At 31.6% G+C, this 512,478-nt stretch overlaps 6 protein-coding genes and 1 long non-coding RNA gene across 14 annotated transcripts; 3 read left to right on the top strand and 4 right to left on the bottom strand.

Annotated features, from left to right (window-relative positions):
- The first annotated feature begins 5,629 nt into the window (after positions 1-5,629).
- LOC130899471 (glutamate receptor ionotropic, kainate 2) lies at positions 5,630-107,804 on the top strand. Of its 3 annotated transcripts, XM_057809420.1 has the most exons (20): positions 5,630-5,788; positions 7,963-8,219; positions 70,799-70,960; positions 77,284-77,535; positions 80,793-80,968; positions 82,642-82,695; positions 82,953-83,117; positions 84,067-84,222; positions 86,889-87,092; positions 90,608-90,811; positions 92,024-92,128; positions 98,494-98,751; positions 101,324-101,614; positions 102,131-102,334; positions 103,669-103,866; positions 104,166-104,258; positions 104,488-104,785; positions 104,849-105,102; positions 105,288-105,439; positions 105,507-107,804. In XM_057809420.1, the coding sequence occupies exons 2-19, from the start codon at positions 8,141-8,143 to the stop codon at positions 105,351-105,353; spliced, it is 3,219 nt and encodes a 1,072-aa protein (XP_057665403.1). In that variant the 5' UTR covers positions 5,630-5,788; positions 7,963-8,140; the 3' UTR covers positions 105,354-105,439; positions 105,507-107,804. The 3 variants fall into 3 exon arrangements, with proteins under 3 accessions (XP_057665403.1, XP_057665404.1, XP_057665406.1); XM_057809421.1 differs by lacking the exon at positions 98,494-98,751 and having other exon boundaries at positions 5,651-5,788; XM_057809423.1 differs by lacking the exons at positions 101,324-101,614; positions 102,131-102,334 and having other exon boundaries at positions 5,651-5,788.
- Positions 107,805-109,439: 1,635 nt separating this feature from the next.
- Positions 109,440-113,566, top strand: LOC130899374 (cyclin-dependent kinase 5 activator 1). Its single transcript, XM_057809281.1, has 2 exons — positions 109,440-110,308; positions 111,983-113,566. The coding sequence occupies exons 1-2, from the start codon at positions 109,559-109,561 to the stop codon at positions 112,385-112,387; spliced, it is 1,155 nt and encodes a 384-aa protein (XP_057665264.1). The 5' UTR covers positions 109,440-109,558; the 3' UTR covers positions 112,388-113,566.
- Positions 113,567-119,692: 6,126 nt separating this feature from the next.
- On the bottom strand, positions 119,693-124,543 carry LOC130899373 (interleukin-1 receptor-associated kinase 4-like). The gene is made up of 7 exons (XM_057809280.1): positions 124,237-124,543; positions 123,865-124,185; positions 122,856-123,262; positions 122,001-122,566; positions 121,098-121,253; positions 120,438-120,644; positions 119,693-120,135 (listed from the first exon to the last, which is right to left on the bottom strand). Exons 1-7 carry the CDS (start codon positions 124,419-124,421, stop codon positions 119,926-119,928), a joined length of 2,052 nt encoding a protein of 683 aa, XP_057665263.1. The 5' UTR covers positions 124,422-124,543; the 3' UTR covers positions 119,693-119,925.
- A 16,290-nt stretch (positions 124,544-140,833) lies between these two features.
- LOC130899263 (uncharacterized) lies at positions 140,834-495,758 on the top strand. 6 transcript variants are annotated; one of them, XM_057809060.1, is made up of 9 exons: positions 140,834-141,077; positions 143,451-143,821; positions 150,552-150,874; positions 173,269-173,314; positions 492,803-493,005; positions 493,494-493,851; positions 493,915-494,125; positions 494,194-494,431; positions 494,490-495,758. In XM_057809060.1, exons 3-9 carry the CDS (start codon positions 150,668-150,670, stop codon positions 495,627-495,629), a joined length of 2,403 nt encoding a protein of 800 aa, XP_057665043.1. In that variant the 5' UTR covers positions 140,834-141,077; positions 143,451-143,821; positions 150,552-150,667; the 3' UTR covers positions 495,630-495,758. The 6 variants fall into 6 exon arrangements, with proteins under 6 accessions (XP_057665043.1, XP_057665042.1, XP_057665045.1 ...); XM_057809059.1 differs by lacking the exon at positions 143,451-143,821; XM_057809062.1 differs by lacking the exons at positions 140,834-141,077; positions 143,451-143,821; positions 150,552-150,874; positions 173,269-173,314 and adding exons at positions 303,467-303,773; positions 325,328-325,373.
- On the bottom strand, positions 409,831-414,458 carry LOC130899271 (clavesin-1-like). The gene is made up of 6 exons (XM_057809078.1): positions 414,255-414,458; positions 414,043-414,202; positions 410,485-410,737; positions 410,315-410,425; positions 410,159-410,261; positions 409,831-410,035 (listed from the first exon to the last, which is right to left on the bottom strand). Exons 1-6 carry the CDS (start codon positions 414,388-414,390, stop codon positions 409,887-409,889), a joined length of 912 nt encoding a protein of 303 aa, XP_057665061.1. The 5' UTR covers positions 414,391-414,458; the 3' UTR covers positions 409,831-409,886.
- On the bottom strand, positions 470,101-475,800 carry LOC130899273 (uncharacterized). The gene is made up of 2 exons (XR_009060008.1): positions 475,422-475,800; positions 470,101-474,154 (listed from the first exon to the last, which is right to left on the bottom strand). It is a non-coding gene; the product is annotated as an uncharacterized LOC130899273 (long non-coding RNA).
- A 1,446-nt stretch (positions 495,759-497,204) lies between the features above and the next one.
- Positions 497,205-499,451, bottom strand: LOC130899633 (trypsin-like). Its single transcript, XM_057809703.1, has 3 exons — positions 498,971-499,451; positions 497,690-497,975; positions 497,205-497,637 (listed from the first exon to the last, which is right to left on the bottom strand). Exons 1-3 carry the CDS (start codon positions 499,449-499,451, stop codon positions 497,373-497,375), a joined length of 1,032 nt encoding a protein of 343 aa, XP_057665686.1. The 3' UTR covers positions 497,205-497,372.
- Between the last annotated feature and the right edge of the window lie 13,027 nt (positions 499,452-512,478).

Here is a 512,478-nt window from a genome sequence, read left to right as displayed (position 1 = left end):
AAATTGAATTTTTCGAGGTATATTGACAATCTGAATTATTTCATCAGCGGAAATGCTGCATGGCAGTTACTCTGACTGAAGTAGAAGACATGTATACCATTTTCAGATCTCTGCTGCTGTGCAATACAGAACAAGCACTGAGGACCTCACACTACCAACGTGACAAAAAAACACTTACAGGAATTTGGCTGGGACGTATTTAATCATTCTCCGTACAATCCAGACCTCACTTCTAACAATTTTCATCTCTTCATAGTTCATACACCTTAAATATTTCATTGGTGGTCAACACGTCAACAATTATAGCGATCGCTATATAACAACTCGAGTTGTTATGTTATTACACGGTTGAAGATACAGGCAGGAACCTTCTATAAAGAAGGCATATAAAAACTTTTACCACGCTAAAACAAGTGTCTACAAAATTCCGGAAGTTTCGTAGAAAATTACTTCAACAGCTGTAGGTTTTTGTACAACAAATTTCTGTATGTGAACACATTTTTTATATTACTAAACGACGGAACTTACTTTGTGGATATACCACGTATATTTTTAAAACAATAAAAGTATGTGTGACTTGTGTTTTAATTTGTTGCATTCATCTTACTTTTTCCAAAACTTACTACTCGATTAAATTATAATTTATCGTTAATCTATATAAAACTAATATTTAATTCCAATTGAATTCCATTAAAACTTTTTATACTATTTATATATTAATTAACAATTCGATATTGTTAATTATTCAAAGTTATCTACAATTAAAAATCTTTTGTTCTGATTCAATATCTGAAAGCACTGAAGGGAAAATGGATGTTGAATTGCCAAGGTTCACCTCCCACCTTTTTAATCCAAACATTTTAACTCCCAATCCATATTTAGATTGAATCTCGAACAAGAGAATTTTTACTTCCAAAGGAAAATGTCACAAAATCTCACTGAATGACAATAAAACCACAGTACAAAAAATATAATCATAGTTTCTACTTCAATAAAGATAATCAGGTAAATTTCACAATGGATATCGGCTAAAGCGAGAAGAAGAAATGCTAAGTACAATTAAATATTCAACTATATAAATTAAAGGGTAAAGTATGGACATCAAGCTTGCATTAAATTCAAATAGAACTCTCGGCTTTAGTACATTCCTGTTTGCTTTGATTAATGTTTGTAATTAACTGAACATAGAGTGTATCTATCTCTAGATTACACTTAGAAAATCTAAAATTCGTATTAATTGGATTCAGTTTGGAAAAGTACTAATGGAAACTGTTACGCTCAATAATAATTCTAATTCCTACTACTAGAAATGTATATAGAATTAAAAAAAAATTATAACCAAAAAAGTTTATATCCAAACACTATCGATCTGCAAAATGATCATTTTATTGTGGGTGTCAATAAAATGAAGCAATCAGTATTTGCTTTATAGTTTTCAATTGATGAGATGCTGTATATGTATATATGGTGAACAATGTTATTCGCTAACCAGAGCTTTGCCAAAAACACTGGAATATGTGCCATAACGCAAACATTGCGGAGCTTTGCTTGTCACTATTAATCATAGAGATCGATTTTATGTTGTTATCGATTGTTTTGATTTTTTGTTGCAAATTTGTTAATTTTTTTTACTGTTTAATCAAATAAAGTATACAAAGGAATTATTAAGATATTGCTTTGTCGACACCTGGTAAAACATAAAAATTATTGACTGTAGAGTATGAACGAAGTACGTAACTCATAAATTCTGTACTTCAGGCTAACAAATTAACTTAACCAAACTTGAATTTTAATACGAGTAGTTTTGTTTGTTATGCAAATTTCAAAAACGTATGCGAATGTTCTCATTTTGGGGAAATGACCATATTCTCTGCTGTTTTCAATTCTTATTATATATCTTGTGCACAGCTCATGTCTATATTCATTATTTTTCTCTTATTAAGTCCAATATAACTAATCTATTGAAAACAGTCCACCACACGTATAGACTGTGCGAAACACTATTCAACATTTTTTTCAACTCCCATAGTTGATTTTCTTTATAAATGCCTGATGTAATATAATTATGATCATTCACTATTCCATTCATCGATGAATAATTCGAATATTTTTCAGTCATTCCAATAAGCTGTAATTTACTATTTCTCCTATTTGTGTATATGTGTATATATATATATGTATATATATATATATATATATACATATATATATATATATATATATATATATATATATATATATATATATATATATATATATATATATATATATATACACATATATATACATACATATGTGTTTAATTTTATATGAAAAAACAAAAAATATTATTTTCCAAATAACAACAAGAAAGATGTATTGGTGGCATTTGAACTACCGTACTGCAGAAATATTAAAGAAACTGAAGTTTCGGTTAAAGAATCCATCAATTAATTTCGTTTGTATGATTTCGACTATTCGGATTTCAATTGAAATTAAAAATGAATTACATACCCGTTGAAACCTCCGCAATTATGCAGGAAATGTAATTATTATGCCTAGAATGAGCGAGTTATTTCTGAATAGCTTTACTAAATGTCCGGAATTAGGATAAAGTGAGTTATAGTCTTGAAACGTGTACTTTTATTTTTGCATATGTCACGAACGAGAATTAGTTCAAGACCAAAAAGGAGAATTGCTGCTATTTGCATACAAATGAACTTACGCAACTAAGCGAATATATATCATTTAATTTTAAGACGTAATATTGTATTTCAGTAGAAAAAATTCTACATTAAGATAAACGATAATTGTTAACACAAGAATATTATATTACTATCTTTATTTAAAACTTCTTCTCAACAGTATCTTATTTTGTTGATTAACTCCAGTTTGTCAGTTTATCTCACTACATTTTTATGTATAAAAATATATTTCGAAATTTTGTTGTTTTTTATTATTCACCTTTTAAACCAAAAATCAAAAACCACTGAAAGTAAAATACGAGATATATCCAGAAGGTAAGTTCCCTTTGTTTATATAAACAACGTGTACAGATGCAGAAAAAATATTTATTTTACAAAAATCTACTACTGCTGTACAGATTTTTGTTGTGTCATAGCATGGCTCAAGTTTTTGTATCCCTTTTTCATAGAAGCTTGCTACCTGCGCTCAACTATGTGGTAACATGCTCTTTCACCATAACCACCAAGGAAGAATTTCGGGTGTAATAAATTAGGAGCGAGTACCAGGTTGCACGGAGATTGATCAAACACGTCCGAGTCAAATTCCTGAGTTTTTTTCACGTTCATAGTGTGAGGTCGAGCGATATTGCAAGATAAACAACATCGTTAGACAGTAATCACCTATGATTGTCCCGTATTGCGCAGCACAATTTCTTAAGGCAGCTTAACATAACGCAATAAACGTACAAGAACTTGCATGCAAGTATCTGTAAACAGTAGAAGTAAACATAAATTCGTAATCTCAAATTTTAACTAATATTTTGTAAATAGTTTAACAATGAAAATAACGGAGCTAAGTTTTACGAAAGTCAGCTGATCTGCATGCTTTTGATCAAGAAATATTGCGTCTTGCATTGCATTGCACTTGAAGTAAACATGTTCATTGATTATTATTTGGCCTCGTGCCAAGGAATTGATCAACTAAATGTCTGTCCTAAAAAACGGCGCACTTGAGTTTTCGAGATGTTAATATTTGCTTATGCTCAAATTTCGTCGGGGATGAAGTGTGTAGGTATCTAGTTTCTGTGGTATCGTAAGATACCCAAGTCTCATACCCCTTGACTATCCGAGATAGAAAATACCACCCCCTTCATTGTAGCATGTCAAAACCGAATCTGATTTCACAAGCATCGGTATTTTCAGGTAACAACCGTGTATGGTAGGAACTGCGATCGCAACGCTGACGCTGATAGAAATAGAAACGGAACTTACATTGTGAATTTTCCTTGTATAAAGTGAAATTCAATTTAATTTTATTTAAGCGATAAAGATGGAATATTCGATATATATTTCAATTTCATTTAATTCTTTTAAAGATGGAAAAAATACATAATTAAAAAGTTACAGTGAATATAATAGGATAACAATATTATCACAGTCTAATTACAGAGTTAGCGCTACAAATTTTGTCGTTCTAAACTAACTTCAATAATTAAGGTTAGCGTTAAAAGTTGTCCGAATGTAACAAACTTAAGTAGGCACATAAAAGGAACGACGCGTCGTACTCTTGTTTTACAATGGTCGGGTGAGAGTTGACAAGTCCTGTGTGCTTTTCTAAGCGGATTTTTAGGCCAGGCACTTTAATATTCTCTTTTACACATAAAATTACTCGCATTTTTTATTTTTTCCATTACTATCTCTTTATGTAACCTTAAATAATGATGATCAACTTATTTATGGGAAAGAAGCAACGAAATTTTTCTATTTATATAAATTGTACAAGTACAAAATTTTATCATTTCGATCATATAAATATATGTCTACTTTATTTGCGATCTATAAAAAGATAAACAATTGAGCTCATTTGGTTTAAATATTCTATTTGTTGAATGTAACGAGATGATCGGGTGTTGTAAGTTACTTTAAAGATAATATGCACAGGGCTACTGGCCTACGAGTCCAGTTTGTGCCTTTATAAATAGATTATAATGTTTAGAGACTTTAAACTCGGGACTTTATGAACTAAAGATTCATTAATTAACAGGCTCATTCTAAAAACAGATTTAGTTAGGGATGCCGCACCGATGGTTAAATGTAATTATTATGAAAAGTTCTCACTAAATATGTGTATTATTGATTAAGTATGGAATAATATGTTCGTTTATTGAAAAATCAATTAAAAAATCGCGCCATACTGGTCCTTAAGAATAAGAATAATTTATTCCCATCTGTTCTATTCGTATTTCTCGGAGAAATTGATTATTGTTTTTTCCTAAGAGGAATGCGAACGAACCTTATAGATTGATTAATCATTTGTATGGTTATTAGCAATTATTCGAAAATGGTCTTGGAAAATGAGAATATATTTAGATATACCATCATGAATCAATAGATGTTAGTTTTGTAGAAAAATAATTCTTGGAATTTGACTCACTTATTTATGTTTACAGTAGAATTAGGAAGCGTCCACATCCTCGAGGGATTTAGATCAGAGCAAACTATCAACAATCAGTTATCTTGCGATACTAAATGTCATAGAAAATGAGTAGATATTCCGCAGAACATGTGATTTTCATACTAGACGTGGAGCAAAACGTTTCGAAGATATTCAGAATTTATTCGAAATGTGCTCGAATTAACTACCATGAATCAAACAATGATATCAGTGCAGATATCTATATCTTTTTACTTCTGCCCAATTATAAAGAAGAAATTATAGTAATCCCATCAGCATCGATATATGCGAAACCCACTGTAAACATAAAAAATTGGAACTAAAATTTGAATTGTACTCTCAATGTGTGCAAAAATCAATGTATTTGTTTTGTTAATATTTAGTTCTATTCAATAAACTATCCAAAACTAGTGTCTACTGTCATGTTTTGGCCAGGATATAAAACTTTAATTCCATGCTGTTTCTATTATGACGATGTCGACCGTAACGGAGCATCATCGTCAAGGAATTTAGTCGTCCCGATGGTGAGCGTCGCTTCCCATTCAGTAGATCCGGGACGTCAGCCAAAGGCGTCACGTGTCGCTCCGGCGCTCAGGAATGTAATCGCGTGGATAGAAACGTTTCGAAAAGTGATTATGGATAATTTTTGGATAAAAAAGTGCATGTTTATGTAGGTACCTATCATCTCTTAGAAACGCATCCGTCCACCATTTTCTTGATACAATTTTTGTAAAATTTTTAATCACAAAATATTGATTTTTCTAAATTCTGAATAATTTACATTATTATAGTTTTTTATGAAGTTTCATTTGTATGTATATATTTAGATAAAAAAGGAATATGATTCATGTCGTATTTGAATTCATTGCTACGTTTTTGTATGTAGCATAAAAGTAATTAACTCTAGGCATTCCAAATAATTTTACGAAAATGTAGTAACATTAGTAGAAATAACTATTCAATAAAATTGCCTCCATCAAAGCATATAAAAAATGGAATTTGATATTAAAATGACCATTCCTGTATTATTTCATAATAAATGAAAAATATACTGGAATTTGATCGAAGATATGTTGTATAGTTTTATGTTTCCAGATACTTAATCATTACAATAAAAATTTTTACTTTAATAAATAGGACCCGGTTGATAACTACATTTACTTCACCAAGAATAGGCTGTACTTAACTGACAGTAGTTATATCCAAGATTTTTTCCAATAACAACCAATTTGCCAATAAAGCATTTTTGTTTTATTTTACTTCCCAATATCCAATCCCAACAAATTTTACCCAAAATATGATTGTAGGTTTTTCAATTTAGTAGAGATTTCTAAGTTGTGTATTTTTTAGTATAGTTTAGTAGCAAGGTTCAGTATGCAGTCTATTGCAAATTCTAGTGTGATAATAGAAAATTTGGAAGTGCCGCGTAAATCACAATAAATCGGTCCTTTAACAATAATCAGAAAACGTTAATATTTAATTATTTTAAAACATTTTATGTGTTTATTACACAGTGGAAATAGTTAGTAATACGCTTGGGAAATGATTTACAAAGTAATTGAAGATGAAAAATGCGAGGAACTTCAAAAATCATATTATTTAAAATAGACAGTACACAATGTTCTTGGTACGTTAGGATATGATGAGGATTACACAGGAATAAATCAAAGCATACTATGGAAATGGACCATATTGTATGCACAAGAAGTTACCTATAAGATTATAGAATAAATGAAAAATCAATATTAATTTTAGAAAGATATTTTATTTAGATAAAGTTAATTAGGGGATATGTATAAATGTACACTCTATATATCCATTATATTTATACAAATGTTATTTAATACCGATAATATTCGCGGTAGAACAAAAAATATTTAAACTATCTACTTAAAGAAGTGATATGCCTATGGATTACGAATTCCCTAATTATTTTAATACCTTCTTCTCAATCATAAAAATAAACTTCAATTATATACAGTCAAATCGCCTTTATTTTTTATATGTTGAACTTTTCGTTTTCGATTAAATTGTGTGTCAATAAAAAAGTGGAACCCGCCTCTGATTTCATTTAATCATGTTGATTTCCAACGAAATGTTAATGAGATTAATAATTTTAGCAAATGAAATTGCATATGACATTATCCTAATAAAAACATGTATGTTGCTGAATGAAATGTTCATAAATACGTTGGTTTAATATATACAAACATATTTCCGTTTCAAATTAATCGTTGAATGTAGCTTTTAAATTATAATAAACTAACATATTCTTCAAATGATAATTTCTAAAACATTATACTAGGTACGCCCGAAATTAGGTATTTCATAAATAACAGAATTTTTTGGTAAAACAATAAAATGTTTACGAATATATTCTGTTGAATGTACATTTGAAAATTGAATATAACGCGGCTAAAGCAGCAGGTACATATATAACTATACCCTAGACTAGTTTATATCTGAACACGTACAATCCCTAAATATAGGGCAATTTCCCACAATGTAAGACTCTGAATAATTTAAAGGCGTAATCTGAGCTATACTGAACGTCTTGCATTATGTAAACATCTTTTCAAATATTCGAGAAAGTCGAGAATTTCCCGTTTAAGCTTACCTTTCAGTAGATGCTGGAATGCTAATTCGATACAAATTTATTATTACACTTTATCTAGGATACAGACTACTATTTGACTATTTCTATTTTCAACATACAGGTGAAACTAATAAAAGCGTGCCACATCAAAAATATAATGAAAATGGCGTATTGGATTTTAGTTTGTTGTTTTGCTAGAGTTAGATAAACAAAATTAACAATATCACAAAGTAATTTTTTTGTTCCAGATATTAAGTCACAATCTTTGTACTACAGTAGAATTTAACGTATGATCCGCCTCTACAATAATTTATTGTTGCGTGAATAAATTTGACTAGAGCTGTGCAAATGACTGAAAATTAATTTAGCACTATGACTTTGTGTACGGGTGATTGTGAATTGTAGAAACAGTCTGGGAGCAACAATATGCATATTGTGACATTAATTAGTTTATTGCTTTGGAGTAACTTTGGATATGCGGGATTGCCGCCTGTTATCAGAATAGGTAAGTCTTTGGATATATTTCAATTGCTACAAAAACAAAGCAATTATTAAAAGGAGAAAGTCCTTTTTATGATCTCAAATTTATATGTTTCTTTCATTTAAAAATAAACGGCATACAGAGTTTTCTATTCAGAGTGGAATTAATTACTGCCATTGAAATTCACATGATTTGATCACTTTTAGATAATTATTATTTTCGAAAGCGGACATTTGAAATCATAATACCAACAATTTTAGCTTCATAATCCTTCATAAGCATTTATTGGTTAATTGAAAACAGGACATTAATTTCGGTGCTAATAGAAACATCTGAGTTGGAAATTAAAATAAATAGTTTGTCGTGGACAATCGAAATCTATTCCACGTTAAATTATCGATGTAAACACGCGAATTTGGGTTCTAAGATGTAGGGGACCAATTTTCTATTGCATCTCTTAATTTAAAATTCAGTAACGTCAAATCCACTTCTATAAAAACGTTAGGTATTTAAAATTATATTTGCTTTAATTACTTAAAAAAATCTGTTTTGATCCATAATGTAATCTCAATTTAAATAATTTACGGTAAAACATTCTATTGAACCCCGTATCTAACAACCAAGTTCGAGGAATAATTAATAATTCTTTAGACAAAAAACTCAATTAATCTGGAAAGGAAACGAAGCAGACGGTAGATGAGTTTAACGAATTTAATTGCTTTCATCATCGGGATTTCTGGAAAGTAAGACAAACTTACTAATTGCTTTTACGATATGTGCCCTGTATAATCAAATACTGTTTTTCTTGTAAAAATAGAATCTACGAATGAAATAACTTGTAATAATACAATAAAAGGATGATTGAGTGAAGTGAATATTTTCAATAAAATTAAATGCAGGTAAAAATTAGTCATTCCGACAAAAATTCTTTCAAATATGTACGTTTTCTTAAATATATAGAAATAAAAAATCCGCTTCTTATTGATGGTATATTTGTTTTAAATGCAACCTCATATACTTTCTTAAAACTTATTGAAAGTTGTTTCAACTTATCGATTTATATAAACCGGTTAATAATAGTACAGAAATTGCGAAACTTTAAGCTTATCATATCTTATCTCAATCTTTATTGGTATAGTATTCACGGTTTGAGAGATTTTAACATATTATTTAATGAGTCTTTAAAATTATAATATATATCAGTATAATGGCTTCAGCATTTTTTCAAGAAAATATCAATGTTACTTTACTTATAAAGTTAGGTACGGAAGAGACTAGTGTAAATATTTGTACTTACATGTTGTACGAATTAATTTGGAAAATAAATCTTTTCGGTTCTTCAATTTCAATGTTAACAGAAGGATCTACGGAAAACAATGGATAATGAAATGTGACTCAATTAAATTGACGACACAGTCCCTCTAAAGCATTGGAATAATTTGAAACTTTCTCTAAGCTTTCACCGTCTCTCATTTTCACTCCAATCTGATTTTCACTGACATCATCTCACAAATGAACATTTTAATTCAATTCAAATCAGAGTTCCAAAAGTGGAAAATATTCAAAATTCATTCAGAGATAGAAAATCAGTAGCAGATCTATCATGCTTTCTCCATTCCAGTAGATTAACGTTAATATATGCGATAATAGTGATGAACACTCTTTCTTTCAAGAATAGTAAACTTTATTTAGTATTAACGTATATATGGTGAGAAATTGAGCAGCATTATTAATAGTAGATTATGTGATACAATTTTCATTATATTTATAGCTCTCGTTCGATATTATGAAGATTTTTTACTTTAACTTAGGGTCTCTCCTAAAACCGAAGTGGCAAACTTACAAAAAACAGTAAGTATGTAGGGATGGAGATTACTGTGTATTCATTTTAGGAGAACGGTTCATAACGATTTTTTTCATTTTCAAATGAATGAATCTTTTTCATTGCGAATTTAGCAGAAACTTTTCCATTTTTTTGATGTAACTCTTGTCTTTATAAACAATTAACAATTTTCAGTTGAAGTATAAAAACCATGAAAATATTCCTTCAGAAATTAACGTTTCTATTAACGTTAAAATGAACTTGCTTAGTGACTGGACTAACATCAAATTGTTTAAGCATTTCTCATTAGAATAAACGAAGCAAGAATGTCTTGGTGCAGTGTTTATAAAACCAAATTAATTTCTTTTTAAATAGCCCAAGAGAAAAAATGTAACCGCTTAAAACTGATTCGCGCAAAATTAATTAAACAAACTTCTGTAGAATCTAAGACTAATACTTTATAAAAGACTTTGACTATTCGACTTTTTCTATTTGAAATTTAGTGGTTGTAAAGTTTTTAAAATCTTTGTACCTATCTCGATGGATTTATAGAAGGTTTATTTTCGCAAATAAACCAAAACAAAAATCATATGTAATTCAACAATTTTTCATATTATATTTTATTGAATGAAAAATTATCTGAAAGAGATAATCTAATAAAACAATTGTTGGTAGTACTCAAGTACTCTACGTGTGAGATAGATATCAATTCAATGTCAATCTGCTTGACGGGATGAACCTCGTTGTCAATTTTTCATTTTGATTATACTCAATTAATATAGATTATACTACCAGATTTATGATAAATCGAATATAAAATGTTTTTTGTCTCTTAGACGAAGTGGCTAGTATTTAGTTCAATTTAAATTTAAAAGCACACAGGAAAACGAAGTTGCATCGTTAGTGAATTTGCGAAACTAATTCAAACTGCTTTTCCAACGGAAAAAACCAGTAAATGAATCTAAATGATCTGAAAGACAGAGAAGGTGTAAGGCTGAATTACTACGGCAGATATTCTTGAGCTACGCTAACATTTTACCGAATGAAAGTACCTCGAAAGAATGCTATAATAACGTTTAAAGAAACATTAGTTGTAAATATTAGGGATAGTGAAAAATTCTTTCTATAAATTTTTAAGCCAGGTTATGTTTGATATCGTCGTAAATTGAGTTGCTTTGTTTTTAATTACAATTACTCTCATCTATTTTTTAATGAGCGGAAAATTAAATGTTAATTGGTATTTTGGTAAAATCACTGTTTTATTGCAGTCCATCACTGTCTAATACAAGCGAATGTAAATCATTAACGGAATACGAAAGCGATCAATCTTTTGTTCTTTCTCGGACAAAATCGTAGCTAGAACGTTTTGCAGAACAAATCAAATCGCTACTTGTCTCTTTCTCAAGCATTACAGAAAGATTAGTTCCTTCCTCGTTGATAATCTGGATATCTTTCCAAGAAACAATATAAAAATTTGAACAAAATATGCTTATTCAGAAAGAAATACAAGTAAGAAAATAAATAAAAGACATAACTAACTCCCAAGATGTTCAATTTCAGTGGATCTCAAATAATTTGAAGGATCTTGTCACAGCAAAATTTCTCTCACTAACCAAGTTATATGTTACTAACGATCTCACTCAATTTAATTTGCAATTTAGAATTGTAATTAATATGCTATTTAAGCTTGTAATAATATAGTATGCAAATGTACTAAATGGTACATTCTCTCGTAATTACCACAGTTAACTTGTTAAACATGCAAGAATATGTCCAAGTTAATGCTTCGTCATGTTGTCAAGTGAATTTCGTTGTAAGATCTTGTAGGAAAATGTTTATATATTTTATGGGTGATTTACAACAATGTACCTAATACATGAAATGAAAAATACAACGGAATTTAGAGCTGCTTTTTACACTAGTATTGAGGTTCATCATATTATTACCCATAAAATCTTGATGTTGCTCGGTTGATAAATGAGAAAAACTTTTTAATTGAATGTGTACTGAAATTTTACTACTCACGTAGCTACAAATTTAACCTGTTCGTAGAATATTTAAAATAGTTTTTCTGTTACGAAAATTCGGCATTTGATTTTTATTTAACTATAATAGGACAATACAATGAGAAGTGGCTATATCCATTTTCTACCATCATTGGATTAATTCCGGAGTTTCTGTTGTTGGCCGCTACATTTAACTTCTACCATGCTAATGCAAACTAACTGAAAGTTTGAGAGTTCCGATAAGACCTCGAACGAAAACAATGAAATAGCCTACATGCTGAAGGGTGCATTCAAGAAAGTAATTGATTTTATACGAGTTGGGTGAAGTAGAAAGTTAAATAACATAACCTTGAATTGAATATATTAGAAAATAAACAGTTTTTGCCGCTCATAAAAGTTAAGTTACGAATAGTCCATATAGGTATATTATAATTGAATCAGTGATTGACAATTTATTTTTTGGTTAAATAAGTTTTGGTGTTTGGATACAATTATGTTCAGAATACAAATTGAATGCAATACCTCTACAGGTGTTTCTCAGTCTTTAAAAGGACTAAATTTGAATTCAATTAATTTTATTACACTCTATAGTAATTTGGTTATAGAGCACAGCTGCATAGAACTTAGAATGAGAATTTGAAATATCCAATTCTCGAGGAAAACTTTGGTTAATGGAATTCACAAGTATTTTTCACAACCATGAATTCATATGATTCCGCGATCAAAATATGGGCTAAAGAATCTATTATTCAATTCATAGAATTAATTTGATTCCATTTATTAATGGGAGAGGAACAGAAACCGTATTTTTGGGTTTTTAATAAGAAATTGGGATAAACAACAAAATTAATTTGATCAGGAATAAACTAATCATAAAGTCACTTTACAACAAGCAGTAACAATCTATGTTACAGGAAATACGAACAAGATTATAATAGTAAAGGCACTCCTATAAATATTGACTTTTATGGCACGTAGTTTTATTCCCATTAGAAATACTTTCGATATAGGTCTTTCATGAATTAAGTGTAAATCCTGCAATATTGCTACTATCACATATGTGTTCTACTACTTTTTATGTGTTCGGACCACTCAACTTCCAGATAATTGACCGTTTTTTCATTCCACATTGTATACTTTAAGATAGGTTTTCTAAAAAATCTTAAATCAGCATTGAAGTTTTAATAAGTATAACTTCATTACACTTATATAACATTCGATAAATAATGATGGAGTGGAGTTAACACAAGGAAATCGAATCGAGCGAGTGGAGTAAGTTGTTTACTACATATTTTTCACGCTCTATTTATATGATGTCTCTCTATTTCTTCCAAAATTCCGTTACGAATGGTTTTATTAAGATTTTTTATTGCTTCGTTCAAAAAAGCGTGCGAACTGCCGCTTTTTATATGCATCCTCATATTTCAACGAGGCTCCTCTAAGGATTTGAATGCATAAAAAGAATCAAAATCCTATTACGAATGTACATCTGAGACTCAACAAGATACATAAATCAAATAGAATGTATAATATATTATATAGAATGAGAAAAATTACCAACATACTACTAGAAAACGACTTTAGACACAATTGTAATGTGCGTTTTACGTAAAATACCTCTCAGAATTTTAAAAATCTTCTGCTGTGAGCTCTCCATTTCTTACAAGCCGGATTGCTGATCTCGCTATTTCTCTAAACTGGGACCGTTAGTCGTCGATAAACGAAAGGAATACTGAGTAGATTTTTCATAATTTGCCCGACCGGGAGGATCTTAAATTTGAGCGTTGATATATAGTGTGGTGGTTTCACTTCCGGTTTTTGCTTAGTATTGTAGCGAAATGAGTCTCCACATTTTGGCAAACCTTTCAATATCAGCCACATTTTCATACTTTTATTTGTATTATATCCTTCATATTATCTACGTCAGTGTCCATAATTTTTCATTTTTTCAAAAATGCTAAGCCTGTTCTCGACTGCACTTTATCGTTCTATCTATTTGCCTTTTTTGTTGATGTAACTCACCATCAGTATTGACAATTAGAAAAAGCGGAACATAGAAAACACCAGGGTCATTTTTCACGGTAATAGGCAACTCCATTTGTTTAGTTTCTTGCACGTTCCGAAAATGCCTGGAATTAAGGCTTTTAGTCTTGATTTATATTCACTAATCAATATGAAGACAAGTGTGTGGAACACGAATAAGGTGAAAAAACATCGACGGCTGGATTTAACTGTTTGAATAAAGTCTGCGTTGAAATTTTATTGACTTGTAATTTAAATCATATATTTCTTTAATTAAAATTCCTATATGTAATATCCTGATAGTAACTATCACGATTTTAGGAAAATTAATTATAAACTACAATTTTGGGTTATTCTAATTATTCCAAGAAACTTATGGTTTTATTCCCCACAATGGCATTATTTTTAATTTCGTTTAGTAATGAATAAATGTCTTATTTTCTTCATCTCTTATCTTCTTGATTCTTAGCCTATAAAAGCGGCTACAATTTCTTTTTAAAAAGTATTATTTTGATATATTCGTCAATCAAATATAATATTTAAAATGAGTTCTACAAACAGATATTAGAATATCAGCAAAATTCTCAAAAAGTGAGGGTACCATTAAAAAATCTTACAATATATAGTATAAAAGACCTCTGCGGATAAAGCGAAGTAGGAAAGTATTTTATAGGACGATCTTTCAGCCGTCGTGTTGGCTCCACAGCACCAACTCATAAATCTGTCTAGATCGGATCGTGAAAAAGCGTAGAATAGTCGACCAGCTAAAAATTTATCTATATATACATCTCGTGATTAAATACGCGCCAAACTGCAGCATGTCGTTTCATCTAAACTTAATAGGAAATCTATAAACCTTTGATCTTTTCTTTTCATGTTTAGCTTGGTATTACGTTAAAAAATAAATGTGTTATTCAAATATTTAATATCAGATTAAACACGAATTCTAATGATGTGAAGAAAATATATAGAATGAAAGTGCTTTCAGGACATAAAACAAAATTAAGATATGAAATCCGTTTATTTTTTTATTGATAAGTGAACAGAAATATATATTATTGCATTCTTATCGCTCTGGAATTGGGGGAGAACGACGAATTCTAAATATATTTCACATAAGAAGGATATCTTTTGAAAAGAATCAGAATATCACATACAAATCTTCAACAGTGGAAAAATAGATGTGTTAAACATATAAATTGTTTAAAATGTTACTAGTTCAGGTCTATTTGAAATAATGTTTCTCAAAATCGTAATTTGTCTTTGAAACCTTATCGATTACATATCAAAAAAAGGCAGTAACCAGAAGACTCCAGACTTTGTCTCTGTTTTTATTTTACAGAAGGAGTCTCTTGATTAATGTCGGTTTTCATATGTAACAATTCCTACGCCTCAATTTAAACATTTCTCTTTTTTATTGACGATGCAGTACATTTTTATAATTAATAGTGCAGGTCCACTTTCTCTTTTGATTGGAACTGAATACAATAATTTTTGTGTCACATTTTTGTAAAATCGATTTTTGCAAACTTCGTAAATTTCTCTGCATTGAATCGATCACGACCAGAAATCAGTGGAGCAAATTGTTTGCGGAAACTACGTCAGGGAATCTTAAAGCGATAGAATAAATAATGACTATCGCGATCGTTGTTAAAGTTTCTTCCCAAGACTACGAAATTTTGGTAAAACCGGTCGTGCATATTTAAATAGTTGATTATCGGTTAAACTTTTTGGTAACTTTTCGCTTTAGATGATTAACGGGCAACAGAGAGAAAAAAATATTAAATTTATCTTCCTATTTTATTTTAAATTTATTCATATGCTCGCTATAACGTGTTTAGTTTTAAAAATTGTTCTGATTTATATTGTTTTCATACCCAAAATACTGAAATATCTCATTCATTGTTGACATTCACGTTTGAAGCAACAATTATTGTGAAGGCAAAGTCAAAACAAAATAGCTGTTTTAATGGTGATGTATTCATTAAAAGGTTATGGTTTGATCACTAGATACTTAGTACAAACAATACATGAAAGAGAAATAATTAATACTGCAAGTAAATATACTTTTATATGATGGATATGATAATGATTCCAAGCTACCAAGCTTGTTCGTCATATGGACCATACATTGAAAAATTGGTCGATAAGATTTTGTTTTGGAAATAAGATGAGATAATTCAATATAATTCGTTTTTCTTTGCAGTTGCATTGTTGATTAAATTGGTAGGACTAGATTCAGTTAAACTGAAATGGTTGTACTTTGAATAACTATTTATGCAGTTTGTAACTTACGTCCACCAATCGCTTATGTATATCCCAAGCAAACCTGGAATAATACTCAACAGTAGCGCCACTAGAACGTTAATTCATCCTGTGCTTGTCTTATCGTCGCAACTAAATTAGCGAACCATTAATTTCCATTCAAACTATGTGATTGATCTCGATGTGTATTGGCATATAATCCAAAATCGAATGGACGACTAACCACCACTTACGGGATATAGTCTCTACACAATATTTAATCAATAAGTGATGGATATGTTGCTTCGATCATTGTATTAATCCTATATAATCATAAGAAGATAATTAAAAAATAGAAACCATTGTTTATTGTAACCAATTTATACACAGTTAAGTAACTTATACTGTTGTCTATTGTTCAACATAGTCTCCATTTTTGTCGACACCTTTAGCTTGAGAAAGAGGTGATATTCGCTGGAGGCTAACACTTCCATCTTTGACGGCCGCCGATGACATTGATGTGGTAGTTAGTCTAGCACCTTTTCTTGAAGCTGTTGTTCAATGCGAATCTTACTTTTGGTATAACCCTCATATTAGGATAAATTTATTTTATTATTTAAGTTCCTTTTGGCCATGAATGTATCATCACATGTTCGGAACTTTTTAAGTGGGATTTCTTCCCAGATGTTTACATACACCTTTGCTAGTACGTGCTTCTAACAATATACCCGTACCAGTTTATGAAGGATATTCTTTTATTTGCATTACAGTTTCTAACAATATTTGAAAGCTTTTACAATGGGTATTATTGATGGGTGTTATTTATTGACCATGGTCGGCATCTTGTCTATTTATTACAATATATAAAATATATTTTATTTACATTTGTTGTAAGCCGTTCTGGTCGGTTGTTGTGCTTCGTGGAAATTTTTTATTTTGATATTTTTATCATTTTAATTACAATTAAATTTTTGTGTATTGTTTATTTTTAAAATTAGAAATCGTTTTCTACTTCACTTCATCAGATAAGGTGCATCAGATCATTAGAACAATTACGATAAAAATTATATCATCCTTATGACATGCAATATGATATCTTTTTATTATTAGTAATACTCATTATTTTGTAATAATATATCAATATCGATATATCAAAATTATATTAGAGTATAAAAGTGGATCAAAGACTGACAATAGAAAAAAATAAATTAACCGTAAAATAATGATTATGTTTTAATAATAATAATATTACAAAACTAAAGCCTTCTTCCTATTCGATTTATATTAATTCTAGAGAATTGCGAGTCCAGAATTTTTGAGACACTTGAAAAATGTATATAATACAGAAATGTGCATTCCTTGAAAAACATTTTAACAATATTCTCTGAGTATGTAATATACTTAAAGAAAATATGCATATTGAAATAACTAAGTAGTCTTCTTCAATCCGAATTGTTACATAATGATAACAACATATACATACTCTTCTATTTTCAATCTACTTTAATCTTAGAATAAAAAATATTAACTTTGATTGGATTAAAGCCCTAAAAGCAAATGGTTGATTCTGCAGAAATCGTAAAAGTTACTTACTATTTCCTTGTGTTAGCCGGATCGTATTTCAGATAATGCTATTATTGTTTTAAGTTTATAAAACAAGCACGTGAAGCATTCTAAAAATGAATTAAGTTTTCATATTTATTTTAACCTCATGAATTTTCTACGATCTTTTTTATGCGAAACATAAGGAATTTGAGTTTGCAAAACAGAAATTCAATTTAATTTTTAATCATTCGCAGATTAGATGATATATTTCTTTTTTATTCTATCCATTGGTTTCAAACGGCGTAGGAATTTCCACATATGAAAACTTATTTGTAATTGATTTAGAAATTTAATTCTAACAGTTTTATATTGAAATATCAATCGTTAAGTTGTTGATTTTCAAATGTTGCAAAACAATTTCTGCTTTGAAATTTCCAAGTTTTCTTTGCTTTGATATAAGGCACAAATTAACAGCATCAAGGCTTAATGTTAATTAAATACAAATAACTCTGAGCCGTTTTTATAAGATAAATAAGCCGCTAGCATCATTATCACGAATAATATTTACCACTACATTGATAGGAGATAATTCATTAAAATGAGTAGTTGATGAATTATTTTGTGCGTGTTTGAGTTCCAAAAAAACTGTTACTGTTTCAGTGTATCATGTGGTCAGAAATGACGATCGCATCAATAAAGTTTTCATACGAAATTTATGTAATCTCTGAAATTCCTCTCGTTCGTATTTTATCAAGCGGTTTTGAATGTTTGCGAACTAATGAAAATTTCCAAAGCTCTTAAACCTTAATTATGTGGTCAACCAACATTGTCACACCGACTACCGTTAAATGAAAGAGGATAAGGAATATCACAAAGGCTCTTTCCACTACAATGAATACTGTCAGATAATACGATATAGTTAATTATGTCGGGGTATGTATTCGTCCCGGTTTGCTTATTATTATACTGGTGCATGTAAGAGGATTAAGCAAATCGTTTAAATTATACGTGGTTACCTTAATAAAGTATATATTCAGAAAACAATCGAATAGCTAGATAAGTTTACAAATAGTTGCATGTTGAAAAGACGAACACCATAATACTTATTCCAATTTAAACTTAGTAGTTTGAAATGTGGAGCAGCATCCTTGAACTAATTAATGTTTTAGTTTCGGGAATAAATGTAGTAGTAGCAATTTCGAAACTGCGCGATACTTTGTCTGTATAAAAGGGATATTTATTAGCCTAGAGTACTTCAAATTTTGTTGAATCATAATTTTTTGCATTAATTCACTCAATAATCAAACAAAAACCCATCAACAATTTCGCTTACCAAAAATCGACTTTCTGTCGTCGCGTTAACAATTTTCAATAGATTAATGTCAAAACTACTCAAAAGATAAGAAAGTTGATGTAATAAATCGTTAGAAGATTGATTACTGTATTAAGACTAAAAAAAAAAGAAATTACTCTTGAAATATTGTCTTACTCAATAAACAACAAGCAAACAAAAAATATTGTTTTTGGTTATAATTAATAATAAAGATGATTTCATTAGAAACAGTATGGAAAGTATTGAAAATAAATTGAAATGTATACAAGTTAATACCAAATATGATATTTTGACAACTTGTAGTTACAACATTTTTGCAAAATATATATTGTTATGAAAACATTAATGCTAATCAATTATACCTTTACATCTTAAATTTGCTTTTTTATTTTTATAAAATCATGTTTCTTGGGTTTAAAACAAAAGAAGTTACAGAATTATTTCCTTACCAAGCGCAAATTTTACTTTTAACATATTTATATTGGATTGTATACCATAAGACATATTTTCCAAACTTATATTAGGAACAAGTCTGATTTAATATCCTATATACTCAAATTAAAACAATATTTTTGGCGAAAAAAGTTTTTCAACCGTTCGTACCACAAACAACGACTCTAAGTTTTGTAATTTATCTTTGTTGTTTGACATCGCCAACTTGAACAAATCTATTAATTATGCTTGGATACAATTGACTCGTCATTGCCAGTAACCAAATCGAGGTTATACAATTTTTTCATTTCCATAATTAAAGTGTCATTACACATTTGAAAATCAAGCCTTTAAAATCGGCTTAGTGAATACTGAGTGTTTTGGAAGAAATTCCATGATTACTCTGCTTCTTGTTTGAGGACCGCTCTTTTGCAAAACTTTTACTGTTGGCTATGTGACAAATTTTTATTTAATATTCTTAGATCATTTTATGATGGTCCCTTTTATTGTTATTTCATGAACCGTGTCTTTGTAATACATTTGTATTCTAAAAATATCTAATAATCTTTCAGCACGATTCTTTTTATGATAATCCATCAATTTTAAGAGTACAGTAATCCTCAAAGGTTTTTTATTACCTTCTTCCTATCTTATATTTTACTAGAATTCGGCAATATCTCCAATAAACTTTCAAAAATAGTAACCAGATGACTAACAATTTTTCCCACCGTCGCAGATATCGATTCTAGAAAAGGCTAGTTTCAACATTCCTTGAATTATTATAATTTACACATAGGCACCGTAATCCTCAAAGGTTTTTTTATTGCCATCTTCCTATCTTATATTTTACTAGAATTCGGCAATATCTCCAATAAACTTTCAAAAATAGAAACCAGATGACTAACAACTTTTTCCTCCGTCACAGATGTCGATTCTAAGAAATTCGTGTTTATATAATAATACACATACAAAATTTAAAATTATCATTGCATCTCAATGTATAAACTTTCATGTTCAATTACGAATGTAAATGCTAATGTAATATCATCGCTTTGAATTATTGTCATATACCTAAGCATCATAACTCTCAACCAGGGGTGTAAGTTACACTAGGTGGACTCCATATCAAAATTTGTTGGGGGGCACTTTAATCTAACTGAACTGAGAGTTTGATAAATGTGTAAAAATTAATTAATGAAAGTAATAACTAAAATTAGTTAAGAAACATTTTATGTTCCAATATAAGAACTCTACTATCACGTCGCCTTTTTACTTCGGAATTAGATAAGACGTTTTTTTATATGCTATCAGTTTCATCAACTTAGTTGAATTTAGATAAATAGATTCTCTCAAGTTTCTGATTGGAATCAATTTATACTGAGTTTTTGGCTATCTATCATTTTCATTAATGACACGATCCAGAATTTATTGTCGGCAAACTCGATTCCTTCAAATTTTTGAATATAATAGAAAATTTAATTGCATAATTTGATAGACAAATCTTGAATTACCAAGACCATTTGTACAGTCATAATATATTAATTTGTGACTTGGTAAGCTTAGATTTTCATGTCTTAAGTTTAATGCAATTGTGCGTATGAGTTTTCATATTCAAATGTTTGGTTCTGAAATAACAAATTTAAAATATGTACTTTCTGAATGAATGTTACGAAATATATAAAATAACGTTATTGTTTGTTATCCATAAATGCTTAAGTTAAAATATGGTATGTGAAAATCAACGGCGTTTATTATTTCCAACGAAGATATAATCATAAATAATCCAAATTCATATATAACGATACAATTCGTTTTAATGTTACTGGTTGTTGTTGTTGCAATATTTTCAATGTACCATGAACGTCAATTTCCAATAATATTTATTTTTGAAATATTTCTATAAATAAAATCTAGTCAGTTATGTTAACCAATTTTTCACTCTACTAAATATATATTATTTATGCAACAGATTCTGTTTATTTCGAATTACAGTAATATTGTTAATTTCTCAGTATTTCCACTATATTATTGTTATAATTCATTAATACAGTGCATACATTGTACAGAGTTAATGTTAGAACAATTAAAAAATGTATCTCTTGCAAAGTATACGAGTGTCGAGATAGACAAATATTTATATTTGTATATGGCTTTATTGTTATCGAAATTTTTCTTCATTAACATCGATAAAATACACTTCTGCATGAGTTTGAATCAATCAAGTGTAGGTGATCTGCAGGAATAATAAGAAATCATTGGGTGCCAAACAAGGACTGTATGGCGGTTGACTCATCAATTCGATATTTTGACTGTTCAAAAACGTCTTTGTTCAATCTGATGTGTGAGAGTTCGCTTTGTCGAAGTGGAGAATGATTCATCTCCTGCGATTGGTTTCCCTGATTTTTTCGAACACTTCTAATAAACAAATGCTGGCGTACCATTCAGAAATGACCATTATCCCCACATATCCAGTTATTCCGAAGAAACAAGCTCGTCTTGAAAAACCCATACAGTCCATTATTGTTCATTTGCATAGATCCATGATCCGTCGCCTGTCACGATCTTATAGACGTCTTTTGAAGTACCGGGATTGAATTTTTTTGTACCAATTGACGCGAGCATTTTTAGCGATTGTCAAATTATGCGGTATCCAACGCGAACAAATTATTTTGACAGCCAAATGTTCCTGCGATATTGAACGAATGTGAGTGAAACTATGCCCAAGTAAGCCTCAATCTCGCGGTATTTCACATGACAATGTTGCAATATCAGTTTACGCACAGCATTGATGTTTTCTGGTACAATAGCCGATTTTGAACGACCTTTACGAAATTTACTCCGTAGCGAAGTTTGATCACGATTGAATTCGGAAAACCAGCAAAACACGGTGGCACGAGATAATGCTACATTACCAGCAGTCGAAGCGAGTTGATTGACACACTGTTGTTGATTTTTTCACCAAGATGCCAAACTTTATGATGGCAATGTTAGATTTGACATATTCACATCAGTGTTGTCATATCTTAAAACTTAAGTAGCAGCCCTCGTAGAACGTGATTGATTGCTAGCAGCGTTCTAATGAACTTACTAAATCATCCGGAAGTTATCAAAACGTCGATTGATTTTATGATGGGTGTTTCAATTAATTTTGGCATTGGATTCAAAATTTCAATTAAGCCCTTCTTCGTCGTTTCATGTGATCATTAAGTAACGGAAACTTCATTTTTCTTTTAATTTTAGCCGAATGTTATAGTCTAGTATTTCGATAATACCCATCGCCTGATCTATAAATTATACCATAAAAATAATTATCAATACGAATCAATTCTACAAAAACTTTTTTCCCGAGTATCAAGTTATTTGTTCAAATTATTTCTAGATTATTCACTCCGGACTTATTGAGCATAAATTATTTGGTGATAAGGTATTATTCTAAACTAAAGTAATTACCTACTATAGCAACATAAGTAGTTTTCAGTCTAGTCATATCGTATCGCTGGCATAATTAGGATACTTGCGAAAGTTTTCTTAATGAGTTACATGTAGGGTGGTTTAATGTACGTTCATTTCATATCCAGAGTATTTGAGTTGAATGTGGAATATTGTTCCTATACGTTTAATAACTTAATTGCAACATAACCAAAATATATTTGTCGTCCACAAAACACGAAAATATTATATAATAAATAATTATGTCAAAAAATGTTTTCATTAACCATAAAATATGTGAGGCTACGAATCAAAGAAACAGATAACATTATAAGAGCGGAAGTCAACTTCGAAATCCTTAAACTACTCGTTTCGTAGATATTGAATCATTTCAAACAATAAAGTGATATTTTAATAAAAAAAGTGTCTCATGAAACCAATTTTACAACTTACAGTATTTACAACTGGAAGCTTTCATGAAGCGTGGAGGAAAGAAAAACAAATAAATTTTCTATGCTAATTGAAAATCAAGATGGTCTATTCTGAAAATATTAAATTTTAAATTTGAAAGACGGATCTTATGAATCGACTGTACCTAGGTATAATGCAATGAATTTGATATTTTCTAAGAAATTTTATAATTACTACCTGCTTCTTGTTTGAGGAACCTCTCTTTTGCAAAACTTTTATTGTTGGCTATTTGACAAATTTTTATTTAATATTTTTAGATCATTTTATGATGGTCCCTTTTATTGTTATTTCATGAACTGTGTCTTTGTAATACATTTGTATTCTAAAAATATCTAATAATCTTTCGGCACGATTCTTTTTACGATAATCCATCAATTTTAAAAGTACAGTAATCCTCAAAGGTTTTTTATTACCTTCTTCCTATCTTATATTTTACTAGAATTCGACAATATCTCCAATAAACTTTCCAAAATAGTAACCAGATAACTAACAATTTTTCCCACCGTCGAAGATATCGATTCTAGAAAAGGCTAGTTTCAACATTCCTTGAATTATTATAATTTACACAAAAGTACGGTAATTTTCAAAGGTTTTTTATTACCTTCTTCGTATCTTATATTTTACTAGAATTTGGTTATACCTACAATAAACTTTCAAAAATAGTAACCAGATGACTAACAACTTTTTCCTTCGTCATAGATGTCGATTCCAAAAAAATTTAGTTTTTCAAATATTATAAACACATACAATATTTAATTTAATTTCAATGTATACATATTTGTATATATATACATATATATATGTAATCATTACAACTCTTAACTAGGGGCGCAACTTGCCCTAGTATCAAAATTTGTTGGCGGGGTGCATCAACCTAACTTCAGGGAGGAGTCCAAATGGAGGTTAGAATCTATCATAAAGAAACAAAAGCACTAATATTAAATAATATAAAAACGTGTATTGAGTAGTACTTATTAGTTACAATTCGTCAATTTCACTACGTATCATTATTATCAAATAACTAATTTCAAATGTGTGTATTCTGAATTAATGTTAAGGGTCATATAAAAGAACGTTTTTTATTATAAATGCTTATGTCAAAATATGTGAATATCGCGTGAAAATCTATCATGGAAAAATTGCGGGGGCTGGTCGACATCAATTTAAATGGTTGAGAAAGAATTTATCGAGTAGCTGTCCTGAAAGGACCACTCCAAAGAGGTTTAAACGAGTTTTTCTGTTTGCTTATCATCGTGAAAGAAGTATGGAGTAATTTATCGGAAATGTAAGAAACAATAAAGATAGTTCCTTTGATGGAAATCGATGGAAATCATAGAAGACGAAAGCATCTAGTATCTTCTAAATAAATTCTATAATAATTCGAACCAGATACGTACATATATTTATCATGGTGAAAACCCATAAATTGGACTAATTCTTGTTTCCAAGCCTAAAGAAACTAAAAAAGTATTTACTGCAATTAATATCTATTTTTAAGAACTAGGCAAACCAATCATTTCAGAGCAATAGAACATTGAATCGATTTTATCAATGTGAAGGCTTGTGTCAACATTTCCCACCTTCAGAAAATTTCGTATAAATTTAAACCTCAAATATATCATATAGTTAGAATAAGAGATAGTAAAACTATTTATATAACATCAAAATGAATAAATAAGTAATGAGATTAAAACAATTTTGTCGAAAAGTAATTAGACTTTAGCCGATATGAATTTAATGACACACAAATATTTGCTTCACCGTATGTCCATAACATTCAGCTTTAATAAGTAAACCTCTGATCCAGTTTCCGTATTCTCTTAATTAGCCTAACTAACTTGTGCAAAATGGAAAATTTCAAATTAACTAGGACTAAGTTCAGATGGAAGCCTCACATTGAAACGTTCAAATAGAGATGCAATTCAAATCTTTTGGAAATTATATTATTGAAATGTTTCCATCAATCATTCTACAATATGATAATAAAAACGGAAATTAACCAACATTTCGAAAGTCAATTTCGGAATGTCTAAACCACTTGTTTCGGAGTGAGATTGTCTTATTCCAAACAATATAACGATTTTTTATATTGTTTAATAAAAAAATATGTATGTTATGAAACCGCTTTTACGTTGTATATATTGTGGTTTTTAGAACTGGAAGCTCTTCGCATGAAGGAAGGAAGAAAATAAATGAATTTTCTACGTTAACTGAAACTACAACATGGTCGTTTGATGGCGTTATTAACGACAGGAAACCTTCCCGACACGTATTTTTCATGTTTAGTTTAATCTTAAGATTTCATTCTTTATACAACTAACCCTTAATTTTAGTGTTGACAGTAGCACCCATATCAAAATTCATCTTTACGATTTTGTATTTGCCGACTTCTTTTACACTATTTTTCAGTATAAGTTTTCTAGCGTTAGAACATAAGCCCCTCAGTTTTAATATATTATGTATAAACAATAACAATTAATCTAATATATACAAAAAATGCCAAACAACAAGATACCGAAACAAGTCCCAAAGTGGACACTACAAGGAAAATGGAGAAGAGAAAAACTTCGGATATAGATAAGAAAAGAAGACCTATGGCAGGATAGAGATAGATTGCGGAAAGAAATCGGCGTAGAATGTTGTAAACCGAGATATTCATGCATATATAACAAGAATAAGTTATAATAGCATGAAAGTTACAAAATTATATTTATTACAATAATTTCAAACGTTTCAAATGCAATTAGTGGTGGCTGATATTTTCATGAGCATTAATTTTCATAATTGATAATTTTAATTATATGTATTCAATCTCTATAGAGTATCAATAGATATTATATAACATAATCATTATTAATTATTATAACAATTTTTTTCAACTTTATTCAGTCAAATTAAACAATACATATATACTAGTGATTTGAATTGTTATATAAAATATGTCATACAATTCTCGATCATTAATTTCAATAGAAATTTGAAATTAATGAACTTTTACGGTGCTGAACATGGTTATAAATTTTTATAGAATGAAATAGGTTCATTTTTCAAATGACACACTATGAGGTAAACAATTAAACCCTCGATCAATCGCGCCGAAACTCTAGAAAAACATCTGTTCGTTTACAATGATTGATATGGTACATCTCCTTTCCCTATTTCTCCTCCTTTTAGATTAACTCACTAACAGTGATGAAATATTTACATCGATTTCGTTTTTTTTATATATAGTTTTGAATGGAAAAATGGAACTGGCGTCGAGCAAATAAAAAAAACAAATCCTTCAGTTACTACACTAGTAGAGCGGTTTTTAAATCCACAGGCGAAATTAATCAGGAATTAATTTTTAGGATAAATAACAAAATACCCAAATGAACATTTATTCTTCTACTCAGAGAAAATAGAGAAGAAAGAAAGACTTTCTTTCGTTAGTTAATCACACATAACATTACAATTTTCTTTTCAAAAGTATTCATGGTTTACAACTTCCTCAATCTCTACGGATACTAATACATTTTCCTCCCACATGTTAACACAGGATTATTTTACATATTTTGAGAGGCATTTGAATTAAAAATTCATCAATCGATTATAGTTATTTATTTTTATCTATGAAATGTAATTTTTATGACATTGACGCGTGTTCTATGATTCTCATTTTCCCTCTAGTATTATCTACGCTTATGTTTTAAATCGTTTTCCGAAATACGGTCACTACACTTCTGTACTTTATAAACTTTTATCTCTAATAAACAGAACAGAATTTGTAGGAAATCCGAACAGACAAAATTGATATTGTAACTTTATTTTTGTCTGCATTGCAACCAAATGATACCTCGGAATGATATTCTAGGGTTTATTGAGATGATACGACAAAATCTAGTTCACACCACTTGCACCTGCAGCGTATATTCGAATCGCTTTACTGCAGACAAATGCAAATTTTGAATTAAATGAGTTAGGATCTACTCGAGAATGACATTGATTGGAACCTCGAATAGTATATAGGTAGAAATTGGAAAATTCCATTGTAGTCATTCGAATAGTAGAATTCGAAATAAAATTGATGAAAGGATTTTAGATAAAAGAAAAACACGTTCGGCTTTACATGTATCGAAACTTATAAACAATATATCTTGATACTCATAATACAGAGAAATTTCCAGAATAAAATATGGAAGGACTGAAACTGTAATGTACAGAACTCAGTGAATAAAAGATTTTAGAATGTATTTGTAAAAACTCAGTCATTAAATTTCTTGCAGTTGTTGAATGGTATTTAGACTCTTTGTAAAAATATAAGCATCTCACTCTTATATCAATATTGTCCCACGCATACCCAATACTAATAAAAAGCAAAAACCAATTAACATTTTTCCATTTTTTTTTCTCAGAAATTTAAACTGATTTGATTTATGATTGTATTTTGTCAGTTCCCAGTAGTATAACGCTGATGTTGTAATCAATATTGCTAATTTTACTCAATATTCACACCTTTTCAACTTACCCTGTAACAATGTACAAATTGTATAGCATTAAATTGAAAGCTTCATTTTCTAATACAGCAAGACTAGACAGTAGTATCAGAATATCTACCTGACAGCTTATAGCATACTTCTTTGCGTAAGAGGGTTACCAAGGTATATCTTTCACGGCAATCTGCTTCAATTTGCGAGCTCTTTGTAAAACCCACTTCAGATATTCTATGAATATCAATAGGTACGTGATGATAGCGTTTGTTTTTCTCGCGCATTCCAACATACACGAGAGATTGAAATGAAATGAGTTCGAGTTGTGATGTAGTTTTGTTTGTTGATACTTTGATGACAGTAAAAACTTTAGATAGATATGGATCGTCACCAAAAAAATTTTTTAAAATATGTTTGAGAAAAATAGCAGATTTATCAAGTCAAAAGAAGTTGATTAAAATTAAACGTATATCCTGAGTTATAGCTAAGAACTTACAATATTACTTTTATTGAGCTATATATTTTGATTTATTCACTGAACATTTGTCTCGGTTTTTTCAAAAACATAAAATCGACTTCCCAGATAACACCCGCAAATTCACATGTCATTAAAGTTGACTACGAAACAACGCAGATATTCAAGTTCTTTTCTAACTTGTCCATTGTTTTATAGCTAAACATTACAACTGTTGTTATAGGGTGATTTAACTAATCCACAATGATTCGTTAGAAGATGTCGACAGGAGTTGACAGTTTTGTGAGATAATTAGATAACTGATACCTAATAAGGTTTCCAAGTATTGGGTGTATAGAAATAAAGTTGTTGTAAAAGTGCAATAAGGGTCAGACATTCTAAGTTTTAATTACGAAGAAATTACGTTTAAGCAAAATATAAGTTACTCTAAAGAAAATATTTCAGATTATGCAATATTCGTATAACCCTATATAATGTAGACGACACTCTTATGTCGCTGTTAGTACGTAATTGGAAAGATTTAGTATAGCGCCAACTGTAGTATATCATCATAATAGAGTTTATTGTAAAGTTACTACCTTCTACTTGACGTAAAGATACTGAAAACGGTGTAAATTCTGTTTCAATGAAACTACAATTGGAGTTTATGGTGTATATCATTTTATGTTGACAAAGTAGGTTCGAAGAAAAGATTTTTCATATGAAATACGGATTAAGTATATGTATTAAATACAATATATTAGAACATGGAACTTTGTATAAGATACAAATGAAAATTAACATTTGCTCTCAAATTATTTGTTTACATATTTTTCTTTACTATCTATCAACTGAAAGATCTATTGATATGATTTGAATTATCAAAATAGACGTATAAAATCTCATTACACAGAGTGATGATTCTACGCTGATTTCTACGCTCGAAAATAGAAAATGGAGAAGTCAGCAATATATGATGCAGGAACCAAATTCGCGATCCCAATGAGCTGACAGCCTTCCATTTTAAAGGCGGAAACATTCTTAGATGTTCTGCTCATTGCGCAAAATGTAACTACCGCAATGTAAAGATATTTATTCTATCAGATAGATGCTGATCACCTGGAAAAGAAAGACGGGACGTTTCATAGGACCACAACCTTTTTCCAATAAATTCATTAAGTAATGGTCATAAAAGAGTGGAATACGAGAAGAAATTAGGAGGTCTAAAACAATCGAAGAAATTTACCGAAAGGCACCAGCCCATTTCGCAAAGTCATTGCTACCTGACTGGAAAAAAGTCTGGGATACACAATAGATAAATAAGTTGAGGAAATTAAATAAGTAGCAGAGCTATTTGGGGTTATTTTAATCAAATATTTGGCATAGATATCAGATATTATAGACATGACAAAATTATTATTGAAACACTTTTCCTTTCAATCAACTTCAATACAAAAAACCATTTTTCTGAAATTACAAAACCTATAAAGCAATCAAAAACTTCTACTATGTAACTCTGTATGTCTACTACTGTAAAATTAGATTCTCTATTTTTTATAAAAAAAATCACACCCACATATATTCTCAGTAACAAAATCCTTCTGGAAATGATTTCAATTCATAACAAATACCAATCTCGATCATTAAGGCCTTTCCGTTATTATCAAATTCGAAACGAATGGTAAATTCTAAGGCAGCTTCAAGCGATTTTCAGGTGGAACGTGACATCATCAACTCAAACTGGAAAAAGGGAAAGTCAATCGAAACAATCTGAGTGAGAAAGGGCGGGAGCGGGGTGAACAGACTGATCTTGTTTCTGCGGAAATGTTATTTTCAGTCATTTCGGCGATAAGATCAGCCTGTTTAACCTTGCATCATCTTTTTTTTCGATGTATTTCCAATCTTTTGGTATAAGACAGTTTAAATACACAATTTGTTGTTTCAAAAAACTTTTCCAGAGAATATGTGTTTTATCCAGATGTAGTCGTTTCTATAAATTTTTATTGGAAAATAAAATTCTAAAATTACACAATATATTGGAACAGAACAACGTAACGTGCTTTCATTATGTTTTCTGCAATGTTTTGGTATCTTTTCCTAATAATAAATAGTATTTACCCAAAGGCTTTCGGTTCGGACATTTACGTACAAATCAATTACTCATGCATGTAACTAATTATAAAGCACAATAAACTTTAATGAATATTATTCAATCATTAAAAAAGAAACATTGTAAAACATTGTGTTATGAGGAATTTGCATCGTCGTTTATTTTTAGTCTTTGAAGCAACCCGCACGCTTCTCGTTTCATAAAGTTATGTAAAAATTCCGCTTACTGTGCTTACAGCATTTGGAGATCTTTCAGAATGCGTTTCCTCAAATAAAACACATGCTCTATCATAACTTCGAAGTCTATCATCATTTCTATCTAGAGTTTTTCAGAGCCTTGATAATAAAATTGAGATGACGCTAATTGTGAGAATGACACAGACAAACATCAACTAGGTAACATCCAGTCTTAATTCTTTTAATTACGAATTTGGAATAAATAATAAAATAAGTTTTATTTGGTTATTTATTAATGTGTAGTGAGTTTTTGCATTTTATGCATTATTCTGTATATTCGAAGCTAAATATATTTTTCAGAAAGCTTATTTTAGTTTTAAAATTTCAACCGAGAATCCATTAAAGGTTTACGTTAATACGCGTCTTCATCTCGTCGAGTTAATTTCTTGCGGCTTATCCTGTTATAATGAATATTCTATTAAATATCATGTTGCCATGTTCGTATAATTTATAGTTGTGTATTAAAGCAGTGTTATTATCAATATTTACCGATTAACCGATGTGTGAACATGAATATAGATCAATTTTATACATACAAGATTCTATGTTTAGACATAAAATTACTTTGTCGATGGATAGGGAGTTGCCAAGCGATATTACCTATTACAGAGTCAGCTCCAAGCGTAATTTTATTTTACGAGTACTATGAAAATATTGTAAGATTTGGTGATATCAATTAAAAGACAATAATAAACTTTGTATTCAAATGATTTCATTAATTGTACGAGATTGTCTTTCTAGTTCCAAATAAAATGTTTTATTGCTTAACGAAATATTCACATTTTTAATTACGCTCAAAATAATACTACAAATATTTTCTCTACTATGAAGCAGAGATCCTTAAACAGCTTCTATTCGCACATTTTTCTTCGGCAGTGGAAAACATAAAAAAGTGATAAATCAAGTGAGTACGGTCAAATGGAATTTTGAAAACCACGAAGCGATTCAATTCACTTTGGTTGAGTTGAAATCATAAAAACTCATCCAACGTAAACCCTCACGGGTGCTTTTCATTTTTATAGAAACTTACTTCTTTTAAACGTTCACTATTATCAACTTGCGTCCAGCCTCCAATAACAAAAGTTGATGATCACTAATAGAGTAGTGCCACAAGTCACAAGCACTACCTATTGTTCTATTGTATAAACTTCGTAGTTATTTATTAAAGTATTATTTTCTTTTGTTTGGCTTAACATGATATTTTCAAATTTTCGCTTTATTTCCGGTATGTATTGTTCTTTTTAATAAATCAAAAATGATATCGCATATTTTAACATTAGTTTCTCAGTAACTATTGTTTCCATTCATAGAACACCAAAAATATTCTCCCTCTAATAAATCTCACCCTATGTCAGTTTCATGTGGATAAAATTTCAATAATTTGATTTATACTCTCTGAATATCATCCGTTATTCCATTTAAACAGTATCACTGTAGTTTTAAACATAAAATTCTAAACAACGTTCCAAGAAACCTAGTCTAACTACCATAATATGAATAATTGATTACATGGTTTACTTATTTGTTTCTTCAAGTAAAGGTAGCACCAGGTTTCATTTTTTTTCTATGTACACACAAGATGGTAAACCTTAATACACTCGAGTAGTCTGAGCGGTTAGGTTAAAAATTATTAATACTTTGTGGAATTGTTAATATTGTGTAAGTAATAAAAAAAATTGTACCCTTGAAACCTATTATTGCTAAAAATATGTGAAAACGTAAGAGACTTCGTTACATGGATCATTTAAAACTACCCTAAATCATTGAGGGCGTCATAATTGCGTATAAACCTTATAATGTGAGGTGGTCAAAAAATCATATCTTTCATTTGAAAAGAATGATATATTGAATCATTTGGATGTGCAAGCTTAAATTGAATGATAAATTATGAACAATAATATTGTGTAAATCGAATATTTCACCCACCAGTTGTAATTTCATTATCTTAAGTGATACTTTGTGTCGAAGTTTAATTTACATCAATTGGAAGATCCAAACCATCCTTTCATGTGTATCAATGATCATTAGTCCCAAAGGCAAGGCGGTAACGTCACTGTGTAAATTATCGCAAATTCGAGAGAGGGAGCTCCTGCTTTTAATAGAGCATTCAGTAGCGTACTGAAATAGTTTTTGTTATCTGTCCTACAAAAACATATTCCACCAAAATCCGGTACCATAGATCGTTTCATCGATTTTGCTAAAGGGATTATTATGTATTAGATTCATGATCGATGTCTTAACTAACTAACAAATAGGATAATTTTTAATTTATCAAAATGAATGAATTTTAATCCCTTTAAATAGTGTAATAATGAATTTTTTGGAAATTATGTAAAGTAAAGTAAAGCCGAAATTTTGAATAACACCAACAAATTTTTCTATCCAGAATATAGAATTCAAAGCTAGCAAATTTGTTTTTAGTATTTATTTTAATATTCTAATTAGAATAATAGTATGTACATATGAACTGAAATCTTTCGCTTAGAGTCCACGAAACCAGATTCCATCACGTTCGGAAACAGTGTTAGAGAACAAAAGTAAATTAACATTATACGTCTTTTTGATATTCTCTTTATTCCCACCACTGGATATAACGAAATCGACCATTTCCCTCAGCTGAGTTAAAAGTGGTTGCACTATACGGCTAAACCACTCCACAACCACAAATTACGTATACAGCGTACTGCGGTTATTTGCTTATACAATGTTACGTGCAAGTCTATTGGGAGTTCATGACTGATATGGTCAGCCACGGTCAAGTAGAAAATTAAGCCACCCTCAGATTAAAACCATAATTTTGTCCATATCGATTCTCACACGAAACAACAAGTTTCAATATTGGAAACGCATTAAAATTGAGTTTATAATTGCTATAGACTGATTGTTCCACGGCGTGTATAATATCTGCCCAAAAACTAATAGACTAAATGGAACAGACCCAAGAACAATAAACAGAAGAATACTTGAAAAAGTCGTACTTGTATCTATACATGTGACACCTATTTGACACATTTGTTGTGAGAGAGAAAAGAATGGTTGAAAACATTATTTTTAAACTTACCTATCAACATATACATTACATTATCAATTATGTCACGTTGTTTTGAAATACCATATAATATCTTAACCCTCTTTAAAATTATAACTCGTAATATTCCTGAGAAGTTTGGATAGATAATGGAAGTTGCGACCGAAGAGCTCGCGATAATTTGCATAATATTTCAAGAAAACTGATAGTGTAAGGGTGATAGAAATGAGAAGGAGGACGTTTTAAAACCGCAGAATGTGTTCGAATTTAGACAGAGATAAAATAAGATTTTCTCATCGTAACGGAAAGCATAAAAAAGTATTTTAATATCGAATACTTATTTTTTTTCACTTTCTATTTTTTTTTCAGTACTGAATACTCAATAACCGATAAAACTATTATGTAATATCAAGAGTATTCTTTTTTGATATCTCTATTGTTAAAAATTGATTTCTATAGTTCCATTTCTGAATGCCGAAACTTTTTTTTTGTTTTTGTTTTATTCATTTTATTTTTGAGTCATTAAACTCTTTAATTCGTCCTTCGGGTCTTCTGATAGTCTCTTTCTGTTAGCGTGTCCAGGAAACATCGACACTACAAAGAGAAACGATTTTTCGGAGTGCGATTGAAGTTAGAAAGAGTAGCATCATCGAGAGAACTTACTTTCCTAAAATGTGTTTTTACGACGCATCATTTTTCTTTGACAAACAACAATAGAAGTATGGGGCTCTTGTTATTAGTTGGTAGATAATAGCTTCTCTCATCGAGTTTAACAATTCTTTAATGAACTTTTCGAGAAGGATCATAACGGAGCTAAGTTTGGAATTGGTTACACAACGGAGCGAGGTAGTGTATATACCAAGAATTTAATTTCGAAGTTTATGAGATTCTAAGAAATGATTACACAGTATTTCTGTTGTTTATATTTCAAACCAGTACATGTGCTTGAATTATTGTTCAGCCAATGGTTCCTCAGATAATGTTAATATTTTTAGTTTAATACAAAAGCTATTGTTCCATAAATTTAATGAATTAAAGTGAAACTTCATCTATTGCGTGACAAGAAACAAAATATACTTGCAATTTATATAACTCTGTAAGCGAGAAAATTTTTTTTTCGCTTTAAATGGCGTAATAAGGTTTAAACCTATGAAGTCAGTTTAAACAACAGATACTGACTGTTTCGAGTTTTATGTATGACAAACTTTACCGGTGGTCTGGTAGTAGTTTAAACTTTAGTTAAACATGAAATAGGGGATCCCAATATATGCACTTCCTATTTGATGAGCTATATGAAACTATAAACATTGTCGACGGGTCAACACAAGCATGTCACAAATAATGTCAATGCAGTATTAGGAGGTGAATACCGTGTTGGTTAATTCAAGTTTTATTGTAAACGCCGCCTTAATTCCGTTATGAATATGTTAATTATCTCAATTCTCTTGCCAACTCCTTCTAACATTGTTGTTTTCGCTATTAAGTCACAGCATTGCTTTTTTTGGTTCTTTCTGTATGTATTTCTAGATTAACTAAAAGCACAAACTACGTGAATTTTTTTTCTTAGTCCATCGTTTATCACCCTTATAATCCGATTATTATTTTAACTGGAAAGAGTTTATTTTTATTAATATTTTCGGCCGAATAATTAAAGTTTAAACCATAGTTCAATTTTAGTTCAACCTTCAATTTCACCCTTTATTGTAGAATTGAGCTTTTATAAACAGAGTAAACATTAGAAACCCCCCTGCAACAGTCTTAAAAAAATAATTGAGAAACTAAACTTGCCATGGTTGTAAAGACATAAGACAATGATTAAAGAAACAAGAGAAGTGGAACGCATTTTAGGTTGTCAAAAATAATAGACTAGCTGAAAAATAGAACGGTAGTTAACCTTATTTTGTATCAATTCATTTCTCACAGTTTCGAAATAGTTATAGTAGGTACCATTGAAATTTCGAAGTTCTATTATCAAATTGGAATAGCACAAAATTCAATCAGAATAGATTGTGTCAAAAGTTTAATGATGTTTGACGTTTCTGATACTTGAAACTATGAATTTACGCAGTTTGCAACGATTAAGCACGTACCGAAATCAAAATCGCGCCGGCACAACCTCGTCGGCGGTGATATTAATGGGTAATGTCACTTCAATGTAATAAATTTAAACGTTATAAGAGAGTAATCGTCGTTTGTAACTCCACACAGTTATCCTACGGAAGTGCGATCGATACTAATAGAGATTTATTCGATTTTGATATGGAAAAGGCTGTATGTATCATACGCTTTATCTGAATCTCTTTGAATAGCTGTTTGGGGTTTAGACACTCACTATTTCTACTCTCATTGTTGCTATAAATTATTGAAATGGATTGCTCGAAAATTATTTTTTAATCTAGTGAATATATTGTAACATCATATTATCGATCCTTTTCTTTTTCCTGTTTAGGTCCTCTCATCATACTTTTCTATGGAGAAAGATATATTCAAAGACTATATAATCATTTTTCATAAGCTTGTGGAAGAAATTGCTCTTCTTTGTGTGTTTGTGTTCTTTTATATATAAATGAAAATTTGTTTTGAGATAAAAAGTATCATATTTCATCAGATATTTTATTGATTGAATTTATAGTAATATTGTTTTGTTGAAAATTTTTTTATACACAATTTGTGAGCCCATTGAATACGTGGTTCTGCGGAAGATGAAATATTTCTAAACAGGAACTCTGCTAAAACTGAATATATGCGAAGATCCAATTTATATTGTTTTGAAAGGATAAAAATGTTCCTCTCTCATTTCAAGTTAATCTGGATTCAAATTAATATAAAATCTAATTCATCATCCGTCTTAATAAATGACTCAATTTTTTATGAAATTTTTCAATAAAACCTGTGCCCAAAATACATCATTCAAGCTAACGAAGTTCAAGATTGATAATTCGATTTATAACTTCATGAAAAAAAAATGACTAATCTTCGTTGTTGACAAGTTGTTATTATTATAGGAGAAATCTAAAAAGATTTTGATGAAAATGACGAAATATACATCAAAGGATTAGTTCATAATAATAGAGCCCCGTAAAATGTGCTAAAACATAACATATATTCTATGCAAGAATAATTACTTTATATTTGAATATTTAAACTTAAGGTATCCTATGCTATTTCATTCGAAAAGATCCTAATTTATCAACCCGCCAACGTGAATAAATTTACAAATTGAAACTAAGATCTAAAATCACTCGCATAGATATTTATTTAAGCAAATTGATAGAAGGTATCTTCAGAGAACTCTCCCGAAACACTCTTAAATTCACGTTGATACGTGCAAATGTTAGTAAAGCCGCTCTAAAGTCCTTTATATAATTAATTTGTGTCAAGAACTTGTATCCTACTAGAAAATGTGTAAGATATAAATCTTGCCCTTCCTTATCATCAGAGTTACGTGCTTCAGTGGTTAGCGTAAGAAGAATTAGTTATACTAGATTAACGTATCATCATCTGAATTTAAACATGATATATTTCAGTAAGTAATTTTAGATTATTAATCGAGAATTCATTATTTAATCAAAACAGTATGAACGTATATAGTGATTTAACGATACAATACCGTGTAAAACTTTCTTCCCTCGACATTGATTTCAGTTAAACTTAAGGGATAAATGTTTATTAATTCATGCTCATTTCTGGAAATTTCTTCAGTGCATTTAAAAAAAGCAAAAAAAAAAAATAAAAAAAGTTACTACCTAGTTGAGCACAACTTAGGAGAGACAAGTCGTAAAAAGATCTCAAAAAACTTTTAGTCTCTTGTGGTTATTTTCGAAACACATGACTAAAAGTTCTCTTTTCTTTACCTTTTTCTTTACGAACATAGAAATCTGTCTGGATTAATATAATTTATGAGTACATTTTTAATTGTACTCACCTCAGGGTGTTGCGTGCTAGGATTTAAGTATATTCGATATCTAGCTCTAAAGAACTTACAAAAGTAAGAGATTGAGACACCAAACTTGATTCTTGAAGTGTTCTATTTGTTTTTCGAAATATCTGCATTTAAGAAACATTTTTATGTACGCTCAAACTAATTCTGGAAACATATTGTCCTCTTTGATGCCTTGAAATCTTTAGCAGCTTCTTGAGGCGATGAAAATCGCCGCCCTCGCATTTCGTTAGACAGCGGGGACAAGAAATAATCATTAGGTGAATAGAAACACCGAAACATCAATTCGATGCTTGTCTGCTTCAAATATTCACTAAAAGGCAACCCTCGTATGTGCGGCAACATCTCGCGGTAATGTAATAAATTTTTGAAGAGGAACTGCTAGAAAAAATTAACACGGAACGTAATATGTTTATTTTATGCAAAAATAAATCAGTTCCATTTCAAGTAACCAGTAGATTGGTGAACAATATGGTGGCACTGTAATTAAAAAAAAAGATATATATAAGTTCTATATTTATTATTTCACTTTTTTGTTTGATACTTTATGTTTGTGACATTCGGATTATTATGATGAATAAATTCAATCCCATACTAAATGGTTGCAGATTTCCAGTTTTGTGCGAAGGTCTTTCTACGTTTTCCGGCGAATACAGTGAGTCAAAAGGAAACTGGGAGCGGGACCTACAATGAAATTCTAGTGGTGTATGCTCGGCAAAATATATGAAATCTGAATTTATGATGTGCTTATGTTGATTTATAGCTCGACGCCGCTGGCTCTCTTTAGTAGCTACGGGAATAAAATCTGAATTTTGAATGAATAGTTACTTCTACACCTGAACGGGTTTAGATGAAAATCCGTGGGGTTTTTTCACGCAGAACGAAGAATTCTTTTGCACCACTGACTGTTTGTTTATGCTGGCAAAAGCAATATTTATTATTTAATGGTACAAGATATGAAATCATGTATATTTCACGTACAAGATAAATCAAGTACGTTCTAATTATAGCTCAAAATTATTTTGAATATATACCATTCACAATAATGACTAATGATCAGATAATCTCAAATAATAATCTCAAATATTGTTAAAAGTATTAATTATTCTTCAAGATCAATATTTTGAACTATATGTTGAAAAATTCGAAATTATAGCTGGAGGGAATACATGTTGTCAATCTTTTTAGTGTTCGACAATCATAGTTATGTTTCTAGTAACTTCGCAAATTTAGAAAATTGAGTAAATCAATATTAAATGGCAAAAAATTGATTGAGAATAAGTGGCTACGAATCAAAAATAGAAGTGAAGAGCTAGGTTATCAATTGAAATTTGATATTAATATATAAAAACTTGTCTCGAATTAACCGCCAAGAGATCAAATAAATATTTGATATTATTATTATTATTCATTCATTCGAGATTATAATAGCAAATAAATTATTTTAGCTGCTGTATACATTTTCTGAAACTTGTGACTCACATAGAAAACAGTGAGATATTTATATTTATTGCTTTTGTTGTTAAACTGCCTAGAGCACTGGAATTTCATTAGAATCCTGAATAAGTTTTGGTATAGTATGAGAAGAACTCCGCTTATTTCAATTAATTACTGTATTTCCTATTTTGTTGAATACCACATTATATTACATATAAATATTCCGCATTTTATTACAATGATACATTATGACTCACCGTATTAAGAAATACTGTAATATTTAAACCTCCAAGTTTGCCGGAAACTCAGATAATTCTCATTTACATACTCACACACACTCCTATTTCAAACCTGCTAAGTTGTTTGTTTTAACGAATTTGAAAATGTTGTTTTGCATTAAAGTTATTAAATATTTTATAAATATTGACACATGTATCAAACGAATTCCACTCTGGAACTACTTCTTTTTATCGATATATCTCTAATGGAAATTTGGTGTTTGAGCTACAACCAAGCATATATAGTAAATGAGTAAGTATTCAATCTTGTCATAACTGTCTGGAATTTTAATTCACTTTGTCTTCGGGTTTGTGGATTTGAGATTCGATTCTGCTACATAAGGATTTCCAAATTATTTAACCTTATATTCATCATAGGTCAACTAGGTGCAGATTTTCAGAAAAAATGTATATAATAGGTAAATTTCTTAGACCAAACAAATCAAAATATTTAATTCAAAATGAAATACTCGTATTTTAATGATGAAAATATGGGTGGGTTATTTGATCAGTTCAGAAGTAATTAAGCTACAAAATAATTTTTAAATTATCCTAAGAGAACAATAGTACAATTACCATCAGAATATTAGCCAGGGGCTAGCATCGAAAACTAAACATCACTCGTTCATCAAATTTGTTGGTTTAATACTCTATCAAAATAATCAATCTCGGTGTTTATATTAGTCAGATTAAATTTAAATTCCAGAACGTTTCGATTGAAAACTTCCAATGCAAGAACCTACAAGCGTAAACAAAATATATCATCAATTTATGCACTTCTGAAATATCTTGTTTACGGAAAAAAATCTGCGCATTTATCGGACTGCTTCTAATTTCTAATTAATTTCACAATACTAATCACAGTGTTCACTCTATCAGTACATTGATACTCACTATTACACTGCCTGACGCGCGTTTCGCGTTATCGTCTTCAGGGACTGGTTCACCTTGGTTGGACTAAATTTTTCATAAATTGACTTGAGTTCACAATACGAAAAAAGTTCATAGAGGCAAGAAATATTGTTGAGAGGTTCGGTTTCTGAGGAGGACAACTTGCTGACTAAAATGCAGTAAATGTGAGTGTTGTTGGAGTTATAATGAACTGAAATAATAATTTAATAATCATTTAGTTATGAATTCAACCTATTATGCTAATTCGCCAGTTTGTGAGAATGATTTTCCTAACACATCATTGCTTGATATAGTGACCCATTAAATGAACATTAAAGGATAAATTACGTAACTTCGATTAAACATAAATTGAGTGTATACTGTGAATTATATCACACACACACACGTCAACATTACTAGCGCATGATTGCTGTTAGTAGACGCAAAACTTTGTTTATTCGAAATATTGCGATGAATAAATTTTAAAATATATGCCCGTATTATTCAACAATTGGAAAAATAGTTTATTTTAATCCTCACCACGTGTTTCCAATTCAAAAATTCAGATTATGGACAGAAAATTTGATTAAACTTCATTGTAATCTTTATTCTAATTCAAAAATCTCTTAAAAATAATTCGTATATCCTTTAGCAGCTTATTGTTCCATTTATTATCACCTACTATTTCAAATAATATTCAGAATTTTCAATAACTTTCTGTGGTTTTTGCGAGCATAAACTTCAAATTCATTTATTGATTTCATCCGAAGAAATTCATACTACCGCGTTCAGTTATATATATCATATTTACTACGTTTAATAACTTTCATAATATTTCAGAATCGTATAGAAATTTTAACTAATTCGTCCATTTCCTTTTGGATTGACCTGTTAATCACCGTTTTATCTATATCCTTTCGTTAAGCTTAATGGATTAGAAAAAGGATAAGCGGTAGTCTAAATGATATATAAATAAGATCGAAGTAAGAAAGAGTTCCTTGCCAAATTTTATAGAAAAAGACATTAACGTCGCATGCAATTTTGCCACTTTTGTAACTAGCTTTGGCCGTTTGGCTTAGAAATCGGAACATCGCTGACCGCACTGAATTGATAAAAATAGTATTTCAAGTAAGTTTCCAAGAAAAACTGCGATTTTCACCGTTCACTTGAAAAATATAATAAATTCTTTACCAGCGATTTAAGATGATTCACTATTTCCAAATTGCTCACTGTGCCAGTTTTTTTTTCAATTTTATATTTATATAATTCATGGGGGAAAAATGCCTAATTTCATATTAGTTATCGCGAATCGAGTGCTATGTTTTGAAAATCTAGTGTATTAGTCTTCCAAGTTTATTGAATTGTCAGCTTATTCTTGAGACAGCACTTGAACACTTTATAAAATACACAAATCATAATATTCAGCAAGTACTTAAGTCAAATCCTGAAAACCATTTTGTACTCCCCAAATAAATATGGATGCTTTATTGACCAATTATTGATGATTTTTTGAGATGCAATCTTATAAAGTGTATTTTTATTACATCAAGCAAGAAATCAAAGTTTCCTGCTTCATTACATTTTCCATTTAATGAATTGAGAACTATCCTAAGTAAGCAATTCCAACAGAAGAGAAACAAGAAATCTTTGTAGCATCATAACTCAAACACCAAAACACGACGAAATAAGATAAGAAACTCAAGTTCAAAAAGTGGATTGTTCATGCTCCGTTTATAGAGACTGTAAAGTTTAAACAAGACTGCGATAAAATACAGATCACGTCTTTGTAACTTGTCGTTAATGTTAATACAGTTAAAGATTATGCCTTAAAATTTGTGGAAAACATTCGTTTTCTTGTTTTCTATATAAATTAGACTAAAAATATCGATATGATTGATAATTTTGAAAATCTCTACCACTTAGACGCATTTGTTATATGTCAAATAAAACCATTGATAGAATTTTCATTGAAGATTGAGAACAATCATGGTTAGATAACATGTTATTTCAATTAAAGATAAGATCTTTATAAACGTTTTTCGAGAAACTAGATGTCTACGAAAGATAATTCTATAAATATTATTAATGATTATGAAGTAGATAATATTTATTATTCATTATAAGCAAATTTGTAATAGTAAACAAGTATGTTTACTCACAAGTTTGAATAACAATCCTAAATTGATAATAAGAGGGAAAATCAAATCCAATTAAAAACTGCTCGAAGCTGTTGCGATACGAAGGAGCAATAAGTTTTGATCCAGATACGTATTATCAACAAAAGAATTTGCTTAAGGAATTAGAAAATAGCCTATAAAAACAAAGAGTTGTGAATTATTTGAACAAACAAAATTATTTAAAAAGAAAGAGCTCTGTATACGAGTAAAACGCGAGCAAAGATAAATGTACTTCAAGAAATTCCAGACCTCTATATACATTAAAACCTTACAAAACAGATTGAATCAGTTGAATTACTTCATCTAGTAACACCCTTTTAGTGTAACCGATTTCTAGCGAGTTGAAGTTGGAGTAATTTTAGTCCAGCGAGAGTCAGGAAATTCGCGAGAGGAAGATTGATATGGAGGAAAGAACCTGGTGACACGAAAAATTGAGAAATTTCTTTTTCCTAGTATATCTACAATAGTATTTGAATTAATAAAGAAGAGAAAGGTTGACTCTTCTCAGTTGAAACAAAAATATTTTTCATTCTTACTATAAAGTATTGTCGTGAAAAAAAATAACATCAAAGAAATGCGATTATTTTATAAACATACATTCAATTCGCTTTATCAACGTTCAAATTTGAAAATGGATTCAATATTTGAATTTAACAATTACGTAATTACTAAAATATAAATACACATACAAAGCAAAAAAAAACATTAATTGTTTACGTTTGTTTTACTTTCCTATATTGTATTATTTTCGTGAGTTCTTATCAAGTCATTCGCATGTTATTGTTAATCAAAATAAACTATCTCGTTTCTCATTACACTCATTAGCTGGTACACTTCGAAAGACTGAAGAACCGGACTCCCTCTTGACAAGGAATTTTGGATTATAATTTGTTAGTGGAAGTAGTTTCATAAAGTGCCCGGTTTACGGTAATAAAATTATGTCAACGTACATTTAAGTTTCGAAGTTGAGAAAATTGTTTTAGGTACAACGAAGTAACAATTAAGAGTCTAAAACATAATAAACTTTTCTGAGGATTCAAAACTAGTCATCGTTAAATTTTCCTTTCATTTAGTCATTTAAATAAATTTCAAGGCTTCTTTACCATCAGTACCTAAATATTTATTCAAAAGATTGTACTGCATATATATTAAAAAAACTCATACACGATATTTATAACTACAATTGACAGTTATAGGTGTATTCCTATAACTACTCATAATTGAAGGGAAGTTTAATATTTTAGCAGAATAATAAATTTTACAACTACACTATAATTATATATTATAATTTATAAGTAAGGAGCAGAATATAATAGATGTATAGCATCAAATGAACCGACAGGAAATGTGAACAATAGTTGAAGGACGACGACACAAAACAAAAATTTTACCTGCTTCATGGAACATTTCAACCATTCAATACTGCATGTACTAATACATCAGTTTCCGTGATCAATATTTTTTATATTGTTTAATTCCAAATCAATATTTCCTCACAGAAATATTCATCACTAAATCTAATAGTTATTATTCCATTAGACCTAAATTATATGATGATAGAATATAATCTAATCATTATTCCATTGTTTCATGTTAGTCTGCGTCCGGTGACCTATTTATTTTCATCATCAGTATGCACCTCGAAGGCTGTTTACGTTTATAAACACAAGGGAGCGCTTGGTATCCAGTATCTACTGGGACTTTTAGAGATCTTTGGAAAATCATTTTTATTTCTCATCCACGCGAATTTTTAAATAGAAGGAATAATCAGTGTACAAGAATATTTTAAAATATAAGATAATTTGGCTCTTTTTATATTTATAATTATTTGTTTGTAACTGTTACTGCAATACAATGAGTAGTCGGATTTTTTATCTATTTATTATATTGATATTGATAAATACTATAAGCGTTTTCTTACAAGTTATATTATAACTAATACATTGATAATATTATCAATGTATTAATAATATTATCATATATTAATAATAAATTTACTACAAAATACAAAATAACTACCAAATTTTTTTTGTTATCTGAGGATTCTCGTTTTTACACATTCTTATTAAGTAAAAATTGTTGTTTATTATAATAATAAAATAATTCAAAATCAACTCACTTAATTGGTATGAGTCAACTATGATTTCCCACTATAAATAATAAATTTGAACATATTTGATGAAATTTTTGTTTATTTAGTTTTGTATGAAAAATATTCGAACGTCATTAAAATATTGAAAAATCAATGGAACATCATAAAGGCTCATCTAAAAAAATACTGTTTCTTAGTAAGCCTGACACGTGCCAATCACGATGTACAGTAATGAAGACAGTTTTAAAGACTGGAGAGAATTTGAGGAAAGTCTCTTCTTTTGACGTATTTGAAGTAATTTGTGAATTGAGATGAAAATTAAGAGGTACATTCAGATGAAAAATTGTTTTAAAAGGATCCTGGAAGGTTTTAATACAAAAATAATGTTCTATAGAGGTTTAATTAGAATAATTAAAATTGTATTCCATATTTTTCCATTTTATTTTAAAAATATTAATGATAATTATTCATTGAAAAAATTTGATCATATACAAGAGCACGAAAACGTTGTAATCACGAATGGGGTGAAAAATCTGGCTATGACTGAAAAAAAAAATAGTTAATTGGGATACGCAGCACTCGGCTTAAATTATGATCCTAAAATTTCCATATGAAACGAAATACCATACAAATTATTGTGTGAACATAAACAATGTTCGTTTTGAACGAACTCAGATAAATCGGGAACCATCATATTTGTACACACATATATTGAACTGCAATGCAGCATATTTATATTGTAATTGGTACAATTCAGGTACAATATAGTTTGGAAAAAAATAATCTATATAAATCATTCGGGAGTATGAGGAATAACAATTGACATAGCTATATATCCAACACCATTGTGATGTTATAGTATATAGTTATTATCAACAAAATTGCTCCATGCGATGTTTATATATGTATGTTTTATATGTAGTATAGGGTGTTATGTAAACTGCGATCCAAAGGATCTAATTTATCTTTTTTCATTACAGTGACTCGGTGTTTACAGCTGATCTATTTTTCTCAAAAAATTTCAGAATGTGGTACTGCTCTTGCTGTCTTTTATTTCATACGCTCCCAGGCAGAGTCCTCGTGTTTCCTCATTTTTCTAGAGAATGTGGATAGTGTCTTCAGGTATCCATTAAGACGACAGGATATTCAACAGCTCTTCCCTGATTATAATTTCTTAGCAATATACTTGCTTGTCTTAGCCCTCGCAGATTGATCCAATAATTGGTTTTAATCTATTTTCTTTTCCGCTATTTTCTTTTGTATTATTTGTATTATTTTGTAACTGATTCCATAAAAGGGTTCAGGTCCTATAAAGGGTTTCCTTGTCCCTATTTTCATTCTGAGGAAAGTTTTTTCCGTCACTATTTCCCATACTATATTTCTTTCTAAATTTGTTCAGAAAAATTAACTTGATTAACTGAATATGATAGACGTTATTTTCAAGTAATTTTAGTAACGTAATATTGAAGTGTTATTATCAGTTATAACTTTCGGCATCAGAAACCTTCGTATTTGCATGTAATAGAATAGATTGTTTCATTTCCTTCCAAGATAATTAAGTCAACTATGCATAAAACATATTGTTCGACATTAATTAACCCAAGGGTGCCATCTGGTGCTATTAATTATTCAAATTTGGACAATTTAGTACCGAAGTCCTTACAAAATGGGGAATGCCTGATTGTTAATTAAATCAGAGTGAATGAATTAGTATGGTAAGAACTAGAAATACAGAACGGTAGAGAAGTATATAGAATCAAGAAAGCATTCGATATCGATCATTTAGAAAAACTAACTAGAAAGCTTTTATATTTTTATGTCGCGCCATTATACTCGAAGTGCTAAATTCCGTGAATTCATCTCTATTGAATTTTGTATCATAAGCAGAATGCATGATTTCAGAAAAACCTTATTTTAGAAGTTATATACGAATTTTATTGATATTTTATGTTTGAAATATCATCTTTTGTATCATAAATAATGATACAAAATCTGAATTTATTTAGACTGACGTAAATAATATCCGATATTTAATCTGCTACTTTTTCTCTTTTGTACAAATCCCTTTTACTTGAGCGGCTGAGCTCACAGTTTTATCCCTCAGGAAAAATCTTCGAAATAAACAGATGTAGAAAAAATCTTATTAGTATTCTAATAGTATGTTTCTCGGAAGATATTTGTATATTAATGTATTCATAATGTATACGCTCGAAACTGAAGATAAACATCACTTTTAACCTATTTGTCTTTTTATATATTCCCATTACGTTGAAAAGATCCTACTTCTTTTTGAGGTATTCTCATTCTCTATTTAAATATTCACGCATCCAAAATCCACAAACAAAGCTTCTGTCCTACATTACTTCGAGTCTGTCTCTTACAGCCAAAGGAGTACCGACGGGGATTATATATACGGAATACATATTAAATGACAATCATTAAGAATATTAGTTTTACCTTATTGATGGGTAATTGATAATGAAGTTTTCTCTGAAAATATGATTGAATAATTAACTAATTTCATATGAGCCTTTGACTACCATATTAAAATGTGCTTTACAAGTATCCCTATTGAACAAAAACACTGAACGATATTAAAGACAAGTCATGTAATTTTGCTATTAATTCTTCGCAGATATGTTGGGTACAAGTTTTGACAGGTAAATTGGTAGCCTATTTGTTTCTTACGTACCTCCTCTGAAAACTGACGTTTCAATACCAGCAATGAAATGGTAGGAGTGACACGCTAATTTTCTTCTAACCACTTTCGTAGTGGCGCACATTGTCTATCGTTTGAAAATTTAACAAAAGGGGTGTTCACGCAGAAAGTTTATTAATTTCAACACAGTATGTAGACTTGTTTTATGAAAAGCTAGCTTACTCTTATCTTATATTAGAGTTAGTGGATATTACCTTATTCACAACTTGCTTAATTAGCGTATTTTAGACAAATATTTGATTTGATAATGATGTGATATAATAAATATCTGTTATTCTACTACATCAAATATAATTCGGTCTCAACAATATTAGAATGAAATTGTCGCGAATAATTTCATCGTAACTTTTTTCAATTTTAACAAAATTAAGAAGAAATAATGAAAAGGGAAATGAGCATAATTTCGTTTTCCTTTCTAACGACAGACCATTAAAAAATATTCTGCTTGATATCAATTTTGAGAATTAATTGAATGTAGTAAGGCGAAAAAAATGTTGATGAAAGAATTGGCAAGCTCCTGATAATACTTAGGCCCTCATTAAAATTTTATCTTGATACAAATGACAAATGACCGAATTTATTACAGACTCCGGTTAATAAATAAAACGAGGTTACCAAGAAACAAATCATTTTTGTGCCGTTGTTGAATAGGAATAAAAGAGAAAAGTGAATTATTCACGACAAAGGGAAAACAAACGTATGTACGGGGGAATCCACCGTAAATTCCGGCAAATTTAAAGAGAAAAATAATTTAATGAATAAAATTGACAGTGACAGAAACAAAATGGCTTTATTCTAAATGCTTGATATCACCAAGTTGTTCTAAACTAATTAATTTTTCAGATTGATAATTTCTGCTATCGCAAAATTAAATTGTTCGAATGGAGTATTTGATCTGACTGTATTTTCCACCAATTGATTTAATAAAATATCCATTGATTGGCATACAACGATTTTAATTAATTAACATCCAACAAAAACATACTAATAATTGTTCTACCACACCAGTTCACGTCAACGATCTTAAATGAGAAAAAACAATTCACGTTCGAGTGGTTATTGAATTATAATGATAACCATTAATATCAATTGACTATGTTAATTATTGCTAAGAAAAAATCCTTACGAAGATGGGAATTAGAGATGGAGAATGAGTAATTCAATTAGTTTCAATGTTCAAAATGTTATTAAAATGTTCCAGAATTCACCAGTACGTCATTTAAATAGAATTATGGCATCAAAGCTTACTCGATTGGAAAAAAAATTTTTAATTTAAATATTCACCTATATACCTACTGCAAAACTAACAAGTGGTTAATATAAAATGTTGGTGTCTGATAATTTCGAAATACTGAAATTCTGTTATTTGACAGGATATACATATTTATAGCATTTATTTCTTATTCAGTAGTTACCCTTTGAATATGAGGCAATTTTTAGGATTATTATCTATCTTTTATGTACATAACGACCTCAATAATTCAAAATGGGAATGGGAATTAAGTAAATTTGCGAACAATTTTGAGAATAGGCCTCTTGAGAAGCTTTTAGCACGGGAAATAAAAAAAAGAATGTTCTGAAACGAACTTCGTTATTTTTATGACAATTTAAAAGATAAAGTGTACAGTTGAAATTCCACAGGAGCGAGAAATTAATCTGTACATACAACTAAGTGTTCACTATGGAGATTATTCGCTATCTATCACTGTAACATAATATTCCAAAAGGTTTAATTACTTCTATTTTATCCAATTTTCGTGAATCCCTTATCGAACAATTAATATAACTTCATTTTTAATCACATTTAAGATCTGAATTTTTTTATATAACTCATAACTATCCATATTTATCTCTAAAGAATCATTTTCTGTACTTCCATGGTATTCTTAACTTTCTGCTTTAAAAAACTAATAAATAACGCAAAAATAGAATGCGTAATCCAATAATACTTTTGCCGTAACGAAATCGTAAGGATGAATACTGCACAATCTCTTTTTCCAATTTTCAGATTGTCTCGTAAAGCCGGTAGAGTGAAACATTCAGTTACAAAACTTTCGAGTACGAACTGAATAGAAAATGTCACGTGTGGAACACCTGTTTTAACGTGAGAAGCTGTTGTTTCGATTGTATAGGCGATATTCCCTTTAACTTACAACATCAACACCGAATAAAATGCGAACCATCGTAAAAGTTGACTGGATCTCTATACTTTCGATTTTCTTAAAAGGAAAAACAAACATTACGGGATAAGGGACCGAGCTCATTTTTTTGTAATCTAATTATTTCTATTCGCCTATCGATAGAATGGGAGTGAATTTATTGGACATAATCTATTTACGAAATGAGGAGCTGATTCAATATATCATTTCTTAATAAACGAGGTGTATCGCAAAAATAACTGGAAATTTACCTTTAAACCAATTTATATACCTTAAGAGCTATAGGGTCTCAATATAGGGTCCAAAATTTCGAAAAGTCAATTTTAAAATACCAAGTTTTCAAAAATTATTTTCTACATCTATTTTTTTGTATGTATATTTTCTATATTATGCATCAAATAATCATTTGATTATAACGAGAGACGCCAAATGCATATTAGTACAATTAAAAATTTAATTATTTAATGAATGAATCGAGCCTATTTCCAAATTTAGTTGCACCAAAAATTTTTATGTGATATCAATAATATTATTAACAAATACATGAATGTTATACGAGTGGAACCGCGTTCTATTAGAGTGAAATATATAAGAAAACTTCTTATATATTTCTATTCTTTTAAAAATATGAAATACAATTTGAACTTTTAAAAATTATTTTTTTCTTGTTGCATTTTTTTGTATAATTTGCATCACATACTCATTCGATTTCAAAGCATAATGAATATGCATTTCAATACAATTGAAAATTTAATTATTTGGTGGAAAAACTATTTACAAATTTGGTGGCCGCGTAGCGGTCTCGGATCCACCAAAAATATGAATTTTTATTTACCTGTTAATACGAAGGCACTTCCAAATTTCCCAAGTGTCTAAGGTAACTATGTATTTCATTTATATTCTAATATGCATATTTCTAGTTATTAAACCAAAAGAAATATTGATACTGATTTTCCATCGAAGTAACTTAAAATATGGGTCATAATCTAAATAATTGAAAAAAAATTATGTATGGTGGGAAAACTATTTGCAAATTTGGTGGCCGCGTAGCGGTCGCGGATCCACCAAAAATATGAATTTTTATTTGCCTGTTAATACGAAGGCACTTCCAAATTTCCCAAGTGTCTAAGGTAACTATGTATTTCATTTATATTCTAATATGCATATTTCTAGTTATTAAGCCAAAAGAAATATTGATACTGATTTTCCATCGAAGTAACTTATGGGTCATAATCTAAATAATTGAAAAAAAATTATGTATCAAAAATTTTTCTACCATTTGCATCCAAATGAAACATTGCATTTAATTATTCAATGAATATTGAGTTTCCTCTAATAATTCATGAATTTCGATTTCAATTAACTATCGAAAGTTAAATTTATATTGTCATATCAGTATATATGTATATTTAAAAACACAGAAAGACGATATTTTGGCAGATATGTTGTGTGAAAATCTACTTGAAAAATAAATGCGTCAGATGCTATCGGCAGTTGCTAATGCGATCAATTTGAACGATTTCAAATACTGCGAACGTCGTAAAGACATGACTTTCCAGTGATAAGTTGCCAAGCATTAGAAATACGCTGCGATGTGACTTTTTAGTGAGAAAGTGACATTTTAAGATGGAATTTCATTTAAGTCAGTGAAATAGACAGAAATATTATTTAAGGAAGAATAGAAATTTCCAATAATTTATAATTGCAGTCTTTAGTTAATAGTGAATTATTGTTTTATAGTTCTAATTTACAGATTTAACTGATATATTAATGATATCGTGATTCTTAATTACTTTTGCAGTGCAGTTTTCCACGTTCCCTTGATTTTAAAGAGAAAGTTCTACAGAATTTTGAAAAATATTTCACATACGATTTTTTGAAATGATTGCGAGGATATCCAAAAAAATAATCATGTCTGAATATTCCACAAATTTAATATTCATAATATTCACTGTTCCATGTAAAATATCCAGTCAATGAAGAAACTTCCTTACAATTTCTGAGAAACATAATTATGATATTCAACCTTCGTTATATTCTGTTTGAAATATTTCTTGTCACTTTTACCTCCTCGATTTCCACTTGTGATCCGAGACGATTAATTACGGCCACAGCTCTCAATACCAAGCAGTTAACAATACTTCAAAGATTTTCCAAGTATTGCCAGAGATCATTATACTGGGAAACTTTGTTGGGAATTTTGAATGACTTGCGAAAATTTGATTAACAATGGAAGGCTCTAAATAGAGTATGCAAGATAATGTCAGGAAATTTTTTCTTCAATTTCAATACACCAATTTCGATCGAAAATTGAATTACAACATTCATTTTTTACACGATTACTTTTCATACGTTGCGAATTATCTCTGTAAACATTTCTATTCATAAAATTTGATTTTTCAATAATCTCATTGAGTCTGTAAAAGTAATTATATCTGCGCCGGAGTCGTGAAAATCTGCAAATTCAGATAATTTGCTTCAGGAATTGGTAAATGGAGAACTGACTCATAACAGGCCGAAAATTGTACAATTACTGAAATATTTAGCCCGGTAAAAACAGTACATTATCAGGAACGGTTTTAGAGAATATTTGTTTATTGATATTATCCAAATATTTTGATAAGTCATATTAAACTTAACGAGTTCCCTCGATTCCTCGTTCGGGTGTGTTTCCAGCTCCTCCTTTTTGTGGTTCCATTTTCCGCTGATTGCTGTCAAGTGGACATTTAACTTTTCTTTCTTCTATGGCGCCTGTAGTTTTTTTCTGATCGTTCTGCGTTTCTCCATATCACGTCTTCAGTTTGTTTCTTCCAACAATTAATTTTCATAGTCTTGCGCTAGCCTGTATCACTTTGTCGGCCTCGTTTTTAACATGTTCTTTGAAAGTTAGTCTTTGGTTAACTGTCACGTCCAGGTATTTGGCCTTATTTATCCACTGAATTTTTTGGTCGTCGAGTTTTATGTTCTAATCGTGTCGGTGGTTTGTTCTTTTCTTGTGGAGGAAGGTTTGGCTTTTGTCACTGTTTATTTCTATCTTTCATGTTTCTCACTCGCTTTACAGTGCTTCATAAATGGTTCAGAAACTGTATCTTTACTTAGCTGCTACAAATATTAACGTTCAAATCACTGACTGACAAGTGTAACGTTGAAATGAAATTTTGTTTGAATCATTATCATCATTTCGAATCATTTTTAGGTTCCTTATAACATATAAATATACCTTTTATGTTGTCATATGTTTCAGTTAATATCATGACAACAAGCTTCCAAATATTATTTAATATGCTAGTTCGACTCTGCATACTTTGGTGGTTTTTAAACCACAAAACCAACTTTAATAACTTGAGATGATAAATGGGTTTTAAAGGGAAGGTTAACTCTTGATTTTCAAGAGGCAGATTACTTTTCAGTAGAAAATATTGTGCGAAGTGGCCCTAATCGTATTTCACTTTTATTATGATTCTGTCTTAATTATTTCAGGTGATTATACCGATTAGAACGAAGGACTGAGGATCTAATTATTTTAAAAATTAATAACTCGAATAATGTAGAATCAGAGATATCTGTTTTGATTTTATTTATCAGCTTTAACATAGTAAATTTCTTATCTCGTAAAAATTATTCCGAACAAATAAATTTAAATTTTTTCATAATCTTATTTGATATTTCTCGTGGAAGAGTTGTCGTCAGCCTTAATAGGTGGCATTTCTAATAATTTTTAATTAGAATGAAATTGGTTTTTTCATATTATCATTAATTTTGGAATTATTTTTAGTAGATTTTGTTGTGTCTCCATGTCGTTTATTCTTTGATTCCGAAATCCTACTTGGTGGTCGGGATGTGGCAGGAGTTCTACTTTTTTCAATATTCGATGTTGGCGACGCTAATTTGCTACTTTGACTTTTAGAAACTGGTACATTCTTTCTTGTTAATTTGCTAGCAGTACTGTTCATTTTAACAGCAGAAGGAAAAGGTGTTGGTTTTATAGCATAAGTTTCGAATTTAGATTCTTTTTTATTAAGATTTGTGAATTTTCTCAATTCTTTAAAATTTGGCTTTTCTTTAGATGTATTTATAATAACCTGTCTCTTTATTTGTTGACCGGTGTCAAATTGCCGGAGCTCTGATTTATGTTTCATATTATTAGCTAATATTAACGATAACGTTTCCACGGGATCTGTTTTGAATTTACTGGTAACTACCGGTACTGATTTTTTTTTAGGTATTATTTTAGACGGTTCTTTTTTTGTTAATAATTTTTGCTTGCGTGATAATTGTTGAATAATTTTGGTCTCTTTTTCCAAGTCGGACACCATTTTTGTAATTTTTTTCACTTGACTATTGATGTCTTTTTTATTAAAATATTCTTTACAAAACCGATTACGTAATTCTTCCAAGTTTTTTGGAACTATGCGATCATTTTCTTCGATATTTTCATTTTTCAGTTTGTTCAAACCTGCCGATTTAGTAATCTGTGTAATGAGCATACCGTTGAATCGTCGGTTTGTTATAGTTTGCATTTCTTCAGTTTTCATTGGAAGATTTTCAGAGTTTGGAGAAGGTTGTTTGGTGTAAGGAGTACTAGCTGTTAACCATGTTACAGAACATCGATTACTTCCAGATTTTTCTGAACTTTTTGGCTTAATTTCAGTTTGTGATAGAGGAAATTCTTCGGGTGTATTACAAGTGAAGCTCACTCCAATTTTACTACAGCAAGGCTCTTCAATTTTTCTTTCTTCCTTCACTTCATCTTTTTTCAGGTTGGTTAATGAATTGGGTAATGTTAATTTTTGCTCTGAACTATCTAGATTACTGTAAAGAGAAAAGCTGCTTCCTGATAAATTTTCTATAGTTTCACATTCAGTTTCTTTTGTTTCAAGTTCATCTGTATTACTCTTGGCATTGACATCATTTACAGTAAAATTATTTTCTTCGGTTACATTACAATCGCCAGCTTTATTTTTGATCATTTCAGAATATATTAATTCCTGTCGTTTCTCGAAATTCTCATTGATTTCACTTTCTAATTCATACAAATTATTGAATTCTCTTTCGACTATTCCGTTATCTCCTTCACAATTAGATTCTATGATAATTGCAGTAGTAGGTAGATCACTAGTTTCTTCTTGGACGTTTTCGATACATTCGGCTGTTTGGACTTTGTCATCCTCTACCACAGACGTGTACGTCATATTACATTCATTTTCTGGTAGATTCGGAAGTTTTTTTGGATAATAGCGATTGAATTCCTCGGGATGTCTATATTTGTGATCCAAAGCTTGTGCTAAGGCGGTCGAAGCACTTAAAAAATTATAAACAGATGATATCATATTCCACCAAGCATTCTGGTCTATGGTATGGGACTTTTGCTGATCTAGAAGTAAACAGTGTTCAGTCATTACTGAAATTTCGACTTCTGTTTGGATATCAATCTGAAATGGTGAACGACATTTATGACAGTGACGTCCTGTTGTTATATTGAAATATCAAACATAAATAATAGATCTGTTGCTAATTCCACCATTGATTAGAAAAATCGCGAATTTCAAGGACAGATATTATACTAAAGAGAGCTTCGCTATTTTATATAGAATTAATTATGTCAGAAACGATATCGAATCATCAAATGACCAGACAGAGAGCTTCATATTATGATAGATATGACTAATAAAGAAGATTTTCGTTGAGTGATTATGTATATTTTTCAAATAAAATACAGAAACAGCGAATTGATATTGTCTTTTTCGAAAAAGTAGTTTTGTTACTATCTTGTTATGATATGTTTTTTTCCTTTATCGAGGCATTGTAAAAAAAACAGCGCTTGAAAAATGTCACATTTTTCGATATTTTCACGGTATGATGAAGTGATTGAGGATGGCGTGGTCAGAAGCTCGTCTTGAATAATTCATGACATCTTTACTATATTGTGTTATTCTTTTTACGAGCCTTTTATGACAAACAGTATACCGAGATCTATAAATCATTGTACTCATAGGTTTATTTGAGACCAATCAAATACATTTTATGTTATTACATATATTATAAAATAGCTCAATAGCACTGACATACATAGAAATTTAAGTTAATAGAAAGATTATAGTTGTAAAGCATGAGATCATTTTATAGTATATATCAAATATGTTAGTATGAGCTTATTTGGTAGTAGAAGAAGCAGATCAAACAGTTGGAATCATACAGAATTCAAATATATGAAGTAGATAGACTCATATCTGACAGAAATTATGTTTTCAAAATCTGATGACTGCTTCAGTTTGATTAATTATCAATTAAAAGTATGGAAGTAGTCTGGTATGTCGTTTTTCACATCGCGGTATAGTTTATATAAACTTTTGACAAAATTTAGTTTCATAACTGGACGTTAACAGATTCCGTTGACTTTTAAAACATAAATTCTTGTATTGTAAACGTAAACAAGTTCTCGACAATAAAACTTTTATTAATCTAGCAGTTGGCGGTATCTCCGAAAGTCGAGAAAGAAAACTTACGAAATCAACTCGCAATGGCGTAGAGCGGCGACCAAAAAGCAGCGGAATGACTCGACGAGAACTCCGCATGAATATTTCATAGCTACCTCTGATCCTTCCTGTAAGTTGGGCTGGAACTATTTGGGTCGCTAGTAGCTAACTGCCTTAGTTCAGCCTACCGAGTGGAAATACGAACGGGAGGGAAATCTTCTGCTCAATTGCGGTTATTCATTTTTGTTTCCTTTTTATAGACCAGGATTGAGTACGTTATAATAATTCATCATAATATAAACGAACTAATTACTCCATATAAATTTTCTTTTAGTAGAATTATAAGTGTCGTCGCGTTTATAGGTATCTTACTCTGGTGATACTTGGATTGTACAACCCTAGATGAAGAAAGAAAATTTTTTTATACTGATGTGAGTTATGAGTTCAGTAATTAATGTAATATAGCGAAACTGCCAAAGAGAAACATATAAACATCATGGAGTTGGTAAAAGTAATTTATTCTAAAGAAAGAAGATCGTTAATACTGTTACGAACTCATCTCCGGTCTGAAGTCGGTACTGCTTGAATATAGCGAAATTCTGAAATTAGTCGAAAGCGCCGCGTTTGATGATATACCCGGAATTCGTTTGATCTTTGTTTTTATATAAGCTTTTATAGCAAGCGGTTTATTTACATTGTTTCTTTTCAATAGTTTCTAAGAGAGTCTATTTATTTTCTTGTTTCGTTTCTTTATTTTTCAGAATTCGTGAGAATGTATATACATAAGGAATTTTTGTAGCACAGTTTAGTTCAGTTTATAATAAATAGTTGTAGCGAACAGAACGAATTAACAAACTAATCGAAGAATTTCAATAAATTATTTTATTTAGTGATAATTATAGAATTGTTATATCAAAATCAAGAACGTAAGAGACAGTGTTTATTTATTAAGCCCACGAATAGAAATCATATAAATAAATAAGAAAAACATTACAATACTAATTCCTTGAAATAGGTTGCGAGTATGTTGTAATACTGATTTTTTTGTAATGAATGCACTCATACACTATTTACTCCTATTGATCCTGAATGTTATAGATCAGATAGAAAATTTGTTAGGAAAACTAATTTCAATCGACATTTTATTCTTGTCAATGGGATTTTCCTAGACTATTTTCTCCTCGCGGAACCTAAAACAAAATTTAAATTTACTGCGAGCAAATATTACGAGGATCGACTAGTAAACTTTCCCACAAGAAATAAATAAAACATTTCCTTTTTTCTTGAAAAGTTTTCCAATACATGACAACAGATTGTTTTGGGTAAAGATTTAAACGATAGGCGGTCCCTGTGCCGGTGCGCAGTTTTGTCAAATGTTTCAAGAAATTTGCGATTTAGGCAACTAGATGAAACAGTCCAATTTCCGTTACCTCAATTACTAATTAGAATTATCAGCAAAATTTTTCAAATTACGACATTAAAATTGATATATAATCGTGATATTATTCTCAGTAGTGCAGCATCACAGCATTTTTTCATAAAATAGGAATAATCGGATGAAAGTATTAGAGAGAATATTCCTGGTTAAGATAGCTGATCCTTAAAAGCAACATAACCAACTTAACTTAATGAAGTAGATACCCGAATATTAGTTGGAACATTATTAAGAAGCATTACTACCATTAATCAACAGTTTGTTTGAAGCAGTAGGCCATTTTGGTAGTATTCTACAAAGGATCTCGAGCGACATCCGGAAGGAGCACAGCACAGTTGACGTAGAAATTAATTGACGCGGCAGAAGAACCTTGTAATTAGTTCAAGTAACTAAAAGGATTTACTTTGAATTAATTTAATTAAGTCATTTGAAAATGTAGAAACGTACAAGAAAAGAAAATTGAGCGTTTTAAAAGCGATTTATATGAAATAAATTGATTACGTTGATACCCAAGTCTAAAAAAATATTCAAACTAATTTACACAGTGAATTGTGCTTTTATTCGTATTAAGCTGCAACTTCAAATGAAATATAATTTAAAACCATTAGAAATAAATATCATGCTGATAGAAAAACCGTCATATTTGAATGTGTTGATTTTGAAACGCCAATAAATTTGAAAGAAACGTTTACTGTGAGTTATATTACCAATTATAAGTCACGATTTTCTGGCAAACATTCTACACCACTTGACATCACAAATAAGCCGTTAAAGCGAGAAGTTACTCGTGCATTTCAATTTGAATAAGAGGAAGTTTTGTAATACTTTCTCTGACAACATAAATGTTTCATGAGTTTTCTCCCGCAAAGATCGCGTCTTATTCAACGATGACAATTATTTAGTACGAATGAAAATGTTGTTTTAATAGATTTAGAAGGTATTGTTTAGATGATAATGACTTTGTGTTAATGATTAATCTACAGAAGATATAATACTGATCTTGTTGTTATTTATTTGTGAATGTTTGTAAGTTCCATTGCTTTCATTGTAATTTGAACAACCTGTTAGTAAAATCCTTTCTATATCTGAACCAATATTCATAATAAGTAGCTCACATTAGTAAAATTGTCAACCACATTTTCTCATCTTTTTTAATCATACAATCATCCTTTTCCTTCAAATCAGTCGGAAACCGTTATGAACCAGGATGACGTAGCCAACTATCCCCCGTCGTTTCTAAATTTACTGGAATTGCCTGGATTTCCACCTCACAATTTGCTGTTAAATGTAGGATGAGTTGTCATCACGCTGACTAACATTAATGAACCTCGAGCTGTGCAATGTAACAAGACTGGCTGTTAAAAAGGTGATGAATAACGTCATTGAGGTAACAATCATAAAGGGAAAATACAACGGATTCATCATTCGATTTTAAACGTTTACAATTTTCGGTACGTCTGGTATTTGCGTTAACCATAAATAAATCGCAAGGCCAGTCGTTAGAAGTTCGCGGAGTGAACTTGGACAGCTTCAAATTAATGAATAAACTGTATCATAACTGGGTGTCTGTCAATATCAAACTGTTATGTAAGTAAGCAGCATCATGTGTAATTAATTAAAAATAATAAAACTTTATTCATACCGAACATTTTTTTTATTAGTTTTAATAAAAAAAGGATTTTTTTCGTTTGTTCTAAGTTATTTTATACAAAAGTTTAGGTCCCTTATTTATCGATTGAGAAGCACGAAGTCTGTCGTGTCAGCTAGTTTATAATAAAATGCGTTTTATTTGTCATTTAGTATATTTCAGTTTTTCTTAATGTATATAGTCAGAATTTCATGACTATTTCATCTCTTTTATATCTACAATCAAACGCCGAGAGCATGTAAACGGAACGCAAGTTAATTATTTCGAAGCAAAATGTGCAAGTTTGTAGTCTAAAAGCAATTTGGATAAACATCCTCGTGAGAACCCGAAAGCGTGTTTGTAATAAATTTCTTTAATTTAAATTAACACTAGCGTTTCCGCTTATCTTATCTCGAATTCAGTAAATAAAACTCTTTCATAAAATGCAAAGTGAAATTATCGTTTGTAAATATTGTATTTTTCTGTAATACCAACAAAGCCTCGAGCGTAAAAAAATAGAGATTGTTGGTACTGAGGATACGTGATGGTTTATCTTGTAAATATGATCAAATATTCAGTTTATTTATTTCGGTTTTTTTTTTGTTAATTGAAGTAAAATATGTTATTATCATGCTGAATCAATCTCACGATTTTTTGCGGAATCTTGATGTCTTTTGAAATCTGCTTCCATATCCAATAAAAATAGAGTTCATAAAGAAAATATTCGACAAAATAGTTCTTTGAGATATTATGCTCCTTTGTGTACTATTCTTCCAAACAAGATTTTCTCCTCGATATGGTATAAATTTTAGTAGGAAACACACCTAAGTCAAGCTACAGTTGATTTTGTATTGTCCAGTTTTTATAAAAGTGTCATGTGTTGTATATAAAAGAATTTTATTTGGACAAATTAACTTTGTGGATTCGTTATATGAAAAGATTTCTTAAAAATTCTCTACACATGAAGGAAACTACGATTTTTTGATCTCCAAATACTGATATTATTTTATTCGAATGGAACTCTGATTATTAAATACGAAAGCATTTATTATTTTTTTTTATTCAGAATCAAATTATCAGTCTTTTTGCTATAAGAAAAGTTCTTGACGAGCCGTTGTTTCTTATATAACTTCCAGTCTCCTTAACGACTTTTTAAAGTGAAACTCTTATAAAAAAACGTTTGTCAGCATAGAAAAAGTTTTCATCCATTTTGTTTTCAACTGTATACTAATTCTGAATGAAAATTTTCCCACTAGCTTTTTAAATGGCGTACTTAGGGAGTCTACTGGCAAAAAAGCTTACCATAACTATTTTGAAAAATAATCTTAATAAAAATTACAGTCGAGCTCTGAAGTTCATACGGACAACACGCGATTATGCTTCAGAAAAGTCGAAATAGAAAAGTTTTTGGAATTTCCATTTGGTCTCTTTATTGTCTAGTGCGGGGCTCAAAAGATCACTACGTAAATCATTAGTGTTGGGAAAATGAAATAGAAAAAGCTGGTAACGATTAACTAAAAGTTCATTCGTTTACCGTTTGTTCAATATTTAACTAAAACAAATTCATTTTGATGTTATTGAATGTATTCATGTTATATGAAATAATATTGCGTATAACAGTCATGAGAATAACATTATTACAATTTAGTAAAATCTGTTCAGCAATTTTCATAAATATATTTGTCGATATGAATTTTGTGAATTACTACCGTTAGGTAAATACACGCTTTAATGGAAAGATGATGTTTTTGAAACATAAACCTAGTTTAATTTATATTTCAAAGCACATCAATTCTGATTATGTTGTTTGAAATGCTTAAAAAGCTCATAGTATTAATTCAATTTAAAATCCTAGAATCCTATTGTTTCAGATATAAATACATCTTACATGTTAAAATGAGCAATTTTCCCCACATGCATTAATCATTTACTTAAAAAAATTTTTTTAGCTAACAAATATCAATCTTGGGTCCTTTGAAATCGCAGCATACTCTTTTGATTCTAATGTTCATCGTAACTTCAAGACATATGCCTCAGTTTCTCTTTCAATTTTCATTTTTTTCAAAAGAAAATTTGCTAACTGAATTTAAATACCTAAGGTATAAAATTACTGACTGAACACTTATTTTAAATTAAATTTTATTCACCTTTCACGAGTCATTTCATTTACAATATCACTAATTTTGCAATTTTGCAGGAGAGCTTTTGATACATAATCACCATCGCTCATAAAAGATAATTCGCAGATTTAATCTTTAACGCTTTGAATGTCCCGCATAGACTTGAATAGTTTTAAAACCGATTCGAATACCAGACGGTTATGCAAAATATCTTCATTACAAATCGCTTATTAACTAAACAATTATTCAGAAAAATATGTCGATCAAATTGAAAAAGAAAATATTTAGCGTACTAAACAGGATATACTTAAATTTCATAACACGGATATAAAGAAATATGGAGTTAATTTTGAAAATTATAGTGAAATAATCTAGGAGGCTGTAGAATATGCTATTATCTATACATACACATATAAGTGTGTTCGTTTCAATGAAATGAGGTAGAGAAGGTTATGATAGTTATGGCTATGCATGCGTCTTGTAATTTACCGCCACAGTAAACGCGTCCTCCACCGTCCTTCACCATCAATTTTGTCGGTAGATATTTCACATTTAAATAACAAACTCTTAAATGAACTAAGTACATTTTTTTCTTTTGACGTAAAAAATTATTACAACGTCGTTACATATAAAAACGAATTCAAGATGCAAGTATAAGTTTGTTACAAATACCAGACGTGATTATAGTTTTAGAAAAAAAAATAGTTTTTTCTTTATTAATAGAATAGACATTTACTAAAATACCGTTTCAACTTTTTGCCAATGAATACCAAACATTTAATTATTTCCATAAATATGTATTTCCACAATATGCCTCAAATTTAAAGTCCATATTCAAGCTTTTTAAGTAAATTTAATCACATATTATAAATTCTTTTGCTCTGAAATTTATGGATTTATTAAAACTTTAAGAAAACCGATATTGCACTAGAAGTTTTCATGCTACTAGTCTCGTCATTTGCAAGTCAAATTCAAAAAGATGATGCTAATGTAGTCTTTGCATTCCACTCTCATCCTGAGGATCACAGGTGTCTACCCAACATTCTAAGAATCAAAATTTAAAAATTCGACATCCAATAACCTCATTTTTCTAACAAGATAATACAATATCAGATGGTAGATAATGTTGTAAGGAAACGAATCCGGTTACATTGACGTACCCTTCTATTTTTGTTTTATTGATGATAATGAAAATTTTTTATGAGAATACATTTTTCAAGTTCTACCTATATTTGACATCTCCTTAGATGCAGTAATTCACTTTTTTAATAAATTTCCAATTGCAACAATATTTTGTTTCTTTTTCGTATAAAAATCGTTGTGCGACTGTTTTGCCAAAGCTCAACAATACATTCTAATATAACATAAGAAAATTCTAATAAAACCCATTTTATATGCGGAACTTACGTATCACAAGTTGTGATAAAAACGATCATGGCATATATACACAGACACTACGACTATAAAATTTGTCAATCTTTTCACAAGCCGCATAAAGTTGAAATTCCATATTCCGACATATTTCGTTCTGTATTCTTTCTAACAAGAAGAGCAAATTTTTAGGATACACTCAATTTATCTGTCCTCTTTACAGTGTCTGCTGGCTGGCACACTTTAACTCTGACGGGATTCAATCGATTTTTGGCGGCTCACAGTCTCGTGCCTTGAGTATCATAGTCAGATTACAGTAGCGTGAACAAACAAATTCATAAGGATCCAGTTTTCTTTTACATATATTTGCTACAGTTTAAACCCCTATTTCAATTAATTCTAGTTTTGACTAGTAAAAACAAGTTTTCACAAATTACTTTCGTTAGAACTATTATTTACTAGTAAAAACTAGGGTTGTCTAGAACCCTTGGTGTTGAAACTAGAAATGCTAGAATTTACTAGTTAGAGGTGTTTGTTTTTATTTGATAGATTCGTCAGTTGAAAGTAGGTTTCACTACTGATAAGAAAGAAACATTTCCATTGAAAAAATTCTAGTTTCTTTACTTTATTCTAATAGAACACTAAAAGGTAAAAATTTGTAACATATAGAAAAATGAAGCACATTAAATATGATGCAGTGAAAAATATTACTCTACTTGTTTCAGTGGCAAATTAATAAACGTGGCTATGTAAGGCATATCTGGATAAATTTGACAAATTTCACACCAAACCATTTTGTGGTTGAATTATCAGTCATTTATGCTGCTAACATTCTTTCAACATCTTGATTTGCCTTTTCAGAAAACCCTTGACTTTGTTAAAACCGAGGCTCTCCATGCACTGATTTCAATTCCAACCACAATACTTATTGTTTCGAAGATAAGTTGATTTATCAAAGTATTGTTAAGAGTAAGTTAAAAGTCAAACAAAAATCTATCTATTCACTTGCACTTTCTCAGCCCGCTTGGTTTTCAAAGGGCGAAGCACAACATACTTCGTAAAATGGTCCCTTGTAATACTCAATGAATTTAAAATCTCCATCATTTTAAGATTTCATTTTATTAAGTCATCTTAGTATATGCGGTTGAATTGTAAATATAAAATTGACTTCAGCACAATCCCCTTTTTCTTTTTTATTTTTGAGATGTATTAGACATTCCCAGAAAAACTTTCATCATCTCATATTTTGTTGAAGTTTAAGTCTCTACCACAATGACCGATAGCATTGTGTGCCACTTCGTTAACGCCAAAAAGATCGGTAAAAACTGCTTAGCTAGCTCAGAGCGAGTTACTAATTTTCCAATTTCATTCTAATATATTAGATTAAAAGTTTCAACTCTTCTTTTTTGAAGAGAACTCTTTTTTACAGATGCCACTGCTGCTTCAACTTCCACGATCAATAAATTATACTCATTTTTCGTGATAATTTTATAGTTATCTTCTTTTCCTTCGGTCGTATCTCGAAATTTTTTAATAAAAACTCTAAGATTCATCACAGAATCACTCATTTTGCGCGTTAATTGAATTCAAAAATTTCACTTAAATCTTTGATCAGAAAAAACATTACTACGACTAGAACGTTGGTCTACGTTAGCTTTGATATGAACCGTATTAGTATGCAAGCAATGATAAATAAATCTACTCAAATGTAAACAGGTAATAAAGCTCTCTAGCATAAATGTTTATGTATCGGTACAATTATAATATGTACTATTAAATTTAATTTCAATTGTTAGTAGTTTCCATTGCCCAATAAAAAGATATAGTTAACTATAGTTTTGTCGAGTAAAAACTAGTTTCAACGGAAAGGGTTCGTGAAAACTAATTTTCCCTAGTTAAAACTAGAATTAACTGGAAACGGATTTTTTGTGTAATATATAATTTTCTGTCACGAGATTGGAGACAGTTGTACTTAAACCATGTCCACAAAAATTTATTGGCATACAAATGAAATTAAACAGAAATTTTAAAACGGAGATTAAATAAAATTTGTTGAATTATCGACTACCTGTGAAAAGGTGTATATTCAGTGCACCTTTTTTTCATCTTACAATATTCTGGTAGGGAATTAAACGTCACTACAGAAATTATTGTGAAGTAACGTTTGATTCTATGAGCAATATTTCAAAAGTGTCGGTAATAGATAATATTAAGCCAAATTTATGCATTTTGTTTTAATGTACAAACGATAAGTAGTCATTTCTATTGAAATCATCATCATCATCATCATCATTTATAATTCCAATATTTCATTTTATGCTAATTTTTATCAAAGGAAACGAAGATTATCTGTATATGGATGTATATCCAGAGAGACAATTAATATACAGAAAACGAAAATGCAGATTACATGAAAATGAAGGCGCATAAAAGAGATTCACTTAAAAGCAGACGAATAATTTTGATGAATATTCAAGTGATACAATGAATTTCTAGGTAGTGAATTCTATTGCTAATTATACATCAAAGTATTTACTTAAAATAAAAAGAAAACCAGAAACCATCATAATAAGATTTTAACTAAAGATTTTTTGATCAGAAAAATTCATCATAACACATAGTGAATATAATATTTTACAGTTTCAAATAGATTTTATAACTTTGGAAGTGTGTATGGTTACGATAAAGTGTTAAAAGAAGTAAAAGGCTATATAAAGTTTAACAGCACTTTATATGGAACCTGTAGTTTCAAAATCGAAAATAAAAATAAAGTAGAAACGTTTTCAGACTAACTGTTTAATCTCGAAACTATAATATTAAATCTGCAATCAAATGCACGTAAAATAATTATATTAATTATTTTTATATTATTTTAATAGAAGTGCCCAATTATAAAATCCGTTTATGACGATTAGTTTCATACATATTGTTTTTAATTTCGTAATAAAAAGTCAAATAAATTGATTGCCATACCAAACAAAACATTTTTGTTTCAGTATTTTGACTTGTGTCTTCTAAATTACTTCCTCAATTTTTCCTGTTGTTTTTGATGGTGTACAAATAGTATTTTTCGTTTCCGATTCGTTTTGAGAGAATTAAAGTAGGAAACTTTATTAAAGCAGAAAAATTTGCTGATTTATCTTTTTTAGAGACGAATAATTTCAAAATTTCAAAAAACAATTCTAATTTTAACTTGGGCTTCAGTTCTTCCAAAGCCTCTTAAAAAGTGCTAACTGTATTTTTATCGTATTTGTAATTATACTGCACACACTGTTTACACTACCACTACACCAACACTCAAAATTACACTGTCTGACGTAAACAGTTTACCTTCAGTCTCTGAAGACGATAACTTGGCTATCGAAACGCGTGTCAGACAATGTAATTGTGAGTTGTGTAGTGTAGTTGTAGTGTAAACAGTGTGTTCAGTATGAATATCAACAACGGTTTCCAAAAATTCCAACTTAATTGTATTTGTAATTGTATGCGAATCCACACACATTTCGGTCGGTTTTCGAAAACTCTCACTTCCCCTTTACAACTATCTCCTAAACCGAGCTTCTAGGTATAATTTAATACTTGTATTATTACAATCATCCCAAATAATTATCCGGTTTTCCCCATTTACTTCCGCCATCAGTTATTATTCTGGGATTAGCTCCATATTCGTAATAACTTCATGTTATCCAGATCTCGGGGACCCCATTATTTGTTGGAATTAATAGAAGTTTCGCACTTGGTATTGGCCAATCGGATTAAAACAGTAAGAGTAAGGAATATTCTCATTAACATTTTAGTCTATTTGTCGCTGATTTCTGAACTACCCCTTATTTCAAGTAAAATATTTTCAATATATTATACCTTTTCTATTTTTATCACTTTTCGATACTGTTTTTTATATCTGAAAAAGTAAAAATATTCCATATAAAAGTATACTTTTGAATCTTGAGCAAATTTTGATATTTCAATAATGAAAATCGATAATTCACGTTCACTCTTTAATCTAATAGCTTCTACATTTATATTCAGGCTTGAATTCATTATGCAACTAATTAAAATATAATTCTTAAAGTAGTTTGAACTTGAAGTTATACCTTGCAGTTTCATTCTAATCATTGATTGTCTTACGAAAGTGTATATTTTGGAACGCCGGCAGTTTTATATGAACTATTACACACAAATCAAGAGTTACCACTTTCTACTATAAATTTTGATGTTTTCTTGAATTTTTCTGTCATTACTTCTGCCAATTTTTCATTATATTAAAGATATTGACAAAATAGTCGAAACAAAATACTCGATATAACAATAGATTAGATTTTGTTAAGGTGCTCAATTCTTTATGTATCGATGTGAATTTATCTAAAAAAAAAGTCCTTTTAACATTACTAAAAAAAAAAACTCCCACTTTTATCGAGCAGCGCCAATTTTTTGGAAGAACAAGGAGGGTGTAGAAATAGCACCGAAACGTTAATGCAATCCAAACGAAGTCTGGTAGATTTTTCGTTCTGCCTTTCTCCACTCATTTCTTTTTTTATGAAAAAAAAATATAAATTAATAACTACCTAGTCCATATAAACGGTTGGTAAATATATATTTTGTGGTTTATACATTCACGTGATTAAGTTCAGTGTTATTAACTATTAAAAATTGACGATACCAAAAAGGGTTTTGAGTAATAGAATTAACCAAACACGCTTTGAAATAGAACAAGTTAATTGCATGTGCACCACAACCATGTTGCTGTTAAATATACTGAAGAAGTTGGTTAAAATTAATCAGGTATTTGGAAATATCGTCCACATTTTAAAATAAACAAACTAAAAGCTCAAGCGTATATTTAATACTTAAACTTTTTGAAATTTTCAGTCACATAAGTTTGAGTTTAGTTTTCCTTCAATTAAATAAGTAAATTAGAAAAAAATAGCTGAATGATAGTATGAACATCTTGAAAAATGATAATAAAAATAATAATTATATCAATATACGAACAAACAAAATGGAAAACTAATTACAACAAATATTGAAGAAAAGAAAAAGCAGAAAGAGAGAATGATGTGGGCAAAAAGATCAAAAGTTAATTGAATTAATTAGAAATACCGTTCAAGTTATTATCCTAAAATTATTTTTTAGTTCGAGATTTTTGTAGCTATTTTCCGGTAATTACTTTAAGAGTTATTATATTAAGTGCCGCCCTTTATCGTACATTAACTTGTGGGTTTTTATCTAACTTCTACATCTCTTATACCCTCGCTGCTAAAATATCGATTTTACTTGTAGTTCTATGAATACAAATTTAAAAATTATGTAATTCTTGCGACACCACAGTGCTGATGCGATGCTCTTTCGAAATATTTTCGGCGCCTTCCCGGATTTTGATATCACTAACTAAAATCTGATTTTGAAAATTGATTCATAAAACAATTAGAATACGAGAGAGTTTTCAAAACAATTATTTTATTACCGATAATTATCTTAAAAGCAGTGATAAATGAACCCAAAAACTAATTATAAATTTTCAACTTTTCGCTGTCTATCCAACCTTCTAAATTAAGCATTATATAGAGCTGTTTTTCTAGTTTGCGAATGTTTTCTAATTATGCTCGAATCATTCTAAGTGCGATGCTTGTTTATTATCATTTTGTATTCAATAATATGTACTGAAATATAACAACATTTTTAAAGATTTCGGATCAAACTTTTAGTACATAGTTGCGCAAATATCATTGAAGGATTTTGGCAATGAACCTATTTTCCTACGATCATATTTCAAAGATGATTTATAGACGCCTTTCACCAATAATGAATTTTCTAATATTAAAGGTTTTTAATTGTCTAATCTCTGGAACTACCTTTAACGGTAGGTATAGCTCTGCTAGAACGACGAATGATTAATCTTGAAGAAAAACCACATGCCGTTTGACGCTATTCAAATATAATTGAAAGAAAATCGCAACAGCTAAGAGAATTTATTCAAAAGTGTCCATTTTCTTTTGATATTGATAAAAAACTGTACTTGCAAGTAACTTACAATAAGAAAAATGAGAAAAAGAGGGTTTTTAGTCGTCCCGAAGGTGAATTAGTAAATATAAGAAAGAAATAAAGAAATTTTTACAATGAACAGATCGTTAAAATTTGATTACTTAGGAATATTATCGATTCTAACGAAAAAATTTTCCCTGTATATATACGGAGGTCCATTATTTTAATTGAAAAACAGCAATAAATCAATGAATATAAGTACCTATGCGAAATATCTGTGAAATATTTTCAAAGAGCTCATTCATATCAACCAATGTAGCAGAGAAACCTTTGAAAATATACTTTCAATATTTTTTTTTCAGTAAGATGAATGCTCCTAGTAATAAGTAATATGATATCAATAATTTTTATGAAAGAAAATTCTCAATTTAATGTCCCATAAAACCATTAATTTGATATATAAGTTCTTTTAGTAAATATCCAGATAAATCATTGTGAGTTTTGAATCTAAGTTAAACAAATAAAAATTTCAATATAGTCCTACAACATGTGAAGAAATAACCAGGGATAGAGATGCGAAATGAAAATGTCCAATTAGAGTATATTGGTTGAAAAACAACAACTGCAGATTCATTTATGCAGAAACAGAATTGCTTTTGTTTGTGAAAAAAATTGTTATTATAGTGATTCCTCAGTTGTGCTTTAATGAAATATTAGAAAAAACTTGCTATTTCAGTTGTGTATTAATAGCAAACCCAATTAGAAGATGCGATTTGATCAATTGTTGGTTCCTCCTTACGAATATTTACACGAATTTCGTATAAATTTTAATTTTACTTAAACTTTTCAAATATTTATATATGTAACATATTTTGAGTTTCTAAGTATTTATTGATTGTAATCACCAGGCATTGTAGCTTATTTCCTTTAACCTTATTTCTACTTATGATGAGTTTATTCTCCAAGTCAAGAAATCGACTTCGAATCTCGGAACTTGTAAATTCCTTATATTAAAAATTTTCCAATTTTCAAGTAATTTTCTCGATTCTACCCTAATCATCTGCGAATTGTTCCCAATACATGATTTCATCCTTTTGTGATACTTATTTTCATAATTCTTGTTGGTACATTTTGCTTCATATTTCAGCATTTCGTCAATTTTTCTGACAAGTTGAAATCTATTTTTAAAATCAATAATGAAATATTTGCGTCATACAATTTTCCTCGATCCGTCTCTATGATACAACTTGGACATAATCGAATAACATTACAAACAACACTCAAACACTATTTTATATTTCTGAACCATAATAATTAATTTGTTTTTAAAATGTTATTTATTTTATGGCAAACTTGATATACTTTAAGCGGATTGCTATGAAAGCGTTTCAACATTATAAATCTGAGATTATGTGACCAACGATCCAACGGAATATAAACATCAATTCTACTCGTATTTGGTCTTTTCTTTTCAGTTTTACTGGCGTACATTGAAGTAGTTTCATTAATTTCAACCTCTTAAAGAAATTGCATAATAAATTTTCCAAATTTGTTATCACGCAAAAGTTGGTAACTGAATTGTAATAATTATTTAGAAAAATAGATAACGGTTTTGATTATAAGGAAATATTTTCTAATCACTTTTTTAGTATTTATTATTGGGTGATATGGATTATACGTACAAAAAATGAGATACGAAAAATCGCTTTATAGGATTGTTAAAATAACTTCCTTTCTATCGAGAAGTTGTGGAGAGGAACCGATAACGGAGTTCAATTTATCATGAAAATTTGAGTAATGAACGAAGATGTGATGAACTATATTTTGGATGAATGATTAAAGTGTCGAGTCCGATTTTCCAGCCCTCGGTATCATATATCGAAAACGACGGGTTACTCATTTACTTCGAAAATGGATCGAAATTTGACATGGGAGTTCGTTATATATATTTTGTATGTCACGTATAGAAAGTTATTCAATTCTTGACGACGTTTTTATCCATTCTGCGTTTGACGTGTAGTTAAAATGTTTATAACATCGTATTTATTGGAATCTAATGTGAAGCTTAGTTAGATTTTGGAAGCTACTCCTTCAACTATTTTTCATATAATCCCATCCATTTTATAGGACCATCTATTAAGGCTAACGACAGGTCGTTTTATTTACAAATTTAAATTGAATAAAATTGAATTTCACATTTAATTTCGAATGTAGTAAAATGATTTTGGTCTGGAATTATCATTTATTTTTCTAATGAATTTCATTGAAAAGTTGTTAACAAATGGAATTTTGTTCCAGGAGCAATTTTTACCGAAGATCAAAAAAACAGCAGCGTCGAATTGGCTTTCAAATACGCAGTTTACAAGATAAACAAGGAAAGAGATTTGTTGCCTAATACTACACTCGTCTATGACATCCAATATGTGCCAAGGGACGACAGTTTCAGAACATCCAAAAAGGGTGAGTTTAATTTACCGAGAAACGATGATAGAGTTAGTTTTATCTGGAAACTCAACGGAATAACTTTATTAGAACGAAAACTTATAAGATTAATTGTTATTTCGAATTCAAGAAATAACTACTAACCAGCATGTATCTCTTCTTTTGATTAAAAGTCAAGACATCGATAAAATCATTGTTCTTTTTGGGATTTTCAACCATTAATAATGAAAAATAGAATCAGTAAATAGAAACCGCCAACTCCTCAAAAAAAAATAAATTACAATCTTATTCAGTAAACAAGAAACATTTTCGTCATGAATTACTAATTTATAGGTATCAAATATATATATATATATATATATATATATATATATATATATATGTTAGGAGGGTAGATTACACTTGGGTTCACAATTTTGATTCAGAATTAATGGTATGATATAAAATTGTTACATGAGGGTTGACGGGTCTCATAAAATTTTTAGGTCACTTTTCCGTTTTGGTGGTTATTATCCATTTGAAATAGATATTTATATTTTACCCTTCAATAAAAAGAGAATGATAAATCATGAATTATGGAGCTGGCAAACTAGATCTCGGAGTATGTCATGTTTTTCCCATTTTCAAATTCAATGAGTGTTGTAATGTTTATTGGCATTTCGGGAAATTCATTATAAGAGAATCGGGTCTATGGTTTTTATTTTGCAATTGAATATGATGGTAAAATACGAAAAAATTCAATTCAATAGTTATTGAATAGTATTTATTTGTAACAATTAAACCACTGAGCCAAATCGAATAAATGCATCAAACGTTGAAGAAATTGATATATAGTACAAAAAAATCAATACTATTCAAAAGAATGGGTAGAAAATTTCCAAATTGTATTGAAATTCTGCGACTTTCATGGTAGTAAAACGTGCTCCTTCCACAGGTCACGTTGAAGCCGAATTCGCTAGTTAAGCTTATATAATTTTGAAGTCAGAATTATTGGGCCCTTTCGAATATGTTGATATTTATTTTGTCGCTGGAGAGCTAAACTCAATGAAAAATGAACTTTATACAAATCTACATAATTTAAACCAATCATATTTCTGCAGAATTTACACAAATAGTATGGAATTTTGAAAAATTTCTGTAAACATCTTGACATGTACTATATTTGGGTGATTCTAAAAATTAATTGTGTCATCTAAGGATCTAAGGAAATTTTCTTATTCAAAACGAATGTAGAGCAAACAGTATTGAGCGAATAAAATGCTATTCTAAACCAATTAAGCAGTAGATAATAATCCATCATCTTGTAACTAGCATAGTAATTTTTATCTAAGTTTACAAATATTTATTATGAAGCTTGTTTAAACAAAGAACTGATTGCACACAATAGCGGAAAACATTATTCCATTGTAAAAGTTCCAGAGTAAAATGTGAAAGAAGATATATAGTGCTTAAAATAATACTGAAGTTTTCCAAAGGAAGTTCTAATTCTGTTTACAAATGGTCGACTATTTGCTTTCACAAGGAAACAACGAAACGCAATTGTTGTCATTATAAAATCCTCTTAGCTTCCGACAAGATGATCAATTTATTTTTAAATGTTCTTTGTCGTGTATAGAAATGAAGATAATATAAGAACAAAAATAATCAATTCACTCAAGTTACTACATCTCATTACATATTAATAAACAAACAAAATTTAAAATTAAAGCGTAGCGTAATTCATAGGCAGCGTTCGGTATTGTTTCGACAATTTTTTTCGATTAAATGAATTAATTATGAATACAAACCAACTTCAATAGTCGATATTTTTAATATGAAATTACACCCTCGATGTTTCAACCCCTCTTCCTACCACAGCACACGTAAAATTTGCATGATGATTTGAAATGTCATGAAAAAAGAATGATTTGTATTTTTTGTCGCATCTTGTTAGATATTCATGTAAATTACCGACAAACGTAATATATATCATTTACATATTCCCCTTTCCTCTTTGTTATGACCAAGTCGCAAAACAATAAAAATAAAATTTAATATCTTCGAATACACCAGAATATCATATTCAAATTTGTATCACGAGTGTTCGATAAACGATTCAGGTGTGGGGTATTGAAAAGATCTCCTCTACGTATCGCCCTTAAACGACATAGCTTCCAATATTGAATCCCATGAACCGAATATGAGTGTGGTTGCTAAATTCCATCAGAAACGACAAGATGAAAGTAAATAATGGGAATGAGATGGGCTCGGAAGCACTTTTATTATTTAAATCTATTGATGCGAACCCAAGAAAATTTCATTACTTCGGATGTTGGGTAGTAAAACGCAGAGGTGGAGATCCTTTTATTAGAAAATTAAGGAAATTCATGAAATGATAATTATACATTTCTTATACCGTCGATAAAATAAAAAAATCGAATAACTCAATTGAAAGGTCCACATTTATACGGTCACACAATTTCTCGAACAATAACAGACTGTTGTTATTGTAGTTTCTTCAGGCAACTTCTGAAGATTGAAGATGGCAACTCCACAAGTCGTGGAAATGTCAACAAGTAGAATTTGTTATTTTCGACAACGGCGAAATAACTCAAGAGAATGTATTAATATCAAACTTTTTGAGTGTATATTAGATTCCGATTTCTAAATACGACTGAGCAATTACTCTATGTATGCAGAAATATAACAGAATCTCAATTTTATTTCTTATGGGGTGTTGTCCTATCATCGGATGTTGATAGTGCCATTGGTTATCTAACAAAAATATTTTCGAATGAATAGAAATATCAAATTCTACAGCTCATGATCGAAGACAAAAGGTGTAGATAAGTAGATGGAAATAAAAATCTTAAATGAGAGAATTACCAATATCAAGGAGATGTAAATAAGCATCTGAAGAATAATTTTAGAAAATATAACTAGAATCCCATCACTAGTTATACGATTTTACAGAATAAGAGGCGTTTTCCTCGAAAAAAAATTGGTCTCTATGAAAATATTTAAATTTAATCAGAAGATATTTCCCCAGCGGAAGAATTTGTTTTATAAATTAAAGAGCGATTAAAAAATTTAGCAAAATTACTCGAATTTTCACAAGATCCTTAGGGAAGCGAATGGTAGGTGCTTTCCATGACAGGTACAGCGAAATTTTCATTCACATGAAATTATTATCCACTTGTGTTTTTTTTCTTAATCAAAAGATTAAAAATTGATGATTCCTGAATTATGGATAGTTTAATTTCAAAGTATCTGCATGGAAGGAGCTTTCACTTTTAAAGTGTATTCTCCTCCATCTAAACTACCGGAAAAATTAGATCATTAATTTTTGTGTTATAATAATTCGTCTCTCAACTCTATTATTACGCGAGAAATACGTTGATAATCTATTTAAATAAATATATGATATACGATTTTTCAAAATTGTAATTGGAAGAATTAAGAAGAGTTTCGGAGTAGCAGCCATGTAGGTATAAAACAGAAAAAAACATGTAATCACTTTAATAAAAAATCGATCATCGAGCTCTAAAAAAATTTTTCTCCGGCGTGTAGACTTTTCAAAATGACCAGAGACCAGAGACAAAAAATAGTCAGATATTATATTCGTATCCCAAATACCCTGGTAGTACTCTTCCATGACGTATAAGTCCTGATGTATACGCTCTCCCTGTTCGTCGCTCATATTTCCTAAATTCTACGGTTTCAAACCCATTCTCTGTTTTATATCCGAACAAAAAGTAGATAATACTTCAAAATAATTCTTGAAATAAGTATTTTCCAACAACTCTCATACAACTTTTCTATAATCTTCTCATCTCTAAATATATACAAAAAATGATGGATGGATTGTTTAAATTACGTCTATACGATGCAAAAAGTTCAGATACTAATTTTAACAGAGTATATACACCTGTTATCTATTGATATTTACGCTTAAATGATAAAAATTGAAAACAAAGTAACTCGAGTTGTTCAAAACAAGTCATAATTGGATATTATCATCCATAAAATTCGCGGCAATAGGCAAAAAAGTTAAATTTTGTGTAATGTGTAGTGTAATCTTTGAAATAGACCCGCTCTTAAAGATAATCGTACAATTTCTCGGAGACCTAATAGAAACAATGATACGGGAGATAACCTTGCCGTAGAGAAAAAAAGACAGATAACTCGAGGAACACATTGAGACTGTTTCCTGAAAATGTAGCACATAAAGTTATGTCCTGGACAGTTATTGTGGTTGTGGCTGAGGTTTTTACTTCAATTGCTCGAATCGTTTTATCGGTTCATTTCCACTTTGCTCTCCTTTCCGTCTATTAATTGAACCATAAGTTACACTGAAACTGAATCAGGGAAAATAAAGTTATTATATTCGGAAGAAAGGTGAGAGACATTGAAATGTGATACACTGTGAGAGTATCTATAATTATTAGATTCAAATTCATTTTTCAACTTACTTCTAGGAAGAATGTTTTTTGGATTTCGATCTATTTATTCATATAATGAAATATACTTTATACAAATTGGATCCAAGACGAAAATTTCAATTGAAAGAGCCATGTTGTGACTTGCATTTTTTTAAAAGTTCGTCACGTCTCGCAGATCTAATCACAATCTTTTGTTCCGACACCGTTTCAATTAAGAAAAGAGCGAACAAAAGTTTTCACATTTTAAAAAGAAAATTTATGGAAGCCAGTAATAAAATTTCCAATGCTTTGAAAGTTTTCCGGTCATTGCAAATGACACAAAAAAATGAAACTCCACTACGAATCGTGTATTCTTTTCACGTGAGATGAGGCTGGAATCGTGCCATATTATGAATATAGATTCATATTTTCATTCCAAACAAACGAATGCATCAATAGAGATTATCAATTCTGGTTACATCATTACGATTTATCGGTTTTTCAAAAAAAAAAAGTTGAATAAAATATTGGAAAACAAATTTAAGGGATACTACTATAGCACCGAAATATAGAGGGTGATAAAACAACAGTCGAAAGACATAATTGAACTGTGCGAACCTAAAAGAACTTTTCAAAGATAAGGTATAACGTGGAGGTCGATCAAGCCCAAAAGACCTTAAAAAATAGGTAACCTCCCACAAAAAATATAATTAATAATGAACCGCTAAAATATGGGTCGTAGAAGACGACGACAAGTAGCAGCCGGGGCAAATAAGGTTGCAGAATATCTTCAGAACGTAGTATGGCTAAACAAACACCAAAAAGAATAAACAAAATCACGAATTTACGAAGCAACAATCAGACGTGTACATCAGAAACAGGGCCAGAAACATCAACGACGAAATAACTTTCGGAAATAACAGAAATGAAAATTCTCAGGCCGATATTGGAAAAAACACTTTTAGAACAAGAAAGAAGTCACATCAGACGATCATATGATGTAGATAAAATTAATGGATGAGTATCAGAGCGTGAAAAATAATGAAACCGATAGACTGGTAAAAATGACAAGGCATAACTCTCCAATCGAAAAACGGAGTAGAGGACGACAACGAAAGCAGGCGCGAGATGTATTATAGAAGGAAGAAGATGAAACCGTTCTATACGACAAAATACTGATCCAAGACTACAAAATATGCCTCACTTCTTTTAATAAATTTACTCACTTCAATTAGGCTGACGTGTATTCTCAGGATCGGATAATAAATTGATGAATTAACAACACAACTCCCCCACGATTTTTTTTTCGATATGAGAATTTCAATGTTTCCCTGATCACATATTCCTTTCCCGATTGGAGTGAGGTGATCCGTCGAATTATTTTGGGATACTTTACTCACTAGTTTTAACTGTTTGTTTAATTTTTTTATCCGCTTATTTTCGTACCGAGCTAGAGAGAACAGAAGTAGCGGCAATATTCCAATTTGAATTTTCCCCGTCATTACTTGTGAAATAGCTTATAGTTAACTAGCGTTTCTGACAAATTAATAAACTGTTCACGTAGACGTGTATTAATTTAGGTACAAAGTTCTCCGATAAAAATTACTTCCACCCAAACACGTCTTCGAGTCTACTCCGCAGGGATTTGGAAGTTCCCAAAAAGAGTCGAGAAGTTCAATTGAAGAGGTGTTTTACTTTTCGTCTAATTAGATGGTATTGTTATGTAATGATTGGAATTTTTTTTTGATTTTGTTTTAACAATTCAAAATGAAATACCATCATACAAATAAATTGAAAAATATTACTCTGTAATCCATATGATTCGGGATTTGAAACATTTAAAAGAGATGAAAAAAATTCTCAATTGTTCCTAGTTATCATTATTATATTGCATAAATATAAATAATTATATTTTCTAATATTTTATATTATTTATTTTAGCTTGTCGACAGGTAGAGTTCGGAGTTCAAGCCATTTTCGGTCCATCCGATCCGATTCTAGGAGCACATATTCAGAGTATATGTGAAGCTCTCGATGTACCTCATATAGAAGCAAGGGTGGATTTCGAACCGACCTCCAAGGAGTTATCTATTAATTTACACCCCAGTCAGGAAAGCATGAATAAAGCCTTTAAGGACCTGATGGCCTTCCTCAATTGGACTAAAGTGGCTATTATTTACGAAGAAGATTATGGTAAGCTTTCATTCGAATGAAATATAAATCATCGAGGAATAAATATTCAAATTCTCACGAAAGCTTCTCATTCTTTACAAACAAGATGGACAAAATCTTTTTCCATAATATCATGATCTGATACATTCGACTTTAGAGCTTTTTCTCGAATATCAAAAATCGATTCTCTTTTTCATAAAACTTTATAGCTTGCCTCGATCTGTTACTTTACACGTCATCCCGAAAGAGATTCTTATACTTTATCCCGTTTATACTATCGATACAAAGAGGGATGTTCCTCTTGACCGCGTCAGTAATGTCTAACGAAAATAAAATAGAGGGTGTTAATGGAAGAACAAATAAAACAGAACAATCTGACTGACTGAACACTGTTTTTTATGCTTCAGATAAAAAGGAGGAACTAATGAACTTTAGGTTGTGATTTATTGTGCTACGGTAGCAAAAAAACAGTAGTTTCAGTGGCGGGGGATATGCTATATATCTCTAAAGTATAATTTAAATAATAACAAAATTAGTAAATAACGTAAAGGTTGTATGATACAATAATATCAATTATACCTGTTGTCATTCTTGCAATAACTGAACCTAAGCTGCCTTCAGAACTGCTACATCATTCAAAACACATGGGGCAATCTTCTATAAAGACAAAATTTAGAAAGCTTTAGTAAAAAAAAATTTTTTCTGTATTTGTACACGATTTTTATATGACCAAACGTAACTTACTTTCGAGATATACCTTGTAAATTTTTTCTATTACTTTCACTTTTATTATATACAGTAAATTTCTTTACGGCTTTGGTCAAAGAACAAATAGTGGCAAACATTGATAAAAATGTTGAAAAGTGATAATAAATGAACAATTAAGAGAAAGTAAAGTCGCTGTGTACAAAATATAAGCATCTGTGACAGAACAATTACAATTAATTACAGAAATAGGAAGCGATCAAAACTGAATAAAACAAGGCAAATAATTGATGAAATCAACTTAATCGTAATAAAATGTATCACACAGTTTTGTGATTTTTCTAGTTGCTACTTTGCTAAAAATTACCATAGTTACATCACTGCTGTTTCTCAGAAAATAAGGAAGCACGGAAAATCTATTAAACTGTCAACAGGTGGAAATTAATTGTTTTTGCTTCACACACACAGTGTTATAATTATTGAGTAACGAAGACTTACTACGATTGTAGAATTTAATTTGATTTCCTGAAACTTCTCCAAATTTGAATGAGAATGAATATAAATGAAATTAATGACATTTTAATGAAGTTTGCGAGAGCTGGTTGACTGACTTCATTAACAACATTATTATTTCATCACGTACATGACATAGAATAAGTTTGACAAAAAAAAATAATTTTGTTACATATTGTGACATATACGGGTCGAAGCAATGTTATATCAATCCTCATTTAGATTTCGATAATAAGATACGTAAATCCTGTATGGTGCTTTTATTGAAGCAATTATAGTTTTTTTTTGGTTGTTTAGATGACTCTTTTCTTTCTGATCCTCGACCAAGGGACTTACCTTTATTTGTTCTATTTTATTTATTATATATTTTAATAATTCGATAAAATTAATATTAAAAACATAATGTTTGTTGTATAACAATTTTGAAAAGAAGTACAATAGAATAAATTGGTTGCCACTACTTTCTAAATGACTAATCAATGTTTTGTGATGAGTAGATATAGTTCCCTTATAGCGAAAAAGTATGTTTTTACTTTTAGAGACTCCGACAGATAAATACTGTTTTCATGAACTACAAAATAATTTAATTATGTGACTTTTGTTCCAATTCATTCTCTAATAAAATATCCAATTATTGTAGATGTTAGTAACTGGAAATGTACTACCAGTTTTCGAATATCATATTATGCTTGTGATGTACATTTTAAACTATTTAGCGTAATTTATTAAAGCATGGTTTATATTTCATTATAAAAAACGAGCTGTATAACGTAACTTCCTACTTCCAAACGAGTTTTCTTAACAATTTGTCACTCGTATATCATTTTCGCGACTTAATTATCAAATCTAATTTTTTACTGTTCTCTCTTTTTCTTTCAGTCTTTTCAAACAACTTTTCTCCAAAGAATTACAAATCGGAGAGAATAGTCCTCTTACCAAGTTTATAATTTAATTTTAGTTTTACTTTATTAGGTATTTTGACACGAAATCAGATTACGTTGAAGTGAGAAAAGAATCTCTGGGAAGAATCATTTTTCTTTTTTTTTTTTTTTATTAGTAAAACAAATTCAATGGTGTATTCAAATTTTATTACAAAGAACAATGAAAATTCAGCCGAAAAGCAAGCCTGCAAATTAAGAATGTATTCGTTCAACATGAAGACACGTAGACTAATCTCTAAAGCTCCGATACTCTACCAGATACATCCGAATTAATACTGTTATTGCTTTCAGTTTACATAATCTTATTTATAAAATGGAAAATTCTTTAAGATTTCGAATCTTTCTATTCAGTAGAACAGTAATTTTTAGCAAAAAATTATGAGAAATTCATATATAATCTTCAAAGAAAGTCTATCGATAATTGAAAATATTTTCAGGGACTTAGTCAAATCATGTTGATATGCAAAAAATAAATGAAAGCGAAGCATGTTATTGATCTAAAGTATTCATCTATAATGTGAGGGCTTGTAATATTCTCGAACATCAAATAGAACATTTGTAATATTGAACGAATTGGTTACATTACATAGAAAGCATGCATCAATTTAATTTAATTTATTGTTGTACTCAACACAGGGAACTAATTATTAAAGATTTATTACATCGAAAATCGGTAAAGAAAATTTTCTGTAATAACTTACATACAACAAAACTGAATATAAATCCCTATCAGCAGGTCACTGAATTGCTTCAATATTTTTACTTGAATCATTAATTAATTTCTATAAATAAATTATTTTCCTTCATTCTCATAACTGAAAAATACTTTTGATTGGATTTATGAGAAGCACATTGCACAGTAATTTTTGAAAGAAAACATAACTAAATGAAACAAGTTTTATTATACTATTGTATGAAAAGACTAAACTATGTTGGCAAAGGTAATAAAAATAAAAACTTTCAACAAATATCTCATCAATAAATCAGATAAACACATCCTAAATAAATATAGGAAACTACATTTCAACAAAAAAAAAGGACCATACATTTTTAGCATTCTTATCTCTCGAATAAACAAAAAAGGACCTACGACTTAGTGTTAAAGCTTGTTTGTTACAGGCCTATTCAAGCTGCAAGAATTGGTGAAGGCGCCGGGAGCGGCCCGAACTGAAATGTATATCCGGCAAGCAGGTCCTGGATCGTATCGACAGGTCCTACGGGAAGTCAGGCAGAAAGAACTCTATAAGCTTATCGTCGATACTAATCCGAGAAATATCAATCAGTTTTTTAGAGCGGTAAGTAAATTTATATACAAGGTATGAATCAAATTTACTTTGAATTCTTCGATAAATAGTTTCAAATTTAATTTTAATAGATTTTATCAACAATATTTGACAACCCTAAAATAGAAATATGATTGGCTTATTGTGAACGTATTTTTTTTAGTATGAACTGCTCATAAATCATGGATTTGGGAATTTTATGAATTTTTGATTCTTCTTTTATCATTTACTGCAGAGCATGAAGTTAAACTTCGGTGAAATTAGGAAGCGAATTTGACAAATAATAAATTTCTTATTTGAATTATAACTTCTTCGACGAATAAAAACAGAAAAAACCTTCATTGTGTTTTGGAAACAGAAAAATCTCTATGATTGATTAGCCCCAAAAGTTCTAGTAGAAGCTCCTATTTTGGATAGTATTCCAAGCTTTTAATATTCACAAAAAAAGATTATCGATAGTTCTATTCTTCGTAAAAAGAACCAAAAATCTCATTTATTCCAAATATAGTTGGTACATTGTTTTTTATTATTTTATACACAACTTTCTCGATTTATTGTTGAATATAGTGAGTATAGAGAAACTCAAGTTTACTTTTGTCGTAATGAGGTCGAATTTATGTGTCCTATTTTACATTCCAACAGAAGCTCAAACGACGCAAAATAAACTAAACAACTCTAAATCGCTCAACTTTTCTGCACTACAACTCTCATTATTTAAGGACATCACCATTATGAACTGCAATTTACTAAATGAGATCGTAAAACAGATATACCTGAGAATCGATTTCAAGTTTACAGAGAATAAACTGAAAATAATTGGTTTAGACATCATTTTCAATCTTCATAATTTGATTCCCTATAGTTTTACAAAAATAAATTTAAAAGTAAATAACTTCATAGGAATTCATTTTCAATTTCCTTTGCGATGATTCATCAATGAAATTTATTGTTGCTATTGCTTATAGTCACAAATCATGAGTTTTTTCAAAAATTTTTTAGTATTCGGCTTAGTGAGTTTATCATAATTCCGAAAAAGACAAACCAAACGACTATTCGTAGCGTATTTGTTGACAGCCTAAAATGTATTCTACTATATAATGGAAATAAATACGCCGGGGAAAGTATTGCCCACAGTACAGGCTTGGACAACTTTCGTTTTTCAGTTATAGAATTTTCTCGGAAATAAGAAATTCAAACATTATATTTAAACTGCAAAAGACGTTTAGCTGAAATTGAAAAATTTGAGGTGCACTTCCTCCATAGTCACCTGGAGAGGTTTCCGAAATATTTAGGGGTTACATTAGAATGCTTAACCGGGGTTTCTGATATACTATATTACTTTCATATATAAAATATAAATGAGGATTTTATATAATTTAAGCTGATCTGAATTAGAATAGTCGTATAAGTATTCAGTCAACTATCTGAACTGAAAATGAAGAATCCTTAAAAGATCTGTTATCTTTAATAGAAAATCCGAAGAATTCGTAATACTGTGACCTTAGTAAGGATTTGTTGGAAGCAACACACATTCCATTCATACAAAGTAACATTTCCTCACGAATTTTCTGACGATGATTTTGATCAAAAGTTTAAATACCGACCCTCTCTCTCCTCTCTAACAAAATGTATAGGTGTTGATGATCATCTTGAATAACAAACTAATTAGATATATTTTGTTTCAGATATTGCAGTTACAAATGAATGACTATAGATACCATTACATGTTCACAACATTTGTAAGTATCAAATAATAAGTATCCACCCGAAAATAATTTCCTATTCTCGCTAATTTCATTAATGATAATCTATCTGATTACATTACCCAAAATGTCACATTTTTTCGAGCGTCAAATTTTCTACACTATCCGTTAACTTTGTGGACTTTGTGGATCCGTATTCTGAATAAAAAATGTCGGTTAATGTACTTTTTGGTATACTAAAACTGTAAAAGTTTCAAATAAAAACAAATATGAATTTATTATGTTGATTCAAGGATTTGGAGACGTTCGATTTGGAAGATTTCAAGTACAATTCCGTAAATATAACTGCTTTTAGAGTAGTTGATGTGGATCATCCAAAAGTCAAAGAAACTTTGGAAGTTATGGAAAAGTTTCAACCGATTGGCCATGCCATTCTCAATAGAAGTGGAGTTATTCAGGTAAGGAGGTATAAATGGGTTCGGGAAAGGTTTACTTTTTACTCGATGAACTTTGAACCTGAGATATAAATATTCATTATCGATAAAAACAAAATTTAATTTCTTCTTCGTATAATTCTGCTTATAGGTATTTACTCATCACTCATAAATAGGATTCAAGTAAGGAGATAAATCAAAAGGCGATAAAACTTTTTGTGAATCGTTTAATTTGTTAAATCGTTTCAATATTCAATATTTTAACAAAATTTTGTTTCTATTATAAAATTATCATGATTTGTCACCATAGTATTGATTTATTCACGTCGTTCCATCCCCTCTTCAAACAATTTATCGAAATATTTATCGATCTACCAACTGACACAGAATAATTATGATTTCTATAGAATATCGCTTTCTCTTTCGCTAACAATTGACTTTGTAAATAGAAGAGGTGTATTGTTCTGAAGTTGAAACTTTGTATATTATTATTTGTATATGTGTACTAAAATTTCGAATAGGTCTTTGATGAGAGAATTTCCTGAAGTTAAGGGTTTAGCTGAGAAACTATTATAACTTTAGTGAATTAATAATATACGTTACCAAGGAGACCTACATTAATAATGACCATATATTTAACGTCATAACTTGATGTGTACATACAGGACAGAAGAGCGCGTGAAAATGATATACAAAGTGTCGTATTAATTCGTACCACATATTTTTAACTATACAATTTAGTTTATTCATTTCCTTCAAATGTTTACGTATCTTATTTATCTATTAGTCTGTTGAGCGTTCTCTGATTATGCGGTGTATCTTCTCGATATAATGTTAGATCCTTTAAACATATACAAAAAAATAGACATAGAATTTCATATTTACATGATTAATACCATATTAATCCTTATTATTAATATCATTTAATTATTATCATATTTCATTTCAAATTTTATTAAATAATTTTCTATAGGCCGAGCCGGCTCTGATGTTTGATTCAGTATACGTATTTGCAAAGGGATTATCCGGTATGGAGAACATGCAGTCTATTAGACCTACGAATTTATCCTGTGACATTGAAAAGCCATGGGATGATGGATTAACACTGTACGATTACATCGACTCCGTGGTAAGTCAACTGTTGACAAAAACCGTATGGATAAATAAATCTACCTTTCACACTTTTATCTTTTAAAATTTACATTTAGTTACAGCGGTACGTAAATTATACTTAGTTAAATTGTGTTTCTCGTAATATAATAAGTTCTTGATAAAATGTATCTGTTCATTTTTTGATTTCAAGTAGTATTGTTTTCATTTATACAGAAACTCAATAAATAAATAAAAATTGTTTTAATGCAAATAACATTTTTTAATAATGGATCACAATAGTTCATAGAATAATAACAACGTTCAATAGTAAAACTTGAATCTCAATAACGACGATAAATCATTGATTCCGATCTGATCGTCTGATGTCTAATGACTTATATCAACTACAAGATATTTTCAAAGTTTCAAGAACTACTAGATCCAGTATATATATATATATGAATACTGATGATACGTACAACAAAAAGAAAGTTTTTTAAAGAACCTATTCGTATTCTCTACATCAATCTTGTTTTAAATAAGAATTTTTAACAGTGTATACTAGATGGAATTCGAGGGATTTAAAGTTGAACTACTTCTCTCTTCACTAAGCCATTCACTTCCTTTTCGTGAATATTTGCAGCACTCTATGGGAAACTTAAATGACAATTAAGAGGACATTAGCATTTTAGATGTTTGCATTTTGATGTGTCGAGCCCTTACGACAGTGCCGATTCGACGATCCTTTGAATTTATGCGTGATTTGACACGTTTTGAATGAATTATTAAGTAATTTTCGATATAATGAATCGAAAACGTTTACAATTATATATCTATTTTAAAATAAGCAAAATCCGATTTATTGCAACAAATACTTTAAATTCTGAAATTTCCTTACTCGCTGAGCTCATTTTACATACAATGTAATCCTCTTACGGTTGTATAAGAGTCGCAATATCTTTTCACTGCACTGGAAATAAAACTGTTTCGTGAGATTTTTAGGACATTATTCATATTAGTTCGTAGTATACAGTTTAATTCTCTTGAATGAATTTTTCTTTTTTGTTATATGATTTCTTAGTATCACAAAGTATACTTTGCCAAATATTATCATTATCTAATAATCTATATTACGAGTAGATATTTCAAGAAAATTAAAAATAGTTGTTGCTGGCATGGGAAGATTCAAATAAAAAACATAAAAAAGATAAACAAACTTAAACAAATATTTAATTGATGCTTGATGATGATTTATACTTGACATTAATAACAAAGAAAATTTCAAATAATACGTAATGATTCTGAAATGTGAGTTTTTTAAAAACTATCTGAAATAACTATACACTACATCATATTTTCTTAACTATAGGTATATCTAAAGGGATTTAGTTGAATGCTACAATCTATGATTTTATTTTCCAATTGCACTCCAGTGAACTTAACAATAATACAACAAACTTAATCAAATATCTAAAAGACCCTCAACTGTATCATAAATTGAGAAAAACTGACATGTCGCTAATTACCTTTGAAGTTGATGCGACAATAAATATAAATAAAAAAATTGTTTTTAGAAAAATGTAGTTCATGAATTAAATAATCCAAAAGTGTCTCCTCGAATACACTTTGTTGTTGTATAAAGTAGAATCTAGATAATTATTATATCAAAATTTCAATAGCTGGTATCTAATATTGATAAAGTTCCCAATAAACCTGTTGGCATCTGCGACAAGGAAAATTGAATGTCTGCGGATAATTAAAGGATTGGCAACTTAGAAAATCAACGGCAGTTAACTGGAAAGGTTTGCTAAATATCTGTCACCTAATTTAATATCGCTTCGATCTAAAAAGGTATATTTACGTTAATTACTCGACAAACTTTTCTCAAATCAATCACTAATTACATCAAAAAAACTCTCCTCCTTACAATATTAAAATTCTACGCTGACGTGAAGAAAACGATACGAAATTCAGAATGAAAATATACATTTGTTGACATCAATAGATCCAGAATATTGGAGGGTCAACTTTCTTACTGACCTTTTCGGACCCTCCAAACTAAATTCATCAATCACCATATTCTCTTCGTTAGCATACGCACAAACGAATTTCCAAACAAATTTCCTCGTTTCTTGTACAGAAACGTGGGCACTACATTATCTATGAAATAAGATTAATTAAAAATGTCGTTTTTTTTTTATTCGAATTGTTCGAATAATATTTACAATTGTTCATTTTGAAACTTGAAACAATGGAAAAACAACAATTGACTCCATTAATCTACGCCTTCGTATTTTCTCTCAACATTACATAAAAACTTATGTGACTTTAAATCTCTTGATTTTTACTAATAGTATACTAGCAGAAGCTTGATTTTGCAGTCACCACTCGCATTGGCGGAAAGTGCTAGAGTTAATATATACTTCATAGTTTTTTGTTTTGACATGATCTTCCACTCAGCCGTTATGTTAGTCCTATTCAGTATCCTTTTCCAGAAGAAAAGCTCTTTCTCGTCAGGGTTGAAGACTTGCTGGGAGATGTATCCCATGGAAAAGGTTTTGTTGTAAACTTCAATTGCCTAATTCAATTGTCAAATTCTTTCAATTGTCAATTCAATATATTTAACTATAAATCGATTTATTATTTCAAAAATTAAATTACTAGTTTTAATCGATATGCTACGCTCATTTGCTCTTATTTCAGAGCGGTCTCCATGGACTGACGGGTAATTTGGAATTTAGCGAGGGCAAAAGGACCAACTTCAAAGTGGACCTGCTAAAATTAAAGAAAGAAGAAATTCGCAAAGTCGGTGAATGGACGGTTACTAATGGCATCAATATAACGGATCCGAATGCGTTTTATGAAAACCACACACCGAATGTGACGCTTATCGTAATGACAAGAGAGGTTAGTGATGTTACCTATTCGTTAATTGGACCATTTGTACAAAATGGGATGCCGCTTTCGATTAAAACGTTGAATGTGGTATGCAATTCTATTATTCATAGATTAAATTTTTTGCTATTTTATAGGTTAAAAGTACGCTTTGTTCCGTAAATACTTTTACAAATAAATTTATGCACAGCTTTAAGTAATTTGACGCTAACAAAATCAGATAATTTTTCCATTAATATTCAAGTGCCGTTATGTTCAAAGCAATGAATACATATTTTTAATATATTACAGTGGGCGCAGCTGCTTTTATAATATCGAAACAAGCATTTTCCTTATAAATTTCTCTAATAGATTGACTTATAAACCAAGTTTCAAACTCGGATATATCCACATACTTTTCACTCACTCTTTTAATTTTCATTTCGTAAAAAAAAAGATCCAATGAAAAAATTTTGTTTTAACCGTATATATTTCATTTCATCATTTAAACAACTAAAAATTGCATTGATTATTTGCAACTGCAAATAGAATTGGAAACATCGATAATTTAATACGATCAGTCTAAAAACACTCTACTTCAATCCGTAATGTTTATTTTCAGGTTTTATTGTATTATATCTCAACTTGTGTAAATTCGAACAACTCTCAAAAGGGTTGAAACCTCTAGTCACCCTTCCGACTACTGTACATGCCCGCAAAATCGAACAGAATGATCTTCATTATGGCTTTAATTCCAAACAACCTTTTTCCGGTCCCGGTGAATAATCAATTAACATCCCGATCGCGTACCATTTTACCGCTTTCTCTCTCTCTATCCCTTCCTGGTTTTCCTCTTATGAATAATTTTTCATCATCGCTCGCTTCAGCATCTAGCGCCCATTTGACTGATTCCGTCAACACGTTCAATTTACACTATCAAAAAATTCAACCGATAAGAAAAATTATTTCAACATCAATCATTTATTTCACTTGTCGTCGTTTCATTTTTAATGAACAGCAATTAAGCTCCCAGTTGCAAATTTTATTCAATATTCATTCGTACGTACTCAAAAATTCGAACAACTATCGAATGCACAAAATTCATAACGGATACAATTGTCATTTCTGTTTGTGATCTTCTGCAATGTTATACACGTCATTTCATGTCTAATTCCTCCCATTAAGTCTTACAAATTGTCTGGTCAGCTAACGTAAGCCCATGTCTCCGCAGAAAAAATCAAGGAGGGTAAGCTCAGTTGACATAGGTGGCAGCTCTATTGATCTACGTCGTTAAGCTGTTAAATTCCTCTGAAAGATGTAAAGATCACTCTACAACTGATACACTACACCATTGAGAAAATTTCGAACGTCCCTCTGAATCATCTACAGAGTGTTCGTGTACAAATTTAACTTTGTATGAGTGCATTTCTTTTGAAACCTTTACTACATAATATACTAAACACGATTACTCAATAAAGCAATGAAAATTGTTGAAATGAATGAGCTTTTCTATTAATCACAGTTGAAGTTGAAGAAATTTTTTGCAGTGTACGTTTTCAGGAGCTTACAGTCATCTAGTAATAAAGTACCTTAGAGGTGTTACCACCTTCCCTGCTTATTACCTACCAATTAAATTTCATGTTCTTTTTATTATGAAATTATAAGTAGCTGCTTGGCTGTTTCGGCTCGACATGAAGTTGACACAAACGTTTAATTAACTACAAGAACTGCAACGGAAAAATACTTTCAGTAAATTGAGTTTTGTGAATTTGACAAGCGGTGAATAGAAACAAAAAAAATCTCATTAGTCAAGCTTATATAGTAATTTATATTATAAAGAAATCTCATTTCCAAAAAAATAATTTGATAATACCAGTTGAAATATCGAGATTTTATTTGATTTGATTTTGTATGTAGACTTTGCAGACCAACAATCAATTTCAATGTTTGTTACAAACAAAAATATACATGTAGAAAGTATGGGGGAGGCATAGATAAGATAAACTCCGAATTTTCGACCAAAATTTATTCGTGGATTTTCCGCTATGTTGAAAAATTCAGTGTAATCATAGTAACTCGATCTCCGTTGTGATGCTAGGTTTTTGTCGCTTGTTTTAATTGGAAGTCCTCCACATTTTTCATCTATCATTCATAATTATTGATATGTCGATCTAACAAATCATAAATTTAGGGAGTGGAATTTGTTTTGCTCCATTGATTATAATTGATCTGTCGCCAATCTCATTCCTGAGAATCTTTAAAAGATCCTAGCCCCGTTAGTACTTGTAGATATGTCCGGTGAGTAGGTAAAGATTACCCCACTTATTTTTTTCTCATTTTTTTTAAATCATTGATTGCGAATTAGATATAAAACGCATAGCACAATTTTTCGATTTAAAATCACGTTCACACTTAAAGTAAATCAAATTTCACCACTTTGTGAGAAAAATTATTGTTTCCAGTAACATTGTGAAAAAACTATTTTCAAAACACTTGAAAAATTCTTGTTTTCTTTGTCGACCTATTTACGCCGTTTAATAGCTTTCGCAGAATTTCCTTTCGTATACCTCTTGTTTGAAATCCTTCACAATATGTTCTTTCATTCGGTTGCATTTCTATAGAAACTTTAAACACGTTTGATGTCGAGTGCATCCGTATTTATTTTTGTTTAATCTTTTGAAGTTTGTCTCTTGACTTGAGACAACCTCTAGCGGTACTTCAAAAGACCAAATCAATATGTTTAATTGTGACGCAGTGTGTTTTGTTTTCTTTCATAATAAAATAAATAATAAAATTCGTCACAATTTTAGTGAAACAATCGGAAGAACACGATTTCGCATATTTTTTCCAAACAAAAGTATCTTTTCATGGAAATATTATCGACTTAAGTTTACTATCATAGTATATATCCCGTTGCCTTGATCTTTGATTGATCTGGCCTTGAGGTTTGTGTCCTTGGAAATTCAAACTTCATATTTTTGTAATTTAAAATTGGACACACAATTGTGGGCACGGCATCTCTTTAATTAATGGAGAAGAAGCGAAACTTTATACAAATATTATTATTATATATTTGTAAGTACCTACCTAAAGATATTTTGTAGAAAAACTAGTTATTTGATTTAATTTCCCAAGTGTACGCATCAAACTACGATCTTAGTAGTTAGAAATTTATCTAACTTTACGACAAACAAATAATCAGTCCACATTCAAACGTTACGAGAAACTTTAGGGATACGACGTTATCAGTATGAAGATTAACCCAACTAACTATCCTGCAATCTCACCGAATACCATTAATATGATAACATAGAATTCAGAATGTCGAGTTCTCAATCTAGCGACGTTATTAAACTTAGATATATATCAATTATACAGTGTGAGTTTTATGTATTGAACGCTTCAATTGGAAAAGCAATAAAAAATAATGTAGAGAAATTAATCTGCATGTTTGTACCTCATACATTCAGCTCAATCAATTAATTCCAATATTAGAAATCGTTTATGGCCCTTTATGTTACCTAAATCTAATATTCGATTCATTCCAGGAACGACCATATGTAATGGTAAACGAAGAAAAGAATTTGACGGGCAATGCTCGCTATGAAGGTTTCTGCATTGACCTATTGAAATGGATAGCAGCTCAAGTGGGCTTCCAATATACAATTAGACTAGTTCCTGATCACATGTATGGCGTGTTTGATCCAGATACGAAGGAATGGAACGGAATCGTTAGAGAATTAATGGAAAAGGTGAGTGCGAATTAATATACGAGGTAAAATCGTTTTTAATACGTATAGAGTAATTAATTAAATTATAATAGAAATGGAACTACACAATATTTATTTTCTCACAAAAAATTCACAAAGTTCAGAAAAGGTATTGGAAATAGGAGGTGTGAGACTTGTTTGAATATTAATCAAAAACATATGCTAGTTTAAAAAACCGCTAAGGCCAAAATAATTAGAATATGGAGCTGAAATTGTAGAGAAATATTGTAGAAGGTTAGTTTTCGGTTGAAAAAAATCATAACGATAGTTGGGGTCACGGTATTGGTAATACGAGGCTTCAAAAATTAATGAAAAACAAATGCTTGTCCTTGGAGCTTAATTTGAGCAATTCTTCTTAGCTTTTATGTCCGCAAGTCATAGATTAATATGAAACAGAATTTATCAATTCTGTTAAAGAAGAAGAAAAATTTCACTGCACATTCACTTCAACGATACTTGTTAGAAATAATTAAATTGTTCCTATTAAACATTTCATGAGAGAAAAGCGAATCCTCTCTTCCGAGTTTTGTTAGAAACCAAACTTCCCTTTATTTCTTTGTAAAAGGAACATTTTTTGCGTCATCAGTAAACAAGACGTGATAACCGCAAATTCTTTTTACCATCCTTTCTGTCACCTCCAGACAAATGAAAGATAATCTACTTCTTTTTTACTTTTCTACGCTACCTATTCATGTGCCTCGCTGCCCAACTTTTTTTTCAATAGTTTCCAACTATGTCATTTATTTCCTTTTCAAAAGAAATAAAATAAATGATTATTACAGCCTTGAAATTTGGACAATAAAAACCAGGGTCAAGAAAATACGAAGACAATTTATATATATTTGAAATAACATAATTTTCAGAGACTGAATTAATCACTAGAATGTGAATACGATGGGGAGTATATTAATTTTATCGGTATCTTTTAAGTAAAAAAAGTTAGATTGAAAAAAATTAACGATCCTCTTCTATAGAAACTAAAATTTGACGTGCTTTAGATTCCAACCTTTATCAAGTAACATCATTAGTTCCAATTAGACTTTTTACTCTGTATAATATAGGTTTGTGAATATTTCTTCTTCTCTTCGAATAGATCCTTAATAGAGAATCAATGGACATTATTAGTCAAGTGTCGATATTGAGAAGAGGATGGAAAAAATTTCGTATATTCTACGAAGGTATTTTGATTTTCAGAGAGCGGATCTCGCTGTAGCCTCGATGACGATAAATTACGCTAGAGAAAGCGTAATTGACTTCACGAAGCCTTTCATGAATCTCGGAATTGGAATTCTCTTTAAGGTAAGATCCTTAGAAAGATCCATATCATGAATAAATTTTTACAACCAATAAATAATAATAATATTGATATAGAACTATTTATTTCGATTGATTATTATGACGGTAATAATTTTTAATTACCTATAATACTGGGAAAAATGAAGAAAAACAATAAGCGATAAACGCCATTAAAGTTTTAATGAATATTCATAAAACTCCGAAGCTCTCGAGCACAAAATTACAAAATAGCTCTATGACAAAAATAACTTGTAATATAATTATGAATTTATCAATAATAAAATCTATATCTTGATAATTTGAAATGTTAATTCCTTATTCAATGTTACAAGTTATATTTCCACATCATTTCATTTGAATGTCTTCTTAGTTCGCTTTTGGTGTGACAGAAGTAATTGACACTTCATCAAAACATAAGCGTTCCATATATTTTTGAAAAGGTGTTGAAATTTTTATTAATTATCAATGATAATTTGTTGAAATACTCTATTTAAATTCCATTTTTAATAATTTATCACGTACGAAGTACGGTCTATTAGTTCTTAACCGAATATAAAAAAAAACTGGCCATATATTAGGTATTCAATCTAGGTGAAGCCACATTCATGGACAGTAGCCTTGAAAAGCGATGGAGCATCATCTTGAAGCAAACTCACACTTCGGCTGATTTATGCTGCTCTTTTTGTCGGTAATATTGTCGCAATTGTCTTAGTAAGTCAAAGTAATGTGCCACCGCATTAAAGATTCCTCAAAATCAATTTAAAGAATACCTTTGCAGTCCCAAAATATTGTAGCCATCACTTTTGGGTTATTTTTGCGATCTTCGCTTTTTTGCACGGGTTTTCCTTTCCAAATCCACTCCACTCAACCTCTTTTGGATGTCGAATTAACGTTAAAAGCCATAGTTTTATCATCTGATACAATTGATCTTATTACGGCAAAGCTATAAAAATCGAATTCGAGATTTTTGTCATCATGTCACTTAGAACTTCCCGCACGTGGATCATCGTCTAATGATTCTCGTCCACAGAAAAACGATTACAGATTCTATTCAGTTTTCGATTTGTGTTGGTGTTAATCTTTCTTTAGACAAAAATTTTATAATACGATTTTCAAAACAACTTTATTTAGCGTTTCGAGCTCTACTATAATAAAATGGTTAGACATAGCAAGTTGAAACTTATGAAGACCATACTAGCATGTTATAGTTACTAGTTTGAGAAAGTTAAAAATGACTGCTTTATGTATCATAAAAATTAACGTTCTTTAGCATTTTGTTTCTATTCAATTTATAAGAGTAATCTTATAAATTAAAAATTTATCAATGAATTTAAATCTCAAAACGATGAATTGACTGAAAATATACCGATAGAAGTATGTGTATAACCTTCGATAAAACGCCAGGAACTGCGTGAAAGTTTTTATCGCTCTAACTATCACTGTAACCAAAAATATCTCCACAGGGAAAACGTTTTCTATCAGTATATCCACTGTTGAATATCAACCCGATACACTTGCTCATCAACGTCCAATTTCCTCTGCTATGTACATACATTGATAGCTATTACAAGGCGTATCAGTTCGTATTTTGTTACATGTTTGGGGTGTTTGTGTGAATGTGTTGATACCCGTTACAATCAGAATGTGATACGTGTTCAAAAAAATAGTCTAGTCAACATAGTCTTTAATTATTGTGAAGAAAACAGTTATACAATTATTGATAAAGAAAATATTGGATGTTTACAATAGACTTAGGTTATGAGTAGAATAGAGGATTAAAAATTACTGAATATTATTGAATATCTTTCTCTCGACATATTCAATAAAAATTCGATGCTCAGGTGTGTGACTAGAAGCAAAATATGTTTTTGAATGGTCTCTTAAAGTTGAAGGCTTTTAACAATTCTTCCGATTTGATGGATCGCTAAAAGGGAAGTTGTAGCTATATATAAAAATAAAAAGATGAAAGGTATGTATTAAGACTTCAAAAAAATATTTTGGAACATAACTTGCTTTTTGGATTTATTTATAGAAAAAAAGATTTTTATTCAAAATGTATAACATATTTTGAGGTATGATTACGAAAAATTAGAATTTGATTATTATTTAATTAATTTTAATGAATACAAATAATTCTGCTAACGATCTTTTGGCTTCGGCTGAGTAATTTATCCCGTTTTTGCGGAATGATGATTATTTACAAATTGAATCGATTTTGTATCCCAAAAAAATGATAATCACTCCCTATTCTTTTAAGTACTTTCTCTTTTTATAAATACAATCAATAATTCTACCAACGAATAATCGTAAGATTGACGAGAAGAAAATCTCCAATACGGACAATTTGTGACAACTTTCCAGTTTACTGTGTTTATGCCAAACTCGTTCCTAAACTTTTACCCGGCTGCAACTATATATATGTTTATTCTCGCATGTGTCGCATTCTATTTCCTTTTTTATTGACAAACCTAACTCACGGGATTCCAGAGATGGATCAGCGCTTCAGTTCTTAACAAACTACGATATTGGATGTACAGGGTATTCCACAAGTTCGTTTTGCGATATTACCTTCATAAATACCTTCATTCTAGTTTCTATTTGAGCTGGATTCAGTAATTATTGAATATTTATTTATATGTCATCACATTATACATAATTTTTATGAAAATAAAATTAATTATATTCTTGTTCTTATTTTTAAGGTTATAAACGTAAATTACAAGCAAATAGGTCTTATGAATGCAAATATACTTCTTGAATAATAAACACTGGAGTTTATTCATAACGTGCACGTTTTCAAACTCTATTAGTGTCTTCTCCCTTTTCGTTTTTTTTTCCAAGGCTCCGGTCCTGCGGTGTTTGACGTTGTCAATTTATGTCAACGTTATATACTGAACCAATTGAATTATGAAACTGTTTTTAACTCGATCAAAGTTTTTATTGGTTTTCCGATGCATTTGCCGATAGAAACATTCACATATATTGTCAGTATTTTCACGATTCACTCCCGAATTTGAAATCAGAAAAAGTTGCGTGATAAGCTTGCGACTTGAACTTTTGCATTGTATCGGGATGTTCTTCTGTATCAATTTACTTGTCTTCAATATTTCTTTGGAAATGTACATTGACGGGTCGGTTAACTAGCTTCGGAGAAACGGCAAAATAAATTACTCAAAAACTATCAACTTTTATAAATTTGAAAAATAAATACTAGACTCTTGTACTGTAAATATATATTATTTTTTAATGTGCTAGAATTTACAGAATTACTCTGTATAGATTTTGAAAAAAGTCATGTGATGTAGCTTCGTCTATTTGCAAATGTTACATGCTATGCAGAATATTCTCGTTATCGTTCCGAGTCTCATAAAGTCAGTAATTTTTCATGCTTTCGTAATGTCAGGTACGTGAGCAAGCTATAAATTCTCATTTCGAGTAGCATCTTCTTCAAAAAAAAAATTAATATCGTTAATTCAACGTATGAATTTATTTTTTTAAAATATGTTGAATGAAATTTTTTTTGAAATATTGATTATAAGTATACAGATAGAATCGTTATTTCGTAACGACTTAATAACATTTTTCAAATAATGCTCCTGTTATATATTTTGAGTTTTTCATAATCTATCGAATCATATATATATATAACGGGTGTCTCAAACATAATACAGAAAATTGATATTTATGATACTCTATAATATTCATTATAGAAAGAAAAAGCAATATAATATTAGAGACTAGTTTTAACAATTGAAGACATGTTTAAATTGACGCGTAAAAATTTTAAAACCGACAATACTTTTGAGACACCTCCTATAAAACCATGAAGTCCGCATAATCCTACATTTAATATTTCCAAAATGACAATCTCGTGGAATAGATATTAATTTAAAATTGATGAAATTTGAGAAACTCTTTAAAGAAGTGGGTCAACCTTTAAACTTAAACTGAAAATCCACAGATTGAATCAATATTTATTTAGGGTTTAAACCCATGTTAGATCACTTATTCTAAAAGTTGATTAAAATTTTTCACTCAATAGAATCGAATATATTTTCAAAGAATGTTTCATTAATTTTTATTTGGCACAAATCATATAAAATCTCCGAAACTTTTTTTCTGTCCCTTCGTTATTTTTTTTTTTAAATTTTACTTTGGAACGTAGACTAGTTGAATGTATTACACACACTGTAGACCAATAGAAATTATTGATGTATATGTAGAAATCTTTCCACACTATGAACAATTTACTGCGTAACCTTCCATTTCGATTCACCAGAGTTCAGTCGGCGTATACACATACATGTTATCACAAACTGTTTTGACGTTTAAATTGACGTCAGCATTGAACCACAGACTCTATATATATATATATAGAGAGAGAGAGAGAAAGAGATAGAGAATCTGAGAGAAAAAGAGATGGATAGAATTGTTTCCCATGTGAGAACAAGGGTAGGCTTGGGATTCTATGATTAATTGAAAATTCCTCTACAAACGTGTATATAATCTTGATTAATTTATAGATAATCATGGGAAAATGATGGAGAGTTACTGAGGGACAAGAATTATGATCTTGTTAATATATTAGGTCACGTCAACTGTCGGTCATTATGCTATCACAACTTATAACAGCTCTATTATTATATGACTAATTTGCTGAATTGTTTCTGTTTATATTATGGACAATTAATTTGATTCATAAAATTTCTTCACTTATTATAGGTATATATTTAGTCATTTTTGTTAAAATACGTTCAAAATTTCTTTTAAACTTTATGGTCAAACCTCGTAACGCCATAGCACCAAATTTTACACACAAATTGTCAGATACGAAATTCAATGAAGAGTATTGTTTTCAAATTAAGGATAGAAATAGTGACCAGATATCAAATTTCGAAAAAATAATTGAAAAAAAAGCAGTACAAGTAAATTAACACGAATTGCGGTTAGCAACAAAATGGGCGTCTGGAGTTTTCTATTTATATTTTTAAATTGTATCGGATTTTTTGAACCTTTACGAGTTTTCCTGTTAGATGCCTTCAGAAATTATCTATCTAATGATATACTGAAAAAACAGAGTTACGTGGTTTGTGACTTAAGCCGACTACATAATTATCTCATATGAAAGGTAGTGGTTTTTACTTTTATCGATATATAACAAATTGTAAAAACGAATTAACAAATATCCAGTTAATTAGTATGCACATATTGCATTGTGGAAAGCTGAAGTTGGCATCTTCAGAAGCTGTGATCAATTTGATGTCAAAAGTAAGACACAACCGATGACGGCCGGACAAGTCGAAAAACCGTAGATTATATCACTCAATAAGTAGTGTGAGAGACACACAGATGGCGTTCCCATTGTCAAATCTATATGACATTTATGAAGTACCAACTTTGACTATATGTAAAATTTTATGATATTCCGTCTAAAAAGAGTGGCAGCCTCTGTTTCACTAAGAGAATGCACCGATTCACAACTCGATGGCAACGATGGTTAAATTGAACGAATTACACTTCGAATTACTTTCTCATCCACCGTATAGTCCAGATCTGGCCCCCAGTGACTACTGATCTCAAAAAAAATGCTCGCCGGTAAGAAATTCAGCTGAAACTGACGTCTATTTTGAGACAAAAGACAAATCCTTCTACAAGCACGGAATTAAGAAGTTAGAGAAGCATTGGAACGATTATATATTTTTCTTCTCATCAACCGGTTACAATGCAGCTTCATCTGAAGTAACTTATTTCGAATATCCAATACGGCCAAACGTTTTATTGATTTTTATAATATAAAACGCATTGCTGAATCCTGAAAGGTGCTTAAGATCTGTTAGGGCACTATCAAATTACTAGCGCGTTTTATTCAAGATACTAATTATTTTTTCGTCTCACCCAGTATAATTAGTTTATAGAATATACTCCTGAACGTCTCTGTGTATTACTTCTTTCACAAATATCGAGTTAAATTGAGTGAAACAAAACTTTAATTAACAAAGTCATAATTTTTAGAAATAATAGAAAAATATAAACCGACTGTCTTTGCTAGCTTTTCCTTTATCTTCAAATTTATGATTTTTTAGATCGTTAAGTCAATTTATCGGAGTCTGGTCGGTCGGTAACACTGGCCGGCTTTAAAATTTATCGACAAAAAAGTGAGTCGAATATTCCACTTCCATTTTATGTAAGTACGAGAACAAATCTCGAAATGGAATGCAAAATAATTAAAACGATTAAAAATCAGACCAATATACGAGAGTTTTGAATTCTTTAAAGTACAATCAGCTTAATGTAATGTGATAAAAGATTTAGCATCCTACGATAGTATAGTGATAATTTTTCACTTATACAAGAAGCTTTTTTTATAGGTTCCTACTAGCCAACCTACGAGGTTATTTTCTTTCATGAATCCTTTGGCGGTGGAGATATGGCTGTACGTCTTAGCCGCATATATTTTGGTATCGTTCACTTTATTCGTAATGGCGAGATTTTCGCCATACGAATGGAATAATCCTCATCCGTGTCACCAGGATTCTGATATAGTTGAAAACCAGTTTTCTGTTTCGAACAGCTTCTGGTTCATTACCGGTACTTTTTTACGACAAGGGTCCGGATTGAATCCCAAGGTTTGTTATATTTGCATGATTCCTGCATGCAACATGTAGAAATATTAAAATTTAAAAAGTTAAGCATATTGATTTTGATGGGTAATTTCGGCTTGTATAAAATCAAGCGTTAACTTATAGAGTAATCAAATCACTAGTTATTATCAAAATATTCCAAACAAAATCGCGGACATGTCAATATTTATTTAAAAATTGAATAGTTTTCGATTGAATTGAAGGGTATGCAACACAAGTTCCCAAACTTTTTCACCTCTAACGATTCGATAAGCCCTGGTATATGAGATGTGAAAAATGAAAATTCTACCATAGGGTAATCATTTAATTATGCCTATCAATTTTTTTATATACTCGATCCAGAAGAAACGATTTTAACTAAGAAATGCATTTCACAAAATAGAACAAGATTAAACTTTTTTTTGTTTGAGTAATGTTTCTACTGCCATTTGTTTTTGACTTTGTGCAGTATCCTCTGAGAAACCATCAAAAGATAGAAGCATTCAAATTTAAAACCCTTAAAGCATCAGAGTTCCGTCTCCTAGATTTTCGATAAAACAAACTGCAAAGATAATTGAAAAATGTGGTGACTTTGTTATATTATCATATATTTAACAAGTCACGCTCAGATTGTTCAAATCATTTATTTTGTGATTATTTAACGACTGTATGGATAGGAAAAAAACGTATATAAAGAGAATTTTCCTTTTAGAAAACTCTCTGTGAATTTCCACAAAGCAATTTTGCTTTTATTGTGCTCGACGACTGCCTTTTCTACTGAAATTCGACAAATTCATACAACTGTATATAAAGTTAATGGAAATTTACAGTCAGGTATATTACTCTGCTTGATTAATATAGAGCTTGTTTTTGTGTAATTATCTAAGAGAAAAGCTTTCCCGTTGTTTTGATTTTCAAAATTCTATACATTTTCGTTTATCCATTTCCCAATTATTATGTTTTTCTTTCTTTTCACTCTACTCTATAATAAAGAATTGTAGTTTTTACTAAATGAAAATTACAATGAGATAATTACCCTTTAGACAATTGTGGATGTCGGAAAAGTTTAACGGAGCTTAAGAGAGGTAATATCATCATCCTCCTTGAAAATAGTTGTGTAGAAGGCTCGAAGGGAAGTAAATGTTGAAGGGAATTTAAACATCTCGAACCAAAAAAATGAAAACCATTTTCACACATAAAACCAATTTTCCGTTTTAGTAAATAACATCGTTCATCATTTTATTTAATAAAATTCCAATGGGAAAAAGAGTAACAAATTCCATTAAGTCATTCCATGTTGATCCATGCAAAAGACTATAACCTCGTTTAGACCATGCGCTTGGTTGTCTTCTTTTAAAATCGAATAGAAAATCATTTGAAAAGGAAATTTCTCTATATTCCAGTCACAAGGAAGCAGAATTTACTGCAAATAATCCTAATCACTTCCATATAAATTCATATCCACTTTTTTAAGAACTTGTTAGAATGATCTTTCATATTTATTTAATTTATCTAATTCCGCTATCTGCTGTATAAGTTAGGTACCAAGAATAATTTATTAATTATTGTAAAAACTGACAATTAACTCATTATTTCGATTCAATAGTATTTTAAGATTCATAAATATTGAAAATACCATTATTAAAGACACAGTTGTTGAACTTCTTGTCTGATGTTAATTTCATTTGAAGCTGTGATATGTACATCTATGCCAGAGGCTTGGCCCAGAATGTGTTCTGAAATTCTCCTCTTATTTTCTAATGAACTTTGAAGATAGCCTTCGGCTACACTGTTGTATTTCCATCGTCCGTGCTGCTTTATTTTCAAAATGTCCGCATCTGAGCTAACGAGCGTCGGAAACAATGCTCTGAGTATCTTTTAACATTAGGTAGACCAAGGTAATGAGCAATATTTGGTGGTAATTTTCAAATAGTATTTATGCCCACGGACACATTTTTCATTATAATATCGCACAAAAAAATCTGTCATATTTTCCAGCAGGAAGGCATCAAAATTTAACACCAGCGATATCTCCAGCAGTGACCACAAATTCGCGAATAACGTGTGTTTTGATTTCTGAATATGTAATTTTGAAAAATGTGCCTTCATAAGATACGTCTTCGTCACGCAGGCTTCAACCTTCTTCAAAATCTCCGATTTTTTTCTTGTTATCCAGCTGACCGTCCCTGAGTAAAGCCAAAAGTATACTTCTTAATATTGATATTTTTGCGTACGGTGCGTTCAGATCTCAATATTGATTATATTATGTAGTCTACGGAGTCGACGCCTTTAATGTTTTTAAATTTTCAAATTAAGCAAGTGAATAGTACCTTTTCGTAATACTCTCCATATTTTTCAAATCGCACCATTGTTCAAATTTTTGTTAGGCCAGGACGTATCTACTTCTTGATTTTTCGGATATTAAACTACCCAGCATTTGCAGAGTCTTTTACTTCAAATGGAAAGTCTGACTTCTGACTTGTTTTGACTTATTTGATATTATAAAAGCGCGGAATTAGATAAACCGTTGAACTTAAACACGTTATGAAATTAACTATTGTGTAACTTATTTTCGAAGGTATCTGCTCGAGCACCGGCAAAACTTTTTGCTTTTCTCACACCATTGGCTATAGAAATTTGGTTATACATGGTTGGCGGATACGTCCTCGTCTCTTTAACAATTTGGATAGCCGCCAGAGTGTCTCCCAAAGAATGGAGAGAAATCGAGCCGTGCGATGAGTGTCTATGGAAAAAATATGGAGAGGAGTGCGAACATTTTTCTTACGACGGCGACGGCACTTCTGGAATATGCAGCGACGAAACAGACGACGAAGATTCCGAGGGCTACTTCATCGACAAAATGCACAGGGTGCGAAAATTTTCAACTACTCTAAACGACAAAAACCTAAATTAAAACATATTCTTTCATTCGCTTATTAATTGTTAGTTTTTTCTGTAGTCATAAAATTCGTAAAATGATTTTAATACGAAAACTGATGAATTACTTATAAGAAAAATGTTTAGTTTCAATTATTTTCCTATAATTAACAGTTAAATACGGAAAAATTTCGTGTCAATTCAAAATTTTCAGCAGTCTCAAATTTCATTGTCGATCCGCGTTGCTCCCGGATTTTCCGGATATTGTCACTCAGCTCTTCGTTGTAGGCCTCTAAGGGTTTCTGTTATCATAGAACTAGGAGGGATAATTGAAAATTACAGCTGTTTGAGACAGCATTAGTCTAGATAGTTCTTGTAACTAATTTAATGATCCACAATATTTTGAATTCGATAATTTATTTCAAATTCGATCCCTTATTTAATTGATATTGTTTCTAATACACTTTTTTATACCTATAGATGCTTAATTTGCATATTTTACGTTTAGAACCTTTCGCCAGTAGACAATATTTCCTGCAAACACGACAAAGTTGATTTTATTTGCGAACATGAACACGAACAGGAACGCGAATACGAACTAGAGGAATGCGGTAAAAGTTTGGACGTCCTCGAAAATGGATTTACTTTAGGAAACAGTTTTTGGTTCGCGATAGGGTCCTTAATGCAACAAGGATCTGATCTTAATCCTAAGGTATTAACCGTAAAATCACTGTTTTCGTTATCAATCGCTAGATGCTTACAAGTTAGGTCCAATAGAGATTAGCGTGTAACCGATATAAAATTTTTTTATGGCAAGGGAAATGAAAAAAAAAAAATGAGATCTCTTCAATAAAAAAAATATTTTCTGTTTTAAATCATTTTTTTAATATTATATAGACTTTGGAAAAAGGTATAGACAGGTATAGACATGTAAGAGATCAGAACTTCCATACCCTTCACGTCAAGTAATACTAAAGAAATACTTTAGTATTTTAATAACGAAAAACTTATGAAAGGACATCGTCAAGACTTAGAAGGTAAAGAACGGATCAAAAAAGAATATTAGGTTTCATAAAAATAGTTTATAGAACTTAGTTTCTATCGTAATTATGCGTATATACCTCGATATTTTGTATTAACAATGGACTAAATATTGATTAAATATGTAATTTTGGGAATACGACAAGATTTAATTATAAAACTTATTTTTTTATTACTGATAAGAAAAAATAAGATCACTCTTACAATTAGAGGGTGAGTCTGTACGAAGCAAGTACTAATCTTAAAAATGCCTACAATTCAATTAACTGATAAAAAGGGTCAAATCCCGAGAGAGAAAATAAAAAATTTACTTCCTATACAGAACCGAACCGACGTTTTTTCATACATGTATTTCAATGTCTTATAGAACAAACCCTAAATTTGGTTAGTCGCTGTGAACGAAAATAAAAAATACGTGATTAACATACGCAGAAGTGAAACAAATGTATATCATTGAATAAAACTTTAAAAATATTCTCTACAATCGAAAATTTCGTTTTTGAAGCACTCAAAAATACTTTACACGCTTTCATTAGTTTCACCTTTATGTTTATAATTGACTTTTCGGCCTCGATTAAACTTTGGACGCTTATCAAAAACTGACTACAATGCAATAATTTGATCGAAATATCCCATTATCCTGATTAGATTTGCCAGGATTCAATAATTTTTAGTTTATTTGAGTAAATGTCTAGAACCGATTTCAATAATGAGAAGCAATAAATTATTCTCACATCTCAATATAATTAAAAATAGATATCGACCTGTCCGAGAATCTTGTTATTTATACTAGCTTGTAAATATTGAACCTAAACTATTCATATTCATAAACAGTAGAACTAGAGTTAGAAGTTGGATATTTATTAATTTATTATAGGACACTTAGTGGCTTTAAATGGGGTAGAATTAATTGTTATTTATCATTATAAACATTACTAGCTAACGATCATTGGTTCGATCCTGTTCCTTTCGTAGTTTAAAACACGATAAGATTTTTATTCGTAGGCCACGTCGACCCGCATAGTAGGCGGTATCTGGTGGTTTTTCACTCTCATTATAATATCGTCGTATACGGCGAATTTGGCGGCCTTCCTCACAGTGGAACGGATGATTACCCCCATAGAGAGCGCCCAGGACTTGGCCGAGCAAACGGAAATCGCTTATGGAACTTTGGAAGGCGGAAGCACTATGACTTTTTTCAGGGTAAATTAATCATATTTTTTAGATTTTTCTTTCTGGTTTTGTGCGGATTTCCATTTTGCTACGTTATATCGAATGGAAAAACTTAAGAGCAGGTTAATTACTGCTACTTTAAAATAAAGACTAAAACATAAGCGTTATGAAAAGAAACCGGTTCCCAAGCTGTACATTTTCCCTTATCTGCAAAACTGTTGGAAAAATACTTTTTTGGAATGAAAATCCATAGCTAATCTAGAAGCTAATAAAATTGCTTATTGTCTCATTCAATTCATGTGATTAATATGTATATTTATTATGTTCAGGATTCAAAAATTGGTATTTATCAAAAAATGTGGAGATTTATGGAAAGTAGAAATCCCCCAGCATTCGTTAAATCTTACGAGGATGGCGTGAAGGTAAGAGATTGGAAATAAGCATTATGTTTTAGAAGCGTCGATCTACTGTCATATTACTAAAAATCATATCGGTGAGAACGCGAAGAAAACATATTCGCCAAAGGGAATTGAATAGACGCTCTTATCTATTCACGACTAACTAAAAATAATGTTATATACTTAGAACTACGTTATAATAAATTGAAAACATACTTTGGTAAATTGAATTTTTTTCATTTTTATTTTTCAGAGAGTTCTGGAAGGCGATTACGCTTTTCTAATGGAATCGACTATGCTAGACTATGCGGTACAAAGAGACTGTAATCTAACACAAATCGGTGGATTATTAGATTCGAAAGGATACGGCATTGCCACTCCTAAAGGTAGTCCTTGGAGGGACAAAATTTCTTTAGCTATTTTGGAACTACAAGAAAAAGGAGTCATTCAAATCTTATACGATAAATGGTGGAAAAACACTGGAGACGTTTGCACAAGAGATGACAAAAGTAAAGAATCTAAAGCGAATGCTTTGGGAGTTGAAAATATAGGTTGTATAATTAACTAATAACTAATAATAAGCTACGAATAAATACATGTGTGAAATGTTTTAGGTGGGGTTTTCGTTGTTCTACTTTGCGGTTTGGCATTGGCAATATTAGTTGCTATTTTGGAATTTTGTTGGAACAGTAAGAAGAATGCCCAAACAGATCGACAATCGTTGTGCTCCGAAATGGCGGAGGAGCTCAGATTTGCCGTACGCTGCCATGGATCTAGACAGAGACCAGCTTTAAGAAGATCTTGCACTAGATGTAGTCCAGCGACGACGTATGTACCAGCGGCACTCGATCTACCACATCTCAATGGGGTAACATATTCTCAAACTTATTTATTTGACGGTCTATGTCGAAAATATAGTTGGAAATTATTAGGGCCTTTGTAGTTGAACAGAAATTTGAAAAACATCTATTTTCTCAATACGTCAAAGATAATCTAATATTTCCTTTGTCTATTATTTCTAGATTTTATCATATTTTTTTTATTTATTTGAAGGAAGGTGTTATGTTACCAATGTTAGACGTAAAACGATCTCCTATCAATTATGAAGTGGACACCTAGCGACGACTCCAAAGTGGAGGCTATTCGACCTTCACTTGCCCTTCTAGTGCCATAAGGGACTGTTGTGGAGGTCCAGTATGCTCCAGGTAATACATTAAATACGATAGTTAAAATCCAAATATTATACCTAAATCTTCATTTTTATATTTTTAGACCACAACAAAAATCAGCAACACTGAATTATAAAGTGGAACTTCACTGCCCAGACATCAATACTAAAAGTGCTACATTGGGTCGTAGTCGTTCGGGAGGTGGGCCTCAAAATACATGCGACGTCGTTCAAAGCGGACTAAATGTATCTGATAAAATCCTTTGGAAGTTCGAGTGTGATATCGGTAGTCCAAATAGTCCAGATGTGGTGAATAGAACGTTACCAGATGCTATTCAGAGTAGGACGACCACTTTGTGATAAAGTTAGATAGAAGAATAAAATTAATGATTCTAAGATAGAAAAGGAAGAATTCTACGATGATTCACATTCGAAATATTCTTCTTTTTCTGAGTACCTACAAACTAAACCAAATCAAAAACGAACTGATGTTTGTACCAATTGGATTTACATGTTAAGATTAGATATTTCGAATATTTTGGATGGTTTTTCATTATCAAGATGCATGTCAAATTTTTTATGGGTTTTATATGGAAATCCAAGTTTCGATTTTATTACTATTTTCATGTTCAACTCGGGCAGTAATTTCTGAAACTAAAATATATGTAAAAATATTTGTGTCCAATTAACTTTTTTAGCATTTTACGTGTTTTTTTTGTTATTACGAATTCAGTAAATATGAGGTGCATCTTGAAATTAAGGAAATGTTTCGAAACAGAGTATTTTGATTGAAAATGTAAATAAAATTTTGATATTTGGAAGGATGTGTTTGTTACCTGTTCACCGTCCATTTAACATTTTCTGTGTTTGCGACGACCGACCATTAGACGTATTCAAAAATTACGAAGCAGGAAGCAGGATGAAATATGAAATTGTTTATTCAGGCACTTTTCAACATGCACATTTTTTTTATTTTCACACCACTCGATTATACCAAAAGTCGATACAATTTTTTTATTTCAAAAAAAAAAAAAACTCTCTTTCATTGGAATCCCAAAATACTCTCTATGATAAAATTGTAACTTCCTAATAAAATACCATGTACTTGTTCGTATTTTACTTTAATGTTATGCAGAATTTCAAATCTTGAACTCGTATTATTTTAGAATTCTTTTTGTTTTGTAATTTTTGATCGTCAGTTAACGTGAAAACCCCAATATAATTTAATATATGGTAGAGACGATTTTTGCTTATAATGTTACAGAAATGTTCATGAAATTTCGAAATGTAATATTTTGTAAATATATTTCAAAATATATATGAATGATTAACAAATAAAAATATTCCAATAAGGTTATTGTCAACATTACACTCAGCATTAAATAGTTGTTTCTCAAAATGGTTTTTGAAATATTCATCTAAAAGGATTACTGTGATAAACTATTTGAATTTATTTTATTTGGTAACTCAACACCTAACCGACTGTTCAAAAAGTCCTATTATCTGTATGTTTTCAATTGTTAAGAAAATAATGGAATATTTCATAAAATTAAATTTCTGCCTTATTGTATAAAGCTTTAAATTATTTTCAACTTGAATAATTATAGTGATATATTTTCGTCGAAACACTTTTTATGTGAACCTACTAAATTATAGATGTTTTGTGAATGTAAATACACGTGATTTAAATAGAAAGCAAAAATTGTCTTTATTCTTTATATAAACATATATCATATTTGACCGTTTAAAATTATTCATTCCATTTATATAGCATATATTGAAGACTTTCACAGCTCCCATGTATATTTATTTAAAACTTCCCTTATAGGGATTCGAAATTTTTACCATTTCCTCATCGATTCGTCATAAATTTAATTCGTTCACAGATTTTTTTGTAAATGTCCTAATTCCTCAAGTTCCTAATTTATTAAGAACTGTTCGTATGATAGTAGGTTATAAAAATAACAAACTGTTTCTCTTCGGAAGGTCTCACCAAGTGACAAATATGAGCGACTTTTTTATAAATCTAGCTCTACTAATAGATTGTTCACTGAAACATAATATTCATTAGAAAGATAGATAACGTAAAGTGAAGCCGAACCAGTGACTGCTAAGCATGCAAGAGACGTCTATAATGAGTTGACCAAATAGTGATGTCTTTAATATATGACTACAGTGATATCTATTGAAAACATTCTTTGAATAATTATTTTCGATTATTTCTAATACATATTTCTCTTCAACAATACTTTTATGAGATATTCTATATATTGTTATACAGTAAAATCTGATTTCAGATGGTTTTCAGTGTTTACATTGTTGATGATTTAGCTGTTTATCATTATTTCGAAAATGTTATAATGAATGTAAATAAATTTGCTAATAAATAGAATAAAATCGAAGTATACCAATTATTTAACACCAAAATAACCTTTGCTAAGCTTAAATTATTGAAGGAAGATGATTAAGGATGCACATAACCTCATTTTATGATTTCATTTTCTAAGTAGTAACTTTTCTTAAAAAAGCCTCATAATGACAGTTAATGGATAATTTTTTTCAATCAATTAATCCTCATATGAATTACACAAACATAATTCTGTTTAATGGTACTGCTATTAATTTTGATCAAATTATTATAACAAAACTATACTCCAAACGAAAACAATAATAGAAGTCAACTAATCTAAACCCAACTTGGGATAAAAAGGAAAACTAACATCATGTATAACTGATATAATCATTTCTCCTATAGATGGCAGAAGTAGTTTGCTTGAACGAATAATCACTAAAATTCGTATATTAAATATATCATTGTGAATAAGTAAAATCCATTAAGAAATATTCTATGCTAAAAATTGTTTTGAGTCCTCTATATTACTACAAATAAGTTTAATAGTCACTGTACCAATAACTTCCTTACACTGCCACCTGTTGTTGAAAAGCTGTACAGAAACATTAATAGGAACTATATTTATAGTAACCTTTATCATTGTATTACAGATAACTTTTTTACACTGCCACCTGTTGTTGAAAAGCAGTAAAGAGCCATAGATCTCTATATAGGAACTATATTTATAGTAACCTTTATTATCTTATTACAGATAACTTGTTTTCACTACTACCTGTTATTGAAAACTAGAATCAGTAAACATTAAGTACACAAGGAATTTTTGGTCGTATATATAATTCAGATGGATCTTGTTGTTTCATAAAATATTGTCAGTGGTTTAAATGTCATAAAGATAATTTATAATTCCATAAAATAGTGTAGTCAACGTCGTTTTCTAAAGATTTAGATAATATTGATTATGAAGTTTAAATATTTTATGTTGATATTGTTTCATAAAAATTGACATCGTTAATTATTCAAGAGTATTTTCTAAATTTATTATAATTCTACCTGAGCTGATACAAGTCTTTCATTTATCTATCATAACAATAGAAAAAGGTTTAGAGGGGCCAAAAGCTCTGCGATAAGTACCTATTTGCCAATAAATGTCGAAAATTTTGATAAATTTTAATTCGAAGAATCTCTTCCAAACAAATTTTACCCAAAGTACGTTTGTAGGTTTTTTCATTTAGTAAGAATACAATTTAGTTGCAATGTGCCGCAAAATAAAAAACGTGAATTGTTTCACCACATTTCTTATTGGGGTATAATAATGGTTCTTATTAATATATGAGAACATGGAATACCTCAAATTATCATAATTCATTAATATTACAATGTCTGTCGCTTCGAGTTAAACGAAAAGTCTTAGTTTTTCAAGTCTTTTATCCTATTGCTTTTAACAAATATTACCTATCAAAAAATGTTATTTTTCAATAAAAAATACTTGTTAGAAAGACTTTTTTCACTGTATAATCACGTATGGTCATTATAGGAATTTTACGCGACAGTAAATAAATAACTTTGCAAGGAGTAGAATCGCATAAAACTTCGCCTCGAATCAGGGGGTGGTTATATTGATTTCTTATGACATCACGGGGGTTGCTAGGAAACTCTGGCGTCGGCGCCACGATGCCTACACAAGATCGAACCCTGGGCTAGCATTGCAGACGAGAGAATCATTGACATTAACTCCCATATTATGAAAAAAATGTGTTAGTTGTTAAGTAGTGTAAGTTTAGTTAAAAAAAAAAAAAAAAAAAAATGGGCACCGTGCTTAGTTTTTCACCGCGCGAGCGACGTCCCGTGTATGCATCGAGTACAACGGGCGATTTCACATTAAATAACTTTTCTTACGAACAATTGAATAACGTGAAAAATCGCGATTCGAAAAGTAACTGCAGTGTAACAAATTCCAACAACCACAATTTGTGCAACAATATTAATAATAATGAAAACGCGAGGATTATATCGGAAAAAAACGCCTTGGAAAAAAATTTAAGAAAACATTCCTTGTTCATAAACGCGCTATCCTGGAAACGATTCTCCACGACAAACAACAACAAAAAGAAACTAGACAACAACAAAAACAAGAACATAACAGTGTTCAGACAACCTCTTGTCGATAATGTCCATCCGGTTATAGACAAAAACAAAAATATCCATCAAAACAAACATGGCTCGTATTATTCGAATTCGAAGAGCACGTCAGCTTTAGCCTTAGACATTGTTAGAGTGAATAACGCAAATAACAATACTAATAATCATTTACACTGCGAGAAAGTCGTTAATAAACAAGTTATATTAAACCAGAGTTCGATCAACTCGCAAAATCAGGTTGTTCCCGTTGCTGCACCCAAAAAGACTGTCATCCAAGCTTCCACCTCTGAATTATTGAAGTGTTTGGGGATGTTCCTACACGCCAAATGCTACAAATTGAGAGATTTTCAAGCTGGAGATGCCGTCATGTGGCTAAGAACTGTTGATAGAAGTTTATTGTTGCAAGGATGGCAGGTAAATACAATCGATTATCGCGCATGATTTTTTTATATGAAAAAATATATTTTTAGCATTAGTTTGAAGGGATCCAAGATGTATAGAGAACTTTAATTGCAACCGATTCTTCCTGGGAATTATTTTTTATATTAAAGCGTTATGATTTTGATTTCGCTAAGAGTTTTCCTAAATAGTTTCCAGATATAGTCAATTACGTATTTTTAAATCTGAATTTACGTATACCAAATTTTCGATACTAAATTTCTTAAAGCTTCTCTATATGACGTTCATTGTAGATAAGAGCCCTTAATCAACACGTGTTTGTCAAGTAACTTGCATTTTTGTTGAAAATACAATAAAATTTCAAATCAATTCAAGAATATCACTAACAAATTTTCTTTTGTATATTCAATGGGAATTTTATTATTGATTTTGTTTCATTCACAATTTATTTCACTAGATCATAAATAAACGAAGATTGTAATAGAAGTGAAAGACAATTAACTCGAACTAATATAATTTCGGAGCATTTTTTTTTCATTGCTAAGCGTGGGTAGATTGAATTCTATATTGTACGTCATTTTTTAATGCACTGCATCTAGAGCAATTGAATGTTTCATCGAGTTGTGCACGCAAACAATCACAAGAATCATCACCGGCCTCTGGAGACGCTCGGCGGAGCTGCTATATCTATATAGCGATTCATTTATTATCCCGAATCTAGGAAAAACTCAGAAAAAGTATTTTTATGCTTTTAATTTCTGATTTGAACAAATTTAGTTTTTAACGCTTATATATCCACAAAGTTAGTTAGTTATATATAAAAAAGCGTGTGAATACAGAAAAAGTATTTATTATACAAAAATCTACGTATGTTAAACTAATTTTATAGATATTTGTCATAGAGTGACACAAATTTGTTATACGACAATGATGATCATACACGTTCCAGCCAAATTCTTGTAGTTTTTTTTGTCACGTTTATAGCGTCGAGCGTTATCATGAAAAAAAAAAAAAAAATAACCTTTTGACGGTTATCCTCCGATTGAAATAGAAACTGTCTTAGTTATTGTATAAAATTTTGTAAATAATAATTTACTATGGAAGAACGGTGTAAAAATTTAATGAAATTTGTATTAGAGATCGTAATAAATAATTTTTTCCAATCAAATGATAACAAATATTCTCAAAATAGTTTTATCCAATAAAATAAATAGAATTCTCAGGTGTGTAAACTTGAGATTTCATTATTAATCCAATAAAAGCGACCATAAAAATCTCTCACTCGAGGCTAAGGACCGACGCTCAACGTAGTTCAGAAATAGTCGTCTGATTATTTAGACGGCGGCGCCGATTACCAGACATCGATCCTAGCCTACTACAAATCGTCCAACTGTAGTATGAACCATGCTCGAAGTAAGCATGAGGTCTACATATTGGGAGGGGCATAGGAAATTTTTGTTTACAATCCTGTTTTTTTTTTTTGTATTATAAATGTGTTAATTCTTTCTCAGATATCCATATCGATATGGGTCATAACTTTTCGAATTTATGCATTTAGTCCGTTGGTCAGTGGGTTCGGTTCGCAAAAAATAGTCTATTCGTCCATATCACTTATTGCATTTAAAATGATTGAGCGAAAAACATAAAAATTCGCTGTCGGCAATAGATTATATGATTGTTTGATTTTAGGATGTGGCTTTTATCAATCCAGCCAACGTAGTTTTCGTCTATATGCTGGTTCGAGATCTAGTGAAATCTGACATAGAATGCGAACAGGATCTTCAAGCTGTTGTTCTCACTTGTCTTTACCTCTCCTACTCTTATATGGGAAACGAGATATCGTACCCTCTGAAACCGTTCTTAGTGGAAGACTCTAAAGAAAAATTTTGGGACAGATGCCTCGATATCGTCGATAGGCTTTCCTCCAGCATGCTGAGAATCAACGCAGAACCGGGATACTTCACCGAAATATTTACGGAATTGAAAGCTTGCGGTATTGGTAATATTGTAGCTAATAATATGGCTGCTGTGGGTAGTCAAACCGTACCCGTATCTGTAGTTTCGTGTAATTCTGGAGCAACAACGCCAGCTTGACGTAAGGAAATTACAATAGTGAAATTGAGTTTGGCTGATTTACCAACAGTACCATGTGAAGTTTGAATAAATATTTTGTATCTTCCAAATGTTACTGTAGTTAGATGGAATTTGACAAATCTGTCATACGGTGAGGCCAAATTTTCAGATAAAAAACCCGTCGTCGAAATCGGGATAATACCGAGTGTAGTTTTAGTAGAGATTTTTGAGGAACTTTGAAGAACGATTCTTTTCTAAAGTTCTTTGGGAACTAAGTTCAATTACTAAGTAATTTATGAAATTAATAGTTTTAAGTCTTAAATTAAATTTACAAATTTGGGATGAACCTAATGATTTTAAAACTTTTAAACTTTTCGTAAATATTAAATTTAATTCCAGATAGAATATATATTTATAGACAAAAGGTGCGTAGCTGTTTGATCGATCTGTCAAATTCTCGATTGAATCGTGGTACCTAATTATTTTCGTTAATATTTTTCCCGAAGACGTAGAAATGAAATTTATCTCTTCTTGTAAAATAACTACATAGTATATATAGAGATATCCTTTCTATAACAGATTTTATAGAAAACGTTTATCGTTATTCACAGATCGATGAATGAATATTTCGTAACCTTGAAATACTTTTTGCTTTGTTAAAGGAGTAATTATATTTTGTCCTTGAATAAATTTCTCCGTCTTGATTATATATTATATAAGACCGTTTTTCGTTATCGAGAAAAATCCAATGGATCTGCGGAAAAAAGAACTTGCGACCCGAAATTAATCATATATTTCACGCAAACCGCACATTAATTAATATGATGATTCATCGATTAAAATAATAACTAGTTTTTTAAATTGAAGTAGATGATAATTGATGAGTTGGTAAATTTAAATTCTACGTTTTTTTTATTATGAATTCAAAATGGAAACCCATAGACACATATTTTACAATAGTTCACATAATATTTGATTAAGTTAAGTTTGAATTATAAGACCTTTGACCCACCAAAGCAACGTAACAGCAAAACTCCATATGACGCAAACATGTAATTGTTCCACCATAACCACGATGTTTTTTACATTCAATTTATTGGACAATGTCCACTCCAATGTTTCCTGATGTCAAGCCAAAATATGCTTTGGCTGAAGTAGCTATCCAATATCAGATGTTAAATTTAAAAATCAAAAACTGCATTGAAATAAAGAAAGAAAGAAACAAATTCAAAAAAAGTTCTTCAGATCCTATAATCAATTCGGTTACAAAACATCGAAACTTGAAAGATATTTTTAATGTGCAATAAGCGGATATTCAAAGGATATAAACGTAGGAAACACCCTCTGGTGACATCGTGTTAATGATGCTCTGTTTTGATAGGACAACGATCAAATTGGATTTTCCTAAATTGGGTCTACTCCCCATTTGCTTTTTGCTGTCAGTAAGGAGTCTCCTGACGCTGAACATTTTCACAAAATATAATTACTACAATTTTAGTAGTTGAAAATAATTTGTACCAATCATATTTGAAATTCTCGAATTACGTTAAAGCAAATGGTTCGATTGTCATTACTTTCGTTTGTTTATACCTAGCAATATAGAAAAATTTAGTATACAGTAGAACCTCGATAAGATAAAGACCAAGTTAAACGTTAAATCATTTGGGGTTTTTACATACTAAGGATTTAAGTAAGGAATTAATTTACACAGCTTTGTTTAGAACTAGGTTAAATACAAATGACATCTTATAAGTTTATTTTATTATAAATAAAAAAGTTTGTTTCGAACTATTCACCCTTTCTACATCAATTTTATTTTCATTATTAAATAAAGAAGAAAAATCATTGAGGTCATATCCGTTAAATAAACTCTCTAATTGAGTTTTCCATGATGTACAAGCTTCTTGAAACCTTCCAACCAACCATTGCTAGCTTCAAAATTATGGATTTGTAGTGACTTTAGCTTTTTCCGTTCATATGGGTCAGCTAACACTGTTTAAACTATGTATATAAAAAACGGGGCAATCAGGGCATTCAGTCTTTTACATAAAAGACTTTCTCCCGATTTTTGTTTCTTCAATAATTTTAACTTTGTTTGTAATACGATGGATGTTATTCTCTCGTGTATTCCAAACTGGACTGCAACGTCTTTTTCTCTTTAAACCACTTTTCACATCTTCTCAGCATATATAAGTGCTTCAATTGGTGAAAACTTTTTTTGTTTGCAATTTCATTCGAAATTTTTGTGAATTGATAGAGGTTATTACGTTATCGAGGTTTAAGTTATTTATTTATAAGTAAAAGGTATCGATAGTGAAATAAACTATATGTTATGGAAGTGTTTTAACTTCGTATGTTCGTCGAGTTAATTATAAATTATTAAACAGTTTTTGAGTTTGAAAATAAATAAAGGCAAATATTACATTAATGAAATATAAACTGTAATATTTGTATTAGAAATCTAATAATCGTAATCCATGTATTATTTGTGAATTATTTATTGGCTGGATATAATATTGAACTTGAGATATGACGTAAATGTGTTCATGATTGTACAGATTGTTTTAAATTGATGGAATACTTGTTATTTTTAATTTATTTTCCGTGAAAATTGTGTGAAATGAACAGTATTAACGCGGTTATTATAGTAATGTACGTGGTAGACAAGTGATATTATTAAAAAAAAAGAGTTTTTGTAAATTGATACTATATATATATATATATATATATATATATACATATTAACGACCATTCGTTTTCAGATGAGTATTGTGTGAAATGATTATTGTAAATTAAGCTGAGCCAGATTATAATATTACGTATATACACGATAATTTAGAAATTTCTTTTTCTCTTTGAAGTGTCCATCTTTCGACAAAAACAGAAACTATGTAAATTTCCGCCTTAATAAGTTACAGTATCTTATATTTTAGTTTTCAAGATGTATAATTTTTTACTGAATTAAACCGAAAATTCAGTAAATAGGGAATATGCACGTATTTTTTTATATTTTCGATCAACTTTTTACTATAACTCTATAGATAATATAATTTATTCTGTCAAAGAAGTCAAAATAATTTTTAAAATAAAAGTATCTGTTGAGTTTGGCTTGTTTGTCCAGTATTTGTTTACTTCAAGTGTGACTTTATACATATTTAATGTTATGATATCTCTAAAAGTCACGGAAAAAGTGAAATTTATCGTCGTAGATGGTTATCATTGTCAGAAGAATAATCAGAATCTAAAAACACGTTGGAATCACAAAAATAAACAGGAATTTTCTTCCAATGTCATCTGACGTCACGATCAATGATTTTGCGTTTATAAAATTTAAATTTCCCTCGCTTATTTTGAGATTTTTCTCATTTTATACAATGGAGAAAAAATTAAATGATGATTTTATGATGATATTGCGACTCTGAAGAAAAAATTATCGAGTGCATTTAAACCACATGCATATTCCCTATTGTTTTTTTTTTCAATTTTGATACGTACCAATAGAGACACGTTTTTTGAATAATTGAATACTTTGTAAGTATTACATCGTATTCTACCGTACAGCATTCATGAATTTTTTTCTACTAAATATTTTTACAAATCTTGTATTTATAGTTTGATACAGTTTTCATTTTCCAAAATTTGCTATAACCGCAATATATCGATTTTTTTTTTATATTCCAGTCCTTGTCCCTTTAGAGATTTTTTTGTCCTTATTATTAATTCTAAATCCTGTTTCTTCCAACACAATTCCCAACTGGTTCCTCTTCAATCCTGATTTCGATTTCTCGGTTCGCCAATACCTTAACTTTAGTTTTCATTTCGTTTTCTGTCAATATTTGGTTCCAGTTGATCAAATTTTCTTGTAATACTTTTAATACTTCAAAATAATTTTCTTTTTTGTTGTTTTCCCAATTAACTCTTATAATTAGATATACAGGATGATTCTAAATTCACGAGGAAAATTACAGAATTTCAAGTTTCTAAGATTACTGAAATTTCAGACAAAAAATAAAATCTCAATTCTAGTTACCACCTTTTAAAGGTGATATCTCGTAAAGGAGTGAGGTTAGGAAATTTTGTTAAAGGGTATATATCAACTCGTGCACTTTGTCGAATGAATTTAGAAATCATTTATTAGAATTTATATACCACAAAAATATTCACGTATATTCGACATTTTTTTTATAATAAACTAAATGCCGATGGATATTTTCATACTTTTTTTTTTAAATAATTTGTTATAGCGATAAATCTCGATGTAAATTTAATGGAAAATGGACGTTAGAGGTAAATGAAATGTTTTTTCTATTATAAATTAAAAAAAAACTGTAGATATTATCGTATAAGTAGTTATAAAATCGGTCGGGGTGTGTGCAATTTTAAATATTTCTTCCAAGTTACGAAAAGAAATTATTAATTTATATGATAGAAAAAGTAATTTCTATAAAAATCGATTTAGAAAAATTAGATTGTAAAAATGATTTAGATGAATACGAAGTTATTTCTTTCAAGAAATGTATTAAAACTTCGTGAGGTTTATTAGATGCGTGATAAACTAGGAATTAATTAAATGAAAAATGAGATTAAATATAAATAAAATTAGTAGAAGATACATTTTTCGAAAAGTTTTTAGATAACGTCATGAAATGGTTAGAAATTAACATAAAAATGAAGAAATACGATAAGTTTGAATGATAATGTTTATTAATTGTACAGTAATTATTATTCTTTCGTAACTTGGAAATTATTAATAATAAGTTTACAAAAAAAAAAACGAAGTAAGTCGATTAGTTTAGGAAATCCGAGGAGTAGTAATAAAGCTCTCTAAATTGTAAATCGGTTTTAACTTATTGAAAATACGTTTTTCGATAAAGAAAAATGTACCGTAGAATAATATTTAGATAGTGATAAGCTATTCATTTGTTACAATAAGCATTCAACATACTTTATTACGATATAATGCAGAAAAAAAATATTGGTAGCGGAAAAGCTTTAAATCTAATATTTTTTAAGAAATCAGGTGTAATTTTCTTTTGAAAATTATGTCTTAAAACAGATTTTCTACTGTCAAATGTCTAATGTCAAATATAATTTGACATTAATCATTTTTGAGTATGTAACTATGAAATTCATCACAAATTCCATACTTTACAACTCTGATAATGTATTAAAAATAAAGAAATCGTTGCAACTGGTTTCTCAGACCTCAACGTGGTACTGAATTTACTTAATTTGTTACTTACAACTTCGTAAACAAATAAAATTCTGGAATTATAACATAAAACTACTTTTCCAAGGTCCGCTTCACGTGGAATAAAACAACAAGTCAAAATATAATGGCTGCAACTAACCGAAGTTGAAATTGAATGCATTTCAAAACAAAAATCAACAAAATGGTAAATTTATCATAGAAGATGAAGCGTTCCAGTCGGTCTGATTGATCTGACATTTCGTTGGTTGTTAAATCAAAAGGAACTAGATGCTTTTTCATTTATCTATTCATCTTCTTCTTCTATGTATAGAAAATTTTTGAATTTTTATCCAGCTGGACATTTATTCAACTTGTCGCCTCACCTATAAATTCCAACGTCCATATCAAACCTCTAGCGTCGTTTTTGTTGAATTTAGTAACATAATTTTCTAAAAGACAATTTTTGAGCTGAATTTCGACTTTAAATGGTTTTATTTACGTCTACCCACCACAGAAGAAGTATATATTATGTTGAATGCTTATATAAATAATTGTTTAACGTTTTCTTTTTTGTTAGCGTTCCATTTGTTGTTAGCTACATTTTGTGGTGTAACGTTTGAGATTGCCATGTTGATTTTTAGCAATTTATTTTGTACAGGATGTCCACTTTCAAACTAATATTTAGAATCATCTAATTTTCATCATATTAATACGTTAACTTTTTTATAGATTTTATTTTCATCGATATATGATAATAAAAAAATGGAAGTAATCACTATTTTCTTTTAAAAAAAGAAAATTTATTACGATAAATATGAGAATCACAAGTAACTACGAAAATAAAATTCAATTCCCGTGGTTCGAATAATATTTTTTCAAGTAATTTGCATTCAAGAGTTGGGAGTAATAATGACCATCCTGTATATACAATTTTCGATATGTTATTTGTTTTTTGATCACTCCAAAGTAATTGTTTTTTTTTCTAAATTTTGGTATGATGTGAAATTTGTCTAGTGATTTTCGATTGATCCTCGTTGATAATAAATATAGATCTGAGCAGTAGTTTTATTTCAACCTGTATAACATGGATTTTAGTATTGTTATTTATAATTTCAACTCATTACAAAAAGAAAGTTTTGAAATTATATCTTTTTTTCGTCCCTCAAATCCACTTGAAAAATCCCTTTATTCCGTAGAGAATACTTAAAATTATTGTAGACTCCTGGTATTTACTGCGTTCGGATATGTAAATCTAATGACTTTGACTTTTCGGTATCGTTCGGCAATGCGCTTCAAGTAGTTCGATTTCACTACTCGGAGTAGGATCTCTTCGCTCTTTTAAAAGAGTTGTTTTGACTTTTGACGTTTCAATACTTATCAATTAGCAATTTTTTTCGACAGTTGTTTGTACCTTTGAGTTGTTTTTGTGTATATATAAAATAAATATTATTATTCATAATGCGTAAAAAATGATTGAGTAATATTATCTTCAGATGTCACAAATTGATAGCCAGCTTCGATACGATTTGATTGTCAATTGCTATACAGTAACCAAGCATTTAAAAAGTCAATTCGAGAAAAAGCGCGAAATTCAAATTTCTTACATAAAAACGATAATTACTTTTATTAATCGAAACTGTGGCGATTCTCATATAAATAGTATCTTAGACGATTAACAAAAAAATTAATTACGATGTAATTTGTCAGGATACGAGGGGTGATGGAGAATCAAGTTACAAAAAGAATTGTTTTCAAAAACATATCGAGACGGTAAAAGAGAATACCGGGGGAGTTGAAATTGGAAATTAACAATGGGTATAAAAAAAATGTGAGATATAATTTTTTCTTTTTGACACTTTTTGAGATTGGCCTCCATTTTGGGAGGTCTAGGTGAATCCGAAAGTCGTAGTACCGCACTTGAGAGTGTCCAACTTTTTTACCTACACAGTAGCGGAAAAACGGAAAGTAAGTTTTAAAGACGAATCGCTAAATATTGAACTGATGCGCGTTTCGATAACCAGATTACCATCTTCAGAGACTGAACAGTGTAAATTTGAGTGTTGGTGTAGTGGTAGCGTATACATTGTTTTCAAGATCGAATTCGCTAAAAAGAAGAAGGAAATTTGACAAATTAATTTTTAAAAAACGTCAAAAATTTATATTTTTCACAATTTTATAATAAAACTTTTTCAATATATTGAATAATTCCAAGTTTTAAATCACTTTATAACAAAATAAAAATAAGTTTTTTTTTTACTTAACAATATTTTATCACAAATTATTTCAATTAGAAAAAATAGAGGCATTTTAATCGTCGATAACACAAAAAAATATTCAATTCATAGCTTTATCGACAATTTGGGATATTTCACCAAAGATCAATATTTTTGATGAGATCGTCGAGTAGTACTTTCACTTGTAACATCGTCGGTCGTCTGTGTTTTTCTTCCAAACAACTTTGGGCTATTTTATAAAAATTTTTCGCGTAATTTATCGCGCCCTCCGTCCAACAACCAGCTTTGTAATCAACCAAATTCGATATATCATCACCTTCAATCGTTTCGCCGACGTACGTCACCTATAAAACGTCACAAAATATCTTGATAACGAAAAAACAGTTTACGGGGAAATTTCATAAATGTAGCAACGCCGCGACTAACTTATACACATGACGTTTTTTTGTCGTCGTCTAACAACACAACTTATTTCCTACATTTAGAGATAATATATCTGACAACATCGCAAAATGTAAAGAGTGATATAAAACGATCATTCGGTTTATCTAGATCTATATAACCTTGGATGAGGTTTCAATATAATGATTCTTTAGTTGTTTGGATAAATTTTTTTTATTTGGCGACAAATTTTATTAATACGTACCAAATCAGCCCCGTCTTCGCCGTTGCCAATGGGCGGTAATGACGTCAAAAGTTCTAATAAAACGACACCGAAACTGAACGTATCTAATTTGACGGAAATATCACCTGCGAAAGCTTCCCGAGGCATATAAGCGGAAGTACCGAATACGGTAGTCGCTGTGTTATTTTTTTGGTTCGGTATCAATTTGATCAATCCAAAATCGCCCAACTAAAATTTCAATTTGCAATCATTCAAAATATGTGTGAAAAATTAGATTGAAAAATAAATATTTCAAATCAAATGGATTATACTAGATTTGGGACATGGAAAGGTAACTTTCCACCAAATTTCGTGAAGACAAAATGTTTTGTGTAAAAGAAAAAAAATAAAAAAACTTGGTTTTTTGAATTTTTCACCTAAATTTTGAGGTTATGTTTAAATAGTGTACAAATAAAAGTTGTAGATCTTTTTATTACCTACAACTTTTTCGTTTAACTTTTTTCCATGGGAGTTGTAGTTTTGTCGGAAATCGAGAAAAACTATTTTTTAACCTTCGAAGAAAAACATAACCTCAAAATGCGAAACTTATTATCGACTACCCCGGGGTTAGTTGATTGATTTTTCTTTAAATACCACAACTATTCGTTTTATACTTTTCACGAGGTACTGTTGAACACTTACCTTTGGTTGATTATTATTATCGAGAAGAATATTTGCAGATTTAATATCTCTGTGAATCAAAGGAGTGGGAAATGCGGAATGCAGATATGATATAGCTTTTGATGTTCCCATTGCAATGTTTAATCTCGATTTCCAAGAAAGTTCATTAGGCGCGTTCTGAAATGTGTTACAACTAATAATATAATCGTCAATATCAAACAAAGAAATTAACAAAAAACTGCAAAGAAAGGAACTAGAACTTAGTAGATACAAATAAAAGTATATAACAATAATAATAATTGGGTTGTGTCCCTCCGATTTCGATATGTTAGGTTGAGTTAAGATTTAAGGTTAGGTTAGAATCCCTTCAGGTATTTTTTTCATAATATGAATAAAAATAGTAACCTACCCTAAAAATTATTGCAGCTTCTAGGTTAGGTTGTTATTATTTGATTCTTCAAACGAAAAAAAGTACCTGAAGGGATACTAACATAACCTAACATACTGAAATTTTAACGAAATCGGAGGGTTAAATTAGGTTAGGTTCAGATTTGGTGGGGTTGGGGTTCCTTCAGGTTCTTTTTTACCTAACCTTAACATTATTACAATTTTCAGGTTCGGTGCGGTTAAATTATCAAATAATAATAATATCCTAACCTAGTTTACGTAAAATAGGAGAGTCAATTGTTTAAAACAATTTTCATTAAATTTGAAAAAATCGAAACCAATATAACAAATTTTTCGCATTTTCCTCGACAATTTTGAGGTTAGGTGCAAACTACATAATAATTTTCCTTTTTTTAATAGAAATATTAATATTTAATAGTGCAATATCAAACAATTTCACAAATATTACCAATATTCACGAAAATAAAGGAGCTACAGGATGTTTGGGAAAAGAGACTTGAAAAAAAAAATACTCACCTGTAGTCGATCTCTCAGCGCTCCACCCGGTATATACTCATACAACAAACAATACGTACTTCCATCACAAGAATACCCCAATATCGATAATAAATTCTCGTGTTTGTATTTACTCAATACCTCGACTTCGTATCTAAATTGTTTGGTTACTTCGTCGTCGACGTTAACAATTTCCACATCACCTATATGCAATTTCTTCACGGCTACCGGTTCATTCAACAGATCCGTAGCCAGATAAACGGTACCGAATTCACCAGAACCTAACAACCTTCCTTCAAAGTTATGCCCTCTGTATATTCCATCGTTGAAATTATTCGTGGATATTTCCAAATTTTGGTAACAGTAGTGAGGAAGTACCGTATCTAACGATAAATTCGGTAGAGGTGAAGAACAAGAACGATTTTTCGAATTTGTTTCCAAAGAAAAATTCGTCGAATTTGAGTTTTGAGTAGCTAAGTTGTTTACTTGGAGCATACTCAGATCTGGTATATTGGATGGAATATCCGATTGTTGATGCAGTACAGTGAAATCTGGTAATACGGAATCTGATAATTCATACCGGTTGTCTATAAATAAAATTGATTCAAAAAATTATATAGTCTAGGGTATTTGCTTGGTTTGAGAAAAAATAATTTATATTCAACTTTTATCGTAATTTCTTTGATAAAAATTTATAGAAAAAAAGTTATTGAAAATTTAAAAATTTTGTAGGTAGTTTTAAACATTTCAGTAAGGGCGCCATATGATACAAAATAAATCTTTGATTAATTTGAAAAATGGTATATATATCGTGTTTTGTGCCACGACTAAAACACCTGATAAATAAATAAAAATGTAACTGTATAAAATACTAACTTTGAATATTTTCATCTGTTGTGATTGAATTATTCAAAATCGGTAAATTGGGTATGTTCTCCTTTATTTCCCCATCAACTCGAACAGTAGAATCTAATATTTGACTGAAAGCCGGATTGTAGGTATCATTATAAGAGTAATCGGAACTATTAGTAGTTTGAGAATAACTATTTGATATGCTGTTCGTGACATCTGAATTCCCATTTGTTATTTCACCATTTGATTTCATTATCAGCGAGAGATTCGGTATATTAACATCCACTGGATTATCCGTATTGGAAAATTCTATCATATCTGAAATTTCTTTTGGTGTATTGGATTCTATTGTACTGTTTATTTCTTCCTCATCCGGCGTGATGACAATTTTAGGTATATTATTATCTTTTTTAGGAATTTTATTTGAGTGCCTAAAAAAGAGCAGTATATAACTGATCTTTTGGCATGATTTCGATTTTTGAGGTACCCAACTTGACTGCAACAAAGACTTCGACCTCACAATATTTCAAATGCACCGCATACTACACACACTGAGTCTCACAAATACACACACCAATAGACATGGAATGCTTGCAAGTTTACATCCCCTTGGTGCATAATGGGTAGTAAAAAAAGTCTACAAGCTCGATAATAATAAATAAATTAGAAAAAATCAATTGTTTCACTTTTAAACTTCAATATATCTGAAATGAAGTAACCTACAATTTTTTTTGCGTTCCTCACTTGTGAAAACGTAAAAAACGAGATTAAAATTATTAAAATACAACAACTAAAGCAAATTTTTCGAATTTTGACATCTCAAAATGTAAGGGTGATGGAATGTTTTCTTTATTTTCCCCATACTTTCAAGGATGAACTATATCAAATTTAGGGACCACAAAAATCGTAATTTCTCTCGATCTTTTAATTAATCGGAAGGAAATCAAACTTTAAGCCTCCATCGATACAAAAAATTTTCAAAATGAATAAATAATTCAATATTTTTAATAAATATGGAGATAATATTCCTCACGTTCTTATTAATGTAACCGCTTCCGCAACATAATTCACATTATCTAAAATTTTCTCAATTTCCTCATCCTTTTCCTTCTCCTTGATTAGTTGACTTAAATCGACGGTTATTTCAGCTTCGGGACCAACGTCTGGTCTACAAGGTTTTTCTTGTTGAAGCAGATTAACAGCGACATAATCTGCTGCTCTATATAAATTTGCCTTGGTTAGGAGATACAAAAGATGTCCTAGAGCAGGTCGTACTCTACCTGATGTTCCCCATTCATCAAATAAAATTTCTGTACAAGTTCTTTTAGATTTTTTCGATTCGTTTTCAATCAAACTAAAACAATTTAATGAATTTATTGATATTACAAATCGAGTAATTAATTACCTGAAATGTCTTGAAATATATTTATGTTGATTCTGTGGTGTCAAATCGCATTTATAATTCGTTTTTTCTAATGTTTTTGGAATTATACTCATTAGTCTTTTCCATAAATCATGAGTTTCTAGAATCGACGCTAATTCTCGTACATGACTAGGTAGTAATTTCCTTATTTCTAACGAAGAATCCATATTGGTATGTTAGATTTTCATATTTCACATAAATACTTAAATTACATTATAAATGTTTTTGTTTAATTTTATTTCTACTTCTGACGTTTCTATTTGACACGTTACTGACTTCTAATAGGTACAGCACCAAATTGTAGATCGCGCTACTTTTAGAAATTAATGCAGTTATCTGTAATAAATTATCAAACAATTATGAAAAAGAAAATAGAAAACTGTTATGGTAGATTCTTGGTAAAAATTAAGATGGGTATTATATTCAAGAACATTGGATAAAATACTGGAGAAAAGTTGAGGAAATGTCCAGCTTTATACGATAAATAATAATAGTTCAAAAACCTTTTAGATGGCGCTGGCGTATACGATGAATTTAGCAATTTTAGAAGAATTGAAATATGACAAGTAACAAATGTTCAACGACTAATAATTGATACCGATAAGTAAAGAGACGATTATCCACATTTTTGAATTTGTTTAGAATAGCAATTAAATGCTATAATACAGAAAAATTACGTTGAATTCCAAATTGCGAAATGACGAAAAAATTGTTTTGTAGAATTCAAATGGAGATATGGGGAATTTGGATTTTGTAATATATCATAAATTTAAACACATTTAATTTCTGCTTTGGGCATTTGATTTGGCACGTTACACATTTTTAAATCGGTAATTTTACAGGGTTGTCTTTATTAATTTCCAAATAAATGAATTATGGGTTATAGATCACAGAAAATTATTCCATTATTCCTTTTCTCCATCACCTCGAAATAGGTCTCTATTTGGAATTTTCGAGGTATATTCTACAAAAAAAAACTAAATATCTTCTGTTTTATCCGGTATGTGAATATTCATATAGTTCTCGATGGAAGTAATAGATCACGGAAAATAAAACCAAACTTTTATACAGTTGAATGGGGCAATTAAAGTTTGTGCGTGGCGTTCAAACAATCCCCCGAATAGGACAAACAATCACAATCGCGGTAATAACCAATTCTAGAACTTGATTTATCACCTCGAATTCAAAAACATTTCCATGACGAAGCGATAAATAGTGGCTGGGACTCGTGGTATTCCAGAATTTTATGTAAAAAAGAGCATCATGGAATTTGAAAATAGTCCAAGCTTTTAAAATAGTTTCAGTTTAATCCTCCAAAATGATTTAATTCTAGTTATCTAATCTAATAATTAAGGAAACCAACAACTTAATTAATTCAGTTGCAAAACTATTGAAATTAATCGATTACTCTTATGTAGGATATTTATAAGAAATGAACAAAAATATCGGTAATCGAAAATAATAAATTTAAAAGATTATCGAATGTAGCAGAAGTAGTTTTAAGCCGTTGGTTTCGTTTTAATTAAATTCTTGATGATTTGATGAATCAGTGGCAAGAAATTTGTAGTTAGTTGTTTATAAAAAACATTTTCCATAACATCTCGTACTTGAATTACAAAATTCTCGATTGAAATATCCTTGGAAAGCATATGAGAAATAATATTTCAGAACGTTGCCCGCTGACTGGACTAAACCATACAGTAATGTTTTAAAATCCATGAAAATGTTCAATTTATTCATAAGTATAGTCATTTCGAGCAGTAATTGTCATCGCAAATGGTTTTTAATGTTTTCATTGATATATTTTTAAAAAATTTCCTAAAAATTAAAATAATTTAACGAGTTTAATTATTTTATCGATATTATTCGATGAAACACTGGAAATTATACTGGGAAATATAAAATTAACGGAAAATTAACTTTACATAATTGTTATATTTGTATAAACAACAATTATGATCCATCTTTCTAGTGGAAATCAGTTGATGTATGAACGAAAGGATAATCATCTTAATTTTGATGAAAGTATGGTATGGAACGAACATCCTTTAGCACGACAGAGTTTTAGACATGTGGATTCAACAATTTTGTTTCTCAATCTGGAGACAAACGTGTTTGGAAGTACCTACCAACAATTAAAAGATTTCTTTAAAAGTTTCAAGAGATAACTACAGGTAAATAATTTTTTTATAAAAACGTGAAAACATACAATGAATCACCTTTTATTACATTAGGAAAACATCGTTGTAAATGTCATAAAGCGCTATCGACATATATAAATTGTGGTAATGGTTGAATTCAAACGAAATTATCAATAAAATTAACCGTGTGTTGATCCGCAAAAGCCGAATATGTAAATTAGTCGTTTGTGGAATATTCGAAAAGAAAAAAATGCCCCGTAGGGTTCGTACCGAACCCTTTGTATGCCTGTCACTGACTTATAATGAATTACATGCATAGTAGAAAACAAAAGGCATCCAGAAGCGCCCCAAGGACAACCGGAACTTCCCGAGGGTAGAAATTGACTGACCACCATAATGACCAAAAAGCTTTCGTCACATCGTACGTCACTTGATTTCTGCAATAGGCATAATAAGGAACAGAACTCCCTAGATAGACACGATTTTTGCTAAAGATAGTCAGTGGCAGCAGTAGTTTTTTATCCCGTAGGAAAAAGGAAGAATACGTAGTAGTTGAAAGAGAAAATGAACTAAACAGATAAAATAGATACAAAAAAAGATACAAAGATACAAATGCATGTAAAGCTTTTTTCTCTTTTCCCTTCAATGTAGTTGATATTTAGCAGACACGCTTTTCGAAACTAGTAAACTTCTTCAAATATATGATACATTTCAAACTTTCCATTCAAATTTTATTATTGAAAGTTTCGAAAACAATTTCAATTTATAATTGTACGAAAATAATCGATGAAATAGTAGTTTCCAATCTTTATTGATGGTTGTACACGACGCTGTCCTTCGACTATTTATTTGAAGGGCTCTTCCAGTTCATGCAACGATGTTTTGTTAACTTGAATGGATGGGTTTTTTATGAACTGTTCTTTTCAGTTTGGTGATTTCTAGAAAGGTTTCCCTAGAGTTTTTGTTAATGGGTAAGTGATGAGTCCGCTTTAATGGTTTTTGTCAGATATAAAAAGACTACTCGATTCAAGAAGTGGGATGCGTGATACACTTCAAGAGATTTGTAGTTAAAGGTATTTTTCCGAATTTTCCATTCTACCGAATTCTCTTTTGCCTTCGAATTGTATTATTATTCTGTTTAGATTTATTAATACCGAATAATTTTGGAAATTTTCGAACGAATCCTCGTATGTTAAAATATCAACAGTCATGTAACTATCAAGATATCATTCAACAGGGGATATTTTATTCAAAACTATGTACAAAACCGACTAAAAGTGAAACTACGGAAGCGATCTCTTGCAAAAGCGAAAATTATATGCAAATCCAGATCTGCATCTCATTGTTGCCAAACCGTCTGGAAGATATGAATGATTTCCAAGCTGAAAGGCGGTATTATTTCGCAAAACAAAGCCTCTACCATGGCCTACTATTTTCCTCCGAAATATCAGGAACGGACTGAATTAAAAATTGACAACAACATGCTTATATTTTAGTTATAATTCTTGATCATCTCGGTATTATAAATAAAGGCTAATTATATTTGATTATTCTATCGTACATTGAACAAGTGTCGTCTCCAGTAATGCGAGGACATTTCTGGCGAACCGCAATCTCAGTCTGGAGCTGCTACATATGCGAAAGTTGGACCATGGATGCGGCCGCAGAGAAGAAAATTGATGCTTCGAAATGTACGTCTACGGGCGAATGCTGCTGATATCTTGGACGGAACATAAGACAAACATAGAGGTGCTACCGCAAATGGGTAATTTCTCACGATAATCAAGGAGAGAAAACTGCATTACCTAGGACCTAGGAGCGAGATGAAATTCTCCGAAGATCGAAGGAAAACGGTCGGCCGTGGATAAAATTCATGGCTGAAAGTCTTTTCAGAGCTGCGGTTTCTCGACAATATCCATTTGGATCGCCAAGCGTCGTAAGAAGAAGCATTATGACTGCTTCAAAATCGATATTCAATTGTTTTGATAGAAATATTATTAAAAAAAATGTGAGGCAATGAAATTATGTTGAGCTGAAGTTGGAGTTACCCAATATAAACAAGCATTTTAATTTCTTTTCTGGAGCTTAAAATCAATCTTTGGAATTGTCCAAAAAACAAGTTAAGTTGTAGACATTTAAATGGCCTGGTTTATATATTGGAACATCAAACTCTGTAAACTCTACATATTGTTCTTAATTCCGATGGAAAAATGGCGTGTGATGTATAAATTTCAACAAAAGTGTTTGTGGGAAATACTAATACGTTTTATTTATTTTCAATTTCATAATGAACGACCTACTTTCTTCCAAGAAACACTTGAATCAACCTAAAAATATTAATTCATCGTTTAATGTTTGTTATATCAAGAGATTATTCTCTGAATCCCGACTCTGACTCCTTCAAGTGCTTGTTGTATTCTATCCTCTACAAAGACGTTTTATTATGCGATGATGAAGTGCGTATGTTTCTGTTTTTACCACCGCGACTTGATAAATGTTGAGATTAGGGACAGAAGATAGAAACGGAACGTGAACGTTGTAAATTCCAGACAAGGTTCGGCCGAGACGGAGCAAAACAAAAAAATTAAAAACGGTCACGTCTTTTTATCGGCAGAGTGAAATACTTTAATAAAAATATCACGTTTATAATTATTTCATAGGAAATAGAGATCTGACATACCGGAGATTGATAAATGGTCGGTTGTCTCCAGATACGAAGGAATTTTGAAATTCGGCGAATTCGCGCGGCGCCTTTAACTATTAAACTGGTTAGATATTAACCAATGACTGTTTTTCTTGTTTTTATAATTTCCTATCAATTTTTTTTCAATTTTTTAACCATAATGTATCGTATATGATAACTTGCCGGTTTAGGGGGTACTTAGATTTAAAGTTATTCAGCTAAAAATTTCGAGAATTGAATTTGTTTTTGTAAATAAATGTTGTTATAACTTTCGTTAGTCGTAAAACAGTATTACCAACACTTTCACAATGAAATTCCCTTGTCCCGAGAGAAAGAAATAGGTCCAAAAGTTTACCGCCCATTTTAAAAAAAATTATTTATCATAGAAGGCGGTTTATTTATAGTTTTTCCTTTTTAATAATTTCCAGGAAAGTCTATGTTTCTTTTTGTTCTAGAACTCTGTAGAATTCTATTAGTAATTGTAATTTGTAATAATTTTAAAATTAGTTTTGCAGCTGTAAATTCATGAACTAAATTTGGAATAATGTTTAAACAGAGAGATTTTCCATGTTATCATAAGCATCTTTAGAAAATTGGAAGCTGTACTTTTCTGTATTTCTGTAAGAGGGGTCATGAAAAAATTGGACCAAAACGGATTTTATTGGTTTTTTAAAACTGTACAAGCTATTAATTTAAAAATGCACCATCATATATTTTTCGATCGGTTTCTCCACCACTTTGTATAAACCCTATTTATATTTTCATTCATAATATGTCGTTATAGGAAAAAATGAAGCTTTTCCTTCACGTACACCCCAAACAATTTAAGCAAAGCCGCAAAGTGAGTTTTGGAAAATTTATGAGAGTCAGGAGTCGATCCACGATATTTAACTGACAGATGCCAGAAAGTCTTAAACAAATACATTAGTCATGAGGACAACCCTCAATACGTAGAAATACCGCAACTAGTTCGGTATAAGCAGAGGCGGAAACTTAGCAAATAATAAAAGGACATAGTTAAGTTTTATGGAAAATATCGAAAGCTTGAATAAAAGATTATAATTTACAGAACCTTGTCAATTACAAAAAGCCAGCGAACAAATCCTCTTAAAAAATCCAATTTACTTTTTTGGGAAAATTGTGCGTGCTCATTTCTGAGTTTCTTGTCCTGCTGAGTTCGCACTGTTCACAATCCAATAGCAATCAACGGAAAAATTAGGCCCGGAAAGTGAGACTCAAGTATTTTCGTTTGATATTCGAAATATTTCGATCAATCAAATAATTGGAAAATGTTTAATAAATATTCAGAAATATTCTAATGTTCTAATGTTGTAAAAATAAACTAATTTAGATTAGTTTAGATATTTTATAAATTAATTTTTCAAAATTTTAGTTCGAACAAATTCAAACGACTTACATAGAGACAATTTATAATTTTAGATTTATAATTTGTTTTAAATTAAACGTAATGAATTGCGTATGTACACCGGCCTATTAATTCGACAGGAAAAGGAAAGGAAGATATAGAGGATGCTGCTATTAGCCTTACAATAGATAATCAATCACGTCATCCTTGGCACGCACCAAATTAAAGAACACTGAGGCCACGGCGTTGCCGATTTTCTAGTAAAAACTTACTAAGGATAACTAATTATTTTCGGGACGGTATTAAACCAAAGAGAAAGAAAATAATTGATTTTGAAACGACGCTTTGAGATTATTTATTACTATTACGAGCAATAGTTCGACGGCCAGTAGATGTAAAAACATTCAAGTCAAGATTTTTACATTTTTACTGATCCGTTTATTTGTTATCGAAAACCCATAAAAAACTTATATTCCAACCGGTTTATTTCAGATTTACTCTCGATATTTATTTCTTCTTTCATCTAGTTAGAAAGTTAGTAGTGTATGAATATATACGAGGTATATTCACAATGTAAGTTCCTTTCCATGGCGATTACTGTTCCTAATATAAAGAAATGTAGGACATTTTCTTTATTTATGATGTCAGCTTTGATTAAAATCAGATCTGTAGTCCGTTTTCCGTAATAAAAAAAAAGTTAACCCAAGTAAAATTGTTCGGCAAATTTGAGTTTTACGGACCAAAATGCTATGAGATTAGATTAGAAGAAGACAGTACAATAGATCGAGTTCACGATGAAGAACAACGTGGATATCCGTTTTTGGTTACTGTTTTACGTAATTGAAAAGAAGCTTAATCAAAACCGTACGTATGCAATTAATACTTTTGCTATGGAATTCTAGCAAAACTTGACACACCTTGGGTTTTTGACATGCTGCAATGAAGACAATGATTATTTTAGTCACTGATGTTTTTTTTTTTGGCAAAAACAGGCATTTTATTGATCGATTTTTTTACCACGAGGCCAAGCAATGCACATACCTAAACGGTTCTTAGTTTGTGGATATACCTCGTAATATAGAACTCGGGAAAATTGAAGCACAAATAATTAAATGTATATTTTCATGATTTTTAATACAAAACTGTATTAAAAAATATATTTTTTTTGATGTAGATCTGCTCCAAAGTTACGTTCCACATATTTATAACAAGTTTCAACTGGGAAAGGAGTCAAATTGAAATGTGTATTATTATTATTAAAAAAAAAAAAAAAAGATTAAGTATTCTACTAAATCAGAACAATGGTTCCGAAATCCGCCCACTACTTATACTTTTCCTGCCTCTTTTCTCATCATAACATAAAATACAACTGGAAATCCTCCTTTATAACTATTGGAATGCCTTTGTCTACGTACGTAAACTTCACTTGTGATCGTACTTACACAGGAATGGACTCGCTTTAATCTGGATTTTCTAAAACAATCACGAGTAATTATTTCTTCGATTTATTCAATGCTTCATACATTATTACATAAACAAATTTTCCAATGCGATTCGACAACACTGTCCACCTGTATTATGGAACGTTTTTCAATATTTTAAATGCGAAATATATTGTTATAAAATAAAATAATTATCGATTTCTCCTTATTTCATAATAATTTAAATATTTTCACACTGTGGAATTTCCAAAACTATATTTGTTGTTGAATCGTCCGGATTTTACTGACTTTTTTCAATAGAAATTACGTCTAACGTTTCGACCTAATTTTGATATCAAAATACTACAACAGATGCGTATAGGGGTCCTAAAAATATCATTATTGAAGATAATTTACTTCTATACCAAGCTGCATCCCCGAGCAGGATAATAGGGTCTCAAATTAGGATCTAAAATTTCGAAAAAATTTCTACTACAAAACTTGGTACACTGGAACTATTCTAGGGACTACTTTTTTTCTCATTAAATGTTTAATTTGAATTTAAAACTTTTCACTTTCATAATTTTTATAAATCTTTGTCATTTCTAAGAAAACTGATATCCTTTTCGAACAACCCTATAGAAAAATATACAAAAAATATAAAAAAAAATGATTAAATTCATGATCGTAATAAAGTTATTTCCGTTGATCAGTTGAATTCTTTAGCCAAAAATCTTCTGGAAACTATTTACACAAATTCCGAAATTGGATAATTTATAATGGGACTATTTGATGTATTATTGTAGTTTCTTTGCTTTTTCTCCTTGTAAATCTTATATAACATTCTTGTACATTTGACATTTCCAAAATTGACAATTTGATTTTAAACGTAATCGTTAAGCCCTACTCTGTTTCTCAAGGGATAAACCAAAAGTCCCTACTTATATAGGGAGGAATTATTACAATTCCAAGATGAACTTAATGATCTAGGGGAAGACGTCCCTCGAAAGAAACTTGTCCGGTGCCCTTGAAGTGTGACGTTGTATTCCCTACAAGATATTTTAATTAATGTCGATTTATGCAAACGGGCCGAATCTCCATTCCGTACGTCAGTTTTGGTAAAGAAATATCATAATTTTTTGTTATTTGTTCAAAAAATGAACAAAAACTCGTATGTTAAAAAAAACAACTCACTCAAAATATGGAAATTATGGAAACAATCCTAAGATCAATAACCACAAAATAAATTTTCCTTCATAATTTTTATTTATATTAAAAAGAAAATTGAATAAAAAATATTATCAAGCAAACTCGTTGCATTTAGTTGATATGATACAATAAAATTTTTAAATTGATTCAAAACGGATAAATCCGATGGAATAATTGAATTGATTCCCTAATTAATTTGGTTATTTATAACATTCGGCTAATATAATAAATTTTTCAGTGGTAGCGTTCTAATCCATTAGACAGAGATTTAATTCCGTTCAATTACGAATTAACTTTCGAAACGAATTTGAATGGTATACACGTGAAATTCTCATTTCTCCATTTGCTTTGTTCAAATTATGAACGTACAATACAGGATGTTTTTCAATATATTCAATTAGGTTTGGAAACCAGAAACTTTTTTTTGATATCTATTTACAATGAAAACCCTTGCTGTTTACTCAGAATAATATTCATCTTAATATCTATATCTATATATAGAAAACACCTCAATATTTACAAACAACAGAATATGTTATTATTAATTTATTTTCTTATTTCTTAGACTATTTTTGTCGCTAAATTGTGTTAATTTTAGTTAAAACAAGTTTAGAATTGACGTTTCAATCTATTTCGGTCTGATTTGACATTGACAATTTGCATGATCATATATATCAGGGTGATTTTCTTGAAATCTAGAAACTTCTGTCCTAGCAGTTTTTAAAATAAGCCGACTAACCGACTTGGGATATATTTTTTTCGAAAAAACATAAGCAAGGACGATTTCCATTTTTCCAGAAACTTGCTTGTTTCAAACGTTTACTGTCAACAACTTACTCAGTAATTTCTGAGTCATTGCTGTCTGACGCGCGTTTCGATAACCAAGTTATCGTCTTGGGAGAAGGTTTATTGGTGAGAAAATTTAATATAAAACAGGCCATTAGATTTCAGTTTACCTTCAGTCTCTGAAGACGATAGTTAGGTTATCGAAACGCGCGTCAGACAGTGTACGTCATTGCTCACAGATATAACTTATTAACGCCACCTATTGTTCGATTGTAAAAACTTCAAAGGCAAAACTCGCGTTAATTCATTAGCAAATTGATAATAACCTGAAAATACTTTTTACGTGTTGTTGGAAACAACAAGAAATAAAAATTTTTGAATAGGAATGTTTCTGAAAAAATATTCATTAATTCAAATGTATTTTTAATATACTATTCTCAATAATCATAATGTTAATTAAACTCAAATTATTGACTATATATCGTGTGGTTCAGTTCTAAATAAACCCAATTTTTTTTAATATCAGTTTCACGTCGAATCGGTATTATCGAATGTGTCACCACGAATTTCCGACTTTTCAAATCAGATCTTTTTCCTAATTTGCTCAATAAACATATATAAATAAAAAAAACATATATCGAAAGATAGATTATTGGTGATTGGTGTTTATGCACAAAGTAAAATGAGGATACTAGTAAGTTTTTCATTTTTCATTTTAAATATTTAAGTTTTAAGTTCAGTTGATGATCGACAATAATATTGTAAATCTTAAGACATTTCAAGACCATTTTTGGAAGCTCGTACTCGTAATTTATCAGTAGTAATAAGTCAAAGTCATTAATAAACAAGCAAAAAAACAATTTATTTGAAATTAAAATGTGCTTGTTAATAATTTGATTATAATGTTTTTCGTCAATATTCAAGTAGGGTTTTATTGAGTTTTTTGATCCATAATTTTTATGAGCTTTCGTTCTTGTACACCCCTTTCGGTTAATCGACTATCCGAGGAGTAATAAGTAACTTTTTTCCTTGGTACTCGAACCAATAACCTTGATTTCTTTCAATTTTGAATCGTATTTCTTCCAATGGGCATATAATCACTATAATCATCATTTTCGGATCTTCAGTGAGGATTTATTCTTAGAAATATTCCCCATTTGACATCAATTTTTCAAACAAACGTTGTTTTCTATAAAAAACTTGCTTACAGTACCCATTGGTTGAATACAGGGTTGAATTTAACTCGATTGTTTGACTGGATAAAAAAAAAGTCAGTCAAGCAATCGGCATCTTCCCCACCTCGCCAAGGTGATTTTACCACAGCTATATGATAGAATTTCCGTTGTATTCCTTCAGGGATATTTTCATTTCGTAATTTTATCATTTTCGTTATTTCTACGGAACTTAATGCTGTCCAACTTTGTTATCTTTCACAGGAATTTGATTGCAGTATTCGTGATAAAGAATAGGTGAAATAAAACACTTTTGAATGGTTCAATAATAACTTTCTTCAAACTCTGTACCTTCTTTTCTCTTCTCATCTTCACAAACCAATCATTTAAAATCTTCCTTCCATCTAATTGATACTATCTATCATAGCAAAACTCAATAAATGATTTCCATACAAATTTTTTACTGTAAACGCTTATTTTTGGTATGCGGTATATTTGATTCTATAATTTCGTTAATATTCTCGTCAGTATTACTGACTGGTCATCTTCAATCAGAGGATTGATTATTTAAAAAGTAAAATTCCATCTAATATATTAATTACTTATTATAGATTTTAATAATGATATGTGCGTGTGCTACGGCGAAACCAGGCTTCTTAGGTGACGTTATTAATAAGATTACAGGACATGTCGTAAGAACATTGGGAATAGAAAACGAAGAATCGATTGTTGGAAGTTCAGAAGACGAACAACCCCTAGTTGTAGATTCGGAAAATGATAAACCAATAATTAGTGGTGCGTATCAATGTCTTAAATTCTTATTAATGGAAATAAGAGATGAAATTTTGATTATTTCAAGGTACTGGTGCTCAAGAAGAAAGTCCTTCACTACCCTTCAGATTCTTCAAAGGTATTTTTAACGCTTTGGACAATATTGTAGGTAATGAGTTGAATATAAATATATAAAAAATACTGAATGACAATAAATTTGATTGTTATGAAACTTTTTAGTTCCAGATATAGTTGCTTCTGAGAATAAAAACTTGAATTACGGACAAGGGGATGATTATAATCAACTGAACATGATTCATACTTATCGAAGAATCCCTCGAAGAATATATAGGTATTACGCAAATATGGGTGTAATGCCATTACCAAATAGCGAAATGTGTTCGTGTCCGTTTGAGTTGCAATTCCGCCGAGGTAAATTTGCTTTACCTGTTGATTTAATGTAATTAGTAGTTTTTAAATGTCATGAGTTTCCCCGGTGAAATAACTTTCTTTTCAAGCTGCTTTATATTCGGATTACGAATTTCTTCTAATTAGTAGATTTAACGGAAATGATCTAATCACCATATAATTTTTTGTTCAAGGTTCGAATAATTATGGTACGAGTAATAATAGAAATAATTCTTTCATGGGAACACTAGACGAAGTAGACAGTCCGTTTGTGAAACCCTCGGGATTAGGAAAAGATTATCCCTCAGACAATCCTAACAATTTCAGCGAGGAGCCTTTTCAAATACCAAACTATAGTGATGTATTGAAGAGACCTCCTTATACAGAAGAATTTAGTGAATTCCAACCGAGGCCTATATTATCGAAGTCACAACAGATGTCACAACAGAAAACCGATGTCGAAGAAATTCTACCTTAGAACATAAATTTGATTTTATAATAAAAAAAATTTATGCGTTAAATAATATTTTCGTCCTTTCGCTTTTCAATGTTTTTCAAGCCCTTATTCACGTTAGTTTTGTTGGTGATTCATAGTTATATTTTAATGATAACAATGGTAATTGTCATAATCACGAGTTCTTATATTTTTTGATAAAACTATGTTATAATTTACTGGGCATAATTGAATCATATATAAAATAATGAATTGCTGTTTATTAGTTTCGTAAAAACTGGATAACGGCTGGACCGATTTGTTTAATTTTGATCTTGAATTATTTGTGGAAGTCCAGAGAAACTTAGGACCGTTATGGACCAAAGTGATGTTTCTAAATTCACTATTTATCGTTGTGTCGTCTTAGTACTTCGTCGTTGGTGATTCTGTTAATCCAGGGTATCTTCAGGATGCATCTATAGAACCACATCTCAAATGCCTCAAGTTTTCTCATCATTTGAGCTTTCAAGGTCCAAGTTTTCACTCCTTACTGACAGTACTGACCACACATAACATTCCATGACCTAAACTAACCTATTCTGACGTGGAGGTCTGGACTTCTGTTTGCAGCAATCATAAAGAAAAAATACAAAAGATAGGATGTCTTCATCCCGCGTATCCCGATTTTAAACGTTCAAAATTCTCGGTACGTCTGGCCTTTGCGTTGACCATAAATAAATCGCAAGGCCTGTCGTTAGAAATTTTGTGGAATGAACTTGGAGTTTCCCTGTTTGGCGCATGGATGATTATATTTGTTTATTTAGGCACAGCAAAACAAAAAATATAGTTTATCAGGAAGCTTTAAATTGATTAACATACTTTATTATAACTGTGTGTGTCAGTCAATATCAAATTTCAGGATTATTTTTGTTTGTTTCAAGTTTATTTTAAACAAAAGTTTAGTCTTTTATTTATCGATTGGGGTGGTACAAAGTCTACCGGGTCAGCTAGTCAAAATTAAAAATCATTTGTATGATAACTTGCGTACACAAATTCATGAAACTAATTATAAAATTTGTAAACGTTTTCACCCTATGTCTCCGATTATTTTCCCCATAGGTCTCCCCGTGCATATTTTGGGTAATAAATTTTGGTAGCTTTTAATTTTATAATTGCCAAGCGAAATCATTTACATACAAATATTTGTTAAGGGGAGATGGAACGATAACGGACATGAAACCCACTACGAAGAAATATATAGATTTGTTTCCTCATTATTTTGATTATCGTTTTTATCAGTAAAATTACTGTATTATTAATTTATTATTGAAAGTTTTTTTTGACTAATAAATAATAAGAAGACACTCGATGTTTGATTTTATTAAAATTAGTTTTCAATAAACTTTTCAAAAATTTTAACTATACAAGCGATACTACACTGAACAAAACCGAAAACATACTAACCATCAAAGAAGGAAGCTTATCCAAAAAATTTCAAAAAAAATGGTTTAAAACCCGCTATCATCAATTTTCTACTAGATGTGATTCTAAGGAATAGTAGATTACGATCCCAAGGAATGATTCTTAATTGGAAAAGGCAAATCCTGGCATATGCAGATGATCTAGTGAACAAAACAGGAGCTACAGAAAATTTTACTAGTTGAAAAGACAAGAGTAAAAGATTTTGAACACCTGGAAGTGACGAAATTAAAGAATTCGATAAGAGGTTAGCAAGAGACGATGAAACAGTTGGTGTTCAAGGAAACCTATTAAGGTCCAAAGATGTAGAATATACAGAACGGTTATACAACATAAGATGTTATATGGTAGTGATTGCTGGGTCATGAATAAACAAGAGGAAAACAGGCTAATTGCATGGTAGACAGGATTGTTAAGAAAAACTTCTGGAACAAGATAAATGGAGTTTCTGAGATTGCGTCGTTTGTGGCATGTAGCCAGAATGGAGAAGGTGCAAAAAGAAGAAAAGGGCAATCTCCTAGAAGAAGGAAGACTTTCAGAAGTTAAGGAGAGCGAACCGGTGCATTGTAGCAGTGAAAAACAAAGAAAAGCAGAAAAGAGACTTCAAGCTATGGGCCATCTTTAGAATTAAATCATAATCAGATAATTTGAATCGTCGCTAGAAGAGGGATATATTTTCGATTCAATACGATCCAAATTAAAATCCAAATCATCATTGCGATATTTCACATATTGTAATATTTTTTTTTCGAGTCAACTACTGAATCCTTCTTAATGCTCTAAATTTATTGTTCGTATTCGTAATAGGGAAACAGTACGTCTTCTGGAAGTCCACGAAAATTTAAATTTATACCGATTTCGACTTGTTATTCGAAAGAACGGCAGACTAATATAGAGAGAGAAATTGCCAAGTATCTAGTAGGGTTGCTTTAGAATTTTATTATAATCTATTGTACACTGCTTTTGTGAATAGAAAATAGGTGTCGAAAATACAAAAAAGATTGATGTTTTTATACAGAAATAATAGACGGATCGTTAAAGATATACATTTATTACTAAATAGGCAATTTAACATTTTTTTTTTTCACAAAAATCAATATTCAATATAAGATAGAATGTTTGGATCGCATATATTGTTAATCTATAATTCATGCTAAATGATCAACGTAAAATCTACGAGGGTTGTTCATAAAATAAGATTCCTAACGAGCTGCGGACGCTCTGTGATTAATTTTTGTATGCAAAAAACGTTCCTCCAGTAAACATTCAAGGTATATGAAGAAAAATGTATTATTATGTAACATATTGGTGTAGAGATAGATGGAATACTGTCGCAAACCCCCCTTTCAGCCCATATTTGGTACCCGATGATAACCATTTTTTTCCTGAATTGAAGGAACTCTTGGGAGTGACGCATTTTATAATCGAAGGTGCAAAATGGGAAAATTCGTTGAGAACCTCGTATAGAAGAATATAAAAATCTAATTAAAATTCTCCCTCTGTGTATATCTAAATTATTCGATGCGACTTACTATTTTCTAATAATTTATAGGTAGAAACTTGTACTTTCGCTCTTCTCTATAGCTGCGGATCTTGAATAAATCAGTTATATTCTGATTAACGTCGAAATTAATCACATTATGTACTATTCAAGAATATAAGACGTGACACAGATAGGAAAAGACTGCAGGAAAAAGTTTTCCGAAATACGGTAATTTGCGAACAATTTCTTCGATCCAAATTACAAAAACTTCCACCATTATTCTACCTTAACCCAAGTTGTCATCAGAAGTTTTATGGAACAACTTTTTTTTCCTCATTGTTTGAGTTAAAATGTGTCGCGAGATATAACGTGTTTAAATGTAAATTACGATTAATACATAGATTTGTTTTACTCTAAACTGACGTTGCACGCCATTACTTTAACATGAAATTAATTAATATTGTCTAGTGAAAATAAAACTACAAGTTTTTATGTATCAGTCGAATGTGACTCGGATAGTTCCGAGACATCGAGAGACTGAAAGATTTAATAAGACAATCTAAACAACTACACCTGCAGACAATAGACTTGTAACAGAAAGCTTGAACAAGAGTTAGTTGAAGCGCGAAGTGTAAAAGTACAAACCGTGAAGAAAGTTTTGAGAAATTCTGGGATTAGAACTAAAGTACCTGAAGCTGCAGCTCAACTGACCAGGGAATTACACGGTGTTTCCTGCTAGGTTAAGATTTAGTGTAATGTGGACGAGGAGTCCAGATGTAAGTACTACATATGGTAAGAAGGATCTATCATGTTGTGAGGTGGAATATCTTTAAGGGATCACATAGAATTGGTACTATTAGATATGGGATTATGTATAATGAATTAGAGAGATTTTAGAGCTACGGCTTGTTAACGGATTAGTGTTAATGTATGATAAAACACGTCTTCATGTAACTAGAAGCTGATCCTGAACTAATCCTTACTATTTCGAAATGTTTTCAGGTTATGTACTGTCCAGTATTTTTTTAAAAACAACTTTTCATTATATTATTATTATAAAAAATAGTTTTCACTTGATTTTAAGTATTATTTATAATTTTACAACTCTAATATTTGGAAAAATTTTCTATTATAAATGTTAATAACAGACGACGTCAATTGTGGGTGATATAGTAACACGCTGTGCGCACGGCGACGTCTCTGGAGAAACGATGCCGGCAGACGCTCATTCCGGGTTGCGACGCGATCGCGTGATCATCCCCACTGTTGCCCCCTTTTTTATTCCGGAGTATCACGTTTTTTTTTTATGTTTACGAGAAACGAACATATGTTATAGTGTAATTTTCGACATGAGTATTTTTTTCAGAAAAAAAAAAATACTTTTTTGAGTGTTGAATTTGTGGTTAATAGTGAGGCTGCTTTTTTGTAATTTTTATACATGTGGAATATCAACTATATATTGCTGAATAAAGTGAGTCGTGATAAATTATGAAAATATATTTAAATTTAGATAATATTTAGAAAATAAATTTTTTTATTCGATTCAATTAACTGCTGTAATATCATAGATTTTTTAATAGCTTCGAAGCAAATAAATCAATCAATATTTTATCCAGTAGTTGTAGTTTTCGACAAATTTTGGATTTCTTCATCAAAAATCCTTCTAAATTCCAAGTATTTATTCAAACTCCACCAATATGAGGTGTTTGCTTTGCATTAAAAGAGCATCAACTAAAACCTTCCAGTCATAATCTGTTTTTGAATATATTCTATATTCGTATCAGTCTGTGAATCGAATAGTTGCGAGATATCGAAAGATTTAATGGAGAAGACTTGTAACAAAAAGCTTAAACAAGAAGCCGAATCTCTAAATGTAAAAATACCTTCACAAACCGCGAAGAAAGTTTTAAGAAATTTTGGAATCCCTGACGCTGCAGCACAACTGACCAGGAAACACCGTACAACTAGGTTAAGATTCGCTCGAGAATTTGCGAACTGGACTGTTCAAGATTTGAGTAATGTAGTATTTACAGATTTTGTGTAAGTAAAATATGGTTCGGGGCATATTCCTTGCAAAATAAAACCTTCAACCGAAACTTTCCAGTCATAATATGTTTTTGAATATATTCTATTTTCTGTATTCGATCTCAAAATCGAGTATTAAGTTTTTTTTTATTCAGTTCGTACTGTACTTTAACATCGATAATATTTAAATTCAACACATTGGCTGAATTTCCATTGGTGTTTTCCATATGGATATATTCTCATCATTTTGTCGTCGATCTAATAGAGATTTGGGTGGATTTAATGTTCCTATAGATATTGTAATAGTCCCGGGGCAATAATAGTTTATATAGAGAGAATAACCACATTCGAATCGGCGTTTACACGAATCGAAATTGTTTCAAATTTGCATCACGAAATAATGTTCTGTTCTTTCGGTAAAAAGTTTCTGTAAACTGATATTTTCACTGAGAATTATTTTTAATGTAGATTCGCCGATAATACGACCCAAAACTAATTTTTACCGAGTTTTGAATTTCATTCTTGTTGTTTTTCTGAAATTATTCTTCTTCAACAAATTATTAATTCATTAGACTGACTGGACGAATATTGTGAATAAAACGGATGTAGAAAAATCCATAATCAATCAGTAAATTTTGTATATCAAATTATATCAATTACGATGTTTTGGTATTCAATATAATACCCAAGAAAATATATAAAAAAATTCATTACTATATTTTTTGTGGTTTATCTTCTGGTCTCTTCGTGTTGTTATTATCATTCTTTATTTTGTTATTAATGTTTCTGCTTTTGTTTTTATTGTATACGTGAGAATAAATCTTAACAGAATCCCGTGCGACTTCCTGTTTTTTAGAGATTTTTCTACTATCTGTAAATAGATAGAACTTCAATTTTATTATTATTTATCAACATATATATATATCGACAGTATAAATATAAATTTTAAGCTAAAATTGTTGGGTAGAATATGAGTTACAGCATTCTGAACACCCCCGCATTTCTTCCACGATTGATTGGATGATTGGCTTATCTGAAACAATAAAAAATTAGCGCCGTTTGGAAATTTAACTTTCGGTAGACATTTGAAGTTGCGAAATTTGCGTTTTATTTTTATTTTTTGCTCTGAGAAATTAAAATTTCAGGAATTTTCTATTAATAATAGTTCAATCTATGTATTGAATTTCAATTTGAACTCATTCGATCGAACCATTTTTGAGATACGATGAAGGAAAGTTTGAAATACAAAGTTTTGAAAAAAAAAACGCGTTTAAGTACGTTTAAGTTAGGTTAGGTTTGGTTAAGTTAAATATGTTTTGTATGCTTGTTTCGTATACTCATCAGATTCTTTTCCGTGGTATGTAGAAAAAAATCAGGACTAACTTGATCAAATTTCCAAATGCATCTTTTAAAAATCATTTATTCGTGCTGGAATTCCGGGAAAGTCTTTATGAAAATAAGTTCGGTGTAGAAAAGAATCAGAAACTTGATAGGCTTGTTGGTACTAAAAACAAGAAACATCAAACTTGCTCAAATTTCTATGAGAAACCTATTCAAGCTTGAAAGATAATTCACGCCATAATAATTGGGGTATTGTGCAGAAATTTTAGGTTTATGGCGGTTATTTGTGTGGAGAAAAAACTCGTGACTTTGCTATGCTTTCCTATTTGCTAATTATACATAATTTCAAATTTAATTTTTTATTTATATCACATATTTTCACGTCAAAGTTCTCTGTTTATTACAAATTCCTTTTAAAACTTGTATTATTTATAAATATTAATAAAATAGGATTTAACATTTCGACTTCTTGTTTTAGGTCGACTGAATTTCCTGCGGTGGCTTTAACAGACATTTCCTCGTCCTTTTTCCATATCTACGAGCCACTGAAACATATCCTTCAGTCTCCATATCTTTTTCTGTCCACTATCTTTATCGAAAACGCTGTTCGAGTAAAACAAGCGAAATTCGTGCTTCCAAGCTTTCATTTCTCAACTGAAGGAAAATCTTTCAAAGGGGATACTGATAAAACCGAAAAATCGTGCAACGATGTATATGTGAGTTTTGTGTGTTGTGTACATACTGTTGGAAGTTTTTGAATAATAAAAGTGCTCAGGGGTGTTTTATTGGTTAACCGCCTTTGCTGGAAGATACTGCTCTTATTAAATATTCATTTCGGAATGGCTGGAGGTGAGTTTTTAAAAATTAAACGGCTACATGTACAGAATGTTCGAAAATATTCATTTAATAACTATTAAAACCCTTTTTTAAATTGTCACCTTGAAACAAATTGTGATTTGACGTTTTTCATAATTTTCGATATAAAAGTTTGATTACAAATTACCGAGAACAAGTAACTCAATTTCCAGATTAAATGACGGAAATGTCGAAAAAAAGAATTCGTTATGGCTTGTGTCCATTCAGGCAACAAATTCCATGCATTGGAATGATTGTTGGAGGGATTTTCTATAAAAGAAGGTCTTTCATATGAACCAAGTAGCATTGCACGCAGTGTTTTTTTCGGTTAGGATTAGAATTTCTGAAAGGTAGAGTGATAACGAGTAATGTCGATCGTCGACTTCGAGTTCTTCGGTAGAAATGGGGATGTAATTCAATGGAATGGGGGGAGGAATGTTTCCGAATTATCAAAAAATTAGAGGTTAAAGCAGTAATAATATATCAAAAAGTAATGACATTAATAAATAAAACAAATATTGTTGAAATTATTTAAATATTTTCAATTTTTTAAACTTATCACATCGGAATATTATTTTTTTTTCTATTTTTCGATAAAACAGAACGTGTATCCGCGAAACTTCGTTCGATTAACGCCATATATAGGAAAATATTCAACCAGTTTGGTTGAGCAGAGAGTTTTCAATTTAAATTTCTAGTACCCTTCATATAGTCCTGAAATTTTTGAAAAATAATTATATTTCAAACGATTATTTGAACGATCATTACAAAACAACTCTTTTCACGTTTTTATTTATTTAAACGTACAAATATGTGTATAAAGCGTTTTTTTTTCATTCCAATTCTAACTGACAAAATTAACAAGTGATTTGAAACTAATAATGTAATGACAATAATGGAAAGAAATGTTGACATATGTATCTACATAGTTTTAAATATTATTCAACAAATAAAATTTTATTATTATATTATTATAGATTTTCATAGTTTTCTATCGAATTATATAACCTTCTCATTTCAAATCAGCAGATTTCAGAGTAAAACATGGTAATTTCATTCGTTTAAGCAGAAACATCACTATATTTGTTCGGTATTAACATTAAAGCGGACTTGATTGGTTGTAAAACTCCTGCGATTTCCATTTCCAATTACCAAAAAGAACCTTTTTCTTTCCCATTTGTGATGGAGCTACTAAGAACCCAACAGATTGTGCAGAATGTTTGACAGCTGCTCTTTGTATTTTTCTTCCAGCTTGCTAGTGTATATTTAAAGCCAAAAAGGCTTTTTTGAGGCGTGTTTTTCTCACAATAATTTGAGCAAATCAAATCAAATTATTTTCTGTATTTTATATTTCCAATACCTTAACTATGTACATCATAAATATGATTATTTTGGAATGTGTACGAGGCTGAATTTTTCTTGATGATTCTTGAATAGAGCCAAGCAAAAAATACCCAGATTACCGCGTTCTTAAAGGATTTCTCACGAACGTTAATGAAAAACTCGCGAAATCTTTGGAATTAAAACATAAAGCAAAAAAGAAAAAACTAAAAGCCTTAGTCTCCTTTGCAACTTTTCAATGCACAGCCTTCTGGTATTCGACGCGGTCATTCAGCAGAACTGTGACAACAAAAACTGGAAAAAAGTTATTATTAAAAACTTCGTTGGAAACTTCCTGCGCTTGCCAGAAGTTGTCTCAAAATTCCAAACCTCAAATTTATTAAAAAGAAAAGTTTTTTTTGTATGCAGCTGAGAGCTTTCGTAGGATGAAAAAGAAAGTGGATGGAAATTGGATGAAGATGAATAGAGTTGCACCTTGAAACATTGAAATATTTCTAATGGAATTTAAATCTCTTGACATTCCATATTATCAAACGAGGTTATATCAAATTAAATGATATTAATAAAGAACCAAACAATACGTTTTTGGTTTAAACAACTTTCTATATTAATATAAAACCTATTAAAAGCGATTTATCAAATAATTTTAAAGATTCCTGAGTAATATATAGGGTTAAAAAAGACTTCTGTAGTGACCTAGATGGAAACTCAATTGATCCGCGTCCTACAATTCATCTTCTATCTTGTCGGAACCAAATCCAAGTATTTCTTATTATTTGGATTCGCAAGCACTGCACTTTTGATGATTTCTACCCAAACATCATATTTTGGAGACACTGGGTGCGTTTTCCCTGAATCCAATGAGTATTTACCCGAGTCCAGTACCGAAAATTGTGTTAATTCACAGTACCACTTAAATAAAACGTTGACTCCAGAATATTTTGATCTGAAAATTTTACTAAATTTCAAGCGTTACTTAGTATCATCTCCAAGAGATTCCGAGCATATTTTTAGTTGATAACTAGCAGTATCTACTAGATCAATAACTGAGATAACATGTGATTATTTGTTTTCGATGATATAAAAATAATTGGAAAACATATTTTTTATGGATCTTTAACCGACATTTTCTTTCTCATTCAGCATTCGTCCGATTAGAAACTAAAAATTCCGAATACTGCTAAAAACTTGATATAAAACTTAATACGTTCGATCCTTAAGTCGTCTTCGTAGTCACTTCCATGAGTTCTAAGGTTCCTCGGTGAATGGAAGGTAATAAAAGCTTCGATATAATTATGAACGCTGTTCGAGTAAATTTCATAAGCATGCAAACTAATCTTAAGTGGCTTAACTGCTTTGAAGTGGTTTACGCCATATTACAGAAAATTCTCCCATTTCATGTATATCCGTACTATATAATAGTTTGAAAACACTGCCAATAATTTGACCAACGCCGCCACCGAACTTCAAATAGGGCTTCCCATTTGGCTCGGTTTTGGTATTACATAGTTATGTTGGTAAAATATTAGGCCAAATGATCATTTCAAACTATATTCAACGTCTAAAATTGAGAATTAAACTATAAATATCAAAATATTCCAACTATACACAAGTTCTACGAGGTATATTCAGAAAGTAAGTTTGGTTATATGAAAACACAGATAAATATTTCGGATTTGGAAATATCTACGACTGTTTTACTAATAAATAGCTTCGGAAATTATACGGTAATATGTTATTTCAGCTTAAGATCATCGATGATTGAAAGATTTAAGGAGGACGATCAACCAAGCGTCCACCAAATCCCTATAGGAGTGAGCAAAGTTTTCGAAATTTCAGTTTTTCAATAACAATTCCATTCAGAGCAAGAGCATCAATTGTTAATTTACGATTTTTGATCTTTCCATTGAACAGTCCGATTTAAGGCTAGATGTACATTTCTTCCAATGAAGTCAGCGCTTGCTCGTAAAGGCGATTCCATCACTTATATTACGGATATACCTCGTATTTAAACGTGTTATACTCCGGGGGCTCTGTATTTGATGTCACTTGGTACATATTTGGTTTGCAACAATTATAGATGTCGTTCTACGTAATGATCACTTTGTACTTGGGAAATATAGGAGCGGAATATTTTCTAAACAATGGGTATCACTTATTTAATTATTCCATTTAATTGAAAAAAAAAAAATAGCTCCGATGTTTTGAAATTTGGATTTAAGGGTGTTTGAGTTATTTGAACACTCTTTGCCTGTAGCTTACGGCAAATATTTTAAATAGTTCTTGCCGTTATAACAAAGACATAGCCCGAAGTATTAATAACTCGCTTTTCCGGTGCTTGGACAGAAAAAAAAACTATCAAATATTCATCAGCTTCTAGAAACATCGTTTATAAAGTTGTGTTTTCCGGAAAGCGAGTAAATTATTAATGAGTCGTCGAGTCGGACAGTTTTTTACCAGGTACGTATTTTTCTAAATCTTGAATGTTACATTCGTAATCTCATGCGAAATGCCATTTGGGCAGACGTATTGCAGAGACAGAAATGCTACACATTGAAGTGCTAGCAAAAGAAAGTTCACCAAGAGAGGTTAATTACTACCTAACCAAGATGCTCTATGAACAAAAATACCTCAGAAAATATCTTCTAGACAGCTACGAGCACGTTCTTGGCTAAAGAAGTAAAAAAAGAAAAAAAATGGAGGTAAAGATATCGAAAGAAATAGTGATACAAAGTGTCCCCTATTAACATATCGTCTCGGATTACCTATTTTTTTGTCTCAAATTAATGTGACTGTGAGGTACCTTAGATTTACATACCTAATTTCCAGTGATTATTCTATTCTTTAATATTTATAACTTAAGCCAAGTTGTACACTGACCTGATGAGAACCAACGTCATAATTGAGTGATTCCAAGTGTCTCTATACATTTCTATAATCAATTTTAGCTTTCGTATACAATAGGATTGATATTTAAGACAGCATATACACATGACATTCGTCGAGTACGGTAGTCGGATTATTTAAACCAAATTCAATTAATTATTATTTTGTGCAATCAATAATTTCTTCCAAAGTAGTGTATTTGTTAGGTTAGCTTTAAGTAAAAATTTTCTAAATAATAATTCAAATAGAAAACCTCATTAATCGAAGTATAGCCCATGGTATGGTTTGTTGTTAGAGATAATAATTCATACATTCGCATCAGCTGTTCAGTATATACCTCAGCGTTGATAGCTCGACCATCTGGACTGATTTTTAAGTACACTAAACTTTCATAGTCCCATCATGTGCCCAACAAGACCTTCTGGTCTATCCGCGATGGATTCCGATAAAAGTACCTTCAGCTAACTACACATTTCCATTTTGTTGGGTTGTTTGGATACATTTTTTGGCTGTTGAATGTCAACCTATTTGCTTGAATCTCGGATAATTCGTATACTATCTTTACAATCCGATTTCTGTATAACCTCAATATACCATACAGGTGGAAGACTTGAGAGCGAACGATCTTCAAGAGATGAATTACAATAAAACAATTAAATCAACGCTGCGGCGTTCGTTTATCAATTGTATCTTCATCTTCAATTACACTTTCTGCCACAGCTGCTTTAAACTTTAGCTTCCAATGTTGTCCCAATAACATTTATGTCATCGTAAAATTTGAATTCAATTATTTTTGGGTACAATGTAATTTATCGAAGTGGAACTGTTAAATTGTGAAACGGAACGCACCTAGCAGGTAAAAGGCATGTGCCCCGCGCCGCCATATTGTAAACAAACAGTGATTTGGTGAATGTAAATTGATTTCGTGTTGATAATAACTCATAGCTCTAGGATAAAGTAATACCGATCAATCAGGGACAGTTGACAATTTGAAAATAGTAAGATTGTGATTTAAAAGTTGCATTTCGATAGATTACTACCGAAAAATGATTGAATAGTAAGCGATATGTTCATAATCCGCGAGATAGACTATAATCTAACATATTTTTGTAAAGCGGTTATTAACGACAATTTACAACTTTCTCCCGCCAAAAATATGTAACTAATCACTACATTCGCTACAAGTTTTTGTTTAATTTCCCTCTCCTATCGTTCTACTAATAATTAATTACTCTTTTTTACTAAAACCATCTTTTGTATGAGACTCATACACCAGCGAAACGAGTGGATCGCGGATCGTTGCTCGGTCGTTGTAATACGGAGCCGATGCAGGTTTTTTTAGTTCTAAACTCCGGACGTAAACAACTATGAAAGGAGTAATTAAGATCTTTGAATTTGCAGAGAATGAATATATCACTGGATGAGGAGGACTAGGTCTTAATGAAGTTTTATCGTTAGAGTGAAAGCTATTTAATCTTTGATAAAAAAATGCATTAGCTTTTTAGTAAGTTGAGTGATCTATTCGAAAAGGCTTCATATTTACGTATAATTTAGTCCAGTTCTAGTTTAATGGTATCATCCATATTCGCAAATATTTATTTATATTGGATAAATTTGAATAATAAAGCTAAGAGGTTCGTTAATAACATAATCTACATTATATTAAAAAATTTTAGCTGTTGCTGACTACATGTGACCAGAAGACTTTTATCAGCTCTGGTTTCTGAGTTTCAGTCTTATAGGCGTGAAACAGAAAAAAATGTGTTTAATAAGAAAAACTTCACTGAAAACCCACATTCTCTGCATATATAACTAAAATAATTTGGACAGTTTGAACCACGTCAAAAAATTTTGGATTTAATTTCATCACAGTAAAATACGACTGTTTTCGATTAATGTACAGGCTCAAAAAAACTCGAGGGTGGATTTGATAAGACCAAGTTATTTAATAACCATAGAATTTGCGGTAATTGAAAAAAAATTTCGTCAGTATCGAATTTTCTTTCTGTTGGTATTAAATTTATAAAGTGTTGACCCGATTTATCGATTTTTTCAAACCAAAACACTGTAATTTTTAGATATTCTGCGATGTACCTGAATTAATTCCAGACGCCCGATATTTTCATAAAAGGTTTTGTTGTTTTTCCATAGTCTGTTTAATCCTGCTGTCTCAGAAATATTAAAACTGAAAAGTGAACTTGGCGTTAAGATATTCATTTTTCATGAAGCAACTGTTTACGTTTTTTTGTAAATTTTCTTTTATACTTTAGATTAATAGAAAAATTTACCATTGGATCAATAGATTGTTCCACATTTTCCAAGCCACAAAAACAAAAACCCAGTCGTGATAGAGTATGAAATTTATTGACAATTTTTTTATTCGTTTTTGCTTTTATTAGAAAATTATACGATGTTAATAGTTAAATATGAATATATGATTAGAAAAAGCGAATGGAATTTCATTTATTGGGATTTTAATTTAATTTTTTCGTTTCAGACATGTGATGTATCGATTTCTGATCAACGAATAAATACAATACGAAGTAACTTCCACATTATTACTATTTGATAAATATTTACACACAACCTATCAAGTGCCAAATAATACGAAACATGTCAGAAAGCGCGTACAACTCCCCTTTGCTCACCAGGAGACTAACAGAATCGTGTTGTAGCTCTCCAGCTAGGAGTATAAGGAGCCACAATGCGGAAGACATGTCGGACTCCGAAGGAGAAAATGAAGTATTGGTAACGGAAATTCCAGGAACTCCAGATCAAACCATCATATCAGGCTGGTTGAAATTCAGAGATAACAAAAAAGTGAGTCGAAACTATTATTTTTTTTTGAATTAATTCGAAATTACATTATTTTAATAATCATTTAAATTAAATATTTTATCAATAAGTACTACATTTCGCGTAAAACAGAAAAAATAATCTTAAAATTGATTCTACATACCAGTACTCTAATTTCAGCAAGAATATACGAAATAAATATTATTTCTACTAATATAAAACATGATTATTCAATGGAAAATCTTTCTGAGATATTGAAGGATAACTGTTTAATATTAAAAGTCTGCGAGTTTCGAAAAAAGTTGAGATAATCAGTCATTTTCATGATTGGCAGATTCACACACACACATACACGAGAATGCTCCAATAAGTACCTGACTTGACCTAAAGATGGCGTTAGTTGCTTGTAAAATACCACTGTATTAGAAAGTACATAACCTATATCAAGTTTGAAGACGCCAAGTTGTTTGGTTTCGGTTTGGCAGCCATCATCAATAGTAGTGAACGTTTTTGGTGAATTTGGAAACGTGGAAAAAGTTCGTCATCGTTATTTGAAAGGCATTAGCCCAACCAAACTTATTATAAAAGCTGAGCTAGATTCTATTCTGGGTGAAGCTGTTTCTTCATTATCAATAGTAAAATATTTGGTAGCAGAGTTAAAACGAGGCCGTACGACATGCGAAAACCTGCATAGAAGTGGTGGATCAAATGGGGTGACGACTACTAGAAATGTTGAAGAAAATCCACGAAACAGTACTGGATGATCGTCGACTGAAAGTGCGCGTACTTGCAGACATATTAGGCATGTCAAAAAGTGCGGTACATCGTATATTAACTGAAAATTTGTACATGAGAAAGCTGTGTGGAAGATGGGTACCGCGTTTGCCTACAATAGAATAAAAGCAGAGTCGTAAAGATGATTTCATCGAGTGTTTGGCAATGTTTTATAGAAAATTTTGCGCCGTTTGATAACCATGGATAAAACGTGGTTATAGAAACTAATATAACAATTAAAACAATGGACTAGAAAGGGAGAACCAGCTTCAAAGAAGACTAAGACTGCTCCATCTGCAGGCAAGGTCATGGCGTCGGTTTTTGTTATTCTTCTGGAATAATTTTCATTAATTATCTTGAAAAAGGAGAAATTATTAACGAAGAGTATTATTGCTACGTTTGGGCAAAGAAATCGAACAAAAACGACCGCTTTTAGTTAAAAAGAACGTGTTAAGACAATGTACCAGCTCATACCACAAAACTTATCCAACAACGCTAGCTAAAAGTAGATTATATTGATAAATTAATAAATTTTTTGTTGGACTAGGTACTTCTGGGACTATCCTCGTATGACCTGCCCTATATATTGATTAATACATTCAAAAAATATCCACCTCCACTGCAATATACATCCTAGTCCTACATTTTTACTCTTAAGACTTAATCTAATCCCGCTTTAAGTAGATTTCATGGTATCTTCCTTAAGAAGATACAGATAAGTATACTCTCGAAAAGTATGAGCTACTTTCAACACAACTTTCACTTTAAAAGGGATTTCCGAAGATTTGAAGGAAAAGATTTTTAAAAACGAGACTAAAATTCATATTTATACTAAAATCACAGGAGATATCGGAATAAGACGAGTGAATATCACATACGAGGTCTGGCTATAAAATAACGAGACTGATTACGAAAAAGGTTTTCAATATAAAAATATATTCCCCTCCCCTCGCCACATACCACTTCAGGAGCTCTGCCTTTTTTGCTTTACCGCTTCCATAGACTCAAATCGGGTCCCTTTCTAGCCTTTCAAGGAAATCTGAGCAGATCCGTTGACGCGAGAGCTTTTGGCCATGAGTCAGATTTCTAGGCACCAACTTCGACTTTTGTCATGTGTAATTCATAGTGTCAAAATTTTTAACCGTTTCTTTAAAGCCTCGGCATTCGACGATCTGTACTTACGTACAATTTTGTTGATTTTGGTCACTATTTCCGGAGTTGAAACAGTTACAGGGCTACCTGGACGCTGATCATCCTCAATGTTCTCTCGCACATCACGAAAGCGCTTACATCACTCAAAAATACGCGCACTAGATAGAGAATTGTCCCCGTAGAACCCTTGTAACAATTTATAGCACTCAGTCGGATTTTTTTTCAATCTAACGAGAATTTCGAGATTGATACGTTGGTCAAGTTTTTCGGTACTGCACAAATACTATAATAATGACGGAAACGTGTTTTGGGACGTGCATAGATAACATATCTAGTTACCCAACGTCTAGTGCGCCCTCTAGTCGCGTAGTGTCGTTACATAATAGCCAGACCTCGTACATTAAACTTTGCATCATCCCATGATGCAAAAAATATCAGGAATGTGTCAAATTATTATCCAAATTTTGTATATCACTTGAGAACGTTCTTTAATCCAATCATCAAATTATTATTGAAATGTATTTGTAAAAAAATAATTCAATAGTTGCTCCGAAAAGAAAACAACACGATTCATGGTGGGATTTTAGTAAATATGAGATCTATGGAGTTTTAGAGCTCTATTTCGAAATAGTTTTTATCATAAATAATTATAATTAAAATAGATTAGATACAGGATATTCGGTCGACGTGGACTTTCCTATATTTTAGGAAATATTGTTGATTCATTCAGTTTACAGTAATTCTAAATAAAACATTTCGCTTCTTAAAACACCAAAATTCACTTTAGATAAACTTATAGAATATAAAATGATAGATGACTATTGGATTCCATGTGTGAATATTGTTAGAGCTTGAAAACAATTTTTGGTTTTCTATATCATCATTCAATATTATTGTATGTCAGTTATATTTATTCTGACTCGAATATTCAATTATCTGAGAAACATCCTTCGATTTTCTCGAATAATGATACGATAAAAGCACTCGACGCCCTTTTCGTAGTCCTTGAACGACATTCCCTTCGATTAAAAGTGAATCTAGATTAACCCGAAGACAAGATTATTTTCTAACGTAATTTTTCATTCGTATTTACTAGAGGAATCGAATAATATGAATCGATTATTCAATATCGGTATTTGATACGTAGACAGAATGCTGTAGGGTTCGAAAAATATACCCCCTTTCAATATTTTAGCGCCACCTCTGATTCGAGAGTGTCGTCTTTTCGACATGATTCTCGACGTGAAATGTACGAGTTAGTGACACATTGATAGGAGACTAGAAGCGATTATGTTTAATACATAAATAAATTTACATTCTTATTAAATATGCATTAGAAATTTCGCATTGGGAAACTTTGCGCAAAGAAAACAAATATAGGGGATAGGGGAAATTACGAAACGTAGTATCGGAGCGACAATAATTTCGAAAAAAAAGAAATTCTTCCAACAAATAATAACTTGATACCAAATTAATAGTCCAAACACGGATAGATTCGATTCGGAATATTTGTTGGTGGAAAAAATTGTTTTTTCTTAGGCTAAAATTATATTCTGATAAATTTCTTTAATTCTATTGATTAATATTGATACCCAAACTATCTTTCTTCCAAAAATTATTAAAAAAACTAAATTTAAAACAGAAGAGACTCAAAATCAAGGACATTTAGATGCATTAATATCTAAAATATCGCGATTGGATTCGTCTATTCAAATTTTCGAAGCTAAATTCGCTTCCAACATCTCATTTAAGTGACTAATCTCAACTTTATTTACTCAATGTAACAACGTATTTAATTTTGTGTGCTCAAAGCTTAATGAATATCAGTTGGATTTCCGCTTTATTCACAATGACTCGACTTCCTTAGTTCCATAATTTATATTAGAGTCATGATCTTTCTTAGTATTATTTCTATATCAATAAATACGCATAAATTATTGAATTTTTTGTAAAATGTACGATAAATCATTCAAAAATTCAGTACATCTGAAAACTAGAATGATGTGATTCCGCCCTGCAGCCGGCCCTGTCTGGATTTAGAAGAATCCTAAAATTCGGTGAACTTTGATGTTTGTTTCTTTTAAACAACTTTTTATTATAGCAAGCGGTTTATTTATACGGTTTCTTTTAAATAATTTCTAGAAAGATAGAAATTCATATTCTTATAGAATTTCCATGATTATATGAGAAAACATCAATATAAAAATAGTTTTAATCACTTTATATGCAAACGAGTGCGTTTACATGAACATTTAAAGCACTAAAGTCAAAATAAGTTGCATTTTTTTCCTTAATCCCACCGTGAAAACGAATATTTGGAAAAAACAATGAAAAATGTAGATTTTTCGATTTTCTAGAGTTGAAAAAACGAAGGAACCTCGAAAGTATGAAATGATCTAATTGAAATTTCTCTTTTTTCGATCGAAGCAACACAAATAACGAAGAAAAAAATTAACAAATGACATTTATATTTAAACTATTTAAACGTATTGTGATTCAAAATTGACACATACCGAATGTAAAAGACATTGTATATTACACGCCGTTCCGAACATTCATTCGCACAATAGAACTGCAGTATTTCAGGTAGTCCAACAACGATCAGACCATAAACTTTTCAACCAATTTACAGGATTCGAAATACGCTTCCGTGTTAACCATGGAAACACTAAATAGATCCCTGACAAAATAAAACGCCGACGACAATTCAACTTGAAATATTTACCGTTAAAAATACGATACTGGGATTCAATTGAAACTCAGTAAATGCGATACCATTTCCCAGAACGTGACGAAAAAAAAAAAAAAAAAAATACGTCAAAGAGTATTACGTACGACGGAAATATTAGCAGGTATTAATTGAAAGTATGTTAAATTATGATGAAAATATAGTTTTAATAGAAATACCGTAGAAATCAAAACTTCGCAACTCAATTCATCTACCGTAAAAAGTCGGTTGACCACATTAATATTCGGTTCGTTAATCTACAAGTTTTGTTTTGGCATCTCATTTTTTCATAAATAAACCAAGAATTTTCTTAAAGCCCACTCCATGTCTCTATGGATTTTTCGGAGGTTTTGATTTTTGACAATTCCGAAAGGTAAATTCTTCCTATTCTATTTTATATTCACAAATTGAGAATTCCTGAGCTTTAATGTTTCCAAAGTCGACATTAATTAGATGTAACCCGCCCAGAGTAATAACCTCGAAAGTGCCACGTAAGTTTGGTCGGATGTGAATACTGCAGAACCGATATCTATCAACGCAACGGGACTTTAAAGTACTTAAAACGTGATAATATATTTTAAAATTATCTTCAATCGTCAAATTAATATAATAATGAACGAAAACTTCATCATCCGAGGGTGTTATTTACCATAACCTCACTTTTAAACACGCTGCCATGCCAGCTACGTACTTATTTATCACATGGGATAACAAAGTTATTTATGTAGTTTGTCTTTCTAAAAAACTGGATTGAAATTGCAAAATATTTCAGTTTTTCCACACTAAACACCAATTGTATTCATAATTTGAAGCTTCTATGTCTTCTAGAGGTACATTAAAGTTTTGATGATCGATCAGATAGTGAGTAACTTTGATTAGTTATAATTCTTAAAGTACCAGTTCAAATTGAATGAAATATACAATGCTTGCTTGGTTACTAGAAATATTTCTAGTTGTACGATGTTTTAGGGGCAGAAAATAGCCTGAAATGCTTCTGCTGCTTTTTTTCTCGATTTGGCGGAGGCACCGCCTCGGCCCCACATATTAGAAAGAACAATTCTAATATTTGGTGGAGGGGATAGCGCGTACGCCAAATTTATGAATCCATGGCATGGTAAAATGGTTTAATTTTTGATTTGGTTTTAGTTTTCTTCTAATTGAAAATTTACATCCCGTTCTATTTCGATATTGACCTGCAGAATTCGTAGAAATGAAAAAAAAATAAGCACAAATTAACTTATTTCTTTGAAAAATCAATACAAATAGATAGTTATAAGATTTTCGACTTAGAGTCTTAGAAACAGCACTGCACATAGAGGGGTCTTTTTGGGGCAGGCATAAGAACCTGATTCTTTTTGTTGTTTCCACGCCGCATAATATTAGAGGATCATTAGTAGGAATTGTAACTGATTCTAATTTGGTCATTTCTCCTTTCTTGATAAATCAGGGCACCGTTGCGTGTTTTTTATTCTCCAAGTAGTTAACTTAGAGTAAACTGAATTTCCGCTATCAACAAGTGAAAACTCTAGTTTTTTGTACCATATGACAATTTCGTTTCAATTTATTCATTACAATCGATTCCTGACATAACTTCTAAATATTGCTCATTTGTAATTTGACATCAGCAATTTTTGGTGATTTTTTCTCAAAATTCCATAATTTTTCTCTCTTAGAAGCGTTGGTGTCCACGATCTAGTAGTAATAGTAGTTCGTACAGAAGCAAATTTTTTTCCGGAAAATAGGCATTTATCAATTTCATAAATAATTTTCTCTATTGACTTTTTTCTATTGCCAGGGTCGTGCTTTTATCATCATCAGCCCACTATCTGCAAGAATTTTCTCTATATAGCATTCCCATGGGATTGGTTGGTGGTTTTTCTTCTGGCTTTCCCACGCTTCTTCTGCAATTTCAATGTTTCTTAACCTTGTTTCTATTCTTAATATAGTATAAATCATATATTATTAATATTTGAATAAACTCAATTAGATTATCAAGACTTCGATCGATATTTCGCAGGAATTGTGATTGGAGAGAGGGAAGAATGATTTTAATCCAGATTTTGAGTAAATTAAAAATATCTTGTACGATGATTTAAAACAATCGAAAGCATCGCAGCATGTAACTTTTACTTGAAATTGTAGCGTTTAATCTGATTCACGCCACGTTATACCATTCGGGTTCTAACCACGACAAATCCTCACTACAATTCGAATTACGAGGAATTGTGAACTGCAAATATGTAGCGAAACATCCTTATACTCGACGAAATTAATTTCATACAATAAATTGAAACAAACATAGTATCAGGAGTGGGAAAAGAGAATATAGGGTCTCACTCAAGTTGAACATCGTTTCCCGTTTGTTAAGTTGGTATTTGAAGTATATGAATGTGATTTCACTTCTAATCGTCCTTGTATTGAATAAGGCGTTAGAAAAAACATAAATCGAATTGAAAATAATATAAATAACAGTGGAGAAGATTTTTCATTTTCGAAATCAGCCTCCGCAGAATTTTCGCGACTTGTATTTTCCATTATCTCAAGAAGAACGAATTCGTTTTCGCTCTTAAACGGGTTTCCCATTGTTTTCTCTTCTATTTGATTCCGTTTCCGCGTTTGCACTTGCTCTCCACTCTCCATTTCCACTTACTATGGAAGATTCAAACCTTATAATATACAACTCTTCACATCCAGCTCTCTCTGTACGTATGTATGTCTTTCCTTTTATATACACACGAAACTGTCGAAGCGAGATAATTGAAAATGTTTCAACAACTGATTTCATATTCATAACCTTTATTTCTGTATTTTCTTAAGAAAAGCGACTGGAAAGACTTTTGTTTGCGATTAGAACGGCGTAAAATCGACAACGATTTTCAATCAACTTTCTAATGTTTATATTTTGAATACAAAATTAACAATTCAGATAATTTTATGATAAGATAAAGTATAATAACATTTCAACAATGTGAATTTAATGACAAAATATCCAATCGGTGATAAGATTTGTTTGTTATTTTTCTCCATTGTACGTTAAGACTTTTTGTTTGCATCAATGGACTCTTTATTCCCCGATTTTTCGCCCATCTCACTACATCCTGGATGTCATATATCTCCTTTATATCATCATTTCTTTTGTGGTTATTACTGGTCTCACACAGGTCTTCTCGATTCTCTGGTTACTGTGAAAAATTTAATTTTCTTCAGGGATATTTGCCTGTTAAAACGAAAATGAAATTATTTGTTCTAATTAGTTGTTTTTATTTGATAGTTGTTCCGTGATCTGAACTTTTGGTTTTTCGAGTAATAGAAAGATAAAACAAACATAAATAATTTAAAAGTTAAGTTAACCGCATCGAAACGACCAACATAAAACAATTGCGGTTAGAATCCAAAGCTGCACAAGACATGCGATTGCAGATTATCACGATATACTTGTAATTTACAGTTTAAAAATTCACGAACGCTTTGTATACTGCTAAACCAAATAATCCCAACGGAGAAAAGGGGATTTCTACGTTTTAATGTGTTATTTGTTAAACAATATCATTGTTCTTCAAAAGAAATTTTATTTGAATAGTTATGTAAAATATTGTAAAAAGGAAAATTTTAATTTTACTTACGAAGCAGGTTTTCAATCGAAGATTTTCTCTTTAGTACAATAGAGGTTGAATAAAGTTTCGTCACTTTTTGTTGTTGATGTAGCTAAAGAATTGCGTTTTTAATTCATCGATTGATCGGATCATCCTCTTATCTTTTAGAATTGGAACGACCTTCAACATATAAAAAATTCCATTTTCTCCTATATTTATATGCGTTGTATCAAATATTTATTACTGCTTTTCTTATATCGCATTTGATTAATATCTCCACCTCAACAAACTCGGTGAAAACTACAAATACCAACTACATTTAGAGATATTTTTGTTCAATCTTGATTAAATCCTTACAATTTTCGTAAATTTGGGTTGTGGAAGGTTTTTTTCAAGTTTTCCATGATAATATACATGCATTTTTGGACTCTATTTTTTCTGATAGTACTTATTCATTAAGAAAATGTCTTTCGCGTTGTTATTTTTCACCCAGAACATAATACATCTCAAATCTCTATTTGATAAGTTCTTTTAAAAAATCTTGGTAATATTTCGAGTTATGATTACCTTAAAAAATTTTGTACAACGGTCACAAAACATTTTTAGGTTAGTTTCCTTCCAAAGCTCTTATCCTTTACCATCCCATTCGCAAATGAAACAGTTATAACTATAATTCAAACGAAAGTGCAATGACTACAAATTTTCCAACAAGAAATGTCACATTTTCTTTTTTTTCAAATCCACAAATCATATTCAAAATTCAATATCACAACAAATTAAACGGTTTATGTCACGATATCAAAAATAAGAGTTTTATCGTATCAGGAGATTATTTAGGCAGATAAGTATCTTCAGATTTCTTATCCTAGTGACTTAAAACAAGTTACGAAGTAGAATCCTGCTTTTTTTATCGATTTGGAGGGTTTGATACAGGCAGTTCGACACTATGCCGAAGATAATTTTGGATTCTGAATAGTGTGTTTAAGTCAAACAAAAATAACAATCAATTACATGATTGGTTGTAAAAGTTAATTCTTCATACACAAAAAAAAAACGATTGGGGTTGTTTGAATACTTTCGGGACATGTTGTCGGTATAAAAAAACGTATATAAGATGTAATTTGATTAAATGCATACTAATACAGTCGTTTGAATTGAGTTTAACTTTATAATAATGATGGCCCAGCATCCCTTATGGATGTCTACATCTTTTTCTGTCAGTTTATAACTCCTACTCTGCTTAAGCCTTCTTCCACTTCTTTCAACCATTCTGTCCTTAGTTTGTCGTGTATTTTTCCACCAATGGGATCCCGTTGCAACATATCGAATGCTATAGATTTCGATCCTTTTCCCTATACATGCCCTAACTACTTAAGTCGATGAAATTTGACTTTTTTATAATAATTTCGCCGCTGGGTTCGTTCTTATCCTTTACTGGTCCTATTAGTGTCCTGATTATCTTTTCTGCTGTATTTTTGTTAATCATTTTTTGTTAGTGTCAATGTTTTAGTTAAGTACCTCGTTACTGGTCCAATCATCGTTTTATATTTGTTGATTTTGGTTAGTTTTGTAAGTAGTTTACTAATTTTTTTATTCTATTAGCATGGAAGTTTCTATATAATAATTTACCGTAAAAATTCAAGGATTCAGAAGAAAAATTATTATTTTAACAATATTTAAATGACGTTTGTTTGTGTGAGAAATATCGAATTTAACTGTCTCGTGAACGAACTATAAAAATTAATAAAATCATGGTAGAATTCCACTTGTTTCGAACATAAATCTGTTCCGTGATAAATCAGAAATATTATGTACGGCTTCGAGTTCCTACAGCACCTTCGGTAGTAGCAATTTTTTTTCGATAATTAGCTCTGAGTATTCTACTATAACTACCGTATTAATAATACATTAAAGTGATTGGCGCAGGAAAAATATAATAAATGTATTTTTGTCACGAAACACGAATCAATATTTACTAAATTGTTTCGTTATGTTGCAAAACATGCTACTACTCCATGTGTTGTTGATTGAGGCCGATGCACCCAAAATCAAGAAAAATAGTTTAGCTAAGAAATTTTCTAAAATATAAACATTCATATAATTAATATTTTCTACTATTCGTAAATTTAGGGTCATTCTTCATATACAAGGTTTTATAAATAATATCAGTTTCATTATTAAATAATTATGCAAAAGAAAACCTTAATATTCAGCAAGTTCTTTGTTAAAATATTGGTACAAAATATTGTCGTACTGCATTTTCCTACATCTCGATTGGATTCAACTTTTTTTCCACGCAAGACATTCCCCGTAGATCTCAATAAATAATAATGGGATGGGTCAAGGTCTGGACTAAAAGTTGGATGTGGTAGAAATTCATAACAATTTGTCTTTTTGGCAGTTTGTTACAATAAACCTCAATTATATCAGTTCCCAATATAAAGTCTAATTTGTAATTTCTTCCGTAAAATTTATACAATTTTTTTTTGGTGCAGGCATAAATCCGATAAGACAATTTTGGGAATGGTAAACCTTGAGATACAGGATTTTATGAAATTCTAAAGTAGATGGAGATACTGAAAAGCAACAAAAGCATAGTACATTCCGATCTTATAAACTTGCAAATAAAATATGTGAAAATAGTTTTTCAATTCACATAATTCAAAATAAATCTAACGAAAGTATAGTTCTTATTCTATTTTATACAGAATTTCATATTTCTAATTCTAATTTAGTTGATAATGTCTCTAGAACCAACTTTTTGTCATTCGGCTACAGCTTTCCACCGTTGAGACATTTGCAGTTATTCTTCCACAAATACATAATCTCCTTACATCGTAGATCTTTTAGACATTCAAGAGAAACTTGTCTTAAGTGACTACGATAATCCCGACAAAAAGATTTTCCTAATAGTGTATTGGAAACTTAATAAAGGGAAAGGGCGTTGTAGGTTTTTCCTTTCGTAGTATTATTGTTCCTTTTGATGTGACAAATCCTATTTAAGTGATTACTTGTATACAGATGCCGGATTAAGGAATTGTAACAGAAAATTGCCTTTTTGATACGTGCAGTTAATGGAAAAAAAAAAACAATGATAACATTAATAAACTCACGAAACTCATATCATTTACAAAGTTTCGAACTAGATTCTATATATTATATGATGAAATGATTATGTCATATAGGGGAAGATCAACCCTTTCAATTGATAAATAAGACTATAACGCAAATTTGCGGAAAGTCGTACAAAGTTTGATTCAATACCGAAGATGATACGATATATCAAAGATATTGATAACGTAGAGTTTTTATTTAACAAGATAATATCGAATTTTAGTAACTTATTTTTATCCCAGGAATCTTAATTTGAACCCAACCCTTCAAATACACCCTATATCCTAACTTATCTACGAAATAGCTAAGCGGTGATTTTCATCTAGAAACTATTAGCATTTGAACTACAGATGACAAAGTTAAGTATTATTAATGAATAATTCGTGATGAAAAGGGGATTTCTAGTAATTGCTGAAACTTTGCGCTACAGTTTTTAGTAATGCTGTTCAATTGTTGGATACTAGAGGATTTCGTTTAATATCGATTTTATTAACAATGCAGTAAAATTGAGAGAGAATAAATTACTGAAAAGTAGTTGAATAGATATAATAAAAGTCTAGTAATAATTGTTTCAATAAAGTACTGAATCATTTCTGGATCTAATTAATTAATGATTTTACCTTAATGTATTGAATGAATGTTGGGTTCATTTGATTATAGTATCATTTTTTAATGTTTTGAATGTGTTATACAAGAAAATTAGTTATAGAAAATTAGATTAGTTAAAAAATGTTTGTAACTTTTCCGTAATACCGAACGTACTGTATACTTTGAAGACGTTATAATTGAAATTTCTCGTGACGATCAAACTACTTATGAGTAATTTGTCAGTCCATATATGAACTCATAATCTACAAATTGAAATTGTATGAAAACTTGTAAGAAAAGTTTTTTCTTACATTGTTTTTTTTTTACTTCCGTTTTATATGGAGTTTTAGCTAATTTTCCATAAAACTGACTCTAAAATATCCAATTAAGAAATTAAGATAGACCTTACTCTTAATTAAATAAAGTTCCTTTTTTCGCATCTCCATCTATTTCCTCTGAAGTAAAAGGTAACGTCTTTGGAGTGTTTTTTTCTCGTTTTTATTTTTTTTTATATACAGTCTACTTACCTTTGAACTTTATAATTTGGTTTGCAAGATGATTTTGTAACGATGCTGAGACTTTTCGGTAAGTTCGGCGCACTTTCCGTCAAATTTTAGCAGTGGAAATCTCTTTTGATATGTTTACAACTATCGTGAAACTTCCTCTTTTTCTATTTTCAATATTCCCCGTAATCTGTTCGATATATTCGATTTTGAATCATTTTATTACCATAATCACTGAATTTAACTTGTAACCTTTTCAAATCCTACTATAAATGAAGTAATCCCGGTATAATTTGGGTCGAGAACTTCCACTTGAATCTGTTATTACCAAGTGAGTTAGAGACCGCAGGTCAGACGAACCCTCGGACGTTTCAATGCCTCGTTTGTGCCTTTATTCTAAATCAGCGCCATTTTGAACATGAGTTCTCGTATGATTATATGGCGAACGAACAAGAACTTTTATTTTGTCGAATGTTTCAATAGCACTAGAATGAAGGCAATATAGGTAATTGCGGGCTTCGTAAAAAATTTAAAATATTTTCGAGTGTATTAACAAAATCAATAACAATCGAAAGATTTATGGAACGTCGGGAAAAATTGTGATGGATTCCCGTATCGTATTTTTTGGTAAAATATAATTTGAATGAACATTTCCACCAAACACATTATTCGAGCACTTTAGGCAAAATAAAAAACAAGGAGAAAAATATGCCGGTATGTGAAGTCTGCATCTGATGTATGAATTTACATTTAGCTTCCTATATTCCTAGTAATGAGGATTTCATTTAGCGGAATAGCGCGGAATAATTTTCATATAAACGTCGAATGCCAAATTGTTTTTGTAAGACTGAAAAGATGATAAAAAACAATGGATATAACAGAACAGATGAAATCTTTTACTAAATTTACCGAAATAATTCTGTGTGCGATTAATCCTGATTATAAACAAAAGGTAAAATTAGTTTTTTCTAGTTTAATCTAGTTTTCTATTGATTCTTAAATTATGGTCGGCAATTAAGCACTTTAACTTTTTATTGATAGAAAGACTCAATTTGGCACCTCGTGGGAAACTGTTGGAGCTTGGCTGTGATGCCACATCCCCCATACGGCCCTGATCTGGAACGATATAATTTCCGTTTATTTGAAAGTTTGCAGACTTCTTTGAATTGTCAAACTTCCACAGATCTTCAGGCGCACCTGGTTGAGTTTTTTGCTGATGAGGACCAGGGATTTTATGAGCGCGGTATCATGAAGCGGAAGAAAACGTGACAAATGCCCTTAATAATTGTGTAGTGTGTACAAATTGGCTAAAAATACAATCAGAACGCAATAAAACCAACTTTAAACTAATCTTGAACATAAATTTACAATCAATTATCACCAATTGGTGATGTTTATAAAGTAATTAATCAAAAACAGTCGCAGGAGTCTTAAAATCTGCGGCTTGCTACTCCGTCGAAAAAATATATTGCAGTTTTCATAAAAAAATTGTTACCCAAGCGCTGAAAAATACGTCAAGAAAAGATCTTAACGGTTCGATAAAAGAGTAAAAGTGCTGCAATCCGCTCCAAGACCTAATTTGAATGCGTGATATTGAGTATCTCGTAGATTTTTTAAAAAGCTTTCGTTATGAAACCGGCGCGCCCACCAATATTTGAAATATGAATATCGAGGAATCCGAATTAAAATATATTGAGGGCTATATCAATTCTCATTTCATGTTCTATTATCAACTACTTACTTAATACGTATCCTTTTTTTATTACCTTCTCTGGTGTAATGCTTGCTGGACCTGAATTATTACGTAGGTTCCTTTTTCCACAGCTTTTGAATCCTGCCAACTTATTTTTAGAATTTTCCTTGCTATCTTGTTTTTTTCTGTTTAGCTCCTACTCGGCCTTTTTGTGTTATGTTATGCTTCGTATACAGGGTGATTCTAAATTCACGCGACGAAATTTCCTCAGCCCATATCTTTCCGAGATTTCACCCTTAAAAGGTGGTGACTGAAATTGTGTTTTATTTTCTTTAAACGTGTGTTTTTTATCACTTTCTCATGATATGACATTATCTTAATTATATTTCTGTATTCTGCTTTTTTGTTTCTGGTTTATATGTCAATATGGACACGACAATTTTTTTTATATATTTCGGTTTAATTTGCTATTAATTGCGTTATCCTCCACAAAATTGCGAAACAGTAAAACCGAAGAATTTTTCTACTCAGATGCAAAAAAGATAAATTGATATCAACATTTCTAAATTTAAAATTATCTCAAATGAAATTTACAAATAGTCGCCTGCAGCATGAATATCAAAAACACGTTTTATCTAAGTTTAATTTCCAAATAATAAAATTATCTATTATCGAATCAACTACTCTAATAAGAAAATTGAAAAATGACTTACGAAAAATAACAATTAAAATAATTGAAGTAATTCCTCTTAATGTCTTAAAAAAATTTGAGGAAAAATACCGAGAACGTACTGAGTCATTTTTTTAATAAATGTAAAGAGAAAATTATTGAGAAAATTGATAACTTAATAATCATTTTTGATAAAGACTTCGCCGAAACGTCAATTTTTATTTATCTTTTAAAAATTATTAAAAAAACTAATTTTAAAATAGAAGAGACTCAAAATCAAGAACATTTAGATGCATTGATATATCAAAAGGTCTAAGAAATGAGAAATTAAAGGAATTTATATCCTTTTATTTGATTTTTGTGCTCGTTTCATTTTCATATTCATTATCTGATATCAATTTTTCGATTTATATAGTAAATAGTATAAATTTTGATAGAAAATCAATAAACAGGTAAAAATTTGATGCTTGGATCTATTTCTTTCGTAAAAAACGAAAGTTTTTCTCATTATTCACTATTATTATGTTACGAATTTCAAATTGTAATAGAATTGTATGATCTCGTCTGTTAATTCTACATCAATCTGGAATAAAGTTTTCGTAAAGGGCCGAAACCTTCACTCAAAAGAAAGTCCCAGCAGTTGTATATTTCGTGGTGAGTTTAATGTTTTTCAAAATACCGGGGTTAACATTAATTTGAATTCCTCGCTAACCAGCTCCTAGCTATCCAATTTATAAATTGAATGAGTCTGACTTAATTAATTAGAAATTACTCCGATGGGGTTCTTAAATGAGTCGTTCAGTTATGTCTGGAAATACTTGTTAAAATGGATGAGATAATTGAGTTTTATGTGCGGTTTTGTAACTTTGATCAATGTTACAATATAGTTACCAACAACCAGATATCTACCAACCGTAACAAGTTATTATCTACTAAAATGGGGAAAGGAAAAGCAGTGCTAAATCAAACAACTAACATTATATTTAACGCGTGTAATTTAATATTTGGGCATCTTCCAAATTCTTAATAATCATTTTTCAACTACAATATAGGTAACTTTCGAAATACAAAGATTCACAAAGAGATATGAAATCAGTAACGCTTCATAGAGTTTCACGCTTCGCGTTTCGAATCCATGCAGACTTAACTTTGTAAATGTATCGAACTAACCGCAATATGTTGATGTTAGCGTACGGTGAGACTGATAAATGTTAATGGTGCAACTTTTAACTTGAAATAGCCCCCTTAAATTAGAAGTTTTCGTTCTTTATACAACTTAATGTCTAGAAGTGTTTCATCGGAAGATACCACCCATAAATAATAAAATAGCCGGAGATCAAATTTGAATATAAAAAAATTGATTGCTACTAAATGTAACACAAAAACAAATCGTAAAGAAAGGGAAGGGAAATTTTCGAATCTTTTTGTCACCCCATTCATATCTCCTATTCGTCTGTAGTGGTGCGAAATGATTGCCAACACGTGTTGATTGTGGGTTTTTCGAATGGAATTTATTGCATCCAACAAAAACGTACTAATATATAAAAGAATGCACGAAATCACTTTTGGGACGCATATGTAGGAAAAAGTAGTTTAGGGGAGAAAGCGGTTTTGAATGGATGAAATTAAATATATAGGGTCGAAATGAATAGTGATTAATTGAAAATTTGGTTGTAATCATACTTTTATTTTTCGATTACACTGATTTTTAATACATTTTTTAAATCACTAAATCATCGCTGGTAATAAGTATTATTTTAAAAGTTAAATTACATATTTTTTTAAAAGAAAACTATTATGAACTATCACGTTTATATCAGATTGTCACAAGAAAATTCTACAATTTGAATTAATAATAATTATGATAAAATCTCATTCAAGATTACTACGGTTTCTAAAAAGTGTGGAAAGAGTTGAAATTTTGTATTTTTTAAAATAGAATAACGAATAACTCTTTTTTGTAATTTGGTAAACTTTTAAAACAGTTCGACAATGACAAAACAAACGAAGGTTAATTTTTTTGTAAGGTTTTCTATATGTACGAACCATTGAAGGACGTTAAGACCAAGAAATTAAATCGAATTTGAGGATCGTATTAAATCATTGTTGAGTTTTGGCTTTTTTGTCAAAACATTGTTACAATTTGTAGACGAAAGCTGGAAAAAAACTAAAATACGAACATAACAAAGATAAAAATACAATAAAATTCCAATATACAAAAGAAAACCACAATAAATAACAAAATTATAGGTAATAATTAGTATATAAGTCCATAGCAAAATTAAAGCAGTATGCAGCATGTCCTGAATTAAATATTATTAGAATAAAAGTCGTTTACAGTGTAGAAGGCACTCTCCAGTGAACATGCCCTCAAATTATTGGAAAAATGCGGGCAAACTAACTCAGAACGCGTTCCCAAGTGGATAGAACTTTCTGAAATTGGGGAAGTGTGCTAAATTAGAAATTCAGAATTTTTAAGAATACTCTGTAGTAAGCCCTGTTGTTTAGTCCAAGTGCATATCTAGCAGAAGATACGCTCAAATTGAGTCGCACCACACTAACCCCAAAAAAAGAACTGCTTATCGGAGATGGTGTTGAGACAAAGAAACTTTAGAAACCGATTCAGCGCAAAACAGGAGGAACTCAAGTTGGTAATATGTAACTCCCATTTCAAGGCATAAGAATTTTACAAGATTGAACGACGTTAATAATGATGCTATTTCGCACCATGATTTAAAATCACTAAATGTGGTCCCATGAAGTGCCATGATTGCTCCAAGACAAACTGGTATTTTACCATTGTTGTCTGGATAGTCGTTCATAAAACAAAAATAGGGCCTAGTACTGAGCCTTGTGGCACTCCGCATTCTTTTGGCTAGCAAGAAGAGGTTGTATCTCAATATTTAAACGACCCCTTTCCGTCAGACAGGGCTTAATATTAATGATAAAATGTGAATATATTAAAATTATCAACTGTCTACAACACCTGACAAATAACAACAATTCTCGCGTGGTTGAGTGAGTTTCCGTTTGATTGTAATTGTTTCCGAAAAGCAACTCTTAATAAACTCATGATTATTATTGACTTAGTTTTAATAGCTACTACCGTCTGCAATGTTTGGTATTTGGGTGAAGTTCTGGTAGTTTTGCGAGAAGTTGGGACATTACAATTGTAAGGTTTAGAAGTTCAACATCCTCTTGAGATCGTTTAAATATATGAACTGGTAATATGATGTCACATATTAGTTAAGCTTTCGAATTGGTGTTTTTGTTTGATATATTAGAGTTATAAAAACAAAAATAGAGAACGTACAAATTTAATGAACAAAGAAAGTAAAGGGAATGAACGAAAAATCGCAAAGTTAAATCTGAAATGTTAATTTCATTATTATTAAACTGATGTCATACAATTTATCATGTCATACGTTTTTTTTTTGGATTTGGTTTGACCCATTTTGTTGTACATCAATCACCGATCTCGATTGCGACGTATCCAGATTTCGTATTTTCTCCATAATAACAAGTAGATATTATTTGTACAATCGATTCACTTATTCTGAATACAAAATTAAGTTTTTATCCTTGTATATTTCGAAAGATTTGGTAATCGAGCATATTAATTCCACAGGCATACGTTAACTAAATATACTTTGTCAATTTGGTTTCCTCGATGGATGCGAATTGAATATTTCAATGGATGTATTTCGTTGAAATTAGTTGGAAACTTGGAAATTGTTTGTTTGAGACGTATAGGAGTTTGTAGTATTTCGCGTGGATGTAAACATTTTATGGGGATGCCATTCATATTACGAAATCGTTTCTATATTCCTGTTGGGGAATAGATTATCCTAATTGACTCAGCAATAAACGATGACAAAACATTTCAATGTATTTGAATGAATATCATAGGCAGGCATTTTCCTGTACTAATGTACTTTAATCTTAAACGATTTTTTGGTAATTTTCTGTAAGTGGTTCAGTGATCTTGAATACGTTTCATTTTGACAGCTGACTGGACGATGCATTATTCGTTATTTCAATTCTAAGATACTATTTATATTTAGTTATAACGAATATTTAGACAAAGTAGATATGAAATATAAACAAAACCACAACGAAGATATTTCTTGAAAAGATCTAACTTTATAATCAAATAGTATTTCTAAAGTCAACTGTCAAGCATGAATCAATACTACCAACTGATTACCTACTTTACGGTGTAATTTCCCTAATTTATATTTTCAACGATAAAGGAAAGATTAATATTCATAATAATCAGTAAATTTATGATGAATTAGCTCGGGTATTTTCAATTTAAGTATAATTTTTTCGAGAATAATAATTTTTGCGCTCCTGTAGGTGCTTATTTTGTCGGTAAATTTAGTACAGCGTCTGCCAGAGCATTTATATACACACGCGCAACAATTTCTCTCAGTAAAATTTGCATATAAATATGCACAGCGCAAATTTACATTTGTATCGACTACATAACTCTTCTTATGGATTTGTTTTTTTCCTACTTTTCATTGGTTACATGCCTTCAAACTCAGAGAAAAATACGACGGGAACGTATTTGTAGAGATATAAAGAAAATTTCTGGTGAAATATAAAAAGATTGAATTATTCAAAATAATAACACAAATATTACAAAATCTATGTAGTGTTCGCGTGTTCAAGAACCATGTAGAAATCCAAAACCAAAAAATGATAATCAAAATTGATTTTTTTCTCGATATATTTAAACTGAATTTTCATTATGATAGATCGAAAATCGAAATTTGATGTTTATATATTATATATAGTTTATAATTCGATAGAAAGTATAAATTTAGATGGTGAGTTATACCAAATTTGTCGTTTGAGAGCGGTTCCAAAGTGGCTTTTGTCGAAAATCTTGTTTGCTACTTTGACCGCATCTTGTTACGGCGCGACATCATCCGCTTCCGGCGAATTATGATAAATAATTTTCAAACTAGAGTTCAAGGAAGTAGTCTCGTTTTTGACGCAAAAGTTATGTGAAGGAAATGACAAGTACAAATAGAAAAATTACTGGTAAACTAATAAAAACTTTCCATTAGAAAACGAGCAGATTCGATTTTGATATGAATAATGCTAAGGGTCTGTCTAAATTTATAATATTATGTATATGACATGACAGAAAATTTTCACGAAAATGTTGTTTGATTGAAATATTTGTTGAGCGCTAATTCAACTATGATTTCTGAACGTTGAATTCCACAATTATCTGTGAATTATCATCATTACGTATGCTCTAGCAAACTTAGGTTAGCTTTTGTAACTTCAAATAGTCCAAATCGAACTCGATGAACCGATTTTCTATAGTTGAATGGAAGACAATGAAAGCATGGCAATACAATCGGTTACCCATTTATAGTTTCTATCTAGCTGGCTATCGACGGAAAAGTTAAAATGATCTAGCACTGGTTAATGAAGTGTTATTTGTTTATTCACTTAGAGATAACAAAACGACCTTTACTGCATCAATTCTCTCATCAAATCTAGTATTTAGAACATAAGTTGATTGTTAGTTCATTAATTTCTTAATAATTTGGTCAATAATCGAGAAAAGTGTGTTACAACATGAATTAAAACTCTTCTGAGAATGATAATGTCATCGATCAAATCCAAATTCTACGGATTATATGTTTGTTATCACTTTCCTGTGGGATAAAGACTTTTTTCTAGGAAAAATCTTGTTATCTATCGATATTTATGTCAATGATTCCGATAGAGAAAACTGCCAATAAAATATAGAATCTCTGTTAAAGTTTTCGACAAAATTTTTTTCGTTTGGATCTTTTTTCTCTCCGATTGTCGTCTACTAAACTAATGCTGGAAGAACGATTCCTCATGGTCTCGATAAAAATGGTAATCATTCTTTATAATCAAAGTTGAGAAAACAACGGACCGCGTTCAATAACTTTTGATAAATGAACAGCAACGGCAGAAGATAGCGAGAGAGTGCGATGAGGTCGAGTAGAAGCTATTAGTTTTATGCAGAACGTTATTAGACTTCATTGTTCAACAGTTTGAACATTATAACAGTGTTGCCAATATTCCATAGTTCACGATTTCAAATTCAATAACATATATAATTGTCGTGGGCATAAGAAGATTATGGAAATAAGCAGAAACTTGAATTGAATTTATTAAAATAAGAATCGATTAGCAAGTGATTGTGCGTTTTTTTGCATTGTTAAATATTGAGCCCTCAACTAATTCTGATCGTGAAATAGGTGAAAATTTTTAAGAAGAAAAGCGTAAATTTCAATATATTAGGAACATAAAGATAATTTTGGAATAGAGAATTTCGAATTAGCTTAATATAGAGAAGCGCATCGAATTTGGCGTTTGACCAAAGGAAAGTTTTGGAATACCAAAAAAATTAGGAATATCAAGTAAATCGTAAAATCTAGAAAAATCCTCGGGAGTGAAAAATATGAAATAAACTTTCCGACGAGTTGTGTACACACTATTTTTCCTACGACCACGTGAAAAATTCTTCAAAAAAACGTATTTCTTAAATAAGAAAGTCAATTAAACGATATCACACATGTGTTTAAAAGTATATAAGCACGTGTGCTGAAAAGTTTAAAAAATCCTACAAAATATTCATTATATTTTCATTTAACTACTTTACACATTACCTAGTAATAGTAATAATACTTAATTCTAACGTTTATATTATCTTGTAGACATTAGTATGTATTTGAAAACAAATCACAACAAACTTCACTAATATAACCTCAAAAAGTCATATCGTCTACTTCTTCAGTCTTCTTATTCGGCCTTTTACTTATCGGCATCCAGCCAGATTCATATTAGCTCAGCTGAATAGGTGAAAAAATCAACACTTAACAATTCGAGTTTCCTAAATACTAATAAAAATAGTTAGGTATAGTGGGTGTTTCGTAAATAATATCTTGTTAGTTTTCGAATCTATTGTAAAGGTTTTCAATAAATCGAATTTTCATGAATGTTCCAAGTAATTGAAAACTACTCATATAAATTCGATTTTGTTGAGAAAATAAGAAAATTGATTATAGAATGCGACATATATTTTTAATGAGAATGTTTGTTGCCAACGCCGTTCTCGGGAAATTCGGCGAGAGTTTAAAGATGACTGCTTCGACATCGACATAGAGCTTCATCAGCAAAACCATCGATAAAATGATATTTTGGGGCTTTTGATTTATGAATGAAATTATAAAGGCGGTATCCAATATTGTTTGCTATTCATAGCGAATTATGATTCATGGTTTTCAAAACCGTTCAAGCGCTATTAGTATTTGTATAATGGAAAACGGACGGTTTTTCATTGATAAAATGGTTCCACAATATTTCATTTCTTACCAAAAATCATTCTCAATTTTTAATAATACTCAAGCAACGTGATAGGTATATATATATATATAATTGTCATTCTAAATTTCTAATTTACAGTAACTTTTCACGATTCATATAATTTCATGAACAAACAAAGCGATTCGTATTCACACTCAAGGGGTTAGATGACAAACTGAGTTTTAACCGAAGTTCATTAGTTATGGGTTTATAACTAATTTGTGGTGTGTTGTTTCAGTGGAAACAGAGATGGGGCGTCATCACTAAACTGTCACCGGCTGCAGGTGAGTACACACCAACATACATAATATTATAACGGCTGCTGGACGGTTCTTCTCATTTACATATCAAGATCACTTAAATATAAACTTGCAGAAACAATTTTAAACCGTAGAAATAATTGAAAGTGTCTTGTTTTTTATTTGTACCTGGTGGCCAGAAAATAATCTCGTAGGTAGAATCGAATCGAAAAATTTTAACTTAATGAACGAAATTAGTAATTTTTTTAAAGATTTGTTAAATAGAGACACTGTTCACTCAAATCAATTATTATGGATGAACTTTACCACAATATATGTACGTGTTCAAGGTAAATTTATAAAGGCTATTATGGAATTCTCAAATTCGGCGAAAACTACAACTTTTTATGTACGATTTGAATACCAGAAATTTGACATTTAAGTTAGTTTAGTGATAGTACCTAATAAGTGAATTATTATAAATTAGTGTAGTGTAGTGATGAATAGTAATCGTGTGAATAAATAACAAAAACATTACAATATTCGAATGTACGATTTTAATAAAAAAGTTTTCAAAGTTTTTTTATGTTTATTTTATTCGGTGGCGAAAGTTTTACGAAACTACTTAAAGAACTAACAGACTATAGTTTGTATCCTCTTAAACAAAGAACAAGTATCCTCAATTAGGGGTTGAAATTGGGGCGAATCCTTTTTGCACTCTCCTATAAAGTTGATGTTTTTGCATATACACACCTGATCTAACGGAACAGCGAGATTAATTAGAAAATCTGCAGAAACATAAATAGAAGAAAATCAACTAAGATGAAAATGATTAAAAGAAAAATATTAAAAATCGGAGTGGATGGACTAAATCAACAAAAGTACTAAGAGCAAACTTAAAAACTACATTATGTCCTATCGCAAGCAAAGTACCGAAATGGAAAGAATTTTTGGAGAAAAAGTTTATGGAAAAAGAAGGCTTTGTCTTAGGAAGATAGATATGATGATTAAGTAAGTATTTAAAAATTATTTTATTCCCGATTTTATTAATGAAACAATCGTCGTGTTCATAATGACCGAACGTTTTTGAAATTTTAGCTGAGACATAAAGAGAATTAAGTATTGAATGAAATGGTGGTAGAAGCCAATGAAGTTTCGGCACGTTTTACTCAGGTGTATAGAAAAAAGTTATACCACGAATTTTAAAACTGCGCTGATATTAAAACGGTGTCGTTTGATATATTGGCAAGAGCTTTGAGAGAATTTATTGGACATTCTCCAAACGATTAGTTCACAAGGAAGTTTCCACTTTTTTGTTTTACCTCGATCGATTGTCACCTTTTTCGAAAAAGTTTTCATTAAAATATTTTATTCAATAATATGCGATAATGACTACGAGAGCGAAAATACCGATAAAATAATATGAGGAGTGAATGATTTAGACAACATTTTTCGTTGAGGATCTTAATAAATGAAATTTCCTTATTTTATTTCGCCCTGTATATGTTTCGAATTGTTATATATATATGAAACAACCGAACGTTACACAGCTTAAATGGTGTTTGTTTAAGTACCAACTTTACGACGTGAATATTAATGAGGTAGACAGTTACATCATCAAGGGGGATGAAAGTGTGAATGAAATTAAAAAAAAAAAGACTTTAACGTTCTACCACGGATGCTGCAGTTAAACACATTTACAAAGAAAAATATGGAAATGAAACAACCCGCTGGAGATTTAAATAGAGATTTATTTGTTTAAAAAATAGAATTATTGAATAAATAGTATATAGTAGATGATTATTTTACAGCCAGATTTGTTATTTCACAAGTACTTTCGATATTACCTGTAAACAGAGCTCAACTAATTGAATAACAGTATTTATGTCATAAATTTTGTGTCTATAGAACATAATAATCTTATGATAAAATGTCACCAAGTGCAGGAAAGTTGATCTTTCTGCAAATTTGAACAATTTTCCGCTTCTCCTTCAATTTATGTTTTTAATTTATATCCAATTTAATATGTATTAACATAAGTTCGATATGGAAATCACGACTTTTCCGTATGTTATACCATCGAAACTTTTCCAGAAGAAACTTTTCCCGCCAACGTTTTCGGTTTTCTCATTTGCCATTTTGTGCAGTTTACAAGTTTTCCTATTTTAGATGCATACACGAAGATAAAGGATTGGATCCACAATATTTTCGCGTTACCTACATAAAATGGTGCTTTTCCCATTTGCGCATAAAGCAGGAGATGAAAATCAAGCATCGAGTTATCGCCCAATTGCACTAATTCCCACGTTATCTAATATCATAGATCTGCCTTCTTTAGGCTATAGCCCTTATTGGGTCGCATCTCCGATATGCCCTTCCCTTTTTGGGGTACGTGTGGTGCGACTCAGTTTGAGCGAATCTTCGAACTAAAAAATAGAGAACTTCTTTAAAAGATTAAAAAATCGAACTTTCTTTTCCATCTTTGAATCCGTTTGACTAATTCTTAAGCACGTTTCTCCAATTTTAGTTGCACGACCTTTACCTACCTACTCCACGTTCAGAATTACTTAAGAGCTCAATATTTTACAATGCAAAAAATGCACAATCACTTGCCTATTAAAAATATATCTATATTATCTTTTCCCGTATTTCGCCATAATTTGATTTCGTTACTTTTTCATTTTTATGTTTTTTCTTTAGTTTTCACCAGCTTTTGTCTACAAATTGTTACAATTTTTTGACAATAAAGCATTTCTCTCTCTGTCTAGAATAATTGATCTATTATTGTGAAAATTTTCGACTCCCCCCGTTCCTCTTAAATGCATTTTCATAGTATATTATTTTAATTTTATATGTTTGTTTATTTTATGTGTAAAAACGATATTTTTTTTTGAGTGTACAGAAGAAGTCTTCGCATTCAGATGATTCTGGTCCATAATGTATTCGGAAAACTCGAATGAAACGTCGAGATTATGCTGATCCCAAGTCACAGGCAATGTGTGAAAATACAGACAAATCACCCTATGGCGTATGCGGAATTTAGAATTAAATTCCCCCCCTATATTTATATACAAAATACTAACGATCTGTTCGTTCTCAGTCGAAGAATGCTGTTTAAAAATGCCGGAATTTGGATTTCAAAAAAAAAAAAAAAAATATGATTGTTAAGAAATAACGTCGAGAATGCAGGGCACGTCCGATTGTAAAATACATTTTTGGAAATAAACAAATATCTAAGAGATGCAAAAAGTATTTCCGTGTTATGAAAATATTATTGAGTGAAGTTATAAAACAGAACCTAGTTGTTAAATAAGAAGATGAAGACCAAAATACTTCAAAAGAATGTTTTCTTGATTAAATGAAACGACAATTGAGATTCACCCGAATGAAATTTCAAAAATTAGTCCTTTCGCATAATAAGAGTGAAATTCAGGATTTCAAATTCTCAAAGTCTGATATATCGTGGAAAAAATGGATACACACATAAAAATCTTTGGAATAAAATGTAGTATATCGTATTTCAAGAAAAGCAGCAACAATGATAAAATATTTTTGTCGTTTCTCACAATACGCAGAGTCGTAAAGTCCGAAAATGCACTTGGTAAGACGTCCACGACGTAGGCCATAAATAATCACCAATGGCTCCGTAGGACGTATCCTTTGAATTTTGATGGCCAGGATTATAACATCGAACGTCCTTGGAGAGTCTATTCCTGAGCTGTAAGGGAGTTGAAAAAAAAGGTGAGGGTCGCTTTGCATATTTATTATTGTCGAAGAATTGGGAAATCACAATTAAGGATGTGAGAAATATAATCTGGCAGTTTGTAAGGATTACTTCAGATTATCAGTTCATCATATCGAATTCGGTTTCGTGAATGAAATATCCATTCGTCCTTAAATTTGTAACGACAGGATCTAAGTACAGAAATAACAATTCCCCTGAAAGGAAGGAACGAAGTGCGGCACGATTAATCAAGAATACTGATGTTTTCCCAAGACTCTTATCATCCTCGATACAAACATCCGAACAATAAAGAACAATTTCATCTGTTCACTCAACGTTTGAACAAAGAAAAAAAAAACTAGAAAATGAGGATCTCGCCAATCTCGTGACGTTATCCCGACATCAATTATCCCACTTCTGAATGGCATTCGACACCGGAAAAGTACTCCACACTAAGAAAAATGCGAGTTTTGCGATGTCAAAAGATTTTGTATGAAATTTGTACAGATATAGTTTTTTTTATACGAATTGCAGGTTTATATACTGTTATCAACTCGTCCACAACATAGGCCATGAAGTCGGTCCTGTCCGGTTATAATGGAAATCTAAAATTTGACGGATTTGATCCGACGCTTTTTTATAAACAGCAGCGAGTTGTTCCTTTTATTTTTTTAGAACTAATTTGTAGGAATTTAGTTGAATCTACGAAAAAGACAGTGTATATAAATTTACCCCACCGTTGAAAAAACGTTTGAATCATCTAGGAAATGAGAGAAACATTGCAAAACGAAATATTCGCAATACGAATCAATATTCCATATAAACCATCTTAAAAATTTTACCATTTTACTACTTTACTTTATAAAATATTACCTGGAGCCGGCACTGTGGCGGAATTCTAAAATTCGACGTTTATCTGTTTTTTATACAACTTTTATCGTAGCAGACGGTCTATTTACATTGTTGTTTTTGAATAATTTCCAGATAGATCTATTTATTTATTTGTTTTGTTTCTTCATTTTCTAGAACTTTCAGAAACTACAGAATGGGGTTTCTGTAGCGCAGATGAGTTCAGTTTATAATAAATAGACGTAGTGAAAAGAACAAATTAATATCGAAGAACTTGAATAAGTTAGTTGAGTGATAGTGATAAGTGAATTATATTATAAGTTAGTGTAGTGTAAAGTGTTTAAATAAATTGAGAACGAATAGAAATCGTACAAATAATTCATGAGGCTCGAATTGTCCTTCGGCATTTTGTACTCAGGAGCAAAAATATTTTTACCGAAAATCTAAATGTTCACATTGATTGACTAACGGTCACTGAAGTGGTGAAATGACGATTTAACCGGTCACTTCCTAAAAATTATAAATTGGAATAAATACGTTCTAAATCGTATTCTTTAAAAATCCGTTTATTGTCAATATTTTAAAAACTATATTTCGATATAAGTCGAAGTGCTGTTAGGATTTAAACTTCGACTTGTTTCTTATATTTATGGGCCATTTTGAAGATTACGCTACCAATAACTGCAACTAGAACTATTAATAATGGTACAATTTTGCGGTAAATTTAAACCGCAGCTCAAAGGATTCTTGTTAGAATTTTGTAATAAATGGCTTATGGGAATGGCATTACCATTATCGAAATCTTTCCAAATTTGAATTATCGATGGATATACGATACTAAGTTTTCTGAAAGTACAAAAATTCGTAATTTATTTTTAATAAAAAAATTACAAAATTATTTTGTTCTTATTCTTATTGGTAAATTACTCCAGACTTAAGATAACCCAAATACTAAATCATTTCATTGACTAAGCACCCAATATCCTTTGAAATAGCTTCAATATAGTGTTACGAACAAGTCCACGATATGGATCGTGAAGCTAGTCCTGTCCAGTTACAACAGAAACAGAACAGAACTTCTATAAAGAGGAATCCGTTCGAGGTTTGTTTTTATATATGTTTTTTATCATAGCAGGCGGTTTACATTGTTTTTTTTTAACTAATTTCAAGAAAAATCATGATATTTCTTGTCTTTACTTTCTAGAATTCTAGAAATGTCGTTTTTGCTATATAAATCGAGCATGTTTAGTTTATAATCAATAATGAATAGAACAACACAGAAAAGTAACCGATGAATTTAAATAAATTATATAAGTTAAGTATTAGTGACAAGTTAGTTAAGTATAGTTTAAGTGTTTAAATTAATTAAGTAAGTAAAAGAGGGTGTATTTGAATTCATCCAAACGATAGAAAAAACTTTAACATGTTAGTGGGGACTGCATTTGGAGCGGTTATCGGAAGTATCAAAAAAACCGTTCCGAAAATGGTTCAAAAACAAGTAATTTTTATTGCGCAGAATCGTAACCGTACCAAGAACGATTCTAGAACGAACTTATAGAATAATATGAATATGTTTACAATCTAGTTGTTATATTAGTTATGTATAAACATATATAACTTCATCTAATAATTATTTTCTTTTCAACACATTCCGAGAAAAATTAAAAATACATATTAATTCTACTTTTCAACGATCAGCTACATTTTAAGCCGGTAAAAAGTTGTATGTCTTATACAGTTCTTGTGTCCCGTGGATGGTCCTTCGAGATCCCGACATCCCCTCGGGCGACCGTGAAGTAATTACAAAGCCGTGTATCTCAACTTGATGGCTAATTATCGTCGACACTTGAATGACTCTAGACAATTGAGCTTGTTGTTGTCAGGATAAAAGAGACGAGATCTACATGATAAGGATACGTTCGTTGTAGAAGTTGATACGTTGCAGATTTCAATTCAAGATCACTTTATTTTTATTGATATGTTATACTAACATAAATAACCATATTTTCTAAAACTATATAAATCATTATTTATACTTCTGAGCGTACAAATGATTCTCTGGGGTTCAATAACTTTTCTACTATAGGAAACGGAGGAAATGAATATTAGAGGTGGTTGAAACATATTTCAACAGTAATTAGAAATATCCGATAAGTTTTGCTCGATTGCATGAACTCAAATCGAATCTAAACATAAATTACGAACAAATCGATCACCCTTTTCCCATATAATCGATATAGTTTAGAATGTTTATTATTTGAAATACTCAAATTTTTGAGACGTTACCGCTTTTTCCATCTCTATTTGTACTTACTTTCAACTTGACATCATCGCTCGAAATCCTATCGATAGATTGGCTAACAACACATTGTTTTTTAATCTGGACCCAATCGGTTCGTGATTAATGACTACTGCTGGTTCAATCAGATAAAAAGAACGAAGAACAAAAATTCTAAAGGGAATTAAGATTCTTTTTTAAGGAAAAATGAAGAGTTTAACTCCTAAAAATGCGATCTTAAAAATTTAAATTTATTTATATTATCTTGTATCTTGTCTGTCTAGTTTCCTTACGTGGTATAATTGTTTAGCTCGTAAAATATCACGAAATTATTGAAGGTTTTACTAAGCAATATCATAATTCACAAAATTAAGTCAGAAATTTAACCGTAATTACTGTAATATCATATCGATCATATTATTTTAAATATAAAAGTTATCAAATCATTGCCATTTATCACGATATTCATCGTACAACTTTCAGTAAAGCAAAAGGTGTTTCAGCCGCTGTGGTAATACGATAATACCCTCAACAATTTCTTTCTGTCCTTTTATACCCTTTCCATATCAATTTTATCGGTTCATCTCCATATTCGTAGAGGTTTGCCTCTATTTTTTTTTACTTGTTGCATTATAATTTAATGCCTATCTGGTTGTGTTTGTTGTTGTTTTTCGTAATGTATGAGCCATTTATATATCAATTTTTGCTTCGTGATCGTTACATATGTTTTTTTTTTCCTTCAACTATGTTCCAAAGGTTGAAATGAATTATCCTGTTGAGCCACAAAATCTGACATATATCTCGTAGGCTTCTCATAATCTAACTAGCAGAAAAATTGAAAAAATTGATGAAATCTTCATTGCAATTGTTGGAATGATCAGTAGTAGATTAGATTTCATATAAATGTTGGCCGCGGCTCCGCTTTAGATAGCCCATATGCAAGGTCCGATTTTGGCAAATCGGCCGATATTTCACGAATAAATACTTTAATATTGGCTTCCAGTTCGTCAATCTTTGCTGGTTTATCCCTGCAGACATTAGCCTTAACATGACCACACAAAAAATAGTCCAAAGGCGTTAAATCACACCATCTAGGTGGCCAATTAACGAGCCCCAAACGTGAAATGAACTGTTCATCGAAGGCGGCTCTGAATTCGGCCATTGTTTCGCGTGCCGTGTGGCATGTGGCACCGTCTTGTTGAAACTACATATCAGGCATGTCCAAATCTTCCAATTTGGGCAAAGAAAAATCGTCAATCTACACACGGAAGCGCTCGCCATTCACATTAACGTTCCGGCCATCGTTGCTTTTGAAGACCATGCCACCGGCCCATAATCTACATCAAAAAGTGACTTTTTCGAGATACATTGGTAGCTCTTGCAATGCTTGTGGCTGGTCTTCACTCCAGATGCGGGAATTTTGCTTATTGACGTATCCATTCAACCAGAAATGACCTTCGTCGCTAAACACAAGTGGATCTCCCTCCAACTTTGCCAGCGCCCATTTACCAAATGTAAGACGTTGTGGGAGATCGTGTGGTTTCAAGGTTTTATACCCAAATCCTTTCGCAATATTTTCTTTTGTCCTGTACTGTACATTTGCGTGTTAGTGTTTTAATGTTTATTAGTGTAAACTGGGTACGAAATTTAGTCACAAGCTTCCGAATAGTTCCCTTAATAGGCCGACCAAACTGCCCATAAATTGGAAGAAGTGTGCGATGCAGTCTCTTAACCAATTCTGAATCCATCTTGATTTTTGCATAGACTGACGTTTAATTTTTTCAAGAATAATCTTAGCTTTGATCTTACTCGCAACATCTTCAGTTTTTTGATAGTTCTTTCATGAATAATATAAAATATGCTGTACTGATGGATGGATGGATGGATGGATGGATGGATGGATGGATCTCCCATATATAACCAACAGTATTTTGAAAACAATTATCCGAATAACCCGAATATTGTTATATGAAACGATAAAATGATTTATTGTAAGAAAATAATCAAGCTTTCACTGATAATTGATTGTATTCGATCTAATATATAAAAAATATCAATTAGAGTTAGATAACACAACATTCCGTGCTGATATCCATAACCAAATTCAATTTTCAATTCCGGATAACAATTCAATGCCTGATTACACTTGTACAAATATTTGCCATTCAGTTATTTCGGTTTGTTTATGTAATATAAACTAGTTATTACCAACTTTCACATCTATAAGTTCAATCAAATAATTTCGATGTAAATTGAAAGAAAATTGCATTGGATCGATTCGAACAACTATATTCTTGATTATTATTTATTCAAAACCAGTTGTATCAGAAGCCCTTCAACAAAGTGGGAGATCAATTAGGTATTAAAATTAATATTACTAACTATTCTGGTTCACCAAGTAATGGAAGTGAAACCACGCATGAAATTTCAACGTCGCGTGGTCTGCATTATGAATTTTTGACTTTCTGAACGAACTCGTACCTGAAGACGAGTTTCAGCTTCTATTCTTCATTCTTTACCCCGTGCAACTTTTGGAGTCAAAGAGTAAGATTTGATTTGATTGTTTTTTTGTTCTAATTGTCAGAAATTTTCGAACGATTATCGTTTTTTTTTTTGTTAGTTTACAATATAAAAACGACAACTCGAAAATATATTATTGGCATGCGATGCATTTTAGGCTTTCAACAGATTTAACAATCCAATTTATCTGACACACATCATCCAACTAATTCTCTTAATCCGAAATGCATTTGTCGAGTAACAGCTGCAGATTTATCAACTTAAATCGCATTCATTCGAACAAAAACTTCAAATGATTATTAATTAGATTTATTTCAAAATCGAAATGTACACATAAGGCAATATATCAGACAGTTTAAATTTATTTTCCAGCTCGGATCTTCTTAAACTTTTTTTTTTACTGCAAGCAAGTTATTTATTCACGGATCATATGAATTTCTGTTATTTTCAGTTCTATTTATACGTCAATAACGCCGGGGTATATTATTTTGAAAAAAAAAAAAAATCAATTCATCTTGTTCCGACTTTAACAACATCGTTATCAAAAACGCTGACGTTGTTTGAAATCGGATGGACAGAAATATTTCAAAATCCCATTCATTTCGAATGTGATCGTTAGATGTTCAGAAATGATTGGATTGCAGAATTTATTATCGCGCATATAAAACAGTGAATTAGAAATATTGAAATTCGTATTTAATAAAATCGGAATAAAAATCTTTATTCATAATAAAAATAAAAAACAAAAACTCCTAGTGCTATAAATACAATACGATAAATACGATTTCAAAGAGCTACGGATCTAAGTTTATTCGTGTATAAAAATATTTAGCTGATTACAAAAATGAAGATCAAACAAAAATTGAAGCAAAACACGACTTAATGTGAAATGAAGATACCGAAAAAAATAACCGTAATGAAGAAACTCGTGCAATGCAAAAAGTCGAGACGTTTGGACATTCATAACTCATTTAAATAATTACTACCTCAGTTATTGAAGATAGAGTACATATCCTTGAGTTTTATACTCCAAAATAATGTCCCGTGGAACTCAACTCAATTCAACAGCGTGAAACTGCAAAGAACTATGGACTTAAGAAGAGTTGGTTTGCTCCAAAGAAAAATTGCTAGAAAGCCAAACCGATTACTAGAAAAATCTTCGGACGAAGATTGTATCAATCAATCTCCAGAATTTGTATCTTTGTCCCCACATTTCAAAGCTTTCCAGTTTTTCCATTATTGCTTTGTTTAAAGTAGCTGCCTCCATTCGAAATAGCCAAAAATGATCAAATGTTATTTTCAGCGAAGAAAAAGTTCGATATCGATGGTCCAAATAATTTAAATTATTACTTGTATGACTTTGGGAAAGGAAATGAATGTTTGTCCAAAAGGTTGTATTGGGGTTTAATGGAAATCACGAATATTTCCTGCAAAATGAATGCAGTTGTGTATCAAAGTGTTTTGGAAGAGTTCTTATTGCTTGGATAAAGCTCCGACTAAACTAAACAATGTTCAAGGATTTCGGAAGCAACATTTTGGATTGGCTCGACCTTATCTCGGATCTCGATGTAATAGAAAATTTGTGAAAGGAAATCTACGACCTTTAAAAGGCGAAAATTAAAAATATTAATGACTAGCTAGGGAAAACAAATCAGAAAGCGTGTTGATTAATCTAGTTTCCCTACAGGAAAACTTATACTTTTTCGCAGTTTTTTTTGTACCAAGTGGTGAGAATTTATTGATTTTTTTTAAAGGGAGTGTTAATAATAATTCGATTGAACGTGAAATAACGTCTTTTGTCATTCAAATTCCAAAATAAATGAGTTGAACTAATTTAAACAGTTTTGCCTTTTGGGTTCATATTTTATCACCTTTCAGGTTTATTTAAGGAGTAAACTGAGTTATTCATGACTAAAATATCCTAGAATTTCAGGTAACACTCAGCTTTTCAGTTATAAATCTTTAAGTTTAGATAGTAAAGCCTAATTATAAAATTATAGAAGTCACTAATTGCAGTGAATTTCAAACATTTTGACAAAATTTCGATTCAAACTGTAGGAATTGGATGAAATATTTAACAAGGCAGGACTTTCCGTACGTCTCTTCAAACTTTCAATACAAAACAGAACGTTGCAGAGATGTTAGAAGCTTTCGGATTTCGAGCGACGACAAAAAAGTTTTAATTATACTTTTCTTACCAAAAAAAAATTATAAAATTAGTGGTTATCCTATTCCCGAGACTTGATTGGATAATAGTATAGTAATATGGAGTGAAATATTTGTTTAAAAAAATAGAAATAACGTACAGCCATTAAAAAATCGAACGATATAATTCAGTAGAGCACAACGTATATAAATTGACATTTTGCTCAGATAATAAAACAAGATATTGAGAGAATCCCTCGTGTACCTACTAACATGGCTGAAAGCCGTATTGACACTGCGGAAAATTCGTGATGTATAACACGAATGAAACGCTTCTTTTATTTTATGACAATAACCAATCAAATCGAAGGTATTGCCAATTTTTATAACTCGTAAATTTCAACAGAATATGAATAGAACGCATTCAATTCTGAACAGAAAATGATAATAAATTGATTGAGGTTTAATATGTTCCCAACTAATTAAAAAGAAACGGAATTTTGGAATTTTAGTTTTAGAAAACTCAAAACAGTTCAGTCGAATAAAACGTAAAATTGTACTTCAAACTATAAATAAGAAATCTGTGATGATGTTTTGATCCCTTTGGAAAGAATCCTGATCTGCCCTACTGTCGAACTCTTTATATTGGAGACCATAAAATTTTATTGATTGTAATATTCGGGATTTTCTAAGTGAACAACTGACCAAAATTTCGTAATATTGAATCACGTACAAACGTAGCGTTATTGCAACTGGAATGATTTCAAATTGTAAATGAGGACGAGAAGGATTTTCGACTGGATGAATATCGAATGTGTGGAAATAAAATATTTATCCTTTCACTATAAAAGTTTTCTTATAACTCCAGAATATTGAATGAGAAACAAAGTTTCCCGTTTCATTGTTTACCGATAGGGTTTCTTGGAAATATCTGGAACTTTTAATTCGGCGAATTTTCTTTTTATTCTTTATTAAATTGTACATGTTGACAAATATTTTGGTGTGGAAATATTGTCGTTCTAAAAACACAGGAGAGCACTTTAGATTTTGTATTTTCTAAAAATATTGATTTTATCCAATAAGTCAATATTTGCTAAGAATATAGGCGATAAGGTCAATGGAAAAACTTTCGACGAGTTTTTTATTTCCTTCCATTTCGTTGCTGATTCTGCTTGTTGAAAAAATATCAGTATAAATATATTGGACCATGTTATATCTTAGGGTTTTATTTGTTCATTATATTTCGAGATAGGCCTCTAATTTCGAACGTTACTTTATCCTTTTTTTATGTATTTTATCGTTCAAACACAGAGCTGCAACTATTCAATAACGTTTTAATTACATAGTTTCCTCACCTTTATTTGTTGTTTACGTTTCAATTCGATATGTCAAATTAATTGGAATAACAGTTGCGTCATCTGTCAAAAATTGACGTAACTGTCATTCTTCATAATCTAATACGAGTTTGCAACCTAACCATACACTCGGTCATGAAAATTATGAACAAATTTGACTTGAAATTTCATAGGTTGCCATCAGCATGAACTGTCACGATAATATATCAAATTCCCTAGAATGACGGTGATGCCATTTTATAATAAAATTGTCTCATTTTAAAACTGATTTCAATTATTCTCAATCCAATTCAATTATTCCCAAATGATTACTCGTAATTTTCTATTGATTATTATCTCAATTCTTCGTTCCAATACAGAAAATTCGTCTTATAAAATTATCGTTCTCGTTTTATGCACTTTCAGTTAAAATTCAAAGATTTTTTAATCGATGAACTGCTTTTCGAACGCATCTATTTCTTCAAATAGCGTTTCACAACCATCGACAGTGAAAAAACAATCACGATCACAGATATATATACATATGTATATACAAAAAGTCATAGAAATATTTGAGAATCAATAACCTAAAAAAGTCAGATTGACAGAAAAAAAAGAAGTAAACCAGTAAGTACGTATGTCATTCGATCATGTGATGATCTTTAGCAAAGTTATGATTGGAGCGCCAATTTGAGGTAGATGGCGCCACTTATAACAGATTCAATCGTATTTGATACATTGTGAGATTCTTGATTGACGTCTGATAAATTTTTCACGTTGTTTGACCGACTTGGATGAAAAACGTTGTATTGAAATTTACGCTATATTCAGATCGACGTATTTGAAAACGTCTGAAACGTTCTGAAAGCAGTTTTATAAAGAAGCAAAAAATAAACAAATTTGCATCGATGGCTTAGACTAGGAAACATTTTTATAGTTGAATTTCATATTTATTCTTGTTTAATTCTTGATTAGAGTTCAAGCTGACATATAAAATGATACATTGAGTATATTTCTAAAAATTAATAAAACAATATGATCGTAATATGATATACGATTTTAACGTACTTGAAAATATTTTTCAGCGAATCTGTTGATGAATCTGAATGACTCTTCCAATCTCCAACTAATAATTAACTTTCCTGAGCTACCTTAAGCTTATTCTGCGAGAGAAAGATTACCCGCCAAGTGGTGGTATTAAAAGTTTGTTATTTCTCTAAACACTAAAATCCAGACGCCGATCCTAAACATCAACTTATCAAAACAAACTTTCCAACATTTATATATTCAATACAGAAACGATATGCATAATTTCATCGTTCCTTAGATTAATAATATTTAGAAAATGGATGATTTCGAAGCTTATCTGATCTAACGTAACGTATTGTTTTATGGAAAGATAAAATTTTTTTATTATTACATAAAAAAAAACACTTCATGTTTTATAACATAATGTAATTTTGTGTTTACTTTTATGTTTGGTTCGTACGCGAGATTTTATAGTAAATATTTCATACTAGCTTTGCTTGCCCTCATCATTATTCTAGGTAGTTACAAAGTTAAAAGTAATTTTGTAAGAAGTTACGTGCCCGTTTTATTACCTTACCCGATAATTTTATAGACATGTTAGCATATAAACAGCTTAAACTTGCTCTACAATTATTGTTCAATTCTCGCATATGATTATAAACTAGAAAAACGAACTATGAGCTTGATAATTTATCGTTCTTAATCCAAATAAGAATCGAATACAAAAACAATTGATCAGATTTTTCATTACATAAACAGTATTAAGTATTCGTTGAATTTTCCACATTGTTTATTTCTTGGTATGTATTTTCAAAAGTATGTCGTCATTTTTAAAAGTTGAAATATACCAACGGATTGGCCTATTTAAAATATTTTTTATTGAAAACTGTGCGTGGCTGAAAGTTTGAAGCATTCAGGAAACGCTTTATGACCGCATTAAATTACCATGGCGAATTAAACATCATTATAAGCTGAATTTTCAGTATTAGATCAGAGAGGGTGGAACATAACGAAGTCAAAAGGGTATTTGAGAAGTTTGAGAAAAAAGCCGATTACTTTCATGAGTCAATAAGGCTTTTGAATTTTAATATTTTCACAAAAATACCACGGATATAATATCCACATTGTTTTGAAAAAAATTTTTCCGTAAAGAAATTTTTATTTTACAATTATTATAATTAGCGACATATTTTTTGGTATTCTTCGAATAAACATGTTATCAACCGTATTTTATATTTCTATATACTAATTATTCAATTAACACAATGTCTTATTTTGAAACTTTCCAGATAATACGAGGTATATTCAATATTCAGTATAAGTTTCGTTTGTTTATATAAAAAAAAACTTGTTAATTTCTTAGACCTTTTGATATATTAATGCATCTAAATGTTCTTGTTCATCAAAATATGATATTAACAATGACAATTTGCTTATTTGCCTTCATCATGAATATCAAAATAAGAATAAAATCAAACTAGAACTTGGTTTTAATAAGAAAGATTCATTTTTTGTGGTTTAATTAGAATTTACAAAATAGAGCTATAAATTTTATTTGAATTATTTCGATCTTTTTTGTTATTTATAGCTTTTTCGATCTTTTGAATGTGAATCATTTCTAAAAATTCCCTTTTTCCTGTTTTAGATTACGTTTCAAGTATTTTTGAATCTTTATAATTGAATTTATGTTTTTTTTGATATCTCATGATTCGTTAATGCAGTTCTATTTTTTTATCGTATTGATGACCTTTTAATCTGTTTTCTAAATATTGTGATGTCTGCCCTGTGTAGACAGCGTCACAATTAGTACAAGGCACTTGATATATAATATTATTCTTTTATTTTTTGGTGTTTTAGATTTTAATTTAGTGAAATATTTGATTAATGTATTATAATTTGATATCATATTTATTGAAATAATTCGATAATTGTTGGAAAAGTCCTTGTACATATGGTAAAGAAAAATGTTTTATGTTTTGATGCTTCGTATAGAATCTATTTATCATTTTTTTCGAATAATTATTTTCTTACGATGCAGTTTTTGCTTTTTGAAGAGATACAGAAAAAATAGAAGATGAAAATCACTAGGAACGAGTACTGATGACGGTAATATTATTATCTTTCAGTAAACGTATGCATTATTTGTTTGGTTTCGTGGTAAGAAATCAATCAGAAATACGCCTTTTCTGTTCTAAAAAAGATACACATGAATATTCAACTTTTGCTTAGATTCCGGGGTGTCTTAATTTATCCAAATTTGATCCCTCGCAAATATCGGATAAAGAAAATCATCACCGTTTCTTTGTAGCGTTTCTGGAGCTGGAATGCATTGCCCATCGGTTGTTTTTTCTATTGTTTAGTAAGAATTTTTGGTTCCCAAGGTATTTCATGAATTATGGATTAGTGATCGTGAGATTTGCGGAAATTGTATAACAAAGGCACTTATCATGAAGTATCTTACAAATCTTACAAATCACTGATTAGCGTTTTATCCGTAAACCTCGCAAATTTCAGTTTAACTAAGTTTAAATTTGAAAAACGAATCAAAGGTCTGATTTTACAAAAGGCAACGTTTTCAAATACGTCGATCTGAATATAGCGTAAATTTCAATACAACGTTGCCAGTAGTTGCGGAAAAATCGTATTTTTTACTTAACAAACCCCAGTTTTCTATCTATCCCAGAGACGGAATCTTGAAACAACCTGTATATTGGTAATTATCATTTACATTCTATAATTTCTTGGTTCGAATAGAAATATCCCCTTTTTCGAATATTTAATAACATTTTACGTGGTGTCATCAAAGTTGTTGCGCTTGGCTGTCCACATTATTTTTCTTCTTTCCGGTTTAAACGACCACTTTCGAATTTTGCATAAATATATCATAAAAGGGTAATGTTTACCATATTCCCCCGTCCAACAGCTCTGCACGGTGAGTGGAAATACGGAAATGGACTCACAGCTGTCCATTCAAAAGGGACCAAATCTTCCCTTATATAAAATATACGTATAACTTGATTATCATGAAAGTTGTGTCGCCAGCTGGTGAATATTTCTTTTCCATCATCTTTCGAGAATTTTTATGAAATATAAATGCCGAGGGTGGATCTCAATGTCTTAGAAGACAGTTTTTTTTTCTATCGATACGATTTATTTGGGTAACAGGTGAAAAAGTGAATCGGTAAAAAAAACTTCTTTGAGATCTGTCAGCAAATATCTTAACGCGGCAAAAAGAAATATCAAAACATTTTTCCCATTTCTTATTTTGAAAGATATCAAAAAAAAAAAAATATTTCGATACCTTTTCAAAGTATGAAATTGAATAAAGTTTGACGCCTCCATTCATACATTCTCTATGAAATATATCGAGGGTAGAAATATATTTTCATCGATTTTTTAATGAGAACTATCTAAGAGTCACTATATAAACTGAAGACTCGTTCATAATAGACAGTTAAGACGTTGTTGAAGGCGGCAGCGGCCATGATGTATTCGTTATCACGAATGTTACCACCGTATTTCATCCCTGTCACTCTACATTAAATATTACGTAGGGTTGTAGTACGCTAAGTATACGATAAGGAAGTTTTTGCGAAGGGTTTGGATTGTTTCCGATAGCTACGTACCAATCTGAAATTGCCGCCTTTTTGCATCGAATAAATGATCACATGGAACAAGTCAGTTTCTTCAGATTTATTTTCCCAAATATAAAGAATCGCTTTTCGATAGTTATTTTATATTTACAATCGTTAATTTATTAAGTTTTTCTCTTGAAAAAAAAAAAAATGTTATAAATTGATTGTATTTGTGTAATATATCATCTACTTTGCGGAAACCTTAATCCTCGTTTAATTCGGAGATATATTTCATCAAAAAGAAATTCTATTACATAAGTCTCAAGGGACAAACCGAAAAATACGACGAGAAATTTTAATGACTGTATCTTGAGAATGAAATAATGGATTTTATATTAGAATATACTTTTATATCTATGAAAAATAATATGATATAACCATTAAGAGAGTTGCTACTCAAAATTTGCCATCATAGAACTTGTTGTCATACGAGTGCTATTTGAATTGTATACAGATTGTTTTATTTTGGTCAAAGAACATTTTCGTGCTATTAGTGTTTAAAACAGTGTGTCAATCAACTCATTTCGACTGTTGGTGATGAAGCACCATCTCGAGTCACTTTTTTCGCTCTCTCCATAATTTTTTTTAATTGCTAATTGAAGTTATATAGAGCAAACTACAAGATTGCTTAATCTATTACCTCTATAATGTTTTCTTTTTATAAGTAGGCTCAAAAGTTCGTAGATGTCACTACTAGTACAGTACTACAGTTAGCAATAACCTTCAAAAGACACGTGATGACATTTGACAGCTGTCATACAATTAGTTTGACAGTGGATAAAAAAAATTCTGTCTACTAAAAAGAATTGAAGCCATAGATTATTTCGTGCTTACACCAGGTAAAGCAACAGTTCAAAAATGGTTTGTTAAGTTCGAAGAGAATAACGCTGCGAATTCGTCTTTGATCTATTTTGTTCTAGAACTTTCTAGAATTTCATTTAGGTATATAAATGATTTGTGTGAACGCAATTTAGTCAATTAATCAATTATTCAAGTGATATTAATTAGTTTACGAATACAAGGTTTGTAAATAAATACGAAAAACGTTACAGTGTGTTTTATTAAAATAATACATTGTAAACAAACTTCTTTTTCGACGCGTATAAAAATAGGATCAGTCATTCGTAAGTAATATATTATAAAATGATACTATGAACGTACATTTTTGATAAATATGCGCATTTCCTATGGAATACCTCGAAAAGACCCTTTGACGTCTGATCTATTTTTATGTATCAATAAAATTTTACACGAAATGGTTTTATCTTCGCTTGAATCCACGATTTTATCGTCGTAAACTAGGAAGTCATCAATGGCGTGCAACAATATAAATAGCTGAGGGATTTTGTACTAATTTGTATTAATCTTATAAATTGGTGTTTCATCGATTGGAAAACTAATTACTTACTAAATTCTGTTATATTTTAAAATAATCTACTGCTAAACTATACAAAGTTATGTCATAACATTTGTTTTTATAATTATGGCTTTTTTTAACAGAAAAGAAAAGGATAAACATTCTGATGACTGTAGATTCCGATAGTAGCTTTGAAATCACGAAAAAACACATTTCGAAAGATCTCTGAGATAATCTATTTGAAATTTTTTGACTCTTCATAAGGCATTGGGATGAAAATTCAATTTTTTTCATAAACGTAGTAATTTCAGTCCAGAAGAGGCAACGTTTTGTTTAACTAAATCGACGATTCTAGGCTCGGTAAAATCCCCACTGGATTGGAGCAAAACAGCTGGGCGATATTTGAAACATTTTAGTGCTTCTGGACCTTATAGCGACGTTTCAGTATCCAAATAATAAAGAAAACTTGGTTCCCAGCAAGATATCTGGATAATCGGTTTGCAGATAGGTGCATTGGAAGACAGAGTGGTTACCTAGGTTATCTGATCTTAGCTTTCTTGATTTTTTCAGTGAAAATTGATTGGAAAATTTAAGATTTACACCTGAAATAACTCGACTTTTAATTGTATTGGATACTTTTAAATCAATTTGTATGAGTTAAGGGGTTGCTTTTTATAAAAAATAATAATTTCAATTAGAACAGTTGGATATTCTTTTTAAGAAATGATGTTTTTGATTTTCAAAAATCTTCTTAGACGCACGAATTTTTATCGGAGTTACTAAAAATACTAAAAATCATCTTAAACTGCACAAAATCTTCATTTTTACTCCGGCAAAATAGAAATATTAATTTATACCACTTAGGGGTAGTTCTAAACACTCATAATTTCAGTTTTCTTTCCCGTGATTTTCATGAATTATCATGAAAATATGGTGAATGGTGAATTTTGCTAAATTCCAGATGAATGAATCACAAAAAAAATATTTTATATTGGAGATGAATAATTTTATTACTTAATTTTTTTCTTTAAACGCTATCCTGTCACAAATCGAAGATCGTACGCGCTTGATATCACTGCACATCTTTTTGGAACAAGACCACATGGGAAAACCGAAAAATTCAAGTTTCCGCCAGACTGACCTTTTCATAAACTTCCGCAGAAACGCGCCAACCAATTTTCATTAACTTTTTGCTATCCAGATGGCTACAAATGAATATGAATAGTCGTTTTATCCAAGAATTATGTGGAAATTGATGAAAATTGGATATCTGCGGATAATTCATCTGTAGTTAATGCAAAAGTTTGTTCTTAAAAACGTTAATTAAATTTTCACCGAAAATAAACACGAAATTACAAAGTATTGATAAAGATAAAAAAGGAATAGATTAGAAAACTGTCTGGGGATGTCTGAAAGAACAGATAACCGAAAGAAGAAGCTAATGGTTTGAGGTTAAGTTAAAAAAATAAAAAACAACTTATTTCGTAAGTATATTCTTCTAATCGAATACTTTGCTTCATATTTTGATGATGTTTATTTGTATAAGTTTTTCTGTATATTTAAAAGCCCATTTCGACGTTTCATTTCAATGTGGCGGTCCTTACATCAATCTCTTCGTCGGAAAAGTAGCATGACTGATTATCCGCTCAGCATTATATTCTTTATAATGGTTAGAACCGTGGTAGTGTTCCTGTCACGTATCTTTAAAGAAAACGCATCCCCGAAAATTTACATGACAAAAAGCGCATTCTCGTATAATAAGAAAATCGTTGAAAAGCAACTAGAAATATGACTTTATTTCAACATGAATGATAAAAAGGGATATAAGTCGGTCGTTACGACGCGTACAGAAAAGAAATTTCCGGTTTAACCAAGACGAAACGCGGTTTTTCTTGTCTGCAAATTTTACATTCAATAAGAGCTTCATACAAATATTACCAACAATTTACAACACCAATATAATATCTCGGATGTATTAGAAATAACATTTTTATGCAACTAAAATTATTTTTTACATGATATAAAACAATTTTCTGTAGAAAATCTCAATACCTAGCTTCCTCAACGCCATCTAGCATTCCAATAATGGAGTTCTAGCTCTGTTAAACTCTTTTACTGTATTACCAACGGTAACGTCAATATCCAATCGAATTGACTATAGTTTCGGCTGTTTGGAATTTGAATTTTTGAGGTTAGGTGTCATTAGGTGTCATTCATTATTTTAGATTTTACTCTTTGGTTTTAATACTTACACTAACCTAACTTCGTAAGCAAAAACCCCGTTTACCAAAAGTTGCACGAAATGAAGAATCTTCGGTTCACGCGGAGATGAGAAGACAACAACAAGTTAAGCGACAAAGTGTTTCGAGAGCAGCTGAAACTCCTCTTCGGGTACGAGTCGCCGACGAAATTTAATGCCTAAGATTTAATCGGTATTTAATGGTACTAGGTTTCAATATGATCTTTCAATTTAATATCATGATCATCCTTTGATTGTTATTGGTCCAATGAATTGAAAATGTCACTTTCAAATGGAAATATGAAACTATTATAGAATGCGCTGTTTCACTTCTATTACTTGGTGAACCAGAAGACTCTTTAAAAACTTTTTTTATAAACTTGGAAAGCTCTAAAATACAATTGATCTATACCCAACTCTTTCGACCTCTTTCGGCATTAATTTTCATAATTATATTAATAAATAGACTACTTATAACATAATTTATTGTGACTAATCTATTTCTTAATTATTTTTCTATGGTACTGTCAAAAATTTCTAACAATCGCGCTATTTCCACAATTTTTTTCCAATCAAATATTGTGTCTTAATGTTTAATTTGGTATCCTGCAAAAATCAAGTCGCCTGGAAAACAGAATGTCGCTAATTCAGTTGTGACACGTTTTACTCACATAGCTGACAGCTCAATTTCCCAAATCCGGATAGAAGTGTTGGGAATAGATAGGATACAGGATCGGCGTCTCACAAAAACTATGAAAAAATCCATTTCATTCTATTATGACAATAATGTAATTTTGCATTCTAATAATCATTTTCCAACAATTTATAGTGACTAAAAAATGTTTTTTTCAACTTAAAATAATCTAAATAGAATCTGAATTTTTATTTGAATCGTTACAAATATGCTTCGATTCGAATCCTAAACGAAGGATTGAGAAATGATTTGGTTAATCTTCGGATTTTTGAAAATTAATCGTTATCCTGTGATACGGTCCTGTAAAATCGAAAGAATACGGAAAAAGATCCTAACTAGAAGTCGAGAGGAAAGCCACATCCCACAAAAGAGGAATAAGCTCCAAAAAAAAAAACCGAAGGCCTTGTGGGTTTACAAGTTTTTCATCTGATAATGGAACTTCTGCTATAAAGTTAAAATTATTCATTAGGGGAGTTGAAAATGATTAGAAAAAAAGGATTTTTTCATTTTCCAGATCACGTTGTTATATAGAGCGAGAAAATATTTTTTTTAAAATTGATTTAATAAATAAATAAGTCATTTTTCACTGACCTTTCTCAATAAAATTTTTGTTGATGGTTTCACTTGCTCAATAATTTTTTCTAAAATTAAATTCATTCGTTTTTCCACTCTATTCAAATTCGAACTTACCGCTCTTTGATCTTCTTACACGGAGCGTAAATCTACAAATTCAAACGGTAGAAAATTTCAATATTCATGAAATTTTGTTGTAATAAAAATCCCTTTTGAGTAAATCTGGCGAACAGCTCTCATGAACAGTCAGATTCGATGTAAAATGAAGTGCCTCCTAAAATAATCCATTAATACGGATTTGAATGGACCTTTTCCGCACCCGAAAGCAACACAAAGAAGAAAGAGGAGTCAAAGGCAAAAGAGCCACCAGCTGAATCATCCAACATCAATAAATCATATTGAGAAAGCAACCGTTTAAAATATACTTTTGATCGCCAACTCGGTTCTTGACTATCCAATTCAGGATTCTCTAATGAAGTTTTCAAAATTCCTATCCCGACAAGGTAAATACGTGGATGAGTTTCGAAATTGACATTCGCTATTTTCGAATACGAGTGGCGAACTGAAATACTTCAAATACTAAACTCTAATATTTTTCAAGTAGTTCTCAGTTTTCTATCATAATGTTCAGTAGATTTCTCACATTTTATTCGTACTGCCTCAATCGATAAATACATAGTTTTGTAAATTTTCTAAGGCGCGATGTATAATAATTGTCCATGAGCGAAACAGGGAAGCTCCAAGTTCATTCCGCAAATTTTTAACAACACTCCTTGCGATTTATTTATGGTCAACGCGAATGCCAGACGTACCAGAAATTGTGAACGTTTAAAATCGAATGACGGAATCAAGACAAATCCTACTTTTAACTGCAAATTGTAAGGTGGTGATCCAGTCAGTTCCAGTGAATTTAAAAGGAACAAATATCTCGGAAGCCAATTGATTTCACTCCTTCTTCTACTTCTTTTTCGTCTTCTTCTTCGTCTTCTTCTTCTTCTACTACTTCGTCTTCTTCTTCTTCCTCTTCCAATCGAGCGTTGTCTATGTACGTTGGAGTAGGGATGACCTTGAAAAATATGATCAGTATCACCGATTGATACGTTGTCGCAGCTACAAAATGACCAATTTATATCAACCATGGCTCAATTTTTTGATAGAAGTACTCTTCTAATTTGCAAGCTTCTTTTGCCTCGTGATTTACCATCTCGTTATCCATAAGTTTAAGTTTTAATCGATACAATAAGTTTTTCATTTCGAAAATTAGTTCCTGATTGGGATGATTACTGATTGGAAACTTTTGAGTCTGTCATTGTAGCAACAGGATTTTTTAGCACAACGTTCGCTAAATCTATAAAAATTTTGTTTATTTATTATGTCAATAGTTTCGTTAACAGTATCAATAAATCGTACAAAATGAAATTGTATATTTTTAAAGTGACAATCAATCTCCTGCACTATATAAAATTTAATTTGCACAGACAATACGCCGAAGGAGAAACTGAGGTGATGCCTTTCGCAATTTGATTTCGCAATTTCTAATATTTGGAATGCTGTTACGAGCGCCATCTCTCTTTTCTAGCGACCGTGTGGCACATTATTGCTTTGTTTTTCGGCGCGATGGCAATTAATTCAGACGGAATTTATCGAAAGCCATTACTTATTGTGAAATTTATTCCTCTGAATTATACATCTGTCTGCCGTTTAGGGTTGATATTAATTGAAGCGGAATGAGCCTGATGTGTACAATCAGTGCAAGATGATTCATTTATCATTCTCGTATCCGTAAGTCCTACTGACGGTGCCACACTTCTACCAGGTGAAATTTTAAGTGAGATTGTCGATTTGATTGAAACCTACGAAAGGACAAAAGAGGTTGAAACTTTAACTACAATACATTTATCATGAAAGTAACGTTCCCAATTTTCAAACACAGTTTAGGAAGTGTAATATTAATTACGAGGAAAGTAATCGATATAAACAAGAAGAAAAATAACTATTTTATAACAACCGATAAGGAACAGGATTCTTCATCGTCAGCGAAACGGTCTTCCTTTTGTAACTTCTTCATTGATTACCTTGTAAATCAAATTATAAAACCACAATGGAAAATACACATACATCAAAAAGTTTTGTATCACTTGGTTTCTTCTTCTTATTAAGTAACCTAGTTACCTCAAACAATTTTTCAATGCAATGCATGTCTGTCCAGTCCCGGATGTTCCTTTGGCTCTGTACAATAGCAAAAACCAAATATGAAATTCTTTGTTTTGAGTTTAGATTACCGTTATAAAACAGTGATATCATCTTCTGAATAGTAGCACGATCCGATTCAATCCTTCATCTAATTTTCTGATCCAACTCCAATTGTTTGGAGATGTAGCATCTTGGATTCTTTCAACGTTCTATCAGTTAATATGCGACGTACCATACTTTTGAACCGTACTATGTCTGCTAGTTCGCGAACTTTCAGTCGATGATCATCCAGATTTTTACTTCGTGGATTTTCTTCAACACTTCTGGAGCTTTATTTGGTCGACCATTACGATGCTGCTCTTCGCAGGTAGAACGGCTTCGTTTAAACTTTGGTACTGTTGATAATGAAGAAACAGTCTCACCCAGAGTCGAATCTAGCTCAGCTTTTATATTGTTTGTGTTAATGCCTTCCGTATTTACAAATTCACTGGAAACGTTCACTATTGATGGCTACCAAACAAATACTAACCAGCGCGGAGTCTTCGAACTCGAAACATATGCTATATATACTTTGGTATATATCAAGTAACCACAGCCATCCCTAGGTTAGGCCAAGGCACACCTCCGGCAAAGGTTTCGGGTGCACTTGAGACAGTCTTAAGATCCTGACGATCTATTCGAGCTTCCCGACCGGACGATCACTAAATTTACCAAAAGAAATCAAACTCGAACGTCTAATTTGAAATAATCTCAAAACAAAAAACGTTTTAAAAGCTAAACCGCATTAATGACTTTTTATATACGTACGTTTTTATTTTTAGATTTAAATTTTTAGAAAGAGCGCAAGGAACAAGGCAGTTGGTGGTAGGGATCTCTAATCTTAACGAGTATCTTAACGACCGATTTGCGTGCCACAAGAAGCGATTAACGGCATTTTCGTTAACTTGTGTATTGTTATATACTTACGCTTATTAACATGGGTGTTATTCATGGAATAATTGGTGATAACGTGTGTACGGTGTTCATTATTTTCATACTTTTTCCCATTAACATGTTTATTTCTATTTGGTGGAAGTTTACACAAGAGGAATTAAGTCACATAGATTATGGTTTGTCATTTTTAAAGTGATCTCAGATGCAGTTTAATATCCCCGTAGAAAATCGAAAACACTGGAAGATGCCGCAAGGAACATCCGAATAAAGCCCGGAGGAGCCATTTGCAATAAGTTTACATAGCACCTCGCCTATGCGGATGATGTTTACATCATCCTACGAACAGATATTTAAGGCGCGGTTGAGAAATTCGAGCGAGCAGCTGAATCAAGACGACTCAAAATCAATGAACAGAAAACCACGTACATGAGAAGCTCCAAGAGAACCCCGACGTCCCCAATTCACATATGCTTCTGGACAGTCTAGAGACTGCTCAAATTTAGAGGGCTACAAGACAATAATCCGTTCCGTAGTCACATACGGATGCGATTGAGCTACTGGGAACGTCAGATTATACGAAATATTTTTGGCCCTGTTTGCTAGAAGGATTTGGAGGAATGCTGAGCTGATGGCGTGTCTGAGAGAATACTTTCTGATAGATACAGTTCCTGGAAGACTGCTACTGAAAGGAAGACCGCGCCTTCAAGTTGAGGCGGACCTGATCCAGCTAGGGGTTCGAAGTTAGAGGCACCAAGCTCAGGACAGAACGCCCTGGTTCTCAAAGGACCGTAGCGCTAACGTTGAAGAAGAAGGAATTTTATACAAGGAGAATTAAGTCATGAGTTTTTGAAGTGATTACAAATGCAGTTTAATTTTCAGTTAACATTCCGTTTACGTCGAATTGAAGCGAGTTTTTTAAATAACGATTGTAAATAATCAATTACGTTGGAATTTACCCACCCTTGAGTAATTTAATTACGTGCCTCCACCCTTAAAAGACACACAATCATTCCAAACGTAAATTACCTAAATCGCATCGTGAAGAATTGTTAGAAGTTCCCTCAATTTCGTAATATATTTATTCTCTCAGTTCTTATTTTATATTCATTCTCGAACACCCCTAAAAAGCACCTTAAATCATAGTCTCAATATTTGGGTGGCAGTCGACCGAAAAGATCGTATAATTCTTCAAGGTTTGTTCTCCAGTTTATTCATAATAAAAGTTTCAAAGCCCAAAAGTCAGTTATATTAACCAAGGACGTTCTTCTTAATAATTGCCGCCCATGAATATTTCAAATATAATTTGTTATATAAAAACGAATTTTTTTTCCTAAAAACTGCTTTCGACATAGTCCTTTGTAATTATTTCAACCAGTACATCTAATTTATAGCCACTTGGAGTGTGTTGAAAGGGAACTATAAAGGACCCCATAAAACAATCCACTCTCTCAATTATCCTTTTTTTTTCAGCGGACAATTTCTTCCGAATTTCTCTACCTCTACCGAACCGACAGTCCTAACGACTTGGGGTCTTCGTAGTAATTATAACCCATAGTCCGGTGGAAAGCTTTTTGATCTTTCACTAGACCACGGCGTAACGATGCTGACAATCTGGTCACAAAAGAGGCGTGCTGTGCCTTCCAAATTTACCACCAAACTAAATTGCACGAGGATTAGGATGCTGAAATGGAATGTGAAAATTTAGGGTGACGCGCTCCTGAATGTCGTACTTGTATGGAATCTATTTGATAATGCCACTAGTAGACAATACTGTTTCTTTTATAATTTTATTTTCATATTTTGTTAATAGTTATACGTAGAACCATGTCATATTTATTTGAAATTTTGACACTTTTCGGGAGTGGAAAATCTTTCACCGAAAATAACGCGAGAAATCGAAAGATCATCAAATTCAAAGTGAAAAATGTCATACAAAGTTCTTTCGCCAGTTCAATAGTTTTTGAGTTATTCGCAATTGAAAAATACGATTTTTCGTCAAAAAAAAAACCGCATTTTCACTATTCATTTTCACATTTACATATAACTTTGTAATGATGCATTTTATCGAAAAAAGTGTGATGAACAAAAATGAAGCTTATAAAAAAATAAAGGAGTTAAGTTAAATATTAAGATCTTAATTTTCTATCTAAAGCAAACTAAAGATACTTGAATAATTTTTGTTTTACGTAATTGAGCATTTAACCTCAAATAAAGGGAAAAGTGTACATTTTTCAACAAAAAGTCATAAAATACTTTTTAAAGAGCTTAAAAAGACCTTTCAAACGACTACTGATAAAAGTCGTTTCGACTGGAATTTCAGTGAGATATGATGTAAAATAGTTAAAGCTAAAAAAAAATTGCACTAAAAATAATGCCATTTCATTGAAAATCAAAATCAAACTTATTCCTTGTACCAAATACTTTATTTGGATGTTATTAATGACATCTGAAAGTTTGGCCGATTAAAAATGTATAATTTTGAAAAAATGAACATTAAATAATACTTTTTTAAGAAAAAACAATTTTTGCTCGATTTTCTCCATAACTATAAGAGATACAAAAACATGTATAAAATCAAATTAAAGTATTTTTTATGACGATTATTTTGCTTCTTTAATTTTTTTTGTAGCATAAAAATTGACGGAGTTATAATCAAATTAATTTGTCACTGTAGTGCGAGGATTGCTTATACACAGCCCTTTGACCCTTTATTCATAAAATATGTAGGATCTCAAGTCCTTTTAACATACATAGGCTTATAGCCCCAAAAATTACCTTTAAAATGGTTTTTTGTAAGATGTGATATCCTCAAAATTAATGGAGTTACATAAAAAATAAGAATTTCGCATTTTTTTTGTGAATTATAGCATATGAAAAATGAAGAATTCAAAATCAAAACATTAAGTCATTAAATTTTTTTTATTATTTATCAAAGGGGTGGTTCTTAAGGGAAACTTTAATAACAAAAAGACTGTAAAATCTGAAAGCTGGCAGTCATTAGATTCATTTTTATTTCATTCTCTGCAAAGGAGTAGTATATAAGGGTTGAATAATAAAAATTAATAATCAATTAAATTTTATTGAAATGCCATGAATTTTTCATAGTATAGTAAAAATGAAATTGCAATATTTTGAATCGTTGAAGGATTTTTTCCTATATTATTTTCATAAGAATATGGTTGTTTTTAAAAACTTTTAAGGGTTGATACTACAGAAATTTTCTATTAAACGATATGTTTTAAATTGAAAAAAAAAGGAGGAAAAACTATAATATTGGTATTTTTCGATAAGGGGCGGTTTTCACCTTTTAAAAACAATTTGCACACCTTGCGACCAAGTAGATCTTGATATGGAGGGTAAGATTTTCAGGAAAATTTTGACACCATTTTGATGATGTTTTAATAATTTTGATATGAGAAAATATTTTTAAAGACATACATTGTGTATTGTGATGAGCGTATCCTTGCAAACAAAAACACACTCTCTTGTATGCAGTACCTACGAGGTATATTTAGTAAATTTCCCTCGCCCTAACTACGATGCACCGCACAGCATGGACACGGGGACGCTAACCGTTCGCGTCCGTCGGTAGCGATTAAAACCCGATCTGTGACACGGCGTCCTCGACAGCGGCGTCGGCGTCATTTAACCACAAATTGCTTCGTTCGATTGCCTCTAATGAAGAGAGCTAATGGTTATTATACTTGGATAGGTAATCGGTGCCGATTTCACCGAATGTGAATTTCGTCGTAATCATTGTGTGCATACCGTTTAGGGGTTGCCCATTATATTATTTATCAGTACGATTATAATTGTAATTACACCCTCGAACGTCGGTTTTCGATGTAGTTAAATGTCATTCGATGACCGAAACTGAGTTAGATTAAAATTCCCAAATAATTGTGCGATGCTAAAGTGAATTTAAAACTAGAATATATCGGTGATCCACACTCTCACTTATTATCGAGATTAGATTTTTTGTTTATCGCATTTGAAATCTATAACCTCAACCTCAGGTATTAGTTAAAGTTAAAGTATATGAATACCTGGTACTCAGATGGGGTGAACAATTAATCCTAAATTGAACGCCATCAGCTTTCTAACGAACGACGTTTGACAATTAGTAAAAAAGACGGAAATACCTTTTGAATTAAATTAAAAATAACACTCAGATTTATTTATATAATATTAAAGATAAGACTGGGACTTATCTGTGGAAATCCGGGATGGTTGCGGTCCTCAACTGGATTCCCAGTTGTTGGAGGGAGTTGAATTTGTTTTGTTTGTTTGGTGGTTAGATCCTTCGTTGTAGAAACTTCCAATCCCACAGAACTGCGGAAAAAAATAAAATGGGGAAGAAAACGGGTACACAGATGAAAATTGAATAAAACGGTGCCTTCAAAACATTTTGGAATCAGATAGCTCAGTAATCGTCACTATTATCATTTTATTACCATTTTTCGACACGATCCTCTCTTAATCTAAATCATTTGACTCGGTTTTGAGCATCATGAAACCAGTTGGAAGATCCATCGCCTCGGTGGTCATCATCTGTTTTTGTATGTTGTTGGGAAGCCATTTTAGCATTTTCTATGTCTATCTATTATCTAACTATTAACTATATCAAATATGCGACTCTTTTAATTACATCCGTAACTTTTAATCTTTTATGCAGCTCATAGTTTTGGATTTTATCTCGTAATGTCACATGAAAAACTGCAGGATTCGTTCATTTATTCTTATTTTAAATTTTTTTGTGTCAATGAGTCATTACTGGAAAGAAAAAGAAGTTATAACAAAGGTTATCGAAATAAGAAGACGTATCTTATCCAATTCGAGATGGTTGCTGCCCTCAACTGGATTCCCAGTTATTGCAGTAAGTTAAATTTGTAGTCTAGTGGTTGAAACTCCCAATCTGGCAGCTGTTGAACTGCGGAAAAAAAATAAAATAGGGAATAAAACGGGAACACAGATGAAAATTGCAAACTGTCTTGCAGTTTCTGGGAATAAAACGGTGCATTTATCAAATTAGAACACTCTAAATTTTCTAATGATTCCCATCTTGTTTTTTTTATTATCATGATTCTAAATACAGATATCATTATATTAATTGATGTTTCTTAATGTTTAATAAACGTCCGTTTTCACACGAGCTCATCCAACCCGGTTTTCAAAGAAATATTTCTATCTAAGTAATATATCACGTGAGAAAAACTGAGTATATCGTTTTCTTTAGAGGCTTCGTAGTATTAGGTGAAGAATCCTGACACGGGCCGATGATAAATCATGGAACTAACTCAACTTATGTTTCACATTCTATCATTTGAACCCCAATGCAACAAGGAAAGTCGTAACATTCTCGCTATTTACCACAGAACGTTCTACAAGGGTTGATTCATATCCGAATCCGTCTTGGCTTTTATCATTATGAAATGTCGCTATCTATTTCGATGTTTTTACTTTTAGAAATTTTGGTATAATATGCCAACAAATTCTGAATCTATTTTTTTTATTTCATAGAATTTAGAGATAGTTTCCTGGACAAGTTTCTTCTTATTGCTCAATATAGAGTAAATACATATGATATTTGTGATTATTTGGCTTCTCTGAAAGGTCTCCAACAATAATCAGCTGGCATTAGTTATAATGAAAAATGTGGCATACAACCTTCGGGTATTAATACCATCAGTACCTGGATCTACCTAATGTTGAAGGATATACAGGACGTTGTTTCGTACGCTCGTTAGCGTCTCTCCTGGCAGACTTGGGAGCGGACATTTTGAAAATAAAGCAACATGGAGAATGTCAATCCAACAGTGTAGCCTAAGATTATATTGAGAGTTCATTAGAGAATAAAAATTTCAGAAAATTTCACAGCTTCAAATGAAATTAACATTGATTGTCCCTTTATAGTCGTTTGCTATAACTTTGACACATTCCTCTGCTTTTTCGCTTTCTGGTATGCCTGTGTGTGATGGGACGTTAGCATTGGATTGGTGGATAAGATGTAAATCTTGGAAAAAAGTTGTTGAATGGTTTATATTGAGCTCATGGAATCTGTAGTTTTGATGATGGACCATAGGACTACCTGACCGAGACAGTGGTATGCGTATCGAGGACCAAAGGACCAAAACTTAACAGCAGAAGTACCCCAAGGGTCGGTGCTCGGACTGACTCTCTGGGATATATTATACAACGGGATACTCGAGCTGAAGCTCGCAGGAAGTGCCAAAACGATCGCATACACTGATGAAGATGAAGACCTAAGATCTTAACCCCACAAAAAACGGCTGGGAGTAACTTTCGATGACAAACTAACCTTCTAGAAACACGTGAAAGGAGCGGTTAAAAAAGTAGAAGAAGGAACTTCTGCACTACAAAAGATTTTACGGATGGTGGAAATGGGAAATGTCCAAGGAGGTTGGATATTTATGTTGGTTGGTAAGAAATCTGGTAAATCAAGTGCTAGGGTGTTTGTGTATTGACGAATTCTTCAATAAAACGGAATAGTTGTTTGTTTGAAGCGATCTGTGTTAATATTTTGATCAACAGCAACTGATGTTGCATAGTTCATACTTAGTTGGATTCTTCGGAGTCGGAAGGTTAAATGTCCGAGAGAATATTCACCGAGAAAAGTGTCACAATACAAATCTTGCTTTTTCTAGTTTATCTCCCACAATTCAATAAATTTCTCCCAAATTTCAAACTTACTTCTAAAATCGATCGTCACATTTTAGTTGTTGTCAAATTTCTAGTCTGAAATTTAATATTTAAAGTGAACGTTTGGGTTTATGTGTATTTAAGTATGTGTGTGGCTGTCAGAAAGAAGAAATATGATTTGGAGAATGCATCGCAGGAAATGTTTATCTTGACGTTATTCTCAAACGCGGTATTTATATTTGTGTTTTTAATTCGATTTTCGTTTGTTTGCTTGTATTTCGATGTCTGCGCCACCGCCATCAGGGGAGAAGAGTACCAAAGAAATATGACGTATACATGTATAAAAGTTATTTGAGCTTCGTGGAGACTTGGAATAAGTCTCGAACTTTTGAAATCCTTCCGGGTTTCTTTGTGGCGTAGTTTTCATACCATTAAAAAGCAGTTTATCTTTTTGGAGTTTTTAAATAAAATCCGCTGAAATTGTGACAAAAAATTAGAATTTTACGTTAAATATAGTCTAAGAAAACTCCGGAATTCATCAATTACAGAAACAGAAATTAATTATCCCCGGAAATAATAGTTGAAGAACTATATCGTCAATATCTTATGAACCATTCAAAAAAAAATGTTCTACTCATGAATGGTTTCTTGAAACGATGATCAATTAGCAAAAAAAAATAAATAAAATGTAATCCCCAATTGAGAATAGCCGTTTTTACTTACACCAGAGTTTTCTTTTCGTCTTTTTATGCCTAATGCTGGATCGTTTATCCTTCTTTCCATCCAGGACAGCGTGTACAACCTTCCACAACCTCAGCCCTCCAGAGGAGCATCCCTTATATCAGAACCAACTCCAAGAAACCTTCCTTTAAAAAAATTCCCTCATCCAAGGAACCTCACACCTTTTAAGCAAATTTAATCACTGATATTGAGATTATTATTTGGATAGTATCATCGAAAAGTTCAGTGACTGATGGATTTGCTTCTAAACCATTTTAAAATTTTATCAGGATTATCCCAAATTAGATCTCAATAGTGGCCACAGTATTTTCGAAAAAGATATAATTTCTCAACATTTTACCAATTGTTTACAGTTATTAATTATTAATTATTATTATTATAAATAGAACGAATACATTTTAAAAAATTGGGACTGACGGATTTCGTTGTTTTCCAAAATTAAATAAAAATGGGCTGGGAGCTATTAGAGACATTAGTTTGAAGCAAACCACAATTTGATGATCAAGTATTCCAATTCTGGGACTCAAACTGTTATTTGTTTCATACTCAGGCCCCAATAGCTGAGTACACATAATTATTTAACTTTTAATTTCAAAAGTTTGCCTTCGTAAAAACGGCCCTTTATATTGAAAATGGATGATATTACGAAAATTCGAAAGATTCAAAGTTGGAGGACACAAATTTCATTTTTCACAAAAATAATTCGCTTTCCTCAACTTTAATGTCATTTATAATGATTATAAACATTTTAGAGAATAAAATCATTCACGATTTCTGTTGGACGAACGTTTTCGAGATAGGAGGCGCAAATTCATAGCATAATGCGAGGTCAATACGCTGTACAAAACGACACGTTCAAATATTCGTCGTGTTGAATTAATTTCACACTGAATCCAAAATGGAATATTCAAATTAAATCGTTTCCTGGAATGCTCTTATCTATCCAAGCATTTCTACCTAATTATGTCGAAATTTTATCGTGTTTAATCTATAATATCTTGTCACGTGTATTACAGATTATATAAATCAAACATACGCGAGAATGAAGCTTCGGCGTTTACACGCGATATAATAATCTGGGATCGTTTTAAATTTTGCACTAGAAAAACTAATATCTCGTCATTTATGTCATATATTCATTAATCACGGTTATTTATGGATTCAAGTATGAAAAAAAAAACTCAAAGGAAGTCTACCTTTCGTGTAATATTAACAGTTATATTTGGTATTGAGTATGATTCACCATGCTGTGTTATTGAGTTGACTTTAGTACCTTCCAAATTCTAGCATCGATATCCAAAGAAAACAGAACAAAATTTGAAAATCAGTGACAAAATATCAGATAGAAACTTGTGACAAAAACAGAGACTTTAGATGATTCATTTGCAGCTCTAGTAGGTGGGTTAATAATAGGTGACCCAACCTCAAAATTCTCTTTTTTGATCATCATCAGTTGATTTGCGAAAGTTTGATTTTATAGTCTTAAATTTTTTATTCTTTCAACGAAGTTATTATAAAGTTACAAAAAAGTCGAATTTATACATTAATTGTCCGTGGTACGAAATTTCCTAAATCAACTGACGCATAAAAATCTTTTATGTGACATTTTAAGGTTAGGTAACCCCTAATTAACCTTCCAGAATGGTTAAATCGCCTTCTACTTATCTAATCTCGACAGTTTCATACAGTGTATCAAATTATTTCGAATTATTTTGAAATTTTTGGGCCCTATTTGAGACACTACAACCCAAGAGTGGAACTAGAGGTTAATTGTCTCTAATCGTCATACTTTGAGCGACCATATAAGTTTCTTATACAAGTTTAATGTTATTAATGATTTAATTTCATAGATAATTAACGATGAACAAATGTCGCACCTCATATTAATGCTGCTGTCATTCACGACATGCACCGTGAAGCCGGTCTTGTTCGGTTATGATAGAACTCTAAAATTTGGCGAATACGCCGGTTCGTATGTCATTTTAGTTGTTTTGTTTACTTTCTAGAAGTCTATTAATTCCTTTCTAATATATATTCGAGCTTGTTAAGCAGCGAAAGCTAGTTCATAATTAAAAGTCATGATGAACGTTATAGAAAACTAACCGGTCAATTTAAATACATTTTACACGATCAAAAAGGATTTCAAATGTCATTTAGCTCAAGTAGATATTTCAAAATTTCGTTAAATATGTAGAAATTACTTGTTGTATAATAATTGTTTGATCTTATCAAAATTGGAGTGTTCAGTTTTAGATATTATTTGTTGATAAAAATTTTAGAACAAAGTACAACACGCGAAATGTTTTTCTTGAAAATATAACGTCTTTTATTATTAGTTTCCAGAAGCTAGTTAGTAAAAAGTATATAAGAGAGAAAAGTGTATTATGTTATTATTTTGATCGTAAAAAAGTTAATACGGGATAATTCGTGTGTTAACCTGGAATGAAATATACTATCATAAAGTAAAACATCGTGCAGTCATCGAATATTATGAATTATTAAAGCTGAACCAAACTACCCACCCACTCGGGTTCTCCCTAATTTATGGTATTAGTCTGCCGATGCACCGTTATTGGTTTTAACGCGAAACTTTCATATTTCCACGCTGTATGATACGTTCCAGTTTAAGTGCGGGATTAGAAATCATTTGACTATGACTTGTTTTATTATGACGTTGTCGCTTCTGTATATTATTTACGAAGTATGAAAGGGGATGTAAAAATCACAACGGCATCGGAATTATTACGTTACAGACCTAGCGAATAGGATTTTTTTCGGGAAAACCATAATGCGTGGTTTATTATCATAGGAAAATCTACTTACTTTTGGTAATGGAAAGGGTAGCGAAAATACCGCTTTTCATTGGATTTTTATCATAGATTGGTCACGCAACATTATGTATTGATGGAGAAACATTCGATTCAAATGAAATACTATATCAAAATACGGTTAAGAAACATAAAAAGTAAAAAGAGAAAAGATTTTTGTTCTATAGATACGTAGATACTCATTATATAAAAATCTATAAGAATAATAACTAGAGACCTATTAAGTCATGTTATAGGTCAAACTCTACGAGTAAAGTCATTATCAAAGATATAAATGAGGTATCTTACAATTTGATTATAAAGAGCCAAACAGTGACCAAAGAATGTTGCGATTTTACTTTACTTTATATTCGAAAAACAAACAGAATTTTCTCTACAGTCGCAACTCAGTTTTTTCATATTATCACTCAATAAATCGCATGACCGACACACAGATGGCGCTGTCATTGTCAAATCCATATGACGTGACAGCCATTTAAGTGAAGCTATTTTGTTATTTTCGTGTGTTAATTTATCATTGCTTTTTGATGAAAAAAATACTGTACAAGCTCAGCAATGGCCTCGAAAGTGTTATCCGGATTCTGAACCATCGAAAAAAACTTATTTTCCCGAATTTAAACATCAATTAAATCCACGACTTGGTCATATCGAATCGTAAATTGATATTTGACCATGGGAAAATTTTTTTAAAGTGAGTTTTCTCACAGGTGATTAAAAACAATTGCGAGCAGTTTTTGGTCATGTTTACACGTAATAAATCAAATTTTTTTGCGTCGATATTTGATATTGGATGCAACATAACTTCATTCCAGAATCAAAGTAATAATTATCAGCAGTGTACTGAAACGTCCAAAGGCTTCAGTATTTTAGAATGCGTATGAAATATTGTTCATCAACTATCTCCAATTATTAGCAAATAGTACGTAAAGTTGTTGGATCGTTTGAATGCAAAAGTCAAGGAAAACCGTCTTCATATGTTGAAGAAAAAACATCTGTTTCTCTAAATCAATGCACAGAATCACAAATCGATGACAACGAACGATGGATAAATTGAAGGAATGTCACTTCGAATTGATTTCTCATCCACCGTATAGTCCAGATGTGATCTCCAGTGACTACTCGCTATTCGCTGAAGCCTATTTCGAAGCAAAAGATAAAGCACGGCATCTAGAAGTTAGAGAAGCGTTGAAATTATTGTATTTCCCTTGAAGGAGATTACATTGATGAATAAAATGTGTTTTCTTTAGTTAGTCACATGACTTATTGAATGATGTTATAGTTTTAGTGTTTGTTAAGATTATTTATCGCAATAATATCGCAAATAATAATATATGGACATGTATAAGGCAAAAGAAATATATGTTTCAATAATCAGTTGGTGCGATAAGAAAGAAGAGAAATGATATGAAATTTACTGTATCAAAAAATGGAAATAAACTTAATTTCCGTTATACCTTTATCAGATTTGTCCGTTTTTACGCCACATACCAGTTAACAATGATATATTGTAGGGGTTTCTAAAATATTATGGTAAAAAATCATATAGATGTTGATCGTTTTGGAATATACAAGAAAAAAATTAATTCCGAGACTGATATTTTCTGCAAGATCTTCTGAAAACACGCAATTATAACCTAGATGTGATTTTATGTCTTTAACAATTCTCCAATTTCTCCTCCTCGTTCCCTATATTCGAAACTGCAACGTATATCGTCTTAAATTAAGAAAAAAATAAAATATATTTAGTTTTTTCACTTTTTATATAAAATCTGATTCATTTCTAAAGTTATAAAAAATCAAATCGAAGTGACGAATTTACTGTACTGTTTTTCGTATTTATTTACACACTATACAATACACTTAACTTATATTAATTTACTTATAAATAATTTCTGCAATTGCTTTCACTAATTCGTTCTTTTCACTACGACTATTTATTAAAAACTAACTAACTGTGTTTATACAAATCATTTATATATCTAAAGAAAATTCTAAAAGGCTCCAGAACAAAAAGATACAAAAGAAATGAATATATAGACTTTCCTATGAATTATTTAAAAGAAATACTGTGAATAAACCGTTTACTATAATAGAAAGCTTATCACAAGCGCGTCCGCCATTTATAAAAAGCGCGGTGTGAATTCGCCAAATTTTTAAATTTAATTGTAGCTGGATATGGACGGCATAAAGGACTGAACTCGCGAGCTCATTTGTAAAAATACGTCAAATTCTGCTGCAGTTTGTAGAAGAAACATCTTTTTCCCACCTCCTTATACAGGGTGTCCCACGACGAGTTAAAACTATCTGTATATCTTCTACCGAAAGTCGACTGTAACTTTGTTATTTTAAATAGAACACTCTGTATATTAATACATTTTTGAAATTCACGTAAAATTTCAGTATACTTTTGTCTAAAAACTTTTTTTTAGAAAAGGCATACTTTTTGAGTTATTAATTTTTTTGTAAAAAATTTGACCGGTGCAGATCCTTATAAACTATTTTTTTATGAAGATACCCTTGAAGATATGAAAATGTTTTCTATTCGGTTGCTTTAAGCAAAGTCAGACGTATTTTGATGTATGTTGAAAAACTTTTGATTTTATACAGGGTGCGTATAAAAATTGTTCAAAGTTTAACTTCATAAATATCAAGATTTCTTTATTTTTTTAAATAGAACCACCCGGTTTTGTAATAAATAACATTTAATATTTGGATAACGATAAGGTTTAGATATGAAAAATATACATGAATTTACCTTATTTTCTACCTCTGAATGCATTAAAATAGAAAAAACCGGGTGGTTCTCTTAAAAAAAAATCAAGAAATTTAATATTTAATAAGTTAAACTCTTCATAGACACCCTGTAAAAAATGAAAAATTGTTCAACATAGATTAAAATACGTCTGATTTTGCTTAAAGTAACCGAATAAAAACCGTTTTCATATCTTCAAGGGTATCCTCGTAAAAAAATAATTTATAAGGGGTTGCAACGGTCAAATTTTTTAGAAAAAAATTAATAACCCAAAAAGTATGCGTTTTTCGAAAAAAATTTTTGGACAAAAGAACACTGCAATTTTACGTAGATTTCAAAAAAGTATTAATATACAGGGTGTTCCATTTAAAATAACAAAGTTACAGTCGACTTTCGGTAGAAGATATACAGATAGTTTTAATTCGACGTGGGACACCCTGTATAGTGTAAATTATCTCTATTTATCTGACGAACTTAAATATAAGAAACAATGAAAATATGAAACAATCATGAAAGTCAATAATAAGCAATATTTTCAAGGAAATGTAGAAAAATGAGAATATTACCGTAAACGATATAACCCATAAAACAGACGATGAGTGCTATCAGAACTTTTCCCCCTAGTACAGAATCGGCTCTAGGATATAAATTCTCATAATAAAAATATTTGATAAAATTATTAGAACAACATAGAACAAATTTCTTTAGAATACTCTACGTACTAAATTCGCGATTCGAATTTGCCCCTCCAGCACCCAAACTGATTTATTCCTAATATTATATCATACTTGGTAGAGACACTTTACACTTATTCGATTAAAAAAAAGCGTATTAGAAAATATTCAAATTGATTCTTCCGTATCCATAGTTAGATAATGATGATGTTGAAATACGTTTAAACCGACTCTGCACTTCAATTTCGTACCTCCGGATCTTCCATCTCTGTACGTTCTACTTCCGTACTCCATTCTTTTCCCGTGACACGTCCATCCATTCTTGGAGGGCCTACGGCAGGTTATTGGCGAGTATTCGCCAAATTTGCCGACGTTGGGACCTGCACTATGCCGACACGCACACACACACGTTTCACGAAATTATTGAAAATTGTATTTCATTCCACTCCAAACACCAAACACTCCACGATATTGTCCATTCGGCTTTCGTTGTTCTATTTCCTTTGGAAATTCATCCATGAACGATGAAACATTTTGAAATACGTATTTAGAATTATGTATTATAGTTCAGTGAACAATGGTAAAAATTTGACCCTCAGAATTCCATCGAGATGCATGGATTTGCTTGAAATTTTGGAATTTAGTTCTATTTACCCGAAATATACCCTACGTCAATATCTGCTATTCATTGTAAGGGGTAAAAACTACCCCATATTGTCAAAATTCAATAAAATAAAAGTTAAGCATTTGGAAAGTTAAAACAAAATTTGTAGGGTTGAAATAAAAATCGTATGATATCTTAGGATACTATATATGTTTTTCAACCCTCAATTAATGTATTTTAACCCATATTATTAGGCTAAAAAGGTATGAAATACATTGAACGTTTTATTTTCAAAGGGGAACGAAAATTTTTATTGAATAAAAAACCTAATTTTTTATTCTGTAGCAATTTTAATATATTTTTTCGAAATATTGTTAATGAAAGTCAATCAAAAAATGCTTTCTTCAATGTAAGCATATTTTTTTTTTTCAGAATCAAGCTCTCTAAACCATTCAAACTTCTTGATCCTATTTTTTGGATTCAATTCATTTCAATTAGGGTGGCAACGTCAAGGGTAGAAATGGTTTTTACCCTGAAATTAGGGGGCTCTATCTTATTTTCATCAAAACTCCTCTATTTCATGTATTAAAAACTTTTATGAAGTCTCGTTAGAATCGATTTTTGAAGTTCTTCAAACAAGATTCAATACATTTTTTTCTTAAAACTTACCGTTTTTCATTTATTCAAATTTCAATTTTCCAAAATCTAGAGTTCTAAATTTAATAAATCATAACTCGGTTTGTATTGGGTCAAAAAAAAACATTCTTTGTTTTGATTTGTATTGATTTTACTATGGTTAATTCCAACAAAAAAATTACCACTCCCTGATTAGGATGATATTCACCCCAGATTAAAATCACATATCGGCATGAGGTAGACTTTGTTTTTTAAGGTATTTTCTGTCTATGGTTTCAGTTTTAAACAAATGGATGCATCTTGATGGGGTAAAAATCGTTGTTGACTGGACTATTAATAGTATTGGAAGTTACTCATTATTATTTCGATTTAGCTTTAGAATAATTACATTGTCTAACCAAAAAAATACTTTAAAGGTTATTAATTGGAATTTGATGTGAATTTTTCGTATCAATTCTGATAAAATAAGGCAGAATTTTCTTATTACACCTGGAATATATCTATTTAAGTGAAAACTTGCGAATTTCCGCGCTTTTATTTTATCGTTACCATCGTTAATTGATTGTAATGAATCCACTTCGCGATCGCTTTATCTGATACGACAATATCAAGTTTGTAAGCGCAGTATCAAACTATTGATTCTTTAGCATTATTAACGTAATGGGTATCAATCATCCCTCATCAGTTTCGATATTCCATTAGGTCGATTCATAAAGTCAGCGGTGTAGTAGAAATCCACCCAGGAATTTATCAGTTTCACGCTACTTTCGTTTACAACTGTAACTCGAATGGAATTTCGCAGGCCGTTAACTGATCAATATCGATCATAACACACTATTAAATACAGACAATGGATGGTTTTCGTAGCTCGAGTCGATTAAACAATACAGAGGAGGTGGTTCCGCGATCGGGGCGGCAGTCACACGCATCGCACCGTTCCGTGATTCATTCGGGACACCCCTAATTAAGAACAGATATGAAACTGCGTTATGCATCAGGCTCGGACTGGATTAATTAGTGCCCGTTACCATACATATAAACTAAGTGGGCTATTTATTACCCGATGTCAAAGAGTCTCTGTATACAGTGTGGAATAATGAATTGCTAAAACTCCAGAACGGCTGGACCGATTTGGTTAATTTTCGTCTTGAACTATTATCATTAAATTGAATTTCTAAACGCGATCATAATATTTGACATTTGTTAATCAATTAATATGTCGATCCATCCATTATATTTCAAGCGATTACAATTTATGGTACGTCTGGTATTTGCGTTGACCATAAATAAATCGCAAGGCCAGTCGTTGGATATTTATAAGTCGCGTGTTTGTCAATATCAAATTGAAATCTTATGAAAAGTCAGTATTTCTGGAAAACTGAACTCTGTTTTGTAAATAAGCAACATTAATATGAAAATAATGAAAAAACTTCATTCATACGGAGTATTTTTTTATTTGTTCTAGTAAAAACAATTTTCCTTTTGTTTGTTTTGAGTTTATTTTATATAAGATTTTAGTTTTTCATTTATTGATCAAGGCAGTCGGGTCAGCTAGTTCTAAATGAGGGCTTGTTGGAAAAAACGCTTTGGATACGCAAAAAAATATATAATAGGGTGTGTCAATACTAACTTATTTATTTTATATCACTAATATTTGCTATCAATTCTTTTTATGCCAATAATAACTTTTAATTATCATTAAAATGTGTTATCAACCAATCGATCAACTTCTACTTTGTTGATTAATATTTTAGGAGTCGAACAAACCAACTCATTTCATAAAAAGCTGGAGTATCCCCCTTCGCATCGGAAATCTAAGTAATTGTGCTTGTTTTTCAGAAGCTACGAAATTTTCCTATCGGGATTTGAGACAATGGATGCCCTGCTTCGATAAAATCTGTTGCGAGCAAGGATAAAATGTCATTTTTTACTAAAAATTTGTTATCAATATTTTGAAATGAGATAATTTTTTTGTTAACTACCCGAAATAACGTGTGAGATTATTTACCAAAATGGAAATGTAAATAAAATGAATGGATGAATGGAATGGAATGGAAAAAAACACGGTGCTTTATATCATGATAAATTCTTGAAAAAACTTGGGTGACGAAAATATTGTACATTGTACCCGAAGCAAACACAACGGAAAAGGAACACGATAAAAAAAATCGACGATAAGCTTCGAGCTTTTGTCTCAGTTCTATCCCCACAATATAAATCTGAAGTTTTTTGCCTCTGTTGACCAATGAAGCGAACCCCAGTCGCAACTCAAAATTACTCTTTTTAATTTACCCACGGACCCAACTCCGAAATCACCGGAACCGACTAAGGACATCGCGCGACATTCTGTGCGAAACAAAGAGAAAATATCACCGACATGGATTAGGAGCTTTTGGAATATTGTTTAATTATGGAGAGTTATGATGGAAAATGTTTAATTTCTTTTCCACTACAATATAGAAAATACAATAAGCAATTTTTTATATATATTTTCATTTCCATATCAAAAATCCAACAATTGTTTAGAGTGGCTGGAAACAGATATAAATTCGCCATGGTCAGGGGAATCAATTAAAAAGATTAGAAAAAGATACTTTTCGAAATTTTTCACCATTTTAGTGCTTCGACGTTCAAAAATATGGAAGTTACACAAAGATATGTTGTTATAATTCGAGAATGATTCCAGAAATACATGGTCTGACCTAGAGATGACGTTAGTTGCTTGAAACATACCCCTGTATTAGAAAGTACACAATGTGTACAGTATTTGCTTCAAGTTTATTATTTTTTCAGTAAATTTGACAACATGGAAAAAACTGGTTATCGTTATATAAAAGCTAAACTAAAATCTACTCTGGGTGAGGCTGCTATTTCGTAATAAGCACTAAAATATTGGGTAGCAAAGTTTAGACGAGACTGTACGATCTACGGAGTCCAACAACGCAGTCGTCACACCAATAAAATCCAGCTAGCAGACACAGTAGGCATTTCAAAAAGTGCGGTACATCGCTTAGTAACTGAAAATTTGGATACGAGAAAGCTGTGCGTAATGGAACAAAAATAACGTCGTGATTTTTTGCACCGTTTCATAACCATGGATGAAACGTGGGTCATTTCACACCCAAAACAATCAAAACAATGGAATCAAAAGATAAAACCTGCTCTAAAGAAGGCAGGCCAGGTAATGGCGTCGGTTTTTCGGGATGCACGGGGGATAATTTTCATTGACTATCTTGAAAAAAAGAAAAACTATCAACGGCGAGTATTAGACAACATTTGAGCGGAGATATCAAGCAAAAACGTCAGCATTTAGCTAAGAAAAAAGTGTATTGAGCTAAAAGTAGATTATATTGAAAAATAAATATATTTGTTACGCCAGGACCATCAATTAATTCTGCTTTTCGATACAGCTTGGTAAATTTAAAGAACTTTTATTGATTTCTTTTGCGCAGCTGAGTGTCTTCTTAAGAGCTAGATCACAGATGAATCAGATGGTATGCAAAAAGTGATACAGAACTAATTTACTAATAGATAAAAGACAGAACACAATAAATTTCGCAGTTCAGTCCACGTAAATAAATATTTTATATTAATTCCAATTTTGAGAATCTTCCTCCCCGGGATGATTTCCATAAAGCGCAAATTTCAATAATTCGCCGACGTTCGCAGTTCTATCTTCCTAAATGTTGCTTCTCTTTTCGAAGTGAAATTGATTCGTCAATTTCACTGTCTATTAACTCCGCTTTGATTCGATTCGAAGGATATCTAATTATCGATGCTGTTCAATTGACCGTAGAAATAATCACGTAGTGAATTTCTTTGGAATTTCATCTTGTTTGAACTACTGTCTAAGCTCAAAGGAGAAATGTTTACTTGCTTTAAGATCGAATGCATCGGAGATAAAGAGACTTTAATATTAATTTTCATTTATACCAAACCTAGAAGTTGGAAAATATTGAATTCGATTTTTTTAGTTATATAAATGCAATTTAGAAAAAATCAACGTCCATTCTGATATTAAGAATTCATATTCCAACAATGCGACAAAGAATTTAATAATAGAGTCATTTGAGCTTGAACAGAATGAAAGATAATAAACTATAAGATTGTATGAATCTTTAAACTAAACGTTGATTGGAAAAGTTTGCGAGTTTTAAGACATCTTAAAACTAAATTTCTTCATAATACGATTAATCATGATCAAACTATATGTTTTTGTACTAGAATGTACAAATAAATTCGGTTCTCAAAATAAATCTTTTTCCTACTAGATCACAGAGATATTTTTTGTATCAACATCAAGGAATTTAGTAAATAAAGTGAAAATTTGTTACGAAACTTGAATTTCCTTCCGAATTGCTATCATATTCTCAGTTTTAACTTGCTTTTTATTGTGTATTGTCAACTTTGAGGACTTGACGTTTATCAACGTGGCGGAATCATCAATAGTCCAGTCATTTTAGGGGGTTTACCTCGGAAAAACGACAAATTTTTCGGACACATCGATGCATTTTAAGTGGAAACAAACCTTTGATGTACTGGATATTTCATTTTTACATTAGTCGGTCAAAGCTGCGAAATAGTTTCTTTATAGTCCAGTCATCTTAGGCCAACATAGGTGAATATCTCGGAAAATCGACATACCCAGTATATTACCACGTGAAAACTTGTATTTTGACATCCTAACACTATTCTCAAAATTCGTATATAATTTGATGGTAGCAAGTTGTAAAGTCAGCGGTCAAAATCGATTTTTTTGTAAATTTTTTACAAATATCTCGTCTTCTATTAGTTTTACGCTATTTGTATTTATTATCAATATTATAGAAAATTTAATTTTCTACAACTTTTGTATTCAAAATTTTTTTATACCATGAACGGTTTTCGAGATATAGGGCGTAGAACACGCGGTCAGTGATTTATCTTAAGTAGTCCCGATGAAAAACTAATATTAATGTTATAATTAATTACTAAATATATAATTATCATTTTTTACCAGCTTTCAGATTCAATCTTTCTCTCTAACAATTCTAGCTAAGTACCTCTTATTTAAAATCCGTAAACCTGCTGCGGAATTTGAAGAAGAAAACTGTCCGGTTCAGAAATTATTTGAGAATAGACTGCAAACCTCATTAGCAGTTTATAATGCTCCGAAATCTATTCCACCAAAAAGTGGGGCAGCTCACCAATATTTCAATTGCGTTTATTATCAAATTCAAACTTGGTTGAGGCATGATTCAGAACCCCGGGAATGGGTTTGGACTATGGAATCTACCAGGAAATATCAGACCGATATTAATGATGATAGAATCTTTGACTCAGAAATCATGAATGACTTGGAGACAAATGTCGTTGAAAAAGAAGAATTGAAACTCTATAGCAGAGGGATGATGACGACGATGATGAAGTAGAAGAGGAATTTTCATTAATTTTGAAGACAATAAATCCATAAACCTCAATATTAGTTTTTGATCTCAGATATTTCACTGACCGCGCGTTCTACGCCCTCTATCTCGAAAACAGTTAAAGTTATAAGAAAATGTTTAATACAAAAGTTGTAGAAAATTAAATTCTCTACAATATTGATAGGAAATACAAATAACGTAAAACTCATGGAAGACGAGATATTACAAAAAATGTACAAAAAAATTTTTGTGACCTTTGATTTCAAAACTTGCGACAATCGAATTATAAGTGAGTTTTGAGAATAGTGTTAGGATGCCAAAATACAAGTTTTCACGTGGTAACATACTGGGTGCGTCGATTTTTCGAGATATTCACCTAATTTGGCCTAAGATGACTGGACTATAAAGAAACTATTTTGCAGCTTTGACCGACTAATGTTAAAAAATGAAATATCCAGTATATCAAAGGTTTTTTTTTTCATTTAAGATGCATTGACGGGTTCGAAAAGTTACAAATATCTTATTATATTATCCAGTATTGATCATATATTGAAAATATCAATCTTTTACGTGTCTAAAAACTAATTTCCAATCCAAAAAGAAAAAGAGTGTAAGAAATCGAAAAATTGTATTTGTTCATTGAAATATTATTTTTTTAGTGAATAATTCAACGTGTTTTAACTGCAAATCGTTAGTATACGAAATTTGAGGAAAAATACGTCGTTAACAATATCGAAGAAAATTGGAAGCAGTCTGTTTCGTTTCAATAATAATTACTCAAGAAACTCTGAAACAATTTACAAATTGCACAGATTTTAATGATTCCAGAACGATGACGCCGGCTGAACTAATCTTTCTCATAGAAAAATATCAACAAAAGGCATCATTCAAAGTGCTCTGTTATCAAAGTAAAGATGTTCAGAGAAGTAGCTTGGGGATATCGTAAGAAAATTCATCTCAAACTATTTTTTTAATTACAAGCTTTTTAATACTTTTCCTCGATAAATTCCCAACACTTTTGTAAATTTATACATCAATCATGAATTAATTCTTCTATTAAAAAAAATGTTTTTACGCTTTTAGACTTTCGATTTCGTACCAATTTTATTATTTTACCACATAAAATTCCCAAGGGATTGTTATTTCTCACAATTTTTGGGAAATATTCGTAAACATATATTCGGATTATTGAAATTTTTGGAATATAAAAACGCCTCGTGTTAAAATGTTTTGGATACGCTATTGAAAATCAGCGTTGAAATAAAGGCAGCGTCAAGCAAAACGGATTCACCCCAAGTCCATTATTTCAATTTGTAAGAACAATAGTTGAAAATGAAAAGGGTCTCTGTGTTTATTGCACATCTCTGGTATGTTCAGTTGATTTTAGATAAGGGAAGAACGGGGTCGAATTGTTTAAAACGGAAACGTTAAATCAAGTAATATAATAGAAATTTAGGATGGTCATGCTGTAAAATAAAAATTATAACAATGGATATGACGAGCATCGAGAAATAATTTTCGAATTCGAATTAGAACTGTCCATTAACGTTTATCAACTATACCTACCCTCGGAATTCTTCTTCCTTATTTGCTTCTAGCAATAGAGTTGCGTCGATATTCTTTGCGATCTCTCAAAACTTTTGCGTATCATCAACGTAAAATTTATACATAATATTACCATTTCAAATATATTTTCATTAAAATTCCGATTCCGACTGGCATTAGTAAGCTTTTCTACTTTGATTAACAAAAAGCGTATAATATTTTCAAAATATTTACACGATATTTGAATAAAGTTCCATATTTTGTATCACAATTATCTTCGTACCTAATTTAAATTCAAACTCAATTGAAATCTAACATAGTACGAGAATTAAAAGTAATGAAGTGAAGAGTGTTTGCTAAAAAGTGATTAAAATTGAAGAAAATCCACTGGATGATCATCCACTGAAAGTGCACGGGCTACCAGACTCAGTAGGTATTTCAAAAAGTGCGATACATCGTAAATTAACAGAAAATTTGGACTGGGTGCCGCGTTTGTTCACAATGGAACAAAAATTTGTTTCCATCGAGTGTTTCACAGAAATAAAGCACAGTTTTTGTACAGTTTTGTAACAATGGATGAAACGTGGGTCCATCATTTTACAACCGGAACAATCAAATCAATGTTCTGAAAAGAAAGAAGGCAAAGACCGTTCCATCTGCAGGTTATAGCGTCGGTTTTTTGGGATAATTTTCATTGACTATATTGAAAAAGAAGAAACCATCAACGTCCGAGCGAAAAAAATAAGCAAAAACAGTCGCATTTGGCTTAGAAGAAAATGTTGTTTCAACTAGACAATGCACCAGCTCACACATTCGTTATTACAATGACCAAACTTATTGAATTAAAGTCTGAATTTCCATCTAATGTACTCAAACTCTTCAAATTTAGCTCGGTCGGATTATTTTCTGTTCTTAAATTTGAATAAATGGTAGTATTTTGAGGAGCTTGACGATTATCATTATAAAAATGGCCAGTTACTTTTAGAACCATCCTCGTAAGACCACGAATGACAGAATTAACGTACGATAAAAAAATTCGAAAGTTCACAAGTCACGGAAACACTGTTAGTATCAAATTAAAATTATTAAAGCCGCAAATGGTTTTCGTTGGTTTTTTTTTATGTACACGAATATAAATTTCGGCATTCGCCATAATCTTAAAGCACAACATTGCCGCATTCTTCCGTTTCATTAAATATCATTGCTTTAATACGCCACCGCAACATATTTTTCCACAATGAATGCCACAACATTCTCGCGACCTGTTACTGTATAACATTCGATACTACGAGGGACCGATGGGAAATTTCGCCGTATTTTTTCACTTTACAACGCATTCAAGATATTATGGAAACGATAAACTAGATTAGTAGTATATTTTGTACAGATTATAAAGTCGATTTCGAAACGTAGCAAGGCGCCAACTTTCATTTTACAAATTCAAACCACATCAGATCAAACTTATGACAGATATATTGTATATACGTGGTGTTCTCGCTGGAACACTCATGCCACGAAGTCCATAAAATGGTTCTCTTCATGAAATGATTACCGAAATTGGTAATAAGAAGAAATTGGAATCGATTTACGAGTAATTCCTTTTTCCATAATTGTCCCATTTTTCATTTAATATCAACGTATATTATCGATAGAAAAATATTCAAATTAGATCGATAGATTCGAAATAATTTTATAAACTGATAGATTACGAGTATAATTTTGTTTGTATCAAATTGTTCAGCCCTGGTATCTTTTACAAATTTACTGCAGCATGCGGCATGATTCAGAAATCTACGCGAGTATTCCACGTTTAAAGCGACCCGTTTAGTTTGAATTATACGTGTAATGTGATATATACAAGACCCATAACCATATCTTTATTGCCTGATCCTCAAACAGAGTGGAAAACCGTTAGTTATATTGGTGTATGGTCCTCTAGTCTTGTTGGTTTTTGTCTGTATTTGAAAAGACGATACCAATATGGCGGACAGGCGGAAATTTGTGATGTCGCTGGATGCTTTTGATTATTGAAGTTATGTTCGTTCGTCGTATATTTTCTGATAACGTTGTGAAAATAACGAATTTTATGTCCCTAATCTTTTCGGAAAACCTCATTGGATTCCACTAAGCTTCGCACAATAAAAATATATAAAAAATATAGGCGAAAACCGAAAAAAAAAGACGAAAAAGCAACAAAATAGGAGAACCGTTTTTCTTCAATCTTCGATAGGCAACAAATAAAAGTTCATGTAAAACAATAATTTTATTACCAAAAGTTTATTTTTCGACGTAATCACCGAAGAGATTGAGACATTTGTCATAACTATGGACAAGCTTTTCAATACCCTCTTCAAATTAAGTAGCCGTCGATGAATTCAAGTTGGATACAAAACAGACCTTGAAACTTCTGAAAATTCCGTTGAACCAGGTCATCTGAATGGACAGATTTGCGTCCTACGGCCATCTTTCGACACCATTCACGCAAAACACTATCACATGAAGTTTTCCCCACATTTTCCGATCGATTTCTGCAGCACCACGACCTTCATTCTGTAAAAAACGATTCACACTTTGCAATTCACACTTGGCGGGAGCATTAATAATGGCGGACGTGTTTACGTGGTTTTAGCACAACGCCGACTGACCCTTGAATATCAACCATGGCGGAGTGGTTTCTTCTACCCGCGTAGCGTCTGCACGGGGCGATCGGAGGCTGAAAAAAAACAGCCCTCGTAGATTCTAGTATAGTCAAGAAGAAGGTGCCTACAAAAGAAACAATACGACTTACTTTTTATTGTAAAATGGAAGTCGAAATTTGAATTCGAGAGTTTTTAACCAACAAAAAACTACTGATCAAAATATAGCAGTGATACTTTCAAAAAATGAAATAAATTACGTCAAATCGTTAAAGATAATCTGAAAAAGTTAGTAGGGGTTGTTTTTATTGGCTGTAACGTTGAAATGTAGCAAATTATTTGGATAACACTTTGTTTATAAACATTTAAATAACCTCTAAGCTTTATTTATACAGTTGACGGTATTTATTTAATTAAATTCAATTGTATAATAAACAATCATATTGTGAGGTTAATTTTTCGATAAATGAGTTTAATTTAATTCACTCTATAATAATAGACGATTAAAACAATATCGTCTGATTATTATTTATAATTCAGATTATCGATACCGTTTAACTCGTCCATTCGACATTAATTAAATATATAAAGTTAATTATCAACTTCTAATAATATCATATAATTGCTATTTGACATGATATTTGAAACAGCAGTTCAATATGGTAACATTACATGCACAAAACGGTGAGTTGAAGTAATTTGTTCACATTTACATCTACACTAAACTATTCACTAACTTATTCACTAATTTACTGGTTCACTTTTCACTATGCCGATGTCAAATTATTTACCGACTTTACGTCACGGTTTACATATCATCTCACTTTGCAGAATATTCAATTTTTCTCTTTCTTAGAAGTTGTTTTTATGAAAATTGTCACGAAAACAATATAAATTAGTGACGAACGATCAAACAGACCTTCTAAGAAATACAAAAAGTACCCGGCGCAACCACCAAATTTTCGATTAACATATCAGAACAGGATCGGCTTCACGATAACAAGACTTCTTTGTTGCCAAATGTCTTTGAATTTAAATTTAAATAATTGATTAATCTTGTTCGCTAGGAAAGGAAGGAAAGAATTTTTTAGATATTTGCACATGGAAAACTTTCTTTGACAATACGCTGAGCAAAGTCCTTTTATCGGAAATTTTCACAAAAAATCATGGCGGTGACTCCAATCAATAACAACAGTTCCAAGGGGTAATCTTTCGAGTTATATCTTCTGTCCGAGCCTCTTTTTTGATAATACCATGTTTTGAGAATATTAAATTGATCTCTATATCTCAACAGAGCTAACTTCCAAACTATAGTCCTTAAGATGAAGAATCATGAAAGATTTAACATCTTTAGCTGTTTTCTAAAGAAATAATGATACTATTGGCGTCCATAACTTTGTAAAAAAACTTACGGATGCCATTGAAAGAGTCACACATTTAAAACAAAATGGCCAAGTCGTAAAATTGTCGAAAAAATTAGAATGGTAATCCAGGGATGAAGAATACAGAACCTGGAAACGATCGCAGACGTTTCTTCCTACTGGATCCAAGTTGTCGGAGAGGCTTATATCCAGCTGTGGACGAGATATACTGCTAAATGATGATGACGAATGATTCTATTTGAATTGCATAAGAAATTAAAGAAGGGTTCATCGTGCTATTATACTTGCGATGGAATTCTAATAGTACAAATTACAAATTATGTAAATAAAACCATAATTTTACATTTATCCGTTTCAATTTTTCTCTATATTATTGAATACACATTTCATGATGATATTTAGTTATATTTTACGAATGATATTAACGAATATTCCATGTTTTATTGCAGGTAAGCGATTTTAAATTATCGGACATCATCAGAGACACATCGGAAACGAGTGAGTCATAACTTTTAAAATTTAAATGTATATAATCCAATTTTAACAATTTGTTAAGCTTTATCATCATTTCAGTCACATAAATCACAATTAGGTTGCGCGACGTTTTTTTTTTTATGCGAAAGGGGTTGTAGATAATTGGAATTAACGGAGGATTAGCAAATAAGTCTGTAGCTTTGGAATTTATTATTATGTTTCGTACAGTTACTCCTATTTTTTTATAAATGCTTTACAAGCACCTGTGTTTTCATTTTATGAATCGTTGTTTTACTTTTGTTGTTTTTTCGTTAATACCATTAGATAACGTTGAAACTTTTCATCTAATCACGGTAATTTTATACTGGCTATAGAAAATCGAAAAATCGTCCGATTTCGATGAATTTTTTTAAAAAATATTCGTTTTTACGGCGGATTTATGAAAAAAAATATGGGAAATAACTCACATGGAGATTTCACATAGTTTTATGACTTTAAATGTGATTATAAACGCACTTCTTCACATATAATCGTTCATAACATTTTTACAAACGTAATTCATATATTTTTTTTGTTAATGTACACACAAAAAAAACGAATATTTTGGAAAAAAAAGTTGAAAAATGTTTTTTTATTCATTTTTTATCTTAAATAAAATAAAATAAAACTCGAACTCAATAACTAAGAAACGAGGGGTCGTATTATAAAATTTTATTTTAGTTTTTGAACACTCAGTTTACCGCAAATATTTTCAGTGCTGTGTTTCTAGAACACTCAATATTCCATGTAATTTATTTCTGCGGCAGATCTGAGAGAAATGCTTGATACAATCAAAAGAACACCTCGAAAATTACATCGGATGCATCGGCCGAGGATATTCGAGTATATTGGATTGCATCAGGTGTATCATCCGAATAGGCTACGAAAACAGCTACAAAAGTAAAACGTACAAATAAAGAGGAAACGAATGAATCCGTTTCTATTATTGCTCTTTCCAACTCAATTTAAAATATTGTTACAAGTTAATAAAGCCGAAGTTAGCTCTGCGGGTTTCGAACGTTTATAAATTTTGCGAAACTCCAGCGCTGCAACACTCACAAATTAAACTTGTTTTTACCAGTACAGGACCCAAACCATATCAAATTACATATTTATAACTTATCGTGCTGATTGTTCGATATTATTCTGTAATTCTTTTCATAATTTTTTACGAAAATAACTATCACCATCTCCAATTAGGTTTCTAAGCATTTGGCGATATGTAAAATTTAGAATTTACCAGCTGTGATTCGCATTTTCGAAAAGGTGGCTAATCGCTAATAGAAAAAAAATATTTCTGAAGAATATGCTGTTTGGTTTATTACTTATTGAATATTTGCCTGTTGAAACACCATCAACTTCTTCTGAAGTAACGAGAGAACCAAAAGAAGAAAAACCAAATGTGTTAAAGAAGAATCGAGCGCCTCAGAGTTAATTTTCGTAACTGATGGGAGTCGTGGGTTTAAGAACAAATAAAAAATTTGGATACATCGATACTGATTACAGAAGTTATTAATCTTATGCCTAAAAAAACCTTCAGGATAAGATGAGTTTGGAAAAATCGTGACAAAACTGGTTATAATGATTTTTTAGTCAGATAAAATGCACAAAATATTAAATTATTGATCACGTGTGATTTCTTATGCAATTTTTTCTATCCGAAGGAACAAAAAAATTTAGAAATAAACATTGAAAACCATAGAAAATCGTCAAAGCAATTTACCGATGCAGATCTTTTTAGTAGTTAGTACTAGCTTAAGGAAACTACCACAAGAACAAGAACACATCATCACCGGAGTTTCTAGCACCATCTGATGATATTTGAGTCAATTATGTCCTCCTTGAAAGAAGAAATCACAACCAAATTCATCGAGCCCATTGTGCATTAGTCCGATTCTGCAGCCTCTTTCGCTGTTTAGCTGCTTTCTACTGAGAAAAAGTTTTCCAATCAAACTTTTTATTTTACGAAGTTTCTTTTGGAATATATATGCACTCATACAACTACTGTGAAGCTTGAAAATCTATTTTCTGATCTATAACTATAGAGAACGTTCAGTATTTCAAAAGAATTTGAAACAAAATAGTTTGTAAATTAAGATTTCTTTATTAGAAATCATCGTGTTTATTTTTTGTATATAATAAAAATTAATCGTGTTAAAACTAGTTCTAAAGCTGGATTAAATATTCGAACTTAAAGTTACTCCAATAACGGCTCAAAATTCTCAAAAACAGAACATTTGTTATAAAAAAAAGGTAACGAAAAATCTAACAAAAATATTTTTTTTTCACTCAAATACGTTCCTGGAAAAATGTTTTCTTCATTACTTTAATATGGAGAAAAATGCTGCCGAAAGTCGTCGTATTTTGGTGGAAGTTTATGGTGAACATGCTCTAAATGAGCGAACGTGCCAAAAGTGGTTTGCACAATTTAAAAGTGATGATTTTGGCTTGGAAGACCACGAAGGTCCAATAAAAGTTTGAAGATGAAGGACTGGAAGCATTTACTCGATGAAGATTGTTGCCAAACACAAGAAGAACTCGCAGAATCTTTTGGTGTCACTTAAGCAGCCATTTCAAAACGTTTAAAATCAGCCGGATATATTTAAAAGCAAGGAAATTGGGTTCCACATGAATTCAAGCCGAGAGACGTCGAAATGCACGTCCGAAATGCTGCTGGAACGCCACATTTTTGCATCGGATTGTTACTGGTGATGAAAAATGGATCAATTACGACAACCCCGAGCGCAAAAAATCATATGTCAAATCCGGCCAACCAGCCAATTCAACGGCAAAGCCGAATATCCATGGCGCGAAGGTAATGGTGGGATCAGAAGGGATCAGAAGAGAGTAGTAGCCGAAAAACGCCCGGAATATACGACCAGACGTGAGGCAATAATTTTCTATCATGATAACGCTCAGCCCCACATTGTTATTCCGGTTAAGAACTATTTGGAAAACAGTGGATGGGAAGTTATACCTCATCCGTTTTGTATCCCAGAACTTGCCCCTTCTAACTACCATTTGTTCCGGTCGATTCACTGGAATACGGTTCACATCAGAGCAAGACATCGAAAATTGGTTTGATTCATTCTTAGTTGCCAAGCCGGCGCAGTTCTTTTGTCATAAAGATGGTAAAAGGTCATAGCTTCAGATGGGCAATACTTTTGTACATGTTTTTCTTAAATAAACGTTCAAATTTTGAAAAAAAACCCGCACGAATCAAGTTGTAGACCACAGTAAATTGAAAATAAGATTCTATAAAATATAAAAATAATAATCTCTAAACAGACTACGAGTTATATCAGTCCGCACAAATAATCAAACTACACTGCTCAAAATAATTATTGGAACATATTTGTGAGCATTGTAAATAAGACAGATTAAACTTATTTTTACCAGTATACAACCCAAACCATATGAAGTTCTCGAATGTTTATTAAAAATGTTTATTAAGGAATATCATATTTAATGTTTTTTTTTTCATAATTCAAATACTAATTCGTACTTTATAACTGTTTGCTTTGACATTTGACAGTCCAAGACTTTTTTAAAACGCCAACGTTTCGATCTTTTAGTTATTTTCTAGTTTTCAGTTGTTAATTTATAGATGTTTATATAGTTGAACTATGTGATTATTTATTGTTCACTTGGACAGTTTTATTTTGAGTCCTCAACCTTTCGAAATTATTTTGCAATATATACAATATAAAAATAATAATCTTTAAACAAACTACACTGCTCAAAATAATTAGTGACGCATATTTGTGAGCATTGTAAATAATATTTAGACTGTGCTCTGGCATACAGTCTGATTAAAATTAAAAATATGCGCCGTTGGTATTCTATCTGATGAAACTGGTTGTATTCTACAGGAAGGCAATCAGGAAATGTCGCAACATGAAATAAACGAGTGAACATTTTTCATTTCAATCAGAGGCATGATCGTTGAAAAACTCGTGGCGAAACTGTAATGAAACACGACAGCGAAATGCGAACGAAACAACTTGATTTCGAAATTTCCTTCCTTCGGAACCGTGTGTAACTTTAACAATTATTCCGACGACAAATACTATTAAGAATCATAATTGGTTGCATGACAAAAAACTATAAGGCCGACGCCTATATATATATACAGAATTTTAAATTGAAAAACTTTTTAAACGAACACACGATGGATTTTCGCAATATAATTTTTTAATCGAAAACGAAAATCTTTCACAATCAATTATATATAAATATATAAGAGTTTTCGTCGTGGGAATGTGGCTAAATTAAACACCAAAGTGTACTAAATCTAATATATTCCGAGCTTGGGAAGCTGGTATAAGAAAAAAAATATATAACGAATAAAATAGAAATAAAAATTGATTTGCTAATTGGCACCATTTAGGCAGATCGAGGCCTTGGAATCAACCAAAAAAAAAGGGGTGATTCGTTGCGTGGAGTAGATAGATTGAGACCACGGAACCGGATAATTTCTTACCAATAAACGAATTACCACCCTATCTTTATAATGTCTTCAAAGTGGGAATCGAAACGTCGAGAATTTTCAAAATTCCAACGCGGTTCAATCCAAGAACCTAATTCTTTCGTTTATGCTCGTGATTTCCAAATATTTCCACTATCTTTCTGATGACTTCTTCGAACTGGTCCCGTTATTATATTTTGCGCACTTCACTGTTGGTTTTTTAGGTAAAAAAGTGCTGCAACAGCAAACAAAAATTGCATTTAAACGCGAACGAACCACCTCTCCCAACTAACGAATCAGAATAATATAATTTCTTACCCTTCTCTTATTCGATGTTTTCCCCCGTTATAACGAGTGGGGTACTAACGTACGTACTCGAGAGACGGTGTGTGGTGGTCAAACGCAGCTCATCTGCGTTCGAGAATTAATTTAGAGAACTCCGGAGCAACCGCCGCTGCCGTATATTCAAGGGGAAACGTTACTTAATTAAAGCTATCAACGTAAAGAGATTCGTTTTTGAGAATTGGTAGAGAAATTCAATTTCGGAAATGTACAGAAATATATAAACAAACAATTTTTCTAACACTAATCGTTTGTATTAGATTTGGAAACGTTTGTTTTTTTTTTCCATTTTTAGTTTTGATTATCTAAAAAATCTGGGATTTTATCTCAAAACTTGTAATATAACTCGCTTTGTATGATCACGGTATATGATAAAATCGTCGTTCCTCTTTCGATTTTTTTGGTTTTACAACGTTGCAATTCCACAAATATGCAGGGTGTCCCACGACGAGTTAATACTATCTATATACGGCAAAATACTTATAATAAAATCATAAAAATTTCTACGTTTGGGTTTTCGGATACGATCTTTTTAACTAACATATTTCTAAAGATGGCCCACTTCCGGTTCTAGCGGAAGTTGACCGTAACTTTGTTATTTTGAATTGAACACCCTGTATATTAATACATTTGTCATCTACGTAAAATTTTAGTATACTTTTGTCTAACCACTTTTTTCCAAAAATGCATACTTTTTGAGTAATTAATTTTTTTGTAACTGTTGCATACCCTTATAAATTATTTTTTTACGAAAATACCCTTAAAGATCTGGAAATGATTTCTGTTCATTTGCTTTTAGCAAAGTTAAACTTATTTAAATAAATTTTGAAAAATGTTTCATTCTATACAGGGTGTGTGAAAAAAGTGTTCAAAGTTTAACTTCATAAATATCAAATTTTATTGTTTTTTCAAATAGAATCACCTTGTTTTTAGTGTCAGACTTGTTTTATCAGGTTTATGTTGTAATGAAATAGAGGGCAATTTATGGTATTTATCTCGGCTTGTTCATAGAAAGGTTAAATATTTCACATCGCATAATCTTTTCTTCGGTAACAAAAGAAAACAATCAACAGAAATATCTAACCAACTAAAGAAATAATCGCATTCTTCGAACTTTCCTTTATCACCCACTAGATCACGTTAGTGTCGCATATGCTTCATTCACCCCTTGTGAAAGTTTTAGTATCTTTCTAGGTGAAACTTTGCTAATGACCAGTTTTCTGAAACGTATATGGGCGTTAAAGTGTATAAAAAGATCGTAATTCACAGATTAACGACAAAACTTTCGGGTCAAACTCCTCGAGTTCATTTGATGAGATCTTGTCTTCTTTTTCTCTTAGTGCAATATTCTCAAGTTAATTACCTTTTGAATTAATTAAAATTTACTATCTATAAAAGGAATCTAGTTAAAACTAGATAAATATTTTCAGTATAGTCCATAAAATTACCAGTTTATATCACACCAACTAACGGCAATGACAATCACATATTCTTGAAAAAATGGAACTAGAATTTTTTAGGGTATAAATTTTTGTCCTAAATATTAATTCTCACCTGTAACTTGCTTAATTGCTTCAATTGTCGCGTTTCTAGTAGTAAGATCTTGGTAGTACAATAAACTTTGTTTAACATACGTCTGTTATGAATAGTCCGGTCAATATAGTAATTCAAAATAACGAAAATTCTTGAAAATCCAATAAAACGTCTTTAGAAATCATGATTTAGACAATCTACCGAATCTTTACTTTCCAAACTCATATCAACAAAATAAAATTGATTGTCCAGAATTGCTAGGTCCTTTAATATTACATATGAGGGCTCGATAGAGGCCGGTGTCAACTGAAAAAGACCAGCTACAGGCTCTTGAGTTTCACGAATCTTGTATTTGGATCGCGAATAACTCTTCCGAAAACTTCGTGGAATCAACATTTTGATTCTTTACACCTTCCCGTAATATTTGACCAACCAAAATGCTCAATTCATATTTTGGAAAGCGACCAGAACCAACTTTTGTCTTCCAGATCCCATTTTCTAACATTGATCTTTTGGTAAATTACCTGGTTGCGAACTAATCCAACGCAAACAAATATACCTTGATGATGATCATAGAAAAGAACCTCTTTCAGTATTAGATTCTCGGAGAGATGATTCAAGCAATACATTCAATATTAAAGCTGAGTTGTAGTAAAAAATAATGTTTATTATAGAATAGAAATGGGTTAGTTGTAGTTAGACTTATTGATAATTGTCAACTTGAATTATCTGCGATTTTACATTTTAATTTAATCTAATTATACACAGTTTGATAGAGGAATGAATTTTCTTTAGCATCTTTGCAATATCCGATAAAATCTTATTATAAATACAATAGAAAGTTGTATTAATTGTATCATAAGAACGAACGTTCTTGTTGATAGAAAATCTCTATGTGGACTCGCAAATAGTTTCCAAAACATATACAATGTTTATCTACTATACAAACTAACGTTAGTTTCGGTTATGGACATTAACTTAGGCATATCTATCCTATGTTTGCTTTAGCCACTTTGGTAATCTGCTTATGAATGGACTTGTTCAAATTGTATTCGTGCTGCGAAAGCATCTCAGTATCGCGAATCTAACCGCAACGGAAATCCATTGTATTCTCGGTTGAAACGACTTTTTGTACCGTATCGTTCCAGAAATTTAATTGGAAAAGGCGAAAATATTCATTAATATTGCGCAGACCTCGTATATGAATTATCAGTTCGGAAAAGAGTAAAAGATAAGTAGAAAACCGAAAAATAAATAATTGTGATTTGCTTGATGAAAAAATGAAGTTGATACACATCTTCTACTAACAAAATTGTATTGAAATTTCATACAAATTTGTTTCGGTGGCACAGGTAGTGTGGTAGTTGATGGAAGGTTCCCATTTTTACATAGAAGACTAGCACTGCAACTTAAGATTGGGTCAGCTTCAAAAAAACTCTTCGAGATCAAGTATTTTAATTTTTGTGCCCGCTCTGTTTATCCAGTTCCATTAAAATAACCCTATGACGTACATTTAGTAACTCAGCGGTTCTTTTGGAAATTTTTTCCTTGTTCAGACCCATTTAAATAAAGTTTTAGATTCCTCACAGGTACAGAGATTTAATGATCAGTAATCACCTCGAATAATTTGTTAATTTTGTAATGGAAAACTATTTCGTTTATTAATCCATCCCACTTCGATCTCTTTGCTTGATTTTCGTTGAATAAAGTCATTCTACAAAATCTAGTAATCAAATTAAATCTCCACAAACTTTGTTTTATCCTTCCTCTTTCTGTTTCCGAGTTAATGCGAAGGAAACTTTTCTCGCAATCCTTCATAATATCCTCGCAACATTTCAAAAGTAAGTTCGAATAATTTACCTACTTAATAATTTGAGTCCCATCGAGATTATTTGTAATAAGAAAAATAACTATGTACTTTATAGTAGTAGTAACTACTATAGTATCATTTCCTTTGTATGTTAATGACCGAATGACCAAATCGTATTAAAGGACACACCCTTGCTCAATATGGGATATCCAGTTAATTAATCGATTTTAGTTCCAATCAATTACTGTAATTTGATGGCAGTAAATGTACCCGGTTTCTCTTGGTGCTTTCCAAAATCGAATATCCTTTCTCCCAAACGAACACACCCCGGGCAAGTTTAATTCTTCTTCAATGAAGACGTGAGGATTCTGGCGCGTGCCGTTTGACTGCTCAACTAATACCAACGCAACTGTTTCCATATTTTCGTTAGTTGTTCCAGATACCAGTCATCCAGAAATCGGGGCGTCGGCAACAGAGCCCGTTTTTAAAAATTTTTAGTGATGTTGGACGATTTAGTAGCGGGAAATTATTGAAATTTCGATAAACATAACTTAGTTACGTAAAAACTTTTTCTTAAAGCTTGAACTTGTATCGGTTATTCATTCTGAAAACGCGTTTACTCGACAAGCACGGCTGAAACATGACCGTACTTAGTTTCAATATTTTTGGACAGCGTTGCAAGACTTATGAACTTTTAGTTAAATTTCGTCAATTATCATTATATAATTAGTAGGAAAATTATGATGTTCTATTCTGATGTATACAATATAGTGTATCAACTGTGAAGTTTGTGAGTTTCCTCTTTATTTACTTTACAAAAATCCAATCATATACCTAGCGAATTTCAATAATTCATCAATAGGAATAATACGATATTAATTTCCTTTCTATTCCCTGATAGGAGTTTCTGGGCGAATTTCCCTTTCATTTGGAATTGATAAGCTATCGTTAGAGTTGCGGTTGAGCGGCTCCCTTGGCATATTGATTGCCGATTTCAGTGACAGAACCTCACAAAACCGTGTTAGAAATAGAAAAACTCAACACTACACAAAAATAAACGTCCACAAGTTTCTTTTGATTCAAATTAGATTAGTAGGTATTAGAATAAATAAATAATTTCGTGTATCTCAGTTAAATGAACTAAGCACGCATGCGCCAAAGGATATAGACCGTCAGCTGCTTAGCCTGAAGTCTACGATCTATCGTATCTGTAGACAAATCTGTGTAGCCGTCGCCTACGTTTGTATAACGGCTTTTTTTGTTTTGTCGTGAAAATAATTGACATACAAATAGGGTATCGGATTGATTGAAAACTACAACTGAAATTCGTAATTTATTGAAACAAGTGTATGGCGATGAATGTTTGTCGCTTCGACGTGCTTAAAATATCAAATTAGTCGAAAGACTTGTTCGATTTGACTGTCGGCTAAATATTTCAACATGCGAAAAATTTGCGTCAAACTGGTGCCTCATTTCAACCACATTATCCACCGGATCTCGCACCGTGCGACTTCTACTTCTTCCTTAAGGTCAAATCTGTATTAAAACGAAAAATAACCAAGTCTTTTAACGCCGAGAAAGAAAAAACGATGCGCTTCCTGAAGGAACTGACCTTCTGAATTGTTTCGAACAATGCAAAATTCGCTTGGAGCAATAGTTTATAGTTTATCGGTTTTAGTAAAACTTGGCTCCTTTATTTTCATTGTTAAACTATGTACAAACTATTAGTGAAAATTTGAGGTTAAGAAGTTGTCTACTTTTACTGTTTACAGAGACTTGCATGCAATTTCTTGCACTTTGTATTGCATTATGTCAAGCGGCCTTAATAGCCAGCCACACCTCTTATTATTGTTTTAAAAAATATGGATTGGAATTCGAAATCGACGAAAATTAGTATTTAGTATTAGTATTTTATAATAAAATAAGTTATTATGAATTAAACACTTTCCCAAAACACAATAAATTTCTTTCGATTATTATATAACTGAGGCTCTCGATGGTCTCAAAGTATATATATATATATATATAAATGGAAAATATATTTCTAGTTGATGCTTTCGATGATTGTATTTTCACAATATCAGTTTCTCGTTACCGATACTTATTCTTCTATCCTATTTGATAGATGAATGTTGATTGGGAAGCCCCTATCATCTCATTATTTTGCAAGCCACTGATTTTTCTTTTGAAATCCCACCATTAGAGTTCGTTCTTTCGTATGCCCGTATTTCATGATTTTTTGCTGGTGTACGATAAATTCTCTGCAACTGTTCCCAATATCTGGAATCTTTTGTAAGAATCAACCGTTTACGTATATTTATCACAATCACATGAACCGATTCGAAATACCATGGATTAGACAAAAAAATTTTCATTGGAAAAAATTTATTTAAGATATTATTTTATCGCAAATTATTAAAATTATGTTTTAGACGTCGAAACTATAATTAACCTCTTTGATTTATAATTTTCTCCAATTCCATTTGACATTTTTTTCCGAAAATTTGGGAGCTGTCAGTGATTGGCAGGTTGAAAAGTTCCACCAAGATATTAGATCAATGGAAATTCGGTATAAAGAACGACGAGTTTTAAAAAATAGAAAGTGCGGTCCCTCATAAAAGAAAAAAGTGTTTTTCGAATTTGTATAGGTCTTTATCACAATATGTATTCTTGTGTAACTACAAAAAAATCTTTTTGTCGACCAGTGTTATTTTTAAAGGTTCGGTCTTGAAGCTAAATCGAGTTTCAAGTTACTTGTCAATTACGATGACATAACGGAATGTTCTGGGAATAATTTGTGTCATAAAACGTAGTGATATGCTGCAAATTAACTGGTACGTTTGTTAATTCCACTAGAGATAATTCTCAAATTACTTGATTGTCAACTATTATCAATAATTTTCAGACCATGTGTGGTAAACACATATTGTGGTCTGAAGCACTTTTCATTATGTCGTCTGTCACTGCAAGACAACGACGAATCATCCATTTTTCATCGGCTACATTCGTCGAACAAACATTTCACCTTTTACATTTTTCACGGTGAATATTTGTCATACTCAATCAGGAGAGAAAAATGATTGATTGTTCCGCTGACGAGTCCGACTTTTATTTTATGATTAGGAAAATTTACTTAATCGGCTGTCCGTTCCGTCCAGTTGAGTGCTGCGGCATGGAAATGACACAAATAGCTTGAAAAGATCGATACGTTGAACCGAATTTTAAAAAGTTGGATATTCAAAAAATGAACACGGTGCAATCATCCGCAAATATCAATCTACAACGTACGAATGAAAATATTTTGTTACGAGACTTGCAATTAATTAAATAATCACTGTACAAGTTTTCCATCATTTAAAAAATGTCACCAAAATTTTATTTTACGATATTTGAAATTTGAATATTAATTCGGATCATGTTTACACGATGTTAAATAGAAAAATATTGGTGGAAAATCTTTATTTAAGATCTTATTTATTTATCAACAACAAATTTTCGTTAGAGCTGAAGTTTATTTTATTCATTAATGTTAATATACATGTGACTTATTTAGAGTTTTATTAGTTATAAAAACGCTCAAGATATTTTCAACCCAAAATCTGTCGATTTGTTGCATATCGGCCAATATCTCAAATTAATTACGTTTAAAAATAAGCGAATTAAAACTTTTTTCATTCTCTAAATGACTCAAAATTTCCCGCGTCCATATTCCATCTCCTATTTACCCAGTGATGGATGTTCAACGTTATTCATCTTCATTAAAACACTGAATGAACAATTTTTAAGAGAATGCGTGGATTGAAAATCGGTTTTTGTTACAAAGGCCATTGCACGAGATATTTTTTCACATAGTTGCAAGAGATTTTGTTGTTTGGTTTCATCGAATACCGTTTTTTTTTCTTTCATAAAAACGCGGAGTTGATTGAAATGGAAAGTTAATATCTTTCAATTTTTCCGTGCAGTTTTGACACGTTTCATTCACAATTTGGAAAAATTACACTCACAAAAAACGTTGTGATCATAAAATATACACAGCAACTGAATACAACCCTTCGTTTATACATCATAAACATTTAAACCTAATTATCACAATATTTCGTTTGTGTAATCACTTTTAATTGAATCAGATATCAAAAAATATTAATTATCAACAGTCTGGCAACTTTGATCGAATGTAGTAACTTGAATATTCACGTTTATCTAATCACCAAATCTCTTAAATTTATTTAAAAATCGTTTCATTAAAAATAATATTTGTTAATACTAATACATTCGGGATTAAGTTGAATCTACTACTTAAATATTTCCAGTATCCCTTTCCATTTTAATCGATGGTTTAGTCACACACGAGTAATTTGAATTTCTTGTATTTGTACTACGTATACATAGAAATCCCTTTCGAACTAAGTAGAGGGTACAATAATGAACTAAATTATTGCCCGCTTTAAACCCCAATTTATCGAGATACATTGTTCGAACGTCAAAGTACATCTACAAATTCAACCCCTCCGAGCCATTTACTTCACGCCGTTGACATACCTATGATTGTATAATAAATAGGGGTACGGATGACAAAATATTTTTATTAAACGCGAAAAAGGAAATTCAGAAAATTGTTTGGTATTTGTATCTTCGAAATAAACGGAAAAAATATTATTTGTGTCAGTTTGAAATAGCGCCGATTGCGAATTTTTAATCTGTAGCTTTTTACTTCGGTAAAAACCAGCAGTTTTATAGTACTGTATCTCGAAAATATAATGGACGTGAAGAGACTTGAGGCAAAGCTTTCTTTCGTTTCTTAAATGTTTCAGTACAAACGTTTGTAAAATAAACTGTTTCCTCATAGTCCAAGAAAACATTGACTATGACCCTGATGTATGATGAATTTGATTAAAAGGCCTTTTCAGAGCAATAAGAGTCACTCATAGCCTTGGACTTTCCTTTGCAGTAGCAATAAATTTTCTACTGGAAAGGACTTTTTCTCAAAATTTCAATGTGGTTTCCCATGAACGATCCTATTCCAGTTTCACCATTTGCTTTGTGTACCAATCTTTTTGGATTTTATAGTTTGTAGTAAATTAATTCAAGAAAATGTTTATTCACATCTACTACAAGAAAAAAGTTGCTACTACTTATTACCTTTCCTCGATATATCTTTCTAATTCACGATAACCTCGAAAACATCGATAAGGTTATAGAATTATTGACTTCTTTTAAGAAAATTCCTCATTATATTTTTCCAGTGATTCACTGACATAATTGGTATGAAGAATGTGACACAATTCGTTGGAAGAATGCCACATACTTGAAATCAACATCACTTTCACCTCGATACAGGACCGTCACAATCATTTGAAATCCAAAAATTCTCATTAATTTCATTGAAGATGAACGAAGTCAGACACACAGATGGCGCTGCAATTGTCAAATCCATTTGACGTTTACGAAGTACCAACTTCCAAAATACTACGTGCAAAATTTCATGACAATTCGATTAGTCAGAAAAAAATTGACGGTCTTTTAAGTTAAGCTGGAAATGGATTCAAAATTATTTCGTGTTTTGCTTCTTGTTGAAAAAAAAAAAACAATGTACAAGCTTAGCAATGGTTTCAATGGTTACAGACACCGACGATGGTGAACATTGTGGTCGTTTAATTGAGGTGTGTAATCCAAAAAACATTTTTTTCATCAATTATGCATGAAAATTTGACTTTCACAAAGTATTTTCAAAAACAACAACGTGTTGATGATTCAAAGCAGTGTCTGGACCAATAAATTCGATTTTTTGCGTCGACATGTAACAATGGATGCGACATGGATCTATCACTATACTCCTGAATCAAAACGATCATCATCTGAGTGGACTGCACCCGGTGAACCGCCTCCTAAGTGTGCAAAGACCCAACAGGAATGTTTGAATGTAAAAATCAAGGAAAAAGTACTCCACTGTTTCACAAAAACGATGTACATTCACAACGATGGTTAAATTGAACGAATTACACTTTGTTTCCTCATCTGGTACCCAGTAACTACTGGCTATTCGCTGATATCAAAAATAAGAAAGAAAAAGAAAGAAATTAAGCGGAAATGGAGAAGGAATTTGCTTATTTTGAGGCAATAGACAAATCCTTCTACAATACAGAAGCGCTGGAATGATTGTATTTGAAACGTTAAAAAGTGGCTACTAGGCAAACCAGCTTCAATCCCTGTAGAACGTACTCGTTATTAGTTTTATCAATTCAATGTAAAATTTCAAAAAGTCCTATAGCAGTTGTTGAATACAGAATGGAATAATTTAGACTAAGAGTAGACTACATCAAAGGTATCGGGATTAATGATTATTTCTCATACATTTCATAATTTTTGTCAATATTTATTGCAATGTTAATAATATCAAAGATAGAAATTGAATTTATATATAAAGCGCAATCGTCAAAAATAAACGATGATTTTTCTGTGGAATAAAGTGTAATAAAAAATCAAAATTTACAATTAAAAGTAATATTTGCGTTATAAAATTCGTGGAATTATACAGTACGGCTGGCAACGACTCTGCGTAATGTCAAGAACACCCCATATGACAAACGTGAAGGCAGCCCAAGCATCCATCCTCGTGACTCGAGTATTCGCAACCTCGAAATCGCGTTTCTCTTATTGTTCCCTTACGGTTTCTATTTACCCTTATATCCCTATCCTTATTCATGTTGTTACTTCCACTCTACCTTGTGTAAAAGGGAACATATTCGCTTATATTGGTTAGATATTGGTAGGACGCCGCGCCTGCCGTATCAATTGGACTATGGAATTTTCGTTAATTTTTTTCAGTTAAACAGTCTCAATATTATTTATTAAAACAACCGCTTGTTAGTTTTTTGAGTTGGTATAACTGTAATCGTTTTATATTTATTTTACCGGTATACATTAAACTGTTTAATATTAAAACCTTTTATTATTTTATTTATCTAGTGTAGTTGATATTTCGTTTGGAAGAACCCCTCTAAGAGTTTTATCTCGTCTCGTTCCTCACGCCTTTTTCGTATTCAATTATCAAATACATGACACGTCCGTCAAACGTCACCGTTTCTATTTACTGTCTAATTAAACAGCTACCAAAAAGGGGTCGGTGTACATTTTGATGGAAATAAGGGGAACATATCTACCCCTTAACTTATTCCCAATAGTCGCCCGCGTCATTGGTATACTTGAAATAAGTTAACATTTGTTTATTTTACGTCTCTGTGGGAATGTCTCGCGGGGTTTATCGGTATATAAAGTTTGTCCCACGACTAGATAAAACTAACTGTACATGGCAAAATATTCGACTGTAATTTTGTTATTTTGACTAGAACATCCTGTATATTAATAAATTTTTGGAATCTACGTAAAATTTTATTATACTTTTGTCTGAAAATTTTTTTCGAAAAATGCTTACTTTTTGAGTTATACATTTTTTTATAAAAAATTCGACCGTTGCAGACCCTTATAAATTATTTTTTTACGTAGATACCCTCAAAGATATGAAAATGGTTTTTATTCGGTTGCATTAAGCAAGCTCACACCTATTTGAATCTATATTGGAAACTTTTTCATTTTATACAGGGTATGTATAAAAAGTGTTCAAAATTCAACTTTATATCATTCATTTTAACATACGGTGTATAATCTTATTTAGAAATTAGTTGTAACCGATTTGTGCACTTTTTTGATGTTTTCTGGACTAACCACCTCAATTGGACGACCAGGACGATTATTGTTTTTAATCGATCGTTTTAAAAATATCAGCAGACGCTTCACTTAAATGGTTGTCACTTTTTTCTGATTAATCGAAATGTCATAAAATTTGACACATAGGTTATGTGGATTTGACAACGTGTGTCAGTGACACGATTTATTGATTAATATATTTATTAATCCGTACCAAAAAGTGGAAGATTAACAAATCTAATGATGTAGTGAACGGAATAATTCCTTTCTACTTTCTAATTCTATCGTACTATTATATAAAGTGGAATAATTCGACAGTCGCAAGGCGTCGCATGTAGATTTTGGATCAGAGTAGGCTTGAACTGAGTGCATTTCGATGTTTCACCTCCAGAGCTAGCTAGCTAGGCTCCTCTCTTCAATCGCTTCGTTCGCTCGCCAGCCATAATTCATCTTTATTACGGAGAACAGCCGTTAGTTTTCATTCATTTATAGCTGCGAGGTTTGCACTATGTGTGTATATACCAAAATGTGAAATGAATTCGAAATATGTGTTTCATCCCCAGTCGCAAATATTATACGTTTATCATTTGTTGTACCATATATTTTTATTACTTAAGTTACCGCATGTTAATTTTTTCCTTCTCGACATTTTCTCCCTTTTTTTTTTTTCAATCCACTCTACTGTTGAACAATAACTAAATATTTCTTTTTGTGTTATCTTTCTGAACGTTTGAAGATTTGTAAATTAACAGATTTAAGATTGTTTCCCGATTAACCAATAGCTTTAGTTCCATCCCTAACTGTTTCCTTGTTATAAATATGAAAATCCCCCACGATTTAAATGGATTCCAAAGTATTTCGCTTTATTTATACGAGGGTTTGTATGTAGAACAAAACCGTTGGACGCGAATCTTTATCAGGGTGAAAGTTACATGCACAATTTTCATTTCGTTCGCTTAAATTTTCCATGTCTTGAACGATTTTGTCAATGTATTTAGATGTAATTGAAGATGTGTTTGGATTTTAATACGATGCAAGTATTTATGTTATGTTAAATAGAAGACAAGACCTAACCTTCCAGACTTCCAGATTTGATTCGGTGTAATTTTTTGTATTCCGTTTGTGCCACACCTTTTCGAAGCCTATCTAAATAACAACCAAGCAATATCTTGTAGATTATTTGTTTAACAGCTTGTTCTTTAGTTATAAATTGGTAATTAGGTTAGTTTAATCATTGAATCGAGTATATTTTCGATGTCATTTACAAATTGTATCACAATATAATCAATTATAAATACAAAAATAAAAAATGCGTAAATGTATTAAAAGAAACGAGATTGATATATACTGTGCACGTTGACTGTTTGACAGCTAGTTGATAATAATGTGAAATATGTAAAACGAACGAAATTTCCATCCCAAATTTGTAATGGAAATAATACATTCGCAAAACTTTCGTCGACAGAATGTTACAAACTAACAGGGATGACCTATCTAATCGTTATTTGAATATGTTTCTTTTTAACTCTATGAAAAGTTTAAAAGAAACATATTAAACTTTTTTTTTTTTTAATTAGTTGTACTCGAAATACGTATATATATATATATATACGAATTTCTTAATGTTTGACATCAATGAATTAATCCCCGATGTAAACATTTATTTACTTAGTGAAATTCGGCTTCAACGTATGTCGAGAAGACGGAAGTTGTTTGTGTGTGTGATTCTTGATTTGAACAGTCACATGTCAAGGGTGCTTCAAAATTAATATTTACTTAAAATTATCTCTGAGACGAAACGGAATCTTATTTCACATTCAATTGATCCCAAATTATACATTAAATTTATAAACAGGGCATACTTCGAAATTAATGAATTGTCACTACGTAATTGGATATTTTTCGGTTACAATTTTGTTCACAAGTAAAATTTTTATTCCTAAAATCAGCCTCTTTCAAGTGACAGTGCATTTTCAAAGAAAAATGGCAAAAATGACATTTTCCAAAGGCATATTCTTCTTATGTTATTAGTAGTTTTTTTCGGGAGAAACGCAATTATAACGCAAGAATAGGAAATGATTCCACATAATTCTTATTCAAGTATTTTACAATTTACAATTAAATTCAATTGTCTCCGACAGTTAATAATTCATCTGTATCCTTTATAACGAAATTAAACGTATAATTTTCTGTAATTCTGTCCAAATATAAAGATTAATACAATGGATTTCCTTGCTGCAATGACTATTCTGCAAAGGAGGATTAAATATGCAAATACTCACCATCTACAAGTTCAACCGTTCTTACTTTCCTTTCTATTTTAAATAGACTGAAACATTGCCAACTAATACAAATGAAGACGCCCCTGAGAGTCCTTTCAATTAAAATCCCTTACTACCGTTTCATCATCATGTCCTGTCTATAGCCCAAGCAGTAATTATTGAAAATAGAATGTCTAGAATTTAGACAAATGATGATTTTGATATATTTGGTACTAACTATCTCGAAAAAAAAAACTGAAAAGCTCGTAATAAACCGAAAACTATAATTTTTTGAATTAGGATCAAATAAATGACTGTTTTAACAGTTTAATATGCTTTTTACGAGTAGATATAAAGGTTTCATTACATACTAGCCTCATAAGGATTAAATATATCTATTTTTCGACGTAATCTCATTTTGTGATGTTCAATAAGTTCGATACCCCAGAGATGATCCAAGGGGGCTAAATCTGCCGAACGGCGTTCATTGGATAGCATTTCAAACTTTAATTCGTTTATGTTGACCATTGAATTAAGGGATGAACGATATGGTGCATTGTCTTGATGAAACAACACTTTCTTTTTATCCAAAAAAACCGACCCCATGACTTTGCTTGCAGATGGAACGGTCTTTGCCTTCTTTGGATCCGCTTCCCTCTTTTCATTCCATTCTTTAGTTGTTTCGGTTGTGAAGTGGTGGACCCTAGATCAAACCAGGTACTCTTGGGATCATCCTCTGATGTTTTGAACTGCTCAAAAATAGAGTTCGAATAATATATCACAAAAAGGTTTTTCGGAAACTATGATCTGATGTTATCAGCTGATTATGGATCCCAACTGTACATTATCGATGGAAATTTCATATTTAAACCATGATTTACAAAAACTTTTGAGGTTCATTACTTTTTTTGGTGTCAATTCTTCAAAGACAATTCAATAAATGTTATTGAAACGTGTATGTGTAAACACCGCAAATTTCGGTAATTTGCCAATTACGGTACTTATGAAAATTGATACTAAATAGCCATTTAAGGGTAATAAATAAAATAAATAAAGCTAAAAAAACCGTATAAATATGAAAAGAAAACCATCAGCTGATCGTATTTATTCACCAATACCACATGGCTTCCATTAATTCGATCAGTTTCTTCTAATTAACAATTCAAACCATCAAATAGATTGTATCCGAATGTACAACTATAATTAGAAGAAAATATCTTCAATCGTTAGTTTCTATGTTTAACATTTATTACCAAAGATCAACAGTTGATCTATTTTCTTTATCTATGTCTTAAATCTGGTTTGTTGTTTGAACTGTTGATTTATCACATCTATAAAATATCAATTCGTATTAATCTATGTCAGAATTATTTGAATATTCCAAACTACCCAGTCTATTGAAACAGAACGAGTCTTATCAGATGGGAATAGCAGGATCCGTCCCTTGTCTAGTACGTAGCCATAGGAATTTCACATGGGGTGCATAGGGAGATGGATTATTTGAAATTATTCGGTTTGGTTTTATTACGAAGATAAATCTTCTTTCGGGCACAACGACGATTCGTTTCGGGATTTTCGTCGTGGATCAATTCCGCGAGCGTTATTTTATATTCGATTTAATAATAAAATGGAATTCGTGGAAATCAGGGAGTGGACAATGGAAACATTCGGCGTTGACAGGATAATTGTCGTACTACGAATATGTACATCGAAATTAGCTTGTATAATTCATGTTAACATTGGGAGAATAATTACGATTAATACGCGTATCGTTGAATCGCTTATCCAACAAAATCATTTTCAAAAATTGTTTTTCTAGTACGTTGTCTTTTGGTGTCTCTTTGTGTTTATGTTGAATTATGCAAATTTTTGTATATTTACACACTTTCTATTTATTTTCTTTTAATAAATCATCATGATTTGCTATATTTATACATTTTATTTCGAATTTTAGCTGCTCAAATTGAGCCCTTCTAAGCTCCGTCTGCTGCAATCCCGTACTCCCAAATTTTCTATATCCTGTCCAGTTTGATGTTGATGTTTGACGTTTCGAATTTAAGTCTTTATCAAAATATAATCTCACATTGATGAATTTTCAAATTGAAATGTTATTATACGAAAAAGATGTACAATTTATAATAAAAATTATTCATAAACTGGTTCTAACGTAACAAGCAAACAATCTGTATATTATTTGTGTACTGTGGCCTAAGGCCGGATACGAGATTTCCCTTTTCCATGTTTGGGTGGTATTAATGAGGATCCCTGGAGACTTGTCTGTTAGTTTATTGCAATTATTGCAGTAGGCTTTTCAGCGTTATTATTCTACTAAAGGGAATTTATTATGCAGAGTTTACAACATCATGAAAAAGCTGCGCTTTAAAAAATCTTTGAAACAATAAGGAAAAATTTCACATTATATTCACAATATTTTATTATAGATAAAGAAATTAACATGTTAAAAATCTAAATGATTATTATACTTGGTTTGGCAAATTTGAATTTAAATAAGCGTCAAAAGGCGGTAAAAAGCTAAAAAAAAACAGAATTTCAATATAATTTTATAGACTTGAATAGACAGGAAGGAAAGACTCCAGAAAGCAAAAAAAAGGCAACGAAACATCGACACAGACCAATAAAAGCAACAATAAACAACAGAACTTCTTATAATCCAATATACTCCGATGATCAGTACCAATAAGTACAGATAGACACAAAAATTAAAAAATAGCAACGCAACTTCAACAAAAAGCAGCAAAAAACTTTAATATAATCCAAAAAATCCAATGGAAAGAAAGGATAGTTACCAATAGGACTGGAAGGAGATAGACCTACCAATAGACACAGAAATTCAACAGAAAGCAATTGATTTAGATTTTTAATAGCAATAATGAATCTTCCCATTCCACATTATCAAAAAAAAAAAACAAAATTAAAACCAATATGCTACATAACAATCACGGAAAAACTAAAATATTTTGCAAGTAGAGTCCAATAGATGTAATAGACCGGTACGACTATAAGTATAAGGAAATAAAATGAGTGCGAGAGAAATTAAACCAAATTAATATTAAAAATGTCGTAACTCAATCAGCGCGATTGTGGTCACGGTATAAGAAATTGCGTTTTCTTGGCAATATGTTTCTCAGAATAAAGAAATTAGAAACTACAAAACTTTCATAATAGATAATTAATTCAAGTTAAACAATAGTTTGATCTAGTTCTGAAACAATAACATAGTTTTGTTGGAGGGAATTAAGTTAACTATTACCTACACGTACCTAAACTTTCTTGTGTAAATTCCGATCCGACACTGTTTACAAAAAGACGTGCCGCAACGGAACGAACGACCCAACCGTCCATATATGGATATGATCTAATCAAGCAACATTAATAATTAACGATGGCATAGATCGCGTTCGAGATCGTTAATAATGCAGAAGCCTTTCTCCAAATAACGGAATAACGGATGAATCGGACGCGTAAACCTAACCAGCCACCTCAGTTACCATTGCCGCCGTCGCCGCCGCCGCTTACCGTTCCCGCAAATATTGGTCGAACTGATTGGACCGATTCAAAACGCACTCCGCAAATAGACATGGCATTAATCGGACGTTTCCAATTTTGTCAGACGATGCCAACAGTAGAGAGATGAATCATAGAGTCTATCAAATTTATTTTATTAAAAACTCTAGTCGAAAAGTACAGAAAATATTCGATATTCGACTATGATCAATGATAATACATACCTCGCTCAGCCTTACACAAATACATCGCCAAAATTTCTCGGACCCTTTCAGAAGCGTATTACAAAGTTAACTTGGTTAAGTATCCAATGCAAAGTGGTCGAGTTCAATTTCAAGTATTAATAGTGTCCCATAGAATAATTCTTAGGCCACGAGTCTTAGATCCTGCAGGGTGATACTAACTCGTCCTACCAAATCCTCAATAAACTCAACGTGATTCATGTCTGGCAATTCCTTGATAACGATGATGTGAATTACTAATAAATTTAGTCATTTATCATTGTCGAAATGAAAAATTAAACTGCATTTTCATTTCTAGCCATCAAATAATGGCTTCAATGATGTCAGAGATAATTTCTCAGGTCTTCTCTAAAATCTCTGCCGCTAAATATCACCAATTGAACCCAATTTGGCTTAGCCATGAAATCCAGTTGCTAATGAGTGACTCTACATACTCTCAATGGTCTCTTAGATCTTAATTTGTACCAACAAGTCTCCGCTGTATTCCGACGTACTAACCTGCTAGATACCGATCTACTTCCGCATTCGTTACGCCTAGTTTGACGTCTCTGATCTCAACGCTGATGGTTTCCTGATATAAACGCACTATGAAGCGCTAGGAATCCCAGTTTAACTGCGATTAGAGTAGTTGACATCAAAATGGGACGTGAATTTATAAATACTGTATCTTACTCATTTAAACAAGCTCGAATATATATCAGAACGGACATTTCTAGAATTCTAGAAGGTAAAAGAAAACAAATAAACAAAAAAACCTTCCAACAAATTGGTTCTAGTTTATAAAAACATAGATAAAAGGCAATATCAATGGCGCCGGAGTAATCTGCAAATTTTAGAGTTCTATTATAACCGGACAGGACGAGTTTCACGGTCCATGTCGTGGATGAGTTATAATACATTGCAAAAATAAATTAAGCATTTGTATGTAAAATGATTTTTGTTTTTTAGTTGGGTAGAGTTACGGGGAAATAAATTAGGATTGAATGTACAAAAAACGAGTCATGTTGAATATTTCAGTTTAAAAATTTAAGTGTCCTAGAATTTCTTCGATTCTAGTATCTCAAATAAAAGAAAAGAAAAAAAAGAAAAACTTAAAATGACTTTATTAGGTTATGTTATACTTCTCAAACTATAGAAGAAAAGAAAAAAAAGAATTGATTAGTTTGGAAATAAAATAATATTGTTGAAATGTTGTAAATATCTATTTCATCCACTATCTATAATTTTGAGGACGTGTATGAAGCGCGAGGAAAAAAATTCAATAACTTCGGCCTGTGCCGTAGATGTAGGCTAATTTAAAACCGCAGATCTCAATCTACCGCTAAATTGGACACATATTTCAGACCTCTCCGGATACTTACTTTCATTTCCGAACTGAAATTGATTTAGGTATAGACATAAACTAACAATTTTCAATCCTTTGCGGCTTTATTTTTCGTAACGATGATAAAATATAGTGTTTAAGAAAAATAACCATCACCGTAGTGCTGCATATATAACCTAAACTAGATGTTGTTATTACAAAACATTTTTACATTTCGGTACTTTGCTCGCAATCTTTTTAAATTGATATCATTTCAATTATATGTCTATATAGATCTCGAGATCATCCTGTATAATAGGAAATTTCGAATGTTCAAGTTTCGTGGCGTGACGATCTTTCGTTATAAGTTTCTGGGAATTAAAGCGCTTCTATTTGGTTTGTGTGGTTGAACATTCCCCAGCGGAGGCTAGCTAACGACATCTTCACTTCCAACTGCGAACCACTAGTCACCGTTTCTCAGAAAACCTTCGTGTACTATTAGAAATTTTTTCGGCGTTTTTAGAATTGTCGTACAACATTTTGTATGACCTCGGGGGTTATTTTGTTAATTTCTCCAATTATCCTAACTTTTAAATCAGTAATATTGTCTGATCTATTCAAATATACTTTAGAAATAATTCCGTTCATCAAATTTTTAATGATAAATACCCTGGTCAACACGTACCTCAATCTGCAGTTGGCAAAATTGAAAATAAGTTTCGTGAAATTGGACATGTAAAAAATATTGAAAAACCAGGTAGAAATATTCAATTTTCTGATGAAAAAAAGTTGAATGTACTTCTAGATATTGAAGAAACTTCGTAAACTCGAAAACTTGCCTCCAATAGCTTTGCATGAAAAAAATACCACCCTTACAAACTTGAGTTGATTCAGGAGTTGAATGAAGATGATCCTGATTTATACGCAGATATAAAGTTCATAGAAAGAATAGTTTTCTTTGATGACATTTCATTTGGCAGTTAAAAAACAGAACTAAAAATATTGGAGCCGAGAAAATTCTTACTGGATGTTTGAGGCTCACACTCAATATCCCAAAAAAGGGAACGGTTGGGCCTTATGTTTTTGTGGTTTATCTAGATTATTTAATTAACTTCTTAGTGCTTACACTACAAAGACTTCTTCTTGATTATAATCATCCAAATGAGATAGACAAAACTGATCTCCACAGCGAGGTTTTTCCCAAGAGGTTGAAGAACAATCAAATGAACGGCTATATCCTCCGTTACTATTAAAATCTCAAGTATATTTAAATAGACCAGACAATATTGTTAATTAAAGAGTTAGTATAACGGAAAATATTAACAAAATAACCCCCGAGGTCATAAAAAATGTTGCACGTTAATTCCTGAAGAAGAAAAAACATTTAATTTAATTATAAAGTACATTGGAGGATTCTAAATATTATATGACATTATTATCTTTATTCTACGTAAAGTTTCGTGATAAAGACAAAATTTTCCATTTTAAAAATTAATTTTCTCAGTTATTATTGCACCAAATTTAAAATACTCGATATTGCTAAATAGAGGAGTAAAATCCCTTTCCAACAAGATGCGACACGACCCCCTTATAATTCAGAGGGGGTGTCGGAGGGGCATGATATTTCAAGTTTTTTTTCCACATAATAACGCGGTTAAATTGAATTTATTCCATCTATATGGATCGCAATCCGTTTCTCGAATTTTGTTTGAAAATTACTTCAAACTATATTTTTACTATATATTCTCGAAGATTCGTCCTTTTTGGGGGAAATTCTCAAGAAACCGATTTAATTGAATGATCACCTCTTCTGGTCTATCCGCAAACGTTTCTCGAAAGTTGAAACAAATAGGATTTAATAGAAACGAAGTCGAATTCCCCAAGTACAAAAACTTTAGGTTCTTTCGAACTTTTAAGCTTTTTTTGGGTTTAACTTTTGATAAAATACTTTTGTTTTGTTGACAATTCTCATTTTAACCGCAGTAGATTTACGAAACTTGCAATACTGATAACACAGTTATTTTCAAAGCGAAAATAATTAACTTATTATGTTCAATAGTTTGCGCTGATTTGTCCGCGTTCGGAAAAGTTTTTAATCGATTTTGATACGCGTTATATGTCAAATATAATCACATATAAACCTATTTATTATCCCATTATATGTTTAGAATTATGCACATATTCTAATTAGTCTTAATTGTATCGATTGTCATGTAACTGCATATAATTTACTGGGTATGGTATAACTACAACATATGTCCCATACGTAGAGTGATTAATGATTCGTGTTCTCACGGTCGTCAAATGAAATTGGATCATAAACTTTTTGTTTAATTAATAAATTGCCATCAATAATTGAATTTCGACGTCTTATCGTATCAAATTTATCACAATTCACTAATAGATATATGTACCAGTTAACTTATTTTTTTTACGTAAAATCAAAAAATCAGTTTCTAGAAGATTTCCGATAAATCAAGAAGTTGATAAAGACCAAAATAGGTCGAAACGTTAATTTTTACTCGTTTTTTGAAATTTTCTAACAACGAAACTCAAAATCAAGACAAGAAAAACATATAAAAGCTATAAAAAGTAAAAATTTGGAGAAAATTAAGATAATTATTTGTGATTGTAGGAATTGATTATTATTTTGACTAGTACTAATATCAATTGAGAATATTAATAGCAATTGTAGATTGTTTTGCCTTTAAAACCACTCTGCGCCTATACCTACAATATATTTTATACACGACTCTACATCTTAAGGTTCCCGTCCAACTATCCCAGGTACTACTTCATTAAAATACTTAAGATTTTAAGCGAACTGGGCGCAGGACATTCGCAGAGTAGATGCTTTGTTTTTTAGGTCGGTCATCCTCATCGTCTTGAGTTGGAATTTAATGGGAAAGTGACCTGTCAAAAGAACGACGACCATTTTCATGTCATTTCCAGTCATCACGAGAAGTTCTGATATAGTTATGAATCTTTTGGATTGTCTTGGACCTGGAACTAGACATCCGAGAGATTTAGACAGGTTCCTATCCAAATATTCCTGACTACATTTGTTTATTGCTAGTAACTCTACCTGAAAAATAACGAGAGATGTATGTAGAGTTTGTATTTCAGTCCAGAAATGCCCAGTCCAACTCCTTGCGCTAGCTTCGTACCACCCGTGTACCAGAGACATACGGAAGATTTATTTTGACCCATGATTGGCGGTAATTAATTACCACGAATGGAATGGGATATCATTTTTCAATATACTATTAATTAGTCACGGCTTTCCAGCTTTATTACCTCTAGAATCCTTGGATGACCTATCAGATTTCCTGCTGAAGACGAGTCAGTAATGCCTCTAAGTCTGGAGCGGATTTATATTAGCTTTTGTTTGATTCTTGTTTAGTTTTATCTGAGCCGTTATTTCTACAATCTTCGATCATCAAACAAACGCTGCATTTGTAATCATGGGTTTGATGACTATTTGGTATATCCAGAATACCATTTGAGGCTTTAGTCCCCATGTCTTTCCAGCAAGCTTACGTTGAGTCCTTGTAGCCACAGTGGATTTCGCAATTACCTTGCCGAGGTGATTTTGTTTTATTGGAAAGTATTAACTAGCGATGTTTCATTGGGGTGGATCGAGAGTTTTTATTCGTTAATTCAGGTTTTGATTATATTTAGAGCCGTTTACATCCAGGCAGAGATTATACCTTCATTTTTGCCCCTTACTAGATCATCCGCGTAGCCTAGTAAATCTCGCGTTACCAAGTCTAGTAAGGAATCTGTCAAATGGTTAGGAAAATTTTGAACTTCATGATATTTTTTCATTGCACATCGGGCTTACGTTTGCCTCGTCATAAAAGTTTTGAGGTCGCAGAGCGTGTCTGTGTGAATCCGCGAATTTACTTCCTCAAGGTAAATCAATTTAAATTGTAAAGTATTCTATGTTTTATTAAAATAATTTGGTTTTAACGTCATTACCAACACATATATGTAAAATTATTTGCGTTCTAGATAATTTAGTTTTGCTGACTGACGTAATTTATTTGAGGTTAATAGTTCTGCTAAAATCCAAATTGACACGTGAGGTTTACCAACTCTTAACCTAATTGGTGATTAAAGGTAGTCGGTTACATTTGTTGCATGACGAGTGTTTGTTAATCTCTAATAGGATCACGATAACGTGTGTTTACTCACAGATCATGTTCGACGTGGGTGTTATTTACCCGCTCATTTTCAGATGCATTTGCATAATTATTAGTCCCGATAATTAAATCGGTATCACTGAAATATTTAGAATTAAAATGTACACTAATCAATTAAAGTATATTTCATCGATTAAATTGAGCTTAGAAATATACTGAGCATATACGTTTTTTTTCTTTAATTATTTTAAAAATCTGAATCTATTGGTAACTATTTCAACGTCAAATATAAATACGGTCCTGTTATGTTCTCATCCAAACAATATTTCAACGTGTCACTTTCTCTCTTTCCCCGAGAAATCCAATTGAACAAAATTAAGTTCCCGTTTAAATCAAACAACACAAACCAATCCAATCGCCCGAGGTGCCTTTTGGATGAATCCCTACTACCATTCCAATGAAAATAAATGAATCCCTTCCTATACCGGCCTACTTTAATTTCCTGATTAGCTTTTGGTTAACTTGTGATATTATTATTCACAAAAATCGAAATGTGGTCGATCCGTGAGAGACCGATGACATGCAACAGCCATTAAAGCTCTTAATATATTTCGAGGAAGAAGAGCTTCGGCATCATTATTCTTCTATTTTACGTTTATTAATGCTAATTTAAAATTCGTCGTAAATTGATAAAACTTACTTCATCTTTTCCATTTTTTGGCGTCAATGAACTGTCAAAGTTCAATCAAAATCGATAATCACATTTAGTAGACAATTTATTGCAACTACATCAAGAAATTCCCTTCAATAAAATTAGTCCCCCGAATTTCCAACTGCGAAAGTGATTCGGAATAGAAATATGGCAACATTGACGTGAATACGTCAAATCTGACATCTCCTTCATGTAGTTTAACATTTTTAATGGTGAACGTGTTGTCATACGAGTGGTATTTGAGTGAAACGTGAATTGAACCAACAATATCCGACAAAAGCTGTTCACCCACGAAACAAACTGGACATATCGACCCTGTTCCATCGGAACAACGTGGAACGGTCAATTTTAAATGGTACACCGACGTTTGTTTGGATGAAATCAGGGAAACCAGTCGCAGAAGACGGAATCATTCTCCACGAAATCAATGCGAGCTCACACACAACATTTTTGAACAATCAAAATATCGAATTGACGAGTGAACCGCCGTACAGTTTGACAATGATTTCTTCTTGTTACCGCAGATCAAAAATTAATTGCGGAATCAACGTTTTTTTACACTTGAAGTGCGCTTAAATCACATGTTTTGAAGGTACCTCAATCGGAATGGATCTGAACTGTGAAATAATCTTGATCTTTGACTCTAGTTTTGGTTTTAAGCCTAAGAAATATATTTTGAAATGGTATAAGGGACCGATTTAAGTTCCTTTTGAAAAATTAGTAAAAACTGACGAAAATCGAAATGAATCATGAATGTATATTCAGTTTATGTCAGTTCCTGTACTATAATTTAAATTATAGTACAGGAACTGAACTGAAAGTTGTTACTAACCTAGTTTGAAACGCCCATATAACTAGTATCGCTTGATATAGCATTTATCTGATAGGTAGATAATAAAATATGGAACAAATTAATTACCTATCATTATTAAAGAGCAGGATAGTATTTCAACAAATTCACTTTGTTTTGACTAGAGGTAAGAAAGGAAGACAGACATTCCCTTCTACCCTTCAATGGTCCTTTTCTTCTAATTCATATCAATTTTCTTTGCATCGTTCCATATCAGCTTTTTCTTATACAAAACTTCTTACGTTTCTTTGGTCTTCCTTTTTCTATTTTTTATTGTACTTTATCTTGCCAAATTTCTTTTACTTGTTTTAAATTGCTCTATAAATGTCCCAAAAAACTTTCAACGAATTCTATAATTGGTGCTGTTGCTTGCACCTTCACCAACATAAATAATTGCCATTGAAATAATTATATTACGAGATAAGTGTTGATTGTGTTGATAATTTATATATTTGAATAAATACCTACAACACAAGAAATCATTGATTTTGAAAAATTGGATGGAATCACTTTTTCGATTGGCCACCAATTAAGATTTAATTGAAAATTTGTTTAGATGATTTGTGGGTCCTTAAGCCGTCTCTAATTAGCTACAATGGCGAAGACGCATATTTTTTATAGATTGCGGAATTCGTTTTCTTTATAGCAAGCGTTTTATTTACATTGTTTCTTTTGAATAATTTCTAGGAACGTCTATTAATTTACTTGTTTCTGTACGTAGCTTAATTCAGTTTATAATAAATAGTCGTAGTGAACAAAACGAATTATCTAAGTAATCGAAGTATTTAATAAATTATTTAACTTAGATTTAAATAAATTAAGAACGTAAGACACAGAGTTTATTAATTAACCCCACTAATAGAAATCGTCTGAATAAATAATCAATTCTCACTTTTTTTTTTTTCGAAAACTGTTGATTCGTCGTTGCAAGCAAGATCTGATCTAAACTTTTTTCGAGATTTAGAAATTGGTAAATGCATGGGATCCACCGGATCCAACAGAATTTTGAATATTCTAGATAGTGTGATAAAATTCATGGACACGGCTCTGTTTATTTCCCCTTCTCCATTAAACTACAAAGTTTCTTTGTAATATGATGACCGATGCGTACAATCAAATACAATTTGTCGGACTATTGATAAAAGTAATGACTAGCTGTTAAATTTAAACGTTACGATGATAGTAATTTCCTTTCAAACGAAATATACTACGAATGAATTGCTGGAGAAATAATAAAAGAAAACTCGTATAAATGTTATTTCGTTTATCATGATGTCACATTGTAAAATAAACGTATTAAAATGAAATATTTATTTTCGTCCGTTTGATATTTTTTCCTAATGTATTTAGCATTTCAAAAAAATGTGGGATCCATAAATATTTAAGGTACAAATTTTTTCACTCCACTTCCAATTTGAAAAGACTGTAACGTAAAAAACCAGAACCGTGTTAAACAATAAAAAAACAACCTTACTTATAAGTATTCTATCCTTCGGAAAAGAAAAAGAGAATAATTCACTTTCCAATTCTCACATTCCGTGAAAAAAAGTTCCAATTCAACCTGCTCCTCTATCCTCCCACTCGCAATTCAAACATTTATTAAAGTTCGCCCTCCAGGAGCATTCAGAGATGGTTTCCAAATCGAATGAATATAATCGAGGTGACGCTTCTATATATCTTATAATTGTACCCGTTCTCTAATATTAAAACTACTTCTGTTTGATACCTGTTCAACTAAAATCAAATCATCGCTATTGTAATATTGAAACTGCATTTTTTGTAGCATTCCTGACTAAATTTGTTTATTGCTAGTAACTCTACCTGAAAAATAACGAGAGATGTATGTAGAGTTTGTATTTTAGTCCAGAAATGCCCAGTCCAACTCCTTGCGCTAGCTTCGTACCACCCGTGTACCAGAGACATACATTTCAAGCTTACGGAAGATTTTTTTTGACCCATGATTGGTGGTAATTAATCACCACGAATGGGATATCATTTTTCAATATACTATTAATTAGTCACGGCTTTCCAGCTTTATTAGCTCTAGAATCCTTGGGTGACCTATCAGATTTCCTGCTGAAGACGAGGCAGTAATGCCTCTAAGTCTGGAGCGGATTTATATTAGCTTTTGTTTGATTCTTCTTTAGTTTTATCTGAGCCGTTATTTCTACAATCTTCGATCATCAAACAAACGCTGCATTTGTAATCATGGGTTTGATGACTATTTGGTATATCCAGAATACCATTTGAGGCTTTAGTCCCCATGTCTTTCCAGCAAGCTTACGTTGAGTCCTTGTAGCCACAGTGGATTTTGCAATTACCTTGTCGAAGTGATTTTGTTTGATTGGAAAGTATTAACTAGCGATGTTTCATTGGGGTGGATCGAGAGTTTTTATTCGTTAATTCAGGTTTTGATTATATTTAGAGCCGTTTACATCCAGGCAGAGATTATACCTTCATTTTTGCCCCTTACTAGATCATCCGCGTAGCCAAGTCTAGTAAGGAATCTGTCAAATGGTTAGGAAAATTTTGAGCTTCATGGTATTTTTTCATTGCACATTGGGCGTAATCTACTCGCCCGTCAAGGCAATTTGTGCTTTTATTCAAGGCCTACGTTTGCCTCGTCCTAAAAGTTTTGAGGCCGCAGAACGATTCTATGTGAATCCGCGAATTTACTTCCTCAAGGTAAATATTAAAACTACTTCTGTTTAATACCTATTCAAAAATCTATTTTTTCCTAAATTATGGAATGTTTTCTCTATATATCTAAGATCAAATCTTCGCAATTAGAGAAATAACGAGGTGGTTGTAATATTGAAACTGAATTATTTGTAGCATACGAATTTCATAATAGAGAAATGATGAATTCAAACGAGATAATTAATTATTAATGTCAATAATGAGATTTTATGGAACCTTTTGTTATTTTTTCTGAATGAAGAGCCTGTTTCCGAGTTCTTTTAAGAAAAAACAACGCCGATTGCGAAGTTCCCAAGAGACATCGAACAATCGGTCGTGCGTGTAAATTTTATTGAGAAATCTCTGGTCCCATTGACCCTTAATGTAGCAGAAAAATATCGCTTACATATAAGAAGATATGTCCTCTTGTCCGACCACTTAGGGGAAGGCGTGGTTTCCAACAAAAAATATCCTTTTGTGTGAAATAAGTGGATTGTCAGTCGAAATGAAAGGGGAGGTGGTATATCGATGACGATTTTCGATGTTTTGTGGAATTTTCGTTGATTTGAGAATATTGGCCTTGACCCACATATTTTTCACCAGGACATTCCCCACCAAAAAAGTGAATTTTTAACGGATCATCAATCACATTATTGCTTTAACTGCTTCATAGAAGTTCGGAAATTGATTAATAAAATAAAAATCTTGATAAATTTCTTTAATTTCTTATTTCTTAGACCTTTTGATATATTAACGCATCTAAATGTTATTGATTTTAGGTCTCTTTTGTTTTAAAAAACTAATTTTTAAACAAAAGAGACTTAAAATCAAGAAAATTTAACATTTAAAAAGTAAAAACAGTTCTTTCACTTGTTGTAACACTCGTATTTTCCACTTGAGTGCAAAGTTACTAACTTTGCAAACCGTGAAACTTTGCACTGTACATCAAATGCATTCCCTGCACTGCTCAATATTTGAAAATCCCGCTCAACTAGAGAGGACGCTCAAAGCTTAACAACCATTCAAAAATAAGACATTGAATGTTTGTTCCTTAAACCACATTTATGGTTGCTTCCTCAATTTTTCTTTGTTGGATGTTTTCCGATCGTTTTCCTTTTTTTTTTTTAACCAATCCCTTATATTAGAAGAGCCTCGCAAAGAAACTCTTTTTTCTTTTGTAAATTATCCTTCAACATCTGTAAAGTTTGTACGCCATTAAAATAGGTTTTTCAAACAATGTCAGATGCCATACACAAACCAAAAAAACGTTTCACCATAAGTATGTTCACAATTCAAAATTTAGCTTATTTACTACGAATTGAAAAATTTCTATAAGTCATTAAATCATTCTGATTATCTGAATATCAATAAAAATTAACAGATTTTTAAACATATAGTTTAATACGTTTTGATTTTATTTCAACTCTAGATTAATAATCGTTTATCAATTTTCTATTAATGTAAAGTAAGTCTTGTGCTGCCATCTAATAGAGAGTAGCTGAACCGAGACTTCATCTAGGGTGAAGTGTGATATAGGAAACTGTACTAAATTGAAGTAGTATTCTACTTGAAAGCTTGAAAATGGAATAAAGAAATTCAGCTATTCGCTAAAAGGTGGCGCCACAAGTATTAAAACGATTGTAAGATAGAAATTTTAGAATTTGGCGTATCTATTGTCGATTTAATCTTCTTTATACTTTGTAACAATACATTTTTTTTTAAAACAAATGAATATTAATAATTTTATTTCAAAATTATGCTTTTATACCTAATTTCAACGAGTAATTTAACTAATCAACTACTTCTAATGAACCAATTTCAAAACATCACGTTAAATTACTTAAAAAAGAATATATTCATTATGAGGGTAGTAACTGGTGGGTTTATTTAGGTACGGTTGTCATATTTTTTATTGTGGTTAATATCTTTATTGTATTACCCCTTTTCGGTAATAAATTAGTGAGTGGTGAGGGTTTTCAAACGAATCGAATTGATTATAAGCTTATATTGAGCGTGGTCAATATATATTTTATTCAAAATTTCAATGCACCAAATGGAAACACACGAAATATTAGTATTCGCTATTTTCCATAATCTTACGTATAGATCAAAGTAAATATACAAGTAGTAAATCTACGTCTTCTATTTCAGTACCTGTCATCAGATATAAGGGTCGGTGTATCTAAGTAATAAATATCTGGGGGATGAAATGATGTTTGGCACTTAGGTCCGTCGATATGGAGTGACAGGGGTGATAATGCGGTGCATTTCAAGAGAAAGTCCGTTGATTGAAACCCTTGCAAGATTAAAGGAACACGTGTTAAAGTGGAGATATATTGCATATAGGGAATGAATCAGAAACAGTATACAATGACACTGGAAATACAGTGTTGTAATTAAAAGTCGCAAAGTAGGGGGAAAATTATACTAATCAATATGGCTGATGGTTTTTTTACGGCAAGTTATCAAATACAGAATATTTTATGATATATCGCTTTCAATGTATTTTATTATATCCTCTTTATAGCAATATACAATCGTCGAAAACACCGATTCTCTTTACAATGGGTAATAATTAATCGTTTTCACATAAATAATGTTCATTTCATTTACCGCGTTCTCGATAACCATTAAAGGGACTATGTGAATTAAATATAAATTAATTGATTTATATCGAATGGACTGGTGATAATAATGTTTTAGTTATGTCTCTATTTGCCTTAACGGAGCTAAAATCTAATACGTTTCAAATATTTTTGAAAAAAAAAAGCAATTATTAGTTGTAGGGAATAATATTACGGAATGAGACTAAAATTAAGGACTATAATAAAATAAATAAAAATGCAGACTACCACCGGAGCTAAGAATAGACGATATTCAAATGGAATTGTGTGATTGTGTGAATTTTGAAGTTGATTTACGTCTCTATTATCACAAAAAGATGTTACGACTATGGACTATTTTCAATTCTTCCTGTTGATGTTAATATTTTCTTTGTTTAATCGGTGCAATTCTGTAGAATTACTAGATGAATCGAAACAGGTGCGTTTGAAAAGATATCTCGAATCTTATTCTTTTTGTAGCTGACAACGACTTAGAGGATCTTATCGAATAACTGAAGCTGAAAACTTGGTTGTTGCTTTCTTTATAATGTGAAAGCCGGGTCGAATAGTGAGTCAACATTAGGAAATATACAGAAAAGACCACGAAAAATAGTAAAATCGTCAAAAATTAGGATATAAATACCAAGTAATAATTTTTATTATAATCTATTTCTATTAATAAAACCTAATTTCCAATGCAAAACTTCGTATACTAATTTAAAATATTGTTACAAATTGTTACAGATAAAGAATATTATGAGTTAAGACAAATTTTCCATCTTTTATTAGTTTTTTTATAACCACAATCTGTATAAGACATTAAAAACAGGTTTGGACTAGTAAACGATCCTGTGTATCGAAGATCACATACTGTTTTTTAGGATTTTTTCAATAAAAGTTGATTTTTTTTTATTCTTATTTCATTAATTTCATTAATAAATCCCAGCGCGACGTTTTTGTCTTTCTGAAGTCGAGGTCTTCTGGAATTATATACAAACTACTTTTTTGATTTTTCAAAGTTTATTTTTAGATACACAAATGTATTTAAAAGTGAAAAATTCTAGTTCTATATCATATTCACTACTAAAGACTTTAATTTTGAAATCAACTTCTAATTCTTAAAATAGATCGTCAAAATATTTTAATAAAGACTTATAGAAACGTGAAAACGAAAATTTTTATCTATTTTTTAAAAATTTTGCAACAGAAGAGACCTAAAATCAAAAAGATTCAGTAACATAAACATATCAAAAGGTTTAAGAAATAAAAAATTAAGGATTTTCATACTTATAGACAAAAACTTGTACAATCTCGCACATCTTTCATTTTGACAATCATTTTATCGAAAACAACATTGTTTCAAATAAAAAATGCGTTCTAAATAAACATTACTAATGACGGACTCCAATGTTCGTCCTTAATTAGTTCTTTAACAAATACATTGTTAATTACTTTGTAAGAAACTTAGTATAGTAACGAAGAATATAAAAGAAAAGTTAATTTTCGTATCATCGCATTGCATTTTCGTTTTTGATTGGCACATAAACCAACCGTAAGTATTACAGTACATAAATTGCTCAATCTAATGAATATTTAGATGAATTGTTTTCTGTAGCTCACTCATACATTCTGTGCGAATAATAGTTGTAGCGATACTAATTGGAACTCGATTCATTTCTTTTTATTTCAAATTGAACTAGACTGCATCATAATGTTTGTTCACGGTAGCGTAATAATAGCCACTGTTAACAATCAAACACCAAATCTCGCCATGATAATTTTAACGTTCTGCCGTTATTATTACATATTATATTGGTTCGACATTGTCTAATAAAGTTCAAAATTATAATCACAAAACCATTGAAATTTATAATTGCTTTCCGATTATTCCCGAAATGACGTCTGAATTGAAAATAATGACCGATTAGAATTGTAACACGCTCATTGCCGATTAAATAAATATTTTCGATGTTAATTTTGTTAAATCTCAATTGACTAACACACACACACACACCACGCACGCAAAACGTTTGGTTGAATCGAATTAACTTTGAAACAATTATAAACAAAAATCCATTCTTGACCTTTCTACTTTTACTATGAAATTATATATTTAATTTGAAGGTACAGTTATTTGCTTGTTTGTTCGAATATTCTCAAAATTTAGCGATATTCGTCCGAGTGAATTTTATATTCGTCGTTAATTTATTTCATAATCTTTCGCGCGTTTATTTAACTTCACTATAATTACTGAAAACCCTTTGAAGTTGAAATTTTAATAACATCCTTTTCGGAATTCGCTGTCCTCTCAATTGAACAACTACGTCAAAAAACAAATTGCATATTATAAATATCTGCTTTGTGGAAGTTTATCCTATTTTGATTGTCCCCCCAAACATACTTCGCTAATAAAATTACGCGGTTTGGAGAATCTCCCGGCTGAATGCTTCAAATCCCGACTATGAAAATGCCGCGAGAGGGCGTAAATTAAAATAACCACTTTATATTCGTTACAGTTATCCTCTTCAAATTTGAGAGAACAATGAATACCCGCCCTAATGCCATTACAGTCGAAATGAACAAAAATTCGCTTTAATCATTTCGCCAATAATCTTTTTATTTGACCAACCGAACATTGGCAATTGAATCACCGAAACCGAATTACTAGAAAAAATTGCGCTTCCATTTAATGCGATTCTACAATAACGAACTGAAATATAGAAACATATTAATCCAGAGAAAAAAATTCATTGATCGGACTACCGATTGCTACTTTATTTTCCATCTTGAATAGATCTGCTTCATTGGAAATAAAAAAAAAACTACGAATTAAATAGGGAAATCTGGTAAATTACACAAGATAAAACTCAATCGATCACAATAAGAGCTAAAAAGAATATTAATGGGACACAAAAACGCTGGGATACAAAAATTTATTATCGAGAGCAACTAAACAAATAAATCAACTACAATTTTAATCCTCCACTCTTTTTGATAGAAAAGGTAAATGATTTGAGTCTAGTAGAGAGAAAATTGTTTTGATACAGCCTTTCAACCGTTTCTAATGGATCCCATCGAAAACAATCCTTTTACTACCGCCTAAACAGGATAAGCTACTAGAAGGTGTATAGATGCAAGCAGTCATTACTATCGAATCATCAATTTGGATTTAGACGTAAGCATTCACCAGCAATCAATTATTACCAAATTCTTCATTCCTCCTTCAAAGATCGCTGCATTCTAGTTCAATACTTTGACGAACAAACGCCACTGTTCAAAATAAACTGCGGACTCATTTTCTAAAGATCCTACTGTAGCATCAAATGAAATGTCAAGATTTCAAACATCTCGGCATGCACATAAATAAACGCCTAACCTGGAGACAACACATTTTTATTAAGTAAACTACTGAGTTTAAAATTAAGAGATTTATACTGGTTGATAGATAAAAACTGTTAATTATCTATAAAAATGAAGTTCCGATCTACAAATCGGTATTGTTGTAGATGTTCCATAGTTTGTGTAAAATTTTGTGAACTTCGAGTTGAATAATTCATACATATACGTAGTTTTGATTACTTTTTTAATCACCCCGTAGTTGTAGCATCTTTCTTTTCGGGAACGAAAATAGGAAAAGTGAATGAAAACACTCATTTACACCCATTTCCTATATCCATTAACAATTCGTCGTCCATATAGGAAATAACAAAACTACCAACAAAATAAACTGTCTACCCATTATTTCCCATGATTCATTTGAAATTTAGATTATTTCCGACAACCAACTAATTTTATTTTTCTCCACATACTCGAAATTTCTAAATTTACATTTCTATACGACATTCTTTTCCTGAAAGAAGACGCTTTTTTACGACTACTACAAATTACTCGTAAAGTGGATGCGAAGATGGAAAAGTGTAAATAAAAATCCTGTTGACAAATCGTGCATAAAAAATAATAAAACGTGAAAAATTGCTATTTATTATTTTTTTTTATGTGACATTTATACATTATTTGTCATTTATTTTTAGTTAATTCGGCCGATTTTACAAGGGTTGTATTCTCCCCCGCGATTCAAAACTCGAGGAACCGCAGCCAAGGCGACCCCACATTTCGCTAGAAAAAGAAAAGTGATTACAGCAATCAAAGAGATGGTACCGAGTATCCACAAAAGGACAAACTCCGACTAAATGTTATAAATTCTTGGAAGAGGCCTACGGGGACGATTTTCTAACTCGTGCGCGTGTTTTTGAGTAGTGTAAGCGCTTTAGTGAGAGCACCCAAGAAGAACAGCGCCCAGGTCGCTCTGTGATTGTTTCAGCTCCGAAAACAGCGACCAAAATCAACCAAATTGCACGTGCAGATCGTCGAATGAGCTTCCGGATAATTACCGAGGCTGTAAACGCCGATAGAAAAAAAATTACATGATTAATTACACATGATATAAGTCTGTGCGAAGCTGGTGCCAAAAAATTTGTCTCCTGACCAAAAGTATTTGGCCAGTAAGCGCACTCCACTCCATATTTTGCACCGTGAGACTTTTTTTGTTTCCGAAGATAAAATCTGCTTTGAATAGGACCCGATTTGAGTCAATGGAAGCGGTAAAGCTTCCCAGGATCTTTCATAGAACTCAGGAGAGAGGAATTAGTTTACGCGCGAAACAGAGACGCGAATTAGGATGATAACCTTTCGAAATTACAGGGGGTGGTGGTGGTGGTTTTTCCTTGTACCCATCGGCGGGTTTAACAGGAGGTGAATGCTTAGAGCGACGGGATTTCTACCTTTATAAATAGAATAATTTTTCTGAATCATGACCGGAATTCGCGCTGGTCCCGGCGGCTTGGTAAGAAAAGGCAGTTCTCGAAGAACCAGCAGTCAGTGCCCAACACAGTCTACAGCGAAGACAAGACCAAGAGTAGATTTTAAATAGAGAAAATTGAGTTTCGATTTTTTATTGTTCAATTGGCCTCAGCGTAGTCATCATCACCATATTGACCCCCTGGAGTATTTTATTTTCTTTACTGAAACTTCCCGGATCAAGTGGATTGTACCACGATAAATTTTTGATTGTTTATCGATTCCAGTTTTTAATATAAATATTTTAACATATTATGGAGTCGAACTTTGTTCTAAATGTCAGAAAAAGAAACTTTGTTGCCGTTGTCTAATAATAGCCAGTGCAATGAATTGCCAATTAAAAAAAAAAGCAATAAACAAGGTCTATAAAAATTTTACGGTAACATTTTTATAGCTAAAACCGAGCCTTCGATACACACTATCTATCTAACAATGTCGTTTCCGTTGAATAAATCGAAATAGAATAACTTCAATACACAAATTTTTTTCCTGAATTATCCGGAATGTATTTAGTTATGTTCCTAAATTTCACCCCCTCGGCCATTTAAGTAACAAATTCAAGTGACGCGTTACGTGGCAGGGGACGTGTGTCGGCCACGTGCGTTTACTTAAATATTCGGCAACCATAAAAACCCGACAATTTACTTGCACACCCGTGAAAGTGAAGATTGCATATCGCCCCGGAATTTTTCAATGCCAATATCCGGTTTAAGTCAACTCATTAGTAGGCGTATGCTTTTTACGCGCGATGTAGAGATGGAAATGTTTAAATAACACACTTAAAAAGCTGCTGCGATCTCTAGATTAAATATTCAATTTCTACATAGCAAATATTTGATTTTGTTTTTAATATTATATACATATAATATTATTTTTTTCTTCTATACTAGGTATAAACTGTTTAAATAACGAATATCTAGTTACTTTTTTATCAACTGTTCCCATCTCTCTTTTCGATTCTATAACAACCATTAGAGATAGTAAGAAGCATCCGTCATCGGGCACTTCTGGCGTTCTTCTGGTGTTGACGTCTTCGGCAGCCTTCCTTAAAAACACCCAATTTCTGAGGAAATGAGGAAAGGACAAAAAGGTGACTATAAATTAACGCAAATCGATTCCTTTCAACCAAGTTTTTTCCTCCGTTTTCTGGAAACGACCGAAACACTCGTATATAATAGATGGAAAATTATTTATATGCGTGGAAGAAAATATGATAATCATGTTTATAATGAATGAACAATATTTAAATTTTCAAAACGATCTTTTTGTTTATAATAATATACCTTCTCCAAGTCTCCATTCGTTTATATCCTTCTTAATGTCCTAATAGCACACAATTAAATCAATCCTATGCGATATACATGGTACGCGTTTTATGAATAACCAATATAACTTCGTCCCTCTACCTTCTCAATGATCCATACTTACACGAACGCTGCTTCTTGAGATTTCGGCACGCGCCACGAACGTGCATATTAATTTTTTTAAGTTTACATAGTAAGTTTATGTTTTCACTATGTCGGCAGTAAACTGGGGAAGCGATATTTTTGAGAAAGAGCTGACCGATAACAATAAAAATGTGCGGATCCAAAGGGAAATTCTTTGTTCTAACGAAAACAAAAGAAAGATACGGTTGTAGAATGAAAGTAAAAACTTCCTGAAACTAACGAGAGAATACGTTCATTATTGGGCACCTTCCGCCTAAAGGCACATCCTCATTCTAAAAAGATCCGGATTGAAAATTCGTCTCGTATGCAAACGAAGGCAATAACATTATAGTAAATGCAAATGGCCCAGTCGTAAATCTATTGCCGATGGCCCTCGAGTCGACGCTATGTACTTTTCGGGCTGGTGAGCGTTCCGACGCTCTCTCTACCCGACGCGACGCCGTTCGGCGTCGACGTCCACGATATTAATTGGTGCTTCACGTTTGTGTGTTTTCGAAATTAATTAGTACTGAATCTGGGTTTCGTTACATCACAGATGGCTGGTCGCGCCGCTCGTTTCAGACGTTTTTTTTTTCAAATTCAAGTGGATGATTCTGTGTAGATTTGTTCTACCAAAAAATTATGAAACTCGTTAAACGACGACAATAAAAAACAAACAAACATCAAATCTTCTGCTTTATTATACTTTTATTATTAAACAATTGTGTAATTTTTCAACTTGTTAATTCCACAATCTTTTTCCAAATTTGAAAACAATGAAGTACAATCATCAATTATATTCAATTCGATTTTAATTTATAAGGCTTTTCTTGGTCTAAAGTAGATGAATAGACAGTGTTGTTTAATTGAAATATTAATAGACAGTCTTACCAACTGAGCGTAAAGTCTTCATTAGCTAATGTAATACATTTCAAGAAGTTACTAACATAGAATAAGTTTCTGCCTCTAGAAGACGAATAATAAATGACATAAACCTTGGAGGGCTTAATATGGGATTATAAATTTCAATGGTAACTACTTAATTGGGGTAACTCGAAATTGAGTTTATGTTAGACGTTTCAATGATAAATATCATTTGAAAATAGAGAAATTCACTTATATATGTTATCAATTTTATACTCTAAACGTATAATATCAAAAAATATATACATATATATATATAAAAAAATTGATTTCATCGGGATTCAAATAGATCTCGGGTGCCGTCACTGTATGAAACTCGCCTTTGATTTTAATTTTTGCAAATTCGCGAAAGCCGCATTCTCCTCATTTACGTTCCCCACTCCCTTTTGTTGATTCTTTTCTCTCGGCAGAATGATTAAAATGTACTTTTGGTCGGTGGAAATCTCTAAATTAAAAAAAAAAACTTACATTTCAATTTAATCTCGTAATGGTCCAGCTGAAACCGGAATAGGTGGCGGAATTTGTTAGATTTTCACTACCTTTTTTATCGACATAACCTTCTTCCTGTTCAATTGTTCAAGAAGTTTTAGATAATTGTCATTTTATTTCTAAAGTGACAGCCATTTAAGTGAAGATACTTTTGTAGAACGTTACGAGATCTAACCGATGACAAAGTGGCAATTAGGCATGAGAATCTCATATTCACATGCCATTACCAGTTTGAACTTGCTCTAGTTTGTCAAACTGTTACTGTGATTACTTTAATAGAATCGTGTTTGTAATTTTGATCATGTATATTAATTTTAATCTCGAGAAGAAAAAAGTATCAAAAAGAACACTCGAAATGTTGAAATCCGATAGTTTTGATAATGGTGTCCAAAATTTTTTCCTTTGTGCTTAAAATATTTGTTAAAAGATAAACGTTTTGACTCGATTTCTTCAACATATTTTCATTTTACAATCGAATAAGTTTCTTTAATTGTGAAAAATAATAAATTTTTATAAATAAAATCAAGTTAAGATCGTTGTACGCCACTGAATGTCTCTATTATTGAAGTAAACTCAACGTTCGGCGTCAGCTACGTCGACAAAGATAAAAAGAATTTGTAAGAAGTAAAAATTCCCCCCAGTAAATTACAAACCCATGAAGGTCTGTCATTTAGCATTCATTAACCGGGACGCCACCCCCGAGATAATGAGCATTAAGAACATTTTATAAATTGCTGTATGAATTATGAGTGTTTCTGTCAGAAAGTCTCGTTTCTCGCCAAAAAGCCACAAGAAAATTCATCACCGGCTGACAATTAATATTTCATTCTTTGGATTCGACGTTTCGTACTTTTGCTTTGCTTGCTTTCCCGAAGATTTCTATGAAAACGACGACGTTTTGTACAAATCTCTTTGATTGGTGAAAGGTGTGGTCCTATTCAACGGGATTTCAAGGTAATCACTTCTATATTTATAAGACGTTTTTGGTAGGATTAAAAAATACTAATTCTTCTTCGTACAATGGATGGTAACGACGGTAACGATTCGATCAAACAAAATCGTTGATAAAAATTGAAATTTCGACTCTTCAATTTCGTTGATACGACAATTTATTATACTAATTTACAAAATTCAAGAATATTGTAATAGAAAATCAAGTTTCCGTGTATTAAATATCTTTGGTAAAAGAAGCAACTACACCTTCAGAATTTATTAATAATAATGTAAAAACTGTTAAAGAAAAATATCTCTACGTTAAAAACACGAACTGCTTTACTTTACATTTGCCAAAAACTTTTTCAATTCACTACGGTAAAGATTAAACGATTTACGAAATATGCTCAATTTAGAAATTGTATTACTAGAATTAGAGCTAAAGGCTTCGACAGTTTTCGGCTCTGTGAAGCAGAAGTTTCTCGAAAAAAGAATATCTGAAAATTCTATGATTTCTCAGAAAGACCATCAGTTACAATTAAAAAATAAGGGATGGAATACGAACATAAAACTCCAATTCAACTACAATCATCTGCACAAGCTTTCGGAAAATTTTATTTCATAAAATTTGAGTGTTTTATAAGTTTACGGATACTGAAATTGCAGTTGTGCCGGAAATCATCGATGCTGTGCGAAAGATTGAGGCATTAATCTTATCGTATACATTCGATATCGCATGAAAATATGGTTGTCTTCCAAAAAGAACCAAATCCAGCAAAAGTTGTAGTTTTATCGTCTGTTTTACTGCGATTATATTATATCAACGCAGAACGGTCAATTCTGAATGGTATAGCAGCATTTGTTCGCCATGGAAACCAATTGCAGAAGATTTATCGTTATCCACTGGGACACATCTCACACATCAGTACAAACAAAAACGTTTATGAACAGTCAAAACATCGAATCGATGGGACATCAGCCGTACAGTCCTTGTTTGGCACCTAATTATCACCACAGATCAAAAAAAAATTTCGAGATCAACACCTAAAGAAGCGATTCATGCGTTCAAATCACATGTACCTCAATCGGAACGGAAAATTTGTAAAAACTCATACAAAAGTGTTTTGATCTTAATGGAGAATATTTCGTATCCAATTATAAATATTTGTTTTTATTTATTTATCTCGAAAATTGAGTAGCAGCCCCAAAATTGTAGTTTTATTTTTCAAAAAAAAAATTAATTTATCTTTAACCTTGTATATTTCTCGAAAATATGGAACTTAAAGTTTCTAATATGAAAAATCGCTTAGACACACGTTTTCTTAATTGATTTATGTCAAAATTAAATCGATATCTCGAATTTTTTCGGAAATATATAATTTTTTATACCATGCGAGCTCTCACACGTCGGTACAAACAAAAACGTTTTTGAACATTCAAAACATTAAATTGAAGGATCATTTGCTGTAAAGTCGTTGTTTGGCACCCAATGATTTGTTTTTATTCCCGAAAATCAAAATTGAATTGCGAGATCAACACCTGAAGAAGCGATTGATGCGTTCAAATCATATGTTTTTGGAGGGACCTCAATCGGAACGGAAAATTTGTAAAAACTCATACAAAAGTGTTTTGATCTTAATGGAGAATATTTCGTATCCAATTATAAATATTTGTTTTTTATTTATTTATCTCGAAAATTGAGTAGCAGCCCTCGTACGATATGCTATTCCAAAATTGTAGTTTTATTTTTCAAAAAAAAAAAATTACTTTATCTTTAATCTTGTATATTTCGGAATAATGTGAAACTTGAAGTTTATAATAAAAAAAGTCATTGAAATATACGTTTCCTTAATTGATTTTTGTCAAAATTAAATCGATATCTGGAATATTTTCGGAAATATATAATTTTTTATACAATCACGTCAAATGTTTTGAATTTGTACATTTTTTACTTGATATTTAAAAAACATATTATGTATTACTATTCGAAAAATTCAAAAATCATGTTAGTTTTTGGAAAATGTATAGTTTTATGAAATATTTATATCTCTTAATATAAAACAGTGATCTAACCGGAAGCTTGAATTAAAAAAAACTTCCAATGACAATTTATTCAAGTTCTAGTGAAAAAATTGGTTTGTAGCCTTGCGTAGAGAAAATAAGTGACATTTTGAATTTATACGTGTGTAAGTATAAGTATTTAGGTCACGTGATTCGTCCTTTCTAAACCTTGTAGGGATGAGATCGACAATTACTTTAAATGGAATGAATTTCGCGTTTTCTACCGGTGTCGGATATTTCAAGTGAATTTTTAGTCAAGGTGAGCCCCATAATATTGACGATAAAACAAACATTCGATGCAATCCTCGAACGTACGCGGAAATAGGGGCAGGCCATGACCACCGATAACTGGATGGAACTGTCGTGATAGTTGCGTCACAACTAATTAATGGAGGGTTATAATGTTCAGAATAGACTAGATTATGCGGGTGATTATTTCAGACGGAATATTGAAATTGCGCACCTTGGGTCGGGTTGACGTACGGCATAAACGTTTATTTTATTTTTTTTTTTTATTTTTTGTTCAAAAGGGTCAATTCGTTTACTGCGATTGTGTTTGGGCGAAACAGCGTAAAGGTTAATTGCGATATGCCCAATTTACCAGGAATAATTACTTATTGATCGACGAATCTACGCATTTAATTCACATCCTGAAATTTGATGAAAAAGTATTATCATTTTTTCTTTTGTTATTATATAGGTGTGTATTTCAAAACGAATTAGTCGTTTGAGCAAAACTTTTTCTACGATTTTTAAACAATATTTGTAAAATTTAACGTTTTGTTTTATGGAATATACAAATTAAAACTAAGATTAAATCATCTATTCCAATTTTAAACGTTTCCAATTTTTTATCCTAATCCATTCTTATCAATACTGCCTCTACATGAGTTGTGACTGTGAAATATCATAGAAATATGTTTAAAGATTAGATTTCAAACAGAACAAATGATCCGATGATAGAATTGTCTTTTGGTAATGCATCTTCAGATTAGAACGTCGTGAGAATGCCACCCATCAATATTATTTTCCAAATACATTCAGGATATATCATAAAAAATACGAGGGTTGTACCAAAAGTAAGGTTAACAACGAGCTACGTCCTCAAGGTAAGGTGCTAAACTAAATCCCAGTTGCATAACGTTAGTTTGGTAATCGTTACAGATAAAAAGGTTTATTGGAAGGAAATTCATCAACAACTGCATGTTTTGGATGCGATTATCCAGAAAATCCACTGTTTAAACACTTGAAGCGTTTCGATAACCAAGTTATCGTCTTCAGAGACAGTTTACTTTCAGTTTTTGTTTAGGTTAGGTTAGATTGGTTATCGAAACGCGTTTCAGACAGTCACTATTACAACGGTTCCAGAAATATCAATTTAATAGTAACAAGGAGAAGTTCGCACTCTATCCCAACACAATCACCACCGCCGAAGATTCAAAGAGACGCAGTTATCAGGAAAGATTATGGGGACTGTGTATTGGGATCGGACCCAATTTTGATTGATCGTGACAAATTGATTCCACTGATTGGACTGTTATGCCCCGTTTGCCGTATAGCATAGACTCAGATCCGAAATCCTTAGGTAGAAAACGTTTCAAAAACGGCGAAAAGTATGTCGAAAAACTATTTTGAAAAACAAACAACAATGTGTTTTAACGATATATAAAGTAATAACGATAAAAAAATGTTTTATATTTGGTAAAAAAAAATAGGGATGGTATTTTTACTATAACTCTCGTATAAAAGAAATATTGAGCGTAAACTGCACGTCAAAAAAACATGTTTTATATATATATTAAAATTATTAAAAAAATGAGGTAAATTATACACATCGAATTAATGTCTCATATTTCGTATCCGTCATTGAAACTGTTAGATTAGAGTGACCTAAATGTATATCTACGTCTGTTACCCTTAGTGTCCGCATTTACCCGAAACCCGATATCCGTGGAATATACGGTAATGTCTTCTTGTTTGAGGGAGAAATTAATTTGGAAAGGGGTTAATACTGAAAATTTGTAAAGCTATCAATATTGATTGAGTTATGAAAAGTTTTAATCAGCGCGAACTTGCCAAAATCGTTTCGGAGAATACAAAAGCTTGGTTTTTATCATCAGTAAATTATGGCAAATATGTCAATCGAAATTGATGAAAACACGACTTAAACTCGATTACGTTTTTGATAGTTTGGAAGTTGAATCAATTGACTGGCGGATGCGAAAAACAAAAATAGAAATTAGAAGGAAGAAATTGATTCGAACTAAACTTTGTATCCGTATTCAATGATCGGCTGAATAAAAAGAAAATATTGACACCTTAATAAAAATTTTGGAATATAATTCGTGATTAATTATAATGAAAACTCCAATCGAAATTAAAAAAGTTTTCTCCCACCGACTTTCGATTCCATTGATGAAAAAATCTGTGTTTAGAGATTCTGTTTTCATTTGAATACTATAGACAAAAACCACTTTTTAAAAATGTAAAAAGTAGGGCACTGGAAAAAAGACAAAGTGACATTAACAGAAATATAATGATGATGATATGGTCATATTCGCAGAGAAACCAAAATTTCGAATCGTACAACCAATCAAAAAATACAGTATTAACATAAACACAGTTAAAACCAAGATGATGATCTTAATGATATTAGAAGATGAAAAAGAAATAACAGAAAAGCACAGGGAAATTATTTAGAGCGATTAAAACTTTGACTGAACGCTGTTTTGTGACAAATTTCGAACCGAACCGTTTGAGTACCACATTTTTTAGTTTTATCTTTAGTTTTACTTCCGATCGCTCCAAGCAGACGCTTCGTGGACAGCGGGCATGCGCTGTAGGTGATTGCGAAGCTCTCGCACTACACATTCCGCCATTTTTGACATTCAGGCGTCAGTCGGCGTTGTGTTTCAACCACATAAACATGTCCGCCAAATGTGAATCGTTTTCTGGAAGCCGAAGGCCGTAGTTCTGCAGAAATGAGTCGAATGTATGGGGAAATGATGTCGAAAGTTTAAAGATAAGCCAAGGACGAAAATTTGTAGTTTAAAATGACCTTGTTCAACTAGTTGACAGATCGGTTAAAAAATACCGCAGTTCTACCATTACTGCTTTGTCTACGGAATTTCCCGAAGTTTCGAGGTGTGTGTATCAATCTTTTAGTACAAAATTATTGTTTTGTATGAACTTTTTTGAGATTCCAATACAAATGTTCTGTTTTTGACATTTCATTATACACAATGGAATGTATATACAACAGAAAGAAATGAGGACAGAATAAATGATACATAAAAGGTGAACTGGTACTATGTAAACATGGAAAAATTATTTATACAAGACATTCTAAAAGCTCAAAGCTCAAAGCATATAATCGTCTGAAATATCCAGCTTACAGCAATTGTTTTATTAAAATATAGATGTCGGGGGATTATAAACGTTTCCTTTGAATTTTCTTAGTCTGTCAGCTCTAGTAAATTCACTGAAATGATTCCTTCTAGTTCAAACAAAGATCTTTTGAAATATCGCGATATCGAAATGAGTTCAAAGAACCAACTGTCAAAATATGAATTGCAAATATTTATAAAAGTATTTTTTGATGCTTAAAAAACTTTAACACAAATAGTAAAAAGGTAAATTCAATAATTAATTAGTATAATGTAAAATTGAAGCGGGTTTTAATTGATGATATCAAAGGCAGAAATTGAAATGCAATGATTATTCAGTTACGTTGAATAATGATATCGGATGCGAGACCTAAAGGCATCGTATGATAATTTAGTCACAGGACCTGCCCTCGGGGAAACCAACGTTGGCATTCGCAACCCTTAATAAAGAAAATTATAATCACCATAGACGTACAAACATACGATAAGATTCAAATTTAAATTTAAAAAAAAAAATGTTCAAGTCGAATGCTTGAATGATACACAGAGACGATTAGGAATGTATTAAACTTGTACGACCCTCCTTTCACAAGCTAAACTCCTCGACGTTTCCACCCTTCAAACTCATTAGATTGTTAATTCTTCTCTTGTTATAATAAACCAATAACCAAATTGGTTATCGAATAGTTCCCACTACTGTTTGAAGCTTCGGTCTTATAAGTTTTCTTAGCGCTAATTTATACAGATGCCGGTTTCTGGTTTGTATGATACATACGAAGTAATTGCACAAGAAGTATTTTTATCATCAGTTTCTGAAGGAATACTATATACTCCTGACGCTCTCTTATTTTCCATGTATCATATTACTGTTCCTAGAGCTTCTTCGATGAAAACAGGTTAATTCGTCGACGTCTTTTTGCCTAATTTGTTTCTTTTCGTGCACAAAAAAGCGCTACAACTATGTTTTTGAGTATAATTTTGTATCCTAGTCTTCAAAGATCGTTAGGAACGTCGGTGCAAAGTGCTATCCAGTAGGATATTTGTCTTTTTTTGATATCTAGATTGAGATACCTTAAGTTTACCTGTTTTTGGTATTGAGGTTGCGCATGGTTTACCAATGAGTTCAATGGTTGCTTTAACTGCTTTGCGTTTTCTAAATTATACGTCGGAAGTTCCTCTAGACCTTACTGCATGGTTTGCATCTCAAGTCGTTTCTGCTGTGTCTTCGTGAGCAAAGGAAATGTCCGGATTTGCATGTCTTATTTTCTCTTTACTCTGGTGTAGTAGTAGCAAAAACAGTGTATAAATAGTACCAAAAATTCTAGAAATATGACTAAATTGTTAATGTCATATTTGAAAGAATCATTGATTGCTTAATTCATACTTTCGAATCTAAATTAAATGATGAGCTGCATCGATACAAAATAGTTTCCGATTTCCGAAATCTGTATCGTATTTTATCGTTTTTTCTATATGAATGATGAATTTTTTTGGCGCGCCACTGTTTTACCAGAGTCATCAGTAAATTTATGCAGCGTGCGTCATAATAACGTGGGTTACACTGATAAAGCTGACCCTCTAAAGGTTTTTTCTATTTGTACAAGGATTAGTCGTTTTAAGATAGGCTAAGGACCTAAGTTCATTACGCTATGTCGTTTGTGTTGAATTTTCAGATAATCCTATTGCATATCAATATATTTTGAGAGCTGGAAACAGGGAAATGGTGAGTCATGCGGGTCCCAAGTGATTAATTTTAAATTGCTCTCTTTTCCTCTGAAGGATTTCAGATGAGCAAAAATTAGGGAGAATCTATTTCAAAATAATTTAAACGCGACTTTATCGATTTTTATGTAGTTTTCGACATTATTTTCATCAAAATCATCATACTGCGACCAAAAGGAAAAAACTATTTGGTCATAATTTAACGATAAAATAGTTGATGTATTATCTACAGAGTAGCCCTCTATATAAATGCTTATTTTCTATAACGTAATTTCTCAATTTCTTGGTTCAAAGTTTATATCACTTTTAGAATCAAAAATTTCTTATTGAGCGTTTGTTTTTTGAAACGGCATCGACTTTTTACTGACAATTTCTATCATTCAAGATATGGCTTAAACATGACTAGCCACGGACAGCCTTAGTATGAAAATTAGTTTGAAATGTTATGAAAAATTCCCGTAATGAGAGAGAAGTAAAAAATGCGCTATGCTATATAAATAATGAATATCTTCCGGAAAATTGGACGAAATCTGCCGGACCGGTGTCGGTTATCCTTTGTCGAGGGAATTTTATTGAGTCGAGTAATTCTCCGGAGAGTTAAGACGGACATAGTTTCAGAAACGTCACTAAACACAAATCTACAAGAATTCGTATTTTCCTCGATAGAAAATTCGATGATTTCCACGTCGGTCAATTCGATCCTGTATGATAATTTTATATTATAGTTTGTCTGTTTGACGGAAAATTCGAGACTAGCTTTGTTGACGTTCTCCCGAAAATTATAGACCAATATCTAATTAAAAATCCACTTTTCTACTCTCGTATCGCTAACTGTATTTAATTGATATAAAAACTCATTTGACGCAGTTGAATATCCCAACAAACAATATCCCATATTTCATGTTTTATCACTGTATCTGTTTCGCTGCCTGTTATTCCATGATATCTTCATCTCTACAGTTCCAAATTGCTCTCTGGTTTTTACTTTGTGCTTTCCTCATCTCCTCATCAAGATTTCTTATTTCTTTTTTCACATACTTTACTTCTATTGCTACTAGTTTCTCTTCTATGTACTGTTTTCGCCTGTTTCCATCTTATCTTCAGTTATTGCTAACTGTATTTCGATTCATTAGTCTGTAACTTGCATGATTTTTCTTCCTTCTTCAGCATCGATGTACATCATTTCTCAAATCCTTTTATATTTTATTTGTTTCCATTCCTTATTAACATCCTTTATTTTGAAACCTCCTGCTTGATTTTTATTATGACTAAAACATGATTCGAGTCGGCATCCGCTTTCATAAAACCACCGAAACTTTACATTATTATATTATAATCTTGAATCAAAACTAGATCTTCAAGAATGGTGTAAACCCAATATTTCCAATCCATAAATCTGATAGAATACATCAGTAAATTGATAACATGATTTAGGTAAAAGACGGTGACTAAACGTAAGAACAAACACCACCTCGTTTAACAAATTTGATCCACTGTGATTTCTAGGAGAGATGGAAACGTTATTTCGAATTTAAAACTGGAACTAGTTCATTTGAGTACATAAAGATTAGATTGAATCAAAAATAACGAAAATTTAAAAAAAAAAAAACAGGAATTTCCTTTTTCCTATAAACGTGTTGTTCGCACGTAAAAAATTGTAAATTCTGTTTTACTGCAAAGAAACTTTTGGCCTTTTGCCAGTCGACAGATTTTCTAGAGATTTACTCTATCGTGTTCGTCGGATTGCAATTTGCAACGACGCCGAGCGTCGCGTCAATTTGACGTTGTTCAATTAAGTTCGATTGCCCACCTGTGTCCTCCATTCATTTTGTGGTCAGGTCAAACTTTTATTTGTTTTATTTTTCAATTGAAGTTTCTTTATGAAATTAGCATCATTGCAATTTAATTCAAGTGAATCTGACTGATGAAAATATGACTGTAATTCGGAAAAGGAAGAGAGGAAGTTCAAGTCACGTGGATAATTTAAAAGATAGTCTCGGCAAGGACGAGTTCGTGCTTTTTATTTGACTACGTTGCCACTAATTTTTATTTTTTTTATGTGGTTCGCGAATATTATGTTGGAATACCTGTTTTAATCAATAGACTATTGATTTTCAAAGTGTTCTTAGTATTCTACTACGAAAAATTACGAAATATGCCGTAAAAAAACCATTAAAATTGAAAATTTTGTATAATTCATTTACATTTATTTACAAATATGTAGATATCTACAAACGGGAAATATTTATTCAAAAATTGAATCCTGTTTCATAAAAGAATAATGAATTTCTAAATAGAGGTTTAAAGGAATCAATATTCACACAAATTCCATCGAAATCTCGGAAAAAAATGTTCAGTTTGGCAACATCTACAACTTCTATCTTATACGAGCAACGGAAGCTGAATTCAAAGCTAGCCGACTAGAAACATTTAACGGGGCTAACTTTTGTGGATGTTCTCTAATGGCAGAGTGGAATATATCATGACAATCAAAAAAAAAAAAGTTGGTTTGTGTCGCTTTGTTTTGTTAAAGGTACGAGTAATAAGAAAAAAGAGAGAGAATACACCAAATAAATCAGTTTAATAAAATATTATATTATCTTCATATATGCCGTTAAAGCATTAACTTCAAGCTCGATTATAATGTAGATCAAATAATCCGATGAATTTTGTATTTAGCGTGAATTTTATCCGAAAGGCTCGGTGCAGGTCCGCCGAGAGACTTTTGGTAGCCAGAGGCAGAGTTTGTTCCCCCTTTTCCGTGTTAAAATAGAGAAAATCGGGAATTGAAAGTAACCCAATGTCCCATTTTTCCAAAGCCCGTCTAAAACCTAATAAAAATCCTTCAAAACTGCTTCTAACCATTTTTTCTTTGATTACCGCCTTGTTGTACATATTTCCTGGCTTCCTTTTAGTATGCCCTGACCATGTTACTCTTTGATATTTTATGCATCTTGTCTGGCTAATGAATAACGAGATTGACTCCTGACCAAAAGCGTCAACGGATCTGCTCAGATTTCTTTGAAAAACCACGAATTTGTAGGTTATTTTCTATTGATGATGATGTAACGTATCAGGGGGTTTTGTTTTGGAAGCGTTGTAAAATACTGATATTGAAATTACTCGCAGGATAACCCTCATTTACTAGGAACTTATTTTCAATGGTTAATCCTGAGTTTCTACCAATTAACCAGTAGATCTGCCTGAATTTAAGTCCCATTTGATTCCTTTTGGTAAATATGTGTTTTTACCAGGTTAACATTAAATTTCTATTTGATTAAGATTATTTTGGAGATTTTGAGATGCTTTTCTAGAGTTTGGATGTGAAGCTAGGATTGCAGGGTCGTCTGCAAAAGTTGCAGCTTTTGAGTCCTTATTGGAAGGATGCAGAAGGTAGAGGATGGATCCCGGGACGCTTCCGTGAGGCACGCCAGCTGTAATAGGATATATTGTCGAAGGTTTATTATTAATTCATAATTTTTTGAAGCATTTTCAAGTTTACACAACGTTCTTCCCATTTGTTTTTGTTATTAAAGCTTGGGTCTATTTATGGTGATAAATTAGCCCTGTAGTTTGTATCTTGGTATCTCTATTAAAGGCTTCATACATTTTATTTCTATTTACTGTGTCATTAAGCCTGCTTAAAATTTATAAACATAATATTAACGCCTAGATTTCGCTTATAGTTTTTATCTAATTATCCGATCGATTGACATTTTCAAATCTCCAAAATATACTGAATATGTTATCTAGATTATTCCATTATATACGTATATCGAAGGATATAAATTTTTTTTTGTCCTCAATCCGTTTTTCGTCGAATTATTGTTCCTTTCCATCACATCTTTATATAAACTTGAAAAAATTGCGATACCTCCTGAAACCTAGTTATACGAAGAAAAAAATTTTTATATATAGCCCAATTTATTCGACTGAAGACGAACTAGATTTCGTCCACAAAGTACGTCTTTTATTTAACGTTTTTTCGTCGAAAAAGGGTCAGAAAGAATTCCGTTTTTTCATTGAAAATATCTGCTTTGATATATATCCGTAATAATCATAATAATTTAAATTGAATCATTGAATAAAATAAGTATTATTACACCAATAATAATATTTATAAAGAGTTATTTATTCAACTAGTGAGTAAAGTAATACTTTTTTCACGAATAGGACGGTTTAATCAATTCCTACGAACAAAAAAAAGTTATTTTACTCACCACTTTCATACAAAATTTATTCTACGTTCGTAGACTTGAAAAAAGTCGACAAAACTTTCATCAATTTTTATTTTCTTTTAGTAATATTAAAAATACAACTATAAGCATTATTAATTTGACGTTAAGAAAAAGTTACATCACTATTAGTACTTGAATTGTCATTTAACGAGTTTAAAGTTGTATTAGAACTTATTGGATTATTGGTAGTATCGTGAACAATTACAAAATTGCTTGAAGTAAAACTAGTTGTTGGAATTTTCACTGCGGAATCCATTTTGTTTGTTATCGAGTCGTCTTCGTAACCCTCCGCAACTGTGTTGGATTTCCACCCATCGTACATCTTTAGTTGAATTATATCACCACCGGAATCCATTAATAGAGACGCCGGAAAACGTCGAAATGTATGTCTAGTCTAGTTTTTTCGATTAGGTAAATTCAAATAAAATATTGATACCCACAACTTGGATTTTGCATTTTCCATTTCTATAATACAAAATAAAGGTACTGTGATAATTAAAACATTTCCGGTATTATTAATATCGTTACAGTTGATTCCGAATATTAAAGCAACCAGAAAGACGTTACAAATAATATCTAAGCTTACATTAAATTTTTTTGCTGTCGTACCTTATGATCGTCTGGAACTTGCAACAGAAACTTCACAGATTTTTTCAAGATTTTTTGGATCTGATTTATTTTTCAAAAATGCAATGAGTTTTGAGTATTTACTGATGTCAACGTCGTTAGTTACCACTAGGGTGCCTTTCAGTTTTGAACAAGTCGACCAAAGTGTTGAAGACTTCCACATTTTGGATTTAGTTTCAATGTTTCACTCTTTTTGTGAAGCTGTTTATGCCCTACGTAAACAACTCTCAGAATTTTGTAAACATCAAAATAATAAATGTAATTCATCAATGAATCTTGTTAATTCAATTATGAAATTGTAACTTTTGTAACAATAAAGTTTTTTTTTTAAAAAAAGATTTTCAAAAGTAAAATCTTCAACTCAAGCTTTTTGACAGATTCGGAAATTGCATTCTTTATAAACGCAAATGAATTAGAAAGAAAACGGACGTAGAAAAATAATATTACCTACATTGAATTACTTATAAATCACAAATTATCGAATGACGAATAAAGAAAACATTACGACCTATTAACTAAATTAAATAAATTAACTACGTCTCCCTATATATATACAGGATGTGAAGTATTAAAAAGGAGATTCCCTTCCGTGAATAAACATCAGCTGAGATACTCAACAACTGCTGAAACAACATATTTTCGTAACCAATAAAGAGAAATACATTTAGTCGTGTATTATAGAACTGAAATTTATTTTCCTATTTTTGGTCATGTTGAAAGTTATGAATTTAGTTCCTGTGATCAATTTGTGAAAACTTTAATAATAGGTGAGAGGTATGGAACTAATTAAACCACTCAGGAATCGAATCAACTGGAACTGAACAGTAACAAAACTGACATTAAAGATCTGCAGCTACCAAAACTAAAGCTGAACCAGAACTTCACCTTCGCTGGACACAACCGAAACTGGAGTAGAATTAAAACGGAACTAGCACTAAAACATATCCGGAACTGGTCTAGGCACACAAAAAATTGATCTTCCTTAGTCCAAATTTCATGATTGTACGATCCAGTTTTTCATCATATCGAAAAGTTTGTTAAAAATAACACCGGTATATATATATATAATTATTATATAGTTTTTTCCCGAACCAATAAACTCGAGGAATATCAATTTTTTTTTGTGTTTATATTTACACTTGACGAAAATATTTTATAAGAAAAAGAACATCAACACTATCATCCTACAACCGTGAATTTCTTTGAAGTGACGCAGTCCCGCTGGCAGCCAAAACGATTTACTGAAGATGAAATAACTGTATGCATAAGTTAAACCACTTTTTAAAAGTTTAACTATCTTCCCTTTTTTTTTGTAGAGGGCGTAGCATATCAAGCAAAAATAAGTGCTAGTCAGACGTGGTGGAAAATTAAAAACTAGATATAAATACTTTTTAGTATACAACTAAACGATAATTATAAATAAATTTCATATTATTGAGGTTATTATACATATTTCTTCGTCTTTGTTCATTTCGTATTTACCTAGAGCTTTTGTCTTAATATGTTGTATATATACGTTGTTGATTAATAAACGTAATTTGATTCTACAAAAGGAAAATACCCGAAGCCCCTATTATAACAATTTATTTGATCTTGTTGATAAATACTAAATAGTTCGGGAACCTTATGTTTCAATTTGTTCTACGTATATATGTCAAAACATCGGTTAGCGTAATATACTAAGTCGTCCTGAGGATATACCGGGAGCTCTTCCTTAGAAGGTTACGACGTGCTAGGTACTGATTTTAAGTATACTACAAGTTCGTTAAACAAAAACATACACAGATGAAGTTATGTTCCATGCAAGATCTCGCACTTGCAATATTATAGGTTTTGGGGTGATTTTCATTGCGTGCAAGATTCAGTTCTAGTGAAAAATCTAGTTAATTTTGACTTAACAACCAACCCGTTCGTGAACCTCCAAAACTAAGACAACAGCAGGTATGATTATTGATGGCGATTCATTGACCACTTATTCACTTCTTTACCTACTTAATTTTGTAATTCTCATTGTCAAACCAGCCACAAAACATTAAACAAAGTTGAGGTTAGGAATTTGTTTGCTTTTACTAATGGGATTTTCGTTAGTGGCAGCCTCAATGCAATGGTTACTTCCATAATAATTTACGATAAAGTTTTTTATATATTATATTACAAAACTCGCGAGGTTTTGATTATGTTAACTATTTAATCATTGATTAAATACAATCGAAATTTGTTTAATTATTATTTCGTCTTAACCAAACTCTTAGAAACCCTCATTTACTCACACAGAGCCTGCATTGTTTCATACAAATACGAACGATTTGTTCTTGCTACTTCCACATGTTGGTTCTTTCAATGGTAAAACTGTCTCTGGTTGAAACTAAACTAGTTAGGTAATCTAATTTCCATGTAAATGATTCTTCTCGGGTGTTAGACATTTGTTCGTTGTTTGCCAAAAGTTCAAGTACTAGATTCAATGTTATTTTTAAAAGGGAATTCAAAACGTATTGATATCAATGAGTTGAAATCAGAAATCATAAAAAAATTTGATCAAAATGTGTCTAAATGTTCGTACGTATGTTTATAATGTATATCATACGGTATAATTTATGTATATAATAAATTTCATGTTTTTGATTTATAATTTGGTCGATTTATTAATTTATTTTGTATTGCGATAATTCCCTGAAAAACAATTCAACCATTTTGACGTGTGGATACAACCGTGCCAGCAGATAAATCAAAACCGGGCACAGTCTTACTGATATTGCGGCACGCTAGAGGTCGTAGTTTTTCTCGAAAATAAAAAATAAAGTAACGAATTTGTAGATCTGAACACGTTCTACAAGTTTTATATGAGACATTTTTCGATATCTTCCGCGAGAAAAAAGGAAATAATTTTTTCTTCCAAAATTTATAGATTTTTTCATCGATATCTCGATAACGATCATCGGTACGGGAAAAATGTATATGATCTTAATTGTAGATCGTATAAAAAGCGACAAAAAAGTATCGTATAAAAATTTTCGTATCTCTACGGGGAACCGAGTTATAGTGAAAAAACTGAATTTAACCCTTTGTTCAAGATTCCGGAAAACCCACACGGTTATTTTGGTCGACAATTTGAACTTTTCTATCCCCCCCCCCTGCACGTAATATCGAAAATTCGACTTTCTCGGTTCTTTTGCATTTCCAAATCTTGCGATATAACCGAAATCATATTTAATTACCTACCTTGCAAATCTAGACTTACCAAGCTTTCGATGAACGTCCGCCTGAACGTTTCGGAAATTATCGTTAGTTATTATCTAATGAGGAATCTAACAGTTTCGGTTAATTAAGTAAAGTGGTAGTTGCCAGATTGTTGTAACCGAATTCGATCATGCATATATCCGGTATCATTCTAAAATTCAATTTATCCATAGTTCAACAAAGTAAAAACGAAATTAGTCAGATGTATTCGATTTTAACATTTTTCGTATTTATTTGCAATCTTTCTATTCGCTCTTAATTCGTTTACACACTATACACTTAACTTATAATAAATTAGTTGAATAATTTCAGTTTTCTGAAATTTCGTTATTTTAAACGGAATGTTGTGGTTTTTAATAAATTTTTGGAATCTGCGTGAAATTTCAATATAACTTTATATAAGGCATCGTATGTCTAAAGTTCACTATTTTTTAGTTATTTCACATTTTCGAAATTTTTGGAAACATGTAGTCCCCCACTAAAAAAATATATATTTCCAAGTCCAAGTGAGTCAGGTCTAATATTTTTGGGATTTGGACAATTAACACTTACAGCTTTCAAAATCTGTGAAAACATTGACAAAAATTTATATAGGGTGTTCAGAAAATGGTGCCGAATTTCGCTATATAAAAAATTAATTTTTTCAAATGGCAACCACCATTTTTCTCTTTATGGTTTTAAATTGTCGGTAGTCTGGAGCGACCAAAAAAAAAGCTAACATATGAACAAACAGCAGTCGTTCCAGCTTTGTTATAACCACGTTACATCCGTGGTTATCAAACGGCGCCAAAATTTCCATGGAACATTCTACGAAAACATCTTCACGACGCTGTTTTTTTTCTATTTTGAACAAACGCACTTTTTAAAATGCTTACTATATATACTAACTCGCGCACTTTCAGTCGACGATCATCCAGTATCACTTGGTGGATTTTCTTCAGCATTTCTGGTGAATTACCTCATGCTGGTCAAAAGAACAGTCTCAGTAGTTTCATATTGGTTGGACTAATGCCTTTCAAATAACGATGACGAATGTTTTCCACGTTTCCAAATTCACTAAAAACGTTCACTACTATTGATGATGGCTGCCAAACAAATACCAAACAACGTGGCGTCCTCAAACTTGAAAGAAACGTATACTGCATCATAGTTTGTGTTCTTTCTAATATTTTTCAAGCAACTACCGGCAACTCTAGGTTAAGCAAAGTACTTACTGGAACCATCCTAAGTAAGTTACGGTCGATTGGATCTAATTTTCAAAGTATAACATTAGTAAACGAATATTATGCGACCTTATAGGGAGTTCAAGTGAAGCTTGTCGTAAAATAAAAAATTTGTTATATTAAATATAAACTCCATTGATTCGCTTTTTGGAAAATTAAATACGAAAAGGTGCTTCAGCATTGCGTTATCCATTGACGAAAGGTGACTGTATACTCGAGTAAACTTTTCTAATTAATCGTTGAAAAGCTCGCAATCTAAGTTGTTTCATCGATGAGAGTGAAATTCCGATCGAATATTTGTAATTAATTGTGTATTTAAGTGTGAATGTATTTATTCGGTAAATTTATACTAATTGATTGGAAACATTGAGAAAAGCTACAATTTATTTTTGTTTCGAAACCAAACTGACATGTTAACGCGTGTAGACTGGATCCGAAAACGATGTCTTAAACGTGACCGTCATCAAAATCGTTTGTTATCATCTCTATCTTATTCTAATTAACGTAGTTCTTCCAACGAGCTGGTTATTAAAAGAGTAAAGTATAGTGTTGACAAGTTTTCGATTAATTTGGAAACAGCGCTCTAAAAACTTCATTATATATCATTTACAAGTGATATCATTGAAATTTTCAGCATCTTTTTATGTCTCACTCTATCGAAAGCTTTTTCAAAATGAACAGTACGTGGTTATATCCCTACATCTTTGTATACTCAATTGAGTTTTGAACCTAACTCAACAATTTCGGAAACCAAATTAAGTGTTTTTAATTTCTTTTTCTATTCTGTGGCAGAACTAACAATTTTTACCTGTTTTCAAAACTTATTTTCTATCTAAAGATATCTAAATCAAACTGTTTCATCAAAAGAAACATATAAGAAGGTCTAAAAAGTTGATTAAATTCGCTTTTTTGCTAATACAAATGAAAAAAGTTTGTTTTCAATACATATTTCTCTCAAAATTTCAATTTTTACTAACAATTTTAATGAGATATCAAAAAAGAATAGCGTATATTTCGAAAAAAGATTAATACTGTTAAATGAATTAAAGGATTTAGAAAAATTCTGGTTTCCCATCATTTTTTTTTATTTCTTGTATGTTTAGTTATTTTTTTGTTTGTTTTTTAGTTTATACAAGCTTTTGTCTAACAATTTTTCGACAATAAAGCTAAAACTCAAGAATGATTTAATACGATCTTAAAATTCGATCAAGTTTACTTGGTCTTGACGCCCTTCAATGGTCTGTACATGAAATTTACATGAAACATTCATTAAGAACGATCGCTATTAAAAAAATTTATCAAAAGCTCAAATCACTCCCGAGTGAAAGCATAAAAAAGCACACCTGTCTACAAGTGTAGCACGTGTTCGATAAAACTCCGTTACATCATGAAGGTTGATCTCCGTTTTCCAAAAAATAAAAAGATACCCGCACGTGTATGAAGAGATTTATAAAAGAATTCTTTCGAGCCCATTTTTTAAATTCTCTTATCAACCAACCTGTATAATGGAAAATTATTCAGTCCTTTGTATGTTGACAATAATATTTCTACATCCCTATCATACAAATTGAATCATTGAAATAATTAAAAATCGTTTTCTATTTGACACTGTTGTACAGAAAATATATTGACGAAATATCGAGTGAATAAAATTTTTAGATATTGTCTCCTAATTTTGTTTCAGTGCCAAGTACACGTGGCAAGCAATTAACACTCTTTTAAATCAATCAATTAAACTATCTTACCCCCTTTCGAAAATATACCATAATAGACACGGAAAATTCGTTATTTTTGACAGTTATAATTGATTTATGATGATGGGCCGAAAAAAAATTCAACTAGGAATAGTAACGATACGCTTCTGGTCCGGAAGAAACGGGGTGGATAATTAAAAATGATGCCAAAAATAAGTGGCAGTAATGTCGCGTGTCTGGAATCTTTTTCTAATTCCATTTACAGATCCGGGTCAATACGATTCATATAATATGATAAGATATTCACAATCTTGCCGTTTCTAAACTGTTTCGTACATCGCCTTTATAATTTCGTCATCGCTATTAAATATTTCACCCTCCAAAGTTTTTGTGACAAACAAATTGTCGGATAGTGCCAGATCGGGGCTATATGATGGGTATTCAATATCCGTGAAACCACATTCGTGTACAGTAGGTTTGTTAATCGATTGAAATTGCTGTTCCTAGTACAAATTTTTGTTTTTTTTTACGTAAAATCATGTATCATCTAATGTAAAGACTGTTATTGTTTGTATTGCTTAAAATATAACAAAGTACTATAACTATTGGACAATTATGAATCTAATACAACATCATTAACTATTAACTTCTGTAAGGAATATGGTTTCCAACAGATATTTCGTATAGGCCGTAATTTAGGTATTTGAAAACGATTTTTTACGACAATTTACATACTTATAAGTCTTTCAACAGTTTATTGTTCATTGGAATCGATCTTCAATTCCTTGTTATTTAATAAAGTGATTCGTTTGATTAGTAATTCCGTTTTCGGTTCTAAATAAAAAGCAAAATTATATTAAAATATGAAATGTAATATTTGATAATTTTTTTGTAAGATATCTCCTTTGATTATTCTCTAAAAATTAACAAAAACCACTAAGATATAATTGTAAACAAAGGTGGACTCAAATTAGTACTGAAAAATCGACTGTACAGTACAGTATGAAAAAAAAATTATTTACAAATCTACGAAATACATATTCTCTTAAATATTTAATGAATACGGTCCTGTCTATTTGAATTGGGGACTGACAAATTAAGATTGATTGAAAACTAAGTGGAAACTGATATTACCGGAACTGAATTTTCCCGAATTGATATATTTGACTCCTCAATAGACTTTATGACATTTTACGATGATGTCATATATTATGATGATTCTGTCAATCACCGACAACATTATAATGTTTCTTCTTTTTTATTTACTGTGAAATATGTTTGATTTTATTGAAGTAATTTCCTTACACACATACACATCATTCAAACGTTTCCGATATAAAACTTGTTGCGAATTATTATGGTAAATAGTAAATAAAATTTATTACTAGTTCCCATTTTTCTCATATTATGATGAAATTGTAGTCGTTATTTTAATGGAAAGCAAAACATAAGGAGAATTATCACTGTTTTAAATAATGTATTTCCTAATTATACAAATATCCTATTTGAGTATAGCTGTTCCATTATCAATTGCAGAAGACAGTTATGCCAATAACAATCTATGAAAAATAATGTTTACTCCCCGCATATAATTCTAACAAACCGTCAGTCCACGTGGACTCATCATTTCCACATGAAAACATCGAATCGTAAACATAAATGCGTTTCTATTGGCCGGAGCAATTTCTTTGAAATATTTCTGCTAGATAGTCTACGATAAGCAGTGGCGTCGCTTGGTGAGATTAATTTAATTAATAAGTTCATTTAAATACATAGAAATATGGACGTTTTTTATACCATAGGTGAATGAAGACATTGAAATCTCACAGTGTAGTGTATGTATACTTGTAGACAGGTATGAATTTAATAATAAAGATCTAGATATTGAAACACAGTTATTTTGAATATAATTTAATGATTAAGAAAAAGAAAATATTCAGCAATAATAGTAGGAATATCTAAATTAACTAGAGTAAATAAATATTCTTTTTATCGACTAGTCATGAAAGAAGTTACTGTGGATCATTCACAGGATGAAAAAACATGTAAAGAAAAACTGAAATCAGTTGACAAAAATATTGACAATTTAGAAATACTGCGTCAAGTTTTGTCGGCATGTGGTTTTAAAAACAAAAAAACTGAATCAACGGATTGCAATAAACCGAATCGTTAGATGGCGAAAAGATTAGATAAAAGACACGCCCAATAGTAAAAATTGCAGTTTGAATGAGCCAAGGGAAACAGTACAAGCTGGAAGCGAAGATAGTTTCTGTGCAGCTGAAGAAGAACTTCAAATGATAAAACTGATACATCGGAGATTTATATTTTGATGTTGAGATGTGATTAGACGATGGCCATTTTCAAGGACATTTTATCTTAAGTCTGAACTCCAAAGTATCTAAATAGAATCCACATTTCCAAATATTGACCATGAAAGATCCTTATAGTAAATATGACATCATGGATATTCGGTAGAAACCAAAACGTCTGAAAGCCTCCTATCACTAACCAGATATACTATTTTTAGTTCAAGTATGAATTTCCTCAAATATTAGAGAAAGAATAAGGAATTTAGATCGTCCTAATTTAAAAAAACAAACAGTAGTAGTAAAAGTTATAGAATCGTTGTAATTAACGCTTGTTTTTTTTATATCATATTTATTTATCAACTAATTTGCTGATGGTGTCGTTAACATTAATATTAAACTAATGATAAACGTTGATCAATATCTTTTCATAAGGGATGACATCCCCTAAATAGAAACCAACATCTGTTTATAGCAATAAGCCTAACAGTAGTATAAAATATACATGCATTCACCTCCTATGGGGACTTTATGGCTCTAATGTTCATTATCACGGGGTGCAATCGATGTATGACAAAAATTTCGTTATAAATAAACGAGCAAAAAAAAACTTATGGTAAGTATTGGTCTCGATCACATTTAACCGTCAGTTTTCAACTCAAAAATGGTACAAAGCTCAGCGTAATAAATAGTCTCCTTAGTGAATATTCGGAGACGTAATCACCAAAGAAAAACCGTCTCTAAATAATGACCAAACCTGGTACCTGCTTCAGGATAAGGCGTCGAAAGAATTTACCTTCGAGAACAAAAATTACCTCAATAATAAGCTGTAGAAGTAATTGGGATCATAACACCATACAGAAATACCAATTAAATGGTGTAAGGACGGATCTTAAACAGCAGACAGAAGTGGGATAGAAGTCGAAGGTTCCAGAACAAGCGGTGACAAACAAGCCCTTCATAGGACCTGAACCCTTCTGTGGTATCAGCTACAGAACAATATTGGAGAAGAAGGTAGATAGTAGCAAAAGCAATTATTCGTACGACCTGCAGGGGCTGAGACAGGCAGAGACAGGCAGAGACCCTTCTGGAAGACAAAAGCCTGGAGGTACTAGACTGTAGATCACTACACCTGGAAGCGTTTGAAAGTCTGTAAACACTTGGTTTCACAGCAGAAATGTAAACTAGTTACGACATGTTTAATTAGAGGAATTTTTGTATATGAAAAGCAAATTTACTTAATAGAAACTCTCTGTAATTGGTATGATTCGGGTGGAAATTAGAAAAAAATGTTAACCGTGGTTCCTACTTCAATTGTATTGCCGCTAACGATAACAGCTCGTCAGCTAAATTAATACAAAAATATAAATTAATTGAAAACGAGAAGGGACCGTATGGTAGCCTCGAGATTTCACAAAAAACTTTTCTCATTACCAGTTAATTAAAACTTGGAGCATTTTCAAACGTAATTCCTGTACAAAATTCTTCAATTAGACTCTCAATAATTTATTGCCTCTTAGTAACGTTTTTAAGAAAAAAAAATTTTCGTTTCGTGCCGAAAAGAAAGTTTTCCCTAGTGTTGATTTAGGTTTCGCGTGAAGTGGGAAATTGGAATGATTATGGAATAATGGATAATGGAATGATCATTATTGTTATATTACTAGAGATCATTATTTTCCAAAAGCGAATCATTTCCAACGATAAATTAGGTGACGTACAAGTCTACTCGATGATATTTTTCTTTTTGATATTGTATTGTTTTTCTACTACACTACACTAACTTATAATAATTCGTTTATCACTATCGCTTAACCAACTTGAATAATTTATTTATGATTTTAGTTCTGGTTTAAAATAATTTTTGAATGATAGTAAGTAAGCCTACAGAGAATGTACAAGAATGTTTAGTAACATTCATTACAATATTTTGAAGGTTATAATAACAATAAACAGAAATAGCTGATTGCAGATAACGGTCCAGAAATCAAACAACAATCCATAGAGGAAACCGATTCACTTATAATCGTTAATACCAATAAAAGTTAACATATTCTTATAATACAATAAGAAAAACTTATTTTCCCTTGTCGGCGATTACTCCTAATATTTTTAAAAATATTCTCCTTCTATTTTTGTCTCGAATTGTTGTCCTGAAATATGCTAACTGATTTACCAGCTTCCGGACCAATTATTTTCAATTTTCTTTTGAAATATCTCTTGGAATAAATAACTTTTCCCTGTTGTCTCTTTCAGCGCCCCTATTTTCTCAACAACGACTACTCGATTCTGATTTTTTCAATTCTATAAATGACAAAAAATTTATTATTTATTAATATTTAACTGCATATAAAAACGTGTTATTCCGTGTCGATGGTTTTCGCTTCCATGTCTGTTACGTTCCCTGTTTTTGCCGAGAATCCAGACAGTCATAAATTTTCGAATATTAATTTTCAGCACACTATAATTTGTTTGATAGTAAGTCTAAGGGATTTTTATCACTACATTCGTTTTAAAAAGGCCATGATATGCGTGACAATATTTGCGTTTAGAGTTGGGCGGCTCCAGGAACTGCTACAAACATTCTTCTTCATTTGGAGCTTGGACAAACCTAGACTTGCATTAAGTATCAACTATCATAGAAATGATCAAACTATGCCTCGAAAAATTGATTGATTACAAGTTGATTAGTAGTATCAAGTCCATAATCAAGATCGTTTTGAGGTTATTTTGTGTTTATTCTCAAAAATTTCAGATATTGTACCGAGTAGTAGATTTGACATACGTTGACCATTCGATTACTGAGTACTTTATGTTTTAGGGTTGATTTTTTTTGCCTTTATCTTGTATCTACTGGAGTTTTGATTACCAGGAACTTCGTGCTTTTAATTTAACTAAAGGAATATGAGGTGATTAGTTGTGTCTAACGAAGCAACGATACGTGTAGTGGTCTAAAAATGAAATTCCTCGAGAACCATCGTATTTATTGATCAATACATCAGAAAAATGATTGATATTCAATTTTTTATTAACATATGTTATTATTTAACTAACGCGCCCATCTTGACGTAAATCCCATAGAGGATGTGACGCACATTTCCTAGAGAAAGGTCAAATTGGGGTTGTCGAATGTTGAAATTTCGTGTACATTATAGAGTTATGGACTGGGGGAAGACATTTTTTGTAGACTATTACTAAAAGGATCGTAACTTCCATTGTTGTGAGTGATGGTTCCGATAGAATTATTATTATCGTCCATGAAGTTTTAAAGAAATTGATCTCGATGATTTATTTACTACTTAAAAAAAAACAAATTATGAAAAATGTTGAAAATATGTATTCCTTTTAGATATTTTCAGTTGTATAAAACTTGTATTGATCCCCTCGATTCTCCCTTGGTGTTTCGAAAAACTTCAGTTGTTTCTGGATAGTCTCTTCAATGTTGGTTTATCCATGAATTTCTCAAAGTTGAATAAAATTGTTCAGTGATGTGCACGATACCATGAATGTATCCGTGGTATTCAGACAACGATAACGATGTTAAAACACTTGAATATCGAAGCTTTCTGCTGAAATAATTAGTGAAACACGATCAGTTTCAGTTGACTATTAGGTATGTAGGAAACAATATATACTGCTCGAAATTATATTTGATGAATTGAATCCAGAGTCTCCAGAAACTTTGTCTTGTTCGAAATCATAGATTTCCAAATTCAAATTTTGAATAATCAGTAAAAAATTTAAATGTCTGAAATTTTGAATACTATAAAATACCTGGGTCTTTCCCATCTTTCCTCAGCCACCCCTTTCCGATATATTACCTTTAAAAGGTGGTGGTGGTAACTAAAATTGAGATTTCTATTTGTTTTTTTTTTTTAAATTTCTAGTTAGAAACTTGAAATTCTGTAATTTTCGTGCAACTTAAAATGAGTACTTGTTTTATTTGAAAATATTTTTTATTCTTAATTCCTCTTCCCAATAATTGCAATGAAAATAAGTTTTTAATTACAATATTTTACAATAGAAGGCTTACTTAACACACTGTTTAGACTACCGCTACATCAACACTCAATTACACGTTTCGATAACCAAATTATCGTCTTCAGAGAGTTTAATTGTGAGCGTTGATGTGGTGGTAGTTTAAACAGTGTGTTCAGTATGAATACCAGTTCCAAAAAAATCCAACTTATAATTGTAAGCCGCTGTCAGTTCGAAAGTTTATTCAAAATGTAATGAGCTGATGTCACTGTTGTTGATGGTTACCAATCGAAGTTCATTTATAAATTTGTGGATTGTCATTTCTGCGTTTTGGTTTACCGAATTGGTTCATCTGTAGTTCAAGATTTTTTACCTAAATATTTGCCTCAACGAGTTATATTTTGTGTTAACACACTCCAATTTGTTAATAACGTATTTGTTTACTTACAAGGCACAATTTTCAAGAGTTTCTATCATAAGTTTTCGAAAAAATTACGTATGGGCAGACGAAAATCCCCATGAGCTTATAGAGTACCATTTCCACAATGTTTTTTCAGTTAACGTATGGTATATTGGTATTGTAGGAAATAACTTGATTGGACTACAACCCTTGTAGGAGGCCCCAGACCTGAACGACGGGGCTTAGCTTGGGTTAACGCTGGTAAATCCGGTCTTTGCAAACCTAGTTAAAGTCTGGGTAACTTTACCTCTGCTATCCCATTCAATTACAAGCAATCAGCCTGGACCTACGGTTGCAGACCAGTCTTGGGTTTATCTAGGCCTGGTCTAAACTTGTAAACCAAGCGAGGGAAGTAGTTATCATCTCAGAATCCCACCAAGTTTGGGACAGAGCTGTACATACTTGTCCCAAGTCTTGGCCCATACTAGATCCATCGTAAAATCCTATATGGGATTCCCTATGTCAGTTATTTGATGGATTTCATCAGTTTTCTCGAAAAAGACCTTGAAGTGCAATGTCAATATATACCAATCGTTGGATTGGTCGAGGAGGTCCCCAGCATTGGGCTCCTTGATCTCCACAGTTGAATCCATTGTCTGTTAGAAGCTTATTCCGATTTTTATTTTTTACTTTTATTAAAAATGTGCTCAGTTCCATTTTTTTAACATCTTAAGAATATAAGTATTCCATTCTAATTATTCTACATCATTATTTTAAATGTTTTATAATATAAAACTGAACGAACTTCCATAATATTCCATTATTGATTTTACCCAACAAACAATTGGTATGATTGATCTCGCATTTTTTCAATTCATCTCGTATTCTGAACCCCCGGTGACTTCGCACTTATGAAAAAAATAATCGGAGTCGTTTTCGACGCCCAGAATGGCATCCGAAACAAATCACGCGTATAATGTACATTCGGAGACAATGCGGTTGTCATATCGTCGAGCTTACATTTTTTTTTTATCGAAATTCTGGTGAATAAATCAGCCTCAGTCAGACTATTCTCATGTTTTTCTAAGAAGGTAGACCCCGTAACCCTCTAACGAGGAAGCAAATAAACTTGCTAGACGCAACTAACTTCAAGTGGTTTGTTAGACATTCCCTTCTATCTGGTTTAACTTTGGGGTAGTTAACTGATACACAATTACCATAAAGAAAAGAGATGAACTCAAACTTGATTACAAAGAGAACTTTGGTTGACTTGAATCGTATTTCTTACAAAAACAAAACGGGTGTCTCATAAGTAACGCCTTAAACAAGTAGTAACTTGTGTTAAGACCAGACTGTTAATTGTATAATAATATTTTTTCCAAATTAATATAATACCAAACAGAAGCTTTCCAAAGTATTTGATGACAGAAAAAATTTTGAATCTACTAATCCCCAAACTAAAAATGGATCCAGAACGTATTTGCTTTGCAACGTGTTTGGAGACGTTGAAAATGACCAAAATAAATAACTTTTATTGGGGATATCGAGCGCAGGGGTTTCGATGTTTTGAACTTGAAGGTTTCCTAACAAAGAGATCGTCGGTTTCAAGGTTTCTGAATTCCGAGGACATAGCAACGGTCAAAAGAACACAACAGATCACACGTGTTGACATTAGCTAAAATTTGGTTGGTTGTACAATTTGATTTAAAACATTTGACCTGCATTTTGAAAGAGAGTTTTTGAAGCAGGTTTCTATTGTTCTAATTTTTTCTATTGTTCTAAATTAGTTTTTTATGTTGATTTGCTTCGGGAAATAGTAGCATTTCAATAAGACTTATTTGTGTAATTGCATTTTAATAGAATTTAATAAAAATTCAGAAATGTTGATAAATGTTTATCTAAACTTTAATAATGACTGATGACCGATTAATTTAGACTGATTTTATGTAAATTTCATTAGAATTTAACAATATTTAAACTGCTCTGGTCTGGTTTGGTCTTTTTTTTCCAAATTGGCAGGTTTTTTCGGGCGACCTGGCAACCCCAATTGGTAAATATCTTTCGCGTTATTCTTTTCAAAATACATCATAATTTTATTCCATTTGAGTAAGATATAAATGAATAACGTTTTTTCTCAAATTCTTCCAAAATATACATAATCTCCCTTAACAGAAGGACAAAGAAACCAAGTTAGGACTATAGAAAAAACCTTTATGAAGTAACTCGATACATTTCGGGTAAAGGAAGTATGAAATGTGAATAAATATATTCAGAAATAATTAAAAATGCACTCGCAGTACACACTACGCCATTGCTCACATTCAGGCGTCAGTCGGCGTTGTGCTACAGCCACGAGTGATTCGTTTTCTACAGTCCGAAGCCCATAATCCTGCAGATATCCATCGAATATTGAATCGTGTGTATAGGGAAAACTTTATGAATGATGGTGTTGAGCGGGAGGACGCAAATCTGTCGTTTAGATGATCTGGTTGAATTAGTTGACAGAATGGTTGAATAGAACTCACCATTACCGCTTCGTCTACGGAATTTTTGGAAGTTTTAAACTCTGTTTTGTACTCTACTTGAATACTTTCTTCGAAGAGGGTATTGAAAAGCTTGTCCACTGATTGTTAATTAAATTATCGTTTTATATACACTTGTCTTTTATTTATAGCTTATCAGGGGTTGAAAAAAAAAAAAACGATTCTCAAACCAACAGACAAGAAGAAGATACTTCTTGTGTGAGAATGAAAGCACTAAAGCGTGCTGCACTTTCACTATACGCTAAATCATAAACTACATTTCAAAGTTTTTCATTTCATGTCTAAAGATTACCCCCTTACAAACTACTAAGGTCCTTAAAGATCACATTAACTACCCTTCATCCCTTCTTTCAATCGAATATTGTGTTTTATTCGAAATCTCTATAAAAACTGAAACTAGTTGTTGCAATATAAGATTTAATATCTAAAAATACCCCCTGATTATAATAAACCAATTGAACGCCTCGATAGAGATTAATTGAGATTTCATGTTATGATGATCGATTTTTTTTTTCACTCCAACGCTTCCCAATTCAAATCACGGTTTTAATTCAGCTTATAAAAATTCAAAGAGCAACTCAGAAATTTGATAATTCAATTATAATTCCGATCGCAAATATAACTAATTCATTACTGTATAAACATGTAGATTTTAATCGCTTAATTCTTATTATTGAATTGAAAAAATTTTGTAATACACACAGTATATTCATGAAATATTAAATTATATTTGCATCTGGATAACTATCTATTTGGTACCGTCAACTTTCGTTTGAAACGGGGACTTTGAAACCACTTATTGAGTTTAACGGCATTTCCTTTGAAATATTGTTTGTTGTGTGTGTGTGTGTGTGTGTATTGGGGGAAACCTTCATATTCTGACAGGTTTTTATTCAACTGTTTTATCCTAAAAATGGAGTTAAACCGCCTCCGGATCGCGGTTTCATAAAAGAATGATCAATGTCTCTGTTTTCGATTTTGTATTGTGAATAATCATATTTCTTGGGCATATCAATTGATTGAAAGGTTTTTTTTTGTTCCTTCTCACCCCTTTGCGTCCTATTATATTTTTTTTAATATCCTGCTGTCTTTATTAAAACGCGGCGGCAAAAATCTCGCCCACTCCCCAACGAGAATTATACGAAAAAAAAAGACGCGGTTTGATTGACACTCTAAAATATACCGAAGCCTTTTGTCTCCGAACGAAGAAATCGTGCCAGAAATTTACACGGCGCATACAAATTGGAGGAACAACGCACAATATATAGTAATAGAGATTGTCGAAGACAAAGACGGCCCCCCCAGACATGCCTCGTGCCACAATAGAATGTTTCACGGGCCGTTGCCTCGCATTGTATTCCGCCATTATAAATGAAAATTTCCAACAAATGACGACTGATCGACTGTCTCCACGTTTATATCAATGAGATGACGTCATCGCTAGGGTTATAAAACAGAAGTTAATGATGTAGGAGCATTCCGGGATTCGCGTTTGGGAGGGGAAGAAAAAAATTAGGGGTCGCTAATTTTATCAATTCGCGATTTGCATAACAAGTGAATCCTTTTGAGATCGTTTGATTTAGTTGAAAAACAAGATGTTGTTAATATCGGATCCGATAATTTTACTACTAATATCATAACTTTTTTTTTTATTTAGTTATAAACTGGAATTCTTCCGAAATTAATATTTTCCACGTATATAGACCGAGGGAAGTTATCGTTGTGCTTTAGTAAGTTTATCTTTTTAATGTTGGTAAACACGTCATGATCCCCGTTTTTGTGATAATGCACAAGTTGGGGTGAGTATGTACGGTCTATGTCACGCTATTATTCACCAAAAAGGTCCCTTTTTTCCACTGCCCTCTACCAATTTCCGAAAACCATAAAAAATCTAGTCATGTGTGCTTTTGATGGATATATTCGGGATGGGTCCTGCTCTTACAACTCTCACCTTTTTCGACTTAATTAGATTTTAATATCGATCTAAAAGAGAAATAATTCTCAATACGTACGTACATCACTCGGTCTGTGATTTTAAGCAAATTTTCCTTGACAAATGAAGTTTTCTAATTTACAGTATCCGTAAAATTTATCCAATTTCCTAGAAAAAGATCCTATTCCTCTGGATCTTATCTTTTGTTCATCATTCAAGTTCTTCAATTCCTGCTTTGTCTTTTCGGACTAATGATTGACTGATATAGATGTAACTTGGTTTTTTGGCACATATTATTGTTCATTGTGAGATAATTTTCATTAATTATATTGAAAAAGGAAAAAACTATCAACGGCGAGTATTATTGCAACGTTTGAGAGGAAAAATCAAACAAAAACAGTCGCATTTGGCTAAGAAGAAAATGTTGTTTCATCAAGACTATAGCTCCAACTCATACAAAAGTTATTTCAATGTCCAAAATTGATTAATTAAAGTTTGAATCGCTACCTCATGCACCCCATTAACTAGATTTAGCCCTCTCGGATTATTTTCTGTTCCTAGACCTAAAAAAAATTAGCTCGGTAATCAGAGATTTTCCAACAATGAACAATTATTATGAAAAAGGTATCGAACTTCCCTCAGAAAAGTATATAGATAACCAACTTGGTATTAATCAATATAATCAAGTTCCACATTGAACGAAAAATGTTTAACTATAAATTTTTCGACTTTCTTCAGTTTTCCCATGACGTAGTTAATGGGTTTATCTTGATTTTCATTGTCTATTACGTCTTTCGATAAATCTTCGAAACAATTATGACACGGATAATAAAAATTTTTAGGGAAAATAGCGAAACAACTAAAAAATTCCACTTTTATATGAAAAAATAGCGTTCGTTCGTTTCGAAACCCAGCTTAAAAACCCTAGAACTGGATTCAATAAAAGACCAATATGCGTATTACGGCTTTAAACAATGAGAATATTATACAAAAACTCGTCATAAAAGTGCCTGGGGCTGGTGCTAGGGTCAATATGCCAGCAAATTATTCATTGAATTCGAAATTAGACGCAATGCTGGTAATAGTGTGCATTTTATTTATTTTTTTTTGTGTTAAACAACAACGTTTAAATAGTGATATAGACGAAAGAATGTTTTTAAAAAAATATACAGGTAATTGTCCTAATTATTGGTTTTTATTCTAATTAACCTTATCTCGATCTAGACGATCAACTAATTGTCGAAATATTGATCAAAAATTAACACTCTTCAAGACTAATACACCAAATATTTCGAAAGAACGAACATTATTGATAAGCGCAAGACCTGCTGAGTCTTGGTCTTTGTGTCACAACCTCATATGATTTGGTTCTTGGTCTTGCAGTCTCATATGATCTAGTTCTTGGTCTCGCAGCCTCATATGATCTAGTTCTTTGTCTCGCAGCCTCATATGATCTATTTCTTTGTCTCGCAACCTCATATGATCTAGTTCTTGGTCTTGCAGCCTCATATGATTTAGTTCTTGGTCTTGCAGCTTCATATGATCTAGTTCTTGGTCTTGCAGCCTCATAAGGTCTTGGTCTTGGTCTTGCAACCTCATATGAACTAGCTCTTGGTGTTGCAGCCTCATAAGGTCTTGGTCTTTGTCTCGCAACCTCATATGATCTAGTTCTTGGTGTTGCCGCCTCATATGATTTAGTTCTTGGTCTCGCAGCCTCATATGATTTAGTTCTTGGTCTTGCAGCTTCATATGATGTAGTTCTTGGTCTTGCAGCCTCATATGATCTAGTTCTTGGTGTTGCAGCCTCTTGGTCTTTGTCTCGCAACCTCATATGATCTAGTTCTTGGTGTTGCAGCCTCAAATGGTCTTGGTGTTGCTGCAAGAATCTTGCATTTTATAATTGATCTTGAAGAGTATAAGTATACAAAACCATATCATAAAAGCAGTTTGAAATGTATGGAAATCTGAGAACGAGAATATTTTATCGATGTGGTTTTTTTGGAAAGGTAGGAAACAGATTTTTCTTAAAATGAAAATTGTTTTTGAAAAGAAATTGAAACCATTTTTGTACATGGTCGAATTTCGATGAAATCTATGTTGAATTAGTTTCTAATTTATTAGTTGAGTTATATCCATATACACTTAACATTTTTTCCGACAAATTCGTGCTCTTTATATGTAATATTTTATTGTTATTATTTACCTCATTCCATTGAATTATATCTCCTCCAGAAATCTATTTTTCACTCATTACTACGGCCGCTTTTGAAGTTACATCGTTCCAACAGAATCGTAAATATGTCTAAAAAGCCCGATTTCGAACGGCGTTTTTTCCAACAATTTTGATTTAAATTCTTCGGGTCACTATTTCTCGAAAAAAAAAAAAAAATGACCTTGCTTATCGGCCATAACATTGGAAACGACGTCGACCAAAATATAAAAACGACCAAATTTTATTTTCCATCGTCACGCCTCCAACGAATTTATTTCTTCCGAGTAGGAACTTGATATTTCCAAAATAAGCCGCTCCAAGTTATATGCCACAAATAATATATAGGGTATCTCGATTATAATCGTTTTGTTTATAAAATCATCATACAAAAGTACAAAATATTCCGAGTCTTCGATAAACGAATAGATAATAATCAAATTTAACCTAACCTAACTTTATACAAAATTTAATTGTAGTCAAAATAGTATACGTTCCAATTGAAAATATTTCTAAACGTTGTTTTTATAATTATTCAACATCTGCAGTTGATTATACAAAAAAAAAACAATTTCTACAACCGTTGGTGATATTTAAACTGAACAAATTATCTGATACACGTTTCGATAACCAAGTTATCGTCTTCAGAGACTGAAGGTAAACAGTAATTGTGAGTGTTGGTGTAAACAGTGTATTCAGTTGATATTTTTTCAAACGTCCGTATTCAAACTGGCCTAAAATGTGCTATATAGTGAAAGTACATTTGTTTTATACTTTCAAAATCTCACCGAGGATATTTATCACCGAATATCGAAGACTCTACGTAGAAAAGAATATTTCAAAATTCGGTTTCTTTAAGAAAAATGGTTTTGTTAGATGTAAACGACATTCCAAATTTATATCTGTGAAAAAATATGGACTGGGAAATATTTTTGGTGCTGTTAAGCTTATTTGTTTTGCCAATATTTATTTTTCCTGTTTGAGTTTGAGAAACGAACTCTATTAAGCTCTAAACGCACATATTCCAAAAAAAAAATTATCAGGATTTATTTTCGATACAATTTCCATTTTATACCTTTGAGAATTAACGACTAAAATACTTATAGTCCATTCATATCGTAAAGAAACTTCCTGGAAAACAGAAAATTTGGTTAGGTAGATAGATAAATAATTTATTAATAAACCGAATGTCCTTATTAAAAAGGGCAACAACCCTTTTTGGGTAAAGGTTCTTTTACACAGTTTACACGATTCTATCAACGCAAAATTTGATCTGCTGAAATGAGTCCAAGAAATGGTCAAACATACAAACACTTATTATCATTAAGACAAAACGAAAAACCATCAGCAACATTTAAGATATCCCAAAACAAGCAAACGTTCAATATTATATAAAATATTGAACAAAAATCGATAGAAATAATTCTAAAAAAGCAGAGGTTAAAGATAGAAACAAATCGAAACTTTACTCGTGAGTAGATTTTAGACTATTACGCGATACACGGGACGAGATTTTACGAGACTAGACGAGATTATTCTCCTTCTCGTCTCGGTTTCGTAGATTAAACTAGAATCTTCATTCTTAAATGTACAGTATGCAATCCAAGTCAGTTCAAGGTGAGTTATATCGGATTATATCAATAATTTTAATAAGCCGTACATCGAATTTTAAATTATAGATTTTTAATACGAAAATAATTTACGTTTGATAATTTTTTCATCACCCTGTAGAAGAGGGTATCATTTCAACTAATTTTATTAATAACATAAATATTAGTAAACGGCTGTGTCAATAATAAGCGGGTCTGTAAGCAAAATTTATTCCTATAGATAAGGGAAACATTTCAGGTGCCAGTTTTGAAGGGTGATGTATAGAGTGGCTCAAATAACTTGGAAATTCAATTTATATTCCACTAATTTAAACGTTTAAATTCCAAATCTAAAACAAACTCATCGAACTCTGTACATAAAACCGCCAAATCCCCGCCGCTAATATCAATGTTGAAGCTAATGCTTAAGACGACAATCTCTTCTTCTCTCATACGCTGCTAAAGTATCTTTCAATTCTTCTAATCCTGTCTCCTCTAATATATAAAACATTCTTAGAAATTCTGCATAAAAAATGCCTCCAAAGCTGAATCCTTGGTCGGTCACTCCAAACCACGAACTCATAACTTCTTTCCGGTTACCCTCGACGTGTACTGGCGAACTATACAGTATCAGTACCATCCAATAGTCCAAAAATATCCACGACATCTTACAAATTCTCATTGCTCTTGATATAACATCTCACTGGAGACGAATCTGCAGATCGTCATGCCAAAGCAACCACAAAGAATCCTCCTGGAAACCCATGTCAACATGCCGATGATCTGAAGTTTTCTCAAACGTCTTTCAAAAGTGAAAACCAACTTCAAGGAAATGAAGAAAGTCATAGATTGCATCGCACGTTGTAATAGATTTTTTTTTAGTTTAAACAGCTAATAATAATAAGTTGTAATTACTTGTCACTTGTACAATTTGACAACATTGTATGATATTGAATTTATTTTTCAGTAGTTGATATAATTAATCATAAGTTCATTAGTATCATTACGAAATGCTAATAAACTATCTTAATCTAACGAATAAAGAAACTGTTTGTTATTTATAGAATAAATTACAACGTTGCCGTATTTTATTATGTAAATTTCAAGTTTTATAAGGTTAAATAAACATAAATGGAGTGATAATACGATTACCCGATATAACTTAATTCACAAGTGGAAAGAAAATCGTTTATTCCATTAGAAAATTAGAATCAATCTGCAATGTTAATTTTTTTAATTTGGAAATTCGAAAAATTTGATACTTCAACATCAAATCTATCCACCATATCACACGGAATTGGTACTATTAGACGGAAAATTGCTTATGCCCCTTCTATACGCATGATTATGCTTCCCCATGTCATCAGTTCATCAAAAAGAAGTTTTAGACTGACCTCCAGCAACTCGGACTGTGAGGAATTATGTATTAAGATGATTTTTTACGTCATTTAGGAAGCGGGGATGGTTTCCATCGTGCTTAAGCCACTTGTTCCTGTGAACATTTAGAGGAATATCACTTGAAAAAAATATGGATCTACTAAATTATTAGAAACTATTCCTGCTGACACTTTAATACGAAATCGATGTTGATTCTTTGTTTGAATTGTACCGTGAGGATTTTTATCTGCCCATAAATGTAAATTATTGGAATTAATAAAACCGTCTCGTGTGAAACCGGCTTCGTTAGTAAACGGTACTTTTACAACTAATGTATCATCAACTCGTTGTGTTTATCTAGTAACCAATCAAGTATTTTCAATAAATAATTAAAATTTATGAACAAAAAGCACTTTTTTGTGAAAATTTACGGATTTTTAAACATTGGACGTGAGCCGCCCTTGGTTTTCAGTAGTGTAAAATTATTTATTTCGTCGACATAAGTAATCATCCATTAAAAATTCTTATACTTGAATATAAATTCTGATTTAGCAACTTTGAAGGCTTATAACTCAGAAACGATCGTATGAGAAATGTTTTTTCATACAACAACGTTATTTTCACGTCATCAACTCACTCCCGAGTGCATCGAAACGCCCTATATATATATATTTTATAAATACAAAATTTTCATTTTTTCACGATTTCCGCTTTTTCGTTTTTGCGTTCAAACAAATACAACTATTTGTACATATAATAATTTTTTTTACATATTGTATAGCGTATCCAAAATTATAACATATTATTATTTATTTTCTAAATTCTAATTTGTTTCGTTCACTGTGTAAATTCGATGGTGCTCAAAAGTTTCCCCATATAAATTTTTCGTTTTTCGCTCGGCAAGTGCGAATCCCATTGTTAGCGTTAGGTTGCGATAACGTTCGGCAATATTCGAGCCGCCACGAACTGGATAATTCACCGAAAACCTGGTAGGCAATAGGCCATATTCGTTCACAAGCATGTCAGTCGCGCGACGACTTCATGCAGCGAGGGGCTAACGCTTGTCGCTGTTGAAAAATTACGCGAAACTCGAAATTAAAAAAACATAACCTATAAAAACTTCGTGATAACTTTTGTTAGCATTTGGATTTATTTATTTAAATGGTGTTTGATTGTGTTTTGTGTAATTTGTGTAGTTTTATGATTGAAATGTGATTTTCTTCTGTTGAAATTTGTGAAAAATGGTTGATAATAATTGCGTCATTGAAGGAACTGTAAAATTTAGGGACGGTAAAAAGGTAGTTGACAATTTTTATTATTTTTGTTTTTTAAATAAAATACAGACGCTGCTGATTTCTCGCTTCTTCTCAAAATTCTATATGTATAAAAATTATTCGATAATTGAGGGTTCACAATCATAGTCTCTTAATTGAAATTATTCTTGGAAATTTATCTGTCGTTAAAAAGGGCCGATGTCAATCATAATTTTATTGTACGAGGACCAATTAAAATCAATAAAACGTCTCGTATAAAACGAATGTCTAATTAATCGTTAATTTAGTAGAAAGTATTTTTGGAATAAAAATTTTATTTTTCGGAATTGTTTAAAAAACAATGAATTTTTCTCGAATTTTGCCCAAATATTTATTATCCAAATTTATCATAATTAAAAACAAGTTTTTACTTTTTCATTTATAATTTATCATTGCCCAAAACATTGGGCAAAGTCTTCCTATGTACGTACCTAATTGTGTAATTCGAAATTAATATTGCACACCTTTATTTTCACTCGGTTGTAAAGTTCGCTTGTTATACAGAGTCTTTCAATACGAGGTCTGTTTATTAAATAAAGAGACTAATTACCAAAAAGGATTTTATTATAAAAATTACTCAACATTCGAATGCCCCCCTTCAATATACCCCCTTCCCCTCGCCAAACACGTTTCCAGAAATTTTTTCCATTGATCTAAACAGTGCTTGAAGTCTTCTTTGGTGAGGGCCTTCAGGAGGACCTGAGCTTTTGATCAAGAGTCAGACTTTTTGGTACCAATTTCGCACAGACTTCTGCATGCACAATTCGGTCGATTTTGGTCACGACAGGAAGACCTGGGCGTTGGTAATCTTCACCAAAACACTTACCCACTCGAAAATACTCGCACGAGATAGATAATTGTCCCCATAAGTCTCATACAACAATTTATAGCACTCAGTCGGAGTTTTTTTCAATTTAACGAGAAATTATTAAGTTTTAAAATAACACAAAATATACAAATTCTTTTTTTTTTTTAATAATAATTCAAGGATGAACGTGTAGAACAGAAACTATAACCTAAAATTTTAGCGTTATAATTAGTATCGGGCGGATGATGGATTGAAAGCTTAAAAAAAAATTTAAAACGATCTTACAACCATTTTTCTTATACCTATAAATTAAAATCTGATATGTGTACAGGTACGTGCCAATTCTTCTTTTTTTTTTTTTCATTCGTCTGGCGTCGACGATGACTGAATAATGGGAGATTTTTAGTACGACGAACTTCGCGTAGTCGCTTGTTCAATTCTACGAATTAGGTTTGGCCTTTGGCGGTTTGCATGAGCGAATGATTTTAGGAATTTTCAAGGCGGTATTCTAAAAATCTTTGATCCTTTTTTTTAACATCATCTCAATCTGAAAAGTCCTCTATATCCAACAGTTTAAATTTACATCCGATCGATCGATCGAAATATCAAAAATAAACGTCTGTCAATAGAATTTATATAAAAATCAACAAATTACTGTTTATTTAAATAAAAAATGAAAAAAAAAATGACAAGTAATGAAGTAACATGAAAAAACATTATCAGTTAGATAAGGAATAACTATTCACTGTTATAAATTAATTGTAGAACTGATCATGTAGTACGTACTTTCGATAAATCGGCAGATATCCATGCGGGAAGTCTCGTGAGTCCATACTTGACCTGACACCCTGTGATTTCTTCCTGTGGGGCATTCTCGAGGACTGCGTTTCTGCAAGAGGACCACGAACTCTTCCCGAACTGAAGTCTTGACATACTTTTCACTTAACTTGCTTTAACGTTGCCCTAAATGCATCGATTTGAATATTTCCAGTAAACTTTTATAAGCAATAACTAAGAAAAATAAGAAAGTTGTAGAGAATTACAGAAAATAATTATAATATCTACAGTTTTCATTCTATAAAAAAATACATTAATGATGAAGGTTACGACATAATTTCGATTATTACTAATGTAAAAAAATGCATTGGTTAGGTTGATTTTATAAGCTCGTAAATGCTTACTCAATACCGAGGTTGAAGTGTTTGTAAAATAGACTTTGTACTTTAGAATAAATATTTTTATCTATAATAATAAATAATATTGAAAATAACATTATTGTGTTGTTATATTTTATACATACCTTTGTTAGAAATCGTGATACATGGAATACAATACTCGAATAGATCAGTTTTGATAATTGATTTCGTAAAATCGCATGACGTTCAAAACAAAGATCTTAACAATGAAAAAAATGGTTACTAACCTAAGCTACTGTTTGAAAACCAATCATCGGTTGCTGACAGAAGAAAAATTTGCGCCGACGTGGAGTAGAAACTTTCGTGCATTGTTTTGTTTTAAAAGTTTTATTTCTTTACAATATATAATAAACATACTTCACGATTCTGAATCTAAAATCAAAAAATAAAAAGAAATTATTCAATTTATACCAAGTTCATCTAATTATAAAAAAATATACGAAAAAATCATTTTTTATAACGTAAAAAAAATCATTCAAGTTTACGTTTCAGCGCTGACGCGAATCGTTCGTGTTGAAATCGAAGCTCCAGAATTTTTACAAATTTTCTTTTGCTTTTGGGGCTTCGATTTCGAAACGAACGATTCACGTCGGCACTGGAACGTAAACTTGAATGATTTTTTTTGTAGTTAATCTCCAGGTCTTATATATTTATACAAAAATACGTGTTTGAAAATACTTTAATTTGGTACTAAAATTTTCGGTAATTATTTAATTTAGGTTGCATACGCCCGATTTTCTCGAAATTTTAGTATGTTGTAGTGAAAATTATGCTGATCAATTGAATATATAAGTAGGGCTCGGAAATTATTCCTTCACATATTTTTTCGAGATTGAAAATTTAGATATAATATCCAAGGTACAAACGCTATAAAATTATCAGAATTCCATTGCCTTTTAATCGGTTTCTGTTAAATAACTATACTTGTCATCCGAAAGTGTCAACATTCACACAAACCTAGAATTAATATTACTTTAATAAGAGGTTTGTTTTTTTTCAACCTCCGATAGGTTATGAATAAAAAACAAGTTTATATAAAACAAAAAATTGATTTGATTGCGTCCTCGGCTCCCTTCATCTTGCATTACGGCCATCTTTAACCTTCAAACACCATCACTCATGAAATTTTCACCATACACACGACTCATTCTCCGATGGATCTCTGCACAATTATGGCCTTCATAGTGCAGAAAACGAATCACACTTTGCAATTCGCATTTGGCGGGCATCGATTATGAAGGACGTGCTTAAGTGGTTGTAGCACAACGCCGACTGACGCCTGAATGCCAACATTGGCGGAGTTTGTAATTCGAGAATTTAGCAATCGCCTACAGCCTACAGGTTGAATATCTAGAATGACAAATCGTCTTCACCTGAACAAAACGTCATTCGATTTTTATATTGATGAAACAAATCGACTTTGAAATTTGTTAAATGATGTTTACCAACAACGTATTCTTCTATCAGCTTCTTCCGGACGCTTTCTCTTAGCTTCAACGGACTCTAATTGTTTCTTTTATAGTATATTAGGTTAGAAATCTTAGTTTTCTCAATGCCTGGTCTAATATTTCATGTTTTGCTGATTGGCTTACCTACCAAAGTCGTCTATCTCAGGCAGCATCATTTGGCAAGTATTTTTTTCAGTGTAGATTTTTTCTTTTCGTCAGATCCGTATCAGGTTTGTTTTTATTGCCATGTTGATTTTATGGTATTTTTAATATCAGACGTCGAGAAAATAATATACATGAATGATAGTTTATTTTCTATTTCTAATCAAAATCGTTGGAAGATTTGTTTAAAAAACGACATATCGCAGATGTGATAGATAAAAAAATCCGAATTATTAAATGTAGTCGAACGTAAACACTATGTTGAAATTTATGTCACCATAGTACACTAAGAAAAATTATTTGTTTCGCTTTACCGGTCTTGTAACTAGTTCATTTTAATAAAAACTTTTTATTCTATTATTTAAATTTATTTTTAAATTGTTACATTCACTAATAGTCGTAGAAAAAAACCTGTTTCACGGTATTATAAGAATATGGTGTTGTTATTTTTCAATTTATTGTATGGCACAAAGAACTACCGATTTTAATAAATTCCCTAATCCACGCTCGGGCATAAATTAAGAACTAAATAGACCCAGCAACTGTCCAATTCTGTCCCACACCCCAAAACCATTAAGGGATCGCTCTGTTACCAATGCCATTACAGATTAATCGATACAAAAGGGCCATTCTACAAATCTCTTCTCGGTTTTGCGCCCTTGGCATTAGAATATTGTTTTTTTTTTCCTTTTGTGATGATATTATGCTCCACGTCAATCTGTCTGTCAATAAAATTGACTTTTTAATATCTTTTATACGTGGAATTACGTCAGGTTAATCAGGAATTATCTATTTGTATATTATACGGGGTCTGAAAACTATACGAGCTACCTACCCCTTTCAAAAATTCTAAATAAGTAGAAATTTTTTATTATTTAACCCTAAACCACATATATTTTGTACTCAATGCCCTTCTATCTTACATCACATTTCCATCTGTTGTTTCTCTTATATTTTCTTTTCAAACTTAAATTAATTTTTAGGAAAAATATGTTTTGTATGTAATACAAATTTAGTTCTGGCACTTACCAATCGTGGCGCTAGTATGATAAAAAAGAAACAACTCACCCTCTCTGACCTATTAACGGGTAATTACAAACCAACAGTCTTGATTGACTGTTTAAAATATGACAATGAACGAAAAATGAATCAAATTCCACATTCAATGGAAAAGCTACTTCAAAAAAAAAAAAAAAACCAAAAGAAACTTACGAATTACCCGAAAAATTTCAAACTAAGTAGTAAAATTTAGATTTAACGATCAAATGTTTTAAATCTTAATTACTTGCTGATAATCCTGCGTGATTAATGCGTAAAAAATAAAAATTCAAGCAGAAATTATCACTAAACAATAATTAATGATTTAATAAATGAAATATTCAAAAATTAGTGTAAATTTTTTATTTTAACTAATTTTTTTACAAAATAATCTACATGTGTTTCAATATTCACAATGTGTTAACCTTAAACCATGAAGATTAGATTTCTTTTGATAATATGACGTAATATTGAGAAATGACCTTGTTACAGAGATGACAAATTTTGGTATTACAATATTTGCATTTCAAATTATAATGTCGAAATTTCCCATTTTGTATTTCGTTGACCGAGATACGTACAGTTTATTTATATCTAACTAATTATTTTATTTGTTTCAATAAAACTGAAAAAATATTTTTTGTTTTTGATTTGCAACACAAAAAATAGTTTTATTATTAATACAAAATGATTTACACAGTTATTAAAGAAGAGAAATTTGGCGATTTTCAAATCAAACAATACCGAAATACTTCGGAAAACTCGAAAATTCATATTTCGTTTTAATTATTTTGTGATGAAAAATTCTCGAAAAAACTAAAAGTTTAACGAAACAGATTTGCTACGAATTAAACGTAATATAGTTATTTAAACTTTAACACTCGGTAACTCAAAATTAAGAGATTACGTGCACATAAAATCTTCTCTGAGTTTTCACCACATATTTATGTCTTTCTATTGATTTATCTGTTGATCATTTGGTTGATCGAAAAGCAACTAATCAAAGGAATCTATTTGGTGCAAATTGTCTGAAAAACCTCTGCTTAATTTTTATCAACGAATCAACTCTCTGAAGTCAAAATACCAATTTTGCCAATGACATTTTATCAAACACGTCGGACGCTCCTACACAATCGGCGCTGATGACGTACCCACCTATTTGAAACGATGATACTAATCCTGTCGATTTGAAATATTGATTAATTTAATATGGTTGAATAAAAGTTGTTCTAGTTTTATAATCGCTATTCTAATATAAAATTTTTTGGGTTATAAACGTTTTATTATATCCTTGATCTAAATTTCGGAGTAGATCGCGTATAATAAAGATTTACGATAAGTGAAAATATCAATACGTAATCGAAATTTCGAAAGTGTAAGCATCTTATCTACTGATGATAGAGCACCAACTTGTAGATACGAATTAGAAAACTAAATGATATACTATTTACAAGATGCTGTTTGTTTGATCGGTTTTAATAATACATGTATTTGCCACCGACATGCTTTCGAATGTACATAAATGCTACACCGTTTGCATTTATGAATATCTAATGACTTAAGTTGGGAGTTTCGAAACGTTGTGAAAGGCATTTGATCATTTATTCATTCTAATATTTGAACGGAAACGCGTATCAAGTGGGGTCTCTCCTGAAAACTTCTAAAAGTACTGTAGGATTTTTTTAATTAAAATTGTTTCAAACTTTCCTCAATATTACATTATATTATAAGAAAAACTAACCTCAAATTTTAAAAGAGAATACAATCGTCATATTTCGAACTAAATCTTATGTGGTTTACAAATTTCGAAAAAAGAGAAATGGATTTGTAGAGAAATTGGAAGTGTTAATGATGAAGTTTACTCAAATTGGTAAATTGAAGACTCTATTCGGAAACTATAATTTAATTCTAATGAAACTACTGTTAAAATCAATGGAAAGATTTTTAATAAAGAAAGCTGATGACACGCACTCAATTACAGACAGCGAACAGGATCTCTAAGCATTCTTAGATCGCATAAAAATTATAGGAGAAGATTGTGACCTTAACATCAATATAAAAAAGATCAAAACTATGATTATCTCCAAAACGTCCAACCATCTCCCCATGTCTATCAACGTAAATGGGGTGTTTGATAACAAAAAATATAGACCCACATATAGAAATAACATCACGCGTCGAGCAATCAGGAAATGTCTCAGACAATTGCTTACATCCCGAGCACTTGACCTTAAAATCCGGTACCGGATGGGGAAAGGCCATGTATACAGCACCTTGGAGGCTTAGACCTTCAAGGTGAACTCACTAAGGCGCTTAAAGAGTTTCGAAATCTTTCGGAAGATGCTAAGAATTCCCTGGACTTTTGCAGCTTCCGATCGAAAGGAAAATCGATGGAAAACGTGGTCATGGTAGACGACAGGCTTCATGGCTGAAGAATATTCGCGAGTGGACCGATTTAAACTCTCATACGCTGATAAGAGGAGCCGAATATTGAGATGACTTTGCTGGGGTTATCACCAACTTTTGTTAGAAGAAGGCACCCAAAGAAGAAAGAAGAAACTGCGTTCACACTGTTTAGACTACCACTACACCAATACACGTAACCACACAGTCTGATAACCAAGTTATCGTCTTCAGATACTGTTTACCTAGAGAGGGTGACGGGATCAAGAAAACCTAAACTGTTAGTAATAGAAAAACCAATTAAACCGCGTTGTTTTGGATAGTTGAATGACGATAGAATCGTTTAACAGTTAATGTAGACATGGAACGTCAAAATGGGAAAATTTTAATCTTTATAGTTCACAACTTTCCTTCTAAATTGTCATACTTAGAACGTAACTTTTTTCCAACTTCCAAATTGCAATTATTCGAGGATTATTCATAATTTCAATCGTAAATAAATTGTTGACCTCGTTTTAGTGTCTTTCCACGATCAGTTAACTGCTAACAGCTTCCTAAAATCTGGTTACATAAAAGAAAATCTTCCAATAATTACGAATGATGAAGAATCGGCACTAGAACCACTTGATAAAATCAGTTTTTCCGACTTTAATCCAGTGGATGGAAGATGTTGCGATATATAAAAATAATGAAATTAACGATGAAGATGAAGACGACACATCAAAATTTTTGGTAGACGTGGTCAGTTAAGGAAGCGAGAGCCTCATTCTACACCTTACAAAGCTATTGTCTACGAAATGAAAGTGATGAAAAAGCATTCCAGGTAATGAGGTATTGAGCAGTTTGATCAGCTCTATGCTTTGAAGCAATATAACAGATTTCTTTAGAATCGCAATTAATTTATTCACATTCACATATTTAATTTATATCACTCGATAATTCGTAACATTTTAAAAGTCCCTCGAGTTTCGAATTGACCAGAGTGAAATGTATATAAAAACAAAAAGAAGGAATCTAAACACTTAAATTGTCCATTGAATCGTACTTTTATAGAGAGAAACTATATTATACATTGAACGACAGAAGCCCTTCCAAATTGACCGTTCTGTACATTTTCTGGATACAAAGCTGGTCCCAATTCCCAACTATCTCGAGTACAAAGTCCCAGAAGGCCACCCAGTTGGAGCTTTTATAGTTCTGCGTTTCGATTACTGGTGTTGTACATCGCTTGTATTCTAGATATATCATTTTTTATTAACACGACAATCTCTCGAAGAGAGAAAGAAAGAGATCCATCATTGATTCGAAAATAAACAGGAAGCTGAACCATGAGATGTCTAATAAGATGTCTACAGAGACGGATTCTATAAAATAGATCAATGACCAGCATTAAATAAACTATTGAAATTAGTAATGGAAAGTACAGTACTACAAATTTTCACATAAAAACGAATTTATCGCTTAGTTTTCGAAAAATATCCCCCATTATCTAAATTGTATTAATGAAAATAGAAAATAAATAAAGTAATATTCATAATATGATAATTTTCCTCAAGTTATTTTAAGGATTAACTCGAATGAGTTCTGGAGTATTTTCCACGATACTATGAATATTTCAGAGTTTAAAAAACAGCAAGAAGAAATTTAAATTCAACTGAGAGTTGGTTTATCTGAAATTTGTCAGCGAGAATATAAATCATAAATATATTCAGATTGCTTTTGGGCCCAAGCGCATTAAAAATCCATTGTTGATTTTTTATATTCCATAATATTATTTGAAGGAATCAAATAAGTTGAAATTTCAGAAAGCAATCGTTCATTAATGCATTTAAATTCATACTAACAGTCAAAAATTTATGGTACATCCTGTATAACAAAATATATTTTATCAAAAACGATGAAAATTTAATCTAAAGGTCAGTAATAAATTGAGAATTCAGACACGTGCTGCTTTCAATTCACAAATTCGCTAAGGATCCAGGATTATGATCCTTGCACGCGACATTGCAGTTAAGGACTGACGACTGACACACGTCTGCTAATTCCAATAAACGAGATATATTACAGGGTGTCTCGAAATTTATTACCGATTAATTTATAGTTAATTTTTCCAATCCCACATTGTTTTTTTGGCGTTAATTCCATTTTTAATCTAATAATTTTTTTTATTTATTAACAAAATTTATTAATTAAAGATTAGAAACAAAATTATATAACAAGAAATTATCTTGAAATCTCTGGAGCGATCTAACATAGTCAAAAAAAAAATGGATATAACGTTATTAAACGCCGTTATCCTTCTTTGTATAGTTCGCGTTGGTAATAACCGATTTTCTTGTCGTAACACGATCTCGAACAAAACCAAAACCCACATTTTTTTTCTTGGTTGTTCCTGTTATTTCAGCTCCACATTTTGTGGTGGTATAAAAGAAGCCAAAAGGTCCCGTAATAAATTTTAAGGGTGGCGGATCGTTAAGGGCGTTCCTCAAGCTGTCACATACAGTGTACTTTGCTAGGATCTTAAGAAAACTGAGAACAGATGCCCTTCTATGTCGTACAGTGACGTAGTAATTATTAATTGCGTAAATAAATTTTGGAAATGTTGAAAAGTCTCATGGTATTGGAGATACGCGGCACGAAACTTGGTCGACTATTGTCGCAAAAGATATCCATGTTTAAAAAATCACTCACTCCAAAATAATTGAAGCATTGAGTTGATATTTTAAAATAGCGTTTTTGAAGGATAGATGTAGATAGAGAAAAATCAAAACTTTGGTAAGTCGTACAGTTTTGGAGATACGTGGCACGGAACTTGGTCGACTATTGTCGCAAAAGATATACATGTTTCAAAAATCACTCACTCCAAAATAATTGAAGCATTGAGTTGATATTTTAAAGTAGCGTTTTTGAAGGTTAGATGTAGATAGAAAAAAATCAAAACTTTGGTAAGTCTTACAGTTTTGGAGATACGTGGCACGGAACTTGATCATGTATTGATGAAAAAGTTATCCATGTTTAAAAAATCAATTACTCCAAATTTATATAAAATTAAAAAACTACAGAGGGTGTTATAATTCCTAAGCCATTATTTGAAAAACAAAATAACTTTGGAAACCGACATTATTTATAAGTATTGTATTGAATATTTTTCAATCATATTTTTCGGTCGTTCAGTTTGTTGATTTTGTGCTTTATGATGTTTGTTCTCTTCAATATTACTGATACTACTTAAAGTTTATAAATCCATCTGTAGTGGTTCTTTTAGAACATCTGACATTTTTAACGAACTCAATCTACAGGGTGTTATGGATAACTAATTAAGTGTCACTACATTTCAAATGAACCTCATATAATTCACAAATAATTTCTAATTTCAATATAAACGGTTAAAGTAAAAGAATAACAATTTATGATAAAAACATTTTCTTTTCTCTATTGTCCAGTAAGGCATTGACCCGCCTATGCATTAACGCAACAAGATTAATGATGTTTACCGGCATGCCGTTACATTCTTATCCAACTAAACGGATTAATTTCTGAAGATTATTTCTTTACTAAATCGCCCGACCAACATAATATAAAAATTTGTTCAAACGAACTCAAGTCAGTCGAGCTTGTTGGTCGATACAACGATCTTCATTAATCCGTTCTCCATTTTAAGTCAGCAACGATTATACAATCACAATGTGATTTGTCACGTTGAAACCTTGATAGTTTTATACAAAAATAGTCGGTGGAAAGCAAAATCTACGAGGGTTGACAGACATATCTTGCGAATTAATTCTAACCATGATCCGATAATAGTTCAGTACCATTTTCTGAATTTTTTCCATGATATCCATATACGCGATTAGTTTCTTCTTCTATTAAATATTTATCTTGAATTGTTACCTACATACAAACATTATTCCAGGCGTCCAAATGTGAAATCCCGAACGTGAGGCAGATAAATCAAAATGGCCACACAGCTCAGTTTATCTTTTCCGAATTTTTGCCGATTTCTTCGTCTATCAAGTGTTGCAAGTGTTGCAATGAGTCCCGTTTTTCTCTGTGCCCATTGTTCTAGATGGTTTTCGAGGGTAGTTTTCCATACTAGTATCCACGTCGATTCTACGAGTAGCTAGCGAAATAAAAACCCCCAGAAGGTTTCCATTCTAAGAAAACAAGAAGTTTTAACATCTTCATGTTGCTTTCGAAATCTTTTTAGACAAAATCTCGTAGTTACGTAAGTTTAGAATGCCAAACAAAAAAATCATGGTACTGTCATTAATATAATGACTATTAATTTTCCATATTTATGATTTTATTTATTGTTATTAATTGCTAGTTGTCGAACTCATACGTCATTTATTTTAATTCGGAACTGGTTATAATAGAAAAAAAATTATATTTTATGGTTCAAAATATTTCTGTGCCTATGGATTCAAAGGTGTATTCAACAACCGAAAACAACATTCACCTCCCCATGTTCTTTGTTAAGGGTTATTCATCGTTTTCCGTTATGAGAACAGCAAGATAAACATCTTGGGGGATGGTGTCATTTTTATCCGTATTCAAGACGTTATCGATTTTTTTTATTTAGTAAATTTTTATATCATATAATGAAATATAGAGAATAGGGGATGTTTTTATGTATTTCTGCTCATGATTTAATAACACATCGTTTAAATTAATTTTAGTTTATTAACAGTAATGTTCATTTATAACTAGATTGCATTCAAGTTAAACTTCTTCTTCTTTTTTCTTATCTGTGACGTATTCACGATACTATAGTCTGTTTTTATTACTGCGAGAGCATTAAAATAATAAAGCATTCGTAATCCATAGGCGTATCAAATCTTATATAGGAAATGCACTTTCCTATATGACATTTTGTATTTTCTGGAACTTTACGTACTGTCGAAACTCTTCACATTTCTACCGAACCCGAACGATTATCGATTCAGGATTTTTTCGTCATTAGAAATTGATACAACCAAGTGGTGGTTGATGCTTTCTTAGTTATTGCGAACGTATTTTATAATCTGTATTATACTTCTTCTAGATTGTAGATACTTGTAGATTTACACTATATGAAGTTAGTAAATTTGTAATAGTACAACTGTAGTTCGTACTTTGGGTAGGGTGAGTGATGAAGCGATACCCTCTCGGTTGAAAGAGCGGCGCCTAAAGCGGTGAACAAAACACGGTCACAAACAATACTCGACGAGATCCAAAAAAAAAAAAAAAAAGTTCCGACAGAAACGTACATAAACATTGTAACAAAAGAAACATTTCCCGGCAATTGTTTTGAATAGATACGAACCGCCACCGTTGATAGCAAATGAATTATGAAGTTATGGATGTCGTCTGACTATATGGACCTCACGCAAACATATAAATACAATTTTATATCGTTGATAACACTTCGATTCTATCGAAGAAAATATTTAAATTAACATCGAGTATGAACAAATATATTCTAATGATCATTTTAATATTATAATTAGAGAAACCATTATTCGTCTCGGATATACAGGGTGATTTAGTCAAGGAATGAATATGAAGCAATATAAAAATACCCACGAGAAATATTATCAATTACAGAGAAATTCGCTCTGGATATTTAGTTGTTTTGTCCAGAACCAAACACCCTAAAAGCATGGGAAATCTACAGAGACAAATACCCAGAAAGCATGGACAATCTACAGAGACAAATACCCAGAAAGCATGGGGCAATCTACAGAATCAAAAACCCAGAAAACATGGACAATCTACAGAGACAAATACCCAGAAAGCATGGACAATCTACAGAGATAAATACCCAGAAAGTATGGGCAATCTACAGAGAAAAATACCCAAAAAGCATGGACAATCTACAGAGACAAATACCCAGAAAGCATGGACAATCTACAGAGACAAATACCCAGAAAGCATGGACAATCTACAGAATCAAAAACCCAGAAAACATGGACAATCTACAGAGACAAATACCCAGAAAGCATGGACAATCTACAGAGACAAATACCCAGAAAGTAAAGGGCAATCTACAGAGATAAATACCCAGAAAGCATGGGCAATCTACAGAATCAAAAACCCAGAAAACATGGACAATCTACAGAGACAAATACCCAGAAAGCATGGACAATCTACAGAGACAAATGCCCAGAAAGCATGGACAATCTGCAGAGACAAATACCCAGAAAGCATGGACAATCTACAGAATCAAAAACCCAGAAAACATGGACAATCTACAGAGACAAATACCCAGAAAGCATGGACAATCTACAGAGATAAATACCCAGAAAGTATGGACAATCTACAGAGATAAATACCCAGAAAGTATGGGCAATCTACAGAGAAAAATACCCAAAAAGCATGGACAATCTACAGAGACAAATACCCAGAAAGTAAAGGGCAATCTACAGAGATAAATACCCAGAAAGTATGGGCAATCTACAGAGAAAAATACCCAAAAAGCATGGACAATCTACAGAGACAAATACCCAGAAAGTAAAGGGCAATCTACAGAGATAAATACCCAGAAAGTATGGACAATCTACAGAGAAAAATACCCAAAAAGCATGGACAATCTACAGAGACAAATACCCAGAAAGTAAAGGGCAATCTACAGAGATAAATACCCAGAAAGTATGGACAATCTACAGAGATAAATACCCAGAAAGCAAGGCAATCTACTGAACCAAACACGCAGAAAACAAGGGCAACGCACTGGATATATTTCAGCAGAGATATTTACATTTGAAAAAAATAGCCAGTCTAACTTGGAAAGGAATATTTGTTAAGAAATTTGAACCATTCTGAACGTTTGTAACTTTCAATAGTAAAACTAATAGAAATCTAGTGATTCTATACCATTATTATTTTAAGAATCTGCTTAGTGAATATCCACGATTTAGATAACAAACTCGACGATTTAAAACGTTAAAAGATATACTCGTATCGGTCAATTAATTATATCACACCTCATTACCTTTGGTGGACATATAAAAACAGGTTTTTTTTTTTTCATTTAAGTGCCACCTGTGAAACTGTCAGCGCAACAAATTATCCAGCGCTTAACTGAAAATAAAAACGTTCAAATAAAAATAAAATAAATCAGTTCGCGTGTACAGAATCTCTCTTCTTTTTTTTTTTTTTAATTTCGATCTGTTACGAACAGATAAACAACTATAGTTATTGAATTAAATCAGATAAAGTGTATATTTACTGCAACGTAGACAATATTGCGGTCATAAACAGATATATTTACTTCTAAACGTTTCAAAAACTAACTAAAGTTTCTTCTTGATAATTCCTTGAAATCGTATTACCATTTTTTGATCTTTATTTCTACTCGTATAATATCAATTGCAGATTATAAAAAACCTTGTTTGATCTACCAAAGAAGTTGTGTACATACGCCTTCCGACAGCTTCTGCCAATAGAAAATGCATTTATATTTACGATTCCATGTTTTTATGGGTAAATAGTGGAGATGATGAGTCCACGCGGACTAACGGTTTGTTAGATGTTTATTAAATATGGAAGGAATAATGTTCGTTCGTGTTTTGATATTTGATAGCATAACCTACAATGAAACATACAGTTAACCGAATCCATTATCGTTATCGCTAAGCAGACAATTATTATTGTAAACATCTAACCGGCGCCGCTGCTTCAATCAAACATATCGTATTGAATTGGAATTGATAACGTAACTGAATAAATTAGCAATGTTATCAATAAAAAAAAGTCTTATCTTTAGCGAGTATTTCTATTTTACATTCATTTTCCATCGGTTTTCAACTGGTAATTAAATATAATTAGCTTTTTTTTTTTAGATATCCACTACGAACAAAGAAATGTAATTTTACATTTTCATACAATATACAGTGATTATTGAAAAAGCCCGTACCAAATTGTGGGAAGAATTATACATTTTTCAAAAATTCTATTATCAATATAAATCGGTTTTGAAAATTCCAAATTTGCAAATGTACTCAGTGTAAATTTGCGGCATATTCGAAACTTTGGTTTATAATTGAACATTTTTTGATTTGTTATACGTTCGGAAATTGCGTCGTTGCCAAACGTAGGTATTTTTCCTAGTTCTAAAGAAACTATGCTTTGGAGAAATAAATTTGACGTGAAAATTTCCAAATATAATGAAATTTGTTGATTTTTTATACTATAAAGTTCGGGGATTGCGTCAAGTGTTTATAATTCTTTTGGTTTTTTGAAAATTTGATTATTCTCTTCTGAAATGAAGAGTTTATTGTTTCAAACCCATCCTTTCTTGGAAGCAAATGCTTTATCGACAAATGTATTGAAATTTGATGATTTTTTTGCATTAACGTTGTTATTAAACTTATTTTTCCTTGATAATATATTTAGTTGTTTCCAAAAACCTCCTCCCTCGGAACAGATAATTGTAAAAAACTGCCCGAAATCATCGGAGAACTACGCTGTTGCCAAATGTACTAATTTGTTATAAAGTTTGGGGATTCCGCTCTTGTCAAACGTAGGATTTGTCTAAAACATTAAGACTTTCAAACGTTCAAGAATTGCGTCGTTGCCAAACGTAGGTATTTTTCCTAGTTCTAGGGAAACTTGGGAATACTTTTTACAGAAATATATGAAAATTTTGTTGTTGCCAAACGCATTCCTCGCTCAGAGCAATAATGAGGAAAAATTTTCGCGTAAAAACTTTTTATTTGGTATAACATTAATATTCAGAGATTGTGTCGTTGCCAAATGTTAGTAATTGTCAAAAATTAGATATTTTCTGTAGAAATATATGGAGATTTTGACGCATTTCCCCCTCGTGACACGTATTTCTTTTGTTTCTTTTTGTTCTAGAACTTTGTAGAATTTTATTTGGGTATATAAATAATTTGTATACACTCAGTTAGTTTTAAATAATTAATCGTAGTGAACAGAGAATTAGCAAAGTAAAAGTAATCGCAGAAATGATTTAAATAATATTTATAAGTAAATTAGTATAAGTTAAGTGCATCGTATAGTGGGTAAATAAATTATTGAACGTACGAGATAGTGTTTATTATAATATATAATTTGATGAAAATAAGATACAGTAATTAGAATATCTTTTTCAATTAATGCGGCTGTTTTTCTAATCATATTTTAAACTTGGTTGCGTGTTCACAGTGCATAAAAAAACGTGTCGGATTGTATCAGATTATTAATATAACAGAGTTGTATCGTATCTGACGTACAAAGTAGCGGCAATCATGTTAAGATTAATACATTTCGAGCGAAAGCATATAAATAACCGAATCAAAATAAAATCAAAATTTTTTGAATTATAGTAGTAGCTTTGAAATAGCTTTAATGAGTACCCATAAAGATTTTTCTCTTAAAATAGTGACGGTTTATGATCGATAGGTCTGATTAGCCTAAAGAGATGGATTCCTTGGTGGCCTTCTGGTTTATACAAGACATCTTAAAACTTTAGTATCAAATTTTAGTATATACTATAATAATATAAAAAGAATTGTCTGAAAAAGTCTATAAACAACATTTTTCTATCTTCTACAAACACGAATTGTCTCTGGAATTTGTTTATAGCGAAATCAAGTACTGGAAACTACAGTCGCTTAAAATCAAATTGTAAATCAGTCCGGAATCATTGGAATGCGGAATATTTAACAGTATTTTCCTTCATACTTACGTTTCAATAAGTATTAAAAAAACTAAATAATCCACTATTAGGCGGTACGAAGTTTGCTAGTGATACATTTGAGGTCAGTCAAGTTAGACAAGCTCAAAAACTGCCGATTTTTTGTCGTAAAATTCCCAGAATGTGTCGTTAATCATTTTTGAAAATAACGCCAACTTGATTATCAAGATAGCCGGTAACCCCATCGAATAAATGCTCCCCTTTCTACAATAACTAAAACTGATTGCATAGATTTACGAAAATATCATTTTACGGCTTAGAAAGTACGAATACATACCCTGTGCTTGGCGGGTTCTATTCCGCAACAGGTAAGTTATCAAATAACAAATACCAAGAGCCCTGAACTCTGTTGATCGGGGATATCTATGAGTCAAGTTGATAAGCATGTCCAATGTTTGCAAAATAATCCTAATGCCTTCATCCCGTTGGTTCCAAATATGTATCAGCAGGCCCCGACCTCGGGGTTCGTATTTTCTACCCTTGTAATCACGAGTGGTCAGCTAACTTAACTCAATCAATGTAGCGAACCACCTCCTGGTATATTAGTTTCTTCTTCAGAATAAATAGATAATTACCAACGGATTTGCCGTTTTTGAAAATATCATTGTCGACCTCGAGGCTCGTTGTGATTTGGGGTAAAATGGGGACAAGCCGTGCCCCAATGTCAACGATGATATTTCCTTGAACGGCCAACCAAATGTTGAGTTTGTCGGAATTTATTTTTCGAGTCGATGAGTGGTATTTAGATAATTTTAAAATTGCGAGTTTTAATTAAACCTAAAAATTATAAATATAATTTCATTATTGTTTTTAAATAAATATTTTATACGTTTATCTTCAAATAAATGAAGACAACAAACATTCCGTTATCGAAACTAATTCAAACAACAAAAAGCAACAAATACCGAAAAACCAATTTATTCCACATAAATTAAAACTGGTAGAATTATTCATGATTTCTCGGTATTTTAATATATTAAATTATTAAATAAAAACTTCATTATCTTCGAAATAATTTGATGAAATTCAGTTTTTGTTTTCTATAATCATTTTTGTTGTTGAATTAAGTTTTTCTGTTCAAAACAAGCGTTTTAATAAAAAAAAAACGTTCTTTCTTAGAAGTGAAAATTTAAGTTACGGTGATCACCCAAGTATTGAAAGGTCTGTTGTCCTGATGGAAAAACGATTTATCCTTCAACTTTATCAATTAATGATGCTTAATACTCTCAGTTGATGGTTACCATCACTATTTTGGCCGATGAACTGTCTTTGCCTTTTTTGAGTAAGTTCGCTCCCGGTATATCTGTTTTTATTTATGATAGTGGATTCAGGTTATGAATAGAAGAAAAAAATCTTATTATTTTGCTTATATTACGATCCAAAAGGTTCAAAGGTGTCTATAGAGCTACATCTCAACTTTTTTTATCTTTTGAGCTTTCAAGGTCCAAGTTCCCACTCCGTACTGACCATACAAAACATTCCATGAATCCTATTCTGACGTGGAGGTTTAGATTACTGTTTGTAAACTTGGTAAATGCCTTTCGAGCTATTTCAATATTGATCTTGATATCCGAAGCGAGAGCAAGTTGTAGGATTATAGCTTTATATTAAAGATAAAGCTACAGACACCGAATCTTTTCAGAAATACTATAAAGAAACGTAAATTATAATACTTTGGTGATGTGATGCGTAGTCCTGTAAAGCACGATCTACTTTGTTTTAATAAACAGTTTAATAAAAGATATTGCAAACAACTGAATTATGTCATTTGTATCTTATTAAATCTACAACTTGTTTCTATACACAAACTTATTATGTGCAGGAAGAAGATAATAAAAACCATCCAGTCCCTAGTAAAATGATTTATTAACTGAAACATTCTCATGTCTCAGATATAAATAAATCATCACTGATAATTTTAGGTAATTTATAGATTACATAAAAGTATGTATTCACAAATAAATGCGAACGATGTTCTGTATATCATTCCTAGTAAATTTCGCTGAAAAAAAATCAAATGTGGCTCAGATAGAACTTCGTCGTTCTTGATCTACTCTGGCTACAATTTCCCAGTCTTTGCCCCTGTAGGTTAACCCAATAATTGGTTTTATATTGTCTATGTCCCGGAATATATTCTAGGTTAATTATGAAACTGAATGCAGTTTTTAATTGCATAGATTTCTACTTGAAAAATGCTTTATTCCCTACACTCTTTGTAATACGGTGTTGGCAAGTTCTAAACAGATTGCGATACCATATTATGACTTTTTGTTCACAAACGTCACATATTAAACATAATCCGCACGAAATAATAAAAGAAAATCGAATAATTGATAAGAAATGCTGATTTAAGTAGTTTTCTGACATTTACATAACCTATATTGATTATTATGTCAAATTAAAACAGTTTATTCACTACCAGTGAGTTTTATTTTAACAGAAATGATTTGGCAAGCTTGTAAATAATCACTAGCACTCATAAAAACGACAAGCTTCGCTTTTACAATCAAATACAGACCAACACACTTTTCTTTTGTGAATTCAATAACCAAAAAATGTTTTTTAAAATAATTTTTCAATTTTTAGATACTAATTAGAAAAGTTGTACACGATAAATTACACATGACAAAAGTCTGTGTGTACAAGTTGGTACAAAAAATTTGACTCCTCACCAAAAGCTCTCAAGTCAACGGGTCTGCGCAGATTTCCTTGAAAGGTTAGAAAAAGATCTGCTTTAAAAAGGACCCGATTTGAGTCTATGGAAGCGGTGAAGCAAAAAACGGCAGAGCTCATAAAGGCCATCACCAAAGAAGACTCAAAAGAAATACGAATATTAAGAATTTAAAATATATTTGAAAGCGGAAGTCAAAAAATTTTTTCCTTTAGAACATTATTTTCCTCCCCGAAAAGAAAATGCTTATTTTACATTCTGACTTTTTGCATTTTTCAGTACGCAAGTAAATTTTTTTATGATTCTCAATTTATTGAACATCAAACAATAAAATGAATTTGAATGAATGAAAAAGTTTGCATGTGATGATGATTAATCGCAGGTAGTTCTACAAAGGAAACTTTTCCTGGGGTCAAATATCTAATAAATACATTTTTAAAAACTTTATAGCCAAATTATGATAATTATTTCATTGCCAAAATCTTCGTATACATATTTGAATACTGATAAGTTTATTCACATATTATTTAGAAGATTTTTTGCGAAGAATTCTCCATGGTCAATGGTGAAATCTATTATATTTTATTTATAATAAATTCATTAAGGATGCAAACTTATTTTATGCGATAAAAATAAAGGTAAACCTCATGAATCACAAACGCCTCATAATATAAAATAATTTATTTCGATTTCCAACTTTTTATACTAAAAAAAATAAAAATTTACCAATGACGCGACTTGGAGAAAATACCATTGACGTGCTTTTGAAACAGAAAAAAAATCTATCGAAACCGAGGCCCTAGGTATAGTAAGTAAATCTTTTTACTAGAAGAGGAAAGTATGAATGGGGCTCTAAGTTGAGTTGTGGAAGTGTTAGAGTTAGAATTTTGTGTTTTTTTACATACTCAAACCATAAATACAACAAATAGTTCTTTTTTGTAACAATCAGAGGTTAATTCAATTAATTTTAAGGTTAATTACAGACCATCGAAGGGCAGCGTCGATATTTAGAGCAAGGAATTTGGTTTAATTTGAAGATCGCAGTCGTCGTTGAGTTTTAGAGGTTTTGAAGCTTCTTTATAGGATAAAACTAAAGTGTTTAAACAGAAACCGTTTGCGTTAGACCAGGACTAGTTACGAGATGTTTGCTTGTGGTAGATTGTAAAGCTACTGGACCAAACCAGGTTAAACTGGTGCGAATAAAGTGAATTGGCCATTGATCCGAAGATCTGTGAGACCATTGATACAAGAACTGAACCCTGAAGCACACCACTGCCATTTGGCAATTTATTAACTTAGGTGATAATTCATCGATGCCGTAGGATGTCTTGTTTTGGATTCTGAGTAAGGTTTGCTCCAGCTCAGATTTATTTACAGGTCTGAGGAAGAGATTGTCAGTGGTTGAACGACACATCTCGGCACGTCGTTATTTTAGAGCTAATATTCTTAAATTTCAAATAATTGATAACAGACCGAGCTCAGCGATCTTTTTTTTTATTCAAGAGTGATCTCATATTCTTGGATGAAGTACGTGTTTCTTTAATAGTAGAGAAAGTTCGAGAATTTAGAGTCAATATCGTCAGAAATATCTATCCAATAATTTGCTAGACGTAAGTTGTGAAATTTGATGAAGTTTTGTTTAGAATGAATCCTCAACAACTGAGAGTGTTTCTTAAGGGATTACAAATTCGTCGAATACAGCTTCATGATCAGAGAGACCTGAATTAATTACAAAGTGATTCACATCAAGGGATGGAAAGTCGTATACAATGTAATTTAGTAATTAATTCGTTAGAAAATGCAGAAAATCAACTGAGTTGATTCATTTTCTATAAAAAATTTAATTTCTCTTATAAACTTGTTCCGCCCTTGAGAATATACCTCGAATTTTAAACTTTCTTTATACTATATGTATATCGAAAAAGTTACGGAGTGTTGAATTGATAAATTTAGGGTATAATTTTTCATATTTGCTACTGATTTTTCAACAAAACTTTTCATGTATATTCATTAAAGATAATCCTTAGGAATATTAAGTATCAAAAATAGTTTGAGCGATTGAACTTAATAATCAGCAGCGTCGTGGTATTATTTACGATAAATTATTGCAATTCATTCGAATTTTTTTCAGTGGAAATCAAGATGGTGTGTGATGAGAAAATTATCGCCAGTGGCAGGTAATATCTTCATTTTATTCTATTATTTGTTTTTGTTCATATATTCCGCTCACGAATATGGAAAAGACAATGAACAAAAGGCAATTATAAGTCATATTAATATATCTATAAAATTTGTGTTTCAAAAAAATTGACGCCTAGTAAAACGTTGCGAGAATACGAGTTGATTCGTTAAATTTAAAAAAAAATAATTTAGAAACTACAAGATTTCATATACCATAGACCAGTTGAAACAATGATAGATCTGACACTTTTCAAGAATAACATAAAATGATGTCGTGTCGAACATATCCAGAAACGACTCTCTACAAAAGAAAATCTTTCTAGTTGTCTGACGATGAGATAAACTGGGTCATATAATTTCTCTCTGGAACTTCACAATTTCGCTTAAAACTTTATATAAGTTAGAAAGGCGTACCTTTCAAGGGATTTTGAATTATGTTGAATTCAAGAAAAGTTTCAGGTGCTTTTAAAAAAAAAAAAAGAACGTTTTATTAAATTTTATCTTTAATATCAGAGGGATTGCTTTTATTGCGTGACTATTATACTAAAGCCGATTGTTAGAAACTTCATATATAATACGTGTGACTGACACACAGATGGCGCAGTTTTATCAAATTAAAATGACGTTTATGAAGTACCAGATTTCAAAAGATTATGTCCACAATATCACGTCATTTGGATTAGTCCAAAAAAATACTGAAATGACCGACATATTTTGGATTCCCCTCTACGTCCATGATGATACTTCTAAACAAACTAACCTCAACAGAACTTCCTGATGTATTAAAATTTGTCCACGCTATAAATACTCTTTTAGATAATTGATAACCAATTGTTAACTCGACTATTTATCCGATGTGGAATCGACCAAATTGCAAAATGAACGTTTGCGTCCAGGAAACATATGAATTTGCTTACCGAGCTAGTTTACATTTCGTATATTCATATCTATCTGCCGTGTTAAAACTCCCTATCAAATTACTCGACCGAGAGGAATGCAACTAATGTACCTGGGAATGAAATTTGTCGACCAAGTTTACTCACGACCCGAATCGTTTTAACGATAGACCAATAACATAAAAGAATGTAGCTAATAGTGATTTTGATATTTTAACAATTCAAAAAATTTGATTCAAAACATAACATACAGATCTTAATTAGACGAAAACTAAGTAAACATCTAAATACTAAAAGCCGATGTCCTTTGAGAAGCCGATCAGGCTGAATCCTTTGATGCCGTTAGGCCGGGGTTTGCAGTTTCGTTCTCTTCCATACACCAGCGGCATTCCGGATCATCCGTGATGCCCATGGTGTGAAGGTGGCGTCTTAGATGGCATTATCCGGTTAGAATTCTGTTGAGAGACGTTATGACAGTATTTTTGGTCACGCCAAGAATGAGTTCTGGGTCCATTGGCGGGTTCGCCGATCCCAATCTGGCGAGCGAGTCCGCTTCATCGTTGACTTTGTTGCCCGAGTGACCGGGTATCCAAACGAGCTGTATCTCGCACTCAACACTCACCAGATTTTGAAGGATTCTTTTCCACTCCGGCACTAGCCTAGAGTATACCTTTCCAGCTGTATTGCACGTCCGCATTCCATTGCAACGACTCGGAAAACGGTAGGGAGTTCTCCAAGCGAAGAAGATTCGATTATTTTGGGGTGTCCCACGCATCGATCAAACCATTCCTCCTAGCAGCATATTGTCTTGATGTTGATCAGGACAGAAATATGCATCGTTTGCTTTTCTAGATGTGTACAAAACACTACATCTTTGTTCATCACTCTAGCTCTATCTAGCGGCTCTATGTAAATGTAAATCAAGCAAAAACAGCTGCATTTGGTTGAGAAGAAAGTGCAATGCTCCAGGTCGCACATCAGTTATTGCAATGGCCAAAATTAATGAATAAAAGTTTGAATCGTTATGTCATGTACAGATTTAACCCCTTCGAATTATTTTCTGTTTCTAGGTTTGAAAAAATGTCTCAGTGGTTTAGGATTTTGGCAAGGTGATGTCGGCAGTTATTGGCTATTTTGAGGAGCTTGAAGATTTTTATTATAAATAGGGGATCGAACTTAATAAACACCGTTTGGGTATAAAGTTCAAAAGAGATCAAAATTTGCTTTCTTTATTGGACCAGTTACTTCTGGGAACATCTTCGAAATATATAGAGAAAGTCGCTAATTTGAGATGATTCAAATTTTTCGAATACATTTTTGAATTCAATCAAATTTTTTGACATTTTGATGCCGAATCAAGTTTTAATATTTGGACAATTGATATACACCATCATCATCAATAGCTAAGTCAGTTTTTCTGAAAAAAAAAATTTGATATAGTTTATTTAACTGAAACGAGAAAAATTGAGGTTGAAACATAAAATATTGTTCATATTGATCTTGGAATATTTTGGTTAGTTATGTTTCATCTGGAGCTTACTTTGAAATAATTATTTCGTTTTTAGTGAGTATCATAAATGCTTTCATTGCATCATTTAACAAGAATTTTCGTGCACCTGCAATATGAAAAATAAGAAATTGAATGCATGAAAACAAATTACACATTTTATTTGTATTTATGATAAATTTTAACAAAAAAAAACAAGAAACTATATCGGTATACAATTCATTTAATTTCTTATTAACGATTTATTTTTAGGTTATAATATTAATGAAACTAGTTTATCACAACATTCCGGTGTTTACCATCTATTAAGATTACGTGACAACACTGTTGACTTTTTTATTTCCTATATCTCGAATAAACATCTTTGGTAGAACATGTGTTTCTTATTTTGTCACTTTTCTGGCGACACCCGATCGAGTCCAAAAAGTGGGTTGATTTATAACATACAGATAATGAGCTCCGTCTAGAATTTCAAAAGAAACATTTACTTAATAATCCGGTTAATTTAGACATTCGAATTTACATAAATTCCCATCAAGCGGAAAATCAGTAAAATTGAAAACATAGAATTTGAATGTTCCCCATCATTTCCGTGTATGGAAAAAAATTTATTCGAGGTCAAAGGTCAAAAAAATTAGTTTTTCGCAATTATGAACAAAACGGTGAGTTTTATCATAAAAATACTTCAGACGAAAATTGTAGATCAGAAAATTATCTACAAAAAACGTATTAATATTTTTTTTCCCAAGAGCCACCGTTTCTGAGATATAACGAAAGATGATGTTGTTCTGCAGCTTTGGTATTTTTCATGCAGAACTTTCAGAAATTTTTGAATCAATATATCTCAGAAACGGTGGTACTTGGGAAAAAAAGTATTGATACGTTTTTTGTAGATAATTTTATGATTTACAATTTTTATCTAAGGTATTTTTATCATAAAACTTATCGTTTGGCTGATAATAGCGAAAAACTCATTCTTTTCACCTTTGACCATGAATACAATTTTTTCCATACACGGAAAAGAAGGGAAACATTCAAATTTCATTTTCAATTGTATTTTATGAACAATTTTACTGATTTTCAACTTGATGGGAATTTATGTAGCTTCACTTTTATTTTTTTGGTCTAATTTGACCGGACTATAAACAAACCTTCAATTTTTAGAAATTATAAACTCAGGCAAATAATTAAGTTAGGAATCGGTCTTTTTATTTTTTATTGGGGTTTGGGGTTTGCAATTCAAACAATGCGACGAAAATGCCACCAAAAAATCGCGGGAATTTAAGGGCAATGATTGTCAAATTTCGACTAACAACTTACCACTCATATATCAAAGAAAAAACAGTTGAAGTCATTATGATCCCGTAAAACTGAAGTACCTAACATCTATAAGTAGCCTAGTTCCGCTAGAGTCTCCCTTTGGTTCTTGTTAGAGGCGTAGGTATCTTGGTTTTTCCTGAAACGTGCTACCAACTATATCGAAGAGAATTAGGTTAATTTATTGCTATCAGAAATTATATGGAGATGATACTGGAATTGCCAAAAGGAAACATTTACTTGTATTTACTTGGATCAGACGTTGGTCAGTCGAGTGGTGAAGAAATATTGTTTTATTTAGGGAAACTGTCGAAGGATAAAAAAGGTTAGGTTAGATAAATATCCATGTTAAATTTTTAATGGACGTTTTCTATTCTCTTGTCTTTATTTACGGTTTTATTAATGTTCCGAACTAGATATTTTGAAAAGAAAAATAATGAAAAATCCATTACAAATTACATACTCGCTATATAAATTTACAATTCGTAATGCTTTCTAAAAACCTTCGTTCGCGCAATATTGTGAATTAAATATAAACGCGATAATTTTGCCGTTATCGTTATAATTTTTCTTAGAATAATGGCATCATCAAAAATAAAATAATGAATAAAATAGTTAAAAGTCTCCTTGTACGTTTGTATATTGAACATACGAAGGTTGAATTGTTATTTTTTTTTTGTAAGAAAAAGTTATATTAATAAAAGTATTGACTACTCGGTATTTTTTTCATTAAATAACATTCCTCATTTCCTAATATAACAGACGTTTTAAAAAAAAAACCAAGAAATATTTGAAATAAGTAATAAAATATATAAAACAAACCAGAAGAACAAAGCAAAGTTAGGTTAGGTTAGGTTAGGTTAAGTTTAGGTTAGGTTAGATTAGGACAAAAAGTTTGGAGGCCAAGATTCTTCACTGAAGTTACTTTTCAGATCATTGGCAAGCTGAACTGGGATTTCAGGAGGATTATTTGACATGGCGATCTGCAGATTCGTTTCCAACGATTCCAGTAGTCGATGGAAACGTGTAATAAACACCCCTACACCTTATAGGGTAAATTGGAAGTAGAGTTTTCGCTTACATAGTTTTTTTTTTCTCAAAAATTGCGTCTCATAGTAGAGAATGTTTAGTGAATATGTAAAAAACAAACTTTACATTTTATCTTAACGTCATCACGCTTTATTGTGCGCGATATTCAACACCGTTAATTGAAGATAAGGTGAAAAAAAACCGTTAATAAAACACTAGCACGCCTGTCGCCTTTCCGACCAAGTTACGGATTCGCAAAATTACATTTTTGACGTAACAGAAAAATTTATTGCTTAATACGAATTTGGTTTATAGCAATTCGAATTGAATATGGGAACTCGCCTTTCTTTATTCGTCGTCTATTCGTTACATTTCTTTGGGTTATTTTTCTATAATAGATGAGGCAAGAGTTTGTGAACACCTAAATAACAATTGTATAAAAAATATGACACAGATCGAAAAAAAATAACAAGTTTGTATACAAACGAATTGCATACAATATTTTTCCACTGGCGAAAATATCTACAGAATAACTAAAAAAAAAACGCATTTTTTTGCCAAAAATCGATTTTATTCATCAATATAATCATTCCAACGCTTCCCTACCTTCTCAATGCCGTGTGCTTGTACCAGGATTTGTCTTTTGCCTCAAAATATGCTTCAGTTTCAGCAATTGCTTTTTCGTTTGAGCCGAATTTCTTACCGGAGAGCCAGTAGTCACTTGGGAGCGGATCTGGAATATACGGCGGATGAGGAAGCAATTCGGATGTAATTCGTTCAATTGTGAATCGGTGTATTGTCTTGGTGAAACAGTTTTATGTAATATGAGGCAGTTTTTTCCTTATTTTTGCATTCAAACGATCCAACAGCTCTATGTAGTTTTCACCATTGATTGTCTCCCCCTTTTGGAGATAATCGATAAATAATATTCCAAACTCATTCCAAAACAATGAAGCGAAACTTAGGACTTGGTTAACCTGCTGAAGTCCACTCAGATGATGATCGTTTGGATTCCGGAGTTGATAATAATTCAGAGCCAAAGACTGTTCTGAATCATCAACATGTTGTTTTTGATCCACTGTGAATAAACGCTGCACTAACTTGGAAATAATCTTTCTCATGATCAAATGTTCATGTATAATTGTAACCACACTACCTTTTAATATCTTTAGGGCCTTAGCTATCTCACGCAATTTCATTTTACGATTAAATTTAACCAATTTGTGGATTTTTCTCTTTAATTGGACCACCAGAACGTTCATCACCACGTTTAAATTCAGCAAACCATCAGCAAATGGTTGTTTCTGATAGAGCAGAGTCCGGATAACTCTTTCGAAGCCATTTCAGAGCTTGTACGGTACTTTTTTTATCAATCAAATTGTTTTGAATCCATTGTTTTCGAAATAACAAAAGAAACGCGCCATTTTGTAAATTTTAATCAATATTAGAATAAATTAACAATACAACAAAAAAACTTATGCAGTTATAGATGTTTTAACTCTTCTATTCAACATGTATAAATGCGATCTAAAAATAATTATTAATACATAAGTATCGAAGACTCGAACCTGGGACCTGGCGCATATGAGCCTCGTACTTTAGCCACTACACTACGGAGACCTTAATAATACATTTTTTCAGGCACTACTGCTTCAAGTATATTTCGAGTGCGTAAAGTAGTTTTTAAGCTCAAAATCCTTTTGATTTTTATTTTTATTATAACACACTCATAATTTACAATCAATTACGTAGTCGAAGGTGGAGTACGATGAAAGTAAATCAAATATTGACAAAATGTGGATAATACAAACTGTATATTTTATCTAATCTACCATGTTGGTTCATATTGCGAAAATCGAAGAAATGTTTGCTAACTTTATAGCTAACGTATACTGCTGAATGTCTATAGTTTGATAAGGGAAAAATACGCAGGTTCTTCTATTATTGAATCAATGAGAATTCGGAAACTTTCAAAAATAGTTATTGTAAAACAACAACAAATAAAAGTTGATTCTTCAAAATCTCAAACTGTTTTTTGTATCAACGAAAACCCGAAAGAATGCGAGTTAAATTACTTTTCTGGGGCTTAAACCCTTTAGTTAATTAATCCTTGTCCAAAGGGTAAATTAATACTAAAACCAATCTATAGCCAATAAACTATCGGGATTTAATCAAAGTTTAATTTACAAACCATAGACAATCGTTTACAATGAATTTAACGTGGAAATATCACTACTCGAGATATTCGCCAAGCACATCCCCCTAGCGGTTTTCAAAAAAGGGAAATAAGAAAATGATGTGATGTTATAGTTGAATAATCCAAAATTTGACAAAATATAAAAGTATTTAGAATATAGAGCACTGAATTGTGGGTCACTGGTTTTACTACAATGAATCTTTTAGTACCAAACTTGATGGACTAGTTTTACATTGAAACAAATCATCAAAGAACTGGAAACGTCCTTCCGATAAAAAAAACTCGATAACAACTGATGAATATTGAATACCTAACATGAATTTCTATTTCAAAGATAAGAAAAATACTTTTGGATTATAATTAACAAGTTTTATGATACAGAAAGAAAAAGGGATCAGGACGAAGTATTTTATTGGCACATTAGGACTTAGTCCTGCGTTTGCATTAACGGTTGCCCAGCTGCGGCTGAGATAATGAAGACCAGCTTTCAAACCATCTTGTAAGTGGTCGTCCTGGTGATCAGGATGTATTAGGTTTTTCTTCCTTTGCAATATTTTCCAACCGGTCATCTGACGTGGTCTCCCCATTTCACTAAATCCCGGATGTCTCCTTTATATCATCATTTCTTTTGTGGTCATCACTGGTCTCACACAGGTCTTGTATATTCTGATTTTACTCCTGGAAGTCATCACTCTGATCATATATCGCGAGCTTACATCTTCTCGGTTATCTGGATACTGTTTTTCTTTGTTCAAACCTATACATAACTGCGTCAACAGCTTGATTTACCTCGTTTATAATCTCATTCAATATGATACTGAACAAGATCGAGCTGAGGCTGTCTCCTTGTCTGATACAGGTATTCCATTTCTCAGTTTATTTTCCATTCTAAAATATGTGTGATTATCGGATTACTTTCATTATGTTGGGGTGAATCTTCCTTCTCTTTATTAGAGTTGTACCCTATCAAATGCTTGGGTGAGATCGATAAAGCACCACATATATTCTTATTGAACTCTATAGCCTTTTCCGTAATTTGGCGAATGTATAGCAGATCTGTTCTTTAACAATATAATAATTAATAAATTTTAATACATATATTGATATTCATAACATTTTGTTACTTACTTTTTTTGCAATAAAAACAAATTTTAGACGGTAAAGTATAAAACACGAACTCGCCGCCGTAGGATAGCACGTTTTCGAATGAAGAAATTCTTTATTAGCGTTGAAATTTTAATCTACTATACGTGTCAGTTAGATTCGTGACTATTTCAATCAGAATTGCAATTTGTATAATAAAGGATATAAATAAAAATCTTATTCAAAATGACAAAGTAAATATTTATCTTTACAACTTCAAAAATTCATAACTTCTAAAATAAACAAGATATTTATATTCTGTCTTTTGAATGTATTACTGCAACTAATAAAGTTTTTTTTTAGTACACTTCAACGTGCCCACCATTGGTGGCCCCTAAGCAATTCCAGTCTGTAATCAATTTCAAGCCAGGTACGCTGTAACATGTCGCCGTAAACAATGTCTTTTAAATAACCCCACAAGAAGAAATCGAGGGATTTTATGTCCGGAGACCTTGGTGGCCACGGAATTGGGTCAACCCGTCCAATCGTTGAAGAACTGCTGTCAACCAGTGTGATGGTGCACCATCCTATTGGAAGTAAACAATCGGCTGTAATTCTTCCAACTGAGGAAGAACAAAGTTTTGAATCATATCCAGGTAGACGCAGCCAGTAACTGTGCTTTCTATGAAGAAGAAAGGACCAATGATTTTGTTGTGCATAAGCCCACAACACACATTAACCTTTGGGCCGACTACTGTATGTTGTGGCGGTTTATTGTACCTATCATTGAAACACACCTTTTTCAAGAAATCTTCAATATGCTCAATTTCACACGTTTTGGTCGATCTGTTAGTAACAGCGCCTGCAACAACTGTACCTCATAAACATACAGACGCAATTGTTTATGAAGAACCCTGGTGGATTATGGTTGTAGGCATTTGGAGTTGCCTTGAAGCTTGAAGAATTGTGCTGGAATGTTTGCCGTTTTCGCTCCACATTCTCTTGACTCGTACTGGGTCGTCCGGCTCCATTTTTATGAAATACTGATCCGGTGTTCATGAAGCTTGTGTGCCATGCACGGAGGAGGGTCTGGATGATAGGGTCTCTTTGGAATTTTGTCCTAAACTTCCGTTGAATCTGTGTATCTGATTTCGTCTCTATGAACCATGACACACATTGAGCTTTCTGTTGTGGTGTCCGCATCTTCACTTATAACAATTCAGTCTATTGCAAAACAAACTTTATCAGTTGCAGTAATACATGCAAAAGACAGAATATAAATATCTTGTTTATTTTAGAAGTTATGAATTATAAAGATAATTTTGGGACACCCTGTGTATTCAGGAGATAATTGACACTAAGTAATAATGAAGGATCTTTTCTATAAAATAACATTTTCAAAATTTCATCCCTGATAGGTGAGTGAGTGACAATTTTTTCCTACTTTTTGGTTATTTTCAAAATTTATCGTATATCGTAGTACATTTTTGCATTTCCCAGTAATTTTTTTCATCGAATATATTTCAGATAAAAATCATAATCGGGACCTCTGATTTGTACCAACATCATCGTTAAAGCATATAATATTTCATATTAAACTATCGAGTTACGTTCGTTATTTTTTCTATGCCACCCGGAAGCTCGTCAATTAACTAACTATAAAAAAAAAAACGATGTTTGTAATGTATTGTTCACCCTCAGGTATATATTGTAAACAGTTGTCAGTCACTATTCGGGCCCTTTCGAAATACCGTGTTGTACCCTAAGGGCGATCACTGAAGTCATTCATCCCTCAGTTCTCACCTCTGCAGGAGGTCTTGTACTTATTACTTTTGAGGTTTTCTCGATGCGGATCAAAAGCAGCGGTTTCTAAATGTTACGTTGTAGTCCGGTCAAAATAGATATTTAAATTATTACCAAATATTGGTGGAGGGCTGGAGTTTATCATTACTCTTAGAATCGCGATATCTCAGGATAGATAACTCTTAGGAAAAAAATCGTGGGGACCATTGTTGTAGAGAATTTTAAGATCTATAACTTTGGTCTGAGGTTTTTTTTTGATAAAACTAATCTAACCTTAAATTTAACCCCGAAAAATACACATAGGATCGATGGGGATTTTTAAAACTTTATTTGTAAAATGGTAAAACTCAACTCTCCACCAATATTTGGCTTTTTGTTATTTGAATACTAATTTTATGTCTAAATTGACCGGACTATTAATGAGAGTTATTCTGTTTCACGCGTGATGGTGTATATGAGAAAATTAATTATGTGTTTAATGTTTTAGATGAATTGAAATAAATAGTAATAGATAATTCCATCCCTTACAAAGTATTTGCTAAATTTTCGAATGAAAAATTAGTGTATATAACCTGAAACTAACAGACTAACACCACATATAAACTGTTAATCTCTTATAGAAACAGTTTTATGAAAAATTCAAAAAGAACTAAATCAATTTTATAACTTTTAAGGATAGAATAAAAATCTGGGAAAAGTAAAAAGTAGTTCCCGTAAAAAAACAATGGGCCAGAGCAAAGAGTAAGTTCTAGAGAACGGATTTTTCAAATTCAACTTGAAAAACACGTTTCACAGAATATCTCGCGATCCGAGCATCATACGACGAAAATAGCGAAGATCATTTTTATAGATAATAATTTTTTCCATCTTTTTTATTCGAAACTTTTTTTTGTATAACGCATAGATTTTTAATTATACCCCACCAAACTTTTTACAATACAGTCTTAGCTAAATTAGTTCATGATAAATTATTGTAGCGCTATAATTAAAAACCTGTGCGACATACGAAAAAAAGTTTCGAATAAAAAAGATGGAAAAAATTATTATCTATAAAAATGATCTAAACTATTTTCGTCGTACGATGCGCGATTCACGAGATCCGTTCTCTAGAACTTTGTAATGCGAAAAAGTTTATTTATAGGCCTGTAAAACAAATTTTACGAAATTTGTGCTGTTCAGTTGATATGGCGTAACATGGTAAAGAGGTTCTTCTAAATTGACTATTTTAAAATGTGTTCAAAAATGCTGAAACCTAATAAAGAGTCTATAGATCAATGAAAAGTGGGTCTTAGGAAAAAATTCATCAAAAAAATCTTTTTAATATCGAATTTTCAGTTATAGAAAAGACGAATATGACTCAAAAGTGATAAATTAAGTAAATAGTTAAGTGAAATAGCTAAAAGTATAGATCACACTTACAAAAAATGAGAAAAGTACATAATTCATCCACTTCTACTAACATTTATTACTAGGGGGATGGTGGATGTTGAGCTAGAAAACTTTGAATTGTTGAATGTAATTTCTTTGTAGTTTTCCCGCCACATTGATTGAGATCGAAAAAATCATTTTTGGCGATTGTTCCGCATATCTACAAAGGTGTCTCCAATATTTCAAAGATCTTCAGGACTAGGGTTGGTGGAAGGGCAATTACGAGCTGAAATCGATTTGCAGCACACCCTAACCCGTATCTGAACTTTGGAAACTATAAAAGATAATCTGGGGCTTCTTGTAAGTGCAGGAAAAAGCAAATCTTTTCGAAAATCAAAAATAAAACTAGAATTTTTTGGTCTGAAGATGCTTTACAAGTTTGATATGATAAGAAAATAGTAAAAAACCAATTTCATTCTACAATTCATAGTTTTTTTCTTTCAATAATGATGAACGATAGGTTTAAAATGTGGAAGACCCGTAGATCGTAGAAAACAAACAACGGAAAACTGAGTGATTATGAAAAAACTTTTTTATTATATGGCCAATTAACTATCGATTTATTTAAAAAAAAAATTTCCATTCCACGTTCATAGAATTCTCCATTTTACCAGCGTCTTCTGTCTATGGAATATTTTTTACAGTTTGTTCTACATCATCCCCTCATTTGTTGGCTTAAGATGATTATGTATTCCAATTAAGTTGAACTTTGGAAATCTCTCGAAGTTGTACAATGTGCTATGCCTTTTCTGAAATAACTGCGGGCGTAACAACCGACAGTGTATATATACAGTTGCAGAATTATTACAAATTTCGCCCTCTTGGACGGCTTCAAACTTCTAACGAATATATTGGCGATTACAAAACATTTGGAAGATCAAATTTGACGTTTCGACTTTTCTTTAAGTATTTATCAAAACTTATTTGATCTATCTTTCAAAAATTATTAAAAAAACTAATTTCAAAACATTAGAGACCTAAAATCAGGAACATTTAGATGCATTAATATATCAAAACGTCTAGGAAATAAAAAATTAAAAAAATTTATATCTAAATCCATTGATTGATCTATTTTTTTTATTTTTGTTTATTGTTACTACTTTTTTCTTTTTTAATTATTTTTCAATTTCCTCTATCTTCGATGAACGATCTATTTTAGGGGTTAGTTTGTGGTAAACGATCCACCCCCATTCATAACAAGTTCAGTATTAGAAATCTGTATTATAAAAATCACCAATTGCGTATTGTATGTACGAGACAATTAACAATTCATAATTTACAATTAATTGGCTCAACAGGCATAGTGGATCGAGGCCAGTGTTTGTATCATAAGAGATGAGGAACCTAACCTAACAGTTTTGTAAACATGTAGAATAAATACACGTGGTGTAATCAGATTATTTAAAACTGATGAATGTACAATATCAAAATACTCAAGTTATAGTTTGATTTTTTAAACAAAGGGTCGAAGAATTTTTGTTAACCTAACATTTTTCTTGTGCATTCAATTGTTTTAGCTCCACATTATTGAAAGCGATCAATACGAATATAAAATGTTGTTCACTGGATCTGAAACGAGCGTTTCTTCGAATCGTGTCTCGACGGAAGGATCCGAAATTCTTGAATAATTAATATCAAAGGTAATCGAGACTGAAACTATAGGTACAGGAGAGGACACCTGTCCTACAGGAAGCTTACACATTGATTATTTATTGTTTTCGAAATTTAACTCTATCGAGAATTTAACAGTTTGTTTTGATTATTGAACCGTCGTAAAGTTTCAAAGCGGAATATAAATACGAACATAAAATAAATAATAGTTTTTGAGGTTATATTATTACTTAGACGATCTTTCAGATTCCTGGTATTGCAAACATGTTTTATTTTCGAAAATACTCCACAGGCTTAATTCAGTGTCAGAGTTTCCAAATTTTATTATACTCGAATTTATGTCGAACAGATGGTACGCTGTTTTCCGAGACTGCGAAAGGGTTTATGTATTTTTTTGTTGTGGTCGAGATGCTCCTTTTCATACCCGAAATGAAATTATTTTTTCTCCATTTAACAGGCGACAGATTGAAGTACTTATATTACACTCACTCATAACAACCATAAAGATTTATGAATGCATCTTACGTCTACTATATTTTGTAAACAGAACGGAATTTTTTTAATAGAAATAATAATTATTTTTTAAAAAAATTACGTTTTCTTTCGATCATTTTGAGTTTTTTTATATTAAATCATTAACATACATCGATTTAGTCGGTATAAAAATTCAAACAACATCACAGTGGGGCCAAATCTCCAACAGCTAGCCAAAACGAAAAAAAAATCAAGTTATCGATATAAAATCTCTAATTAGGGGGTTTTGAGGTTATTAATTACGAATTAGATGTCGAATTTATACAAATTTACCCCCTTAAAAACGGTATCTAGTATTAATTAGCACTTACTCCATAGAGTAATGAAGTTATATATCAATTCCAAGGTTTTTGATGTTCTTGATTACGAATTTTATGTTAAATTAACAAAAATTTAAGCAAAAGTTCAATTGATACAATTTATTATGTATTTTATGGGAACAAAAAATCGATTAAACCAAGATTTTTCAATTTTACAACGCAAAAACTATCTATCAAGTCCAATCGTACATTCTAGATGTAGTTTAGGCTAATTTATAATAAAAAAATCCTTAACTGAGAACTTATTTTCAGTTTTGACCAGTTTTTTGAGATTTGGCCACACTGTGCACATGATTTTGTTGCTTGAAAAACATTCAAACCACATCACAGTGAGGCTAAATCGCCAAAAGTAGTCCAAAATTGAAAAAAACCAAGTTATCCATCTGAAATCTCTGATTCGGGGGTTTCAAGGTTATTAATTACGAATTAGATGTCGAATTTATACAAATTTACCCCCTAAAAACCGCCACCTACCATATACTCCATAGAGTAATGAAATTATATATCAATTCCAAGGTTTTTAATGTTCTTGATCTTTAATTTAAACCTTTTTTTCAGTTTTGACCAGTTTTTTTATATTTTTTTGCTTGAAAAAAATTCTATCGAAGTGCATGGCAATCATTTGAATGCAATTATTAACAGTAATAATAAATATCAATGAAATCAATTTTATAATCTAATTTTAAATTTGAAAATTACATTAAAAAGAAAATAGATCCAGTATCCAATCTTTTTTGGAGTTACGAAGTCCGAGTGGAGTTTGAACTTTTATTATTGTTATTTATAACTTTTCTAGGTAATAATTTTGTAATAGAAGTCGAGAATTTTTCACAAAACCCTGTTATTCACACAGAGCACGATTTTTAATCGCATTCAAATGTCTGTACCTGACAAAAAATTTTCAAAAAAACTCTCCATGTTTGGAACAAATATCTTCATAAAGTTTTTGATACCTAGTAGCTCGAGAATCAATCAACTTAATTAAGTTTCTACCACAAAATCACAATATATAAAATATGATTAAACATAATTGTGACTTCCAGCGTATCTTTTAAAGCCTGTAAATGCAAATATTTCTCTTTTTTTAATTTCAGTCTCGTCGAAAATTATTGAGAAATGTTATGCCAAAGAACGGCGCATAATTTTTTTTCATTTTGATTGGGAGCTCTTCCCAGAATTTGTATATTTCATTTGCGTTATCTATTGGTCCTTTTTTTTTTTCTATAACATACTGCAGAAACATCATCGTTAACACCGACCGCTATGTTGCGATGTTGGAGGAATATTTGACTCCAGAACTTGCGAGATCAAGAATAGCGAATACGATAACTTGGTTCTAACAAGACATATCAAATAACTCTATGGCAGCTGTGTTTCCCGCAAGTCTAATTTCCAAAAGAGGTGATATCCCTTGGACCTCACGTAGCCCCGACTTGTCACTTCTTGATTTTTTTTTCGTTCAGACATCTCAATTATAAAGTCGACATGAACAATCGGATGGAAATCAGTCAACCAAAGGAAAATATCTGCCAGGAAATGGCAGCAATCACCGGAAATTTATTGACAAGAGTTTTTACAAATTTGCGTCCTCGCGTTTAGAGGAGTGTCGTCTTCGAAAGGACCGTCATTTAGTCATAAACTTCTTTTAATTACCTTTAGTTAAGCTGATAAAGATTCAGTAAAGAAATTCTTGTTTAATGGGATTTATTTAATCGTTTCCATTGTTATTTGTGATGTCAAGTTTTGCAGAAGCTACTAACGATGCATTTTCATATATTATTCTTCATAGTGGGTGGACTATGATACATTTTGAATAATGTTACATCCTTCACACAATCATCCATCTCTAAGTACTATTATGTTAATTAATGAATCAATTTTTGATACATAATTAAATAAAGAAGAAAGTCGTCGGTTAAAAAAATCGGAAACTGGATTTTTTGGTCACAAGATAAATTTTGTCATTTGTTGATAAGAAGAAGAATTTGACAGTAGGAATAAAAATGACGTACATACAATTTCATTCTAAAGAATTTTTTTAACTTTATTAAGATTACCATAAATTTATTAATACTACATTTTATACACCCACAACATTCAAAAGATAATTGAGGATTAAAAAAGTGTTATTTGAAAATCTCGTTACAGTGCAGTGCTTTTGGAATTTGTCATATTTACAGGGTGGCGTAATAAAACCCAAAATCCATCAACAAGGGGGGTTGGCCTTAAAGCTGCAAAGATAAAAGATGTTGCGAAACTGCTAACAAAACACTTTGAAACAAAAGAAACCACTAGATGGTAAAATTTTATATATCGAGATTTGGAAAACCAAAAATGAAGAAAATGAAAACATTATTGTTGATGAGGAAATTGATACAGACCTAATATAACAATAAAGACTCTATTTTTTGATACTTTGCAATTTTTGTAATAACTAAAGTTATTTTTTTTTACTAAATATCCATTTCCCTACATTTTTTGGTTTCGAATTCTTCAATAAAAGTTTTAAAAATCGTCGTTTCATAATCATGGACGAAACTTCACACCCGAAACAAAATAACAACTAAAACAATGGACCGAAAAGGGAAACCCGGCTCCAAAGAAGACTAAGACTGCTTCACCTGCAGGCAAGGTCATAGCGTCGGTTTTTGGGGATGCGAGTGGGATAATTTTCATTGATTATCTTGAAAAAGGAAAAACTATTAACGACGAGTATTACTGCAACGTTTGAGCGAAGAAATCAAATCAAAATGACCGAATTTGGCTAAGAAGAAAGATAATGCACCAGGTCACACTTCAGTTATTGCAATGTCCAAAATTGATTAATTAAAGCTTGAATTGCTACCTTACCCACCCTAATAGCTAGATTCATCCTCCTCGGATTATTTTTTGTTCCCAAAACTTGAAAAAACGGCTTGTTTGTCGACTATTTCCAACAATGAAGAGTTGATGTCAACAATTAATGGTTATTGGAGGATCTTGACGATTCTAATATATATTTTTTTCCAAAATTGTCGTGTGTCTTGCTGTTTCTAATTTAGTCTTTTCCATTACGCCGCTGGTACTAAATCCTAGTATAAATTCCGTCGAAGAAACAATGGGGATAATAATGTCGATCTATAAAATTTGTTATGGTAATCACAGTTTTAATACATTCAAAAGTGGCATCCCATGGTTACGACAAAAATTATGGGCAGGTTGTTTATCTCGGGCGCCAGACAATGCGGGAGAAATATATAAATGTGAGATGTCCCTAAGGGCGGGATCGTTTAAAAAAAGACATCAATTATAAGCTACGAATACAGTGGAAAACTCATTCAATTCGGATAAGCTAGTCAATATTGTTTCAATTATTCTAATTGAAAAAATCATCGTCTGGTTAAGTAATTATAGAATGATATAATTGTAATATAAGTTTGTACACATTTTTTTCTTGAAATTTTTTCATTGGATAACGAGATTATGGGTCTAGAGTTTGTGCGTTGTGTATCTAGATATTTACGTGTTTTTTTTTCCTTAAATTGAAAAAAGACTCCGAATGACTGCTATAAATTGTTGCAGGAGACCTATGGGGAACAATTTTCTATCTCGAGCACGTGTTTTTGAGTGATATAAGCCCTTTAATGAGTACCGAAAGAGCACTGAACTTGACCAGCGCCTAGGTCGTCCTAGGACTGTTTCAACTCCGGAAACAGTGACAAAAATCAACCAAATTTTGGATGCAGATCGTCGAATCAGCATCCAGACGATTGTCGAGGCTGTTAATACCGATAAAGAAACGGTTAGAAAGATTTGACACGAGGAATTACACATGACAGAAGTCTGTACGAAGTTGGTGCCAAAAAATCTGACTCCTGACCAAAAGCTCTTGCCTCAACGGGTCTATTCAGAAAGGTTTGATAGAGATCTGCTTTGATAAGGACCCTCACCAAAAACGACTGCTTCGATCAATGGAAAAACGTATGAAAATCCTTTTCCGTAACCAGTCTCATTATTTAATAACCAGACGTCGTATAGGACGTTCTGTATATAATATCTAATCAGAATTTTTAATCTTCCGATGCCACTTGAATAATGACTTGACGTATCGTTAATTTGTACCGAAAATTAAAGTTTCGTTACTAATTTAATATGATTCATGACGGTATCAAAAGATAGATACTAAAGATATTTTCGGCAGATAAATAATATCTTTTAATGCATCTTGATATTACATAATTTGGTCTAGATTTATAAAATGGTTTTTATTTTACTAGTACGTCAATTTACATTGCAAAAGAAAATGTAGATACATTACCATTCGCTTTATACCGTATTGAAACAAACATAACCTCAAAATAAAATTATTTCATCCCCCAAGTGACTTTTTTATATATGTGCATCCAATAATGCAAGAGATATATAAGACTGTAAAGTAATAGATAAGCAACCCCAACTTTTACCCCTATATATTACGTAAATACTAAAATATAAGAACCTGAACCGTATATCGTTTCTATTCAATTCAATCCATAGTACGAATGATTTTACACTGAGAAAAAATGATAAAATCAACAATATATTTGCTAAAAATGTTTCTATGAATAATTATGTATATTTTATATATATTTAAGTCAATTCCATTGTGTCTTTTATTTAAAAAAATTCTTCGCATTCCGAACGAAAGAAACGTTACGTTAAAATTTCGAAATACTTTTTCTCAGTGTATGCACGTTTTCACTTGTTTTTATCATCATCGATTTCACATTATAGGGTGTTGTATTAATGATTGCAACTTGACTTCTTCTGTGTGTAGATTATGTATTGGTGGATTTTCTTCTTATACGTTTATCTGAAATATATGCACCCATTTTTTCCGGAAAATTCGAGAGGGATTACCTTTGAACGATTCCTAATCCCGACCATACCAGTAACGTCGGTTTCGGATCAATTCGACGCAATTCTTTCATGATTACGTGCAAGAAAACATGCCAACTATCTAAGAGTTATTTCGGGAGATTTAAGAGAAAAGTCAATGTGGGCATACATGGGATTTTCCACGGTAATCTCAAGTAAAATAAAAACTAGAAATATTCGGAATTATTTGCGTTTTCACTTCACTATCCTATTCACAATATATATTTATCGAAAGCCGGCATAGTTCTTTCGGAATATACTATGGAGTTGGGATCAGTAGACAGCATATCGGAGGAAGTTGGGGGTATTAAACTTTTGTTTGTTTTTCCAGCAACGAGCAATCTTTTCTTGAGCCCTTTGAGGGCCTTACAATAACCCTAATCTCGCTGGCTTTTCAAGCATTGCCTTTCGTTCGATATCGAGATAAACACTCCACTACGCAAGCAAAATCTAGTTTTTTATGTCAAGTCTCGAATGAATGAAGGTTTTAGAAAGAGGAATTGAAAATTTGACTTTTATATAAAAAGTTCTAATAATGAATTTCTTTAATAAAAACGCGGATTCATCTAAACCGGATATATTGTTGATTATTAAAAGTTGACAGAAAACTAAATATAATTTCTGGGAAATTCATTTTTTAAAAATAACATCATCTAAGTGTGCAACGTCGCGCTGCAAATATTCCTCGAATCTAAATCTAAATTTGGTAAAAACTCGCTGGCACATCGCACGAGGAATATCTGATATTTCTTTTCTTTATATTAGAGTCAAGACCCAAATTTTCCGTTAAAAATATCCGGTGGTGTTAGGTCCGGACTTCTAGGCGGCTACGCAATGTCATTTCGGCGAGATATTAGTTTCCCAGCAAACGACCGTCGAAGAGGACACCAGGACTTCGTTTATTTTCTGCGTGAGTCGGTGGTACTATCGAATATTTGTATTGAAATCCATTTTGATAGCACGGTATCCATTTCTGTGGAGGTTAGGCTAAGACTTCAGTTATTAGTTGTTGGTAGCAACCTTATTCGAGGGTTAGATGAAATCTTGGTTGGGTCTTTACTTGGTTTACCAATTAATATGTCACTGTCACTGCTTTTTAATAATTCAGCCGCAATATCTTTATAGATTTTCACTTTTTCTATTTTCCTATAATTTTTCCACAACCTATTTGAATGATTTCCAACCCCCGCTTCTTCACTGACAGATAAACGACGTTTGAGCTTAGGATCTTTGACGCATTTGTCGGTCAACATTTTCCCCTTTTAATTTACCTTTACTAGTTACTTTGTTTGCGTCATTATTTTTGTTAGTTCTTTCGCAAAAGACCTCGCCGCCAAAATTATATTTTGACACTTTAGAAGCTTATCTCTGCTAGAATATTTGTTTCAAAACGGAAACAGGAATCGAGATTAATTGCAATGAAATATATTTTCTGAAAAGACAAAAACTGTTGACTATGTTGGTGATGTCGACGGCGCGGATGCAGCAACCGTATCTGGAAAAGAGTTTTGTCGGAAAAATGCCAAAAGTATCGGCGAGGATATCCAGAACTGCTCTGATACGGACATGTGATGAGTATGGAGAAAAATGGGTGGCCGAAGAAAGCATTGATGTACCACCAACCGCAGAATAGAAGGAGATGGAAAAGACCTTAAAGGACCCGGAAGGAAGGAATTGAACAAGATAAGGAAGACCAGGAAAACGGGCGGATCGATAGAAAATTGTGGCGTACGAAATGCTTTAAAACCACCGTTTTTACCTACAGAGGGTTAAACTTGAATCACCATATAGGGTAGGACAGAGTACTTCTAGGTTTAAGGAAATCTTTCTGCAATTTTTATTTGGATTCTATCTAGATATGTTTTCGAAACTAGTTTTTAATCATGATTTATGAAGAAAAACATATTAAAAGGTGTAATAAATTTATATTTTATAATTGATGAATGAGAAAGTTCATCGAACTATCGCTTCTGTTGATTATAAATTAGCGACTAAACTGAGAATTCCTTCACCGCCCTGCGACACTTCTTGAACTATTCAATACACTCCTCGCATTTCTGAATTTACGGACCGATTCCAATATTCTCGGTACTAATACATAAAGTGTTTGCCCTCGGTGACCTTTCGCGACTTCTTCCGCAATAAACGACGGTTTCCATAACGATAAACAGATGAGTGCTCGCTTCTTTGAATAATTCCCATTCGGAAAAATGACTAGATACATTAGCGATCTATGAACTTACTTATGGTTCATTACATTGAATAATTTCAATCTAAACGTATCGTTGAACTCCATTTATAAACGAAAAAAAACCTCAATTTTATCGAACGTAACAAAACTTGATTTTTGTAGTCCTCGACTTTCTTTTTTCGCCGATAATCGTGTAGAAGAAAAAATCATTGGGTATCGATGAATTGTATTATTCATTTGAATAAAAATTAGACTAGCGAAAATATTTTTTCTTTCAACAACATCCTACTACAGAGATTCATATATAGTACAAAATTTTGTGTAAAAATACACTATTATGGAAAACGCGTACCACCTCCGCCGCCCCATCCTACAACTTTCGCGATGTTCATTGCCGCGTATCAAACGCACGAAAATACTTCTTATAATTCGTTTTATGTAAGGGCTCCAAATGGGGTATCTTGTTAAATTAGTTAGTGAGATAATGGAAGATTTACAAACAGGGGTGGCTCAATTCCAACAAATCGCTAAACGACTTGGTGTGTTATGATTTAAAGTATAATACGCTACATTGAACACGAATATCTAATTTAAATTGACCTTACAATTGACCAAAATTATAGTCATCGCTTTTCCACGATTATGACTTTGAACAAGCAAAGATGGTATAAACCACAATTGGACAGCAACTCTGGTTGATGTTTTCCAAGCAGTTGATTATGGCAAAACCCTTATCGTAATTGAAAGACACCATGAGATTCTGTGTAAACTCTTGATATGTTAAATTACCATATTGAATTGACTCTATCCTGGGAATGGAAAGATCTAATCTAGCTGCGTTAATTAACCTTTCTACATTACATCAAATCATTCATCAAAATAGCTACTGAAGAAATGGTTTGTGGATGACGTATTCTTCGTCTCTTCTAAAATAGAAGACTCTTCGTCTTCTATTTTATATACTTCCAGGTGTAATACTCTGAAGTAAGTTCTCAAGAAATGGCCACTATAAATATGAAAAAATCGCAATGGAAGAGATTGGAAACCATCTTCTTGATGTATCTTTACATCAAAATAAAGTAAACCCAACAAATTCCCGCTGAAATTTTCAACAATTTTGTAATTATCGTGATTATTTTTTTATTATCTTATTCTACTGTTGAATCACTTTTATATTCGATTGAAACATCATGAATTGATTGCTAATTCTACTTGATATATTCTTGAAGTTATTAACTAAATATTATTTCAATTGAATGTGTTATCCAAAGTTTTCTATAATGATAAAGAGGAATCGTAAACCTCAATCTCCTCATACAAGTTTCCAACTATCTAAATCCATCTAAACTATAGAACCAACTTGTGATGCTAACTAGTCCTTCTCTGGCTCAAACTTTTGTGATAATCTGATAGGAGAGTCACGATCTGATTTGGATTCGTTAGATGATGAGTTTTTCCACTGCGACGGTCAAAGTGAAAAAAGAAACCTTTATAGAGATTAAAGAAGTTGAAAAAAGTTTTAATTCCATTATTGATGGCTACTTAAAGTCAATTTGATAAGCTGTGAACCTTTTGGAATTGATGTACTTTCGTAAATACAATAAATAATTTATAATAAAGATTTTTAGAAGAATAATCTAATTTAAGGTACGCATTTGACTGATTAAATTACGACTAAGTATTCTGGTGGTTGTTCTAGGTTTGTTCCATGTTCTATATTCCGTTCTTAGCACTACGCCGTTTCGGAACAAAGTATAATAAACCCAGAACAAATTTTCAAAATCTAGAACAATCCAGATTAACTCGTTTTTAATTTTTTTTGGATATTTTGGAACAATATAGAATGAAAACTCGTTCTCAGTTCAAAAATCGGATTTTTGATTAATTTTCTCTAAAATAAATCAAGAAAAACTTTTAAAAGGTTAGAGCTAGAACAACTTAGAACATGGTAATAATAAATAAAAATATAATAATAGCTTAAGAATTATTTGTGGAACGCCATACTTTGGAACAATCTAGAACAAACGTAGAACAACTTAGAAAAACTGCGTAAATCGTAATATCTTAAAGGTTTGGTGTCAGATTTTATCAATTTACTATAGAAGTTTCTCAATACCTTCCCTATGGTGTTTTGTAATCAAATAGAACAACTTTCAAAATTTTTTTAACCCCAAAATGCTATGCCAACGTTTTGTAATTGATTAGACACGAATTTAGAATTGTAAAGTTTTATTTTGACCGTTAAAGATAAATCATTGTTCAATTTTCGTCTTATTTCAATGAATTTATCTACCTATATCTCAAAAATAAGAGCCTATAGAAAATTTTTTGCGAGTTTTTAACTTTCCACCATCAAATCTGTCATTTTCTCAGTATGCTAGTCAGTGTTTTATCTCGTGATTGTTGTTGTCTTGAAGATTAGACAACTCGTGACCGAAGTACTGTGCTACATAGCAAAAAGTATTGTGGAAAGTATGTTAATCATTGTCCAATGAAAAACATTCTTTTTGCGAATTTAGGTTAGGATTTTTAAATTCTAGATTGCAATTTTTTTCAATTTTACAGTTAATACTCTTAATAAATCAGTCACGAATTGTATTTTCTACTCGGACTACCTTTCCGTTTACCTGAAAAATCCCCGTCCTGAGCTGGCGCATGACTCAACACATTTAATGTAAAACAAATCCCGATATTAGTTTTAAGTTTGTGAAATAAATCAGCTGTAGGTAAATTTGCAAAAATAGGATTTGAATTATTCAAACGTAGGACAGACATAAATTATTATAACGAACTTTAAATTTCCAAGTCTCCAATTATATTTTCAGTTCTGATTTGTGTGTTAATTGTCTGACAGACGTCCTTACCAAGAAATCCACTTAACGACTTTATCGTCCTTGACAGGTCCTGTCCTGTTAAAAGAAGCGGAAACTGTGTTTCGTCATTATCCTGTTAATAGAGAAGATGCTTCGTATCGAAGAGGAGATACGGAAATGCGATTCTCAGAATTACTCAAGGATCAGAACTTGGAACGACGACAACATTCTTTAATCGAGAAAAGCTCGGAAAAGTTTATTGGTGCTACGTTTTTCAGATTGCCTAAAGTTAAAAAAAGTATATTCAGATAGAAAATATACTAAATGAATAAGGTTACTTAATACAATTGCATTCAGTTTGAAATGTATAAAAAATAAACGTGTAAATCACCCCCAATCATCATATTTTGGGCTCCCAATTACGCATTTGCCTTGAGTCGTTTCTTATGTGACACCCCTGTATATAATATGAAACAACACAAAAAACATTAATGGGGAATTTAAAAATTAGATTTTCGACAAAATCTTTTTCACTTTCATGTATTCAAAAGTATTAGATCAATTTTTTCGTTATTGAATATTAGTAGGAAAATTTCATTCTCAAATAAATCTCTGTTAAAAAGATTCAACGTATTTAATACCAGAAATAATTAAATCTCCCGATGGCTGCTAATTCTCGACCTACGATAATTTCTCAACTAAATAATAAGAAAGTAGAATTTTTCGTTCCGTTAACTTTGAGTCCGTTACGAAATTAAATCTCAAGTAAAACAAAGGGCTTCCGAAGGAATGCTATTTCGCAAACCGACCTAACTGGGCTAGGATAATTTAATTAAATATGTGAGGCCATTTCGGTATTGTTTAGAAGAAAAATTGAATAGATTCTTTAAATCAAAATGAAATTTTCCGAAAACCAATGATTTAGAGCTGCTTAACCTTTTTGACTGGAGACATAAGTGATAATAAAATGAGATCTCTCTCAAACCCCAGTACATCTATTTCCAAATAGAGCTGTAGTCTCCATATTTTTTTAAATATATCTCGCCATATTACCCAAAACCAACAACATCAAAAATATGGTTGTCTCCAAAAAAATTCAATATAAAAAATGGTGCTAATTGACAGTTAGTTCAAAGCAACCTTTGCAGATTTGAATGACCAGATAAATAGTTTCCGTGCCTGTTATCAGGTTATCGGCATAAAAATCATGTCCAATAATGGTCGAAATCTCAAGGTTTTATTGTACTCACTAGCAAACTCAAAAAAACGGCAACCTAACAAGAAAAAGATTGAACATAACTTAACTGGAAGGATTTCAAAGGTTCTGCTACTTAGACTTAGAAATAACTGTAATAGCCTGAATCTAAGAATAATGCATTAAAGATCGTCCCGAAAGATTTGACCAGCCACCAGAATATCATGAACCTCCTTGCCTGGAGCTGGAGGTACTTCAGGCATTAAAGACGACACTCGACATGATCTGAGAGAACCTTATTTTTTCTTTGTTTGCTTGTTTTCATTGAAATGTTTCTCATTATTTTCCTCATCAGAAGAAAGACGCTTCTGTTAAAAGTTGGACTATGAAAACAATCCATTCCAATTGAGTTTCTTCAAGGATAGGCTTGTTTTTACCAAGCATTATTTTACCAGAAACTAAAAGAAGAGTCCAACAAGACTCTAATAATTGACCCATGAGTTAGAATTGAAAATAAGAAAGTGACTACACCATGTATAATCAAGTCAAATCAAGTCAAGTCAAGTCAAATGCTAGGGGAAGACACAATAGATTGTGTCAAAAAATAGAAATAGAAAAAGTGATAAACTTGTTGAAGGTATTAAAAAATTGGCTGTAGAAAGGAAGAATATAGAGACGTGGTTAGCTAGTTAACTAAATTACCAAATCGTGGTGAATGAAGGGTAAAACAATGGGCCTCTGACCACGGCTGAACTAGATCGAAATTGACTGTTCTAACTTAACCTATCTGCCTTAGTCTAGCAGAGAATTCAAAACTATTCTGATACTACTGCTTTGGAGTAACTACAATGAATCGTAAATGAAATAGCAGTCGGATTTTTTTTTTTTTAATGTTCGGATACGAATTTAACTGCCCTAACCTCATTATTATAATGGTTGCCGTACTTTGTATTCATATAAAAAGTTTTTCTTTGTGGAAATTCGGTAAGAAAGTTGGCAGCGAAATGATTTATGCATAGAATAATATTGAGTTTTAAGAACTGTGGAGAACAGAGTCCTTCCACTTCTTTTTGAGGGTCAACTCAACTACACTCATTAAAACTCTCGGTGTTTTATTTAACTTTTGAGTTTAAACTTTTGCAGGGAGTTTATTAAGAAAGTTTCGTAGACAATACAAATAACGCTGCGTTTATTGGAATAAGTAGCAATTATCTGTATGACATTGATAATTAATAAAAATTTCGAAAGCTTGTTGCTTGGAAACAGACAAAAGTCGTAGACAGATGATTAATTCTTAGGAATGATCTGTTAATTTCAATATTTGGGCATTAGTTTGTTAAATAATCTGATGAGACAAACGTTGACGTCGTTGTATGCATTCTTGAACCATCTTGGTAAGTCTTGATGAATACAGGGTTCCATTCAACTCGATTTGTTACGGAACCAAGCAATTAACAGCTTCCTCACCTCACCAAGATAATTATAACGCGGGCATGTGGAAGCATTTCCATTGCAGCCCTTCAGGAATATTTTCATTCTATAAATTTATCGTTTTCGTTATTTTTCTGAACCTAATGCCGTATTGACCGTAGTTTCTTCAAATTCTTTTTCTTATTTTCACAACTTAATCCTTCAAAATCAACACCAATTTTCCCCCCGTTGATTTCTATCTAATTAATAATAAAAGTACATAAAAGTTTTCCATACAAATTTTTTACTGTTATCGGTGTTTTTTGCTATAGTTTCATTAATATTTTCTTCAGTCGATAATCTTTGAAACCAAAAAAGTAATAGTAGAAAGGAACCCATTGGAAAAGATTGAGAAAATGATAAAAATAAAATAAAAAATAATTTACGGACGATCTGAGATCGGGAAAGGGAAGGGGGTGAATTTTAAAGGGTAAAAAACGGTTTATTTCGATTTCCGAGTCCTTTTAAAAAAATTAGAATGTCAAAGTTGTAGATAATAAGAAGATTTACAACTTTTGTATCTTCACTTTTTTCACATAACCTCAAAATTTATGTGGAAAATTCATAAAACCAAGTTTTTCGTTTTTAATGTTTTTCTTTTACAAAAAATGTTATTTTTTCACGAAATTTTATGAAAAGTTACCTTTTTATGTCTCATATACAATGTAAATTGCCTGGTTTGAAATATTTATATTTTAACGTTATTTTGAAATAATATCGAAAAAGCACCCTAATTTTTGAACGACGATTCTCCCGTCAAAATATCAGTTTTTTTTAAAAAGTCGGTGTGATTTTGGTTAGTTGAAATCTCAACGTTTTAACGGTGTAAAAAAATATTTCTATCAATATGTTAAATTTTCTCAAAAAAAGGCAAAAAATAAAGCGAAATAAAACGCATCAGAATTATTTTTTTAATCGTTTTTATTAAAATTTTCCACTCTAATTACGTGGAAAACGTAATATTTCACTCTACACTGAAAAAAATAATTAATTACAGTGTAAAATTTAAATAAATATCTAAAAATTTTTCATAATTAAATTTTCGGATCAGATTTTTTTTTTTTCGTTCTTTTGTCTTTTCTCAAAAAGTTCGCCATGGTAATGGTAATATTTTTTACAAATTTCAACGAACCAAAGTCTCAATGATTTTTTAAAAACAGCCGCTATTTTGAAGGGAGAATTGTCGTTCAAAAATTAGGGTGCTTTTTCGATATCATGTCTAAATAACGTGAAAATATAAATATTCCATATCAGACAAATTACATAGTATTTGAGACACGAAATTTCGTGAAAAAATAACATTTTTTGTAAAAGAAAAAAAAATAAAAACGAAAAACTTGTTTTTCTGAATTTTCCACATGAATTTTGAGGTTATATGAAAAAAGTGAGAATACAAAAGTTGTAGATCTTTTTATTAACTATAATTTTGCCATTCAACCTTTTTCTATAGGACTTGTAGTTTTGTCGGAAATCGAGATAAATCTGTTTTCACCCTTAAAAACTCACCCCCTTTCTCTTCCCGACCTTTTATTTTCATCATATTCTCCTCCTTTTCTATTGGGTTAATCCTATTATTATTTTTATTCACTTTGTATCTTGTTTAAAGGCTACTACCTTAATCTAAATCGTGACAATTAATATTTCAAAATGTCAAAATCGAAATAAATCAATTTGATGAAGTGAAAACAGCTTTTGAGATTTATTTCTAGTGAAATTTTGTTACCGATTTCTTGTCTTCAATCAGATGACTTCAAATTAATTGAATTTCAACCGGAGCAAAAAATTTTTATAGTAATAAAAATGAGCAAATCTCTCAAACATTAAAAATATCTTAAAACAAATCTGGTGTTTCCTATTTTTAATTAACCTTTTTTTTTTTTTCTAAGTTTGCACGTCTACTTGAAAGTTTTTCGTGAGAAAACATTTGAGTCGTTGTTGAACTTGTGGATGTTACGGAAATTTACTATTACTCAGATATACAGTCAGTTCCTGTTCAATATTTACACAATATTCGTAGAAATTCAATATGTATATATCGCAAATAGTATTTGCTCTTTTTATCACACAATTATTCTAATTTGATAAAAACGGCATACTTCTAATTAACTAATATTTCATCATATAAACTTGAGCGTATCTCCAAACTACAATACAAAGATGTTAGAAATTTACTCTAAACATCAGGGCTCATTGCAAAGACTTTTTCAAAAGATTCTGATCTCCACGTCCAGAATTAGTTAGGATTGGAAGGTATCAGAGCAAATATTTGTTGTTTTTTACTTTGGTTTTGGAAAAAAAGTGGTTTCATTTAAATCTATGACGATTATTTAATCATAACCGTTAAGTACAGCTACATAATTAATGAAGGACTTCTTATGCACCTGCAGATACCTTCAGTTTCAAATTGGTTCATAAATCCAACATTTTTGGCTAAAAAACCAAATTTCGAAAATAAACTGTGGTGATTGTGATCGAAAGTATATTGGGCAGACTAAGAGATCCGTTAATGTTCGGTTTAAAGAGCATTTGAAATATCTGAAGACGATAACTTGGTTATCGAAACGCGCGCCTATTCACTCTCTTTCTCATGTTCACAGGAACTTTTCTATTTTGATGCTATACCAATTCTCAATCCTGATATTAAAAACCATTCTGAAGGATAGCTTGCAGATTGCTTATATCGATTTAATCTAATAAGTCGTATAACATTTTTCTTATTGTTCTAGATGGTTACATTCGATTTTATATCGCATATATCGAATTTAAAATTGAACATAATTGACATTTATGTAACAAACTCTTATTCAGTAACACTTTAAATCGTACACATCTCGATCTAACGTTCAATTACGTTGAAATGAGACAAAAATTGAATTCCGTTCGGTTCGAGCAGCAAAATCAATCCCTTTTCGGCGGCGTTGGCGTCGCCCGTTCACTTTTCTATATATACAAACCTATAGCCGATAAATGCCTGCAGTAAATCGCTCGGAATTGATTTTTTTATTGCGATACAATTTTCAGGATCGTTCATGAACCATTTATTCGCGTAATCCCTACCGTGTATGGATGTTAATATGATCAGTTTAGCATTTGAATGTGCTGTGATTTCTATACGACAGACGAATTTTTATAAAGGCATTTCTTTAACCTTCCAGTTAAATTACCCATCGTGTCATCGTAGTCAGCACCAGTCAATAATCCTGACGGACCATCGGGCGCCTGTACACGTCGTCTATTCGAATGTTTAAGCCCGAAGCAGATGATGCGATTTACTGTAACACGGAATCACATCACATGCCAATTAACCATCACCATCAATTGCTATTACAACGATCCCTCATTCTATTTTTTTTTTAAACTGTACACGTCTAGAGTGATTTGCACTCGCGTGGAAGCGTTCAACTTTTAATCTATAAATAAAGTTTTTCGATTTGTGAAACGAATATGTCATCAGTTGAATAGCAATCATTCATCGAATAAATTTGAGATATGAAAAGATCTAATCGTGAAAAAAATGGATTTTGAATAAATATTACAGAATTAATTACGTATATGTTTTTAGTTCGATCAAATTAGACCAAAAAAATAAGAGTGAAGCTACATAAATTCCCATAAAGCTAAAAATCAGTAAAATTGTTCATGAAATACAATTGAGAATAAAATTTTAATATTCCGTTTATGGAAAAAATTTTATTCAAGGTCAAAGGTAAAATAAAGAGTTTTTCGCGATTATAAGCACAACAGTAAGTTTTATCATGAAAACACTTTAGACAAAAATTGTAGATCATGAAATTATCTACAAAAAACGTATTAATACTTTTTTTCCCAAGAGCCACCGTTTCTAAGATATAACGATTCAAAAATTAGAAAAGTCAATTATTTAATGGCTATAATGATAGTACGAAAAATACCAAAGCTTCAGAACAACATCGTCGAACTTTAGCAAAATTTTCGTCAATTAATGATTTCTTATAAATACTCACAAGTTTCGGTTCATTTGAATGTTGCAAAAAAAGTTATTGATGAAATCATTAAATACGACAACTTTAATAACTTTTTGAATCAATATATCTCAGAAACGGTGGCCCATAGGAAAAAAAGTATTGATACGTTTTTTGTAGATAATTTTATGATCTACAATTTTTGTCTAGGGTATTTTTATGATAAAACTCACCGTTCCGCTAAAAATTGCGAAAAACTCCTTTTTTCCATACCATTTATGGGAATTTATGTAACTTCGAATGTCTAAATTGGCCGGATTATTTATTGAAAAAAAAAACATTTTAGAGAATACAAAATACTGATAAAAAGATAAAAAATTAACCTTCCACTATGATATAATGATTACAGTATGAAATAATTTTTTTTTTCCATTATGCATAAATCTAAAAAAAAATAGATTTCGATGACGAAAACTTCCGTTATATCTGAGAAACGGTGGCTCGTAAGAAAAAAAGTATTAATACGTTTTTTGTAGATAATTTTATGATCTACAATTTACGTCTGAAGTATTTTCATGATAAAACTCACCGTTTTGCTGATAATCGCGAAAAACTCATTTTTTTGACCTTTGACCTTGAATAAAATTTTTTCGATTCCATTGATGGGAATTTATGTAGTAACTTCGAATGTCTAAATTGACCGGATTATTTATTAAATTCTTTACTGTACTTATTGATGTTGTTTTTATAGTTATAAAAGTCCTTGTACGTTCACGAATACGAATTCCTGTGAACAAAAACAAAACATTAGCATGTGGTGGTTTTGGTGGCCATAAAAATTGTTTTTATTATTTCAGATAAGGTCCCGGGATGTTTCATTCACAATGCTACAATTATATGTTTGGAAGTCGGCCCACCCAATTTCACAGAAATGAAAAGATCCATTCACAAATCATCTAAAGTATCTCGTAAAATGACTACAGACTTCGCTTCAGTTTATTGATATTATAAACGTAAATCAAACATATTATCTTCATTCTCGATTTACAAGTGGTAGTTCCTTGATAATCTTCTTTAGTGTTAAGATATATATCCCATAATAAAATTGATATACATATTCATCGACGTTTGATTGAAATATTCGAAAATACGGTCAGCGACTTTTTTGCCAACCGAACAATTTATATTTGCTGAAAGAATCTATAAAAAAACTCACCATCAATCATAAATATAACAAGTCAACAAGAAACCTGTAATGATTTATATCCTAACCGAAATCCCACAACAAAATCTACCGTTAGTAAATACGACCCAAAATTGAGTACTATACAAATATCGAGGAACTCGATATTTCGCAAACAACCGTAAAGAAAATTTTTTTTACGTGATGATAAATTCCATTTATACAAAAGTAACGTGAAGACGTGAAGATTTTGAAGACCTAATGATGGAAGAATGTTGCAATCCAAATTTTTTGAGTAATATTTTGCGATGTTTTTGTATTAAATAAAGTAAATCGGCATAATTGTAAATACTGGTCACGTAACCATCCTCGTTGGATGCGTGAATCCCGTACCTAATATCGCGCAAATCTATATACATGGTCTGGAATAATAGTTGGTATTATACCTGAGTTAAATCGGATATATTCAAATCTAAAGTATTTTCAATTTGTTTCCTAGAAGATGGATTTCAAGGTGGTTTTATCTAATAACCCCCGCGATCACCCGACTTGAATCCTTTAGATTATTTCCTGTAGGGTCACTTAAAAAACATCGTTTATAAAACAAAACCTGTCAATATTCAAGAATTAAGAGATAAGATTACCACAGAGATAAGATAAATTAGGGATGTTGTAAAATGTGTTGCAAAGTTTTAAAAATCGCGTGACTTGTTGTATAAAAGTTAAAGAACAATATTTTTCTAAAATTCGTAATTTTCCTACTTCACAAATTTGGATCTACATGACGCAAACATTTAAAGATTTGTCTTCATGTGTGTGTCATGATTTGGATAAATATTTTACTGCACTAGTTTCGTTACACTTTTTACTAACTTACCGACACTAGAACTTGTCACGAGATTTGTATTAACACATAAATTATTAAAGAATATCAAATTTTTACAATCGTAACCATCTAAATGTACAATTTTGATTTGGTGGAGATACTTTAAAAGTAGTTAATTATGGTATTTCAGTTATAGTAAATATTAAATAAAAAATAACAAATTTGTAAAAATCGTTTTCCGAGATAATTTTCAAAAAAAGTTTCGTTCGACTTGTTACATTTTATCCGCATTTGTTGCCCCTTCGCGACTACTTAAGGGTTAAAAACATTTCAATATGAGGTGGAAACGTTCTTGACTATTTCTGTATAATCTGAACAACCATCACTAATAATTATCCACGATTAAATTACCTCAAAGTTTCAATGATATTTATGTAACAAAAACGAATAAGCAAATAGTCAACAGTCAACGGAATTTTATAACAGCAATCATAGTATTTTGTGTAACGAGAGAGGGGCACTTATCATTTCTGTTTTGTTGCGGTGAAATCGTTCTTTTTTTTTTTTTTTTGTTGATAAATTACTTCGTTTGTCAGTCGTAATTTGTTACGAGGCTTTAGGGTTATTGAAATATTACCTAATATCATGTCGGAATTATATGAGGCAATTTTTAATAGTCACATCATTTTTTTTCGGTCCTCGACACAATAAAAAAATATATGACAAAAATGAAATAATCTTCTGACATATTATGTAAAACGTTTATGTTGTTGGCTAACGCATCGTTATTTGGTATTCTTAACAAATAATTGAATCAACCCGGTACTAGAAGGAATTGACCAAACAGTAAAACGAAATTAACAGGATAAGCAGACGATATAATGATGATAACAAGAGACGAAGAAGTACAAGACGATGTATAGAAAATGAGACAGAAAGAAAAAATAATGGAATAATGGAAAGAAACTTTAGGATTACAATGTACAATGAAATAAGGAACCAGGTGGAAGGAGAAAAGACTGACTGTTAAAAAAAACTAAAACCCTTCTCCAACCGTATCGCTTCGATTACTCGACTCAACTGACTCACGTCGCGCCGACGCGCTCGTTTTATATAGTTAACAAAAAGTTCTAGTCTAGACTCGAAGCGCGTGGAAGATACTGTCTTTCCTTTTCGCTTGTCTAGACACGCGCTACACTTCAAATTACTTATAAACATCCATAGAGGAATCGAATAAAGTCTAAAAGTCTTCTTTCTGTGAAACATTGCGATCGAGGGCGTTATTAATATAGTTCAGGGGCTGGAAACGGCCCGCGGGTCGTATCTTTGACATGACAACGTATCTTTTCGAAAACAGAAAATGATAGTTGTCGGGATTTGGAAGAAAAAAGTGAGAGACAGAAAAGAGTGGAGGTAAAAGGTACTAAAGGTAAAAAACTGCTCCAAATTACAACAGAAATAAGTATTGATATTTATATTTTTATTATTTCGTATCTAAATAAAATCTAAATGAACGATTTTTCATTAGTTATAGTGAAATAGTAAAAAGTAAACATAAGTACTGGTGGTCGCGATTCGGAACTAAAATACTAGACTGAAGAAAGTGGAAAAACATGATACAAAAGATGAAAAACTACTTCAATCTGTAGTAGAAATAAATAAAAAAAAAAAATACGTATTGATTCGACGCGATAAATAGTTAATTAATAATTGACTTCTAGAACCGTTGATGATATTTATACTGAAGACGATGAATTAATTATCGAAACTTCTCACTCATAGCAATTTACTTTTAGCATGAATGTTTAAGTTCTTGTAAAGTACATGTTGGAGAGTTTGAATTATACGTTGTAAAATTTGTACGTTTGTAATAAGTATTTACAGGCTTTGGGCAGTTATGGTGAAACTTGATTGTGTTTATAATTCCATATTGTTTAGCTACTGAATCCCATTGAATCATTCAACTAAGTAGTACTTTCCGAGGTTGGTATTTGATATACGTAGAAAAGAATTCTAAAATACCAAAGGTTAAATTTTAGATTAGTTTAAAATATAAAGAGATTTCAGATTATTTATATTGCGATATAGACGAAATACTCCGGGGCTAAGACGATTCAAAAGATTCAGAATCATATCATCTAAGAAGTTTCGTATTGACCAGAAATGTCAGTTTTTTGAGGTCAGTGCTTCGTCAAATATCACCTTAAGACAAGTCGTGGAAACATCAGATGAATGGGACACGAAACCCCCCCAAAAAATAGTTTCTTTTGGAAGGAATCTACGTAATTTGGGATCAGAATAATAAGATGTAAATTCTTATACAAATTATCTTCTAGGTATACTGTAAAATGTAAATATAAAGAAGGAAGACTTGTTTTTAGATGACGCGTAAGGTAATTTTTCAATCTGCAAGTAAACTTAGCTCAAAATATATAAATGGAATCAATAACAAATATTTCATGTTACGCCACTGACTTAACGTAAACTAACCTTTCTATGCATTTATTGGGTTTCTAGTATTTGTACGCCCGTATTCAGGGCAAAAGACCTTTCCGTTAACGTGGTAATGCTTGAATAAACTCAGACTTTACAAACAAGGTTAATACGAAAAAAAAAAAAAAAATAGAAGAGAGTTACGAAAGAAAAAACAAATGAGGGGCAAAGTTTGGAATATAATACTGCAAGGAAGCCCCAGTTAAACCTCGAAGCCAGTACAGGTGTTGTTACACATACGATCAATTGTTTTGTTTTGAAATAAAAGAATTTGTAAATGAATTATATACTTTAGAAAACGAGAATATTTTGAGTGAATTAGTTGTAAATTTCATTTAGAAATTTCATTTAATAATCAAATTATAAAATAAAAAACAGTAAATATTCCAAAAATTCGATTTTATTCTTGTCTTATGTTACTAATAGTCCGGGAGCCAAGTGAAAATTAGGTATGGTACAGTCAGATGATTATTTCGTTTCCTCGATATATTGGGATGGTTACAGTTTAACAAATTTTTAGTTTGGAGAAGTTTCTTTCTCACGAAGCCGCAACTGACGTTCACTAGGTTTTTATTATACAACTTTCTGATACATTCTACCAGTTATCTCTTAAGAGAAGCTTCATCGTGTATTTCTGTTGCTGGCTCCCGGACTATAATAATTTAACAAAACAACTAGACAATATTAACGTTTATCGTTTCCAAAAATCTTATCTTTATTGTTTTCTTATGATCTTTTTCAATTTTATTATATGTAATTAAAATGTCAGTAATATACATAGTCTGATCAAAGTTTTTTCGAGTATAAAAAAGAGAAATTTAAGAATTTTATGTTTCCGATGGAATTACGGCTACGAAAGCGATTAAAAGTCGGGAAATTATCGAAAAATTACTTTCTTATCTACATCTGAGACAAACCGGACGCTTTCAACGTCTCTTATGAATCGAATCTACATATTTTGGATATGATACCGAATATTTTGCAAAAACAAAGTTTGAGAACATTACCCTTATCAAACGCATCATTACTAATGAAGTTTATGAATATGTTATCGAAACAATCCAACAGATGACGCTCTAAATATGATACGAAACTAATAAAAGTCAGTCTAAAATCAAAATGATGCTACGCGGTTTGGTTTATCATGAATTTGTTCCAGAGGGTCAAATTCCAGCATGATTGTGACTAATTTTAGGGCTAAACACGAAAGGAGCTACCGTATTCGCCGGATTTGGTTACCCGTGACATGAGTATAGAATTGAATTGAGCGTTGAGATACTTGTATTGGAAACTATGATAAAAATTTGTGTAAAAATCCGAAAAATCTTCTTTATTTTTAGTTCAATCTGGGTAAATTTTGATCGCATGATATTTCGAATAATTTATTTTCTTTTTTTATTTTTTAAACGTCGAATAAACGTCGCCATGTAGTAAGAAATGTCGATAGGTGGAAGAAAACCACACATTGTCACTTCAGATTGTCCTTAAGATATTTTTTAAATCAGTTTTGCCGCGTTCCAAATTTTTGAATATGTCGAGCTAACCCGTACAGTTAAAAAACGGATTTTATGGTAAACTCGTGATTTGGCAACATTGTTGTTTACCGCGAAAGAGTAAAAGTAATTCAACAAGATAATAAAAGGATTGTTATCATACCGGGGGCAATAAAACGAGTTTCTAACTAAGTTGAAATTATAAACTGTTATCGTTGAAACAAAAAAAAAAATAAACATTAAAAGTTGTAACAGTAAAAACTTTGTTTTACTGACAATATGTTGTTATGTGTTTTTTATTTCTTTTGTGAACCACGACCATTTACTTGGAGATTTATATCTCATTCAAATTAGATAATCTACAGTTGGTACTTGGATGAGTTATCACGATTTTATGTTAATATATTCAAAGGAAGAAACTACAGTGGTTAAATTCGAATATTCTTCATGAAAATTTCAAAAAATCAGTAGATCTACTACATATTTAGACTTGGCAATGGTGCGATTACCATATGATATGGCGTTTGCCTAAAATGTGAAATTACTTTAACTTAATTTTAAATTATTTAACGAAAAGGGTCCAACGAAAAATAAAAATGCTTTCACTGCACGAATTATAATGTAAACTTTCTTTTCTTTACTGAGAACGTGTTCCGTAGAAACCAATGTATTAATCTGATTCAGTTCTTTGTCTTAGAAAAAGTACGGCAGAGACTAGCGTGTATTTTGACGAAATTCTGAAAAATTTGGAAACTAGGTGGACTAAAATTAATGAGAGCCTAACGTGGAATCCGTTTATCGAAGTTCAAGACTTCGGAAATCGGTTATTCTGATTTCATTAATAAATTTTTGGGATTTTGTACCCGATTTATCAATTAAACGAAAGGTTTTGTTTTGATACAGCCTATTATAACGAGATTGGATAGTTCCGAATCATTTTAGGACCGAACTTTCAAAATTATCGTTGTTCTGTATGATTCCAATCCCCCCTATGAATCATAATTTTGATATTGCGCATGCGACCGGTTCTAAAATGATTCCGAATTTGATTTATCAATCAAAGATTATGTCACTCACTGTATTTTCTTTGCTACAATAATTTTGATAATTTTATATTTCTTTGTATTTTGGATTTTTAGTTTTGGTTTTATCAATAAATATTATGGCGATTTTCTATTTTTTATCAGCTCATTTATACTATAATATAAGTGAAAATTATTATTTTTTTATATAATTGGTACTCCGCTTGGATATGTAATTCATATTTTGTCTTTTTCGAGGTTCAAAATGTTCATAAAAGTGATTAAATCGACGTGAATTTTTGCAATTGTCTTTTGATTTTGATTTCGTTCCAAAAACGTACATTCGATCGAAATGTTTTCGAAATCTGAAACCGAATATAATACTAGATAAACATAAAATCAGTTTATGTTGTTCAAACTGTTTGAAACTTTCGAATGGACATATTATGATGTTATAAAATTTGGGTGGTTGCTATACAAAGTTTCCATATCGATCGAATATATTTTCATATTACTTTGTAACTTTGAGTAAATCTCTATTTACTTGAAAGGCAATAAAAAATTTCGAAAACAGAAACAATTTTGTAAATATCCGATGGAATTTATAATATATTAGACAAAATATACCACATCAAAAACGATTTACAGAAACATAAAAAATTCAAATTAAAAATTGGCAGGTAGAAAAGTTAAAACCCTCTTCGAAAGACAGTTACAACCAACAATGTTTTTTTAAATCGAATGCTTTTGATATTAAGGCTCATCTTACCCTTAATTTCAAAAGTGAAAATGATCTGAACCTCCTATATCGATAGAAGGCTTAATTTTGAGAAAAAAATGTTCTATAAAGTTTTCCAAAAAATCCAATACTTTTCAAGTTCTTGGTAATTGAAAATTCGGAATTGTTCATCGGTTTTTTGCAAATATCCCAAAAAATATGCATTTTAACGAAAATTTTATATCAAAGAAATTGTAGCAGATAAAAAACTGAGCAAATTGGTTTTTTATTAAATGTTCTAAGTGCAATATTAAGCGAGATATTAAAGAAATTAAAAAAATTCAATCGATGTATTCAATGCCATCTAGCGGCGAACAGATACATTTTACGCGTTCTAATGAAATAGGGTTTTGTAGTGCTTGAAATAAGCTTTAAAATGAGCACTGTTAAAAGTTAATTGCACGTAAAATGAGTGAGCTGTAATGCAAATAAGAGGTTAAATCAATAGGCTTCATAAGTGCCATTTCCACCTAAATTAAAATCGTTTTTCGTCTAGTATTAACTTTAATATAAAGAGTTTGATGGATTCTAGTAGTTTGGCTGCTTTGGGTCACGTATTTTTTAAAAAAATCACGATTTTAATAAAAAAAAAGTTTTCGAATTTTTTTAAAAACCACTTCTTTTCATAATATCTCAAAAACGATTAAAGATATGTAAAAAAGTATAGTGATAAAAAATGTAGGTCTTTTTTTAACAAAAAAAATGTTTTTTTCTTTTTTCGGTCACACAAAAATTGATGGAGATATGATAGTTTAAAAACGCGCGTTAGCTCAATCCCAGTTTATCTCGAGCCCTTTGACCCTTCACCGTTTTAAAACAAAAGGTTTTTCACTATATATTATAATAAAAAAAGTTGTAGCTCTTTTAATTACCTTTAAAATGATTTTTTATAAATTGTGCTAGCATCAAAATTGAAGGAGTTATGGTTCAAAAACTAATCGTACTTTTTTGACTTAACATAAATTTTGAATTTTTCTTTATCGGAAAATCTCGTGTAAATGCTTAGAATAAAATTCGGGATTTAGATATTCAACAACCAATTTCCGTATCTGCAATAATAAATGAATTTCCATCAAATTTTCATTAATAGAAACAACTGTTAATTCGGAATTTCATTCGGAACGACCCCAAGGAGCACAACCATTAACGTTTCTCATTGTTAACGATTTCGTTATTATAATGACCGACCGTTAATTGCTATTGATCTTTATACATTTCTATTAATTGAAACAAAAGTTTAACTTCACGAAATTTCCATTTATATTTGATTGGAAACTTCATACCTACTGAATATTGACGAAGTTATTCAGAATTTCGATTGATAATAATTATCGACTGAATACTCTAAATCGGAAAGGGTGTAAGACAAAGCAAGAAACTTTTAATACAACTGCAACATTCTACAATAGGTTATAAGAATTGATGGAGCACAAGAAATGGTTAAAAGATGAAAATCTGTTTTATAAACAAAGAAATTAGAATTGAACCGATTCAATAACCTCAATTTTTAAGCCGAATTGAAGGAAATTTGATGTACACCAAAATATATCTACTGAAACATTAATAAACAGTCCAGCTTCCATTATTTTTCTGATTCTAGCCTCTTAAAGTCATTAGTCTTAACTGTAATCTTAAACAATGAAAAAAGGGATTAACACTAAAAAACTCATGCTTAAATTGAGGTCCAATTTCGTGGTTGGTGCCGTAATTTCTTTTGGATTATCGGTAATTTCGACATCCTGTATATACCGCCGTACAGAACCTGCAGCATCTGAACGGGCTTCGTCCCTAATTAGGGTGAACGTTTCGCGAATGAAACTGGTGTAGATAAGGACGTGGTGAACTCGATTTTTGCTTCCGTTGAAATTACAGCCCAAACCATCAAAGGATATCTTCCAAAAACTATCTCCAGGTCTTCTGTAGACTCGTCCTTTCCTATGGACACCATGTAGATACACTCTGCTTTCGTCTGAGGAGATAATGGAGCCCAGTGTTCATCAATCCAATTAACGTGTTAGTTGGTAAATCGTAGATGTACTGCTCCGTAAGTTGGGGCGTAGTTGGCGATTCTCCGAGATCTTGTAGGGCCCGATTTATCAGGTTTCAGGTATCATCTATCAAAATCCATTTAAATCATAATTACTTGATAATTTTCTGATGGTTTTATTAAAATTTAATGAAACTTTTCGAAATATATATTAAACGTGGTAGTGGATAACGCAATTATTCATTATCAATCAATTATTGATTTGTGTCTCTAGAGAAAAATCGTAACCGAATTCAATGAAACTGTTCATTTTACCGAAAAAAAAAAATCCGTCACACAATAATAAAAGCTTCAAAATAAATCTGCAATTTCCGCTGAAATATTGCGGACGTATGTGCACTCATTTTAACAAATCGTAAAACTATTTAAACAGATCCGTAACATAAAATATGGATTCTCTATTTATATGAAAAATAAGAATTTCGGCAAATAAACGGTTATAACTAATCACTACAATCTGTTTTTATATCTATATCGCTAAAATGGAGGTTTATTGGAGATTTCGTCATGACACAAGCAGGCGACACGGAGATATTCCACCATAACAACGTGTTTTCTACATTGAATTGAGTGAATCATCTTCTTTCTATATGAATGTCCAGGTTTTATCGTTCACATCTTAAATATTGTTTAAAATTGAATTTCGCTCTAAAATATGTTGCATTAATCGTTAACCAGAAGCTGCAAAGTTGATTTTATCTTTTCTGTAATGAGTTAAAGACGGAAGTTTTCTTTAAAACAATCATTTGGGTTTTGTCGTCAGTTAATTTTCGATTTTGCGAATCTCTGTATACCAAATTATAGTAAATTTATGCGAATTAACAATGGGCAAGTTCGATTCTATCTCTCCCGTTTCGAAAGATACATTACGATGACATTCAGTTCACCCATAAGTGAACTGTGGATATTATATTCCATGAAATCGCCGTTTTAGATTTAGAATCACTTTTAACTGAGAGTGATTTACACAGGATGTGGTTATATACAGTATTTGTAGTCGGTATTTATAGATTAATCCTGCTTGTATTATGTCCATATCTTCGAAAGGATTAACAAATTACACGCGTGTGACAGCGGATTTGATGTCAAACAGAATGTGATGAATAACGTTGAAATGTGCATGGGATTATTTGAGGGGTGCTTATCATCGCTAGAAAATTTTTAACGTTTGTTCGTAAAAAATAAATAGAAAACTTGCATATCTATTTTTCGAATTTTTATGAAAATTATCGCTTCCAACGTGATTTTGGATATTAGAACATTTTGATGTTGTATTATAACAACTTTTCATTGAACTACTACTAATTCTAAATACCCAGTACCAAGTAACGTGTAGTTGTGAAGGAATTGATAAAACAGATTGTCGATTTTACAATTTATTTTGCAAAATCCTATACTTGAAATTGATCACTCCATTATCCAATAACATTATTATTTCCAAATTATAATGGAAGGTTCAAAGGAACAGGATTTCAATGCGCAAACAACGCCATAGAAGCCAATTATTTAAAGTCCTTCATTAATTAATTGATATTGAAAATATTCGGTTGATTTGAAATAATTTAACTAATTTCGTTGTTTGGAATAATCAGTAATTTGTTTGAGGATTCGTATAAATTAAAATGGATATAAAAAATGCGATTAAAAAAATAATTTTTACCTACTATATCATAACGAGCTTGTATAATATTGAATAGAAACTTCAATTACAATGAAAATATTAATTTGGAATCAAATGATGTTAGAAATATTGTTACTATAAAAACAAACAACGATTTTTGAAAATAAGTCAAAACAAGTCAGAAGTAAATACTTGAAATGTCTTCAGATAGCGAATCAGACTTTCCATTTGAAGTAAGATAGTCTGCAAATGCTGCAATGTGTAGTTTAATATCTGAAAAATCAAGAACTACATACATAAATATGTTCTTCAGGTGATAATAGGGATTGCGGAATCCTGCAGACGTTATTTTCAAAATAATCAAAACATTGGACGGACTAAAAAGTAAAAGCGAAAGTCGTTGATAGAGCAGTAAAGATCGAAATGAAAGTTATCAATAAATGATGCAAAAGTCTTATCAAATTCCACCAGCAAATCGTCAAGAAGATGGTAATCATGATCAACAGGATCTGGATCTGTTGATCGAAGAAATGCCTTTCCAAAGAATCTGTCTCAAGCTTCGATAGAAATATTATATTGATATTATCTGAAAAAGCAATTGAAGACGTCGAAGAAACTACTAAATTTTCAGATAAATGAATAAGATTTAATTCAGATCCATAATACGGTTGAGTCGCAAAAGTTTCAGCACCTGGGGGAAGGTTTAATTTAAGAAATATACGCCTTCCGAAACCAATTAAACAAATTATTATTTCAAAAATCGAATGGTTGTTTTATTAAAAATTTTTAATAGCTATTTTTTGAACATATATATGGATTGTTTATAATAATTAAAATATTTAAATTTCGATAACCTTTAACTTCTGATTTTCATCGATTAAACTAATTTGCAAACGGTTCTTGATAAGCACGGGGTAAAGTTCAAAATTTGCAACCATTTAAATAAATATTTTATATTCATATAGTTGACCAGACCACGTGCTTTTAAATATAAAAATGGATTATCAGCAAACGGAATTTATGTAAATATTTAAATAAATAAATGATATTAAAAGGTGTGTTTCGACTAAAGAAGTTCTTCATGTATGAATAAATTGGTCGTTGTTCAACGGTATGTCTTAAATAAAAGCGAAAATGACATTGAAAAAACATTTTGTATACTAATTTTTGAATAAAAAATACCAATATTTTAAATAATTGTTGCTTACAAGCACGCAAGTCATGTGTGTAAATCCACAATTCAAAAAAAGTTTAAATTTTTATCAATTCCAGCGCTGATATTCTGTCAAATCAGTAAAGATCTTTCTAGAAACGATCTAGTTAAGAAAATATTGCTTTACAAGCGTTTTTCACACCGAAATACCTGAAAACAAATGTAATAAAACACAAAACTAACCTGGATTTGTCGTAGAAAACTACTTCGTTACCGTATACGAATATGGCTTCACAGAGATTGAAAACCCACCATATTGTCCTGATTTGGTATCGTGTGACGATTTTTTTTTATTTATGACCTCTCTTTATATATTAGACTCAACTACAAGAACGAATTTCAAGAGAAGAAAGAGTAAATCTGCTTGAGCCAGCAGGAGATTAAAGTACTTCCGGAACCATCCTCGTATAATATTATTTAAAATATTTTTATTACTATTCGATAGATTCGATGTCATTCTTTTAGGCTTTCTAAAGAGGAAATCCGTAATTTTTTCATTGTTATTCAAATTAAAAGTTTTTATTTTCGAAACAACGTAAAAAAAATCCACACACTTTCAAAATATTCCTTTCTATGGGTAAACCAATAAAACTAGCAAATACAAATAAGTGTAGAGACGTCGGAAAGATACGTAGTCGTGGAAATATATTTTTTTTCGTTTTTCCTCAACTCAACACCATATAGAAATGTGACAACTTGTTTAGAAAATGGAGACGTCTTCAGAAAATGAAAAGAAAAAGTTCGTATCATTATTATATGTTTGTAGAGAGATATCTTCAAATAAATTATTTATTTAAGTATACAGTGAAATAAATTCCGATACGAAACAAATAAAATTTAATCGATACGTCAACTTTGAAAACTTTTCACGCATCAATAAATTCATTAAAAAAGTTTCTTTGGAAGGATGCAATTTTTCGTGAATGGACTTCGTCAAGAAGCATCTTCCACCTTTTTACGAAGAAAATAGAACCCGTCGAGGCTAACGACAGATTATAAACTTAACTTGGCGAAACAAGTTAAAACTCGTGCATAAAGAAAAGTCGAAGCAAACTTTTCGCATTCAATTATACAGAAATTATTTCCACAATTTCACTTCGGAATTTCCAAGACACATTTCGAAAGCTCTCTCAACAACCTCTGAATAAAACATATACGAATTGTATTAGCGACAGCTTTCATGTCGAATTTGAAATTAGGAAAAATGTACCATGTGTAGTTACAATAAATATTCAATTAGATACTGTTAATAATTTTTTGAAATAATGTCTTTTAATTTTCAATTAATATTTGTTGTGATTCGTTTTCTATTTTGTTTGATGGCCCTTATTCCTCCATTATATTTTTACTAGACCATAATAGAATCAATTAATTCAATTTTATAATCATATCATTGATATTATCTATCACGTGCCCTAGTTAAATAATTTAGTATAATCAAGTTTTTGCCTTCTTCAGATCATTAAATTACCAAAACTATCAGTTTACTGATTGCTTTAACTAGTTCACTTTTTTCATAGTGTAATTTAATTAATTAATGTGAAGATATAAGGGTGGAAATCTTTATATAAATGGGATATTTTCTCAAAGAAGTTTTCAAAGTGAAGGGTAGTATTGATAATATTATTTTTCCATTCGATAATTTGAAAATTGCGAGTTCGTATATACGCTTCAAGATTTAATTTCATCGAACTTTCTAAATGGTTGATGTACGTATTGAACTTCAAATATCTAAAGTTGGATTTAAAAAAAAGTATGCAGTTCGTTTTCTACTTCAATCAAATTTGTATTTTGTATTAATTTCAAACTATTACATTCTAAAAAGTTGCTTATAATCGCTAACTTTAATTTAGTTGATTAGATCGTACCCGTACAAAATCTACAAAAATTTTTATGTATGTGACTGACGCACAGATGGCGCTGTCGTCATCAAATCCATATGACGTTCACGAAGTACCAACTTTCCGAAGAATATGTGTGATTCAAAAAAATTTCGTTTCTTACTTTATCATGGCTTCAAAAGTGTTATACGGACTCTGCTCTATAGAAAACAACCATCTGCTGATGGTTTGATAAATTTAAACGTGGTCGTACAAACACCGATGATGGTTAACGTTCTGGTCGATTAATTGAGGCGCTGTCGATGATTCAAAGCAGTTTTTGGCTATATTTACACGTAATAAATCAGATTTTTTGCATCGAAATGTTACAATGGACCCATAACTTTACTTCGGAATCAAAACGATCATCATCTGAGTGGACTACAGCTGGTGAACCATATCCGAAGCCTCCAAAGACTAGTCAGTTAGCTAGGGAGATTATGGCTCCAGTATTTTGGGTTTGTTCATCAGCTATCTTCAAAACGCAATTAATAGTGAATACTACATGGAGTTTTTGGATCATTTGAATGCGAAAATCTAGATAAAACGGCCATGACAATGCTCCGATTCACAAGTCGATGGTAACGATGGTTAAATTTAACGAATCGCTTCCTCATCCATCGTATAGTCCAGATCTAGCTCCCGGTGACTACTGGTTATTCGCCGATCTCACTTGCTGGTGAGAAATTCAGCTCAAACGAAGAAGCAATTGCTGAAAATTAAACATATTTCGAGGCAAAAATGTTGGAATGATTATATTGATGAATAAAATTGATTTTCGGCAAATTTTTTTGATCTGTTTGTAATTGAACTTAAAAATTGTCATTATACTTTATAGTTTCATTCAAGAAATCACGAAATATATACAGAATGATTATAAAAACTCACGATTCAGTACACTAATAGGTTGCGCTTTCTAGATACCCGTTTAGTATCTAGAATTGTCGTTAAAAAAAACGATGTATTCGTTCAACACATAGCCGTCCTTTTAAATAACCAAAATATCTCCATAATAACTGCGATGCGAGTGTAGGTTCCATTGTTAAAAATTCCTTTATTTCCCTACTGATATTCCGCTATATTTCAGCGCTGACTGTAGAAACCTATTATTATTCAGCAATGCTCTACAAATATCAGCGGCTGTTAGTAAGCGTGTGATTTGTTTTTGTCTTATTTTACAACTATTGTGTATCGTTTGTAATTTTTCGAATAGTCTAGGGGCAGCTGCTACACCGAAACACCACTAATCGTACTCATAGTCTATTATATTATTCACAATACTATAACATGACATTAAATAAACTGAATAAATCATATAAATAAAAGAGTTTGTACTAGATATTGTATTTTTCCTTCGAACTCTAGAGTAATTGGAAATGGAGCTTACTTGTTGATTCTCCAATATTCAGTTTGAAATCCGTGGGAATTAGAAACTGTCTATACCAGTAAAACACTCAGTAAATAGTAATGGAAGCTAAGAATAACGTCCACTTTGAAGTATACTAGATGCAAACGATATTATTCCTCCCCCTTTATGTTGTTTACCTGCAGATCATTAAAATTATGTGTGACTCATTTATTAAAAATTATCAACACTAGTCAAACTAATTTTGTTCTTTTCAAAACTATTTCGTGTAAGAAATAAATGATGAATAAGCGGTATTTAGGTTTGATTCGTAACCGTATTGAATTAAAATAAAATAAATCTATGTCCGTATTCGAGGCAAAATGACCGACTGTCAAAATCAACTGACGTTAATCAAGGTTGGTGGAGGATAGGTTGCGCGATAACGTGGATGTCGTTACGTCACTGTCAAAATCTAGTGACGTTAATCAAGGTTGGTGGAGGATAGGTTGCGCGATAACGTGGATGTCGTTACGTCACTATCAAAATCTAGTGACGTTAATCAAGGTTGGTGGAGGATAGGTTGCGCGATAACGTGGATGTCGTTACGTCACTATCAAAATCTAGTGACGTTAATCAAGGTTGGTGGAGGATAGGTTGCGCGATAACGTGGATGTCGTTACGTCACTGTCAAAATCAACTGACGTTAATCAAGGTTGGTGGAGGATAGGTTGCGCAATAACGTGGATGTCGTTACGTCACTGTCAAAATCTAGTGACGTTAATCAAGGTTGGTGGAGGATAGGTTGCGCGATAACGTGGATGTCGTTACGTCACTGTCAAAATCAACTGACGTTAATCAAGGTTGGTGGAGGAAAGGTTGCGCGATAACGTGGATGTCGTCACGTCACTTGTCGAGAAGTATCCAATCGGTTATATCTAATCGTAAATCTTTAATATATTAAGATCTAAGTTTTGTAAAAATCTTTTAATTTGTTTCCTGAGGATGAATGATGAACTTGAAATGCGTTTTAATCGAGATTCGAATATTTTTTACAAATGGTATTGGGTATTATAATATATCGAATTGTTTTTAAAACCTTATGTATTACTTAAAGATACTTTCAGCTGGAGTATAAAAACTAATAAGTAATTATTGAGATGCCATAATATTTCATTCAGAGTTATCTATTTTTGCCTCTGCCTTAAACTCTAAGTTATACGAGGAAATTCATGACATTTATAATCTTATCACTTTGCAAAATTGATATGACGTTAACTGACATTGCCACGCTGTATCTAGGAAATATATTTTCAGTATATATCCTGAAAACGTCAGTCATTCTTGGTATCTTTTCACCGTTGTATATCCTCTTGTGTAAATTGCAACAATTTTGAAGTTTCTTTTATTTTTAGTGAGATAAGTCTGGGTTATAATTATATTAAATCGTTCGCGAAATTTGATCCACTAAAACAAAAATTTATCTGCTCACTGACTAAAAAACGATACATAAATTTTGGTATTAGATATGGTGTGAATTGAACAAAGCATTGTTTGTTTGTCGATAGCGTCGATGAGGGTTTTCCACAATAAAATAACTATGCAGCCAATCAAGATTTGTTTCGTTCATTGTTTGTACATTCCCATTCTTTTCGTTTCGAATAAAGAGTGAGAGGTTCATTGGAAAATGTACTTTGATTTATAACGAAAGTATGTTCAAATCATAATTTAACCTACTACTTATACATTTGGAAAAAGAAGAATTTTAATCCGAAGGAGTTAGTCAAAATGCAGTGCGACAACTTTTCTCAATTAAGCTTTAATAATAGTTTCATCGATATATAATCACTAGAATGTTATTGGTAATGTTTATAAGATTCATCATTTTTTTAGAAATCCCTGGAACGAAAATGTACAGGAAAAATTCGGGAAACTAGTTTTATCCTGATATCTATACACCAAAGACATGGAACTGTTACAAATCACAGGTTACCGGATAACGTATTGCAACTTTTTGGTTCAAATAATTGATGATAAAATATTAATTTCTTCTTTTTTTCTTTCTAACCTTTCAAGGAAATCTGAGCAGACCCGTTGAAGCAAAAGCTTTTGGTTAGGGGTCAAATGTGTTATTCCTCGTGTAAAATCTTTCTAACCGTTACTTTTTCGGTGTTTACAGCCTCGGCAATGATCCGGATGCTCAATTGACGAACTGCACGCACAATTTGGTTGATTTTGATCACTGTTTCCGGAGTTGATAATCTTCAGTGCATTCACTAAAACGCTTACACCACTCAAAAAAAAAACACGCGCACGAGTTAGAGAATCGTCCCCGTAGGCCTCTTCCAAGAATTTATAACATTTAGTCAAAGTTTTTTTTTTTTCAATTTAATTAGAAATTTGAGATTGATACGTCGATCCTGAAAAAAACACGTTCGTTTCAAACCGCTACTGCACAAATAATATAATAGATATCTAGATATTTAATGACCAGACCTCGTATCAATATCTAGATTTAAACAATAATTTTTCTACTTTGTTTGATAATACGACGTATTATCTTAATTGATTAAAATTGGAAGTGTAAAGCTCGGTTAGGTAAAGTTACTCAAAGCCCAGTTAGTTTAATTCGATGACTTCCATGTTTTGTCAATTCAGTTTCCAACTACCGCCTCCCAGAAAGGGTTAGCAAAAACTGCTTGCTGACGGCGGTCTCTCCTATAGCTCTAGCTAAAGCATGTCCTAGCATTACAAATGAACTTGTTTTACCACTTTCCGAGACCCAACAATTTAATCAAAACGTCCCGACAGGCTTAACTCTGGTTTGTTAAGTTGTCTCCTAACGTACAAAACTTCCACTAGATGCCGCTTATATCGTAATTGGTTAGTCCACTACGTGATTAGTTTAGAATACGTTATATTGAATTTACAATTTTTTTTTTTGGAAATTGTCGAATATTATATGTAGTTGCGTTCGGCAGTTTAATTTGTAGCCTTTGAAGTCGCTTTAATGGTCTTAGAAAATTATGATTGTTAATTGTAATTTTTAAATATAAACTACAATGTTTTTATGCCATATATTCCAAAAAAATTGCCTAGCTCTCCATGCAATCGATTTACTGTCGATTGTATTCAATTTTTGGCATATTAATCCTTGAAAAGACGCCGTTCCTCTAAGGGGAAGGTTAAAACATCTAATATAGTATTTTTTAACTATTTTAAGAACCAAATTTTCATTAAACGAAAACCCGATAATGCTTAGGAATCATTCTACGGAGAAATACCAAAAAAAAAATCACACGTACATTCTTGCGTAAGGCAGAAATTCGATGCTGACTGGAAGGCCTTCCATGACACCCAAAACAGTACAAAAAATGTTTCGGGATTCCAAAAAAACAGAGCTGAAAGATGTTCCACGAGGAGTACCTCTGGATGAAGTTTCCAGCAACAAAATAAACTTGATATATAAAACCTCTTTCGGGGTTTTAACTCAAATAATTTTCGTTTGGTTAATGTTAATAATTAGGTCCTACAGTTAAGTCCTACAAACGGCATATAATATCAATTCTTCACTTGATAAGGATCTTTAGATTTTGGCTTGCTTGGATTTATCGCGATTTTTGCCCTGTCAACCCTTAATCCATTGAAACGATTCCCTTCCTCCAAGATTATAAATTGAAGGTGGAGTATTCAAAACAACTCTTAAACCTTCATCAAACACCTAATAAGAGATTTTACGACTTATTTCCATAATGAAGTTTTTTCGTGAATCTACCTTAAAGTCTTAATCATCTGGACCATTCCTATATAAAAATTCAAAATTTTCTTTTATTTCTAAAATATTTTTATATAAAAACCAGTACTGGATAAAAAAGTTGATGTAATATTTAATGTAGAATCATTATTTCATGATGGTTGTTTAGTAATTTGTTAACACGATACGTTTGACAGGTTTTCATAAGTTATAGGTGTTATAATGTCTGCGAATGCAGCTAAAACTACCTTCAGATGTGCGTATTGATGAGTTTCTTCAAAGAATACGAATTGAAGATATATATTCACGACTGGGAATTTCTGAGAACGCTGATTATTTTAAGAATATAATCTTTATTCTAATAACTTATCGCAACATACATTATTTGATAATATCCTGCTATTTTATGCAATTAATGTTTATTTCAACAGACACACTATATGTCACAGGATAAAACTGAAAAAACTTATTAGATTTTGTTCTTAGATAATTTGATAGATAAAGATACGTGTTTCATCGATATATTTTGAGCTTTCTCGCTTTCTTACACGAAACTAATTATTACAGAAGCTTAAAGTTTTGTAAAATTGTTTTTTAATGTATTTTAATGTGGTTGAGATGGAAAAAATTGTTATAGTACCGTTTGCAGTTAATAGACGATCGTTTAAACTCGTTATTTTACTTTATAGGTTCACAATAATCGCGTTTGTACCTAGTCTACAAAACTAACGAGGAAAAATAACGAAATCGTTGTTTCAACGGAAACACAAATTGGTGATTATGTCGGTAAATGATATATATTCAAACCTCGACGTCGACGAAGCTAAAACTTTTAACCTCATAAGAAGAAAATTTATATATATGTTGATTCGTTGATTAGAAAAACGAAAAAATCACATTTTATATCTCTAAAAACGTTTTTCACAACATTCGATGTGGTAAATACCATAATTAGTTTGTTTTTTTCTATTTTGACCACGTTTTCTAATCAAAAATTTAGGATTTGAAACTTGAAAGATGTTTATAAATCGTTTGGGAATCGATTAGGCGTTTCATCCTATGCTTAGAAGATATTTCGCTATCTTCGAGCCTCTTAGCACTTATGGGTATCAATTTCACTCGAAAAATAGTGGAACCATGCTTTCCGACCTTTCAGAAGTTCTGGCAGTTTGTAGTGTGTTGTGAAATTGCCCCTGTGATCAGCCATCCAATTTTCGACACCCAACAAGCGATGTATAAATGTGATTATGGGTTTGATGACCATAAGTCTCCAAATTACCTCATCTAGTCGATTTTTCCAATTGAGTCTTCTATCTAGGATGACTTCTTGATACTTTACTTCACAGGTAGAATATTCCTGATTTTTTCAATCACATACTATTAATTTAAAGAATAATAAGAATGGAAAGTTGTCAAATATATTTTCTATAATATTTGGAAAAAGTTATAAATGCAAATTTGTAAAAGTTAACTCGTGGATATTCACAAAAGCGAACTCTATTCTCAAAAGGAATATTAAATGAAATTCGTGCATTCCCTCGTGTATAAAAAATAGTAGTGGATTGAAAAGATATCCACGAAGAAGCCGGATCAATATTACCGTTCAAATATTCTGTTTATACATCAGAAATTAATTTTATCCTAATGGAATCGTGAATATTTGGGTTTTAAACAAAAATTTTGAGTTTTCAGCACATATACCTGGTTGTTCAATAAATTTGTTATAATTTATGGATGCAAAATACAGTTAAACGTCTTAGGAAGATAATGCATCCCAGAAAACACATTTTTCTCTAATTTCTGAATCCTAACAGTCTTCGAAGACGACACAAGTTTCATTTATAGTTGAAAATGTCTTTTTTAATGCTCTAATTGTTGTTGAAGTGTGACGTGTGAGTGTTAGAGACTTTATATATATAAATATCTTGCACGACCTAATTTTGTTTACATCCAATTTCGAACAGAATCTACAATAATCTTAAAAATTAAATTAGAATCCCCGAATAAGTACTCTCAGTGATTAGTAACTCACTTACGCTAATGAAATGAGATGTAAGCTTTCCGGAAAATATTCACAACTGAATAATGTAGAATGTAATCTTATCCTTTCCGTGCTTCGTGTTCAAATTGAATGCCATTTAATTTGTCGCCATGGGGTGTTGCAAGTTGTTCACCGGATAATTCGTTACGAAACTATAATCAGTTATAAATATTGAGTAATGGACATTTTTCGGTTCTAATTTGTCAAATTCAACGTTTCGAAACTACCGAAATATTAATATTGACATACAACTCTTGTTATTTATCAAATTAAGTTGTTAGATCCTATATATTATGAATATTCTTCAATCAAACGTTTCTATTTCAATCTACGCTCTTGCAGCTCCTTATTATGTACTTTATTATCAATTCTTACCATTCAAATGCTTCTATACGATCGATCGTGGCGGTCTCAATGTCCAAACTCCACTCCATTCGATCCTGCATCTAATTTCTTTATCCCGGTTCAGTTGCTGGTCGATGTAGCATCCTAGGTAATTGAAAACCTTCTAACGTTTCGTCCGTTTCTCATACATAAACTTCATCTTATGTAAGACGCAGTGCAAGCAAATTTAGCTTGGAAGAACGAACCATAGGAGTAGAAAACTATTAAATATACAAGACAAAACTCTTCACGATAAAATTCAGAACGAATAACAAACAGCAAAAACATCCTACAAGGCTAGATCGTATCTTAAACTTCCTTGGAAGGCAATCTTCGGTTCAGCTGGTTACCAACAGTAGCAGTTGCCACAAAATCTTCTTCAAGGCTCATTTTTTAGGGGCCGTGTCGATCGAAATAGTGTGGACACAGCTTAAGGTGGACTTTGAGCTGAAGATTCGACAGTTACATAAAAATTGGAACTGATTCAATTGTCAGTCATTCAGTCGCAAGCTTCGCCATTGCTTGTTTCAATTGAAACAGGTAAAATATAGTTTTCAAAAATATGTATTAAAGCTTAAATATGTATAGGTTTATAGGTTAACAATTTTCTCGATTGAAAAAATCTATTAATTATTTGGTATAAGAAAGGACCGTTCCCATTTTGAGGTCGGCGTCTGGTGCGTTAAATTTAACTATCTTTGGAAACTCCTTATTCCATACCGCAAATTCCCTCGAAGATATTTCTGGATGTAACTTAGATTTGTCTTTTGTTTTAACCAAAATACACGCTACAACACAGAGTTGTACTACTAAGGAAAAGAGATATAGTTAAATAATAACCAGGAGAAGCCGGATTTTTCGTTTCTGAGCTAAAATTTTTTAGAGAATTGAATAAGTTCGATGCCTTTTTTCTAATAAGAATCATCAAGCTCTACGAAATATTAACTACCGACATCACTTCTTCATTTTACGAAAATTTTTGACCACCGAATCATTTTTTAAAGACTGGGAACAGAAAATAATCCGAGGGGGCTAAATCTGACGCATGTGGTGGTGCATTGTCTAGTTGAAACAACATTTTCTTTCTTAGCCAAATTCGGCCGTTTATGCTTGATTTTTTAACTCAAACGTTGCAATCACTATTGATGATGCCTGGAAATAAAATTTTGATCCAAACGACATGTTGAGAATGCATTTAAGCCCTAAGAATGATTCTATCAAATTTGTCAAAAAATTAGGACACTGAAATTGTTTATATATGAATTCGTTTTTTTTTTCTTTTCTATTTTTCTCTGAATATAACCAACGTTGGAGTTGTGTGGTAAAGTCATTATTAATAAAGGGGAGTAGTACGTGAACAGCATATCGGGAACTATTTGATTCGAAATCAATAGTAAATTATCTGTAGATGTATCGATAAGAAAATCCCGAACGATTCTTCTCGAACAAAAGGTAATTGAATTTGAAAAAACTTGGAGGAAAAAGATGGAGAGTTGGGAGATAAATAATCGAATGAATTAACTATACAGAAGTTGGTAAATACTGACGTTTTATCATGGCATGAGGTGAATATAAAAATTCAAATAGAATTTTTCATATTTGTACATTCAGGGGCTTGTTATAATACTAGTTAAACTAAAAATTGCGTTTCGAAATCTTTTAAGAAGCTTACTTAGAAAATTAGATGAAATGCGTGAAAATTCCCACCTGAGTTTTATATAAATTATCTAAAGGGTTGAACTGCTAAATTCAAAACCTGACAGAATGTTAATGAAACACTAGATAAATGTGTTTTGTGTTAATTATTCATGAGGATTTAAGAGGATTATTCAATTTTTTAACGCATTAATGAAATTCAACGTCGAGGTTTTAGACCAATGACCCAACGAAATAAAAATTTAAATCGCGATTTTTAATTTCATCATACATTTAAAAAAGGATTCACACTAATTTTGCGTAATGTATCAAAAATTTATAAAGAATCGAAATATTTCTTCATCTGCCTTCCGTTTTTCAAAGAAAGGATTCCACAACAACTTTCTATTACTAAAAATATTTTTTTCTATTAAATTTGAATGGAATGGAACAATCTAAAGACGATCATTTCTTGCTTACTTCAAAATATGATAATTTATGATGGGCGTATTCAATAAGCGAGTAATGATGCTTATTCCGGTTTGTTCAAACATGTTATTTATGTTGTCGTTTTAACATTCGTCCACCCCGGTTGATTTCCACGCTCCTCGTTTTATCAAAACTGTGATTCGACGTAATTAATCACTTTTGGAGAGTCCAGTTTTAGGAACATACCAACTTTTGATCACGCGTCAACGATTGCACCGATTTTGCAAAATTTTTTTTTGTGGTGTTTGTTATTGTCTGGAGAAAGAAAAAATTCAAAAAAACTGCGTCGAAAAATGGATAATTCAAGAATGTTTAACTACCAAACTTGGAACCAAACCTAGGGTCACGCAAATTAAAGTCGAGTAAGCTATTCTTGTATATCTTCAATTTCTACGCTTTAATAATGCTGCAAAATGCTAAAAAATTTTTAAAATTTCCAATTTTGATAAGAAAGATAAGAAATTTATTCAAAAAACAAGCTCTCGATTAGTTGGAGTGGTGTTTGTCGTGTGGAGAAGCCTGTGGATATTTACCTTGCATTTCTGCAGGTGCATCAATAGATAATTCAACGAGTTTGTACTTCTCCAAAAGTTATGGGTGTTTGCCTATTGAATAAGTCTGGTAAAAACTGCTCTAGTTGAGATTATGCTAGACAGTTTGGAAAAGCATTTGCCATATCAGTAAAACAAAGCTTTTTTGTATAAGATGTCCAAGTTTCTGGTCAACTCTGGATAGCCTATAAGTCGAACCGTATTGGATAGAGCATCTTCAGGGTAGATTTGGAAACCGAACTCCAAATGTGCCAGCAATATTCCGAAAATAAACGATTCTGGGACTTGTAGAGGTTTAGAAGCCGTTGGACTCCAAGTTTTTGTGAAATTGTCTTTGATAAATCCTGAGCTGCAGTGTCAGCGTTCTTTTCAAAAATAACAGCTTGTGTCCTTGCCACATTGAGCTCAATCAGATTGCTTTTAACCCACTACAAAACGTTTCTTTCGAGATCTGTATTGATGGTGGTGATCTGTAGATAGATTTGGGTGCTGGGAGTTTATTGGAGCGGTTGTTTTGAACAAATCCAGTGTGTTATATTCGGAATATATAATTTTTTAAACGGATGTAATGTTGAATAGTCAGGACACTTTTCAGTGTCGTGGTTTTGAGTCGACTGCCAGTCCATAGAATCAGTTTTATATAATGGACTTATATATAATATTATCTACTAATTTGAAAAACAACTTTATCGTTTTTAGTAGTTTCTTTTTATATAAAAACATCGTTTGGTTAATTTGATATATCGAAATTATTATATATATATATATCAAGAAATTTCTTTCTTGACGTGTAGATCGAGATGGGGAAGACATTTATTAATGTCTGGGATTTTTATGATTAACGATGAGTTAAGTATCTACGCCGAAGACAGCTCATAAACTTATTTTTCCGACTATAATTGAGAGTTTTCCTTATAAACGACTTTGAGTTTCAACAGAATCTCCGCCAGCAACAAATAATTATATTGAGTGACCTCAGAAATGCCATTTACTGGTCAATTTATCATTTCGGTAGTGTCTACTTCACCGACACCAAGGAAAAATCCAACCAAGTAAGTAAAATACGACAATGGAAATGAAACAATTGAAATTTGGAAAGTGTAAAATAAAATATCGTGTTGATGTATTAGAATATTTACGAAATATAAAATATAAACTAATACAATTCGTTATGAAGATTAAAGTTTGGATTAGTTGGTTTCGAATTCACTACTTTTTTCTTTGGGTTAGAGTCGAGCGATGAAATGCACCGTATCGAGCTCAAGGAAAGATATCAGCAACGTGGTCAAAAATAATTAATGATCCGTGTAGAAAACGACGATAAATTAGGTTTTAGATACGCGAGAATTGGAAATCGAACTTGGAACAAAGATGTCGTCGTTTTTACTCAAAAAACATTAAATGTAAAAAAATCGAGTTCCTTATAACGACGGATAATGAATTAGTTTTCTCAGCAAAGTTTCTAATAAAAACGCGATCATTATCAGTATTTAAGTACCTAGTAGAAAATACTAACAAAATATTTTAAATAAGGCATATAACTCGAATCAGTCAAGTTTGAAAGTAGTTATAACTCATAAGAGAGCAGCATTCGCTTGTTAGATAAAGGAAATTAGATAAACTGTAGTTGAGTTATTGATTCAGTCCTCAAACTTGATCTAAAGAATGTAATGTATGTACGAGAGAGACCGCGAGGGTGTTGGGTTTAAATTAATTACTCGATGGCTCATTTATTAATGACGGTTTCGCGAGATTTGTTCAGAATTTACTAGCTTTTTATCTTTATTTCGCCTCATCAATTTTATAATCTTTGACAAATAATAATTATTAATAAAACACTTTCAGGTTTTCTTTTTTTCGCGTAATTATTTGATTCAATTTGAAAATATGTTTTGGTTTGTCGTTTGCATTAAGATATTATCATAATATAGCCAAAATAATAGGATTACATAAAAAGTGTATATAACATGTTTTGTAGAGCTTTTTATGAGCTTCAATTTTTATTCGAAACCATTTTCTCTGCAATCCATATTTACGAAGATATCCAGTAAAATTGTTATAACTTTGAATCTTATATAAAACCAAGATTTGGTTTGAGTTTCGCACAAATCATCTTTTCGAAATTACACTTAATACATGATATTTTTGTTAAATTTTCATTTTATATATGAATTTTGGAAATTTCTTATATCATAAACTTATATTTATACCTGTTAGCTCTGGTACTACGGTAAGTTAGTTCCAATTCATTTTTTTTTTGGTTTAAAATAAATGCTATTTTATAATTTTTAAGCCCCCCCTATGTAACAATCATAATTTTTAATATTAAAAAATTCAATTGATTACTGAAATTACATGTTAAAGACAGAATTCTCTGGGAAAGTTTTAATGAAATTCGAATCCCAATTAAATTTAATAAAGATTTATTAATGCATCTAACTGTTCTTCATTTTTGGTTTATTTTGTTTTAAAAATTAGTTCTTTTTGATAATTTTTAAAAGAAAGATAAATTTTGACGTTTCAAAATATATATTTTGATAAAGACTTAAGGAAAAGTCAAAAAAATTATCAAAAACAACCAATTTTAAAACAAAATTGACCAAAAAAGTTTTAAAAAATAAGAAATTGAAGAAATCAATTCATTATTTGACACTGACACAAATATATATAATATTTATTGTAATACGATTATTTAAATTAATAGAAAATATGTTTTTATCGCAATTTTTTCCGAATTTTAAAGTATTCTCAATGAATTTTAACATAAATCAAACGCAATTATTCATTTTTATCACTAAACGATTTAATATATTTTTCTCTACGAGCTATTAATGTCTTATAATTGATTCTCATCATTCCGGACTATAATTAATAATTTTTTGTTCCAGGTAAGTGCAACTGCAATTAGTTTATTTAGTAAGTAAATAAATACATCGATATTAATAGAAATAAATTGAAAATAATTCGATAAATGCGATTTATTTTAAACTGTCAACGTTAAAATTTCAAAATTTTTAGTTCGCAAACAATTTAACCATTCCATTGTTAACGCATCGAAACTACAACATGACTGACAACACATATTCTTCCTCGGTATTCATTGACAAGCGATGAATAACAGATGAATAACAATTCGAAACAAGAGGAGCGCAACAGAGACATTAAATCAGTACAGGACTCACCCAAACGGATACCGAAACATTTCCAACTTTACTTTCAATTTATTTATTATTAGTTTATACAATATAATTCTAAAGCGATTACTGAATATTTATTAATAATATTTGCCATACAATTCACATAAAAGATTTCAAGAAAAATTTTTATGACGAATAACTTTTGAAGAATACTCTTGAAGAAAATTTACGTCTGCATATACTATTCATCTATTACAGACTGGTCTAAAACAAATTGAAAAGGCAATTGATTCAAACATCGATATCTAGCATGTAAAGATAAAGCTACTGGAAAAGATCGCAAAAAAATATGGCAGAAACCATGAGGAAACAGATATTATTAAATAAATGAGGTGCCTAGAATCAAAAACCATATTTTTTCGAAGTTAAGTTTGATATTGTTTGTTATAGATTCGGTACAACTGTTATTTTGTATCAAATCCCGCGACATGCTAGTGAATTTTGAGATCAAAAATGAGATTTAGTTTGAAAATCCGTTAAATCCAAATCGGCTATCGTTACTTCATTATCCATGATCCTCTGCAGGTTATATTTTATTTTCCACGGGGTGTTTGGTTGGATTGAGGAAGATTTGTAAAACAAGGACACTATTCTTAAGCCAAAAAAGTTGTGGGGAAATTATGTTGGGGTCACTGTCCCGGTTAAAGACTGGAATATCAAAAAATGCAGAAAAAAATCGAACTTGTGGTACCATATTAAATTCTGCAAGGTCACTTGAACATTTGTTACATAATTATTTTTGATTTCTGATGTCTTATAACCATTTTTTCAATCTATCTATGCTAAAAAAGACCAAGGAGAACAATGCCTTTTTGCTCCAAGGTGAATTCTTTTATGGAACTGAAACTAGTCAAGCTAAATTTGCCAAAGAGTGAGCCTTAGAGCTGTAAAAACAAAGGATGTTGCGAAACTGTTAACGAAGTTCTTTGGACAAGAGAAACCACATTTGGAAAACCAAGAATGAAGAAGATATTGTGCGATCTAATATAACAATAAAGACATTCCATAATTGAACCCAAGAATCTGCAGAGTTAATTTTAGTTGCAATTTTTTTTTTGAACTCTTGATGAATCGATTTTTGTCGTCGATATGGGTGATTCCGTTCTAACTGTGATTTTTTGTATTCAAAATTTCAAGATTTTAAAATTTAACTTTTCTAACTTTTTTATGCATATTATTCATTTATTTTACTGTAAAAATAAAACTCTAAGAGGAATTTACTACAACTTCAAAGTATCACGAGCAAGACACAAATGTCGGATTTTGAGTTCCACGGTACTGACTCATTTATCCACGGTACTGACATGGTAACTTAAGATATTAAACAACAAGTGCATCAATTTTCCTCAGTTTGATCATAAACATTAGAATTTATAAGGTAATTAGTTTAAATCATTTGTTACGACAAAAAAAATTAATAATTTATCGGTAAATTCTAGGAATGGACATGACACGGTACTGACATTCAAGTGATGTAGTATAAGTTTTCTTTAAGTGGCAAGTTATATTGTATAAAAATAATGTTTAAATATCTTAAGAATTATTCAATTAACACAAAATTTTTATTAATTGATTATTAATTAATGACTAGTACAAAAAAACAATACAGGACATTGAATATCACAGTTATAATGGAATCACCCATATAGTGGGTTTTTGACATTCTATCTTATCGTTTGTTTGGTAAATTTTCCTCAACATTCACTATCTTCAATTCTTCTTAACATATACTAGTCGATTGTGATTGCGAAACCAATTATTTCAAGCTTTTTAAATCTTTCTGAACCGTGCAAAATGTACAAATTTTTCCTCCAATTTGTACATTTGAAATGTTGTATCTTATAAAGTTTTTTTCCAATTAATTTTCGTATAAATCCGTTAAATAAGATGATATTCTTCAATATTTTTGATATACTGCATACTGGTCATATTTTTTATTGTAAACAATATGAAAAATTGAATGATTCGGCGTCAGTCCATGACTGTAGATTTCAAACGATAGTCGTACATTTATAATGTATAGATACCTTTTCCATTATTTGGTGAACAGTTCCAGTCTCAAACATTCCGCATTTTTCAAATGTCCACCCGAATAGTCACAGGTGGTGTTTATCCCAAAATCTATTTTCACGAAGAATAGAAACGATTGTTCATTCAGTATACGAAATAAATAAATGAGACACTGATGAGCGTGTCTATTTGGCAACTGAAAAGCTATTTCAGACACGTAGCAGCATAGCAGAACAATTTTTTTCATTCAATTTTATATAAAAATATATTTGCTTCTAGTACAAGATTAAAAAACTGACTATCGAATCTTTTAATGAACAAACAAACTCGATAATCAAAAGCGTATCAATCATTTTTTTCGTTTAGGATCATAATTAACACCCAACCTATTAATCCACTTTATCTACTAACTGCTTTCGTCCTTTCTAACCTATAAATAAATTATTACTCCAAGGATATTCGGGGGATCTGATTTTCGTCTGTCCACGTTAGGAATTTGATTTGATTAGTATACAAAAAATAAAAAGTAAATCCCCTACTCAATTGTAAACCCTATTAAATTGTATTTAATGTCTCATAAGAAAATTCACATTTACAAAAACATTTTTTAGAAAAGCGGGGAGTTCAAAATATTGAAATGTATTGCCTGGAAGTTTATTTCTCAAAAAAAGTTATTTTCTTTCGATTCTACAAGATTTTGTTATTGCAAACTTTATATTTGACATAACCTCGTAGGAAAAAGTCTGAAGATGTTAAATCTGCGCATTGAATTCACTGTAACTGTGCATAATTGCAATCATGCTTGATGGATCGTTTCGAACAGACCCATTCAACTGTTCTAGATGACCTTGGACGCTCGTGTTGATCTGGTCTCTTCAAACTCGAACCATTTTCTTCTTTTATTTCAAACGTTGTGATGCTCTGGAGTTCGATGGTATTTCCCGCTTAGATTGAATGTGAATAAAGGCTTCGTTTTGTACACGAGCAAAATAATCTTCAGGTATTCTTTAAGGCAGCAAATCCCCAACAAAACTGCCGTTAATATTCGATAGATTTCCGAATCCAAAGTTGCTTCATCATTGTCGTATTAAAATAGTAAAAGCAAATACTTTCTAAATGATCATTTAATCATCTCGATCATTCACATACCGTTAATTATTTCTAATAGTATTCGACAACACAAAATGGTAATAGGTAAAATGCATACGACGCAGTTAAGTGATCGCGAGGCGTAAACCACCGTCTCTAACATCACTTTTCAATTTATAGTCGCTTATCAATCAACTAAGTGCAGTTCAAACTTTCAACGGATATCGAACGACATGACACTGTTTTGTCGAATTTCGCGATTGATGTATAACCAATTGACGCTCCAACTCTCTCGTTCATAAAACCAATCGAATTAGTTTTTGAAATAGAAGAAATTGATGGTTCATTATTGGAAAATGAATGATTCTACAACAGGGTTATTACAACATATGAAAATGTCGCATCCACTGGCTAGGAACAATTCTGGGACATCTTCTAGTCGAAATAACTGTCCTGCTTTTCTTATTCCAATCCGTTCTTTAATATTCTTCAAACGAGAGGCTTGTTCCCTTCCAATTCATCTACGACCTTCAACTTTACCCGTCATAATCAACCGGAGGATACTGTGAGTACCAAATAAGCTTTTTTCCTGGATTTAATGTTATCCGGTAAATCACGAAACGCATTTGCTCTGTTAAGGACTGCATCGTTTCTTTGCAAAGTTGTCCACGGTATCTTGAACGTTTATATAACCATATTCCAATTACCATCAGTAAAAAAATATTTTCTGGTCAGAACTTGAGTCTTCCTGGCAAATTTATTATCAAAATTTGATTTTGACGATGATACACAAGCTTGAAGACAATTGGTGATAAACTCAAGTTAATTGAAGGCTCTGCGACACCACTAGAATCTATTTTAAAATTGAAAAAAATATATTTTCGTCCTGTGGATGATTATATTCTATATTCTATAATATTTTTCGAGAAAATCGCAGTTTTAGAAACTCTGTAAAGGAATTATATGTTGTACTGGAATTTAAATCTGAGGTTTATCATTTTATGCAACATAAAATGTGGAAAAAATCTATGAAACGTATATTATCCGTTTAAGGAGTTTTACTTCAGCCACAATGTATCAAATTTATTGGTTTTTACAAGGTAGAAAGGATCGTTTGAAACATTGTTTGACCATGTGTGTTATTAACAATATATTTGAAGTTTTACGGGTATAAACAGATTATCGAAACAGTTCATTCTAGTATATTTCGATAAAAAAAAATCACGTCGAAACTCCGGTACAAATCATTTCGAACTTTTCGTCAATTTTTACCCACAAAAACTTATTCAATAATATAACCCTATTCAATTCAGCGAAACGCAATGCATAACAAATAGATAATAAAGCCTCTTTGGCACCCGAACGCACCGCTCTCTTTTCCACAGCTTTTCCTATTTCTGATTTTTCTCGTTTCGATAAGGGTAAACATCAGTGGGGCACGTCGCTAAAGATTCTTATATATCAAGTAATAAATAGAATTTATCTATATTTCGAAATCGTCAATAGACTTTATTAATATAGGAAAAATATTTTTTTTTAACGGAAAATGTAAAAATTCTTCTAAAATGGTCTGCTATTGGCGTAGAAGCAGAAAAATCAGTTTTCAGAAACTGTCGAATGCAAATAAACGTAATTTATTTTTGTAATACGAACTTTTTTGACTCATCAGATATTTTTTCAGTTTGGAAAATCGTAGCGCGCCTATGTGCGATTTGGGCAATTCTTGTATAGCACGTTTGGAAATATTTTAGACGTCTCCACACCATCGTACACAGCTCGAAACCGCCTTCATATTGGATTCGATTTGTTGGAAATAACTAAAAATGAAAACGTCCAGTCAAATCCCCAAATTAACGTTGACAAAAAAATATATAAAAAAATCTGAATAAGCGCTAACTTATTGGCTTAGTTTGTATTTTGTTAATGATTATATACATTCTAAAAACAAGGTGGAAAAACTTTTCATCAACGACTAGAAACTTTTCTGGAATAGAAAGCGGTTGGTTTAAGCCCCTGATTCCTAAAGTGTCCACTGGAGACTCCACGGAATTTACGTTGAGATCTATGAAATATCATTTTACCTATTTTAGTTTACCTGGTAATGAAACATCATTATTAACATATATTCGATTTGTTGTGGACGTAGAATCGATATTTTTTAATGTACCGAGTGATTTTTTTAAAGCAAAATTCGTTATTTCGATGGTAACACATGGAGCTGATGTCATGGTCTTGAAAGAATTATACCAGAGGTAACTGTTTTATCTATCGACGTCTAGTAGTAAAAAAATTAAGTAATTGATTGCTTTGACGTCTTCAATTTGTGAAGATTGCAGTTAACTCGCTTATTTGCACAATTGTACGATGAAAATCATGAAGACTTCCAAAGATTTTACTTTTTGGCGCAGTTTTAGAGTTTCTGGAAAATGAAGATCCTGATTGAAAAGAAAATTTAAAGCGGATCAAAAAATTTAATGACTTCAATCAACAATTACAAGGGTACAGCCTCAATTTGATAAAAACAAAGAGTATAATTTTAGCTTTTCTTGGTAAATTGAAATTTACGAAGGAAAATATTGTATAGAAACGCGAATTTTCACAGTTTTCAAACTCGTCGCAGGTAGAATGCCTCGATGAAGATATTCAAACATACGTTTAACATTTGATTGCCCTGTATGATGATTTTAAAATCAGATTTGAAGATATTCCATCATCTAAAGTTTCAATAAGTAGATTTAGTCCATAAAAATTTTGAAAATGGTCAAAGAAACTAATAAATTTTGGAACTAATGATCTTTACATTTCAGGAATCTCTTGTAAACAAGAAACTAGAACTTTATGCCTTTACAATAAAAAAAAACCATGACTGTGTCCTTGATATTCGATGTTGCAGAACCTTTTTAGGGCGAGATGATTCTCTATTTTCTTCATAGAGGATTTTCGTTCCAAATCACAATTTTTTAAGTGAAATAGTTGTTTTTAATAACAATGTTTGCAAAATTCAACACACACATATACAAATTCAATTTTTACAGATTAAAATTTTAACGAGCGGATCGATTATTATCGTCGTTCCGAACCGTCAAACAGTCCTTGGTACGGTGATGATTCTGCGCAATACAAACCGAACTCAAGAACCGTGCAATACACAATAATTTAGACGTTTAGAATGAACTATAATAAACTTTAAGATCTACGGTATCGTGAATATTTTTGAATTTTTATCCTAGAAAAAGATTTTAGATGTTTATCATTTATGGTACTAGAAATTGGTATTAAAACCTTCATCTCGACACGCTTTCTCTTTATAACCCGTCCAATTCTCCCTTCAAATATTTATTGACGGTCAATAACATTTAAATCACTTAACATCTCAATTTTCATCGTCGACACCACCCGCTATCAAAAATGTAATTTATTTTTCCATACAGAGAAAAACTTAATTATTTTTTTATCGATTTCGATTGAACGCGTCGAATAGTGCTCAGTTCCTGATGCGTCAATTAGCATAATATTTCAATTACTTGATTGACGGTTTAGCTGATTCATTGGAAATGAAAAGATTGCAACTAATGCAACTGGTGGCGGGCACGCAATCAATAAAAAGTTACGTCACTTAATGTATTTGAAAAACTTTACAAAAAAAAAAAAGATAAAGATAAGATAAATAAAATAGCTGGTAGAGCGAATGAATAAATTAACATTTTATAACCGAATTGTGTCAATTTTATTGTACTAAAATTCAAAATTTTTCATTTTATAATCGACCGGGGTGTAGAAACCTTCAAAAATGATACAAAAAAGGAAAGGAAAAATAATTTTGGGGGGCGATCTGAGGTCGGGAAGTGGTTTTAAGGGTAAAAACGATTCATTTCGTTTTCTAGCAAAACTACGAGTTCTATAGTGAAAAGTTGAAGGGTAAAGTTGTAGGTAATAAAAAGATCTACAACTTTTGTATTTACACTTTTTTTACATAACCTCAAAATTTATGTGAAAAATCGAAATAAACAAAATTTTGGTTTTTCATTTTTATTTGTTACGGAAAACCTTTTTTTTTCACGAAATTTGGTGAAAACTACCTTCTAATGTCCTACTATAATTTATTTAATAAGAATTATTTATGTTTTCACCCACAATATCGAAAAACCGCCCTAATTTTCAATAGATAATTATCCCGTTAAGGTATCAGTTTCTTTTTTAAAGTGGGGTATTTTTTGTTCGTTTAAATCTCTACTTTCTGACGGTGTGAAAAAATTTTAAAAAATATTACCATCACCATGGTAAATTTTCTCAGAAAAGACAAAAAAAAACGAAAAAACTCGCATCCGAAAACTTTTTCAAGTTATTTGACTTGAAAAAGTACAATTATTAGTAATTTTTTACAATTTTACGCTCTAATTACACAAAAAACGTGATATTACATTAAATATTGATAAAAATAAGTAATTAGAATATAAAATTTCAATTACTTACGTTAAAATTTAAGATGCGAGTTTTTATTCGTTTTTTTTTGGGTTTTCTGAGAAAATTTATCATGGTGATGGTAATATTTTTTAAAATTTTTTCACACCGTCAGAAAGTAGAGATTTAAACTTTAAACTCTTTAAGAGACTTTAAAAAAAAAACCATATTTTGAAGGTAGAATTTTTTATTCAAAATTATCGTGCTTATTCGATATTAATTCATAATAAAATGAAAAAATAAATATTAAAAATCAAATAGATTAAATAATGACATAAAAGGTGAGTTTTACTATCAAATTACATGAAAAAAGGTCTTTTGTAAAAATAAAATATCAAATAATTGGTTTTTTTTTAATTTCACATAAATTTTGAGGTTATGTGAAAAAATTGTAAATACAAAAGTTGTAGATCTTCTTATTACCTACAATTTTCCCATTCGACTTTTTTCCATAAGACTTGTAGTTTTTCCAAAAATCGAGATAAACCGTTTTCTAACCTCAAAAACAAATCACCCCCTTCCCTTTTCCACCATTAGACGACCCGTAAATAATTTTTCCTTTAAATTTTATGATATTCTCCGATGAGTTTCCTCCTATTATTATTTTTCAAAAATTATTGACCGCGGTCTATCTACTTAACTCGTATTTCAAACTTTCCTCTGAAAAATCTAAAAACAAAGACCGACGAAAACTTTTTATTCTCCCTTCACCTTTCCCATCAAAATCAAATATCCTCACGGTCAACAATTACAACGAAAAAATCTGGCACCTCGATAAACAAAAGAAAACGCCAAGGGTTGTTTTTGTTTTGTGGAAACGGTTTTGGTTCAGACGGTATCCCACGCGGGAACCGACTATCTCCAGGTCACGAATAACAGGGGGGATCGGAGAATGTACATCCGAGCAGAATTGTACGTGAACCGAAAATTAAATATTTTCCATCGGAAAAAGAATTTCCCTTTTTTTATTTTGTGTAAAAGTGTATATTTAACGATTGTAAATCAACGCCCAACAAGAATTCGCGATTCTCCGTTGTACAAATTTCTGTCAAATTATAAAATTGAAATTCTTCACGCTTCAAGGAAAATTTCGGTGTACATTCTAAATTTAAACATGACGAAGGATGTTGACAACTTCTAATTCTATGAAGAGTGCAATTTTTGTCTACTGGCGACCAGGACTGGTGACCTGGTGCATTATCTTGATGAATCAACACTTTCTTCTTCAACCAAATTCGGTCATTTTGGTTTGATTTCTTCGTTCAAACGTTGCAATAATACTAGTCGTTAATAGTTTTTCCTTGTACCAGATAATTAATGAAAAATTATTTCACGCGCATCCCAAAAAACCGACGCCGTGATGATTTTTGCCTTCTTTGGAGCCGGTTCTTTTATTTTAGGCGTGAAATGATGGACCCACGTTTCATCTATAGTTATAAATCTCGCTCAGAGCTTTCTCATATCATAGTTTTTGAGATGTCTACTGTGTCTGCCAACTCGCGCACCTTCAGTCGACGATCATCCAGTTTCATTTCGTGGATTTTCTTCAACATTTCTGCAGTCGTCACTCTCATTTTGTCGTTTAAACCCAATATTTTAATGTTGATAACAAAACTCAGCGTTTAGATTGTTTGGGCTACCAAACAAATACTAAATAACGTGGAGTCTTCGAATTTGAAACATATGCTGTATAGGTTATGTACTTTCTAGTACAGTGACATTTGTCAAGCAACTACCGCCATCTCTAAGTCAGATCAGGTACTTTTTGGACCATCTTCGTGGAATATTTTCAAACTATTTCTAGTTTCTGGTAGTTAATTAATTATCTAGATATTCTTGTTTTAAATATTATGATTTTTTCGTAACTATATCAACCTTTAAATAAATATTTTTCAATTTCAATTAGTAATTAAAACTTTGTTGTAGTTCTAGCTTAACTTTTATATATCAGTTTTCGCCGAATGGGACAGATATAAATGAAACAACTTTTATTATTATCAAAACTTTTGATAAATTGTTAGCAATGACAGTTTACGGAAGTTCTATTCTTATAAATGTTACAAAAACCTTCGAGTTTAACTCATTACTCACGAGGAATTCTATTTACTTTAATCCTTTTGTTTAAAAACTTTATTTGATTCGGTGCCTCGTGAGGTCGTTATATTGACGTATCGATTTAGTAAACTATCATCGAATAAACTAAAATTTCATTAACGAAACGAATCTATGTTTAGGTATAGATTCTTCCGATTATATATAGATCCGAATAGACAAGAGAAAACTTTGTTAAAACTCCAAACGCATCTCGACTAGTTTTATGTAAATTCTTCCTTTCTACCCTATAGAAGAAGCTCCAAAACTCACCGAAACTTCCAACTTCTCTTGGATTTCTATCATAGTAGCCGAGTTGCGGTAACCGGATTTTCAACTTCCAATATCTACAATAACTTCATTGTTCTCGAATAAACCGTGCATTGCAATAACGATGCGCTCGACCGATGCGCTTCGTGGTTTTTCACCAAAAGCATATTTCGTTTGAGTATTAAAGTTGACTTCAAAGCATCGTTGCGAACAAGTTTTGGATGCAATTTTAGATAATAACGTCCATTGAGAGGTAAATTACAGAAAAAGAGACACCGAAAATGTTTCGCGTTACCTGGTATTTGCGGGCGTTTCAAAATGTATCAACGCTTCATAATATTCATTACATTAAACAGTTTTAACTAGAAACTCAAAAAATTTCAATTTAAGCGATTATTTTTGCTCCAATACCGTCTATAAATAACCTAAAGGTAAAAATCACATGGTGTTAGATTTGGTGTAGAACAAGCTACTAATCCAGCGACTGAGTAAAGCCACATTCAATTAATCATCAAGTGTCTCGGCAGTGTCTCGGAAACAGTCATTGCTGTAGTTTATGCAGATAGAAAAAAAGAAAATCCATCAGGAAATGTATGATGTAGTCGGACTACCTTTTCGTTTACCCGAAATATCCCCGTGAGTATTAAATGATTTGATGTTGATAATTCAAACATTTTGTTGTTATAATTATCGGGCTTTCCCCAAGCCAAATTCTGTCACCCAAACATATCGATATTTTTACCTGCCGATCGGATAAGGGATTTTTTTCTCCCAACATCGACTAGAGGGAGTGGCTTCTGCCTGAGGGTTTTTTTTTATTACCACTAAATGCTGACCCCTACCGGATTATGTTTTAGGAAAACTCCATCTCAGACATCCCTCGGGATGGTTAAAACTTTGATGGAAATTGAGACCTGAAGAGAATATGCCTGCGAAAAGTGGAAGCTAACTTTAGTATTTTCGAATGGTTACTATTAGTTTTTACGATCGATCAGTCCGATGAATATCAATTTTATTTTATACAAAGTTATTTTGGAAATATTAGAGAGAATAAACAGTAAAAAATTCAGTTCCCAAGCTCGAAATTTTTTGATAGCGCCTAAATGTCGGAGGGAGTTAAATCTTACGAATACTGTGGACAATACAACAAATAGTTATTCATGTAATTAGCCAGTCAAACGTTGAAAATCCTTAGGGATGATCCGCAAGCACAGAACATTCGTTCAGACCTTCTAAAATGGGTTAAAGTCGTGGAAAGCTTCACTGGCCGATCATAAAAAGACGTCGCAGTGAATTGCATACAATATATTAATATTCGAACAAATTTACAGAACAACAAACGGATTTTGGGAGTTATAAAATTTGTCGTTGCTAGGTAGACCTTAATAATACGTTTTTTTACGCACCACTGCTTAAAATAAAGTACGTACTTCATTTCTATTATTATCAGTACGCAAATCTAATTTGTACACCGCCCAATATGTGCAGTGTGGAACAAAAATATTTTATATTTCATATACCTATATCTCATTGATACAGATCGCTTTGTTAAACCGACTCAGATTTCCGATCTGCATTATAACGTCATACAAATAATATTTGCCTCATATAATAATTATTATTTAGAACGTAATACCGTTTCTACTGATAAGATCGTCGTACTGTTAACAAAGTAATCGTGCACATCGGCCATTTTGAAATTGTGTTAATACAAAAGGTAAAAATGAAATAAGAGTATTTATTGTTTTATTCGGAATATAATTTATAAAACATTAAGGGTGTGTTTGTACGAATTCAAGTGTGCGAGATTTAATTATTATTTTTGCGTTTTATACCGTTCGCGTTCAATAACAAATATTTTGATATAAATATTCGTAACTAGACTTCTAACGACCTGATACAATTATAACAAGGCCAATTTTACAACTAAGGGTAAAACTGGAGGTTAAACTAAAGTTAAAGTATGATTTAAACTCTAGTTTAAACCAAGAAGTAACAAGATTGCTCTGTTTCACAGGTCACCGACATTTTTCTGTCAGTTGTCATAATTATAACCAAAATTTTTGTTTTTTAATTGCTTAAGAAACTTTTACAAACAAAAATTAACAAAGAACAAAACAAAACCGTGCAAAAAACTTCCGTTTCATGTTAATCTAAAGTTTTACCTATCCCCAAACCGCTGGTTAGATTTAAACTGAAGTTTGTCAATAAACGCCACCCGTGAAACGTGAAAAAAACGATTTTTTTTAGCTTAAACCGACGTTTGAGGTTTAAACTGAAGTTTGTCAATAAACGCCACCCATGAAACGTGAAAAAAACGATATTTTTTAGCTTAAACCGACGTTAGGGGTTAAAACTGAAGTTTGTCAATAAACGCCACCCGTGAAACGTGAAAAAAACGATTTTTTTTAGCTTAAACCGACGTTTGAGGTTTAAACTGAAGTTTGTCAATAAACGCCACCTATGAAACGTGCAAAAAACGATATTTTTTTATCTTAAACCGACGTTTGAGGTTTAAACTGAAGTTTGTCAATAAACGCCACCTATGAAACGTGCAAAAAACGATAAACTAGACGTTGTTGCCGTTAACCTAAAAATTTTGTTATTCTTTTTGACGTATGCTGTTTGTTTTCGCAATTATGGAAAATAACGAAGAGAAATCAAGCGATGCCTAAAGTCCACAATAAACAGACCGATCAACAAACGGTAACTACGAATGGTTTAAAGCTTTTCAATGTTTTTAATCTTGCAACAGCGACCATCAACGGTAAACGGAAAGTCCAGCTTATGAATCGACCTTAATAATGCGTTCAATGATTGTAGTGTCCGAAGCATCTTGTTTGTGATCTGTTCTTAATGTTGTTTTTGCAAAAGATTCATGTCTTTTGATACGAATCCAACGTTGACACGTTTTATACTTAAAATAATATCCATCCGCTAAATCATCTTCAGCTGGATTTAATGAGCGAGTGGCGGGAGGTAAATTATCGACGATTAATACCTTATATAGTTTATTTCTTCACTTTGTATAATAAGGCGGTCATCGAGTACCATTTTTGTTTTTTTTCTCATGTTGGTCGACGCAATTTTTGGCCTTGAAAATATCTCTTTTGTTTTGGAATCCCCTTCGTCCAGTTGTATTTAATTAACCATCCCTTAGAATCCTCTTCCGGTTTATGAATAATAAAACTGGTTTTAATGGACCAATTGTAAAACTTGTTAAACTTGTATGATCATATACAGGGTATCAAAAAAAGTAATACAATAAAATCTAAGCCGTTATTTATCCTACATGCCTCACGATTTCGATATCCACGACTTATCAAATTATTTAATGTAGATGGAATATTAAGACAAGATAATCGAATATCCTAGTCGTTGTTTGGTATAATATTATCAGAAAATATAAGAAAAAATCATAACATTACTACAGAAATTACTAACTAGATCAAAAATAGAAATCTGCGTGTCCTTTAAACTATGCAGCCATGGGGAGACGTGGCCTTTAAACTATGAAGCCATTGGGAGGCTTGGCCTTTAAACTATGAAGCCATTGGGAGACGTGGCAGAAAATATAAGGAAAAAAATTATAATATTATTACAGAAATTACTAACTAGGTCAAAAATAGAAATCTGCGTGTGTTTTAAACTATATAGCCATGGGGAGACGTGTCCTTTAAACTCTGCAGCCATTGGGAGACGTGTCCTTTAAACTCTGCAGCCATTGGGAGACGCGTCCTTTAAACTATGCAGTCATGGGGAGACGTGGCCTTTAAACTATGAAGCCATGGGGAGGCTTGGCCTTTAAACTATGAAGCCATTGGGAGACGTGGCAGAAAATATAAGGAAAAAAATTATAATATTATTACAGAAATTACTAACTAGGTCAAAAATAGAAATCTGCGTGTGTTTTAAACTATATAGCCATGGGGAGACGTGTCCTTTAAACTCTGCAGCCATTGGGAGACGCGTCCTTTAAACTATGCAGTCATGGGGAGACGTGGCCTTTAAACTATGAAGCCATGGGGAGGCTTGGCCTTTAAACTATGAAGCCATTGGGAGACGTGGCAGAAAATATAAGGAAAAAAATTATAATATTATTACAGAAATTACTAACTAGGTCAAAAATAGAAATCTGCGTGTGTTTTAAACTATATAGCCATGGGGAGACGTGTCCTTTAAACTCTGCAGCCATTGGGAGACGTGTCCTTTAAACTCTGCAGCCATTGGGAGACGCGTCCTTTAAACTCTGCAGCCATTGGGAGACGCGTCCTTTAAACTATGCAGTCATGGGGAGACGTGGCCTTTAAACTATGCAGTCATGGGGAGACGTGGCCTTTAAACTATGCAGCCATTGGGAGACGTGGCTTTTTAGCGTTGTTATACAGAGTGCTTTTGAATCCATGAGACAAAATTCAGGAGGTGATTCCTTATATGAAATTACGATGGATTCTTTCCTATAACAAAATTTCTTCAGTCGTAACCCTTAAAAGGAGGTAACTGAAATGAAATGAAACGTTTAGAAAAAAAAATTGCGACTCAATTTAAGTCATCTTTTAAGAGTGATATATCGGAAAGGTGTGGGTTGATGAAATTTTGTTGTGTTGTTTTGTTTCACCCGGTAAATTTGATCTCACGAATTTGAAAACACCCTGTATATATGAGACTTGTCAATTTTTTCTACAGTAATACGTATTTCACGAATATAATTAAAAGAAACTTTCGAAAATTGTTTTTTTTATTTTTACACGATGTAAACCAATTCCGAATTGTGTTTTTTGAAATTTTTTCCAGTTATTAATATGATGAAGTAATTATCATTCGAAAAACATTATCTATGGAGTATTTGAAACGAATTTTTTTTTTTGTAATTTCCGCGTGTTATCTAATTTGGAATTTTATGAATGAAAATCCGTTAAAACAGAACACGCGTTCTTACTGATCAGTCTTCGTATTTTATGTTTGTAGGCAAAGAATTTTATCGTCTCAAAACAACTAGAGCCTTGATGGTGAATGAATATAATGAATATTTACCTAAGACATTTCTCAATGTTTGTACGTGTAGTAATTTATAAGTCCGATGTTTGTACAATTAACTGGGGTAATAATATTTGATAAATGTCGTCGTTATTTACGGAAAAGACAAAATGACTAAGACTATAATACAGTTTGTCTCTATTCAAGTATGTATAGATGTATTAGGTGTCAATGTATTGACAAACCACTTCTCTAAAATCAATTTTCCACCGTTTCAAGATGATTTTTATCATATAATTATCAGAAAAAAGAAAGAACAAACATAAGTTTGCGGATAGTATTCAGAACGAAGAATATAATGATTGTAATCAACATAAAGTCTGGCAACGGTGTCGAAAAAAACGAAAACGAAGAATGTTCGTGCTCCAAATTTTCGAAACATCACTAGAAATTCTTAAAAACGGGCTCTGTTGCCGACGCCCCGCGTTCTGGATGACTAGTATCTGTGATTTCTTCTTGTAGGGACCACTCTTCGTTGAAAAACGCATTGATCTAGGTAGACATCAATTTAATTAGTTACAGCAACCGTTTTTCGATTATATTTTGTTGTTTAAAGTTCCTATTTGTTTTTAAGAAGGAAAAACATTTATTTGCGCGTATAAACTATAGGAAATAAAAAGGACCCAGCCTCTCAGGATTGACAAGTTCGCTCAGCTCGACCACAAACTTTTCTCTTCGGCCTTTTCAAATTCGAAAAATAAAAAAACATGAATTGAATAGAGGCGTTCCGCTTACTTCCTTTTGCAAGTACGGCAATAAAGAAACATCCAGACCTGGTGGGAACATCTATATCACTAACGACTAAAACTTTTTTGACGTAAATTCCTTTTGAGGTTAGAATGGTTAATTTGAATAGTATGAGAAGATACATAAATTCCAGTTGTATACAGGGGAAAAGTTCAATATTAGTAAAAATCCAATCAATTCATATATATATATTCAGTTCGTTATATTATTTGTTTTGACGAAAATTCGAGCGTCATTTATCGTTTTTAACGTTTATTATTGACACCCTTATAAATATTACATTCTGTTATGTAAATACTGCATGTCACATACGAAAAAAATAAATCGTAAAAAATATACCGGAGTTGACCGTATCTCGTTAAATTCTTGTGTAAATAATGATGAAAATAACATTCCGAATTGAAAATAAACGACAGGTCTCTCCTATATATATATATTTTTCTCCATTATTGCCACATCGACTGCAGCACTTCACTTTTCGTTCCATTTAAAAATTGCTCTGAATCATCGACACGTTGTTTTTTATTCTTTTCGATTTGTGATTGATGTATTCAAGTATAACTTCATTTTACAATTAGATATATCCAAGAACTTCAATTGGATGACAAGAACGTTCATTGGTGTCTGTGAAACCACGTTTAAATTTATCAAACCATCAGCAAATGGTTGTTTTCGATGGATAATACTTTCGAAACCATTCCTGAGCTTGTACAATAGTTTCCCTTAAAAAGCTGTCACTTTTTTCTGACTAATCGATATTTTACACTTTTCAAAGTTGGTACTTCACAAACGTCAAATGGATTTAAGAATGGTAGCGCCATCTTTGTGTCAGTCACACGACTTATTGAGTGGTGTTATATATGCTTTTCCAAGATCCATATTTTCTTTGGAGGGCGCGTTTCTTCGACATAACTTTACAACTCGTGATCATTATTTTTTACTTTTGTACTGTGGGAACTAAGTAAACTATTCCATTATGTAATTGGAATAAATTTTAGGCTACAATTTGAGTTATTAAAGCCCATTTTTATCAACAAGTGTTTGATAACTTGCTAAAAATTCTGAGGTTTGTTCAGATTTAAATCTCTTACAAAATCTTCTAACTTATCTTGGAAAAAGCATCTTGATTCGTTGGCATACCTTTAAATCGAACATAAAGCTTGTTTTTTCTAAGGGTTCACAGTCGTGAAATCAATTTAAATATCAGCATTTTCGGAGAAATGATATATATATTAGGCAACGTCGCTTAATAACTAATCTGATATTTGTTTCAGCCGCGTTTATTTATTGTGGAATCAATTACCTAAAACGTCAATTAAAAATATGCAAATTGGTTGGCAAAAAACATAATTTCGATTCGTAATTGAAACTGAAACGTTTTCGAGATAATTTATTGGTACTGATTGATGTAGGTGATATTTTTGCTCTATCGAACGAATCTTTTGAAAACAATCATTTTTCAGAAATATTATATATCTTCCCCCATAACTTATTTTAATATTTGATTATTTTTTTTTATATATTGATAATGGAAAATCGTTAATATATTCGTAATTATTATATTCTGATTTAAAATTATTAAATATTAAAACATACGGAAATTTTGATAAACCATCTGTTCTAAGAAACCGAAATATTTTGAGGAAGACGGAAATAGGTTGAAACGTAAATATTTCTGTTTTTTGAAATTAGTTTTTTTATTTAAATGAACCTGAAATTGAGACGATTTTACTGATTTATTTTTTATAGATTCAGAACGAAAATAAATAGATTAAATTATCTGGAAATGTCTGTGATATCACCAAAATTTTGAGAATTTTCTCGTATTTCCTAGATTTAGGACTTTAACAACCCTTCTACAACATCCCTATACGTGATTTTCCTCATAGTTTTTAGAAACGTTTAGAATACTATTAAACATGTAGCCAGATCAAATTTTCAAAATATCTATGATTATAGAGAACTTTTAAAGTTGCTGAAATAGTTAAAAAAGAGCAGGAGCTCTTGAGATATTTCTTGTATTTTCTGGAAATAGTCATATCATTGAACTAACCTTAAAAAAAATCACAAAAGTTGTTGAATTTTTGAAAAATTACTAGAATCTTCTAGAGCAACCCGAAAAATCATCGATATTCCTTCCTGTGTGCTTTATACTGTCGATTTTTATAAAAATTACACTGGTCAACCAAATTTAAGCTTTTTTTGACACACGAAAACTTATTACAAATTTTGAACGTACTACGGTCACCAAAAAATTAAAAATCAATGAAAAATAATCGACACATCGGGTTTTCTTGTGACATCAAAACATATATTTTTATAAAAAGTACAAAAATAACTAAAAATTTACTAATATTCCTGGATTTATTTCTATGGATAGCGCTTTTTTATTAACGAAATATCCTGATAAATCCTTCGTCTTGTTCATCAATCGCAGCTCCCAAAATCTTGGGGAAGAAATCCAAATGAAAGTGCAGGATATGTATGTTTAAACACATATTACATCTCAAAGCTTCATATCAAATTATAAACTCATCGATTCGAGTATTTATTATTTATTAATTTTTGAGAACATTCATAAAATCCTTCAAAGCTTATATCCTTCATTAGTCCTCGTATTTGTGGACTATATTCCCTCTTTAATTTTTGCTACGCCGAGTTTGGAAAATTTCTGTCTCAGACATAGTTTTTATAAATTCTTTCATATGCAGCGGTCTTTAAATAATCATTTTCAATATTCTTTTGCAATGGAGTAAGATTTTGTTATGGCCCAGCTGTGCCATTCACAAATGAAACTGCATAATTTTGTTAAACCAAGCTGTAAAGCTGTACAATGTAACAAACATAACTTAGTTAAATGCAGTCACCTAAATTAAGTCGAGTTCGTGTGACAAAATAGCGTTTCGCTTCAGCATAAATGTCTTGTATACACCCTGTATAGAATATATTGAACAAAAACTACATGTCGCTAGTTTCACCATAAATTTTATAGTCAGCGTCTTACGCATTGAATAAGAGACAAACACATCGCAACTGATTAAGTGTATTTAGAAAAGGTGATAATTTTTTACGCCGACCCATAGAAATGTCTCAAATTATTTATACTTCTTATGACAACAACTATAAAATAAAACGAGACATACTTTATACACAGTATTCAATATTGTCCATATTTTTTTTCCATATCATATATACACAAATTGAAACTAACTGTTTTTTATGTCTTCAAGTTAATCAAAATTTACTACCTAAATAGTAATGAATAAACTGCATAGTCTGATCAAGTTTTTCCCAAATCGGTACAGGCTTTTTTAAAGTTTCAGCACCCCCATGTAGGATTTCACGATGGGTCAAGTAAAGACCCACACTTGGGCCGAGTATGTACAACTCTGATCCAGACTTGGTGGGATTCTGATACGATAACAACTTCCCTCGCTTGGTTTACAAGTTTAGACCAATCCTGGTTGCCCAGATAAACCCAAGTCTGATCTACATCACATTATTACTTTTAAAATCAAGTTATTCAGAGTTCTGCCAAGTCTGGATGACTATAGGATGACCGAGGTCGAGTTATCCAAACTTCAACCATGCTTGGGCCATTATTGGTTTGCCTAGGTCGGGTTTCCCTTCGTTCAAGTCAGTTTTATTATAAAAACGTTTACGAAATCATTGATAATGTTGTAGAAATGTTTTCGAGAGTCCATTTTATCTCTTAATGGTACAAAGCTACGAAACATCTCTTTTGGATCGACTAAGCATATGTTGGTTGATATTTTAATATGAAGTTAACGTTAACGATGGAAGTGGTAACTTCAAACTACCCAAAAATCTAGTAAATGGTTTTCAAACCATCGCTTCGATCATAGCATCGAACCTCAGCTGCATAGGATCCTCGACCTTCGTTTTCACTAAACTGGTACAAAAATTCGATGATTCGATTCTCCAGAATCTCAATCTAACCACCATTACGCACCAGATATGGTAGAAGGTCGATGGTCCTAAATCAGTCGAATATTAAGTATTGCTAAACGTTTTCTACGATAGTCGTGGTCTGGTTCATGACGAATTCATTCCAAAAAATCAAATATGGAGTACTCCTTGATCGTTTTAAGGTGTTTATGTGAAACAATTCATAGATTTAATACTTTTTTAATACACAATAGTATAAGAATAGTAAAAATTTGTTTCCCAATGTTTTTAAACTGTATTTTAATTTGACTTTTTAGTTTTATAAGCTATTTCCAGCTATTGCTTCTCTATTCGGGTAATTTTAACCAAATTGTTCAAAATAGGGCAAAATCGAGGCCATGAAGTAATTCAAAAACATACTTGTACAATTAATAAAAGAATCTTGATAAATCTAATCGCTTAAAGTTGAAACCAAACATCAGGTACATACATAGTCCAGTCATTTTAGGTTTTATCTGCGGAAAAATTCCTAGGGAACTGAATTTTTCTATACATCTTTATTAGTTTTAGATATACGATAGAATCTACATCGATATCGTATCGGATAAAAAAGTTATAAAGTTCGAAAGGTCATTAGAATCAGTTATTCGCAAATATTTCGCGATCTATCTCTCTGAGGTCAATAGTGATTATTATAAAAATTGTTCTTAGTAAAATTATCTACAAAAAATGTTTATTGCATTTTCCTGTAAAATCAACAGTTTCCGGAGTAGAGCGACTAAATAATGCGCGCGTTCTTTTTAGATGATTTCCCCCATAGACATAATCCATGATATTCAACAAAAGGTTTTCTTAATAAAAAAATAAATAAGTTTTTGTTGAAATTCAGTCAAATCCAAACAAAAATATACTTTAGTATATATTTTTCTTTGATTCGTTGTCGATATCTTCAATTTCTCTATCAGTAATAGTTGCTGATAAAACGTCGAATGGAATCATTTCTAAATATTCATCTACATCTTCATATTTTCCATCATTTGTTGAGTCTGCGTTTGAGCTTCACTGGCCGCGGCAACGTCCGCACATTTTTTGATATTTTCCATCATTTGTTGAGTCTGCGTTTGAGCTCGACTGGCCGCGGCATTGTCCACAAATTTTTCGATATTTTCCATCATTTGTTGAGTCTGCGTTTGAGCTCGACTGGCCTCGACATTTTTTGAAAAGTCGAATGGATTCATTCATATTTTCTCTAATCGGTCCTGTCCAAATCAAATTTATTCACATTTAGTGTACGCTGTCATGCAACTAATTTAGTTTACGGAGCTTATTTTCTTAATAAATAAATATTTGGAACTTTAATAAATGGAACTAATAATTTTGTGTTGTCGAGTGTGGACTTTGTCGTTCTTAAGCAATTTTTTATCTGATCGTGAGTTCGAGCGAACCCCTAGTATGATAATAAATTCAAATGACCCGTGTGAATCCATTCGTCTACCGAATACTCGAAATATACATGACATTAACTAACTTTTTATTCATGTATTAGAACACGGGGGATTTGAAATTCAAGCCGCATTTAAATATTCCGTCCTAACCTCGAGGCTAGTGACATTAACTCAGAGGTACTCGAGGTACTTTTAGCTGTTTGAAATTAGTTTTTTTACCGTTAAAAAAAATTTTTAAGGGCTCTTCGAAAGGTGTCGTGGAATATTTCCGTTTTTTTATAACGATTAAGACAATCGTAAAACAAATTTTTCGAAAGTGATAAATGGCAAAATCCACTGGCGTATCCAATATTCATATTAATGAAATATTATTATTAAATATGAATATTAATTAATAGTCGATGCAGGTTAAAAAAATATCTACCCGATAATATCATTTACTAGTAATTTTAATGGGGATCTTGAATATTGAACGCATAGTTTCAATTTGCATACAATGTAATTAATATGTATTGTGGCTTCCGTGCGCCCAGGTGAACATTCTCACCGTTCATCTATTTAATTAATCCCACAAACAACTTTTTTTATATTCAAATATATTAATACGAACAACGTTATTGATTATTAGATCGATCAATTCGATATGGACACCATGGAATTAAAAAAAAAAAAAAAGATTTTCCACCATTCAACCAACTTTGTTAATAAAAACAATAATAGTGATCGTTGCCGTATCTAAACAATTCCAAGCTGCTTTAGTTTATTAATTTATATGTCCGATGGCACGTTTTAGGACAATTCAACAAACCTACATTCCTACTTATTTCTTATTCACACGAATCAAGGGTCAGACGGTTCGGATCGAATATCTAGTCGCTTTTAGTGGAGCTGCGTTGCTTCTAGAGATTAGGCACGCGCGATCTTTAACTTCTACCTTTACATAAGCGGGGAAGATAAGAATAAATCGAAGAATTAATCGATTACGCAGCTTCGTAGACGAATGAAGAAAAACTTGACCACTACAAAGATCAACTCGACATGAGCTAGTGGACACGTAGTTGTTCTTAACTTCAATATTAAGTTATAGGCACGTGGAAGTGGAGTCTGTAGTGCTGTAAAAGTTTTATTATTTAAAAATAAAATAAAATCATCAAACGTAAGGCTTCATGAGTGATTTCTATTTTTGCACAAAAAAAGTCATCCAGTACTTTATTTATATTAAAGTGTTTGTTTTTTTTTTTTTTTTTCATCGATACACTCTGTATATATTTAATGTCGTGTTATCAAAGGGATACCACACATTTTGTTCTCACTTATAATCATACTTTCCATCAAAATAAAATCCGGTTCTCACTAAAGGCACACAAAGCGTCCCATTGTGCATTCCTGAAGGATTCAACAGTGAAGCTTCTTACAATGTGGTTACTATTTAAAATGGTTTATGTTTCTATTCGATCGACGGGGGTTTTATGTATTTACATGTCTTCCGGGTTCAATTTAAATGGACCATCTTCCAATGACCGTTTGTATACTTGGGTCGATAAAATTTACGGGGTCAATCCGTGATTATCTTTTATTGGTGTTAATTTATTTACAATATTTTCATTAAATTTTCTTCATCTAGAAAAAACTTTCAAAATATATATATAAAAATATATTGAAAATTCTGCAAGACCCATGACTTATTTTCGTGATTTGTGATTCTAACCTCTTTCGACATTTAATCAAATCAGTTTTTCTTCATCTTCTTTTTCTTTTACCACGTTTCCCTTCTTCAATGACCCAAACATCTAATTCTTGAGTTTTTATGAAACTTTTTACTGATTAACTCCTCCTTCTTATTACGATTATCAACTACTTGTTGTTCATGGAAATAAATGAACCTTATTTATCCGTTTAGTACACTAGATAAGAATCCAAAGACTCAATTGAGCTGGACATATGATGAGAAGAAAACCAATTGAAATATTGACGCAATGGACCCAATGGTGGCCAAGGAGAAGACGTCCGCCGAGGAGGATATATCAGCATTGAATATAGAGAACTGGAGGACAAAATGTCGAAGAGATTGAAAGGCTTGATGATCATGATGATGATCCAATGTCAATATTGAATATTTCTGTTTCAATTCCTTTTAAATCCTAAATTCCTTCATTACAATTCCTTGTGGCTTATAAAAATTATTCTACATTCGAATGCTCTCCTTCAATATACTCCCCTCTCCTCACCACACACCTTTCCATAAGCTTTTTCTATTGTCAAAACAGTGCTGGAAGTCCTCTTCGATGAGGTCTCTGTCGTTTATTGTTTTACCGCTTCCATCGACTCGAATCGGGTTCTTTTCCATGCAGATTTTATCTTTGGTAACGAGTGTTTGAGCACTAGAGTGCGTTAGCTTCTTCACCAGATGTCCTGATGCAAAATCGGGTCGTTTTTTACGAACTCGTTCTCGCAGTGTTGACAAAACTGATAAATAGTAAGTCTAGTTGACAGTCTGACCCCCTGGAACTCGTTCATATCGAAAAAAACGTTCAACATTGCTTTGAATTTTGATTTGCTCTATCGGCGCTCACTAGAGCGCTTACGTCACTCAAAAACACGCGCACGAGATAGAGAATTGTCCCCGTAGATCTCCTGCAACAATCAGTCGAAGTTTTTTTTAAATTTAACGAGACCCACCCGTGTAGGGCGCCCTCTAGGAAATTTTCGCATAATTTTTTATGTAATTGAATTTATCTAACGTTATCAGTAACTTTTAATACGATTTTCGTTCAGAATAATATCCCAAAGTAATAATTTTTATCATATTAATTCAAATGTACGTGGTTTTATACCTTTTCTTTTCACTAATCCACTTATTGGAGCGTTCTGTTACACATTATTGACATTTAATACCGGTTCCAAAAGTACCTGGTTTGACCTAGAGATGGCGATAGTTGCTTGACAAATATCACTGTACTAGAAAGTACATAACCTATACAATATATGTTTGAAGTTCGAAGATTCCACGTTATTTAGTATTTGTAACCTAACCTCAAATCTGTTTACCGATTTTTTTCCTATATTACGATTATATATACTAAATGCGTATTTTTTTTTTAATTTAAGAAAAATATCGAGATGCATTTATGTCGTAATATGTTATACGATATATATGAATAACTAAAAAGAATTTTTCTTCCTTTGTGAAATAACTATTCAACGAATCTACGGGAATTGTGAACGCGTGTATTTTCATCATATGAAAAAGTTATTAGTTTCGTTCCCCCGATTCTTCTTTCATTGTGAAATTCTGCACATGTTTCATTAATTCTTTTTCCTCTCGTGCACAACAAAATCTAGGCCAGTCTAGTGATACGAAATTGATATTCAATTCCAGATAATAATTATTTATTGAGGTTATGTTTTGAATTTAGCAACCATATTGAGTTTTTTGGTCTCATTTATGCGTACGAAGATCAAAACAATAGATTTGAAAAGTGAGAACAGGTTTCAAAGAAGACAAAGACTATTCCATGTGCTAGCAAGGATATGACCTCGGTTTTTTTGGGATAATTTTTATTGATTATGTTGTTAAAGGAAAAAAATATCAACGACGTTTATTGCGTGAATGTTTGAGCGAATAAATCAAGTAAAAACGGCATCATTTGGATAAGAAGAAAGAGTTTCAACAAGATAATACGCCAAATCACATATTCATAATTGAAATGTCCAAAATTAATTAACTAAAGTTTGAATTACTGTTTCATACACTATATTTACTAGATTTAGTCCCCTCGGATTATTTTCTGTTCCTAGACTTGAAAAATTAGCTAGGGGGTCAAAGATTTTGAGCAGCTTGATGTTTCTCATTATAAAAAGAGTATCGAATTAATTGAAGAAGCTGGAAATTTTTGAAAATATCCATTATTATCAACAATACTAAAATGGACGACATATATTGAAAAAATAATATTTTTATAACGAAATAACGTCTATTAGATCTAATTTTCTCAATAACTGGACTATACAGGGCATACATAAAACATTTACGTACTTTTGTATTCATTTTCGAGATAATAAACTCTATCTCCATGCCATTATCTTCTAAATGCACGTGTAATTCACGTGATATATTCCCCAATAATTGCAGTTTTTTCTTTCAATTATTCTTGTCGCATTATAACACATTTGTACTAACGCATTCTGAATAACGGGCCGGAAATTGTTCGAAAAGTAAAACTTGAAAATTATTGCGAAAAACATTCAATTTTAGCACTATATTTTTCAAAATACCATAGCGCGTTCGGATTAAATCGAAATATAGAATTTTCGACGAAAAAATCACCCGAAATTGTCACTCAAGATTGAGAACACAGAAAATTACATACCCCGAAAATATTTTGATCGATAGAGTCTTATTAACATGCCCGAATCAATAATATCAGATCAGAACAGGAAACGGTAAAAATATGTAACAAAAAATAACTAACTGGGGGTCAGATCTTGAGAATACGGTGGGTGGTGAATCAATTCGCAGTAAAATTCGTAATTTTAGTCGGTGTAGAAGGTGCCTTGTCCTGATTGAAAAGCATTTTTGTTTTCTTTCCAAACGCTCTAGTTTTTTTCGACATTTATTTTTTATCGTCGGAGTTTTCTTCCTATCAATCGTCAATTCTCTATTCTTTCTGAATCTTCTCTATATGCTTCTACTTATTTTTTCCGTGGACGCCCTTTTTCCTTTTACAAGGATGTTTTTATACAATTACCTTCGTCAATTCGGTCTGTATGCCCCATCTAAGACAAAAATTTGGCTGACAAGAAAGAGTTACATCAAGATAATGCACCAGGTCACACTTCAGTTATTGCAATGTCCAAAATTGATTAATTAAAGTTTGAATTGTTACCTCATCCACCCTAATCGCTAGATTTATCCTTTTCGGATTATCTTCTGTTCCTAGACTTAAAAAATTAGCTTGGTGGTCGATTCGATTCGACCCATCTTAGCTTGACCATGCAATACTTTGTTCTCTTTTCTTTTCAAAATTTTCCACTTGATAACTAGGGACTTTCTATACGGTATCCAGGAGATTATTGACTGATTAAGAACCAAATATTCAATTATGAGCTGAATTAATTTTTTTTCTATTTTCGAAACATCTTCAATCTCACAATTTCTCAATGCGTGGGCGTCTAAAAAACTAAGGTTTGAGGTTTCGATGATAAAAAGCATTTTGTTTATGGTTTATTTGGAATTTATTGAAAAATCTCAGTTTTTTGCTTTATATTTAATCTGTTTCTAGTTGTTTGAAATTGCCGTAATAACCTAACAGCTCATCGTTGTCAAGTTTTTCTGTTCTGAGCGCTTCGTTTACTTTCATCGTTTCTAATTTATCGAATCTATCTTTGTACTGGAAATACTTTGCTTTCATCATCTCTGTAACAAAATGATTGAAAAACTATTAGTACGCCAATACTTTATCCAGTTCTTTAAGCCGATTATGAAATGGAAGGCTCGAAGGACCAGAAAACTATTTTCGGTTGACAAAAACTCATTCACCTGTCAATTCCTCGAAAGATTTCTGTTTGCCGCCATAGTCGCTTGGTAGTAAGTCCAAAGAAACGTATTTGGTCAAACTTTCAATATTCTGGTGGTGATAAATCTAAAATATATATTATATAAAACGAGAAGAATTCACTTTTAATACATATCTACCCTATCTCTCAGTTTTTTGCTTAACAAGCTTTTGAAAATTGTCATTAAACCTTCCAAATATGACGGAAGTTTCAGGAAATGTGCCTGTTTTATTCGGTTACTTTGAACTTGCTGAAATAATAATTAATTATATTAAAAATTCCACAAAGTTGTGGAAAGAGTCCAAGTACCTGAACGACGAAGGTCCATTTTTTCAATAAAGTCGGAGTTATTTGTCTAGAAAGAGATAATTTGACGTTTGAATAATCGAAAATATATACATCGCCCATCACTAAATCCTCATGCAACCTTATTTCTTGTATATGATTCAAACCGCTCGCAAACGCTTTAACTACGTCCATTTCGTTAACATCCCCATCTTTAGTCTTTGTCACAAATATTCTGAAGAATGTTGGTGTCAATTCGGGTATAAGAACAATAAATCTAAAATATACAAAATTTTTTTTTTCGTCATTAACTGTTGTTTTCACTTTGGAATTAACCTCGTTCAAGCTTTTCCATTTCGGAAAGATAATTAATAAATAAATAATAGGAAGAATCGAAAAAACGGTTTTTGAATGAAAGGATATGGAAAATGTCAATGATATTGATGGGAAAAAACAACGGAGAATATTTGTACATATCTCCAAAATATATAAATCTTTTAAATTAAATTTCGAAAAATTTATTATTAAATATTACACCTTTTACAACTTTTTACGAAAATGAAAACTATTTTATTTGTATAGGTCATTCTAAAACATTCTAAAACATTTTGCTGAATCCGGTGAACCCCCTCTGCAGCTCTATTACTACCAATTTCCAACGAAACAAAAACAAGATTTAGATCTATCAACAGAAACTTGCGTTGAAGTTGAGTTTCGAAAGAAAAAAGGTTTGAAATGATTGCTTGTAATCCATCACTCGAATTGTTTGCTACTAGATGATGTCGATTGATAACACCAGTTACCTCTGGCTTATAAACCCACGATATTGTCCAACCATGACAGAAGCTCCATCCATTGCCAACGAAAAGACGTTTGGGAATCGATTTTTCCTTAAAAAAATCACTAAGGTCCATTAAATATCGATTCACCTCTAGTAATTCGTTTTCAAAGTTTTCGCGAACAATAGCTTTTCATCAATTTCTTCGTCCATAACAAATCGATACCAATAATAATGCTTTATTGCAGATAACTTTCCACATGGAATATCATTTCATCAAAACGTTTTTATACAATGCCGTTACCCAAAAGAATCCCTTTGATTACACCAATGGTGTACGGTTTTCCATATATTGCAAGCCATCATCGTTGCTAACCTAACCTTTCTTCGAATCTACTACCCAAAATTCGATCTCTACCTTGTCGTAAATCATTTATAAACGTGTAGTTTACTTAATTCTTTTGTAAATTTGGATTTTTAGTTGTAGTAATTCAAGTTTTACTATTAAGCTCCATTTCTAAGCGTAGTAAAAATTCTAGAGACCGAAATAATTGCCATATTGGAAAGTTATACTATAAAAAGTATAATTTAGGAGTAGAAGGATCTATAATTATTAGAAAAGTGGAAGTAGACTTCAAAATAGAAGATGAACCAAAATTCTATTTCTGAGTAAATCTCCCTCAACGTCGAAAGCGGACGTTCCGGCTTTCGGATTTTCGGATTTTCGAAATTTTGAATCGCGAATAACTCAAAAACTATGAGGAATTCGAAAAAAGCTGCCATAACAAAAAATGTATAGTACGAAATTCTCTAGAAAAAAGTATTCCAAGTATTTGTTCCTAACCTCAAAATTTTCACCTTGAATTGAGTTTATGAACTCAAAAATATTTTGAAACGCGAATAACTCGAAAACTAAGAGGAATTCAAAAAAAATTGTCCCGACAAAAAATGTAGAGCACAAAATTTTCTATAAAAAAGGTCTCTAGTAATTTTTTCGTTGGGGTTACTATTTCTGAGTAAATCTCCCTCAACGTCGAAAGCGGACGTTCCGGCTTTCGGATTTTCGAAATTTTGAATCGCGAATAACTCAAAAACTATGAGGAATTCGAAAAAAGCTGCCATAACAAAAAATGTATAGTACGAAATTCTCTAGAAAAAAGTATTCCAAGTATTTGTTCCTAACCTCAAAATTTTCACCTTGAAATGTGTTTATACACTCATAAATATTTTGAAACGCGAATAACTCGAAAACTAAGAGGAATTCAAAAAAAATTGTCCCGACAAAAAATGTAGAGCACAAAATTTTCTATAAAAAAGGTCTCTAGTAATTTTTTCGTTGGGGTTACTATTTCTGAGTAAATCTCCCTCAACGTCGAAAGCGGACGTTCCGGCTTTCGGATTTTCGAAATTTTGAATCGCGAATAACTCAAAAACTATGAGGAATTCGAAAAAAGCTGCCATAACAAAAAATGTATAGTACGAAATTCTCTAGAAAAAAGTATTCCAAGTATTTGTTCCTAACCTCAAAATTTTCACCTTGAATTGAGTTTATGAACTCAAAAATATTTTGAAACGCGAATAACTCGAAAACTAAGAGGAATTCAAAAAAAATTGTCCCGACAAAAAATGTAGAGCACAAAATTTTCTATAAAAAAGGTCTCTAGTAATTTTTTCGTTGGGGTTACTATTTCTGAGTAAATCTCCCTCAACGTCGAAAGCGGACGTTCCGGCTTTCGGATTTTCGAAATTTTGAATCGCGAATAACTCAAAAACTATGAGGAATTCGAAAAAAGCTGCCATAACAAAAAATGTATAGTACGAAATTCTCTAGAAAAAAGTATTCCAAGTATTTGTTCCTAACCTCAAAATTTTCACCTTGAATTGAGTTTATGAACTCAAAAATATTTTGAAACGCGAATAACTCGAAAACTAAGAGGAATTCGAAAAAAATTGTTCCAACAAAAAATGTAGAGCGCAAAATTTTCTATAAAAAAGGTCTCTAGTAATTTTTTCGTTGGGGTTACTATTTCTGAGTAAATCTCCCTCAACGTCGAAAGCGGACGTTCCGGCTTTCGGATTTTCGAAATTTTGAATCGCGAATAACTCAAAAACTATGAGGAATTCGAAAAAAGCTGCCATAACAAAAAATGTATAGTACGAAATTCTCTAGAAAAAAGTATTCCAAGTATTTGTTCCTAACCTCAAAATTTTCACCTTGAATTGAGTTTATGAACTCAAAAATATTTTGAAACGCGAATAGCTCGAAAACTAAGAGGAATTCGAAAAAAATTGTTCCAACAAAAAATGTAGAGCGCAAAATTTTCTATAAAAAAGGTCTCTAGTAATTTTTTCGTTGGGGTTACTATTTCTGAGTAAATCTCCCTCAACGTCGAAAGCGGACGTTCCGGCTTTCGGATTTTCGAAATTTTGAATCGCGAATAACTCAAAAACTATGAGGAATTCGAAAAAAGCTGCCATAACAAAAAATGTATAGTACGAAATTCTCTAGAAAAAAGTATTCCAAGTATTTGTTCCTAACCTCAAAATTTTCACCTTGAAATGTGTTTATACACTCATAAATATTTTGAAACGCGAATAACTCGAAAACTAAGAGGAATTCGAAAAAAAACTATTCATACAAATAGAAGATGAACCAAAATTCGAAGTAGTCCAATCAGATTTACGAAATGTTCACTATATAGAAGCAAATATATTTCAATTGCGGGAATCCTTGAGATAAAATCTTAGTTTATATCTTCGAAATAGAAAATTTAGCTTAAAAATCTTCCCAAATAAATACTCACGCTGTATTATCTACCAATATCATTTTATCCGAACATGGGTGTAGGTTACGATAAACTTCTGGTACAAGATCACGTGACGTATAATACATATCTATGTGCTGTTTAGTTTTTTCTATACTAAACTTGCAATTGACCAAAATAAATTCTATCATATAGTCATCTGTAAAAAACAAACGATATAATTGGAAAATTACATTTAATTTTCCACTTACTCGGAATTTCTGGGAGATGTTTTTGAGTTTCCACCCATTCTCGTACGATTTTAATATCTTTGTAAACTTCTTCTTTAGATTTACCCCATAATTTTCGCACTTGGTCGCGATTTGTTTTTAAAAAATCCGTATCCATCTCATTCGAGTCAAAATTAAAGTAAAATTAATATCGATTGTGAACGCGTGTTATTTAAATTTAGTTGTAATCTCAAACATTGTATCATATTGACTTTTATCACGTTTTCAAAAATTTGCAATAATTAAAATTATCGCTAGTGGACGTGTTCCCTAATAAGCAATAATCAAAAATATCAATAAACTTGTATATACAGAAAAATTTTTCTTTAAAAAACAGAATTACCATAAAAATAAGAAATTTCAGTTTTTTGACAACTCAAATAAAAAAAAAATTATTGAAATCCATGGATTAGTTGCTCTTCCAAACCAAATCCCGCACTTGGTCAATGGGAATCATGTCTGGCGAGTTGCTGGCCACGGTAAACTTTGAATTAACTAAACCGAATTCAGTTTCGTCTGGAAAAAGTTGATTTCTCTATACGTTGAGTTAGGAAACAGTTTCTGTGAAAAAAATAAGAAACGATTGTGTTGGTAAAGCTTAGAATTCAAATTCAAATTAACGTTATATATTTTTTCATTACAATTTTCTTCTGATTGGTACATAGAGATGATTAAACATCGAAATCGGGGTTTTATTGTTTTTTAATAACCTTATTCATACCGAAGGAAATTTCTAAGCTTCTGTTCGGTTATAAATATTTGCCGTTAGTCTACAAAAGTAAGAAAAACTTTTTTCCCGTTTTTAATAATTAACTTTCAATTTATTTCACTTTCCTAGTTTAGTTATATTATTATTATTATCTGGAAAATTCACGGAAATCATTTTTTTTTCCATTAATTGGTATGTTACTCACGATTGTGTGGATGCGGGATTAAATTCACGTAGGAATCCCGAAGGGACAAGTAATTGAAAAGTTCTAGGACACGATAATTTGTCATAGAGTCAGCAAAACTAACCAAACAAGGTGAAAATTCTGATTTCCAAACAGTTTCCTTCATAAAATATCATTTACAATAATGTAATTTAAGTTACCAAATAAGAACAAATCAATGAGTGCTAAACAAGGACTGTACGATGGATGATCCATCAATTCGATGTTTTGACTGTTCATAAACGTTTTTAATCGTAGGTGTACCATCCAAAACGAATCGTTTTAACAGCCAAATGTTTATGAAATATTGAATGTATTTGAGTGGAGATAAAGTCTTCAAATATGCCTTAATCTCACTGTATGACAATGTCAGATTTGACATATTCATATCAGTGTTGCCATATCTTAAAACTTAGGTTAGGTTAGGTTGATTACTCCATTTTCGGTAAGTTTCGTGTACTACTGTCGAATGTGTCAAATTTTATATAGTTTCGATAAAAAATCAAATTTTGGCATCTCATTCTTTATATTTGAGTGAAAAACTATGTTGAAAAATGTTATACACTCTCAATACAATTAAATATTTAAATTTTGGAAAATTTTTAGTGATCCAATTGATCTAATTTTTTATTTTAAATAATTATAATGATAATTGGACGGTTTCCAAACTCGAAATTAATCGGAGATCAATACTTCAACGATATTAATTTCGAAAAAATATCGATACCGAAAAAAAGGTCGTACATTTTTCGTCGCCTTAGAAAACATCGTACAAATTGCTGCCTGAAAGTAAATGTCCTCTCTAAGTTTTAATGACGGTGAGAAAGTGTCGGTTTTGAATAGAAACGAAAGAAAATTTAAAACTTTTGGCGGGCGTTGACAGTTGAACAGGAAAAAAATGGTTTTTAAATTAGTAGTGTTGAAGAGCAAATGCATGGGACTTGAACTTAAAATAAACATCCTGATTGTTGTCGAGCGCCTCTACTTGGGGGCCCAAAGCGATGTTTTCCGTATATTAACCGAAAACGCATTTTCAACACATTTTAATACTGTCCAAGTAAACTGTTATAGTGATTCCTCGACGTATTTATTTTTTATAACGCCTTTTTGATGTTTTTTTCAACTTTTACTCCACATTTATCGATAATAATGAAGACGATTCTATATCAGTTAATAGTATAGGTAATTGGACGCTTCTGATTTTCTATTTTTTCAGAGGTTTCCACGGGCTCGGGTTTTCGAAATTTTGAAACACGAATAACTCGAAAACTAAGAGGAATTCGAAAAAAATTGTTCCAACAAAAAATTTAGAGCATAAAGTTTTCTATAAAAAAGGTCTCTAGTAATTTTTTCGTTGGGGTTACTATTTCTGAGTAAATCTCCCACAACGTCGAAAGCGGACGTTCCGGCTTTCGGATTTTCGAAATTTTGAATCGCGAATAACTCAAAAACTATGAGGAATTCGAAAAAAACTGCTATAACAAAAAATGTAGAGTACGAAATTCTCTAGAAAAAAGTATTTCCGGTATTTGCTCCTAACCTCAAAATTTTCACCTTGAATTGAGTTTATGAACTCAAAAATATTTTGAATCGTGAATAGCTCGAAAACTAAGAGGAATTCAAAAAAAATTGTTCCAACAAAAAATGTAGAGCACAAAATTTTCTATAAAAAATGTCGCCAGTAATTTTTTCGTTGGAGTTGCTATTTCTGAGTAAATCTCCCACAACGTCGAAAGCGGACGTTCCGGCTTTCGGATTTTCGAAATTTTGAATCGCGAATAACTCAAAAACTATGAGGAATTTGAAAAAAAGTGCTATAACAAAAAATGTAGAGTACGAAATTCTCTAGAAAAAAGTATTTCCAGTATTTGCTCCTAACCTCAAAATTTTCACCTTGAATTGAGTTTATGAACTCAAAAATATTTTGAATCGTGAATAGCTCGAAAACTAAGAGGAATTCAAAAAAAATTGTTCCAACAAAAAATGTAGAGCACAAAATTTTCTATAAAAAAGGTCTCTAGTAATTTTTTCGTTGGGGTTACTATTTCTGAGTAAATCTCCCTCAACGTCGAAAGCGGACGTTCCGGCTTTCGGATTTTCGAAATTTTGAATCGCGAATAACTCAAAAACTATGAGGAATTCGAAAAAAGCTGCCATAACAAAAAATGTATAGTACGAAATTCTCTAGAAAAAAGTATTCCAAGTATTTGTTCCTAACCTCAAAATTTTCACCTTGAAATGTGTTTATACACTCATAAATATTTTGAAACGCGAATAACTCGAAAACTAAGAGGAATTCGAAAAAAATTGTCCCGACAAAAAATGTAGAGCACAAAATTTTCTATAAAAAAGGTCTCTAGTAATTTTTTCGTTGGGGTTACTATTTCTGAGTAAATCTCCCTCAACGTCGAAAGCGGACGTTCCGGCTTTCGGATTTTCGAAATTTTGAATCGCGAATAACTCAAAAACTATGAGGAATTCGAAAAAAACTGCTATAACAAAAAACGTAGAGTACGAAATTCTCTAGAAAATAGTATTCCAGGTTCCTAACTCAAAATTTTCACTTTGAAATGTATTTAAACACTTAAATATTTTGAAACGCGAATAACTCGAAAACTAAGACAAATTCGAAAAAAATTGTCTCGACAAAAAATGTAGAGCACAAAATTTTCTATAAAAAAGATTTCCAGTAATTTTTTCGTTGGAGTCACTATTTCTGAGTAAATCTCCCTTTCGGATTTTAGAAATTTTGTAGCTTGAAACTCATAAATATTTTGAATCGCGAATAACTCAAAAACTAAGAGGAATTCGAAAAAAACTATTCATACAAAAAATGTAGAGCACAAAGTTTTCTATAAAAAAGTTCTCTAGTAATTTTTTGGTTGGAGTCACTATTTCTGAGTAAATCTCCCTCAACGCCGAAAGCGAAACGAAAATTTAAACCAATTCACGTTCCAGTCATGAAAACTCTTGGAATACTACTTCGTTTTCAAAAAATGAAAATGCATCGTGATGGTTGAGATCTCTATTTTGTATAAGGGTAAGCTAGTTTAATTTTTGAAAATCTTGCGATATACAGTCCATCACTCGCACAAGCAAATCCAACGAACGTTCCAATACTTCCCAAGTCCCAAAATTTCGAAAATCCATGCTCCTATTTTAGATAAATGATTCTGAAAGTTTTCTCTATGAGTACTTAACATTCTGTAAGTTTTGAATCGACAAATTTTAACGTAAAGACACGAATAGGAAAACGGTTTATGATTTAAGTCTTTGTACTGCGCAGAGAATGGAGAGAATTTCATAAATATTCAGAGGCACTTGTGCTAAGTTAATTCAATAACAAAACACAAACCAAACTTGATAACTTCCAACGCGGTAAGTAAAAAAAATTACAACATTGTCACGACGAAAAAACACAACAAAAAAATATATATGGAAATTGTTTAAAAGAAATATTGTTAAATAAACGGCTTGCAACAAGAAATTTTTTAGACTCAAACATCAAACGAATCCCGTCACATGCGCCTTCGCCAAATTTTAACAACCAATTGTAGCTGGACAGGGCCGGCTTACGGACCAATTTCGCGAACTTATTAGAAACAGTTCCTTGTATTTAAATGAATTTTCAGATTATCGACTTTTGGATTATACAGGGTGTCCCAATTCTTCAGTTACGACATCAACTTTGGAATTTTAAATGGAACGCCCTATGTTTTAGTGCGTTTTTTGAATTAGTGCTAAAAACAAATGTAAGTTTCTTGAAACTCAAAGTTTATCGAATTTTCATGATTTTTCATTAAAGATATAATATACAGGGTGTACCATTTAAAAAAATGACTTTGTTATTCACAAAATTCGCAACTCATACAGTAAATAAGAACCTCAGTATTATTATAGACTTAAAAATTCGATAAACTTATGTTTCGAGTTTCAAAATTAATTTTGCAAATGATGCCATTTAGGACTGACGTCGATACCGAAGAATTGGGACACTCTGTATAAACAAAAAGTCAATAATTGAACAATTCCTTCAAATACAAACAACAAATTCGCGAAATATCCTGCCCAGCTACAATGGAATTTTAAAATTTGGCGAAGGCGCATATGGCGAGATTCGTTTGATGTTTGAGTGTAAACAATTTTTTATAGCAAGCGGTTTATTTACATTGTTCCTTTCGAATAATTTCCAAGAAGGTTTATTCATTTGGTAGTTGAAGTTTTTTAGGTTTTGAGAAAAGTATACGGGTCACGAAAATATGGAAATATGCAAACAAGAAGTAGAATTTCAGTTGAGAAAATTATTTTTTCTTCTGTAATTCACTGTTTTGACCATTTTTGCGTTTCAGGATTATAGTAGTGCGTCAAATTTTGTTCAAACCGCATCGTTGAATGCGGTTTTGATTTAAAATGAGCAAGCATCATTTTTAGATCAGTACAAGCATTCTTTGATAAACCTATAGCCTCTTCTCTCTTTTCAACTCAAATCTGACCATCGCCCGTTACCATTGGGTGAATTTTTTCAATGATATAACTGTTTTTGGACGTCCCAAGGTGATGCGGCAGCGTCTTCGCGCGCAGTATCTAATTCTTCAATCAGGTTTAGATGGTAAAACTTTTCGGCAATCCTCGTAATATTACAAATAATATTGCGGCACTCCCCCAGAACAAAAAAGTCTTCGAAAATTTTTGGCACATATTCAAGGCCGTCCGTCCGAAATACAAGCATATGTCTTCGATGTGTGTCTGCTGGTTGATGGATGAAATACGCCGAATAACTGCATTCGATGTGGATCTATTTAAGTAACGCGGTTATTTAGATTGCATACAAGTGAATTATTCCAATTTGGGAACAGCTGCAACGTAGTATACACCATAAATCGTATTTTGTATATTATGTGTATAAAATAAAATAATAAAAAGTTAGGTAATTATATAAAATTAAATAAAATATTAATATTTGTATTTTTACGTATCAATAAAAATAGATTTGAAATGTTTTGTATGTTTGTTTTCTTTTCCCAGTTTCCTTTAGTGCGATTGAATTATAAATGGATTATAAAAAGGACCGATATATCGTAGTGTTTGATCCTTTTTATATTCCTTTCCAGATTTTCCAGAATGATGACCAAACAAAAGTGTCCTTCTGATAGTTGAAAGCTCGTTTCTTAATCTCGACGTTCAGACGACGAATTATCTGCTAGATTTAGCAGATACATATACGGAAAGCCGTACCTCAAGAAAGGACAGAAAGATTGGATTTTCTATTCATGGCACTAATGGCATTTGGTTGATGTGTGACATCAGGTTTCGAACCTTATCGAGGGCGTTGCAAAAATTTAAATCAACCCCAAATTCTCAAAAATTAATCTATGATCGTGTATTTAAAGGAAAAATGAAAAAATACGGTTACATAGTACGTCAATTTTATTATTCTTCGCAATAAAACGAGTTTAGTGTTCAACAAAACCGTAATTCTATTCGAATTTAAGCAGAGTCTCTCTCCTATACACTTTTTGGTCGGTTTTCGTTAGTAATTTGCATATATTGCGCAGAATAACGCGAAATTAGGCTCTAGCTTGATGACAAATTGATGGTGGAAGAGGAAAGTAGAAATTTCTCTTCAATTGAAACCCGCGCAGGACCGTACTCTTTCAATTTTTAAAGAATAAAACACGAATGTTGAACATCAACTAATTACATTATACAATCAGAAATAAAAAAAAAAAATTCGAACGATATTTCATCTACAATTCGTTAAAATTTATGTTATTATATATTTTTGTATCTTTTTTTTTACTTTAAATCAAGTTTTTGTACCAACTAAACTCGAAATTACTAATTCCAGTCCTGTTTGGCTTTTCGTTTGTCAGTCCTCTATTTGAATTTGCGATTAAGTGCACATCTAGTTTGTTTTCTTTATTTGCTAGAAAAGCTATTAAAGATGATGGATATCTCTGTAGCAAGAATGGTGTTGGCAGATTGTAGGGCTTCTCTGACTCCACGCATACATTAATATAAGTGCCGGGGCACAAACAACAACCGTTATTATAAGACTTGCGAGGAATTTAAAACGACAGTTTTTTTTTTTCATAATAACAAACACTTTCCGAGGAACTTTCACTGGATTATGTTGTTAATTTATGCAGATGCTATTTGGGCATGGACGAAGTTTACCAAGTACTTTCTAAACAGCAACGTCCTGTAGGTATACAAATTCTGGAAGCATCTACTAGAGTTATTCTTTTCCAGATGCCCCCTCTGCATCGAAATCTTTCTTGTAGTACTAGGAAGATTCGCCGATGAAGTGGTTCTATCATCAAGTCATTACAAATATCCTGGTTGAGCACGTTTACATAGTTTCGTTGATACATATATGAGGAGAAAGAAGTTTACTGACCAGATTTATACCCATACATTCTTCTATGAGTTTTTATGTCGTGTAGCTTAAAATATCGACGTAATCCTATGATTTTTCCATCCCCATGCATAGAAATTCAAAATCATCCCTCTTTCCATATAAAATACTTCGTAAAAAAGAAGGTTAGAAAATTTTAGGTATTCTAAATTAAAGTATAAATGTAAACGACGTAGTTAACACCACCTACGACAAATTTCTTCAAAATAGGAAAATGAAAACGTCATTTTCGTATAAAGTAGGATTAAAGCCGATATTAAATTGGGCGCTTTTGATTTTATATATTCGGTTACTGAATAAATCTAAGCAAAATTACTTGTACGGGTTTTCGAAGTTTTGGAACGCGAATAACTCGAAAACTAAGAGGAATTCGAAAAAAATTGTCCCGACAAAAAATGTAGAGCACAAAATTTTCTAAAAAAAAGTTCTCTAGTAATTTTTTCGTTGGAGTCACTATTTCTGAGTAAATCTCCCTCAACGCTTCCGGCGTTGACTATTTTGATATTAAACTAACCAATATGAAAAATTAAATGACATAATAGTACAGGCAAATTAGGCAAATTATAGTATAGATGTAAACGACGTAGCTAACACCATCTATGACAAATTTGTTAAAAATAGGAAAATGAAAACGTCATTTTCGTGTAAAGTAGGATTAAAGCCGATATTAAATTGGGCGCTTTTGATTTTATATATTCGGTTACTGAATAAATCTAAGCAAAATTACTTGTACGGGTTTTCGAAGTTTTGGAACGCGAATAACTCGAAAACTAAGAGGAATTCGAAAAAAATTGTCCCGACAAAAAATGTAGAGCACAAAATTTTCTAAAAAAAAGTTCTCTAGTAATTTTTTCGTTGGAGTCACTATTTCTGAGTAAATCTCCCTCAACGCTTCCGGCGTTGACTATTTTGATATTAAACTAACCAATATGAAAAATTACATGACATAATAGTACAGGCAAATTAGGCAAATTATAGTATAGATGTAAACGACGTAGCTAACACCATCTATGACAAATTTGTTAAAAATAGGAAAATGAAAACGTCATTTTCGTGATTAAATTCATAATTTCGTAGGAACATTGTTTACTTCAGCAGTGGTCGTCGTATATATTTGATAGAGGCTTAACAGCTCTAATTATTTATACTAAATCTCGACCATTGTATCTAAACGCCACCCTAAATGGGATGTTTAATATGTGTGCAGAATACCTACTAATCTAGATGCGGTCTAGTATGTGACATTGTTTGTATTCACTGCAAATACCCGACGAAATCATGTGCGGCAAGTAGATGTGAATGTGTGATTATTCCAAAAAATACTTCGGCGATTTGCTTAACTACCATTTACATTTACAATGATCCCGATGGTGCGTCCTTCAGATGCTCTTTGATCGAGGGATTTCTAGATTGAAATTAGTAATTATTATATTTGGAATTTGTACAACAAAAACTACGAAATTTTCAAATAGGGACTTGACAATTTTGAATTTAGTTTGTGAACGCAGCTTTCTGTCAGTTTATTCAGTACACAGAACCTCTTCATCATGGTGAAGTACACGAATGAACAACGTCTGCAAATTTAAAAAATTTACTACAGAAATTCCGAGTCGGTGGCCGCTACTTTAAGAGCGTCAACTCCGATTTTCGATCGTAATTCTCGACCTAGTAACAAATTTTGTGAAAAAGTTTGAGTCTACATATTCGTTGTGTGATATTTCCGCGTCAGTGAGACTATTGGTTGGTCGAAGTGTCGAAAATATCGCTGTCGTCGAAACGTCAGGTAGCAAATAATCCAAATCAGTTAATTCCGCGGCGTTCTCAAGACCATAGACCACTTTATGACGAATTTCGCGTAAGGATCTCACTTTACAACCATACAATATCGGGCTCACTCAAAAATCGAAGCCGATGGACCATTCGGAGCGACGTACGTTCTCCGATTGCGCCAAGAGGATCAATTTCATCAAATCAGTCAATTCCGCGGCGTTCTCAAGAGTTGGGCATCGCCATAGACCATTTTAAGACGAATTTCGCGTAAGGATCTCACTTTACAACCATACAATATCGGGCTCACTCAAAAATCGAAGCCGATGGACCATTCGGAGCGACGTACGTTCTCCGATTGCGCCAAGAGGATCAATTTCATCAAATCAGTCAATTCCGCGGCGTTCTCAAGAGTTGGGCATCGCCATAGACCATTTTAAGACGAATTTCGCGTAAGGATCTCACTTTACAACCATACAATATCGGGCTCACTCAAAAATCGAAGCCGATGGACCATTCGGAGCGACGTACGTTCTCCGATTGCGCCAAGAGGATCAATTTCATCAAATCAGTCAATTCCGCGGCGTTCTCAAGAGTTGGGCATCGCCATAGACCATTTTAAGACGAATTTCGCGTAAGGATCTCACTTTACAACCATACAAGATCGGGCTCACTCAAAAATCGAAGCCGATGGACCATTCGGAGCGACGTACGTTCTCCGATTGCGCCAAGAGGATCAATTTCATCAAATCAGTCAATTCCGCGGCGTTCTCAAGAGTTGGGCATCGCCATAGACCATTTTAAGACGAATTTCGCGTAAGGATCTCACTTTACAACCATACAATATCGGGCTCACTCAAAAATCGAAGCCGATGGACCATTCGGAGCGACGTACGTTCTCCGATTGCGCCAAGAGGATCAATTTCATCAAATCAGTCAATTCCGCGGCGTTCTCAAGAGTTGGGCATCGCCATAGACCATTTTAAGACGAATTTCGCGTAAGGATCTCACTTTACAACCATACAATATCGGGCTCACTCAAAAATCGAAGCCGATGGACCATTCGGAGCGACGTACGTTCTCCGATTGCGCCAAGAGGATCAATTTCATCAAATCAGTCAATTCCGCGGCGTTCTCAAGAGTTGGGCATCGCCATAGACCATTTTAAGACGAATTTCGCGTAAGGATCTCACTTTACAACCATACAATATCGGGCTCACTCAAAAATCGAAGCCGATGGACCATTCGGAGCGACGTACGTTCTCCGATTGCGCCAAGAGGATCAATTTCATCAAATCAGTCAATTCCGCGGCGTTCTCAAGAGTTGGGCATCGCCATAGACCATTTTAAGACGAATTTCGCGTAAGGATCTCACTTTACAACCATACAATATCGGGCTCACTCAAAAATCGAAGCCGATGGACCATTCGGAGCGACGTACGTTCTCCGATTGCGCCAAGAGGATCAATTTCATCAAATCAGTCAATTCCGCGGCGTTCTCAAGAGTTGGGCATCGCCATAGACCATTTTAAGACGAATTTCGCGTAAGGATCTCACTTTACAACCATACAATATCGGGCTCACTCAAAAATCGAAGCCGATGGACCATTCGGAGCGACTTACGTTCTCCGATTGCGCCAAGAGGATCAATTTCATCAAATCAGTCAATTCCGCGGCGTTCTCAAGAGTTGGGCATCGCCATAGACCATTTTAAGACGAATTTCGCGTAAGGATCTCACTTTACAACCATACAAGATCGGGCTCACTCAAGAATCGAAGACGATGGACTATTCTTTGATGAGCGTGTTATCTCAAGAAACGGACCGGTCGATTGGCCGCCTCGTTGGTGCGATTTGACATCTCCAGATTTTTTTCTTTGGGGCTACGTCTGGTCATTGGTCTATGCTGATAAGCCGACGACGTTGGAAGAGGCCAAAGCCAACATTGAACGCGGAATAGCAGCCGTTTAGGCCGAAATGTGTGGAAAATTGAGTCCAACGAATTAACCCCTGCAAATGAGCCGCCCGCGGTGGCCAAATGAGCAAAGTCGAGTTCGATTTATAAATGTTTCGAATGTACTTAAACTCGATAATAAAGTTTTTGAAATATCTCGGATGGTTTTCGTTTTATTTCGAAAAAAAGTTGTCGAGTCCTTATTGGAAAACACTTTATATAAATCATTCTAGTCCAAGTTGAAGTAGATGAACGGTATCCATACCAATTATCTATTATCGTATAAAGATTTTTTAGTTCTGAAGCTTCTGGGCTTCCATTAACTTTCGGTTAAACCGTATAAGGAAGAAAATTATTTTAACAAGGCGATCCTAAAAGTAAGATCATATTAATAGATGTTCAATAATCATTGAATGATTTTGAAATATTTTTAGTAAATAATTGGGTTATTATAAGTAAAATTATTTGTAATTTCATCTGTTTTACAAGCTCCAGGCATAAAATTCCTGTATAATCGATATAAAAAATGATAATATCGCATAGAAATGTTGTTATTTTCTAGATTTTTCTACTTATAAATACAATAATAATAAATAAAAACTTCCAGTATAGTTTTCGTAGGTCTAAAAACGAAACATAATAAACTACTAATCCGTATTTGTCACAACAAGCTGTTGACGTTTTTAAAAATGGCTATACTTAAGCTCACAAATATGTAGTTATTTGTTTTTCGGTATTTCTAAAATGCGAGATGAATCTTTACATTCTCGATACGAAATTATACTAATTTGTCTTTATAAAATGTTTCTCTGTATACGTTCTAGTCTTAAAATAAACTAGGCGTGGATGTAGTGATTTTAATAAACAAAAAATGGAAGGGATGTTTAGATTTATTTTGAAAATCATTTGGAATTCGATTTATCAGATTATGTAATAAACTAAATCATCAAAATGCTCTCTCAATAAGATTTTTCTATCTTCATAGTACAGGTAAAGTAGGATTAAAGCTGATATTTAATTCGGTTACTAAATAATCTAAGCAAAATTACGTGTACGGGCTTTCGAAGTTTTGGAACGCGAATAACTCGAAAACTAAAAGGAATTCGAAAAAAACTGTTCAAATAAAAAATGTAGAGCATAAAATTTTCTATAAAAAAGATCTCTAGTAATTTTTTCGTTGGAGTCACTATTTCTGAGTAAATCTCCCTAAACGCTTCCGGTATTGACTATTTTGATATGAAACTAGTCAATATGACATAATAGTACAGGCAAATTAGGCGATTTCGAGCTAAAATTTTTTCTAGATTCTGTGAGGTGTTGGGATACTGAATAAGTCTAGTAGCTTCTAATAAAATTACGGACATGGATTTTCGAAATTTTGGAACTTTAAACTCAAGAAATTTTTTAAACGCGACTAACTCGAAAACTATGAAGATTTGGACTCAAACTGCTGGGATAAAAGATGTGGATTACAACATTTTGTACAAAAAAGGTTTGAATTTTTTCCTAACCCCAAAATTTTCTCCGTAATATTCGTTCAAGTACTCAAAAACATTTTGAATTGCGGATAACTCGAAAACTATGAGGAATTTGAAAAAAACTGCCATAACAAAAAATGTAGAGTATAAAATTCTCTAGAAAAAAGTATTCCAGGTATTTGTTCATTACCTTAAAATTTTCATCTTAAAATGAGTTTATACATTCAAAAATATTTTGAATCGCGAATAGCTCGAAAATGACGAGGAATTCGAAAAAAAGTATTGAAACAAAAAATGTTTAGCACAAAATTCTCTACAGATTGTTTCGAAAGCATTTTTTCCTAACCTCAAAATTATCACCAGAAAATGGGTTCAAGTGCTCAAAAATATTTTGAATCGCGAATAACTCGAAAACTAAGAGGAATTCGAAAAAAACTGCCGAGACAAAAAATGTAGAGCATAAAATTTTCTATAAAAAAGGTCTTCAAGCATTTTTTCGTTGGAGTCACTATTTCTGCACGAATTCCAATTAATTTAAATTTCAGGTGTACATGGAAACTACTTTAACTCTTGTGAAACTACTTCTTTTTCAAAAAATCAAAATGCATCATAATGGTTAAGATCTTTATTTTCTCCTAGGGTAACCTAACATAATTTTCGACTTTTGTTTCGATTTTTACGCAGTTTTCGAAATATTCGCAATTCAAAATGTTTTAGAGTTTCAAGTGCCAAAATTTCAAAAATCCGCGCCCGTAATTTTGTTAAGAGTTATTAAACTTCTCGTATATCTCAAAATCTTCCAAAATCTAATCAAAACCGCCCAATTTAATTTAAGGTCTTAGCTCGAAATCGTCTAATTCGCCTGTACTATCAACCAAATGTGTTTCACTATTAATTGACACCTTTTATTGACTTTACGACAAATAGAAATAAATAAAAATGTTCTATGGAAAAGTAGCACTACATTAATCAAATTTTTCATCACAACATAAACAGGGTGGATAATAAATAAATTTTTTTAAAATACCACATCCTTCTTTTAATATTTAGTTCAAAAATTATAGATAAATGTATACAATATATAAAACAAATGAAATCTGGCTCTATGACTTAATATACAGAGTGTATATGGTTTCCTCAAGATAGTTCTGTAACCGCCAAAACAACCGATTCAATTTTTTTAATCTGGATTCTTCAGAGGTCTTGAAATGGCAGCACCAGAACCAACTCACTTCTGAATTACATTACAAAATTGTTCTTTCCAGCGAGCTACATCTTTTCTACATCCTTTTCACGTCTTTATTTTGAGCTAGTACATAAAAAAATGAGGTGTCCAGTTGCGCAATACTATACAGGATGAATTACAGCATCCAACCAACCTCAATCGACGCCATAGATCAATCTGTTCAGACAACAGAGCTGTCATACGAGCCATAAAGGTTGCAACGGTGGGTTCTAGACTTATACTAGAAAATTCTTCAAGAACTGGTTGCATTTGAGCAAAGTTGCAAAGAGCGGTGGTCATTGTCTGCCCACTATCCTATTATGAACTATGAGGTCCAGTTCATTCCTTAAAATTTTTATCTTCTTCATCTTAAAACCTCTCACATGGTGGTGAATATTTGAAAGAATGTTTTTATTTGAAGATTGTCGATCTGGATCTTTAAAAAGTGAATATTCCAAATATATTTCCAAAATCTTTTGCGTAATGCAAGTTTGAACATTCAGCTCCACAGATATGTTTTTGAAATTTGGAAGTTTCTTTTATAATCGCACTTTTAGTGCGGAATTAAAAAAGAAAGTACAAAAGATCTATTTATTTTCGCAATTAAACGTGACCATTCCGGAAGAGAAATTCCAATCGTGAAAAGTTTGTCACCGCTTTGAACAGAAATTCCATCTCACCACTGGTGTAGTAAAAAGAAAATAATATAAAAAGAATAAAATCAATTTAAAGAGACAGAGATATTTAATATTGTGTTGTAAGCGAATGTAGTTGAAAATCAATTTCAATCTCAACAAAATTTTCACGTTATCTGTAAAGACAAACACCGCCGATGATTCCTAATTTCCTAATTCCCCATTAATAACGAATGTTTACATTGAACATGGAAAAAATTGGTCATCAATATATATATTCTTTTGTTTGATGGACCTTAGCCCGACCAATATAAAAACTGAACTAGATTCTACTCTGGGTGAGGCTGCTACTTCGTAATAAGCACTAAAATATTGGGTAGTAAAGTTTAGACGAGACTACGGAGTTCAACAACGCACTGGTCGATCAAATGAGGTTATTACTCCCAAAATGTTGAAGAAAATCCGCTGGATGATCGTCGACTGAAAGTGCGACTTGAAAGGCATTTCGTAAAAAGGTTTCCATCGAGTTTTTAACAGAAATAAACCCGAAAAGTGAGAACCAACTCCAAAGAACGCAAAAACCGTCGGTTTTTTTTTTGGAATAACTTTCATTGACTTCCAGTAGCCAAAATTGTTAAAATAAAATTTGAATTTCTACTACCACACGCGTCAGATTAAGCCCCCTCTGATTATTTTCTGTTCCCAGGCTATTTCGTAGAGCTTGACGATTCTTTTTGGGAACCACCGCCTTAAACTATCATCTTTAAATAGTTTGAAATTAATGAAATAATTAAAACGTTGTCTTTAACATGGAAAATCCGATTTAATTTCACCAATTTTATGAAATTATAAAAGAGAGAATAAGAAAAAACCGATTACGATCAACTAGGAAAAATCATAACGGATTTTGATGACGTAATTTCTGCGTATTATCTGTGGAACTATCCTTTATGCTGGGTACAAGGACTATTCGACCAGATACGATTCAATTTTCCACTTGTTTGTGTGTTTATTCCCAGCTAATTCTAAAGCAAATCCCCAAACAACCGCTTTGGTTTGCTTTCCAGAAATCCAGAGACTCCGGATTCAATACGCGACAGCAGGATCTCCGCAAATTAAATACAGAGACCTCAATAGATTCATAAAACGGTAAATATGGATTGCTCGTTATACAGGGACCTAATACAACACTGGTTATCAATATTCTTCCGAATGTATATCAGAAACTTTATACAACGAATTAAACACAAAGTTTTTATATCTGCAACGAGATTTTTTCTTGTGTTTTTCGGAGCGAATACGAGACGCCACATATTCCGAGTGTGATTTTTTTATATTTTTGACAACGTATCGCACGCTTGGCGCACTCCTGACTAAAATTACAAAATAAAAATGGCGAAGGTGAACGTCCCATGATTAAATCTCTCGGTGAATAATTCCGTACGTTTAAATAGAAACGTTTATTTCACCGCCTCATCTTACAGATTATATCTTTCTTTAAATATAGAATAGAAATAAAACAATAAAAGAGAAATAAATTGTCGTCTAGATGGCCGAAATAAGTTAATTACCTAACGATTTAATTAGAAAACATTGTTGCTCAATGTGCAATAAAATATTATCAATTACTTATTTACGTTCAAGTATAAGCTGTAACAGAAATAGTTAAATAACGAAAAATATATATATATATATATACAGGATGTTTCATAAAAAATTCAGTCCATGTCAAACTATGAATTTAATTCGGAATAATTTGACTTTTGTATCCAATTTTGTATGCTACGCCTTATAAAATGTTTGTTTGAAGTACAATTTACGTTTCTACAAGAATATATATCCTAAACATATATATCTAATCATATTTTTTGTTGATTTGAAAAAATAATCCCGAAAAATCCCATTGAGTTGATATTGCAATTTTGAGAATTAATTTTCATTCTACATCTGTTCTCGGTATATTTTATGTCGTGAAAATATCCAGCAAATAATTCTCTTGAGGATTTTTAAAGACATTTGCATATTTCTAACGCAAGTGAGAAAGGTCGTATAACTTTATTTCCTGAAAAAAAAACTGTTAGTCCAGTCATTTAAGGTAGTTCACGTGGAAAAATCGAGATAATCAACTATAAACTCGTTTAAACCGGTTCATTTTACATTCTGAAACTCTTTTTAAAACTAACATATAATTCGATGTGAGCAAATTTAAAAATCGGGGGTCAAAAGTCGAAAAAATCGGGACTATCAGTTGATTTCGAATAGAGTTCTAACCGGCCCTCTATCTCAGAAACGATTCACCGTATGAAAAAATTTTCGAAATAAAAGTTGTAGAAAATTTAATGTTCTAGAATATTGATAATAAATACAAATAGCGTAGAACCCATAGGAAACGAGTTATTTGCAAAAAATGTACAAAAAAATTGATTTTTTTTCACTTTTTAAAGTTTTTTCACATCGAATTATATGTGAGTTTTAAGGGAAGTTTTAGAACGTCAAACGAACGAGTTTACAACTGGGTTTCCCGATTTTTCGAAATTCTTGCCCAAATCTACCTAAAATGACTGGACTATATCAATTTATTTGAGATAAAGAAACTCTACGTTAGTCCAGTCATTTAAGGTAGTTCACATGGAAAAATCGAAATAATCAGCTATAAACTCGTTTAAACCGGTTCATTTTACATCTTGAAACTCCTTTTAAAACTAACATATAACTCGATGTGAGCAAATTTAAAAATCGGGGGTCAAAAGTCGAAAAAATCGGGACTATCAGTTGATTTCGAATAGAGTTCTAACCGGCCCTCTATCTCAGAAACGATTGACCCTATGAAAAAATTTTTCAAATAAAAATTGTAGAGAATTTAATGCTTTACAATATTGATAAGTAATACAAATAGCGTAGAACCCATAGGAAACGAGTTATTTGCAAAAAATGTACAAAAAAATTGATTTTTTTTTACTTTTTAAAGTTTTTTCACATCGAATTATATGTGAGTTTTAAGGGAAGTTTTAGAACGTCAAACGAACGAGTTTACAACTGGGTTTCCCGATTTTTCGAAATTCTTGCCCAAATCTACCTAAAATGACTGGACTATATCAATTTATTTGAGATAAAGAAACTCTACGTTAGTCCAGTCATTTAAGGTAGTTCACATGGAAAAAAGCTATAAACTCGTTTAAACCGGTTCATTTTACATCTTGAAACTCCTTTTAAAACTAACATATAACTCGATGTGAGCAAATTTAAAAATCGGGGGTCAAAAGTCGAAAAAATCGACTTTATAAGATCAGTTGATTTCGAACAAAGTTCTAACCGGCCCTCTATCTCAGAAACGATTGACCCTATGAAAAAATTTTTCAAATAAAAATTGTAGAGAATTAAATGCTTTACAATATTGATAATTAATACAAATAGCGTAGAACCCATAGGAAACGAGTCATTTGCAAAAAATGTACAAAAAAATTGATTTTTTTTTTACTTTTTAAAGTTTTTTCACATCGAATTATATGTGAGTTTTAAGGGAAGTTTTAGAACGTCAAACGAACGAGTTTACAACTGGGTTTCCCGATTTTTCGAAATTCTTGCCCAAATCTACCTAAAATGACTGGACTATATCAATTTATTTGAGATAAAGAAACTCTACGTTAGTCCAGTAAAAACCTGCTGTCTACATTCCTGAAATTCGTAATTTCAAATCAATCAATTTATTTTTTATTATAATAAACTATGTAGAATGTTTCAGAGGTTTATTAAGGATTTTTTCGTTATTTTCATTCAACTGGATTCTTCTTCTGTTCTTATATAGTCTGATATTTTATGAAAATTCTTATAAATTAAACTCTTAATTAATCTTGTTATGGAAAAACTGGGCTATTGATTGTAAAAGAAAGGAAAGCGCGAGGCGGGCGCGGAAAAACGACCCGTTAAGGATTAAGAACGACACAAGAGAACTCGGTGGGGAACAATAGAATGGTTCGGAATAAAAGGGGAGTTGATCGAAAAAGAAAGTGGATTTAGGAAGGCGCGAGGAAATATATGGCGCTTTTATATGGAATTTGTTTAAGGGTGTTTATAGATGAAGGTAACAAACATTTCACGGGTTACTCCGTTTTCAAAAACTTCCACGAAAATCGGAAAAATATGTCTGTGACTTTCCTGAGTTTCTTTTCCAGTGACAACGTTCTCTACTGATGAAAATTCTAATCAGAAATAAAGAAACGGTACCCTTGGGGCTAGATCTAGTTAATACCATGGGTTAGTACAGGTAAAATAGTATTAAACCCGAAATTAAATTGGGCGCTTTTGATTTTATAAACTCTCAGAAGTTTTCGGTTACTTAGCAACTTGGCAACTCTTAACAAAATTGTGGGCACGGGTTTTCGAATTTTTGAAGCGCGAATAACTCGAAAACTAAGAAGAATTCGAAAAAAACTGTTCAAATAAAAAATGTAGAGCACAAAATTTTCTATAAAAAAGATCTGTAGTAATTTTTTCGTTGGAGTCACTATTTCGGAATAAATCTCCCTCAACGCCGAAAGCCGGAGCATCGGCTCGCGAATTTATAATCAATTTATGCATTTGTAGTTTCAATGCATATATTTAATCACTCGTGATATAAACAAGTATATATCAATATTTTCATGTATGTAACACACATAAACTACTTCTTGGTTTAAAGTGAACTAACTTTATATTTATGAGCGTTCAAACCCATTTTATAATGGAAATTTTGAGGTTAGGAAAACAATGAAACTTTTTTTGTACAGAAGGTTGTGCCCCAAATTTTCTGTCCCGGCAGTTTATGTCGAAATCCTCCTAGTTTTCGAGTTATTCACGATTCAAAATATTTTTGAATACATAAACCCATTTTACGTTGATAATTTTGAGGTTAGGAAAAAACGCTCTCGAACCAATTTGTAGAAAATTTTGTACTCTACATTTTTTGTTCCAGTACTTTTTCTAGAATTCCTCATATTTTTTGAGTTATTCGCGATTCAAAATATTTTTAAGCGTTCAAACCCATTTTATAATGAAAATTTTGAGGTTAGGAAAAAATGCTTCATGACTAATCTGTAGAGAATTTTGTACCCTACATTTTTTGTTAATACAGTTTTTATCGAATCCTCATATTTTTCGAGTTATTCGCGATTTAAAATATTTATGAGCGTTCAAACCCATTTTATAATGGAAATTTTGAGGTTAGGAAAACAATGAAACTTTTTTTGTACAGAAGGTTGTGCCCCAAATTTTCTGTCCCGGCAGTTTATGTCGAAATCCTCATAGTTTTCGAGTTATTCACGATTCAAAATATTTTTGAGTACATAAACCCATTTTACGTTGATAATTTTGAGGTTAGGAAAAAACGCTCTCGAACCAATATGTAGAGAATTTTGTACTCTACATTTTTTGTTCCAGTACTTTTTCTAGAATTCCTCATATTTTTTGAGTTATTCGCGATTCAAAATATTTTTAAGCGTTCAAACCCATTTTATAATGAAAATTTTGAGGTTAGGAAAAAATGCTTCATGACTAATCTGTAGAGAATTTTGTACCCTACATTTTTTGTTAATACAGTTTTTATCGAATCCTCATATTTTTCGAGTTATTCGCGATTTAAAATATTTATGAGCGTTCAAACCCATTTTATAATGGAAATTTTGAGGTTAGGAAAACAATGAAACTTTTTTTGTACAGAAGGTTGTGCCCCAAATTTTCTGTCCCGGCAGTTTATGTCGAAATCCTCATAGTTTTCGAGTTATTCACGATTCAAAATATTTTTGAGTACATAAACCCATTTTACGTTGATAATTTTGAGGTTAGGAAAAAACGCTCTCGAACCAATATGTAGAGAATTTTGTACTCTACATTTTTTGTTCCAGTACTTTTTCTAGAATTCCTCATATTTTTTGAGTTATTCGCGATTCAAAATATTTTTAAGCGTTCAAACCCATTTTATAATGAAAATTTTGAGGTTAGGAAAAAATGCTTCATGACTAATCTGTAGAGAATTTTGTACCCTACATTTTTTGTTGATACAGTTTTTTTTGAATTCCTTATATTTTTTGCGTTATTCGCGGTTCAAAATATTTTTAAGCGTTCAAACCCATTTTATAATGGATATTTTAAGGTTATGAAAACAATGAAACTTTTTATGTACAGAAGGTTGTGCCCCAAATTTTCTGTCCCGGCAGTTTATGTCGAAATCCTCATAGTTTTCGAGTTATTCACGATTCAAAATATTTGTGAGTACATAAACCCATTTTACGTTGATAATTTTGAGGTTAGGAAAAAACGCTCTCGAACCAATTTGTAGAAAATTTTGTACTCTACATTTTTTGTTCCAGTACTTTTTTTAGAATTTCTCATAGTTTTCGAGTTATTCGCGATTCAAAATATTTTTGAGCACATAAACACATTTTACGGTGAAAATTTTGAGGTTAGGAAAAAATGCTTTCGAAATAATCTGTAGAGAATTTCGTGCTGCACATTTTTGTTTTAGCCCTTTTTTTCGAATTTCACGTAGTTTTCGAGGTATTCACAATTCAAAAGATTATTGAGCGTTCAAACCCATTTTATAATGGAAATTTCGAGGTTAGGAACAAACATCTAGAATACTTTTTTGTAGAGAATTTTTTACTCTTCATTTTTCCAATAATATCGATGTTTGTCGTTGTTTTTGGACGTTAAGAACGCCCGTCATCGTTCAAGCCGATATGGCAACGTTTGATTTCAAGTGAACGCAATTTTACAATGGCGCAGATCTGCCGAACGCAGTGTCTAACTCCACGTGCGTTTTGCGTTTCAAAAATAAAGATTTTGTAGTGTACCACAAGAAAATTTAATTTAATTGAAATTATAAAGATTTTTACATTAAGATGTCTCAAAAACAGAGTTACCTCTCCCGGTGGCGGTAGATCCAGGTACCGAATTATTTCAGGTGCATCTTCAGGAGACAGCGAGGATTTTAAATTAGAAACACGCGCTATTTCCACTCTATGTATATATACTCGAAGTTGTCTGATATTCCGGAAAAGAAATAAAATTCGATCCAGATGTTTCATCTCCACATTTTTCTATCGGAATTTGAGTGATGCGAAGACGCGTAATTCATAGAATTGTTTCGTTATGTCGAAAACGAAAAAATAAAAATATTTCCTCACATCTATATATATACAATGTGTTCAAATTTAAATTAAATCGATAATGCGGTAAATCATCGAAGAGAAAAGTGAATATTTGAATTGATTAATGATTTCAGTCTTAATTAATTCAAAACAAGACTTCCTGGATCTTCAGCTAAGTTTTTTTTTGAATTTCCCACAAGTTCTATATTCTCTAATCAAGGAATCTTTTGAATGTAGAAAATAATTAATTATAAATTCACTTTATTCGCTCCAATTTAATCTGGTTTGGTTCAGATGTACAAGCTTTACATTCTACCATCTCGTTACTATTAAGTCCTGGTTCGATTTTAGTTTTATCTTATAAATGAGTTAAACCAGCTCTAAAACTCGACAGTTACTCAATACGATACTCAAATTCGATCAAATTTCTTGACGGTGCCCTTCAATGATCTGTACATTATCTTCTGCTTGTTTTGCGATTTAATCTGTGTCTAAACAGCTCTAACAATTACTCAATTTCTGCTTGAAAGATTTCATCTCTTTATCATCCCTTTCGTTAATTTTTTTAATGAAATTTATACAGGAATAGAGTTATTCTTCAACTCAACTAACCTAATATTGATCCCGATAGATCTACCCAATACATTTATAAATATCCCTCAACGAAAGATATTTCATTCCCTTTAGAATACCCCAAACTCACTCACTCGCTCCTGCATCTTCTCCACGATGCATTTTACATTTCAAAGCAAAAAAATTCACAGAATTTCCATCAAATTATTTCCCTATTCGGTATATTAAAAGGCAATGGCGTATGTATCATTTTAAGGACACTATAAAAAGGAATAATTCAATTGAAAGAAACCTTTTGAATTTAACAACAAAAGGTTCTACGAAATAAGAAACTAAAGACGTATGAGAAACAATCTATTTTCACGATATTCCTTATCATTGCAAACATGCATTCGGAATTATTGATGGATCCCTTTAAACTTTCTCAGTAGCACCCCTGGATATCACTGAATTCCCGAAGGACGCACCATTCGATTCCCGTCGATTATACTACTCAATTCTGTAGAACTCTCGCCATTGTCGGATCAAATCTTCGTAGTAGGATAACCTGGGTTTGTTTGTGGCAAAGGGTTTTATCACTTTTATCCTGTTTATCCATCAAAGAATGTCAATTCTTTTGGTTAATATAATTTTTCGTATTCTTTTGAAAAAATCTAGATAATTCTAGATACAAGAAAATGAGTTGGGCCACGAATATTTTGGACAAAACACTTTATTTTTCTCCTTTTAGCTTCTGGGGGCCAAATCTGACGAATAGAGTGTATAAAGTATCAATTCAAACTTTGATTAATTGATTTTGGCCATTGTAATAGCAGATGCTGCAGTTTTTGTTTTATTTCCTTGCTTAAACGTCGCCGTAGTTCATAGTTTTCCCTTTTACAAGATAGTTCAAGAGAAGAGTCCCAAAAAACCGATGCTATGATCTTGCCCGCTAACGAAACGGTCTTTGCTTCCCTTGGAACCGGTTTTCCCTTTTCTCAGTCCATTGTTTTGATTGCTACTAACTGACCTGGATCCGCCCTGTTCTACCAGAAAAATTGTTAGCTAAAAACTATAGCTAAAATTGTTGTATAAGTAACATTATAATATTCATCTGATTTTCAATCATCGTAATTCAACGACTCCATCGTCAATTTTATCTAATGCTTTTTTAAAATCTTTAAATTCGAGAATCCTGATCACAAACTTAATTAGTATCATTTTATTACAAAAACTATGAAAGGCTTTAGAATATTGATGAAAATCCTACCAAATACGACATTTAAACGAACGTAGACCATCTACAGAGCAATTTCGTCATTATTTTGTACCGTAATGAAAATTTGAAGGTTTAATACAACCGAGAATGATTAAGGGTCAAATGTACTAATTAGAACAACTCCGCGTGCGAAATGACAAGGCTTCAATTATTACTTTAATCGAGTTACATCCAATTTGAAGTAATCAATTTAATTAAAGATCTAATTACTTTGGAAACGTTTCGGATACATACCGGATCAGATCTTTCAACGTATCTTAATTTATTTTATATTATTACATTTCTTTGTTTTATTAGATGGTTTATAAAAATTTCCCATTCGAAAATTACATTGAAAAACATCCGTTTCGAGGAATTGTTTCTAAATGCGTTTGCACCATTCTGGTGTATTTTAGATTATCTTCAACGGGGCTTATCCTCGCCAATTTCTGCTTACATGAGGCAAATCCTTGTCTTCGAAGGATGCTCAATTCGAGCATGACCGGCCATTGCACCTGAGGTGTATTCTTGAGCATTTCATGTTTACTTTTCGGCAGCTGCACTCCTGTACTCCTCTTGGGGTTCTCTTCATCACATTTTTCCTCCTTTGAATGTGTATTCCAACATCTTTTAAAGGTGGTTCTTTGTTGTGCTTATATAATAATTTATCGCAAATTTAATAATCCAAGACATTGATTTTTGTTGATATTAAACGTATAATTTCTTCAATAGAGAATGATTGGAAATACCCGCGATGGTTGGCATTTTTCAAAATGAAAATATTAAATTCGACTTTAATAATAAATTAAATTTGTATTAAATTAATTGCCGGATTTTTATAGTATGGTTTATATCTTATCGATGGTAGATATTAAATTACAAACGTTTATGACCAAATCCACGGTGTGTGAAAGATGCTGTTCCTTTAGACGGTTAATAAAAATACTTTTAATGTCTTTTGAACATAAGGGAAACGTATAATAAAACGTGGGATCTTATTTTAAGAAGAATATTTCTAGAAAAAGCTGTAAAATTGATAGAAACGCTATACGTGAACACAATTTAGGAAATGGGAAATTTACAGAAAATATTTGATATCTAGATAACGGAATTTGTCTCATTTTTTACCCCTGAATGCGTTAAAATAGAAAAAAACGGGTGGTTCTATTTAAAAAAAATTAAGAAATTCGATATTTATGAAGTTAAACATTAAACACTTTCTATACGCACCCCGTATAAAATAGAAAAATTTTCAACATAGATTAAAATACGTCTGATTTTGCTAAAATTAACCGAATAAAAATTATTTTCATATCTTTAAAGGTATCCTAGTAAAATAATAATTTATAAGGGTCTGCAACGGTCAAATTTTTTACAAAAAAATTGATAACTCGAAAAGTATATATTTTTCGAAACAAGTTTTTAGACAAAAGTATTCTAAAATTTTACGTAGATTTCAAAAATGTATTAATATATAGGGTGTTTTATTTAAAAAAATCAAAAAATTTGATATTTATTAAGTGAAACTTTGAACACTTTTTATACGCACCCTGTATAAAATAGAAAAATTTTCAGCATAGATTAAAATACGTCTGATTTTGCTAAAAGTAACCGAATAAAAATTATTTCCATATCTTCAAGGGTATCCTAGTAAAAAAATAATTTATAAGGGTCTGCAACGGTCAAATTTTTTACAAAAAAATTGATAACTCGAAAAGTATATATTTTTCGAAACAAGTTTTTAGACAAAAGTATTCTAAAATTTTACGTAGATTTCAAAAATGTATTAATATATAGGGTGTTTTATTTAAAAAAATCAAAAAAATTGATATTTATGAAGTTAAACTTTGAACTCTTTTTATACGCACCCCGTATAAAATAGAAAAATTTTCAACATAGATTAAAATACGTCTGATTTTGCTAAAAGTAACCGAATAAAAATTATTTTCTTATCTTTAAGGGTATCCTAGTAAAATAATAATTTATAAGGGTTCGCAACGGTCAAATTTTTTACAAAAAAATTGATAACTCGAAAAGTATATATTTTTCGAAACAAGTTTTTAGACAAAAGTATTCTAAAATTTTACGTAGATTTCAAAAATGTATTAATATATAGGGTGTTTTATTTAAAAAAATCAAAAAATTTGATATTTATGAAGTTAAACTTTGAACTCTTTTTATACGCACCCCGTATAAAATAGAAAAATTTTCAACATAGATTAAAATACGTCTGATTTTGCTAAAAGTAACCGAATAAAAATTATTTTCTTATCTTTAAGGGTATCCTAGTAAAATAATAATTTATAAGGGTCTGCAACGGTCAAATTTTTTACAAAAAAATTGATAACTCGAAAAGTATATATTTTTCGAAACAAGTTTTTAGACAAAAGTATTCTAAAATTTTACGCAGATTTCAAAAATGTATTAATATATAGGGTGTTTTATTTAAAAAAATCAAAAAATTTGATATTTATGAAGTTAAACTTTGAACTCTTTTTATACGCACCCCGTATAAAATAGAAAAATTTTCAACATAGATTAAAATACGTCTGATTTTGCTAAAAGTAACCGAATAAAAATTATTTCCATATCTTCAAGGGTATCCTAGTAAAAAAATAATTTATAAGGGGTTGTAACGATCATATTTTTTACAAAAAAATTAATAACTCGAAAAGTATATATTTTTCGAAAAAAGTTTTTAGACAAAAGTACACTGCAATTTTACGCAGATTTCAAAAATGTATTAATATATAGGGTGTTTTATTTAAAAAAATCAAAAAATTGATATTTATTAAGTGAAACTTTGAACACTTTTTATACGCACCCTATATAAAATATAAAAATTTTCAACATAGATTAAGATACGTCTGATTTTGCTAAAAGTAACCGAATAAAAATTATTTTCATATCTTTAAGGGTATCCCAGTAAAAAAATAATTTATAAGGGGTTGTAACGATCATATTTTTTACAAAAAAATTAATAACTCGAAACATACGCATTTTTCGAAAAATATTTTTAGACAAAAGTGTACTAAAATTTTACGTAGATTCCAAAAATTTATTAATATATAGGGTGTTTTATTTAAAATAACAAAGTTACAGTCGTTTCTAACTGTATCGTAAATATTGAACAAGTGACAACTTTTCAAATTGATGCTTCAATAAATATAATAAAAAAAAATTCATAAATGTATATTTTGAACGGAGACGCAGGTGTCATATTCGCATATTGTGGTCGACGAATAACCCTTATTATTTATTCACCATTAAACCACTAGATTTATGTGTGCGTATCTGTTTCCTTTATTTATTTGGTCCCTATTAAATACGCACTTTCATCGTACACGTAGGGCTGTATAACCGACTTAATATAGTTGTTCCGCCCTCCAGAGACCCGCCCTTAAACGTCTTTTATAATTTGTTTTCTTTCGTCATAATTTCAATTCTGAATAAATAAATTACGAAGAAAAATCAACGAAATGTCTAAACGAAAACATTATACGGTTCGAAATGAATAAATTTTTGCTTAAATTTTCCGAAATAATGTTGATTTTGTTTCGACAAACCTAACCCTTATTTTTTAAACAGTCAACGTTTTAATTAGACGTAGATTAATTTATTTTTCTCTCCCTTTTGCAGATAAAAAACTTGTTCACTTTTGTAGAAAGTTTATTTAATTTTTACACTCCGGACAAGTGGATTTATTTGATTAAAATGATGATTTTTACATTTCAAATCACTATTTTCCTTTTTTTTTGGGATATTTTTGGCTTGAATTGACTACTTTTTAATAGTTTTCTTTTTATTTCCTACTTGTTTCAGTATTAGTAAACTTTTCGTCATTCTTTGGGATCATACTTTCCTTTGTTAGAAATTTTAACATGTTTTCACTTTTTCATGGGGTTGTTTTTTTCTAAATTCCTGATTTATTACTTTTCGGGGATGTGTAGCACTTTTTTCATGATTCTTGTGGTGATTTTTGTCTTGAATCGATTTTGATCCACTTTACAATCACTTTCCACGTTGACAAAGTTTTTTGATCGATTATTTCGCTTTTTTAAATTGAAATTGTGAAATTTTTTTCTTTTTTGCGATAGCTTTGTCTTTCCTGCTTAACTACTGCGCGATTTTGTACTTTTTTCGACTTTCTTGGGGTGGATTTTGCCCTTTTACATAATTTATTGTTAAAACTAATCCCTAAATATAAGAAATCAACAGTATAATGTTGATTATATGATTCAAATGTGGGCATTAACGATGATTTAGCACTTAAAACAGAAAATGAAAAAAATTAAACAAGTTGGTATGAAAACATTGGGAATAAAACCAAAAAAATCGTCTAAAATAATTTGAGATAATGAAAACGAAAATGGAATAAATAGTAAAATAGAATTGAAGATAAAAAAAGCTAACAAAGAATGGAAATATAAAACAAGCAAAGATGTAGTGACTAAAAGTGTGATAACAATAAATTTCCATAGTCTTCGAGGCCTGTGAAGTAGATAATTAATCAGAAAAAACACAAAAACTCAATCCTTGTACTAACAACTAAAAAGAATTCCGATATAAGGAAATTTTTGAAATTCGTTACTTCAAAAAAAGAAGAAGAGGCCATAAATTGTTGCAGGAGACCTACGGGGACAATCTAGCGAAGGCCGAGTGTCTCAACTCCGGAAACAGTGACCAAAATCAACCAAATTTTGGGTGCAGATGATTACCGAGGCTGTTAACATCGATAAAGAAACGGTTAGAAAGATTTTACACGAGGAATAACACATTTGACCCTGACCAAAAGCTTTTGCGTCAACGGGTCTGTTTAGATTCCTTTGATAGAAAGATCTGCTTTGAAATTTGAGTCTATGGAAGAGTTGAAGCAAAAAATGGCAGAGTTCCTAAAGAACCTCACCGAAGAAGACTTCCAGCACTGGTTCGATCAATGGAGAAAACGTATGGAAAGATGTGCGGCGACGCTTTGTCGTAACCAGTCTCGTTATTTAATGTATGTACAATGTAAGTGCAATAATTTTCGATATTTTTAAAATGAAACATCTAATGTACTTGAGAAAATTATGTTTTACGACTTTAACACGCGTCCTATTTCCTGTGGCGTTTTTAATGCATCAAACGAGATCACCACCCACTTCGTACGTCGCTTATTTTGCACTGTTTCCGTTTCTAATCGTAACGAGTTATGCGTAAAACATATGCCGTAAATCGTACCGTAATTGGGATGAACGCAATTTTTTTTTTGTATCTTTAGGTTTACGTAATGATTATTCATTTATGTTAACCGGCGTTTTTCGTTATTTCGGAGTCGAGAGCGTTGAAATATGACGTGAAAAGTTTTTGTAACCGAAACATAACGTCGGAACCGTTCGCAGGAAACCTCCAGACGATTTATATACGCAAATCGAGAAAACTGCGGTTGTTTCTTAAATAAAGAAACATTTTTCAGGGTAAATGTCTTTTGGAAACTTTTCTGGTTTATATTCGAGGACGAATATTTCACTCCGATTCGGGATAAACAAAAAATTGGAAATATTTTCAGTTGTATTGTAACGAAATAAGTCGATACAAGATTAAAAATTGGAATTTTTCGAAGGATTCATGTTTTGGCAACAAGATACGGCAACATTCATATAAATTTGTCAAAACTGACATAAAGTTTGGCATTTTTTATGGTGAACTTACTCAGAACTTATGTTATTTGAGATACTTGAAACATTCATCTTGTAAACAGGATAATTTTGACATAAAAATAATGGTCAAATGAGAAAATTTCCTAAAAAGACAAATATTAGTGTAGAGTTGAGGTTTATTACTACAAATAAAGTTTTAAAAATCCCCATCGATCCTATGTGTGCTATAAAAATTATCGCGGTTAAATTTTGACGTTTTTGTGTGTGACTTTTAGAATCGCGATATCTCAGGAATGGTAACGTTTAGAAAAAAAATCATAGCAACAATTTTTGTAGAGAATTTTCAAATCTACAACTTTCATTCGAGGTGTTTTTTGATAAAACTTACCGGGTTCGAGAAAAATCCAAAAAAACTCTAGCGCACATAGGATCGATTAGGATTTTTAAAACTTTGTTTTTATTTGGGAATTTCTGTTATTTTGTAAAATCTATATCGACCGGGCTATTGGGCAAAAAATAGCATTAAATCCCGAATATTTTCGTGCGATGATTTTCTATGACTTTGTGGATGGAACCAACGAACTTGCAATATCTCAGACATATTTGAAAACTTGATATCTAATAATTTAGATTTTACCTACTTAATCTTGAAGGTTTTCTTTCTTTTTACGTGTAAAACATTGAAAAAATTGAAAAAAAGGCATCGACTAAAGAGAAACTTTAATAAAATCCTGGTGGAAACTTTGTTGCAAGCTTATTTTTAAATGGATCAAAACAGAAATTTCGTAGAAAATATTTCGTTGTGGATATTGTTACCACATGTAGTAAACTATTGACAAATTTGTGTTGGTTATTTGGATCAAATTGAAATAGAGATGCGGGTATACATAGAGAAATTATTAAATTAGTACGTTTTCGTTTTGTAGAGAATAGTCGCCGCCCGAGGTGGAATTAAATTGAGGAAACACAATCGACTGTGGGTATTGGTTGGCAAAATTTAATTTTGGTCGCCGGTCAGGTTTATTTGACGAGGCCATATAGTCGATTACGATCTGGAATAGCGTTAATTCGACAACGCGGGTGAATACCAATAGATATTCTCCAAGATTTCTTTTATACATATTAAAATTTACTCGCTATATCGTAAAACGAAATAGAAAATAGTTTTCAAATAAATCAATCCGACTATCTATCTATTACTTCAATTATATCCCTACTTTATCTTTAGATTTAATTCAAACTATTTAATTCGATTTAGCTGAAAGTCGATTTGGGGTCCTGTCGAGAGGAACCGATCCAATTCATCGGAGGTCTTCGCGAATTAAAGTTTAAATAAAGCGATTAGTGGTTTCAATCGATAACATCTTGAATACCCACTTGATGGCGGTGTACATAATAACGTTTCAAATTAATCAATCTAATTTTGCTTAAGAATTAATACTTGGTTATCAAGACACCACATTCCTGAGAGCTGGGGTTCAGCTTCTCAGGAATATCCAGGCAAAATGGCCAAACGTACAGGATTCAACAGGAGCTGGTGTTATTGAAAGAATATTCCAAGTTTTCGAAATGATTAAAAGAGTTGATACTGGCCTCCACATTCTCCTGAATCAATCAAAAATGTACTGCAGAAGTTTCTGGGCAATACCAAGGATCCCGCGAATATAAACAGCTTTTAAAGCTCAAGAATGCGAGATAAGTTTGAAAAATCACTTCCATAATAAATAATTTCCTGAAAATTCGGATGCTAATTCAGCAGATGTTCAAATAACGAACCATAGAAGGAAAAACATCGAAGAAAATAAAATAATAATCGATTGGTTCGAATAAATATTATGCTGCGGGTATGTTGCGATAAATAATGAATTTTGTTTTTATTATTCGAAATTTCGAATCTTTTTTCGCAGACCTGGTCAATTAAATCGCTTATCTTTTTAATAATTCTACTTACGAACTTCCCTGAATGTCAAAAAATTATTCCCTTCGGGTTAAATGATAGTAATCATTCGACAAAAAAAAATTACTCTTTTCGAAGAGCCCTCCACAAAAATTTCAAACGATCTCTAGTAATCACCCTCACACAAAGACCAAAACGCCTTTGAATGGAACCGCCATAAATATAATTTTCGCACTTCACGAAAACCGCCACCGGTAAGTTTAATGGGATAAAGGGGTGGATTCGGGAAATCGGACTTATCTTTTCAAATTAAGCTACAAGTTTTTTTTTGTCACATTATAAAATCTGGAAATTTAATTGGTATTAACAATTGTAGGGGGGTATACCAGGACGGAAGTGACGTATACACACAACTTCGTAGTATCATTATCGCGTACCTAACCGCAGATTGCGATAACGGCAACATCGACATGACGTACGCGTTTTGTAAAGCGATAACGGCAACATCGGAATATCGGGGGTGAAAAAGTTACGTACGTGTTTTGTTAATAATGACGTAGCAAATTGTTTCGCGTTAAAAAAAGTAGGGAAGGCGATGTAGATGTCAAATATATGTCGAGTTGTACACTTATACGAGCCCACGTGATATTTTCGAAGTTAGATGGTGAATAAAACGATAATTGAAGCTGCTTATATGATTTAATGTTAATTGCGATAAATATAAATTCATCTATCATATACCGAGCGTTTCAAAAATCACTTTGATAAAAATGAGAACGTTTCTTTTCAAAAGATGCTAGTTAGACGAAAAAAAAAAGCTTTTGGTGACAAAATTAATAGTAGAAAAAACTAGGGTTTAAATAAAAGTTGTGCGCATAAAATTCAACATTTTTTGTGTACGCGTTATTTTTTTGAACAATAAAAACACCAAAAAATCGTTACAAATTTTGTTTTTTTGCGTTTTGCGCTGAATTTATGCAAAACTCGTTTTTGTTACTATGGGCAATATTGTAGAGCATTGAAAAATCTTCAAAATAAGCTTTTATAAATTGAAATTCGATAATTCGTTGCTTAGATAATTTAACCGAAAGAAGAAAATTTTTAATTTTTTAAATTGTTTATAATTTGTTTAATTTTTAATATAAAGGTTTGTTATTCACTGAAAACCGAGATCTCGATGTACTTAATCAATGCTCTAAAAATGAACCCTGCGACTCTAATAGTTTTTTGCAAAATGGCAATTAAACCATACGAGGCCCTTTTTTTCAAAGGGCCATTCTTGCTCACCGGAAGGTCCTATCATCATTTAGAAAGTTGCGTTGGAAAGAAGAAGAATTGAACTAAGAATCCCTCATCTCAGTTTTTTGGATTTCTTTTTTTTAACCTCAAAAAAGTGTTCACAAAAGGTGTAAAGAAAAATTTACAAACAATTTTTTAAACATTTTATTGCGGCTCTGTTTCTCAATATTAGAATTAGAAGTTTTTTGCGTTGTTTTGTAGGAAAATCTTGAAATTTTTATCAATAAAATTTCAATATTTCTATCATTAAAAATGTGCATTTGGTAATGCATTTCGAAATACAAGTAAATGCTGTATGAAATAGGTTTTTTCAAAATTTCCAAAGTATTTCATAACTAAAATTATTTTGGAAATTATTGTGGAATTCTCCAAATAACCTAAGGCCGTTGTACTGGACTTCTCCATGCCGTTTGATTCTCAATTAGCTTCAGAAGTGACCGGTGTACAATAAAAGATTTGATTCTTTATTAAAGACTGATAAACACCACTCAAAATTTCTTTTTTAATTTGGAAAATATGGTCACTAAACTCATATCTCGTTTTATAAAAATCTTTGAGGTTCGTTAATAGGGATCTCTCTGTATAAACCTGTTAATCCGAGGCGCGAATATGGCGGCATTATCTTCTTTCATGGTCGGATGGACGCCCTCGATAGCGGCGTATTTGGCGACGGAGGTCCAAAAATAAATCCTTCGATAGAAACTTTTTCGTTTTATTAGAAAATACGGAAAATATTAACCCGTTCGATAAAATCGAATCATTTTCGACTAAACGATTTACCATTAAACCATATTTTCAATCTTATAAATTTTTTCATTTATCAAGAAAACAACTACGAAAATCCCAAATTAGATCTAGCTTTTCCTATATGTGGTTGGACGTAGCTAGCTGCTACAAAAATTATCAAATACTACAAATTGTCTGATGGAACGATTTTTTTTTTGTAATTAGGACTAAATTTCATTAACTTACCTCTGGTTAGAAGTTAAGAACAGCATCGAAAACCCTTCAACATCGTCACCATCGCGAAATATTTTCTTCTACAGTATTGTTAGTTTTTTATGCAGTTTTAAACTAAACTAAATTTTTTCTCAAAATAAAAGAGGGATTTTCGTTGTTCAACATTTAGAAAATAACCGTGTCTAATAAAAGGGATTCTTTTGATTGATTATTCGAAAACTTCTTCATACAGCGGGCTTCTGGGTCAGGCTAAGACGGGATCCGCCTTCTTGGAAAAGGCCACAACTCCGTAGAATGTATCTGAATACATTATTCGCAGTTTACCTTCAGTCTCTGAAGACGATAACTTAATTATCGAAACGCGCGTCAACAATTAACATATAACGTATTATTTGTTTTTTGAATAACCAGGTGTCGTTTAAGATCCGAATCATCGAACAATTCGTTTTATAACAAATGTAGTGCGATGGCGGAAAGGGGATTATTTTTTGTACAAGGGTGGAAGTTTCATAATTAAAATGGATCCATTGTTTGCTGCTATATGGGGCGACAGACGTACTGCGTGTTTTTATATTATTGAAACAGAGGGTGCTGATAGTTTAACACCCCATTTTTGTTTTTACAAGTGGTGGGGTCGTATAGATCAGATCATTAAGCTAATTGAACATATTGAAATGTACTTTTTAGATTTTAATTAATACATATTGAACGATAAATTTATTTCGGTGTAGATATTTTCAAATTGGCCGGGAAAATTTTCTATTCTCACCCGATATCGGCTCGATGACGTTTCCTCCCAGTAACATGATATTTATCATCCTAATCAGATACGAATGGAGAGCGGGAAAAGTTAGGGAGACGTAGCAACTCCTCTATACACTTTCAACAGTGGTGGAGCATCATTATATATCGAATTAATTCAAAATTTGTAACATAAATACAAAAATATTGACTAAACAGTGATTCCAGCTCGCAGTTCTTAATTCGGTTGATATCACGATGATCTCTGGTGCTAACACTGGGCATCATGGAGGTGCCAATCTCACCAACAGACTACGAATAATTCCAAGGGAATATTGAGTTGCCGGAGAAGTCATCCGAGGCTTGGAACTGGGACTCCTTAAACGCTGTTTTCAAGCATACCTGTACAAATATAAGTAGCAGAATTACCAGCTTGCAATGGAGCGGACGAAGACGCCGAGTTTTCTTTTTTGAATCCCCAAGGTTTGAATCATATCGACAAGAATTGGAAGTCGTAAACCACGAAAGTATCACAGCTGAGACAAAAGTTTTCCAGGACGTAGGACGCGTTGAACGAAGATCCAACTAATCATAGTGAATCCCAAATCAATCAGCTTCGATTAGGAAACGCAGGAAAAGAAATAAAGACGAAAAAGCAAATTATCTAACGTCTACTCCAGGAAGTAACGCCTGACGGTGAGTTTCAGTGCATGCGAGCTGCATACTGGTTGGTAGTATAAGCTGGTGAAGGTTTCCGCTCCACATCGAAAAAAAAAACATACTTCACATCATACAATTCAAATGTTGGGTGGTAATAATTGAATATCCACTCTAATCACCCGATTTGTACGTGTAGGATTTGTAGTTATTTAATGTTAATTGTTTTTATCGTTATATATTGAATAATTGGGTTGAGATTTTGATTTTATGATACGCCGTTGTCTGTAATAACTAAATTTTCATCCAAGGTTGGTATACTGTTTAATAAAACTTTAATAAACGTAACCGTTGCACTCGCGCCCCCTTTATATATAACGAAAATGGGGTGTAGTTGGATATTTAGGGATTAACTATGGAAATTTGTCAAAATATCGTTAATATTTTCAAATAACTACCATTTTAAAAAAGGGAGAAACTTTTTGTCGATATATTCGTGTATTAAAATGATTAATAATTGTTTTTCCTTTTGTTTCAGGTACGTAATTTCGACTGCAATAATTCTAATTTTGTGTAAGTACCAAAAATTATTATTTAAATGACTCCCAATCATTTCCATAGAATATACTTTATCCTCGACACTGGAAATATGAACAGAAAGGAAATATCCTAAGAAATATTGAAAAATATGATAGATAGAATCTTTGATCTAATTTCTTAACTCTAAGAACAGAAAATAATCAGAGCGGGCTAAATCTGGCGAATAGGGTCCATGAGGTAGCAATTCAAACTGTTGCATTATCTTGATGCAAGGACACTTTCTTCTTAGCCGTTTTTGCTTGATTACTTCGTTCAAACTTTGCGATAAGTTTGGATAATACTCGTCGTTGATGGTTTTTCCTTTATAGAAGATAATAAATGAAAATTATCCCAGAAAAACCGACGCCTGCAAACGGAACAATCTTTAGAACTAGTTCCCGTTTTGAATCACTCGATGGAAACATCTTAACGACGCTGTTTTTGTTCCATTGTGTGCAAACGCGGCATCCATCTTGTACACAACTTTCTCATGTCCTAGTTACTATGACCAATTTTTTATATATTCGCAAATTCATTGAAAACGTTGACTATTGAAGACTGTCAAACATTTATGAAGAAAATCCGATAAATTGTTTCAATTTCGTAGTAGTATTCGTCATTTCTAAAAATCGTGTTGTTAGAAACATCCGATAAAATTGGCAACGATGTTTTACTGCTGTTTCTTTATCAATTAGCCGGTTGTTAACGGAAAGAAGAACTTTAGAACGAAAGTCGTTAAATGCCTTTCCGGTCTGTTTTATTTGATACAAAGCATTTTAACTACCATTAAAGAGTTTTCTTTTCTTTGGAATCTTGCTTTCCTCTAAAAGATACGAGACTATTTTTATTTGTTGTTGCCTTGAAATAACATTTTGTACACTCGGTGTCTTTCAAACGATAGATAAACATTTTCTTTGATATAATTTGAAACGTGTGTGTACGTATGTTAATGTTTCGAAAACATATTTCAAAAATCTGAAGTTTCTCACAACGATAGGATCTCAATTCAAAAACTTTTCCACAAAAATTTCACAGAAAGAAATTAATATACAAACTTGGACAGTCGCGTACAGCTTTGACAGCTTCCGTACAGTCTCCCAATGACTTTTTTCAATATTAAACGTTCAAAGAACCCCTATAAATGACGAAAAACTACATATTTGAAGATGATTCCAAAAACCTAGTCCTAGAAAGCTTTGTAAAGTGTTAAACTGATACGTATACCAATGCAGATACTTTATGGACAGACCTCGTACAATGAGAACTTTTTGAATAAAAATTTGGACGTTATTTTGGAAAATTTAGATTATAAATAAAGTTTTTTTCATTTACAGAGTCGATTTACATAATTTTTTATATATTTACCAAAGGAATGGTTTTACCAAAGTTTCAAAATGCGTTGGATTCGAATCATAAAATACGATGGGCTATACTTCGATAATTAAGCCTTTTTGTCTTATATGCTGATTAAATAAACGTTGGAAACCAACAATTAATAAACACCCTTTATATTTCATTCATTAGATTTACTGCATTATCAGTATTTCAACATTTACACAAGATGTCGTTGGAGACAGACTCAATTATTCCGATTTAAACCGTTTTTTGTTCAACGAAAGCCTCCAATTACGTAGAAATAACAAGGTAACAAACAGTTAATTAAGAAACACTCGACTATAATAAATTTCCAGTTATACGATCCGGTATATGAACATTCTCGCTTTTCCAAGTGAATTGCGGTTATGACTCAATTATATAGATTCCGCTACATTTTCAACTGTATATATTTAGAAAGCGCTTCGAAATTTTCTATAAAAAGTCCCTTTCAAGTATCGCACTTCTATATTTTCACAAAAATTGTAACGATTAAAATAATTCATCAACGTGATGATAACCGCCATTTTCCTGTAGACCGAAATATGACACATAACCTAACTTAACCTACACACTCGCCTAAGTATTAAATCATATGACCGCATAATTGTAGCAGTCACTCTGGGGTATGTGGCTTAATTAAAATATCTCTTTCAGAACAAACTCCGTGCGGAGTATATTTAGAATGGCATGTCTTTGATGTACACTCCATTTGATCGAAGTAAAAACGGCCTTAGAAAAGGGAGTACAGATAAATACAAACATACACATAAAATCCGGAAATGACAGCTGAAACAACGGGATTAATTGGTGTCGTTTACAGAAGTATCCATGCGGGTTGCCAGAAATTCCCGGAGAAATTTTTTGATATAAAATTTACACACTTGAATTAGGATCTCACCACAACGGGATTTGTGTTGAAAACATTCACTAAAAAGTTTTAGAACTAACAAAAATCTTTCGAATAGAAACTGATCGTACAAAATGGCTGAAAGTTTCGCGAATATGTTTATTGATAAGTTATGACGTCATTGAAATTGAAAGTCTTAAGACAACCCTCATATATTTAAAGCCTTGAATAACAAACTGTCAGATGTCAGTTATTCCGCCATATTGATGATGTCATATACGTCAAAATTTCATCTATATCTGATGAAATACATTCATAGTAAGTCTTATAATTTACGTCGTACTATACTGAATGATATTATCCATCCGTTACTTTATATTATCATCTCCATAACCACAACATCATTTCTAATATTGTTAGAAGTTGCACGTTCTATAAATTTATCGATATGTCCACCCAACCGATATCTTAATACTCCCATAATGTAATTTCTACCGAAGGAAATCTATTTCTCTGCTGGAATTGAAATGACGACGACCATTTACACAGTCTGCTAATTGTTGACGATATATATTATGTCAAATCAACAACCTAAAATTATCGTTTGGAGAATCACGAGTCGGAGACAATTACGATTGATTTGGAAAAGATTTTTTGTTGCGTCACGCGAGTCAAGTCGAGTTTAACCAGTGGCGGGTACGTTTAAGTTTTTATTTTCAAAAAAAAAAAATAACTAACAACCGGATTAATAGTTCTTCAAGAATTCATTTTGTAGGTTTTTAACTTTTTATGTTTTGACTTTTAAAATAACAATGATTTTGTCAAAAAACTTGTGTAAAAAATAGTTTTTTAAAGGATTTGCCAAAAATGCATGGTTGAAGTGAAGTTTTTCTCTCACCATAGAAAAGGGGTGGTAATCACAACCCTCGGCACGGGGAACATTTTGTAATAGATGTTAAGTAGTACCTAAATTTAAGTTTACATGAAAATTCAGTGGACTAGGGATCCAGGGACACATCATAGAGTGAATTAAAAATTATTTGTAATTGCAGCAGGTTTACAGTAGAAAATTTAAAAGATTTGAGGATTTTTTCATTATTCGATGCTTTCTATTTTGTTTAATTTACACAAAACAGTCTGTATAAAATACACAATGCGTTAACTGTATAATTTTTTTCGTTTTTATCGACAATAATACGTTAGGTAACGCTTTTATTGTTCGATGCTAGAAATTCTACTATTAAATTTACAAAATGAGTTCGCTTTTTATCTAAACTTGATATTTATATAAAAAGAGTATCTCATTAAAAGTTTGTAACGAGAATATCATAGAAAATTGTAGAAGGAACGCAAATTGGAAATCGAACTACTTATTAACTTTTTTTTTTTTCACGAAGGTGTGTGTTACAAAACATATGAAATTCGACCGAATTGAAAACGGATAAATTTGAAAATAAAAAAAAACTAATCACGTCACCGTCATTAAAACTATACAGGGTGTATAAAGAAAAGCAAAACAAATCGTTGTATTCAAAAATTTATCTAACAGACCATAGGGTCCTTGGATACTTTTTTTTTGATACCTCAATTTACTATTTTTTTTAAACGATATATTAGTTCGTAAAAAATTAATTAAATGACGCGCCAAAACTCATTTGTTATCACATGACTGACTGTGACGTTGTGTGACGTAGAAAGTAAGTAAACAGACTTAAGTGAGGTTAGAAATAAATACAGTTTAAACAGAGTTGTTGGCACGGCTGTGAGTATTCAATTTTGTAGAATACAAGATGAAGTATCGTGCATGTCCCTCGAAAGTAAAAGCTCGATTGCCAGAAAAACCGGAAAATGGCATTTCGTCAAACACCTCGTCCGTTGGCATTAAAACGACAAAAAAACCTTCAAAGATATAATCTAGAAAGATAAATCCCAATTCGGACGTCATTTTAATTAGAATAGTCTTTGAAACCCTTACTTCTACTCACAACAACAACATGGCGGCGTTTGAAAGGCGACACGCGATGACAACGTTCCGATATTTACTTACTTTCTACGTCACAACCGCAGTAACCAGTAGAAACATGTTTTTTGTCACGTTTTGTTAATTCAAATTATCATCAATGTATATTTGCGATTTGCCAGACACAAACAACAAAAAGTAAATCGAAAAAATTCAAAGAACAAGCGACTTTTTAACTTTTTCACCTATCGTTTCGCACGATCAAATATCGGCTTCACCTGTATGTGAGTTTGTTTGTATATTTGTAATTTTCCATTGGACTAAGAGCAAGTGGCACTTCAACAACCTTACCAACTACACCGTTATGGCTCGATGCAAGTTTCGACGAGATTTAGGTACGTAAGAAGCGAAGCCATTATACGAGGTTGATAACAATTGAAAAACTAAAAAGAGGAAAAGAAATACAGTTAAAAAAAGTAAAAAACATGCTTTTAAAGCGCATCAGATTGAATATATATATAAAGAATAGCGTCCCACGTCTATCGAAAATCTCTACTACTTAACATTAGTAACTAAAAGTAAATGTATGATGTAAAATTAACGGTAAAATGTCTAACTTCATACATAGAATATGGAATATACAGAGGAGACAAAAAAAATAGTGACAGAGTAAGAAGTCATTCACTAAATGTCATTTGTATCGAATTGTACGTCAAAGATTATTTGCAATGAATATTTTAGGCGATTTATATATGAGAATAGTCCAAGAAGAACCTGGCTTGACCTTGAGATGACCTATACAGTATGTGTTTCAAGTTTGAAGACTCTACATAGTGAACGTGGGGATTTCCATTGAGTATTTCATTACAATGGAACGTGGGTTTATCATTACACACTTGATATAAAAAAAAACAATCAAAACAATGGACTGCAAAAGGAAGAACCGGCTCCAAAGAAGGCAAAGATTGTTCCGTCTGCAGGAAAGGTCATAGCGTCGGTTTTTTTGGGATAATTTCCATTGATTATCTTGGAAAAGAGAAATCCATCAACGATGAGTATTATCCAAACTTATTGCAACGTTTGAGCGAAGTAATCAAGTAAAAACGGCTAAGAAGAAAGTGTTGTTTCATCGAGACAAAGCACCAGCTGAAACATTCGTTATTCCAATGACCAAAATTAATGTATCAAAGTTTGAATCGTCATCTCAAACGCCCTATTTGCTAGATTCAGCCCTCTGGGATCATTTTCTGTTCCAACACTTGATAAAATGATTGGGTGGTCGAAGATTTTCCAACAATGAAGAGGTGAGTCGTATGTGGGAAAAAATCGTTGTTGACTAGTGAACGAAATTGACGAATCTACGATTAATTGATAAATTCGTTTCCTACTGCATTATTTTTATTAAAAATCCTCTTGAAAACCGTCAATTTCAGTCTTATATATTTCAGCCGAACATCCCGATTCCCCTACACCAAACCCTGAACACATACCTCTATTCCATACATCAAAAACAATTTAACGTATCGCGTTCAATTTAACATAGTGATCGTTAAGCGACGGTCGCCACCGCCAATGACTCACTCATTTCATGGGGTAACTCAAAAATGACGAAGTAAGTGGTCCAGGCCGTGACGTTTTTGGTCTGGAAGGCGGATCGCCCTCGGTTGATAAATGACACTCGGTATATCGAAGAAGTCGAACGCAAATAGAACTTAATTATATTAAACGCGCCTGTTTGTTATTATTATTATTATTATTATTATCATCGCAAGCCCAAAATTCATTAATATCCTTAATTTCCTTAATAATGATTCATCGGGGTAGAATCCACAATATTTAATTTTTGGAAAATAACAGCATATATATCAATGTTGCGGGTTGCCAGAAATTCCCAGAGAAATTTTTTGATATAAAATTTACACACTTGAATTAGGATCTCACCACAACGGGATTTGTGTTGAAAACATTCACTAAAACAGTTGTCTAAAAAGTTTTAGAACTGAAAGTTTCGGGAATATATTTATTGATAAGTTATGACGTCATTGAAATTGAAAGTGTTAAGACAACCCTCATATATTTAAAGTCTTGAATAACAAACTGTCAGAAAATTAACGGTAAAATGTCTAACTTCATACATAGAATATAGAGTATACAAAGGAGACAAAAAAATAGTGACAGAGTAAAAAGTCATTCACTAAATGTCATTTCTATCGAATTGTACGTCAAACGTTATTTGCAATGAACATTTTAGGCGATTTATATACGAGAATAGTCCAAGGAGAACCTGGCTTGACCTTGAGATGGAAGTAGTTGTTTGAAAAATATCACTGTACTAGAAAGACTCCACATAGTGAACGTTTTCGTGGAGATTTCCATCCAGTTTCGCGAATATTTTTATTGATAAGTTATGACGTCATTGAAATTGAAAGTCTTAAGACAACCCTCATATATTTAAAACCTTGAATAACAAACTGTCTGATGTCAGTTATTCCGCCATATTGATGATGTCATATACGTCAAAATTTCATCTATATCTGATGAAATACATTCATAGTAAGTCTTATAATTTACGTCGTACTATACTGAATGATATTGTCCGTCCGTTACTTTATATTATAATCTCCATAACCACAACATCATTTCTAATATTGTTAGAAGTTGCACGTTCTATAAATTTATCGATATGTCCACCCAACCGATATCTTAATACTCCCACTTAATTATATTAAACGCGCGTTTGTTATTATTATTATTATTATCATCGCAAGCCCAAAATTCATTAATATCCTTAATTTCCTTAATAATGATTCATCGGGGTAGAATCCACAATATTTAATTTTTGAAAATAACAGCATATATATCAATGTTAAATGTCTCTCTACTGAACAATATGGCGTCAAGCGAGAATAATTTTCTATGAAACATACCTCGAAATTTTCGACCCTTTTGTTAGATAAATCCCTTCCGTACCGAATGGTGACTGTAGGTTAAAGCTAGGATTTGGTAAATTAATATGCTTTATCTAGACGTGACAAATGTAGATTTAGAGTTATATAACTAGGTCACGTGACATTATGTAAACAGATGCCGAAATGGCTTTTTTATTCGTATCGTCAACAATATTATAAACGATTGTTTACAGGATGTTCCATCTGACACTATAATATCGAATCAACTTTATAAAAATCGACAAAAATAAAAAGATATAGGTTAGGATTTGGAAAGCTAGTTAACCAGGTAACATCCCATTTCTATCCGCTTCATTTTTCTTAATAATTTCCAATCTATAATAAAGTTTTTAACTTCTTCTATTTTCCAGAGGCAATCTACTATATTATCTCGCGGTAATTGACGTGGAATCTTCTTTAGTACACACACCAGTGATCACTTGATCTTCTGTATTGGGTATCCCATCGTTTCTGTTACTTTTCTCTTCATTGATCTTTAGCCAAACCGTTCTGGATAAGCCTATATGCTTTGGAGTTGTTTCCACTTCATGGTATTCAGATACTCAGCAGAAGCTTGTCAAAAATCCAGAAGACACCTCATCAACATCATTTTTAAGTTGTTTATATCGAAATTTGCAAAAGTACAATCTATATACCTACCATTTGGTCAAAACTGACTTCGACTGACTAAAAAGTTTCGAAAGTTCTTTTCGAATCACTACAAGCATTCCAAAGTTTAATTTGGCTTACAAGCTTCGGCTGAGACGGCGACAATTTGACCCGTTGGAACCACTACAAGGTTTCGATTCTTTCGAGTACCATTTGGTGGTTTTTGAACAGTTTCCATTAGACTAGATTCAGGGCTTAGAAACTGTTTTTGCCGACTGAAATCACAATTAGCTCAGAAATAAACAGTTTTATCAACAAACTTTCACTCTCTGTATATTTCCCTACACCCGAAAGAAAAGTTGTTGAAAATCGATCACTCGATAAAGCACAAAAGTTAAGTTCGAAAGAAGGCGTCACGGAAAATGTAAAAAGGAAAACCGAGTGCAGAACTTGATGTGTCAGTGACTTTGGCAGGGACTAAATCAGCGTTTCAAAACCATCATTGAATTTCTATTTAAAACATTATTTCAAAAAAATCAGTTTGAATTTATGTTTTGGACGCCACTGTACAAGATCGTGTCGCTTAGTCCTTTCCTAATTAAACTCTGTGGACGTAGTGAAAAGCGGGAAGGTATAATTTGTAAGGAATGACAGGTAACGGTTCCAAGTTCCAGGTGGTCCAGATTTTATTACAAAAGGGAAGCCGCCGTCTTTCGCCGCCCCCGTGAACGTTACTCGAAGGGTCAATACACTTTTTTAGCACCGGAATTATCCAAGGTAATTGTAATTAATGGGTAGCGTCGTAAAATGGTGGTTTAATAATATATAGAAAAAAGTATGAAAATGTTGATTTCTATTTATTTATTTTATTTATTACAAGTACCTTAGACCGGCTCTGTCCAGATGCAGTGGATTTTGTTTTAATGGCGGACGCGCCTTTCATGATACTTTTTGGAAACTTTTTATTATAGCAGGCGATTTATTTACAGTATTTCTTTTAAATAATTTCTATTTATTCATTATTTGTTGTGTCCTAGAACTTTTTAGAATTCTATTTAGAATATATAAGAAGTTGTGTAGTTTAGTTTTAAATAAATAGTCGTAGAGAATAGTGTGTAAGTAAATACGAAGTATTATAGTACAGGTGAAATAGGATTAATTCGAAACTAAATTGGGCGCTTCTGATTTTCTAGAGTCTCTGAATAAGTCTAGCAAAATTAAGTTTTTGAAATTTTGGAACTTTCGGCGTTGAGGGAGATTTACTCAGAAATAGGGGCTCTGACGAAAAAATGACTGGATACCTTTTTTATAGAAAATTTTGTGATCTACATTTTTTGTTTGAACAGTTTTTTTCGAATTCCTCTTAGTTTTCGAGTTATTCGGGATTCAAAGTATTTTTGAGTACTTGAATCCATTTTCCGGTGATAATTTTGAGGTTAGGAAAAAATGCTTTCGAAACAATCTGTAGAGAATTTTATGCTGCACATTTTTGTTCTGGTACTTTTCTTCGAATTTCACGTAGTTTTCGAGTTATTCACAATTCAAAAGATTTTCGATTGTATAAACTCAATTTAAAGTGAAAATTTTGAGGTTAGGGACAAATACCTTAAATATTTTTTGTAGAGAATTTTATACTCTACATTTTTTGTTATGGCAGTTTTTTTCAAATTCCTCTTAGTTTTCGAGTTATTCGCGATTCAAAATATTTTTGAGTACTTGAACGCATATTAAGTGGAAAATTTTGAGGTTAGGAAAAAATCGAAAGGTTTTACATTCAACTCAATCTACCTGTATCTTACTTATCATTCATATATAGGAAAAACATTATATATTAAGAAATATCTTCAATTTTGAGTTTGAAAATTAATTCATCTAACTTTGAATTATGTTGTACATATTTTCATCAATCTTGAAATTTGGTCATTAAGACTCCCCTCAATACAAACTCATAACTTCCAATTAGTAAAATTCCCTAAGTTTAGCTAAATCTCTAATTTATCCTTATGCGTAGGTAGTTTGTAGAAATTCTATAGGTATTTGGGAAAATTCGGTATATATCTTAGAAACTCCTTTATTCATAATATTCAATCCTTATAAAACAGAAATCCATAAAGCCACCAAGTAATCACATGAATCGATTCATTCCCACGTTACAGCGTTGCCTTAGTTAACCCTCTCAAACTTTCGTAGTCGTCCTTGATCCTCAAAATTATTTGAGTTGTTCGTTCTGTACACAAAGTTACGTTTCGAGTGTTCCGTGTAGTGAAAATGACAGTTCCATATTGCAAAACACTTTTCGGAACGCTCCGGAGTAGAAAACTTCAATATTGACAGTTGACAGTTTCACTTCGATGATTTTCCATTTGTTTTATCCGAAGTTTTGTCTAAATCAATGAATAATGATGAAAAAGAAAACATCGGCGACAAAGAGTTACCCGAATCCACGCCACCTGATGTTTATAATTCTCTATAATTCATTTTCTTTTCTCAGTGTAATTGAAAAAGTTTTGGATCTTGTGCGTCGTGTAAAAAATGTTGTGTACGCCGCGATTGAAATACTACTTTCAGTTCTTGGCATACAAATAACTATTAAACAAATAATATATCTGACATATTAGATTTTATTTAAATATATTAACCTAACCTAACCTAACCAGTGATTTGAATAATTCGGATTCTAATTTAGTGGTAGGGTAATACGTAAGGGATGCAGAAAATTTTCTTGATGTAGCTAATCGACAGGGGAGACATTTGTTTGCTAATACCCTAATCAAGGAACAATGTACTGCGAGACACTAGAGGCACTTGTATAGGTTAAGTCATACTAAAAGGACGATTAGATTTATATCCCGAAGGAACTCTAATATTCGATATGTATTGATTTAGTATGCAAGGATTTTTTTGTAAAAAAAGTATTTCCTATTTTTTTTATATACCGGTCCTGTTCAGTTACAGTGGTTTTTTTATAAATGGAGGACGCGCCTGTGACTGTGATGTTATAGCAGGCGGTTTATCTACAGTATTTCTTTTAAAAAATTTCTAGGGAAGTCTATTCATTTGTTGTGTTTTTTGTGTTCTAGAAGTTTGTAGAATTATATTTAGAACATATAAGGAGTTATGTAGTTTAGTTGCGAATAAATAGTCCGTAGTGAATGAATGTAAATACGGGAAACGTTACAGTATTATAGTACAAGCAAAATAGATTTTCTATACTCGTTTACTGAATAAGTCTAGCAAATTTACGTGCACCGGTTTTCGAAATTTTGGAACTTTCGGCGTTGAGGGAGATTTACTCAGAAATAGTGACTCCAACGAAAAAATTACTGGAGATCTTTTTTATAGAAAATTTTGTGCTCTATATTTTTTGTTGGTAAAATTTTTTCAAATTCCTCATAGTTTTCGAGTTATTCGCGATTCAAAATGTTTTTGAGTACATAAACCTATTTTACGTTGATAATTTTGAGGTTAGGAAAAACGCTCTCGAACCAATTTGTAGAGAATTTTGTACTCTACATTTTTTGTTCCTGTACTTTTTTTAGAATTTCTCATAGTTTTCGAGTTATTCGCGATTCAAAATGTTTTTGAGCACTTGAACGAATATTACGGGAAAAATTTTGAGGTTAGGAAAAAATTGAAACATTTTTTGTACATAATATTGTGCTCCACATTTTTCGTCCCGGCAATTTGTGTCGAAATTCTCGTAGTTTTCGAGTTATTCGCGATTCAAAATATTTTTGAGTACATAAATCCATTTTACGTTGATAATTTTGAGGTTAGGAAAAAACGCTCTCGAACCAATTTATAGAGAATTTTGTTCTCTACATTTTTTGTTCCGGCACTTTTTGTCAAATTCTCCACAGCTTCCGAGTTATTCGTGTTTTAAAATTTTATTGAGTTTAAAGTTCCAAAATTTCGAAAATCCGTGTCCGAGTTTCTAAACTTATTCAGTATCCCAACACCTCAAAGAATCTATAAAAATTTTTAACTCAAAATCGCTTTGCCTGTACTATTATGTCATTTAATTTTTAATATTGGCTAGTTTTGTATCAAAATAGTTCATTCTTGTTAAACGTAATCGTGTTTGTTTCCCAACGGAATTAATAAGTCTTTTGCTATCATTTGTGGTCCATTAATTTTTCGAACCAGTGTCGCATGTAACTGTAACATAATTAATGCTCGATATACCATAGAAAGGGTACTGTACAATTGCCCCGGAGATTATGTTATCACGAACAAATATTGGCTGTACAAACAGTTGGAATTAATTACTACTGCACCAATAGAATTGTCAAATCGTTTGTCAGCTGCTAATCAGAATTGTTATTTTACAAATAGTTTTTCCATATATTATTTTTACCATTTTTTTTTTTTTTTTTCGTAAAAACTCCTTATTATACTCAAGTAATTTCGTAAAGACGCTTCTCCAATTTCAGAAAATCGTTGCTGTACTATCCACTTACTCCATGTTCAGAATTAGTTAACGGCTCAATATTATACAATGCAAAAAAATGCACAATCACTTGCCAACTTTTCTTTTAAAAACATTTCTGTTAATTTTAAAAAAATAATAGTAGTACAAACAATCAATTTATTATATTTAAATAATTCTAAGAACTGAATTATGAAATTTTTCCAACGGAATCCCTGTATGATATGTTGTTGCTGTATTTTAATAAATTGATTTTTATTATACATGATGGATAATATGTAAATGCTTTGATGTGAACAGTTAGTTTTTAATTATACGCCGTTTAAAAAGCAATATTATATCGCTGTATGTATTGCGGTATTTTGAACGAATTTCAAAGCACTCATTTTCATACATAACGTATTAGTATTTGATGGAGCTTAAAGCTGTTAAATTATGACACATTTTGCAAAAAATCTGTTACAGTCGTTGATCAATTTACAGAAACTGTGAATATCAAACTTTAAATGCTTGAATCTCAAATATATTATATTTTTTAATGTGATTTGGACTTCAACATTTGGGCTAAAGCAATTTGAAGCTACTTTTTTTTCTGATGTGGCTATTTTTTCACGATATCATCGCTCAAACACACCTACAACGCTATCTAACAATCTCTTTAAGATAGACAATTAGAATTCTACCCCGCGATCCTAAAAACCAATACAGTAAACTTACCAATCGACTTTGGAGGCATCCATTGCCAAAAATTCGCGTTCATTAAATTTAACAGTTTCAAATACTACTCAGAATTATCAATTTCTTATTATTTTTGATCTACTGTGACTTTTTTGATGTTTCCGAATAATGTTTGTTAATTCAAACAATTTCTAATCTATGAGTCACAAACTTATAATGTGACAGCTGTCACAATTCTTAAACGTGTCAGTTGTCACTACATCATGTTATGGCCGACGTCATTACGTCAATATTAAAGTACTTGATTAAGATGGAGAACATTCCAATAGGGATAGACTAATATTTAGAAATTTGAAGAATTTATCTTTCACTAAAAATGGATACTTGCACACGGGACAAACGGCTATTAATTGAAAATTCCATGGAATTTGTAAAATTTCGAAAATTAACGGGAACATCAAAAGGTACGCGTTGTACAACGGCAACAGCTGTTTCAACATAATGAATTCGAATTCAGTCTTGCAATTATTTCGTCGGAGAATTTGATGTAAATTTCTAAATAGTATTCCATGCATAATTTGTCCTGGAAAAGGGAAGTAAATGAGTTTGGGATGTCCCCATGTCGGAAGTTTAGATAATACAGTAATCAGGACCACCTTTTTCCGGATGTAATTCTTTATAAATTAGTGTACGCTAGACAGGATCGGATTAGGCATTATTATCATAATCGAATTTCAAAAATTTTGTCGATAAGTTCAAATTAAAGTTGAACAAACATTATTTTTTCTAGTTTTCGTCTAACTAATCCTTTCTTCACTACTTTGGATAGTCTTTTTGCTCATCATCCATTATTTATCTGATCGGAACTACTTTTTCAAAATTCTAGTCTGAAGTACTTGCCATTATATTTTTATTTATCCTGAGCTCAAATCGTTTCTAAACCTTGTTGAAATTTGAAGATGATTCTGGTGGATAAAGTCCCCCTGCTTTAGCGCTCAAAAAAAAATTATAACATACAGGGTATTTCTAAAAACAAGCGTCAAAATTCGGAAGTTGATTACTCGTATGAAATTACGACTGTTGTATAAAAAAATCCTCAGTCCTTTGCGAGTTAAAATTAAAAAAAAAATAAAAACTCAATTTAAGTCATCACATTTTATCTCGGACAGGGATGGATTGAGGAAATTTCATTATAAGAATCGTAATTTCAACAATAGCCTCCTGAATCTTGTGGTGTGAATTTAAAAACACCCTGTATACTTATTGACTTTGAAAGAAAAACAAATACCTTTCCAGTACTAAATATTGTTTTTAATTGAATGAATTGAATAAATTTCAAACGTGTCAATTGAATCTGGTTCAATATTTCTAAAGGGGTGAATAAAATTTACGTTTCGAAAGGGTTAATCTCACCCTTGAAGTTTACTACAGAAAGAACCTGGACTTTGCGATAAGCTATATTTCGACAGGTGATTCGAACTATGTAGGATTTGAATATTCAACTTGAACTCTCGTATAAATGGAGGGCTTCTTAGTACAAGTGACAAATTGTAATCCTATGTAAATATGTTTTATTCCATATTGGAGGAAAATAAAAAAATATTACGATAAAGACTGGTGTTAATTTTTTATCAATCTCTCAAGAATTATTAAAAAAAAAACTAATTTTAAAATCATGAACATTCAGAAGCAAATATGGACGTAGGAAATTCTTTGGAATTCGTTAACTCTTCAACAAATCATCTGACTAGTTGTGTCAAAACGTATTTTTGTAGAGAATTGAATGCTCTACAAAAAAAGATTCTTATGATTTTTTTATATATTTACTTTTTCAAAAGTTATTTAACTCTAAAGATGGATTGATTTAAAATTTTTACATTTTTGTAATTTTCCATCAACTTTATGACAATTTGTGGTATAAAATTGAATTTTTTTTTTAATATAAGAATTTTTGAAACTCTCGTTAATTCTAATAGTCGATTATTTTGAAACAGTTTAATATATATACGTCTAGAAAGAGCGTGTTTCAAGTCAGATTGTAATCAGCCCCGGATCTAGATTTTATATTCAATATTTTCAAATTTCCAATATTAACAATGAACTAATTGTTCATTAAAATCAAATTTGTATCCTAATAATTCCGTTTGATATTGTATAAAAGTGTAATTCGCTATTTGAAGTTTGTTTTCCATAAAATAGCAATTTCGCAAGAAAATGTAGACGGTAGAAAATCAGCGCTGATTTTAAATTGCATTAGATTTATGAACACGCCTTTTCTGAGTGCTTCCAATTAATCATCAATAAAGAGTTCAAATAGCCTTAAGGTTTCAGAAATAAACGACCGTTGTTAGTTGCAAAACTTGTTAAAATCATTTTGAATTGAATGAGTTAATTTCAAACACCAAAAGTATCAAAAATAAAATAAAAACTTCATTATTCATCTTTATTAGTTATTTCCATTAGCATCGATCAATCGAATTCTTTCTTAACATCACCAGAACGCAGAAGATTGGAGTCTCTAGCTCTCTTTTTAGCCCTAATCTCTGGACCCGGTGCAACCTCGCTGTTCGAGATCCAAACACTTCACGGCTTCGAGAATGAATTTCTCCTCGATTCCAAACGCCTCGTCTGGGTTCACGTGACTATTGGTACGAACTCGTCCTCGCCCTGGAGCCCTGGAATTCTAAAATTCGGAGAAAGCCAGTTTTTATAGCAATTACAATGTTTTTTTCGAATAATTTCCAGGAAGTTTTATATATTTATTTGTTTCGTGTCTTGAAATTCAGTTCAGTTTAATCACCCCACGAATGGGTATCGTACGATCAGATAGAAGGTATTTGGTTTTTGCCTAAAAATGTATCTAGTATATCCAAGAGGATTAGATCAGTTGTATGCTATTAGGTTACATGGAATTTCCTGGGTTTGGTCTGAGAAACGTGTACCAGGTTTAAGTTTTTTTAAATCCCGAGACACCCGGCGTGGTTGCCACATATAGTTCAGCTTGTTACAACAGAGTTTCCGATCGGTGAAATTATATGGATAAGAAAATGAATAAACTATGTCTCAAGATGTTTGTCGGAAATTGTTTAGTGGAATTTTGGAAATTATGTGATTTTAAACATTATATTTAAATAATTAAATATAATATTAAAGTTTCTTTCCAAATTAGTAATAAAACTACCAATTTTTATCTCCGATTGTAATAATCACTTTGAAACGCTTATTTAAAATCATAATTAAGGAATTTTCGTGGGACCCTTTCCGTTGCGAATTGCGGGAAACATAACAATAGATATTCCAGCTAGAAATGGCATAATGAATACAAATTCAGAAGTAATTTATACTTGTAACTCCGAAAACTTACTTCCAAGAGGAAGCTATGAATCTACGGGAACGTTCATTCGCGGATGAACTGATAAATTTATTACTAGAAATATTATTGAAAACGGATCTTGAAATAACTACAAAAGTACCGTGGAAAGTTGTATGAAATAAAAATACAAAGTTCCAAGTAACCTCCGTGATATACCCGACTTTGGGAAAAACCAAAAACCTTCTACCTTATCATTTTTTCATAGCACGACTGATTTAGCCCCTTCCAAGATTCGATTTTTGAGGTATTCAACTTTACTTGTGACAACTTGTTTGCCCCTTAACCTCTTAGAAATAAATGAAAAGACTGTAAAGGATTTAAAGGAATTTTCAATTCAGTATTTATTCAACTTTGGACTTAGATAATTTCGAAATAAAATCGAATTTATGATAAAATACTAGATTACGAACTTTTTAACAAAACTGATGAAACTAATTTCCAATATCCTTTAAATTTATCAAGAATCACGACAAAACTGTTTTCCCAATTTCCACCGGAACAATCATTTAACCGCAGCGAGTTCTATACACGAAATTTCACTTGAATTTTCACGTCTACTTAACCATTCCGATGCTTTCCTGAATGTTTAATAATCTCTTAGATAGTAATGAAATATTTATGTAACCGCTTGTGGGATGTGTTGATTTCAAAAATTCATCTTAAATTATTGAATACACACAGCTTGAACTAATGCACGATCATATATGAAAATCGGTAATTTTCCTTGGAAACTTCAAAGCATAAATATGTTTTATTAATGTACATATCAGGTCTTTGGAGTTAAGGATGTGGTGACTGTAATATATACAGGAGATACTGAAAAAAACATCGTCTTTGAAAATTGACGATATAGTACAGGTAAAATTGTATTAATCTTTAAATTAAATGGGGGACTTCTCGTTACTGAATAAGCCTAGCAACTGTTCAAAAATTTTGAATTGGGCGCTTCTGATTTTCTAGATTCTCAAATTTTCCGTTACGATTACGTTACGGTTTTCGAAGTTTTGGAAGTTGTTATTTCAAAAATATTTTGAATCGCGAATAACTCGAAAACTAAGAGGAATTCGAAAAAAAGTACTAGAAAAAAAAATGTAGAATAGAAAATTCTTTATAAACTGGTTCAAAAGCATTTTTTCCTAACCTCAAAATTATCAACGTAAAATGGGTTTATGTACTCAAAAACATTTTGAATCGCGAATAACTCGAAAACTATGAGGAATTTTAAAAAAAGTGCTGGAACAAAAAATGTAGAGTACAAAATTCTCTATAAATTGGTTCGAGAGCGTTTTTTCCTAACCTCAAAATTATCAACGTAAAATGGGTTTATGTACTCACAAATATTTTGAATTGCGGATAACTCGAAAAATAAGAGAAATTCCGACACAAACTGCCGGGACAAAAAATGTGGAGCACAATATTCTGTACAAAAAAGGTTCTAATTTTTCCTAACCTCAAAATTATAAACGTAAAATGGGTTTTTGTACTCACAAATATTTTGAATCGCGAATAACTCGAAAACTATGAGGAATTTTAAAAAAAGTGCTGGAACAAAAAATGTAGAGTACAAAATTCTCTATAAATTGGTTCGAGAGCGTTTTTTCCTAACCTCAAAATTATCAACGTAAAATGGGTTTATGTACTCACAAATATTTTGAATTGCGGATAACTCGAAAAATAAGAGAAATTCCGACACAAACTGCCGGGACAAAAAATGTGGAGCACAATATTCTGTACAAAAAAGGTTCTAATTTTTCCTAATCTCAAAATTATCAACGTAAAATGGGTTTATGTACTCAAAAACATTTTGAATCGCGAATAATTCGAAAACTATGAGGAATTAGGAAAAAAATGTCATAACAAAAAATGTAGAGCACAAAATTCTCTACAAAAAAGTATCCCAGGTATTTGTTCCTAACCTCAAAATTTTCACCTCAAAATGTGTTTATTCGATCAAAAATATTTTGAATCGCGTATAGCTCGAAAATGACGACGAATTCGAGAAAAAGTACTGGAACAAAAAATGTTCAGCACAAAATTCTCTACAGATTGTTTCGAAAGCATTTTCTCCTAACCTCAAAATTATCACCGGAAAATGGATTCAAGTACTCAAAAACATTTTCAATCGCGAATAACTCGAAAACTAAGAGGAGTTTGTTTTTGTTTCGGAAAATGTGGAGCACAACATTCCGTACAAAAAAGGTTTCAATTTTTTCATAACCTCAAAATTTTCGCCATAATATACGTTCAAGTACTCAAAAATATTTTGAATAGCGAAAAGCTCGAAAATTACGATGAATTCAAAAAAAAGTAATAGAACAAAGAATGTTCAGCTTAAAATTCTCTACAAATTGATTGTGAACCATTTGTTCCTAACCTCAAAATTTTCCACTTAAAATGTGTTTATACACTCAAAAATATTTTTAATCGCGAATAGCCCGAAAATTACGAGGAATTCAAAAAAAAGTTTTAGAACAAAAAATGTTCAGCTTAAAATTCTCTACAAATTGATTGTGAACCATTTTCTCCTAACCTCAAAATTATCACCGGAAAATGGATTCAAGTACTCAAAAACACTTTGAATTCCGAATAACTCGAAAACCAAGAGGAATTCGAAAAAAATTGTCTGAGCAAAAAATGTAGAGCACAAAATTTTCTATAAAAAAGATCTCCAGTCATTTTTTCGTTGGAGTCACTATTTCTGAGTAAATCTCCCTCAACGCCGAAATATAAAAACTGCTCTAACTCTTGGAAAACTACATCGTTTTTGTTAAAAGCTACTAGACTTATTCAGTATCCCAAAACATCCCAGAATATAGAAAATAAAAACCGCTCAATTTAATTTAAGGTTTTAGCTGAAAATCGCCTAATTTGCCTGTACTAATATTTTTCCCCCGTATTTGGAACCAGATCTATGTATTTGAAATTTTCCATCTAAATCTGCCATCTTTAGAAGAAAAATTAATTTTATATTGGTGTTGTTTTTTGAAATTTTTTTTCAATTTGTTATCAATCGACTGTTCAAAATTTGATTCATGCCAATAAGTCTTCTCGGGCAATTAGGTTACTAGAAGCGAGCTCAACGCAAAGACAAAGAACTGGAGGACTCACGATACCAAACTCCATTGATAATCTTTGCCTAAAACTTACGCGGAATCCTAGAAAGATATAAAATAGATCGGGACGTGGTCTATAAACTGCTGGTTCCATAAGAAGCCGTAAAATCTTTGAGGTATCCAAAAGAACACGTATAATGAGTTTGATAGAGCTATTTTTGGCTCTATAATAACTAGTTAGTGTTATGGGGCGAATATAAAGTTTTTAAACCATAGAGAAAAACCGAGAAATGCTGATTAACAATCGATGAATTCACATATTTTGGAAAAAGGAAAAGATTTGCCAGTTTTAGCGCGACGAATCCAGTTGTCCACCACCGTTCCCGATCAAAAATCTTCGTCCACAACTTTCGATAGAAATCATATAAAATTTAGTGGACAACTTAATTGGAAGCATATCAAGATGTGATGTACGTTCGACGCTCAATTATTTTATCAACATACTGCAGATTTTAACTTAAAAATCTAATGAAACTTTACGATAAGACGAATTTTTTCCAAAACGCGTACAGCCTTGAGGAACTCTCTCTCAAAATCTTGATCAATTTATCAACGGATGTAAAATTTCCTTATTAAACCTTATCTCGTCAGAACAAACCGAAAACTTGACGTAGGAATTAAGTTCGAGATGTAAATTAGGTGCTTGAAGGAAGAAAAACTTTCCAAACGACATAGATGGCAGTCGGGAAGTTTGACAATAGAAATATCATGTCTTAGAAAATCTTAAGTACTTACTTAATCATTCAACTTTCATCTCAGAGTCCCATTAAGATCAAAAAAAGAGTTTAGCCATTTATATCGTTATTTCGATCATTTATAGTTTTGAAAAAAAATCTTTTAAAACTTCAGTGACAACGTCCAAAGAAGTCAGAAATATCAGGTAACCAATTTTCATATGCAAATAATCCGCTATGACATTACAACTTCTGAATTATTTAAATCAAACTTAACAAAACTCCTCCCGCTAATGTATTATAGTTGACTTCAAAGTTTTAACTCCAGCACAAACTTCAATAGTTCAACTTGTATTTTTTTAATTTTTTGTTATAGATTTGTAGAAAAATTATATTGATTCCGCGAAGAAAAAGATTCGTATGTAATTTCTGAATATTTCAGAGACGTACATCGAATTTCAATTTAATATTTCTATCGGGGCTTCAATTTTCATTTATCTTTGTTCGTAGCGTTTAAAAAGTATTTTTACTGAAAATAATTTCAGACAGAAAATCGATTCGGTAATTCGTGATTCGAAACAATAAAAAATTGCGAAAAAATTTGCTTCAAATCCACTGAAAAGCTTATTTATTGGAGACTGAAATAATTTTCGAAAATCAAGTTATTAGATTTAAATGAATATTCAATCATTCAAAACTTCTGAGATAAGGAATAAAAATTGTTTTTATTTAACAATAAGTGACAAATTTTCGTTTCAAAATACCATCTTGTCATATTTTGTTCTAATAGAATTTTTTTGACAATCTGTCAGTTTCTTAAACAATTGGATACAAATATATCCGTACAATCTGCTTAATTTATGTTTAAGACAACCTAACCAACTACACCGTTATGACTCGAGACAAGTTTCGACGAGATTTAGGTATATAAGCAGCGAAGCAAAACAGTCCTCGAAGAAGAAAATTTCAAATTGATAATTGATCGAGAAACTGTTCATGGTTTATTTTGAAAGAATTTTCTAAAAAGAAATATAAAAAAATCATTGCGTCTTATATAAAACTTTCGATTAGGTTTCCAACTCCGAATATTTTCACGTTTTATTGCAATCAAATTTATTAAAAAATTTGTAAAACGGTGAGTAGTATTTGAATCCCAATACAAATACTCAGATTTACGGGGTTTAACACGCGATTCGGTTATACGAGGGTTCGACGATATCTTATCTGAAATTTGTGTCTTTTGTACAACAAAAAATGGATTTAATCCTGTTTCCGTTTTGAGTTGGATAATAACGAATTTTTTGACGCCGACACACTGCATTTTGAGCAGTATAATTCGATCCAAAGTATAAAACAGTCGGTGGAGCAACATAATGAAACGTTATTTAACGTTTAATCAAGTTCTGTTAATTACCGGGAGCTGGACTAATTTCATTCCGTAACAACTAGTCTGCTACTTAATATTCGGCGTACGGAGTAGCTCTTGTTTTATTTAGGACATAAAGTCACCTGAAATTTCTAAATGATAACTAAATTGCCGGAATTGTGTTTTAGTGTCTGCCTGAAAATGAAAGACCGGAGGCGGGTCGACTGTTCCTACAAAGCCAAGTTATATGTTTATGTTTGTCGAAAACTACTTTGTTATTTATTGGTAACCACTGTGGGGGAATGAACATTCGCACTTTCCTATAGAAATATCATGGAATTGTTTTTCCTTCGCGTTAATTAATAGCAAGATTTTCGTAAAAAAAAATTGTTCATTTCCTATATTTTGATTATAAACGAGAAAGCGCTTAAATTTCTGCAAAATAATGTTTATGGTAAATATTCTAGTTAACGATGTTTTTTTTGTAAAAGAAAGTCTCCAACAGCAATTTGCGGTTTGTTCCTGTTAAACGGGACGACAAAAGATGGTTTGTTCTTGTGAAAAAGAGTCTGAACAAATTCTAAAAAAGTTTCTAACGACAATTGGAGGTTTGTTCATTTAAAAAAAAATATCGAACGACAATTGGCGGTTTGTTCATCTGAAAGAACGTTTCTAAGGACAATTGACGGTTTGTTCCTGTTAAACGGGACGTCAAAAGATGGTTTGTTCTTATGAAAAAGAGTCTGAACAAATTCTAAAAAAGTTTCTAACGACAATTGGAGGTTTGTTCATTTAAAAAAGAATATCGAACGACAATTGGCGGTTTGTTCATCTGAAAGAACGTTTCTAAGGACAATTGACGGTTTGTTCCTGTTAAACGGGACGACAAAAGATGGTTTGTTCTTATGAAAAAGAGTCTGAAACCAATTCTTAAAGTTTCTAACGACAATTGGCGGTTTGTTCAACTTAAAGAACGTTTCTAAGGACAATTGGAGGTTTGTTCCTGTTAAACGGGACGACAAAAGATGGTTTGTTCTTGTGAAAAAGAGTCTGAACAAATTCTAAAAAAGTTTCTAACGACAATTGGAGGTTTGTTCATTTAAAAAAGAATATCGAACGACAATTGGCGGTTTGTTCATCTGAAAGAACGTTTCTAAGGACAATTGACGGTTTGTTCCTGTTAAACGGGACGTCAAAAGATGGTTTGTTCTTATGAAAAAGAGTATGAAACAAATTCTAAAAGTTTCTAACGACAATTGGCGGTTTGTTCATCTGAAAGAACGTTTCTAAGGACAATTGACGGTTTGTTCCTGTTAAACGGGACGACAAAAGATGGTTTGTTCTTATGAAAAAGAGTCTGAAACAAATTCTAAAAGTTTCTAACGACAATTGGTGGTTTGTTAATTTAAAAAAGAATATTCCTGTTAAAGAAATTCTCTAACGATAACGGATGGTTTGTTCTTGTGAAAGAGAGTCTGGAACAAATTGTAAAATTTTCTAACGAAAATTGGGAGTTTGTTCATTTAAAAAAGAATCTGTCGGTTTGTTCTTGTGAAAAAGTGTCTTTAACGACAACGGATGGTTTGTTCAGGTAAGTGAGACCCTCTACCAATCATCGATGGTTTGTTCTTGTAATATTGAGTCTCTAACGACAATTGACTTATTTCTTTTGCAAAAGAAGATCTCTAGCAACAGTCGACGATTCGAAAAAACAATTTTCGAAGACGATTGACGGTTATTTATTCAACACTGATCAATTAATTAGTTCAATACACAATTGAATATCGATTTAGATAAAAGAATAGTTCATCATTATCGTTCCAGATAACACACCGTAGATATCTTGTATCTGATGATTACATATGACGACAGTAAATCAATTTTATCTCCCCCAAAACAACTGAAAAACTTTCCGGGACCAAATCGGACCATAATCCTTATCGATAGGAACAGATCCAAGAAGGCGCTACAGCTCGCGGCCATTCGGATAATCTGTAATAACAAGAGCGCGGATTTATTTTTAAAACAAATAATTATTATGGTTTGTCGTTGAATAAAAACTATTCGTTCGAAAATAATCAGAAAAAAGTATTGAGATTTGGTTATTTAGTCATTTATTAAAGTATTATCATGTCGGAAATAAAATTTGAACGTATTAAAAGTGAAATATTGGAAATAAATATCAATATTCCTTATTTTTACAATAATGAGAATTTGTATTGAAAAATTTCAACAAATTCGAGAAGATTTACGAGAATAAAACGCTTCATATTCGCACGTTCACCAATATTTTAAATTTTTTCAAATTTTGGCGACAGTTTTACATTCTACCACCAAATCCAAAATTGGTATAGGAAATATTATAACACCGAACACCTTGTGTATATACGTATGGAAAAAAAAAACTATTTTTCTTGTACAAGAAGAAATTTATCGTGAAATTGGCAAATCGCTTTTTCCACATCAAACAGAACTTGACCATTGCTGACCACTGAATTTCCTTTTATATCGATTCATTTCAAAAAGGATAATAACCACCGATATCGTTCTTTGATTGTAAAGACATTTTATTTCGATCTAAATTGAAAATATATTGCTGCAAAAGCGAACCGGTCCGGTGGATAGCATCTTGAATTATATTTGTACAGTATCTCATTAAATTTATAAAAGAAATCCAAAAAGAAATAAGGAAATTTTGAATAAAAATCAAAATAGAAGTTATTCCAATAATATCTGTAAATTCCGTTTTATTGACTATATTCTAATAGGAGCAGTGAATAAGTTCCATTGAAGAAAACTGGAAAAACTCAATTCCAAGACATTTCCCTGATTTCGATTCGAATCCCAAATGATTTACAGTCTCTTGAGAAGGCGCCCTCACATTCTAAACATTCACCCTTCACTCTCTAAACATTAAATTTTTGTTTTGGCTCCCCGATTTCCTTTATAAAAGAACGAACGAGGCGCCCTCCACGGACGAACGGGTCATTTGCGTTGCGAGTTTATTAGCCATGAAACCTTCAATGCCTTTCAGCTAGAAAAATAATAAAAAAAACATTTCCAAATGAAATATCCTCAGGTATTTAAAATTTCCTTATCTACAAATTTTTTTACCAATAAAAATTGGTATATAACAAAAAATATATTACGTTTCAAATATGAAATATTGATTTGATTTGTTGTGAACACGTTCAGAAATATACCGCCAAGATATTTATTTTGAGAAACTTGAAAAAGCTTTCATGGAGAAATTCTCGTTTTCTATATAATCAACGCTCATTTTGTTTATTAAATAATCATACAAACAGAATAAATCCCCATACATTAAATCTACCATCTACCATCTAGATTTCGATCGTTTTGGTAATTGTCTAACTGATTTTCCATGTTGTGTCTAAAAAAAAACGATAAGATTATATGGGAATTTCTCCAAGGGATCTAATAGAAGATTCATAACATAAAAATATTGAATAATCACATGATTTATATTGAATAAGCAGTTTTCTCTTCAGCACGATTAAGAATAGGTATTTCATTTACTAATATCGAGCTTCATCATATGAAAGATTTTTCTCAAGAATCTGACTTTTACATAGTTAGAATATTAAAATTTCAACTTTTTTCTATTCAAATGTCATAAAAGCACCAACTAATACGAAATCTTTTGAGAGTTCTAAAGGGAGATTTCACAAATTGAATTTGTGTAGGGGGACTTCAATAAATCATCTTTCACTGTTACTGACAGAGTTAGAACTATGATAAGGGCTGAAATTTGAATTTCAGGATAGTTAAAACAACATAATATCAATATTGTACATTGTTAAATACATGTAAGTCTTTTTGGACAGCCTCAATTCGAAATACAAATTAGTCGATGTCTTTTAAATTTGAATTGGTATCATACTTTCGTTATATCTCTGATCCAATGAATGTAATCAGCTTATCGAAACTATGTCTCAACAATTTTGAAACCTTATCCAAAGGAAAAGGACATTAACGTGATATCTGATTCAAGTATGCATAAAAGCACGACGTTATAGGGATGCTAAACTAATGGGAAATTCCATAGCGGGTTGACATAAAGTATCAATTACAAAGTTTCTAGTATATATATACTAGATTTGTATTATGTTTTAATGTTGAAAAAATTCCAAATAATGAGATTTTCATTTAGTTTTCCTCATAAATTTAACAAAATCTAGTGTTTACACCGCCTTGTCTGTTTAAACTACAGTTTCAATTCTATTAAATCAAAATATTGACTGATTCAAGAAAAAACTTTATTGGAAACGTTACAAAAAACAAATCCTGTGAAAGCTACAGAATTTAATATTAATATTAAGACATTCCGCATGATAAATTTTAATTTCTAGTAAAATTAGCTTGAGAAAAATTCTTTTCCATATAAAATTAAACGCTCCACATAAAAGCTCTCTTTATCATATGTTCGAAATTTATATTTATTCTAGTTATTAATCCATTATGACTTTTCGTTTCGACAAGTTCAAAATTATAGTGTATTAATCAATATTTTGAATTTCTAAATGTTCTGGGGTTTCTGCGGTTATATAGATTTCACAGAAATAAAGTCTAAATAACACAACATAGAACTATTTTAAGCAGCTCGACGATTCTTATTATAAAAAGTGTATCGAACTTACTGTAATTTCTGGCCTAATACTTCTTGGACTATCCTCGTAATAACCAAATTCCTGTTTTAGTTCTCGTATTGTATTTACTTCAAAATACTATTTCATCCAACTAAGAACATCATAAAATTTTATGAACTCTATTATGTATCCCCCATTCGATTTTATTTTCTGCTGAATCATACCAAAGAGTGCGTACGTTAACTAGCTTGTTTAATGACTAAAGAAATAAATTTTGGTATTTTTCTTCAAATTTCTTAGTTATGCCGCCACCTTTGTACGAGTCAATTAAAAGTTACAGTTAATTGGTGTTTTGTACTTCAAAAAAGACGATTCTAATACGCGGCTTTGGTTAACACGTTTTAACAACGACAAAAAGATGATTCGAAATGTCAATTGTCATTTGTCACTTATCTTTCACAGAATAAATATATCTAAGATTAAAACACAGAACTGTCTAATTGTAAGTTGGGTTGCCTGATGTAGTGGAAGGGTTGTGGAATATTGACTTGAAAGCTAAGCACATAAGACAAAGATACCTATTGAACGATACAAAAAGGATTCAACTGTAACTGACTCTCGCTATATTACAATAAACCCATAAAAACGCTTTCCATTGGTTCGTTACGATCAGAAACATTTTTTTCTATCTATACGATGAATAGAGAATGAATTTTATTGAGATTGAAGACAACAAGGAAACAAGAGGGTTAAAAATCGGTCTCGACTTACACAACGAGGGATTCCGTATCAAAGCGATGCCGAGACGGAACTCCTTGCCTTCCGGATCCAATTGCTTTTGATGTTTGAGTTGACATCTTCAAAGGCACCTCGTCTCTATCTAGAGAACAATTAGAAGATAGTGCTCGCAGTGTTAAAACATTTGTTTTTTAATCGAGAGGTTGGTAAAGAAAATATTTGACGTTATATCGAGTTTAAACGAATAACAAACACATTACAGTACATTTTCTTCTCATATATTATTGACATGACCGTAAATTTTCCAATTGTAGGGCACCTGGATCAAAAGCTCGGACTGATCCGAATAATATTTTTGGGTTTTTGTTAAATAAATATATATTACTTTTCAGGATGGTACATAAACTTCGTCGCGAAGCATAATCATAAATCGTTCTAACACAACTGACTGTCTTACCACAGTCCCACGACTTTTAACATAATCTCCCCACTACCCTTAAGCACAGAGCGCATGTCTCGAATGCCCGGCTGTATAGGCAAATCATAATACTTGAATGCAATAACGGCTGCCTAACTAAAAATGCCTACACAGTTTAAAAAAAATATAACGTAAAATATCGAGGTATGGGCTTCCTAATAATGTCTACTAATTGGTAGTCAGTTCCAATTTGCTCCATTCCTCTCTTGATTCGATCTCGAATGAAAAAATACTTTCGCTGAATATGCTTGGCGCCAAAATGAAATTCCGAGTTTCCTTGACAAACATAAATTCCTTAGAACTACAGTATTTGCATTTGGAACGTTTAGTTTTATTTTTGTGCTGTCCGCCATTGTTTACAGCACCGTATATCGAAGTTGGAGCAACATTAAGTTCATTCAAAACCAAAGCAGACGAGAAATCTTCTACCCACTCAATCAAATCTCTTGGATAAAACGTGCTGTACCTTGGAGACTTACTACAGCTCAAGAAAATCCTTCTATCTAAAAATCAAGGTACTTATTTAACAAGTGATCTTCAGCTTTGTTGTCGAACTGCTCAATCAGAACGTTCCACGCTACCTGGTGAAGATCGTGGCTAACGTACCGAGAAATAATAATTTTAGCTTGAGCTGCAGATTTGTTGTACGCTTGGAGTTTTGCTTTTTCAGTTTTACTTGGAGTTTCAGATGAAAACTCAATCTTTAACACCTTTCAACGGTTTGATACTTTCTAAACATATTAGAACTGGACGAATTTAGAGTTTGAGGCAATCATAACCTGGTATTATGTTTTGACAGCTGGTTAAAGATAGAAAAAGACCAATTCCTGTTTTTAGGTTATGTTAATATGGAAAAATTATGATTTTCCTAAATTTCCTGATTGTTAAGAAAATTTTGTTGTCCCAATGCGACTCATTAAGTCTCATTTTCGTGTATATCTTTGAAAACCACTACAAATTTATATTTTCAACAGTTTTTTTCGAAAAATTTTGATTATAAACTTTGAAATTGATGTTGGTACAAAATTCGTAATATGTGATTTTTTTTTAGTCATTCCGGACCTGTTCTATTTGTTTAAAACGATCTGATTCGATTATTCGTTTATTTATAAATCGTATTTTGTGTTTTTTGTATAATTATATATTTTTTTGGTCTTCCAATACTCTTTACAAGGAAATTAAAGGGATGGAAATTATATATGACAAATCTGTTGATTATTTTGTTTAATTAATTCAAGTTGAAATTTGATTTGGATACTTTTCGTATAGAGTTTTGACAAAAACACTTTTCGAGCTCTTAAAAAGTCTAGAATGAATTATACGAAAACAACAAAAGACAATCCGCTCGGTACTCCCTATTTAACCTCTAATTTTCCCAGGATTATAAATCGTCCTGAAAAACGTTTTATTTCTCCCTGTCTGGGATCCACCCTTTACTTTCAGGCTCTCAGCCAGAGTCTCCGAGAGATGGTCCCATAAAAACACCAAAACGGAAAACAATGTCTTATTTATTACCCTGGAAGAATCGTCTATCAACCGACGAGCCGTTCTTGTAGGGAAGAGTTGTGCCAAAACAAATTTCTAGTCTATAAAAATTTCAAAAATTAACCAAATGGATCAAATAAATGTTTTGAGACGAATTGATTAACAACAACTGGCTATAAACCATCGAAAGGAAAAAAAAAACATTTTAATGAATTATTTAGTATTTAACCTAACCTCTCTTCAATTTACTTTCATTTTGAAGCCAATTCCGAAGCATTTCCAGCTCAAAATGGAGCTTTTTTCTTTGCAATGGTTGTCCGTTGTCTTCTGGAGTCTTGTGCCAATTGTATAATATCCAGTAATCTTCTGGATTGGGCGTTTGGTGACATACATATTGACATACGTATTTCTTCGGTATTAGCACTGTTTCAGAGTTCCCTTTCACTTCATAGTATCTAGGTATCGATGATTGATGTCTGTTTGATTCAGCACCTTCCTTTATCAGTTTGGAAGCTTTACCTATCGTGGACATTGCTGCCGGAAGGATATTACATCCAGGTTTGTGTCTAGACGACTTCGGAAACAAATTTTTGTTCAATTTTTTTGTTCCCAAACGATCCTTCATCTTTTATGATATATTTTTCATCCCTTTACCGCCTTTTAGAAATGTTAATTTCGATCGAAAGTTGTTTCAACTTTTTGAAATCAAAATTTTTTCAAATAGTCTTTTGCTTCTGTTTCCCCCGTCTGATGATTCTAGAAACAAACAACAACAACGAAAAAACTAAGAATAGTTTTATATTGAATTTGTATGGATCTTGGCATTATAAGTAATGAAAATTTTTGCTAGTGACAAATGTATATTTACACTATCACAACTTATGGGAAAACTACGCTGAAAAAACAAATTATTTCAACTCACAACTGAAAAATTTTATTTTATATTATATAAGCTTCATATCAACACCAAAATTGATGTCCTATTTATTTATACGAGGGTTATCTGAAAACTTATTTACATACGGTCTTTCTCGTCATAATATGCGTTAATGTTGAAAAACTTTGAGGTTAGGAAATGGAAAAATGTCTCTAGAGACTAGATCTGGTGAATATTTCAACCATTATCTGGTTATAATGAATAAAAAATCGTTTATCCGTACCGTAATAATTAAATGTACTTGGATAATAATAAATTTAATTGACACCGAAACCCTTCTTAATCAATTTTCAACTCGACCGACGACAAACCTACCTTCGATCATCAAAATATTTGGTATTGGAAAATTAAACTATAATAATACGATTATGGGAGTAAATCGATGTTTGACAAAGTTGTAGGGTTCGTAAACCCCAGATTTAGGGATTTACAAATTCACTCAGTAAATAATTTCGGTCTGCTTCGGTATCAATCGAAGGATGCTATTATTTGGTAAATAAGATATTACCACTAATAAATCGAAAACACGTCGTCGGGTGGTTTGATATACGAGGCGTGGTGAAAAAATACAGGTACTATTGTAGGTACAGGTAATTGCTTTTTGTACACATATTCTTTGAGGTATTAGAACCAACATACGATACTTTTTATGATGAAAAAGTATGTTTTACGCGATATAAAACAATTTTTTATCGAAAAATCTCAATATTTACCTTCCTCAACTTTAATATTTGTAATAATGTAGCTTGCAGCTTGAAATAGCTGCGGAATTTTACAAAAACTGAATAAGAAACATGTTCGTGACTAGTAAGTTCTTAATTTCGAGTTGTACAAAGCGTTGAATTTTCTGTATTCCGGATAATAACAAGCTTTTGTGAATAATTTCAGAGGTTAGCTATGAATTATATAAATTGTAAAATTTGACAGTGAAATAGGTTTACGTTGAATAATACCGGACATTTCGACGTCGAAGGTGTAAATTGAAACTGGAAAATACGGTTCTTTGTACTCGAAAACATCAAAACAAAGGTCCCTTGAAGGGTAAAAGACCATAATAGGGTTTAGAATTAGACGTGTACGTTAAAGAATCAAGGCGGAAAATTCGAAATAAACTCTTTGTTTCGTGAACGAAGGCGTTTCGCATATCTGTTGGATATGATGTTCCAAAACTATTCAAGAGTTTAAAAAAACCATAGACAAATAAAATAACCCTTCAGCTCATCGCATTCGCCCATCATAAACAATATGACTAGAACCCAATCAACTCAATCAGCTTCCGAACATATAGATCATGATCAAGTTAATCCGATCATAGTTTCCGGAAATTGATCGCACTTTCCATAAAATTAATCAACAAAAATCCTGAAAATATGTCCAAACTGATCTGATACAAGAAGATATTGGTACTCTGAAGACCACTGCACTCTCGAAGTGATGATATGGATGTTTCTGAACTTATTCAGAAACAATTTCAATTGTTCTGATAGGGAAATCGACGGTTTCCTGATCAATTAATAGCCAGAAAATCTTGATCTGATGCCAAACAGTTTATACTCAGAGAAAAATACGTGGCATGACCCTTAGAGGTTGCACTGAATGCTTTTGAACTGATTTATCGTTTTAGAACTGTATAAAACGGTTACTGCTCGATACAAGGAAGTATTGAGAACGTCCAAGGTTTGAAAATTTTGCTGAGTGTCACGGAAATACTAAATTTTAATTGAACAATGACGTTACATAATGCGCACCGTTCTGATAGGGAAATCGACGGTTTCCTGATCAATTAATAGCCAGGAAATACGTAGAATGACCCGGATAAATTCGAAACAGTTAAGACGAAGAATCTGCGAAGGATTACGTCTTCTGGCAGCAAGAAAATTTCTGGTTTCTTGGGTGAATACAGCACATTTTTCCCATAAATGATTTACTGTTTTTTTTTTTTTCGTACAATAAAAAAGGTTTTTATTTAAATTAGCGACCTTTAACGTATCGAAACGATTCCTCAAACTTAAATAAAACATATTTTATACATAAAAACATCGTTTTCAATCCCTTTTATGATCTTTTCTTGTCCGCTTCGAATCTTATCATTTTCGGAGAATATCAATATTTGCCAAGTCATCTGGTCCTCCCTGTTAATTACAGAATCGTCTATTGTTCTTGACTAAATGAGCTACTGATTTCCTCAACCCTTCCATTTAGCTCTCACACTTGACAAAGATGGATACAGGACCGTACCGACTCCCCTAAGCTATACCAATCGAAAATATATTTTTCACGTTTATATAAAATTGAAACATTAAATATCATATAGAACTAACAATATTTCAGATAAATAGTTCAGTAACTATGAAAAAAATATCTTTTTTTAACCAAAATGCATTGAAAAACCCGTACTATTATTTTATTTCAATAAAAAGTTATGGGATAAAAATAATTTTCGGTTTCGTCGAATTGTGCTTAGTTCGACCCTGTCGTAGGGCAACACTAAGAGCTCAAAGGGTTGAAGATTTTCATTTTCTCTCCCTAATTACTCGAAGCTGAGTATACGATAATGAGAATACGCTGTAAATATTCATATAATGAAGACTTACGATCTAGTATAACCTTAGCATGTGTAGGGTATTAATATATTTATAATTAACGAACGCCCTTTTTTCATCGTCTGTTATTATTACGTTCAATATTTGTTAATGTGATTTTTTAATTAACTTTTGTTTTATTCTACTGCATCCGTTTCAAAATCATTTTTGTACGATTAAATGGAGAAATTTGAGGTTAGGAATTTGTCTATTTCCACTCGTAATTTTAGGTTAGCGGCGGCCATGATGCAATGACAAGAAGTCGCTTGCAATTCAGTACAAGATGGATCCCAAATATTGCTACGATCTGCCGATATTAAAAAGGAAAAACTTCACTTCACAATTAAAGTATTCAACTATGGAAATGTGGAAAAGTTGAAGTAACATTCGAAACAGTAGTTTGCACGAGGTTTGACCAAACTATATAACCTTGAAAAACAAGATCCGATTCTTCATATTTTATTTCCTTGATTACTATGCCAGTTTCAAATTCGTGGCAACGTTTATCGAGTGCAAAACTGTATTTATTCAACCCCCTACCCCCATATGTTCTCTAATCACGTGTTAACCTATTTTGTACTCCTTTCTGGATAACTTTAATTCGAGTTTATCCCTCGAAAACTCCCAAAACTTCCACAATAACAGCTGAGGCTTTTTGGCGTAAATCCTGTAGGACCAGCGGTCCATGAAATTGCACAGGGTCGCTAGCTTAAGCCAGTGATACTATATTGCCACAACAAAGCTCGAGCTATTACCAGAAGATAAATATTTAGTGGTCGAAGTTGTTGGGTACCAGAAACGAACTAAAGAAAATGTTAAATATGAGGTTTTGTTAATAGAAAAAAACGATAACGAATATCAAAATACGACTCGTTCAAGTATTAAAATTGAAATAAACCCTCCGGTAAACCAATCGGGGTGTTTATATATTAATATTTTTCTCTGGAAATTAATTTATAACCGTGTAATATGACGTGGAGGCACCAGATGGCGTAACCATTAATGTGAGTCTTGGGACTCATCAATCTTGTGGCGAGATTCGCCTCCTATACTCGAAAAAAAAAAGTATTACTGATATACGAGGACTATTCGAAAACAATCACCTCTTTATTAAATAATTATATAAAAAGAAAACTTCGTATTCTTTGGGTTTAACCTGTTTAAGGTCTTTGAGACCAAAAAAATAAACTTCCTGATATTCTTTTTAAATAACACATAATTTTAATACCCGCCATTAAATTTTAACTTGCAATGTGCCAACTCGTGATTGTGGTTGTCTTGAAGATTAGACAACTCGTGATGGAAGATTATGCAGCTTGGACTTTAATCATGAAAAGATATTATTAAGAAACCCGTTTTACAAATTCATATTCTGAGTAATTTAACGTAACCCAAAATATTTACAAATTCTTTGTTATAATTTTTGTATTTTCCAACTTGACGGAGGGGATTAAATACTAAAATCGACGAAATTTTGTATTATCTATTCGGTCTACCTTTTCGTTTACCTGAAAGTTGGCGCATATATTAAAAATCGTCAAGTATTTTTTTTATTTTTTCATTTTAGTATAACTAAAAACTTGTTTTTCAATGTTTTCAAACTGCTTTTTATTTTTTGCTTTTTAGTTGAATTTGCTATTTTAAATTCGTCTTTAACACGTACAGATTTGTTGATGGTTGCATCTGGATTGCATCCTAAAGGGAATTTGGGCAGATCTAATCAGGATATTCAGATATTTTAATCGAATCATTACATCGTTGTCAATTTTTGACAAGTTTAAATTAAATTTAAAAGATAAGGTGAAAGTGATAAAAACGTGTCTATAACCTCAAAAAAATGTTGATATTATAAAAATATTTATAATTAAAGCTATTTGGTATCCACTAGAATTTTTCCAATATTGGTAACCTCCTTTTCTATACAGGTTGTCCCACGGCGAAATAAAACTATCTGTATATGGCAAAATACTTATAGTAAAATCATGAAAATTTCTATATTTAGGTTTTCGGATACGATCTTTTTAACTAAAATATTTTCAAAGATGGTGGACTTCCGATTCTACCGGAAATCGACTGTAACTTTGTTATTTTAAATGGAACACCCTATATATTGATACATTTTTGAAATCTACGTACAATTCTAATATAGTTTTGTCTGAAAACTTTTTTCGAAAAATGTATACTTTTCGAGTTATTAATTTTTTTGAAAACAATTTGACCGTTTCAGACCTTTATAAATTATTTTTTTACGAGGATACCCTTAAAAATATGGAAATGGTTTCTATTCGGTAGCGTTTAGCAAAGTCTGACGTATTTAAATTTATGTTAAAAAATGTTTCATTTTATACAGGGTGTGTATAAAAAGCGTTCAAAATTTAACTTCATATATATCAAATTTCTTTTCGATTTTTTTCTATTTTAATGCATTCTGGGGTGAAAAATAACGAAAATTCATGTATACTTTCCTAAACTTTACCGTCTAAATTTCATTTATGTTTGTTAAATTGAGAATTTTAACGATTTTCAAAACTATCAACAATCGACTAATGGTTGTTAATATACATAAATGTTTTGTTAAAAAATACAATAATAATTCAAAACCTCAAATATCTGGATTTTTTACCCCTGAATGCATTGAAATAGAAAAAACGGAGTGTTTCTATTTAAAATAATAAAGAAATTTGATATTTATGAAGTTAAACTTTGAACGCTTTTTATACACACCCTGTATACAATGGAGAATTTTTCAACATAGATTCAAATACGTCTGACCTTGCTTAATGCAACGGAATAAAAATCATTTTCCTATCTTCAAGGGTGTAGTCGTAAAAAAATAATTTATAAGGGTCTGCAAAGGTCAAATTTTTTACAAAAAAATTAATAACTCAAAAAGTATACATTTTTCGAAAAAAGGTTTTGGACAAAAGTATACTGAAATTTCACGTGGATTTCAAAAATGTATTAATATATAGGGTGTTCTATTTAAAATAACAGAGTTACAGCCATCTTTAAAAATATTTTAGTTAAAAAGATCGTATCCGAAAACCCAAACATATTTTGCCGTATATAGATAGTTTTAACTCGTCGTAGGACATCCTGTATAAGTCCATAGGATTCAGGATTGGTTCTTACGTTTTGTGATTTTATTATGAGAATTATCATGGATTCATACCAAGCATGTTAAGGATGTATTCGTGAGCTATCGAAGGAAGATATTTTAGGAAAACAACTGGTCCTGGTGCATTTCTTTGAAGCTGAAAAAAACTTCTTGTTTGGTAATGAGTTTACGTAAAAGTTCGATTTACTAGAACTGTATCATTGTCTCATCATTTTCTTCTATCTTTTTGTAAGTAATTACACGTGCTAGAACGATTTCTGTAGATACTAGCTAGTACTGAGACTATTTTGAAAAATAATTAGAAAAAACTGCAAAATTAACTGAATGGAGTATTAACTTGATGATTTGAACGAACCCATAGCACTTTTAGATGAATAATTTATGTTTTAATAAATTTTCTTAAAATGTTAATTACGAAAGAAAAGATGATTTCTTTCGAGACGAAAACGGTCTTTCTTTGTATGCGTTACTAAAGAAAAATGGTAATTAAGAACCGATTATAATTCCGAGAGTGTTTTCGCTTAATATTCGCGAATCGCCCCTTCTGGAATTGGACCATCAGTTAAAATCGTCGATTAATATTCAAGTGTACAAACTGCCGTTAACACTAATAGAAACGATCATAGCTTACTTGAAATTTATATTAATGTTTCAGGTCTTCGTCACAGAATTTTTTACAAAAAAAAAACAAGTTATTTTAATAATTTTAGAAACACCTTTCTGGGGTATGTGATATTCAGTTTATTCAAATTCATATTCCCAAATAAATACATAAAAAACATTTCCAAAAAAACTTGCAAAGAGTTTCTTAAAACGAACACCCTTTTTGGTGGCTGAAAATAAAGATGTGAAATGATAATTTAGAGTCAAATCTTCAGATTTTTGTAACTATTTAATCTTTTATGATTTAGAGTAGAATTCAGAAATTGTGATTCCAATTATGTGCCCTTTCTGTGAAAAAGAAAAAGAAAAGCACCAAAAAATAATGTTTGCCTCAAACAAACCCTTTAATCTGTATATTTCTATGAGAATTGTCATTGGAAACGACTTTAAAACTAACGAAATTAATGCAATTAAAGAAGATAATGGAAACAAGATTTCTTTAATTGGATTTCACCTGACCAAATATGTAATATAAAGATTAAAAAATCCCGATGAATTGCTCTTCGAAAAACTTTTTTTCAAAACGAACAATGTCTGACAAAAAAAGTTGATCATAAACCTTAGCAAACATCGTGACCTAACAAACGCATTAACTTTGAAACTAAAAGATACTACAGAGAAGCTTTCATAGATATTAATCGAGCATTTGGTAAGGTCCGAGTTCTTTATAAACTAAAGTAAAACTCCTCCTCAAGGATAATCTCATCAAAATAGAAAAATGAGAGACTCTGGATGCAAAGTGAAGTTGGAAGACACAGCTTAGGTTCAAATTGCAGAAAATGTACTGGATAATTAGCAGACAATCACGATTATCACTTAATAATCTTCTTATACCATATTAAAACTAATATCGACCTACTGGGTCTTTAAAACTAAGTGGCTGTTACTTTGTACGTTTTTTATATAATCAAAAAGAAAGCTTTGAAAGTTTTTAGCATTTCTAGCAAGAAAACAACAAATACAGCTATAAAAAACTAACTGTACCCAAGTTTATTGTTTTTTTTTTGTATAAACTATTATATTAATCAGTTAATCACTTTTCAAAATGAAGGTTTTCACTGGTTAAGTTAGATTAGGTTAGGTTACGAAACTGGAAATCAGTAAGTGACGCAGATTGCTAAATAAACTACAGTTAAATATAAGAAAAAAATTTAGTACGATGAAATTTATAATGTCAGATATAATTGTTTACTATTTACGTCAAAACTATAATTTTTTTTTAAAAAAAAACTCGATATTTTCTCGGAAGAATGCTCTTTAATACTATATGCAAACAATCAACTTGTTTGTCCTACATATTTTATATTGAATAATGAGTTTAAAGCATTATTTGTTATAAAATTATTGATTTTCTTCAAAATTTGATAATATTTCAACTCCTCGACGTATTTTATACTCAAATGATTGGAAAAGCGTTTGGGGATGAAAAATAATTGACAGGACTACAGATCCTGCGTATAAGGTGACTGTTAGACTCCAAAAAATTGAATTTTCGTCCGAAAATTGTCAACTATAAATTCATTTTTCCGTCACTTTTCTCACTCGATCGTTAAAGACTACAATAACAAGAGTTTTACCCACTTCTTGTATTTTGAAATAAAAAAGAGACCATTGAACAAGTTGGTATGCGGTAAAAGCGTTGTTTGATTTGTATTGTTCGAAATAAGTGCCCGACAGATGTAAAGAGTTGATGTATAAAATGTGAACACAGGATTAAAATCAAACATTGATTCTGCGGCGTTATGAAATTATTTAGCCCGAAGCTACGTCGTGTATACAATAAGCTTCGCGAAGTTGATTAACTTTATGTTTGCTTAGAGCGATATAATGAACAATAAATTATTCATACGTCTGTTTTTAAATAGAAGGTGTACCCGTCAAGAATTCGGAAATTTTTTTGGACTACTGCTAAGTTTTGAATAACTTTTGCACTATACAGGGTGTCCCGCGACGAGTTAAAACTATAAAGTCGACTGTAACTTTGTTATTTCAAATGAAACACCCTATATATTAATACATTTTTGAAATCTACGTAGAATTTTAGTATACTTTTGTCTAAAAACTTTTTTCGAAAAATGCATACTTTTTGAATTATTAATTTTTTTGTAAAACATTTCAACCTTGCAGACCCTTATAAATTATTTTTTTACGAAGATACCCTTGAAGATATGAAAATGTTTTTTGTTCGGTTGCATTAAGCAAAGTTAGACGTATTTTAATCTATGTTGTAAAACTTTTGATTTTATACAGGGTGCGTATAAAAAGTGTTCAAAGTTTAACTTCATAAATATCAAATTTTTTAATTTTTTTAAATAGAACCACTCGGTTTTTTCTATTTTAATGCATTCAGGAGTAAAAATAGGGCAAATTCATGTATATTTTCCTACACCTAAACCGTTATCCAGATATTTAATGTTTTCTGTAAATTTTTAGAGATGCAGGTGTGGATTAAATTTTATTTTGACCCTATGATAAAAAAACTAAGGAATAAAAAAAAATTTTTCTTTTTTTTTGTTAAGGCCTGTTAAAAAATCAAATTAATTTGTATTTACTAATCATATTCCAACTTTTAATCGTTTCCGAGATATTTGAGGTTATAAATTATTATTGAACTTTTTATGTATACTTTTAGTAGGCTTTGTAATAAATAACATTTAATATTAACGATAAGGTTTATATATGAAAAATATACATGAATTTTTTACCACTGAATGCATTAAAATAGAAAAAACCGGGTGGTTCTATTTTAAAAAAATAAAAAAATTGATATTTATGAAGTTAAACTTTGAACACTTTTTATACACACCCTGTATAAAATAAGAAAATTTTCAACATAGATTCAAATACGTCTGATCTTGCTAAAAGCGACCGAACAGAAAACATTTTCATACCTTTAAGGGTATCTTCGTTAAAAAATAATTAATAAGGGTCTGCAACGGTTAAATTTTTTACAAAATAATTAATAACTTAAAAAGTATGTATTTTTCGAAAAAAGTTTTTAGACAAAAGTATACTAAAATTTTACGTAGATTTCAAAAATGTATTAATATATAGGGTGTTCTATTTAAAAAAATAAAAATAATTGATATTTATGAAGTTAAACTTTGAACACTTTTTATACACACCCTGTATAAAATAAGAAAATTTTCAACATAGATTCAAATACGTCTGATCTTGCTAAAAGCGACCGAACAGAAAACATTCTCATACCTTTAAGGGTATCTTCGTTAAAAAATAATTAATAAGGGTCTGCAACGGTTAAATTTTTTACAAAATAATTAATAACTTAAAAAGTATGTATTTTTCGAAAAAAGTTTTTAGACAAAAGTATACTAAAATTTTACGTAGATTTCAAAAATGTATTAATATATAGGGTGTTCTATTTAAAAAAATAAAAATAATTGATATTTATGAAGTTAAACTTTGAACACTTTTTATACACACCCTGTATAAAATAAGAAAATTTTCAACATAGATTCAAATACGTCTGATCTTGCTAAAAGCGACCGAACAGAAAACATTTTCATACCTTTAAGGGTATCTTCGTTAAAAAATAATTAATAAGGGTCTGCAACGGTTAAATTTTTTACAAAATAATTAATAACTTAAAAAGTATGTATTTTTCGAAAAAAGTTTTTAGACAAAAGTATACTAAAATTTTACGTAGATTTCAAAAATGTATCAATATATAGGGTGTTCTATTTAAAATAACAAAATTACAGTCGAAAATATTTTATTATAAGTATTTTGTCATATAACTTTTGATACCCGTATGACGAATTTTATAATTCCCACTTTTGCTTGAAAAGTGTTTTGCGGAGGATAACGGATATTTTGGCACCACATTTTCCATGATATACAGCTAACTCTAAATAACTTTCGCGACTCGAGGTCTGAGAAGTTATATTAGACAACCCCAAGTTACAGAACATTTTAGAACTAACTAATTAAAATTGATATGAAAAATGGTGATTCTAGTGAAAAATAAAATAAATTTCGTTTTTTTTTTGATCACTCAGTATAACTACAAGAGTTGTAATTCGATGGTATTAACGTCCACAAGTTTTAAAACATCTTGCAGGACTGCATGCGCTTATTTGAATATTAAAAAAGCCTCAACAAGCACCCTTCCTTCATAATAACTCACCCCTTCCTATTAAAATATTAATTAACAATAAATAATAAATATCTTATTATTCACATCGATGATATTGAACGCCTCGGGTTGGACTTGAGCTTGGTAAAGATGGACAGGATATTACCGACGAAGGATAAAGGGAGCGGTTTTAGTATGGAAGATGACGGCTGCGTTTTACAAGTTTGATGGGTTTCAGGAACTCAAAATTAACAAAGTTTCTTTAATGGGTTACAAGGTAATTTGTAATGTATACCTAAACGTCAGGATGTTTTCATTAAAGGTCAGATTCGTTATAACAAGACATTCGGTAGTACAATGTAATGATTTTATTGAAGATATTACTTATTTCCCGTTTTATACATCATTTTACACGTGAAAAATAATCTTAAAAAACAAACAGATTGTCATTTCCTTGGTACTAGTCTAGAATCGAAAAATCTAATTCCATTTCCTTCATCTTGTAAGCCTCCTATCGTATCTTTAAATGCTGTTTCATTACAACAATTCTTAACGATGTTATGTCAAATGTAATTGTTTCATATTTACGTCAAAACTATAATTTTTTTTTTTAAAAAAAACTCGATATTTTCTCGGAAGAATGCTCTTTAATACTATATGGAAACAATCAACTTGTTTGTCCTACATATCACATGTAAATTTTGAGTCGCGGCTTGATTATGTGTTATATGAATTCGACTGGAGTTATACAACGTATTTTCATTAGTTTTTTGGTGTGAGAACGCATTAAAAACACGCCATTTACGAAATGAATTCGGTAGTAAATACCTTAGTACATTTGATGTATTTAAAATCGTTCAAATATGGCCGCGAAACCGTCGAAATTGAGTAAACTTAATTTGGAGAGCCTTTGGAGCCTTATGTAGAGTTCCTTCTGAAGATTTGAATAAAATGTGTAACTTTTAAAAGTATTTTCGTAAATATATAAATGCGTCGGAGCGTTTTTCTCGTCCAACATAAAAAAACGTCTTCTAAATTATCAACTTTCGGCGACAACTTGAAAAAAAAAAAAGTTATCGGAAAAAATCCCATAGTTCCCCGCAGAAATCCCATTAGTTTCTTGTTGAAAAGAAAGTTGTAGACAAACAGCGCTGTTAACACCAATCACCATGTCGCAAATAAACATCCTCGTGAAGTGTTTTTCTTTAGGCCAGAACTTTTAGAGTTTCTAAAACTAAACTAAACTAGAACTTCGTATATTCGTATATTATATATTATTATAAAAATTATTATAGATTCGAATGCTCCCCTTCAATATACTCCCTTCCCCACCCACACCACATACCTTTCCATACGTTTTTTCCATTGATCTAAACAGTGCTGGAAGTCTTCTTTGGTGAGGACCTTCAGGAGCTCTGCCATTTTTTCCTTTACAGCTTCCATCGAATCAAATCGGGTCCGTTTCGAAGCAGATCTTTCTTTTAAGGAAATCTGATCGGACTCATGGACGATTTGCACACACAATTTGGTTGATTTTGGTCACTGTTTCCGGAATTGAAACAATCACAGAGCGATCTGGACGCTGGTCATCTTCAGTGCTCTCACTAAAACACTTACCCACTCAAAACTAGATAGAGAATTGTCCCCATAGACCTCTTGCAACAATTTATAACACTCAGTCGGAGTTTTTTCCAATTTAACACGTTCTTTCCAAACCGCCAACGCACAAATACTTTAATAGTGACGGAAACGTGTTTTGGGACGAGATATTTGGATATCCCAAACGTCTAGAGCGCCCTCTGTGAGCGCGGTCTCGTTATTTAATAACCGTACCTCGTATATTCAATATAGAATCGGTCAAATTAAATTTTACGTTTGGCGAAACCGGCCTACAATGGATTGCAAATAAACATATCGTCTGAAGGTGCGAAGTTTTTCTAAAAGTTTTTCCTACTGGAGCGGAAAAGATAAACGACAAATTCGGCACCGGAACAAACAAGCCAGATCATTTTTCTTTATCAGCCGTGACGACAAAGAACTTGAATATAGTTTCGAATGAAATATCGTTGGAAACAGGCACCTCAATTACTGACTCGCATTCATTATTCATACAAAGAGAGAAAAGTTGAGGAAGGATTTTTTATTATTCCGAAACGCATTAATTTTATTTAAGACATTCGATGAATAAGTTTTTTGTTTTTAGTGAACTTCAAATATTTTGAAAAAAAGGTGATACCGCGTCTAGGATATTTGGGGTTTCGTTCGAGCCACCCATTTTCCAGATAAAGAGGGTCGAAGAAAAAAAAATTACACACATAAATTGTCAATAGTTGCGGCAAAATCTATAATATTTTTCTCCAACGCCCTTTATATTGATTACGGATTATTTTATGACACCCCAAATACGTTTCAGTTTTCTATCTATCCTAGATACCGAATCACCTTTTTTTTTTTTTTGAAACACCCCATAAATTTTTATATTTTAAAATCAGTAAAATAGTTAATTAACGTTAACTCAGAGATTTACAGTTTTTGACGTCGAGCCTAAAGCCGGGAACTACCCCTGCAGTTGAGTTTCAAATAAGGTCTTTCTAAAATCCAAAACCATATCAATTATTAACCAATTTTGAAGACCACCGCCTCCCATATGCTGATTGTATGATTTGGTCGAGGTACTTTTATTTTAGCACCGCTTCAACGACTAATTCTTTTCAGTACCTCAATATTCGTCGTTCACTTCTTCGCCAGCTTCATTTTCCAATCTCCGGTCATGGGTTTCCACAGCTTCGGCTTCATCCGCCTCTCGGCACTTCCGAATCACCAAGACCTAGAATATCATCGTCATGTGCGCGTTTGTATAAATCTCGCCTCGGATCCCGGTGTAAATATATGACAAACAATTTAATTAAAAAAAAATAGGATTTATGAACATAAAACAATCTGTTCGTGGCGTGAATAGGATTAAAGATTTGTACGGATAAATATGGTGAAATGTGAATATTGACGGCAGATAAAATACGTTTCACTCTTCTGTCGACGCATTTGCTGGCGATTGAGAAAAAAAAAAACAAAAACACTAGTCCGTCTATTCGAAGAAGTTTATTGGTTCTAATATGTTCGTGTCCAGACTAACGTTTTCCCTTGACAGATAAGAGGATTTTCTAGCGGAGAGAAAAGGACTTAAAGGAGATGTGTTATTGTGTATATCATTAAGGACATAAGGGCGGAAATAAGGGATTATCATACATACTACACACAAAATTAGAATCACAGTTTTCAAGAATTATTTTTATTCAATTTTAATATAGTTAACGAAGTTTTATGTTTGTTTTCAGATTGTCTACACCTGCAGCTGTACAGAGATTCTAAAGACAGATATAAACAGGGTCAAACGAAAGCTTCGCTATCTCTGGAACACTTTTTGGGATTGGAGACTGGTTTTACGTTAGATAAAGAATCAAATACCGTAGCTATTTTATGTCAAGATGTCGTCGTCGTCCTAGCATTCGACAATCGGGAAAGACTTATGCAATGGCAGGTACGTATTCCGTATCCATATTAGTATTAGATCAGAAAACAATCCGACGAAGCTAAATCTAGCGAATAGGGTGCACGAGGTACCACACCAAACTTTAATTTATTAATTTTTGGCCATTGCAATAACCGATCTGTGAGCTTCAAGAAACAACACGTCCTTCTTAACTCAATGAGGGCGTTTTTTTCTTAATTTCTTCGCTTAAACCAAGTTAATCAATGAAAATTATCCCAAAAACCTGACGCAATAATTTGGCCTGCAGATGATACAGGCTTTGTCTTCTTTGGAGCCGATTCGTCCTTCTCAGTCCATTGTTTCGGATGTGAATATATGATCCGACGATTCATCCTTCGTTATGAATTACCAAACACTCGATGGAAACGTCTTCACGACGCTACACCATTATGAACAAAGTCGAGGATCTTCTTCAACATTTCTGGAGTCGTCACCTTATTTGGTCGACCAATTATTAATATCTGTTTTCTTTATAGGTGAAATTGAGTTCGCACCTCAACGACGGTCCCCATTTTTTAGTCTTAGTGTCTTCCGCTCCACCAAAGTCCAGATTGCCTCCGGGTCCGGCTCGGTTACACGTCCAAGAAAGGGGATTCTGCCTAACAACTGGGGTTCCTCCCAGAGTAGCTGGTCAGTGGCTTATTAGTAATTTAAGAAGATATGGGGTAGTTGAGGGAAGGTTTTGCTTCGAGGGTGGTTCGAGATGTATAAAAGGTGAAGGGCTATACGTATTACTCACCGATCAAGGTGAAGAAATAACATCAACGTTGAAAGCAGCTTCTGTAGGTAATTTACATTCGTCGAGAAGAAGACCCGTATCGAGAAATATGTCAGGTAAATACGAAACTTATCGATCGATAAATAATATACTATCCGATATTTGTTTATTATTTTTAGTGATGGATAGTCCACGTCGAGGTCCTATGCGAGCAACCGGAGGTATTGGTTTAGAATTAAGTGAAACGTCGCTTCTTTCTAGAGCAGATTCACCTTATACTGATATGGAAAGTAACTACGGCTGTGGGGATAGTATATCACACGATGGTTGGGGTCCGCCGCCGATAGAAAGATGCATGAGTTGCATTAGTAAATTAGGAGCCATGTCTCGGTAATTACACCTTAACGAAACGGTTTAGGTTTCTTCGTTAAATTAACTCAATTTCGTTTTTTCTTTAGATCTTCGACCGCCACTATAACCATGGGAGCTCCGCCCTGCTGGGAGCATACTTGCGATCGTCATTCAATCAGCAGCAGCTCGGATAGTAGTGGTTGGAGTCAAGCAGTTACCAAACCACCAGCGAGACCTCCGAAACCGGGTACTACATCACCGTCGCCGAAAAAACCGGCAGCGCCACCTCCTCAACCGTCCTACGATAATTACGACATTCCTAAAATGCCATTTCCAGTGCCAGTGGTAAATAAAAGTTTTAATATAAAAAATCGATAATATTAACGGTATATTATTATTACAGGAACTTAAAGGAGACGACCACTACGACACTCCTAGGAAGCTGAAAGAATGCATACAAGGTTTCGGTTTTGATACCGTTCAAAAGCCTTGCGGTTGTATAGTGCGTATACGTCAACCGGAACCGGAACGACCTTGTGTTTGTCAACGTTTAATGTCCTGCTGGTCGGGTACAGAAGACGTACACGCCATATACGCCACAATCGATTATTCCAAGAAAACCCAACGCCAACAACCGGTGGCTACCGTTGCTAATTACGCGAATTTAGCCCCGATGCCGACCGTAACCACGACGGCTGCGCAACTTACTACCAATTACGAAAACATGGAATTTGCTCAAACTCTCCAATTATACGAAAATAGTAAAGAATTGGCCGAAAAAGCAAAGAGTTTATGCGCTAAATGCGGACACGCTCAAGAAGACTACCTCATGATGGAACCTTCCAACAAACCGTCACAGCCTCATCCGGGATACATTCCGATGTCTCCGGCGGTAAAGCAACGATTAGGAAAAGTTTTATCTAATAGTAATCCGAATCTCGGTCCGGCGCCGGATCGTTCTATCAAACCATCCGGTTCGTCGATGCTCCAAGGTACAATCTACCAGAGGAAACAATTATTGGACAACGTCGATAATTTGGATATTAAAAGGAGAAGATCTAATTCAGCCGATTCGTCGACAGGTCGATTCGAACCCGAACCGGAACCGGAAACGTCGCCGTGCCATTGTACCACCGCCATAGCCGTCAGACGATCGTCTTCAGTTCCTTGTAAATCTAATAGAGACTCGTCCAGCTCGAACGATTCGGGTGTATTCGAATTACCGAGAAAACAGCAGATATGTGCTAATCAAACGTTACCGAGACGATCGAAATCTTCGGATCCTCTCAGAGATTTAACCTTCCAATTCACCAAAACCGAAACCAAATCGGCTAGTGCCGAAGCGGAAGTTCCGGTTTGTCCTTCGGGTTCGACGAGTAGCGGGACTTCGGACATGTCGGATTATTTCGAGACTCTCTCCCTATCGTCTCACAGCTCTAGCGACGCTCCTCCACCACCGAGTTGCACTTTGAGGCCGAGATCCGGGAACGAATATTTGAGCATGCAGCGACTTATCGCTCCGGTTCCAGAGGAGCGACATTAAACTAGTCTATTTAGAAGCAATAAAAATTGATAGGATCTAGTACAATTTACATATTACTAATATTATCTTATGTCTGTAATCTTTTCCTGTATAAAGGTATTTACTTTATAAATAAATTATTCAAATCAATCGCAGATTCATTTACTTCCCAAAAAAAAAAAATCCCCGTTTCCTCAGATGGCAAGCGTAAAGTTAATTAAAGTTTGTAGAAATCTCCATGTACCCAACAAAGTAGAAAACATTGAAACGGATGCTATTGAATTTACTACCAACAAATAGGTGGCGCTGGTTGTACACATTTTTATTTTATTTGAATATTTAACTACAGATGGCGCTCGTAAAGTGAATTAAAGTTTGTAGAAATCTCCATGTACCCAATAAAGTAGAAAACATTGAAACGGATGCTATTGAATTTACTACCAACAAATAGGTGGCGCTGGTTGTACACATTTTTATTTTATTTGAATATTTAACTACAGATGGCGCTCGTAAAGTGAATTAAAGTTTGTAGAAATCTCCATGTACCCAACAAAGTAGAAAACATTGAAACGGATGCTATTGAATTTACTACCAACAAATAGGTGGCGCTGGTTGTACACATTTTTATTTTATTTGAATATTTAACTACAGATGGCGCTCGTAAAGTGAATTAAAGTTTGTAGAAATCTCCATGTACCCAATAAAGTAGAAAACATTGAAACGGATGCTATTGAATTTACTACCAACAAATAGGTGGCGCTGGTTGTACACATTTTTATTTTATTTGAATATTTAACTACAGATGGCGCTCGTAAAGTGAATTAAAGTTTGTAGAAATCTCCATGTACCCAACAAAGTAGAAAACATTGAAACGGATGCTATTGAATTTACTACCAACAAATAGGTGGCGCTGGTTGTACACATTTTTATTTTATTTGAATATTTAACTACAGATGGCGCTCGTAAAGTGAATTAAAGTTTGTAGAAATCTCCATGTACCCAATAAAGTAGAAAACATTGAAACGGATGCTATTGAATTTACTACCAACAAATAGGTGGCGCTGGTTGTACACATTTTTATTTTATTTGAATATTTAACTACAGATGGCGCTCGTAAAGTGAATTAAAGTTTGTAGAAATCTCCATGTACCCAACAAAGTAGAAAACATTGAAACGGATGCTATTGAATTTACTACCAACAAATAGGTGGCGCTGGTTGTACACATTTTTATTTTATTTGAATATTTAACTACAGATGGCGCTCGTAAAGTGAATTAAAGTTTGTAGGAATCTCTATTTTCTTGACAAAGTAGAAAACATAGAGACGGACGCTACCGATGGCGGTCGTGAGGTAAACTGTAGTTTGCAGAAATCTTTGCTATGGAATTTGCTACTAACAAATTGGTGTCGCTGGTTACACACGTCAGTACTAATATATAATTATGCAGGAGAATAATTTTAATAATTACATCATCGGTACTGTTTGTTTCAAGACCGTAACTTGTAAACTTTTCTAAAAAGTTATAAACGTGATGATTCTGGATCATATTACAAAATGGTTGGTTTAAAAAGAGTATATATTGAATAAAAATCATCGAAATTCACATAAATTTTATTCTTAATACAAATAATTTACCTATATAAGTTTAAAGTTAGTACTACTCACATATCAACACAAGCGTCATCTGAGATCGATATATTTTTTTTTAAATAATTAATGACTAGTTCCAATTATACAAAATGTATTTTTCCGTTTTTGTTTTACTAAAGATCAACACCTAAATCGTTTGCGCAGTCTTTTATCCAAGGTAAGAAACTCGAAACTCTCGTATAAACTCCCGGTTTATTTTTCTTCGCGCATCCTTCTCCCCAAGATACGATTCCCGTTACCTCCATTTTCCCTTCGATTTCGCAAACTAAAGGACCGCCGGAATCTCCACTACAAGCGTCGATTCCTCCTTTCAAATAACCAGCGCACAACATAGAGTCTAAGATTTGTTGGGATTTGCCTCCGTAAATAGCTTTCAATCTAAAAAATAAATCGCAGAATTCGCGACTTGAATCAATTCGATGTTACTCACCTGCACGTATCCAAGGATATGACCGGTACAGCGGCTACTTTCAAAATTAACGAACTGGTATCGACGTCGTTGGGATCGACGGCTCCCCATCCAGATACTTCACACCAAGTTCCAGACGGCGGGGAATCGTCAGAGAAACAGGCTGGTTTAACGAACTGATTGAAATCGAAGCCCGGCTCTTCTACTAATAATACAGCCAGATCGTGTGAATAGGCTCCCAGCTTCCTGAAGTCTGGATGCGGGATGAATTTTTCTACTCGAAGAGTTTGTTCATGAGGAGACGATCCTATAAGAAAAACAGTCGATAGACAGAGGATAATTTGATCAAATATCACTCAAATGTATATGGTAGATTGTATCGAAAAATTTGAAGACTATGGTGTTGGTATTTTTTCTAATTTCTTCATCTCGAATCCTCAGATGATAAAGAAAAATAATCAGAAATTATCAAATGTATCAAATGCAATCGGTGGTAACACGAAAAGGCTTTCAGATCTCTGTGACTTATGAGGATGGATCCAGAAGTACCTGGCCTCACTTAAAGATGGTGGTAGTTGTTTTGAAAAAATACAAGAATATGTTTCAAGTTTGAAGACGTCGCGTTGTTTTGTATTTCTTTGGTAGCCATACGAATAGTTTTAATGAATGCGTAAACCATGAAACAATGAATTTACTTCAATTTGAAAAGCATATAAAAACTTGACTAGATTCTACTCCGGGTTAAACTGCTCCTTCGTTATCAACAGTACGATATTGGGTAGCGGAGTTTCGACGAGACCGTGCGATCTGCAAAGACCAGCAACCAAGTGGTTGAAGAAAATTCACTCCCGACATAAAAGTCAAGAGAAACGGCTTATCGAAAGCGCTGATACCCTGTGCAAGCTCAAGTTCCACGTATCTATAAACTCCGCATCTATTTTTCCCAATTCCATGTTGCCATTAGATACAAAACAGACGGTTGGAATTAATCATTTTGAAAATATTTATATGGAATCGACTCCATACAATTTTTTTGTGGAGAAAATAAAAGTTTTTTGAGTTCTCTAAACTGAGCTTGTAAGCTGTAAGCTCATTGGAATGGAATGGAATGGAAAACTTGATTACTTGATATATTGTTGAATCAATTTTAATTTAAATTTTTTTAATAAAAAGTTGTTGATATATCCTTCTGAAAATGGTGAAAATTGGTACGAATCGCAAAAATTTGTTTGTTTGTTTTGTCAAAACATGTTTGGGGTTGTTGAAATGTTTATAAGCATAATTAATTATGTTGAAACTCACCTGGAAAGCCGTGCGCTCCAGCGACAGCTCTCAATCCATCGTTGTAGCAATGCGCTGCCGATAAAACCAATCTTCGACTAATCAAAGCTCCCCCACAATAATGTTTATCGTCGATAACCCTTAGATCGATCTGCCAGGGTATAGCCCCTATCGGGGGCTCTTGTCCTCCGACCACCTTAGGTTGCCGATCTGGTTTCCATTGAAAACTTCTTTTGCCGCACGAACTATCCGAATCGGCCGCTAATTCATCGTTGGATTTATTTTGCGTTTGCGACGAGAGGAGGTTGAAATGAAAGCTGTCGAGACGCACGCCGCCGCCTACTATGATCAAGAGAAAAAAATCAACGAATGCGCACAGAAGTTTCATGGCGATAGAACTCGATGTTTGGACGGCCAGGTATCTTTTTATGGCTGGGGATTGTCCCACTCTACTGCCGAAATTCAATGTTATTGTTGTGATACTCGAGAAGTTCATGTCCATTTCGCGATGCACTTGCATTTATTTTAGTAATGGAGCTAATTTTAAACGCGTACCATATTTAAAAGTATACTCGCTGTCCAAAATGACGGACACAATTGTCTCCTCCATTTTGTTTTCGATTTTAATCTTTCTTTAGTCAAAAATTTGAGTTACGTTCGACCTCTATTATAATAAATTGGAACGAAGCAACAAGTAGAAACGTTTGCATGAAATAAAAGTGGAAAAATTGATGGAAAAAATTTATTTAACGAAAGCTAGGTTATGTCAGTTCACTGGAAATCGATTCGACAGAAGCCAAAAGGGAAGGAGAAGTTTTTATTAGTTGAGGTATGATAGTGGACAGTTAATTACCGAGTAGGTTTTATAAGGAATGAAGACGGAAGACTTCTAACAGATGTACAAGAAAAAATTCAAAGATGAGTTCAATACTTCGAAAAGATGCTGAACAGACAAGAAGAACTGAAACAGGAAACGAGAAAATGATATATAGGGAATGAAATAGGGAAGATAGACGACGATAATCCCAGAAGTAAATAGATTGGATGAATACCAATGAATTTTCGAGAAATTAAAAGAAATAATGAATCAAAACATGAAATAAACAAAATTATAGCTGAAGGAAGTAAAACCTCGAGATCAATAAGAAAGTTAATACTTCTTTTGGGCAGTCAAAAATAAGATTTTTTTATAAAAACCGATATATGTCAATTTTCACCCGTTCTTTGAAACTAATTTTCTATCAAAAGGTTTTATGAAAAACTCAAAAAAATCGATTTTTTGCACATTTCTTGTAAATATCTCGTTTCCTATGGGTTTTACACTATTTGTATGTGTTATCAATATTGTAGAGCATTAAATTTCCTACAACTTTTGTTTGAAAAATTTTTTGGTATGGTGAATCGTTTCTGAGATAGAGGGCGGTTAAAATCCCGTTTGAAACCAACTGGTATTTCCCATCAAAATAAACTCTTATAAATTATAGATAAATATATAATTATACATAATTTCCATTTGTTATTAACAATTACATTATATCAAAATATTTTTTATTATAATTTTCATTTCCAATCAAGTATAAATTCATTTAATAGCACTTATCTGCCAGTGTAGTTTCAAAATAGTTTAGAGAAAAATTTTAATCATATTATAATTCAAATCTTATTTATGGGAATTACTCTTGAATAAATAAAAAATAAGAGGAAAGAAATTAATTGTTATAAAATGTCATTCGAAACATTTGTGATTGTTAAAATTATTTTGATCGGAAATACCAGTTGATTTCAAACGGGATTCTAACCGCCCCCTATCTCAGAAACGATTCACCGTATGAAAAATTTTTTCAAATAAAAATTGTAGAAAATTTAATGCTCTACAATATTGATAATAAATACAAATAGCGTAAAACCCATAGGAAACGAGATATTTACAAGAAATGTGTAAAAAATCGATTTTTTGCACATTTTTTTTCAAATAACTCGTTTCCTATCGGTTTTACACTATTCCTATATTACATCAATACTATAGGGCATTGAATTGTTGATAAAAAATCGAAATTATTCATAATTATATATTTAGCAATAGTTTATAAGAGTTTATTTTGATCGGAAATACCAGTTGATTTCAAACGGGATTCTAACCGCCCCCTATCTCAGAAACGATTCACCGTATGAAAAAATTTTTAAAATAAAAGTTGTAGAAAATTTAATGCTCTACAATATTGATAATAAATACAAATAGCGTAAAACCCATAGGAAACGAGTTATTTGCAATAAATGTGTAAAAAATCGATTTTTTGCACATTTTTTTTCAAATAACTCGTTTCCTATCGGTTTTACACTATTCCTATATTACATCAATACTATAGGGCATTGAATTGTTGATAAAAAATCGAAATTATTCATAATTATATATTTAGCAATAGTTTATAAGTTTATTTTGATGGGAAATACCAGTTGATTTCAAACGGGATTCTAACCGCCCCCTATCTCAGAAACGATTCACCGTATGAAAAATTTTTTCAAATAAAAATTGTAGAAAATTTAATGCTCTACAATATTGATAATAAATACAAATAGCGTAAAACCCATAGGAAACGAGTTATTTGCAATAAATGTGTAAAAAATCGATTTTTTGCACATTTTTTTTCAAATAACTCGTTTCCTATCGGTTTTACACTATTCCTATATTACATCAATACTATAGGGCATTGAATTGTTGATAAAAAATCGAAATTATTCATAATTATATATTTAGCAATAGTTTATAAGAGTTTATTTTGATCGGAAATACCAGTTGATTTCAAACGGGATTCTAACCGCCCCCTATCTCAGAAACGATTCACCGTATGAAAAATTTTTTCAAATAAAAATTGTAGAAAATTTAATGCTCTACAATATTGATAATAAATACAAATAGCGTAAAACCCATAGGAAACGAGATATTTGCAATAAATGTGTAAAAAATCGATTTTTTTATAATTTTGAAAGTAGTTGATGAAGAAGAAGTGGGTAATAGAAGAAGAGAGAGGCGAAATAAAAAAAATATCGTATGCAGTATTGAAAGATAGCAAAGAGGTAGAACAGATAAGCAAAAATCCAAAAGCTGAACCTACGACGAAGAATTACGAAAGCAGAATTAAAATCCTGTCTACCAGATTTTTCAGTTAGTATTCATTTGTGAAAACAATTTAATAAATCAATGTCGATTTATACTGTACAAACTTGAAATTTCGAGAAATCTGTTTACTTATTACGAAATACAAATTAGAGAATTTGACTCGAAAGTAAAATCAGCGACTAGACTATTTCAAAATGATTGTTTATAATGATTAATGTCATGTTATGTCATATTTTGTATCCCGCACGATCTTCAATTGTTTTATGCGTCGCGACACATTTAGTTATCAGGCCGGTCACCTTGGCCTAGAGCATCTCACTTTCGCGTGTTGGCCTACTTCCTTCTGAAATACATAGGCCAGTATTCAATATCAAAAACGCAAATTTTTAAAGCAAATATCCACATATTTTGGAAATGAATATTTTGTAAAAACGACGTCGCTCGATAACGTAGCCCAGGACCAAATAATCTCCCCCCAAAATGGAGCTAAAACGATAAATCACGTCATTGTGGATCGTTTTGAGGAATGTACCTTGAAAAGTACCTTTAAAGTACCAAAAGTCGAGTGTAGAAAGTACTTATGGTTTATAGAGAGAACCTTGTGATTAATTGAAATAAATGTTACAGGAAAAATGAGATTTTCAAATAAAAATCCGCTAAGAAACGATGATAAACTATAGGACGAACTTTTTTTGGGAAAACATCAATGAGAACTCAAAGACTGTTTCATTGAAAAACTATAATTTAATTGACAGTTTTTGTTATTTGTAGATTGTGGTAAAAAGCTTTAAAAACCATTATTGACTCAAATAGAATGAAATCGATGTCAAATATAAAGTTCCCCGAGACGATCAATACAATTGATTCATAGATTAATTGTGTCCGAAGGACGTTTTTTTTTCAACCTCCGATAGGTTGTAAATAAAAGACAAAATCATGTTAAACAATAATTTTATTACCAAAAGTTTATTTTTCGACGTAATCACCGAAGTGATTGAAACAGTAATGGTGAATCTGCGGTTTTCCTTAACCATTAGCCATTTTTAAACTTTCAATACCATCAACGTACATACTGAAGTTTTCCTCATACACACGACTCATTCTGTGATGGATTTTCGCGGCACTATCTACTTTAAGGCTGTAAAAAACGAATCAAACTTCGCAATTCACACTACCAATAATGGCGGACATGTTTACGTGGTTGTAACACAACGCCGACTGACGCCTGAATGTCAATAATGGCGGAGAGCTTCGCAGCCACCTGTTTTAGATAATCCCTCAGTTTATGATAATTTCCAATGTTTGTCGAGGAATAACAAACTGATGTAACATGTGTGACCATATTAATGTTGGTAATAACAAGTTTGAACTTGTAGTAGAACCTCATGGACGGAGTTAATTTATACTACTCTTTCAACCAGTGTCTCTTCTTCTTCTTGTTCGTTTTGGCTGTTTATATACCGGCAAATTTAAGACCTAAATAGCAAAATCGACATCGGACACTACACCTCTCAAAAACAAACGACTTAAAGATTCATTGAGCAGTTGAGTCTTTGAGTCACTGAAGTCTTATTTAAGATATATAAAAAAATGGAGAGAAGACAAAAGTGGATGGCACACGTGGACAAAAAGGGGGGAGAGGATCAGCTGGTGAAAAAATCATTCAAGAAGAAGCCAATCACCAGAAAATCATCAGGCGGACCTCCAAAGAGCCGAATCAAGATGGAAACTAAGAACTAAATGGATGTACAGTGTGTTTTTAAATAGCAAAAACTGTCTTTAGACTTTAATTAACGAAAAACACAAACCAATGGATTAGCTGGTGAAAAAATCATTCAAGAAGAAGCCAATCACCAGAAAATCATAAGGCGGACCTCCAAAGAGCCGAATCAAGATGGAAACTAAGAACTAAATGGATGTACAGTGTGTTTTTAAATAGCAAAAACTGTCTTTAGACTTTAATTAACGAAAAACACAAACCAATGGATTAGCTGGTGAAAAAATCATTCAAGAAGAAGCCAATCACCAGAAAATCAGCAGGCGGACCTCCAAAGAGCCGAATCAAGATGGAAACTAAGAACTAAATGGATGTACAGTGTGTTTTTAAATAGCAAAAACTGTCTTTAGACTTTAATTAACGAAAAACACAAACTAATGAATCAGCTGGTGAAAAAATCATTCAAGAAGAAGCCAATCACCAGAAAATCAGCAGGCGGACCTCCAAAGAGCCGAATCAAGATGGAAACTAAGAACTAAATGGATGTACAGTGTGTTTTTAAATAGCAAAAACTGTCTTTAGACTTTAATTAACGAAAAACACAAACTAATGAATCAGCTGGTGAAAAAATCATTCAAGAAGAAGCCAATCGCCAGAAAATCAGCAGGCGGACCTCCAAAGAGCCGAATCAAGATGGAAACTAAGAACTAAATGGATGTACAGTGTGTTTTTAAATAGCAAAAACTGTCTTTCGACTTTAATTAACGAAAAACATAAACTAATGAATCAGCTGGTGAAAAAATCATTCAAGAAGAAGCCAATCACCAGAAAATCAGCAGGCGGACCTCCAAAGAGCCGAATCAAGATGGAAACTAAGAACTAAATGGATGTACAGTGTGTTTTTAAATAGCAAAAACTGTCTTTTGACTTTAATTAACGAAAAACATAAACTAATGAATCAGCTGGTGAAAAAATCATTCAAGAAGAAGCCAATCACCAGAAAATCAGCAGGCGGACCTCCAAAGAGCCGAATCAAGATGGAAACTAAGAACTAAATGGATGTACAGTGTGTTTTTAAATAGCAAAAACTGTCTTTCGACTTTAATTAACGAAAAACACAAACTAATGAATCAGCTGGTGAAAAAATCATTCAAGAAGAAGCCAATCACCAGAAAATCAGCAGGCGGACCTCCAAAGAGCCGAATCAAGATGGAAACTAAGAACTAAATGGATGTACAGTGTGTTTTTAAATAGCAAAAACTGTCTTTAGACTTTAATTAACGAAAAACACAAACTAATGAATCAGCTGGTGAAAAAATCATTCAAGAAGAAGCCAATCACCAGAAAATCAGCAGGCGGACCTCCAAAGAGCCGAATCAAGATGGAAACTAAGAACTAAATGGATGTACAGTGTGTTTTTAAATAGCAAAAACTGTCTTTTGACTTTAATTAACGAAAAACACAAACTAATGAATCAGCTGGTGAAAAAATCATTCAAGAAGAAGCCAATCGCCAGAAAATCAGCAGGCGGACCTCCAAAGAGCCGAATCAAGATGGAAACTAAGAACTAAATGGATGTACAGTGTGTTTTTAAATAGCAAAAACTGTCTTTCGACTTTAATTAACGAAAAACACAAACTAATGAATCAGCTGGTGAAAAAATCATTCAAGAAGAAGCCAATCGCCAGAAAATCAGCAGGCGGACCTCCAAAGAGCCGAATCAAGATGGAAACTAAGAACTAAATGGATGTACAGTGTGTTTTTAAATAGCAAAAACTGTCTTTAGACTTTAATTAACGAAAAACACAAACTAATGAATCAGCTGGTGAAAAAATCATTCAAGAAGAAGCCAATCGCCAGAAAATCAGCAGGCGGACCTCCAAAGAGCCGAATCAAGATGGAAACTAAGAACTAAATGGATGTACAGTGTGTTTTTAAATAGCAAAAACTGTCTTTCGACTTTAATTAACGAAAAACATAAACTAATGAATCAGCTGGTGAAAAAATCATTCAAGAAGAAGCCAATCAGCAGAAAATCAGCAGGCGGACTTCCAAAGAGCCGAATCAAGATGGAAACTAAGAACTAAATGGATGTACAGTGTGTTTTTAAATAGCAAAAACTGTCTTTAGACTTTAATTAACGAAAAACACAAACTAATGAATCAGCTGGTGAAAAAATCATTCAAGAAGAAGCCAATCACCAGAAAATCAGCAGGCGGACCTCCAAAGAGCCGAATCAAGATGGAAACTAAGAACTAAATGGATGTACAGTGTGTTTTTAAATAGCAAAAACTGTCTTTTGACTTTAATTAACGAAAAACATAAACTAATGAATCAGCTGGTGAAAAAATCATTCAAGAAGAAGCCAATCACCAGAAAATCAGCAGGCGGACCTCCAAAGAGCCGAATCAAGATGGAAACTAAGAACTAAATGGATGTACAGTGTGTTTTTAAATAGCAAAAACTGTCTTTAGACTTTAATTAACGAAAAACACAAACTAATGAATCAGCTGGTGAAAAAATCATTCAAGAAGAAGCCAATCGCCAGAAAATCAGCAGGCGGACCTCCAAAGAGCCGAATCAAGATGGAAACTAAGAACTAAATGGATGTACAGTGTGTTTTTAAATAGCAAAAACTGTCTTTCGACTTTAATTAACGAAAAACATAAACTAATGAATCAGCTGGTGAAAAAATCATTCAAGAAGAAGCCAATCAGCAGAAAATCAGCAGGCGGACCTCCAAAGAGCCGAATCAAGATGGAATCTAAGAACTAAATGGATGTACAGTGTGTTTTTAAATAGCAAAAACTGTCTTTAGACTTTAATTAACGAAAAACACAAACTAATGAATCAGCTGGTGAAAAAATCATTCAAGAAGAAGCCAATCGCCAGAAAATCAGCAGGCGGACCTCCAAAGAGCCGAATCAAGATGGAAACTAAGAACTAAATGGATGTACAGTGTGTTTTTAAATAGCAAAAACTGTCTTTCGACTTTAATTAACGAAAAACATAAACTAATGAATCAGCTGGTGAAAAAATCATTCAAGAAGAAGCCAATCAGCAGAAAATCAGCAGGCGGACCTCCAAAGAGCCGAATCAAGATGGAATCTAAGAACTAAATGGATGTACAGTGTGTTTTTAAATAGCAAAAACTGTCTTTAGACTTTAATTAACGAAAAACACAAACTAATGAATCAGCTGGTGAAAAAATCATTCAAGAAGAAGCCAATCGCCAGAAAATCAGCAGGCGGACCTCCAAAGAGCCGAATCAAGATGGAAACTAAGAACTAAATGGATGTACAGTGTGTTTTTAAATAGCAAAAACTGTCTTTCGACTTTAATTAACGAAAAACATAAACTAATGAATCAGCTGGTGAAAAAATCATTCAAGAAGAAGCCAATCACCAGAAAATCAGCAGGCGGACCTCCAAAGAGCCGAATCAAGATGGAAACTAAGAACTAAATGGATGTACAGTGTGTTTTTAAATAGCAAAAACTGTCTTTTGACTTTAATTAACGAAAAACATAAACTAATGAATCAGCTGGTGAAAAAATCATTCAAGAAGAAGCCAATCACCAGAAAATCAGCAGGCGGACCTCCAAAGAGCCGAATCAAGATGGAAACTAAGAACTAAATGGATGTACAGTGTGTTTTTAAATAGCAAAAACTGTCTTTCGACTTTAATTAACGAAAAACACAAACTAATGAATCAGCTGGTGAAAAAATCATTCAAGAAGAAGCCAATCACCAGAAAATCAGCAGGCGGACCTCCAAAGAGCCGAATCAAGATGGAAACTAAGAACTAAATGGATGTACAGTGTGTTTTTAAATAGCAAAAACTGTCTTTAGACTTTAATTAACGAAAAACACAAACTAATGAATCAGCTGGTGAAAAAATCATTCAAGAAGAAGCCAATCACCAGAAAATCAGCAGGCGGACCTCCAAAGAGCCGAATCAAGATGGAAACTAAGAACTAAATGGATGTACAGTGTGTTTTTAAATAGCAAAAACTGTCTTTTGACTTTAATTAACGAAAAACACAAACTAATGAATCAGCTGGTGAAAAAATCATTCAAGAAGAAGCCAATCGCCAGAAAATCAGCAGGCGGACCTCCAAAGAGCCGAATCAAGATGGAAACTAAGAACTAAATGGATGTACAGTGTGTTTTTAAATAGCAAAAACTGTCTTTCGACTTTAATTAACGAAAAACACAAACTAATGAATCAGCTGGTGAAAAAATCATTCAAGAAGAAGCCAATCGCCAGAAAATCAGCAGGCGGACCTCCAAAGAGCCGAATCAAGATGGAAACTAAGAACTAAATGGATGTACAGTGTGTTTTTAAATAGCAAAAACTGTCTTTAGACTTTAATTAACGAAAAACACAAACTAATGAATCAGCTGGTGAAAAAATCATTCAAGAAGAAGCCAATCGCCAGAAAATCAGCAGGCGGACCTCCAAAGAGCCGAATCAAGATGGAAACTAAGAACTAAATGGATGTACAGTGTGTTTTTAAATAGCAAAAACTGTCTTTCGACTTTAATTAACGAAAAACATAAACTAATGAATCAGCTGGTGAAAAAATCATTCAAGAAGAAGCCAATCAGCAGAAAATCAGCAGGCGGACTTCCAAAGAGCCGAATCAAGATGGAAACTAAGAACTAAATGGATGTACAGTGTGTTTTTAAATAGCAAAAACTGTCTTTAGACTTTAATTAACGAAAAACACAAACTAATGAATCAGCTGGTGAAAAAATCATTCAAGAAGAAGCCAATCACCAGAAAATCAGCAGGCGGACCTCCAAAGAGCCGAATCAAGATGGAAACTAAGAACTAAATGGATGTACAGTGTGTTTTTAAATAGCAAAAACTGTCTTTTGACTTTAATTAACGAAAAACATAAACTAATGAATCAGCTGGTGAAAAAATCATTCAAGAAGAAGCCAATCACCAGAAAATCAGCAGGCGGACCTCCAAAGAGCCGAATCAAGATGGAAACTAAGAACTAAATGGATGTACAGTGTGTTTTTAAATAGCAAAAACTGTCTTTAGACTTTAATTAACGAAAAACACAAACTAATGAATCAGCTGGTGAAAAAATCATTCAAGAAGAAGCCAATCGCCAGAAAATCAGCAGGCGGACCTCCAAAGAGCCGAATCAAGATGGAAACTAAGAACTAAATGGATGTACAGTGTGTTTTTAAATAGCAAAAACTGTCTTTCGACTTTAATTAACGAAAAACATAAACTAATGAATCAGCTGGTGAAAAAATCATTCAAGAAGAAGCCAATCAGCAGAAAATCAGCAGGCGGACCTCCAAAGAGCCGAATCAAGATGGAATCTAAGAACTAAATGGATGTACAGTGTGTTTTTAAATAGCAAAAACTGTCTTTAGACTTTAATTAACGAAAAACACAAACTAATGAATCAGCTGGTGAAAAAATCATTCAAGAAGAAGCCAATCGCCAGAAAATCAGCAGGCGGACCTCCAAAGAGCCGAATCAAGATGGAAACTAAGAACTAAATGGATGTACAGTGTGTTTTTAAATAGCAAAAACTGTCTTTCGACTTTAATTAACGAAAAACATAAACTAATGAATCAGCTGGTGAAAAAATCATTCAAGAAGAAGCCAATCAGCAGAAAATCAGCAGGCGGACCTCCAAAGAGCCGAATCAAGATGGAATCTAAGAACTAAATGGATGTACAGTGTGTTTTTAAATAGCAAAAACTGTCTTTAGACTTTAATTAACGAAAAACACAAACTAATGAATCAGCTGGTGAAAAAATCATTCAAGAAGAAGCCAATCGCCAGAAAATCAGCAGGCGGACCTCCAAAGAGCCGAATCAAGATGGAAACTAAGAACTAAATGGATGTACAGTGTGTTTTTAAATAGCAAAAACTGTCTTTCGACTTTAATTAACGAAAAACATAAACTAATGATCCGAAAAGTAAATTTTCATTTATTAATTTCTTCAATAACATCGTCGTTGAGAATATTATGTATTAGACATTTTTTTTTGAACTTATTTATTATTGATCTGGCCTATAAGGGTATGTATATATATTGAAAGCGAACCGATCAGGGTCTGGCTAAAGATCATTGTCAGTTGTATCATCGAAAGTATGAATTATGATGGTCTTGGTGGGCTTTTTGTTGTTTATGTATCACTGGGGTTACGTAAAACCGCATCGTTAAAAATTTTCATTAGTATGACGAGAAAAAGCGGGGCGGTAACTTCATTTTAATAATTAATAAAAGTTAGTGATTAAATTTTTTAAAATCGCGAATCAATTACAAAGATTGTTATCGTTATTTTCCGATCAAAAGTTATTATATTCATACAGGGTGTCAATCAATACCAAAAAATCGATATCAATGGTATAAAATATATAAAAACAAATTAATTATATGTATTTTGTTTTTTTTTATACAATCATTTAAATTATGTATTTAATCTTATCTTGGCTCAATCTTTATGTCCTTTTTCACGTGTTATCATCCTTCTTCTAAAACATCTTAGAGTCTGTTTTGAATCCTAGAAATTCAAGTGATTTTTCTTATCATAAAACTTACACTTTATTTGTTATCTACAAATGATATTCATATGGATAGAATACAAAATTAGCAAGAAATATGCTAAAAAGATGAAGTTCAACGACGGGTTTGTACATATCTTTTATATTCCTTGTAATTCGTCCTTGGCAAGGACAAATTGTGAAATAAATGGATTTAAAAGCTTTTTTTCTCATATCCAAGAAATTCGGGAGATAGATTTGAGATTACGCATTTGAATTTCTTGAAATTCGTGATTCAAGACATCGTCAACAAGACAACGGATTTTGATTGTATTTTATATTATTCTTGATAGTAATTTGTAATTGTGAAAGAGCACGTGCAAGATTAATATCTCTATATAAAGAAATAGGCGTGGTATTTTTATTATTGAATGGTTGCGATGATTATCAAAATTTACAGCTATATGAAGTGTTGCCAACACCCAATTCATTCGTTTTTAAACTTTTTTAAACATTTTTTTAAAATTGATTGAGAAAAGAAAGAAAACTATAGAACTCTAGCTAGATATTTCCAAGAAAATTATTTCAATCGTTCATTAGAAATAATCTTTTTCGTTTTGTTTATAATTCTGCGTTATTTCCACGGTTTCAAAGGGCCATCTGGTATGCTATTCATAATCATTCCTACTAATTTTAGTTTAGTAAAACGAGGACGGTCCCAAAAGTACCTGGCCAAGCATACAGATTACAAAAATTGCTTCAAAAATACCACCGTCTACACACCATATGTTTCAAGTACTACTTCATGCGTTATATTCCCCAGATTTAGTCTCCTTTGATTATCTTTTGTTTCCACACTAGAAAAAATAACTCTGTGGTCAAGTAAAAGGTAATTTGGGCAGTTAACGGCTATTTTGTGAAGCTTTTTCGTAAAATTTCTTTCTTGGGATAGGTACTTATCGTACCATCCCCGTATACTACCGATTTTATCGCTATCCTAAATTTATGGCTGCTAGAATCCTTGTCAATTGTACCAGGACAAATAAGATGAAACAAATTGTTTTCAACAGGCATTTAAGACTGCAGCTTGTTCTTATGGTGCCTTGTCTAATTCCTCTGGTGTTGGCAATCACCAGGACGATCCCGATCCTTATCTACATCCACTATAAACAATTTTTCGATGCCTGCGCTTTTCCGGAATTCCTTGAATCAGGCTACAGAAAAACGACAGGAAACACAACAAAGCTATTGCTTGATTCGTTATTACAGATTGATCAATCTTCCAGGTGGTAATGTCTCAATTGATTGGGAATTGCTTGCTTTCAAAACAAGAACCTAATCGCGTGGTGGTAATCATGGTTTTGAGATGGTTAAAATCATCCCCAATTTCCTGTACAAATTCGAGAATTGAATTTGAAGATTTTTATATCAACGGAACAGAACAACACCAGCGTGCCAGAACTGATCTGGAGATCTACGAAGATGGTTGATTGGTATTAAGGCTTGGGTGTTTTAATACCATCCAACCTGTATATTTACTCAGCTTAAATGAATCATAAATATACCGGATTCGTTTATTTAAGATCTTCGCTGATTGCATTCTTTAGAAATCTGAATATAATGAATAATATTCCGGTTATCGAACTCCTTATTATATAATAACAAATACCACGAAAAATAAATAATAAATAAATTGTTTTTTGTTATTTATAATGTAGAAATATTGACCAAGACTTTCGCCGAGTGTTCCTTTCAGTGGACCAAATAATGGGGACAAATCGGGACAATATGTCCTACATCTTCGTAGTGAAATCTTCCCAATGTGTTGCTGTTCAAAATTCAGAAGTCTTGGTACCCATCTGTACCATTTTATCACCACTTTTCGGCCTTTAAGCTTTGAAGAATCGTTTTCTTCTTAGGATAATTTTGGTTGGGCTACCTTGGTGCACTACTTAGGGTGACGGTTGCTTACAGGACAGCATCTTCAGAAGCGGTCCAAGTAATAGACAATTTCCCGCTGAGAAGGAAGACATAAGCTTCCATCGTATCTCAGGGCAAAAATAACGGTGGTTTGGTTGGAGAATTGCTACGAATTTTTCGAAAACCACCAACAGTATGTTGTTATTATGATTCTAAACGAGGCAGATCCGGAATTGTGATGGAAATTAAGTTG

Source organism: Diorhabda carinulata, chromosome 11 (assembly GCF_026250575.1).
Source record: "Diorhabda carinulata isolate Delta chromosome 11, icDioCari1.1, whole genome shotgun sequence".
NCBI lineage: Eukaryota > Metazoa > Arthropoda > Insecta > Coleoptera > Chrysomelidae > Diorhabda > Diorhabda carinulata.
The sequence above is the reverse complement of the archived record's forward strand: the minus strand, read 5'-3'. Positions and strand labels throughout refer to the sequence as shown.

Bases quoted from the DNA above. Each gene is read 5' to 3' on its own strand.
- LOC130899263 (XM_057809057.1), top strand. From the start codon at position 386,998: ATGGTTCATTATTGGAAAATGAATGATTCTACAACAGGGTTATTACAA. The intron at 493,006-493,493 runs GTACGTATTCCG...TTTTCTTTATAG, and splicing joins AAAGACTTATGCAATGGCAG to GTGAAATTGAGTTCGCACCT. The intron at 494,126-494,193 runs GTAATTACACCT...TTTTTTCTTTAG, and splicing joins AAATTAGGAGCCATGTCTCG to ATCTTCGACCGCCACTATAA.
- LOC130899374 (XM_057809281.1), top strand. From the start codon at position 109,559: ATGGGCACCGTGCTTAGTTTTTCACCGCGCGAGCGACGTCCCGTGTAT. The intron at 110,309-111,982 runs GTAAATACAATC...GTTTGATTTTAG, and splicing joins TATTGTTGCAAGGATGGCAG to GATGTGGCTTTTATCAATCC.
- LOC130899373 (XM_057809280.1), bottom strand. From the start codon at position 124,421: ATGGATTCTTCGTTAGAAATAAGGAAATTACTACCTAGTCATGTACGA. The intron at 120,645-121,097 runs GTAAGTGTTCAA...TTGAAATTTTAG, and splicing joins ATAATAATAATCAACCAAAG to TTGGGCGATTTTGGATTGAT. The intron at 120,136-120,437 runs GTACGTATTAAT...GACGTTTTATAG, and splicing joins GCGAAGACGGGGCTGATTTG to GTGACGTACGTCGGCGAAAC.
- LOC130899471 (XM_057809420.1), top strand. From the start codon at position 8,141: ATGCATATTGTGACATTAATTAGTTTATTGCTTTGGAGTAACTTTGGA. The intron at 77,536-80,792 runs GTAAGCTTTCAT...TGTTTGTTACAG, and splicing joins TATTTACGAAGAAGATTATG to GCCTATTCAAGCTGCAAGAA. The intron at 103,867-104,165 runs GTAAATTAATCA...TATTATGTTCAG, and splicing joins GCACTATGACTTTTTTCAGG to GATTCAAAAATTGGTATTTA.
- LOC130899633 (XM_057809703.1), bottom strand. From the start codon at position 499,451: ATGGACATGAACTTCTCGAGTATCACAACAATAACATTGAATTTCGGC. The intron at 497,976-498,970 runs GTGAGTTTCAAC...TTTTTCTTATAG, and splicing joins TGGAGCGCACGGCTTTCCAG to GATCGTCTCCTCATGAACAA. The intron at 497,638-497,689 runs GTGAGTAACATC...TTTATTTTTTAG, and splicing joins ATATCCTTGGATACGTGCAG to ATTGAAAGCTATTTACGGAG.
- LOC130899271 (XM_057809078.1), bottom strand. From the start codon at position 414,390: ATGGATACGGATTTTTTAAAAACAAATCGCGACCAAGTGCGAAAATTA. The intron at 410,738-414,042 runs GTGAGTATTTAT...TGTATATTTTAG, and splicing joins ATATTGGTAGATAATACAGC to ATTTATTGTTCTTATACCCG. The intron at 410,036-410,158 runs GTGAATGAGTTT...ATTTTGTTACAG, and splicing joins ATCTTTCGAGGAATTGACAG to AGATGATGAAAGCAAAGTAT.